Source organism: Desmodus rotundus, chromosome 10 (genome assembly GCF_022682495.2).
Source record: "Desmodus rotundus isolate HL8 chromosome 10, HLdesRot8A.1, whole genome shotgun sequence".
NCBI classification, from domain to species: Eukaryota; Metazoa; Chordata; class Mammalia; order Chiroptera; family Phyllostomidae; genus Desmodus; species Desmodus rotundus.
The window spans coordinates 2,718,879-3,295,594 of NC_071396.1; the positions used below are offsets into that span (position 1 = coordinate 2,718,879).

Below are 576,716 nucleotides of genomic sequence, written 5' to 3' on the forward strand. Positions count from 1 at the left end.
CTCAGGGAACCCATGCGCTGATTATTCCTGTTGCTCAGAAGGGTACAAAGCTCGTCTGAGAAAATCTACGGCCTAGTCCTTCTCAAGAATGCAAATGTACACGTGTACAGAAGGAAGAGGAAGCCCCAGCATCATTGAGTCGGTAAACCTGAAGTTTGCCTGCACATATATATTCTACAGCTTTACTCTGTTTCTCTTTACTTGGTAGGACAATAACCCAGTGTTTACCTTCCAACACTGTTTCCTTGGAGACCTGGTACAGAGACAATGTCATCTGTGCTGGAAGAAACTCGGGCCCCAGCTGATCATCCTTGGGGGACAGCCACAGCTTTGGGGTGTTGAGTAGTGGGTTGGGCAGATCCTGGAAGGTGTCTGCGTGTTTGTGAGATACAGGCCTTATGGAACCTGAAAGGTCCAAGTTTCCATGACTGGCCCTCTGCCACATGGGTTTCCTTTCCTTGTCACTCAGGTGGCACAGGGAAGGTCTGGATGGCTGCAAAGTCTCCTGACGCTGCTCTACATGACACACTGTGTTTTAGACCCTTAACCTTTCCGCAAGCGTGAGATAACTTTTGCCAGAAACGCCTATTAGTTCTCTGTTACTGGGAATGTTGAATTAAAGCCCACTAACGATCTTCGAGCTGAGAGGACAGTACAAATACCTACAGCTTAGATTCTGGAGTTAGATGCGCTCTTTTCCAAGTTCCTGGAGATAGATACCAAGAGCCACAGATTAGTCTAAAAGCAAATTAAAAATTAGGTAGCGTCTCGCTCCATGGCATATCCTATTTAAGAGGCCTTTGCAGTTGGACCACTAGCGCTGGCACGGACAGGTGGAAAGGGGATGGAATAGAAAGTGTAGCCCTGGCTGGTGTGGCTCAGTGCATTGAGCACGGGCCTGTGAACCAAAGGGTTGAGGTTCGTTTCCCAGTCAGGGTACATGCCTGGGTTGTGGGCCAGGTCCCCAGTTGGGGGCTCACCAGAGGCAACCACGCATTGATGTTTCTCTCCCTCTCTCTCCCTTCCCCTCTGTCTAAAAATAAATAATCTTAAAAAAAAAAACAAAGAAAGTGTAAGAGAGACATGTGTACAAAGGAATCGTTATATGATTAGAGTCACACTTCAAACGACCAGGCAAAAGGCAATGTTTTTAATAAACAGTGTTCAACAGCTGCAGAGGTGTTCAGGGAAAGAAAACATGCTCACACTCCCCACGCTTCCTAACTGGAGAGAGAGATGTCCCAGTTAGAAACGCGACGGGTGCGTTTGTGAAGAGTGTTTAAAACCGTGACTCAGAATTGGAGTAAATACGAAATGAGCAGTAAATACCAGAAGATACAATTCAAAATTTTCTGCCCAGAAAATTAAAAACATGAACTCAGAAGCCAAATGACAGCGTGGAAGAGTTTTTAATTTCTACTGGAGAGGTGTGGAATGAAGACTGATGATCTCATTATTTGTTTTTTTATTATTTTATTTATTTTTTATTGCTGTTTAATTACAGCTGTCTGCATTTTCTCCCCGCCCCCCCACCTCACCCCAGACAAACCCACCCCCCTGAGAATAGGAAAAGGGGCCTGTGTCTTATCAGAAAATTAAGAGAAACCCCCCGAAACACGTGGCCCTTAAGTATCCTCAGTGCAAACAAACACATTCGTAACCAAATGCACATAAATCTGCACAGAGCTATCGTGCATCATTTACCAAAGAGGGCAAATGTTTAACTGGCTGACAACAGACCCCCCGGAGAAAGGAGCAGAACCATCTATGAAATTGCTGGAGGACCCCTTTGGCGGTTCACTCTGACGGTATGTCGACATGTGTACATTTACGGTGTCATTCACTGTCGGGATAGCAAGATGGCAAGTCTCCACTTTAATGTGGAAAAGATAAATCTGTAAAATAACTTCCCTTCTCTCGTAGCTGCCGTATTGTCTTTGTCTATACGTTTTTATTTTATTTTTTTGCTTCATCCCTTCACATTTTTCAGACAGCTCCCCGTACCCCCTCCCCTCTCACAGCTGTCAGTCTCTGGATCTATGAGTCTGGTTCTATTTTCTTTATTAGTTTATTTTGTTCACTAGATTCAACCTGTAAGTGAAATCATACGGTATTTGTCTTTTTCTGACTGGCTTCATTCACTCCACATACTACTCTGCAGGTCCATCCACGCTGTTGCAAAATGTAAGATTTACATCTTCACTTTCATCTTAAAGTATTAATTTTTGTAAGAATTAAAAATATTTATAGTCAACTTATTTTAATTAATTATATGTTTGAAATGTACAAACATAAAAATCGTATTTCAGACTCCTGTGCTTGAATGTTTCCAAAACTCTTTAAAGCAGCAAAATCAGGAAAATGATATTCAATCCATCTATCTTTTTGCAGAGCTCTTTCTGGTTCTCAACATGGGTGGTCTTACTTTCCGTGTGTATTTACTCTAAATTAACATATTTCCTGGCTCAAAGGTGACGTGTGTTCCGTACAGAAGAACGGGGGAAGGCAGGAACTGCACACCAACTCCCACACCGTTACCGCTAAATGCAATAGTTGTGGTAAGTGTGCCATTGCACTTCCTGTCTCTGTGTAAACGTGTAGTCACGGTTCACAGCATGTCGCGAGAACATGCGAATGTGTTCACACTGAAGCTGCATTTTCATCAGTGTGCGTGCCGCTGTCCCGCAGTCCTGCCCTGAATGGGGCTCCTCCTGCTCTGTGTGACTCGTCTGAGTGCTTGCATGCACTGGGGGGACAGGCTGTAGAAGATCACGCTTGTCACCATCTCTGGTGTGTATTTCGCAAGGACAGGAAATACCGCTGACATCTTCTTACCAGCACAGGTGTGACATAGTGTGGTGTTTACATGTTTGTGAAGTGATTCTATTTTGAAGATGGACACAAGCATTTTTCCCCATTTCCTCTGCAACCAGAGTCTCAAACGGCCTCAGAAGTTTCAGACAAAGAGATGGGGAGTTGGGGGAACGGTTGGGTGCAAGCAGACCGTGAAGAGATGGCTTCTGATTTCTGGCCACGGGTGTTTCATGAACAGAACACAGAGCATTTGGTTGCCACATTTTAATGAGATTCCTTTCAGAGTGATTAACTGGTCTCAGATTATAATGATAGCAACATAAATTCTGAAGAAAAATGAGTTAAACTGTACTTGAAAAAATAGGGAATTGGATTAATACAAAAAATTCTATAGGAATGTGTGTATTTTAATTTTGAGACTGCAATGTAACCATCACTTTATTCACAAGTGGGATACGTCAGTTTTCCTTCCCGACACCTTACTCGGAATGCGGAGCGTGGTGACTTCGGACGATACCCATAACGACAGGTGAACTCAAGAATGTCATCTGTTTTAGAATAAAGTCTTTTTTCTGATCTCCATCTGAACTGTATGTTATGTTTTTCCATCATTTCTTCTGATATCACACATGCCTCTAAAGGAGAAAACAAGGAACATAAAGCATTACGTGGTATACAAATTCTCACTGCAGAAGTTTAGTCTGCCATGTAGAATCTTCTACATTGATCCAGGAACTTACTCTCAAAACCTTTTTCAATACACTTCATTGAAAAGCCATCCTGTAGATGTAAGGCACTTTAAACAATTAATGATGCAAAAATGAGGTACTCTGTGTGATAACTAAACATTAAATCAGAGTTCATAATACCAATTATCACATATAGAGTTTTCATAAAAGAATTTTTGTTGCTCTTCTTGCTTAAGAATTTTTCAAACGTTATTTGCTCACACACCACTCTGAGGTAGTCAAGCGTTCATCAGAACAATTGTTGGTCCATGCAAGTTCTCTTATAAAGAGCAGCACAGCACACTCTTTACACAGATTTCCCAGGACCCATGGGACCAGTGACGCACTTACCTAAGCATTTGGGTGGTTCTGACCACTTTCCGTCATGACATGTTATTATCCTGTTCCCCTGAAGTTCATAGTAGGCCTGGCATCGATACTCCACCGACTCTCCTGGAGCGTAGACCACTGAGGTCAACGTGGTGATGTCCCCATTGTCAATGGTTGGAGGGGGCCCACATTTTGTTCTAGAATCTACAGATATTATTTGATTTACTAAGAGACAAACCCATTATACAGAAAACAGAGGAATGTACAAACAGAGTACAATATATAATATGAAGTCTTGTGCGAGTCTGAGGAAAGGATTGGATGGAGACGATCTAATCCTGCAGAGTGAGAACCACAATGCTTTGCAGCTTCCCACTGACGTCTCAGGGGAGCTCAGGTAAACTGGAGGGACATACATCTGCTGTGTCAGATCCCAGTGCAGACCTGTTTTCCGTAGTGACTAGCGCTGGGCAGACATAGGTTGTGGCAGCGGAAGGTTCCCAGTGTTCTCATCCAACCTGCTGCAGTATCCTTTGGGCTCTAGGCATTTCATTTTTATTTTCATTAAAAAAATCAACTCTTTGCAAAATTTTAAGAAACAAATTGGCAGAAGGTTAACTTCCTGTTTTGGAAAGATGGACTAGAAGCATGACTTCCTGCACTCCCTCTCCTAAGTACAGCTACAGCTTCTGGACAAATTACATAGTCAAATACAAGGCTGTGAATGGCCCTGACTGGTGTGGCTCAGTTGGTTGGGCGTCATCCTGCAAAGCAGAAGGTTACCGGTTTGATTCCAGTGCAGGGCACCTGCCCTGGTCGGAGCTAAGCTATGGGCATTTCTCTCTCACATCCCTGTTTCTCTCCTTCCTGTTCTCCCTCCCTTCTCCTTTTTCTAAAAAATATAGTTTGAAAAAAATTATACAAAGAAGTGCACAATAAATATGATTTAATGCCAATATAATAGATATTGATTAGAGGAATAAATGATAACCAAATTTCCCGACAGAGTTGGAAGACACAAAGCACTAGAGACTGTCCTCCTTAGGCACCCCCTGAGCTTTCGGGGGGCCGACTCTCCGGGTTCCCAAGTCCCTTATTCCAATTTAGCTACTGTTTGGCTTTCACGTGAAAGTATAAGGAGCTCGAACTCTACCTTCAATATATTCCTATTTTCCATATGGTTCCTTAATGAAGTGTTTTTTCATATTATAAAATATACCCTGGAAACCAAGATTTCACAGGTAGAGTTCTGACAATGTGGATATTATCAATATTTTTGTGCTAGTTTTTAATGGCATGCATTTAACTTTATCAATGCCAAGTAGATGTGCTTGCAGGCCAGGTGATTTCACAAACATGACATTTTAACGATCACTCTGTGTCAAATCTAATTTCATCCTCATGGCACGTCAACTGGTTTTGCCGAATTTCACTGTTCACTTTAAGTTCACATGGAGGCACCGGGCAAAGGTTTTCACCGTGTTCCTGATGAACGTTTTCTAATTTTGCCCACATTTCATTTATGCAAGGAGGCAAAATAATTTTCCAGTGATTATTATCCAGAGATGGGCACATCTACTTAGCCAGGACTGGAACCCTGAAACTACAGCCACGTGTTTACTAGAGCCATTTCCTCATAAAATAAACAAGAAGACAGGAGCCCGGAGGACAGGGGTGTACTTGCCGGCACGGCTGCATGCCGGGGGCGAGGACCAGCCGTTTTCTCCACATGTGATGCCACCCTGATTAAGGGGCAGGCTGTAGCCCTTATCACAGACAACCTGCACCATGTCACCTTCCTCGTGTGTTTGTCCTGAAGATGCCGATCGACCATTCTCCACCCAAGGGAAAAAGCACTGTCCTGAAACCCAAAAGATGACTTCTATACATTTCGCAGTGAGCAAGGTGTTACATTTTGCAAACGTCAAAACAAAAATAAAGTGCCAAAATTACTTTCTTAAAAGATAAGTTCATGCACATTACCATTAATATGTAATGTCATTAATCATTACTTATATATGAAATCATTTTTCCATTTGTCAAATTCCTTTAGATATCAAGAGAGTGACTGCATTTTTTTTTCTCATTTGATCGACCAACTAGCTTCCTGGAGGAGGAGAGACTCGCATTTCCTTTGTCTGCCTCTTTAGTTTTTCCCTCTCCCAACTCTGTTGTCTCCATGTGTCTGGCCTCGCCAAGAAAGTGAGGCAGCTGTAACTCACGAAGATGCAATTCATGAAAAACACAAAAGGAAAATAGTAAAAAATACTTAAACAAATGAACAAAACAAACAAATGAGCAAAATAGGATGAGAGACACGGAAATAAGGAATGAACTGACAGTGACCCGAGGGAAGAGGGAGAGGATAACGGGGGACAGAAGAGGGAGGGTGTGGTTAGGGAACAGGTGTAAATGACCCAGGGACATGAAGGACAGGGTGGGGAGTGACTGAGGGCATGAGGGGATGGGCCAGGCAGGGGAGAGTAACGGGGGAAAATTAGGGCAACTGTAATTGAAAAACAATGAAAAAATATAAAAAATAAAAATAAGTAAGTAAAATAAGTAAACATTTTAAAAAAGTGCTTTTTGAATATCCAAAAGAGCAGCACATTTTGAACAAAAATTACATGTAAAAATGAACTCTCCTGAGAAAAATCTGTGTTCCTACAATTACCAAGTCAGGGTATTTCAATGAAATATTAGCAGTTGGAATTGATGATTACTAATGTTTGAAGTTAAAAAAATGGAGATATTTCACCAAGTTTCAATCGTATTTTTTGATGATTTCACGCCTGAAGAACGACAGATCTTGCCTTTGGGGGCCCCTCTGGGCCCTGGCTTTGTAATTGTCTACACCCTGGGGTCCCCACCAGCCACCCCTCCCCCGCTCGCCCCACGCACGGAATACGCAGAGTAACTCCGGGTGTTTACTCACTGAGACACTTTGGTGTTGGTGACCACCCTTCCTCTGTGCAGGTTATTCGAGTCCAGAGTGACTGCGAAGGAGACGCAAAGCTGTGATCACAGGAGTAGTAGAAATATTTGCCCACAGCAACGGGGAAGGCTTGTTTATATTTGTGTTCCTCATATATGTTTCCGTGTTTTATTTCTGGAAAATCACAAGTTCTTCCTGAAGAAAAAAAGATAGTATCCCATGTGAATGAATAATAATTCTTTATTTGAATAATCCCGTGGATAAATTTATTATTCTGTGGATCTCACTTTATCTGCTTGTATTCATGACTGGAGAATTGGGATCATCTCTAGTGAAGAGTTCAAAAGGATTGGAGGAGGTTGGGATGTCTAAGGTTTAAGCTCTTTGGAAGTATTTCCAAGATTAAAATCCCATGGAAAGATGCAAATGCTGAGGGAGAGGATGAAAGGGGCTAAACTCAGTGACCCTGCCAGAGCTGAGGTGTCCTCTCTGTGGGGACAGTAGGGCTGTCCCTAGTCCTCAGTTCACTTGCTGTTCTGCTTCCCCTTGTGTGTCCTGCATGTAGACCCTGGGAAATCTCGGCCCAGTCGAGGCAATGATTTATATAACATGTATGTGTGAACACATTTTTGCATATGGATACGTGTCCATATGACTCAGTGGGACATTTTCAATGAAGCCGTGAAGAGAATTTGAATATAAAATATTCATCAAGTGAAAAACATCAGTAGCCCCAGTACAGCCAAGGAAGAATTACTAAATTCTGATGGATGTCCCCTAAAAATATGCATGTAAGTATGAAAATATACTGGAGTGGAAAATAGAAAAATGGTGTTTGAGTAGTACTGGCCACCTAAAATATTGTGTATATATCATTGCATCTGCTCCCGAGGGCTGCCATACTTAGCACTACGGAATCGTGGCTTAAACAACAGAAATTTATTTTTACAGTTCTAGACGCTAACAGTCCAGAATTAAGGCGTCAGCAGGGTGGGTGCCTCTCTCCTTGGTGTGTCGATGGGTGTCACGCTTTTGTCTCCACATGGCCCCCTCCGTGAGTCTGTATCCTGTCTCCTCCTCGTGGGCACACACACCCGTCTGGTTAGATTAGGGCCACCGTGGTGACCTGCTGTAACTCTGACCTCTTTGCAGACCCGCCCTCTGTGCACAGCCACGTTCTGAGGTCTTGGAGTCTGGGCTTCACCATTACCATTCTGGAGGGAGACAACTGAGCCCGTGCCAACAAAATACCCAAAGGTGTTTCTCAGATTTTCTCTCCCCTCCGTGGGCTCCTTCTTCCTCCACGCGCTCCGCTGGAACCCAGCTATAGGGCGTTGAGACAAAGGTCACTTTGAGAAAGACTTCACTAACAAAAATAGTTTTAATGGGGTAGAAGCTTGGTTGTGTGGTTGTTTTGGGGGGTGGGGTAGAGAAGGAAATTGCTCAGATACCAAATGAAATAGCAGACAAAACCCAGCATGTGGCAAGCTATTCAAATGAATTCCTCTTGTAGACTAAGGGATGCAACTTAGTGATTCACAGTCTAGTTCTAAATGGTGGAACGAAGGGTCCCCAGGCAAGTTAGAGGTTTCACTGACAGTAACTCAGGAATGCATTTGATTTCAAAGGAAAGGAAGAGACTTTGAAAAGATAGAATAATGGAGAATTTAGGAAGATGGTAGAGGAAGGAGAAAAACATGATTTTGTAAATAAAATCTTAAAGTTCCTATACATGCAATAAATGCTATTTGAACTAAAACACAAAATAAATTGCTCTCTGATTCAATAAATTTAAAGAAACTACCAATTATATGGTTAAGAGATATAATTTTTTAATACATAGATTCCACTTAGAGACAATCTAGACAATATTTTGCTATAAAAATGAAAACAAATCAGTGAATAGAGATAATGTTATGAATATAATTTATTTATTTATTCAACATTTACCAGAGAACTCAGAAATCTAAAAATATTTATTTTAATTCCATTGGAAATCAGAAAATATTTTACTTTTTGTTGAAATAAATATTTTTTACCAGCTATTAATTTTGTTAAAACATTAAATGGATTGTAATGTTAATTACTTTTACAGGCCTGTTAAGGTATAATAAAAATTGTAAACTGCATATGTTTGAATGACTGATTTCATGAGTTTTCACATATGATTCTATAACATAGTCACCACATGTAAGATTATGAGAATTCCATAAAGGCTTGCTAAAGTTGAATGAACACATTCAAATAATCTCTGTAATTGATTTTGAGAGTCCTTTTGCTGTGAAATTTAGGAAATAAAAGTACTCATCATTTATTTTATTTTCCCTGGATGAAAATACAATAATCTTCTCATAAGTTATACTCTGTTACAATGTCACAGCACACACTGTTCCTACGAGTCGTTTCATTAAACCCAGAGACACATGCAAGTAGGAAGGACGAGGAGTTGCAGGTTGGAGGGAGCTGTGTGTGCAGCTCTGAGTCCAGCTTACCTTGTCCGTGAGCCCGGGATGCCCACAGGGCGACAATGACAGTGATCAGGGACAGCAGCATGTTGGGCGTCCCCGACGGTGTATTAACATGCATATCCCAGCCGTGCTCAGTGGGGTTGTGAGTCCGACTCCTGAGGGTTGTTGGTGTGACCCTGAATTTCAGGGCGCTGCCAGGAAGCAAGTTTGTTGAGGTCACTTAGTGAAAATCAAAGTACAGAGAGTTTTGCAAGATCTGTAAATTTTTTGAAAGATTTCCCAGTCTCTTCATGACTTCCTCATTGTACTTGTACACCATTCCTTAGTGATATTAACACATGGGCTCCAACAGTGACATGAAACACTAGTTTTTAAATTGAACAACTCTTGTCTCTCTTGTGCAGTAACCAGGTCTCATTCCCACCTACGTGCAGGTGTCTCTGGAAAAGGACAGACTGCCCCACATTCCCTGAGCTTGTGGCTGTGAAACTCAGAAGTGGTCCCCGTCAGAGAAGGAAAGGTTTTGGGTTGAGAGGAGCAGTAGCTTCCCCCGGAGGTCAACTGGAACATTTCATCTCCACCCCTTCTCTGTCTCTAGCCTCCTCCTTGTGCACGGCCCTTTGGTGACCATGGAATCGAGAACCACAAGTTGGTGAGAAGAGACAGGGAGAAGCCTGGACCCAGATAACATAGGGTCGACTTTGCTTTTAGACTTCTCACCTTAGTAGTTTCATTTGGGGAAATAAGTCTTTGCAATTTAAATCCCAGTGATTTGATGTTCTACAAATACATTACACAGGTTCCTACTGGGTCTCCTCCCATGCTGTCTAGCATCAGATGAAGACAGTATCACTTCCACAGACTCCCCCCACACATCCTCCCGTCCCCATGTCCACACATGCCCCTGAAGTACACAGTCCCACTGTGTGGCTAGCACACTGGGGACTGTAGCCCATTCCCCGGGGGAGCAGCGTCAGAGCAGGCCTCCCGCCAGTGTAGATGCTGCCCTCCCCTACCGGGAACCTTGCAGGGCCTCTCACTGCACGTCTGTTACTTTTCTCTCCTGCTTCCCAGGTGACTTGAACCACTTTTTCTCCTCCCCGCTCTGTTTGCGCTACACTGGCCATCAGCCGTCCTCAAATAAACACAATTCCTTCCTTGCTGAGTCATTTCACTTGAACGTCACCTCTCTCTGACAGTCGTCCTTCCGGTTATCATGGGGACTCCTTATATTTTGAAGGCTTCTCTGTTAACGTCCCTGCTGGGCCTTCATGCACAAGGCCCACACGTGAGGGATGGTCTGTTGTTCTCTGTGATGAGTCACCTCCTGTGCTTAACAGCATCACTCACTCTGATTCCCTGGTCTTCCCTTGTGTGTGTGTGTGTGTGTGTTGCAGTTACTTCCTTATTTTCTGGTGCATAAGCTTCAGTTTTTCTTGAAAACAGTTTTATTTTTTAATACCTATAAATATGCTTAGTCTACCAGACTTATGGAATGAATTAATGGTAAGTGTTTAACCACCCCCCCCACTTGTAGAGAAAGCAGGAGAAAGAACAGCTTTAGGTCCCCAGGCTGTCATTTCGGATGGGGTTCACTAGTTCCTGAGCTCCCACCCACATTCAGTGATCACGGCTTCTCTATAGACGTAGAAGAAGAGTCCCGTTAGAGTTCAGCTCTAGTGTGTCATGATTTCTAATGCAATTTCCATTAAAATTAGTTTCAAAATTCCAAACTATATCCACAAATCAACTTATGGAATCCTGCCAACTTAATATCTGAAAGCCAGGTATAGTTTTATATTGGAGCCCTAAATCATAACATCATAGTGCTAATGCCTATATTTATATGTGAAATATTTGTGACCTATATTTATATATGTGTGTGTATACATATACATATATGTGTGTGTGTGTGTGTATATATATATATATGTATATATATATACATATATATATATACATATATATGTGCGCCAATGGGCAATCAGTTTATTTTTAAAATATGAGGTATATTTAAATTCTTTCAATGAATACATTGAGCACGATTTCAATGTAAATACTAAACTAATGTGACTCTCACCTTTGTTTTATTTAACGTTATTCAGTGACATTCATGATATGTAGTTCTACTGTTACTTAATGCAATGCAGTGACATAATCTATTGGTTATTGAACATTTTAAATTGCTCAGGCACAATTACAGTGGAATCGTATTTATGTCTTTAAGACGAAAAAGCCTTGCTACGTTAATCATGAGATCTGATGCATAAAACTTTCCACAGAGGTAAGTCTGGGTCTCAGAAAATCATAAACAGGTTGTATCTCGGAGGAGCTTTCTTTTTGATGCATCTGGGAGGAGGGGACCAGCCATTCCCTGTACAGGTCATCGTGGTCTGCCGGCGTGGGAGGCTGTAACCAGGATGGCAGGTGACGCCTACAGACTGGCCCTGTAGATACGTTTGTCCGTCAGGTGGGGCATATCCATGCTCCAAATAATTGAAAACACATTTTCCTAAGAATGATAAAGTGATGATGAAAAAACCTCATTGGTTGATCAAAATGATACATTAAAAATTATCTTTTGATATATAAATTAGAATGCACAAGCATCCAAAAATGACTCATAGATTAACAACAACTAAAGCTGCTACTAAATGTTTTTAAAAAGAAATCAATAGTAAACACACTTTATCTGTAGATCACAATTAGAATACATATAAATGACATAGGTACTCTGTAGACTCCATTTGTGTCTCTCATATTTTCACGTATTGAATGAGGAACCTCTCATAAAACAAACAACCGATTTTGGTCTCTCTGCTCATAGAACGCTCCCCTGGACCTGTTTGGGTCCCTCGGCCTTAATCGTTCTCACCGGTGTGATTCCCCCTCCTCTCTGAAGTGTTCCCACGTGCCCACGGAGGAAGAGGTTTACTTACTGAGGCAGGGAATGTCAGGCAACCATCCCTCTGGTGTGCAAATAATCTCAGCCCAGTTCAGCTGTGTGACAGGAGTCACATAGTTGTCATCGCAGGAATAGTAATACCATTGTCCCACAGCTGTTGGAAAATATTTTCTATATATGTCTTCCCTATAGAGGACTCCATGTTTTATTTCTGGAAATTCACAAGACTTAACTTGCAGTAGAGACAAACAAAGAAAAAACAGTATAAATAATGTTTTCCTTTAACAGAATCTAATGAGAGAGAATTGGTTTCCTTGATGAATTCTATTACTAACATCATTGTACTCATTGCATTAGGGTTTCTTGGACAAGAAAGGTTATAGGCTCAGATGATGTAAGTGACACTTGTTTGCAATCATTCACGATGTGCACACATGGAGTCACCTGTCCCACACCTGACACAGCGTAGTGTTGCCTGTCAGTTCCGTCCAGGTGAGCACACAGACGCTCTCCTTGTGGTGGTCACACTCTCTGAGGTCCGTGTCACAGTGGTGCCAGCATCCTCTCTAAGGGCATCACACTGTCACATTCACGTGGACGTTTGTCCTGAGCTGACCCTGAGGCCACGGACCTCCTATTAGCATCACTTCATTGTCCACTCATGAGTGTCCAGCTGCAGTGTGGACCCTCTATAGCAAACGACACGTGAGCAAGAGGAACGTGAAGGTTGAGGCAGAAAGAACTTGGAAAGGGGCCAAAGAACCTCCCCAGAAATAAATGTCCTGCTAAACTGGGTGGCACTTTGTGACAGGTGATGGTGCCAGAAAATCAAGTGTGTCTCCAACCCTCCTCCCTCAGAGAAGGAGCCCAATGTCCCCACCCTTGAGTGTGGGTGGACTTGGGGACCCTCTCCTTAAAGGTATGAATGGTGAGGTGACAGTGTGAGCAGGTCATAGATGGCATGGAGGTGTCCCCCTTGTGTCTCAGATCACTTGCTCTGGGGACGTTAGTGCCACTCAGGCTCCTATGGAGACCCCAGGTGGTTAGGCCCTGAGGCCCCGATACCACCAGGGAGGTGCCCACTTGGAAGCAGGTCCCAACTGCACCCAGCCCTCAGCCCACAGCCTGGGCCAGTGTCCCTGTGATGTCCATTGAGGGACTGTGAACTTGGGGGCTGAGCCTGTCCCCAGTGCTGACCCTGTGACCCCGAGTCAGCAGAGGTTGGTTGTTCTCAGTCAGAATGTTACGGGGAAATTTTTACAAAGAAATAAATGACTAATATACTTGTTAGATAATACTAGTCTTAGCCAATGTTTTAGTTCAGATACTTGAAGTATATTATTTAGAGAAATAGTTAAAAATACATGCACATATTTAACGTTGAAGAGTACAAATTAAAAGAGTTGTCAATTTCAATTATAAGGTTTTATCTTACGTAGATTCAGCCACTTTGAAAAGCAGTGGATGTTATGAGATCCTAAGCTTCACATTCTTAGTGAATCAATGAGAGACTTATTACATCCTCATTTTTACATCTAAGAGAAGTAATTTCAGAACTAGGAAGCAGGTCTTGATTTGAATGGAACTTACAGATACATCTGGGAGAAGGTCTCCAGCCTCTGTCAGTGCATCTTGTCTTATTTCCGCGGGATGCAGGAGCAAAGCTGTTGTCACAGCGGTATGTGATTTCATCCTCCAGTCTGTATTTGGTCCTGTGAGGTGCGTAGAAACCGTTAGCAATGGTTGGAGGATCACAGGTTGTTTCTGAAAAGAAAAAGGACGTGTGGGTAACACCGAAATCGCTGCCCAGGAAGAGAGTCAAGTCCACAAGAACAGAGTGAATGTTGTAAGAATCCCCCAGACAATTTGGGGCACCATCTAGCTTTTCTGTGATGCATTTTCCAGTCAAGTTTTCATGAGCATATTTGCACAACTCTCTCATGTCTGTGGAGATGCTTTCAGACTGTGGAACTCAGAACAGAGAAAACGATTCACTTCATTTTCCCTGGAGATGATGATATGCTAATCTTTCCATAAGTTATACTCTGTTACAATGTCACAGCACACACTGTTCCTACCATTTGATTCATTAAACCCAGAGACACATGCAAGTAGGAAGGACGAGGAGTTGCAGGTTGGAGGGGGCTGCCTGTGCAGCTCTGAGTCCAGCTTACCTTGTCCGTGAGCCCGGGATGCCCACAGGGCGACAATGACAGTGATCAGGGACAGCAGCATGTTGGGCGTCCCTGATGGTGTATTAACACGCATATCCCAGCTGTGCTCTGTGGGGTTGTGAGTCTGCCTCGTGAGCAGTTGTTAGTGTGACTCTGAATTTAAGTGCACTGCCAGGATGCAAGTTTATTGAGGTCACTTAGTGAAAATCAAAGTTCAGAGAGTTTTGCAAGATCTGTAAATTTTTGTTAATGGTTTCACAATCATTTCTTGACTTCATTTTCTCATTTTACTTGTGAAACTTTTCTTAGAAATAGTAACACACGGGCTCCAAAAGTGACATGAAACACTAGTTTTCAAATTGGACAACTCTTGAAAACGGGTGGAGTTGTGTCTCCACCCAGAGATGGAGTGGGCATAACTCTGAGCCCATGTCCCTGTCACTGTCCCTTGTCCTGTGTGTGTCCTCACCCAGCCTCAGTCCTTAGGGTCCGTGAGCACCAAGCCGTGTATGTGGACCCCACTGCGGCCTCTGTCCCTTCTTGTCCCTAGACGAGCACTGATTTTTTGTGAACCCGTGATAGACCACACCACGGAGTATGAGGGTTTCGGTGCATCCTAGGCATTGGCATATTCGTAACTGAGGGGCTTCGAGGTACCTTGTCATTTAAGGTTCCCTGTATTCTGAGGCTTACAATAGAAAAATGGGGAGTGTGAAGTCTAGCCCTAACTAAATTGGAGCCTGCTTATTAGACAGGGCATCAATTTGACAGGAACTTCAAGTGTTTTTTATATGCTTTCAAAATAATAATTGAGAAAATAAAAATTCAGTTCCTATATTTACTTTGTATCACGTAAACTGTTCCATGACTAGCCAGTATAAGATTTGCAAGTTTCAAATGATTTATTACTTTTGTCCAAAAGAAGAGCAACTCCCCAGCCCCGTGGCACCGTTCAGACCACACACATGGGAACGGGACGAAGGATCAATCTGTTTCATCCTCAGAAACTCCTTCCCTGGTCTGGGGACGCCCCGCCCCCTCTGACAGCAGCGAGGGGACCGCGTGATGGGCCTGTTTTCACTCACTGTTTTACCATCTAACGTTTCCATTGTATTTGTTCCCCAAGTAAATCCTAAGCTCACATGTTTTGATTCTTAAACCTCCAAAATGCAAGAGGCACGAAGCCACAGTGTTATCCACACTGAGCTTCAATAATCTCTGGGCAACTAGTCCAATCCCCGAAATGGGGAGTAATGATTGTCTTGGTACAAGTGTAGACAATGACGTAGTCTGTTTGAACACCTTTGGGAGAAGATCAGGTTGAGAATTGGGACGACCATAGTGTACTGATTTCCCTGAAATGAAGGAGAAAAGAGCAGGACGTGTCTGGAGATTTTTAGGGAGCGTGGAGGTAGTTCAGGCGGCAGGTGGAAGCTCCTTCATTCACATCTGGGCAACTGCACTGTCCCTTCCTGACACACGGCTTGAAATGACTGCCTTGATGTCACTGCACTGTGGCCCGATTTACAGGTAAATTTAAGGGAATCCCCTGTTTTTGCATAGTATGTCTTGTCCTCTTTCCCTTTCAACTGTATGTTATTTTCATTCAGGATTTCTTCAGATATGACACATGGATCTGAAAGCAGAAAAATAAATAAAAACAATGAGTAATCTTTGTGGACTAATAAAGCTCCAAGCTAATGAATAGTTGAGGACAACAAAAGATGATGATGTAATCTCAATGGCTAATATTTATTAACGTGGGCTAAGTACTGTCCTTAGCACTTCCTGTGACGTCCTCCAGCTCCTTCAAGGGGCAGATACTGCTAGTCACACACTAGGAAACTGAAAAAGGGCAGTTCAGTCACACTGTCTAAGGTCATGGAGCTTAGTAGGGGTTCAGTGAGTGTGGTCCCTGGCACCTGACTCCGGAGCCTTGACCTCTGTCTCTGGTGCGCACAGCACCCACCCCTCTGAGCTCATGTCCAGGGGCAGTGCGTGAACCTGCTCTGCGTGGTCATGGTTTTCATTCTCGGTTTCCATTCAGCTGGCAGCGCCTACAAATGCTCCAAGTTCATGGCAGCATGGAGGGAACTGGAGAGCATTATGCTAAATGAAATAAGCCAGGTAGTGAAAGAGAAATACCATATGATCTCACCTATACGTGGAAACCTAATCAAGAAAACCAACGAGCAAGTAAAATAGACCAGAGACATGGAAATAAGGAACACACTGACAGTGGCCAGAGGGGAGGGGTAGAGGGATAATATGGAACCACCATCAGGGTACATGCATGAAGGACACATGGATGGAGCCAGGGTTGTGGGCTTGAGGATGGGAGGTGGGGTGAAAACGGACACAACTCTACTTGAACAACAATTAAAAAAACAACAAAAAGAACCTGCAAAATATAAAAAATGTCTTTAGAGTCTTTATCTTTTAAACCTGTGCCAAGTTAAGTAAGAAGAGACTGTGATATAATGTGTACCTGACTCACACATGAGCACTTTGTACCTGAAACAATCTTATTCTAGAATAAAGTTAAATATGTACTGCAAAAAAGTACATTTATATAGATAGATACATATGTCATTTCTATATCTATCCATCCACCCAATAATCCATTACATTCTATCTATCCATCTATCCACCCATCTATCCATCTATCCATCCACCTATCCATCTATTCATCCATCCATCTATCCATCTATCTATCCATCCATCCCTCCATCCATCCATCCATCCATCCATCCATCCATCTATCTATCTATTCATCTATCCATCCATCCATCCATCCATCCATCCATCCATCCATCTATCCATCTATCCATCCACCCATCTATCCATCCATCCATCCATCCATCCATCCATCCATCCATCCATCCATCCATCTATCCATCTATCCATCCATCTATCCATCCATCTATCTATCCATCTATTTGTCTATCTGTCTGTCATCTTCTACTTCCTCAATGTCAAGACAGGCTGCAGAGAAGCACAGATATACACTTACAGTGGATTTGAATCCCAACTTGCTGTGAACAAATTTCTTTGCCTCACTATATCCGTGTGTCCTCTTGTGTAAAATAAGTATAAATGTTTCCTTTTTAGAAATGTTTTGTGACATCAGAGTTTCCGGTTCATTGCTACTGCACTGTGACTGTAAGCAATATTTCGTACGTTATAATGTTGTTGTAGACTTTGTTTTCTATACACAAGCTGCTATTGCATTGGAGAAATTATCACATGCAAGAAATTTCACCTTCCTTCTAGTGAATGTGTGGGGAGGTGTTGGTGAGTGAGACTGTGGAGGTTTCAGGGGCACGGGGGATTATACAGGCTTTATGTCACATCATCTGTGTATTGCACATGTGTCCAGCACCCCAAGTCAAATCTTTTTCTGTCACCAGATAGTTGGCCCCCTTTCCCTTTGCTACCTCCCCATCCCGCTTCCCTCTGAGAACCACTATACTGTTGTCTGTGTCTGTAGATTTTGTTTGTTGTTTTTCTTGTTTGCCCATCCGTTTCCTACAGTTTTATGTCCCATGTATGAGTGGAACCATATGGTTCATGTCTTTTCCTCTCTGACATTTCACTTACATGATGTTCTCAATGTCCATCCAAGTTGTCACAAATGTCAGTATGTCATCTTATAGCTGAGAGGCATTCCATTTATATGTGTACCACATCTTTATCCAATCACATATCAAATTTTGAACACACCATGGTCTCCTCTCTCTCTTCTCTTCACCCAAGCATTTTGCAGTCTAGTTCCACCATCACTGACATTGGTGAGGCCTTAGAAATAGCTCAGATTTTGTTCTCACACATCCCATTAACTCTTACATGATGAAGCTCTATAAAGATACATATCACTTGGAATGTTTGTAGGTTTTCAAAGTCCAACAAACTTCACATGCATGTTAATATCCAAAAGTATGTGTTATATGAGGTCTACATACCTTCAAATATATATTTCAGGGCTTTCTATTTGCATTTTTAATTGAATTGTTTTATTGATTGATTTTTAGTGAGGGAAGGTAGGAGGAATGGGAGGAGAGAGAGAAAGGGACAGAAGTTTCATTAGTCTTCCCCTGCACCTGTCTGGGGACATAAACATCCTGACCGGGATCAACGCCTGAAATTTTAAACCAATGACTCAGAATAGAGTCTGACCTCTTTCACAGAACTGCTTCTGTGTCCTCAGATGATGCTAATTGGTTGCCATTCTTAGTGTTTGGAGAAGGTAACACCTGTGCTGGGAATCACGTCTTAGACTTGTCATTCAAATGTGAGATTGAGAATTTCTCTTGGAAGTTCAACACTTTTTCTTCTATAAAATCTAGGTTGGAGCTACTTCTAGATGACTCTGAGTTGCACATATGCAGCTGGTCTCCAATGCTGCCACTTCTGGGGTCAGGAGCATCAAATTTGCCGTAAATCCCAGAGAAGGGGACACGTGCACGGGGGATAATGAGGAAGGTTTGGTCCACCATGGGATCAATTAATATGCCATAGCAGCCTGTGTGTTTTTGCCTCCTTTGTCAGATATTAATCGAGCTAAAGGCATGAGGTTTGTTTCTGGGCTCTCTATTATGTCCCATTCATCTGTGCATCTGCTTTTCTGCCAGTGCCATGCTGTTTGCATTACGATGGCCCTGTACAATAGTTTGATGTCAGGCAGCATGATTCCTCCAACTTTGTCCTTTTTTTTCTCGAGATTCCTGTGGCTATTTGGGGCCTTTTGTGTTCCATATCAATTTTTGGAATATTTGTTCTAGTTCTGTGAAATGTACCATTGGTATCTTGATAGGAATAGTGATGAATCTATAGATTGCTTTGGGTAGTATGGACATTATATGATTTTAATTCTTTCTATCCATGAACTGGCATATGCTTCCACTTGTATTTTCTTCAATGTCTTATAATTTTCTGAACACAGGTCTTTTACATCCTTGGTTAAATTTATTGCTAAGTATTGATGTTTTGAAGCAATTGTAAGTGGGATTGCCTCCTTAGACATATCACCTCACACCTGTCCAAATGCCTGTCATCAATAAATCAACAAGCAACATGAGGATGTGGAGGAAAGGGAACCCCCGTGCACTGTTGGTGGGAACGCAGACTGGTGCAGTGCTGTGAAAAACAATATGGAGATTCCTCAAAGAATGAAAAAGAAAACAGCCTTATGACCCAGCAATACCTCTTCCCAGTCTTTATCCAAAGAATCCAAACACTAATTCGAAGGATATATACACCTCTACGTTCCTGAGTGTGTTATTTCCAATAGCCAAGATTTGGAAGCACCCCAGTTGTCCATCAGTAGATGAATGGATAAAAAAAGTCGTGGTACATTTACACAATGGAATACTACTCAGCTGTATAAAAGAAGGAAATCTTACCTTTCATGAGATCACAGATGGACCAGAAGAGCATTAGGCTAAGTGAAAAAAGCCAGTCAGACAAAGACAAGTTTCATATGATTTCACTTATATGTGGAATCTAATGAACAAAACAAACTAACAAAGAGGAGACAGACTCATGGATAGAGAGAACAGACTGACAGCTGTCGGACGGGAGGTGGTTGGGGGCTGGGTGGATCATGGACATGGACATGTAACAGTATGGTAATTGCCAGGGAAAGAGGGGTGCGGGGAGGTAGAAGAAGGTAAAAGAAGGATGAGTGGTGATGGATAGAGGTTGACTCAAGGGGGTGAAACACAATGTAATCTACAGATGACGTATTACAGAATTGTACACCTGAAACCTGTATAATTTTATTAACCAAGTCACCCCAATAAAAGCATTAAAAAGAGCAAAAAAAGAATCAGTGTGTCTGAACCTTCCTGTGTTAAAAAAAACTAAAAACTTCGTCATTGTTTACATAGGAATTTTCCAAGCTTATTCCCTGATACGTGAGTGTGAGGATGTCCAACGTTCAGCAGCATAGCTGTCTCAGAACACAGTTCTGGAATACCACTGCCTGCATGTGAGAGTCTATATGAGCATTGAAACATTCCTGTAATTTCCTCAGGATCCAGAAGAACACGGAGAACTTACCTAGACATCTCGGGGGTTCGGACCACTTGGCAAAACTGCAGGTTACGTATTTAGGACCCCGAAGTTCATAGTAGGCCTGGCATCGGTATTCAACTCTTGACCACGGAGGGTAGGCAGTCAGTGGGAAGGAGGTGATGTCTCCATTGCTAACAACTGGAGGAGGCCCACACTTTTCTGCAGATTCTAAAAAATAGCATTTTCAGTGTTAGGAAAAATTCGTAGTTTTATTGGAGACTATGTGAATGAAGCTCCACAGGAACTCTGGAGCCTATCCTGCATGTAAACCTGTGCCTTAATGTCCAGGCAAATGAGGACTACCTTTAAACAGACTTTTCAAGTCTCGATGAAGGAAACACCGGAAAGAAAACACTTACTGAAGCAGGTTGGCAAGCGGGACCAGCCGTCCTCGCCACACACCATGGAGCCCGTGGTGTGTCCGTCTCTGGTTTCAAACCCATCCAGGCACTGGTAGTCCAGCGTGTCATTGGGCCTGAACGCTTTCCCAGTGATTACGGCTGTGGCATTCTCAAACAGCGGCATGTCACAATGTTCTAAAGGGAAGTAGAGTTGACAATTGTGTGTCTAAGGCCTCACCATGGATAATGCAGCCAAGGAGACCCTCTTCGGGCAGAAATCGCCGTTACCCTACAGCGAAGTATCACTTGACAACGTGCTGACACTCAGCATCACTTTGTGCTGGAGCTCCCCACCCTAGCCTTCCTCGTGCACCGCTCTCCTGTCACTCACAGCTTCTGAGTGCAGAGTAGGAACCTCGAGTCACGTCAGTTTTTAGCTGCACGTCACTGGCTGTTCCTGAGTTACACTATCACAGTGTGATGATGTGATCTTTCTAAGGACAATGCAGTTTATGAATTTAAGAGGCAATGGATGTATGTATGTACCAGACACACTGAGAATGTACACGTTGTAGCTGTAGTCATTGCTTAAACAATCCACGCATTTCCAGAGTGCACCCTCCCGTCCACATGATTGCTGTAATAGAAAATCATCAAAACTGAGTCTAGAAATGAATTGCAAACGTAGAGGATTTCACTAAGGAGAGCCCAGGACAAGCAAAGAAATGGAAAACAAGGTTGTAAAAATGTAAGAATTGATATCTTAGAAGTCAACTATCTCCCTAGGTGAGGTTGAGATAATAAACTATTACTGTATTCAGTGTTGTTTACTTAGGATAACGTTTAGGAGATTTATCTTATCTAAGTTGTACTGAGTAACATGTACTAACGGTATTACCGATTTTATGCCATTACAGAAGGCATTGGGCGGAGCCTTGGTATCAGTGGGATTTTGAATATGGAATTGTACATGAATAACTGTTAAATTTAACATGCAGTCGGTCCTATCATGTCTGTGAGGAGAGAAATGACCTCGGTCAGTGGTACTGAGTATTGTCACACACAGAGGCTTCCTCTGTCCTTCCCCGTGTTCTCATGTTAACACAGAAAAGCTCAGCACGTGTGTGACTGTGGGTGTCAGGAACCCAGAGGGGTGAGTGCGTTAAGACTAGGAGCAAGGGATCAGGTAGAAGGGGTTGATCACTTTAAAATACAAGGGGATTACAGCAGCTACTATAAAGGACACATGGACAAAATCAAGGGGGAGGGTGGAGGTGGGGGAGGGAGGGGGGTTCAGCTGGGGTGGGGTGGAGGGATGGGGAGAAAAGGCACACAACTGTAATTGAATAACAATACAAAATTAAAATTAAAAAAAAAGAACAAAACAAAACAAAATACAAGGGAACGGACAGGAAAAGCGTGCCAGGTGACAGCCCAGTACGTGTTGCCAGTGCACCCATCAGGCCCCTAAGGAGTCCATCCCCAGTGGGCTTGCTCCGACAAGAGTCACGCCGAATGAATGGAAAGACACGGAGCGGCGCCCTTCCCCATTAGCAAGCACTGTAAACACAGAAGTGGGCGTCAGCACAGCACGTCAATGCCGTCACAAACATTCATGTAGCTTTTCACTCCTCCAGTGTTGCTGCATTTTCACATGCAGTCAGCCCCTCCTCGAGGTGCAGATGCTGACAGAGAATGGGTGGGACCCCCTTATTCACTAATGCAAATGGGTCGAGCGGGCAGACTGTCCCCTTGCCTTAGTGGAGATGTGCATGTCACCGTCCCCTTGTCTCTCTTGTGCAGTAACCAGGTCTCATTCCCACCTACATGCAGGTGTCTCTGGAAAAGGACAGACTGCCCCGCATTCCCTGAGCTTGTGGCTGTGAAACTCAGAAGTGGTCCCCGTCAGAGAAGGAAAGGTTTTGGGTTGAGAGGAGCAGTAGCCTCCCCCGGAGGTCAGCTGGAACATTTCATCTCCACCCCTCTCATGTCTCTAGCCTCCTCCTTGTGCACGGCCCTTTGGTGACCATGGAATCGAGAACCACAAGTTGGTGAGAAGAGACAGGGAGAAGCCTGGACCCAGATAACATAGGGTCGACTTTGCTTTTAGACTTCTCACCTTAGTAGTTTCATTTGGGGAAATAAGTCTTTGCAATTTAAATCCCAGTGATTTGATGTTCTACAAATACATTACACAGGTTCCTACTGGGTCTCCTCCCATGCCGTCTAGCATCAGATGAAGACAGTATCACTTCCACAGACTCCCCCCACACATCCTCCCGTCCCCATGTCCACACATGCCCCTGAAGTACACAGTCCCACTGTGTGGCTAGCACACTGGGGACTGTAGCCCATTCCCCGGGGGAGCAGCGTCAGAGCAGGCCTCCCGCCAGTGTAGATGCTGCCCTCCCCCTACCGGGAACCTTGCAGGGCCTCTCACTGCACGTCTGTTACTTTTCTCTCCTGCCTCCCAGGTGACTTGAACCACTTTTTCTCCTCCCCGCTCTGTTTGCGCTACACTGGCCATCAGCTGTCCTCAAATAAACACAATTCCTTCCTTGCTGAGTCATTTCACTTGAACGTCACCTCTCTCTGACAGTCGTCCTTCCGGTTATCATGGGGACTCCTTATATTTTGAAGGCTTCTCTTTTAACGTCCCTGCTGGGCCTTCATGCACAAGGCCCACATGTGAGGGATGGTCTGTTGTTCTCTGTGATGAGTCACCTCCTGTGCTTAACAGCATCACTCACTCTGATTCCCTGGTCTTCCCTTGTGTGTGTGTGTGTGTGTGTGTGTGTTGCAGTTAATTCCTTATTCTCTCGCGCATAAGCTTTAGTTTTTCTTGAAAAAAGTTTTATATTTTAATACTTATAAATATGCTTAGTCTACCAGACTTATTGAGTGAATAATGGTAAGTGTTTAACCCCCCCCACTTGTAGAGAAAGCAGGAGAAAGAACAGCTTTAGGTCCCCAGGCTGTCATTTCAGATGAGGCTCACTAGTTCCTGAGCTCCCACCCACGTTCAGTGATCACGGCTTCTCTATAGACGTAGAAGAAGAGTCCCGTTAGAGTTCAGCTCTAGTGTGTCATGATTTATAATGCCATTTCCATTAAATTTATTTTCTAAATTTTAAACAACACCCACAAAACGACTTAGAGTATTCTGTCAGCTTAAATTGTGAATTACTTAAAATGTAACTCACATTTACAGTTACAGCTTCATATTAAAGTCCTAATTAATAACATCATAGCACTGAAATATAAATTTATATGTGAAATGGTTGTGAGAGTATATATTTGGCCATAGGCAACCAGTGTATTTATTTGCAATTTAGTTATATTTTAATTTTTACTTTTTCTTCAATGAACACATTCCATATGATTTTGATGTAAATATTAAAGTGACTTTCACCTCTGTTGTATTTAAAACTATTTGGTGACTTTCATGACATGTAGTTCTAATGTTACTTAATAAATGAAGTGATCTAACCTACTTGTTATTCTCAATTTAAAACTACTTGTACACAATTAGAATGAAAAGATATTCATGTCTTTGTTTTAAGACAGAGAAGACTTGATACATTTCTCTTGAGATCTGGTACATAAAACTTTCACTGACATAAGTGTGGGTCTCAGAAAATCACAGATGGGACATTCTTTTTTCATTCTGTATTCCTCCCAAGGAGATGTCATCATTTCTGGGGTGACACCTCAGGGGCGGGTCTCCTGGCCTAATTGTTAACCCTGTAGTTCACAGTCCAGTTTTGTTTTCCCCGAGTAGCGCAGCTGTCACATGCCCGGGTCAGGTGGAGATGCTCCTCTCACAGTGCCCCTTCTCCTGCCTGCCCACTTTACCAAAAGGCATCTCCACTTGCCTGCTTACATACGAAACATTAAAAATAAACACAAGAGTCCCTTGATTATTACCCTGACACCCACCATTCAGTAACATCACCTGTTTTCCACCACCACAGACATCCCAAATCTATCCTCTACTCTGCCCCAGACCCACCTAAAATTCTCCCACATGTGAGTAGAATCCCTGGTATTTCCTAAATATTGTTTTGTTTTCAAAGCTTGGCACATACTGGTCCCTGGAGGGCGAATACCCTGCATCGCTCAGGTGCTCACAGATTGAAGCTCTATCTCTAACCGTGGAAAACAGACAGCGGATTGGCAACCGTGAAGGGGATTCACCTAGCAGTCCCCAGAACCACTGAAAATCAGGAAATAAAGAGCCCCTCTCGGGCCCCGCAGGAATAAACACTCAAGCAGCGTGGTGGGTGTGAACACAAACTGGGGAGCGAAAGTGCTGAGGACATTGTAAGAAAACATAATTTTGGTGATGAGTGCCTGGTTTTACGTGACATAAAAGCGTGTGTTTGGAGTGGCCGCACGGCTAAGCTTTAACCACAGGTCTGTGATGCATGTGGACCACAGGGCGCAGCAATGCGCGGGCACGGTACTGTCTTTAGACTTCCAAACACCCTGCCCTCCCAGTTTACTTTCAATCAGAGGGAGACACCTTAGATTTAATCACTGTTCATTACAAATTATTTCACACAACCCACATGTGGTAAAAATAAAGCTTTTTATACAACTTTTGTTTATTATGATAATCCTGGAAAAAAGCGACTTACCGTGACAGGTGGGTGTACCTGACCAACCACTGTCACCACACACTATGAAGCCTGTGGTGTGTCCGTCTCCGTTTTTGTACCCATCCTGGCATTCATAGTCCAACCTGTCATTGACCTTAAACCACGGGCCATCACTTCTGGCTCTGGCATTCTCAAACACTGGCATGTCACAAGATTCTAATGCATAATGAATCGAAGATTTCATGTCCAATATTATTTAACAGACACTCTAAGGGAGTAAGTCCCATCCCAAGGAAATGCATCATGTACAAGTCATCTCAGAATACCAGCGGTAACTCATTGTCCTAATGTTGTAACTCAAGTAGAAAACATGTGTTTCTACAAAGCAGTGTTACCATCACTTAAATCATCTAAAAAATTTAAGGACGTTTTTCTCCATTCCATTATACTGAGATGTTCGTTCCACCCTATCAGTACACTAGGCCCCAGCAGATGTGCTGGACTCTGGGTTTAGCCAAGCAGAGTAGCATTTTGTGAATGGAGGTAGGCGCCAAACTCAGCAGCAGTTGACATCAGTGCGAGAAAAAAGTTAACTGGTTTCATGAAAATATTGTCAACAATGAGAATGATTTTTCAACATTCTATAGAAATCTACTTTAAAACTTACTAATTTAAAAAACTCACATGCTAATTTAGCTTTTTTCAATTATTCTCTTAATGACTATATATTTTTCTGTACTTATCAAGTTTGAATGTAGAAACAGTTCTACATTTATAACTAGTCTAAGAAATGAAACTGTTGGAAAAGCTGTCTCCATTTTTAACACCTTCCTGGAGTGATGTCAACACAGGTTTAAATATCTTACCTCAAATTTCATAACATATTATATAGCCAGCTAGGTTAATGTTTTAAAAAATAAAGAAAAACAATAATAATAAAAAGAAAATAGAGACATTTTTCTTTCCTAATCAGAATGTTGTAATGGATAATGGTCACGATTTAATGTAGCAGGAGTTTAATATAAAGGCAACCTTCATCATTTTTTCTTTGACTATTTCACAAAGTAAGTATAGAAATTGAAAATAATGAGAATAAAAGTGGATATTTTAAATATCCACTTCACTTTTCATGAATGAAAAAAATAACTTTGCGGCTTTGGGATAAATAAGATAAAATGAACAAACTGTTCTTAGAATATTATCATAAACATAGAGGAAGTTATAAGCATTTCTTGGTCTCCACTAAAAATATTGATGTATGTTTTCTTAAAAAATAATTTTTCAGAAGAGGGCCTTCTCTGCTGTATCACATATAAATCACACAGGTGACATTATTCTACCATTATGTACTGTGAACACTTATTTTCACTTAAACACATAACTTTTTTATTTATCCTTTAAAATGGAACCACCTGAGCTTCCGCCTGCCCATGGAAAAGAAATCAGGTAAAGTAACCGCTTGTGCCCCAGTCAGCGGGGTAGTACCTCAAACATCGTGAATGACTTACTAATGCACCTGGGGCGAGTGGACCATCCACGCTGCAGACACGTGACAATTCCTGACGTCTGACCATCTTCTGTTGAGTAACCTTGTTTGCACTTGTATTGAGTTTCTTTATGTAAGGGGTATACCAGTTCAGATTCAGAAATAAATCCATTCTCACTTTCTAAATCCGACTTTAAGCATGTTACTAAAGGGAAGAGAGAGTGAGAGAAAGGTAAGCATAGGGTCCATAAACTTGTTCATTAGGAATCAAACAATACTACAACAAAAACAACAACAACAAAATAAAGCATCTATTTTAAATGAAAAGCTGGGAAATCCTGATCATCCAAGGTCTGGTGTCAGAGAAATAAGCTATGAGTTTCCAAAAATATTAAATCACGATATTTAAAAAAATGGAACTAAGTGTGACTTAAAACACTCTGCATGCCTTGTAGGAAACCACTACAATGTCCAGCGGCAGAGGGCAGGGGACTGGTGGAGGTGGACAAAGTGGGGGAGGGGATATCTGTAATAGTGTCAACAATAAAGTTCAAAAATAAACGAATGTAAAAAAATTAGTTATTAGAAAGTTGTCTGTCCACTGCATGTGGAACGCGACAGCACGCCAGAGCGCTCCTTGCATGGGTCCATTCCCAGGACGCGTTTTAAATATTGCCCAGAAGGAAGAGCTTAAGTGTTCTCACCAAATGCAGAACCATGGTGCCTGTGTGAGGGGACAGATATGATAACTATCTTGATATGGTGGTTATTTTCCAGATTACAACAAGGAATAAAATACCCAAGGCAAAAACGTCTGTCATGCGGAATAGAAGGAAAAACCCGGCGTTCTCAAACAGGTTGACTTGGAATCTCCAGAACCCCCGTGGGAAGACCTATGGAAGGAGGCAGCTCTACAAATTGGCAGGGCTGACTATATCACACTGCAGAGCAGGGCAAAGCCCCACCACTATGGGCAGGGAATAACCCTTGAGGAAGAGCTAGCAGGAAACAGTAAATTCAAAGATTTCCAGAGCACACACTAAACATTGGGAGATCATCACATTGGATCAGTCATTGGAGGGAAATCTTTAAACACTACTCATTTAGTAGAAGGACCAGAAGAGGCCTTCTTCATCCATAGTCTAAATAACCTGTCCTAGTGGGCAGGATGCCAAACCAGCTTATTAGTTTAGAAAGAAGCCTTGAGTGGATCGAATAAACCTGAACAACCAAACAAAATATAAAACCAGTAAGACTCGAGGTCTCGGGCCCCAACCCCCCACAAGGTGCACGACTGGGGAGGAGCTAACTCGGGGAGGTGAAGCTGTTGCTCCCGGGCCCCTCCACGCACCCAGTCTTGGCTCTCTGTGCCCCTGGGGCGGGAGAAACCTGTCTGCTAGATTCTGACTCTCCCACAGACGCCCCATCCGGAGTGATGGCCGGAATCCGTGTTCGCTGTGGGAGGAGCATAGGAACAGGTAACACACCCTCCTGCTCTCCACACGCCATTGTCAGATGTCTCCTGTCTGCGGTCTTCGTGTGCTTTTCTAAGATTAATGTCTACCGATAGACGTCTTTATCATGCTGCTGACATGTCAAGGAACTGGCGTTTCCACTTGTACATATTGGAAAAAATAAAACCAAGTAAGTCCTTTGGCAAAACAAGAAGCTGATATGAACATTTTGCCATAGGAACTAGAGGGAAGTCTGAGAAGATCACACACAGCCTGAATTCCAGACCCATTTCTTACCGACAGGGACGCATCTGGGAGGAGGGGCCCAGCCACTCTCCGTACACGTCACTGTGGTCTGCTGGTGTGGGAGGCTGTACCCGGGGTGGCAGAAAACTCTTACAGATTCTCCCTGTAAATAGTTTTGTTCATAGCTCGGATAATATCCATTCTCCAAATAACTGAAAACACATTTCCCTAAGAATGATAAAATGATAACAAAAAATCCCATCAATTTAGTTAAAATAATAAATTAAAATTTCTCATAATATTTAATTAGAAAGCATAAACATCAAAAATTACACATAACTTAAGAAACACTAGAGCTGGTACCAAATGGTTTTTAAGAAGTCAACATTAAATGTCATTACCTGTAGTTTACAATTACGATCTGCATAAATGCCACGGATACCCCTGTAGTGCATTTCTCTCTCATGTATTTAATGAAGAACCTCTCATAACACAAACAATCTACGTTGGTCTTTCTGCTCACAGAACTCCTCCCTCCACCTTATTTTGGTCACACAGCTTCACTGTTCTCACTGGTGTAATTCTCCCTCCTCTCTGAAGTGTCCCCACGTGCCCTAGGAGGAAGAGGTTACTTACGGATGCACGGCACTTTAGGCGACCATCCCTCTGGTGTGCAGGTGATGTGATTCCAGTTGCTTTCGGCAGGAGTCACATAGTTGTCATCACAGGTATAGAAATACCTTTTCCCCACAGAAGCTGGAAAGTATGGTCTGTATCTGTCTTCCCTGTACAGGTCCCCGTGCTTTATTTCTGGAAATTCACATGGCTTAACTTGCAATAAAAACAAACAAAAAAACAGTAAAAATAATGTTTTCCTTTAACAGAATCTAATGAGAGAGAATTGGTTTCCTTGATGAATTCTATTACTAACATCATTGTACTCATTGCATTAGGGTTTCTCGGACAAGAAAGGTTATAGGCTCAGATGATGTAAGTGACACTTGTTTCCGATCATTCAGGATGTGCGCACACGGAGCCACCTGTCGCACACCTGACACAGCGTAGTGCTGCCTGTCAGTTCCATCCAGGTGAGCACTAGGTGAGCACACAGACGCTCTCCTTGTGGTGGTCACACTCTCTGAGGTCCGTGTCACAGTGGTGCCAGCATCCTCTCTGAGGGCATCACACTGTCACATTCACATGGACGTTTGTCCTGAGCTGACCCTGAGGCCACGGACCTCCTATTAGCATCACTTCATTGTCCACTCATGAGTGTCCAGCTGCAGCGTGGACCCCCTACAGTGAATGACACGTGAGCAAGAGGAACGTGAAGGTTGAGGCAGAAAGAACTTGGAAAGGGGCCAAAGAACCTCCCCAGAAATAAATGTCCTGCTGAACTGGGTGGCACTTTGTGACAGGTGATGGTGCCAGAAAATCAAGTGTGTCTCCAACCCTCCTCCCTCAGAGAAGGAGCCCAATGTCCCCACCCTTGAGTGTGGGTGGACTTGGGGACCCTCTTCTTAAAGGTATGAATGGTGAGGTAACAGTGTGAGTAGATCATAGATGGCACGGAGATGTCCCCCTTGTGTCTCAGATCACTTGCTCTGGGGACATTAGTGCCACTCAGGCTCCTATGGAGACCCCAGGTGTTCAGGCCCTGAGGCTCCTGTATTGCCAGGGGAGGTGCCCTCTGGGCAGCAGCTCCCAGCTGCACCCAGCCCTCAGCCCACAGCCTGGGCCAGTGTCCCTGTGATGTCCATTGAGGGACTGTGAACTTGGGGGCTGAGCCTGTCCCCAGTGCTGACCCTGTGACCCCGAGTCAGCAGAGGGTGGTTGTTTTCAGTCAGAATGTTATGGAGAAATTTTTACAAAGAAATAAATGACTAATATACTTGTTTTTAGACAATACTAGTTTTAGCCAATGTTTTAGTTCTGATACTTGAACTATATCATTTAGAGAAGTAGTTATACACACAGCACAAATTTAACATTGAATAGCTAAAATTAAAAGTTTTCAATTATTTATATTATTTTCTCTAACTTAGAATTGGCTGCTTTGAATATCAAATATGTTATTAAATCCACTGCTCTACATTCTCAGTAAGAAAAAGACTACAATTTATTATGTCCCCATTTTTACATCTAAGAGAATTAATTTCAGAACTAGGAAGCAGGTCATGATTTGAATGGAACTTACGGATACATCTGGGAGAAGGTCTCCAGCCTCTGTCAGTGCATCTTGTCTTATTTCCGCGGGATGCAGGAGCAAAGCTGTTGTCACAGCGGTATGTGATTTCATCCTCCAGTCTGTATTTGGTCCTGTGAGGTGCGTAGAAACCGTTAGCAATGGTTGGAGGATCACAGGTTGTTTCTGAAAAGAAAAAGGACGTGTGGATAACACAGAAATCGCTGCCCAGGAAGAGAGTCAAGTCCACAAGAACAGAGTGAATGTTGTAAGAATCCCCCAGACAATTTGGGGCACCATCTAGCTTTTCTGTGATGCATTTTCTAGTCAAATTTTCATGAGCATATTTGTACGACTCTCTCATGTCTGTGGAGATGCTTTTAGACTGTGGAACTCAGAGCAGAGAAAACTATTCACTTTATTTTCCCTGGAGATGATGATACGCTAATCTTCCTGTAAGTTATACTCTGTTACAATGTCACAGCACACACTGTTCCTACAAGTCGTTTCATTAACCCAGAGACACATGCAAGTAGGAAGGACGAGGAGTTGCAGGTTGGAGGGGGCTGCCTGTGCAGCTCTGAGTCCAGCTTACCTTGTCCGTGAGCCCGGGATGCCCACAGGGCGACAATGACAGTGATCAGGAACAGCAGCATGTTGGGCGTCCCTGATGGTGCATTAACAAGCATATCCCAGCCGTGCTCTGTGGGGTTGTGAGTCCACCTCCTGAGCAGTTGTTAGTGTGAGCCTGAACTTAAGTGCACTGCCAGGAAGCTAGTTTATTGAGTTCACTTAATATCAAAGTTCAGAGAGTTTTGCAAGATATGTAAATTTCTGGTAAAAGTTTCCCAATCTCTTTGTTACTTCCTTTCCTCATTGCACTTGCCCAATATTCCTTAGTGAGGTTAACACACGGGCTCTAAAAGTGACATGAAACACTAGTTTTTAAATTGAACAACTCTTGAAAATGGGTGGAGTTGTTTCTCTGCCCAGAGATGGAGTGGGAGTAACTCTGAGCCCACGTCCCTGTACCTGTCCCTTGTCCTGTGTGTGTCCTCACCCAGCCTCAGTCCTTAGGGTCCGTGAGCACCAATAACCAAAGCTACTAACAAATGTTTGTTAAAATATGACTATTTAACGTTACTTAAGTTTTTATTACCGAGTACTGTACAATTAATATTCTTATTCTCGTAACGACTTTTATATCTCCTGTGGTTTTCATGAAGAGCTTGTCATTAGAGAAAAGACCTCTTTGGACATTTTTGCTCCCAGAATGCTCCCCCTGACCTCATCGTTGTCACCCAGGCTTAATGGTCCTCACGTCTGTGCACCTACTTGTCTGGTCTTTGAAAGATTCCCTCGCAGGCAGCTCTAAACAGGTCCCTAACTGCGGCCTGGTACTTCTGGCACCTACCTTCTCGAGTGTGAGTGACGCCACCCAGCCACCCCGTGAGAAAGTCCCCCAGTTGTCCTGGTGGGAGCAGCACTGTTGTCCTGCAGGTGCTGGAAAGCACGGTTCATACCTGCCTCTCGTGTATGGACGTCCGTGCTTTCTTTCTGCAATATTTCAAGGTGTCACTGGCAACAAAATCCAGGGAGCAGATGAAGTAATGATTTCCATGACCAATCCAAACCCAGAAGCATTGTTTCATTGATGAACTGCCACCTGTTTGGTGTCACTATTCTCCTGGGTTAGGGCTCCCGGGACCATGTCCTTTCTCAGCAGAAAGGGGTCCCTGGGTTCTCCCCTCACGCCAGTGCATGCAGAGACGTTGCGGTGTCTCCTGGTGTTGTTGTGGCGTTTCCTTACATTCCTGGTTTCCCCGCACCCCGGGGATTAGAGGCAGTGTAAGCAATACAGAAAAATAATACTTCTTTTGATGATATCACAGAAAAATCACATTCTCAGTCCTGTCTCAAACCAGTCATTTATGCAAGATTTTGTTTTTATTTACCACACAAATAAAAAGTAACATTTGTTAATACCTACACAAATACATTATGATAAACATTTGATGGGGTACTTCTAATTTAATTGAAATTGTGCTTTTAAGTGTATCTTACCCAATACATTTAAAGACATATAATTGTGTTTTATTGCATTATCTTACATATTGAATACTCTTGATTAAATGTGCAAGGGCATACTGTTTATTGTTCATACATATTAATGAAGAGAATTTGCCCATTACAGACATGACTTAGTAATACTCTAAGACTCTTCAGAGCAGGCTAGTATTATTTTTTACCCTAAAATATGATTCTAGTTTCAGAAACGGTAAGCAATGACATTAAATAATGACTGACGGACACACCCAGATAGCCCAAATATACGTGGTCATACCCACCTCCAGCTGTACTGATCTATGCCCTCTGCTCCTGCTCATGCAAATTTTCAAGTGCCTTCTCCAGGCCCGTTAGGGACAGTATGAACGTTGATCATCTCAATTCTAGAGCCTTATTTCCAAAGAAGACCTGGGTGTCCTCACCCCAGAGGGAGCGAATGGCCTGCAGTCTGTCCCTCTCTCTCATCACTGACGGAGTTTTCCTTCTTCTTGGCAGCTTTTAATGTTGTGAGTAAAATGCTGCTCTAGTCTCGTTATTCTGAGTAACGTTCTTGTGTAGTTTCAGCTGCTTTTGGAGATTTTGAATATCCTCTCTCGACATGACATCCCTAAATTTTCAGCACGATACATGAGGATGTGCGACCTGTAATCATCATTCTGCCTTGGACGCAGCTGAGTCTGGGTTTGCAGAACCTGGGTCTGAAAACACTTAGTTTCGTCACTAAATATTGGAAAAGGGATGGAACCCTGGCGGTCTCTTCGAGGAGGAGGACAGCTGCCCACCACATTCTGGGGTTTCACGGGACATGGACAGAAGGAAAACTGATGGGGGGACTGGAACCGAGATGTGAGGGACTGACAGCCGCCTCAGGCTCCCTCTCTGCCCTTGGCCGATGCAGGTGGTGGTCTCCTCAGCAGCTGTGGTGGGCGCACCTCGGGCTGACTTTAGAGATCTCAGTATTCATTACACAGTCCTGGATTTCCAGGGGGGTTGCTCACCCCTCTGCGCTGCTGCACTGGGTTCTTTAGGGACAGTCCATGATGTCATCTCACCACTGCGAAGTGTTACAGATGCCACAAAGCATGTGGGACTCTTTGTGACCTGCTGTCCTCATTGCCTGTATCCTTCCAGAAGGGAATGTACCGCTTTTCCCTTAAACCCCAAACTATTTGGTCACACAAATGGTAAGAGACAGGCCTGGAAACACAGCCCTGCATCTGCTAATCTGACGAGTTTATTGGAAGAAACTGCAAGTTAACTGGTAAACCTTCCATCTCGTCCAGGAGCCCCGCAGAGAGTCCCAGTGGTCCAGACCCAGCTGGAGCTCACTGGGGCCTGAATGCGCTTGGCCTTATCTACTATTTTGATAAACCAACCATAAAACTGGTGGATATTTTTCTTATTGTGCACTGCATAGTGACATGCCTCTCAGTGATAACAGCTTCTGTTCTTAAGACTTCAAGCTTTGAAAATTTGTTTTGATTTTGAGCTTGAATTTGAGTTAATAAAAAGTCAGTAGTAAGTATAAGAACATACAATTAAAAAATTTTGCCTAGAAGTATTACCATGAACCCAAAAGCCAAGTAACAAGTTGGAAAACACTTTTAATTTTATCACGGAAATCTGAATAAAGTATTGATCATATTTCTCAACAAAAAACCAATGATAGGAATAGGGACTGGTGTCTGAATCAGAAAATTACGAGAAAAATCCCAGGACAAGTGGCCCTTCAATGTCTGCAGTGCGAATGAGCACATTCATAGCAAGTCAACTTTCACACTGCTCACAGGTGCCACGTATGATCTGCCAAAGAGGGAGGTGTCTGACTGGCTGGCAGCGAGCCCCTCTGAGAAAGAGAAGAAATGTCTGGGAAATTGCTGGGGGATCCATGCATTTCACTTCCCGCAGTTTATCCTACAATATGCCCACCTGAGTACGTGATCGAAGCATTCATGAGCGGGACAGGAAGACATGGGAAGGGACTCAGGGAGACGCATGTAAAGTGAAAACGGCAAGGCGTAGATGAATGGGCGGAAGGACCTCCCCTTGGACTAATGAACGCTGGAGGGAGGTCGGAAACTGATGAAACTGAAACATAGTAAATGGGGAACAGGTCTGACGGGAGTCAGACGACTCTGCACGGCCCCTTCTCTACCACCTGGACTTTCACAACATGAATGTGCCCGCCCGTATTTAAAGACTGGATTAATGGACCCTTCACAACAGCATGGATGGAACTGGAGAGCATCATGCTAAGGGAAATAGCCAGGGGGTGAAAGACAGATACCATGTGATCTCACCTATAAGTGCAACCTCAACAACAAAACAAACAAGAACAATATGGGACCAGAGGGGTGGAAATGAAGACCAAAGCGACAGAGACCAGAGGTGTTGGGGGCGGGGGGTAACAGGGAAAACAAGGGGACCTGTCAAGTCAAGGAACGTGTAGAAAGGAACCAAGAACAAAGACAACAGGGTGGGGTGAAGATTGAACGTGGGGGGTTGTTGGTAGTGCAGGGGGTGGGTAATGGGGGAAAATGGGGACAACTGTAATTGAAAACAATTATTAATAAAATTATGTACGAAAAAAGAAAGCAAATACTTAAGAGTTAACATTCATACAATGGTGAGATTTTAAAGGGCATGTGCAAGGAAGAAATAAAGAAGTGAATAAATTGAAAAGAAGATTACATTAATAGAGGACAGAGCCAAACAATGTGAAACTGAAAAATATCATCCATGCAAATCAATGCAAAATGTTACTACTAGTGTGGTAAGCAGGCCGAGCAGAGATTGAAGTCTGTGTCCAGCTCTTCTGAACGCGAGAGGGTGCCAAACATCCGGGGACACAATAAATACGAAAGCGTTTCAACCTCCGCTCGGTGGTGAAGCTGCTAGAAGTCAGGTCTGCATTGCACTTTCGAAACCTTTTTCTAAAACTGAAATGTGAGAATACAGAAGTAATGAGACAGGGAGAAAATGAATTAAAGAGTTGCTAGACCCTGTATTCGCTGAGCTGTACAATCCAAAAGGAGCTAACCCTTTATTATCTTTCATTCATTCACTCATTCATTCACTCACTCATTCATTCACTCACTCCTCTATCTTTGGAATATTCTTTTGTTTTGTTGGAAACACAGGCTGCACTCCACCCTCAAGGCCAGCCAAGTCTCCCGTGGAAGTCCAAGGTCTCATGACATTCTATGAAATCATTTAAGCTGAATGGTTAATATTTTACACACATCGGTGTTATTAGTGGCAATGAGGAGCAAAGATTTACTGAGCACCTTCTGGACGCCCGGCACTGCGTGCACTTGGCGCTGGAATCTGGTTGCTGTTCATGTTGTGACAGTATTTTCTTCCTTGTCTGCTGACAACACCCTATTACTTCTGCTGTTTGAGACCGAGATAAATTCTTTGTAAAAGAGTGTATTGTGCCTGTAAAAATATATTTACTCTTGTTATGGGTTCTTGTCAACCCAGCAATGCACTTCAATGTCATTTCCTTTGAAAAGATCTGAGGAACTCAGGGAGCTGGAAGTGCAAACACTCCCACACTCCTGGGCATGCCCACGCGCCACCACACCCCAGAGTTCTTGGGTTCGAAATGCTATTTCCCAAGTGAAAAACAATCTGAGGTTCCCACAAGCATGTGAGCGCACGTGACCAATGGGCAGGAGAAGTATAGGCTTAGCGTGGAACGCCATGCTGTGCCAGAAAGAGTAGAAAGGCTGACCCACTAAGTGGGGATTCAGCCAAAGGTCTGAGAATGCGCTTCAGGACACAGCCCCTAGGGAAGTTTGGGGCACTCCGGGCCACCAATGGAAGATGAATGTGACCAACTGTGACAACTGGAATATTAAACACGGAATTCCTGCTGACACACACAGCATTTTTAAAGAAGAGAAACAAATCTTGCAAACCCTCCTGGAGGGGCGCAAACACAAGTTCTTGCTCCAAAAGCTGGAGACTGAAGGACAAACATAAGGATGAGCCACATCTATTAGGTGAAGGTTTGACTTACGCAGCGCTGGGGAAGGCACACGAACCGTGTCCGAGAGGCTCGGTGAGTGAGTGCAGGAGACCAGAGAACCGACCTGTGAAATCGTTAGTTTGCGGCCACCAATGAAATAATTGACGAGAACCAAGTGTGACGGGTCTACTGCCGTTGGGTCAAAGGTCGGGAGAAACACTATGTACACAAATATCAGTGTTAGTAGCAAAGAGACTTGTCCATTGTGACGCTGTTCTTTCGAGTGACGGGATACTGGCCGCCCTGGTGACTCAGATTCCATAATCTGGCTCCTTGGTGACAGCCAGTCTCCTCGTTGGAACAATGTCTCATTTTTGGTTTGAACACAGAGCAACAAGGTACCACTTCAAGTTAATTGAGCTTACTTACTTAGAGCTTTATTTTCATTTTAAAATTTTTATTGAATTTACTGGGGGGACATTGCTTTATAAATTTACATAGCTTTCAGGGGGCACAGGCTATAATACGTCATCTGCATATTGTATTTTTGTGTTTGCCACCCCAATCAGGTCTCCTTCCATCACCATTTATTCCCCTTTACCCGCTCCCGCCTCCCGCCACCCCCCTCCCTCTGGTCATCACCAGACTACTGTCTGTGTCTGTGAGTTTTTATTGTATTTTATTTTTTGCTTAATCCCTTCATCGTTCTCACTCAGTCCCCCCAGCTCCCCCCTCTGACAGCTGTCAGTGTGCTTCTGTGTGTGTGAGTCTGTCTCCATTTTGGTTGTTAGTTTATTTTGTCCATTAGATTCCACACATATTTGAAATCTTATGGCGACTGTCTTTCTCAGAATGGCTTATGTCACTCCGCATACTACTCTGCAGGTCCATCCACGCTGTTGCAAAATGTAAGATTTACATCTTCACTTTCATCTTAAAGTATTAATGTTTTTGTAGAAATTAAAAATGTTTGCATTCAACCGATTTTATTGAAGTATGTGTTTGAAATGTACAAACATAAAAATCGTATTTCAGACTCTTGTGTTTGAATGTTTCCAAAACTCTTTAAAGCAGCAAAATCGTGAAAATGATATTCAATCCATCCATCTTTTTGCAGAGCTCTTTCTGGTTCTCAACATGGGTCATCTTACTTTCCGTGTGTATTTACTCTAAATTAACGTATTTCATGGCTCACAGGTGATGTGTGTTCCGTACAGAGGAACGGGGGGTGGGGGGAAGGCAGGAACTGCACACCAACTCCCACCCCGTTACCGCTAAATCCAATAGTTGTGGTAAGTGTGCCATTGTACTTCCTGTCTCTGTGTAAACGTGTAGTCACGGTTCACAGCATGTCGCGAGAACATGCGAATGTGTTCACACTGAAGCTGCATTTTCATCAGTGTGCGTGCCGCTGTCCCGCAGTCCTGCCCTGAATGGGGCTCCTCCTGCTCTGTGTGACTTGTCTGAGTGCTTGCATGCACTGGGGGGACAGGCTGTAGAAGATCACGCTTGTCACCATCTCTGGTGTGTATTTCGCAAGGACAGGAAATACCGCTGACATCTTGTGACATAGTGTGGTGTTTACATGTTTGTGAAGTGATTCTATTTTGAAGATGGAGACAAGCATTTTTCCCCATTTTCTCTGCAACCAGAGTCTCAAACAGCCTCAGAAGTTTTGGACAAAGAGATGGGGAGTTAGGGGAACGGTTGGGTGCAAGCAGACCGTGAAGAGATGGCTTCTGATTTCTGGCCATGGGTGTTTCATGGACAGAACACACAGCATTTGGTTGCCACATTTTAATGAGATTCCTTTCAGAGTGATTAACTGGTCTCAGATTATAATGATAGCAACATAAATTCTGATTATGAAGAAAAATGAGTTAAACTGTACTGGAAAAAATAGAGAATTGGATTAATACAAACAATTCTAAATGAATGTGTGTATTTTAATTTTGAGACTGCAATGTAACCATCACTTTATTCACAAGCGGGATACGTCAGTTTTCCTTCCCGACACCTTACTCGGAACGCGGAGCGTGGTGACCTCGGACGATACCCATAACGACAGGTGAACTCAAGAATGTCATCTGTTTTAGAATAAAGTTTTTTTTCTGATCTCCATCTGAACTGTATGTTATGTTTTTCCATAATTTCTTCTGATATCACACATGCCTCTAAAGGAGAAAACAAGGAACATAAAGCATTACGTGGTATACAAATTCTCACTGCAGAAGTTTAGTCTGCCATGTAGAATCTTCTACACTGATCCAGGAACTTACTCTCAAAACCTTTTTCAATACACTTCATTGAAAAGCCATCCTGTAGATGTAACGCACTTTAAACAATTAATGATGCAAAAATGAGGTACTCTGTGTGATAACTAAACCTTAAATCGGAGTTCAAAATACCAGTTATTATGTAAAGAGTTTTCATAAAAGAATCTTTGTTGCTCTTCCTGCTTAGGAATTTTTCAAACGTTATTTGCTCACACACCACTCTGAGGTAGTCAAGCGTTCATCAGAACAATTGTGAGTCCATGCAAGTTCTCTTATAAAGAGCAGCCCAGCACACTCTTTACACAGATTTCCCAGGACCCATGGGACCGCTGACGCACTTACCTAAGCATTTGGGTGGTTCTGACCACTTTCCGTCACGACATGTTATTATCCTGTTCCCCTGAAGTTCATAGTAGGCCCGGCATCGATACTCCACTGATGAGTCCAGAGCGTAGACCAGTGATGGGAATGTGGTGATGTCCCCATTGTCGATGGTTGGAGGGGGCCCACATTTTCCTTTGGACTCTACAAAAGGATAGTCTTTGATTTAAGGTGGCCCCGGAGTAGGTGGGGGTACCCTCATCTCTTCCTGTTGCCAAACTGGATTTCGAGCTAAATAAGAGAGTAAGCAACCCGAAAAACCACATGAAGGACGGCTGAACAAAAGTCTGAAACCCAGGGTGTACAGAAGCAGCCGCACAGACGGGTGAGCAGAGAGGAGATACGGACAGCCTTGACCCCCGCCATGGACGGTGGCTGAGAAGCCGGAGGGGCAGCTGGGCTGAAAGGCCCCATGGAGGACCATGCACTCTCAACCTCATTCTGGAATCCCCAACACAGAACATCTCTTCCTGTAATGCGGCCAAATTTTTCCTGGGGTAAATATACCACAGTACTTACTCAGTCCACGAACAGAACTGGACTTTAAGCACCACCATTTTATTGGCATGAACTTATTTGTTCCATAGGAACTACTTCATTATGCATCCATGATACCAGCTCAGTTCGTCCCTAATACATCCTCTGACACGGGGGTGGGGGGGAGAAGATACTCTACCTTTGCACTGAGGTGGATTCGTCCAGTTCCCATTCAAACAGGTCACCTCCACTTCCCCAAATAGGTCCAAAGATTTCACGCATTCATAACGCACTGTGTCACCAGACAGGTACTGAGTCATCTTGTTCCGTATAATGGCATTCTCCACTATGGGGGGGCTCCCACAGGAGTTATCTGAAGAAAACGAGAACAATGTGTATCTAACGCAGTGAATGTTTAGAACTCAAATCAACCAATGGGATTCCCTTATATTTCTGGAGGACTCAAATCCATATTCATCTGTCATGAAGACTGAAGATTTTCATAAATTTACATGTATGATTGAAAAAAGGTAACATTGCAGGGTTTTTTTTTCCTGTAAGTGTTAAGCTTTTACATCTTAAATTTCTTTCCCATCCTCTCAAAGATAATTAGACACTTTTAACCAATGTAAGTGATTGCTTTTTGGAAATTTCCCTTTGAGTTTAGTAACAGAAATATAAATTATATAAATTCAAGATGAATTGATAAAACCTAAAAACTCAGAATAACAGATTATTTGGCATCAGATTTGGGTTGAAATCATCATGTCTATTCATTGTGATTTTAGGTTCTTGGGCTAATAGGTACAGTAGCCATTTCTTTATGGAGTAAGTCAAGAAATAAACACTTTGAGGAATACCTCATAGTTAAAGGAAGTGGGTGATCTCACAAAAGATCCAAGCAGAGGCTGAGGAAAATAAGAGGACACTGAATTTATAATTTTATACAAGTTCTCTAATAATCTTAGGGGGCAAATGCGTACGGACACTGCCATGGGCTTTGAGCTTCAGCGGGATGGAAAGTAGTGATAGGGTGAGGGGGATGCTGCTGAGAATTCCTGTTAAAGGAGTTTTAGGTCACGACCCAGAGCTTTTGATGCTGCTCTGAGTGAGCCTGTGCATTTGCATTTCCTCTAATTCCCCAGAAGATGCTGATGCTGCTGTTTCAGGGCCCAGCACTGAGAGTAATGGGCTCTCGGGTCAAGCATCACTGCCCCTTCCATTGCTCTGTGTTAAGGCACGAACTCCCTTGATCTGGCTAAGACATAGCCTGTGTTCATCTCTTCATCATGCTGGAAGCAATGCTGTATTATATCATTTAAGACACTTTAAAAAATAAATGTAAAAGTTTATCAAAACACCTCTGCATGTGGGCGTCCCTATCCACCTGCCAGTCATACAGCGGACAACATTGGATCCATCCATTCTGTAGTGTTGTCGACACTTATAAGCTACTTCCTCTCCTGGCTGATAGAATTTCTTGTTCTTGTTTATATTTATAGGTGTGGCATTATCAAAGCTGGGTGGGGAAGGACAAGTCGTTTCTGAAAGAAAAAAACAATACTTATTCACTAAACCTTTAAAAATACATATTTTCCAATAATTTTACTCTATAAAAAACAGGTACATTCTAAAACAAAGCATACTGTACAATATTTTTTGTACAACTTGAAGGTATGTTAGCGGTCTTGAGTTGATTACATTGAATGAAGAAGTACATTTATCAGAAGTACAATGCGGGACTGGTGGTTCAGAAAGCCTGATGAGATCAGGAGCAGACTTCTCACATTCAGCTTCTTGCTTGTCCACAGAGGTCATCTACCTTATATCCATATTTCTACCCTTCCCTTCCGTCCACATCCATTTCCCAGAATTACGTGAAGCATCAGAAGAAGACATAAATGTCTAGAGTAGGTAACTGGTAAAGTAACACGAGCTGAATCACGATGAGACTGGTGAGCAGTGGTCAGCTGCAGCCCACAGAGTTGAGAAGTCTGAGCTCTCATAGGGCACGGGGTAGGGGGACTGGGGACCTCAAGTAAACCAGTCGGGCTCCTGTTGCCAACCTGTGCCTCTAGGCCTATGAACTCTCTACCAGAATCCAGAACCTTCCAGAGATACCTTGTTAAATTCCAGAACATCTGCGGTTTTAAATTTATATCATTCATGCTCTAAGCTACAGATATTGACCAGCACGAGAATAAAATTAAATACACCATACTTATGCATTCGGGTTGAGGGCTCCATTTTCCTCCTGAACACGTTACAGATGCAGGTCCGTGAATCATAAATCCTTGGGCACAGCTGTACGTAAATTCTTCTCCATACTCATATCTGTTTTTCCTGTTAGATGCAGCGCCATTGGAAATTGCAGGCGGTGGTCCACAAGGAAGTCCTGAAAGAAAAGAATTAAGAATGACTGCATATTTCACTAACTCTAAAATTTATTTCATGTACCGGTTGTCATAGTTACTACTTTGAGTGTGTGTGTGTGTGTGTGTGTGTTTAAATAAAATAAGATTTATTCATAGTTAGTACTTTATTTGATCACACAGGCGCGAATAATAATACATCAGAGAAAAGGTGCCTAAATGCTTGCTAAAACCAGATTTTGGTATGCATTGATCAAAAAAAAATGTCAATATATTCAGGAATGGGACTATCGATGTTTCTCTAAGCAGTCACGAGTAAGAAAAAGAAAACACATCGAGAATCATGTTAAGAAAATTCTCATCTGTCGTAAGAGATCAGAAAGTACAGTGTAGGGAGAACATAAAAATTTTAAAAACCTGGTGGCAAAGTCTTCACTACAATGTACAAATATTTAGAAATATGAAAAGCTGTACCTATATGAATAGTTAGGTTCAATTTCACTACACATCTAGTTCGGTAGGGAAAATGCTGTAATTAAAAGTGATTTCATGAACCACATTTTTTTTATCCACTTATGGACTGATGGGCCCTTGGATGGTTTGCGGGTCCCGACTTTTTTAAACAATGCTGCTATGAAATATGGGTGCACAGATTCTTTCAAATTGGTGTTTCAGGACGCTTAGGGTACATTCCCAGGAGTGGGATCGCTGGGTGAGAAGGCAGTTCCGTTTTTAACTTTGGAGGGAGCTCCATACTGTTTTCCACAGAGGCTGCTACGGGGCTGTGAAAAAGAAGGAAATCGTACCTTTTCTGACAGCATGGATGGACCTGGAGAATATTATGCTAAGTGAACCAAGCCAGTCAGAGAAAGACATACCCTCTGATCACACTTAGACGTGGAATCCAGTGAACAGAATGAACTGGGGAACAAAATGGAGCAGAGGTGTGGACGCATGGGACAGACTGGCGGCTGCCAGAGGGGCTGGGGGAGAGGGGGACTGGGTGAACGAAGGTGAAGAAATGCTAAGGGACACACATGCAGAGCCCGTGGGCACAGAAGACAGTGTGGTGATGGCCAGAGATGGGCGGGGGTGGAGGCTGGGGAAGGGCGCAGAGAGGTGGAAATGGGGACATTGGTAATAGTGTCAACAATAAAGATAAATGGAAAGAAAGAAAAACTAAAGTGATTTCATAATAAACCCATGACTTTAACAAACATAGGATTTGTTTGTTTATAGGAAAATTGTTTGTTAAAATATGTTAAGAAAAAATGCTTCATAAACATATAAATAGATTTGCATGCTTATAAAATCTAAAGAAGTATGTCTCATGCCTTTGATGGTGATTGCTTATTTTAGTGAATTGTACCAAAAACAGAATTTTAGTTTGCACGCTGTCCTCACCTACACACTGAGGCGGGGAAGTCCATTTCCCCAGGCGGCATGTTATCTTATGTCTCCCAGTTATCCTGAAACCGTCTTCACAAGCATAACCTAATTTAGTGCCATGTGGATATAGCTTGGGCTCCAGTGTTTCTTCTCCTTCTTCTTCTGATCTGGAGGAATTTACGGTTCCATGTTCTATATAAGGTGGCTGAGGACATGGTGTTTTCTCTACAATGAAGAACAGAGGTCCAAGGTCAGGCGCAAAGATCATATTTACAAGGAAAAATAAAATCAAACACGCTTGGGGTATTAAAATAAGAGTGATTTGAACTAATGGAACTATTTAACAACTAACAATATCGGAAACTGGCAGAGATATAGCTCTCCATAAAATCAGAGCTACTAACCACTCATTCCCCAGGCCCCTTCATTCCCCTCCTGCACATCCTGAGGAGTGAATCACAAGTCCAGAGCAATGGCGGCTGCTGTTTCTGCTGCAGCCCAGGGCTTCTGTCTGTGCTCACGTCACAACACAAGGGGAATAATGCTGATGGACTTCTGTACCGAGACTGTGATGTGGGGATTCGAGGTGAAGTGGAACAGATATGGAGAAAGGGCTTCATCTGTCCCTTTCCACAAAGCACAGGGGAGTCTAACCCTCGTTTGACAGGTATAACACAAGTGACACAGTACTGACCAATGCAGCGTGGGACCGACTTCCAGATCCCACCCTGGCACACGAGGTCTTCTGCTTCCAGACTCAGAGAATTGTTTTGACAGAGAATAGAGATCGTTTCTCCTTCCTGATAATTCACTGTGGTCGTCATATTCTGAGATCTGGGAATCTGAGGTGGAGGTGGGCATCTTGGTATTTCTAAAAATATTAAAATCAGATTTCTTAAGGAAACTCACAAGTTAAACATATTCAAAGGATAACTCAGTAAATAAAACTGTCAGTGATAATGCATCTGAAAACATCAAATTATAATGACACGTTCTAGGTTTACGTTTGTTATACTTTTCTTCTTGCTTACACTCGAATATGCTACATTGGGTTTACATTCTCATGGCCTTTCTTTGTAGAGTCTTTCTCTTATTCTGTCTGTGATCAAGCTTGGGTAATTAGGGAAAACCTGTTTTAATGATTTCTAACGACTCAAACATCCTAACTGACTTATTCATTCAATAACAGTCGATAAGTCAAGACTGATGTCAGAATCTTTTTTATGGCTACCGTGATCAAACGGATTGGGAGCCGATGAAAACCCTCACAAGATGTTTCACCGATAGAAGCTGAAAAGCCATAGGGAAGAATTACCTTTAGTTAAAGATCAACTAATTTGATACAGACTCTTGGCTGAGATACACATTAGATATGTTGACTAGTGATTTACGTATTGTTAAAAGTTTAAAACTTTCCTGCAGTTTCTGTTTCCCAGCTTGCCTAAGTTAAATAGCCCACTCTCTGTTAAGGAAATTAAGTTAATCAGCAAAACATTTTTAAAAGAAAAAAGAAACTAAACTATATATCAGATCATTTCACAGGTGAATTCTGTCAGTCATTTAAAGGAAAAAAATAATATAATAACACTATGTGTAATAACATTATACATGTATTTTCTGAAAACAGAGGAGCAAAGAAAACTTTTCTATTGGGTTTCTGAGGCCACGATAACCTTGGTAAGAACACCAGGCAGACAGGTTCCAGGAAAGCAACTGTAATCTAATATCCTCTGTGAAGGTTCATGACAAAATTCTTAAAAATATATCAGCAAATCAAGTACATGAAAGTAAGGAAAGGAGAACATATCACCACCAACTAGAGTTAACTGAGGACAGTGAGTCCAGGCGCCCTACTGTTGGAGAAGAGCAATACAGATGTGAAAAGTGGGGGATCGGAATGAATGCTGTGCTGTTGGAACTGGTGGTGGCAATGAGACTGTTTCTAAGACAGATATGGAGAAAAAACGATAGGTGACTCAGTGGGTAGATACCTACAGAGACAGAGGGATATATACATAGAAGGGTATATACATCCCTAGATACGAAGATAGATACATGAGTTAGAGGCATAAGCATGAACGAATCCGTACCATAAAACACTTAGTAGCAATGGTATTCCAGTAGCAATGAGCAGACCTGCTCCCCAAAGTTAAAGTCACCAGTTCCTGAGTGGTTTGTTATGTAGCTGTAGAATGCACGTGACACAATTAATATTTTCAAACAGTGTTCTGGTATTTTCTAAATCACCTTCCAGCTGGGAATTATTTGTATAAGAAATAATAAAAAATTTTAAGACACAAAGAGGCTCCTTTTACAAAGCAGGAAGAAATAGGATGACATTTGGAAAGGTTATAATCAAGAAAGAGCTCACCTCCACAGTTCACTTCGGGATCCCATCTTCCATTGACGCAGACAGAGTACTTCTGTTTTGGCCTTCTTTGGCACGTGTAATTCACTTGTTCATTATGATTATAGTCAACCCTATATGGCCGGGGTGTCTTATATTCATGTGACCTTGGTAATTTACATGTCTTAAGGTCACCTGTTTCTGTAAAATGAAGACATAACCTTGAAAACACTAATTATGAGAATCAAGCAACTAATGCAAACATAGCTATGGAGTCCAGAGTATAATGAAATTGGAACTTAGGTCTATAAATTCTACCAGCAAAGTTATTCCTGATCATGTTGCACGAGGTGGGCTATTAGGTAGGAACATAGTCCTATGTCCAGTGCTGATATTTCAGAGACAATAATCATCATTCAGACATTTTGCACGTTGGGAATTGCAAAAACACAGAGGTGAACTTTTTGCTTTATCCACATGGAGAAGAGTCATCATGTGACTACATTGGGTCCCTTTTGAAATCTGTGCAAATGTTCACATCCATTCTTTTCTTGATCTCAAACATTTCTGTGTTATTTTTAACCACAATCTTAAAACATTAGAAGAAAACAATGATCTGTGCAAATAGAATATATGAAGTTGCTAGTTTAATTATATTATTTCAATAAAGTTAAGGTAAAAATAACAAGAAAAGTTGATCTCAGGTGTAGCGTATAGAATGTGAATATTGAAGCACATCTTGTGTATGATCCCCAAATTAAGAATAACAAGTTAGGTGGTTAAGTCATAACCTATTTTGCATACAGACTTTAGAATCTTTGAGAAGCTGTTTTATACACCAGATCATCCTATAATCCAGTAATATTATAATGCTATAGTAATCCATTTTTGCTGGCTCAGTATGTTCTCTATAGATTATTAAGGTTGTTATACAACTATGTATTTCAAAAATTTAATGCATATGGCAAATCCTGTTTTGAACTCGATGTCAGTGTAGGTCTCGGGTAGTATTTGTTAAGAATTTGGTAATGAAGTCAAGTGAGGATGAACAGAACAAAGAAAATTCAAGTAACTGGCCAAAAAATAGTAAGGATTTTGGAATGAAACCCTGCAAAAAATAAAGGGGACTAGTTTAAAACACACTAGATTCTTGAGAATTAGTCTTATTTTTCCAGGACTTGTCCAGAGTGTTGAAAGGGAAAAAAAACAATATTCACCTTCAAGGGATGGTAAGTGAGGGAAGATTTGCAGTGGAAAGGGTGTGTGTGGTTGTTATCCTAAGTCCTATAATGACTGGTTTCCGAAAGAATTGCTTTATTAGGACAAAAATAAGCATCTTGAGAAGAACAAGAAGCTAGACTATAGGGAGGTACAAAATCAACACGAAGGTGAAAATTTTAATCACACATCTATGTACAAGTAAAATTTAGCTTCATGCTTATAAGTAATGTTAACATCAGAACAGATTCATAAAATTCTATCACTACTTTCTATTTTTCCCCCGTAGACACTATTGACCTACAAACAACAAATCTTCGGATTCATTATCACATATGACCTGACATTTTCGAGAATATTGCCAAATTTCAAAAACATGGTGGCAAGGGCTTTACAATAAAAATACTAAATTGTATCAAAGGGCCATTTGCGAAGGGCATGCTCACCAATGCACTCAGGTGCTTGGGTCCACTTTCCCTTAACACAGGTAACGGATGTGGGCCCAACTATTGTGAACCCTTCACTGCAGCTGAACTCCACGGATTCTCCATGGTGATAGGGGCGGGCGTGGGAAAGGACAGAGCCGTGAGCGACGTCAGGTGTATCTTCACATGTGCTGTTCTCCTCTGTGAAAATGTCACAAGCATACGCTAATAAAGAACAAACTGAAAGTAACCAGAGGGGAGGGAGGAGGGGAACAATGGGGAGAGGAAGGGAAGGGTCAAGTCAAGGGACATGCAGAAAGGACCCATGGCCAAAGACAACGGACGGGGAGGGGAGGACTGAATGTGGGAGGTGGAGGGTCACTAGGCCAGGGGAAAGAAATGGGGGAAATGGGGACAACTGTAATTGAACAACAATTAAAAAATTAAAAAAATAAAGCTCTCGTGAACAGACAGAAAAATAAAATATAAATTACATGTTACTGTGAATATAAATACACACTACTGACTTAAGTCTAAGTATTAAAATTTTTATACGTTACCAATACACAGGGGCAAGATTGTCCATTCCCCATCAACGCACTGAATTTTCTTAGAACCCTTCAACAGAAACCTGGGGTCGCAAACGTACTCCACAACTTCACCATGTTCATATTCTTCTTTTGGTGTGTTTGTAGCTTTCCCATTGGGGAGTTGAGGGTGTAGACCACATGATTTTACTTCCTCTATGGTAGAAACACAGTATACTTAGTGGTTCAATAGTCTATTTTACAAGTTAAAATCCAGTAAAATTTTTCTTAAGTTTCTTACTTATTATCTAATTCACAGGTGGCAAACACAAGGCCCTTGGGATGAATCTGGCCCTCCACCTTGTTTTACCTGGCCCAGCACCTTGTTTCGACCTGGCAGCAGCGCCAAGCTCTCACCTAACTGTTAAGGAGGAGTTACGTTTAGGTTTGCAACCTAAGTGCCCATCAGCAAATGAGTGGATCAAAAAACTTGGTGCATTTACACAATGGAATTCTACGCAGCAGAGAGAAAGAAGGAGCTTATACCCCTGCGACAGCATGGATGGGACTGGAGAGCATTACGCTAAGTGAAATAAGCCAGGAGGTAAGAGACAAATACCATATGATCTCACCTTTAACTGGAACATAATCAATAGAAGAAAAAAGCAAACAAAATATAACCAGAGACATTGTAGTTAAGAAAAATCTAACAATAGCAAGAGGGGAGTGGGGAGGGGACAGTGGAGAGAGGGGTTTACGGGAGCTACTCTAAAGCACACATGCACAAAATCAAGGTGGAGGGTGGAGGTGGGGGAGGGATGTGGGTTTGCCTGGGGTGGGGTGGAGGGGTGGGGAGAAAATGCAGACAAGTGTCATTGAACAAAAATAAAATATAAAAAAACATTTTTTTTAAAAAAGGAGTAGTTAACATTTATACAGTTAGCCATTTGAAGCAATCTCAAGGCTGATGTGACTACTGGTGAAAATGAGTTTGACACCCCTGATCTAACTTATTATAGCGGTCTTCAACAAAGGAAAAAGAGTGGTGTTTACACTGGATTCAGATCTCCCAGTTCTGTTGTTACTTATGCCGATTCAGCAAACTGGAAGTACATTTAAGCCCAGGAAACATGTTCTGTACTCTAGACAGTCTAGGAATATATGCAAACTCATGAACAAATATGCCTGTGGAACTGATAATGATGTTCATTTTCCTTAGAAACATCTTATCAAGACTTTTATGTTAAATATTTTTTATTTATTGAGCTTAGAGAGAGAGAGGAAGGGAGGGAGGGAGAGGGAGAGAAATGGGGATTCGTTGTTCCATTCATTGATGCATTCATTGGTTGCTTCTTGAATGTGCCCTGACCTGAGATAGAACCTGCAACCTTGGAGCATTGGCATGATGCTCTAACCAAATGAGCTACCTGGTCAGGGCCAAGACTTTTTGAAAAAATACCATCATTGGAGCCAAGCATTTGATCAGCCAATTGTAAGTCATATCTATGATTGAATTGACTCTAAGATGCTTAAATGTTGTTTAGACACACTCAGTGGAGCTTGAAGTGAAGCCCATGCTGATAGAATGAGATGCAAAAATGGGACTGAAAAGAAGTGGCTCCAGCATCAGACAGCAGTGAGGGTGAACTTCTTAAGCAAGGACATCTGAGGCATGTGCTGCCGGAGTATGGTTTTCTGAAGTAAGTCTCTGGCTTAATGCCCTAGATTAGAGACACACTGGAAACCAACAGAAAACTGATAAACACAATGTGGTAACCAAAATTGTAATTCTTGTGGGAGCAACTGTCAGATAAAACATTCACCTTTACACACTGGCGGATCTGGCGACCACCCAAAGTTGTAGCACTGAATTGAATCTGGTCCAACAAGTTTCAGTCTGTGTCTGCACGAGAATTTCAACACGTCTCCAATTAAATATTTCTCTTTCTGGGGCTGAGCAATTAAGTTTTGTTCTATATCAGGAACAATGCATTCTTTTTCTGTAAAAACAATTTAATGATTATTATGAAAATAACTTAATGAGCATATATAATTTTTCATTGCCAAAGCAAATGTTATACATCATGCAAAAATAAGTTGCTGGGTGTTGCATATACAGAGGGGCATCAAACAAATCCTCTCCCTGGAAAAACATTGATCTATCAGGTTTACACCTCCTTCAAATCCATGTGGGACTCTCTGAACAACAATACATGTGTCTGGAAAATTTGTAAGATCAACTAGCTCACAGCGGACCTGATTTTACCACTGACATTAATAAAATTTAACATTACTGTTTTTGTATTGTCAAAACAAAACTATTCTCTCACAAAAAAACCCAGTGATGCTACACATTTAAATTGCATGCTTAAATAAAAACTGGGATTTTTGTTTAATATACATGGGAAACCAGGACATTCAGAGAGGCATTTCTGATATATTTCAGTGAGAGGAACATTAGAAGTTGCTTAATTAATAAATCAAACTGAAATGTAATAAAAGCAAAACATAAAAGAAGATGAAGTAACATTCTCAAGGTCACACAGGTAGACATATTCTACATGCCCTGAATATTTATATCATACAAAAGTATCCTTACTTAGGAATAGTTTACATTGGCTATTAATGAATTATTAGTTACTATGATTCTATTTAGAAATGTGTAAATTATCCTTTAAAAATTTTAAACTTATGTAATTTATGACATTGTAGATATTATATAAATGCGTTTTGGTTTGAACCCTCCATCTTGTTAATTAGCATATAAAATTAATAAGTGGAATTTAAAATTAGCAATCATACAAAAAAGAAAATTTATACTATTTAATAGTCACTTATGAATACATAATCATACAAGTAGACATAACTTAATGATTTTTAGAAGTGATATCACAGAAAACCTCCATAAATTTGCTTTTGTCTTGGCTTTTGCTTTGATGTTGAGCTTTGCAGCTTATTGAGAAGATCACACTGGAATGGGAAGCACTGGGACTCTTATAAAATGTTATTCCGATATTCTGCATACAAGTCTTTTATTAGTGTGCGTGCTCATTTACATAGTTTGAGCTCATTTGGCATAAATTCTCTATCTCATCATATTGTAAGAAAATGCTGTGTTGAGCAAAAAAAAAAAGAGGGCTTGCCTGTTGGCTATTTCCAGCTGTTATGTTTATAGAATGACTTAAGAAATGTGATTTAGGGAGGAGAATGAATGGGAGTACCCTGAATTACAGACATTTAGATTCATTCAAAAGTCACGATTCTGGATCCTAGCATTGAGACTTGGATATGTGGTGGATTCTGAACTCTGACGTGTACGTTTAGTTAAGATTGCTGTAAACACTGTTTGGCTTAGTGGTTTAGGATAACATTCCTTGGAAACTTCTCTCCCACAAGGAGACCTTCCAGGACATCTGAAATAAATTCCGATAGCAGCTAGTCAGTGTGCCACTCCCTGCCACATGGCCCAGGAAAGTTATGTGAAAAGAATGCTAAGCTGCCATTTGTTTGCTCCGTCCTTGGGAGCCCTACACCGTGCTGGTGAGTTCCGACCAGTGTGTTCTCAAAGTCATCAGTTCCTGCAAATTTCCAATAGAAAGCCATATTGGCCACAGTGCTTTCTACCGCTGTCTCTGTCACTTCCACGTCTGTCCCTTCACGTTGTCCTCTCATGTCTGATGGCGTTGGAAACACATATTCCTGATTGGGTGTTCTTCCTTAAAGATGGCCCTCAAAGCTATCAGAGCTTCTGGGTTCATGGAACCTGGATCTGCCTCGGATCCCAGGAAAGAGTGGCCGCTCGGCTACACTGTAACCACAGGTCTGTGATGCGTGTGGACCACAGGGCGCAGCAATGCGCGGGCACGGTACTGTCTTTAGACTTCCAAACACCCTGCCCTCCCAGTTTACTTTCAATCAGAGGGAGACACCTTAGATTTAATCACTGTTCATTACAAATTATTCCACATAACCCACATTTGGTAAAAATAAAGCTTTTTATACAACTTTTGTTTATGATGATAATCCTGGAAAAAAGCGACTTACCATGACAGGTGGGTGTACCCGACCAACCACTGTCACCACACACTATGAAGCCTGTGGTGTGTCCGTCTCCGTTTTTGTATCCATCCTGGCATTCATAGTCCAACCTGTCATTGACCTTAAACCACGGGCCATCACTTCTGGCTCTGGCATTCTCAAACACTGGCATGTCACAAGATTCTAATGCATAATGAATTGAAGAGTTCATGTCCAATATTATTTAACAGACACTCTAAGGGAGTAAGTCCCATCCCAAGGAAATGCATCATGTACAAGTCATCTCAGAATACCAGCGGTAACTCATTGTCCTAAATTGTTACTCAACAAAAACATGTATTTCTGCAAAGCAGTTTCACCATCACCTAAATCATCTAAAAAATTTAAGGACGTTTTTCTCCATTCCATTACAGTGAGACATTCATTCCACACTAGCAGTACACTAGGCCCCAGCAGATGTGCTGGACTCTGGGTTTAGCAAAGCAGAGTAGCACTTTGTGAATGGAGGTAGGCGCCAAACTCAGCAGCAGTTGACAGCAGTGCCAGAAAAATGTTAACTGGTTTCATGAAAATAGTGTCAACAATGAGAATGATTTTTCAACATCCTATAGAAATCTACTTTAAAACTTACTAATTTTAAAAACTCACATGCTAATTAGTTTTTTTCAAATATCCTCTTAATGAGTGGATATTCTTCTATACTTATCAAGATTGAATGTAGAAATAGTTCCACACTTATAACTAGTCTAAGAAATTAAATTTTGAACAAAGAGTCTCCATTTTTACTAACACCTCACTGGAGTCATGTTAATACAGGCTTCAGTAGCTTTTCTCACATTTTAAAACATATCGTGTAGTCCGCTGGTTCGAAGATTTAAAAAATAAACAAAACTATAATAATAAAAAGAATAATAGAAACATTTTTATTCCATAATAAGAGTGTTGTAATGGATAATTGATCACAATTTAATATAAAATGAGTTTGATATAAAGGCAACCTTCATCAATTTTCTTTGGCTATTTACCATTATGTGTAGAAATTGAAAAAAATGAAAATAATAAAAATGGATATTTTAAATATCCACTTCATGTGAATGAAAAATATCACTACATGGCTTTGGGATAAATCATACAAAATGAGAAAACTGTTCTTAGAATATTCTCATAAAAACCGAGGAAGAAACAGGCATCTTAGTCCCCACTGACTAGATGTTGATGTACGTTTCCTAAAAAATGTATATTTTATTCAGAAGAGGGCCTGCTCTGCTGTATCAAACATGTAAACTGCACAGGTGACATCACTCTGCCATTATGTACTATGAACACATATTTTCACTTAAACACATAACTTTTACATCTAGGAATGAATGGCCAGAAATTAAAGTCTGATCACCTAAAAGCAGGCCCAGGCCAAGGTCTCAGCTAGGAATAAATGAGTTGACACCAGAATGCACACGGGTTTGTCAGTCATAGGAAGTTTTACGGTGGGAAAACTTGAACTGAAAGATGGTCTTATATCTACCTCCTAGTAGTTCCTTTTAAAAGGCAAAAACTTAGGTATGTGTTCTCAAAAACCTTTTATTTATCTTTACAATTTGAACCAGCTCAGCTTCCGCCTGCCCAAGAAAAGGAAATCAGGTAAAGTAACCGCTTGTGCCCCAGTCAGCGGGGTAGTAACTCAAACATCGTGAATGACTTACTAATGCACCTGGGGCGAGTGGACCATCCACGCTGCAGACACGTGACAGTTCCTGACGTCTGACCATCTTCTGTTACATACCCTTGTTTGCACTTGTATTGAGTTTCTTTATGTAAGGGGTATGTGAGTTCAGATTCAGAAATAAATCCATTCTCAATTGCTATATCTGATTTTAAGCATGTTACTAAAGGGAAGAGAGAATGAGGGAAAGGTAAGCATAGGGTCCATACACTTGTTCATTAGGATTCAAACAATATTACAACAAAAACAACAAAAAATAAGGTGTCTGTTGTAAATGAAAACCTGGAAAGTCATAATCATCCAAGGTCTTGTGTCAGAGAAAATAAGCTATGAGTTCCCCAAAATATATATCAAGATATCGCCATCATTATTAAATCAACAAACACCAAGTGCTGGTGAGGTTGGTGAGAAAAGGGAGCCCTACTGCACTGTTGGTGGGAATGCAGACTGGCGCAGCCCCTGTGGAAAGCACTATGGAGTTTCCTCAAAACACTAGAGATGGAACTGACTTTTGGTGAAGCGATCCCACTGCTGGGACTATACCCTAAGAACCCTGAATCACCAATTGCAAAGAACCCATGTAACACGATGTTCAAAGCAGCATTATCTACAATAGCCAAGTGCTGGAAACAGCCTATGTACCCATCAGTAAATGAGTGGATCAAAAAACTGTGGTGCATTTACACAATGGAATATCCCCCAGCAGAAAGAAAGAAGGAACTCCTACCCTTTGCGCACAGCATAGAGGGAACTGGAGAGCGTTATGCTAAGTGAAATAAGCCAGGTGGTGTAAGACAAATACCAACTGATCTCAACTATAAGTGGAACATAATCAACACAACAAACAAAAGAGCAAAATAGAGCCAGAGGCATGGAAAGAAAGAACAAACTGACAGTGACCTGAGGGGTGGTGAAGGGGGACAACAGGGGAAAGAAGGGCAGGGGACAAGCAGAGCAACATGAATAGAGGACTCATGGGCACAGAAAAAGGGGAGGGGGTTGATTGTGGCAGTCAGGGGGTGGGGTTGGATCAAGCAAGGGGGAAAAAGGTGGGACAACTGTAACTGAGCAACAAGAAATGTTTTACAAAAGTATTTAAAAAGATCTTGGAACTAAGTAAGACTTAAAAATTTCAGATTGCCTTATAAGAAATTACTGATGGCCAGAGGAAGGGGGTGGGGCAGGGTGGCATTGGGCAAAGGGAGTGATGGGGACATCTGTAACTGTCACCAATAAAAATGAATGTAAAAAATAAATGCAAAACAATAAATTATTAGGATGTCTGTCCACTGCATATGGAACGTGACAGCACGCCAGAGCGCTGCTTGCGTGGGTCCATTCCCAGGATGCGTTTTAAATATTGCTCAGAAGGAAGAGCTTAAGTTCTCTAACCACATGCAGAACCATGGTACCTATGTGAGGGGACAGATATGCTAACTACCTGGATGTGGTGGTCATTTCACAATGAGTGCACATATCAACATAACAAGCTGCCACATGTGCCATTCCCATAACATTGAAAACAGAAAAACATATTTGGAAACAATGTCAACAGAAGTAAATTGAAAACAAACACCAGAGAAAAATGTATAGAATTCAAGGTGGTTCATCGAGGAAATTTAATAAAATTAGGAAATGCACAGCAAGAATTTGGAAGAGAGTTCCAGCCCCGCACAATGAAGAAACTGAACCAAATCTATGAAATCAACCTTGTGAGGTGTATGCACAGGGCCAGCTCCTGGCTCTGAATCCTGAGAGATAAGGTGAATGATGTCCGCTCTGTTCTCAAAGTGGCTTTATTGGGACCAGGGGAGGATTTTCCACATTACAACAAGGAATAAAACACCCAAGGCAAAAACGTCTGTCATAAGGAACAAAGGACAAAACCTGGCGTTCTCAAACAGGATGACCTCACTCAACTTGGAATCTCGAGAACCCCCGTGGGAAGAGCTATGGAAGGAGGCAGCTCTACAAATCTGCAGGGCTGACTATATCACACTGCAGAGCAGGGCAAAGCCCCACCACTATGGGCAGGGAATAACCACTTGAGGAAGAGCTAGCAGGAAACAGTAAATTCAAAGAATTCCAGAGCACACACTAAACATTGGGAGATATTCACATTGGATCAGTCAAATTGGAGGGAGACCTTTAAACACTACTCATTTAGTAGAGGGACCAGAAGAGGCCTTCTTCATCCATAGTCTGAATAACCTGTCCTAGTGGGCAGGATGCCAAACCAGCTTATTAGTTTAGAAACAAGCCTTGAGTGGATTAAATTAACCTGAAAAAAAAAAGCAAATTATAAAACCAGTAAGACTCAAGGTCGGGACCCAAACCTCCATAAGGTGCACAACTGGGGAGGAGCTAACTCAGGGAGATGAAGCTGCTGCTCCTGGGCCTCTCCACGCACCCAGTCTTGGATCTCTGTGCCCCTGGGGCGGGAGAAACCTGTCTGCTAGATTCTGACTCTCCCACAGACGCCCCATCCGGAGCGATGGCCGGAATCCGTGTTCACTGTGGGAGGAGCATAGGAACAGGTAACACACCCTCCTGCTCTCCACACGCCATTGTCAGATGTCTCCTGTCTGCGGTCTTCGTGTGCTTTTCTAAGATTAATGTCTACCGATAGACGTCTTTATCATGCTGCTGACATGTCAAGGAACTGGCTTTTCTCTTGTACATATTTGAAAAAATAAAACCAAGTAAGTCCTTTGGCAAAACAAGAAGCTGATATGAACATTTTGCCATAGGAACTAGAGGGAAGTCTGAGAAGATCACATACAGCCTGAATTCCAGACCCATTTCTTACCGACAGGGACGCATCTGGGAGGAGGGGCCCAGCCACTCTCCGTACACGTCACTGTGGTCTGCTGGTGTGGGAGGCTGTACCCGGGGTGGCAGTCAGCTCTAGTAGACTGACCCTGGAAATAGGTTTGTCCATACCTCGGTTGATATCCATTCTCCAAATAATCGAAAATACACTTTCCTAAGAATGATAAAATGATAATGAGAAGACCCCAACAATGTGGTCAAAATAGAAAATTAAAATTTATCCTCATATTTGAATTAGAATGCATAAGCATCCAGAAATAACATATAGAATAAGACATACCAAAGCTGCTACCAAATGTGTTTTAAAAATACAATATTAAATATAATTATCTGCAGTTCACTATTATAATAAGTACAAATGACATAAATATTCCTGCAGGGTCTACTTTTATCTCTCTCACGTATTTAATGAAGAACCTCTCATAACACAAACAACCTTCGCTGGTCTTTCTGCTCTCAGAACTCCTCCCTCCACCTTACTTTGCTCACACAGCTTCACTGTTCTCACTGGTGTAATTCTCCCTCCTCTCTGAAGTGTCCCCACGCGCACAAGGAGGAAGAGGTTACGTACGGATGCACGGCACTTTAGGCGACCATCCCTCTGGTGTGCAAGTGATATAATCAGTTTTACTTCTTGAAGGGCTCACATAGTTGTCATCACAGGTATAGTAATACCATTGCCCCACAGAAACTGGAAAGTATGGTCTGTATCTGTCTGCCCTGTACAGGTCCCCATGCTTTATTTCTGGAAATTCACATGGCTTAACTTGCAATAAAACAAACAAAAAAACAGGATAAATAATGTTTTCCTTTAACAGAATCTAATGAGAGAGAATTGGTTTCCTTGATGAATTCTATTAGTAACATCATTGTACTCATTGCATTAGGATTTCTCGGACAAGAAAGGTTATAGGCTCAGATGATGTAAGTGACACTTGTTTCCGATCATTCAGGATGTGCGCACACAGAGCCACCTGTCCCACACCTGACACAGTGGAGTGCTGCCTGTCAGTTCCGTCCAGGTGAGCACACAGATGCTCTCCTTGTGGTGGTCACGCTCTCTGAGGTCCGTGTCACAGTGGTGCCAGCATCCTCTCTGAGGGCATCACACTGTCACATTCACATGGACGTTTGTCCTGAGCTGACCCTGAGGCCACGGACCTCCTATTAGCATCACTTCATTGTCCACTCATGAGTGTCCAGCTGCAGCGTGGACCCTCTACAGCAAATGACACGTGAGCAAGAGGAACGTGAAGGTTGAGGCAGAAAGAACTTGGAAAGGGGCCAAAGAAACCTCTGTAGAAATAAATGTCCTGCTGAACTGGGTGGCACTTTGTGACAGGTGATGGTGCCAGAAAATCAAGTGTGTCTCCAACCCTCCTCCCTCAGAGAAGGAGCCCAATGTCCCCACCCTTGAGTGTGGGTGGACTTGGGGACCCTCTTCTTAAAGGTATGAATGGTGAGGTCACAGTGTGAGTAGATCATAGATGGCACGGAGATGTCCCCCTTGTGTCTCAGATCACTTGCTCTGGGGACATTAGTGCCACTCAGGCCCTTATGGAGACCCCAGGTGTTCAGGCCCTGAGGCTCCTGTATTGCCAGGGGAGGTGCCCTCTGGGCAGCAGCTCCCAGCTGCACCCAGCCCTCAGCCCACAGCCTGGGCCAGTGTCCCTGTGATGTCCATTGAGGGACTGTGAACTAGGGGGCTGAGCCTGTCCCCAGTGCTGACCCTGTGACCCCAAGTCAGGAGATGGTGGTTGTTCTCAGTCAGTAATATTTGGGGTAAATTTGTTACACAGCAATAAATAACTAATATACTAGCTGGTGAATGGTAGCCTTCTTACCCAATGTTTTAATTCACATATTAGAATATTAGAGACACAAACACATCCTCATACCCACACATATTTAACACTGAGTGCCAAATATTAGAAGGTTTCATTAAGAAATATGTCATTTTGGCCTTCATTTGGAGTGGCTACACTGAAAAGCCAAGGATGCCTCTGCATCCCCTGCATTACACTCTCAGTAAGGCAAACACGGGGCTCATTCGGTTCCCATCATGTTGGTGTTCAGCACAAGTGACTGCAGAATTAGGGTCAGGTCATGATGTGCTTGGAACTTACAGGTGCACCTGGGCGGAGGTTCCCAGCTGGTAGTGGTGCATTGTGACGTGCTGCCTCGGGTCGAGTGATAGAAACCATTTTTACACTGGTATGTGATTACATGCCCGAGTCTGTATGAGGTCCTGTCAGGAATGTAGTGGCTGTTGGCAATGGTTGGAGGATCACAGTTTGCTTCTGAAAAGAAAAAGGACATGTGGCTAATGCAGAAATCACTGTCCATGAAAAGAGTCAAGTCCACGAAAACAGAGTGAATGACATAACACTCCCCCAGAAAATTTGGGGCACCATCTAGCTTTTCTATGATGCATTTTCTAGTCAAGTTTTCATGAGCATATTTGCACACTCTCTCATGTCTGTGGAGATGATTTCAGACTGTGGAACTCAGAGCAGAGAAAACGATTCACTTCATTTTCCCTGGAGATGATGATATGCTAATCTTCCTGTAAGTTATACTCTGTTACAATGTCACAGTACACACTATTCCTACAAGTCGTTTCATTAACCCAGAGACACATGCAAGTAGGAAGGACAAGGAGTTGTAGGTTGGAGGGAGCTGCGTGTGCAGCTCTGAGTCCAGCTTACCTTCTCCGTGAGCCCGGGATGCCCACAGGGCGACAATGACAGTGATCAGGGACAGCAGCATGTTGGGCGTCCCCGATGGTGCATTAACACGCATATCCCAGCCGTGTTCAGTGGGGTTGTGAGTCCGACTCCTGAGCAGTTGTTAGTGTGAGCCTGAACTTAAGTGCACTGCCAGGAAGCAAGTTTATTGACTTCACTTAATATCAAAGTTCAGAGAGTTTTGCAAGATATGTAAATTTCTGTTAAAATTTTCCCAATCTCTTTGTTACTTCCTTTCCTCATTGCACTTGCGCAATATTCCTTAGTGAGGTTAACACACGGGCTCTAAAAGTGACATGAAACACTAGTTTTTAAATTGAACAACTCTTGAAAATGGGTGGAGTTGTTTCTCTGCCCAGAGATGGAGTGGGAGTAACTCTGAGCCCACGTCCCTGTACCTGTCCCTTGTCCTGTGTGTGTCCTCACCCAGCCTCAGTCCTTAGGGTCCGTGAGCACCAATAACCAAAGCTACTAACAAATGTTTGTTAAAATATGACTATTTAACGTTACTTAAGTTTTTATTACCGAGTACTGTACAATTAATATTCTTATTCTCGTAACGACTTTTATATCTCCTGTGGTTTTCATGAAGAGCTTGTCATTAGAGAAAAGACCTCTTTGGACATTTTTGCTCCCAGAATGCTCCCCCTGACCTCATCGTTGTCACCCAGGCTTAATGGTCCTCACGTCTGTGCACCTACTTGTCTGGTCTTTGAAAGATTCCCTCGCAGGCAGCTCTAAACAGGTCCCTAACTGCGGCCTGGTACTTCTGGCACCTACCTTCTCGAGTGTGAGTGACGCCACCCAGCCACCCCGTGAGAAAGTCCCCCAGTTGTCCTGGTGGGAGCAGCACTGTTGTCCTGCAGGTGCTGGAAAGCACGGTTCATACCTGCCTCTCGTGTATGGACGTCCGTGCTTTCTTTCTGCAATATTTCAAGGTGTCACTGGCAACAAAATCCAGGGAGCAGATGAAGTAATGATTTCCATGACCAATCCAAACCCAGAAGCATTGTTTCATTGATGAACTGCCACCTGTTTGGTGTCACTATTCTCCTGGGTTAGGGCTCCCAGGACCATGTCCTTTCTCAGCAGAAAGGGGTCCCTGGGTTCTCCCCTCACGCCAGTGCATGCAGAGACGTTGCGGTGTCTCCTGGTGTTGTGGCGTTTCCTTACATTCCTGGTTTCCCCGCACCCCGGGGATTAGAGGCAGTGTAAGCAATACAGAAAAATAATACTTCTTTTGATGATATCACAGAAAAATCACATTCTCAGTCCTGTCTCAAACCAGTCATTTATGCAAGATTTTGTTTTTATTTACCACACAAATAAAAAGTAACATTTGTTAATACCTACACAAATACATTATGGTAAACATTTGATGGGGTACTTCTAATTTAATTGAAATTGTGCTTTTAAGTGTATCTTACCCAATACATTTAAAGACATATAATTGTGTTTTATTGCATTATCTTACGTATTGAATACTCTTGATTAAATGTGCAAGGGCATATTGTTTATTGTTCATACATATTAATGAAGAGAATTTGCCCATTACAGACATGACTTAGTAATACTCTAAGACTCTTCAGAGTAGGCTAGTATTATTTTTTACCCTAAAATATGATTCTAGTTTCAGAAACGGTAAGCAATGACATTAAATAATGACTGACGGACACACCCAGACAGCCCAAATATACGTGGTCATACCCACCTCCAGCTGTACTGATCCATGTCCTCTGCTCCTGCTCATGCAAATTTTCAAGTGCCTTCTCCAGGCCCGTTAGGGACAGTATGAACGTTGATCATCTCAATTCTGGAGCCTTATTTCCAAAGAAGACCTGGGAGTGACCCACCCCAGGGGGAGCGAATGGCCTGCAGTCTGTCCCTCTCTCTCATCACTGACGGAGTTTTCCTTCTTCTTGGCAGCTTTTAATGTTGTGAGTAAAATGCTGCTCTAGTCTCGTTATTCTGAGTAACGTTCTTGTGTAGTTTCAGCTGCTTTTGGAGATTTTGAATATCCTCTCTCGACATGACATCCCTAAATTTTCAGCACGATACATGAGGATGTGCGACCTGTAATCATCATTCTGCCTTGGACGCAGCTGAGTCTGGGTTTGCAGAACCTGGGTCTGAAAACACTTAGTTTCGTCACTAAATATTGGAAAAGGGATGGAATCCTGGCGGTTTCTTCGAGGAGGAGGACAGCTGCCCACCACATTCTGGGGTTTCACGGGACATGGACAGAAGGAAAACTGATGGGGGGACTGGAACCGAGATGTGCGGGACTGACAGCCGCCTCAGGCTCCCTCTCTGCCCTTGGCCGATGCAGGTGGTGGTCTCCTCAGCAGCTGTGGTGGGCGCACCTCGGGCTGACTTTAGAGATCTCAGTATTCATTACACAGTCCTGAATTTCCAGGGGGGTTGCTCACCCCTCTGCGCTGCTGCACTGGGTTCTTTAGGGACAGTCCATGATGTCATCTCACCACTGCGAAGTGTTACAGATGCCACAAAGCATGTGGGACTCTTTGTGACCTGCTGTCCTCATTGCCTGTATCCTTCCAGAAGGGAATGCACCGCTTTTCCCTTAAACCCCAAACTATTTGGTCACACAAATGGTAAGAGACAGGCCTGGAAACACAGCCCTGCATCTGCTAATCTGACGAGTTTATTGGAAGAAACTGCAAGTTAACTGGTAAACCTTCCATCTCGTCCAGGAGCCCCGCAGAGAGTCCCAGTGGTCCAGACCCAGCTGGAGCTCACTGGGGCCTGAATGCGCTTGGCCTTATCTACTATTTTGATAAACCAACCATAAAACTGGTGGATATTTTTCTTATTGTGCACTGCATAGTGACATGCCTCTCAGTGATAACAGCTTCTGTTCTTAAGACTTCAAGCTTTGAAAATTTGTTTTGATTTTGAGCTTGAATTTGAGTTAATAAAAAGTCAGTAGTAAGTATAAGAACATACAATTAAAAAATTTTGCCTAAAAGTATTACCATGAACCCAAAAGGCAAGTAACAAGTTGGAAAACACTTTTAATTTTATCACGGAAATCTGAATAAAGTATTGATCATATTTCTCAACAAAAAACCAATGATAGGAATAGGGACTGGTGTCTGAATCAGAAAATTACGAGAAAAATCCCAGGACAAGTGGCCCTTCAATGTCTGCAGTGCGAATGAGCACATTCATAGCAAGTCAACTTTCACACTGCTCACAGGTGCCACGTATGATCTGCCAAAGAGGGAGGCGTCTGACTGGCTGGCAGCGAGCCCCTCTGAGAAAGAGAAGAAATGTCTGGGAAATTGCTGGGGGATCCATGCATTTCACTTCCAGCAGTTATCCTACAATATGCCCACCTGAGTACGTGATCGAAGCATTCATGAGCGGGACAGGAAGACATGGGAAGGGACTCAGGGAGACGCATGTAAAGTGAAAACGGCAAGGCGTAGATGAATGGGCGGAAGGACCTCCCCTTGGACTAATGAACGCTGGAGGGAGGTCGGAAACTGATGAAACTGAAACATAGTAAATGGGGAACAGGTCTGACGGGAGTCAGACGACTCTGCACGGCCCCTTCTCTACCACCTGGACTTTCACAACATGAATGTGCCCGCCCGTATTTAAAGACTGGATTAATGGACCCTTCACAACAGCATGGATGGAACTGGAGAGCATCATGCTAAGGGAAATAGCCAGGGGGTGAAAAACAGATACCATGTGATCTCACCTATAAGTGCAACCTCAACAACAAAACAAACGAGAGCAACATGGGACCAGAGGTGTGGAAATGAAGACCAAAGCGACAGTGACCAGAGGTGTTGGGGGCGGGGGGTAACAGGGAAAACAAGGGGACCTGTCAAGTCAAGGAATGTGTAGAAAGGACCCAAGAACAAAGAAAACGGGGTGGGGGGAGGATTGAATGTGGAGGGGCTGGGTAGTGCAGGGGGTGGGTAATGGGGGAAAATGGGGACAACTGTAATTGAAAACAATTATTAATAAAATTATGTACGAAAAAAGAAAGCAAATACTTAAGAGTTAACATTCATACAATGGTGAGATTTTAAAGGGCATGTGCAAGGAAGAAATAAAGAAGTGAATAAATTGAAAAGAAGATTACATTAATAGAGGACAGAGCCGAACAATGTGAAACTGAAAAATATCATTCATGCGAATCAGTGCAAAATGTTACTACTAGTGTGGTAAGCAGGCCGAGCAGAGATTGGAGTCTGTGTCCAGCCCTTCTGAATGCGAGAGGGTGCCAAACATCCGGGGACACAATAAATACGAAAGCGTTTCAACCTCCGCTCGGTGGTGAAGCTGCTAGAAGTCAGGTCTGCATTGCACTTTCGAAACCTTTTTCTAAAACTGAAATGTCAGAATATAGAAGTAATGAGACAGGGAGAAAATGAATTGAAGAGTTTCTAGACCCAGTATTCACTGAGCTGTACAATCCAAAAGGAGCTAACGCTTTGTTTATCTTTCATTCATTCACTCTTTCATTCATTCACTCCTCTATCTTTGGAATATTCTTTTATTTTGTTGAAAACACAGGCTGCACTCCACCCTCAAGGCCAGCCAAGTCTCCCGTGGAAGTCCAAGATCTCATGACATTCTATGAAATCATTTAAGCTGAATGGTTAATATTTTACACACATCGGTGTTCTTAGTGGCAATGAGGAGCAAAGATTTACTGAGCACCTTCTGGACGCCCGGTACTGCGTGCACTTGGCACTGGGATCTGGTTGCTGTTCATTGTTGTGACAGTATTTTCTTCCTTGTCTGCTGACAACACCCTATTACTTCTGCTGTTTGAGACTGAGATAAATTCTTTGTAAAAGAGGGTATCGTGCCTGTAAAAATATATTTACTCTTGTTATGGGTTCTTGGCAACCCAGCAATGCACTTCAATGTCATTTCTTTTGAAAAGATCTGAGGAACTCAGGGAGCTGGAAGTGCAAACACTCCCACACTCCTGGGCATGCCCACGCGCCACCACACCCCAGAGTTCTTGGGTTTGAAATGCTATTTCCCAAGTGAAAAACAATCTGAGGTTCCCACAAGCATGTGAGCGCACGTGACCAATGGGCAGGAGAAGTACACAATGAGTGTGGGACAACATGCTGTGCCAGAAAGAGTAGAAAGGCTGACCCACTAAGTGGGGATTCAGCCAAAGGTCTGAGAATGCGCTTCAGGACACAGCCCCTAGGGAAGTTTGGGGCACTCCGGGCCACCAATGGAAGATGAATGTGACCAACTGTGACAACTGGAATATTAAACACGGAATTCCTGCTGACACACACAGCATTTTTAAAGAAGAGAAACAAATCTTGCAAACCCTCCTGGAGGGGCGCAAACACAAGTTCTTGCTCCAAAAGCTGGAGACTGAAGGACAAACATAAGGATGAGCCACATCTATTAGGTGAAGGTTTGACTTACGCAGCGCTGGGGAAGGCACACGAACCGTGTCCGAGAGGCTCGGTGAGTGAGTGCAGGAGACCAGAGAACCGACCTGTGAAATCGTTAGTTTGCGGCCACCAATGAAATAATTGACGAGAACCAAGTGTGACGGGTCTACTGCCGTTGGGTCAAAGGTCGGGAGAAACACTATGTACACAAATATCAGTGTTAGTAGCAAAGAGACTTGTCCATTGTGACGCTGTTCTTTCGAGTGACGGGATACTGGCCGCCCTGGTGACTCAGATTCCATAATCTGGCTCCTTGGTGACAGCCAGTCTCCTCGTTGGAACAATGTCTCATTTTTGGTTTGAACACAGAGCAACAAGGTACCACTTCAAGTTAATTGAGCTTACTTACTTAGAGCTTTATTTTCATTTTAAAATTTTTATTGAATTTACTGGGGGGACATTGCTTTATAAATTTACATAGCTTTCAGGGGGCACAGGCTATAATACGTCATCTGCATATTGTATTTTTGTGTTTGCCACCCCAATCAGGTCTCCTTCCATCACCATTTATTCCCCTTTACCCGCTCCCGCCTCCCGCCACCCCCCTCCCTCTGGTCATCACCAGACTACTGTCTGTGTCTGTGAGTTTTTATTGTATTTTATTTTTTGCTTAATCCCTTCATCGTTCTCACTCAGTCCCCCCAGCTCCCCCCTCTGACAGCTGTCAGTGTGCTTCTGTGTGTGTGAGTCTGTCTCCATTTTGGTTGTTAGTTTATTTTGTCCATTAGATTCCACACATATTTGAAATCTTATGGCGACTGTCTTTCTCAGAATGGCTTATGTCACTCCGCATACTACTCTGCAGGTCCATCCACGCTGTTGCAAAATGTAAGATTTACATCTTCACTTTCATCTTAAAGTATTAATGTTTTTGTAGAAATTAAAAATGTTTGCATTCAACCGACTTTATTGAAGTATGTGTTTGAAATGTACAAACATAAAAATCGTATTTCAGACTCCTGTGTTTGAATGTTTCCAAAACTCTTTAAAGCAGCAAAATCGTGAAAATGATATTCAATCCATCCATCTTTTTGCAGAGCTCTTTCTGGTTCTCAACATGGGTGGTCTTACTTTCCGTGTGTATTTACTCTAAATTAACGTATTTCCTGGCTCACAGGTGACGTGTGTTCCGTACAGAGGAACGGGGGTGGGGGGAAGGCAGGAACTGCACACCAACTCCCACACCGTTACCGCTAAATCCAATAGTTGTGGTAAGTGTGCCATTGCACTTCCTGTCTCTGTGTAAACGTGTAGTCACGGTTCACAGCATGTCGCGAGAACATGCGAGTGTGTTCACACTGAAGCTGTATTTTCATCAGTGTGCGTGCCGCTGTCCCGCAGTCCTGCCCTGAATGGGGCTCCTCCTGCTCTGTGTGACTTGTCTGAGTGCTTGCATGCACTGGGGGGACAGGCTGTAGAAGATCACGCTTGTCACCATCTCTGGTGTGTATTTCGCAAGGACAGGAAATACCGCTGACATCTTCTTACCAGCACAGGTGTGACATAGTGTGGTGTTTACATGTTTGTGAAGTGATTCTATTTTGAAGATGGAGACAAGCATTTTTCCCCATTTCCTCTGCAACCAGAGTCTCAAACAGCCTCAGAAGTTTCGGACAAAGAGATGGGGAGTTAGGGGAACGGTTGGGTGCAAGCAGACCGTGAAGAGATGGCTTCTGATTTCTGGCCACGGGTGTTTCATGGACAGAACACACAGCATTTGGTTGCCACATTTTAATGAGATCCCTTTCAGAGTGATTAACTGGTCTCAGATTATAATGATAGCAACATAAATTCTGATTATGAAGAAAAATGAGTTAAACTGTACTGGAAAAAATAGGGAACTGGATTAATACAAAAAATTCTATAGGAATGTGTGTATTTTAATTTTGAGACTGCAATGTAACCATCACTTTATTCACAAGCGGGATACGTCAGTTTTCCTTCCCGACACCTTACTCGGAATGCGGAGCGTGGTGACTTCGGACGATACCCATAACGACAGGTGAACTCAAGAATGTCATCTGTTTTAGAATAAAGTTTTTTTTCTGATCTCCATCTGAACTGTATGTTATGTTTTTCCATAATTTCTTCTGATATCACACATGCCTCTAAAGGAGAAAACAAGGAACATAAAGCATTACGTGGTATACAAATTCTCACTGCAGAAGTTTAGTCTGCCATGTAGAATCTTCTACATTGATCCAGGAACTTACTCTCAAAACCTTTTTCAATACACTTCATTGAAAAGCCATCCTGTAGATGTAAGGCACTTTAAACAATTAATGATGCAAAAATGAGGTACTCTGTGTGATAACTAAATATGAAATCAAAGTTCATAATACCAGTTATCATATATAGAGTTTTCATAAAAGAATCTTTGTTGCTCTTCCTGCTTAGGAATTTTTCAAACGTTATTTGCTCACACACCACTATGAGGTAGTCAAGCGTTCATCAGAACAATTGTGAGTCCATGCAAGTTCTCTCATAAAGAGCAGAACAGTACACTCTTTACACAGATTTCCCAGGACCCATGGGACCAGTGACGCACTTACCTAAGCATTTGGGTGGTTCTGACCACTTTCCGTCACGACATGTTATTATCCTGTTCCCCTGAAGTTCATAGTAGGACTGGCATCGATACTCCACCGATGAGTCCGGAGCGTAGACCAGTGATGGGAATGTGGTGATGTCCCCATTGTCGATGGTTGGAGGGGGCCCACATTTTCCTTTGGACTCTACAAAAGGATAGTCTTTGATTTAAGGTGGCCCCAGAGTAGGTGGGGGCTACCCTCATCTCTTCCTGTTGCCAAACTGGATTTCGAGCTAAATAAGAGAGTAAGCAACCCGAAAAACCACATGAAGGACGGCTGAACAAAAGTCTGAAACCCAGGGTGTACAGAAGCAGCCGCACAGACGGGTGAGCAGAGAGGAGATACGGACAGCCTTGACCCCCGCCATGGACGGTGGCTGAGAAGCCGGAGGGGCAGCTGGGCTGAAAGGCCCCATGGAGGACCATGCACTCTCAACCTCATTCTGGAATCCCCAACACAGAACATCTCTTCCTGTAATGCGGCCAAATCTTTCCTGGGGTAAATATACCACAGTACTTACTCAGTCCACGAACAGAACTGGACTTTAAGCACCACCATTTTATTGGCATGAACTTATTTGTTCCATAGGAACTACTTCATTATGCATCCATGATACCAGCTCAGTTCGTCCCTAATACATCCTCTGACACGGGGGTGGGGGGGAGAAGATACTCTACCTTTGCACTGAGGTGGATTCGTCCAGTTCCCATTCAAACAGGTCACCTCCACTTCCCCAAATAGGTCCAAAGATTTCACGCATTCATAACGCACTGTGTCACCAGACAGGTACCGAGTCATCTTGTTCCGTATAGTGGCATTCTCCACTATGGGGGGGCTCCCACAGGAGTTATCTAAAGGAAACAAGAACAATGTGTATCTAACGCAGTGAATGTTTAGAACTCAAATCAACCAATGGGATTCCCTTATATTTCTGGAGGACTCAAATCCATATTCATCTGTCATGAAGACTGAAGATTTTCATAAATTTACATGTATGATTGAAAAAAGGTAACATTGCAGGGTTTTTTTTTAAGCTCCTACATCTTAAATTTCTTTCCCATCCTCTCAGATGAATAGATATTTATAGCCAATGTAAATGATGGCTTTTTGGAAATTTCCTATTGAGTTTAGGAAAAGAAATATAAATTATACAAATTCAAGATGAACTGATAAACCCTAAAAACACAGAATAACAGATTATTTGGCATCAGATTTGGGTTGAAATCATCATGTCTATTCATTGTGATTTTAGGCTCTTGAGCTAATAAGTACAGTAGCCATTTCTTTATGGAGTAAGTCAAGAATTAAACGCTTTGAGGAATACCGCATAGTTGAAGGAAGAGGGTGATCTCACAAAAGATCCAAGCAGAGGCTGAGGAAAATAAGAGGACACTGAATTTATAATTTTATACAAGTTCTCTAATAATCTTAGGGGGCAAATGCGTATGGACACTGCCATGGGCTATGAGCTTCAGCGGGATGGAAAGTAGTGATAGGCCGAGGTGGAAGCTGCTGGGAATTCCTGTTAAAGGAGTTTCAGGTTGGTTCAGATGGGGTGGAGTGGAGGGATGGGGAGAAAATGCAGAAAACTGTAATTGAATAACAATGAAATTTTTTTTTAAAAAAACGACTTTTAGGTCACGACCCAGAGCTTTTGATGCTGCTCTGAGTGAGCCTGTGCATTTGCATTTCCTCCAATTTCCCAGAAGATGCTGATGCTGCTGTTTCAGGGCCCAGCAGTGAGAGTAATGGGCTCTCGGGTCAAGCATCACTGCCCCTTCCATTGCTCTGTGTTAAGGCACGAACTCCCTTGATCTGGCTAAGACATAGCCTGTGTTCATCTCTTCATCATGCTGGAAGCAATGCTGTATTATATTATTTAAGACACTTTAAAAAATAAATGTAAAAGTTTATCAAAACACCTCTGCATGTGGGCGTCCCTATCCACCTGCCAGTCATACAGCGGACAACATTGGATCCATCCATTCTGTAGTGTTGTCGACACTTATAAGCTACTTCCTCTCCTGGCTGATAGAATTTCTTGTTCTTGTTTATATTTATAGGTGTGGCATTATCAAAGCTGGGTGGGGAAGGACAAGTCGTTTCTGAAAGGAAAAAAACAGAATACTTCTTCAGTAAATCCTTAAAAATATGTATTTGCCAATAATTTTACTCTAGGATAACAGGTACATAGAAAACCAATGCATACTGTACAATATTTTTCTTATAACTTGAAAATATGTTAGCGGTCTTGACTTGATCGCATTGAATGATTCTACATCTATCAGAAGTCTAATATGGCTATGAAGAGAGAGAAAGAAGGAGCTCCTACCCTACTCGACAGCATGGCGGGAACTGGAGAGCACTATGCTAAGTGAAATAAGCCAGGTGGTGAAAGACAAATACCATATGATCTCACCTATAAGTGGAACCCAATCAACAAAACAAACAAGCAAGAAAAATATAACCAGAGACATTGAAATTAAGAATAATCTGACAGTAACCAGAGGGGAGGGTGGAGAGGGATAATGGGAAAATGGGAGGCAGTCATCAAGGAAAATGTATAAAGGACACAGGGACAAAGCCCAAGGGGGTAGGATCGAGGGTGGGAGGCAGGGATGGGTGGGGTGGGGAGGAGTGGTGGGAGGAAAATGGAGACAACTGTACATGAAAAACAATTAAAAATAAATAAATTAGTTTAAAAGAAAGTATTATATGGGAGCGAAGGTTCAGAAAGCCTGATGAGATCAGGACCAGATTTCTCACATTCAGCTTCTTGCTTGTCCACAGAGGTCATCTACCTTATATCCATATTTCTACCCTTCTCTTCTGTCCACGTCCATTTCCCAGAATTACTTGAAGCATCAGAAGAAGACATAAATGTCTAGAGTAGGTAACTGGTAAAGTAACACGAGCTGAATCACGATGAGACTGGTGAGCAGTGGCCAGCTGCAGCCCACAGAGTTGAGAAGTCTGAGCTCTCATAGGGCACGGGGTAGGGGGACTGGGGACCTCAAGTAAACCAGTCGGGCTCCTGTTGCCAACCTGTGCCTCTAGGCCTATGAATTCTCTACCAGAATCCAGAACCTTCCAGAGATACCTTGTGAAATTCCAGAACATCTGCGGTTTTAAATTTATATCATTCATGCTCTAAGCTACAGATATTGACCAGCACGAGAATAAAATTAAATACACCATACTTATGCATTCGGGTTGAGGGCTCCATTTTCCTCCTGAACACGTTACAGATGCAGGTCCGTGAATCATAAATCCTTGGGCACAGCTGTACGTAAATTCTTCTCCATACTCATATCTGTTTTTCCTGTTAGATGCAGCGCCATTGGAAATTGCAGGCGGTGGTCCACAAGGAAGTCCTGAAAGAAAAGAATTAAGAATGACTGCATATTTCACTAACTCTGAAATTTATTTCATGTACCGGTTGTCACAGATAGTACTTTTATTTGATCACACAGGCGCGAATAATAATACATCAGAGAAAAGGTGCCTAAATGCTTGCTAAAACCACCATTGTGGTATGCATTGATAAAAAAGAAAAAGTCAATATATTCAGGAATGGGACTATCGATGCTTCTCTAAGCAGTCACGAGTAAGAAAAAGAAAACACATCAAGAATCATGTTAAGAAAATTCTCATCTGTCGTAAGAGATCAGAAAGGATGGTGTAGGGAGAACATAAAAATTTTAAAAACCTGGCGGCAAAGTCTTCACTACAATGTACAAATATTTAGAAATATGAAAAGCTGTACCTATATGAATAGTTAGGTTTAATTTCACTACGCATCTAGTTCGGTAGGGAAAATGATGTAATTAAAAGTGATTTCATGCACCACATTTTTTTGTCCGCTTATGGACTGATGGGCCCTTGGATGGTTTGCGGGTCCTGACTTTTTTAAACAATGCTGCTATGAAATATGGGTGCACAGATTCTTTCAAATTGGTGTTTCAGGACGCTTAGGGTACATTCCCAGGAGTGGGATCGCTGGGTGAGAAGGCAGTTCCGTTTTTAACTTTGGAGGGAGCTCCATACTGTTTTCCACAGAGGCTGCTACGGGGCTGTGAAAAAGAAGGAAATCGTACCTTTTCTGACAGCATGGATGGACCTGGAGAATATTATGCTAAGTGAACCAAGCCAGTCAGAGAAAGACATACCCTCTGATCACACTTAGACGTGGAATCCAGTGAACAGAATGAACTGGGGAACAAAATGGAGCAGAGGTGTGGACGCATGGGACAGACTAGCAGCTGCCAGAGGGACTGGGGGAGAGAGGGACTGGGTGAACGAAGGTGAAGAAATGCTAAGGGACACACATGCAGAGCCCGTGGGCACAGAAGACAGTGTGGTGATGGCCAGAGGTGGGCGGGGGTGGAGGCTGGGGAAAGGCGCAGAGAGGTGGAAATGGGGACATTGGTAATAGTGTCAACAATAAAGATAAATGGAAAGAAAGAAAAACTAAAGTGATTTCATAATAAACCCATGACTTTAACAAACATAGGATTTGTTTGTTTATAGGAAAATTGTTTGTTAAAATATGTTAAGAAAAAATGCTTCATAAACATATAAATAGATTTGCATGCTTATAAAATCTAAAGAAGTATGTCTCATGCCTTTGATGGTGATTGCTTATTTTAGTGAATTGTACCCAAAACAGAATTTTAGTTTGCACGCTGTCCTCACCTACACACTGAGGCGAGGAAGTCCATTTCCCCAGGCGGCATGTTATCTTATGTCTCCCAGTTATCCTGAAACCGTCTTCACAAGCATAACCTAATTTAGTGCCATGTGGATATAGCTTGGGCTCCAGTGTTTCTTCTCCTTCTTCTTCTGATCTGGAGGAATTTACGGTTCCATGTTCTATATAAGGTGGCTGAGGACATGGTGTTTTCTCTACAATGAAGAACAGAGGTCCAAGGTCAGGCGCAAAGATCATATTTACAAGGAAAAATAAAATCAAACACGCTTGGGGTATTAAAATAAGAGTGATTTGAACTAATGGAACTATTTAACAACTAACAATATCGGAAACTGGCAGAGATATAGCTCTCCATAAAATCAGAGCTACTACCCACTCATTCCCCAGGCCCCTTCATTCCCCTCCTGCACATCCTGAGGAGTGAATCATGAGTCCAGAGCAATGGCGGCTGCTGTTTCTGCTGCAGCCCAGGGCTTCTGTCTGTGCTCACGTCACAACACAAGGGGAATAATGCTGATGGACTTCTGTACCGAGACTGTGATGTGGGGATTCGAGGTGAAGTGGAACAGATATGGAGAAAGGGCTTCATCTGTCCCTTTCCACAAAGCACAGGGGAGTCTAACCCTCGTTTGACAGGTATAACACAAGTGACACAGTACTGACCAATGCAGCGTGGGACCGACTTCCAGATCCCACCCTGGCACACGAGGTCTTCTGCTTCCAGACTCAGAGAATTGTTTTGACAGAGAATAGAGATCGTTTCTCCTTCCTGATAATTCACTGTGGTCGTCATATTCTGAGATCTGGGAATCTGAGGTGGAGGTGGGCATCTTGGTATTTCTAAAAATATTAAAATCAGATTTCTTAAGGAAACTCACAAGTTAAACATATTCAAAGGATAACTCAGTAAATAAAACTGTCAGTGATAATGCATCTGAAAACATCAAATTATAATGACACGTTCTAGGTTTACGTTTGTTATACTTTTCTTCTTGCTTACACTCGAATATGCCACATTGGGTTTACATTCTCATGGCCTTTCTTTGTAGAGTCTTTCTCTTATTCTGTCTGTGATCAAGCTTGGGTAATTAGGGAAAACCTGTTTTAATGATTTCTAACGACTCAAACATCCTAACTGACTGATTCATTCAATAACAGTCGATAAGTCAAGACTGATGTCAGAATCTTTTTTATGGCTACCGTGATCAAACGGATTGGGAGCCGATGAAAACCCTCACAAGATGTTTCACCGATAGAAGCTGAAAAGCCATAGGGAAGAATTACCTTTAGTTAAAGATCAACTAATTTGATACAGACTCTTGGCTGAGATACACATTAGATATGTTGACTAGTGATTTACGTATTGTTAAAAGTTTAAAACTTTCCTGCAGTTTCTGTTTCCCAGCTTGCCTAAGTTAAATAGCCCACTCTCTGTTAAGGAAATTAAGTTAATCAGCAAAACATTTTTAAAAGAAAAAAGAAACTAAACTATATATCAGATCATTTCACAGGTGAATTCTGTCAGTCATTTAAAGAAAAAAAATAATATAATAACACTATGTGTAATAACATTATACATGTATTTTCTGAAAACAGAGGAGCAAAGAAAACTTTTCTATTGGGTTTCTGAGGCCACGATAACCTTGGTAAGAACACCAGGCAGACAGGTTCCAGGAAAGCAACTGTAATCTAATATCCTCTGTGAAGGTTCATGACAAAATTCTTAAAAATATATCAGCAAATCAAGTACATGAAAGTAAGGAAAGGAGAACATATCACCACCAACTAGAGTTAACTGAGGACAGTGAGTCCAGGCGCCCTACTGTTGGAGAAGAGCAATACAGACGTGAAAAGTGGGGGATCGGAATGAATGCTGTGCTGTTGGAACTGGTGGTGGCAATGAGACTGTTTCTAAGACAGATATGGAGAAAAAACGATAGGTGACTCAGTGGGTAGATACCTACAGAGACAGAGGGATATATACATAGAAGGGTATATACATCCCTAGATACGAAGATAGATACATGAGTTAGAGGCATAAGCATGAACGAATCCGTACCATAAAACACTTAGTAGCAATGGTATTCCAGTAGCAATGAGCAGACCTGCTCCCCAAAGTTAAAGTCACCAGTTCCTGAGTGGTTTGTTATGTAGCTGTAGAATGCACGTGACACAATTAATATTTTCAAATAGTGTTCTGGTATTTTATAAAATCACCTTCCAGCTGGGAATTATTTGTAATAAGAAATAATAAAAATTTTTAAGACACAGGGAGGCTCCTTTTACAAAGCAGGAAGAAATAGGATGACATTTGAAAAGCTTATAATCAAGAAAGAGCTCACCTCCACAGTTCACTTCGGGATCCCATCTTCCATTGACGCAGACAGAGTACTTCTGTCCTGGCCTTCTTCGGCACGTGTAATTCACTTGTTCATTATGGTTATAGTGAACCTTCTCTGACTGGGATGGCTCATATTCATTTGATCTTGGTAATTCACATGTCTTAAGGTCACCTGTTTCTGTAAAATGAAGACATAACCTTGAAAACACTAATTATGAGAATCTAAGCAACTAATGCAAAACATAGCTATGGAGTCCAGAGTATAATGAAATTGGAACTTAGGTCTATAAATTCTACCAGCAAAGTTATTCCTGATCATGTTGCACGAGGTGGGCTATTAGGTAGGAACATAGTCCTATGTCCAGTGCTGATATTTCAGAGACAATAACCATCATTCAGACATTTTGCACTTTGGGAATTGCAAGAACATAGAGGTGAACTTTTTGCTTTATCCACATGGAGAAGAGTCATCACGTGACTAAATTGGGTCCCTTTTGAAATCTGTGCAAATGTTCACATCCATTCTTTTCTTGATCTCAAACATTTCTGTGTTATTTTTAACCACAATCTTAAAACATTAGAAGAAAACAATGATCTGTGCAAATAGAATATATGAAGTTGCTAGTTTAATTATATTGTTTCAATAAAGTTAAGGTAAAAATAACAAGAAAAGTTGATCTCAGGTGTAGCGTATAGAATGTGAATATTGAAGCACATCTTGTGTATGATCCCCAAATTAAGAATAACAAGTTAGGTGGTTAAGTCATAACCTATTTTGCATACAGACTTTAGAATCTTTGAGAAGCTGTTTTATACACCAGATCATCCTATAATCCAGTAATATTATAATGCTATAGTAATCCATTTTTGCTGGCTCAGTATGTTCTCTATAGATTATTAAGGTTGTTATACAACTATGTATTTCAAAAATTTAATGCATATGGCAAATCCTGTTTTGAACTCGATGTCAGTGTAGGTCTCGGGTAGTATTTGTTAAGAATTTGGTAATGAAGTCAAGTGAGGATGAACAGAACAAAGAAAATTCAAGTAACTGGCCAAAAAATAGTAAGGATTTTGGAATGAAACCCTGCAAAAAATAAAGGGGACTAGTTTAAAACACACTAGATTCTTGAGAATTAGTCTTATTTTTCCAGGACTTGTCCAGAGTGTTGAAAGGGAAAAAAAACAATATTCACCTTCAAGGGATGGTAAGTGAGGGAAGATTTGCAGTGGAAAGGGTGTGTGTGGTTGTTATCCTAAGTCCTATAATGACTGGTTTCCGAAAGAATTGCTTTATTAGGACAAAAATAAGCATCTTGAGAAGAACAAGAAGCTAGACTATAGGGAGGTACAAAATCAACACGAAGGTGAAAATTTTAATCACACATCTATGTACAAGTAAAATTTAGCTTCATACTTATAAATAATGTTAACATCAGAACAGATTCATAAAATTCTATCACTACTTCTATTTTTCCCCCGTAGACACTATTGACCTACAAACAACAAATCTTCGGATTCATTATCACTTATGACCTGACATTTTCGAGAATATTGCCAAATTTCAAAAACATGGTGGCAAGGGCTTTACAATAAAAATACTAAATTGTATCAAAGGGTCATTTTCGACGGGCATGCTCACCAATGCACTCAGGTGCTTGGGTCCACTTTCCCTTAACACAGGTAACGGATGTGGGCCCAACTATTGTGAACCCTTCACTGCAGCTGAACTCCACGGATTCTCCATGGTGATAGGGGCGGGCGTGGGAAAGGACAGAGCCGTGAGCGACGTCAGGTGTATCTTCACATGTGCTGTTCTCCTCTGTGAAAATGTCACAAGCATACGCTAATAAAGAACAAACTGAAAGTAACCAGAGGGGAGGGAGGAGGGGGACACAATGGGGAGAGGAAGGGAAGGGTCAAGTCAAGGGACATTCAGAAAGGACTCATGGCCAAAGACAACGGACGGGGAGGGGAGGACTGAATGTGGGAGGTGGAGGGTCACTAGGCCAGGGGAAAGAAATGGGGGAAATGGGGACAACTGTAACTGAACAACAATTAAAAAATTAAAAAAATAAAGCTCCCGTGAACAGACAGAAAAATAAAATATAAATTACATGTTACTGTGAATATAAATACACACTACTGACTTAAGTCTAAGTATTAAAATTTTTATACGTTACCAATACACAGGGGCAAGATTGTCCATTCCCCATCAACGCACTGAATTTTCTTAGAACCCTTCAACAGAAACCTGGGGTCGCAAACGTACTCCACAACTTCACCATGTTCATATTCTTCTTTTGGTGTGTTTGTAGCTTTCCCATTGGGGAGTTGAGGGTGTAGACCACATGATTTTACTTCCTCTATGGTAGAAACACAGTATACTTAGTGGTTCAATAGTCTATTTTACAAGTTAAAATCCAGTAAAATTTTTCTTAAGTTTCTTACTTATTATCTAAGTTAGTATAGCGGTCTTCAACAAAGGAAAAAGAGTGGTGTTTACACTGGATTCAGATCTCCCAGTTCTGTTGTTACTTATGCCGATTCAGCAAACTGGAAGTACATTTAAGCCCAGGAAACATGTTCTGTACTCTAGACAGTCTAGGAATATATGCAAACTCATGAACAAATATGCCTGTGGAACTGATAATGATGTTCATTTTCCTTAGAAACATCTCATCAAGACTTTTATGTTAAGTATTTTTTATTTATTGAGCTGAGAGAGAGAGAGGAAGGGAGGGAGGGAGAGGAGGGAGAGGGAGAGAAATGGGGATTCGTTGTTCCATTCATTGATGCATTCATTGGTTGCTTCTTGAATGTGCCCTGACCTGAGATAGAACCTGCAACCTTGGAGCATTGGCATGATGCTCTAACCAAATGAGCTACCTGGCCAGGGCCAAGACTTTTTGAAAAAATACCATCATTGGAGCCAAGCATTTGATCAGCCAATTGTAAGTCATATCTATGATTGAATTGACTCTAAGATGCTTAAATGTTGTTTAGACACTCTCAGTGGTATTTGAAGTGAAGCCCATGCTGATAGAATGAGATGCAAAAATGGGACTAAAGAGAAGTGGCTCCAGCATCAGACAGCAGTGAGGGTGAACTTCTTAAGCAAGGACATCTGAGGCATGTGCTGCCGGAGTATGGTTTTCTGAAGTAAGTCTCTGGCTTAATGCCCTAGATTAGAGACACACTGGAAACCAACAGAAAACTGATAAACACAATGTGGTAACCAAAATTGTAATTCTTGTGGGAGCAACTGTCAGATAAAACATTCACCTTTACACACTGGCGGATCTGGCGACCACCCAAAGTTGTAACACTGAATTGAATCTGGCCCAACAAGTTTCAGTCTGTGTCTGCACGAGAATTTCAACACGTCTCCAATTAAATATTTCTCTTTCTGGGGCTGAACAAATATGTTTTGTTCTATGTCAGGAACAATGCATTCTTTTTCTGTAAAAACAATTTAATGATTATTTGAAAATACTTTAATGAGCATATATAATTAATCATTGCCAAAGTAAATGTTATACGTCATGCAAAAATAAGTTGCTGGGTGTTGCATATACAGAGGGGCATCAAACAAATCCTCTCCCTGGAAAAACATTGATCTATTAGGCTTACGCATCCTTCAAATCCATGTGGGACTCTCTGAACAACAATATATGTGTCCGGAAAATTTGTAAGATCAACTACCTCACAGCGGACCTGATTTTACCATTGATGTTAATAAAATTTAACATTACTGTTTTTGTATTGTCAAAACAAAACTATTCTCTCACAAAAAAACCCAGTGATGCTACACATTTAAATTGCATGCTTAAATAAAAACTGGGATTTTTGTTTAATATACATGGGAAACCAGGACATTCGGAGAGGCATTTCTGATATATTTCAGTGAGAGGAACATTAGAAGTTGCTTAATTAATAAATCAAACTGAAATGTAATCAAAGCAAAACATAAAAGAAGATGAAGTAACATTCTCAAGGTCACACAGGTAGACATATTCTACGTGCCCTGAATATTTATATCACATAAAACTATATATTCTTACTTAGGTATAGTTTACATTGATTATTAATAAATTGTTATTATTCTGATTCCAATTAGAAATGTATAAATTATCCATTAAAATTTTTTTAATTTGTGAAGTTTATGACATTGCTAAATATTATAAAAATACATTTTATTTGATTGCTCTATCTCATTAATTAATATAGAAAATTAATAAGTGGAATTTAAAATTTGCAATCATACCAAAAAGAAATTTCATATTATTTAAAAGTCAAGTATTAACACTTAAGCATAAAGATAGACATAACTTAATGATTTTTAGAAGTTATATCACAAAAAAACCTTCAAAAATTTGCTTTTGTTTTGGCTTTTGCTTTGATGTTGAGCTTTGCAGCTTATTGAGAAGATCACACTGGAATGGGAAGCACTGGGACTCTTATAAAATGTTATTCTGATATTCTGCATACAAGTCTTTTATTAGTGTGCGTGCTCATTTACATAGTTTGAGCTCATTTGGCATAAATTCTCTATCTCATCATATTGTAAAAAAATGCTGTGTTGAGCAAAAAAAAAAAAAAAAGATCTTGGCTATTTCCAGCTGTTATGTTTATAGAATGACTTAAGAAATGTGATTTAGGGAGGAGAATGAATGGGAGTACCCTGAATTACAGACATTTAGATTCATTCAAAAGTCACGATTCTGGATCCTAGCATTGAGACTTGGATATGTGGTGGATTCTGAACTCTGACGTGTACGTTTAGTTAAGATTGCTGTAAACACTGTTTGGCTTAGTGGTTTAGGATAACATTCCTTGGAAACTTCTCTCCCACAAGGAGACCTTCCAGGACATCTGAAATAAATTCCGATAGCAGCTAGTCAGTGTGCCACTCCCTGCCACATGGCCCAGGAAAGTTATGTGAAAAGAATGCTAAGCTGCCATTTGTTTGCTCTGTCCTTGGGAGCCCTACACCGTGCTGGTGAGTTCCGACCAGTGTGTTCTCAAAGTCATCAGTTCCTGCAAATTTCCAATAGAAAGCCATATTGGCCACAGTGCTTTCTACCACTGTCTCTGTCACTTCCACGTCCGTCCCTTCACGCTGTCCTGTCATGTCTGATGGCGTTGGAAACACATATTCCTGATTGGGTGTTCTTCCTTAAAGATGGCCCTCAAAGCTATCAGAGCTTCTGGATTCATGGAACCTAGATCTGCCTCGGATCCCAGGAAAGAGTGGCCGCACGGCTACACTGTAACCACAGGTCTGTGATGCGTGTGGACCACAGGGCGCAGCAATGCGGGGGAACGGTACTGTCTTTAGACTTCCAAACACCCTGCCCTCCCAGTTTACTTTCAATCAGAGGGAGACACCTTAGATTTAATCACTGTTCATTACAAATTATTCCACACAACCCACATGTGGTAAAAATAAAGCCTTTTATACAACTTTTGTTTATGATGATAACCCTGGAAAAAAGCGACTTACCGTGACAGGTGGGTGTACCCGACCAACCACTGTCACCACACACTATGAAGCCTGTGGTGTGTCCGTCTCCGTTTTTGTATCCATCCTGGCATTCATAGTCCAACCTGTCATTGACCTTAAACCACGTGCCATCACTTCTGGCTCTGGCATTCTCAAACACTGGCATGTCACAAGATTCTAATGCATAATGAATTGAAGAGTTCATGTCCAATATTATTTAACAGACACTCTAAGGGAGTAAGTCCCATCCCAAGGAAATGCATCATGTACAAGTCATCTCAGAATACCAGCGGTAACTCATTGTCCTAAATTGTTACTCAACAAAAACATGTATTTCTGCAAAGCAGTTTCACCATCACCTAAATCATCTAAAAAATTTAAGGACGTTTTTCTCCATTCCATTGCAGTGAGACATTCATTCCACACTAGCAGTAAACTAGGCCCCAGCAGATGTGCTGGACTCTGGGTTTAGCAAAGCAGAGTAGCATTTTGTGAATGGAGGTAGGCGCCAAACTCAGCAGCATTTGACAGCAGTGCCAGAAAAAAGTTAACTGGTTCAATGAAAACATTAATTTCTAACAGTGAGAGTGATTTTTCAACATTCTATAGAAATCTACTTTAAAACTTACTAATTTTAAAAACTCACTTGCTAATTTAGCTTTTCTCAAATATTCTCTTAATTACTGGATATTCTTCTATACTTATCAAGATTGAATATAGAGATAGTTCTACATTTATAACTAGCATATGAAATTAAATTGCTAAAAAAATAGTCTCCTTTTTTACTAACACCTTCCTGGGGTGATGTTCATACAGGTTTAAATATCTTACCTTAAATTTTATAACATATTATGTAGCTAGCCATTTTAGAGATTTAAAAAATAAAGAAAACTATAATAAAAATAATAATAGAGACATTTTTCCCTTCCTAATAGGAGTGTTGTAATGGATAATGGATCATAATTTAATATAGTATGGGTTTGATACAAAGGCAACCTTCATCATTTTTTCTTTCACTAGTTCCCATTGTAAGTATAGAGACTGAAAAAATGAAAATAATAAAAATGGATATTTTAAATATCTGCTTCATGAGAATGAAATATATCATTACGTGGCTTTGGGATAAATCACATAAAATGAGGAAGTAGCAAGCGTTTCCTCATCTCCACTGACTAGATGTTGATGTACATTCCCTAAAACATGTGCATTTTTTCAGAAGAGGGCCTGCTCTGCTGTATCAAACATGTAAACTGCACAGGTGACATCACTCTGCCATTATGTACTGTGAACACACATTTTCACTGAAACACATAACTTTTACATCTAGGAATGAATGGTCAGAAATTAAAGTCTGATCACCTGAAAGCAGGCCCAGGCCAAGGTCTCAGCTAGGAATAAATGAGTTGACACCAGAATACAGAGGGGTTTGTCAGTCACAGGAAGTTTTACGGTGGGAAACCTTGAACTGAAAGATGGTCTTATATCTACCTCCTAGTAGTTCCTTTTAAAAGGCAAAAACTTAGGTATGTGTTCTCAAAAACCTTTTATTTATCTTTACAATTTGAACCAGCTCAGCTTCCGCCTGCCCAAGAAAAGGAAATCAGGTAAAGTAACCGCTTGTGCCCCAGTCAGCGGGGTAGTAACTCAAACATCGTGAATGACTTACTAATGCACCTGGGGTGAGTGGACCATCCACGCTGCAGACACGTGACAGTTCCTGACGTCTGACCATCTTCTGTTACATACCCTTGTTTGCACTTGTACTGAGTTTCTTTATGTAAGGGGTATGTGAGTTCAGATTCAGAAATAAATCCATTCTCAATTGGTATATCTGATTTTAAGCATGTTACTAAAGGGAAGAGAGAATGAGGGAAAGGTAAGCATAGGGTCCATACACGTGTTCATTAGGATTCAAACAATATTACAACAAAAACAACAACAACAAAATAAAGCATCTATTTTAAATGAAAAGCTGGAAAATCCTGATCATCCAAGGTCTGGTGTCAGAGAAATAAGCTATGAGTTTCCAAAAATATTAAATCACGATATTTAAAAAAATGGAACTAAGTATGACTTAAAATACTCTGCATGCCTTGTAGGAAACCACTATAATGTCCAGCGACAGAGGGCAGGGGACTGGTGGAGGTGGACAAAGTGGGGGAGGGGATATCTGTAATAGTGTCAACAATAAAGTTCAAAAATAAACGAATGTAAAAAAATTAGTTATTAGAAAGTTGTCTGTCCACTGCATGTGGAACGCGACAGCACGCCAGAGCGCTCCTTGCGTGGGTCCATTCCCAGGACGCGTTTTAAATATTGCCCAGAAGGAAGAGCTTAAGTGTTCTCACCACATGCAGAACCATGGTGCCTGTGTGAGGGGACAAATATGATAACTATCTTGATATGGTGGTTATTTTCCAGATTACAACAAGGAATAAAACACCCAAGGCAAAAACGTCTGTCATGCGGAATAGAAGGACAAAACCCGGCGTTCTCAAACAGGTAGACTTGGAATCTCCAGAACCCCCGTGGGAAGAGCTATGGAAGGAGGCAGCTCTACAAATCGGCAGGGCTGACTATATCACACTGCAGAGCAGGGCAAAGCCCCACCACTATGGGCAGGGAATAACCACTTGAGGAAGAGCTAGCAGGAAACAGTAAATTCAAAGAATTCCAGAGCACACACTAAACATTGGGAGATATTCACATTGGATCAGTCATTGGAGGGAGATCTTTAAACACTACTCATTTAGTAGAGGGACCAGAAGAGGCCTTCTTCATCCATAGTCTGAATAACCTGTCCTAGTGGGCAGGATGCCAAACCAGCTTATTAGTTTAGAAACAAGCCTTGAGTGGATTAAATAAACCTGAACAAAAAAGCAAATTATAAAACCAGTAAGACTCAAGGTCTCGGGACCCAAACCTCCATAAGGTGCACAACTGGGGAGGAGCTAACTCAGGGAGATGAAGCTGCTGCTCCTGGGCCCCTCCACACACCCAGTCTTGGATCACTGTGCCCCTGGGGTGGGAGAAACCTGTCTGCTAGATTCTGACTCTCCCACAGACGCCCCATCCGGAGTGATGGCCGGAATCCGTGTTCACTGTGGGAGGAGCATAGGAACAGGTAACACGCCCTCCTGCTCTCCACACGCCATTGTCAGATGTCTCCTGTCTGCGGTCTTTGTGTGCTTTTCTGAGATTAATGTCTACTGATAGACGTCTTTATCATGCTGCTGACATGTCAAGGAACTGGCGTTTCCACTTGTACACATTGAAAAAATAAAACCAAGTAAGTCCTTTGGCAAAACAAGAAGCTGATATAAACATTTTGCCATAGGAACTACAGGCAAGTCTTAGAAGATCACACACAGCCTGAATTTCAGACCCGTTTTCTTACCGACAGGGATGCATTTGGGAGGAGGGGACCAGCCATTCTCTGTACACGTCATTGTGGTCTGCTGGTTCTGGAGACTGTAACCAGGATGGCAGTCAGCTCTAGTAGACTGACCCTGGAAATAGGTTTGTCCATACCTCGGATAATATCCATTCTCCAAATAATCGAAAATACATTTTCCTAAGAATGATAAAATGATAATGAGAAAACCCCAACAATGTGGTCAAAATAGAAAATTAAAATTTATCCTCATATTTAAATTAGAATGCATAAGCATCCAGAAATAACATATAGAATAAGACATACCAAAGCTGCTACCAAATGTGTTTTAAAAATACAATATTAAATATAATTATCTGCAGTTCACTATTATAATATGTACAAATGACATAAATATTCCTGCAGAGTCTACTTTTATCTCTCACGTATTTAATGAAGAACCTCTCATAAAACAAACAACCTCGCTGGCCTTTCTGCTCTCAGAACTCCTCCCTCCGCCTTATTTTGCTCACACAGCTTCACTGTTCTCACTGGTGTAATTCTCCCTCCTCTCTGAAGTGTCCCCATGCGCACAAGGAGGAAGAGGTTACGTACGGATGCACGGCACTTTAGGCGACCATCCCTCTGTTGTGCAAGTGATATAATCAGTTTTACTTCTTGAAGGGCTCACATAGTTGTCATCACAGGTATAGTAATACCATTGCCCCACAGAAACTGGAAAGTATGGTCTGTATCTGTCTTCCCTGTACAGGTCCCCATGCTTTATTTCTGGAAATTCACATGGCTTAACTTGCAATAAAACAAACAAAAAAACAGGTTAAATAATGTTTCCTTTAACAGAATCTAATGAGAGAGAATTGGTTTCCTTGATGAATTCTATTAGTAACATCATTGTACTCATTGCATTAGGGTTTCTCGGACAAGAAAGGTTATAGGCTCAGATGATGTAAGTAACACTTGTTTCCGATCATTCAGGATGTGCGCACACAGAGCCACCTGTCCCACACCTGACACAGTGGAGTGCTGCCTGTCAGTTCCGTCCAGGTGAGCACACAGACGCTCTCCTTGTGGTGGTCACGCTCTCTGAGGTCCGTGTCACAGTGGTGCCAGCATCCTCTCTAAGGGCATCACACTGTCACATTCACATGGACGTTTGTCCTGAGCTGACCCTGAGGCCACGGACCTCCTATTAGCATCACTTCATTGTCCACTCATGAGTGTCCAGCTGCAGCGTGGACCCTCTACAGCAAATGACATGTGAGCAAGAGGAACGTGAAGGTTGAGGCAGAAAGAACTTGGAAAGGGGCCAAAGAAACCTCTGTAGAAATAAATGTCCTGCTGAACTGGGTGGCACTTTGTGGCAGGTGATGGTGCCAGAAAATCAACTGTGTCTTCAACCCTCCTCCCTCAGAGAAGGAGTCCGATGTCCCCACCCTTGAGTGTGGGTGGACTTGGGGACCCTCTTCTTAAAGGTATGAATGGTGAGGGGACAGTGTGAGTAGATCATAGATGGCACGGAGATGTCCCCCTTGTGTCTCAGATCACTTGCTCTGGGGACATTAGTGCCACTCAGGCCCTTATGGAGACCCCAGGTGTTCAGGCCCTGAGGCTCCTGTATTGCCAGGGGAGGTGCCCTCTGGGCAGCAGGTCCCAGCTGCACCCAGCCCTCAGCCCACAGCCTGGGCCAGTGTCCCTGTGATGTCCATTGAGGGACTGTGGACTAGGGGGCTGAGCCTGTCCCCAGTGCTGACCCTGTGACCCCAAGTCAGGAGACGGTGGTTGTTCTCAGTCAGTAATATTTGGGGTAAATTTGTTACACAGCAACAAATAACTAATATACTAGCTGGTGAATGGTAGCCTTCTTACCCAATGTTTTAATTCACATATTAGAATATTAGAGACACAAACACATCCTCATACCCACACATATTTAACACTGAGTGCCGAATATTAGAAGGTTTTCAATAAGAAATATGTCATTTTGACCTTCATTTGGAGTGGCTACACTGAAAAGCCAAGAATGCCTCTGCATCCCCTGCGTTACACTCTCAGTAAGGCAAACACGGGGCTCATTCGGCTCCCATTTGTTGGTGTTCAGCACAAGTGACTGCAGAATTAGGGTCAGGTCATGATGTGCTTGGTTGGAACTTACAGGTGCACCTGGGCGGAGGTTCCCAGCCGGTAGTGGTGCATTGTGACGTGCTGCCTCGGGTCGAATGATAGAAGCCATTTTTACACTGGTATGTGATTACATGCCCGAGTCTGTATGAGGTCCTGTCAGGGATGTAGTGGCTGTTGGCAATGGTTGGAGGATCACAGTTTGCTTCTGAAAAGAAAAAGGACGTGTGGCTAATGCAGAAATCGCTGCCCAGGAGAAGAGTCAAGTCCATGAGAACAGAGCGAATGTCATTTTTTTGTCCTTACCAGAGAGCAAAATGGCATTAAAGTGAGCACAGCCTCACAACCTTCCCCACATCGCTCATCTCCCTCCTCACCCTGCTCACCTGACGTGTTTGTGCCCCCTGTGCTCTTGGATCCTCTTTCTCCAAAGCTGTCGTGTCCATGGTGCCATCCTGTGCATGGCCATGAACTCATAGTACTCGACCTCACCTACGCCTTCCTCTTCCCTCAACTCCTTGGCTTCGGAAGTTCTGATAAGAACGGTTCACAAATGTCCTGAGTCTCTTCCTTGACTTGAATGGAGCCGTGAAATAAATGTGGCAGGAATATGTGTCCTTTTAGGAAGGATGTTTTAAAAGCCACTGTGTGGACTTTTACCTTTTCTTCCTCGCAGCAGCAGTAGTTACAGAAGGGCAAGGAAAGCCTGTGTCTCTCTCTTCAGATTCGTACAATTAATAGCCTGAGAGAAGTCCCTTTCTGACCTACCTTGGACGTCAGGGTGGTGAAGAAATAAAGTTTACTTTGTTAGGCTGATGAAATTTGGGAATATAGTTTTCTTACTGTAATAGGGTAACTAGTCCAGGGTTTGGGAGACCTTTGATATGAAAGGCCAGGTAAAAGTCCTCCGCTGGCCAGTCCACTCAGCCTTTGTACTGCAGAAGCTGCCACAAACTACCATAAGCAGATGTACATGGCTGGGTTCTACGGAAACTTGGTTTATAAAACGGGGACAGGTGGGATCAGACTTGGGATTTATACCCCTTGACCTAGTCTACCCTAATTGATGAGGCTCCTTGTCTCGGTCCTTTTCATCAACTTTGCTGTATCGCTACAATAGATCAACTTGCAATATCCCTTTTGTGATAAAAATGCTATGCCTTTGTTTCAATTCAATTAACTAATTTATTTTTCCAATTCTATGGAGGAATAATTGACAAGTATAATTATACATATTTAAAGTGTAGAACATGATGACTTGATATAAATACGCATTGAGGAATGATGACCAAAATCAAGACAATTAATCAATGCCTTTTAACTGTTGTAGAAATGTTGTATTACCACTGATATTGCTGCCATGTCTCATTTTGGACTCAAAGCCTGCGGTGGACATTCGGTATTGCCTGAATACAGTTATATGACTCTAGGTTACTTCTGATTCTATTTCCCACAGTATATGACCAATAGTCTCCTCATTTTACTCAAGTCACCTAACACCATTGCTCTTCCATTGCTGGATAGTGAGGCTTGCCTTTCTAGAAAGCTACTGAGACTACCAGCTGCAGGTTCCCCAGAGATTCTGAAAATTTCTTTAAATTAGCTGTACCTGTTTTGAACTTAAGCCTTTTCCTATTTTTATATTCAAGCAAGCCTCTCAAACCTTTTATTTCCCCATGGGTCACACACCATTGTTTATCCCTCCTGCCTCTCTGACTTTGTCTACCACTTCCTCTTGCGTGGATGCTCAAGCCTCTGTAGTTTTGAGCTCCTCCTTTCTGCCCTTTGCCCAAGTTAAGCTAATGTATGAGTTTTCTCCTCTGCTTCACAACCAAGATCCTTCAAATGCCCTTTTACAATTGCTGTCTCCACTTTGTTCAAACTCCCATTTGTTTTGTAACTCATGGGCTTCTGGCTTCTGGTGTCTCCACTGCGCTGACCCTGCTCTGACAGAAGTCACCAAAGGCTTCTGCTTCCCAGATCTGCCGACTCTTGTATTCCACATATTGCAGGGGCTGGTGTAGAATGTGGGCTCCTTAATTATTTGTTGCACTGAATAGATAAAAACCCTTTGCAGAACTTCACGCAGCTCATCGCTGACTTCTTGAAGGTCTCCGGTGCCTTGCTTTCTTATGTCGTCCTACCTCTTGTTATCCTGGCACGAACAATTCCATTTTGTTTAATTTAGTCTACTTAAGTTAGTCTGCTTATAGCTGCTCCTCTTCCTCTGATCTACTAAATTCTGGGCCCTGCCTTGTCCGGTCACTTCTCCTTCCACCTTCCTCCCTGCGCTCCGAGCTGCCAACACAACAGCCTACCATGTCTTCACTCAGCCAAGCTTAGTCCTGCCATGCCTGCTTTCACACCCTTGTCCTCAGTGAGTCTCCTCTGGGTCCCCCCTACTGGTCCTTATCATGACCCAGAGGCATCTTCCCTGAAGACCCTATAGACGTGTGTGACTGAACAGTCATGGTTCTACCTGAGTATTTATCCTTGACTTTGTTGGCTTTCTCTTCACATTCTCTGTGTGATTCAAGACACTTCTACAATCAAAAGCTACTACCATTTATGCTAACAACTTCTTCCATGAGATTCTAATCCACATGTCCAACTTCAGCTTCACACTAGACGGGTTCATGCGTATAACCAAAGGTGTATCCAACTTAACTTACTACATGTCCAACTAAAATCATCATTCTTCTTTCTGTATTTTAATTTGTGACACAGAAGCCCATGATAGAAGCCTGAAGTGTACCCCCATTTTCTTCCTCCTGTCCACTCCAATAGGTAGACACTGAGGGTGTAAATATTGCTTATATATCTCCCTTCTCCATGCCGTACTTCTGCTGTGTCCCTCCAGCTCCTAGAGTAATTGTAGTAGTCTCTCAGTTGGACCTAAATTTATACTCCATTCTGCCAGAGTAAGCTTTATGTCCCTGCTGCTAACACAACATAATTAGTTGAGGTACTTACATATATTAGCAATGATCACATTAAAAATCACAGAAGACATATATGACCACCGAAACAGAAGTGCTACGTAAAAAATATGTCTTCAGTGTTGATGTTGACACTAACCTCAAATGAAACTTAAATATGGTAATTTTCTCTCACTTTAATCTGCTATGTCCTTCACGTTTTTGCATTCCCACTGCAGCCCGATGGGCATATCTTAGTCTTCACTTCCTGATGCAGCTAAGCTTAACACCCAGGTTTGCAGTCAAAAGCTGCACTATTAAAAAACAAATCACAAGTGTCACTAAGAGCAACACAAAATAATACTGGGAGAATTTTGTTGAGAGAATTAAGGAAAGAAAAACTTTTGGTGATTGCTTTCAAGCAGTGGGCATACACATCCCTTGAAAAATTTTAATTCTCTACTCTTATAATCTCCATTAAAATAAATGGTGCTATCAAAACATTGCCAGGGTGGGTGCCTCCCTCCAAAATGCTAATATTTGAGACTGTCCAAATGTGTGAGGCCGCGTGTTTCTGCTGTTAGAAGCAGTCATTAAGATTTGAAATACCAATAATTCAATATTGGCAGTCTCTGCTGCCAGTCAGTAGAAAATCCAGTTTGCACAGGGAGTGGAAGAGTTCGGGTCAAGGGTGGTTTTTAATTAGCAGGTCTTGGTACTTTTACTTATTCTTGTCAATGATTTGCTGTCAGAGACTGTCCCTTACTGGGGACAGAGACTGAAGTTCTGATAAATTTCCCTCAAATAAAACCCCTGACACATACAAATCAAGGACCTGATAAAAGAAAAATTCAAGTGTTTTATCCTATAATATTTTACTTCAAAATTTCTTTTATTATCAAGTTTCAAACGTCTTAAAGATTTAAGGCAAATATATGTACTTTGGGAGTTCTTCATTATCAGCAGGTAGGTCTCTCCATCGCTGCAGGGAAATGAAGAGTGTTTGTGATGTAGAGTTAGCTGAGGCACAGAGAGTGAAGGTCGTTAAAACCATGCATAGAGTCTACGGCAGAGGATTCCGCCAGAAGTACGATGTTACCTTTGCACGAGGGGCGCGGCACCCACCCGAACTGGGTGCAGACAGCTTCCGCTCTTTCACTGTAGCTATAACCCTGGTAGCATTTGTATTGAAGTCTTTCATTTTCCTTGTACAAGATCTTTGGGGATGCAGGTTCTCCGTGCAGAATTTCTGGTCTTTGGCAGGAAATTTCTAAATAGAAGGGATTACATTCTAAAATGTTTATGATATATTAAAGGGCTGTGTCTAAGACAGAGTAATATGAAGACATAAATTCTGTTTCCTTTGAGCAAAGCAGGCAACCAAATAAAAGTTCTGCTTTGACCTGAATGCTTGCTGAACTTACCTGCTGCTCTTAACGTTCATTTCTGAAAGGAGTTAAAATTCTGATTACAATCACGTTGCTAATTTTATTTGGTCTGAGGATAAGTTGGTTCTGTTGAAATAAACAGTGGCAATCCCATTCATCATATAAAATTGATGGATATAAAATTGCACGTAGCTATGAGGTTACTGATGAGCATTGTCACTGAGTAACCTGCGAAATCACATACTTCCTAGTTCCTGATAATAATTATTGACAGAACTATTAACTATTGATTCTGACAAATAAATTAATTGATCTCATTGTCACTATAGCTCCAAAAAGTTACTGACCTTTCACTTGGGTGGTTCTGCCATCCACCTCCTTGCAAACATTTTCCCCCTGGCATTATGGCCGCAAGAACTAATTTCCCAGTTTCTATTCTCTCACCTTCCCAACTGCTTTTCCTGTTTGTAACGTAATGACCTTTTTTTTTCTTGTCACTTCATTGATTCACTTAAAATCCTTCAATGATTCCCAATTCAGTCTGAATAAAAGCCCAATTTTTCAGCACAGTGTAGAATTCTTTAGCAACTCAGAACCTCGTACTGGCCCATCTTCAGTCCCGCAGCACCATTCCCTACTTGCATTTTTCACTCAGGCCTAAGGACAGTGGGGACTGGGGAGCTCCGTGCTGCCTGGTCTATTTGGACACTTCTTCTGCATGAGCTTCTCTTGACTGGTATGGGTTTCCCTCCTTAACTTCATCAACAAGTTCCTGTTCTCCCTTAGAGACTTACTTGAGGCATTAGTCGCTCCAAGAGGGCCCACTGACCACAGAAATTTACTTGTGAGAAGTACACCCCATCAATAAACCTCTAGAGTATACAGCTACACCGAATATAAATATTTATCATTTCTGACTTGAAGAATTAGTGTTAGAAAAAGTTTTTAAGAAGAGGCATGCTTTTCTCTGCGTCTCACTGTGGGATAGACTAGACTAAGAAAGTGTAAACCATTTGGAGATTTTAGATAATGTTAGCACATAAATATGGCAGAAATTCCTGCCAAAGAGATGCTGGTAAAACAAAAGTATGGGACTTCAAATAAATTGACCAAAATGTTTCTTTATGAAAGCCAAAATCATCCTTCTGGTCAGTAGTTTATAACGAAATTTTTCAATTGCAATCGACATACAATATTAGATCAGTTTCATGCATACAACATAGTGATTTGACATTTCTCTAATGCAAAGTGCTCACCCCAGTAAGTCCAGCACCCACGTGGCACCCTACACATATGACAAGTTATCGGCTATATTCGCTGTGCTGTACCTTAAAGAATTCTTGTCTGACAGTTTACTCTAGAAGTCTATTTTAAAGGCAAAGATATAATTTAATGGATTCAATTCAGTTCAACAATATTTATAACAGGCACTGCCCTGTAGGGAAGTTGTTTGTTTTAAATCTGGCAAATGTGACTCAGCTCTGTATGGAAAACCGACAGAAGTGAGGTGGTGGGCAGGAGCCGGACCCGCAAACCGGGTTTTCCTGTGGGAACCAGGCCTGGAAAATGCATTCCGACGGTTAGGGCTCGCTCTTGCTACAACTCCCTCCCCCGGGTCTGAAACAGTAGATGTTTGTTGCCTGTCTTCAAAGTAATTTCCAAAGCCTGTGTGAATTTTTCCAAGGATGGAGCATAATCAGCTTGCCCCCTTTCCCTTCTGCGTTTGTTATTTTCATTTCCTTGGTTGTACCTAAAATGTAGACAACAGTATTCTATGTAATAGATAATACACGCTTCTCTGAGGCAAGACCCGAGAAAAACAAAAGGCTGTCCTGGCATGGGTCGGGCGCTCTCCCCTTGAGAGGAGCGGCTGTGGGGCTCTCATCTTAAGAGAGTACCGTACCGCCCCTTTTCCTCCACAGGACGGCTGTGGTCTGTGTGCATTTGTTCTCGTCTTCGTCCACAACATGCAGACTCTGCTGGCCGGTGTCTGCCACACGGCCCAGATACAAAGTAGCCACTTAAAAGGGTTATTTCAAAACAATGTCACCATGATGCATCATTGGAAATAAATAATAAATCTTTGGCTTTCCAGTGTAAGGAAAGGCAATTCTGTAGGCCAACATCAAAACTTGTAGCAGAAAAGCTTATCACTCTTTTAAGCCCTGAGAGCCAAGTACAACTTCATCAGGGTCAGGAGCATAGACGCCAGCATCAGATAACCTGGGTTTGGACATCAGCTCGACTATATATGCAGGGTAGCCGTGGCTGTGTGGTTTAACTTCCTTATGCCGCAGTTCCCTCAATGATAAAACAGAGCTGAAACTGGCACGGGGGCGTGGAGGTCGCTTTGAATGGGAAATGACATGAAAGAACTTATAGGAATGCCTGGGAAGTAGAAAGTGTCCAATACATGTTACTTATTAGCAGCATCGTTTCGATTCGTTGGGAGACACAGTGTTTTGAAATGTATATTTTCATGAGAAAACCCAAAATCACTCACATAATCAAATGAACAGCAGGTGTAGCTTACCCACACAGCCTGGTTTTTCTTCACTCCAAACACCATTTTCCGAGCAATGTATTTCTTTAGGGCCAGCAAGCTTGAAGCCTGAATTACACTCGAACTTTATCACCTGTCCGAAAGAGTACTCCTGGTCGGGTCTGAACGCAGCAGTGACGACTCTCCCGTTCTCCGGGTCCGTCACGGGCAAGCACTTAACGACTGAAAAGTAAATACAATGTTTTGTAACAGAAGTTGGAAACTTTATCATGAAAAATATGCACAGATACATATATAATTATAAGGTCAGCAAGATAAGATTGGAGGAAATAAATGTGGGTTGTGTTTTGTTTTTTTTTTTAAAGCATTCAACATGCTTATTTGCTGGAGCTCAAGCCTGCTAAGGAAAAAATAAATACTGAATTTATCTTTGAAACTTTTCTATGGAAGGGGACAAAGAAAACTACTACTTTGCCTACCAGTTTATATTTTTATAGGGACAAACAAGTACTTCTTAAATAACTGAGAAATAGACAGCTTGGGGTAATGAAATATAAAATTTCCACTTCAGTCTCACACTCGTTAACACCATATTCCTAAAGGTGTAACGGCAAACTTTTTGACTGTATTTGCTTTAATAGGGAAAGAGGTTTAAAATTTCCTTCCTCTTCCATGTCAGCATTCAAAATAATTTGAGTGCTTCTTTAAATTTTACATAGTATTTCCCAATATCTCTTCGGTTATGGCATGCAAGCGTCACTGCACAGTGAGGTGACCCAGGATGCTTGTTAAAATGGACAGGCGATGGCTATGTCCCCGCCCATCACCCCACAGAAGTCCCTGCAGGAGGTCTTTAGTAACTCAGCATCGCAGCTTCTAACTCCCACCCTGAGTGGTTTCCAAATGCAGATACTTTGTAGAGCATGTGTCTCCTGTATTGCGACCACATTCCTCTGCTTCTTCCTCCCTTTTCACTCTCCCTCCCTCCTCACCTTTCCTTCTGTGTCTTTCTCTCACCCTCTCTCTTCCCTTCTCGCCATGGACCTGGGAAACCCTATTCGGACTGATCTCGTTTATCTCCATGATGACCAGGTATTGGGATTACTAGCTCAAACTCTGGAGACAGGATCGGCATTTTCCCATTCTTATTGTCTGCCTTCTGGGCCAGGAAGAAAGGGCAGAGCTCTCTCTTACTTCCCTTGTCTTTCCAGAGAGACCAAGCCCCCTGGAAATCCTCCCTGGGCAGGCGGGAAGGGAGAGAGGTCCCACTTCAGCTGGGCCCAGAAGATCCTTCCTGCATGGGGGTGGTTTGGGGGTGAGTGTGTCATTACTCAAGCTGAAATTCTGCTCTTCAGCTTAAAGAGTGATATTTGTGTTCTTTCTAGAGGTTAGAATCCAAAAGGGAGGAAAAATAAGTTTTAGGTTTCCTAAGCTCTAATACTTTAAATATTAGATCAGATGAGACTGTATTCGTATTTGGTTATTGAAACACAAAATAATGCAGTAGTAAAAAGGTTGGCTATACACTCTGTACAATGTTCGAAACCATAAAAATAATTTGAGTAAGAAATATTGGTTTTCAGTATTTAGTGTAGATGTACACATTCCAACAAATGTATCTGCAACTATTATGTGGTCAATGCTGTGTGGTATAAACGTACTTTTTCAATGTATACTTTCGTGTTTAAAATGCCTGCTTTGTGCTTTACAATAAATGATATGAAACCTCCTGTGTCAAAAAAAAAGAAATATTGGGTAATAGACTTCAAGGATATTTTAATGTAAGATACTGCAAAAGATCTGAGATATTTTCAGGATTTTTATCTACCTTCACACAGAGGAACGTCATTGGTCCATCCATCTGCTTCACATTCTCGGAAATTAACCTCACCTATCATTCGGTACCTGAAACCCGAAAATAACAGGGCCGTGAGCTAATGTGTGTTTACGTGCTGTGTTAAGTGTGATAACATTCTGAACGTCCAACCTCCAATGCAGGGAAAATTAAGAGCACATGCATTTCCTTCTTTCTCGCTTTCACTCTGTTTTTATCTCTTACATGTCTTTTTTATCTGTCTTAAATTTTTTTTTCTTTCTTAAGACAGACCTGCAAGTGCTCAGGGAGACAGCCTGGGAATGATCTTACTCCTTGGTCGATGGCACAGATTCACTGTTTCATACACAGTTGGCTGTTGTTTTTTCTTTCAGTCAGTTAATTCATTGCACCTAACAATGTAATAAGCTCTGTGAATTGTCACCCAAAAGAAAAACCACAAAATGATAGTAACCAGCAGACCACCCTGTGGTCCCCCTCCTTCAGCTTTATTCCATCCTCCTCCTGCCCTCCAAGACAGTGACGTCTTCTGGTCACTCCAGGCCTTTTACACAATCAAGGACAGTGCCTGCGAACATCCCTTAGTGTGGGATGGATTTTCAGCACTTGTCCCCGTCCCCATCCTTGACATTCTTTCTGGAGCGTGGCCGTGGAGCCCCGTCTGATTACAGAACCCATGCAATGTCGAATTTATCTAATTAGTGCGATGCATCAAGCCTGCCCATAAAATCTAAAGTTCTCTCCGTGAAGGGAAGTGCCTTGAGGCGGTTGCAGACTGGGAGTCGTTGCAAGAGGTCTCGGATCCAGGCAAAGCCTCCTTCTTAAAGTTATGATGGACAGCTGTGAGCCCAAAGCTGGTGCTCCCAGAAGAAATAATGGGAAGGCATTTTGATAACCACAAGAGAGACAGTGTTGAAAAGGGCCTTTGATAAGTTTTTCAGTAATCCTACATAGACAAATGGTTCCTCCACCTGCAAATAAGGACATATATATAGTTCTACCTACTGCACAAGTAAAACAAATAAACTCTCTTCCTCAAAATATACTTTGTCTTTCTTTGATTCCTATTGGTTTGTTCCTAGTTCTCTAAGGGAAGGAAATATTTCAATGAATTAAATGCAAACCACAGAACTTGAAGTCAAACATCTGAGCCTCAGTCTTAGAAGGGAGCAAAGGCATTGGTTATTAAAGGTTCTCTTCTCTTCTCTGCCCAGAGGAAGCAGGTTTCCTGGCTAACACTTTCCACCTACGCTGGAGACCCATCCATTCCCCCAAAGCTCCTTCAGCAATTCCACACAATTCGACACAAAAACTTCCAGAGCCTGGATGCATAGAGGGGGAGAGGAAGAGAGATAGACTGTCCACATGTGTGCTGGTGGGCTGGGGGGGGGGAGGTAAGGCCTCCTATTTCTGCAACCCCAGCCAGGTGAAGCACCAGAACTTTTGCAGGGTGCCTCCTTAACGCTTCCTCCCTGTAAGACAATGAAACGGGGTAACCACACCGAATTTCCTCATAAGTGGCTGGTATTCAGCTAAATAGGGATTCAGCAAAGAGTGGGTGAGGGGCAACAAGGGGTCTGAGGTCAAGTTTACTGGCAGAAACCATAGGTGTAGTACACCCCCTCTGCCATTAGATCCCACAACTGGGTGAAAAGGCTTACACACCCTCGGTTAGGCCAAATAATATCTCAAGTAAAATTTAAAAACGGCATACAGTACTTCCTTTTGTTGACCTTGCATGACCCAAGAACTTCTTTTGGCCGACAAATACCTGGTCCTGTGGGGAGTCCCCGGCTGAGTGAGAAGACTGTTACCTTCCCGGAGCCTGTCACTGAGGACACCCACAATTCATACAGGGTGAAGGAGGCGCAGGTGAGTGGAGCAGAGCCAGCTTCAGAAGCAAGCAGGCCACTCATTTCTTTACCACATTCTAAACACTGCTGGGTGCTGAGACGCGGGGGGTCTAAAGTCTGGGAGTTTTCACTCTCGTTACCAGGTCAGAGGTGGAACCTGGAAAGACCAGACGAGCCTGGACTGAAAGGGGCACTTCAGGGGAAAAGAGTGGAGGAAGTGGCAGAGTTCAGCCCACGGGGTCTTCCTCTTGCTGGGCATGTGTGATGCGGTCAGCAGTAAGGATTGAAGGTTGGGCTGGACATTAACAATGTCTTTGAAAAATGCCCTCAGGTAGTGGGCAAGGAGAGACTAAATGACAAGATCTAACACTTAGCCAATGTCCTCGGAGTCCCTGGACCTCAGGACTTCCAGTGTGGGTCTTGTTTCCTTCCCCCGCCAACTGTGTTTCTGCTTTTATAAGTGAGGGGATGGGAGTGAAGTGGTATTTTTAAAAATGCAACCACGTATGGAGCGGTGCAGCTCTGGAAGGCGGAACTGCCGAAGCATCAAGATACTCCATTTGATTGCCTCAAGTCAGGAAGTCAAGGGGGAGAGGATAATAATACGCCATTTGTAATCTCTCTCTTGATGCTATTTATATGGATGTAATGCCCCTGGTTTTTCCCCATGTGAAACGTTCTTTGAAGCCAGTGCTTGACCTGGCTGGGAATCCCAGGGGAGAGCGGGTGCTGAGGAGGTAAGCCCGTGTGCAGGTTCATCCTGAAACCCGGCGTCTGACCAGAGTCGGTGACAATAATAAGCACAGCAGCATTTTGGGGCCAACAGGATAAGAATAATTTACAGACCATGGGGCCTTACAGAATAGTTATTATTATGTCAGTGTAAAAGTCTGGCTTCTCCTACATTTTGTAAGATTTTACCAAAATAGATAGCAGGGCATCGAACTTTTCACCTTTTCCTCTGTGGCTGACTCACCGTATTCCCATAACACTCTGCACATAACAGAATGTGCTGAGGACTCGGTGGTGTGACCCTTGTTTATACACGTACTATTTTCCCCGCCTCCCACTCTAACGGAGTACTTATAATTCATCGTAATTTTTCAATGTTGAGGAGATAACATGGTATCCAGATATAATTGTTTTCATTATTTAACTTTAATTTGGGGAATTACATGCACGCTGCCTCTAAAAAGGCTCATAGGACAATATTGTAAACTTAAAAATATAAATTAGGACAGTTCTTATGTATCATGTCAAGGGTGAATTACCTCTATCATAGCCATCATTTTATACTGACTACTCACCCCTCATCACATGTATAAACCACCTTGGCACCGTATTCAAATTGGTTTCCTATCTCCAGGTCGAATGAACCAAAGGGCGTGTCTCCGGGGTGTCCGCAGGGCTTTTCTGAACGAAGAAAAGGATACATAGTGGCACATAGCACAGGAAGTACATGGAGAGGTCAGGACCGAGGGTGTTTGCTATTATGTTAGAGGACGGAATGGAAGCCATGGAAAAGTGAAAAATGGCAAAGTCATCATTTGAGAATTGAACGTATCTGTGGGTTTCGTTTTGAGTTGTGGAAGATTACCACTCCCTTTTAAAGAATAATGGTGGTGTTGTGTTTTGTATTGAAATGGTAACACTGATATAAATCATCTCGTAAACATTCAGTATTTTGGCAACTAAAAGTTTTTGTAAATTAAAAAAAAAAGCATGGTTGGGATGATATCCTAAGAACCCTGAAACACCAATCCAAAGGAACCTATGCACTCCAATGTTCATAGCAGCACAATTTACAATAGCCAAGTGCTGGAAGCAACGTAAGTGCCCATCAGCAAATGAATGGATCCAAAAACTATGGTACATTTACACAATGGAATTCTACGCAGCAGAGAGAAAGAAGGAGCTTATACCCTTTGTGACAGCATGGATGGAGAGCATTGTGCTAAGTGAAATAAGCCAGGCAGTGAGGGACAAATACCATATGATCTCACCTTTAACTGGAACATAATCAACAGAAGAAAAAAGCAAACAAAATATAACCAGAGACATTGAAACCAAGAACAATCTAACAATAGCCAGAGGGGAGTGGGGAGGGGATAGTGGGAAAGGGGTTTACAGGAACTACTATAAAGGACGCAGGGACAAAACCAAGGGGGAGGGTGGAAGCAGGGGAGAGAGGTGGGTTTGGCTGGGGTGGGGTGGAGGGGTAGGGAAAAATGCAGACAACTGTAATTGAACAACACTAAAATAAATAAATAATAAAAAAAGAGAAAAGCGTGGAGCACTCACTCTGGCAGGTTTTCGACGGGTTGAGGTCCACCCATTGCCCTTCCTTGCACTGCACTGTAATCACGCCATATGTCCTGAAGCCAGGGCGGCACTTGTACGTGGCTTTAGTGCCCTCTTGGTAGCTTTGTTCAGACCAGGGGCCCTGCAGAACCTCCCTCTCTCTTTTTGGAGGAGGTCCCGTACAATCTGCAGACGAAGGAAGCAGACCAAGGGCTTAAAGTAATTTTTTTATGCACTATTATTCTTTTATTTTTTTTAATTTTTTTTATGCTTAGGTTATTTTTGCTTTTAAAAATATCTACATGGTTATAGGTCCATCCAGATTTTATACACACACACACACACACACGTGCTTACAGAAATTGAATCTGCACACATTTGTAAGAATAGTTCTGGAATAGAAAGGTACTTTACTATATTGTTTTAACTGATGCACTACAGTTGGGAAATATTTGCCGGGCACTAATCTAAGTTGGGAAGAAAAAACAATGAGTAAAAAAGACAAAGTATCTGCTCTAGTAAGGGAGTCATTAAATAAGTAATCAGAGAGACACAGAGAGATGAATTTTCTTTAAAAACATAAAGTATGGTGAGATGACACAAAAATATATGGAAACATTTCAAATAAGATAGAACAGGATGGAACAGGGCCATCAGTTTTGATAAGAGTGATAAAATTCTGGCAAAACTGATTACAGTATAAAAAAGAAAGAAAACGCCAATAACCATGATACAGAATCAGAAAGGTATTCCTTTAGAAATCATGTAAACATCAAAAAGATTTTAACAGCCCTGGCTGGTGTGGCTCAGTGGATTGAGTGCCAGCCTATAAACCAAAGGGTCACAGGTTTGATTCCCAGGCGGGCACATGCCTGGGCTGTAGGCCGGGTCCCCAGTAGGGGGCGTGTGAGAGGTGACCACACATTGATGTTTCTCCCTCTCTTTCTCCTTCCCGTCTCTCTAAAACTCTCACACACAAAAATATTTTAACAGAATACTGATGAAATAGATGAATTCCTAGAAAAAAAACGACTTAAAACTGACTCAAAGAGATTCTGAAACCTCAAGAGTTCTAGAACCAAAGAGTAGACAGAAAACTCCAGCATCCATTTATAGAACTGGTTTTGTTCATCTGCTACTTTTATAAGGCATACAAGGAGAAATAATCTAGTTATTAAAACCTGGCAAGGGGAGTTGAAACAATAAAAGAAGGTAATAGTAAAGGACTTGAACATGCATTTTACCAAAGAGGAGAAACCCAAGACATCCATAAACTTATGAAAAATTGCTCCCACTGAAAATTAAAACCATAATAAACCCCGAGGAAAATACCATGACATTGGTAAATATTTAAGAAGTCTCAAAAACCACTACTCTGAAAGAATGTGCAGCACCAGACCAGGGACAGACGGTGGGGAGGAAAACTGGAGTCGCTGAGAGAGAAAAGCGCCCAGCGACTCCTCGTGCAGCTGGTTATCCCTCAGAGATTCCATTTCTAGGAACTCACCCTCATGCACAAGGGAACCCGATTTCAAGCATGTGCACACTGATAGCTGCCTGATTCTATTAACAATAAAAAATGGAGACAGTTCCAATACCCAGCAGCAGTTGAGAGCATAAAAATCCATAGCACATGCGTGCAATGGAATGATATACCAGTACTACCAAATGACATGAAAAGAAAAAAATTAATAATCACATGAAATAAAGAGACAGAAAGGTACGGCAACTACTAGAGGATTATTTAATCTGTATAAAATTCGAGAACACACATATATATCAGGAAGGAGTACATAGGGCCTGAAACTATTACAGAAGAGCAGAAATGTAATTACCATAAATAGTAAGAACATTTTCTTCTAGGAGGAAGTTAGGGGTGTTAATCTAAAAGAACCCATAGGTCATGGCGAACACTCCACTTCTTGGCAGGATGATTATACTTCATTCTGCTACAGTACGGTCATATTGTATTTAGTCGTGCATTAGATTTTACAGTGAACACTGAATTAATGGAATCTGCGTGTACAGTATGATTCTTATTTTGCAAAACTTAATTAACTAAATGACATATAAAGAGAACACAGAAAATTAACAAAGACGCTCATGCCCACTGTGATTATTGCTCATATTTTTAATAGTTCCTACTGCCTAATTTGTATCTAACTACCCCTGATGCTGGAATGATTACATTAGTAAACCCCCAACACAGGACTTTAAAAAATGGCGCATATGAAGACACAGTTATCAGCACACATACTTACTGGTATTTTTTTCATTTCTAAACTCCTTTCCTGACTTGGTTTTAAAAACCACAGTTTAGTGTTCTACTCTAGAATTTCTTTTTAAAGGGCAAGGGAGAAATATAATCCACTGAGCTGGATCTCATCACAGAATATATTTATTATTAAAAGGTTTTGCAACATTTCATAGAATGGAAAGCTCCGTGTGAAACTACGTTTTCATGCAATCAATACTGTTTGTGTGGGATTCCATAGGCACTAATTTTCCTCTGAAGCTTTTGCATGTTTTTAGCACGTTTATGTCTGGGAATTTTGTAATAAATAATTCCACAGTTTTGATTTTTACAAGTTTAGTAAATATACTTTCAGCCACTAGATGGCGGTCATACCCCGCCATAAAACACACTAACGGCCCGCCCCCTCTAGCCGGCGAAAGCAAGTTTTTGTTTTATTTTTTACAACTTTAAGGTTCATGTTTGCTTTTAGATGAAAATTTTCTGTTTAATTACAGGCCAATAAGAGTGTTTTTCACTTTCAATGTTCAGACCCACTTCATGGCGTTCAGATTATTAGTACAATGAATAAGTTAAATTTCAAATGTAGACACCCGTATTGTGTGTGAGTAGAGAACAATTTTCCACGAATATAGTAAGATTTTGATAAACTTGCTTCCCATGCTGTTCCTAAGCTAATGCCAGGAAAAGGTAATACAACTTTTAAAAAATCAATTAATTTATTTGATTTAAATTATTGTTACTAATATATTGATCTTAGCAAAAGAGGAACCCAGTCACCACAACATTCGGCCGGTTCGCGGGCCCGCGGCAAAGCGTTTTCCTGGCTGGTTGTGGTTACATTGCCAGACTTATACCTCTAAGTCTTGATTTTTCAAATTTAGTTCATCATTTTTAACAGCCAGAGATAGAAGACAAAGACACGTGTCTCCCATAATCTCCCCAGCAGCTTTCCGCAGTGTTTACTCTGTGTCCTAGAGTCAATATTTACTCGCGTTTCCAATCCATCCACAAGTTCATTACTCCTTTCACTTCAAATAGTACTTGAAGCTCTGCGCTTCTTTCAGGGGCTTTAAATGGCATCTCTTGACCCTGTAAGAAACCACTCGTCACCTCTGCCCCGTCTGCGGTCTTTCCAGGGCTCTGTCCACGGTCTCGGCTCTGATTACCCTCATCTGCCACCTCGGTGGTGGAGCATTCTCACCACAGACTTCTGACGGCTGGCTTTGTCTCATCTTTCTGGCTGTCTTTACATATGATTTCCCTCACAACATAGCTCATGGTTCAAAAATTATTTTTATGTTTACTGGAATTTCACCTATTCTCCCGTCAACACATCCTGGGGATAGGGCTCTGTTTTTTATAGTGGAGGGATTTTCATTAATATTCAGCTCTTCTAATGGCAAATGCACCTCCTGTCTGCTTTTGGTCTACTCTTTAATACTCTGAGTATTATCAACTCATGTCATACCAAAATATTTACAGGAATGATCCCTAAGTTGTGTTATAACAATAATTAAACCTATCTTATAACTTTTATTTGCCTGCATTGACAAGTAGCTAACTGTTCAAACTCATTCTCAAAAAGTTTCAATTAGAAAAAGAGTTATTGACGCCTGTGCACACTAACCACATTCGCTTGACTTAAATGAAAGGAAACTATTTTCAAAAGCATGGAAGCAATTTTTGAGGTAGGATTAGTCTGAAAGCTATTATTATTATTTTATAATAGCCATCACATTTCTCAAATTCTAAGTCAATAAGTAAACTAAGCCTTCTTAGGTCTAAGTATTTACTTGGATTTAAACAATGACTACTTCATCTTGTGTTTACACAGTCCACTCAATGCCAATTCAATTCTTTCTTTGTAAAACACTACCTAGGTGAACTGTTTATTTACTTGGTCTGACTTTCCAATTTAAAATTATCCAGTCTATAAAGAAAGAGTGTGCATAGATTTGGCTATTAGACTGGAATAGGGTTCATTTTACTTTAATTTGAGAGAAATGGTTATAAATTTTGGTCAAAGTTAAGAAACAAATACACTTGATATTTTAATAATCACTATTCACCTAATTTTCTACTTTCAAATTTTAAAGGGCTATTATTGACATGCAAACACAGCTGTAGGCTGTGGTCAACCTGGGGAAGGGCATCGTAGGTGGAAGCAAAGGTAAAAGATGAGAGGGGAGGGCACGGCATCCAAAACTTAGTTGCATGGACCCAAGAAACTCTACCACCTATAACCCCATTGTCCAGTCCAGTCCACATGCCCTAAGTTTGAATTTATGTTACACTTTTTAAAGTCATAAATCAATTTTGCTCAAAAATACCTTTTGGGAACCTTTGAAAGAACATTTTTATAATCTCCTTTCAATCTATTATATTTCTAGTTAGCAAGGTTTATGAGAAACTTGGATCTCTCCATTAAAATGTCCAAACAAATAAAAGTACCCTGTCAAATCTTTTATTCTCCTTTCCCTTTATTATTTTTTGTGTTTTTTTCAGTTTTATTACTTTCTCTGAGCCATTTTTATGTTTCCTTATCATTTTAAGCTCAAACGTAACATTTTTTTTCCTCGTTACATCATGTCCTTTCCACGCACTATGTTCTGAGACCAGTTACAGTTGTTAAGAAATGGGTCAAGTGCACAGGAGTGAAGAGAACACAGGATGGATTGATTGGTTGGCAGAACATCACGGCCTGGCAGGTGGGGGAGGGGGTGTGGGGTGAGGAGGAGGAGGCAGAGCTGGGAAGAAGGGAAACTGGTAAAGGTGGTAGGACGATCAGGGTTTGAGCAAATAAAAATGGATCAACTTAGACTCTGGCTCCAGCCCTGGCAATCAAAGGCCAGTCATGAAGAATCTCGAACAACCTAGTCTTCAGCTTCTTTCGGGAACTTGCTTCTAGCTGAGAATAATTTTAGTGATACTGAAACCATTCAGTTCTAGTTTATCATTTTCTGCAGGCACGAGAGGAGCAGATGCATTTCCGAGACATGCCTACCCTTAAAATAACAAGGCTTGCTTTGGCGTGTCCCCGCCCCGCCTCAAACAATGGCCTGGACCACTGAAGCCATTGGATCTAGGCTACCTGGAAATACCCCCTCTTCCAGCATTGCTGAGTCTGGTTCTTACCCTGCTTGTCGTCCATTTCTAACCACCCCCCCCACTAAAATTGTTGCAGAAAAGTTATCCGCTTGTAATAATTCACGGCAAACTAATTTAGCTTCAGAACTATTTTGCAAACAAGGAAGAAAATGGTCGTTCTACAGTCACAGAAAATTCACATCATTCCCTCTACTAGCTGGTGCATTCATGGGTGCATTTGCCAAAGTTGTGACACTGACGTGAGTGTTGCTGAAACATCACAGCTGCACCGCGTCCGGTACACACGAGCCAGATGCATGGTCCTTCTCACTGCGGCACATATAGGGACTGGCTCACCAGCAGAAACTGCCATCATGCTCACACACGCCCTGATGGACTCTGTCGTCTGAGGTTGATTACGTCAGCAAAGAGCTTAAACTCATGTCATTTTGATCGGTAATATTTCGCAGCACCAAGTCCTGACATTTCAAGCTGCACTTTGTAATCACTTAAACAGTTCATTAAACTTGGCATGATTCGTGAGTTTTAAACATGAGCTAGAAATAAAACAAATCTCTACAGGACAAAAATGTCTCCATAAAATCTCAACAAACAACGAGTAAATGGCATAACCCTGAAAGTATTCCTACTAAAAGACAGAACACGTGTGAAGAAAACGTTTTCTATGATTAGTAACACGGACGTTGTTCTGAACTGTTTGCCAATAAATATTTTACTTTTAAACACTAATTGTCATATTGATATGTGCAGGGAAATAATTATATACCCGGTTTAAAAAGTAGCTGATATAAAGTTTACAAGCTGAAAATCATACAATAGTATATTAGAATGTATAACTAAAAAAAGCTCTATTTTTTCAAAAAATATTAAACACATTGGAATAAACTTAAATAAATTACTAAGGGACACAAGGAAAAAAAAGATATCTGCCTTTATTTTCTAGTGAAAGGCCCTCACGGACAGAGGTTTTTGTGTTATTTGCTAACAATTTTCCTCAGTGTTGGAGGCTGACATGAAGAAGCATTTCACTCAAACCCTGTTGCCTTAGTGAAGAGCTTTGAGAATTTATGACTGATAAGTATTCATTTGGTTTTAAAATGTCAATCCTCTACCTATCACATAATTAACTATCCTGAACTAGGAAAGCAAATTTCCTCCAAGAAGAAACTTATTAATCTATTGAGAAATGGTGATAGAATTACATTTAATTATGAATCCAGAAATTGTCCCACTGATACCGGAAAAAAATCTCCTACCTTCACATTCACTGCACCTAAAGAAAATTCTTTTAGGGTATATCTTACATACAACCACAGGGAAAAGCCCTTTTCAACAATCTCTGTCACGGAGATTACATTTTCATTTTTTCAAACTTATATAATGTTTTTATTCTAATGATACAAGTAATGCACATCTACAAGACTTCTCAGGCCATGACAGTATCAGCTCTAAACGACACATGACTATTTCTTGAGAAAGAGTTAATATCTATCCCTGAAATAAATCCAGTCCTTATATGATTTGAAGGATTTTATTCTCTAATTTATGTTCAGGTTCTGTAAACCGTCATATGCAGCGTAATACTTGGACATGCAGCCATTTTAGTAAAAATTCTAAGCAAAAAAGTAAATTATATTCTATGACAGTTACAAGGAAAGTGACTATACATACTACAATGTTCAAAAATATTTTAAGATATTTTCTGGAATCTTATATCACCTAGAATTATGAAAAACAATCAGAATGTTATTCAAATAAGCTTTGTATAGGATTTAAATTTCACACTGTCAAAGCCACTCAAACACTAAGCTACAGAGCAGTAAAAAGAATTCACATTTTCTAGACGACATTTTTATTACCACTGTGAAGAGCATATGAGCAAATGCCTGATAAGGGTTAGAGGAAAAAAAACAAAGCCTTTCATTTTTCACTCTTACCTTGCGCTACACAACCAGTCCATAACATAAGCCACAGGACCTTTGCTGGGAATCTCATTTTGGGGAATCTTTCAGGGGTACATTTAGTGGCTCACAGTGCTCACTCTCTCTCGGGTTTTCCTCTGCGAAGAAAAGTTGTGATCAGTGCAGGAAAGTACTTGCTCCAGAAGGAAGTTGAAACGTAGGTCGGAAAACAAAGAGGTGACCAAATGCCCCTCCCATCAGAAACATTTGCAAAGTTAGAGGAAAAAAAATCCACCACAAGCCCCAGCAGCTCCGGGTTTGCAGACAGTCTCACCGCGCTCCCACAGCATGCCAGTACTGTGGCCTGCGGCTCTTGCTTTGTTTTTATAAACCCAGGCAAGTTCTCTGCTGGAACCTGCCCGGGTTCTGGGAGTGGGCAGCTCAGTAATTCCTGATGGCCTCTGGGTTCACAGACCCTCTGCTTACGCAAACCCCTGTCAGGCCAATAGTACAGATACCCCAGCAGAAAAAGTGCAGAAGCTCTTTTAAAAATCCTTTACAGAACCTGAGGGTAGACAGCCCTTCCACAGTGGAGACCCGGATGGCGTGGGTCAACGCTGCCAAGAAAGCAAAGCTGGCTGATCTGGGGCACCTGCTTTTCTGACAATTTATGCAGTTAATCTTGTGTGCCAAGCAACAGGTTCACTCTCACCAGGTATAAGGGAATTTAATAATTCAAAAAGCATGAAATGGGAATGCTGGCTTTTTAAAACTTTGTGTTGAGACTATGCAGGAAGAGAAGAGAAGCAAATGCTTGCTGAATATGAGCAGCCACTGTGGAAAACAGTATGGAATTTCCTCAGAAAACTAAAAATGGAACTGCCCTTTGACCCAGCAATTCCGCTGCTGGGATTATACCCTAAGAACCCTGAAACACCAATCCAAAGAACCTGTGCACCCCAATGTTCATAGCAACACAATTTACAATAGCCAAGTACTGGAAGCAACCTAAGTGCCCATCAGCAAACGAGTGGATCCAAAAACTATGGTACATTTACACAATGGAATTCTACGCAGCAGAGAGAAAGAAGGAGCTTATACCCTTTGCAACAGCATGGATGGGACTGGAGAGCATTATGCTAAGTGAAATAAGCCAGACGGTGAGGGACAAATACCATATGATCTCACCTTTAACTGGAACATAATAAATAGGAAAAAAAAGGAAACAAAATATAACCAGAGACATTGAAGTTAAGAACAATCTAACAATGGACAGGGGGGAGTGGGGAGGGGACAGTGAGGAGAGGGGATTACAGGAACTACTATAAAAGACACATGGACAAAACCAAGGGGGAGGGTGGAAGTGGGGGAGGGACAGGGGTTTGACTGTGGTGGGGTGGAGGGGTGGGGAGAAAAGCCATACAACTGTAATTAAATAACAATAAAAAATTAAAATTAAAAAAGAAAAGAAGGCAAAGACACTGAACAGCACCCCTGGCAGGAACCCCCAGTCCTCCCAGTCCATCAGGCCCTCGCCCTCTGCCCCCCCACATGGGTGCCTCATCTCAAAGACCTGAAATCGATTGGCTAGTTTTGGTACTTTATATAAATCGAATAATAGATTGATTCTTTTCTGTTTAGATCCTTCTACTAAAAATTTTGTTTAGGTCATTCAACCCCACTTTTGTGCAGTTACACAGATTATTAATTTTTGTAGCTGCGTAATAGCCCATTACTTGAATACGCCGTATTTTATTTATCTTTGCGCCCGTGAGTAGGCACCTGAGTAGATTCTGGCTTGGACTGCTATATTATTCAGAGTTTGAAAAATCAGCATTTCATCATTTTAAACTTAGAAGTCAGTCACATCTACACGAAGTGGCAAGTGGCTGTTAGGAGCAATCCATACACACGAGAGGAGTGCGGAGCAAGAAGTCCCTTCCTCCAGAGGCCTGACCAGGGATGACCTCGTGAACATTTCATCGCTAAACTGTAGTGTAAGGGAAGCGTGCACCTGAGCAAAAGCTCTGAGGTAGAGAGGAAAGCATAGAGTGTTCTAGAGTTAACCGTAACACCGGCACTGGAACACTGGTGTTGCACCGGGAAGTTGCAGAAGAAGTAAGAGGGGTTTTGAAGGAGGAACTGTTTGAATTTCAGATATAAAAAATTGTACATTGTTTTATAGGCACTATGTAATCTTTGATCGATTTAATCAAGGAAAAGGACTGTAGAAACTCAGTGTTGGGGTGGCTGTGGCCACTGTGTTGGAGTGGAGGGAGAGGAAATGGCCTGGGAGAATAGGTGGCCAATGAGCAGATTGCTGAAGGAATTCCTGACTCACCAATGGCCTGGAAGCTGAATGGAAAGACCAAGGCAAAACTGAGGAAAGAGTCAGAGCTGATAAAATGTAGCCTCAGGAGTTCTCATGTGAACAGACCCAGCCGAGGACCAAAAAGTGCCCCCAGTGATGTTCTTTGTGGGTATGATGTTTTTGTAAAAATTGAAAAGATGGCTTAACTGCTGGAGCGTAAGCTCCCCCTCCATCACGCTTCCACCGCGTCCGCTGACATCAGACAGCCCTGGGGAAGGCGGGGGATGCAACTGAGAAGTCTAGGAGAGAACCCGCTTAGCCTGCAATTGCTCAAGGATATTCTGCAATCACAATTGTAAGTCACTTGGTACCCGATGGCCCCCCAAGTGTAAGACCGGCTCCGGGCAGTATGCCTGTCACCGCTGTGCCCGCCCAGTCAGTGGGCACCATGGCACAGAGATGCAGGCTGAAGACATAGCACACACATGTGAATATGCTCGGCAGTGCCTGGCCCCAGAGCTAGGCGGGCAAGGAAGCGGAAAGAAGTTTGGAAAAGTAAGGATGCGATCGTCACACAGACAGCAATTCAAGTAGATGATTCCATTCTCCCGGGTGGGTGCCTGGTAAGGGTGGAAGTCTGCTCCGCCCGGTCTGCAGGCTGCATTGACGTCAGTGAGGATTCCACGACACTTACTGTCTCTACAGTGACATCGAGGGCAAACTAGTTCACAGGGTCTCAGTCCAAAGAGCGTTTAATAATATCGATCGCAGCTCAAAGGCTCTTCGAATGCCCTGAAATCTGGTACTTCATTATGTCAGGAGCATTTGACAGTGCTTGCAAAACTTGCCAACAGCCCTAAAGATTTATAGGACGGTACAAATCATGAGTTATGAACCTTTACAACATTTCAATAACAAGTAACGGATTTAAATCACACACGCTACAGAAAAGACTGAATCATTTTTCTACTTTCTGCATACAGTAGATATTAGAAAACTGTGTCATGTGGAGAGATAATCCACAGAGTATTCAGCCAAAAATGTAAAAAGTAAGGGCCTCATAGTGTGTCAGACAGTTCATATGCAGATTAGGGTGTTTCTGATTTTTATAATGTCTACAGTATTTGTAAATATTTTAACTTTGCGATTAGCAATACTTCATTTCTAATTTCTCTTTTGATTTCTAATTTCAAGTTGATATATTCTTTCAATCCTAATTTTTGTTCTGAGTCCGTGCTCCCCTTTAGGCAGTCCATCCGAATTGCACGTCACATCCAAAGAAACTGGATCTTTCTTGATTGCAGCGCCGTGTAAAACGCGACAGGCAGCAACGAGGGTCACTCTGTACTATGACATCTATAACGCCCTAAGAACCCTTGTGTAGTCCTAAAGACGTATTTTTACAGGACAGTGTTTCACGTCCTTAATGTCTCCTGAAACTAATCACTGCGTGACAATCTTTGTTACTGGGTTGCCACAGGTGTTGGCAGTTCTGGCTTCTGAACCCTTATTTGTGATGGCAGCCACAAACAAACTTACTCTTATTTAAATTTAAATTAATTCCATTAAAAATCCAATTCTACTACATCTGATCCAGATAGAACGTAGGGAATTGTCGTCTTTCCTCCTTGGCCGCGTGAAAAACAATGTACAGGTTACCCAACATAAGCATAGACTGAGGCGAAGGTCTATCCCCATCCATCCTCACCTACGTGGAGAAGCCCTACCTTTGTAGGGCTCCCCTTCCTCCTTCCCAGGAGGCTACTGCCTTCGCGTCTCCCCAATGGGCACCGCTGCTCTGCTGGCTTCCCCTAATTTAATCACTCGTAAGAAAGAAAAGAACAGCGTCTCTGCATTTTCTTTAATTCTATTTGGGAGGAAATGAAGACACAAGGGCCTCCTTTCTTATTTATTGCACTTATTTTATTAGGTGCTTTTCTACAACTAGATTGCAGGCTCTTCAAATAATTCAACCTCTTAAAGGAAAAGAAAAAAAAAAAGCACTATCTCTTTGGAACTTCCTCAGTCCTGCCGGAGCACCTTCGGAGAACTTGAGGGGCCTGTGCGGAGGATGAGCCCCTCCCTCCCCCATACCTGCCTCCTCGCAGGCCCTCTTTCCCTGGTCCCCACACATTCATCCCAGGGGCCCCCACACAACCTAACCGTTCGTTTCTGAGACTTTTCCAGCCTCTCTTCAGACTCTGTGAGCAAAGTCCCTTGTTCGCCTCTGTGCTGAGATTACTTCAACTCCCCCTGACCTAGCAGCTGCGGCTGATTGATGATTAACTTTTATGGGTCAGGTGCTGTACCCCATAAACCTTGTAAGCTGATTCTATCATTCCCTTTTCATACAAGTGACTTAGTGACCTACTTAAAAGTCGAACCCAGGCTGCCTGGTTTTATGGTTGGTTGTGTAAACATTTGGCTCACCGCCATTCCGACTCTAAATGTGCCGTACTCCCAAACTTTGGCCCCAATTTTTGTTCTGAACAGAGAAAACTCTTAGAGTTGGCCAATGAGATAAACAGGTGCCCCATGCTATCTCACCCCTAAAACAAAGGAAAATTTTAAATAGCAATCATTCTAGACTTCTGATAACAGAATGTACACCTGAACACCTAGAGGGTAATGTGCCTCCTTTTTCTCTGCCCCCTGAAGTTGTGAATCTTTCCATCTCTTTGACATGTGTAAACACCACAGGAGACACCTAAAACTTTGTCCCCAGAGGCTGAAGAAAAAAAAAGGTGGGGGTGGGGAGTGGGTAAGAGGCTTTTAAAAATACAGACTGCTACCCAGCAGCTACCTTGCTCCAAACCTGGTCCAAATCCTGCATAAGATTGTCAAGGGCAAATACACACATGTTAGAAGTTTTCCCCACAAAAATTAGGGGAAATCTTTGGCCATGGGAGCGGGCATCTGACTCATGGCCGCAGTCTGGAAGCAAAGCCGAGGAGGCGCCTTTTGTGCGTCTGCGGGTTTCTGTATCTCAGTGCAGACAGCACTGTGACTGGTGATGTTCTCCTGCCTCCGGAGGGCACTGCCGAAGTTACTTCGTGAAAACGTTCTCTTCAGTTGGCTTAAAATTGGCTTTCATATTAATAGCATATTTAGGTAAAACTGAAACTTAGTTCTCTCTCATTTGCTGAGAGGACAGAGTTTTCTTGGACTCTTGGTCTGTTCTTGGTAAGATTGTGAAAGGTTTGTTTACGTTTTACGTAATCCGTCTAGGAAACGATGATTCTGTGTTTTATGAAAACGATTTCCTGTACTTCCCATTTTCTTGACCAGGGCTTAGACTGTTTAAGGAAACGGATGCTTCTCCATTACAAGGGCTTTTTTTTTTTTCTTACAACTATGTAACACCCTGGATTTGCCTTTGATTTCTTTAATAGTGACTTTGGTTCAATGAGTAACTAAGTACTGTCTCACCTTGACCTATGAACCTTTTTAATCGAGTGTTTTATACCTTTTGACATTAACTACAAACTTTCCCAGAATTAAACTTTAAATAAGTCTTGTTGAACTAGTTTTTGAACTAATTCTGGGATTTTTAGGGGGGGGTCCCTGGAATATCTCAAAAGATGTGTCCTCTCTTTTTTTATTAGAGATATTAAATTAATTAGGCTCATTTGATATGTTAAACTACATGGGAAGCATTGTCAAATAAGTGATACTAAACCTTTCTTTAGGTTATTTTGTATAACTATACTATTTTATTATTTATTAAATATAAGTTATGATACTAAATTATCAATATATTATTAACACAGTTATTATTAACACAAGTGTCCTGCCAAAGTGCTTCATCTTCAAGGACTTTCATGGAAAGACTCTGACAAGTACAGGCTGCTGATAACCAGGCTCAATCTGCCTTCACGTGGGAGGGACAATAAGGGACCTTCCGTGTGCTTCCCCAAGGCCACCGGCACAGTATGTCATGGGTGGTAGCCCGAGACCTGTCCTCCTTCCCCATGTCAGTAAAATGGGCCTGTTACCTGGGGGACATCCTGTTGGCGAGTGAGCACCTGCCTCTGCCACCGGTCCCTGCGGGCTTTGCTGGAACATCTGTGAGCGAGCAGGTGGATGGTGAACCCACAGAAAATTCAAGGCCGGGGCCCTGCCGTGCCAGGTGGTTTTGGGAGTCGTGCGGTTGGTAAGAGGCGTGTTTCCCAGAAGCTATGATTGGGAGGGTGCAAGCTTCCCTAACCCCCCAAACAAGAAAGAGGTGCAAGGCTTTGCAGAGCCTGTGGAGTCTTGGAGGACAGCATTCCCCACCTGGCACAACGCCTCAGTCCCTTAACACCTCCTGGTAAAGATGGGGCACAGTAGGGATGGGGCATCAGATGCTTGGGAGAAGGCAAGTGACTGGAGATGCACCTTAAAGCTCCAGACGTGTCCCAGGCAGGGCTACCATGTGAGTTAGATGTGTCTGTGGCCCCAGAAGACATGGAGGGGTGCCCCTAGGAGTCAGGTCCCAGAAAGTGCTCCCAGGTTTCTGGGGAAAAACATAACAGACACCGTATATACCCTCTTGGCACAGTTGCTCCTGGCAGACACGGAGCAAGGGGTCTGGTGACTTGCGTCCCATGTCCTACAGCTGCTGCCTGGAGGTCACACGAGTCCCGTCAGCTCCCGTTTCACTGTCCACCGCAGGCTCCGTGCACGCACTTTACGTAGAAACCACGGAGGTGGTCCGGCTATGTGCCTCAACGTCCTCCTTCTGCTCCTTCCTGATTTCATTGGGTTCACCCTTTATTCTACCGGTCTAGCATTTACATTCCGTTTTATAACGAATTTTTCCGTTCTCCTCAGATCTTAGTTTTGAATCTAAGTGGATTTCCTACTTTTTTCCATCACCAGTGTTTTCTGTCTGTGGCTTCTCTGTTACCGAGGCCCTAGTTTTGACTCATCTTTATTTTTCTTTTCCCCTTACATTTCATAATCGAATTTCTAAGACAGCCTCTTGGACTCTTTCTTGATTTATTGCATATTCATGAATTTATTTCCTTTATGCTAAAATGTCAACTCGACTGAGTGTAAAAAGTCTTGAGTCATGCTTCTTTTTGTCATGAGGACTTTATAAATATTATTTTACTCGTTTGTAGCATGCTAATGTGCCATGGTCGAATGTTATTCATATTATTTGCTTTTGCAAGATTTTCCCCCGGATGCCATAGGATACTTTTCATTTTTTAACTGATTTAAATCTAACTTTATGAAGCTTTTTAATTTACAAAATAAGATATGCTATTTTAATGTCATGTCATGCAGAGATACAGAAATTGTCAACAAACTTTATATCCTCCACTTATCTCATCTACCTGAGCTTGCTTTTCCATTCTATTTTAAAATATAAACATTTAATGAACTATAATGTAGATACAAAATGGGCAACTCATATGTCTAAACAGAATTAATTTTATAAATGTGAATACACCAGTGGAAGCAGCGTGTGGACGGGGAAGGCAAGTCCAAGGCCAGCGTGCTGGAAGCCTCCTCGTGCTCCCCACGGGATAGCCGTTACCCTGATTCTAACAGTCAAAACATTGTTGTCTATTTTTCCCCCATTTTTTATTGTTGTTCAAGTACAGTTGTCTTCATTTGTGTCTATTTTTTAAAAACACAGAAAACAAAGAAGTTCTTTGGTAAATACAATTTTTCATAGACACAAAGAAAAGTGAAAGGGAACTTTAAGTTTATATATTTTTTAATAAAAGCCTTTGTTTACTGATCGTGTAATATCGATTGAAAAGAGGCATGCGTGTTTTTAACGATCACATTTGAATTAAGTTTTGTGAGCAATGTGAAAGTAGCCTGGGTTTCCATACCTGCGGGTATCAATGACTGGACTTCGGTGGAAAGGATGTTTCAATCTTGAATCGTGGCCATGTGTTTAATAATACATTTTGGTCTTCACTAATGATTACAAGCTACTTAGCAAGGTCTTTTTGGAAAAAATGTTGTATTAAAGTATTAGAAACACATGAGCATGAACCCTAACCACATAGGATCCAGGAAACCGGGGTCGAGATCATTGAACAGCCCATTCCTAGCGCACCAAAATCCCCTCCTCACTCACGTGACTTCCACAACCAGGGGTTCGAGACACCGTGTAAATGACGTCCTACACTGTCCGCTCTACTGTGGCTTCTCCCCCTCGGCTTGTAATTGGGAGAGTTACTCTCACCCGGCTGGGCAGCTGCCCTTGGCTTTTTTCCCATGATTGTATCATATTCTATTGTGTGACTAAATCACAATTTATTTTTTCGTTCAACTGCTAATGGGCATTGGAGTGTTTTTTGACCATTACGAAGCGTGCTGCTATGGGAATATTTTCATCCCTGTGACATGTTTTTTGGTGCACGTGAATCTCGGTTTTTAAAGTACATACCTGGGAGAGGAATTGCTGGATCGCAGGGTACGCGTGTGTTCAGATCTAGCGCATGCTGCGAAGAGCTGTCTGGAACAGTTGTACCAATACGCAGGCCTGTCAGCACTAAGGGAGAGACCTAGTTCTCCAAAACCTTCCCAACTCTCAGTGTTGTCTGATTTTTTCACTTTACTAATTTTTTGTGGGTTCGGAGTGATAATGCACTATAGTTTTAGGCCACTTATTTAACAGTTTTATACTGATCAATGGCTTTTTTCAAACACATATACAAAGACATATAGATTTTTTTCCATTCTCTCTCCTTTTTTATTCAACCTTTAACACACACATGATTATGTTTTACCTGCACAAGGAATTACTATAGATGAAGTGTACCCCTGCTTAGAAAATAGAACATTATCTTCATAGAATTCTTTATCTACTTTGACATCAAAATCCTTTGCATGTTAAATGCACAGTTTACTCTCACATGTCACATGTCTGGTGAGCAGGGGGTCTTCAGCGTTGTCACTCAAAGCCCTGTGTTGCGGCTGTCTCTGCCCTATTTGGCTGTGAGCAATTTATTTTCATCTGGCTTTGACGAGCTCTCACCAAGAGGACTGCGGTGTGCATTCCCTTCTTGTCCGCTTCCTGGAAGTAAGATGTGGCCGATGCAGCTCCTCATCCAGGTTTCCTGCTCGCTGGTCTTGCGTGAGAACACCTGTATCCATTCACGCCGTCCTGGGAAGTACCTTTGCTCTACTCCAGGGAGTTTGCGCTTGCTCTGGTCACCTGCCATTTTGACATGATATCATTTTTTACAGTTTACTTTTGGTTGTATTTTGTAGTGCTTTCTGGTGTACAGCTTAGTGGTTGGATAATCATGTACTTTTCCATAGTGTTTCCTGTGATGCTTCCAGTGCCCACCTGGCACCGTACGTGGTGTTACAGTTATTACTGACTCTACTCCCTTGGCTGTGCTTTATATCCCTGAGACTGTTCTGCACCGCCCATCAGCACTTCTTAGTCCCTCCCCTCTCTCACTCAAATTGCTGTTTGCAGTTTGTGATTTGGGCTGTGACTGCCTCCTAGTCCCATTGAAAATATAGCAGCCTCTATTTTTTATATTTCATCCTTGTTCTAGTTGGCATTACAGAGGAAAATAGATAAAATTACAGAAGCGAAGAATGCTTCATCCACTGAACCTGGGTAAAACTTTGGTCAGTAAGGTATTTTCTAACTGCGTATCTTTTAAAGCCTGTCACTACAAAAGTTTACATTTTTCTACAGCATCAGGTGGTCTGATGGTTTGTGGCGGGTATGTAGGTACTGCGGAATGTAAAATTTGGGCCCCAGCATGGAATGTTAATCCATGCCGGTGATGTCAACATTAAGATCCAAACAGCAGAGTATTTGCTGAGAAACAAAACGTGAAGTTGTTCGTCTTACGAGGACATGATTCGGTAGTGCGCCGAGAAAGACACTATTTATAGCACTACTGAGGAGACTCCTGTTGGTGGCACACAAGAAATTCAGTTCAAACCATCTTAAGGAGCAAGAGATCTTACTGATCCCTCCAAGTGTTTCTGCAAAGTGCTACCCACTTCGAAGTCTCACAAGGACACACATAGCTCCTACTTAGAAACCCCAGCAGAAAGGGAGACACACGAGAGATTCTCCTTTCTCGTCGTCTGTAATGTTGGACCCGACTTGGATCAAATGCCCATGCAGGGTGCAGGAATGGATGCTGGAATCCCAGCGCAATCAACTGAAAGGTGCAGTAGGACTTTTACACGCAAGAACAGGATGTTAAGTCCATCATCTGAGATTAGCTTCATCAGGGAGCTGATCTTTGCAAGAGATTTTAGCAGTAAAGGAAAAATGAGGAAAAAGGGACCATCAGTGGTAAATTAAAAAACAAAACTATTTATTATATTGACTACCTTGGTCCCCTTTGACCTGCATTCTAGTGTAAACTATGGTACATTATTTCTGAAGATATGCCTGAGCAAGACAAATGCATCATGGAGAAATCATGGCCGTAGAGAATTTGGTAGCTAATGCCTAGAAAAATAATTTATTAATGATTCTGGAAATTAGTGGAAAAATTCCCTTTCAGCTGTCAGGCCACTACCATCAAATGGCATTCAGCTTTTCTGCACCACCCTGAGCAACTCGATGATTCTCCTGCGGTTTAAATCCAAGTGAGCACGGGGGCTGCTGGGCACATTTCCGTGTCCTCCATCTGGGGGAGGCCTCGTCAAAAACGCCAGCCCTCCGATGATGCTTACGTATCACGCACGGCACTTCTGCAAACTGGTCAGTACTTCAATACACCTTGTACTGCCATCTGAGTAGGAAGGGGTGGGGTGCCTTCTTAATTACTGACTTGGCCATGACATTTCCAGTCTGCTTTTTGCCAAACTCGTGTTTTCTGCAGCCTCCAAGTCCACGTGGACACAAAGCATGTTTGGTTTGGTGCATCTGAACTCATAGGGTGCATATTTCTTTCTTTCTTTTTGTTTTGCTTTGAATATGAGCATAATTGAAGATGTTTGTTTTAATTTTTAATGCTTACGTGATCTGGCTCCCACCTGGAGAATATTTAAAATATTTTTTGATTATCCATATTTACTATTTCCATGGGAGCTCGGAAGAATCATTGAGCGCCCAGGTTTTTTTTTTTCTTTTTAACTTTAGTACATGTATTCGCTTCAGTTACTTTGAGGGTACGGACTGCAGTTTCTCTCTTAAAAGGTAATCAAAGCTGTTCAGCTGGTTGCATGAAATTTGAAAAGCCTAATTAGATTCATTAGTTGCTAAACAGCAAAGACCTGTTTATATTAAGAAAAAGACTTCTTAAAGTGTGCATGCCCACAGCTTGAAAAATACATGTGACAGCAATGTGAAACTTGTGGTGAACACCATTAAAACTGTTTAGATGTGTTGGTGTATCTGAACCTCAGAAAGTGTTGTTGCTGCACCTGGTAGAGAGGGAACCTGAAACAGAGAGACGGTTGCCCAAAGACGCGCCGGTCCAGTGTCAGGATTGAACTCCTAGCAGTCCGGGTGCAGAACTTGCACACTCACTCTCCAAAGAACACTGCTTTTCAGGTAGCAGGATGGGTGGGCTGGGGGGCCCTGGGACCAGGTGAAGGGGAGGCAAAGGGCAAGGGTCAAGTCATGCCCACTTCTGGAATTCAGAGCCTATCTGATGAAATAGCCAGAAAAGATTTTTCTAAGATTATTTCTGTGTGTGTGTGTGTGTGTGTGTGTGTGTTTGTAACAAATAGGATACAACTTTTGTACCTCCCAGGCTGGAGTGATTTAGGGGTGAAAGGGAAGCTTTTACATTGAAATGAGGTACATGGTGACTCACTCCCTTCAAACAGCAGGTGTGCCTGCGAACAAAGTAGCCCCGTCCCGATGGCCACCGTACTGTGCCATCTCTCATAACGTAACACCTGCTAGACATCAGCCTCTTCAAAAACGTGTCTCTTGCTTTAATGATGTATCTTATTTTCTCTGATTTTGTTCTTTTCCTGAAAGCTAAATTCAGGAAGTTCAACTGAGGTGAAACGGTGGTGACTTATGACCATGTTTATTAATTTCTTCTCCTTTCTCAGTCCCTACGTATGAATACTCAACATCTTGTCATTAGTATCAGTATCTGTATTTTTCTGTTTTGCTCTAGTCTTTATACGACACCAGAAAAATATATGGCGAACACTCAAAGTTTTAGTAACTTATACCTTCAAACCTCACAAATCAAGATTGCAATGGACACAGAACTACCATTTAATACCTGAAGTGATGTACTGCTTGAAAAGAAATAAAAACCCAAGCTTAGTATATACAGGTAGTATAGTCAATATTTACAACGTCACACTATAGGTAAAGACAATATATGAATGGCAAGGATCTTATGTTTTCATACACGCCAGTGATCTAACATAATTCTGTATAAAAAACATGTGCGATTTTTCTAATTTCCTTAATGTGTTGTTATGTGCTATGTTTATACCATCTTACAACTTGCAATGAAAACTGTCAGCTTATAGCCTTGGGACGTTGCCTAATAATGAGGAAGATTGGACTTTCATATCATTCATACTGAAAGGACTACCGAGTAATTTATTTTAGCTCTCTGTTGCCTCTATTGAAGCATCTCCAAAGAGAGAAATATTTATTCTATTAATATAAAATATTGCCAAATTATTAAACAAATGAGTCTGTCCTGGACAGGCAGTGACAGCCTTCTATGAGTTGCTGATATATTGCAGCAGTAATACGGCAATCATACAGAAATCACCTAAAGTTTTCCTCCTGGGAAATTAAATTTCTACATTAGAGAAATCAATAAAAGTTAATGACAATATTTCATGCAAGTAAAACCACTTCAATTGCTACGACCATACCCTACATATGTTTTCCGTCCGGCAAGCATACTCTATTTCTCGACGCAAACCCTGCATGAGAGAGGTCTGTGGGACCTCCACACAAGGGCATCACAAATGCTTTGGGACTCTGCACCCCTGCCTAACATGCCTGCACGCACACATTTAAAACCCATGTCTCTACGTGCAATGCCTTTTTCCCATACTGGAACTGAAAAAGCGAGGGGAAGTATCTGAACAAATTGTTTTTCCTTCCTCCACCCCTCCTTGCTTCCCTTTCCTGTTTTCCATCACTGGGCAAACTTTTTTTCAAGTCCCTACTCTACACCAGGCACTGTTCTGTGGGCTCCCATCAAAAAGATGCTGGGCTTACGGAACTGAGCTCGTAGGTGGAGTGGAAGAGCAAGGAAAAGGCAAAGAGATTAGTACGGTCCATGAGATGGCGAGGACTATCTTTAAAAGCTAATTAACACGGGTGCTACAACAGTTTTCTGGAACAGGCAGTGGCTGGGTGACATCCTTGGGCTGGGTGCTCAGGAAAGTCTTCTCTGATGAAGGAAGTGATGAGGCAGCTCTAGGGGAAGGGAGAGAGGAGACTTCCCGGGAAACACACAGGTGACAGGCAGTCCTGCAGGTGGAAATGTAGGGGACTGAGGCTGAGCACATCAGCAGGAGAGCGGCGGGACGATGTTATAACTCTACTTTATGATTCGGCTCACCAATCAGTAAACATAAACAGGTTCAGACAATAGCACCCAGCTACAGCGCGCTCAGCCAAGATCCAGCACCTCGACTTCCTCACTCCAGAGTGTACACTCTTCCCAAATAGCTGAGAAAGAAAGTTTATGGTCAATATCTAGAGCTATTTGGGAAGAGTGTACACTCTGGAGTGACAAAATCGAGGTGCTCGATCTTGGCTGAGCGCGCTGTAGCTGGGTGCTATCATCGGAACCTAAGTTTTTCGCCTTTTGAACTTAGACGTCATTTTTCAAAATTATTGCACATCTCATGATGTAGCATCTGGCACACCTAGTCCCTCACACTGCTGCTATTAGTATCTGAACATTCATATGTTCTCATGTTTGAAGAGTGACAGTTAGTCCATCCACATACACAGCTTCCCATTAGCTCACTGGACGGTTGTCGCTCATCCACTAGTTGACAAAGACTGTGAGAAAGAAGAAGGGGTGCTTTCCATGACTGCTCTAGCAGGCTGGACAATGACAAGGGTCAGGGAATAGGGGTGCCCTGTCTAAGTATCAATGAGCAGGACTTGGGACACCGGCGACCTGAGGGTGGGAAGATCCAAGATAATACTGGAGTTTTCCAAGCCCTCGGGAGATTTTCCTCACTGAGAAGTATGTGTTTTGTCGGTAGAATGATACCAGGGAGGCGATTCCTGCACTATTGGAAGAGAACAGGCTTCAGAGTTATTGACTCACATTTGGCACTGAAGGGTTCTCTCATTGGCTCTATGTTCTCCCTCTCAAAATTCAGTCGAAGTGAGGAGAGTGGGAAGCAGGTAAATGCGGAGATGTGCTACCATTAAGAACAATGCTAAGACGTGCACCTGGAGAGAGCTAGGAGCGGAGGGAAGAGGCGAGGAGGAACACGGCAGAGGACATTGCTGTTAACAAAACGGACCTGCCTCTGGACAGGTTTCCACCGTCAGGTGTGTATCCTTGTTCCCGGCTCAGACCAGAGCTATCTATGGGACGCCAGAGAGCGCCAGCCGCGCCGGCCACTTGTCTTCACTATTGGAAAATCCATCAGTCTCCACATGGCCTTCTGCTCCACTACCTGCCTGTGCCTTCCTGGGGGAATTTGTGAATAGGATGTGATATCCTGCTTTTTCACTTTTCTTTTTTTACTGGGTCCTCTTTTCATGGTAAGAAAATGGGGCAGGTTTTGTTACCTTTTTCTACCTGTAGATAGATGTTGGGGAGGGGCCGTAAGAATGCCAGTCAGGGCCATGTGAAACTAATGGACAGAACTAAGTTTAAAATTGTTTCTAAAAATCGATCATCATGTTACAGTGGAATGAAAGCTTTCAAGCACACAGAGAGAACAAGAGTCTGTGAAATAGGACATTAAAAGAGCACAATGGAAAAAGGAAACCAAGATTTAAAAAACGGAAAGAGGAAAGTATATTTTAACAGCAGGCAGTGACTTGAAAAAAAAAAAGCATAAAAGTGTAGTGCAGAAAGGCAGGTGGGAGACCTGGAAGTCAAATAATGACAAAAATTAAAAAGCCTGCCTCCAGAAAGTTGAAAAATATATAGAGGTGAGCAAAAGGTTCTTCCAATTATAAATTTGTTTCAATGCCCAAATATTGCTAGGTTTTAACAATGGCAGGATAGTATTTCTTATGTTGCATTATTTCTTTAATTCTTTAGATTTAGAAGTATAAAATTTTCCATGCGGACGACGATTTTAAGCCACACAGAAATCAATGCATCATTAATGTGGAAGGCTCCACGTGGTTGGCCTGCTCCGGTCCTTCATACCATTTGTATCCTATTGGCTGAGCAGGCTTTTCCTTATTCCTTCATTTTTTTTCTTTGTAATATTTATCTGGACTCCTGGATGTGAAATACTTAAGATGGCCACGAAAGCGAAAAATAAGGGTACACTGCTTTTCTCTAAGGAAAACGTGACGTAGCCTCCCTTCCAACTTTGTGTATTTCAGCATCTAGCACTCAAAGCTAATTTTTTTTAACTGCCTTACTTCTGAGTCTTTTGCTGATACATAAATGTATAAAAGCAGATGATCATAATACAAGTAAAACTGTTAAGTTTTAACCTGGAACATTTAAAAGGTACGCTTCATAGAGCTAACTTAATAAACAGGATATAAGGGCCAGAATGTAAACCCGAGGTTTTGTCTCTTCTCGCCCACACAGTATTGATGTGGTGGTAGAGCCGGCTCATTTGGCAAAGTGATTCCGTGCGGTCATGAGAAAGAAACATAAACACATACATAGCTCTGGAACTACGGTGAAAAAGTATCAATGTCCAAGGTGGAAAAGCTTTTAATGCGTCTCCACAAAATGCAGAAAAATGCAGTCGTTCAGACGGCAGGCCAGGGTATAATAGCGAATGAGAAAACACAAGGACTGGGAGGTGTTCGCGGGAAGAAGGCATCAGCACTGGCCTGGACGAGCCAGGACACCGAATGGAGGTTACATCATTTGGGCAGGTCTGGAGGAGCAGGTAGGATTTCGAGGACAGAGACGTAGGGTGTGGACTATTGTACTCCCACTGTGATGCTTCAGGTTCAGTTACTCATCCTATTTTAACTAACAGCATCTTTTGGCTGATCTCTTCTTGCAGTTCCGACTTTCTGTACAAACCCCCACTGCATGACCTCACTAAGAATTAATCACATCATATTCATTGTCTTCTAGATAAACCAAACAGTTTTTCAAATCATGCTGCCAGTACTATTCAGCTTGCTCACGCTTCCTTCCCTTCCCTGAAGCGGAGGGACAAATGAACAGGGGGGCTTTGTTTATTTTCAGTCCCTCTTCAGCCCTCCATGAATATGTGCATCCTGGGTGTTCCCAAATCTCTTTATAAGTGGTCTGATCACTGAGTCTCATGCTGTATCACGTCATCAAGAAGCGGGTTCCTCCAAGCACACTACGGGGATTCCCAAGGGCATGGGCGATGTTAAGTGTTCCTCACACCCCTGGATGGGATGCATTCGCTGTCTGTATACAGCGCGATCAGTTCTTGGTGTAAATGCAACTAGGGATCCTGTTCCAGGGGAAGCAGACATTGATGCTGAAAAACCAGCTCCGGGGTTCACGTCCTGCTCTGGCTGGGTGGACCACTCCTGGGAGCATCCCCAGGGCTGGGGCGTGGCACCTGTGAGCCCACAGCGCCGGGAGGAGCGGCAACAGTCCTGGACCAGTATCTGGTCCTCGACGTTTCAGGGAGCAACCCCGGCCCTCCTGCACTTGTTTCCCTTCGGCGGCCGGAGGAGTGCCTTCCTTCTTTTCCAGGATCAGGGAAACACCTCCCGTTCTTGCAGATGGCAAGAAAAAAATAAAAGGGACTTTCCTAGGGCTGGAGTGGGGATTCCCTCCGCAGAGACGTGCGTGTTGCAGCCTGCCTACCCAGCTGAAGGCAACAAAGCCCAAGGGCTTGGGAGCACCTTGGACACCCCAAGCGTCCTGCGTGCCCTGCCCGGCGAGGGTCTGGAGCCCGCAAATCTGCTAATTAAGTGCGCCCCCATTGGTCATCCCCAAGGCCCCTCCATGCGTCACCACGTTATGCAAAACAGGGGGCGTCTCATTGCTCCGAAGGTGCGCCCGGGGAGCCTGGGCGGCTTGGGGACCCAGGCCCAGGGTCCCGCGCCTGGTGCACCTGCTGCCTTTCGGGGAAGCGCTCCAGCATCACACCGAGCACACTCCCACCAAATCCCCTCTTTCCAGGCACCGCGCACCGCCCCCCGCCCCAAGTTACTTTTGCATTCCCGCCTCCCCCGAGTCCTGGGGAACCAGAGGCGGTGCCGAGCCCGGGGGCGGTTCCTGGCAGCGGAGATTCTGGTCGGAGCCAGACTTTTGCTCCTGGGCTGGGTTTGCATCATCCCCATCACACTCCGGAGGGAGAGCAGAGCCGGCCCCCCTGCAGCCGGGGCTTCCGGCTCCAAGCGGACCCTCCCCCTCCGGGCCCCTTCCCCCTGCTGTCCCTCTCCAGGCCACAGGTCTCAGTCGTCCCCTCCCGCTGCTCCGCAACATTCGCTGCCTGCCTGCCTCCTCTCCTCCGTTGGTCTGTGTCCCCCACTCTTGGAGGAGGGATGGTTGATTTGGAGAGCGAAGTACCCCCTCTGCCCCCCAGGTACAGGTTTCGGGATTTGCTGCTAGGGGACCAAGGATGGCAGAATGACGACAGGTGAGTGATGTGGGGCAGGGTGGTACCCTCAAGACAGCTGGAGCAGAGACAGGTGGGGAGCCTGAGGGGGGCGGCGGGAGGGGAGGCCACTGGAGCCAGGGATGGGGAGCCAGCAAAAGGGACTCTGGTCTGTCTCTCCATTTTGACTCCATGGAAACATTGTCACAGACGAGGAACTCCTTCCCTTTCCACCTTCCTGTCCCTGCAACGGATTTATTGCCTTTATGTGATGCTTATTCTTGTCCGTGTGTGTTTACCGAGGGTGTGTATGAGGCTGGTATCTGAGGTAGAAAAATCCGAATGGCACGCAGTATCGGTGCCGGTTTCCCTTTCCCCCCGTAGTGTCGGTGATCACGTTCGCAGACGTGTTCAGGTTGACTGGGAGAGCGCAGTAGAAACTTAAATCTCCTGCACGTGTAGTCAGCCAGCATTGTCCTGAGCAGGGGTGACCTGCCACCAGGTACCGTATGCTTCGTAAACATTTAGACTCACAGGTAGACAGTCGATTTAAATATGTAACAGGTGGTTCCTAAAAATGACAGCCTTTGCCATGGAAAAGACTCACTTTGACCAGGCAGCTGTGACGATTATTAATAATAGTAATCATGGTGTTTGTAGAGAATGGTCCGACCTTTTCATAATTGAGGTATTTTTTAACCTAAATAGCATATATATCACAAAATTAAGATAAGTGTCAAAACTGGAATATTCATTATTAGCAAAATATTGCTCCTGTGATTTTTCTACAGCATCGCTGCTTTGCCTGAACTTCTGAAATTCCTCCGGCTAGCTCCGTCTCATGATTTAAAAAGCCCATTTTCTGTTCCATTGAATTTGGTATTTTCTGGAATGGCCATTTCATGTAGCACAGGCCACATGTCCTTGTTTTGAAATAATTTGCGAACTAGGCTCTCCATTCAGTTGAAATGTTTCCTTGAAGTTCACTTTGATATTGACATTGTATTTTAATTACAGAAAAGATCGGTTGTTGGTCTGATTCAAAAATCTCTTCACTCAGCCCTGGGCGGTCCCTTCCTTCTTTTCCTTATCATCTGGGCTCCAGTATTAACTCCTGTCTGTATACACAGGGCCGTGCATCAATGACTGATTCTCGTTTGGTCTCCTCCCAGTAGTTTAAAGGGATACAGGTGTTTTGCAGAGGATAAGGGTTCAACTCAATCTCTTCCTTTAAGGCAAAGACATATATAATAGTTTAGAATTAAAAGGAGGCGTACCAACTTACCAGCAGGCTGGAGAAGTAAGGTGTGCTGGTTGAAAGAAGAAGAGAGAGAAAAGAATACTTAAACACACATGCAATAGAGCGGACAGGGAGACACATTGTATCAGCCTGGTTAAATGGCTCCTCAAGTGCAGAGCTCAAGGTGATTGGCTCTGTCTTTGTTACCCAAGGACCTGAGGTTCATCGTGTAGAACAGAAATCCTCTTTTCTGTGTAAAAAGTGTGGGGTGGGCTCAGGACGTACAGAGGACTTGGTGGTGGGAGTGTTGTTTGCTGTTTAATGTTGTAGCCAAGATATTAATTGTTCATGGGGTTGCTGTCAATTTTCTGAGGATGCTGCAGACATGTGTCAGTAACTAAGAACTGTGGTCAGCTGAATGCTACCTACAAGAGTTGCTGCTATTTTGAAACAAAAAAGTTTTGTACATTTATTTATAATATCTATTACAATAAAGATTATGTTAGCCCAAATTTATCTTAAAGATTGGCCATGTTTACTGTGAAAAATGACATGTTAAACATTTAAGTTGCTCATCTATTCTTAAAGATTAGACTAATTTTGTGGCTTTATGAAAAGTTAGTATTTAGTTTTGGTCCATTTGTTTCCCATCTTTGAAGACAAGATCCCTTAGAAGGGACCCAGGACCTTTGTTTATTTCTCCCCTCGCTGAGTGACTTTGGGCAAGTCATTCAGCCATAATGACGTTCAGTAATTGTAGTTTTGTAAGGTTCAAGGCTATCAGTTAGTTAGCACTAAGCACTGGCTGGTGCTGGGTATTAATTATGCTATGTGTAATATATATATATATGTATATATATCTATACACATGTGTATATATGTAAATATATGTATGTTAACTTATGCTATATGTTATCTCAGTCAATCTTCAACACTCCCTGAATAGTGGGTGATTATTTTAAGGAGTAGGACATTAAGTTTCCCAGAAATCAAATACTTTTCTTTGTAACATATCTTGTAAATGCAAAGATGGCACTTGGGCTCAGGTCTTTGCCACTCAAATTCCTCAGGAAGCTATGAAGTTCTTCCACTGAGTGAATTAGAATTGATAAGAATCACTCTTCCGCATCGAGCATGGTTTAGTTGCTCATTAAATGTTGATTTCTTTCTTCAGAGTTGCAGCTTGCAATTCTCTTTCATTTTTCTCCAGAATCCGAAATTGATAGGCAGTAAGTAAAGCCGTCTCTCTTGTCTGTGCTGTGGACACAGAGCCTCCTCGCACTGAAGTCTGAGGGGCCACGTGAGTCTGCTCCGCTCTTCATGGCCTCCCTGGAGTTGAGGAGGGAGGGAGCCCCCTTTCCTGGAGGAACTGGTAGACAGTGTCTACCCACAGGTACCTGGGGTGCTCCGCCCATGTTCTCTAGGCTGTTTTCTAGACACGCCCTCCATCTGAGGTTTTTGTTTCTGTCTTTGCTTTTCTTCCCCTGGCCTTGGGGTGCACCAAAGTGCCACCCAGCCAGCAGGAATGCGATAGGAGCTTCCTTTCTCCTGGGCTGGCGTAGCTGCGAGATGCGTGCTGCACAGGTCCTGTGGGGCTGAGCTCTGTCTGCCCACAGTGGTAGCTGGCTGATATTGTAAACTTTCTTGGCTTCCTTTCCGTCGTTCCCCTATTGGTGTTTCCTGGGTCGTTTCCTAAATACACTTACGCGCCAATCCTCGCAAGATCTGCTCCTGGGAGAATCTGAACCGAGGAGGCATGGTCTCCAGAGTCAGGTCCTAGAGATGGTGGTGGAAGAGATGCCAGGGAAGCAGACCTCTCTACCTGGCTTCCCATGCTAAGGAGTTTCCAATCAGTCTCCGTAGGGCATGGGTGACTGTCATGGGAAATGGGGGAGGCCTTTGAGTGATGTGGGAGGGGTGTTGTTAAAGGGAGAACACCGGTGGCTTCTTAGGACACGGGAAGTGTGAACTCCACACCAGAGACCCTTTGTGAACTCACCTTGCACAGATAGGTCACTAAAGTTTCATTTGCACCACCTCTTGGTAGGGAAACACCCACACATAATGCACAGGCATGGGTACAGTCACGTGATGAATAACAACATTTCGGTCAACTACAGTCCACATACCTAAGCGGTCACATGAGATCATCACGGAGCGGAAGAATCCTATCATCCAGGGACACTGTAGCCATCAGAACGTCCCAGCACAGTGTGTGTCCTGTGTTTACGGGGATGCTGGTGTAAACGCACAGACGGCGCCGCCCGGGGAGGAAGTGGGGCACACCTGCAATCAGGTGCAGCCTGTGATGCTTGATAACAGCAATAAACGACTGTTACTGGTGTGTGTATTTGCTACACTGTACACTGTTGTTTTAGAGGGTCCTCTTTCTACATAAAAGCGTTGGCTGTGAGGGTCTGCGGGGATCTGCCAGCAGCGGCCTCCTGTATCTCAGGTGTGCCAAGTCCCTAGAGGGCATCGTCGTCCCTGGTGCTTGGTTTAGTCTCACGTTGTTTGTACAGGGACCTGCTGTGCAGGTGTGCAGCCCAGGAGCACCAGGCCGTGCCACGCAGCCTAGGCGTGTAGTAGGCCAGACCCTCTAGGTTTGTGTGAGCGCGCTCTGTGATGTTCCCACAAGGAGAAAATTACCTAATGGCACATTCCTCAGAATGTATATCCTCTGTGACCTGGGCGTGGCTATACGTGATGTAGACGTAACAGACCTATACTCTGCATGAAATATAGCACGCATGTGTAATGTATGTATGAGGCATATGTCAGTGCTGCCCTTACCTAATTACCTCCCCATCACGTGCGTTCTGACATCTGTTTCTGCGTAGGACAAGGGAAGAGACGTAGCGTGCAGTAACTTGGCACACCAATGACGTTAGTTCAGGGGCCCATGGGATAAACCGGAGACCTGCTAAATGTCAGCAATGCTTATGCCTTAGAGACGCCTGCTGGATACGTGAGGCCTGTTTATTTCTTCGGTATTCTGCATAAAACACACAAATCTAGTTCAAATGCTGTGCATGCGTTCGCACAGCATTTCCTTAATGGTCGTTTATCCCTTCAGCTAATGTTTGAAGGTATGCTGCGTTGCACGGCCTTACTGAGTCAAGTTTTGGGAAAAGATGTAAGATAGAATATGAGACAGTGCTTGCTCCGGAGGTGTTCACACAGATAATTACAGGTGAATTTTCTCCCAGAATATCGACGGTATTTTGTTATGGGGATGGCTTTGCAAAATGTCCAGTTTAACACTGTCCCAAAGATCATGCACTATTGTAAATTGATAATCAGTGTTTGCTTGAACATATATTAGCGATGGATCAAAGTACTCAGTCTATTTTGAACGTAACATTTAAAACAGTCGGTCCCTCCGAAGGTGCTCCGTGGCCGATGCTAATGGACCAGAGGCTGAACGGAGCTGGGTGTCTAAGGAAGCCGAGCTGCAATAGAGAGAGTTGCTGTTGTGTTGAAATTCCACGAGCCTGAGCTCCAGGTGCCCACAGGGAGACAGCTGTCTGTTTGAATCTTTCTAAGATTCATAAAACCGCAAAGACTTGGAACATTCTCCTGAAGTCAGAGATGGCAACCGCCAGGTTTGAAATGCCTTCAGACAGAGCAAAGCCCTTCACGGCTGCCATGGAGCCTTAGACAATTTAAAGTTTGGAACACGATGTACGTGATGTGGCTGAGTTATCACAACGGTGGATAAATTACTGTTAATGGACAGTGCTGTAGAAGTAGGCAGTCATGTACAAGTAGGCCATTTACTTAATTAACACCATTTTAGTTTTCAAGCATGTGTTCTGTTGTTTCAACTCCATTAATTTAAAATATATCTTTCATATTTTATAGGTTGCGTTTAGAAGCAATGCAAGCAAGTCACCTAATACATTGCAGTAACTGAAAAACATAACAGGATTTGAACAGAGTACAATCCAATCAATTAATGGTTTAAGGGGTATTTATAAAATAGGGGACATATTTAGATAGTTTTTGGAGTATGTGTAAGTTTAGATTTCTTATAATTCAGAGATATTACTTTATAAAATTAAATTGGGGAAATTAAATCGGAGGAATAGGTTTTGGATTGGCAGATGATACATGTATATAATTTACCAATTTTATCACCCTTCATAAATTATATATTGTTTTGAAAAGTAGCCATTTAATGTAAATTAAGTTTTTAACTTCAGGTCGGTAAAGAATGAAGTGTTTTACTGTTTAATTATATCATAAAATCAAGCATGCATGTACAATATCTAGAAAAAAAGATTTAAGCATTTGTTGTTAGAGGGAGAATCCAGACAAGCTGTGTTTCTTAGTACTAGCTATTACATTAAAGAAAATCTCCACAAATAAGCCAAAAAATTACCTACTTTTGAAGTATGTAATAGTTATCAAGAATTCAAATTTTAATATTTTATGTAAAAGTATCTTGACTGGCTCTTATAAATAAAATTGAAATATAGCTGTTTAAGTTACTTAAGCGTTTGCTTTTCAAGTTTGATTCCATTTACTCACTCACTCTCCTATGTCCACTTTCTGAATATGGTTATGTATTAGTGTAAGTTCTTCTGTGATTAATACACTTTTAACTTTTCAAAGTACCTCTACGTACAATATGTCTTGGGTAAGGGAGGTTGGAATGTGGTAATTTAATTTTCCACATAAGGTATGTGACATTTTAGATTAAACTTTCTACCAAACAGTTTTTCCCTAGCAGCTTCATGCAGTCTTGAGGATGGGTACAAAACCACATTTCCACACGGATAACTGAGAAGATGACTTTAGCTAACTTGTTTTATAAAAATTAACATCCTTTTGCCCTTCTCTCTTACTAATACAATTCAACTTCTACAAAAATAGATTTGAAACGCAGTATGAGAAATAATACAAATGAAGGCTAAACACTCATAGCTTGGTCTTCATTGCTGGTTAAAAAAACAATTAGACTAACAGTGTATTGAGTTGCAACGTGTACCTGTAGCTAGGCCATGATTTTTTCTCTTTGCTGTTGTTAAGAGTGGATGCGATATTTTTATTGGCTTTTTCAAAACATGTTCTTGTTTATCACAATGTTTTATGTGCTCATAAATCATTTTGTCATTGATGGTTCATTAGTTTTTATTGGTGTACTTATGAGTTTTCAGTGTTGGCTTCTGTTGTCTAAGTTACCTTTAGTAAATGAAGCAAAAAGCAACATTTTTTTCCACAGTGAAGTTTACCCAGTTGCTTTATATATTTACAGTTTGAAGTTAAACTGATGTGGCCTCTTCTGTGCAATATTTATCACATGCCTTCAATCAAGATGTTCTTTAACTAATGCTTTCCCTGAGTATTAAATTGCCAATTAAAAATTTCTCTATAAAAGGGAGCAAAACAATAGGCAATGATCCAGAAAGACAGTTACTTTTAGTCTTTGACAATCCTGGACTAGATAGAGGATTTTTTTTATGGGTCATGGAAAAAAACCCAATTATTTTGTTCTCAAGCATCTCAATCATCAGACAGCAATCAAGTTGCAATTTAAGAGAATGGGATGGGAGGAAAGGACTACCTCTGGAACACTGGCAAAAATCTCATCTTCAGTACAAATCCAAAACTGATTGGGGGGGCTGCACAATATGGAATACATATGAAGGCCGGGGGTGGGAGGCCCTTCTCATGTGATTTGCCCAGGTCAGGAAGACTGGTTAAGCAGGGCCCGAAACTCTTTTCTGGTACAAGCGGTGGTGTTGTGTAAGCTTCTTAAAATTGTAAGCAAATGACCAAACTTTATAAATAAACAAGTGATAAAGATGGAATACAGATACATATTTTACTCTTCCTGTTAAAAATAAAATATAAAATACTGTCAACCTACCCAACATTTGATATTATCCATATTAAATATTTATACCTGATATCTATTTATAAATCATGAATATTGGGCTTCATTCTAATTCACAGAGACACCAAGAAGTTTGCCACACGGTACGATTGTGAGCTTGACTTTCTCGGCTGAACCTCACTATTCGTTTCCATTGCCCGACACAGTCCTTCGCATTTACAGCTTCCCCAATACTGTGTGCTATGTGACTGCTGTTTTCTTAGTTGTGCCCTCACGTGCCCCAGAACAAGTGCCCACTGCCTCGGAAGCCCTGCGGGCTGCCACCTCTGACCATCCTCCACGTTAAACCTTTGCTTGTGACGTTTGGCCTCATAATTTGGCCCAGCGTCTGGGAGGCGGGTGACCCTGAGCCACAGAGATGCCGATTGCTTGCGGTAGGTACATAAATAAAAAACCCAGGCTCCTCGAAGGCAAGAGAACATGGTGAAAATGTCATTGGATCCTTTGTACCTGACCATCTAGGAGCAGAAGAGAGGATTCAAAATTTCTGACCCTGACTCCTCAATAGTTAGATACAACTGAAAGAGGCTCTTAAACAGAATCTAAGATGTAAGTGCAATTTCAAGGGAAGGAAGAACCATTGCACGTACTTGGAAAAATAAATCTCCTGTGTCAACTAGTTCGGAGGACCAGCCATGCGAGATTTATTTGTCTCCTCTGGCAACGGAGTGGAGGTGGGTTGAGAGTTGGGAAGTGAAGAGTTAGACTAGAGGCTGGAAAGCCCTCATTGCCTGAAAGGAACAGGGGTGAAGTGGCCCTGGTTTGGGGGAGAAGAGGACCCACATAAAAGTGAGACTGCAGACAGTAAGATTTTTTCTCCACAATATTGTCTTAGATCGACCGTATTTATCTGCTTTTTTTTTTTTTTTTTTTTTTTTTTTTTTACAAATGGAAGCATTGCAAGAAAACAGAAACAAATTCAGACTGTCAAGTGTGGCTGGTGTTTAAGGGAAAGTGGTTAGAAGCAAGTCCCCCAGTCTTCACCCTCCTTGTGTGCACAGTCTTACCTGGGCCTGTCTTTGGAACTGGGCTACGGTACCCTCAACATGCCAGCGATTACGCCACGACTTTCCCGAGAGTCTGCCCCCTCTCTGTGTGCACTCCTTGAACTTAGAGTTGCATTATTTCCAATTTTCACAGTATGTAAATATGTGTAAGAAATGGATGTTGTATACAAAGCCCCAAAACAGTGCATGTAGGAAATAAAGTCTTCAGCCCTGGCTGGTGTGGCTCAGTGGATTGAGCACCAGCCTGCGAACCAGGGGGTCGCCGGTTGAATTATTAGTCTGGGGCACATGCCTGGGTTGCAGGCCAGGTCCCCAGTAGCGGGTGAGTGGGAGGCAACCACACATTGATGTTTTTCTCCCTCTCTTTCTCCCTCCCTTCCCTTCTCTAAAAATAAATAAGATCTTTAGCAATTTTATTAACAAAGAAATAAGGGGTTCCTTGTTCTCAGCTTTCCAATGCTGGACTTTGCACAGAATCACGGTGATGAATTGTCATTCAGAGCCACACTGAGCCCATCTTGTAGGTCACCGTGTGAATGGGGATAAAGGCGGATTACCGAATTTCAACCTCCCGGAAGCCCTGTGGGAAAACCTATGGGCTGTCCACATATTGCAGACAGCCAGGTGTTAACAATGGGGCCAGAGGTGTGGTTTCATAATGGACAGCCTGCTGGCTCAGGTCTGTTGCAGCAGAAGTACCTCATGATCTCCCAGGATTTAGGGTAGTCAGTGAGCTGGACAAGAACCACCGAGAGTGATGGCAACGGCTTGAGTCACTCTCTCACCATGTGGTGAGGACATGGGCTGTTTTACCTATTTCTCCTGAATGTACAAAAGATAAGGTGAAAGTGGATGATGATATTGCATGTAGTACTGATCTCAAAGCCAGTGACCGTTCACCAAGAGCTTCATACATGCCACACATCGTTCCAGGCATGTTACATGTGTTGTTTCATTTATCTGCATGCCAACTCTGAGGAATTCTGTTATTTTCCTCTTTTTACAGATGAATGACCCGAGTTACAGAAATATGTAACTCGTTCCAAGTTACATAATTAAATAGGTAGACCCAGAATCTAATTACCCTGCCTACCAACTGGGTTTATAACACAGACAAGTGGGACTGGATGCTGTTCAAGAACAGAAAGAACGAAAGGTCACCTGGCGGGAATGCTTTTGGAGGTAGGGAAGTCACGGGGCCTCTGCCTCCCTCTCGGCCAGCGTGACAGTGACAACTCAAAGGGACAGGCATGGAGTTTTGGAGTTGGTAATATTTTGGGGGGAGAAAATGATTTTTTCCCTCTAGATGTAGCATTGTTCTTCTGACACTTTGGAATGAGTGGATTGAAATAGGAAATTAGTAAAACAACTAAAGCAGAGATTTTATCTACCTACCTACCTATCTATGTATCTCTGTGTCTGTCTATGTGTCTATGTATCTGCCTACCTGCCTACCTACCTACCTATACCAGAGCATATATGGAAGCCAACGGTCCTTATATGAGATCCTACAAGTAACTTACCAAGATTCTTAAAATGAAGCTTTGGCCAGGGTCATCCATTCCACCAGCTCTTGGCTACTATAGTTAATACACAGCAATTATCTTTCTTTCAATGTGACTGTTTTTTCCCCTCATGTCTCTTAGTAAAACTTTGGGGATGCCTAACTTATATTTCCCTAAGGTGTTTGAACCTGTGTGAAGTTCCTTTTTTCTCAGCTACGGGACCGGTGCTACTGAAAACTCTTGGCGAGATAGTACGAGATTTAGATGTGGTAATGTGAAGTAACTCAGCTGAGGGTTTAACACTTAGCCCTGCCTGGTAGTATGTTTCCCCTGTTGCAAAGAAGGTTTGCAGTGGTTCACATAAATGTGTGCGACAGCATGACATAAAGACACAAGTAGCAAACACAGCAGAACACAAGGTACTAAGGGGGGAACTGTATGAGGTGGTGGCACCCACTGTGGATGCCAGGAGCGCCTCCAGAGTCACCAAAATGGGCTATGGAGTGAGCCGGAGCAAAGAAGACTCAGCCAGTCACAAAGATGAGAAAGAAACTGGTCGTTCAGGAGAAATTCAGCTTTCCTTGGCACTCGATCGGAAAGGACATTGCTCCCATGGACCAACCATTCATGTACAGGTGTTCACCCACTGTCCCGTCATACATCACGGCAAGTTTCCGAAGACATTTGCGACCAAGACTGCCAGGTGCTGAGTTGACCAGAAAGAACCACTTCAGGTAGATCCGTGGGACACACACGATGCCCTTGAGAACGTCTCGAACAAACAAGGCATGCCTGGTGTTACCGATGGATTAGGACTTTCTTGTAACCTTCCTAAAAATAATTATGTAGGTGACTTTGACTAACAATTAATAACAAAAAAGGTTAGAGTTTGAGTCTGTTGTGAACCTGACGTATAAATACAGTCAACAGCGGTTAAGACAGCTGTGTCTTTGAGGATGACCTATGGGGGGTCCAACCCCAACACATACCTCCTCGTGGGTACGCTCGCCTCCTCGCTGGTGCTGCCTTAGTTCACTTACTTTCTCTTCCCAAAGATGCCAGAAGTAAATAGCATACAATTTAACAGTCTATGAAGACCACGAGTATCCTGGACTTGATTACTTATGTAGCCCTATGTACTTCTATATACGTAGTGATGTATTCAATGCATTAAGCGCTACATTATTGCAGACTTCTGGTCGCTAAGTAATTGATATGGGACAAACAGCGTTGAACAAGAACATCTTTGCAAATCACCTACCACCACTGATACCACTAGAATCCTCCCAAAATCTCCATTTTAAAACCTGACAGTAGTTTTGTACTGTTCTTTTCAGCTCACTTTCCTAATTTTTAAAAAAGATTTTATTTATTTATTGTTAGAGAGAAGAAGGGAGGGAGAGAAACATCAACATGTGAGAGAAATATGGATCAGTTAGCTCTCATGTGCCCCCCACTGGGGACCTGGCCCCAAACCCAGGCCTGTGCCCTGACTGGGGATCAAACCCACGACTTTTCAGTTCGCAGGCCAGCACTCAATCCACTGAGCCACACCAGCCAGGGCTCCTAATGAGTTTCTGATCTTCCTGTATTCTATTTCAGTAGGATTTCACTTCTTACTTAAACCACTGCGGCACTCGCTGGCATGCCTCAGTGTCCCAAGTCTGCTCTATGCATTCCATCTGTGATAATCTTCCACGGCCGACTCGAGCTGCGTTCGCCCTATGTGCTTGCATTATCGTCTCCTGAAACGTGATTTTCTCTTGTACCGCGCATGTTTTCAAACCCACTCGATGTCACTAGTGCTTAGGATGTGACAGGGGAACTGCTCAGCTCAGTCTTCAATGCGGTTCATGAATTGGCTCCTTCATTAATTCCTTCTAAACCGCTTTTTGGAATGTAATCACCCCTGACCTCACATGCTGATATCCACTTCATAATCTTGGCTTGTGTTGATGATACCACAATGTGAGAGTGTCACGTGGCCCTGCCCTCCCTGTCACCCTCTCCTTCTTGGCTGGGCCTGACACTGGACACAGAGCCAGAGTGACTGATGAGATCTCTGAAATCACCCAGGCTATTCCATATATTCTACTTACTGCTATGTTTTATAATCACACATTCTTTTAGGTATAACATATAACTACCCCAGGGAAAAAGCCATGTCTTCAATTCGTTTTGAATCCTCCTACCTTTTTTAATACAAGTGGTTTGGACAGAGTCTTCACGAATTTTAATTCTGTAATATAAAAAAGGTATTTTGAAAGTAAAAAAAAAGCCCCAGCTATGAAAATATGTGTGTACCACACACATACAAGATTATGACAAAAATAATGGGTCATTTCAATTTGAGACCTTTTCTCCCATGGAAACAAGGTTGTTTTTTTAAAGCTCATTCTAGCCCCAGTTACTGCGGTTTAAATATTTTGACTTGGAAATGCCGTTCTCACATCTTGTTTAACAGTCACAGGAGCTTCCCTTCCGACATGGCCAAGCAGCGTGTGTGTGCCTGCCCACAACCCGTCCGGTGACAGTGCCAGCGACTCAGAGTCCGTTCTGAAATCTGCACGGGCAGCTGTGCCGGGAAAGCCATCAACCGCTGGACGGCCAGCAGAGCCCTGGCTGAGGGACACATCGGGGTCTCGCCAGAGACCCTCCCCACCCAGCTCAGGGGCTGGCAGGCAGGGGTCACGGTGCTGATGGCATTGGACCGAAAGGAAGAATTACTTTTTTTTGGTCTCAATTCCTGTAAAATTGTTTTCTTAATAAGAAACAGGGTAGAATGTGTAATTTGGCAGTGTTTAGGGTAAACAGAATGATTTTCTTGAGGAATAAATAATATGTAAAATGTATCAGTGACGGTCATTTACACTGGTTCCAAAGGCTTTGAGTAGAAGAAGGCGTGGTCTTCTAAGACATGTGCATTCCTCTCACTGCTCTGTTTACCAGGCCAGATCTTCACCTGTTTGTTCTTGTTGCAATGGGTGACCACGTTCGGTCTGACACCTCTCCGAAGTACTCAGAAGAAACTTGTAACGCATCTTTGTGCATTTGCAGTGTGCTTCCACATGGCAGGTAGGAGAGGGACAGACTCTAGTCAGTTCTGGACATGGATAATTAAATGTGTGCTTAAAAAGGCTAATTAAAATGTTCATTATAAAGTTGCTCTGACGTGCCGATTCTATTCTTCCTACCACATCATCCAAGTAATGTCTCCCTTTACTAGACCCCTATAACGCAGTGAGGGGAAGCCTCTCTGTGCACCCCAAGTTTTCTTCGAATTGAACTTATTCCTGCTACTACAGGAGGCAGGATGTGGTACGAGAGGAACTTCAGTGATACAGTGGACACTATCCCTGAGCTTATGTTGTGTTGGGGACCGAGACATACAAAGTAACTCATGTGAAGTAGAACATGGTAAAAGGCACAGAACTATGGGGGGAGGTATTGGAAAATACCTTGGGGAATTCTAGAAAGACAGAAACTTGACATAGTAGGATTCATGTGTAGAACTAAAGCAGTAATGTCTAGTGCAGAGTGTAATCCACAGGGCAAGATCTAGGGGAAAACGCAGGAAAGAGACTAAGTTAGAAACGGCATTGGATATAGGAGGATCAGTGATGGGTGTCAGTAGTTGGTGAGGTGGAGAACTTATATTGCCAAGTGGAGGAGTTTGATTACTTTTTTCTTGTGGATTCTGGGGAATTGTTTAAAGATTTTGACTAAGGAAATCACACAGTCAAGGTTGTAGCATTAGTGGGATTATTTCAGAACTGTGCGGAATAGTTTGGAAGACAGAGTGGGGAAATTCATTAAGCTAAAAAATATTAAAATAAAATCAACAGGTATCTCCTCCCCCTAAAGAAAGAAAAGAATAAAGATTCATTAAGCTATTTTAATGAGCTATAAGAGGTAGGACAATGATAATGAAAATGGCAAAAAAATAAAAATAAAATAAAAATCCAATAAAAAACTTGGGCAATATCATTAACGAGCTTGAGGACGGACGGGGTGAGGAGCACCAATATTGTAACACGAGAGGAAAGAGGAAGGGAGGGTCTGCCTGTGCTACTGTTTGCCGTGGCCTTTCAACGCAATTCCATGTTACTCGTTTGGTACAAAGTCTAGGGTGCAAATTTCTGGTTTCTCATTACTATGCCTTGCAAAACATCCCAAAAAGGTGCTATTTTTTTGTGTACTCATTTTTGTTATTGATTAAATTTAATTCCATGCAATTTTGTCTCTGGAATGAATTCGTTGGGAGCATGTCAGGAGGTTGCAGTGAAGGAAACTGAGCAGTCTTTGCTTTTTAGTGGATGTTTATTTTATCTTTCATCACGTTCCACTTAACTAGGCCACTGGAGAGTCGAAAAGCAACCATCAGAGGTGGTGCTACATGCTCTATGGGTTATTTGTGGTGCTTTTTTTAAAAAAACAAATTAAAATGGTAGATTAGAATTGCGATGAAAAGCAAAAATACTTTTTGTCTATTGAACACTCACATACACGTGTCTGTAAATTACTGTAATTAAAGCCTCCAGAGCTAAATCTGAAGCATCCACCTAAATTAGGGCTCTGAAATGAAAACATGATACTTAGCAATCTTAAGAATGACACAGAATGTTAATAGATGATAATACTTGGTGACTTGTGGCATTATGCTACGTAATTAAGTAATTGTGAGGGAAAGGTCATACACTTTTCATGTCAATATAGTCTAGTTTATGGGGGCATAAACTCAACAGGGACTCCTACGGTTGGTTTGCTGCCCTTCAGCACTGAAAACAACACAGCCGTGGGCAGCTATTTAATCTCGTAGCTCTCTGGGCTTTTATCTGCAGAATGCGGACAGTACGTCTTACTGCTCTTGGGAAGTGCGACAATCTTTGGAAGCCTTTAGCTCTGATCTGGGTAACAATTACGGCTAAATAAATGGTAGTTGCATTTGCTGTTATTTATGAGTAGTATGCTAGAACGTTTAGGCTATCTAGTCAATCTTGAAAAGTCATCCAGGTGTTACTTGATTTCTGGTTATGATGTAGAAAAATTATTTTTGAAAACATGTTGAAATATATGATAGGCCAGTTCTTAAAGTTTCATCTGAATTTTTCCACGCCTAGAATATTTTTATTTGTTTCTTTGTTTTTCCACCCTTATCCCTCTCCTCTTTGGAAACCATCATTTTTGGTCTTTGTATCTATGGGCCTGTTTGTTTTTAGATCCTACAAATAAGGGAAATCACATGGTATTTGTCTTTCTCTGATTTATTTCACTTAGCATCATCCAGTAGCTTTGGGAAAAGTAGTATCTTGATAGCAAGTTTATTGTTCTTTTTGGTTTCATAAGCCCTGAGTCTATTTTAACCATTTTATGGTGACTGTGCTTTAGAGTCAAGCTCCGGGATAAAGAATTCTTTTATTATTTACCGAAAACAAGACTTGTGTTCTCCTAGGAACACTACTAAATACTGTAGTTAAGATCAAGAGAGGAACTCATGAAGAATATGTAGTTTCTAACAGTAAGATATAGTGGAAGAAATGGTAAATTGTACCACCTAGGGCTCTAAAATAGTTTTTCCTCAATTTTAATTTTAGTATATGTTTCTCCCTCCTTGTCTCACTGGTAACTTATGTTTCACAAGAGAAAAGGCAATTGGATGGTGGTTCTCCCAACGATGGGCTAAGAAGGTGATGCAGTGTCAAATCAGTGACCGTCCTTAATGGTGACAGAAGAGAACACTGATGCATGTGAGTGTTTTCCGTCCAGCAACAAGGGAAGTCTAGATTGTTAGCCCATAGGCATCAAAGCAATCTAAGCCCTCACATGATTAAATTCTTATAATAATATCGCTTATAGTTTTAATATTTTAAATCCATGGTTTAAAAATTCCATGGGACTTTAAATAAACTTACAAAGTAGAAAATCCAGTAGCAAGAAGAGAACTGCAGGCTTGATTAATCTCATTCTATAATGAAGAATTCAATAGAGTTGAGATTTACGTGCACTTAAAATAGATATCTCTGGATTTACATGTGTTTAGATATTATCCAAAAAGCTGATGTCATTCTGAATATACTAAAGGTAAGAAGATAAATTGATGTGTGTATCTCCTTAAAGTGGTGCAGAAAGGTCCCATCATCTAGAACTAAATGAGGTGTTATCAGTGTTTATTCTCCCTATCAAAATATTGTTGGCCGATAGAAACCCTGAAGTAGCTGAAAGGATGAAGTGTATCACAAAGTATAAGTTCTCAACCTTTAGATGAGCTACTCTGTTCTCAGTGCATGAACTATTAAGACAATGCCCAGGGAACTGAACTGACAAATCTAATGGATGAGTGAATGAAAGACTTTTTATTTTTATTAAAAAAGAAAATAATTGTTCTAAAATAATTCCATTCCTTTTGTTGTTCTGCTGTTCACAAGTTATCAAATTCATTTTGTCATCGTTATAATGAGCATTCTTTTGAATTAGTTCGCTTCCTCTTGGCCATAGTAAGTCGTTCGGTTATTTCCACTAAATTGGCCAATCCGTTCCATTCACTTGAGCAAGCAGAATGACAAGGGAAATTTGTTACCATTCATTGTTAAAATAAAGGTGCCTGGTCTGAATAATCAAAATAGAGATCAGATGTACGCATAGGAAATCTGTAAAGGCCTTTAAGTTTCTTTTACATCCGATTGTCCTTGTACTTGGCAAATGCTGAGTGACCTGCCTCTTTGCCTGAAGAGTGATTCCTGTTCTGAGCAGAACACGTGAGTTGAATTCTCCCTGGGGCCCAGGTATAGTGGAACACCCCCTGTACCCAGAGTTTACCTTTGCTAAACACCTCTCTCCCTTGCAAAAACAAAGTAACACAAAACAGAAGATATTGTGGGTCTTGTCTGGAACACAAAGCAAACTCTGAATAGGAGACTGGGTAATAAATCATAAACTTCATTTGTACTTGGACAGAAGTTCATCCAAAATTTCATTGGGACTCTTGAAGCCAATTAATTTTACTCTGAGTCCCTAGGTCCCTGGTCGGGCAAAGCCTATTAACTTTCTATTAAAATAAATCTTGATTAGAAAAAAAAAACAGGATTTTTTTCTTTTGACAATATTTCTAATCACTGCAATGTTTAATCATAAAATGTTCTGAGAATATGTTCATTCACCTGTCCTCTCTGCTAATCTGTCTTTCTCCCGAGCCTTCTGGAATTCCTGCACCACTGTAAATAAATCTCCCTAAACCCTCAGTTTTTTTCAAAGAGAGTTTCCTCCATTTACTTCTTTTCATAGGAACCCAGCTGCAACATTAGCACCTTCTCCGTAAACGCCTCTCATTTCTCACACACCCGTACTCCTACCCCATGTCCACAGGCTGAGGGTGTGGCGCCGTTCTTATGAACCATCGACCATTACATCTCTGTATTTTTGATGCATGATTTTTCCTTGTCACGGTGTTCCGTCAGCGTTTTGGGGATTCATTCATGGTGGGCAGGGGTGCAAACGTCCATTCTTTCCCCTTATCTCCAATTCTGCTGTAACCCTTTGAACACCCTTCACCGTAGTGAGTAATCCCTTAAAGACCCTGCCTCTGCAGTTCCTTGAGTTTGCTAACTCTGGCACCCAGTTGCCTGGAGCATCCTCTTCACTTCTCTAACTCAGCCTGTAGGGCCCACTCCTTGACTGCTGGTCCCCTCTGCCTGTCCACATCCTTCCCAACAATACACTGACTCATGCTTACATCGAGCCCTTCCGTTCCTCCACATCCCGCCTCCACGAGTCTCTCCTGTTCACTTTTGGCCTTCGTTTTCCTTTTTTGTGTCCTATTTACTCTCCTATCTCCTGCACTGTCTTTTGTCTTACTGCTCCACAGAGATCCTCCTAAAGTTTCTGATCATCTGGAGCATGTCGACTCCAATGAGCAATGGTCTCTGCTTCTCCTTTTTCTAGAAACTTCCGCGTCTAGATTTCAATGACATCATTCTCCTTTAGTCCATGTCCTGTCCATTTTTTCTTAGTTCTCCTTTACAGATTTCCCTTCTTTTATTTCCTCCTAAAAATTATATTTTACGAAGGGTTTCTCTTTGGTATTTTCCTCTTTTCATTGCTTACCTTGTTCTAGTTTACTTATTCAGATTTCAATAACTTTAATGATATATTGATTATGTATAAATCTGTTGGATGCATTCCTTTATCCAGAACTCTAAAGTTATACACCCATCTTCCCACGGAATCATGGTGCATAGCTGTCCAACAGATACCTCAATCTAGAATGCCCACGCTTAATCCAATCATCTCTAAAACCTTTCAAAGTTTAAAATACCATGAAAATTTAAGAAAATGAGTGGAGAAAAGCATGAAGGGAATCAAGGAAACTGGACTCTGCAGCTCAGATCTCTGCAGCTGCCTCTAGAGTATTTCGCCAGCACTAAGAACTCAGGGTGGAAATCTGTTTATGAACTTGACCTTCTTAATAGACCATTTCTGTAACATTCCTTTTTACCAGGCATTCTTCTAGTACTCCATATGTCCCGTGGGACGCGTAATAGTATTCCATCTTACAGATGAAGAAGCTGAGATGTAGGGAGTTAAGTGACTGACCAATGGTGGCAAAGCGGGAAAATGGCGGAGGCAGGAACTCAGACCCTATTGGTGACCACCCGACTGTGCTGGAAGATAATAGGAAGATGTAGGAAGGGGATGTAAGGGCGAGTAGGGGTCTTTGGTTTCTTTCCTCTAAACCTAGTGTTGATAAATTGACAAATCAGCAGATGCTAAATAAATACCTGTTGATTTTGAAATACATACTACATCTTTTTAAGGGAAGCTTTCCTGAAGGACTGGTGGTATTATTGGTTCTCCCACAGAGGTTTCTGATGAGAAAGACTTAATTTTTCTGAAGTGTGAAGATGGAGACTTTGTAATACCCATTGTTCCGCTGTTACCTGTCTGCTCACATGCTCATCTAGTGTAATTTAAATAAGAGACCAACGAGATGGAATGCTTTGCTTTTCAAAACACAATGAAATGTAATAGAAAAAAAAATAAATTGGGTGCTTTTTAGAAAAGCCGGCTTTTAGGAAATACTTTTTGGATTAATTGAAGGTGGTTTGTGTTTGAGTGGAACTTATTTTTCTCTTGAGAAAAATGTTTGTAAATGAATGAAAGCAAATTTCTTCTCACCTGAAATGCCCATCCCCTGCCCACCCCCCTGCCCGCCTCTCCTTGGGATTTGGATGGAATATTGATGGAATGGCTCTGGTACTATTCTCCATCTTGGTCAGAAGTAAAGGCTATAGGATAGATGTTGGCTTTTAACTGACGACGACTGTACACTCTAAAAGAGCTCCATATTTTTGTCAAATAGAAAACCCATTCAAATTCCTGTGGTATCACTGTTGTGTCTCCTCGATAAATAGTTCAATACTCTGATTCTCAGGGTTTTCTTTATACGATGGTAGTAAAGCCGAGAACACTAGCTTTTGAATCAGATGTACCAGTGTTTGCATTGCTCTTTCTGTACCTACTGGCCTTGAGTTAATTAATCTTGGGAGCTTTCATTCTTCCCATTGTAAAACGAGAATGATCATATCTGTTTTGTACTTTGATATTAAGATTCGTTAAAAAAAACATTTGTATAAAAGGCCCTAAAGCACTGCCTGGCACTTCATGTCGCTCAGTCACTGTGGTGCATTATGACAAGTGTTCTGATAAAATTTGCACATAAAAGGAGTTATTTGGACCTGAATAAGCTTGTCAAAATATTCAACCAGAGTAAATGATAGAAATTACCACAGGGTAACACTTGACCCTCTTAATTCAATAATACTCAAATATAGCACCTGCCCCTTGAGGTGCTGTGGTTCTATAAAAGGTCTTCACTGTCCTATAAAGAAGTGAATTTGGAAATAGTAGAGTTGAGGAACAGCTCTTATGTTCATGGATCAGATGAGTCGAACTCTTGGGACTACCCTGATCTCAGTTTTCTGCTTCCAGTGTTGCACTAGAGTTATGCCACATCGTGACTTGGGGGGGAGGCTGCATGAAGGACACACAGACATCCCTGAACATTTCTTTGCCCTTTCTGTGAATTTAAAATGATCTCAAAAGAAAAGATTTTTAAAAAAGAAACCAGTAAACTCAGAAACATTCAAATACTTGGAGGCTGAATAACAGGTTATTTGATAATGAGTGGGTTAACAATGAGATCAAGGAAGAAATCAGAAGTACCTGCAAACAAAAGAAAATGAGCTCACAATAGCCGAAATCTATGGGACACAGTGGAGGCAGTCCTGAGAGGGATTCTGGTCATAGCAACACAGGTCTACCCGAGAAGAGAAAAAAATCTCAAATAAACAACCTAACTCTACATCTAAAGAACTAGATGAGTAACGACAAACAAAGCCAAAAGCAAGCAGAAGGAAGGAAATAATCCAGATCAGAGCAGAACTAAATGACACAGAGACTAAAAAAACAATTCAAAGGATCAATGAATCCAGCAGCTGGTTCTTTGTAAAGATAAACAAAATTGACAAACCATTAACCAGACTCATCAAGAAAAAATAGAGAGAGGACCCAAATAAATAAAATCACGGACAAAAGAGGAGAAGTAACAACTGATACCACAGAAATACAAAGGATTGTAAAAAATTATTATGAACAAATATAGGACAAGAAATTGGACACCTGGGCAAGATGGACAAATTTCTAGACATATACCATCTCCCAGAACTGAATCAGGAAGAAGCAGAAAACCTGAATAGACCAATAACAACTAGCTAAAAAGCAGTAATCAAAAAACTACCTACATACAACAGCCCTGGACCTGATGGCTTCGTGGGCGAATTTTACCAAATATTCAAAGAAGAACTAACACCAATCCTTCACAAACAGTTCCAAAAACTAAAGGAGAGGGAGGACTCCCAAACTCCTTTTATGAGACCAGTATTATCCTAATCCCCAAACCAGGTAAACACACAAGAAAGAAAGAAAATTACAGGCCATTATCTCTGATGAACATAGATGCAAAAATCATAAACAAAATACTAGCAATCTGGATCCAACATTAAAAAGATCATACACCATGATCTAGTGTGATTTATTCCAGGGATGCAAGGATGGTACAATATTCACATACAATAAGCGTGATGCATCACATAAACAAAATGAAAGACAAAAATCACATGATATGTCAATAGATGAAGACAGAGCATTTGATAAAGTACAGCACTCATTTATGATAAAAAAAAAACACTCAGGAAAGTGGGAATAGAGGAAACATTCCTCAACATAATAAAGGTCATTTACGAGAAACATACTGCCAACATCATACTCAATGTGCAAAAACGAAAAGCATTTCTCTTAAGATCAGGAATAAGACAAGGCTGTCTGCTCTCACCGCTCTTATTCAATACAGTACTAGAAGTTCTAGCCACAGTGACCAGACAAGAAGAAATAAAAGGCATCCAAATAGGAAAAGAGGAAGTAAAACTGTCATTGTTTGCAGATGACATTGAACTGCATAGGCTTCACCAAAAAACTGCTCAACCTAGTAAGTGAATTTAGCAAAGGAGCAGGATGCAAAGTCAATATTCGGAAGCTGATGGCATTTTCGTACACCAACAATGAACTATTAGAAAGAGAAACCAAGAAAAAAATCCCATTTGCTATAGCAACAACAACAACAAAAAGAACCCAGGAATAAACTTAACCAAGGAGGAAAAAGACCTGTACTTGGAAAACTATAGAACACTGAAGAAAGAAATGGAGGAACATACAAAAAAAATGGAATCATATACCCTGTTCATGGATAGGAAGAATTGACATCATTAAAATGTTCATACTACCCAAAGCAATCTATAGATTCAACACAGTGCCTATTGACATACCAATGACACATTTTGCAGATCTATAACAAATACTTCAGAAATGTATATGGAACCAAAAAAGACTGACTAGCCACAGCAATCTTGAGACAGAAGAACAAAGTTGAAGGGATCGCAATATACTATACTGTGACATACTGATATCTAATTGTACTACAAGGTCACTGTAACCAAGACAGTCTGATGGTGGCATAAAAACAGACACATAGATCAATGGAACAGAATAGACAGCCCGGAAACACACCCAGGTCTCTATGGTCAATTAATATTTGACAAAGGGGGCATGAACATTCAGAGCAATAAAGATAGCCTCGCCAATAAACGGTGTTGGGATAACTAGAATGGTACATGCGAAAAAATGAAACTAGACCACCGACTTGCACCATACACCAGAATAAACTCAACACGGATAAAATACATAAATAGAAGTCATGATACCACAAAAGTCTTAGAGGAAATCAGGCAGTAAAATTTCAGATATCCCATGTAGCAATATTTTTTAAACTTTATTTTTTTTAAGATTTTATTTATTTATTTTTAGAGAGGAGAAAGAGGGAGAAAGGAGGAGAGAAACATCAATGTGTGGTTGCCTCTCGCTCAGCTTCTGCTGGGGACCTGGCCCACAATCCAGGCATGTGTCCTGATTGGGAATTGAACCAGCAACCCTTTGGTTCACAGGCTGGTACTAAGTCCACTGAGCCACACTAGCCAGGGCCCATATAGCAATATTTTTGACAATATATCTTCTAGGGCAAGGGAAATAAAGGAAAAAATAAACAAGTGGGACTACATCAAATTAAAAAGCTTCCACAGGGCTAAAGAAAACATCTGTGAAATGAAAAGGGAAGTGACTGTATGGGAGAACACATTTGCCAATGATACGTCAGACAAGGGTTGAATCTCCAAAATATATATAGAACTCATATGACTCAGTACTAGGAAGACAAACAATCCAATAAAAAAATGGGCAGAGGACCTGGATAGATACCTGTCCAAGGAGGACATACAGAGGGCCCACAGACATATGAAAAAATGCTCAACATCATTAGCCATCAAAGAGATGCAAATTAAAACCATAATGAGATATCACCTCACACCTGTCAGAATGGCTATCACTAATGAATCAACAAAGAATAAGGATGTGGAGTAAAGGGAACCCTAGTGCACTGTTGGTGGGAATGCAGACTGGCGCAGTCACTGTGGAAAACAGTATGGAATTTCCTCAAAAACTTAAAAATGGAATTGTCTTATGACCCAGGGATTCCGCTGCCAGGAATATACCCTAAGAATCCCAAAACACCAATTCAAAAGAACTTATGCACCTGATGTTTATAGCAGCATTATTTACAATCGTCAAGTGCTGGAAACAGCCTAAGTGCCCATCAGTAAATGAGTGATTCAAAAAACTGTGATACATTTACACAATGGAATACTATGCAGCAGAAAGAAAGAAGGAGGAGTTCCTACCCTTTGCGACAGCATGGATGGAACTGGAGACTATTATGCTAAGTGAAATAAGCCAAGCGGTGAAAGACAAATACCATATGATCTCACTTCCAAGAGGAATTTAATGAATAAAATAAACTAATGAGTGAATCAGAACCCGAGTCATTGAAACAGGAAACAGACTGACAATGACCAGAAAGGAAGGGGGAGGGGGGAATGGTAGGAAGAAGGGGACGGGAGTAGTCAAAGGCCAAGTATGAATGACCCATGGATGTGGACAACAGGGTGGGGATGGCGTATGTGAGTGGGGAGTGGGGCCGGACAGAGGAGGGCAAAAGGGGAAAATTGGGACAACTGTAACAGAATAAAGAAGAATGTAATAAAAAAGAAACCAGGAAACATAAATGAAATAACCCTTCCTGGGGGGAGAAAGATCTCACATTTCCTCCATTAAGCACTGCAGATTGTCCGATGTAATTACCGAGTCTTATCAATATTTCAGCCTGCTTTCTGAGGTGCCACATCGGTTGCTTCTCCCTCACTCCCTCTCATCTCCCTTCCTTTACTCATCAATTATTTAGTGTGCAAAAGACTTTGAAAGATGCTGGATAAACAGCTAGAAGAAAATATGAATATCATGTATCAAATCTTCAATCTGACTTTGAGTTCTACAGTGACTCATCAATTTAAGATCCTTTGACCAGGTCTGATGAGAAATCGAAACTTTCAGTAACTTAAAAAAAAAAAAAAGGTAATTGCACAACTACGTAGTGCTGGACTATAATCAAATAAAAAGCAACATTTCTGCTCATTCCCTTCCCACAAAAAAAAATATAGTTGATTTCAGATGTAAGTCCTCCAAGTGATTAAACACACACACACACACACACAGACACAAGTATGTTTAGGAATTACAGTCTGTACTTTCATAGAATTCTAAGTGTATCAGAACACTTTCTTTCTGTTGTGTCTTGATTTTATTCTTAAAACTTAAAACTAGTCGTGTTTGTCACTTTTTTATGAAGACTGTTAAGGTCATTCTTTAAGTTAGATGCAATGGGCCAAACATCTGTGAAGGAGGAGCCATTATTTTCTACTCTTTGCATTAGGTATGGTTTGGTCAGGTTCCGGGTGTATTCCTTGTAGAAATTAAACATCAATATCAATGTTTTCAAAATTTTGAAAAGGCAAGGCCTGCTATGGTACCAGTAGCTCAGATGTACAGTTCCTGGAGATTTCTTTGTTCTCCTGGTTTACATGTTCTTTTATTTTATCCTACTCCTGAGACAGGAGAGCGCCTTTTCATTTCTAACCCCCCTTAAGTGTATGGAATAGAATTTAAAGTTTTCTGGGTAGCAAGAGAGTCAGCAGGCATCAAAAAACCACTGAAAATCATATATTACACATTCTCGTTCTTAAAAGCTTGGTCGCACCTCCTGCTGGTGATTCTCACGTGTTCCCTCATCCTACACAGCGGCTGGTCTTCTGTCATCTCAGAGAAGTGCTCTTTTCCTTTTTTGTCAGGCTTTCTGGAAAGCCTACCTGTGCCTATCCAGATGCCTCACGGCACTCAATCAAATAAAAGGCTTTTAAATAATAATATCCACCCTCATTAGAAAGCATTTGCATTCCATGACAAGGACGCCTTCCAAATCAGAAATGGTGATGGTGCCTTACATTTGTTCACCAGGTAGCAAAACGTTTATTGTCCTCCCCAGGACATGTCTTCCTCAGGCCTCCCTCATTGACTTCATGACCCTTGCTCTCCTGTCCTTCTAGAAGGCCAGCACGAAGACAGCCTGGGGCCCTTTTGTGTGTTCGTTCCCCTGGATGTGACTTCTTTCCCAGATGCTGGACGAGGCCCTCATTCCCTGGTTCCAGTCACTAGGTTGTCACTTCAGCTTGCACCGCTCAAGCTTCGGCTCCTCTGGGTCTGAGAGCCCAGGCAGAGGTAGCTCTGTGTCGGCAGAGGTCCCAAAGGCCCTATCCAGTCCCTGTTTTAGTTCCCGAACTTGAGCTGGCAGGGATTTGGCCCAGAGGTTGAGAACACTGCGCAGCCTGCCACAGGCTCACCATCTTCTCTCCTGTTGTACAGTGGAGATTTGTCGTCTCTTTGTAGTCCACCAGAGGGAGAGATGAGAAAATGATCAGCAGGTGGCCATCCGGCTCTCTCCCTCAGCGGGACGGGAGCCTCATGTCGGCAAGAGGACGGCAGGGTCACTCGGACCACTTCATTCATGGCGCTGGACCGCACTGCCGCATAGGCCCTGCTTCTCATTTGTATTATCTGCTTTAGGCAAGTTTTAACGTATGGACAATCTGGGGCAGATTTTTAGCACGGACACCCATTATCAAAAATGCAGTTTCTACTACTAACGCGTTGACCTTCTGCTTTGTCAGGCCCCCCAGAGCATACATCGCTCCTCTACAAACACACCACATCCTAAGTTGGATGGACTCCCTCTGTGGAAAGGGAATTCTGCATCTCTGGGGCAAGAAAGACATTACTAGATCTCTACAAATGTGGGTGCCCGGGTTTGTACCATTTACACGCTTACTTTCTAGCTCTTAGGGCATGACTGACCTGATCACAATTATCTTGTTTATAGACCAGGATTCCACAATGGAGACAAATTGACCAGCACAGTTAATAACCGGGTACCCAGACCTTCTTCAAGGATACTTTGACTTGTGTTGAAACACTAGGTGAACCCCAACCTTTTGGGCACCAAAAATTCTACATCAACCTCCTTATTTTATTGATTCCCACATTCCTTCCAGGTTTCTGTCTGGGCTGAGGCTCCATGCTACTGTATTTTGGAATGTTCTCCAAGAATGGCCATTTCACTTCTCATTTTTTCCCCTTCTCAAATGAGTGTCTTGAGCAGGGAGAGCCTGGGAAATCCTTCAGGTCTTTTCCAATGCCCAGTTGTTCCAACAGATCCTGCAAATGTGACCAGGTAAAGCGCTTTCCACAGTGCAGCCTGTTTTCCCCTTGCCTGTCTCACGGCCGCACCCTAGCCATCTGCTAGCAAAAGTGGTGGATGTCCCAACACGGATTATTTCAGCTAACCTGTGTGCAGAGGCCCCCATGCACCCACTTGCACTTTCCCAAGTGTGGAGGCCAGGCATGGGGAACACGTAGGCAAACAGCGCTGCCCTCATGGAGCGGGCTTCCTAGTGAGGAGGGGGGCAGAGTCACATGGTAGTTTGTCGAATGGGCCCCATGGGATTGTTGGGGAAGGAGGAGGCTGGGAGGCTGACCTGTCTGCCTGTGGAACTGGCCTTTGCCTTCTTGGCACTCCCTGGGGAGGACAGGAATGCTCGATTCGAGGAATCAACAAAATAAGATGCAGCCTGTTCTTTATGGGGCACCTTTGGGAGGAGCTTCCCAGTGGTGTTCAGTGGTCTGGATGTTTGTCTCCCCACAGACCCAGGAGCAAGCCAGAACCGTGCTGCTTCTGACGAGGACAGTAGTTCCTCACCCCAGGAGGATGTATTCTGGCTTCAAAACCCTCAGCATCCTTATTTTGATTTTCCTCTGAGAGCTCGTCACGTGTTCCATGTAGCACGCTAATCTGCCACAGACAGTCTGTGCCCACCCCCCATCCGCCAGCCTCTGGGGTGCGCAGTGTGTCCTTGCTTTGACAAGCCTACTCCCAGCTTTCTCTCCTCAAAGCTCCAGGCCTCTCAGGGCACTGGGTATTGGGTCGGGATGCAACATCAACATGCGACACGCAGGTATTGAGATGACACGCAGGTATTGAGATGAGGTTCCCACGAGGAGATCCAGTTCTCCAACCCAACAAAATCTCCAGGTTCCTTTCTTTATAGTACGAAAAAGTTTGTCTGATCATTTTCTGGTCAGGTTTATGTAGCTGCAATGAAAATGATGCAATGAAAATGAGTTGTACCAATCTGCCAAAACAACTATTTCACAGAAGTTGAACACAAAATCCAGAAATTCCTTAAAATGAGATTCTTATTTTCATGATTACTGTACTTTACCCTGAGAACAGGCTATCCTGTTTTTTTCCTTATTTTTTTCTGTTTTTAGTGCAATGACATGTTTTGAATTTCCTAGCCTATCATTACATAGAATTCTTTCCCTGAAAGGGCCTCTCTCAATTCCAGCTCAGGTTTTCCAGGCCCTGGAGAGATATTGGCCCAGCACTTCCTCTACAAGAAGCACAAGGGCTTATGGTCCTTCAGTGACTTTGGAGATGATCAGTTGCTGCACATTTCAATCTCTCCCTCTCCCCACCCACACCCATATTGTCTGTCGTCTGCCTTGTCATCAGACTAGAGTCATGAGTTTATTTTTAACAGAGGTTTCTAGCAGCAGAGGAAATCACAGCCTTTTCATTCTCTCCCCAGTCAATTGGGGTGAACATGAACTCCAGTTGCTAAAGTTTGAATGGGGATCTGGGTCCCCAGGTCTGCTATCCTCTCCCTTTGTTGAGGTCAACATCATTTTCCTGCTGTTAATCTCCGGCATTAACAGAAGGAGTTCAGGGGCTCTTTAGGTCTCTCTGGGGGGGCTGAACTCCTTCAGTGTGTTTTGCTGTAAATACCTCTACCAGTAAATTGTTCCATCCTGGAGAAAGCTATAAAATTTAATTGGGATATAGAAAAGGGAGATTCACATGTGAAAGTATAGCTTTATCCTAATGTGGTCACTAAACATCAGATAAATTTGTAGCTTTATTACAGTTCTGGTAGCCGACTTATACGCAATGCGATCATACAATTAGAGGGGACGTTTGAGTTTTGGTTTTGACAGCTAAGGAGGTTTTCGAGAAGTTGCGCTGTGAAAAGGCATTCCAGGTCCTTTCAAAAGTGAGTTACGTTCAAGAACTGGCCCAGCTTCACGGGGACATCTATTTTGTAATTAGTATTCAGCCAGTAAAGTTTGATTGAAAAGGATATTGATTAATAACGGTCTTAATTGCATGTTATACGAACCTCGTGTTCATGTTATACTTATGTGTTTATGCATTTGAGTACCTGTTTTTGTTTATGCATCTCATGTATTTATTCGTTATTTATGTAGAATAGTGCCTCAAACTTTAAGTCTAGACTGAAAACCTAGCAATATTTTTATCTTGCTTTTAAAAATATCTTGAAACAGAACAAAGTGCTAAATCCTACTTCCTATTTTCGTACACCCTACGCTTTCCTCACAGCAGGAGCTCACCCTAAGTTAGCACCTTCTGCGGGCATTCCTCCACCACACTTAGCTACGGTAAGGGTACACAATTTCCTTCTTATCCCCAGCGAAGTGGCCTTTAGGTAGCCATTAGTCACTTGGTACTAAGCATGATGAAACCATAAAAACAGTTTATTTGGCTCATTCCGAAACTACAGGTAAGCTTCCATGTTGATTTCATAATGTTTCTCTTCTTCCATCGTCCCTGCCGCCATAATCGACCTTTCTATCACCCCACAGCTGGCCTTGACACGGCCTCGTCAGACACTGACTTTCCGCCCCGTCCTGTCCATGCCTTGCCCACAGTTGTCACCCTCCATTCACAAACCTGGCTTTGGTCAGGCCACTTCTCACCGAGACAACTTCCACTGCGCAGCCCCGAGTCTTTGCTGCGGTCCAAAGGCCACAGTCGAAACTGCAGCTTAACATGTAAAGACCCCCAATTCTGAAACCAAATGCTTTCTGCAATCCCTCAGGCTGCCCCACTCCAGTAACCCCATCCTTCCTACTTCCTACTTTTCCCTGCTTGGAAGGTTGTTTTTCCATTATTTGAACCTGATGAAATTTGACCTGGAGACAGCAGCCCCACTCCTCTGGGCACTAAAGGAGCTTTAGTGACACCCTGACCTAAATTCTCCTCTCTGTCACTGCCTGCTTATTTCTGTTTTGCTTGGCTCAGTAGATGTTCACTGAGGTCTTAACTGGGGAGGGGGGAACTTAAAAATGATTGGCATAAAATGATAAGTTGTGACGCACGGGGAGGTGGTGAAAAGAGACGTCCTGCCCTCCCATACAGCCAGGCAGAGGGGACCCATTCCCTGGGTGTTCGCAAGATAAACAATACCCAGTCCCCAAACTTGACAGCACCTTTGTCCCACACAGTTCGCCCTGACTTTGCCTGGTCATGGGGGGGTCATCTGTATGAACGAATTGACTTTATCTAGAGCAAAAACAAACTTCTCGGGTCTTGATTACTGGAAGTAGTTTTGCAACTTTGGGCGGTGGATTTGGCTGCTGTCCTGTTGCGGAGGCCGAGAGCGGGGTTTGGTCTTCCTTGCTGTTTGTTTATGTTGCGGAGAGGCGGCTGCTGGCCCACGAGAGGCTTGCCTGATTTTCAAAAGGACTCATAGGATTTCAAAGGAAGAAAGTACTTACACATAAAAACTTCCTAAAGTCACCGCTCAAAGAGAAAGGGACTGGGTGGAGACCTCTCTTTCCTGATTTCCACAGGGAGAATTAAGGGCCTTACTTGTAACTTGTGTCTGTCTTCAGGATACCAAAAACGGTGGAGTGCTTTCCATTCTTGGACAGAAGGCACAGATCTTAGGAGGGGGCAGTGCTGGCTGGTCCCTGCACCCGTCTCCAGCTCTGTCACCCTCTAGGCTCTGCTGTCACACGTTTTTGGCTCCATTGCTCTTATATATTTATTTTTTTCAGAATTCACAGCACAGTCTGTAACAAAAGGTCATTTTCTGCTTTGCCACCCCCTTTACCTGATTTAGCCTCGGTCAGACCCTCTATATCTCAGCCCAAGCAATTCTTTCACTGATAGTGTCTCTTGCCCTAAATTTGAAGCTGCAGGAGCGTAGATTTTGCTCGGGTTTGCTTTAGGCCAAGTTTAAATTATGTTATCTGGATGCATAGTAAGTGTCTTACTAATGTGTTTATAGCGATGAATGAAAAAGAAAGAACATGAAAAAATTAAATTAGTAAAAAAGTAAAAAAGGATGTAGTTGAATATCAATCAAATATTTGAATGGAGGAAAAAGAGACTGTCAAAACAGTTTAAGAAAAGAATGATAAATTTGATTAAAGTGTTCAACGTGTGCACACACATCCACATATACAAATCAAAGGGCTGATAATGCATTTGAAACATACAGCAATGAATTAATTTCCGTATTCTAAAATTCTTCAGAGGATATATTGCAAAGAATTAAATAAAAAATCCCAAAGAGATGAAATCCAAATAAATACTAATCAGAGGGAAAAAGTCACCAACAAATTGAGAAATGCACATTAAAATGAGATGCTATGTTTACTCGTGCTTTTTATAATTGAAAATGAAAGAGGATATAGTAAAATAGGCACTGTCTACATTGCTAGGGGAAATGTAAATTTGTACAACGCTTTGCAAAATGAGTTGGCAATATTTATCAAGAATCTTAAAATGTTCATACTCTGAACAAGGAAACCCACTTCCAGGAATCTACTCTGAAAAGCAGTAAGAATTTTTCATAGAAAGATGCTTCTTAGTCACAGTTCATTTATAACGGCGTAACTGGAAACAATCTAAATATTCAAAATTGGAAGACTAGTTAGTTATTCACTTATGGAACATGAATATTTAGGAGATGAATTTCTGTGCGGGCACTAAATACGATGTTCTCAGGTAGTTTTTAACCACATGTGAAATGTTCTTTTGAATTTTTCCAATACTTTCTGCTTACATATACATGTATATTTATAATATTAAATAACAAAACAGTATTCTTATTTACTATGACTTCTATTAAAAGTAAATATATTGTACATAAAAGAATTGTTGAAATGCCACTTGACCTTCAGGTGGTCTTACAAGGCTTTTATTTTGGTGGGTTTGACTTGAAAGTGTTCGCGAATGTGCTTTTCTTAAGTACAAGCAACTATTGTTCACCTACTTCTTTTTTATTTAGGTATGGCCTTTGTTTATGTGTACCTCATTTTTATTTCAAGTAAAGATGCTTCTCAAAATATTACTTGCTTTCTGGAGAACAATAATATCACCTTTCATAACACTATACAAACCTGTGTATGAGTAAATTTTCTATAATACTAAATTATTTCAAAAACTGGCATGTTTGAGCCAGGGTATATATTTCAGTTTTTCTATACTATCACAAAATAAGTAAAAATCAGTTTCAATTCCAAAAGAAAATACACCTTAACTATTACATATCAGAGAAAGAGTAGATAGAACACTATCAGAAAAATTTTGGAAAACTGTAATAAATGAATTGTGAGCTTATTAATTCAGCATTTTTGTCTCCTAACACTTGGTTCACAGTCCATTTGTTTTTCTGGTTCTGTTTTTCCGGAAAAATCATTGACCAGCTTCCCAAAGACATTAGAGATTCTGGTAAATTACACATTATTTGGCTTGTTAAACTGGCTTTGGAAATATTAAACCTCCTGTCCATTTTCCCACAGAGGCTCTGCAAGGGAGAAAAAAGAAAGAGAAAAGGAAGCAAAGAAAGAAAACCCTATCCTACTTTCTGATTTTCTTTGCTGCTCGTGAACTTGAGATACATTTGAACAGACTGAACCACTGGTTCTTCGTGGCCTGGGCAATTTCTGTGGCACGTTTTCATGGGGTCTGCGAGGGCGGCGTGCGCCATTTCTTCAGTAGCGGAAAGGCTGAGGGATTCCTGCTATTGAGGACATTTCTTTCATTGCTTTATACCATGTTATTCTCTTACTAGAAATACAAAGTAGCCACTCACTCCTACCACATAACTTGCGGGAGAGAGTGCTTTGGGGAAGCATTTGGCAGGATGCTGGCTGGTGACATTTCGGTGACAGCAGTGAGGAGAATTTTTATAGAGCGTTCCCTGTCAGAAGGTGCCACCTCTTATGTCTCACCACTTAATGATAATTAGATCTATGGCTTTTCTGAACAATTCTTAAAGGTATTTTTGATGAAGAGGTTTGAGTTCCTTGGGAACAAATGATGTACTCTGAAAGAATAAACATTCATTTTCATTAAAAAATATATAGATAGATTGACTGAGAACCAAGATGGCGGCGTAGGTAGACACACTGCGCCTCCTCGCACAACCAGAACTGACAGAGAATCGAACAACAAGGGGGACCAACACCAAGAAAATAGAAAATAACCATTCATCCAGACTGGTAGGAGGGGCGGAGACGGGCACCGGGGTGGAGAGGACTCGCGCGGCTGTGGCGGGACTGAGACTGGCGGAGTGGGGGACAAATGGCGCAGGCAGTCCGAGCACTAGCAGACCCTGCAACCCTACATTTGCACAGATAAACCCAGAGGGCCGGACTCAGAGTGGCGGAGAGTGGGGCAGGCAGAGCAGCGGGTAGCACCCTGCGCGGCACCAAATTCGCCCACAGATAAACCTGATGAACGGCGGGCAACAAAGCAGACTGTGCAACCCAGGGCTCCAGCTCCGGGAAATAAAGCCTCAAACCTCTGATTGAAAGCGCCCCTGGGGGTTGGGGCGGCAGCAGGAGAGACTCCCAGCCTCACAGAAGAGGTTGTTGGAGAGACCCACAGGGGCCTAGAGTGTGCACAGGCCCACTTACTCGGGAACCAGCACCAGAGGGGCCCAGTTTGATTGTGGGTATCGGAGTGAAAGATTGAAATCCGGAGGAGAGTGAAGCGGGCGCCATTGCTCCCACTCGGCCCCTCCCCCACGTACAGCGTCACAGCGCAGCGACCAGCATTACCCCGCCCCGGTGAACACCTAAGGCTCCGCCCTTTAAAGTAACAGACGCGCCAAGACAAAAAAAAAAAAAAAAGGCCCAAATGACAGAACACTTCAAAGCTCCAGAAAAAATACAACTAAGCGACGAAGAGATAGCCAACCTATCGGATGCACAGTTCAAAGCACTGGTTATCAATATGCTCACAGACTTGGTTGAATCTATTCGAAAAACAGATGAAAAAATGAAGCCTATGCTAAGAGAAACAAAGGAAAATGTACAGGGAACCAATAGTGATGAGAAGGAAACTGGGACTCAAATCAATGGTGTGGACCAGAAGGAAGAAACAAACATCCAACCAGAAAAGAATGAAGAAACAAGAACTTGGAAAAATGAGGAGAGGCTTAGGAACCTCCCGGACGCCTTGAAACGTTCCCACATCCGAATTATAGGGGTGCCAGAAGGAGAAGAGGAAGAACAAAAAATTGAAAACTTATTTGAACAGATAATGAAGGAGAACTTCCCTAATCTGGCAAAGGAAATAGACTTCCGGGAAGTCCAGGAAGCTCAGAGAGTCCCAAAGAAGCTGGACCCAAGGAGGAACACACCAAGGCACATCATAATTACATTACCCAAGATTAAACGCAAGGACCTACATCCAAGATTACTGTATCCAGCAAAGCTATCACTTAGAATGGAAGGGAAGATAAAGTGCTTCTCAGATAAGGTCAAGTTAAAGAAGCTCATCATCACCAAGCCCTTATTATATGAAATGTTAAAGGGAGTTACCTAAGAAAAAGAAGATCAAAAATTGGAACAGTAAAAATGACAGCAAACTCACAGTTATTAATGGCCACACATAAAACAAAAATGAGAGCAAACTAGGCAAACAACTAGAACATGAGGGTTGTCATTAAGGGAGTGGGAGGGGGAGAGAGGGGGAAAGGTACAGAGAATAAGTAGCATAGATGATAGGTGGAAAATAGACAGGGGGAGGGTAAAAATAGTGTAGGAAATGTAGAAGCCAAAGAACTTATAAGTATGACCTATGGACATGAACTATAGGGGGGGAATGTGGGAGGGACGGCGGTGGGCAGGATGGAGTGGAGTGGGGGGGGAAATGGGACAACTGTAATAGCATAATCAATAAATATATTAAAAAAAAATATATAGATAACAGAGAAAACTGATTTAGTAACCAACGTGGTCAAGTAAATTACCTTATCTTGGTCACAAATAAGACTTCCAAAATATCAAAGTATATTCATCCCTCTCCCTTTTTTAGTGTTTTTTTTTTTTGCATACTTCTCATTACTTCCAGATTAGTCAGGGCTATGATAAGCAAAATGGAATTCCTTTGCTATTAATGAGTAAATTCTCTGTGTGTTCTGAGTCAGATTGTCTTTTTTTTTTTTTTTACCAGTACCCCATTTTTTTCTGCACAGAGATCATGTTGAGTAGTAACCTTGTAAGAGGAGAGGGTCCACAGGGGCTGGGAAAAATTACATCTTCACGATTAATTAGCGCCAAGCTGCTCATTACAGGTGACCCATTTGGGGGGCAAGTCACCTGGATTGTAATGTACTTCAGCAATGGTGCCGGGAGATATTTAGTGTGTTTTTGAGTATTGTTTACTCAAAATTACGGTAAAAGTGCAAATACTACTGGAATTATGAAAAAATGAGACTGCCATCTTTGTTTTTCTAAAAAAGGAATGGTTCAGCCCTTTCTAAACCATTGTAGAGACAGCTGTAAAATGAAAAACACTCATCATTTTAATGATAAAATAATGACTAATTTTTATGGTTAAAGCATTGGAGAGTGTCATTTTTAGAATTAAGAGGATGGTCCCTTCATTTCCCATTGGCATAAAATATTTATTTTATTTCTCCCCCTTTTTTAAATTTATTTTATTTGAGTTTAAGAGAGGGGTTGGAATTGGGTTGGAAACTATGGTGAATCCTTGATAGACAAAGACAGGAAGAACGGCAGAACTGGCGAGAGTTTGAGGGCCATGGTATTTATAATTATTTCTGACACAGCACAAGCTGACATCACTTTTAATATCATGCAACAATTCAAAAAGGATCCCAAGCAGGGCAGGCAGGAGAATTAAAGCTGCTGCTCATTTACATGCAGGCGTGGGGTGTGAATGAGGACCAAGTCTACATGCCGGTGGACGGCTATGGCCCTGGGGAAGTGACCACCACAGTTACTGCATGTGCCACGGCCTCCTTTGTGCCTAGCAGCGATGGAGCCCGCGGTGGGTGTTCTTTGAATCAATGTAACTGGGAAAAAAACGCTTGTGTTGGTCATGATTCAGAATACCACTGAGATTGTGAGAATCCTCAGGAAAACTCACAGAAGAATCGTCCAGGGTCAAAGAGTGGCCCTGACCCGAATGGAGTGGGTTCCCTATCACCCACGCTGACTGCAAGTACTGGGTGCATGTCTTTCATGGACGATTTAGAAGATGTCTAAGGAGTAGAAGAAGTTAGCTTTTAAAGCAATGTTCCTGTTTTGACTTTTGTATGACCTTGCATGGTGTGTCCCCAGCAAACGAAAATGCAGGCACCAAGACCGAAATGAAACGGCAACGTCATCAGTCTGTGTGTGTAGTTTCTCGCTCCACTTCGGGACCCCCTTTCTTTTAAACAGTCTCCCCCCACCAACTCGAACACTCTCAGAAGCCCATGCCTACCTGCCGCCTAACTGCCTCTCCTGTTCCCTCTAGTTCTACTCTTCATGCAGTTCTAAATGTCAAATTCATGTCACGCTCTTCAGGCTGAAGCCTATCATCTTTGATTGCCCAGCACACTTGTGTCCCAGTCTGATAAAATAATTCAACAGAAGTTATGGACTTGAGAAGGATCGAAGGATCTCAGAGGGTGTTCGAGCCCACAAGAGGGTCCCCATCCGTCTCCAAGCAGCCAGGCCTGGGACGGGTGGCCTCTGAGCTGTCCTGGCCTCCCGGGGGCCAGGCTGAGCCTGCCCCGTTCTCCCGTGACCCCCAATGGGCAGTGCTGTAAGAACACGCACTACAAAGACTGGTACAGTTTCTGCACATAATCTGAAGTCATGAATCACAGCTCCATGAGTGTGAAGTTTCTTAGATTTAGAAAACGGTATCACCGGGAACATAATCTTCCCGTGCCATGTTTGAATTCTCTATGCTGTCTCCCTGAGTTCACTGTCAGCCGTCCCTCTCCTTCCCAGGGTCAGAGAACAGAAGCACCAACCCGAGGAAATGGGTTCCCACCAGAACTAAGCAGAAAGGGGACTAGCCGCGAGAAACAGAGTGTGATCTGTGTTCTGTGTTTGCTGGCTGATTTATTTTAGCCCATGCAAGTGCTTTGTGCTTATTTTTCCACCTGAAGACGTGGATAAAAAGTACGTGTGGTCTCCATTTAAAATCCCAATGCTGTCATGTCCTCTATGTCAACACAAGACGTAACTTAGAATGACTGTAAGGCTAAGGGTGTACTCTTGACTTTGATAATCTTTTATGGTAACTGCATATCTCACAGAAATGACTTACATGTAATATAAAAATCCCTTTCTTTTTTTTCCTGACAGACTGATCACAAAACGTGCCAATTAAAATAACCAGTCTTCTTGCTGTTTTTTTTTTCTTGCGCATGGCCTTTGAAGTGAAACATGAGAGGAATGCAGACAATCCAAATGTTTGAGTTTCCAGATGAGTGTGCCAGGATCTCTGAGTTTAAATTTTTTCTCTCACCCCTGCTGAGATAGTGCGTACGTTCTGAAGTTTTGTCTACTCAAGCTATGTTTTTTTTCCCCTTGGCTGGTAGTAAGCATAAGGGAGTGGGGTTGAATTTGAGACAAGCTGTTGATTTCCACTGAACACCCCAAAAGTGTCAGGTATCAGAAAAATTTAAAAACTATCCAGTGATCAGCTAAAAATATATTAGGATTTCAGTAAATTGATGTAAAATCGTCCTGATGTGGGGCTTATAGGAAGAAAAGTGTGGTGGGGTATATTTTATAGTTGGTGGTGTGATATTTTGCTTCATCCCGAGAGTTACAGATACACATTTTTTAAGGGAGAGATTTAAAACATCAGTAGGGAAACAGAAATTCACACAATTTCAGCAACAATATTATTATCACACCTACCCTAGCGCCATTCTTTCATCATCTTTTGGGATGTTACTTTGGAACCCTGTAATTAGCAATAACATGTTATTATAAACAGTTGACCACATGGGATTGAACTGGTTGGTTCTACAGATACATAAATTTTTTATATACTACAGTGTTTATGGGTTTCCTCTTCCTTATGATTTTCTTAATAGCATTCTCTTTTCTCTAGCTTACTTTATGAAAAATGCAGTATATGATACACATAACACACATCACATGGGTTAATCAACCCGATATTATCGGCAAGGCTTTTGGTCAACAGGAGGCTATTAGTGAAGTTTTGGGGAAATCAAAAGTTATAGGCGGATTTTTGATTGTTTAGGGGTTGATGGCCCTAAACCTCCATGCTATTTAAGGTTCAACTGGATCTTTTCTTGTTTGCTAAAAGCGGAGTTTAATTGAGCCTGACCTGGTTAGTTTGACAAAGGGTAAGTTAAACAGCAACTTATAAAATACATAATAAACCTTTGCAAGAAGGAGAGCTCAGTAGGAAACCTCGTGGGCCCTGAGGCCTGAATGTCTTAGGCAGAAACCCATATTCAAGGGTCAGCTGTACAATACATGAATGCATTCAAATAATTGGCTTACATGGTTCTCAGATTTCAGCGTGTTACTAGTTCAGAACTTCACGTTTGGAGCCCGGCCCCTGAGTCCTTAATGTCTGCTTTTAAAGAACTCCCCCACACATTTGGATGCTAGTTGAGAAATATAAGGCTTCTGTATATTACCAGAGATTTGGAAGGATTTAAGTTAAATTATAAATAGAGCAGAGATGGAATTTTGGGGGTCTGTGACTTGATGCTTTAAATCACAATACAATCTTATGTCATTTTAGTAGGTTTTACCCCTTGGATTGTTCTCGCTCGCTAGTGGGGGCCTTGCATAATAGTTCAGAATAATTCTGTTACTTTTCTCTCGTGAAATTTCCTACATGGTGGCTCCCTTTGTAATACTTAGAGTTGATGTGTAAGAAAGTGGAGTCACAACTGATGTGTTGGAAGAAAGTGAACTTCCAAAGTTATAAATGCCATGGAATAACAGAAGAGAGAGTGTGCCTTATCAGAACATAAAATCTAAAGCAATGTTTTAAAGAACTGGGAAGTCAGGTCTCCCTGAAGTGATCAGTATAGAAGTACAATGCAAAGGGGTTTTTTTTCCTATTTTTATTTATTAGTTACTACTGTTTTCTCTAATACCCCCTGTATCATCATTTTTATGGCTTGTAAATGTTCTGCTTATTTAATGAAAAACTCCTTGAAACTCCTTAGAATATATTACTTGATGTGTGGCCTGGACTTTGAGAAATGTAGAATCTCTGGGCCCACTCAGACCTACAGAATCAGAACCTACATTTTAGCAGATTTTAGCATGTTTTTATTTGTTTTAAAATTTGAGAAGCACTACCATAAAATACTTTTTTTTTTCCCTTGGGCTTTACCATACTGGAGTTTACCTCTAATCTGTTACCTGATGAAATAATGAAATGTTAATAACAATGTTTTAAAGTACAGTTGTATCGCTTTTGTGCACATTATACCCGTCTAGTTAAGATATGAAAATAACACAGAGAAATACAAACCAGAAAACTCAACCACTCAGAAATAACACCGTTACCGTGCAGTAATTGTGGGATCTGAACATACACATAGAGGTGCAGGTTTATATAGACGGATGGGCGGACGGATGGGTGGATGGGGAAAATTGAGAGAGAATTATACGGAATGAAATCAGCTATATAAAATATTCTATAATAAAAGATATTAAGTTAATTTTTCTGAGTTGAAAATTATTCCGAATTGATAAAAAAAGAAATTAAGTGAAACTGAAAATGTTGCTGAACTTGAAATGAGTATTTCTTTACAAGGAGAGACATTAGATTTTACAAGTCTTCCCAAATGTAATGACATCATGGGATGGATGTGTTTCAAGTTTAGGCATCTGGTGTCTGTCCAATGAGAGATGAGGAAATAAATGTCATCGCGCTGCTCACACTTCCGCCTCCCAATTCTGCATCTTCAAAACAACTTTTTCCTGATGGCATTTGTCCGATATTCATTCCATTCTCTAATCACAATTTCAATAGCTGTTTAAGCTTCTTTCTTTCTTTAGGGGTATAGTTATCTTAGGAGTAGTACTAAGCACGGCATCATCCATTCTGAGTGTTTATTTTGATTCATCTCTTGAATACAAAGATTCCATTAGTTTTATTTATTTTTTCCCAGGAAGGCCTAATGAGTAGGTATTCTTTAACTTCCTGCCCACTTGAAAAGGTATGTTGTCATTTCATTGGAGTCCAAATTGCACGGATACATACTTACTGTGTTATTCTTTGCTGCTTACCCTGAGGCATGGCTGAGATCTTAGTTCCTTTAGGAAATCTTGGGGCATCCGCGTCACCTACCCCTTTCTGATACTTTACGGATTAGGCGTAAAACTCTCTCTCTGGGAAGTTTAGTGCTGTAACTTTACCAGAACATGCTTAGTTTTGTTACCACTTTTGCGGTGCACAGGGTGCTGCAAATTTGGCTTTTCGGTATCTCAGTACATTTTTCTTCTTCAATAATGTTTTAAAATGATTTTTGGCTTTCATCTCACTTGCTCTCTTTCCAAAGAACTCTTGCCTGTGCATTCGGATTTCTTTGCGTCTCTCTGTATTCCAACACAGTCATAACAGGGTTTGCGACAAGTGGGAAGTTTCCTCCCTCCGTGGACACGGAGGCGCAGGTTTTTCCTGCTATGTGGTCACTACCCTTTGGGAATTGGCGCCGATCTCCTGTTGCCGAGACGAGTGAGTGTTCTGAGCTGGGACCACTGTGTACAAGCAGAGGTGATTTGGAAAACCACTGAGTTATGGGAAGGTGTCCATATGCGGGTAATAGAAATGCCAACTTGTTGGCCACTGTCACTAGGAATTCCAGAGGCCCCAAAGATGACACGTGGCTCATTAGGCCCCCTCTGTCAGAAGGTGCATAGTTTCCTCTCGGACACAAACAAATGGCATGGTGCCCAGAGAGTACATGTGACGAAAGAAGTAGATGAATTTACTTCTTCAAAATTAAAAACGTTTGGGTTTCCCAGGACACTGTCAATAAAGTGGAAAGATAATCCACAGACTGGGAGAGAATATTTGCAAGCCTGATATTCCAGATATTTGCATCTAGAATATAGACACACCTTTTATAACTCAATAATCAAAAGACAAATGACCCAGTTAAAAAATGGTCACGCACTGGAATAGACATTTCCCGAAAGAGTATGTGCAAATGGCCCATAAGCACAAGAAACCAGCTCGGCATCGCTCGCCCTCAGGGAAACGCAAAGCCAAACCACAGGGCAAACCTGTTCTGTACCCGCTGAGATGGTCATGATAAAAAGACAGATAATAACAAGGGTTGGTCAGGATGTGAAGAAGTCAGACCCTCTTATATTGCTGGTGGGAATGTAAAATGGTGCCGATGGAAATGTGAAATACTGCTTTGGAAAACAGTCTGGAACTTTCTCAGAATGTTTCTCCAATAGGTTTACCACATAACCCAGCCATTTTACTCCTAGGTTAACCTTGAGAAATGGGAACATAGGTTTATGCAAAAACTTATACATGGGTGTTTATAGAGCATTATTCGTAATAGCCCCAAGTAGAAACATGTCCACTGGTGGATGAGTGGGTAAGTGAAATGGGATAAGGCCATACAGAAGAACAGTGTTCAGCAGTACAAAAGTACTAAGTCCCGGCACACGCTACAACATAAATGAACTTTGGAAACATTATGCAAGTGAAAGGGGCCCGTCACAAGAGGTTACACAGCATATGACTTCATTCATACGAAAGACGCAGAATAGGCAAATCTGTCAAACACACAAAGTAGATTAGGGGGGTCAGCAGGGGCCCTGTGAGTGGGGGTGATGGACAGGATGCAAAGCCACGGCTAATAGGGATTTCATTTCATTGGGGGGCCGAACACATTCTAAAATGAGGTTTGGTGATGGGTGCACAGGTTGGTTAATACACATCATTAAAAACCATTGAATTGTTTGCTGTAAGTAAGTAACTTTTATGTTCTGAGTTATATTACTACATAAAGTTGTTAAAGGCAAAAAGCCAACTGGAATGCAGTCTTGTTAGGTTTCCCTTCGCTTCTGGGCTCCTCTTTGGTCACTCATTGTGCTCAGCATTCCCCCGGCAGCCCCTTTCCCCCAGGTCCTGACTCCTGCTTGGGCGCCCGTGCGGGGCTTCTCCATTCCTCCTCCTTTCCCTCAACCCGGGAGATGCCTTTCATGGAGGTGGTGAAGGTCAGGCTAACACGTGGCAAGAGCTTATTCTTTGCCTGTTCTCTATAATTCTATAATGACCTCATGACTCTATCCCGTTCACCTCCCAAGCCCTTCTCTTGATATTCAGAAACCTCTTGTGAAATTAAAAATCTAAACCTGGACAATTTTTCAAAGGTTGTTTTGGGGACCAGGGCTGGGGGAAACATCTCATAATTCATAGGACTTGTAGTTTCTGCCAGAAGCTTTTTGCATGGATGGAAAAAATAGAAATATAATTGAATGAAATGATAGGTTTTCCAACCTGCTAGGCTTTTGAGAAGCACACTGGGCTTCTTCGTTTCTTTTCTAATCTTTGCTTCAGAACGGGGATTATTTGTTTTTTTCTTCTCTCATCCAGAAAAACATTTTGTAAATTCTACTTTGAGACCCAATCTTTTTATTTTTGTGAAGTCAGTCATTATCTCAAGTATTTTTCCCCCCAACCGCTCCTATCCCAAGCAAAATCACACAGCTCCGTCTCAGAGGGGCATCAGTAGTATCACGAGCCAGTCTGACCACAGGGAACGAGACACGGAGGAGCCGGGCCCGGCGGTGTGGCTGACAACAAATCAGGAGGAAAAGCCTGCTCGGTGAGAATGTGGGATCATATCAAAGAAAGTGCCCAAGCCATCCGAGTGTTTCCAACACCCAGAGTTCAGGTCCTGACTAGAGACAGTTTAGGCACGTTTATTTCCAACTGTGCGATGGAAAATTCCCCAAGGTGGCCTTGTCACTTTTCCCATGCGATGCTGTTCGCATTAAGACACTTCTGTTACTTTTGGAGAAGGGTTATTAGAGACTGAAACAAAATTAAAAAAATACATATATTTTATTTTAAAAAGTGTTTTAAACAGGTAACACATTCATAAGGATGGAAATGTTAAAATGTGTAAACAGAAGTGGAAGGAATAGAATAAAAATATTCCAGTTTCTCTGCCTCCCCCCACTTGGCATTTCCAAAGACAATCAATTTAGCTGGGCCTCTGTCTCTGGTATAAGCTTCAAGAAACAGTCTATTAATTTGGAAGCAAACACATATATGTATGCAAATATGTAAATGTATGCAAACAGACATACATTGCTATTTTTTTCCCTTCATAGAAATGATAGCTACTATATAGTCTGTTTTGCACACTTTCCTTTTCAGTTGTGACACGTCTAGGGGAAAGTTTCACGACAGTGCATCAAGTTTCCTCATGTTATTAAAATTGGCGCTGATTTTTTTAGGGGCGTGTCATAACCTTTGAATGCAGGGACCTTTCTTGGCTACCTAGGCTGCTTTAGAGATTCATCCATGGGGCGTGCATGAGTGGTCTGTTCTTTCACTGCTGAGCTGCGCTCCGCAGTGTGGATGGACCTCACTGTGTCTCACTGGTCACCCATGGAAGGACATCCGGGCCTCTCCCTTTCTGAGCGGTCGCAGACCATGGGCTATGACCTTTTGCGTTCATGTTACTGTGTGAACATAAATTTTAGCTTCTCCGATGTAAATGTCTAAGAGTGCAGTTGCTGGCTTCTATGGTAGTTGCGTGTTTCATTTTTTTATAGAAACAACCAAACTCTTCCGCAGGGGCTGGACCATTTCTATTCTTATCACCCATGTATGAACGACCCAGTTTCCCACAGCCTCTAGCATGTGGTGTTGTAACGAACTTTATTATTTTGGCCATTTTGATAGGTGTGTAATGGGTCTAATTTTTAAATTATAAAATGTTACAAACTTCATTCAGTAGAGCCATCTAGGAAATTACAGAAAATTGTGGCGGACATTCATTTCTTACCACGTGAGATGAGTCTTCTCAGACAAAAATAATGAGTTAAAGGTTATGCTCTATACATTTTTATTCATTCTGGTTTTGTCTGGGTACCTTTTATCTCCCAATATTCTCTTCCATTATATTTTTAACTTCAGAGATTTATCTTTAAGAATAGTAAGGTGGTGCTAAGTCTGATTTTTTATTGCTATTTGCTCTGACAAAATTTATATTTCTGTGGTTGCACTGCGAGAGAGCTGACTTATAATGCCTCATGAGAGGTAGACAAGACATTGTACCGAGATGAAACTTCAGCCTTCTGATTTTAGAACCCTCGCAATCGCAGTGTGTTAAAATGTTAATTCTCTAAGATATTGCCGAGAAACAGATGGATAATTATCTACATATCAAATATAATTGTGTGGAAGTTACAAAGTAAATCATGAACCAAATTTCTTATGCATGAAGCCCAGCTCTACTGAATACCCTGGAAGAATTATAAGTCAGTAGCCCCTAAAACCACCACAGATATATTTAAAATTAATACTTTGCTTATAAATTTGCTAAATAGTTCTATTGCCTATTTATCATTTAACATTACATATCTTAGTGTTTATTAATGTTTTTCACTCTGCACTGAATGTTTTCTGCTCCTTGATTTTTCTACCTGCTTTTTCTATAGCTGACTCTTAGTTCCTTGCTTTTTGTTTTTTTGTGCTTTTTTTCTCGGTAAAGAGTTTGTGGACCTCTGTTACTCCCGGGCAGAGGCCATGTTAAACTCTGCACCAGTTAATTCCTTCTCACGAATGTTCCCTTAACTCGTGTTTCATGAGACACACACTGGCTGTTCCTTGGTATTCCTCCTTCTTCCACAGAACCTCTTCTTCACTGTCTCCAAGAGGAGACACGTCTCTCCCATCTATTGCTGTTTCTCTGGGGCCTAGGTGACCACCTTCCCCATCACAGGTACTCAACAAGGCTTTGCATTTTTGTTGGATGACAGAGGGAATGAAACAATGGACTTGAAAACACCTCCCTACTTCTACGTTCTGGGGACATGTTTGTTCTTCCTCCAGGAGGTTGCTCATTCCTAACTCCTGCTTCTTTGAAGGGGCGCAGGTTGACGACCTCAGAGGGGAGCTTACATAAGAAGAAGGGACACTGCGGAAGTTGTTTAGGGTCTGATTTCCTCCCGTCATTTTCAGAGAGTCCAGACTCACAGCCCCACCTCCTTTATCCAGGATTCTCTTTTTCGGGAAATCAGAGTTCTATGAAAGTGTCTAAAGCAGTGTTTTACTTCAACTGTGAAGTTTTATATCCATAAATCAAATGCTCTAAGGTGGCTCCATTTTTTTGTTTTTTGTCTTGGAATGACTTGATGTCATTTGTAGCTATGTCTAAGGAAGCTTAAGGCATATTTTATTTTGTAATTTAAAAAAAAATTACAGTTTATAGTCCATATTATTTTGCATTAGTTTCGGGTGTTACACCATCATAGTGAGATAATCCAGTACTTTCCAAAATGGTCCTCCTGATACTTCCAGTGCCACCCGGCGCTGTACTTAGTTATAATGTTACTGTCTCCCCTCTGGCCACCATCAGTCTGTTCTCTGTATCTGTGAGTCTGCTTCTGTTCTATTTATTTTGTTCTTTAGATTCCACATAGATGTGAAATCATGTGTTATTTATGTTTCTCTGACCGACTTGGGTAATGCATATTTTCAAGTATGTCCCCAGCTTGCAGTTATGTGGATAATTTAATTTTTAATTTTGCAATTTCAGTCCATTTCCTCTTGGATCCCCCGATGTTCAGAACATTTGATGACACACCAATATTAGGAGATTGTTTTTCACAGCGGTAACAGGAAAATTGAAGCGTTTTTGTGTGAGGATTATAAAATATGTTGAAATACACATTTTCTTGAAAGCCATTCATTTATTTTTCTTTCATCCAGATATATTTCATGAAAGTGCACACTTCATTTCTAAAGCTGTAATCCTTTTAGTACATTTTTATGTTAATTTTTCACCTGGGTAGTGCTAGGATGATAAGAACTTGGGGGATTTCAAGAATAATCAGTGTGTGACAGTCAAATGGCCCACTGAAAATTGTCTTGTAATTGAGTAACAGCTAGTTTTAATAAGGCTTGAAATATACGCAGTCATAGACACTTCATTTTAGAGCTCCCTGTGAACAGAATTACCTATTATTTTACTATGTATAACACACTTCTTCTCTAAGGTCACGGTGTCCGCAAACCCAAGGACATAGAAATGTGTGACAACAACAAGCATAATTAAAAAAAAAATTGGAGGCTCTTTATAAATCCTAAATTGGGGTAACTTTTACTACATTACTCTAACATTTGTTAGAGTGGCGTTCAGTTGTCACTTTTCACTGAAATTATCACGAACTGAGTCAGGTTTCTAAGTGCCTTTCCAATTTCCTGGTTGGCTCCCAGCTCCACCTTTAAATGAGTATTAATAAGACAAATGCTTTTATAACTAGGTAACAACTGAGAAACTGGAATTTTATCCTCTGTGATTTCAAAGATAAAGCCCAATCACAGAAAACAAAATGAGAAAGTGGTTCGTCATTAGGTGACCACGCCGCCGTGGCCCTGCCTGGCTGGGCCCCCATGAGCCTCTCACTCATCCGGAATGTGGGCGTCTGATGCTGTGTGGTCCTCCAGGGTTGTGCCCTTGAACCACGGGGGGCACGCTCAGCAAGCTGAAGTGAGTCTGAGATGCCAACAGCGACGTTGGGTAGTGACTTTGTTCACGTTACGTCATACGCAGGGGAAGGGAAATTACAATCGGAATGACACTTTGATAACAAGATTCAGAGAACCAGAGAAAAGAGAGGCGGGTGATTCTGGAAGGTCTGTAGGACGGCGTCAAGTCCCCACGTCACAGCTAGTCTCCACCAGGAGAATTACCAGAATGCCCCTCCAGGGTTGGGAAGGCAGGTAGTTCATCTGTGTTCCCGTTCCCCTCCTGAAGAATGTGCACCTGGGAGAAAGCGGAGCAGTTCTGTGACTCTGTCTGCTTCCCCTTGCAGTGGGCTCTGAGGTCCGTGTATTATACATTGATAAAAGCAGAGAACCTTATTTTTATAGGGTTTGATTTTGATTTCTTGTATCTCTAGGCTTTATCCTTTAATCAGATGTCAAAGAAAAAGTCTCCTCTTCTTTTTTCTTTAACATTTCTTTTAAACTTTTAAGGCTATGATGGAAGCTTTCTTTTAATGTCTTTCCCCCTATTTCATGCTAATTTAGTTTGCAAGAGTTTCTTGGTTTTCCCCCATTTCCTTCTTATTCTTCATCTGAGGATAATGTCAGGACATGGGCATTGCTACTTCAGCTCGAATCATTAGTCTCTGAAGTCTAGCAAATGCTATGTTAATAATAATTTCGTGGCTGGCACAGATTTGCTGCCTCGAGCAGGGTTTCAAAACGAGAAACGCTAGAGCGATGGGCTGAGCCCACCGTGTGCTTTGAACACAGAGGTCATTTCCCTCCCAGTCTAGCAAAAAATCAGCTCACTCCCTGGGACAGTACCTCTATTTATGATTTCCTCTAAGCATAAATGTACTGGAAATAATTCTCTATCAAAGGCATTCAACAGTGAAATATGGACAATCATCAGCTTTGGGAAGCAGTCTTTGCAAATAGTGATTTTCTGCGATAGTCAAGTAAACAAAACAAAACATTCCTCCTCTACGCCGCCCCCTGCCCCCCACCATCCATCACCTTCCAAGCGGCTGCCCACTAAGGGCAGGAATACTGGGCCTTAATGACCCAAAGCATGCGTTATCTCCAAATTGTGAGTGAGAGAGAAGTTGCAACTAACAAAATGACGTTTTGGAGGTGGACCACTGAGGAGGAGCCTCGGGCCAGGTAATGTGGTCTCAGCGGAGAGGCCTCTGCTGCCCACCACCCACTCAATTTCCTTCATGTCTTGGACTTTTCATTCATCGCCTGTATTCCAATTTCTAACTGAATGTTTCTGGCTGTGTTTGTTCATTTTCTGATTCTTCTGACTATAACAGAATAGAGTCTTCTGTGCTAACAAAGGCTATTTTTGTTTGATTCACTGTTTTGTATAGGATGCCAAGTACCATTGAAGGCATTTAAGAAAAAAAAACCCTACTGAATGAATAAATACGTGCTTCTGTAACCAAGCTGAGGCTTTTCTTTCCACATGGACTCATTGCTGGGTTTCTGGGAGGAAGCAAGTCAAGTCTCATTTTACAGTTGGGGAAACTGAGCACCCCAGACAATGGAAGGCCTTGGAAAGTTCCCAAATGCGTCCTGGTCCCCAAGATGCCATCAGTTTATGCCAGGACAGTTGGTTTCTCCTTCTAATTGCTTCCTTCTGGATCATCATATTTTTATTTTTGAGTGATTTTTATAGTTGTAAGACATAAGGACATTTCCACAGAGAAATCAGGACCATGATCTATTTCTGTAACCAAGGGACACATTTCCTGTTATCCATGGAGCCTTGAGACGCCCAGTAGTTGCGGAGCACTGGAAGGTAGTTCAGCCGCCGTTCTCATGGCCCTTCTACCAGCACCGCTAGGACAACCTTGAGCCACGGAAACTACCGGGCGTAAACAGTTCTTAAATTGCCTGTGGTGTCCTTGCCCGTCACCTTAGTCACTAACTTGCCAACACAAATTCAGTTCATTCCATCATTTAGTTAGTCCTTGGTTTGCCCAGAAAAAGAAATGGAATTATAGCGTTGCCCGTGTATGTTGATTATTTGAGAATTTCTTTTGGTTTTGAATCGCTACTTCTTTCCCTAAGAATGTGTATAATCTGAATGACCAAAATGTACATGAGTTGAGGGGGGAGACAATATTTCTAGGATTATATGGAGAAGAAATTAGTCAGAACCCTTCTACTTCATTGCAGTGCTTTCTAAGTTACATGGGTTTAAGCCTTGGTTTATAAAAAGGTGCTCAAACTTGATTATTCATTAAAGCATATTAATAGAGTAGAATGCTATTCCACAAACATCTCTGAATGCATGCAAAAGTTCAAATACAGAGTGAAAATAAGTGTTTTGGGCTCAGCCACAAGGAATCATTAAATATGTTCAAAAGTATTGCTTCTGGTAATTGGAGATTACAATATATTCACAATTTTTCTACCTTTTTCCTTTTAAATTCCGTTATGAAATACTAGGCACGTAGAATTCTGCTAGGTATGGTGGAAATTGTAGGATGAAATAAGAAACATATGGTCTCAAGGATTATCTGTATCTTCCTTATCTCAACATTTTCCTTCTTTTGTTTAATAAGGTTGTTCCAAGGTTGAGCTTGCTAATGGTAAAAGAGTTCCCGGATGTTCACTTTATAAATGAATTTAGCTGTTGAATGGTTCTGTTGATGTTGGTTCTGGAAACTCAAATGATGTCCAAACAGATTACACGGAAATTGTACCAATCACTTACTTTTCTCTCTTGCTCGCTTGGCTTCTGCTGTATTTATGGTACTGTTCAGAATTGGAATGAGTTGTTCCTGGCAGCGTGCGCTGTTAGTTCAAACCCTGATGTTTGGAAAAGATGTTTTATGGGCTAAAGTTTTAAATTAGGATATTATTCCTGTTGATTCTTATTTGTAATCACCGTGAAATGAATACATCTGAACCTGTGATGAACCATCCCTTTCCTAAGAGGGAAAAAGACTAATGGAGACTTTGTTTACTGTAGTGCTGAGCAAAAGCAGCTAACTTACTAATTTGAATATCCTGATGGCCATACATAATTAGGGCAAGAGAGTGAATTCACAGATCGGCCTGCCCAGGTACTGACTCCCCAAAACTTTATGTAACTTCTGAATGCTGGGGACGCGGCTTCTGTCACCATGTCCCCAGCACTGCTACCTACAGTCACTGATTCTAATCACATGAAATTGCTGAACTAACGACATCGCTGATTATTTCACGGGGAGAGACTCTCTGCTCACCCACTAGAGTGAAATCATCACTCGGCCTGCTGAAATAATCACCAGGCTCTTGAGTGATTTTCATTACTTCGGTAAACTTTCCACAAATCTACCTTTCTCAGAGATAAGAGCTAAGACCTCACTAACGTGTCTATTTGCTTTGGGGGAAAATTTCCCCATACTTGCTGGTCATGGTGGTTACCCTCGGAACACCAGGTCCATATATGGGGACCAAGGAAACATTAAGAGGCTTCTATATGTCAGTTTCTCAATTCCTTATTTCATATAGATTCTCATTGTATCCTCATTAATATCAGGAACTTGGATATGTATCACCTAGAAGAAACTGAGTCTCAGAACAGGTAAATATCTATCCTTGGTGCATTCAGAATCCCATAGCTGGTCAGCCTTGAACTTGGGAGTTAAATGCAAGTCACGTAACTCTGAAGCTAGCCTTCTCCCCTCAGTGTTGTAATCCTTGGATGCCTACTCATCCTTCTGGAAGCTGGTGGGGGATTCTGCTCTGAGAACTGAGGACCTTTCTTTGATGGGTCTGGCAGACCAGTGGGGGTCCAGTGCAGCTGAGTTGAAGAAGATGCTTCTTAAACCCTGAAGAACAAAGCCCACACCTTGTACTTGAAGAACTGCAATGAACAACCCCCATAGACTATTCAGAAGAAAAAAAGTTATGAGAATGTTAGATGACAGGGTTCTTCATCCCTGGGTAGTGATGGAAGTCGAGGACTTATGTATCATGAAGTCGTTACTTGCAGTAACTCTTTGGCCTTTGTTTTTGTTCTTTCAACTTCCCGTCTGAATTTAACAAATAACCCTAGGGAGTTGCTGGGAAGCACAACTGGCTGAGCTAAGTAGCAAGTAGCTGTTAGGACAAGGAGCTGTGATTTCTGACTCTGGGGGTGACGTGACCCCCGGCGTGATGTATTTAAAAATGACCCAAGTTCCCAGAGAACGGCTATTTGGGCCTCTGTAAGTGACATCCAGAAAGTGGTTTGAATGGATAAGCATTTTAGGAAGAGAAATCATGGTTAAACCTCACGATACTGATGCTACTGGGGACAAAGGGTGTGTCTCATTGTGTTAGTGTTTTATTTTTATTACGTAAGTACTATATGGTTATTATGGGAAAGGTAAAAAACTCATTAACAACAATCACCAGAAACTATTTAAGAGAACGACAACATAATTCCAGCAATGCTAATAGTGTGATGTATAATATTTTGGATTTTTTTTTTCTACTTTTAAATGTATGAAGTTTACCCAAACTGGATCAAACCACAATAGTATCTGGTAACCTCTTTTTGTTTGTTTATTTTTTAATTGGTTTTCTGCTTAATGGTGTATCATAAATAGCTTTCCAGCATTATTTGTGATCGCATGCTGTTCCCTACCATTGATGTAGGGAAAAAAAATTTATCTGATTTGCTACTAGGAGGTAATTTCACCGCTTTGCTTTTTCATAATCATAACACGATCGCATGCATTAGCCTGCAAAAAATGTCTACACACTATTCCGTGCCGCTGTTGTCCTCACAGCTACTGCTATCTTCCTAACCTTTTTTGACTTTTAATGAGATTTATACCTGTTACACATTCTGGCAGTTTTCTGAATTCATACACGTGTATCTTTTCTCTTTTATGTCGTTCCATTATGTGCCCCTCAGTATGTCAGCCATGTCCCGAGGCACAGGTGTGCCCTCCTGGCATTTCCCCCTGGGGATGTGCGCATATTTCACTGCAGCGAACCCTGGCTGTTTGAGAGACGGTCGCTCGTATTTTCCTGAGTTGTTAGGTGCGTGTGATTGGACTTTCCTCAACATTAGCCTCTGACTGTGTTTCCCAGGGAAAAGGTTAGACGTCGTATTTTCTGAAACAAGTGATATGTTCTCTGTTTTGAACAGCAAACACCCTAAGGCTACATAAATATGAATAAAAGATTTCTTAGAAAGAAGCGGAGAGCAATACTGTGATGAGTTATTCCCTTTTAATGAATGCACAGTGCTCTGTAAAATAATCGTGTTAGCCCGGACCCTGGTCTTCCTGCATCATCAACATTTCCCTAATAGTCTGTCAGGCAACGCTGGGCCAAAAATAGCGTTAAAGACGTTAGACTCGGCTGCTGGAGCTGGAATGCTTGCATCCTATCGAGCCTTCCCAAAGTCATGGCAAAGACCAAGGGGTGCCCTTCCTTTGATCACGCCATTGGATGAAAGGCGTTTGTGGCTGTAAACAAATGCCTTTCTCTCAAGCCCGTCTCTGAGCAGAAGGTCATAATGTCTCCCCAGCTGTTCCCTTGTGGACCCAGCTTCGTGCCTTTCCCGCGACTGCAGCCGCCGGCATCTGACTCAGGAGCAAGGTACTGTAGGGTAAGCCGATGGGCTGGAATCATGAAAACAAGGCTCGGACGCTTTTGTTGACGGGGACAAAGCTGCCCCTATTTGTTCTTTACTTATTTATTCATCCAAAATAGAGTGCTTTTAATAATCGGTAGTTTCGATGAACTGATATCACATGTTTTAAATATATTGAATGTAATGATAAATGAGAGATAGATATGCATTTCAGGAAATTCTCTCCAGCCTTGGTTATATTCAATTCAGCCTTAGAATAATTGAGTGTATAAAGTACATATACTCCCACTTTAAATCATTATCCAATTGCTCTACTTCAACCTAATGTTCTTTCTCTAAAATTATTATTTAAATAGAAATTATTTTGAACGTGTTGTGTTTCAACATTTGCTCTAAAAGCAAAGTCATTCGATTACTTATTTTGCAAGTTGTGGGGCTACCTCGTGTCTGACTTCCCCTGTTCTTGCCTGGCCACCGTCGCTTTCCCTCTGAATGACCTCTGCTGGTCCTGCTCCTTCTCCTTCTACCAGTGTGTCTTAGGCAAGGCTGCCAGCGTTGCGAATGGGGTGGTTACAAATGCACTGACACCCCCAGTCAAGGGAATAATTCTTCCTAATGAGCAAAGAAGGTGCTAACTAATTTGTAATGCCGACAAGCAGCCATGAGCCAGCAAGAAGGAAACTCCCATAAAACCTAAATCTCTACTCCGTTAATGATTTTATTTTTATGGTCAATGCTCAACACTGAAATGCTTCTTCTTTAAGTGGATGAAGGTAAAAGAAAGTGTTTGGGTAACAACCCACAGTGAGGAAAGCTTTACTGCACTTCTTACCAGCTCTTTCGTCAGTGAACACCTTGTTTTTGGCTTGGGTGTGTTTGCTTGAATGGTTACTTAGGAAGATGGTTACTTAAGAGAAGTGAGGAAAGGGTCAGACATTTGCTTTTTTGCCATGGAAATGGTAGCTAAGAATTTTCTCCTGTGCTCAGAGGAAAACAGAGAGTAATAAAAGTGGTGGTATCCAAGGACCACTTCTCAGCCTTGGTTACTTGTAGCTACCCAGGGCTGCAAGTAATATTGGGAAGAAAAGGTTTGTTCAAAGACATCCCACATCGTAGTCTAACTTTCCAGAAAAGATGATCCTGTACAAAATCTAAAGGACTGGTCTTCTATGGATTTATAATGATTATGGTGCTGTTTTCTGAAACAAATTGAAAAATTGGGTGCAAATGAGACAGAATATTCTGAAGCTTTTAGTTTTGTAGCTGGAAGTGGTCAAAGAACTGGTTATGGAGATCGTTAGGCTGTGGCATGACAGCTGTCATTCCTTGAGGATAATTATCCCCCCTCCGCCAGAAAATTAGTAGAGGTAATTAATCAGAACTCATTGGAGGCTAGGAAGGTGGTAAGTTAAAAGTCAGGGAGAAATGGCCAGACAGATTAGGTACCTCCGCAAGAAGCATGATGTAAAAATCAGACTTATGTTCACGTCCTGTTCTGTCACTATAGAAATGGAGGCACCTCTGTTCAAATCAACTACCTATTCATGGAGTCAGTTTCCTCCTAGAAATAAAACGTAGCCTTAAAGGATCTCTGGTGTCGATGAAGTTATGGCCCTTGGCATCTTGTACTTGCACAAGATACATTCTAAGGAATGGGGGAGTACGTCTTTGAAACGTATCTGATTTTCATCGTAAACTTGCCCTTGCTTCTATCAGCTCCCAGCTCCTCGACCCCCTAGCAGTGTGACCTTGGGGAACATGAGGATCTTTCTGGGCCTCGCCAGTCTCACCCGTATAATGAGGATAATAACTCCTAGCTCCGATGAGTTTTGTCACATTAAATTTTAAAAAAAACACACACCTAGCACAGAGCAGGCATATATGACCATGGTATGATTGATCAGTAGAATACAGGTATGTTGTGGAGATGAAAATTTTCATGGGTGATGAAAATATCATTTATGTTGCTCCTATTAGTCATTTGAGATCAGTTTTTCCTCTTATTTCATTTTTATCCATGATTGTCAACCTCCTACTGCAGGCCTCACCCATAACTAGGATGAAGTGATGCAGGTAAGGAACGGTTGAAGATACACAGGTTAAAAACCTGGCTTTTCAAATAGTTTCTCTCCTGCCAAATGGGACCTTTTCATGGAAACTGTTGCACTAGACATATTAGGAAATCGGAGTAGCTCTGACCCCCTCACAGGGCAGTGACAAATGAATCCCGCCCTCTAAGCAGCACGATGCATTTCTTCGTTGGAATTCGGTCCCTTTGTGTGCACCGGCAATTTTGCTTCCATTAAATTATCGAACTCATCAGAATTTTTCAAATGCTACCACTCCGTTTTGTGTTTAAATGAGAGTTCTGAGTAATTAAGCCTGTATCTCATGTGCTGGACCTGCGTGCTGCTCCTGCTGACTCGCAAATGGAGTGATGACTCCCTATTAATACTCTCCCCCAGGAAGGACATTCAAGCAGCTTTTAAAGTGCTTGAAACTGTAAAGATAATGGCCTCATTTTCAGGAGGTTTGTCAGATGATAACATCATTGATTCTATATCACTTTTTTTGCTAGTAAAGTCTCATTAGGTACATGTGAATAATCCTGAAGACATCTCAGGTCATTTCACCCAAGTCGGTGGTGCTACCAGGTGCGTCTCTGCGTGCAGCATCGGCCTTCTTGGGGTCACGCCCGAGGCTTTAGTAACAAAGGCCAAGTGACCAGCTGTCCTAGAGACTACCTGGTCCACCCGGCCCATTCAAACGAGTAAGCGATGATCAGCCCCTTCAACAGACCTTTTATTTCTTCACCAAGACACTTTGAGGGATTTTCTTATGAACAAAGGAGACACAGTTGCCACGCTCACAACTTTCGAGCCAAGAAGCGAAGCATTGCTGGCTGCTTCGGAGGGGCACATGACAGAACCTTGCCCTCAGATAAACTCTTGAGGAGGCTCCAAGTTCAATGTTGGTGATGATGCATTCCATCTGGGACTTGGTAGCTTCCTGTCTATTTCAGTCTAGGTTTGCTTATTATTTCTGCCAAGCACTAAGCTAAGCTTTTACTACCTTGCTCAAGGAGGGTATACACTTTCAAAAATGTAAATATACCACATTTCTAATTATTGAAGTTTTGGGGTTATTTTAATTTATAATTGAATTTGTTGGGGTGGAATTGGTTAAGGAAATTATAGAGGTTTCAGGCATACAATTCTGTAATACAGCATCTGTGTATTATATTGTGTGTTCACCACCCCAAGTCTAGAAAGTTATCTTTTCCCTTTTTTTTTTAATGTGTCTGTGTCTCTGCATCCTACGGATGGGAGAGAACCAGTTATTTGATCTCTCAGGTCTTTCTGAAGGATACAAACCCTTAAAAAGGCAACTTGACACACTGCAGCTGATACTGTGGTAAAAGGAATCAAGTGCACTCCTGCAAAAATACACGCGTGTCACTTCACAAAGACTCTGGTGAGGAAGGAGTGTCAGGTGGCATCTAAAATGAGACCCGAAGGAAGCAGTGCGAGGTCTTCAAAGGAAGACCAAAGAAAGCTCAGTTAATTTGAGTTGTTCATTTTTCTTAAGGTCCAGCTGAATATTTTGATTTAAAAGTAGTAACCCCCAGATTTCAAAGCTCCATAACTGGTATGAAGATGAAGTCTGGTGAGGAAATAAAGAGGAATTATGGTGTGATAGGGTATTCGCATCATCCACAGCCTTTATTCCAAAATTAACAAATGTGCTCCTCCTTTTGGAGCAAGGGTATTTGGAAGTTCTGTTTCCCTGCATAGATGCCAGATGGCGGCAGCCACAGATCACAAGCCTCTGCATACTGATGGCTGTCAACTTCAGATGCTAATGGGACATTAGAAGCAACGGCCGCTGAGTAATTTTTAATTCCAAATATATTAGCGAACATCCGCTATACCCTAGGCACTGGGTGAGCAAGTGTAAGCGGAAAATGGCTAATACCTCTGTAGGGGAGCTTGAGGTTTAACGAGGTTTTAAGAAACTATGCAAGACAAACTTGATTCTCCCCTAAAGAAATTCTGATTTTTTTTTTGAGAACTCTTTATGCCATAATTGGATTTGATGGGGGCGAGGGGAAGCATGGGGAGACTTAGTAGGTATACCTCCTTGCTAGATACAATCAGGTGTGGGAAGAGGAACGTGGTTGTTCCTTTCCAACGTTTCCCACTGCGCCGCTATACGTCACTCACACGAGGGATCCGATCTGCTAGTTGCAGACACATCTAATTAAAGGTCATGCCTTAGAATAGAAGACTGCACAGCACAGGGCTTTTACGGATGTGAAATATTTCACGGTGACTTTTGTAGACTGATATGTGGATGGAGCTTCCATTTGGGCTCAATATTGGCATTTATCATTTAAAGTTTTGTTTTGCTTTGTTTTTCTATATCTTGCCTCAAAAATAAACTTTAACCCAAAGGCAAATGAAATGTCTTTAGGTAAATCTGGCCAGCTGGTATGGACTGAGTGTGGTCACTACAAGCATTTTTCTCATTTTCTGTATTATTCAGCTAAAAACTTTTTTGCTATTCAAAGACTCTAGAGAATAATACTAGAGAAAGAGGATTCAGGTATAGCTACATGAGGTTTTTTCTGAACCACCAGAAGGATGGATTTGAAAACAGCTCAGATCGGGAGATTTCAGGGAAGAAAATCAGGAATGTGGGTTTGGTTACACTGAAGCTGTCCGCTAGGCCTTCATGTGGAAGAGCTGAGTCGGCGGTTGGCTACATGAGCTTGGGGGAGAGGACTGGCTGGCTGTATTCATCAGGCAACCTTGGGCATATAGATGACTTACACCTAGAGTATCACTGTAAAAGAAGACTGGTTCTGAGAATAGAAGGGAATGAACCAGGCCTGACCAAGAATATGCAGAAGTAAACTGTAAGGTAAGAAAACCAAGAGAATGAGACACCTGGAGGTCAAGCAGAGACAGTGGCTCAAGGATGAGGAAGTGGCCAGCCATGCCTAACGCCTAACGCTGACCCAGGGTAAAAGCAAGGCGACCCATGAGAAGTAAATTTCTGCTTCTGAAGCCACCCAGTCAACAGTATTTAATGACGGCCCCGAAAAGTGAAGACGGCAAGTCTCTCCGTGTTTCTTTTACCACCGATCAGCCACGGCCAACATGGCCAAGCGCATTCACACTCCGCTTCTGGGATTTTCCTTCGTTGGTGCGATGATGATGCTGTGTCCCAGGACCTCGGGTCCTTTGTGGGGGTTCTCTTTGACAGGTCTCCTGCTTGTCGACGTTCAGACTCCCCACCCCCCAAATTGGCAGACAGCATTAGGGTGACAGCAGCCTTCGCGCTGGCTTACTTCTCTGATTCCATCATGTTTTCTTGTCTTTTCTAGCTTCTAAGGGTTTCTTGTACTTTCCTACTGGCTTTATTTCAAGGATATATGTGTCCATGTATGCACACAAGCATGTGTGCACACATGTACACACATGTTTATGCAAGTACACATGTTTATGCATGTACGTGTGTGTGTGCATTTGATCTCTGGGGTCTTCTGTGTGTGTGAATGTGTAATGAGAGTAGAGCTGAGGTAAGAGAAAAAATGGAAATGATGTTAAAGCATCTGATCTTTTCTTTGAGGTGGTGGCTGTAAACCCACATAATTTATTAGAAGCCTAAATGCTGTATATTCTTGTTACTCTATTATATACTGAAAGAATAAAAATGAGTTAATGTTCTATTATTTGCATTTGTTCCGTTTTTATAATGGCTTGACCCAGACCTGCCCCTACTCATGCATGCAGGCAGAGACACGAAGAGGCAAAATCTCTTGGCAATTTAAGGATGCAAATATGAACTTGTATATTTGCTCTAGCTTTCTTTCCCTTTGCTTCCCCTGCTTAGGGCTGAGTTAAATGGGGGTTGTTAGAGGGAATCCCTTTCAATAGAACGAGGAAGTACGGAGCTCAGGTCCTGCAAGTGAGTGCTACCCACGAGGACTCGAGTTTTCCCACTGAGGAGCACTTGAATACAAAAGTATTCCTGGGCGGACTTGTAATGTGTTTCACCATGGAAACAGCGAGACTGTTATTTCCAGCTCCCTTCCAGCCCTGATCACTGGAGTGACAGGAGCATAAGCACAGTGGCTGAGGGGCTATTGGTGCTATCGAGTGGCTGGCAGCCCAGAGCCCTCCCACACTGCTGTGCCGTCATTATATCCAAGTTAAACACACATGCACACGCATGTCTGTCTGTATGTGTCTATATGTGCCATGAATGTGGTGAGTGTATAAAGCTAGGTTCCCTTTCCAAAACGGCCATCATTTCAGATTTTATTTTAAAAATGCAGAGAATGCTATCGAAGGTCATCAGAATTAATCTTTGCCTCCTTATAGGACATAGCAGACTCAGGACATGAGAAAGTTAGGCTTGAATAATAATGGAAAGAATTAGATGGGCAAACGGAAGTTGGGAAATGCCATAGAAGGGGCTGTGAAGTGGTGACATGAGGTTTTGTGTGTGCGTAGTGAAGGCTGGAAGCCGGCTAGCCACCCGGAGAGCGCCCGAGTGTGAACTGGTGAAACGATTTTTTTCCAGATGAAAAATCGATCGGAGGCTTACTAATTAATTTATTTTTTACAAGGCTCCATTTAAATGTTTGCTCTGTGAAATAGTTGAGTTACCGGAGGTTGGGAGTGAATACTTGGAAATGGAAAGGAACCTGGTTCAGAGCCAATGGCCAAAGGGCAGGGCTAAGCAAACTCTCTCCGCAACCCCGTGCGGGTCTGCTGTTTGCGATGCCCTTTTGTAACATTTTACAAGTAACCTAGAACTCCCCTCATAAGGAAGAATCAACCCGGTGAGGAGGTAAGAGGCAAGAAGAAATGGAAAGACCAGGGTGTGCAGGCAGGTGTGGGCTTGTCTGAGATGAGGTAGTAACAAATGACTCACCCAAGGACTCTGTGACCGATACTGCAGAACCAGAAAGCGGCGGGGAGGGAGTGGTGCCGAGAGGCACAGAGGAGACTTCTGCCAATGGTCTCTAGCCACTAAAGGTTCCAGAAGGGAATGTCTGCAGGGGGTTGGCATCCTGAACAATTAGCAATTGAACAAAGCAAAATACTGTTTCCGAAAGAAGATGCATTGACAACCTGGGTCAGAATTATTGTTCTGTGCTGTAAAGTGGTAAGGCCTACTTTAAAGTTACTGAATAAGAATTGTAAGAGTGAAGCAAGAAAACCGCATTTTAGTAAGATACGGCATGATTTTTACATTAAGTTCAAGTAACCAGAGCAAGCGAATGAGAGGAAAATGAAAAAAATTAGTACTAATATTAAGGTAGTTGATACTGTTAGGGAAAATTGATGATGATGAATCAAAAAAATGTCCACAGTATTCAGAATTGTTCCAGAGCACAGAAACATCTGGAGAGTTTTTCAGTTAATATTTCAAGATATTGGAGTAATCTAAAGATGATGGCTTAGATCAATCTTAGTTATGACCACAGAAGAAAAACTAAAAATATATAAAGTGAATCCAGCATTACATTACCTGACTGGCTTATTATTACAAAAACAATTTGTACCAGAAATGACAAAAAATTGTGTAATAGAAAAGTGTTAAAACAATTCACCAAATCATTGTAAGAAAAAAACTCCAACAATGTACCACCAACTTGACAGATTCGAGAGAGGTTTCTGAGGACAATCAGCACCCACCCACTCCTGGCATGAGTTTTAGTAAAATATAGATATCTATTGCCATTCCAAGGCCAACAGTTTAACCGCTAGGGCACGAGAGGCCTTCTTTTATAAGAGTGTATTCCACGGTTGGTATTTTCCTTCCACAAGTACTAGTCGATGGGGTAAGACAAGAACAATGAAAGGTAAATAGGAATATCAGAGATTCTCACACAGCATGATTGTCTGCCGAAAAAAAGCCAGGAAATAAACCTGAAAAAAATACCACCTCATATAAAGGAGTTCAACATGGTAGCCACTTAAAATGCCAAAAACAAAATACAGTGGAACAAAACACTTTTATAGCAACCAAAATTATAAAATACACAGAAATAGTATCACAAATAATATTTAAGATCTACCCAAATGTGACAATAAAACATTTTGACCTATATAAAGTGTCATTATTCAACAAGAAAAAATGTGAAATGGAGAAAATACCGCCTAGTAATCATTGCAATACCACCTTATTTTCTGTAATATACAATCCTATTTACGCTATTATATTGGAGTAAATGTAATCAAATGGTCCAGAATTTTATTCAGAGGATAAACATGAAAAAGTTACATTTTAAGACGAGATGAGGGCAGACTCGCCATAGTATGTTATTTAAAACTGTGCAGTTCTGGTAAAGCCCAGAAAGAATACACTAAGTTGACCTACTAGGTGGAAGTAAATTCAGATAAATGTAGATGAGAAGGAGGAAGAGAGGAAGGAAGAGAGAAAGAACGGGATGGGGGAAAGCGCATTTGTATCTATAAAAAGGAATGCTAAGGGGATATTTTAAACCAATTAAAATCATAAACAGAATTGAGAAGAGCAACCAGTAAACTCGGCACCAAGTCCCTGAGAACTGGAGAGCTGTACGGTGCTGGAGAAAGTCCCCAAAGATGACGCTACTGCCGACCAGCCTTAATGTGGGTCAGAACTGCCACTAGATCAGCTAAAGGAAAGTATCGCTCTGTGTTACAAATCATAAAACGAAAGGATATTTCTCAGTCCCTGATAGAAGACGTGAATCAAAAAGTGTTTTGTTTTGTGTTTCATTTTTTTAGCTTTAAAAAGTATTTGTATCACTCCATACTTTATTATCATCTATAATCGTAAGAGGGAAGATAGATTTACATTACTAGGTTTATCGTTTTATTTCATGTAATATTATAATAAAAGGGAATTTGGAATTTGTTTATTTATTGAGAGACCTCATGCCATGCAAAATTGTCTTTACCCTCAGGAATAAACACACACACACACAGGAGAGTCACTTGCAAACTATGACCATTTTTTGGCACATTTGTAAGTGTCAGAGAGCTGTTTACTTCCCACTGATGGGCGTTTCGAAGCTGGGCCACCTTGCCCACCATTCCCCTCTCTCTCTATGGCTCTTCCACACAACAGAGCGTCACATTATGAGTCCCCTACCTTACTAACGATGGGCACCTCGATATTTAAAGAAACCTGTTCTGTTACTGCCGTCTCTTCCTACTGAGGCCGCAGACAATCTCGTTTTAGTTCACGATGCACCTCTGCTGTGCGCCCAGTGCACTCCAGCTACCAGGTGAAGACTGGACTCCTGTTCTCATAAATTTGGTAATTCAAGGAAGCAAACCTGCGTGGCCTTTGCTGAATTACTTCTGTAAGAGCCACAAGTCCTCTCAAATTTGCTTTGGTATCCAGAGCAAATTCACACTCATTTAGCTTGGTATCAGTATCATAGTAACTTTGTTTCAAACGAACTGCCTTTTGTTTAGACAAAGGAAGCATGTCCAGTGATGGATTTCCAAGACACTAGTGGTGTTCCCTGCACGGGTTGCATGTGCTGCGTGGCGTGTGAGTGTGCAGGATTGTGGACGAGTGGGGGGGGGTGTGCGTGTCCACAGTGTCCTGCTGGAAGGTACTGCAGTTTTCAGGGTCTCTTTCTGGAGAAATCAACCAGACAATCTTGATTTCTGCCCTTTTGTTTTTTTTACTTCAGCATGTAAGGTGAATAAAACACAAAGGATGGAACATACACAAGAAAGTGATGAAAAGGGATGAAAATTTTATGCCTGTCTTTAGGGATAGAGGTGAAGTGAGCGAGCTTTCAGGTCTTTTTGAAAGCATAGCAGATAAAACTTGGTTTGCAGTTGATAACAAAAATGCTTTTACTGTTATGGCGTAAGAGACAGCTTTAAAAATAGTCATGAAGATTCATAACTATACAGCTTTGGATGTAGTAGTGAAATATTTCTTTAATACATGAACATATTCATATGTTAATTTTTTCTCCAGTTTTGTCTCCCATGGGTGCTCCTGCCAAAAAACCAAAACTATAAAACTATCTAGTCTATGTGGGTAACATTATCAAAATTTTGTGATATTAGGAAAAAATGAAAAGAAATCTTTGTTTGCATAAACACTAAAATGTTTTTGTTAGCTGTTTTTTGCAGTCCTAATTTATAGTACATGTATTTGAGACCAAGAAAATTTTAAATGATGACTAGTAACAAGTCACAATACACTGAACAGTTTTTCCTTTCACTCAATATTTTGAAAATATAATTATGCCATCACATGAAAGGCAGTTTGAAAGACTTTAGGGGGAAGTGGATACATTTATTAAATAAATATTATTTTTCTGAGAGTTGATATCACTTTATAGAGGATTAAATATATGATATTCAGCACCGTAATTGATTGGCCTGGTCTATATCTGTCGCCACTGTCACACTCTATTTGCCAGTAGCACTCCTTTCCTGGTCTATGTCTATTTCACTCTGAGCCCAAATAAATAAATAAGGAGGGAAAGTGTCCCACGATGTGGTCGCCATACAGCCAAGGTGAAGTGAAGGGCTTGGTAACAACAAACTGTCAGGCCAAGCCCCTTCAGATTTTGCTACAGCCCACCTGGGGTGGTTTTGTTCAAACTGAAGTGTGTGGGCATTCAGGTGTTCCTCATGATGTGAACCAAAATCGGGAGACACTGACTCAAAAATTATTTCACAGACACTTACGAAAGGCTTTTGTGTTACTGCTGCTTTGAATTATCTGTGCCACTCGCTACCTCCACTAACGCAGATAATTGAATTAGCTACAAAATGGCATTTGAACTGTGACGTCTTTGAATTGAAAAGTAACTGCTTCTTTCCAAAACATTCCATGTTTTACCCAATTCTCATATATTTTTTTTGTGATTGGGACTCACTTAGTGTCTAATGCAGATAATTTTTAATTTTCTTATATGTTAGTTTTCAGCTTAATTAATTATGTTTTATTTTGTTTGCAGGGTACAAGTTGAATTCTTTATGAATGAAAACACATTTAAGGAGAGACTAAAGTTATTTTTTATTAAAAACCAGAGATCAAGTAAGTCATTCATTTTATTCCCCTGTCTATGTGTTTGTACATATACATTTACCTCCAACAATTCCATTGCAATCCTGCAAAATATCCTTTAAACAGAGGAGTGCAATCAAAAGTCTTGTCTGCCAGCAGTAAAATTTTAGAAAACCATAGACTTTACATCTGCGGGTGTTAAGGTTTCTTGAATGCCTTTAACTGTCCGGATCCCACACCAGTAAGCAGGGTTCTGAGTGAGCCACCAGGATCAGTGAGGAGGTCATCACAGTTTGCCTGTGGGGGACACCTCATGCTTTCTATGAGAAGCCTCTTGTAATTCAGACTGACCCTACCGGAGAGAATAATTGTCTGATTTTGCGGGGGCAGAGTTCAGTGTCGCCCAGCGGCGCATACTGACAAAGACCAGCGCCCCTTCCTGCAGGTGCTGAGCCTGGGAGTGCAGAGCGAAGGTCAGGGTTTAACATCCCCGTGGGTTCTTAGCATCAGACAAACTGGGGACTGCGTTGGGACTTCGAGAGGATGTGAAATTGGCAGTCCCTGACCTAAACTTGTCCAAGTCCAACTGTCAAAGGATCCTTCTTGCCTCCCCATAACACTGCGCATTTTTGAAAGCCACACATGACGAGGCAAGAGGCAGTTTGACATGTGATCAGTGCTTAAAACGCCACCAACCAGGTGAGACACCTACATTACATTGGTGTCCACGTTGCCCTCTCTGACTGGGACCCCTGAGCCCCCTAGGGGCAGTCTTCACTAAGCAGGGCCTCTGCAGGGTTCCAAGAGAACAGCCTGGGTTGTGGGAAATCCTCCAAAGGCTGACAACAGGGAACCAACCGTTCAGTGTTTGCAGCATGCCGGCGAGAGGTGTTGGGTGGTAGGTGAGCTCCAGGGATAAGGCCAGTGATAACTAACACCTCTCTCATCTGATTGATTGGAATTTCCATGGAAGCCGCATCAACAGATAGCAGCCAAACGGGGCCACGTCTTTTGAATAAAAGGCTTCCTTGATTTTTAATACTAACAATCCTATCTCTCCAGGCCAGAAGAGATAAATGCATGATTTGGCTATTTCATCAGCAGCCAGCTTTGACTAAGCAGTCATTTGGGGAGGCAAGTTCCATAAAACCAGGACAATTTTATTAATAATGTAAAAGACTTTCTAAAGAAGCTAACCCATAAAATGTGCATAGCATTGTAACAGCAAAGCCTAGGAAAACCTGCACAATTAAGGAGCATTAACCTTTTACTGTTACGAAATGTCACCTCAGGTACACTCACATATAACAGGGTGAAAACTGGCATTTCATTTCCAGATTTTCATTAACTAATAATTATAGGAAGGCTTTTCTCTCAATTTTATTCGTACTGCGTGAATCAGAAGCTGCCTGATAGTTGCAGGGAAGGTAATGCTTCTATTAATCAGACTTCGGGCATGTTTTGCTATTCTTAATTGCTCCTTTTCATCTTCATTAAGTATGACAGACTACATAACTGTGACCTACACAGTTTCAAAAGGGACATACGTGACAATCTTACTCCCCACAGAACACTGAGATTTCATTGGTAATTAACCTAAAGGGAAAAGAAAGATTCCACTGGCCAAGTTCAAAATGTCTGTGTGGATCTCTGTATTTCCCAGCATATTCTATTATGATTTCTCTATAATTATGCAATTACTAATTAGAAGTATAATGTCTAATTATAGCCATGATTATAATTTCTCTATAATTAAAATCTGCAAGGTATTCTGAAGGTACGAGTTTTATAACTTATGCTGTGAATGTGTAAGCAGCTAGATTTTGTAGCTGGCTAAAATTTACTCCCAAACTCACGGATATATAAAATGCTTAATCTTCTAAGCATTTTTGAACCCATCTTGAGAAGACATGGTTTTTGTGGCCTCTGGGTGCTGAAACCCAGACTCATGCTTCACGAAGGTCTGCTCTCATTTGTAGTTCAAGTGTTCCTTCAATCATGTTCTTTGTTTCAACATTCAGATAATTAAAATTCAGCGACCTAGAACTCCAGCGAGTTTAGGCAATTGTGGTCTTGTAGTTTCTAAATACAATTTAAGTGCTGTATTTAAAGTTGATATTTTTGACAAGTCTTTTTAGTCTTTTGTGCACTGAGTTCAAATGAAAATCAAATTTCTGTTGTTTGTTTAAAGGTCTCCGAATACGCCTGTTCAATTTTTCTCTCAAATTATTAAGCTGCTTATTATACATAATCCGAGTGCTATTAGAAAACCCTTCACAAGGAAATGAATGGTAAGGTACTTCTGTCTGACCCTCCACGATATTGTTTTAATTACTTTGAATTGCATTATAATTTTAAAGGATGTTATATAGAATTCATTTTCTTTTTCCAAAGATGTTTTAGGTGTTTGTTGCAATTAAATCGAGCTGCCTTTCAGGTAATACACGGATATCACCTTTGTAAGTTCTTTTTAAACATCTCTGCTTATAGTCTTTATCTGTTCCTCTAATGCTAATACTGAACATGGACCCATAAAGTTTTTACTGCTAATGGAAATCTTCTAAGTAACTGTGCAATGTGGGTCCATCTCTATAGACACCCAATAACTTTGTTCTTCATTCACATGCATTGTTCTATTATGAACCAGCTTTGTAAGTATTGTCGGCGATGGTCTAGCTGTTACTCTTGAATAGAAACTCTTCAGCATCCCTAGGGACACATGACTGTCAAGTTCAGAGTTAGCTTGTGTAGTTCTTTATCTTACTGGAGTGACATGGCTTATTGAATTAACTTATTTTTTATTCATGATCCTGTTGCTTTTACTGATTGCATTGCTATTGCATTGAAGGGTTTGCCTTTTTACCCTCTGTCTCTGCTGGAAGCAGCAGGGCAGGCGACTGGGTGTGTGGCGACTTGAATGGTTTTTATCCGATGACCACCTTGGGCCCCTGTCTAGCCTACTACAGTTAAAATGGTTTTCAAAGCAGAAAACAATGTTGATGGTTAGCTTCTGTACAATTATTTTTGTGTGTGGCAATCTGCCCTAAGAAAATTTGTAAACAATTAAAGTAAAATGGAAACTGAGGACGTAACATGCATTTACATGAATCGGTTCCCCCTCAGCTTGGTTAGACAGGGAAAAGAATTCTCTATGTATTAAAGGCTTTGGGGATAAGTCAAAGATTCAAAACTGGAATTTTGTTGTGTAATAATTTAAGTGGTAATGCTTTAGAAAATAATTTAATGAAAGAGCATTGTTATTTCACTGTGTCTTTATTGAATGCTTAGCCTGTCCTTGTATTGCTCTGAAAAGGAACATTTTCTTCCCTCAGGGAATTTTCAGTCTGTAACAAATTGTGGATGCTGGAGTTACTGCTTTTTCTGGCACTGGGCTACTTTTTCTCTGTGCGTTATTTCCTTCGGTATATGTACTTTTAATCCTACTTTCCAGTTTTCTCATATGTGCCCTCAGCGCTAACCATTGTTGTATTTATTCAATGTGTGTGTGTGTATATGTATAATTTTTTTCCCAGTCGGTATTATTTTGTGTTAGTTTCAGGTGTACCACATAGTGGCTGGCGAATCCTATGCTCTACAAAGTGGTCCCCCGATATTTCCAGTACCCACAAGGCCCCACACATAGAACCGATCTTTTTATGCCTTTACAAAGGCTGCTTAACTCATCGATCACGTTCTAACTATGTACTCAGTTCCTCTACTGGGATGTCACTTCAACAGGCCACGTTCTGGTCGGCTTCTCCAGGGCCCTCCCACTGACCAGTGAGTGACAGTCCTGTCCTTCTCAGACCCTGCCCCCTGACAGCCCTGCCCCCACCACTGGCAGGCCAGCTGACTCAGAGGCATCCCCACCTCGCTTCGCCTCGTGCTCTGCAGCATCTACAGGGCCCTGAGGAAGCCCTGCTACTTCTCCCTTTACCATGCAGCCTACCTTCACTGTATGTCCCTTCTGGACACCAGCACCCTGCACAGGCCGCCTTCTGCCACCTGGATGACCGCGATCACGCTCCTCACTAGTCCTGCCCATTCTGTCTTCCACGCCACCCCCCCCCCCCCAGGTTTATTCAGAAGGTGGCAGCCAGGATTCCTTTAAAACATAAGCCAGACTGTGGCGTGGCTCTGCTTCAAATGTCGCAACGGCCACCATGACCTATAGGGACCCCCGCTTTCCTGGGAACTTCACCTCCTGAAATCACCCCCCACCCCATTCTGCTGCCACGCCGGCCTCCTGCCTGCTCCTGGGTCCCCACCAGACACACTGCAGGCTCACGGCCTTCACACCTGCTCTTCCTTCTGGAATCCTCTGCACCAGACACTGCAAAGCCCACTTCCTCAGCTCTTCACTCGCAATCAGACTTTCAGGGAAGCCTTGCCCGACATCCCGTTTAAAATTGGAACGTCCTCGTGAGGCTCTCCGGGATACCTTCTTCCTTTTCTGCACTGCCGTTCTGTTCTTTACGTGTTGCACGTATTTTACTGGCTTCTTTTGTTCTCTGTGTATTCCCTGTGGGTTGCAGCAGCTCGTCCATGAGAGCACACACTGTTGTCTGAAGCCTTAGAGCCGGGCACACGTGAGGCCCTCAGCAGTTACTTGTTAAGTGACAGAGGGCCTCAGTGAGTCCGTGGAGGTCATCTGACCTCTGCTTACCTCGCCCCACCCACCTCCTCCTCTGGGCATGCGAACCTCTGGGGACCACCTGCACAGACAGACTCTGCTCTCCATTGCTTCGGGGCCACGGAGATTCTGCTCTCACTCTGCAGCCTGTTTTCCACCTCTGCCCCTAACTAGTTTTAGGACCCCTGGACGTTCAAGACAACACTTTCTTGGATAACACTGAATCTGAAATTCTTACCCGTTGCCATGACTACAGCCCAGTTCTAGCATGGGTTAGCAGCGGCTTCGGGGGGTTCTGCCAGCACCCCTGACTGCCTCTGTCACAACACTTAGCAGACTGACATGGACTTCACCGCAGTTGACCCTTGAGCAACATGGGGGGCAGGCAGGGGAGCCAACCCTTACCCCCTGCACAGTCGAAAATCCGTGTGTAACTTTTGACTCTCCCCAAACGTGGCTGCTGAAAGCCTGCTGTTGACTGGAAGCCTTCCTGGGGATATAAACAGTCGACTAACACGTATTTTGTATGTTATATGTACTGTATGCTATACTCTGACAATAAGGTAAGCTAGAGAAAAAATGATTTTATGAAAATCATGAGGAAGAGGAAATACATTTACAGTGCTCATTGACAATACTGAATGAACAGGCGGCCCGGGGCGGTTCACCCTGTGTTATTCGGGTTGACCGCCCGTATTTCTCTGCTCTCCCCACACACCCTTGCCGAGGACAAGGACCCTGCGGCACTTGCTTCTGGAGCTCCCGCACTTAGCAGGGGCTAAGCGGGTGTTGCTGAGTTAATGGAATTATGCTCAACAGCTTATTGATAGCGCTGTACCACTGAGATGATTAAAGACCACCGCCTAGAGACGTCACATTACCAATGCTTTCAAAAACATACTAGAACTGTCTTTAAAACTTGCTGATTTATGCATAACCTGTACCTTTGAGAGACCTGAAAATCACAAATTGAGTCATGACCGATTCCTTCTAAAGGTAAAAGGGCTCTGGTAGGTGATAGCGGACTGAAGTTATATTATTTGAAAACATGAAGTGGAACAAAGTTTCCTACAGTTAACTTCGATGCCATGTTACTGAGAATATTCAGCCATAATTATAGAGGGTATACATTTGAAAAATCAGATTACTGCAATTAGCAAACAACCGAGAGAACTCATGGCCCCGTTTTGAATAAATGTTCTGTTTGCTTCCCCTTGACCAGGCAGGACCGGTTAATGAAAAACAGAAGTGGCCTTTATGGGCACAGGCTCTCTTTTAAAATAATGAGGCTAATTCAGCAAGGAGATTTATTTAATTAGAGCTGCTGCCATAATAACGCTGAGGATATTTTGTTCTGTTTTGCTTTATTTTGAAGTCCCTTCAGGAGCCCAAATGGATAGGAAAATGTTGCAAGTCTGAACAAACTTAAGGATATGAAGATAATTTTATTGTTAATGTATGAAGCTGGGCAAGTGATGAACTCTGGGCACAGGCAGTCTGGTCACTGACTTGGGGCGCGAGCGGAGGACACTCCATAGTCAGTGTGTGGTTTGGGCGCTTCACTGAGAGAAGAGCCCCCAGCTCTCCTCACTGCCTCCTGCTGCTGAGCGCTCTTCACTTGTGCCCAAACGCACTTCCCTCTCCACTTTGCAAGTGCTGGTTACTTTTAACATCAGGTGACAGACGCAAAGGTACGACAGTGCTCCTAGTTCATGGTACATGGATTTACAGGTGACATCAGGGGCTGATCGAGCAACACGCGCGTTCCGGTGACACACTCATGTTACAGGTCATTTCTTCTCCAGGGTAACAACGCTTAAAGGAAGAAATACGATTCTGACAGTATCTTTTCAACGTTTGGTCACCAACAGGAATGAAAACCGTCCCGTAGACCATTCACTTTTCTCATGAACATTAGTCACCGCAGAGATTAACGCAGCACCGAGTACTTTGACACATCGTCTCAAAAGTCCAAAAGAATGTTTTTGGTTTGCTAGTGTCTAATACCGGTGTTCCTGTCAGTTTTCTAGACCCTTTCTCCTTTACACACACACACACACACACACACACACACACACACACACAACAGCGCAACTACAACATTATGTACGCAAGCCACTGTCGCTGTGCGGCTAGATGTTGGAGTAATTCGGAAACACACGGAGAACGTAGAGAAGGGACACACACTTCCTAACATTACAGGCCATTACGTTTGCTTGTGTTTCCAACTCAGATCTCACGGGGGCATCCGTCCCATCCGGTACTGTGACCCAAGGTCTCAGAGATGTAGTCGAGCAAGGCGACAGTGAGTGTGGAGAGACCGAGGCCGCTGCTTCCGCCGACGTCTGCTTAAACACTCCCAAGGACGCTCCACGCCCAGCCTTGCACACTCAGACACCCGACACCCCGACAGGTCCTCGTTAGCCTGGTGTGGAGTCTACCCAGTGTTTTTTGAGAGGGTTCAGTTATTGAAAAACCTGCATAATAAATTGTCAAGCGTCTACTATGCTTCAGTATCTCAGTCACTTTGGCGTTGGACTCATCTTGAATTCTGCATGTCCTGGAAGTGCGGGTCTAGGACCACGCCTAGGCCTCAGTTCTCGGTGTCTGTTACCTGCAGGGGTGTTTTCTAACTTCCCTCCCTGGTTTGGATCACACCTGTGCTGACGAGATACAAGCTCGCGTTTGTTTTCTTCGGAACGCTAGCACCCTGAGCTCTCGAGCTTGTGACCCACAGGTCTTTCCCGAGGAATTCCGCCCCACACGATGACCCTATTACCCCCACGTGTGTATGCAATGTTTTATTCCTCTAGGGGTCACATCCTCCCCCGACCTCCACCCCAGCTGCCAAAGCTGATCTGACATTTTCAGCGGCTGTTTTCCTGCCGGTAGGCGGGGCCGTAGGTGGGACATGAGGAAGGCTCCACCTCTAACTGTCCACACTTTTCTTCTGCTGAGATTTCCGTTGCTTGACAGGCCTCTTCCTGTTGTGACGATGAATCTTAAAACATGAGTTGTAGCTATAGGCCCAGTTTCATTCACAGTAACTGGATGATATCAGTTTTGCTTTTATGGGTGCCTGTGTTTCATTTTTATTTTTATAATTTAAAAAGGTGAAATCTTTTATTATGTTATACATGGTTTATGATTATTACAATGGCAAAGGAAAGGAGGTAAAAATTATCTAAAGTCTCGATGCATAAGAAAGCATGTTTGCTGACCCATCTTTTGTGAAGTCTCCCTCCAAATGCCAGACGTATATAATATACTCGCACTGACATAGTTCGGATGATATTACATACATTGTCTTTATCATTGACGTTTTTCTCATTTGGGGTATTTTCACTACTGTTGATGAGGACGCTACTTTCGTCTTCTTGTTGTAGGGTATTCAGGTAGATGCCAGTTCCTTTCCCGATATAACTAATGCTGCGGTAGATGTTCATGTGCCGGCCTTCCTTCCTCCTAGTGCTTTTTGTCAATGAGAGTGAAGCTTCACAGGCAATTACCGTCTGGCCGCCAGTCTGTTCCACTCCCCATTTGTTCTGGACATTAACTAAAAACGTGCAGATCAGCCCTACACTGTTGTTCATCGCAGATTTGATTTAGAAAGGGCAGCCAGGGCACTAGGTTTTTATTAGAATTTAGACATTTCCCTCTATGCACTTATCCAACTCAGGGCTCAGTAAAGGGTGAGAAAAAGGACTTTCCATTGGAAATCTCACTTCACATTGAAATTTATATATTTGAGATTATAGAAATGTCTTTTTTAAGGATTATGAAAGCTATTCCACATTACATAGCCTCATCTAAAAAAATATGTTCTTCAAGGTCTTCTTTAAATTTAAATACTGCATGGTATTTTAAGAATGATGAAAAGGACATCCCAGACCACAGAAAATACTGTCAGTTTGATAAAAGTAGCTTTTAGTAAATTCATGTTAATTTCCAGTCTCCCTCGGAAAGTGCCGACCCACTTAGGGTTAGCGATTTATTGTTAATCTTCCAGCTACCAGTATAGACCTTTCTCACTATTTAGTAGTTTCTGTAGCACCCCAGGTTTCTGTGTAGCCCTTCACCCTTCCACACCTAGGTTCGGTCTGATTGCTGAAACGTCACCGGGACTGTGAAACACGTTAGGAAAGGACAGTATTGCTGGACTCATCGCCATACATTTGCCTTTATGGGAACCATCCATGTGTTTATACTGATGCTTCGCCACCTGCACAGAAAGACATGGGGAACACGACGGGCACTAAAAGAGACACACTTTCATTTTACGGAGCCTGCAGTATAGCGAGAAGACACCTAGTAAAGAAATGTATTTACACATAAATGGAAGGTTACAACCGAGACGTGTGGAAGGCAAGGGCAGTGAGTGACATCACCTAACTCATTAGTTGACTACTTTGATCGAGTGGAAACCTCGGAGAGGGTTTCCTTGAGGGAGGGTTGAGCTGAGAACTCGAGGGTGAGTCAAGGACTGAGATGGGAAGGGGAAGCCATGGTAGAACAAGTCTCAGAATGCCATGCCTAGAGTTTTGTTCTTAGGTGACAGATGGTGGGCACGCAGTACAATATGCAGATGATGTATCATAGACTTGTACACTTGAAACCTGTATAATTTTATTGACCAATGTCACCCCAATAGATTTAATTTAAGGAAGAGTTGGTCTTTATCTTAACCAAAATGCGATGTCAACACACAGTGAGGTGATGTGAGCAAAATGGATTGAGAAGGAATTGATGTAGCTGTAATTTGGAGGAAAAATGTAGAAGACAAGGAAGTGTGGTGTCCCACTGGGAAGGCTTTTACAAAAGCTCAGAAGAAATGCAGAAAGGGATAGTTTAGATCCAGGTGGTTGTGGGGATGGAGGTGAACAAAGGTGGATAAATTCTACCGATAGCTGGTAGGTAGAACTGAAAAGGTTTGATGACTCATGGGTTACGAGTTCCCAAACACAGTAGCGGGAAGTATCTAAGGTGCTAAGTTTTTTCACACATGAACACAGTGGAATCTGGTGCCATTTATTGGGATGTGGAAAACTGGGAGGACCAGGTTCTGGAGGGAAAGGTCACTGGTTTGTTTTGGAGCAACTGAACATGTCAATTAGTCAGGTAGCTATGGCATTCTGGAATTACAGGGTGCTGTAATACAGTAAGTAGTTTCTTTGAATAGTCGTTTTAAGTTCTATAAGTATTTAAAACAAGAACTTTGAAGAGTTGATGGCTTTTTGTCATTGCTTAACGTATTGCCAAAAAGAAAATGACCTGACGTGTAAGAACACACTTAGCGTTTTGTGGAAGGACTCTCATGTTTCCTAACTGGGGAGAACGAGTGGGTTTTGTTGTGATTGTTGTGTTTGATTTTGTGTGTTTTTATTTGCATTTTGGGCAACATAATGTAATTATTTTAATGCTTTCCCCAACAGGGTATGTTGCAGTGAATGACTCCCCTTTGAACCACCGCACGCCAAATAATTTAGATAAGCACAGGGTACAAAATGAACAGTTACAGCTAGTGAGACGCTGGAAATGTCCTGCTGCTTTTGCAGAGTATAAGTGACTCTCAACACTGAAGGCGGGATGATTTTCAACAGCTATTAAGGACAGCCACTCCCTGTCCCATGCAATGTTCTGTGCTGTCCTCGCTCACAGGTGTTTTGGTGGCACATTACTTATTTTCTATAAATCCAGATTTGAAATATTAATGTGGTCTATGAGTTACTGACTTTATTTGGAGTATTAATACTGTTGAATTTGTACTGCCAAAATGTTAACAGCTTTACAATTGACGAAGTCTTAAGGGTTCATAGAAGACCGTTCCGTGACTTTTCAGTGGAGAGTATGACTAGTAGCATGCGAGGACTGTGGACCCTTCCATAACCACTCTTTAAATAAAACCGCTTTATCTTTCTTTTATTATTAACATGAGACTGAAGATGAAATTAAAAAGCCTACTTCACGGAACAGAACTGGCTATTATTCAAAAGAAAACTGAAAGGATGTAACGTTTTTGTAATTTTAATTTTGATATTTGATTGTCTTTTCATGCTAGCGTTATTTAAATATTTCCAACTTCAATCACAATTTTAAAATGAATGCATTTCCCACATTTTAAAAAAGTAACGTCTCATCATTCTTTCCACAGGTCTCGTATCTTCTGGGTGAACAGGAGTCTGCCTTTATGGGGCCTACAGGTCACGTACAATTTTTTTCATCCCTGTATTTCTGGATTTATTCCTCTTTCCCAGAGAAGTACTATTGGAGAGAAATGCTTGATATTAAAAATGAGTTTGTTTTATTGCTTAATTAATGGTGATGCACATTTTAGACAAACATGCTCACTCCTTTCTTCATGTTTGTCTGAGCTCTGCTTTCTGTCGTGGGAACTCACGGTCAGGATTAGACTGACATCGCTGTCCAGGGCGTGGAGAAAACCCCGGTCAGCCTGTGTTTTCAGCACCACTAATTCCTCCAACCGGCTCTCCAAATTCCTGTTACACAATCCTTGAAAAATTAATCAAAAGCCCGTATCCAAGTGTGCTTTTTTTCCCAGGCCCTTGGTCTCTATGAACATGTGAGAATCTCAATAAATAATCAATAAATGAATAATCAAACGAACGGCTCATATTTCCAATAGCAAGAGCTTGGTGCCGAGGCAGATAATTTGTAGATCAAAGGAACAGCGTGCCCTGGGTTAGGAAGTCTGCAGGAAGGAGTCAGACCGCAGGAGAAAGCATAGCACGTCTGAGTTCACTGGTGACTCATTCCCTAGAGTCCTCTGCATCCTGTCTCCTCCCCTTCCTGTTGAACTTCACCACAGCGACCTTCCTACAAGTTCCCGTCCTTGCTTCTCCCGTCTCCTTCCTCCAAATACTTTCTATTTTCTGTTATTTTTTGAAAGTAAAAATTATTCTAAGAATAGAGGGACTTGGAATGATATAAAACGATTCTAAGCATCCCCGTGTGTAAACAACCTTGAAGACACTTTGAAATCAACCACTGGATTTGTCTCTTAAAGTCAAGATGACTGTGAAGTCTGTGCACTTTACAGGTGATAAGGAGTTATTTCAATGATGTGTGCACTGGGATTATAATTATGAAGTCAAAGTTTTCACCATGTCTGGACATTTCATATTTTACTGAAGTCAGGTTGTGTTTCACATTACTTTACACTGACTTTCATTACAGTGTCGTTAACTTAAAAATAACTCTTTTCACGTATTTCAGTGTGCACTAAACACGCACTCTTTTAGTCTCTAAATTATCCAGGGAGGAGCTCATGTAAAATAAGTTAGTATTTTTACAAAGAGTTACATATGGCTCTGAAATGCATGTCGATCTAGTCCCACAGCTTTTGTCTCACAGTGATGCTCTTAAATAATAATAGCACTCATTTCCAAATAGGAGTTTGCGTCACTCATGCTAAAACCCTCGTAGAGGTTATCTATCAATGTGTACCTCCAGGAAAATGCAGGGATGATTCAGAGGACTTGTGAAGAAAACCTAAGAGGTGCGAATGTTTTATCATGACAACGTGCAGCTGATGTATGCACTTCTGAACATACTTGATTTATATTCCCTTGCATTCAGAAGTTTTTAAGTTGTCCTTGTGTTTCCCGGTTCGCCTAAATCCAAGTTTTCACTCCCATGGAGTCAAAATGTGCAACTCCAGGGGAATCTATCTTTCTCCTGCAGGCTGTCCCACACCTCAAAATCTGCGAACAAATATATTTGCTATCTGAGTCATTTTTGGCTTGCGCTTCCTGATTTTGGTCCCGTTCCTCTATCCTAAAGGGCTGACAGGAGTGTTTGGCTCTCTTTTCTAGTTCCTCTTTCTGTTGCGACCACTGTCTTTGGTTAGTTCAGCAGCGGAACTGAGTATCGAACGGGCAATACAGAGAAAAGTGGAAGTTGCTCGGAGGAGGCAGGTCAAGCCCTTCCAGCTGCAAACTGGAAATTGGTTGTGAAGGTCATTCAGATACAGTCTGAAAGGCCACTGAGGTGCTGACATGGGCTATTTTGTTAAGAGTTCAGAAATGTTGCCCTTTCATTCTGTGTGGGGCAGGCGATAGGCCATATCCAACCGGAAGCTCCTGGGCTTTTCTGCAGGGAACTGCTGTTTTTGGTGAATGTGCCGAAGATTCGGCAGCGTTGCTGGCGGAGGGCGTTGTATGGGGTGGGGGGCAGGGGTGTGAGACTGGTAGGAATGCACACAGCAAAAACCTGCTCTTTTCACATCATGCAAACTGCAGCCAGTGTGACTCTCCTAATCCCACGTTGTCATTTGGGATAAGAAGTCAGAAAAGATTTATTAAGGGGTATTAGAAATGACCAAAGCTAAGCTGTAGTGCCAGGGACGACCTACAACCTGCCACCTCTGTATGAGTCAATGTGCCTCGCAATACCTCCTATATCATATCTCATGTAAATATATCTAGATATATAATACATATATGCATATGTTTATACACTTATTAGCTTTATAAATTATCATAATCATGAATATAATACATATTGTATTATGATCATGCATACATACTATTTCATTTCTATGACATTTTCTCATTAAGTTAAAATTTGTATTTTAGGTTTTAGTGGCCCTGATAAGTCTGTTTGAAACGATACTGCTTGGTTATCTCAGTTATAAGGTAAGCTATTTTCATTAGAAGTTTTCTGCTGACGGTACACATAAGAGCTTTTACCCAGCTTTCCTGTCTTTATAATTCATACTCTGGGGATAAAGCAAGCCCTTCTTAAAGCACTTTAATTATTTTGAACCTCTCTAGTATGCGATTAAAAAAAAGCTCAGTAATATAGTAATGTTTTCCTTGGTGGCTGAAAGGGACTTCCCTAATTCCTACGGGTTAATCTATCCGTTACGTGTGTGCTCACAGGAGTCAAGCAAATGTGGTGGTCTGGCCTTTTCTCATTCTCAACCCTTTTCCCGATCTGTACAAAAAACACCGAGGGAACACAAACATGTCTGCTAGGAACCGTTTTAATGAATTCTCTTAATTTTTGGCAAAGCTCTGCCTGGCTAACACAACTTAGCCGGTGTTTACAGAGCCCCTGTTTGATAAAGAGCTCCTCACCGTGCATGGTTTGCTTTGTTTCGCTTTGCTTTTTCCCTGTGAGTTTACAGTCTGGAAGTGGGGCTGGGTCAGGAACATTACACAGACAATAACGGAAGGCAGAGTAATAGGTTTTCTCGGTGAGGCCACGGGATGAAAAGAAAATACTTGACTGGTTCTGCAGAGCCCTTGATCCAGTGATTTCACTAAAGAAAGATGAAAAGACAGGACAATAGGGATTGATAGAATTAAGAGAGGCATGAAGGAATGCACATACAAAATCAAGAGAATAAGAAATATTCAAGTGTGGCCAGAATGTAGGGCATTGAGGTAAATATTGGTGCAAAACGTTTGGGATGATACTGTGAGCGCCTTGGGCAGTAACGCTCCCTGGGAATTGATGGAGCATGTTGCACGTGGGAGTTCTATAGAAGTAATTAAATTTTAGGGGTATTCGTTCAGAACTTCTGTGCCCCGAAGCTCAGAGAGACATCACACAGAAGGCCATGTGCTCAGTGAAGACACCGTAGCAGTAAAGGAAAACTGGGAGTTAGCGTTTGGCTGGGTGAAACGAACAGACGGATGTGATGCGAGACAAATTATGAAGGTAGACCCTAAAGAAGCCAACTGATGGGTGAAGGGAGTCCATGAAGTATGGAAAAGTATCCAAGGGGGAAGCTCCGGCTCATGTTGGTGGGAGGGATGCTGATATCGCCTTTGTTGGAAGAAGAATAGAGCCATCAGGGAAGACGGATGTAGACAAGAAGGGAGAAAGTTACCAGGATGGTGGTCATATTCGTCACTGATTTTCAGTCCAGTTTCTGCATGTGCTGTACCCAATGCTCTGTTTTGGGGGGAATTCTTTATCTAGCAGACACCAATCTTTTTTAAAAAAACATAGGGGTTTGAAGACAACATTCCTTAGATGATTTTTGAGTCCTAAATTTAGAGCAAGTTTAATCCCAATGAAGCCCTCTCAAGTTCGTGAACCCTGTTCCAGTGGCCACAGGTTTGATTCTTTAGGGTCTGTACGTGATTCCCAAACAACAGGCCCCTTTGTCTTAAAACTGGCCTGACTCGGTGTTTTGGCTTGGTCACATCTCAGCATCCTTTCTTCCTGCGGGCTCCTCGTGTTTCGTGTTGCGGGCATGGGTGTCAATAGTACACAGTCTATCTGTGTGAGCCAAGGTGTCAAAGTGGGTCACTCGAGCACTTCTCACTTAACTTGAGAGGCTGGCAGACGCCACTCGGCCCCTGTAACAACTCCACACAGAGGAGTTAGTTGTCACTGCTTCCATTTCTTCTACCTGCACTCCCCACCCTTTTTGTGTAGTCTGGAGATGGGAGACAAGCTAATGATAAAAAAGCCTGTCACTGAATATTTTAGCACAAGGACAATAGCCATTCTCGAACTGCGTGCAGGAATTTTCCACCACTGCAATGTTGCAAGCCTTTGGGACTGCAAGAAAATGAAGAAAGAGTCTTAAGTTTATAGGCAGTGTTTGAAAATAATTGGAACTTACAGGGAGCCAGATTGCAAACTGATTTCCTAATACACAGATCTCTTCATCAGAGATACGCCGCTTTAGGAAGGTCTCAGTTGTTTTTTGTTGGACATCACTCAAGCAAGTTTCCGTGATGAGGACTATATATCAGGGTGGACTTCCTGGGGGTGTCATTTCTGTAGTTGTGGGGGCCCCAGGCTTGGTGTAATGCTCCGATGTCAGCTTCTGGCAATTGTTCACAACTTGTTAACAAGAAGCCCTGCATTTGCTTTTGCACTGGGCGCCGTGAATTGTGCAGCCAGTCCTGATTGCGTGGGTTGGTGGGTCTGAAAATCCCCTTCCTTTAGGTTTTCTTAGTGTCAAAACAATGTTAACATTGATGAACATTGTTAACTAACACGTAGTGTGTTTAGGAACTATTTAATAAGCTTCGAGAAATGCCTGAGATTTTACGGCCTATATTTTCCTCTAAGTTTTTTGTGGTTTCATGACTTACATTTAAGTCTTTAATCTATTTTGAATTTTTTCTTGTGTGTGGTGTAAGTTGGTGATCTAGTTTCATTTTTTTTTTTGCATGTATCTGTCCAGTTTTTCCAACACCATTGTATGTTCTTGCCTCCTTTGTCAAATATCAATTGACCATAAAGGCATGCATTTATTTCTGGGCTCTCTATTGTTTCATTGACCTATGTGTCTGTTCTTCTGCCAGTGCCATGCTGTTCTTATTACTATGGCCTTGTAGTGTAGTTTGATGTCAGGTAGTGTGATACATCCAACTTCGTTTTCTTTCTCAACGTGAATATATTTACTATAGTAAACATTGTAATTGTCACTTTTTATCAGTTCCACCAGTTTTGTTAGCCTGTTTTATTTTTACTGGTGAATTTTCTTTGATCAAATATTATGATATGATCACAATGTGTTATGTGCAATATTCAAGGATTACTGTAACATTTGAATTGCTTCTTAAACTTAGCACAAAATTGAGATGGCACGGTTACATTTAGAAAAATAATCTCTAAAAACCATTGCTACACCTTTACATGATGATTCGGGGAAATGCTGAGTGCTGTCTTTTGCTCTCTTTCATGGGACTTGGTGTAACTGACTTGTATTTTTATCCATTCTTTCTTGAAAGGGGAACATCTGGGAACAGATTTTACGAGTACCTTTCATCTTGGAAATAGTTAACGCGGTTCCCTTCGTTATCTCGGTAAGTCCTAAAATCATCTTTTAAAAAATAATTTTGTCATTAGATTTCAGTGAATCTTTAAATCTCCATGCTAATAAAGATATTTAGCTCAGACAAATAAAGTTAGGTTTGGGTTGGAATCATAGTACTAAAAAATAAATAGTGAAATCTGTCGGGTAACTGGATAGTGAAATCTGTCGGGTAACCGGATTGTGAAATTAAATGAACACTAATGAGATTCAGCACGATGGTAAAATGAGATGCATCTTAGAAATGTATGGTCTAGCAGTGCCATTTAAACAAGTACCAATATTGTCTAAACAGACTAGAACTTACTCCATTTCTTGTGTATATTGTGGAATTAAAAAATATAGAAACCATGTAGAACCACGTAAACATTTCTCAGACTGAGAATATATTCATCTCTAGTTTAACCACAGGGTTTACTAGGTCCAACTCTCTCTTTAACGAGAAAGTTGCCAACAGCCACCCAGCCAGCAACTTGCTTCTTTATCATGTCGACGTCTTACCAGTTCCATGAAGGTTCTGTTCAACTGCATGCTTCCACTGCAAAATTTGTTTTTAATTTCTCTTTGATAGGGTTGTAATAACATCTGTAGGGATTATGCTTTCTAACACTTTGAGTTTTATTTGGAAAATTATGAAAATAAGAAGATATTTAAAGCTGTTGCTCACTTCTGACAATTATTTTAATCCGAGTAATTATCTAGAGGAGCAACTGGAATTTGATGAAATGCCTAAGTAATTCCAATTAAACATGGTTCCCCAATGTCACTTAACATGTCTGAACCCCAAGAGTGAGTGGTGATGTTATGAAAGGCAGGGCTTTCTTTCTTTGTCCTACTTTCCCCCTCAAGTCGCAAAGAAGAAAGAGGCCATGTCTACTCTGAACTGTCACAGTAAAAGATTTAATGGTAGAATTAGCATAGTTATATCTGATGTACAGTGAGAGCTTATTACTTTCTTTCTGCTTCTACAATAATTTTCCAAAGAATTTTTCCCTAAGAACGAGACAATGAATTGAAAGATCATATCTGCTCCTTGCATTTTATTAATAATATCATTTTAATGTATTTGTCAACTATTTTAAATTGTTATATTGTTTTTAATAAATTTTTCTGTTCTACATTTCTTTTAAATCTGCTGGATATGATTCCTTGCTTTGAGATAAAAGTATAGTTTTGATTTATTTTTTCAGATATTTTGGCCTTCCTTAAGGAATCTCTTTGTCCCAGTCTTTCTAAACTGCTGGCTTGCCAAACACGCCTTGGAAAATATGATTGTACGTATAAAAGTGACATGCAAATGCGAACATATCCTTCAGCCTTTTATTTCTTACTTCCAGTGTTCAGGTTAACCAGAGAGAGAAAACGAGTTGACGTCTTTGCCTCGTTACTTTTTCATTTTGCTTTCCCCATCAAATATAAATTCATACTGCTGGAATTTATCGAGTTACACTTAAATATCTAAATGCTTGATTTTTAAACTTCTTTTAAATGAATATAGTATCTTAGTAAATAGTCAGCATCATTTAAATGTTTATAAAAATGAAAGAATTTTGGTAAAATGCCATCAGATAATTAAAGTGGCATGTTGTAGAGACGTCTAAGCCAATGACCCAATGCCACCAGTCTGCCTGTACCATAACAGAGTGAAAACTTGCCCAATACCCATATGGCCACGTCGCTGTCCTTTTCGGGCCTTGGTAAAGCAGAGTGATTTAGATTCTCTAAATGTGACCACACCACAGCCAACTGCTGTTTGGACTGGTCCTGGGAGTGAGTCATCTTCTGGGGACAGGCAACCTTTGCAGACAACCTGTTCAAGTGTAATTGGGCCCCTGGTTTTAAGGGTTCAGGAAGTCATGGCGTCACACTGTTCCTAACTGCGCTGGGCTCACGTTTTGTAAAAATCTGTGGGGCTTTATAAGGCCCTGTATAGGAGGTGGAGGACCCTCATTCAAAGTCATCTTTTTAGATTTGGCTGGGTTGTGAGTGGGATATTCAGAAGCCTAAAAAAATCAAAGTCTGAGATGCCGAATTCAGAGTGTGCCTGAGGCTGACCCTGTTTGGGGGGACTGCTTTATACCTCCGACCAGAGTATGTTGACAGTAGGGCTCAGCACCTGCTTAGCAGTGAGCTGTAAGGCGTGTGACATGCGCTATCTGGTCTTTTCTTCTATAAATGTTAACATAAATTCACTATGTGCTAATCACTCTGATAGGACAACTAAGTGACTTAGTTTCTTTATCTTCAAAGGAGAATAAAAGTACCCACTCTACAGGCTTGTTGTGAGCCTTAAATAAAATTATAGATACACAAATCAATACGAATGTGTGTACGTATAGACATAAACATGGTAAGGGCTCCATATTATTAATGTTACTACAAGGAAATGACATTTGTTTTCTGGAGGTAGACTTGTTTTTCTTTTAAGTGATTTTTAAGCAGAAATTATGACACAGGTTTTGGCCAGGAGTGGTATTTGGATAACATTTGAGAATTCAAAAGTGGATGGATATTTCTAAACATCCTTGTTAATTGACCTCTGGAGTCTCATGAAAATGCCTGGCCAGACCGTGGGCGAATGTGGTCCATGGGGTGGTTTGCAGAAATACTGAACCGTCTTAACTGTTCAAAAAGAAAAAAAAAACATCTCACTAAATAGGCATTGCCTAAATTGTTGATGAAAGAAATGTACCGGAAAAAAAATAAACCTCTGTGCTAAACTGTGTTATTTGCTGTTGGAAAAAATAACCTAACCAAGAGAAATGGTCGGTCCTGGAGAATAACAGGAAGGCTTTGCAATATTAACTTAGGATCCACTTTCCATTGCAGTATTTCTAGATTTTGCTTCTCATGCTCTCACCGGTTGCTCAGTTTCATTTGTCTTTCTGCTCATTAACACCTCTGTTAAAAGAAAGTAAGGGTTGAGAGGTGAAATTCTATTCAACTTAGCTTTTTATTAATGTAACAGTTCTGGTTAAATGTGTGGTGGAGGAGAGAAAATGCTAGCTCTTTGGGATTTTATATTGGTGAAGTTATCTACTGTTACATTGATTTTAAGACCTTTACCAGTTTATTATTGAAAAATTTGAGATAAACTGAAAACTAGAAAGTAAAAAATTATGCAAATCTACAAATCTACCACACTGAATACTAGTAATAATGTATATCTTATATTTTCTATTAACACATAGACATATCATACATTAATTATATTGTATGTTTAATTTTATAATTTGAATTTTTATCATTTACTAGTACGTAGTAGACAAGTTCCTATGTCATTAAATATTCCTCTTCAAACCAATTTTAATGGATGTATCTAAATCTATTATATAGTTTTGATCAATTTATTTAACTATTTTTGTATTGCATATTTTTGTTATTTTGATGGTAAGGAGCATTTATTATTTCACATAATAAGTGTAATTTTGTAATAAAGATAAACAAATCACTATTGATTTCCATTTTTGATTATTTTCATGTAGTTAATTTTTTTAATATGTTATTGAGTAAATACTTAATAAGTGAATGAATGAACTACAAAGGACGGACTTATGAATTGTGACCTGAATTCCCAAATTTCCATCAAGAACTGATAATAAATTACATGAGCAGTACTAAAAGTGAGTGCTCATTGTTTTGCATCTTTAACAACGCCGGGTGTTATTATTTTTAATGTCTTTCAATTGCAAAGATAAAAACATATACTTGAATTCACAATTCCTTTAATATTAATGAAATTAAACTTAAAAATATTTGCTCAATGGCTGTTCAACTTTTTAAATGATGAATTGTCTGGAGCAATTTATGTTACTTTTCCTGATTCAGGGAACAAGATTTGATAGTAGTTTCACTGAACTTTTACTTTCTCCCTAATTGACTATATTATTTTCTGATCTTTTAAAATCGAGATTGGCTATGAAAGATTATACTTGTAGAGGATTCTTGGGGAGTCAGTCTCTGCACATGTTTGTAAAGTGAATAAATAAAATTTGGTGCTCTGGTGGTCCTCCTATCCTATTGCCCTTGTAACGTGAATGTTTTGGTAAGATATATTTTGACCCAGGCAAAAATGAAAATATGCTACCTTATAGTTAGAGTATGTGTACTGAGTGTGCGCAAGACGGTTGAAATATAATATATAGTAACACATATAAGGAACTCGTGAATATTTATTTCTCAAAATTTGAAATATGTTTTTCTCTTTTATTTTAGAATGACCTACATAGAGCCATTCAGCGTACAGGGTCGGCAATGTTTAATCAAGTTTTGATTTTAATATCTACATTGCTATGCCTTATCTTCACCTGGTAAGACTGCACGAATCAGCATTTTTATTATGCTTTATTAACTATCATTTAAAAAAACTTTTAGAAGCCATTTGAATTATAGTAGTATAAAAATCAATAAATATACAATCAATGTTCACTGTGGAATGGGAGGGGTCACCTACAGAGATAGAAGTGAAATCCTTCGGTCTTGCAGAAAAAGCAAGGACGCACATCTGTCATGTCGTATTGATAGTTACAGCATCTCTGGCATTTTCCCAAATGCTGTGAACAACCAAGGCAAAGTTTGCCCTGCGTGCCACAGATGTCCAACACGATTTTTCCTTCAAACCGCTGACGTGGAGGTGCCTTGTTTTGCTAGTCGTTGAGGCGGAAACGCCATGAGAAAGCTGTCACTGCCCGTCACGGGGTGTGCCTGTGCCTTCTCTGGGTGACAGGTTCGTGTGCAAGCAGGCAGAAAGCAAGGGCAGATCTCGAGGTGCTTTGCTACAGAAAACAGTTGTTTCTTCTTTTGGAAGGTCCTGCTTTGACAATTAAAATGTAAACCGATGTGAAATGGGTCACTACCCATATGGATTCGTGCAGATCCGTAACTAGAGAAAATAATGTGACTGTCCAGAAATGAGGTAAAATAATGTTCTGTTTGGTAGGAGTCTTACACATGGTGGGTAGTTGTGTTCTGCCCTGGATCTGACCTACTGAGAAAGAAAAAAAGCTAATTAGGAAGTTCTGAAAGAAGAGTGTACTCAGACACTCTCACACCTGAACTAGATAGGAGTAGAGCTATAGATACATGTATTTAAATACATTTATGTGTCATTTACAACCGGATATGGTCTGAGAAATTCGTCATTGGGTGATTTCAGTAATAATGAGTTCTGCTACGATGTTAACTTGGCTGTGACATACATCACTGGGCGACAGGAATTTTTCAGGCCATTATGATTGGACCACCAACATATCCTTGGTTCGCACTTGACCAAATGTGCTTATCTGGCATGTGATTGTCTCAATTTGGAAATACAGGTATGACAGCCTGTTTGCATCAGTATGCGGCTAATATGTCTATTAAAATGGGCTTAAAATATATTTCATGGCATACTTTTGCATTTAAAAACTAAACATTTTAGGATATTTTATGTCTTTAAACAAAGTATCCCTCTGAAATTGTCATAATGCCATCTTATTAAACTTTTTTCACTTTTCAAAAATTGTTTTTTATTGCTCACCTAGTAAATATCTAACTTCATAAATGTGAAATACTAACAGTAATGACTTCCCTTCTAATGTCACTAAAAATTCTTAATTTTAAGGGAAGGAGATTATTTGAATAATTTAGGAGATTTTTTCCATTTTACTTAAAATTAAAAATTTTATATATGTGTACACAGGCCAATATTTCCATTGCTGGAAAATTACAAAAATAAAACAAATGATTTCTAAACAATGTGGAAAATCTGCTAAAGTAGAAAATACCATTATTTTTTTCTACCTGACCTATAAATGAAGGCTATCTCAGATATAAGTGTGTATATTTTGTATGCATTTATATATGTATATGTGTACATCTCATAGAATGTAAAATATATACATACATATATGTAAATATATACACATATACAAGTATATCTATATATACAGATACGTCTTACATTGTGGTGATTACAGCCATAATCAACTGTTATATCATAGAGCAAGATTATCGATACTTTTGAAAATCAGGACTTTTAGTATGTACATTGTTATTTAAGCCCCAAAAGGTTCAGGAACTAATATTTGAAGCAGTGGCAGCATTGTTCACAAGTCTCACCATCTTAAAATTACCTGCTTTGGAAAGCCGGGAGTTAGTTTTGAAATGTATCTTCGCTCCATCATTGTTAACATTACAAAGAACCGTCATTAAGCATCTGTCTGCCAGAGACACATGCCCAGTGCCAAGCCGAAATACTAATGAGGCTGCCGCCCTGCTCTTTGTAGGGAATGTGCTCAGAATCGGTTTTCCTGCCATTGTAATGGAATTGGATGGACCTTCCCCACGTCTGCTTGTAGCCCTCTCGGTCACCCGCACCCACTTCCCAGGCAGCTGTGACTTGGGATTCTGCCTGCGTCTCTGTAACTAACAAGTAAACAGGCACATGCGGGAAGGCAGTGCATGACTTTAGCTTAATTATTAACGCATTCTGAGCAATAATAAGGACTCTAATTATAATGCGTTGGGTGTTCTCAGGCATTTGTTGGGTTATTTTGAACCAACTTTGCTTCAAACTTTAGTTTTTTATTTGAGCATGTACAGTTACATATTTTTATATTATTTCACAGAGTTATAACGTAAAGAGCTCTGTTAGGTCAATGGATAGTTCGTGTTTTAGTCAAATGTGAAACATTTAATTTACTTTCTCAGTCTTACTTCAGGAGAAAAGACATTTATTCATTTATGTTTTTGAAAATGTGACTTAGTTAAATGTTATTAACATACTTAATTCAAAAGCATCTGGGGTTTTTGTTGCATCTTTGATTAACAGTTACTTGACTGCCAGAGGCATAGGTTCTTCTAGTTACTGATTCAGCTCGAAGGCAGTAGCTGCGTGGGAACTGGCCAGTGCAGAGGTGGGTGGTATGGTTCGGAGAAAGTATGAGAACATGGTCTAAAGGTGTTCCCACCATCATATTTGATTCTTAGTTTTGACTGGTCACCTTTGCTTGGCTCATATTACAAGTGAATGGCAGGGAGTCCATGTGTCTGAGTATCTGGCCACTGCCTACCGGCTCCAGGTTACACTGGATGGAACAGAACCTGTTTGTCCCAACTCAGTTGTGCACAAGTGAGTGGCCAGGTTTGGGGCGTCTAATTGGCCAAGTGAGGCAAGTTTCATCTGGGAGACAAGAGAATGTGGTCATTTAACCTATATAAATAATAATGAGGAAATTATCATTAATATAAAAATCTAGGTAACTTGGTTTGAGGTTAAAATTTTGTTTCCAACAAGCTACTTTTGAAATACGACATCAAGTGTGTTTTATTTTCAAACATGCAAGTCCTGAGAACGATGGCTGACGTTTCCGGTGGTCACTATGGTTGGGCACCTTTCAGAGCATGTAACACGCATTAACTAACTGAATTTCCCACAGTCTATAAAGTAAATCTCGTCATCATCCTCATTCTACAGATGATGAAATGGAGGCACAAAATAGTAAAGGAGTTTACAAAAAGGAGTGGTTAAGTAGGCCTGCCTTAAATGTTTATCTACCTGCTCTGGGCCATGGTAAAACTCCAGAAAGAAATAAAGACTTTGCTTCCGGGGGGATGAGAATCAGTCTGATAACTGTGGTCTCCTCTGAGCTAAAACCTTGTTCACAAATTCCCAGGGAAAATTGATTTAGGACCTAAAACTTGATAAAATGTAAAGCATCAGTGAGTTAAGAGGGTCCTGTATAGTTATTTTCAGAAATACAAGAACTTAGAAAGTAGGCTACCTACATATTTTAGCGAAGTACTACAGAAGTAAGAATAAAAGGAAAAAATGAAGGTTATATATGTCGTGGGATATATGGTAGAACACATTGGCACTGACCTTGGGAAGCCGTTTCCACACTGCATTTTACCAGACGTACAGCTGAAGGCTTAGCCAGGCAGACGGGGGGACATTATTATATTTTATGGTGCAGACAACTAGCCAAGGGAAGTTCCCAGTGAAAAATGAAGGGGAAGGAGTGAGAAAAAGCCCAAGTCCTCAGAGCACACCCACCAGGAACCAATGACTTGGAATGGTTCCTACAGGAAAAGTTCTGAGGGCAAGTCTCTCTCACATTAGTTTCGGACCAGTCAGGTTGGCTGTGCGTGGGTGAAACCCGCTAATCTGAAAACCGCGTGCATAGAGAATACACCACGTAGGAGGTCTCACGCACAAAATTATGACAAAACCTAGCCAATTAAGAAATGAAATTCAAGAGAAGGAGAGAAGACTTGGTAAAAGCGTTGAGGTGAGAGATAAATCAGCTTTACTGCAGCATCAGGCATGAACCCTCAGGTCCCAGAGACTCCAAAATGTCCTCATGGTGAAAACGGCAGCTAACGCGTATTTCAAGTTTACCTTCTTTCCCAGGCAATTTTCTCCCCCCCCTCTATTAAATTGTTTAATTTTGCACAACATTCTACGGTAGATATTATCATGTTCATTTTACAGACAAGAAACTGAAGTGCAGAAAGGCTAGACCAAAGGTAACCTTAGCTTATTTTATCTGAGGCTCACAAGGAGGAGAAAGGAGAGCTCGGATGCGGGCCCAGGCATACTGGCTCAACAGTTCCCGTGCTTACCCATTCTGATGTTATTCACATTATGTCCTACAAGTCATTAACCTGGGTATGTAAGATTCATAATCAAGCAAAAGAATCAAATAGAATTATAATTTTCTCATCTCTATTACAGTCGATTTTTAAATTACTGTTTCAAGTAGCATTATAATTTAAGAAAAGATATTAAGAGGGCAAATTTTAAAGAATTTTTGTTTTTTTCTTCTCTTTCTTCCTTTGAATTTTTTCATCCCTAAATTTTCACTTTGCTTCGGCCGTGATCTAAATCCTGATTCTCTACAGAAAAGTCTGCTCCCCACCCGTTATTCTGAAATAAAGAAAATGCATGTCCGTGCGTCGTGGTGTAGGATGAGGGGTGGGCACTCTTCGTGAATTACTCAACTGCAGTGTAAGTGGACGCCATTCAGATGAGAAGCTGAGACAGGACTCGCTAACCCTCGTTTTGCATAAACACAAGGACAATGACCAGGGGAATAAGGACTGACTTCCAACAATAGAAATACAAGATTGATTATTATTTTGAAAACTCAGTTTCTCCCTAGACAGTGTGAAATCCGAACATCTCCAATTATCTTACATTCCATGGGATTATTAGGCTTTAGGCAGACGCTCTACAGGAAATGAAAATGATGATTTGGAACAATTTAATTGGTATTCATTCAGTACCAAAGTGCCAGGCGTGGGCTGATTCAAATGCTAAGGTCTGAACTACAAGCATGAAGTCAAAGTGCTGGTTGCCTTCGGCACAGAATGCCATTGCTAATTAAATTTTCCAGTAACTGTGCACAGCAATGGGATTCCCAGGGAGCACGCGGATATTTAAGGTTATTTATTTCTGCCGTGTGACTTTTTCTCTGAAAACATTTTGTTGTACAAATTGACATTTACCAGGTGCTGAAAAAGTTGACAGTCTCAATATTTCCTTTCAATTCAAATTAATGTTTTCCTTAGAAACCTTGCCAAAGCTTGTATAACTAAATATATTTTTAAAAGAGGCAAATATTCTAAAAAGCACAGGGTAAGTGATTAGTCATTAAGGTGCCTTTGATTATATATATAGGGTCTATTTAAGAAGCAACTCAGTTAAGACTTTTCGGTCATTTTAAAGGGGGTACAAGAGAGGCTGTGTTTTAAAGGCCTCAAACCCAACCTTCTTCATAAAACCTTTTGAAAATAAGCCATATTTCTCTAAGAAAAAAGTTAAGCTAACATGGATAAGCTAGCACTATATAAACGATTCTTTGAATAGGTGAATGTGGACTTATCTAGTATAATCTTCGGGGCCTACGTGACTACTGTGGTTTTGAGTATTGCTTCTTTTACGAAGCCGTCACATGTTAAAAGAAGTATATATGGGTCCTCATACGGTCGGGTTGAGCTGGTTGCAGGTTGGGGCTGAGATAAGGCACCAGCCTCACACTGCACCTGTTCAACCCCTGGGAGCTTTGTCCCCAACCAGGGCATGTGCCTTGAAGTACCTGGGGCCCGTCTTCCAATTCTGCCCGCTGCTAGTAGCCCAGGCCCTGGCTGCTGTGAACAGGGCTCTTTGCGGCCTCATCTCACCTGGCTGCTCGCTCACCTGTGCCCTCAACCTCCTCTGTGTTGGGGCAGTCTGTACATGGACTTGTGTGACCTGCTGCATCTTCTCTTGTAGTGATGCTTGAGAAATCTTTACTAAAGAGAGAGAGCTCTATGTCAATGAAAATGACTCTCCATTCTGGTTCAACGTTTCATTTATCATGTGTACTTCACTCGGGCTGATCTTAACTCAGGTGCCTTTTTTTTTTGTCACTTGTTATGAACTTCAGTTTCCATCTTAATGCTGGATGTTGTCACACTTTAGTGACCACAGAACCGCTTTATTCAGGAAATGGTAAGGTGTGCTTGCTCTTTAGCATGAGGGTAAAAATCATAAACTGGAATACAATCCCGGTTGATAGTGCCCTTTCCCATTCATTAAGTCCCTGATTATACCTCATATCATCTACTGTACACTGGAAATTTGTTAAGGGCGTAGATCCCGGGTTGTGGTCTCACTGCCACAAATTTTTTTTAAAAAAGAGAAATGACATGGTTTTGATGATGACTTGGACACCATGTGTGAGACAAAGACAAATGCAAGGATGGCTTTGAAATTTGCACTTTGGGAAAGTGACTGGACGATGGTGCCTCACACGTGGAAGAGGGGACCTGGGAAGAAACACCCAAAGGAAGGGAAACAGAGCCCACCAGAGCCCAGACGCCACTTAGAAACAGTGAGCTGTTGGACGGCCACCTGTTGATCGGAGCCCGGAGTTCAGGAGAGGGGTTGGCCCAGGCAGGTAAATTGGGTGACACCAGCGCACTGATGGCCATCGAGGCAGGAACAAGAAGACAGCAAGGGAAGGAACACAGTGGAACTTCTGAGTAAACACTGAGCAAAAGCCTGACCTTGATAGGTGAGTAAGACGCACTGTATACGATAAAGCGCACCGTGTCTACGGAGACAAGAACTTCATTCACCTGTGCCCCAAGACGGTGGCAGTTAACAGACAAAGTGAAAAGTAGGGGCTGTGCAATGAGAACCTGATAACCAGGTAATGGGGGCAGAAGATTCTAATAGAGAATCACATTACTGAAATGAACCAGAGCATAAATGTTATTTTCCACTTCTCCAAACATAGCTCCTTCTGTGCCATCCAATCCAGATGGCCGTCTATTTTAGAGCATAGTCAACGTCAGGGCTTCTATCGCACATGTTAATGATAAAAAAAGCATTTTTTTTTACCATCAAGCGACCGAATCTGGGTAGAATTCATACATCCTTTAGAAATTCCAAAAACTCCATTTCTTCTCCTTAAAAATTCCTCATTTTTTCATCCTGTCTTTTCCTTCCTGTTAATTCATCTTGTGTTACTTAACTCCCTACATTTCACAGACTCTTATGCACGTCAACTGACGTTTTGGGACCATTATATTCAAGATTATGTGTCGTCGTTCTCCCGGTTTCCTCTTAGTAAATTCTTTAAAATTATTTCATTGCCTTATAACTTACTCTCTTTCTTGTCCATACTTGTTGCTAAAGTATTTCAAAGTATTTTGATGCGGAGTGTTGAGGGACTCATTTTAACATTGTCTACTTTCTCTCCATTCATTGCCTGAGCTGATGTTCTCTCTCACCCCAGGGCTATATTAACCTTCACTGACATTTTGCTACGTAAATATTGTGTATAAATCTTTCTGATTATCCTTAATAATCCAGGTTCATTTGGCCATTTAATACTCTCTTTAGAGCTTCTGTTCATCTATTACCTTATATTTATTCCGGACCTTTGTTATATCTTTAAGTGTAAGTTGAACATATTTATTTTTTAGGTTCCCAGTTTGCTAGCACATTGATTTTAAGATGTTCTAAATATCTCACTTGAATTCTGCGTGCACTTGCTCCCCCCAGCCTGCCCACGGTGAGGGGTGACAGGCCAAGTTCAGCCCCCTGCACATAATGGTCTCATATGTGCAGTTACAGCACTCAGTCCACTTCCCTTTCAGCGAAATATTTCCCCAACGCTTTCACGTTTCTCCCCAGGAGTTTGTGCTTTGTGTGTTGGCCTTTCTCTAAATCTTTCCTATTTTATAATTATAAATTCAAACAGAACCCAGTGCTGAGAAATGACAAAGATCAAGAAAATTTACATAAAAGCATTTGGTAAATTATAAAGTGCTGTTCAGATATAAAGTCATATTTTTATTGCCACAATCTAGGGGGCAGGTCTCTCCTTAAGCGGAAAAGAAAGTTGTTCCCCTTAGAGATTTTATTTCTTACAGAAGCACGTGCATATGCACAGCAATTTGAGGGACTTTTGCTAAAAACACAAAGGCTCTGAATTTGAAGGATGCTTGGAGGACTCTCCTGCTCCCCTGTAGTAGCTCTGCTTTCTGCCTTGCCACAGGTACTTACAACGTGTGTCCAAAGTTGTTGGAGGTTTACATTTCAGGTGGTTAAAGGCAAGTTGCAGTAAAGGGTTGATGTCCCTGAGGCATTTCCTCTTTACAGCCTAACTGGAAGGCACCCTAGGCCAATGTGTCACTTGGAAAAGACAACGGCTTGAGGCATTCTCTCTAGTTAATTGGTCACGTAGTTCACCAGACCGTGAATGTGGTTTGCCTTCGGTGCAGAGAAAGATTTAGAACACAGTGCTGGGTAAGCCAAGTGCTCTGAGGGAGCTGGTGTTCTTCCTGGCTGATTTCCATCTTCAATGAAAACATGGCTCCTTTCAAACTGTTCTCAGAGAAGGCTAACCTTATTAGATTTCTACGAAGTTGGGGAGAAGTGATGAAAACCTTTGTTTTATGCTGGGTGTTTCTTCTCAGGAGGAGAAGGACCCTTGGTCAAGGTTTTGACTCTTTCTTCCCTAAGCTTCTGCCTCTGTGGAGGGTGGGGTTGGGCTAGACCTGTTCTCATTGTTGTGCCCCGGAACCACCCCAGCAGTGCCCACAAAAGGACGTCACTTGAGGACATTTGTGAGGGCTGATGGTTAGAATAATGTCTGTTCAGTGGGAATTTTGAGCTGAATGGATCTTATTATGAGCAAAAAAGTAAAGGAAATAGCACATTTATTGTACAGGCTGGATTCTGAAAGTGCTCTCTTTGCTTAATTATTTTTCTCTTGCACCAAAAAATTCAGAATCAAAAAATTCTTGAATGGTAGTATCTTAATTGCAATATTAATTCTTAGTTTAATCACTTTGAGTATAAATAACCTGACATAGTAAAGCTCCTACAAATTTTTAAAAAATTGAAGCCACAGACGCAAAGTGTGCCTTATGTAAACGTCAGCACAAACCACGTCCTCCAGCAAATTCCTGTGGTTCAGAGTGTGGCACTGACCCTCCTGAAACTGCTCTTTGAACAAACAGCATTGATCAGGAAAACAGCTGTACTTTCCAGTGAAAAAGAAGAATAACTATTTAGCCAGAGAGCATTCCGCGTATGTACCGATCTCCTTAACCGTAGTTTACAAGCAGTTAAATCCACCACCATGGGAAGGTTAGATGAATGTTCCAAATACAATAACCAGATACTGCTCAAGAGTATTCTTACTCACACATAATTATTCTTGTATAGTATAGACTCATGTGTACATGTTATACTCTGTAAAATAGAGATAAGTTCACTTAGCCATCTCTTAGGAAAACGCTGTCAATTGATTTTAAGTAGAGATCGAGTAAAAAGGCTGCCATTATGGCAAAGTACTTTCTGTTGATAAACATGGCATTTTGATACCACATTTGTATTTATTGTCTATTTTTTACATTTATTTTTTATTGAATTTTTCCATTGCCATCTATCCCCCTTATACCTGCCCCCTGCTATCACTACATTTTAAAATGTTGGATTCGAGTAAATGATTATGTAAAAATAAGAAAGTAATTTTCATGGCGTACAATGAGAAGCAACATATTAAGCTCAATGTTCTCTTTTGTTTTGAATGGCTCATTAAATTTGGACCATTCCAGAAAAAAATAAAATAAAGGTTCATTTTGTGCCTTATTTGATTTCCAGAAATTGTCCGCTAGAGACCGAATATTTGGGATTAACTTTGGTATGGGGCATTAAGGAAAAAGATATTTCTGTGGAACCATGTTAAATGAATAAAATCAGCTTACATCCGCCAATATTTTTTTCTTGTCACTTCACATTTTACATGGGCAAGGACATAAAAACTGAGCCTTTACCTACTAATTTCTTGATAGTGAAAAAAGAACTCCAATGCTAAATTGCACCTTTTCTGACGAGAATTGGTACATATACAGATTCTATTTTGCTTTTACCTACTCCATATAAACATATCTTTAAATATATAAAGGGAATGAATGGTGTGTAAAGCTAATATTGTTGGCTTTGCTCCTCACTTTTGAGAACTGAATCAGAATAGTTTAAACAAAGTCAAGAAGAAGACAATGGGAATTGCAGAGAGGCAAGACCTCACCACTGAGAACGTGGTTGAGGTCTGGATGGAGATGCTTTGTGCATCCGTTACTCCCTCTGCTCAGAGCTGCAGCTTCACTTGGATGAGGGGCAGGGGCAGCGTCTTATAGGTGGTTTGTCAGCCTGGGGTCTGGTGTGAGGACAGTCGGTACTCGGGGCGGGGAAAAGCAACTACCTGGTGTGCCCACAGACATTTATTAACAAGCTCATCACAACTCAAGTTAGATCACGTCCTTCATTCTCTCACCTGAAATTTTTCCTTTGTGTCTACAGTATTCAGGATAATACAAATTCCATGATGTGTATATAAAGTAATTCATGACCTGTCCCTGGTACTTCCCTTGCCTCATCTTCCTTATTAGTCTTCCTCTAAATGCTCGACTGTAGCCACACTGAACCAGAGTCGTGTTTTCCACAGCCGAACTTTTAATGCAAAATTCTACTATATCTGCTTTGCACCAGGAGAAGTTACATTGCCCACGACTTGAATTTGAAGCTTTCCTACTGAATACCTTTTTTAAAGGAACCTAACAGTTAGGAAGAGAAAGTGCAAATAAAGAAGAAAGCAGAATAGGTACTGCGCTTTGTTTGTTCGTTGGCATGTTTTGGGAAGTTAAATCTTTAAGGGGGGGGAGGGAATATGGTGCTGAGATGTACTGACCTTATTCTACTCTTCTGTTACTGGGAATAAAGCAAGGGCGTGCTTAGTAGGGATCTCCGATAATCGCGGTGGGACCCAAAAAGTGAGTATAAGTTACTCCCAATATTAAAGTCTGGAAACTTTACATGAAGAATCACTCACATGTACATGAAGGTTATGAGCACGTGTGTGCACATGGGCATGCCTACACACCATGCGCGCACACATACTTCACAGATGCATGTGCACACGCACGCATATACACTCAGTTTATGCGTGCCTGTCCTCCTCTATAGCATACTGAATGCTGTCGTTTCTCAGCGGTCGGTCCTTGCCCCTTTCATTTCAGTTTATATTTTCCTCCCAGGGATATGTCGTGTACTTTAGCTATCTTTTTTTGTAATCCCGTAAGTATTCCAGGAGAGTATGGTGTACATGTCTGTGTACGTTGAGACCTAGGGATGGCTGACAAGCCTTGAAGGACCCCCATCAGGGACCCCGGACCAGGCTGTCAGCAGTTCCAAGCATCAATGCCTGCGTCTCAGCTCTTACAGGGTAACATAAGGGAAATGAGAAATATTTCTGAGACATGTGGTTGGCAAGAAGGTGCTGTTTGGTTATTTCCATTCTTGCATAATCAGAGGATGAGGGTCTGGTGAGCGCAGGAGCCTAACCCCTTAGAGACGCGGCACCTCAGGTCTACACATCTGAGGATGCTGTCATCTGATTCCACAAGACCTGGAGTGGAACCTGCCCTTCCTACATCAGTACTTTTTCCTTGTAAGCAACGGACCCTTGTTCAGTGTGTTTGTTGTTAATGCAGAGAAAGACAGAGGACAGGGACCTTTTGATCTTACAGAACAGGGACTAATAAGCATTTTACGTGGAAGAATTTGGTCTAACAAGAGCTGATCTCATGGGAGATGGGTCAGGCCACAGCCCCCACTTCCTGTTTACGTTGCAGGTTACAGGTGGACAGCAAAAAGAACCTGGCAGTGTGACCATTCACATTGTCTTAAACCAGATTCTATGACTTTAACTGCATCCTTTATAGCCTCTAACTCTTCCTCTGACATTTCCTGTTACAGGCCTCATACTACATATGTACAAAAGCTAATTCATCGTATTTCCTCCTTGAAGTGTCCACATCTGGGAAACATCAACCATTGTCCCTTCTTTGGGCCAATCTCCCCCAAATCAGAATCATTCTTTATACCTGTTCTGTCACCCAATATAGAGTCGACACATTCCATGGATTTCGCCTCCTAAATATCTTGCAAATCTGCCCACTCCCATCCCTCTCAGTTGCCACCTCATTGGTCGAAATGATCACAACATCCTTAGAGCGACTGCCGTGCAACTGGTATACCATGTCCGCTCTGGCTCCATCCCGAGCCATTTATGTCATGGCAACCGAAGTGACATTTGAGAAATATAAACACCATGTGTTACCACTTGCTCAATGTTCAAGATTTCCTGTATGTCTTGGGATGTACACCAAACCTTTTAATAGGCTCTAAATTCCCAGTACAGTCAGGATTCTCCCCATCTTTCATTCTCATCTCAGACTGCTGATGTCCTTCCTCTGCTCAGAAGTCCTCTACTTTTTTTTTCTGATTTTCTCCATCACGCTAACTTCCCTGCTCCCTCTCCCTTCTGTGTAGAGTGAAGTCTGCCCTATCCTTTTCATACTAATGTGAATGTCACTTTTTCATTGATGCCTGACCCACCGGAACCCATTATAATAGGAAACCATAGCACTGAGGGGCTTTCCTTGTATATTTATATATTTTTACTTCAGACATCATTTTCTATCTCTTCCTCTAGATTCGAAGCCCCATCAAGGAAGCAGTCTTACTGGTTTTGTGAAGCCATTACCCCCCAGTACCTAGTACTGTGCTTGACATAGGTGAACAAAAAAATTCAAAACTTTTTCAAATGCCAATGATCTACAATAGAGCAAAAATAAAATTACAAGTACTATATTGAAGATTCAGGAAAGAAAAAACCCTAACAGTTTTCCAAAGAAGCAAAAAGTAATTAATTAAATTACTTTTAATTAAAAGTAATTAACATTACTTTAAAAAATTAATTAACATGAATATAAGGTGATTAAGTTATACGTCTTTATTAACTGCCTTATTCATGTTGCTTTGTTTTAAAATAATGGAAATAATTGTAATACTTTTGATGGTGATATAGGTCCTCATTTTTCTCAGTAATGTTTTAATTTCTTAATATTGGCGTTTCCTCGGGTGAGAGTTTAAAGGAGAGAACATCGTTCTGATTTTACTTGATTCTTGACTTCACCATGTTATCTCTTTTGATTGTAATGATTTTGCCTCCTTATTTTACCTGGTTTAATCTATTTTCATCATTTCTTTTATCTTACTGCCTTATTTTTTTATTTGTCTACTTTTCCCCCAATTTGCAGTGGAAAATACCTCCTGTGTTAAGACACAGTACACATTTCTTAGTAGATTGATATGGGTGAATATGAGTATATGCTCAGTTCCGCATATACCCTGAGGAGCACAAACAGAACAAAATATGATGTGATTGTAAGTTTCATCCTTCTCACCATGCACAGTGGCATCAAGGAAAATTCGGCTTCCATCTGGATGCGTTACAATAGTCATGCCCATGGGCTGATGAATCTATGAGAGATTTTCCAAGATCGTTCAGCAGATGTTTTTTATTTTGTTTCAATCAATTAATGGTGAAAGGAGATGAAATGCAATAAACCCATTGAATGTAATTTTGTGAGAAGAAATATATTCTGTAGGACTGGCGAGGGACAATGTGCAGTCGGTTTATTTGGAGCACTGGAGACAATAACGAACTCTTAGCCGTCTGTCAATGATGCTGTGGTCTTAGATGACCTCTCTCGTGTTGTGGTGGATCTTTACTCACTGGGTGAGTAAAAGAATCAAAAAGTGGGTTTTAAAATCTGTACATTACGATGGTAGCTCTTCTAAGTGGAGGGATATTTTGTTAAAATGAGGCTAAAGAAATACATTTCACTTTATAGGCGTCCTTTTATTTCTAAGGATAATATGAAATTAAATGCTTGGTATTTTTACATATATATCATGGCTGTATGGATTTAGTGCAAAAGGGGCCATAATTCTTTTAAAATAAATGTTATGATTTCTGCATGTGTTAGCATAGTTTCTTTAACTGAAATTATCTTTTGCGACATTTAACAGTATTGCAGTTAACAAAAAAAACAGTAGAATTCAACTTTTTAAAATGAGATACTGTTTGGAGTCTTCCTTTCCATATGGCATGCTCATTTTGGTGGTCCCCATTTTAAATAATTGCAGTGTTTATGAAGAAGCTGTTCTCTTCTCCTCGCTTCTTTGTGAGCAGGGACAAGAAGCTGCTTCGGTGCTGGTCCGGCGTTCAGTGGGGCTGCTGTGGGGCCGTCTTTATAAACTGCACTTTGTTAAATGTGGTCGAAGTTCAGATTTGCAGGAAGTCAGATTTGTAGGAAGTCAGTAAACACCAGAGAATGATGAGCAACGCATAACGATTCTTCTGAATCTCTGGGCGTAACAGTCGGTCATTCCAAAAGGCGTACGTATGGGGTTTTAGGCAATATTAAATTGAGATGAAGGGTACAGGTGGCATTTTAAAACTATATCTTTTCATTTCCATTGAAAAATAAATAAAACTTCAGGGCCTGACAGTTCCACGGTTCAATTTCTTCAGGGGACAGTTAATCCGGCGCAGTGTGATCTAGGGCATGGGCAAAGGTAAAATGGTATCCATGTCACCTAATAATTAAACTAAACTGTGATTCCAACAAACTCTGACAAAGCACAAAGTAGGAGCTAATGTTCTCATCGTTCAGTTCATAAAACCCTAATCCTCTGAGATACTCTGTCCAAACTAAGAACTTTGGCAGCTATGTGCGGTTAATCCTATAAAAATTCCACTCTTAGAACTGTGATAAACACACACTCGTTAAAAATATCTGAAAAGTCTTTGCTAAATAAAATATGCTTAACTCAGAGTTGCAGAATGTATTTGACGGCAGAACTTAGTGTCTGGTTAACATCTTCTGCCAAATTGGCTTTTCAAGGAACATATATTGAGAGATGGAACTACAGAGCAGATCCCTTTAAAAAGATGGATGTAAAACTCCTATAGCAATACATTGCCAATACAAATCAAAAGTGCATTTTCATTAAAAACAAAACAAATATTAAACAAGGAGAAAAAAAAACTGAACTAAATAGTAATTACCTCAAAGGTAGATAGGAGTGTGTTGATATTATTAAATTCTCATTTACATATTTATTATTTGTCTTGTAATACGTGCATATTATTACTTTTGGAATTAAAAATATTAGATCTGTAACAAAGTTACCACCAAGTAGGGTTTACTCTAGGAGTGTAGGAATGCCTTATTATAGGTATATGCATATTAATAAAATACTTTGTCACATTGGATTGAATGTAGGAACGATAGATTCAGCATATCCAAAAATGAAATAATTCTTACCCCTCCCTACATCAAAACTTGTCTAATATTCCTGACTTGTGTCATTATTATTTGTTGACTTTATCCCCTGATATCTGTAGGTCATACGGGAAGATCAACAAATACTAACTGAAAACCAAATGAAACGTGACCCCTCTCCCGAGCCGTACTTGTTTCAAATGCTTCTACTTATTTAGTCAGTCTGCTATCCTCATGGATCATATGAGGTGATCTGAATTCCCGAGAACATGTCTCTACGCTTCTAGCGTACGTTGGTGATTATCAAGTTCTGGGTATGCGTTTAAGGTCACGTTTGACTAGCTGGCGTCTCGCCCTCTGGCTTGCGTGGTATAAGTACACGCCCACACTGAGGTAGGAAGACCTCAAAGTACCAGGCTGTCAAATTCCTACAGGGTTTGAGTTCTGTGACAGTAATCTTTAAGACAAACATTGTCTCCATGGGCATTCAGGTAAAAGGGAATTGCGTTAAGGCAGAAATGGGAAAGTGAAATAGTTTGAAAGTCCACTTTAAGCTCAGTATTGTGAAATCAGCCACAATCACGCCAGCAACAAAGTATGTGCATGGAGGGTGTTCTGTGTCCCCAAAAATGCACGGAATGTCTAAAAAAAGCAGATATATTTCATTAATAACAACTGTCATAAAATAAAAAAAATCCCTAAGTTACATTAAATAGCTGTTTAAATGATAAGGTGAAGTGTAAGTATCTATGTAAAATAATATAAAAAGATAAATTCTATTGGTGTTTTCCCCCCAAATTTACTATTTTAACATTTAAATCTTAAAATATTACCATATAATGGTATACTTAGTAGTTACCTATGTCAGTGGATTACATAATTATAAATATATGTATGTATGATATACGTATATGCAGTTTTTTATACAATTACAATGGAAATTCTTTCATTCAAGCAATCTCAGGGACAAGCAGCTCTTTTTATAATGAGTCACTGGCCTGATATTGACATTTTTCCCAACTTCCTTACCAAGAATTGGTTGTCAGTTTCGGTAAGTGACGGCAGTGAACTCTCTCCAAAGGTCGGCTAATGTCATCAGGACTGGTCTTTGTGAACAGTTAAAGATTATGGGTGTACATTGCAAATTGCCTAACCCTTCTCTCTGCCCCGCTCCCAGCCTGTCCGTATCTCCACAGCAGCTGAGGCTTGCAGGCTCCGTAGAAGATTGGACAAGGTTATAGCGACTCGTTCGTGGCTACTGTTGCCACTAATAACTGTTAGTAAATCCACAGGAAAGAGGACCAGACACACGACTTCCTCACAGTCCCCGAGTCTGTTGTCAGGTGGAAAACAAAGGCTTTGCCATCTTTTTGTGCAGATATTGGATCCTTACATTTGACTCATTTTTGCGCTTTGCTTTCTTTCCTGCAGGGCTGGATTATAAATAACAAAATTGCTCCTGGAGTTGTTGAGTGTTACTATGTGTCTGGCGTTTCACATCATAACCACATGAAATTAATAGTACATTTAATTTTCTGTGGAGGAGCAGAAAGTTTGAAAAGCTTAAGAAATTACATTAGTTAGCATTCCTCAGGTTATAAGTTAAATGCTTGATTGTTAATTTGTGATGCTGTTATTGGCAGAAGTATTACAAAGCAAGGTCAAAATCATGCACTTTAGGAGTAGACAGATGGGTGTCACACTCATGCATGGCCAACAGAGAGCGCATGCTTGGCACTAATACACCCGTAGGGGATGGATTTGCACAAATAGAGACAACTCAGGGTGTCCAACCCGCAGCCCATGGGCTGCATGCCGCCCAGGTTGGCTGTGAATGTGGGCCAACACCAAATCGGAAGTGTGCTTAAAACATGATGAGGTTGTTTTGTGATTTCATGTCTCAATGTATTTAATGTTTGGCCCAAGACATCTCTTCTCCTTCCGATGTGGCCCGGAGATGCCAAACAGTTGAACACCCCTGCATGATACTAGGTTACTCATTTTTCATTATAAAATATTTAAGTAAAAATTCTTAGCACCTTTTGATTTTATAGCAAACATTTTTTTATTTGACACTTACAGGTATTTTTACAAGAGAGGAATTATAAGAAAGTTATATTTACTTGCTACTTTTCATTTCAGACTCAATCACTACAAATGAATCTGAGCAACTTTTATGCCTACTAACTAAACAAACAATTAAATAGAGGACATGGTGTGGTTGGTTAATTATTTTCTGTTTTAAATTGCGGTACATTATTTAAAATGTTTAGACAGGGGATACAGGTTAATCAACAAAAATATTGTTACAATTAGATATCTACTACAATCAAGCATTTAAAGTCAGTTTAAATATTACTGCTCAGTCACAAAACAATATTAGTTTTCATTAGTACAAAATTTAAAGATAACAGAATGCTTACTAATATCCACCAGCTATAATTATTTATTTTAAATTCGACCTTAGTAAATTCTTCTGCTACTTGCAATTCAGGATATCACTTAAATAGTTTAACTGAAAAGATGCATCTCCTTTAAAATAAGACAAAATGGGATATTTTGACTATGAATGTGCTGTATGTCAGCACATTCTTGGATTTAGTTGATTGGAAAATGTGCCCATCATGAAAATCACTTCTGGGTACAGACACAAAATATCAATTAACTGAAATTCATCAGTTATGGTCAGGGAGAAGAGGCGGTTTTCATTTAATAGTGACTCTGAGGACATCTGTGAATGAAGTAAGATAGCAATCTATATTAAAATGGATTATAATCACGAAATAGCTTCAAATCCTCGTGTGGCATGTTGCAGTTCTAGGAAAAATAGCTAATACATGAGAGAAACAATGTTTATGCATGATGCAAATCAAGGGTGTTTCAGCGCTAAAACCGTCTTAGCCTCAAGCCTTGTATAACAGAGCAGCGATAAACTACGTACCCACCTATCCTGAAGGTATATATGTATTTTTTACTTCAAAATAAAACTTTATCTGGTTAATGTAGAAAGAACTTAATAATTATGTTTTCCTGAGGGAGGATGTACAATATCAGATCCCAACGATCAAATGTCTTTTATGAAATGCGCTTGAACTTTCAAACACTCAAGGGCGAGAAGTGAGGTGCCCCCGCGGACACTTTTTCATCATAATGCACCCTTGTGTCTGCAGCATTTGCGGGATCCAGCATCTGGAGCGAATAGGCAAGAAGCTGAACCTCTTCGACTCCCTGTATTTCTGCATCGTGACCTTTTCTACGGTGGGCTTTGGGGACGTCACCCCGGAAACATGGCCCTCCAAGCTCTTCGTGGTGGCTATGATCTGCGTCGCACTTGTGGTTCTGCCCATTCAGGTACACATCGCCGTGGCGGACCGTCTGGAAATGGGGGGGGGCTTATAAAGCCACGTGTTGAATAAAAAATACAGGGCGGTACTTTAATATCTTACATGCTATTATTGTATGTAGTCAACGCATTAAAATTGTCTCAGAAAAGAATCTCTTCATTATATTAGACACTGAGGGTTTTTCCCCTGCACTCAAGTCATGGTTCCCATCTCATTTCAACTTTTCAAGAGGTTTCTTTTGAATATCGGGCATTTGTCTATGATAGGAGCATAGGATGATGCAGTTTTTAATCAGAAATGATAGATAGATCAAGGAAAGAAACTTGTGAAGGGTTGATTTCCCTGGACTCTTGTAGTCTAAAAGCCAAACATCTTAATGAGTAAAAACTGATCGCATGTATTAGTCAACTAAAATAAAACCTGAAGAGGATATAGAACTGCTATGTAGCATTTGGGGAGTGGATAAGGTACTCGCAAAGGGAGAGAGATATAAAATGAGGCATAAGATACATCGATACAATCTCTTGATGGTTCCTACAAAGGAGCTTTGGGTGAGTATGGGTGGGCCGGTTCGGAACAGGAAGTGGCAAATACAAACCTAACCTGTACACTCCACCGCAAACCTTGGCCACCGGCTCTCTCTAAACACACTTCGTGTAGGTATAAAAATGATCTTCCCACGGCTGCCCAGTCCTCCCGTGTCCCTCCCCTACTCTCTCCCCAACACCCGAGGCTTCCCCCAGCCACTGCACAGCTGGGATATGGCCCTCTGGGTTGCTGCCGTGAGGTTACCGGAATGCACGAGATTTGGGGCAACCCTGACAGAGGCATGTGGAAGAAATGCTGAGGAGACTCTTCTCTTTGACTCGGCGTGTGGCGTGTCACAGCTGCATACTCTACTCGAAGCCGAGGCCCAAACCTTAATGTCCTGCCATGATATCATAGGAAAACTGATGAGTATGTTTCCTTAGAGCCACCGGGAGCCCCTGGGTGGCACAGAGACCCCCACAGCATCGCGGGACAGGTGCTGTGGAAGAGGGCACTGGTAGTCTCGGTCCTGGCGAGCGCCGTGTAAGGAATTGAGCGTGCCTCCCAAACAAGGATGGGTGGCACTGATTTTTGTTTTCATGTCCTGTGTTTTCTCTTTATGTGTGAAAAATTTCTCCAGTTTGAACAGCTGGCCTATCTGTGGATGGAGAGGCAAAAATCAGGGGGAAATTACAGTCGACACAGAGCCCAAACGGAAAAGCATGTGGTTCTTTGTGTCAGCTCACTGAAGATTGACTTACTCATGGATTTTTTAAATGAATTCTATGCTCATCCAAGGCTGCAGGTACATTTTGTTATGTTGTGCATTATACCGGATCCCAGCTACTAATACACAGTCAATGTCCATTTGAGAAAGTGTAAATGAGGAACTATAAATATAACCAGGAACATAGAAAAAATGCTGAAGGAATACACGGTATTTTAGTTTCCTTCTGTACCTACACTAAAAGACAGGTGGAATTATGTTAATGCTACCAAGAAAGGTTTCTCTGAATTAAAATGACTGACATTTTTCTCCCTGGGGTAATGCGGAAATAATATTTTTATGAAACAGTGAAATTAAACATAAAATATAATAAAACAATGAACAAATCATTTCAATATCATCTGCTCACTTTAACCTGTCAGTTTTACCAAGTGTTGCCGGTTCAGACATGGAAGTCTGGAAGTTCTGTTCTTTCCTTTTGTTTCCCGGAGGACAACTAGGTCAACTTTAGAGTTGCAATAAATGACCAAAAATGGGACAGTCACTAGTTGAATTAAAAACATGGATTCAGAAAATTCTCTTCATTTGTCGATGCAGATAAAATGCTCACATAACTTTTTTACTTGCCACAGTACTGGGCCAACGTAAAGGAGGTAATAGTTGCTGCTTAAAGCACTAAGTTCCGTCCAAACAGCAGAGAACTACTTGAATATCTTGTTTTTCTTCCATGAATTTGTGCCACAAAGTTGGATGATCCTGAGGTCAAAACAGTACTGAGTATATCTAATTATCTCTCTTTCAAATAGACTTTTTTCATCAATGCTTCGAAGAGCTTTTAAATACAATTTTTATATGAAAAAATCTTATTTATAAGTGATACCTGAGTTATGTAATACATTCTTTTGCTTTCATATAAATTAACTTGGATTTTTTGGAGAAGCCCCATATTTAGTTGTTGGGTTTTTTATTTTCATATTAAATACCTTCAGATTTTATTTTAATATTAAATAACTTTATAACCTATAAAGAAAATCTATTTGGAGGAAAATTCTGATCCCTGGTAACTTACTGATATTATTCTAAAATCAATATGGAGAATTCTTAAAACTCTAAAAAAGTTCACTAGATATATTTTTTATTTATTTATATTAAAAAAAAACATTTTTTTATTGTTATTCGATTACAGTTGCCTGCATTTTCTCCCCACCCCCCTAGTGATAAATGACCAGTGCTTACCAGAGAACAGTAATCCCTGTGGATCAGTTGTTTTAAAGCGTCTTCTCACGAATACCACCGTTATATTTTCTCCAAAGGACCATTATTTTGAAATATTTGATCTCACACTCGTTATTACTTCGTCAGCCTTATCAATATTTTGATAAATCCTTATCCATTCAGATATCAGAAAATTTCCAATACTACCCATGCATACTACCAAATGATGTAAATCACCATCAGTTTTTATTCTAAAAGTAAATGTTTGAAGTATGAGTTTATGCCTAAGCTTTTTAGCCTGACATGTTACGTATATTTTAGAATTAGCCTAAAGATGAACAATTCAGAGACTAGAAGTGTGTGCTGACTATAAGCATGAATCGCCTCCTCTTCATAGTACTAACGAGATTTAAAAAGGCCAGGACGGAAGTATTGATTTATGAGATTTATCCATCTCGGTTTTGTTTATTAGAGTCTTGTTTTTTAATGTAGGGTTATAGATGCGTACTTATGTTTACTATCCAGACTTCCCTTCTAGTCCGTCATCTTTCAGGACGCTGTTCGACATTCCACGTGCCTATTTAGCATAAAAGCGAGCAGCACCGGTTCTCTTCCGCTGTCCTCTTTGTTCGCACAGGATTATTACGTGGTGATTTTGTGTCCTACGGAAATGGACGTGCAGGTGCGGAGGGTGCTGCAGATCCCGATGTGGTCACAGAGGGTCATCTACCTTCAAGGCTCAGCCCTGAAAGACCAGGATCTGCTGAGAGCAAAGTAGGTACCTGCACGCCCCCCCCCCACTCCAATCGTTTTCCATCTGACGGTGCTTGGTATCATTTCCCTCCTCCAAATTTTTCCCTTGTTCAGTGTTGCGAGGCGAGCTGCAGTACGTTGGGATGCAGAGTTTTGCCTGAGTCCCAGCGCCGGTCAACTGGAAAGGCTAAAAATAGGAAATCAGTGTGTTTGCCCCAGTTTCTCCGTGCGAGGGTGGGCAGAGATCGTATCCACACGCCACAGTCACCGTGGTGTGCGTGGCTTGCTCGGCTGTTGTCGATGAGCTGGAGATGTCAGGGAGGCAGGGCGTCTGCAAAACCACCTCCATGGTTTCAGAAGCCAGAGGAGATTCCTAGCAGAGGTGACTTTGCTTGGTGTTTGCTGTTGCTTTTAAAGGTTTAAATATATCTTCACATGTACCCTGGAGTTGTAAGGATGTACAATAAAACCACTTTTTACCATAGGCGGACTGATAAGAAAAGAGTTAAGTTCCTATGACATCTTATCAACATGGTAACAGAATGACATTGAGGGAAAGTATTATTCAAGGTCGTGCACTATACGAAAATATATAATAAAAATCACAACATGACTTTTTTACTACTGCCATTATAAACTATGGAGCTATAAAGCCAGTTCAACAATGATCTTATTTATAGCCAAAAGCAGTCGTGACCTTGAAATCCAACTTTCATTTCAGTGAAAGAAGACTCAGAGTTCACATTTAGTTGGTGTGCCTGGGACTACACACTGAAACCCTGTTTTTCAGACAACATCAGGCCTTTCAGTGTGCGATTACGTTGTTTTTCTCTCCGCATTCAGGATGGACGACGCCGAGGCCTGTTTTATTCTGAGCAGCCGCTGTGAAGTGGATCGAACATCCTCTGTGAGTCTCTCAAATCTCTGCTAGGAATTGTTTTCTTTCCACCTGCACAGATTTAAAAAAAAATTTTTTTAATTATTTTTAATCTTTCAGCACTAAATACTGATGACAATAAAATTTTCCTAAAAAGAAGTATCTTGAAACTATCTTTGCCATATTGCAAGTTTAGTGGGCTCACAGACAGTGTCAACAAAGGTTTTTTGAAGTAGTTTGTACTAATACTTGGGGTTTCTGTTGATCAGAATAAAATCAGTCATGTATATATATAAACAAGACCATATTGTATTTCATATCCCTTATGCTATGTGATTTTGTTAAAATGGTCTTGGTTTTCTCAAGTTACAGACAAGGCGGCTGGGCCAGGGAATCTGCATTAGAATCAGTTGAGAAATTAGTAAAATCCAGGCGTTCACGAAAACTCTGTTCAGACTATATGGGCTGGGGATCGAAATATGTGTCCTTTAAAAACATCCCAGGTGCTTTTCAACCACATCTCAACTTGGTAACCTTTGGCTTATGTGACCTTTATGATGTATATTTAAGCCTAAATTTCTATAAATGTTTAATTAAATGGTAGTTTATCAAATTATAACTTCTTAATTTTATCATTTTAACTTTATTAAGTATAAGAAATGCTTTATCATTTTGGTGAATAGGTACTGCTAACTTGGGCTTCCTCGCCAATGAGTCCATCTCTGGTCATATCTGGAGTCTACAGACAAATGAGTCCTTGGTGACTTCCACAGTGACTGGGACAAGGCAAAATATGTGTGGCTCTTTCAGGACGTGCAAGAGGCTTCCCTTTTACGTTAATTTAGGACTGTAAGGCCTTCATGTGGGAAGGTATTCTGTGGTCCTCACCCCCTGGCCTGAACTTCTTACTCCCGTTTCCATGACTGTTTAACCTGGGTCATTGTGTACCCTGTGTTCCTAAGCGGTAACTCTGTGTTGGAACACTTGCAGTATCCCAGTATCTGTAATGTTTTTGAGTTACAAAGGAATCACTAGGAAACCCATGCGTAAGAGCTTTTTGTAAGAGCTTTTTTTTTTTTTTTTTTAAGGATTTTATTTATCTATTTTAGAGAGGGGGGAAGGGAAAGAGAAGAGAGGGAGAGAAATGTCAGTGTGTGGTTGCCTCTCACACACCCCCTGCTGGGGACCAGGCCTGCATCCCAGGTGTGTGCCCTGCCTAGGAATCAAACCGGTGACCCTTTGGTTCGCAGTCCCGTGCTTAATCCACTAAGCTACACCAGCCATGACCTAAAGTCTTTTAGAGTACGCTTGACAATGTGGACCTGGGGACTTCCAGGTAGCCTGTACATTCCATCACACCTGACGTACTGCTAGACTGACAGGGAAGGAGTGACAACATTCCACCCAGGAGGACGGAGGAGGCGGTAGATGAGAAAATGCTAGTGCAAGTTCGGATGCTGGAACGCAGAGAGATGAGTGGTAACTGACTTCACAGACAGAAGGAAATTAAAGTTCAAGTTGAGAAAGGAAAAAAATCCAAAAGCCAGCTTTCTGCAATGGAAGCTCAAAAGTCTCAGGAAAGAGGCCTTCGGGTAGGGCTGTATGTAGGACTAAACATGTGAACGGGGATTATGAGTCTGTAAGAGAAATGGTCAGAATCTGTGAACCACACGTTCATTGCTGGTCACTGCCCCTGCCCTGGGAGAAGCAGCTTGCTATTTGGAGAATTTAATCCAGGAATACCCCTCCCTCAGAACTATAGGAATTAAAGAGCACCTTGCCTCACTGAGTGTGAGGTGCTTCTCCCGCAGGACCCAGAACCCTAAGAGCCAGACCCACATCCCTGCTGGCACAAGAGTGGGGGGAATCTTCTCTGGGGAAAGGGTCCATCACAAGAGAGAATGCCACATAGTCATGAGAGGTAAAACACGGGTCAACGTTGATATCAGGTCTGGAGTTCCTGAAGTGAAGTCCAAGTGTAGATAAGGGCCCACTCAGGTCCCAGACACCTTTGGAGTTCTTCACTCCTCCCTGTGTTCAGACAACAGGGGTCTCTAGACATTTAAGAAAATTTCTAACAACAAAAAAATAATAAATGAAGAACCAAACAAAAAACCAACAAAAAAGAGGAAGCCAGAGGAAACATAAGTAAAACCATATCATCCTGGCAACCATAGAGTTTGGGTCACCTTGAGCAGAGGGGCAAGGAGAAGGACCTGGGTCCTGGGAACTGAGTGAAGTTACAGGTCTGGATGGACAGAAAGGGTGAAGAAGAAAAACTGGCGTCATCTGAGGCACCGAGAACATAGTCTGTCTGCTCCTGCAGCGAAGACTGGACAGTCAGCTGTTCCGTGTTCATGTGAGTGAGGTCTCATAGCAGAGTCTGCAGCCCTTGGAGAAACAGGCTTTAGGGACTTCATTACAAAACAGAGGCAGGCTACAGCTACTGTGCTCGGAGCTGGGGGGGCACCGTGATCCAATTAAGACTTACAGGCATGACTTATGGACCTGACGATGGGGCGGGGGTGGTCTGAGGGAGTGGCGGGTGCTGGGTGGAGGAGGGCAAAGGGGGAAAAATTGGGCCAATGCCATAGCATAATCAATAAAAAATAATTTTTAAAAAAAGAAAATAAAAAAACATAAAACCCAGGAAAATGTTGCTAATATGCTAAGTAGCTACCAACATTAGCACAGAAGCCACCATACAGCTCGGTGACAGGTCTCCACCATGTCAGATGTTGTGTCCTAGGAAGGGCCTGGCTTCCTCGCTGCTGCAGACACTGTTTCCCCCAGAGAAGCGGCTTCCACTGTTCCCACCGTCCACTCGCCCCTCCTCCCCCAGGGCTTGGCTGAAATTCTACCAGGACAGTAAATCCAAAATGGAATTAAGTAATGAAACTCTGCTCTCTGATTCACCAAAGGTTAATAAGCACTTTTTTTTTTTTTTTTGCAAAAATATCTAGGTCATCTTGCTTTGTTTGTATCTTCTTGTAGAGACTGCGTTGTGGATGGGGGTTCGGTCCGAACACCCCACTTTAGTCATGCAGTGCCCGACTGTGCTAAATGTGTATACACATTTTCCGTGATATTTCGGTTTTATCATTTCAGGACCACCAAACAATTTTGAGAGCGTGGGCTGTCAAAGATTTTGCTCCAAATTGTCCTTTGTATGTCCAGATATTAAAGCCTGAAAATAAATTTCATATCAAGTTTGCTGGTAAGTTTAGTCTAAAATAAAATCCTTTTGAGTTTTCTCAGACTCCTGCTGTGATTGTGAGAATTATGTCTCTGAAGTTAGTGGCAGCTTATTAGATTCATGTTTCCACTGAACAGAAGATTGTCTTTTTCTCATCTGCTTGTTGTTAGAGAATTTATTCACATGAAACTGTGACAAGATAATGATTTCGGGTGAATCTTACTTCGTTATATAATTTGGTGATTTTTAGCAGTTGAAGTTACTGGATATTTATTAAGCCTGAATCGATTAGCAGTGATAACTTGTGCATGATGTAGACACAGGATGCGAGTGTTTTGTATGTTTGTGTACTTACACTTCCATATGGATAAGACCTTGCTATAGATTATTTATATAAACTTACACATAGAAACTTACAATATAATTCAGTAATATATTAAAGTATATTCAAGTATATTTAAATAAATTTGATTGGGCGGTAGATTTGAAAATGATTCTAGAAAAAGACATACATTTTTTATGGAGACATGGTTTTTAAAATAATTATTCACATGAGATTATATTTTAAACTGTTAGAAACTTAAACAATAAAATGGCACTTCATTTTTTTCCTGAATGCTTCTGTAGGAACTAATTTTGATCAAGGCAGTAATATGCATTGTTAGAATTCTGGTATTGTTATTTATTATTGTATTTTTTTTGAAATTTTTATGGAATTTATTGGGATGACATTGGTTAATAAAATTGTACGGGTCAGGTGTACAGTTCTACAATACATAATTTATATATTGTATTTGTTCATCGCCCCAAGTCAAGTCTCCTTCCATCTCCATTTACCCCCCTTTACCCTCTTCCACCTCCCCCACCCCCTTTCCCTCTGCTCATCACCATACTGGTGCTAGTCTATGAGTTTTGGGTTTTTGGTGGGGTTAATTCCTTCACTTTTTTCACCCAACTCCCAACTCCCCTCCCCTCTAACAGCTGTCAGTCTGTTCTCTGTATCTATGAGTCATACCTTCTGTTTTTTATATTATATTTCACCTGAATACTCTAAAGTTCAAAGGTCATTAAATATAAATCATTTTAACTATGTATTTTCAAAATATATTTTCTTCAAAAGGTGTTCACATATCTTAAAATGATTACCTTATATAAAAATGAATGAAATTCATGAAAATGAAAAATTATAAACACTTTTAAATGCTAATAAGAAAGACATGATATTTGTCCCTCACCGTCTGGGGAGAAAAGGCACACAACTGTAATTGAATAACAATAAAAAATTAAAATTAAAAAAAAAAGAAAGACATGAAATTATTGCTATTTAATTTGTTCTTTTATCCTTTAGCTTTGAGACTAATGACGCCATTTTTTTCTGAAAATGAACAGCATACAATTTAAACCAATGGCTCTCAACTTTGGCTGCATTTTAGTATCTCTTTGGTAAATTTTTTTAAAAGTACTAACTTAGGGGATTCTGATTTAAATGGTTAGAGCTGGCGCCAGGGTTTCTTTAAGCCTGTTTCCTGAAATGAAAATTAAAAATAACAGTATCTTCTTCATAGAAGATTTTGTAAAATTAAAGTATTCCATCTATTACCTGTTATACAAGTAATTAGCCTTCAGAGAATGTCATTTTTTTTATTAAAAGAACTTTGTAACTAAGCTGCCTTATTATTATTATTATTATATTATTATTATTATTATTATTTTGGCTAAAGGGATATTTTTGCAAATTTTCATCATTCTGATAATGCCTTGCTATGATAAGATTTTGAGGAAGGCCGTAATGACATAGCACTAGGCCAGGTCCTAAAAATATGAATTTAAATCTGAATGCCCCCGCTCAGGATTTAGCTGGGCAAATCTGTATTCTAAGCCCTCTTCTCCTCTCCTGTTAAATGACTGTAATATATATGAAGTGTCTACTCCATTGGTTAGGATTAGCAATAAGGATCACATAAAAAATGTCTACAACATGTTAGGTGTTCAATAAATGGACACTGAATGTGGATCTTGAAACGACACCTAGTTTGGAGAGACAACTTTAATTTGAAATGTGTTAATAACTAAAACTCAGAGCAGACTTTGGTTTTTCTTCCCTTCTTTGACAACTCATTGATCTGCTCACAACAGGTTAACATCACTGAAAGAGTTTCCGTTACAAACAGAAAATTATGAAGACTCTTTGTATTGATTCTCTTCCATATTTTTCTTTTGCCATTACTTTGATAAGCTCATTGAAATGAATGGAATATTTTAAAATTCTATCCCAAGAGTTTATCTTACTGTTTCTCACTTATGGCATCTGCTGAAATTTCTTTTCACCTGTACTACTTTGTGGTTGAGATTATATCTTGGAGGAACTCTTTATTTTACGAAAAAACGAAAGCACCTAATTTCATTAAAATGCCATAAAAACAGTTTAGAGTGGTGTTTGAGACTCCCAAAACAATATCATATATTTATACCTCAGCATGGGATTAAAAGGATTATGGAGTTTACCATTCAAAAGGCGGGGTTTCAAGCTGTCGCTTAGTCTGTGCAGTGGATTGGTGAGATAACAGTCACCCATGGGCATCCTCCCTGGGTCTGTCCCCCTGCCACATGATTTGGCAGCTCCCTCCGCAGGGAGGTGGGCTCTGTTTTCCCAGACCTGAATATGGGTTGTCTTGTGACCGGCTCTGACCAATAGAATGAGATAGAAATGACGTATGACTTCAGAAGTTAATCCGCAGTGGACGGGGCAGCTCTACTTGCCCTTCATTGGCCCCCTGCCAAGACACTGCATGTGAAAAGTCCTGATTTAGCTTTTCAAGGATAAAACATCCCAGGGAAAGTGGGGGGCACCCTGCTTCTCTGTCTCCCAACTAACCTGCCAGGCAACCCAAGGACTATGTTGACCACAAAATTTGGGGAAGTAAAATGGTGGTCACTGAAGTCACTAAATTTTGGAGTACTTTGTTATACAGCAGTAGGTAACTACTATTGTTTGTAACTGTGATTATTGTCCTTGTATCCCCATAGGTATTAAATGCATGACTCTAGTTACCACACGATATAAAATATGTTATTTCCAGTTCTTTAAAATAGCCTCTTTAATTCACCCTAAATTGTGGAACTTTTACTGTAACTCTGATGTATTTTTAAAACATAGATGAACGTTTTTAATAGGTAGAAAGGGGAAACTTCAAAATTTGACTTGTTAGAAAGCAAAAATAATGTAGCAACCTAGCAGCTATACTTTCTGCAAATCTACCATTCAAACCATTTAAGGGTCCTTCTGTCCTGAGAGAAATGACTGTAGCCATTTATTCAAGTATTGAATCATTACACTATCATGTGACTGAATGGCCACATAAATTATTATACTATTAACTATAATTAAAATAACCATCTACACACTGATCACAGGGAGAAGGTCCCATGGACATGCCTTCAGCAATAGAGAAGACACGCACCCCCTCCTTTCGCCAAGAGGGGAATGTGGAACCAGGAAGCCTAAAGATAGACAGAAAGAATAAAATGTTTACTAAAAGAATAGTTATGAGGAGAGATTTCTGCATATGAACCCATGTACACTATAAATCATAATGAGATTCAAGTAACAAAAAACTCAAGTTGACTCAAAGAAAAACAAAGCATATTTCCAGCAATTTGTCCTTCTTATAATAAACTGTCCACGGAAAGAGATTAATATTACGAATCCTAGAAAACGACCATCAGTCAAAATCTTTGTTCTACCGTATATAACTGCATATCTCAGGCTTTTTAATCTCTCTAAGCCTGAGTTCTTCAAAATATAAAATGAAGACAGTAAGAGACACTACCCCTCAGGGTTGTTAGGTTCTCATATGTACAGCTGCCACTAGTAACTGGTACCTATTGAATTGACGATTATCATTGCTCTCAAATGCCCACTTTCATTCTCCTAACAAATTTACATGACCTTCGTTTGCAGCAAAAGTAACTGGGGAATGCCTGTGATATTTTACAAACAACTCATTACAGACATTCAAAAAGCACGTCATTCTTAGCACGCCCATATTTTACAGAGAATAGAGAGAGAAAGATATCTCCTCAACTCATTTTAGGGGGCTAACATAAACTTGATATAAAACTCATCGAGGACAGCATGAGAAATAATAATAAATTAATTTAATTGATGAACTTTGTTGAAAAACTGATATAAATATATTAGCAAAATGAACAAAGTAATGTTCATTACTGTATTTTTCAGACGATAAGATGCACCTAGGTTTTAGAGGAGGAAACTAGGAAAAAAATTTTTGAAGCAAAAAATGTAGTAAATATTTAATAACATAAACAACATAATATTTCACCAATGTAAACGTAAGCTACCTTCAGACTATAAGATGCACCCCCATTTTCCTCCCAAATTTGGGGGGAAAATGCATCTTATAGTCTGAAAAATATGGTATTTAAAAATAAATAACCAGCTTTAAATTATTCCAGAAATACATCATGTTAAAGGAAAAAAATATTATTAACATTTCAATGGATATTTAAAAAAGCATTTGAGGGAGAATTCAATATCCACTCACAATTAAGGAAAAAGAAAAAGAAAGAAAAAATGTAAGAAAAGTACGACTAAAGAACTCCTTAACCTAAGGCGGGTTATCTACGAAATAACCTGGGGGAACAGAACATCGATCACGTAAGGAAAGGCTATCTTTATGATTAGGTATAAACAAGGGTGCCTGCTGAAGCCACTTTAACTCAGCCTTTCCTTGGAAACCCTAAGAAGTGCAGTAAGGCTACAAAAATAAATTAAAAAGACAGGCATTGGAAAGCAAGAAATGAAGTTGCCGTTGTCCACACACTGGATTCTCTGCTACTGCCTATGCACCTTTTCCTTCGGGGAGCTCATCCACTCCTGATTTCCAAAATCAAACCTCTTCCCCAGTCCCCACCATGGCCCCAGTCCCCTGTCTCTCTCCCTGCAGTCAATGCCTCCTGTTGGGTTTCCGGTAGCTGTCTCAACGTGAAGATATCTAGAAATAGCTGACTTTTTCTAAGGTCGAATCTGTTTCTCCCCCATTCTTCCCAACACCATCTCCTTGGAACTCGCGCCCAAAACCTAGGAGTTGGTCTTCCATCTTCTGCATCCAATCCACCAAGTCCTATAGGTCACATGCCCTGCATATCCCAGGCTGACCCACCAACACAACCCTAGTCCATGCTAAGATCAAGTTTCACTTAGTGTTTCAAAAACGCTCCCTCCCTTTTCCCTGGGTATTCACACACAACCCAGCACATTTGCAATAGCGTTTGCTGGCCGCCTGCTGCAGGAGGCACCCACATCTTCACACCTCTGATGTCAGCCTAAACTCACTCGTTTCCTCACTAGTACATCGGTGCCAACATTCTTGTACATATCACTATGTTATTTACTTTTTAAATTTTTATTGTATTTTTTTGACATTGCCTTTTAGTTCCCTTATACCCCCGCCTCCAGCAATCACCACACTCCTGACCACGTCCATGAGTCCTTTTTCCTTCTTGCTTGATCCCTCCACCCCCGAACCTCCCCCCACTAGTAGCTGTCAGCATGCTCTCCATCTATGAGTCTCTCCCCATTTCCCTTGCTTGCTCAGTTTGTTTATTAGATTCCACACATGTGTGAAATCGTATGGTATTTGTCTTTCTCTGACTGGCTTATTTCACTCAGCATAATGTTCTCCAGGTCTGTCTGTACTGTTGCAGAGGGTAAATTTTTCTTTTTTACAGCTGAGTAGTATTCCACAGCCCAAGTATCCAACAATAGATGAGTGGATAAAACAACTAAGGAGCATTTACACAATATCACTACTTTAAAAAGATTCTTTCTATTGCCTTATTTTTGCCAGTCTCTGGAGATCAAAAGTTGACTGGCAGTGTAGCTTTGGTTATGTGAAACGTCTTTGCCAGTGAGAAATATTTTTACCAAAGCACTTGGTGTTTACGAGGTGGCAGCTGGGAGTATAATGTAAGAAGAGGTGGCGGCAGGCTCCCACACTGTGGCTAACCTCAGACGGGGGTTTGACACCAACTTTTATGCTTTGTCAACCTCGTGTGGGACTCGCAATTCTGGGAAAGGACTTCCAAGGTCAGCTCTCTGTCAGAAGTCACCTGGAAAGCAGATTATGACTCCACTTTGTTGAGCCCTCCCTAAATTGTCTCCGTTTAGTTCCAAAACTGTGAGGCAAAAGGCAAGACATCCCAGCAGTTTAGTTGTCAGACGTGTTTTCGGAGTGCCGAATTTAATCGGAATAAAAGCAGGCTCGCGTTTCTTTTTCAGCTCAATATTCCAAAATTCATTAGAAAACAAAACAAAACTAAAAAAACTGCACAAAATAAAGCAGAGAAGGAAAGATATGTACTTTACTAAGGAAAGAAACCCTTTAGTGAAAAACCTTGAATGGACTCAACAAAAGGACTGTGGTCTGCAATTAAGCTGAATTTAAAGGTTTGCTGTTTGTCTCAGAGCCAAATGAAATTACTCAGAAAGTCAGTGGGAGGTGAATCCACGTTGTGTCAGTAAATCAACTGCCATATTCGGTTAACAGTCGATTCTCACCCCTCAAATAAAGTGTTGTGTTGTCTGTGAATGTTCAATTCTCCCAGCTTTATCCACAAATTTCCTTTTCTCCTCCTGGGTCCTCTGAAAATGTCCCACTTCATTTTAACGAATGTTAAGTTGATAAATTGCACCCACAAGTAGGAGGAAAGAATATAAAAATCAATTTGCAAGTGAGTTTGAATTTTCCGTGAATCTTATTCCCATGCTTTGATCATTTTATTTCATAAGAAACAGAATTTGAGTTGTAGTTCATGAATGAAAGGAAGAATAGGAAAGTGTTGACTGAGTTAAATACTTCCTAAATCATAACTAAAATATGCCAGGAAGAATGAATCATTCCAGAACAGTAGGAGTTAGTTTGGGGAATTAAAAAAAATCTATTGCAATAAAGTTAAAAGGATAGGCAGAAGTAAATACCTTTTAACATTAATCATCGACAATATTGCATAAACATGTTTTTCTGACAGTGGGCAGTCGTGGTCACCAGTATAAAAAAGTACTGTTGAAAATCCATCCTCACACACACACACGCATTTCTGCACACACACACATCCTGGAGAAAGGATTTACTGAAAAATGAAGGTTGGGTTTCAGCTGAGCCACCATCTACTTTTTAATGCAACACCAGACATTCTAATGCCTCACTTTTTCCTACCCGAAAAAGAGAGTGGAAAAATATTTCCAAGCAATATAAATATTGGAAATGATTTTAGCTGTTTCTAAATAACATATGTGTGCGCAAGGCTTGGCTTTCACCAAATGCTGAGGTGTGAGTTTTTCCTGCTGAATAATTTCTTCATTTCCCATGTAACACCCACATAGACATCATTTTAAACTCCATCCTTACAGACTACTTAAGAACATAATGCTTTGAAATCCTCTATTTTAAAGTTAAAACACCAAAACTTTGAACATTCTCCAATTTTATTTTTTCATTAAAATATAGTTCTGTCAGTTTCAGGTGTGCAACATAATGACGTGACACACACACACACACATATATCTGTATCATTATCTTATGAAGTGCTCGCCATAATAAGTCCAATAACCATCTGCCACTGTACAAAGTTACTACGAGGTTATCAACTATTTTCCATTGCATTCCCACCATTATCCTCAACCTATGACTTTTCAGTCTGTGAAGTCATTTCTTAAAATCAATGTTTTATAAAGAAGGTCAAGTATATCAGTTTTCACTCCCATTTTCTCATTCAAACGTTTTTATTGAGTCCTACTGTGGGCGACTGCTGATTCCAGGCAGGAGGGGTATAGTGATGAGTGAGATGGACTGGCTGTCAACCCAAGAGCAAATTTTCTCTTTTTCTTTACCTCTTACCCTTTGCAAGGGAGCCGGTGTGCCTGTGCATTCTGATCAGAAATACTGCTCCAGCTGAGCCTGTTACCTCCATAATGCTTCAGTTGTAACCTCCTGGTCCTCCTCTGGCCCTGCTCCCCTCCATATGGGTCAGACTCTTGGTACAAGCTATGATCTGGCCTCACTAGGTTTTGCTTGATGAATTTCATTGATCTGATGGACTTATTATAGATAGTTATGGCTTTTATAATTTAATATAATATCTCTACCCCTGGAGTAATTACTTTTGCATTGAAATGGCCCTCTTAAAATACAAATTTTACCTCCAAAAGAATGAATTCCTAACAGTAGGAGAGCTAGTAATTGAAGATGGCAAATATTATAATGGGATTTTTCTCATCTAACATTGTCCCAAATCATACTGCGTGGGAACTTAGGGACTTCATACGGTCCACACAGGAACATGTGTGTGTGTCTGTGCGGTTGTGAAGTAGGCTTTACTGAAGAACTGGGGTGTTGAGAAGTAATGAGAGGTTAGTGGAAGTTTTAGGGGAAGGTACAAAATTTAACTTTAGATAACGAAGTGACTGTAGGGAAGATGTGGAGCGCGGTGGAGAGGACAGAGAGGACCCATGGGGCCGATTACTCAGGAAGCTGTAATAGCTGTTGAGGTGGTAGGTACTGGGAAAGAGATTGAGGCAGAGTGGTGATAACAGAAATGCAGCGTGAGAACAGATTCCCGAGTCGCTCCAAGTATTCTGTGGACTTAATACCAACTGACTGTGGGAGCCGAGGAAGAGCGAGGGAGCGTTTTACTTTTTATCTTTGCAACTCTCACCTCTCGTCTTCTCTTTTCACCTTTATATGAATTCTATTACAGCAGTTAAATAATTAATTTTTAATTGCTTACATGTTCACTGAACTCTAGAATATAATTATATATATAATATACATCATCTATGATATCATTGTGGTTTAATTATAAATATTTATTTAGTGAGGTTTAATAATATTTATATAGACACATATGCATACATCTGTATCACTTAGAATAAAAGGTGAAGTATTGCTTGATATTATGATCATTTTATTACTAAGATGATTCAATCACTATATCATTAGCTCTCACGATACCAACAGCTATTGTGAACTAGTGAGGAAAGAATAGTTTTGATTGGAACCTAAAAAAATGAGACCTCTGAGTAAAATTAGTTTTCATAAAATATTAAGACTGCTCTTTTTCTGACATGTTTAAAAGGAAAGGAGATTAATAAAACTGTTTTGCTCTAGAGTTCAGGAAACGGTTCTCTTTTTGAGCACTTAATTAGTATGAAACATTTAAAAGCATTACACCATTAAAATAAGACAAGAATTCAAGCAACTTGAAGAACAGAAAAATGTTTTTCATACTCGATGTTACTGAAGTGAAATAAATCTGTGTCACAGCATGTTGCCAATCTCAAACTGGGTTGAATTCTGTATGTCAAGCAGGCATCCTTATATTTAGGCCTTGGGGAACTGAATGACTTACAAAGGTTTCCTTAAACATATTCGCAGCCATGTAGTGGATGAGTGGGCCACAACCCTAGAACAGGCACAAGTGCCCGATGCATATATGTACGTGTTGGTGAACACACACTCACACACACACACACACTGTCCCCGATTGGTTGTTTTACTGATTCCGGCAATGGGATCAGAATAAAACTCGATTGTTAGAGACGATCTGTTGTCCTCTCAGAAGAGGAAGCAGTTTTCACAGACAGCAGCCTACTCAGGCTTATAAACAGTGTAATAAGAAGACACTATGTGAGACTTTTTATAATACAATTTATTCACTTGGTGTCCATAAGAGACTTCTCCCGGTATAATAAAAACAAAAACGATCAATTTTCAAATTTTACTCTGGTTTGCGTTTCTGTTTAAAAGCTTTTTTTTTCAAATGATATTTGATTTCTGTAAATCAAAACCCGGGGCTGGATTGGTTGAGTGCATGTTCTACTGCTGTTTATTGCCATCCTAAGGGCGGTTACCTAGCAACTGCATGGAAGAAACTTCTAGTACTTTCCATCAAACAGGAGCTCAGAAAACGCTGTGAGGCAGACTTTTAAAAAAGTATCTGACTTGTTTAAGTGTAATTAACAATTTTATTTTTCATAAAGCCATAAAGGGACTAGAAACTAGATTTCATATCTACTTATGAATTTGCATCCTTAATTATAATTGCTTATCTTAAAAGCCCTTAACTTAAAAACAATACAAATGATAATAATAAAGAAACCAAGAATCTCACACAATTCTGTTATTTCCACATTCCTATCTCTTGAGACCTGTTTCCCACCCTTGAGGTAGTTACAATGAGTAGTATGATTCCTGATTTTACAGATAATTATTTGTCTTATCAGACATACATGTGCACGTATGCACATACATGCAGAATACAGAATCTCTATAAAACTGGGATCATGGTTAATTGGATAATGATGGAGTTATACTGATTGGCTACTTACATCATTAAAACGTGTCCTTGGCACATATTTCAGGAGAGTTTATGCAAATATTTTTCATTTTAATAATGCATGATTGTAATACTACTTGTTTAGAATTCTGTTCAGCATTTTATACTCATTGTTTATCTTTCTCAGAAAGCCTTTGAGGTCAATACTGTCATTGTTCACGTCTGAAAGACAGAGCAAGGTGGGCGTGGAGGGAGGGGGAGCGTGCACCTGCCCCGGCCCTCGGTGAGGACCCCAGGGTCACGTGTGCTCTGCTGGCCAGCAGCGGAGCAGAGAGATCCTGGTATCCTGATCGAAATAAGCAGAAACTGTAGAAGGGTGGGAAGACACGATGAAATGTCTATCATTCTGAAAGCAGAAATGCTTTCTTCAACAGGGAAGGGCGATTAGACGCCATAAAGAAAAAAACAGGCAGATTGGCTAGTTGCTAAGCAATGTGGTCTTTGAAATCAAAGCTGGACTTTGACCACACGGGTCATCTCACCAGCAAGGAAGAGCGAGTTTAGGGAAAGTGGTTTGTCTACAATAAAATAATCCAGCAGTTAAACAAAACCCAGTCATGTGACCACACCTCACGGAAAGGGAGACTCAGAAATGTCATTTCCACCTGGGTAACCGTACACCCAGCTGAAACCTGGGGGAGGGGGGCGGGGCAGTGAAAACCCTAGCACCTAAGGGAGAAGGAAAGGTCAGCTATGGGTGACGGGCACTAGGTTTCCACCCCGTTCAAGTCTCTGTCCATCCGAGGAGCCATGCACAATACGTTCCCTGCAGATTAAGCTGCTCCTCCCTTATGACGGAACACACTTCAAAGTGACGTCATTTGATGCTCCCAGCTCAAAGTTCAGGCGGTCTGGGTAATGCAGACTCCGCCCTAGGGGTTCCTACTGGTCTGGCAACAGACGCACAAATGAAGTAGTTATTTGCCTGCACTTCCACCCCATAAACCCACACATCGGGGAGCAAGATTCCTGTAAGAAAACGCTGACTTTTGGAAAAGGGAAGAATGGGAGACTCCCAGCAGTCACGGGCCCACAGCAACGGGGAAATCCTGGGGGACACGAACTGCAGAGATCGTCCAGTGGATTCCCCGTGTGGGCGCCCATCCTGCTCATGAAGAGTAACTCCTTCGTCTAGTCATAACCTTGGCTCCCGGGTCACCATTCTCTGTGGCCACAGAGAAGCAGAAATTAGAGTAGGTGACTTCCAGTCACTTCCATGTGTCAGAAATTGTGCTGTATTCTTTCTTTGATTTATGCAAATGAAGATTATTATCTGGTTGAATAGTTTGTTGTATTCCTTTCCTTGTGTCAATCATTCATATTGATTAAATTGGTATCTCTTTCATGAAAATACTGTATTAACTTTTTATCTAACAAGGAATTCCATGATTATTAGACATTAACTTCTCAATATAAGACCATGGTTTTCAACCTATCAGATCAAATACCTCCTTTTTATAATAAATATTTTCTAGTGCTTCCTTTACTATCCTGGAAGGAAATTCAGATAACATAGCTATTTATACAAATATATTAAAACTAATTAATATAATGCCCTAATTATAATATGAAAAAGAAACAGAAGGAGACCATGAATAATAAAGAGGCACGTATTTCAATATGTAAATGCTCAGGTATGAATACCCAAGGAGACACAATGAAAAGAGAGATACTTACTGGCACTGGTAATACTAGTAATTAAACATCCTGAATTTGTATTACTGACTCGCAGCGCTAAACAGTAGTTGTGCTCCCCGATAATTCAGTATTTACTAAACACCGTGAAACACACTTTGTATTTCTGTGTGAAACTCCTCCAGGAGTGCGCACCCCACTTCATGGGCTAATACGTAACCACAAAGCTTTTACTGAGCTGTAGGAAAAAAAGGCATAGGCGAAAATGAGGATGGTTACCTAAATTTTCTCAGTCTCGCCTGTCTTCCAGTTCTTCCTGATTCCTATAGTTTTTGATCAAGTGACTCATATAACACAACCCCCCTCAGCTGTTCCCCCAACACAGTCACACACACTCATTGAGGGGAAGGGGGTGTAGGCTCGGGCTGAGCAGCGTCACCTCCCCTTACTGTGGCCTCACCTTCCCAGGTGACATAACTTCTTACGGTATTTTTATCGTTGCATTTCAGTACGGACTCTGTGGTTACTTTAACCGTTAGGTAAATCAAATGGGATAGTTTTAGCTGTCACACAAGTATGGTTTTCCTCGTGGTCTCCGACGAGAATTATGGATCATCTAGCAAGGGAAAGTTAATAGTTGCATGTGGCATTGCTGAGATGGTAATCATACCCTCCACATCTGCTGGTACAGTTTGGATTCTAAAATACTCTGTTTTATGTCATAGAAAATGTACAGTCTTTCCTGGTGAAGTGGTTTCTTCCATAAGTCCTTGGTTATAAGGCATCTATTCAGACAGTGTTCGGTTGGTTATTCAGGACGATTTTTCTTTAATTTAGTTGTAATTCCAGTTTGGTCCTGGGAGGAGTGTAGCTTCCACTCACTCCTCCACCATCTTGGGTTTCGTCTTGTGCACTAATTTCTTAGATCTGATTTATTGTCCAGACTAACCCTCGAACCTGCCTGCATCCCACCCCTTGTGCAGATGAGGCATAAGGAAATGAAACCTTTGCAACGCCTGCCAATTTTGTTAAAGACAGACCTGGAGTTAGAGCCCCCCTTCTCTGTCAGTTACTAACTCATGGTCTACTACTCTCTTTTTTAAATTACAGTTTACATTCAATATTATTCTGTATCAGTTCGAGGTGTGCAGCATCATGGTTAGACAATCAAATACTTTAGGAAGTGGTTTCCCAGTCTTTCCAGCACCCACCAGGCACCGTACGTAGTGAATACGGTATTACTGAGTATATGTTCTGTGCTGTAGTAGCCTCTCTTAAGAAACAGTTTTCCTGGGGAAATAATTACACGTGTATAAGAAAATCTTTAAAATAAGTGTGTTTATGTTGCGACGTTCGTAATTTAATTGTTTTATTTTTCATATTGTTTTAAAATATTACCGTCCCAAGGGAAATTATTCTAATTTACCTATTTTATTTCAAATAGATCATGTGGTTTGTGAAGAAGAGTTTAAATACGCCATGTTAGCTTTAAACTGCATATGCCCAGCGACATCTACACTTATCACGCTACTGGTTCATACCTCTAGAGGGCAGTAAGTATATCTTTTCTTTAAGATAATGCATTTTAAAGTGTGTGTGTGTGTGTGTGTAGAATAAAAGTAGTGGAGTTATGTGATTTAGAAATATAGCAAGCCAAGGCTAGATATGTACCTAAACTTGCATTTGTGTGTTATCTTTGATGGAGAGACAGACAGACAGACAGACACATACAGACCTGTTAAGAGGTCCGAGACATAGAGAAGGCTGACAGGGATTTGCTGTCCCTTCTAACGAATCTTGAGATCATCTGTTTCATCCTAAACCCTAAGTGTCTAAGTCACTCTTTAGGCCTAGGGTTCGGGCATCGTTTCTAAGTCGGAGACGAGTACTTAGTGAATAAAATGTTAAAGACAGGATGGTGACTGTCGCCAGTGTAAGACCTTAAAGCTAACTTTTTCTACTCTTGAGATAAAATTTAGTCTTTTGGTCTTAAAGCTATCTATACACAATTGACCTCAACATTTAAAAAAATGCAATTATTATAGAATAACAAGATAGTAAATAAGATTAGCTAATGTAGTATAAAGAAATCACTTTTGTATGCATTTCAAAGTAGATGGGGAAAGGCTGTATCATTGGAACATGCTCCCATTGACTTCGGTTCAGGTTCATAAAACACCGAGGCTGTTGCTGACTTGGATGAGCAAGGAAGATGTAACCAGGGTGCACGTTCTCCGCTCCGACTTATGGAGACGCTGCATTTCCTACCGCTTCCTAGTCTTTATTGCTATTACAGACAAAAAGTTGATTTTCTAAGTAAATTTCACTGTGGTTTTGTGGTTATGATTATTTAAATTAATTGATAGCTATTTAAGTGATGTGCCAAGTCGAATATATCAAGGAAAAGGAAAATTCTTTCTTGGGATTTAATACTAGATGGAATAAACTGGCAACTGGAAAACAGGAAAGGCCTTGTGGCATTTTTAGGCAAATTTACTCTTTCCTCAGATTCCATCTGTGCTCTGTTAAGACAGTAAAAGTTTCCCAGAAGCAAGTTTGTTAAAGTTTGGAATAGAAATATTTCTATTCTGTACATTTATAAACTTTTCTCATCTGTTGATGGAAAGAGTGGAATAGGGTCATGAGTGAAATTGTTTTTCATTGAAGAAAGTGCACAGATTGCAAATAAATTAAATAAAAACCTGAAAACTATTTTGACACCAATTAATTGAACATTCCTTGAGCTCATCACATTGCGTCTCTGTCACAGAATCATACGGCCTCCGAGATAAATCATTTCACAACTAAGCGTCACAGAAGTGCGACCGTCCGTCAGGATAGCTTTTTTTATAGCCACTTCACTGAGAAGATGTGACTCACATATTCTACGATTCACCCATATGAAGTATAAAATTCAATGTTTTTTTCAGCACAGCCCCAGAACTGTGCAGCCGTTACCACTGTCTAACTTGAGTATTTCCACTGCCCCATGGAGAAACCCTTTACTTTCTGGCAGTCTCTACCTTCCCCCCAACTCTTTGCGGCCCAGGAACCACTAGTTCCCTCTGTCTCTGCAGGTTTTCCTACTTGGGACATTGCCTCTTGCACATAAATGGGGTCAAACGGTGTGTGTGAGGTGTGGTGGGGGGGTGTTGATGTGCTCCTTTCACTCAGCATAATGTTTCCAAGGTGTGTCCGCTTGGTACCATGCATCGGTCCTTTGTTCCTTTTTATGACTAAATAGGATTCCATTATGTGATTATGTGGCATTGTATTTGTCTGTTCATCAGAGGGTGGACCCCTGGGTTGTTGCCAGCATCGTGAGTAAGGCTGCTCTGGACAGCTGACATGCATGCGATGACTTTTATGTGGTCATGTGCGTGCATTTCCTTTGAGTATATTTCAGGGTGGAATGGCTGGGACACGCAGTTACACTGTTTAGTCTCTTTTAGGAACTGCCAGAATTTTTCCCAAAGAGACTGCGACGTTATGTGTCCTCACCAGCAATGCATTAAGGTTCCAAATTCTTCACGTCCGCAGTGACGCTTGTTACCACCCAGCTTTTTGACGTCGTGATCCCAGCGGGTGAAAAGCAGTGTCTGCCCGTGGTTTTGGTCTGCACTGCACTGACAGCTGATGACTTTGCACATCTTTTCGTGTGTTTCGGGGCCATTTGTGTATCTTCTTTGCAGAAAAGCTTATACAGATCCTTTGCCCATTTTTAAATCGAGTTATTTGTCTTTTATTATCAAGTGTCAGAGGTTTTACACCTTTTATGTATAAGTACCTTATCAGATACACACCATCACTCAAATATAGTGAACTCAACAAGAAAAGCACTTAATTTAATATGGTTAGTGTATTTATTAAGAATATTGTTTGGCTAAAGTAATTTATATCATTTCCCATGTCATGCTTTAGTTGAGAATAGAGGCAAGATTCCCTTATTGAGAAAATATGTTTGAAATTTTGCCCTTGAGCCTTAGCAGACGTTAGAAGGCCTACATATATTGACTTCATAATAAGAGAACAAACTAGCCGAAACAAAGGAATAGACAAAGCAATTAGGAGCTGGAGGTCAAAGGTCAGCTCTCTTGGTGACAGCTGTGCCTGCGGTCACAGTGATGATGGAGTTCCTCATTCAGAGCCAGTGCTAGACCAGCCCACTCGGTCACCATCACCCCTTCCTTAGTCCTCTTCTTCTAGTGGAAATGCGGACACAGAGGAAAGCCACAAGTTAAAGATGAGTTGCTTATCTTTGGATTTTTATGTCAGAGGAATATTAATGTTTTTTAAAAAATTATATTTCTTAAAAATACAATTTTGGAGTCTCTACTAATACAGTCAATACAGCTCCCAAGGCTGGTTAACACTCTTAGCATCTTACAGTTCCTATCCTATTATTTATTAATATTTTCATCTTAGTTCTAGTTGGTCTGTAAGTCGTAAAGTAACTTTGAGATGATTTCAAGTAACTGTGCTCCTTTGCGAGTTTGTCCTGCCCTTCAGCACCTCACAGCTTTTCCCTTCGTTGGCTTTATTGCATGTTGAGGGTTCAGTGCTCTGGCTGTGGTATCTCTGATTGCTAATCAAAGTAGCATTTTGATTTATTGGATGACTTTGCTAGAAAGATGAACGTAAGTTTACTGATTGGACAATAGTTGCTGCAGGATAGTAACCATGGACCAGGAAAATTGGGGCACAGAAATGCCTAATTATCAGTCTAGTGAATTAACAGATACAAGTGATTCAGCCTGATGACATTTCATCCTTAACAATTTTCATTTTCTTTTATTTTCCTTTCAATTTCCTTTCATAAGAATATTTTTTCATTAGTCCACCCAAAAGGTAATATTTTTGGTCCCAGTGGTAATGGATAGGAAAGAAAGAGAGAACTGAGGAGAAAAATACTGCCAAGTTAGAATTTACAGAACTTGGCCACAGATAAGATCTGAATGCAGGAAAGAGAAAAAAGAAGCACATACTCTCAAACACTTAGTGTGGACGCCTGGGAACTATAAAGCTTGTGGTTTGGCAGCAAGGGGAATCTGAAGGAGGAAATGTTTGCTTTCTAATGCAGATGTAAGTGGCTGGGATTGCTGCTTTCCTCAGCTCCCCGGGACAAAGGGGGGCATTCAGGTAGAAATACTGGGGGTTTGGGAGGAACCACAACTGAACACTTTTCCTCGGGAAATCACTGCTTTTGGGAGGCGGGTGGAAGAAATGCAAGACAAGTGCAGTGTAGCACTGTGGACTGTAGAGGAGTGAGGGCGTGGAAAAGGACCTGGGTCGTTAACGAGGCAGAGACTTGGAGATGGGTGGAGCCCGAGTAGGCCGCAGTTCCGGGGATTTCTGAGAAGACAGCTTCAGACAACGGAGATGTCCTCCTTGTGAGAAAGGGTCTAGGACAGAGGCAATGTCAAGAATGTGTCCTCATTTTTCCCACGAAGATAAGAAACACAGTGAACACTCTGTTGCACAGGAAAGTTGAGGAAGGCTTTACTGTGACTGTTTTTGCATGTGAGCCTGTACGTATTTCTCTATTTTTCTGTTCGCTTTTGAAGTTTGACTTGCAGGGTAAGTGGCAGTGAGGAGGAGGAGAAAGGAGTGAGTGAGACCGCAGGGGATGACATCAGGGACTGACTGTTACCGCCTGGTATATTCCACAGGAAGGGAGTGGCAACTAAGTGTTCACTTACAGCAATTTCATTCAGTCATCGTGAGGAACACCACACTCATTAAAAATACGTTCTGCCTCACATAACATAATATGATTAAACGTAGGGGTAGTGTTCATTTGACAGATCAAGGACTGGGCATGAATATTCCCATCAGGTTGTCTCACTCCACAATGTTATCAGAACACTTGGTTCTTCCCATTTTTTCCTTCCAGCACCTTTATCCTGGAGACTATAATCCTTAAGATTCTCTTTGAAATCACATGTGCCATTTGCTCCAGGCTATTCTCTTGCTAGGTAGGAAGGAGCAGGAATGAAAAGGGGTGAACTGAGAGTATTGAAAACGTCCCCTATTAGACTATGGGCTTGATTCTAGTTCTGTCATTGCTAGTTAGCAACGTAAGTCAATTTGAATTTAAAAAGTATGAATACATACGCACATTTACGTGCACACACGTACATACACATGCTTACGTGAAATGCTAGGGTTACTCTTTATAAATAATCAGGTTATACAGCACAGGTATGAAAAGGCAAACGAAAGGATCTCATGTGGGGCTATGTTGCGTCCTGCAAATAACTGTGATCGGCTAAGTTTTATGTATAAAAAACCAGGAAGGTCATTGCTATTCATCAAAGAGAGAGCGAGCTGAAATCCAGTGGTGCAAACGACACAATCAAAATAACAAAGTATTACTAAGTACCTGTGGTATGATTGTTAGTTTTTACTTTTTGATAATCCCTTCCATAAATTTTAATATGTTATCTGTCGAAGAACCCAACCATACATACAGTTATTATAAACTATGTAATTTAGAAACTTTTCTCATCAAAGTAGCAACTAAAACCCGGCCCTTTGGGAACTGCCCAGCCTCCTCACAACTAAAATTCACTGTTTGCTAGTGTTCACGCTGCAGAGGGAACTCGTAAGTTCGGGGAGGAAATGGGGCAGAGAGAAGTCACCCCAGTGGAGGTAGAAGAGGATATAAGGGGGATAAATGGTAATGGAAAAAGTACAATAAAAAGCCTTTGAATTAAAGAAAGAAAGAAATGGTTGATCCCCTAACTGGGAAAGTCATCCACCCGTGAGCCGATTACATACTCCATTTACCCCTCAGTCGTTCAGTGTGGAAAATCCGCAATAGTCATCTTCTCATCCATTCCTCTATGTATTTACTTACCCATTATTCGCCGAGCACCGACTCCGACAGAACCATTCTAGGTGTTGTGGTTTCCACGAGGAAATCCACAGAAAAAAACAAAATCGGGGAGACAGATAATAAACACACAAAACTATGTAAGATACACACCATCTCTGAGGCTGTCGTGCAACAGAGAAAACGTAAGCTGGAGAAGACAGTGGGAAGTTCAAGATGAAATACCGGGTCCCACTTCAACGGTGGCATCAGGGAGTTGGTGTCTCACCAATGACTTGGTCAAGCTAAGGTGGGAGGTATGCAGACACCTGAGATGTGAGTTTTCCAGGTAACAGACTCTGAGATGAACGCAAAGCTGGTGGTGCGAGAGGCAGGGCAGGGCAGCCGGAGCAGAGGGATGGGGAAGTGAAGGGGCAGATTTGAGAGGCAACCTGGGGCCAGATCAGGTAGGTCCTTTAGCTCATTAGAAGGTCACCGGCTGTCACTCTAAGATGGGATGTCTTTGGGAGATTCTGATTGGCAGAGTGATAAGATATGAATGAGAGAAACAAATGTGTTGGCTTCCGGGTTGGCCGAAGCGATTCAAAGATTATGTGCATAATCTCAGCCACAGCACTTAATTTAAACCTTGTTGTGGACAAGGGTCCAGTGTTGAAGAAATGGGATGTGCTCAGTATGGGTGTCAAGACTTGTCGACTGATGGGAGAGGAGAGAACAGGAAGAGAGGAGTCTGGAGCGATGGCGGACTTTTGGACAGAGCACCCAGAAGAGTATACTGGTCATTTCCCACAATGAAAAGACCACAGGGTTTTTATTTTGGACACCACACGTTTAAGATACGTATGAGACTTGCACAATTTTGTCCAGGATGGGGTCTGGAGATGAGGGAGAATTCTCCAGTGAAGCTACAAACATGGTGTTGACAGCAAGTGACATATCTGAAGACATGGAACTGGACAAAGACTCTGCAGGATTACTTTGAGGACTATGCACGCCAGACCAGACCACAGCAGGTGGTCGTGGTTTGCCATCAGCTCCATTAACCGGTGTTCAGGGAGTCCGACTCTACATACATCCTCATCATTCCTTTATGTGGTGTCAGACAGGTTGAGGTGGCAGCAGAGATGCTTCAAAGATAGAAGAGGACACGGAGAACCGTACGTCCCGTATTTGTGATGAAGTGAGAAAGACTCAGCCCTGCCCACGGGTATTTTACATCGAAATCAGAATAGTTCAGAGGTCAGGCCAAAATATGGCGCCTCTCATGACTAGAAGGGAATAAATGTTTGTCATTTTATTTGGATATTTTCTAGAACAATGGTATGAATGAGTAGATACATATCAGAATGCTTTCAAGGCAATAAAGAGTGAAGGCATGTATCTTTACCATAGGCAATCTGTAGAATCACTGTCTTAACTATTACAGAAGTTAGTGTTAGATATATCTCAAAAATATGACTGAAGTACGTACGGTATCAGGCATTTTACTCTCAGGCGATGTATCATGTTATTCCATCGTAGATGATTTTTATAGAAGGAAGTCAAATAGAGTTATAGGAAGTATAAAAGTCAGTCCCCTTAAAAGATACAAGTTTTTAAGGGATCATTTGAAAGCTTGTATGGAAGAATTGCATTATGAAAAGAATTAAGTAAGAGAAAATGAGTCAACTCAAAAACAATTACTGTAAAATGTAGCAGAAGACGAACATAAAGAAGGTGGGTACCAAAGGAAATAATGTTTAAGTTATATAAATGTAAGCAAATAACAGTTTCTAAAAGAGTCAGTAATGATAGCACATTATTATACTATGTTGAAATAACTTTACCAAAAAAGGGGAGGCTTCACATAGAAATCAGTTGGTAAACGATATAAATATCTATATTAAGTATTTCGAATGGATGAAAAGACATTAGAACCCCAATGCCCCATTCCATGAGTACATGTTAGAAGTCAGGGGAAAGCTAAGTTGCTTTTATATTTGAGTATAATCAATTTTTAAGGGGAGCAATTTTGCATTTGTGTACCTCGGGGATGGTTATTTCATAAGGATCCTTTATTAACTTACTGGACAAGCATGTGATTTTCATCAATGGGATCTGGAAACTGTGGATCTGGGTATTGTGGTAATGTTCTTTGTAAAATGAAAATTCACTCATCGACACTCGTATTACCGTATTTCACCATGTATAATGTGCACCACTTTGCTCAATTTTTTGAGGGAAAAATACGAATGAGTATTACACATGGGCAGTGCTAATTCTGTATCTATATAAATGTTTTAATTCTTTTATTTATGCTTATGCATTAAAGTGTAACTCTAGAGAGCAATAATGATATATGTATTCAAAATAATACCCTGGAATATGATCATTGATTTCTAAATACAAATACATAAAAAACTGAATTAAAAAATTAAAATGAAAGATTTTTTTCCTCAACGTTTGAGCCAAAAACATGGATGCGCATTATGCACGACAAAGTACAGGAAGTTTCATCCGTTGTTGTCGAAGTAATTGGTGTCCTTAGAAACACAAGAATATCTTCATTCCTGCTGTTTCCTTAGCTTTCAAAATTTATCCTCCTCTGACCAAATGGCAGGTGTTTGTAAAGTTACAGAGAGATGGTCTTGTCTAACTCTCCATCATGAACATGGTACTTGTACAGATTTAAACATCAGTGACATTTGGGCTTTCTCGAGTGCCTATGTCTCCAGGGATTACCTAACAGATTTGTAAGATCTGCAGCCACAGCAGGAGGGAACATATTAAGCCAAAAAGCAATGTCAGTATTTGTGTGAGTGGCATGTGAATAGTGGTCCTGGTGTTTCATACAGTTGTCCGATTTGTGTTCCCAGGCAGGGTTAGTGGTGCTTTTGGATGGGCAGTGATATATTTTTCTGAAAAATACAATTGCATACTCAAGTAAGAGTGGGGAGCGCTAGTGAAACATTACATTTTTAATGGCTTTTTAGTTGAACTACTTCCACACTTAGAGAAAGTCACACAAGCAGAAACTTGTCCCAGGAGCTCATTTGCACACACCCTTCCCAAGTAAATGCCCCCTGATGTCCACATCTTACACAGTCACAGTGTAGTTATCACAATGAGGGATCTACATTGATTCAGCAATTGGCCATATTAGAATTTTAGGAATTTTCTCCTTAAGTTCCCTTTTCTATACCAGGACTCTCCCATGGCCTTTCCTCTGTGAGCCTACCTCCTTAAGTCTCTTTGGGTGGCAAGCAACTAGAACAGTATTTTCTCATATTTTGAGAAATCTGGGCGCCCTCTGCTTGGGAAGCTTCTAATAGCTCATCATTCCTTATCAAACTAAACTCAAATATGACTGTGTTATTTAAGGGCCTCCCTGCTTTAGTCTTAATTTACTTTTCTGTCCTTATCTCCCATGATGCTCCTGCACATATATAGCATGTTCTTCAAATAACAAGATCCTAAATATAGTTTGTGGTTTCCGCCTCCTACATCTTATTTTAATGTTGTTCTCTCTGCCTTGCATTCATTTCTTCTGCCTTCTCAGAGGATTTTACTAAATCAGATATTTAGTAAAATATTCACCATGGTCCCCTCACAATATTTTAAGCTCTCCAGTATAATGTGATTTTTTACTTTCTATGAATTCACATAAAATTTTATTATATTCTGCCAGAGCCTGTCCTTTTACATATTTATTTTATTCAACCTAGTTGGCTATAATTTCATTCAAGGTAGAGAACAGGTCTTAATCATTCTTACTCCTTCAAGAATGTTTTTCACAGCCTGGATGCTCGCTAAACAGGACTTAAATAAAGGATGTAAAAGATGCATGAAGATGAAGTGATTCCTTGGGGCTCCTGGTTCCAAGCACTTTGTGGTCAGAATGCCCTCATCCACTCTCCCTCATCAACGTCCTCCGAAATGATGACTAAAGAAATAAAACATCATATGCTTCCAACAATGAAGAAGGAGTGGAAGTGGTGACAGGTTCAAAGGAATTTGGAAGATGGAAAGTGGATAAAGGAATGTTTTCTGATGAAGCCCCAGTCCCAGGATATGTTTAGATGAAGTAGAATCTCTGGGTCATAAGGCAATTCAATACTGAATTTTTTGAGGTATCTCCATACTGCTTTCCACAGTGGATGCACGAACCTGCATTCCCACCAACACAAGGGTTCCCCTTTCTCCACATCCTCGCATTTGTTTTTTGTTGATTCATTGATGATGGCCCTTCTGACAGGTGTGGGGTGATATTAGGTAGTGTGCCCCCTCAACCAAGATGGTGGCCGAGTAGGTGGAAGCTACACTAACCTTCTCCCAGGACCAAACTGGAATGCCAACTCCAGAAAATCTTCTTAAAACTTGCAGAAAGGGAGGAGAATCTCAGTACTCTTAACTTCCGAGAAAAGGATTCATTGAACTAGTTTAATTATAAAGAGATTTACCAAGACATATGGATAACTCACAGAACAAGAGAGCCTCCTCTACCTAGGCTAATCTTCCGTGGACATTTCCACCACCACACTGCCCAACTAACCCCATTGTGAACCTCTACACACCCTAGAACCATTGTATCTCTTCAGCCAGACACTGCAACAAAAGCGACTGCCCTTTGCCTGCCTGTTCCTCCTTTAGTGCACTTCTGAAACCAACTGCATTTCTGTGTGGTTGATGGGACCCAGGTCTGATGTCTGCACCAAGGCTGAAAGCAAAGATCCCTGCTTTTGTGGCAAAGATATGAAAAGTCCAGACTTGTTGGGTTTCAACAGGAGACTAGACTAGAAAAAAGCAACATAGGCAATGGGGTGTGGCAAAGGAGGTATCTGTTTTCTCTCCCACCTGGAAAGAAAAGGCAGTTGTAAACTCCAATAAAATTAAAAAGAAATTCGAATAAAGAAAATTAAAATATGTCATAATACTGAACTAAGGCAGTCAGGAAGTAAAGAGCAAAGTTTTTAATTTTCTCTACAATTTTTCCATTGCTCAGGTACCTACAGGAAGGTTATATAGTATAGGACTCCACATAACTCTTAAGTCAACCGTGTTGCAATTATCATAGTAATGTGATCACCGCACACAGGTTTTCTACTTTTTTCTCGGCTTTACTGAGATGTGATGTAAGGTTCATGTGTAAACCTGTTCTCTATTTTTAATCTGAAGTCATTGACTTCCTTATAGCCCATGAACAAAATACAAATATTTACCGTTTCAACAATGTAAAAATAACCTTACAACCAACACCACTTTGGAGTAGAAGCAGAGAGAAGAGGTGGGAGGGAGGATCGCAGCCAATCTCCTCATCTGACACAGGAAAAGTCAAGATTTTATGCCTGTAGTGAGTGGAACAGAGTGTTAGGTGCTAGTTGAAGTTAAAGAGTAACTAGCTAGTCAGCAGACATGAATTTGCAACCTGAGAGTGCTGCTAGCAGTTAGGTTTCCTTTGGCCACCAGCCTGGAGTCAGTATGTTTTCTTCTTTTGAGGTGTTTTCTTTGAATCCGCTGTTCGGTAGACATGCAACACCCAACCCCCCACCGGCCTGCACTTGTCCCTCTGTCTCATCTGGCCTGACTCACCGACTGACTTTGCCAGACCTGCCCTGGGGACCCTGGATTTGGACTCCCAAAGAGGAATTCCGAAGAAACATTTCTAACAGCAATATGATCGTATGCACAGCTCTGTGTCGGGAATCTCTCATAACTCAGAGAAGGTGGTTAATAGATAATGCCTACAGTAATAGAGTAATAAAGTTAGATAACATATTATTAAGAGATGCCTCAGAACTCTTTGAATGCAGCTTAGGATTTAGAAGCATTTGGGGAGGTGCCGAAATTTCAGTGATGAAGGAAGTAACGTGCTAGAAACAGCAGTAAGTGGGATGAAAATACTGTTGAAATCTGACCATTCATTCATTCATTCATTCCCTAAATAAGGATCTCATGTAGCCACACCATGGGAGGCACTGGGATGAGGGTTTAGGAGATGTAATGTGGACACGTGATCTCAAAAGAGGAACATTCAACACAGGTCAGGACACAAGGTAAACGTGGCTCACATCTACATTCGGAACATACTGGGAATTCGCCACCCTAGAGCCACTTTATATGAAGAGAGCATCTTTCAGCGACGGTGAGGCCAGTTTGCGGATCTTGAGAATCAATCAAAGGGCAGCATGAAGGGACGGGGACGAGACTGACTAGTCACATAATTTCCAAAGGCCAAAAAAAATCTTCAACTAATAAAATGTAAATAACAATGAGAAGAGCTTTGGAAACTTCTATATTTCGAACTACTAAGCTTTACGAGATGAAAGGTTCCCGGAGACTTCACCATGATGTTTGAAAGTAAAGAGACAGCACAAAGCAGGTGAGCAGAAAGATGCTAAGTGTGTGCTACTCGGAGACTGAGGGGACAGGGTATTTAGCTTTAAGTTTTTACTAATGCTGAAAGTAGAACCCTAGAAAGCACTGGAATGCGAACTGTTTAATGTAACATTCAAGAGTAGAGAAGGCAGTTTCAATATAGCAAATGAATTTATTTTTTCACCTGATAGTTCAAAAAAATACATAAAAAGATCTTTCCAGAATTTTGTTATTAATTTTTTACGTGTAAAAAAGTAGGCAGCTTCTTGAATTAAGTGAGCACTTCAGAAAGCTGCACTGATGTTTCCCAAGGACAAACTGACTTTAAAGGCAGTGACTATGGGTCTCCTTCACGTGCAAACAGCCTGTCGGGCTTGACGCTTGAGCTCCATTTCAGTTCATGCTGAAGTGTGTCCCTTTCACAAGTGTGATCCTTGTTTGTGTTCACTACTAAGAACGCTTGAAACCCAGGGAATATTTGTCTATTTCCACTTCCCCTGCATTTTCTCATCCTGAGGATGGCGAAAGCTTTCTGGCTCCATCTAGCGGTAGAAAATTGATTCTCATCCTCTATATTTTAATCTTAGGACTCAGATTTCTAGGTTGATCTCTGAAGACATAAAAAGGTGGGGAGGCCCTGCTGTGGAGGAGTAGGAATATATATGTGCCTGAGCCATGCTGTCTGGTGTTTTGTTACTTCTGGAGTTCGTGAATGCTGCTCTTTCTAGATGATTACGTCTGGGTGTCAGTTCTGTCTATGGATGAGCAAGAATACACGTTCCTCCAAAAACGTGGGCTAGCTCTTTGCTTTGCAGCTTTACCTCTTTTGGAAGCTTCGGTAACACTAATATGCCCTCTCCACCCCCTAAATTTCAACTCTGTTTCCAAGGACACAGGCTGCCATTTGTCAAAATCCTTTGACCAGTGGGAACTGTAGCTTCCCGACACTGACAGTAAAGGCAAGATCCCATTGCTATTGAAATATTTTACTTTTTATTTTTAAAGAGTTTATTTATTTATTTTTAGAGAGAAGGGAAGAGAGAGAGATAGAGAGAGAGAAACATCAATGTGTGGTTGCCTCTCATGCGCCCTCCACCGGGGACCTGGCCCACAACCCAGGCATATGCCCTGACTGGGAATCGAACCGGTGACCCTTGGTTCACAGCCCATCCTCAATCTACTGAGCTACACCAACCAGGGCATATTTTACTTTTTAAATAAAGTAAAAGTTTGAGACCATTGGGAGCTAATGCAGTTCATGCATGTTTACAGGGAAGCACGCTGAGAGAACAGGAACAGTGTGCCTGGAACCAAGCTGACATTGCACTGGTGCCTACTAGAGTGAGGAGTGAAATACCGTGGGTCCATTTTTGTTACCTCTAACACTAAAGGTCACTTCTTTTAGACTCCTTAAATCTACTTTTAACCAGTAAAATGAGATAAATACATTTTTAAATCTTCTTTAAAAAGGGATATCGGCAAGGAAATTTTATCTAACTCTTCAAGTATGAGTCTAAGCGACATCCTTTTTCTGAAGCAAGTATTTCTACCTAGTTACACGCAGAGTCTTTACTGCACAGAGAACGGATCTTAAACCGAAGGTTCCTGCCGCAGGCTCTCTTCAGTCCTGCTGGAGTGGAAACAGTTGAGTTTGATGATAAGCAGAGGCGTGTGAACCCAACTAATTTGACAGTCTGTGCCCATTTTGGTGAATCTTAAACGATCGCTTACTGTATGCTCACCTGCGTTATTCGCGACCAAAGAGAACAGAATGGACAGGCCAAACTCCACGTGATCGTTAACATGCAGAGGTGTTTGAATGGACAAGTAGAATGCGGTGAGGCAGGCAGGCTCCCACACACCTCCTTTCACAGCCTCGACCGTGGCGCATCACAATGCCACGGCTGTGTGCTTTCTTTAAATGCAAACCGTGTACTGGACACACCCCTGACACAGGAAAGAGTGTGTAATATAAGACTTTGACTTGTTGCATCTGCAACAGAAAATTCCAGTTAAATCCTTCTTTTCTCCCTCTGCGGGAAAAGCAGAACTACATGGATTCTTTTCCTGCCTTCAGAGGCCTGTATTAAAATGCATTTCTGCAAAGAGCAGACCCAAGAACATCGTCATTAGCAAAAGGTCCCATCCCACTTGGCTGATTCTGAGGCACAGGAAACTGGCATGTGAGTTAATTTGCTCTCTGGCCATAAACACTCATTTGCCTGGAAGGGGTAAGTAATAATGGATTCATGAGGAATGTGCAAATTCCCTTTGGAAGAAAAAGGAAATATTGTTTTCAAAATTGATTTATGCCCCATTCAAAAACTGATGGGAACAAGTGATATTTCTAACCGGGGAACCATAAACGGAACAGAACAAACATACTTTCATTTTTTTGTTATCCAATACTTAAGTATATTGAGGAGGAACTTTTCATGTTGTCCCAGGACGAGTGACTTGAAGCCAAACTGAGGAGAAAGAAGAGTCTTGTACCCCCTTTTCCTAATCTCCCCTCCTTTCTACAGGATGAGAAGATGGGGCTGAGGGAGAGAGCCACACGGAGCTCAGCATCTGCCTCAGCCTCTCACGCCTGCGGGGAGCAGGAAGGGGCAGCCCATTTTCCTGGCAGACATTTTGCTTGTGTAGTTCTCGGTGATTCTATGAACAGGAAGGAGGAAGAATCAGAAAGAGAGAACAGAACCAGAGAGCAGCCTTCCCCCCATGCTTGGATTTCGTGCCCCACAACTAATGGCTTAAAAAGATGTGAGCTGTTTTTCTGGTACCCCATCTAAGGTGTTGGCCCCAAGAAGCTAGAGTCTTCACGGGAAATAAGGCAGTGAGGGTGGAAGATTTTCTGGTAGAATACAGAGAGGGCTGTCCCTTTCTCCCCACGTCTCTGCCAGGCGGCTCCCTGCAGAACCTGCAGGCCCAGGTAGAATTATTTCAGAGAACAGGTGCTTCCCGGGGAGAATAAGGCTGAGCTCGTGAGAGGGGAGTTTCAGACTGGATGGCTCTGAACGTGGTTTGAAAGAAATGATATCTGCCCAGCACGTTGTTACGGGGCCGGGGTTGGAGATTTGTCAGAGGGTGGCAGACAGTGGCAAGGTCTTGGGGACAGTGACAATGGAGCGTGTGATTTCCTTCCTTTAGTAGAGTTTTCTTCCTTTCTCCTAAACAAATTCTCTCTTACTTTTTCTTGCACTTTCTCTCTTCTTATTTCAAATATTCTCCTCACTAAGACATTTGTCGAGGGTTTAAGATGTGGAGGACAGTGGGCATAAGCTTCCTTTTCCACGAGGCTGCCCGTCCAAGTATCCAAGGCTCCTGTGACTATGGAATCGGGCCCACGAATTCTAGGGCATGACCCTCTATTCGGGGGAAATAAAGATTTCAGTGAGATTTTTTCAAGTGTACACTGTTCTTCTGCACTTCATTTATTTCTCCATGGAATATTTTAGTTCCATAGTCCTGTTTTTTATTTTGTTTCATTTCCTACCAATATCTTCACAGACAGATGGGGCTGGCGATTGCTTTGAAAGTAAAGGGAGACGTGGACCTAACCAGGGACGGTTCATTCCCATTCCGTAGGCAGCCGGGAAAGCAGAGCACTTCACGAGGGCATCACACAGGGGACAGACCAGACTGTTACAAGTTAGCTCGCACTTTGAGTAGCAGGAAGGAAGTACACAAGCTGATTATTTCCCCTACGTGTTCATTTCAGTGGGGCAAACAAATATTCAAATTTCATTAAGTGGCTTTCCATAACCTTTACTAAGGTCTCCATTCTGTTCTTTTTGTTCCTGATATCTTTTGTGTTCTTACGGCTGCTGAGGTCAAATTCCTTTTACATTCGTTAATGCTTACGGAACTCAGTGATTCCCCACCCCCCCAATTCTAATGGCAAATTCATCCTAGTGAAAGTAATTGGCCGGACCTAAAAAAATGATTCTGGTGAAGGAAAAAGATATTATATAATTAGAAGAGCAGAACATTTAGTAATTGAGCATGAAGAACATTGCTGGATTGTTCTGTGTTCATTAAACAAAGCATTTGTTAAGCACTCGCTGGTGTCGGAACAAATGTCGGGTCTCAGGGACGGCAGTAAATGAGACACGACCCCTTTCCTCGTGGAGGGCATTCCCTAGGGAGGGTTAATTAGTACCTTTTGGTGTTACAGTGTTGTGGAACGAAGTCTAACGTGGCAAAGCTGAGGAAGTCGTGAGTAACTTGTGGGTCAAAGAATAGATCAGGCCTAAGAGACTGAAGGAGCAGCGTTGGGGAAAGGCCTTGGTGTTTGAGTTTCTCATTCAGGGAAATTACAGGCGGCTCCTGGCTGCAGCCCACGAGAGAAGGAAGGGGGAAGGACCCGATGACTTTGGAGAGACCAGCGCAGCGTGTTCCAAAAGCTTTGCGATGACAGTGACGTTCCCTTCCAAGTTACCCCACCGCGTTCCCATTCCAGAGCCTGGAGTTGGATTTACGATTCTCTCAAGTGGCTTTTGTACCCTTGTGTGACGGTGACGTGAGCCCGTGCTGCCTTTTGGATGTCAGAACAAACCCAGATCGATTACGAGCATCTTCTCTTAAATTCCCAGCTCTTTAAATGGATTCTGTCTTTTCTGAGTTGGCTCGCGCCAAACAGCAACATGGCACATGACAAAGAATTTTATTTGTTATGTTTGTCTGTTTGCCAAGGGAACATTGTCCCCGCTGGTAACAATCATTCTTAGGAAGTGGTTGCTAGGCACAGCCAGATGCACTCGGTCATCGAGTGTCGTATTTTCCTGTCTCCAGAAAGATGGGGTAACGTCACAGAAAGGTACAGGTTTGAAGAGCATGACGGTTCAGCGGGTTGAGTGTGCATCTAGAAGGTGGCTGTAAAACAGCGATGGGAAGACCTGAGGGCAGAGTTACCGTGGAAGCTAACATTTACAGAGTGGTTACTGTGATTCCACATCTGCTCGGTGGGTTATTTCCATTACCTCATTTTACCCAACCCAATGAGGCTGAAAGTGTTTTCCACAGAAGCGGGAAAGAATCACTGAGAAGTTAAATAACTGACAAGATTGCCGCTAGAATTCAGATCAGGCAATCAGACCCCAGAGCTCCTTAAGCACCCCAAAGAGGAAATGAAGGGAAATGAAACACACCTTGAAAATAGATGCTTTAAAAAACTTATCGACACTTTGATAATGTTGATAAGTGTCTTATCTCCCTAGAAATCCTTCGGAGGAAACTCAGGGTTTAAAATGGCTTTTGAAACCCTGCCTACGGTTGGTATGACTCATCTGAGTAGACCCACTCAGAATCTACAGAGATTGTGAAGTATTTGTATGTTTATATATTCATCACTTTTCTTCCTGCATGTGCATTTCTTGTGCTTACCAGAGTTCACAGGCTTTATTCGGCAAAAGTAATTGGAACTGTACAAAATGGGGGAAAAGGGCTATTGGATATTTATAACAAACTTCTCATAGGTTGAATATTTTATGAGCAGACAGGTCCAGAATAAAAGAAACTGCACTTCCTGTTTAAATTTATTTTCTTAATACTTTTGGGATCACTTACTTGTATCACAAAGCAACATATATATATATTTTTAATAGCCATACAATTGGAAGAAAGCCACTAGTATAATATATAGGTAGAAATTAGGAATATATTTTCTATGAATCAAATGGCTAAGTTGACATGTACCCATTAATAATTTTAAAAACCAAGCAAAATCAGCTACAGCTGCCAAGCGGTTTCTGCAAATGAGACAAAGCGGGCTGTGTTGTCGAGTCTATAAGAGCAGTGTTGTCCTTGGCCACGCGTGCCTGACAGACATGCACAGAGACCAAAAGTCAGTTCATGGTCAGAAGAGATGCTTTCATTTACTGGACTGTGCAGAACTCCTACTTTCTAGGAAGCCCCTCTAGGGTGGGGTGCAGGTTTGAACACATCTGGGGTACCTGCATACATAAGGGACGCCCTCACCTGGGCCACCACATAGACACTTGCAGCTGGGACGCCCAGCCTCCCCGAGGCAGCAGCCGTGTTGGAGCCGCATTCACCGTTTTCTTCTGTGTGTGTGTGTGTGTGTGTGTGCACCTGTGCTGCAGGGAAGGCCAGCAGTCCCCGGAGCAGTGGCAGAAGACGTACGGCAGGTGCTCTGGCAACGAGGTGTACCACATCACCCTGGAGGACAGTGCGTTTTTTGCGGAATACGAAGGAAAGAGTTTTACCTACGCCTCTTTCCATGCACACAAAAAGTACGTGTCTGCTTCCAGAGTGGCATTAAAATATGACGCCATCATCGGACCTTTTAAATGTGGTTTTCCAAAATGCAAGTCAGGTCGGTGATCATGAGTGGCAAATATTCTCAACAGCATTATTGAGACATTTGAACTTGAGCCTTCTGGGTGGTCCCCACAAGTTCAGATGACCAGGGGTAGAGTATAATTCAGCAGAAATATTTACTTTAGTAACTTAAATTATCTTCAAAAGATTTTAATCCACTAAGAATTCACAATATGTAAAAATGAATCTTTTTATAGATCTGAATTTTAAACTGTTGATTAAAAATTTAAACAAAGTAATAATAAAAGTTATAAAAACTAGACATTTTTTAAAAAGTTCTTTTGGCAAGGGAAATAGGTTAAAAAAAGATAGTTCCTTCTAATTCGAACACAGAACATTATTTTCTTTTCTTTTTATAAAGTATTTACTTTAGAAATAAAAATATATTTATCAAAATAACATTATCAGTATTATAAGTATAATAATATAACATTTTTAGGATTTGTAATATATCTACTATATTTCAGTAATCCAATATCCAGTGTATTCCACTCTAAGCCTCAATATGATTTTATTTGTATATATATACTTCTGATGCTTAAAAATATTTTAAAGCTTGACTTCTTTGTAATACTGTAAGACATGTTGAAATACAAATATTTAGGACATTTTGTTTTTGCAGCATAATCTGGAAAAGTAGAAATTTTTAGGTGCTGTTTGTTACAGTCAGTGGTTGTTATTTCTCCTAATGAAGCTACACACGTATTCAAGACTATTTGAAATGTTTTTTTCTAATATCTAGAGTAAACCAAATATGGTAGAAACAGAACAAAAATAAATGTAAGGACTCTGATTCTTTCTCATGTGACGCTGGGTAAGTTCCTTCCTCTCCCTCCATTAGGCTAATGGCTCTCAAACTTTTTCAACTGAAGTAAGAAATACTGTTTTACCTTTTTTGACCAAAGTAAGGTGTGAATTTTATGACAAGCTCCAGCACACACACACAAAATTTACACACACTTACTGCCCTTACTACACGGTGTGCACCCTGATGTTGTCTCTTCTCTTTATTCCTCTTCACGTGTATCCATAAACATATGTAATAACCAGCTACATTCGCTTCTCAACACACTAAGGACACAGTTTTCCTTTAAAAAAATGAGAGTCTTAAACTTTCAGGATACTTTCAAGCTTTAAAAGGCTCTGACTTGGGGCTTTACTTTTCACCTGCTTTTTAATAGTTGAGTTATTTTCTGACTTATGCAAACTGAAGAAAACAACACTGAGACCTTTGCTGAATTACAATTCTTAAACTCTTCTATTGTCTTTTTTATGTTAAGGTTTGGTGTCTGCTTGATTGGTGTTAGGAGGGAGGATAATAAAAACATTTTACTGAATCCAGGTCCTCGATACATTATGAATGCTACAGATATCTGTTTTTACATTAATATAACCAAAGAAGAGAATTCGGCATTTAAGCACCAAGACCAACAAAAAAGAAGCAAGTCCTCTCGGTCCTTCTACCACGGACCCTCTCGGCTCCCTGTCCACAGCATCATTGCCAGCATGGGTAAGAGCAAGTGCATCTGAAAAGGCCATTTGTTTCTTCCTAAAGAATAATAAACATAGTTCGATTGTATGAACAGTTCAAGGTCAAATTCAGAATGCACTCGTTTGTGTTGCCAACTTGGTGTAACTAAATATACAGAACACAATTCTAAGCTGTTACATTGGTAAACAAAAAAAAAATTAAGCTAATTCAAAGCTGCCAACAATTGTTTTATATTTCCTGTGAGGATATAAGAACCCGCCAGGTCTGTATTCCATCTGTGAGTACTCCCCCTACACATCAAGAGGCTTTTCCAAATATTCCTTGTTTTTCCTAAAACTCCCCTTCCACTCCTTATCTCATTCTCACCACTCGCCTTGGCTTCTCCGACACGGAAGTTAACTTTTAAGAAAATCCAGACAAGTAATCAGTTCCTTGAAATTTTCCCACAGAACTACCTAAAACCTACACATGTAGTTTCTGTCACAAGAAAAATATGTCCTTTCTTTTTACTCATATTAAGGCCTTTCCATATGCTACAACCCATCTCTCTCTACTTCACGGAACTTCGCTCTTTACTTTAAATTCCTCCTCATTATCTTAACTTCATTATTTTCCCCCCAAACACTGGCAAATTCCTCTCTCCCTCTCTCTCTCTCTGTCTCTCTTCATATTTCCACACACACACACACACACACACACACACACACGCATACACCTTTTGAACCAACATCTTTGTAGATAAATTTCTTGAGACAGTTGCCTTCAGTTGCTGGCTTGAAATCTTATCGTCCCCCCTCGGGCCATTGGGAATATATGAAAGACAGTGAGTAGAATGATGGACCATGGGCCTCGTTTAGGGAAGAAAGTGAAAGACATCCGTTGGTTGAAGGAGACTGAAAAGTAGTGAATTGATTGATTATAATTCCATCTGGAAAGACAGCAGGTGAAGGTGTCAGAGAAAGAGAGGCCCGACACAGAGATGAGCGGTAGTTAAGGAGTATTTACAAAACCTAGGCTATGACCTTGAGTGGGAAGGGCCTTAAGCTATTTAGATTTGCTGTTCCTACTTCCTCCAGGTTTCCCCTTGGCTGCCGTGCTCATCACTGTCTGTCAGCTGACCCCAGGGACAAGTTCCTTTCTCTCCCTGTCCCCAGCCCCACTGTTCTTTATCACATCATTCTGCGTGCTTTCTGTGTGGTATGTGTCATCACCTAAAATGACTTTTCTCATTTATTTGGCTACTTGATTATTTTAAAGATAAATCCATATATTTAGAAACCTTGTCTGTCTTCCCAGCGAATCTCAAGTTCCTAGAATTGTGCTTGTCACCTAGTAGGTACTCAGTAGATATGTGTTTTATAAATGTAAAATACAAATGGTTCCAATATAAAAAGTGGTTGCACGTAAGTAAGAGAAAGATACGTCACCAAAATAGAGGGGAGGATAATACAATAAGACATCCACAGAATTGCCATAGCCAAGAATATTTTGTTAATTTTATATCAATGTGTATTGAAACAAGTGATATATATATATATTTTACTTTAAATCCCTAAGCATTTCCGCATTTCCCAGTTCTTACATTTTGGGCTATAGAGCCAGACTCAGCAAATAAACTTTGACACAGATACAGTATTGTTAGTCCAAGCGGGCACAAATGCCCACGGGAAAAAGATGTAAGTAACCTTTGAGATGAAAGGGGAAACGAGACTTCCTTGTTATACTGATCGTCCTTCATTTCACTTTGATCTTTAAATGATGGGCACGTCACGACAGCGGCAGGTGCGCTGATGGCTTTTCCTGTCTCGTTGTATCAGGTACTGTTGCTATAGACCTGCAAGACACGAGCTGTCGATCGGCCAGTGGCCCTACCCTGGCCCTTCCTACAGAAGGGATCAAAGAGATCAGAAGACCCAGCATCGCGCCTGTTCTGGAGGTTGCAGACACATCATCCATCCAAACCTGTGATCTTCTCAGCGACCAATCAGAAGACGAAAATGCGCCAGATGACAAAATGTCCTCAAACTTAGAGTACGTTTAGACACTCTCAGATTTCCTGGGATCTGTGCTTGCCTTGGGGACTCTGATCATCCCAGAGTCAACCCTAGAATTGGTCCTCTACATTTCTGCCAAAACAGCCTTCCCACCAGGCAGTGGCTCTCTTCACTGTCAAGTATTCCAAGCCCTCGGATTTCCAATTTCTACATACAGGGAGAGGCAAAAGTAGGTTTACAGTGTTGAGTACTCGAAACACAGTTTATTCTTGTATTATTATTTATTAATGACTGTATTATATTTCATATGAACAACTGTAAACCCACTTTTGCCCCACTCTGGATATTTCCAGGCAGTTTTCTCTGACACACCCTTTATCCTTAAAGAAAAATGTACACAAATCAGTATTTGCATGATAGAAGCTGCATTTTTGTAATTGTTGGTTTGGGTTAAGTTATATTGTCCCTTTACCTTTGATTTAGTTTCTTCCATGTCCACGTTGAAGTTCAGTCAATTAGGCAGTAAAGAGCTTCCTCCATCACACATCCCTTCTTATCTCCGTGTGCAGCAGTTTTTCGAGTAATTTGCAGCGATAACATTTTGAATAGATGAATAAATGCTCTTGGTCTCTTAGCTTCCACAGTAAACAGTAGCGACGTACATGCTGTCAACCACGTTTAGCTTTCAGTGGAGTTCATTTACTTGTCATATTCCCACGTTGTATTTCTCTTTCGTGAGCAAAGCGCAGCGGTCAGCAGCCTTGACGGGGAGTTGGAAACCATTGGTCTTCCATCTCAGATCCCCTTTATGGGGCTTTGTGAGAGTGAGTTTGACCAAACAGTCTGACCCCCGGTGTCTTTCCCTGCAAACTGCGTATGCTTCTACGTGATGCCTCCTAACATTCACGTGAAGACTGGGATCCTACAGAAAATGTGCTTACGATGATGCTTTCTGTGCAGAGTAAGCATTCAGTGAGTGTTGACTACAGGGGGCACTGTGAGCAGTGGCACTATTCAAGTGCTTCTCCCGACATTTTTCATAAAGCAGGCAGTCAGTTAATGTTGGATTCAACCAGAATTAACTAAACTATAATTGAAACTTGGAAAAAACCTTCTTTTAGTCCTTCACATTTTTTATGATTTATTCCATGGAACTTGGAAGTAGCCACAGAACACAACAGGCCACTGTAAGAAATCAAAAGTGCTCCAATGTGTGTATGAGATATCTTGCTAGAAACTAAGAGAGGTTTGATCCCCAGGGTATTGCTAGCAGTGATGTGGCGGGCTGTGGTGGAAATTATTTCTTTATGCAAACTTCTGAAAGGATGAAGAGGTACAACTGTTTTATTTCTAGAAAATAAAGAAGAAGTGATAGTGAGAATTCTCAACTTTTAAATTTGCAAAATGTGCTCCTTGGTACCTCCTAGCGAATGATGTCAGGAAATAGTTTCAACTAGATTGGAAATTTTTTGGATTAGAAGGTAAATATTTCATCAAAAAAAAAACAAGGAGAGCTTATTCATATTGAATACAGGAATTTTGCTTCCAGCACATTTCCTTTTATTTCCTAATTTTCATCCCTGCTGGTACTTTTTGACGGTCTCCGTCTGAAAATTAGCACAGCCAAAGCGTGCAGGAGGCTCTTTTTCTAAGTCAGCAAACTGAATATCCTTGACAGTACTTTAAGCGTGATTCTAGCAAAACCTCTTTTGGGTGGGTGTTTAATTCAATAATTAATTCAATATTTACTCCTTGTTAGTAATGCATCCGTAACTAGTGAATATTGATAGAGTGATCACGATAGTGGATTTTGCTTTAAATATGTTCTGTAAAAATTAACATTACTATTTTTAACATTACAATCTCTCTAAAGCTTTTACACTGAGGACTGGCAAACGTCTTTTGTAAAGAGCAGTAAATATTTCAGACTTTTTGTACCATGTGGTCTTTGCTGCAACTACTCATGTTTGTTTAGAAATGTGAATGCACCCGGGGAAAATATGATAAATGAAGAGCTTGGCTGTGTTCTAAAACACTTGTAGATACCAACATGTGAATTTCACATATCATGTGATTTGAAATAGTATTCTTCTTTTGATATTTTCCAACCATTTAAACCTATAAAAACTACTTTTAATTCACAAAACCAGGCAATGGGCCCTAATCTGCCTCACCCCATTCTAAATCTACTTCCTTATCAAAATGTAGCTACAACATAACATCACTGTATCTAGCTTTACCAAAATAGAGGACCGTAGCTGTGACGTAATCATCCAACTCTGCCCATGCTACTCAAGGTGACGCAGAATTTCATATTGCTTTGCAGATATGCTAAAGGCTACCCACCCTACTCTCCCTACATAGGAAGTTCGCCCACGTTTTGCCATCTCCTTCATGAAAAAGTGCCATTTTGCTGCTTGAGACTAGACAAGGTAAGCCTTTGCTACTGTCATATTCTGCAAATTTAAATTATGCTATTTTGGTGTGGCTCAGTGGATTAAGTGCTGGCCTGCAAACCAAAGGGTCACAGGTTCGATTCCCAGTCAGGGCACATGCCTGGGTTAGGGGCCAGGTCCCCAGTAGGGGGTGCTCGAGAGGCAACTACACACTGCCGTTTCTCTCCCTTTCTTCCTCCCTTTCCCCTCTCTAAAAATAAAATATTTTTTTAAATTACACTATTCTGTACTTACATACATTCAAATCAATTTTATAGTCTATTATATATGAAATAAATTTGTACAGAGTAAACTAGCTTCAAACATATTATCTTTGCACATGTAAGTGTAATACATAACATGGTGAGTTTTACTTTCTTCACTGCGCAAAGATTATCCAACTGCTTTGTCTCTCTGTGAAATTACCCAATGAGTCACAGAGGCGCCCCGCTCTCAAACCTGTGAGCTCTCATTTCCAACAACCACAAAATCCCTTCCGGTATTCTGTGCTGGAAATGTTCAGGGTTCTAAACTTCTAATACCACTTTATTTATGGAAGTCAAAGTCACAGGTATGTCACTTTTTCTAGCTTTACTGAAGCACTACTGACATGTAGAAGCTGTATATGTCTGCAGTATGTAACATGATGCTTTCATATACACAAACCTTGAGATACTTTTTAAATGGAGACATCCACACGTCACCTAGCAACAAGTTCACTTTACAGTAGAACATGGCACACACACATGCTGCCGACTCTTCCTTCGCCCACATTAGGCTACATATTTGCCATTGATTTGTCCGATCGCGCACATCATTGCCTAAAACACGCTGGAGCAGTGGACGTAGGAAAATGTAACTATTTTCAAATCTGTTAGGAAATAAAGAATGTACTAGGTTAGAATAATTTTTCATATCCATATATCGTAATTTTTTTTCACCAAATTTTAGTGGGGTATAAACATGGCATTTCTTTGTATCATTTTTCTTCTTTAGAGTTGTCAGCATAACTACTATGAAGATGCAAAAGCCTATGGATTCAAAAATAAACTAATTATAGTTGCAGCTGAAACGGCTGGAAATGGCTTGTATAATTTTATTGTTCCTCTCAGGGCATATTATAGACCAAAGAAAGAACTCAATCCCATTGTGCTGCTATTGGATAACCCGTAAGTATATTTACAAGTAAATAACACAAACAGGATGAATAGTGTTTAATATTATATCAAAAATAATTTGTTTGCATTTGCTTATAATATTTTAAATCAGACACATTATGGCGCGTGATTCATTGGGTGATGTATTCTGGGCTGTGGTACAAGTTAATCACCGAATTTGGTTGTATTTCACAAATATGACTTAAAACATTACTGGAATAGCCTGAGCTTTTTGGTTGGAACTATTTTGCAAGTAGTCATCACTCCATACCAGTGGGACATATGCCACCAAAGTAATTACAGTTATTTTCCTCAAATTAATCAACTAGACTGGAAGAGCTCTGCCCAAACGGGATGCCTCGCTGTCTTTCTAAAGAACCATTAATTATCAGAGAAGCACATTAATGATCCGTTTTCTGTTGTGTCATGAGTTATGATGATTCTTCCACTGTTAGAAGGATACATTTGATAATATAACATGCATAAGGAATGCTTTACCCTGCTCATTAACTTTGAAAATGTTGGGTTGATATACTCTTGTGAAATTAGACTATGCAAGCATTTCAAAATCCTTAGGCAGATATAAATACAGGTCACTGACTGCTATTATCAAACTTACTGCATCCTAAAATTATAATATTCCTCTCTGACTGACAATTAGCAGCAGATGGTCTTTAGATCAATACCACAGTTTAGGGTCCTCCAACTCTCTTCTTAAATTCCAAAGGGATGCAAATTGCAGGATAAGCTGAATGAGGCCAGAATCTGTTGGCTTGTCTCTGCCTTTAAAATTCATCAAATGAAATTTCTCAAAACAGAGCTATCTCCCCGACATGTGACAACTTCATGGTTTTGTCTATTCTGAATATATCAGTATCAAGGTATTTACCGATGCGTCTTGTTTTAGCATCATTATTACAGTGATGCTCAACTCTGAAAACTGAACACACTTCTAGAGAGTTTAGTGTAGTTATTTTCACGTACAATGATTCAATGGCTTTTTGATACAATGGTGGCAGCCTAGCACAGATGAGGTCAGTTTAGGGCAGGTGTGGGGGAACAGAAACTTGGACCTAACGTCAGAAGAAATAGAAGCTTATTCATTTCATACAAATCTTAGGAGCCTAAGAGGTGGGTTGCGAGGTGGCCACAGCGATAGAGTGGTTGGAAATCCCGCCAAGGCCCTTGACTGGACGCTAATTCTGGGACTCCTGTGGTGGAGAGTGCCAAGGGACTGGCTGAACTGTCACGCAGAGATGCCCATTTGACTATGGGAATTCAAATGTGTCATTTTAGCTCTTTTTTGCTTAAGTTGTGCCACTCCCTGAGTGACAGGATTGAAGACAGGGACATTTGCAAACTGACTGCCACGGAGCACTCCCTTCTGATGTGGCTTGGACCAAAGTGGGCTAACTCAGGCCCCAGGATACAGAAGGAAGAGACTTGGAAAGAGAGAAGCGTTTCTGTGCTTATAGCATCCCTGTGGTAAAGGATAAAAGCATTCCTTTCCCCACTGACCTGTGTATCTCCTATCTGCATTCCTGGACCCAATTTCAATGTATGTTGGGGGTGGGCATCCCCCATGCCTCCCAACAAGCAATGCTCACTGGGGACAGCAGCCGGGGGTCCTACAATTCAACCCAATTCTGACACTAGCTACCCAGAGACATTATTAGCTCTCACAGGATAAGGGCTCAATCCTATCAGAATGTCCCCCACCCCCTGCTTTAGAAGCCAATTGCAAGTTGCAAGCCCAGGTCAATTCTAGAATTAGAACCTTCTAGGCCATTCATAGTTCATTGTTATTTTATCTATATGATATTATTAACTTATAGGTTTTTGATATATGCAAAAAAAAATACATGGTCAGTTCTTTTTAGAAACCAGAATTGTATTTTAACTTTGGGTTATTTTGCATGAGAAATTTCCTTTGCTTCTCTAATGACTTAACATTTTGCAATCCAACTGTTCCCATGATGTTGGCTGTTAGAGGATTTTTGTGGGTGTTTTTTTCCCAGAGGGTATAACTTGCATGTTGTAAAGTTTATTAGCTTCTGAGTACTTCCCGAAAGTGCTATCTAGTATTTCTATTTGCTGCCCTCTGTTCCTTTGATCAAAGACGAGGAAACAGAAACTACACACCACTAAGTCACGTTCCAGGAAGTTTTATGGAACCCTTTCTCCAAGAAGGCGATCCGGTCGCTCCGCTGGGGCCAGTGTTTTGCAGTGTAGCCCACGCTACTGCTAAGAAATATTGAATGGATGCTTAATTCTAAAAAGGTTTCCATGTTTTAATAATTTGTACCCTAATGATTGTCCACAATATACATATTAGTTAGCTTAGTGGGATTGGACTTTATTTTAAACTCACGAGTACTGATGAAAATAATTCGCAGTACATGGCTATCTAGGAAATTTATTTGAAAGATCAATTAATTCAATATAACAGAAATAGCAACCGATTTAAAATCCCGGTAAGTATGGGATTTGAATATATGAATTACATTTGTAATATTCCCATGCAACATGTCAAAATATGTGTTCACCCTGTTTTCAAGCAGAAAGCCTTCCGGATCTCTTACGGTAATTAAATAAAACCAGCCCCACGGGAAAACGCCTCGCTCTCGACACTGGTTCCTTAGAGCCAGTCTGGTGGGCCCTTCGCTGTGTTTGGTCTGTTGTTGTGCCGTGACGATTTCAAGGATGATTACTACCCAGACCTTGAAGGTCATCTGGTCATCTGACCACAGCATCTCAGGAGAAATGAGAAAGAGAGCGAAGAGCTTTGGAACATGCGACCCAAAGCAAAGCAAAGTTGAAGTGCAAGGGCTAGGCGCCTGTCCCTCATTTTTACAGCATCTGGGCCACACTGGCCCTTTGTTGAATCAGTCTCCTTTTCCCAGAGAGAGTCAAGCAAACGCCACTCTGCTGGTCTCAAAAGTCACGGTAAAGTGTCTGGCAGGCCAGCGTTCTCCGTAAAGGCACCCGCACTCTGGCCTCATAGAGATGGGAAACTAGGTCTAAGCCGAACCTCTCGATAGGCCTGTTGTAGCTTATCAATTTCCTCTCTACGCCCCAATTTTCTCGTTCATAAAATGAGTACAACATTTATCTTAACATTAGTGCGAAACTGGACTCATAAAAATCAGTCAGGAAGTGACTGTTTCCCTCTCTTCCACCACTCAAGAAATCAGCTCTGTCAGGGCTCTAACTACTGGGTGGGTTGGGGTGCACACCCAATACCCGGGAAACGGGAAATTTAGTTCAAGTAGTGGAAGTATAACTAAGATGCTTTTAGGGAAGAAATAACCTACTTAACAGTGACATTATGAAATGCTGACAAAATAAACTGTCTCACTGCCTTCATTTCTTGAGTTTGAAATAAAGATATTAAGTTTATTATAGTAATTCATAAAGTGGAAAAATAATGATCTTCAAATTTTCAAATCTGTGCAAATTCACAAACCTTTTCACTTCCTAGTAATAACTAGCTAATTGATATTTGCATATAGTAGCAATAATGAAAGATTTTTGTGAGGACATGATGCTTTTGACTAGTGAGTAGTCCTCTTTTTTTAAAGATGACCAGAGTTCAGACTTTGACTAGTGCTGTGCACCTTTTATTTCTGTAACTAATATCAATTATTTTCTACTTGTTGAATATTTATTTTTTATTACTAGTTAATTGCGGCATGTTTTGCTCAACAATACGTATTGAGAAATTCAATAATTCAAAGGTTAAATTACTTTTATTTTGATTTTTTACAATGCATATACTCCATAGGTACATACACTATATTTATTTATTGATCTGTTGATGTATTAAGGGGTATAATTCTGTATATTCCTTCGAGAAACTTGTTCTCAGTAGGCAGGCTAATCTAGTTCCTGTGGATCAACTAAGAAAAAATCTTACTCGTTTCTCATTTTACAAGGCCTCCTCTGCATGAATAATTTTTAAATTCCCTGACAAGACTTTTTAGTCAAAATTAAGAGTATCGGTTCAGTACTTTTGTAGCATATGCCATAATGTCTCTGATTTGCAAAGCTGAAAACTTGTTTTTATAACTCCGAGTTCACTGTATTATTCATGACAAGTACAAACGATGCTTTCTAATTAATGTTAAGAACAAAAAAGCACCTGCATTAATCTTGCCAACAGTATGTAGTTCTGGAAATGCAAACTCAGTCGACTTCCTTTCCCTGCAAGTGTTGCCGCCGTGGTGACTTTGTGTTTCATTTTGTAACCCGTCCGCCGCTTAGGCCGGATATACACTTTCTGGACGCAATCTGTTGGTTTCCCATGGTTTACTACATGGTGGGCTCTATTGACAAGTAGGTGACGACGTCTGTCATGCTAACAAGTGTGTGTCCTGTGGCCCGTCCCTGCGCTGTGCCCCGCATTGCATGATCAGTGGCATGGCTGTTCTAGCTCTGCACGAGTGGTGTGATCTGCATGTAGAGTGTGTCGTGCTGTGCTGTAGGCATCTTGCATTCAAACTTCCTAAGCAGTAATCTGCGGTGCAATCAAAGCAAATTCTGCTGCATGTCGTTTTTGTCAATTTTGTCCAGTTGCTAAAGCTATTTCAGTTTTGTATCGTCTACAGCAATAACGTTACTACTTTTGGCATCTGGTAGAGAAAAGGCTACAGCTTCAGCATGGTAATGCACTGGTACCATGATCCTAACTTCAGGGATCCTTCCCTATAATTCAGAAACGCTCATCTCAAGTCAGGGTTATAACATGGAGCCTTCCCTCAAGACTTTAGGAACATATATCAGAGTTCGCAATTTCTACAAATTTGTTAATTAAAAGGTAAAATGTGTGCGATGGTTTAGTATTAAAATACAGATTCCTTTATATGCATGGACATGTCATTATAAAAATGTAAGTGCTAAAAGATCATAAAACTAATATGCTTATAAAATGTTAACTTTTTATTTTAAACAATGCCAGCCAGAGCCTTCAAAATAAAATGTTTAACCTTACCAATTGAGAACTTTCATGCTGACATTTCAGCCTGTAGATCTTGAGAGAACAGAGTTCTGTAACTCGGACAGTGTTTTGGCTGTGGGTGCATCCAAGACCAAACAGACTGACGTATAATCAGGCTCCATTCTACGCTACAATTTACATCCTCACTGGTCATAATAGTAACCAGCTAACTGCAATGTGGTTAGATATGTAAAGATGACTTAAATTTATGAAAGAGAACGTAATCCATATTTAATCAGTAGGAATGTTTCTTTGAAATGATAGTATCCAATTAAAATTCATTAGGGAAACAGGATATTTAAAAGATAAGGAATGAATCTCCCGCCTGTCTTTGCCTATGTAAAGTACGAAATGAATTCGCCCTCTGTAGCAGTGTGTCTGGCGAAGGGAGAACCTGAGCGCATCTCACGCCCACTGAAAGGATTGACTACAGGTCGATAATTGTTGAAGCGGGGTGACTGGTAGGTACGGGAGGGTTCACTATTCTCTTTTGTTCCTGTTCGAAATCTTTCTTGAAAACCCCTTTGAATTAGAACACACTCACAACCACTCCCTCATACTCTAACAGTCACATTGTAGTTCCCCCTGAAAGTTTGAGAAGGCGAAAAAGGGAATCGTGGCCAATTACATCCTCTCTAACTTTTTTCCATCCCTGTTGACTTTTTTCTTGCGCTGCCATCTGTTGGCCAAACTGTGTAAAGCAACCATGCTAAAGATACATTGGTCAGTTGTGGGAGAAAGGGTGATATAGTTACAGTGATAAGAATATACTGGCAGCCTAATAAAAAAAGGAAAAGAATATAATGCAATATTAAATGAATTTAAATATAATAAAGTTAAAACACAAAGAATAAAAATGTTTCCCCAGGGTTCACATATGCCATTCCAATTGGTTAAACATATTTTCCATAGACTTAAACTCATATTTAATAATAATTACTAATATCACTTGCCAAGATTATATGTGAACAACATCAGCCAGTACTCTAGGTATAGAGTTAGCTGATACCTTAAGGGATTAGCTGTCCAGTACAGGTACTCTCATAGAGGATTTTTTGTCAAATTTCAATTTCTTTGATTTAGTGCTGATGAAGTAGTCATCTTTCCTACTATAACTTTTATCTGTACATCTTTTTCTAGGCAAGCTTACCTTCTACTGCCTATGTTTCCCTTCTCCTATATCTTTAAGTATAATGGACAGATTTTTATTTTTAATGGTAGAGACACGATGTTAGGAGCTCAAATATCAAAAAGTGATTTAAAATTATAATAAGGTGGGTTGAAGGCACATGACTGAGGCAATAATTTTCATGGTCCCTGAGGGACCATATCACATTCATGTTCCACCTACTTCTTTCTTTATTTATGCATTTCAATAGCTGTAAGCACTGCTACGATGGATTTCCCAGATGAAAGGAACATCAAGTAAAGCATGCCTGAGGACTTAACTCAGTCCCCATACTGATTGGATGGCCCTTCTCTGCATAGGACATTTATTTGGAATAACATTCTGTCTCCACAGTTGTAGTCATAAAATCTCTGCCACAGACCCCTGTCCCTGACTCAGGTGCAGTATTTTTCCCGGACTCCTCCTGGGGATCTTGGACTCGGAGCCTGAGTGGTGCTCTCTTGCCTTCTAACAGAGTAAGAAACCCTGCCTCCTGCCTCCCACGGGAGGAGGCTAACCAGCGCCTCCAGCTGGTCAATTCAGTCAGCACTTGGAAAAGGTCTTCAGGCAACTCTCCCTTTCAAGAATCTCAAAGGAACTACTGCTCTTCAGGGTTTACACCTCCTGCCTTAAATCGGAAGCTGTGGGAACCAGTCACCCCATCCTCATCTGTCTTTGATCACCTCTATACCTAGAACTACACTACACTCATTCAAGTTTACTCTTATCCGATTCAGACCTACTCTTCCAGTCTGTAGGAAGCAGAGGCAACGAGAGAGTGGTTTCCTTGTTTCTGCTCTAATAGCAACACTTTCTTTTCATTCAGTAACAGGCGAACTTCTCAGTGATACAGGCTATCATGACCGACAGGAACTTGTATGCTAGGGTAGCACAGTCACTTAGCACAACCAAGGATATCAGGCTATTCAGTCACTTACTCAAAAACTTGAGGCTAACTAAACGGTAGGCTTGAATACCACTGATATTTATATGTCATACAAGTTCCTGGCAGGGAAGAGCCAATCTGTAACACAGAGCTTTACAGAAAGAAATAATAGAAATTCTAAAATAAACATCATGGTTTTATGTATCTTTATAAGGTACGATCATCCCAATTAACATAAGCATTCATTTTTACTCTTACCAAAAGCACCTTAGGGATTAAAAAAATGGGTAAATGTTTTGGAAATAGCATGCTAACTGTAAAACATACTTCTCACATGTTGGTACAACGTTTTATTAAAATAATTAATAAGTATTATTAAATGCATATGCATGGACAGGGTCGAGATCTAATAAAATATAAAGAGCTCCAGAAATACCCATTACCTCCCATTGGTAGAGAACACGGTCTGATAGTTCCGCCAGGGCATGTGTCCATGAAAGCCACGGGCTAGGGCGCAGGGGGCCGCGCATCTGAACACCAACCCGCTCTAGCCCTGTGCTTTGCTGAAAGTGCCTTTTTCTCTGCCGCTTTCCCTCCAAGCCTGGACGACTTGCTCAGGTGTGGAGTGACGTTCGCGGCGAACATGGTGGTGGTGGACAAGGAGAGCACCATGAGTGCCGAGGAGGACTACATGGCCGATGCCAAGACCATCGTCAACGTGCAGACCCTGTTCAGGTACCGACAGTCTGGCCCGCCCAGCCCTGCCCTTCCCTGCCCCCTCAACAGCAGGTGTAAGAGGGGACACGGGGCACTTACACTGACGTCACCTCCATTCATTGGATCCTAACACAAATATTTATATAGTGCCCACTGGTTGACTGGTACTGCGCGAGGCTAAATTTCTGGACCAGGTCAGGGATTCTTTGAAAAATAAGTGGAACGATAAATCTGCTTTCTTGTATAGTTTGGCCAGGACAGTGTCTAAAAAAGCATGTGCGGCAGCAGTCAGGATTCATGGTGGACGCTGCGCGTTCTCCTGTTGGTTTTACTCGAAGCAGTGGCCCAGGGTGCGCATTTACATCCTGGGTGAAAGGTCACCCAGGCAGTGAGAGCCAAGCCTGACCTTACCCTCACTGTGTTCCCGTCCTCGTTCATGAAACTCACCCAGGCAGGAGTTCCCGCCACGACCATCTTTGGGTGAGAGTGAGCGGTCCTGACCACAGACCAGTTCGTGCTGTGAGCAAAGTCAAAGTCACCTAGAGATTGAGATTAATTTCCACATAGAGCTGCGCCACTTGAAATACTTCTTCTTAAAATAATTTGAAAATGTAGGTACCTAAACTATTGTTTCAGAGTCACTAGAACCATCTGAACTCTGACATCGGCTCCCCTTGCTCCCTGCACCTGGCTTCATATTGTAGCAAAACCTATGTTGATGGCGACTGTTTGTTTACAGTCCAAGTTCAGAATCCAGAAGACAGTCTGGGTGTTTGTATGACCTTCGGCACATGACTTTCCTTCTCTGAACCTCAATGTCTCAAGCACAGGTTGTTAGATATTTAAAAGTATCCGTGCCTGGTGCTTTTCGATCACTTGATAAATGTTAGCGGCGGTAATTATTATTTACTTAACATTTATTAAATGTTAGCTGCGGTACTTATTAGCAGCACCACTGCCATCCGAGGTGCCAGCAGACACTCACTAACTCGTAAGCATGCTGCTTAACTTTGTGGAAATGGCTCCCCTCATCTCTATAAAATGCATGTGGGAAGTAGTTAACTCTTCTGTGGAGTTAATGCGAAGACCGGAAACCAGGTACAAAAAGATTCCCTCGCGGCACCTGGAAAACTGACCCTGAACTTGTGTAAGAACCTTTTGCAGCTGCAGGAGAATATGCCCTCTAAAGTCACTATAATTGGGAGGTTTATAAAGAATGGAGCTAACACACTGAGCTATACAAAATAGTGCATTTACAGGTAGCAGAGCACATGCTTAAAATATGACAGATACAAGCAATTCTTTTCTCTAGAAAATAAAAAAGGAAATTACAGCATAGAGACTTAATTCAGAAGGATAAGATTTATAGCTGGTGAATAAAGTAAAATTATACTTCAAAAAAAGTCATGCTAGGCAGAAGCTAATTATAGTTTTAACCGGACTGATTAAACATGCTATTTTAATTTTAACTTTGAGTTTTTTTCTATTATAGTAAAGTTGCTATGGATTGGACTTTTATTACATATTATTTGAATGAATTGTTTTGATTGCAAGATATATCCCCATCTTACTGAGAGGTGTGAAGGCTGTAATCAACCATTTAAAACAAACTGGCCGGAATAACTAAGGGCCTCATAAGCCAAGTTCACCTGGTAACTGACCAGGCAAGGGCTGCCGTCCCTAAATTCCTGGCTGCGGGTCATCACGGGTTGAAAGGATGCACAATGAATGGATGAATAACTCTGGATCCCTTAACTGTTAAGGTGACTTGTCTCCAGCAAAACATTTTAGAAAGTGTGCAGTTTTTATGTGCACAGGCTCATCCAGGCTGAGTAGTTTCAAGCAGAGATTTCAGAAGAACTGTGAGATGCCCAAATTAGACACTGGTGTCAGGTACTGGTCTCTGTTAGAGACCTGTAATGTTGGGGCACTGGGTCCAGGAAACCCTGGATCCCCAAATCCACAATGCTCCAGGCTTTTCTATAGAATGGCCTAGAATTCTCACATGATCTAGGCCCATCCGCCAGTACGCTTTTAGTTATCTCTGGATTACTTATGTCTCATACATTGTAAATGCTGCGTAGCTATTATACTATCTTGTTTAGGGAAGAAGGGCAAGAAAAAATAGTATGTGTTCAGTACAGGTGGCTGGTCTCAGAGTTCTCCCAGTCGTCTGTAGAATAAAGTACATGGTCTGTTTCTCATCTTTCTGTTGGTCACCATCACTAGGCATGTCAAAAATGTGTATCCCGTTAGTTAATTCAGGCAGAGAACGACTCCTCAGATATTTGACACTTCTCCACGACGGTCCTTACACCAGAGTCAGAACATAAGTCAACTGTGGACAAGTTCTCAGTGGAACTAGGTTATTTTTCAATTACATTATTGCTTTATTATGAGCCTAGTACTCAGGGGAAAGAGACTGATTGTGCCATTTAATTTCTAAAATTGTCTATAGGTAAAAAGTATGTGGGTCATGTTAAGGCTCAGAAACAGATTCTCAGCATTAGCATTTAAAAAAATACATAAATAAGTCTATTAGACAACTCAAATTTTAAATAGAAAATGTTATATTCGAATACAAGTCATGCATTAGAAATAGAAAAGCCGCTGCAATGAAGTGTTTCGTTATTTAAGTCTTATTTAGCTCTCGGTTTTCACTAGGTGGCAGGCTTAGGTAATGCATTCAGTTTCTCGGGGCAAAATAACCGAAGCTCTAGGTTTATTCACCCCGAGCAGAGCAGACACATCGCATACATTTTGTTGCCCTGATTTCAACTCCACCAATCCCTTAAATGCAATGACTGGGTCGATTGGATTATCACTCCCGCTTCCTAAGACCTCAAATATGTCTAGCCACAGCAATCACAAATTCATCTGGTTTGAATAATGTATATGAGAGACAAAAGCTACGTTTTTCAAAGAAAAATTCCCAAAAGACGAAACACATTTTCATTTGTCGGCAGCTCTGTTTTCTGCCTAACGTCCTTCTCTGGCCCTCTGTCTCAGCGGTGTCCCAGAGGTCGCCCACAAGCTCTGCGTTCACTGGTATTGGCACGTTACTTAATCTGTGAACACTCATTCAGCCACACTTATCACCCCTAGAAAAACAGGACAGTCTCATAAACTGCGAGTTTTTGTAGTTTCCTCTGTGAGGTCACAGAGTCTACTTTAAAGGCAGGAGTTTCACTTTAAACTCCTCTTTAGATCTTGCAGACCAGCGCGCTCTCTCCTGGTCGGGTCTAACTGAACTAACAGAGCTTGAACTTGGCATGGTCCGGCTTTTGGGGGGTAACTGACAAGTTGTAGAGTGTAAGAGGTCCCCATATGGGGCTTCCACCTCCCAATTGTAGTTGGAGCTTCCTTTATTAATTTCCACAGCAACACTGTTCTTTTAAAGTACTTCTGAAATACATACTTTGGGAACTCCCAGGTGACATGAGATTTGGCAGAGGGGTGCACTTCCTAGGCTTACGAGATGGACAGGTGCCAGCCCAACAGTCACTTGATTTTTCTCTTCCCATTGGGCCACTCTTCTAATTTCTCAAAAGTTCCCGAAAATGTTAACTTGTACTAAATTTGCTATCTTTGGTGACTTTTGAGTAAGAAGCACTTCCGAAAGAATACAGATTATATGGGACTTCCACATAAAACTAGTTAAACTGTAACATCCTCTTCATCAAGAGCTCATCTACAAAACCAAAAATGCTCGAAGAGGAACTGAGAAATTACTTACTGTAACAAAGACTTATTAATTGAAGAGGTAGGTGTGCTACTTGACAGGGACAGGGACACGCTGCCTTTCCAGCTGCCGCAATCTAGCAGGCGAGCTAAGCCACAGCGGGAACAAAAGCAACCGGAGTTTTGGGCCAAGATGGGGTGTGTGGCAAAACCACATCACCAAATACGAGCGAGCCAGGCTGGGAGAAAATGATGCGGACCTTGAGCAATTTTAAAACTTCGTCTCCACTAGATTTGAGAGGAACTTTATATACAACAGTCTGGATTTCAAACTAGAGAGAACGAGGAGGAAAGTTAGGAGAAAAGACAGTACATGCCAAGCAGAAATAGCAACGTGAGGAAAAAGAAAAAAGCTACTGAAGCAGTGATACCACCGCCTAGGACCAGCAACGGTGGCTGAGCTGAGTCCGTAGCACACAGCCTGGCTCAGCTTCACCGCACCCGCTCACGGAACCTGAGGGTGAGAGTTTCCCTAACCGACCCAGGGCAACGGCGCTGTTGCAAGCACCGGCGCTGTTGCAAGCACCGGGTATCTGCGCAAATGCAATTAGTTTTTAACATCAAAAAGTGGCGTTTTGCTGATATTTCTAATTGCTGCCGCATACCCAGATCAAGAAATATGATGATATTTGTTCTCAGGATGGAGCATAAGCCATATATAACTGGCTGTTTCTTCCTATAAACAGGATTTTATGAGACCTGATACCATAGTTTTCCAAGGCTCTGATTAGGTAAGGCTCAAATATTTGTCCATGAAGTTGAACCAAGATGGCATACAGTTTCACAGGAAACTCAAGGGATTTTTAATAATTTTTCAGAGTCTTAACTGAGGTGGTGCCTAAGGCCCAGTGGAGACAGACGGGAGGGGCAGGTATACAGGGAAAGTCTGGCCACAGGCTGGGAACAGACCCCGCAGGTCCCAGAGGCAGCTGAGCCCACCCTCCCTGGGGTAAGGGACAGGTTCCGGCCAATCGTCACTCAGATTTCAGAGTTAGAGCTGAGGAAAGGCGCAAAGTCCCCATAGTGCCAGAGTTCAGAGATGGGGCTCCCCTCGTAGAAGTGGCGTGGTCCCCATAAGGCCCCTCGCCTCACTGTGGAACCGAGCCTGGAATGAGAGTAGGGGCGGCTGGCGAAGCTGACTTGCTGTGAGCCCTTCCCAGGGTGTTTATGTCCTGCGTGTTTTCATCAGTTCCCGTGGTCGAGTTCAAGGTACGGGTTCAGCCGGGTGGTTGGAACTTTAAATGGCCAGAGCTGAGTTGAAAGACGTCCTATGTGGAGAACAGAGCTCAGCCTCACAGGCAGAGGCTGCCTCAGAGAATCTCAAAACGTGTGAACCAGGAGAGCTACCGAGACACCAGCTAAAGATTAGATCAGTCTCAACAGCCGCCACAACAAGGCATTCGCTGTGGCTTTACCTGGCCCCCGTTTCCTGGGGCAGGAGGGGGGCTATATGTGTGAATGTGTATGTGTGTGCACAGTTTTGTGGGAAGTGAATGCAAAGCTATTGCACCTGTGACAATTCTCAGGATCCTCCGAGAACAGCACTGACATTGACCTCATTTCATTATGATGAAATATTATTTCAATTAAAATATTTCCTCTGCTCAGAAGTACACTGCACAAGCACTGAGATTTACAACTGTGTACTGAGAAGACTGGGAAGCCGTGGGCGATCAAAGGTTCACATTATGACCCAAAAGCTTATCATGTACAATTTTTGCCAGAAGATGCTATTTATCTCATGTTTCCACATCCATGCTCGCCACCTGGTGACCTTGGAAATTCTGCCCTCAGCTTTGTGAGTGTCTCTTCTACGCTGTTCATAATTGTAGACAGAAAATGTCTCATAAAAGCCGAACTATTGAATTTATTTTTGTCGTAGCGCTCACGCGTCGGTTAAAATCGCCTTCGGAAAACCGTGGCTCGTTTTTGTGGCCTGGGACGGCCCGTAGGGAGGCAGGGCCTGCTGCAGCAGCTTCCTGTGGCTGTGGCCACGCACGAGGCACGGCTCCCTCGGAAACACGTGGGTCTAAGCCGCTCCGCACGGCATCGTGGGTGTAAAGCCAACGCTGTCTCACCTTGCAGGTTGTTTTCCAGCCTCAGCATCATCACGGAGCTCACGCACCCGGCCAACATGCGGTTCATGCAGTTCAGAGCCAAAGACTGCTACTCCCTCGCCCTCTCGAAACTGGAAAAGGTAAGCTGCATTTCACTGTTTGGGCGTGGAAGAAGTAACTCTGGAATTGTCTATTTGGAGAAAGAAATGCCATGAGATAGTAAAAATAAAAATGATGCTTTGAATTCCTATTGGGGCTAAACTCTTCACGTATAGGTTTTCTTTTTTAATGTGAATTAACGGATTTGAACTATTTTTATCACAAGTGAATATGCGGGAGATATCTTGTTCCATCCTTGGTCATCTTGTATCACTGACACTTCTCCTAACGAAGCTAAGCAGAGCAAAAAATGCGATACCGAATAATAAAACAGAGACCAGGATGAGAATAACAGAAAAAACAGCCGTTTTCATCTCATTTCCCTCTCGGCTTACTTCGTTTCCCTTGGTTGGATGCACTTCATAAAGTAGCCTTTTATTCATGCTCACAGCACAAGTGGCTTGAAGCCGCTTCCTCCCCAATTGCTTTTGAACTTCACCCCAGCCCCTGCTGATGGCGATCAACGTTAGCAATCATATGGTAATTACACACTGATGGAAGAAGGGAAGCAATAGAAATGGGAGATAAAGAGGGCGTTGTAATCAGAAAAAGAGATTTGGTCTTTGTCTCCAGCTCCTAACACAGAGCTGCAAGAAGCCCTTGGAACTTCCTGAGTGATAGGAGGGCTTTTGTTATTCAGACCTTTCAATCATAACTGATTTGATGCTAATAAGCAAGTCCTGGAGGAGCCCTTAGGAAGTTCAGAGATAAGGCTGGTTGCCAGAGAAAAAAAAAACCCACATGATTGGAAGATTGAAACTTTCGGCTCCTCATCACATCCCAGCTCCAAAGAGGAGCTTAATCATATGGGTAATGATCTCATTAATTATGCCTACATAATGAAACTTTCATAAAAAGCTCTGAAAAACAAGCCTGGAGATTGTCCTTCTTGGTGGACGTACTGACAGAGGAGGGGAATGTCAGAGAGGCGTTCCTGCGTGTGCGGCCCCTCCGGACTTGCTCAGACACAGCTTTTCATCCGCTGTCCCTTTGCATTCTTTACCATAGATGGTCGTCCTCAGGTGTGGCACATTCACGGGATCTGTGAGCATTCCGGCAGTCGCTGAACCTGGCGGGGCTGTAGGAAGCCCCGGATTTGTAGCTGGGTGGACGGAAGTGCAGTTGGCTTGGACAAGCATCGGAAATAAGAGCAGTCTTGTGGGACTGGGTCTCTTAGCCTGTGGGGTCCGAGCCACGCCTGGGTAGTCAGTGTCAGCACTGACCCAAATTGAGGACAGCCAGCTAATGTCAGAGAACCGATGTCAGAATGCAAATAATCATGTCTGTAAACCGTGAATCGCTTCGTACTGAACCGTAGGGCAAAAGGATTAAAAAAAAATGGAGAGAGCTTCTGGGAGAAATAGGCAAGAATATCAAAGCTGTTTTTAAATATATTCACTAGGCAAAATTTTACATGTTCTCAATTTAAATTCAAGCCAATAAATGTTTACTGGGCACTCTGAGCCAAATACTTTGTTATAAGCTAAGAGTTACACAAACAAAACACACAGCATTTACAATTCAACAGGAGACACAGACACATGAGAACAAACAAAAGCATATTGTCTCACTTTGCTTTTCCTCTTTAAAGGGTTGTACTACTGTTTATTCATAATCTAAGGACGAGAACGGCTGAGTGGGAGTTTGGTGCTATCTCCCCACACTGGATTTGATCCCTTAGGAAGATTTCTTACCTTGTTTTTAAGAAAACATTTACCTTTTTCACACTGGTCTAGAAAGAATTTGAAGAGAATACTGATGAGTTTCTATTTCTTTTAAGTGGAGGGAAACATTGCCGACCTACTCGAAAGGAGTGACGAAATGTCATTTACATGGACTATTTTAATGTGCACATGTATCTGTTAGAAATAGAGTATCACGATATTACACAGCAGGTTCAAGTTGCCATTGACCACATGTTCGTGTCCCCTTCGAATTCACCTGTTGAAACCTGACCCCTCATGTGAGGACACGAGGAGGCGGGGCTTCGGGGAGGCCAACTGGCCGTGAGGGTGGAGCTCCCGGTGTGTGGGATGGATTAGTGACTTTGTAACAGGCACCCTGAGGGCTTCCTCACCCCTGCACCCTGGCAGGCATGTGAGGACATGGGGACAGAAGGTAGCTGTCTATTCTTGTGGCATCTTTGCCGGTCTTTGGTGTCAAGGTAATGATGTCATCATAAAACGAGTTTGGAAGGGTTCTTGCCTCTTCACTGTATTGGAAGAGATGGGAGGAGGTTTAACTAGGCAGGAAATGTGACCGCAGGCTGCTCACGCATGTTTCTCTCTCAAATTTCTGCACAGAAGGAACGAGAGCGGGGCTCTAACTTGGCTTTCATGTTCCGCCTGCCGTTCGCCGCCGGGAGGGTGTTTAGCATCAGCATGCTGGACACGCTTCTCTATCAGGTGTGCGCTATTTCCATTTCCTTTTTCCTCCCTGAAATGTTTGTTTTCTATTTCTCTCAGGCTTTATTAAATAAATGTAGATCTGGTGTTTCTCATCAGAGTGGTTCACTTAAAACTGGCTCCGAAAGTGATTCAATGTCTCATTTCATGTATTTAATGACATAAAATTTAATGAAACTTTTTATAAGAAAATCTTATTGTTTTAGAATAAGCTAGGAAATAATTTATTGGCACTCTTCAGTACCAGGGTTCTACAGTGTTTATTGTGACATTTTAATGCATGTGATATGTTGCTACCTTCATATTACTAGACTAAAATAAAAGCTAAGAAAACTTACTACATTTAGAAAACAGTCTTAATTATAATGTACCTTTTCATTTAAATAGCATAAATTGGTGCCAATAAACTGATAAGCCAAGGACATTTTAAACATCTGCTGACTGTTGCCTACCTTAGACAAATATAAGAAAGATTTTACAAGTGAGAACCGTTTTGATTATTCCGGAAGGCCAGAGCTAACCTTACCATTTTACCCCAGCTAAGAAGTTCACGAAGATGCTGTTTTACTCAAATCTATTTTAATCTTTTCCCCCTAACTCTCCCAGAAACTGAGCAGCAGTAATATTTCAAATTCTCTGATTGAAGAAATCAGACAATTTCTATCTCCATTATGAGAAAAAAGATATTTCTAGGGCATTAAATGACTGGATGGCTTGAATCTCAAGTTCAGCACTGAAACATTTCGTTGGGCTTATTTACTGTTTGACAACATATTTTATGTGCCTCTACGGCAATGCTTGACGGAATAAACTAAAGATAGTCGAAGGCTTTCTACTGGCTAATGATGCCCCTGAGGGCTCCTCTACCAATGTCACATGTCACGAACCATCAGCTCATGCCAGCCAAGAGCAGGCACAGCCATGCACAGAGAACAAACACGCCTGTTTGCCCAGAAGTTTCCAGACACACCATGTAGGCCCTGCAAGCAGCTGCTTCTCTCCCTCCCGCAATGTTATCCAACACATACTCTGACTGTCAAGAGAGGGTGGGAGGGGAGGGCTGTTTGAAGAGCAATGTCGAACCAGAAGAATTTCAGTCAAATGCGGGGTGTCCCTCTGAGCCAGAGGTTTTCAGATCTTTCAGCCTTGGCAGCTTGTGCTGAAATAAAATCTTCTTGAAAACAGTCTAACATATAAGCTAAAGTCGTAGCTGCCTCCTTATCTTCTCCTGACATCACATGAGATGTTTTCAGGGTCCCTTTTTCAGACAGGTAAAGAGTACCCACTCAGGGGTTAAAAGGAGATGTTAGAAATCATGTACACAATTCCTAAACTTATATAATTGGCATTCTTTCATTCATGTCCCAACCACCAGGCGACTGACGCACCTCAAAACCTCAAGGCTACTTCTCTGGCCTGAACAAAGGGAATGGCCGTGGTTTCTTATGTTCTACTCTAGGTGGAAGGGTGCAGTCTCGTGACACTAACTCTCGGTGAAATACATGAGTGATCAAGAAACAGTTCGGTAGATTTATTTATAAGGCATCGTAACTTTTTGAAAGTCTTTGCTATGCAAAATAACTAGATTATTTTATAAGGAAGGGGAAGGGAGCGAAAGAAACATTAATGTGAGAAAGAAATGTTAATCATTTGCCTCTCATATGCACCCCAACCAGCGACTGAACCCGCAACCCAGGCACGTGCCCTGGCCAGGAATCAAACCCTGGAATTGAACCAATGACCTTTTGCTTTGCAGGAAGACACCCAGAACTAAGCCACACTGGTCAGGACACAGATTATTATTAAAATTTGTCACATTTTAGCACTTGATGACCAAACTGAGGGTATCATTTCAAACTGTTTATTAAACAATTGTATGTTATGGTACAATGTCTTCATTGCTTGGAAGTTTTTCTTTTCACCCACAGCTAAGAATAAACTGAAAATATTAGAAGCATCATTAATACCCTAACTACTGAGTAGTGTTCTAGCAACGTGTCAAAATATATCTTACATGTTTGCACATAAACACTCTGATGATATTTAATGCTCAACTATTTACTAATATTTAGTTATCAAAATATTAGAAATTCATTGTGGAGCACTGAGCTGCTCTATGGCAGCTTGTAAAGGTTTTGTAAAGTTTTACTGCATATTTTAGTCCTTCCAAGTTTTTATATATGCCCTAGTTTGTATCAACTTTTTGTTATTAAAATCTAAAACTGTTTTTGTTGTGTCTAACAGCATGCATGAAATTTTAGCATAACAGATAGTCCAGCAAATACTTCAAATACTTCCACATCTCCTTGTGGACAGCTTAACTATAAATGGGTATTTAGGACACTCCCAAGATCGACTGTTATTTCCTGTTTTGTGGAGGCGTAATGATGTGTCACAAGAAACAACCTTTTAGTCGTCATACGAGGCTCACACGTGTGGCTGTTCTACACCTTTCACTATTTTGTTTATGTTGCAGTCATTTGTGAAAGATTATATGATTTCTATCACCAGACTTCTGCTGGGATTGGACACTATCCCAGGATCGGGGTTCCTTTGTTCTGTAAGTTAATCATCTTTGGAATAAAAGATTATTCTGATAAATGGTCTGAAATCCATCTATAAAGGATGTAGGCTTTCTCTTTGATGTCATTTCCCCCCCAATATGTACTGAAAGCATAGCATCATCGTTTTTTTAATTTCTCAGAAAATGTTCAAGGGAAAACATGACTTTAAATTAGTAATCGTGGTAAGTCACCATTCTGTACAGAATTCAGATCAGGGTTGTTTTCCTAGCTGGCCATCGAGATGGGCTATGTCTGACCTAAGATACCCTAGTGGGGACGAAAAGCCATCACGCAGTTCAACTGATTTGTAATCGTCTTGTAAAAGGGCACACTACATGTAAGAGTGTTTAATGCGGTGCCCTGCTGACGAGTGAACGTTGGGGTCATCGACCAGGGACGAGTTATGTACACCTCTCGTCTGTGCACCTTGTACCCATTCTGCTGACACCCTTCCCATATGAGTGTTGTTTTCACTCTGAAGGGCAATCTCTTTTGTGCTGGGGTGTCCTTCGTACGTGGAGACTTCCAGCATCAGCAGACCCTGCCCCCCAGGGTCCAGTGGCAGCCTCCAGTTATTACAACATTTGAAAAGTCTCCCAACACCTCCCAGTCACTCGGCAGTGACCACTGTCTCCTGACACTAACTAAGCTGAGTCACGCTGCCACCAGTGGAGCAGGTGGCTGCTTGGGTTGGGAAGAACCACAGGGATAAGGCCAAGACGGTGTGGGTTAAATACGGTTCCTACCTGGATGGGCACTTAGGAAATGGCACGTCCAGATTTCGAAATACCAACAATTTCTACTTTTAAGAAGTGAAAAGTAACCACCGGGTTTTCATTTCCTAAGAAGTGGATGCGTCCACGTTCCCCTGTGTTCTAGATAAAGATCACTGAGGACGACCTGTGGATCAGAACGTACGCCCGGCTCTATCAGAAGCTGTGCTCCTCCAGCGGAGACGTGCCCATCGGCATCTACCGGACGGAGTCACAGAAACTGACGACGTCTGAGGTTTGGAACGACACAGTATTCAGTGTTTGTGTCTGACCTGCTGGGCGGCAGCCGTTCCCAGTCTTGGATATTGATTTCTGACAAATATCACGGAAACAAATAGAACGCTGTCTGGGCAGATGGAGGGAATTTTCCCAGGCAAAAGGTCCTCAACTATTGTTTAGGAAATGATGCCAGTGTTTCTCAATCGTTTCTCAAAAAGTTGTTGGCTGAGGGCCTTTTCTAGAGTTTGTGAATTTGAGGCTCTGAGGGTCTTGTGTGCGTCTAGGATTTTTCATTTCCAGGAGATTGCCGGGGAGCAAATTAATAGTGAGTGAACTTCTGATGTGTAAGGAAAGGTCTCCAGCTTTCTAACAGACTCCCCCAGTCCATTGTTAGCATTTGGAAGGAAGCAAAATCGAGCTAAGTTGGTAAGCAATGGAACAAACATTTTTCAAAGTTTTGATTGAAGACTCCCCTGAAGCCAAGGAAAAACTCGAGTAGCAGGGCCAGGCCTTCCCGGAGGGGCGTTCAGTGATTGTGAAAGCACACTAGAGAGGGACCAGTGACGTAGGTAGGTTTTCTGATGTTGTGTGCAGACTCAAACTTATCCGTGTTTTGATTTGGTCGTGTTATGTGGTTCTGAATAGTTTAGAGTTAGTAAACCATCACATTTCAAACTAGACTCTTCAATAAAGTAAACATTTTGAGTAAATGCACTACCCTATCTATATCTGTAAAATTGTTTAATATAAATGATGGTCCACATTCTTAACATATTTTTCTGCTTCAGATATCTCGAAATTACTTGAAAATTTCGTTAACCATTCCTTTCTTCTTCAGTCTCATACGAAATTAGCTCAGCTATGAGACTCCAGTCAGTTATAGGCATTTTAATAGGCCATGTAATTGTTAAACCAATTTGGGATAAAATCAATGAATCCTTGTACAGACAGGAACTTTCTAGGATGTACAAAAGTAAGGCAGCTTTTCATTTTCTTATTAAAATCTATAGTTTCACACTGAAATGGGTGGCTGGAAATAGTTCTGTTTTCCTGAGGTGCTTTTGGGGTTCTCCCTGCAGCTGCAGGAGCCTGTTCACACTTCTTTATGGTCATCTGCTGCTGAACCTGAGTACGTCTGTCCCTCACTGGCTATGGTCCCTGTGGTTCATGCCCCAAAAAGCAAGACCCGATCAGAGAAAACCAGTAATGAGTGACAGCAGAAATATAGCAGGCAGTGAAATATGCGAGCCTGTGTAGTCGGATGTGCCTAAAGTTTTAAGAATATTGGACCTCCAAAATTATTATCTGGTTAAAGCTGATCACAAGTTCTTTTACACCTAAGCCACTAACCATTTTGTATTTGAACTTGGTGAAGTCCCGAGGAGATTTCCATGCTGCAGAGTACTGTCATGTTCAGACCTTATATACATACAGGCCTCGTGAATTTGAACAGAGTGAATTCTGCCTTTGGTCAAGTTCATATTCATGTCGGTTGTTTTGTATCATTAGGGGACTTTGTCTTCTGTTGTTCAGGATGTGGACAGGGAAAGGATAATTGAGCTTCTGTGTTCCTATTGAAGAGCATTTCACTATGCACTTCGGTCAGTTCTTTCCATCAGAAATAAAGATCACCCCAGTAAAATGTTTGTAAATCTCCATATAAAAACACGCATTGCTGGCAAGAGAAAAGGAAACTGGGCTAAATAAACACAACACCTCCTGTCCTCCTGTACTGAACTCGTCTTTTGACGGATAGCTTTTCATTTAAATTTTGTATTCTGCCCATTATAAAAATGAGAACATTTAAATAACTACAGTAGATACAAAAATAGATTAGATGATTTCTATGTAGAAAAAAAAAACTTTTCGTGAATTACATCACTGCTTTGTCGGTAGGAGTAGAAAATACACTGGAGAGTACAGCGCACGTCTTTGAGAAGACAAATGATGATAAAGGATGTTCATCATTAAAACTGCAAAAAGGATAGAAGGCATGGGACACAACCTCGGTGTTTCCGGTGGGCTACGTGTGGGTGGAAGGAGAGCAGAGAGTAAAGTGGGGGTGCAGCAGTGACCGGAAAACCAGGCCAGGGGAGTGGGGGACAGCTGCTCTGCCCCTTTTCTCCATGCCGGGAGAACTACTAACACCTATGGGTCTATTTTTTATAAAAAACATCATTCTCTTCTAGTTCAAAAAGTAAAAACAGGATGTAGAAGGACTCATTTTTCTCTTGGTGACAGAGAAGAACAGTATTTCTGCCCACAATCCTCTGTCCACAATTCTGAAATCCAAAAAGCTCACCAAACTCATTCAGGGGACAAACCTCACCTGAATTGTCCTGAGTTTAGGATGTTCCTTATTCCAGTGAATACTCACACTTCTCACTGAAGAAATAATCATTTTTATTATAAAATGCTACCCAAAGCCCACTAAGGGTGTAACTGACCATAAAGTATATAACATAGTACTATTGTTCCAAAATCTGAAAAATTATGAATTAGCTAACATACTTGATTCTATAGGGTTTTTTTGGGGGGGTGAGAAAATATAGAACTGTATTTTCCCTCAGTTTTCCAGTGTACTGAAAATTACATTTGCTTAAAGTGTGATATAACCAGTGAAAAAATACTATAAGTTAGAGAGAGATTATTTTAAAGCAGATTAAAGTACCAACCTTTGCACAATGCACACAATAAATCCGTGGCCTACGTTAGTCTAATTGTTGGTCACCTTCAGAGGCAGTAAATCCGGTCACTTTAAAAAAGTATTCACAATGGAGTAATCGTTGACGGCCCCACCTACCAGTTATTACGCCTTTACTACTAAACTGGGATGTAAAATTTTATTACATTTTATTAATATATGAATAAAAGTTTACCTTTTACAAAATCAAATTATTAAGACTATTTTAATAAGGATTAAAAATAGAATGATGTTGAAACTCTAGCTGCCAATTCTCTGCTATTATTCACTCAAACAACATGTATTCCGTTGGGCTATGTGTTAGGAATCCTGAGATAAAGTTTTAAGGAGGCTGTAGTCAAATGTCTATTATGCATTTTTAATACTTGTAACAATAGTTAGCATGCTAGACAATGAGTTATACTTCAGTTACATTCTTTCTCCCAAAATGGAACTGAAAATTTCACTCTTACCCCACGAAATGTTTTAAAACTAAAGAATAAGACAGATAATTTTTATAACCCTAAATAATTAGGGGTGATATGATAACTGAGCAGATCAGTGTTAGACCGTGTAGCCAACGTGAAAACTCAGAATAGTGTTTATGAACTTAATTAAATTTATACAGAAGGAAAAGACAATCTTATTATAAGATCTAAATTTAAAATTTTTTAATTTTATAAAACAATCTTGTAAGATCTACATTTTAACATAGTACAGATATTAATACCATAATGATTATTGAATGCCAATGGTTATGTCAAATATTTTCTAGTGAATATAGTAGCTTCATAAACTCTTATCAATTGTTTTATTTAATTCTACCACTACCAGTTGTTCTTTCTATCAAATCCTCGAAAGACAATTTTTAGCAAAAAGAAAAAAAAAGAAAGAAACCCATAAATCAAAACAAAAAAAAAACCCCAATCTAACAAGAACCACTTTCTGGTAAACTTTAAATTCTATTAACTTTATAATTTTATTCTAAAGCCCTATGATCAATAATCATACACATAGATTACACATGGCATTTGTCAGACTTTGTCCTCGCTGCTGCTTCATGTACATGTCGCTGCGTCGTTGTCTAAACTGCGTTTCGTTATGTTCTTTTCCCCTCCTCTGTGTCGGTCTCGAGAAATAGCCTCACAAGTAAGTATTTTGTTTTCCTCCCTTTGCTCAAATAGTCTGATACGTGAATTCAGAGCCGTTAGAGGAAAAGAATGTTAAAGACTGAATTCAATACTTCCAATTGCAAAATAACACGTTAATTAAGTCAAAATATGATAAATGCTCTATTTTCAAGGGAGTGCACTGATATTTCCTTAGTAGAATTACAGAGTAATTTCACCTGTTTGTCTTCAGACGACGTGGATGCACTAATCCAGTCACATGTTTCCCTGCACGGCGTCATTACCAGCTAATGTTCCTAAGTGTGGTGTGTACCTTCAGTGCCATCAGAAAAGTGACATGAAGATTTCATGCCTGCCATTGGCTTTCACTAGCTCTCGGTTAATTTGAGTTTTCCACATTCCTTTCCCTTCATAGCACAGGCAGACTAACGATCATCTTCCTGACTTTGCTCCCATGATGAAAAATCTGTAATGGATTTTTGATGCCTAACAGATACCAAGTCCAATTGCTTGTTGCTGAATTGTAAGGTAGGGTGCAGTCCTCTCCTACCTGTGGTTTTGTGTTTGGTGCTTCTGTTACCTGCAGTAAACCACGGTCCAAAAACATGAAAGGAAAAGAAACAAACAATATGTGAGTTTTGAATTGTGCGCCATTCTGCGTAGCGGGCTGCAGGCTCGCACCGCCCCACTCTGGCCGGCCTGGGACGGTGATCCCCCTCGTCTGGTGTGTCCGCTCTACATACAGAGCGTGGTTAGATACTTTCACACAAAGAGACCACAGTCACATCGCTTTAATTACAGCATATTGTTAACATTGTTCTATTTTATTATTAGTTATTGCTACTCTCTTACTGTGTGTGATTTATAGATTAAACTTAATCACAGGTATGTATTTATAGGAAAAAAAACATTATATATAAGGTTCAGTCCTATGTGTGGTTTCAGGCATCCACCAGGCCTCTTGGATCATCGCCCCCATGGATAAGGAGGGATTAGTCTATATCCTAGTCATTTTTTATCGATACTCTTTCTAGTCTTGTTTCTGGTACAAGTCATTTATTCAATCATTTTGCCTGACCCAGTGAGGACTGACCTTGGAACCGGGTGGTCTGAGTTTCAGTGGTGGCTTCTCCTTTTATTAGCTGTGTGAACTTGGGCTTCTCTCAACACCTAGTGGCATGAAGATCAAGTAGGGAGCATACTGTTGTCAGTTCACGAGTGAGAAAAGGGAGGAATGGGTTAAGTGAACTTTTGGAAGAAGTGGTAGGGAATTATGTGCCAAGCGGACAGAGCGACATAGATCTTACTTCATTGCTATTCACGGGCATCATTTGTGAGGGGATGGCACTGCTTCAGAAAATGTCAGCACGCTTAAATCTGTCAATAAAATATAGTGAGCCGTCCTGGCAGCTGAGTAAATGCCTTGTGATCTTAGTCAAATATACACACGCTTACCAACCTCAAGTGCATTCTAATTCTCTCTCACACACTCACACACACACACTCTGGAGTGGGAGCTCATTTGTAATTTTCTTTCACTTTCTCTCATAAGAAATTCTCCTTAATTGTGTAATTCTTATACATAATACTTTCTAGCTCTATTGATTATTTCCAACACTGCGAGAGCATTTCTTACTTGCACGAGTTACTGCCTTTAACTTACTAAGAGTCTTGCCAGCACACTGATTCGCAAGAAGCCATTTACACGAAACCAATCCATGTGACTTCATTCAACCCCCTAGTCATGGCTTTCTGTCCCCTCCCCTTCGCCAACTGCATGGAGGTCCTGCTTCACTGTGCTCGGCCGCAGGAAGTAATTACGCCTTCTGTCGCAGCTGCTTGCTGAGTGGCTGCTGGGGTCAGCCTGTTCGGGAACGGAGAGGAAACTGTAAGGTTGATCTAGGTCATCTTCACCAGGGGGTGGGGTTCTCTGAGGAACAGTCTTCTTGGATCGATAGCACCGTTTTATGTGAAGTCTATGAATATTCACATCTACCAAGTTGTGTGTCATTGTATCTGACATCTGTCTTAGAAATTTCCTTCCTGTGGCTCACATGTCCCTCAGTGGCACACGTGTTAGGGCAGGGTTACTCGCATGTGAAAGAGAAGGGTGTGTGGGGGTGCATGTGGAAGGTTTGGGCGTGGGGGGATTGCTGCTGTGCTCCTCTTCATTGTGCCCGCCCACGTTCAGGCCTTTTCCTCCGACGGTAGATGCTGGAGGCAATAGGATGGCGGCCCCATACTTGCCCCGAGCGTTGTAGGGTGTACACACACGTGCGCACACACGCACACACGCAGGCTTGTGTTTGAAACCTCTGCTTTTAGGTGATACATTCCCAGAGTTCCGGAAAACGATAAGTAAAAATCGTGCTGTGAAGGTCCCAGAGCTGGCCCCGAGACTGGCCCTTTACCAGCGTAAACTGTTCAGCGCCTTTCTGCACCTGTTCAACCTGGCTGCTTGCTCGCTGGTCTTCTGTTCAATGATTTTTTATTTGTTTGTAAGTGAGTTTGGGAGTTTACAGCTATCCAGGTGCACAAGAATATTCTTTACACACACACATAATACTTATGTATAAAACATATTGTGAAAATCTGAACATACATACCCCAAAGGATATTTTATGTACAAAGAAAACATGTTCTTATATGTCATTATTTGTGGCCATAAAACACATTGTTTAGTTAAGAAAAACCACTGCTTAGTTTCTTATAAACTGAAAGCTAACGGTGCTGAGATCGGCCTGGATGTGGGTGGATTTTGACGCCCGGGCCGCACGCCCACGTGTTGTCAGTAACAACTCAGAATGTCTTCTGTCATCGGCCAGGCAGCGCTGGTGCAGCCCCTCATCACGACAGCAAAACCATCCTGAAGGGAGTGATGAATCCTGATTACCAACACTCACTTTCAAGCTACTGGGTGAATCGATTTACTTTAAAATACCACTTGGTTCCCCAGGTCGCTCAGTAACCTAAGACATGAATACAAATCTGAGCAAAAGTTGAACTAACTCCTGGGTGTGCGTGTGTGTGTGTGTGTAGTGCAGGAAAGAACCTTTCACGTACTCTGTGAACCTGACACTTGCCACGTTTCTGAAAATAATGCAAGTAAAGAAAGCTCTTTGAGGCATAAGAAACACTATCTCATTTATAAAGTTTTCAATTCTTTTTCTTGTGAAGAAATATTTTGAGCCTTTTTTCAACCATATCAAAGGTGATAAATATTTGGAAAAATCCTACAACCTTTACAAATGATATTTTAAATCTACATGAAAATTGTAGCCATAAGTAATTTGCATTTCCTTATTAACATGTATCAATGTGTTTCCAGAGCATTTCATATAAAATATGTCTCAGTCCGTTCAGGCTGCTGTAACAAAATACCACAGGCTGGGTGGCTTACAAACAGAAATTTATTGCTCAGAGTTCTGGGGGCTAGACATCTGACCTCAGGGTACCCCACTGGCAGGTAGGGACCCTCTTTCGGTCACAGACTTCTTGGAGCCTCAGATGGCTGAAGGGGTTAGGGAGCTCTCTGGGGCCTGCCTCTCATATACGGGTACAGACTCCTTTATGGAGCATCACCCCTGGACCTAACCATCTCCTAAAGATCCCACCTCCTAACACATCATTTTTGGGGGGTTGGTACTTCAACATAATGGATTTTGAAGGGCCTGAGGTCAGATCTCAGTAATGTACAAGTATCTTCTTTCATTCCCATGGATATTAGCACGGAATCTTGATTTTTAAGTTAATAACGACATTAGGCTTTTGTTAATAACAGTGCAAAAAGAGATCGAACCAGAGCCCTCTCATTATTCATAGGAAGAGCAAAGAAGAACTCATGGAAATAGTACAAAACAGTAAGTCTCCATTTCCACTTAAATCCACGTTCTCTTCAGACTCAGCCTTCACCGAGGAATGCGCACCTCCAAGGGTTTCTTTATAAGCATCTTGATTTCTGGTGAGAGTCAGTCACTGATAGAGAAAACTGCACCAAAAAGATGCCCTTCCTTGTCTGATTCATACCCGTTTTTTACCTTTTCAGCTCCTCCTTATTTCTTTTCTCCCTTTTGCTGTTTTGTTTTGTTTTTTAACGTACAAGACAATGAGCCATACTATTAGCCAATGTGTATTGAGCATTTGCAGAGACGGGCACTGTCGTATCACGTGACATGAATAATGTCTTAGATCTCCTCAGCAAACACTGTGGGCAAAAAATACGTATTAGAATTACCCTTTCCTCAGATACGGACATGGTGACACGCTTAGCGATTTCAACGCCAGGCCCAGGTGTCCAGAGCAAACCCAGGTCTGCCTCACTCATACCAGACTGTTGCTGGAGCCGTGTTCTCACACGGCCTCCACCTGCAGGAAAAGCCCTGCGATATAGGCACTTTCGGGGCCCCCGCACGACACCATGTCCACCGGAAGATGATGGCGTGTTCTAAACACAACAGAGCTACCACCAGATGATGACATGACGGCAGAAAAGCGTATTTCTGAGTGGACCTCCTTATGAAAGCGCATGCACACACACTGAATACCAGGGGTGGGATGCGTATTACCGATGTAACTGATATTGGTGGTAATCATGCTGACTTACAGGACCACCGTTGTCATGTATGGAAGTCGACAGTGGGCGAGTGTTCTCTTTATGCATCACTGTGCTCTGTGAATTTCTACAAGGCACAAGATGGACATTATTCTCACTTTACACAGAGGTTAACCACTTTTGGTGTAGGGACGGAGCCGGGGAACATACACGATATCATTCAAATTTGTGAATCTTAGTACATCAAAAGTCCCTGCGCTTTTTGATGTCATACTGGAAGGACCGGAGAAAGGTTTGCAGATTTCACACGTGTCAAGGACAATCTGCGTGTTGTCAGTTCAGACTTCTTACAGTGAACCCCCAAATCCTTCTAGTGCCTTTTTCCTATCGTTAGAATGAAATAGACAAAGGGATGTCATTTACTTTATTGTATTATTGACACAGACGGCCTGGCAATTTCCATGGGTTTTATGTATAAATCGTCACATCCCTACCTCGGGGCACTGGAAGCAATGATACACGGGGTGCTTGGGATTGTTCAGTCCTGTATACACTGGGTCCCGTGTACATATTTGTTTATGTCACAGGAACTGGGTTCATTCATGTCATGGATGCATACTCGACATGACTGGGGGAAGGCACTCGTGAAGACAAATAGTGTGTCATTCCCAACCTGGAGGAGAAGCAAATCTCTCTGAAAATATTAGTGTATGGTTTCATGGCCTGAGTTTTAAGTGACATTCCGCAAGCATAGTACTTGGTACGGCAAGATGACCATTTCCACATCTTCACAGGCCATCAAACTGTTATCGAGATTTATGACGAGAAAGATCACATCGAATAAATTTAAGATTGTGATGAACAGAACTCGGCAAGCCAAGTGTCTAACTATGAATGAATTGATACGTTTTCGGTTTTGCTGCCAAGTGCAGATACACGAAAACCATGGAACAAAGACTGCCATTCCGTTCTGACGGCAGATGTTACTCAAGGGTTTCCCTTCCACAGCAGAGGATTGTCCGTATATTGCCCCGTAGGTGAGACTGGAGGAAGTTCAGATTTACGATGGCACCCACTGGTGCAAAACCATGGCATTAACAATTTTAGTACTGCCAACTAAAATTCTGATAGCCAAAATAAGGTTGCTAAACATGTTAATGAAATGTTCCCTGATTGTGAAGAGATGAAGGTCAAAGAACTTATTTTTGATCACTCTGACACAGGGTTGTTTTGAAATAGGAAGGTAGACAAATATATATATATTTATCGAATGGGAGTGTGAGATGATTTCATAGCTTGCCACTAGGTATTGCGTGTAAGGCACTGACTGAGCCTCCATAATTTATATTCACTTTTTAAAGGATGTTATTGGATCTCCTCCTGACCTTGCGTAAACTGGTAATTTGACTTCTCTTACTCTGAAAGCCAGCCACACGTGCATGTTACAGCCGAAGCTGACACTTCCATTCCTGGAAGGCAACAGCAGATGCACCCAAGGCAGGAAGCTGTTCATTGCATGTGTGTGCTTTTAGAGAGGAAGGCTTTCTGCTCTGACGGGCCTTGCGTGTCATATGACTTCCTGGTATGAAAAGCAACCATTTTAAAACAAGAAGTGTTCCATTATTAAGGGCCTATAATCAAAGAAGAGCTTCTTACTTAAAAATCAGATATAGTAGTGAAAGAATCAAAAGTGACTTTATGAGTTTGGTCTCATTGCTTTTTCCCTTCTATGGAGAAGAGCCTGATTTAAGTTTTGTGATTCTAGAAGACATTTGTGAAGTACTAGTATTTAGAACTTATTTTCACTTAGAATACTTTGAACAGTTCCTGAAATATGTTTTAATATTTTCTTCAGAAAACATTTGATGTGGTGAATTAATTAATGCATGAATTAAAAAGTGCTTTTTGTTTTCTTCTGGGTCATATGAGGGAATACAAAACCTCACATTTTAAAAACTTTGCAATACCATTAATTTCAATCATATACCATTGCAATCACATTGCAATACCATTTTTAGAAAGAGCAATAACTTAAAAAACTTAAAATGTTATTGATTCCAAAAATAAAAGTTTTTTCAATATTTCTTTAAATTTCACGTGAGATACATGTAGTAGGTTTAGAAAAGTTCACTATATGGACGTGATTTGCACAAAATTATAAAATATCTAGTTTTTTTTTGTTTGTGGTTTCAAACAACTATGTTAAGAGTAATTTGAGAAAATAAGTCTGACACATAAAAATTAACTCTTTTCATAAAAACATATATTGGAAGATGCAAAGATATTTTATCTGGTTTACACATAATTCCATGAGAATATCTTTTCTAATAGCATTTTTAGTGATGGGAAATTCGTACCAATGATTATGATTTTGCTCTTTCTGTGAGAGCTCTCATGAGCTGAGTAATTCCACCAAGATATTAGCCAAAATATTAATCGAACCCCAGGCTGAAATGAGTCCTAACCTCGCTAACCATCCATGTGCATTTCCTTTCAAGTCTCAAATCTCAATCAGTGTGGAGGAATGGGAAGACACCAAAGACTGCAAGGAGCACGGCCTTCCCCGAGGCAACCGCCGCAACTCCGCCTGCAGCGACCAGTCGGACCACCCCTTGCTGAGGAGAAAGAGCATGCAGTGGGCCCGAAGACTGAGCCGAAAAGGTCCAAAACACTCTGGTAAAACAGCTGAGAAAATAACCCAGCAGCGACTGAACCTCTACAGGAGGTCAGAGAGACAAGAGCTTGCTGAACTTGTGAAAAGTAGAATGAGACACTTGGGTCTTTCTACAGTGGGCTATGGTATGCGCTCTCCAAGTCTTGTATGATGTGGGCTTGTGGTTTCGGGCCCTTAGTCGTTGTAGAGCTGGCTCCCATTTAGCAGGTGGAGGATCGCATTTTTGGTTCACAGGTCGCTTGGAAGGGAATAGGGGCGTATACTGAATCTCTTACGGAAAATTATGATGATGAAAATAACATTGAAGTGCTAACAGTTTTCAGTATGTGCTTGGTTCTATAGGCACTGTGACGAATACCTTATGTAAATTATCTTCGCTTTAATTTTCACAAAACTCTCCCATTTTATGCATAAGGAAACTAAGGCAAGTGACTTACTACTTAGTTAGCTTGTTAATAGTATGGCAGAGGTTTATGTCCAGTCTTTCTGGCTCCAGTGTCTGTCTCACACACACACACATACACACATATCCTATTCTAGGGCCTGGAATGAAATAAATTGGAGGCTTTGGCAAGTAATGGAATGTACCAGCCACAGATAAACCAAATGTTCCTACAAAATTTGTTTAGGTTCTTGTTACCCGGAAACAAAGTCTTCCAAAGCTTTCATTTAAAGCTCAGAGGGGGCTTGATCTGTCCCAATAATTGTTAGCCTCCTCTGCTGATCTGTGATTGCAATATTGACCACTTGGCACAGCTTAAATAATGCAAGGATAATTTAAAAATATAGAGCTTATTACTGTATACATTTCATTAAAAAAGAAATTTAGTCAGCTCAGAAGAAACTCAAAGGATGAGGGTTTTGTTTTGTTATGTGTAAGCCAGGTAAGCCAGGAGGCATGATAAAGTCAGCGTCGGGCAGGCTAAGTATAAAACAGAATGCATTCCGTATTTTCTCATTACTCCTTATGGCCCCAATGCAATAAATGCCCCAGTTTACTCTTCAAGAATTTGAAGCTCAGAGGTTAAAGACCTCGACCAAGGACACACAGTTGAAATGTCTCAGAGTCAGGGTTCCATAATTCATTATTACATTGTACTTACTTACACGTAGTGCTGACTCACCCATGACCCATCATTTTAATGGGATCAAACAAGGTCTTATGCTAAAAAAACAAATTAAAGGAAAACAATCATTTTTATTTAAAAATATTACTTGCCCTTGGCCAATTTTCAATTATGATAGTATTTCTCATAGAACTATTGTCCTATATTTACGTGTCCTTTTGTTAGTTACTCTCCAGCTACTTCTTGCTCTTTTGAAAAGTTCTGGCCAATGATTGTTCATCCAGGTCTGGCTGTGTTTCGTGAACATTAGAGCTGCAGCGGGTCCTGTTAGCGGTGAGCGGGCCACAGCTGGCTCCGAGACACAAACGTGCACGAGCGCATGAACTGGCCGTGCTGTATAACTGGCAGGAGCTCGTTACGTTTTCCCTCGTCAAACTTCTACCCGGTACCCCGCATTTAGTTATTCTCCACAGGTTTTTAAAATATAAATTGTTAATTTACTTCTCACACTAACTACTCTTACAGAAGGAAAGGAAGGAAAGGAAGGAATGATACTGTCCACCCTTTTCCTCTCTCTCTTCTGGCTTTCTCATTCCGTTCATTCTATCAACCTATCCATCCATGACGCATCGGTTCATTCTAAAGCCATGCACGGCACCTGTCTAATCTCACAAAGATGACAAAAAAGTGGGATTTGGAGCCAAACACATCAAGGGCTCCAGGCCCTCCTTGTATTTCTAATTCACAAAAATTCATCTATCGTTCACAAGATATTACCGGGCTGCCCTCTGGGTGTCGGGCGCTGTTCCGAGCAGGGGACTAGAACAGTGACCTATCCAGACAAGACCTCTGCAGTTATGGAACCTGTAGTATAGTGCCGGCCAGGACAATCGTTGAACTATTTAAGCTCTTTGACCACTTGACAAATGGAAGTAATAACACCTGTCTCACAGGTTCGTTGTTTAGGACACATGTGCTGGTGAGGGACACGGTGCTTAGCCCAGGACTGGCATTTAGTTAATTCCACAGACCTGCTATACACTTATTTAAGTACTATAAGTATATCCATGTTTCATACATCAAAGAGGCTTTTTTTTTTTGCCCACTTCAAAAACAAAAACACATTTTTCTCCCTTAGGGGCAATATTGTCTCCACTGAGGATGCGTGCTTTAAAACTATTATTATTTTGCGTGTTTGTCTTCCTTCCTTGAGGGAAAGGGAATGTCTTCCTCATCTATTCATTTTTGCATCCTCAACAAATTACACGTTCCCTGGCCCACAGGAGCCCATTCATTGCACGTTGAATGCGTGAACAAACGGTGTGCTTACAGGTGAGAAGACGGGGTCTCAGATATAAATGGTTTCCCTGGGTCACCAAGCTGAGTACGCATTCACATCAGTACTTTAACTGATGCGTGGACTCGGTATCTTTTTACCTTTTCACTAAATCACAGGTACTTTCTGCTTTCCTGACCGGATCTTGTTGTGATTCACAGGTGAAAAATGTTTGAAATACTTTGTATACAATCCATGGTGGCTGATTTACTCATGAGCATAATCTGACTTTTTCTGGGTAGCTCGGGCCTGTTCCAGGAGAAGGGGCAGATTATTTCTGACTTTTTGGACATAAGATATGAGGAAGAGGGAAGGGGAAGAGCCAAAAGAAGGTTCAGAGGACTCTAGGTTGAACAGCTAAGTGGTGGTGGCACTTTGAGATCAGAAGAAGGCAAATCTGTTGGGGTGAAGACAATACATTGATTTGAGTGCCTGGAAGAATTCCGAGGGTGGTGGTGTGTGAGAAGCTGGCTTTTTGCTGTTTGGTGCCTAAGAAAAAGCAAGGAGATGTTTATAGTGATGACCTGAGAGTCATCAGCACATAGATTTTCATGAAATCCACAGGAATAAGTAAAACCACCCCAGATGAAAGACTATGAAAGAACTATAGAATATCCTTCTATGTCTAGAATGCTAAGGAAAGAAGCACTTTCTTTTAAAAAAACAAGAGACTGAAGTGTCTGGAGTTAAATTACCCCCAAAATGTGCCCAAATACAGTCGTGTGCTATCAACTGGTTGCATGTTTTGTCACGGTTTTGAACCTTTACGCCCTCAGAAGCCCAGGCGGGGCCTAAGGTGGTCGGAGGCCCCCTCGGATGGCTACTTCCAGCCATAAGCAGTTTTGTCTGTGACCCCAATGTGAGGCGACAGACATCATTTCCTACGTGTTCTACAGTGTGAAAATAATGCTGGGACGCATCGGGCCGTAGAGCGAGGGAACAGTGACTGATGGTGCCAGAGGGCACTGGAGGCACGGTGACCGCGAGGGCAGTCCCAGGTAAATGTGCCATGCAGGGCTCACGTAGCCTCGGGGATGATGTGCAGATAAGGGTTTGGGTGAACTAGAGGGGCCTCTAAGGTGCTGCACACGCAACCTATCTTATTGCTGCTGCATCTACTGCCGCCATTGCCCAAGCCACGTCATAATACACCATGGACGCTGCCGCACCAATGACTTTGTTCCCATTCCAACCGGCAGGAGGAGGGCGAGACCAGAGAAAAAGGGCTGTGTCTCCCATGAAGGTACTGCCAGGTAGCAGGACACAGCATTGCCACCTGTCCTATTGGTAAGGAAGTGTGTTCTGTTTTTGGTGGCCCAGACCCGATATTGAAGAAGACAAGAAGAATGGCTATCTAGAGACAGCTATCCATCTTGGCCCTGGTAGATAGCTTTGCAAAAACGTTTTGTTGTGAAGGAGAGGTGAGACATGTGAACACAGCTGGATGGGAGAGGGGAGGAGGGAGAGAACTGTTTGGTTTGGAGGCCAAGGAGATATGAGTGGGTTTATTGAGACTGAGCCATTAGAGATGCTGGACACGCAGGTGAGAGGTCACTGTGGAGCCCTTGGCTGAGATGTTTGGACAGGAGGAAGAAAGTCCTGTGTTTAAGTGCAGTGAGCTTGTAGGTGTTTTGATGGGAAGTTGACTAACATTTCATCTGCTAGTTAGAGGCAACATCACCTGCTGAGAAGGCTGCTCGGAGTGGAGAGCGAGCATATGGGAAAGAACTTGGAATGTTTCCAGTCTCAGAGGGAAAGGTGTTCTTTCGGTGCAAGACTCATCATTCTGTTTTCATTATTTAAAATTCTCGTACAGACAATTTCAAACATGAACTAACATAGGAAGAACTGTATGAACCCATGCAGACTCACTGTCATGCTCCAACAGTTAGCAGCTCTTGGCCTGTCTTGTTCCATGTAAATCCCACCCATTTCCCTCACTTCTCATATCGTTTTTTTGTTGTTGTTACATTCCAGACATGATATATTTTAGTACATACCTCTGTAATTTACAGACTAGTTATAAACATAGAGTCAAACTTACATTGAAGATTTTTTCTATACACTACAGTACAATGGGAATAATTAAGGTTTTCTCTATGTAAATAACTGACCTTATTCTTTAGTCATCTATTGAAATGGCTCTCACACTCACTGAAAATTATTCTAACTATTGACGTATTCTTAATGATGAAGCCATGGACGGACACGTGTTTTTCATAGTAGAAACTGACAAGTGAGTCGTGCTACTGGGACTGCTGCTTGGGTACCAGCCGATTCTGACATGGATGGTTCTGAGTTCCACACTCCTAGTAAAAGATGAAATGCCGAGCAAGGAAAGAGAAGAAATCCTTCTACACGAGAACAATGACATTGTTCACACCCATCAGAAAGCCTAGTTTCTTTGTAAAATAAGTTTATAATTTGCCTGATATAATGGACAAATTAACTAAGAAGTGTTTTTTTTTAAGCTAAGATGGTGACTTAATTCTTTGTCATTCTCTTACTTATGGGAAAGAAATAAACAAATTTACTCAAAGAATGTTCTTCCCACCCATACCTATAATAGAGACAGTGGTGGTGGTAATAGTAATAGTAACACCTTCAACTTCTGCTTTAAGACTCTGATAAATCATTGATCATTTACATATAAGTTCTCAACAAAAAATTGCCCCAAATTCTAATCAACAAGTCAGGTACCTTTATCTAGTACAAAGCTATTCACAAATTCATCTTACAACAAATTACCCAAAAGGGGAAAAGCCACTGTAGCTAAATACTTCTTCTGACGGTTTTGCAACATTAGTACTTAGGAGGAACAATAGAAGTACCTGAGATCACTCTGGTGACTTCATCAACAATTTGTTTTTTCAAAAGAAATCCACCCCATTTTACACTGTGGTTTTGCAACATATAATTTACCTTTCCCCTATATAAATGGGCACAATAATATTGATATATAAACCAATATATTCCCAGTACAGATTCCTAGGAAATGGATGAGTCTGTGCTGTTTATACTTCCGGAACTAATCCCTCCTCACAGGGAGGTAGTCAGAAGCAGAAGATGTTTGTTTTATGTCATTCTCATTCTGAATATAGAATATTTTAACAATCTTGTTATTTCGGTTTTTTAAAAGATTTTATTTATTTTTAGTCAGAGGGGAAGGGAGGGAGAAGGAGAGGGAGAGAAACAACAATCTGTGGTTGCCCCTTGTATGCCCCCTACTGGGGACCTGGCCCACAACCCAGGCTTGTTCCCTGACTGGGAATTGAACCAGCAACCCTTTGGTTCACAGGCTCAATCCACTGAGTCACACCAGCCAAGGCTGTATGTAAAATGTTGATAGGAAAAAACCTCAAAGGTTTTAATAGATAAAGTAATGAAGCTTTCAAAGAGGGGAATTGCTGAGCTGATGATGATTTATATAAAATGAAAATATTTGGGCAATGAACTTTCCATATCTTCCTAAATTAAAACTATAACATTTTGTTTCAAAGAATTGTATCATACCCTTCCCAGAACATTAATTTTTCAAAGACATCAATATTTTTACATAATTTACTACTGTAGTTAACTTAATTGCACTTACATATACATATATCTTACTTTACGACTGAAATTCCAAATGCTGTGTGTTGACATATGTATAAGAAAATGTGGCCAATTTGAATAAAATAAAATATTCTTGTCATTGAGAAATAAAGTTAATTGGTTGAGTGAACTTTTTACTTTTAAGATTTTATTATGGGTTGAGTATAAATAGTCAATGAATGAGCTTTCTAAATGCATTAAAACCAGACCAAACTTTCAATTATGATGACTGTTCACGCTCTGAATTTAAACAACTGGGGAAAATAGAAATCAATGGGGCGCAGACAAGAGACAAAAGAAAACATATGGCTTTGGTCCCCGAGGGAAGGAAAATGGACAAGTTAAGCCTTTGATGGGCTAGAAGTCAAGCAGGTGGGTCCCAAATAGGAAAATATAATCTGTACTGGCAGAAAAACCCATCAACAGAAACCGATCCAGAGAATAAGGACATTAACGTAGTTATTACAGTATTATGTCTACATTTAGGATGGTAAAAAGGTAGAGGAGCAAGATAAAATGAGAATCAAAACTATAAACAAACCAAACAGAACCTCCTAGATTTCAGAATTCATAGTGCAGAATGATGATTATCATAAGATAAATAATATGTTCAAAACCACATAGGAAGTTTACAGTTGACTTAGAGATAAACCTATAACTAAATCCACCTAGCTTCTGTTCTGAAGGTTGTATTACATAGCCTAGTGCCTCTCAAGAAAACTGCTATAAAGGTCCATGAGGGGACAATGAAATCATCAGTAGGCAACAGAATTTCCCATTATTTGGATTATTGGGTTTTGTAGGAGAAATAAGCCCTGTGTGACTGAGAGTATTTTCTCTGATAAGGTATTTCTAGTAGTGACTGAAGAAAAAGATGCCCTCGCTCTGGTACAGAACCAATTTCTTTTCTTTTTTTTTTACTTGCTTTTTCATCAGAATTTAAATGTGCTGTGGTGTCTCGCATCCTAAAACATTCTCCCTCTGTCTCTCCCTCCTTTTCTGTCTCACTGTGTCATGCTCTGTATCTGTCTTTCCCAGCTTCCTGAGTTTCCGCCACTGCCATCTCTCACCTGCGCTTCTGTCCTCTTCACCTACTCTTCCTGTGTCAACTCTGAGCCCCCGAAGTTCATTTCCCTCAGAGCAGCCAAGCTGACACATCCAACAGGAAGTCAGGTCATGCCCCATCTGCCATCCTCACAGCCTTTCACTGGCTTCTCATTACTTTCAGAATAAAATTCAAACTTCCGGTCCAGGTCTGCAAAGCCGTAGGGGACCTGGTCCCAGCGTGCTCTGCAGCATGGATGGCCTCCACTGAATGGCCCCTTTGCTCACTCCAGTCCACCCGCCGGGGCCTGAGTCCTACAGCTTAACTCACACCTCAGCCTCTGCCATTCGCCAAACATTTTCTTCCTTATCTTTCCACGCCGGCACCTTCCCGTCACAACACACACAGTCAGCATTTATGAATTACAGATTGATTCTTGCTGCTACAGTCATCACGGGTAACCTCGATGTAACCCTTGACAGGAGGCAGGTGCCGAGTCTGCACACTCCATATTAACTTTAAGTCACACTGATTATTTACTGATAATTGGATTTGCTCCGTAACCTGTGGGACAGCACCACTGTCAGCCCGCGCTGTAGGTGAGGAGGCTGAGCAGGAGAGATGAAGGGAACGGAAATCCTCGCCCACAGCCTCAGCATGTGTGACAGGAGGAGCCGCAGTTTCCACGCGGACTCTGGCTTTGGGGCCTGTGTCCTTCCTTAATGGGGCCTCTCGTGATACCTTTGTATTTATTATTTAAAATGTTTCTCCAATTACCAAATGCATAATGGGCACATATTTTCAAAATTATTATTTCATAAAATGTACCCAAATATAAGTAAGCTTTATTTTTTTCTTATCAAATTGTAGGCTTTTAAAAATGTTCTGACAATACCCCTACAGGAACATTTCAAAAACCAAAAGTGGAATGCAGGTGTGTGTGGATCTGGAACCATAAGCTACTTTGTAAGAACAGTAAGAGTGTAATTCTCTTTCCTTCCTAATGTAATCTATCCGCATGAAGCACTCTGAGCCGAGTATTTCCTACATGAAGCTTTCAGCTGGATGATTGCATGTGCTAATTCTAGAATTTCTTTTAAATTTTTCAGTCTCTTAGTACATTTATTTCAGATTTTCACAAGAAGAATAGTTCCATTAAACAATTATGTCAATGATAAAATATTCATTTCAATAGAACAATTTCAACCATTTTGGCTTTGCCAGGGTCACAGATCATGTGTCAACACACATCTCATCCACTCAACAGATTTCCTCTGCAGGAAATGAGTCTTGATTCTGGTTCATGGGCCACATTTTCCAGAACAAATTCATTGTGTCTACTAGCCATGTCATTATATTTTTGGTAAAAAGCCTTATTTAGTCCACAGATGCCTTTGCCTCCACCAATGCCCATGGTTATGACAGGGTCTTAAAGATCCAGAAAAGCTACTATGTATTATTTTTTCCTCCAGAAGTCAGAAATCACTAAAACATAATGTAGGAGATACAAATAGAGATGAAAACGCCACAGCTGCAGCTGCTGAAACTGGATGGGTGATGTGGTTTTGATGTGTGACCTCAAGGGGCTTTTAAAACATCGCCTCCTAATTCTTCCACCCAAAGTCACAAAGTGAAGGAGGGACCTGCAGGACCCCCAAGCAAGCAGCATGGCAGGGCACAGCCTGCCAGGATTCACGCCAAAGCAAGGCGGACGTGGGTGAGGGAGAGTGAATGGCTTTGAACTCAGCCACTTTTTAAAATTTCTGTTCACCTAACCCCGAGGAGCTGTCAGTGAGGCGTGGGGGAGGGAAGAAGCCGGGAGTGATGAGGTCTTATCCTTGGTCATCCACCTCTTGATAGAAACCACATGTCATCTTTCACTTGAGTTCATTAGCAAAGTGTTTGTTCCAATTCCTGAAGTCCGTGGAAAACTCCTAATCTTCAGAATGACAGATTAAAATGAGCGGAAAAGCCATTATTGATGCTCTAGTTCTATCTACTGTTGTACAATTTTCAGTTATCCAGGCAGTCTCTACACTTGTAACAGGCCAACCAAGTCACCCGCAGATTTTGACTTCATCCCAGAGCCCCAAATGAGTAAAACATCACATGCATAATCAAGGAGAGAGGTTGGGCATGGATGCTGACTGAGGAGTTATGTGTTCAAGTGCTTTCCCCCTAAAGCCACTGCTCAGTAACGTTCGCTGTTCATATAAGAATTTGAGTTATACACAGGAAATGAGAAGAAGGTTTTCTAGCATTTCTGAGTATCATGTATCGGTGTCCAGAAGGCACTGTTAACTTCTGTTCCTTTGTACAGCAGTTGTGGGAATTCACTCAAGGAGAGGATTTCTCAAAGAGCATCCATACATTGCTTTTCATATGCACAGGTGACCCTGGCTGTCTCGGTCTGGGCAACACCCTTTGGGCTGGAATTGTGCCTTATTTGGAGCAAGCTCACGTCATACATACACTCATTGGAATTCTCTCTCCACAGTTAGCCATCTACCCCTGGGCAAGACTGGCAGGTCCAGCAACGTAAAAGAGAGGCTTCCCAGTTAAATACGAATTTCAGATAAACAACAAATAATTGCTTGCTATAGATATGTCATGTGCAATATTTCAGACATACTTATGCTGAAAAAATTATTAGCTTTTTCCTCTTGAATGCAGATTTGCCTGGCAACCCTATCCCTATGGCAGAATACAATTCTTTGTATCTACCCTGGAGATACATGCAACCAAATGTACCTCTTCACTTGACCACTGCCTTGGCGACTGTGTGGTTATAATACTTTTGTTGGCATTCTTGTGGTGGGTTTAGTTACACAGCAGTTATCTGCCCTATCAGATGAGGACTTCCACTACAGATCTTCAAAATAAGGCACATCTATGTATCAATTTGAAATACAATGGAAAGTATCATCTTTCATATTGCCTTTCCTGTGGCAGGTTTTTAGTTAGATGCACACAGCAGTGGACCTTATTTTGTAAAACTAATATATACTTCCCAGTGCAGGAAATTTCCAAGGCCAGCTGCACTGGCCTATAAAAGGCCTTGGCTTTCACTGTATGCAGTTATGTGAGTATTGATCTGTCTGTATGGGTGTGAAATACATTTTTAGATATTTGGATCCAAATGCAAAATGGAGCACCTCTTTCAGGAGCCAAGCCTGCCTACCGCTGAAGTGACTAGGACACTAGTAGGGCTGGAGGGCAGGGATTAAAAACACCCTCCCAGCCTGCAAGCTTTACCCTCGGATGGTTGATGCTGTTGATGTGTGTGTACACCACGCGTCCAGGCGCCTAGATGTTTACACCGTATCGCAGCCTCACAGCCTCGCAGCTAAGGCCTTCGGGTCCCAGAGCTGTGCTCTCTTCCTCGCCACTGCCCCCACAGAACGCCAACTCAGAGCTCTGAACTTGAAGCCTGACGGTGCCTCCCGAGTGAACTGACCAAGTTAAAATGACACAGCCTTTTGTTTTAACATATACAAGGTCCCGCAGAAGTAACGCCCGCATGTGTGTGGCTGGTAGGGTGATAATGTGGGTGTTCATAATTTGTAGTTTTAATTTTAACGCTTCACCTAAAATGTCATAAGGTGTGCTTGATTGTGATATTGTCATTACAGAATTACATGCTTATGATCTTGTAATAACACATTTTAATGAAAAAGGGGCATTATTTATGTCAAGCCCTGCGTATGTATCACATGTATTTATATTGCTTTAGAGGAAAATGAATTACTTGGTAGTACCCGTTCCTGGAAAGTTACAGTTAAACTCTGTCCCACGGGATCCTTTGTGTTTTGCGAAACCAGTAATGTGGCTGTCTTGTAACAAAGTCAGACACATTTAGGGCCTTTCAGCTTTCTAGATACAGCTTTGTTATGTTTTCTAAACACAGTGGCATTAGGTGATTTTTCACAGGATTTCCTGGAAGAACATTCCTTTCTGGGATGGCCATCTTCACCCACAATAATTTTGCATAATTACTAAAGCATATGAAATCAAGTTGACATCTTGTTTAGCTATTTCCTTAATAGAAATACTTTTTCAGTGTAAAAGCTTAAAGGGTAGGATATAACTGTGGTTGGTTTGAACAGAACCAGATACGTTACTTTTATCACCTATTGGAACAAAAGTGGGTGCCTGCCAGGCCTCCACCACGGCAGTAATTTGAAAATAGTCCATTGCGTACACGATGCTACTGTAGGCAAAACAATAGCAAGTTCTCGTTGACAGCTCTATGTTTGGAAGATAAGATGCCCTGTAATAACCCTCGTAATTTTCTGTAAGTAGCATGACGTGCTCGGCATGTCTTTATCTTCCAGACGAAATGAATGACCACCAGAGCACCCTGTCCTACATCCTGATTAACCCGTCCCCGGACACCAGGCTAGAGCTGAACGACGTGGTGTAAGTTAATATTACGTCTCACGTTTATTTTTAGAAGCTACCAATTTATGTTTTTTTAAAGATTTTATTTATTTATTGTTGAGAGAAGGGAAGGGAGGGAGAAAGAGGGGGAGAGAAACATCAAGGTGTGGTTGCCTCTCATGAGCCCCCTACTGGGGACCTGGCCCGCAACCCAGGCAGGTGCCCCGACTAGGAATCCAACTGGTTACCCTTTAGTTCACAGGCCCACGCTCAATCCACTCAGCCACGCCAGCCAGGGCCGATTTATGTTTTCATATTCTTATCTCCGCCGTGATAGCCCCTATGATTCTTGTGATATAAAAGTCCAAGTCTGATTTTGGTGCTCAATCAACAAAGGCATGTGATGTATTTCTGTGTGAAATACTATAAAAACATTGCAGGACTGTCGAGGAGTCAGAGCAGGAAATAGCAGCATGAATTCTGTATTCTGTGAGCTAGTATATATGTGTATTTGGGGAAATAAGAGAAAATATGTGGAATAACAAGAGAACAGCTTAAAGAACACCCTGAAATATCTCCCACTATCTACTTCTATAGACGTGCGATTTTCTACCAACCAAAGTGAAACAGATCGAGGCTTATTAGGAAGAGATCAAAGGTAGTAATTTGATTCATCAAAGACTGTGTTTTATGTACATACCATAACCCATATTTTTGGCACTGAGATAACTAAATTTTAGTGTAACTTGAGCCATGACAGACATGAAAAAATGTCTATGTGACAGATAGCACCTAAAACGGCATCTTAGAAATTTACTCTTTTAGACTCTTAGGTTTCATAGTGATGACGTTAGGGGAAGGGACTTGCGCAGTTATGTACGTAAATTTAGAGGATAATGGGTTATACGCATGCCTTGTACGTTTTTCTAAAAAATCACTCTCAAAAGTTCACTTTCAATGGATGGGCAACATTTGTTTGATTCAAAGAAGCATAAGTCACTAGAGGATGCAGCGTTAAAAAGCAAATACCCTGGACACAGACATCTGGAGTAGGAATCTCAAGTGCCAGCGTGAACTAGTCTTGCTTACTGACTGTTGCAGTTACTGGCTTTGTGTTCTCTTTTTTTTTTAGACTATTTTTTCTTATTGTTGTTCAAGTACAGTTTTCTGCCTTCTCCCCCAACCCCAGCTCAACACCCCAGCCCTCCCCACTTCCCTCCCGTTTGCACCACCCCCTTGTTATTGTCCATGTGTCCTTTATAATTGTTCCTGCAAACCCTTCACCGTTTTCCCCTGAAAACGTTTTCCCACCGTTTCTCCCCTCTCCCCTCTGGTCACTGTCAGCCTGTTCTCAATTTCAATATCTTTGGTTATATTTTGCTTGTTTGCTCGTTGTGTTGATTAGGTTTCTGTTAGAGGTGAGGTCATATGGTGTTTGTCTGTCACCGCCTGGCTTATTTCGCTTGTGTCCTCTTCTCAGATACCTGATCCGACCAGACCCCCTGTCCTACCTTCCCAACAGCGAGCCCAGCCGAGACGGCAGCCTCTGCATCACCTCTGCTCAAGACTCTCGGGAGGAAACTCAGCTTTGATACTGCGAGCTTAACAGACTTATTTTTTCCTACGAGGATCTTGTTGAAAAAACTATTTCTTAGGGGAAAAAAAGTGTTGCTGGCATGAAGTAAACTAGATGGGAATCTATTCAAATCTCTCATATTTTTTAAAAAATCTATTCTCTTAGAAGTATAGATTATTTTGAAATTTAACGTACTGCTTATTGGTATTCCTCCTATTAATGTTTGAAAGACATCGATGGAATGAACTTTGAAGCCTAAATTAAAACATACAATTTTAAATTGCATAGCTAATTGTTTGACAATAATTCAAACTGTATGAAGTCGGTTTTAAAATATCTTTAGGTTTTATGAAAGTAAAGTAAAAACCCAGCTATATTGGGTGCATCACATTGGACGTAGAAGATTGTTGCCCCTCTTCCAAGTTAAATGTGTTATATTACGTTCTTTAAACTTGCTCTTTTATAATACTGAGCTCGTCATAAATGCCTCATCTTCTCTACACAGAGGTTAATGAATAAACGTGTTGACTCACATTTTTGTAAGAATCATAATTTGCTTTGGCATAAAAATCTTTCAGTCATCTTAACCTGTTTTGGTTGCCTATTCATTTGACACCAAATTTATTTCAGAATTTGAGATGTTCCTAGAATGTTTTGTTCCGCTGAAGAAACCAAAACAAATAGAAAGAAATACCGAGAACCTGAACTTTTTGCTAACTGAATGTCTGACCCCCACTGTATGCCAAAGAGAATATAATAAAAAAGCAAATATGGACTGTTCTCTTAAAACAATGCCTAACATACAGAAAATACTTAAAACATATTTGTTGACTTACATTTAACCTGAGAATTGAACCATTCACTGAAATACGCAGTGGTTTTCACTAGACAATTGAGCTTCAACATTTCCCACCTATCTATACAGAATATTTCATTCGAGAGTTAATTTAAAATTCAAAGAAGCAAAATTATACTTCTGATGGAATACAAAGACATTTGAAGCATTACAAGTCCTCTTCTCTGCCTTTAGTATTGAAATAATCGTAACAAAAATGATAGGTTAAAATTTTGATTTAATGTTGAAAAATTATAGAAACTAGGTTTTAACATTGTGAAAAATAAGCATATAATAAGCATAGGGAGTTTTGCCATTGGAATTGAATATAAATCATGCAGAATTTGACAGTTATAAATTAAATATCAATTGACCTTTCAGGACACTAGTGCTTTTCTCTGTGTTTCTGTATTTTCCGTAGAGACAGAAAAGCACAGGAGGGAGCGGCCAGTGAGTTGGAATGTGTTAAGGCAGAGAGACATCAGTAAATTTAAGGAGCTATTTTTTATCATTAAAATAAGAAGTAAAGTTTTATAATTTACTTCTAATTTTGTATTTTATTTACTTCTGAATTTGACACTTAGTTTGAGTTCAACAGAAAATAAGACATTTAAGACTAGAAAGAGACATTTTATCTTTATATTTCATAAATAACACACAAATTGAATGGAAAATAGAAGCCTTAACAAAAAGAACGTAGAGAAAGAAACCCTGATAGGCCCCACATATTCCATGGAAATAAAGATATAGAACATAAAATGTGGAACTGTAGGTTATAGTCATTGTATATTTTGGTTTAGAGATTGAAATGCCTATTGGTTGTTGTTGTATATGTGTGTGTTTTGTTTGTTTGGGGTTTTTTTTTAGTACTTTTCCCTACTCTCATTTTTGAATAACAAAACCCCCAAGAATTTTCTCTCCAGTAGGGACAGCCTATCTGTAATTTTCTTTAGTCAGACAGGAAAGTCAAACGTACAAGTTACTTAAAACAGGAAGCGAGCCTGAAAACAGAGATTGTATGTGTAGGTATGTACACGTTACCAACACAAGGGGAAGAAATTTGGCAAATCTGCATATCAATAGGTAAATTATTCAAACTCGTGGCAGGATCAGAGTAACATGTGTAATGGAGAACAATAATGAATTTACTGATCCTGGTTCTTATTGGCACATCAACAGTCAAGTGGGATGTTTCTTTGAGTTGCCATTTCTTTACTTCATTGGAGTTATTTTTAGGAATAAATATAAGATTTTATGAATCTTCCATTCCCTCAGAAGATCTCAAGTCCAGCATTTTTGCAGGATGACGGTTGGCGAGACTAGGGTTTTAAGTTCTGATATGACTGTATTTCCTATAAAACTAAAAGTTATGTCTCATAAATTTTACAATAGTTATTTTTGATTATGAGCAGTAGTCCAAATTTACTACTTGACACAATGCATATAGCTTGCTCTAATAATGATAGTTTATTAGGCTTTCTGTTATTTAAAGAATAAAAACATGCTTATAAAAGCCTTTTAACAAACCGTTGCCTTTTTAAAATACTTACACTTGCACATGAAAACATAAAGACAATAAAGTCAAAAGTGGTCCTTGTAACCCTGAGGGAATTGGTTCTATTCATTGTCTGTGTATCATTTTGCTACCAGTTACACTGAATTGCTTTAAAAAAAGTAATAAAATTATTTCTGATGATGAAAACCCTTGGAGCTTTGTGCTAAAATGTTCATTGTTTAGACAAATTATGTTTTGAAGGTATAAAACTCATTTGTCAGTTTGTTATTTCAAAACCCAAATAAAAATGAGGTGGTGTCATTGGAAAAGGCAGCCATAAATAAACTGTTACTGAATCACTTCTTAACAAATAGGTTTCAAACAATTGTGTAGCAGGAAGGAGAGTGGGGGAACGAACCAAGGGAAGGGAGGAAAAAGTAGAATTGAAAAGGAGGAGGAAGAAAAGAAAGCTGGTAAAAACGAATGTAGGTTCCAGAGGAGAATTTGGTTTTCACAAAACAAGGGATTATGTCCCAATCCACTATAAAGACCAGAAAACACTGGTCTGAGAAGAGAAACACAAGATTTAAAGTCAAAGACAGACTCCAGGTCCAGGAAAATGGCGTAGACGCAGGCCTCCCTGTTCCTCCTTCTGATGCACAGAAACCCCCAGGCTCGCCTCTGGCCCAGGAGCACCAGGGGCTTGCCCAACTGGACAGAAGGAGGAAGCTGGACAGAGGGGCTGGACTTGACCTACAGCGTGGCGGTGATGGCCCTGGACTGTCCTGTTGCCCCCTATGTGGCTTGGTCTGGCTACGGGCTAATGGCGATGAGTGGAGACAGAAAAGTCCCAAGAGAAGCCTGCTCTCTTCTTCCCAAAGACGGACCCGTGCCTCACGTCCAGCTTCCCCAGCGCCAGGCTCCCGCAGTGTGGGCGGCTGCCCGGAGACCGGCCCTGGTTGGCGTGATCAAGGTCCCTGCAGCCGGCAGGCCCCTCAGCCCAGGGCAGAGTTCTGTCTGCAGAGCCTCTGCGTGACTGGACTGCAGTCCTGTGAGCTGCAGCTGTGCCGCCTCGGGGCTCCGGCTCCCTTCCCCGGCACCCTCTCGGCCCTGAAGGGGGTGCCTGCCCTGAGGCCTCCCACAGCTCATCGTTCTCAAGTTCCCTTTACTTATCACTGACCCATTAGTTGTTACATTAAAGCTCTATAATAATTCTCTCTATGAAGCCCAGCTTCTACTTATTATGTAATAAAATATATTTATTACTCATATCTCAAAGTGTTTCAGCAAAAACAACAATCCATCCTCCTAAGGGTAAGTAAGTAACAGCAATTTTAGATGTTGTGGGCCAACCAAGTGACAAATAATTTGACGTTGAAAATGGAGTATCTTCTGATCACTTAATGAAAACTAGTGATTTTTAATGTTTTTGGCAAAAAGCAGGCTGTGAAATGACTGACATTTTCACTGGAAACCATGCTGCTAAAAATAATTCAGAGGCTGTGCTTGATTTATTATCTCCAACTAGAGGAGGAAAATTCTTTATTTTGGAGAATTCAGCATCCTCCAGGTTTGGGAGGGCAAACCCCATGTCTCACTTTAGCGCGATTAAGATTCATCCTTGAACTTGGAACTAGGCAATCAGTTCCCTCCATGAGTCACACAGATGTCACAGAGGGCAAGCCTGATTAGCAGCAAAAACGATGGCTCCTTGATCACTTTGAAAGGTAAGTATTTCAGGGCACATATTTTTACAAAAGAAATCTGCCTGTTGAAAAATCCCTACCTATTTATCCATATGATTTTAGCATTTATTAGGTAGTACAAAAAGTTACAACCACTTCACACACTGATTTTATGTTGTCATTTTGAAGTCACTCAATTGTTTTTTCTTGAGTTTGCTGAGATGTTGATATCCTTGTGTAATGCATAACTATTCAAAGTGAATTATTAAGACTCTGCAAGAGAGAGCTCAGTATTTGAAAAACCACTATGAAAAGATATTGACGAGATAATATATTTTAATAAGTACTTGGACTTTCAAAGCAATTTTTCTATGTTAATGGAGTCAAACTTCCCAGACACGTTTCAATATTTCTCAACGCCCTCCTTCTGCTTACCTTTTTATATAAAATAGCTACCAAAGCAACGAAAAAATTCATACAACATCGAAGCAAGTCAGTGAAGCCATTGAACATCTTTTTGCACCTTAGAAGATACTTTTCATCTGAAATCAACTGTGTCTCCGTAATTCTTCCAGTATCAACACGGAATCAACCACAGGATACAGACAGCGGTCATGGGTAAAAGACTTGTTCTGTGGACACAATATTGACCACTTTTCTAGACTTCCCTGTGCCATAATCGCCACACCCCACGTCTCGCCTGTGGTCATGCCACTCACCCTCACGGCAGCAATGACTTGGCCCTGGACGCCCAGAAGCTACATGGGGGAGCACTGGGCCAAGCAGAGAGGTGGGTGGTCAGCCGGCATCCACTGCCTGACCCTGGAGCCTGGCAGTGTGTCTGTCAGTTCCTCCCCAACCTCACCAAAGTCCCAGAGGGCTCTGCTGGAGGGAGTCAAGGTGGGGAGTCAGTGCTCACCCCAACTTGCTGGAGGAGGCTCTGAGCAGCAGAAAACCACTGGTGGCCTGGTACCCGGGGAATGACCGCAGACATGGCTTTTGGAGGAGAAAATGGCAGTAGTTTGGGCCACCTCAAAATGCTGATGTAGCGGTTGCATGTGGTCAGGGACTAGAAGTAGGTGATGGGAGGACTCAGAAGCAAATCTCCGATGAGAATTATTAAACACGCATTCAGCTGACAATGCCCGCCATTCACCACACCATCAAACTGCCATCAGCCCCCAGGGTGTAAACTTGAGGCTCTTCTTTTGCACCAGAATAGACTGAATTAACCTCCTTTGAGAGACAAGTCAGTCAGCATTCGGTGTGAAGGACAAAACCCCCAAAATGCAAATAGGGAACAGACCTTGAAATGCAAAATAAGTCAGGGGAACACCCTGACTGATAACAGTTGTTACATTTAAAGGCTCGAACACCCCAGGGCAACCCTGCGGTCCCTCTTTGATTTTTCTCTTCTCCTTCATCACTCCTGCTTCACGGCCATTCATTTCCCAGTCCTACTATTTCTACCTCTTCAATGACTCTCAACACCCTCCATTCTCACCCCTGTTCCCTAGACCAGGGAGCTCACACGACAGCCTGGGCCTGGGCTGCTCTAGTGAACTTGCCCTCACCCGTTCCTCTCTCTAAATTTTGATCAGAATGTTTCTTTAAACGGTGATGTTGATTCTGAGTTAAAACTGTCAGAGGCTTCTCTCAGATTACACAGGACACTCATCAGGCCTCCTGTTCACTATTTTCACTCATATCCAACTACTTTCAGTTTTGCAAACAAGTCGTGTGGTTTTTCTCTAGTTACTTGGTACCACCAGGACATAGTTCTGTGTGTCTTTCCTCTGTCACTTCTTACTTGTTCCTTGTAAGCTGTGCTGACGCTAGACACCCGCGTGGACATAAACTGATCATAGCCCCGGATGGGAACGGTTCCCCCTCCCCGCTAGACGAAAGTGGAAGTGAAGAAGAACTGGTTGAGAACTGAAAATAGACTGAATTAACCTCCTTTGAGAGACAAGTCAGTCAGCATTCGGTGTGAAGGACAAAACCCCCAAAATGCAAATAGGGAACAGACCTTGAAATGCAAAATAAGTCAGGGGAACACCCTGACTGATAACAGTTGTTACATTTAAAGGCTCACCTTGGAAAGAAACACAAGTACAAATTGGAATAGACCTAAATTGGTATATTTTTGGATTTGCTTTGTGATAGCACCATCTTGTGGCCAAACACAAAAGTTTTCCATTGCCAACTGATCTAGGCTGGGTTTGGTCAGCAGAAAGCATTCTGGGAGCAGCCTACCACGTGAGCTGCACACAACACTGTCCTTCCAAAAATGGGGCGTGGGTTATTTACATCTCCCCAAAGTTATTATTACCGGGAAAGATCTTACTGCACTCTCCAAGGCTAACTTAATACTTTAAGAACTACTATTAAAACCAAACATTACATTTGTACCAAGAAAGAGCTATTATTTATCGTGTGTTATATATAAGAACTCATTTAAAATAAAAAATATTTTTACCTATACACAATGGAATACTACGCAGCAGAGAGAAAGAAGGAGCTCCTACCCTTTGCACACAGCATGGAGGGAACTGGAGAGCATTATGCTAAGTGAAATAAGCCAGGCGGTGAAAGAGAAATACCGTATGATCTCACGGTTAACAGGACCCTAATTAACAAAATGAACAAGCAAGCAAAATAGAACCAGAGACATGGAAATAAAGAACAAACTGACAGTAACCAGAGGGGAGGGGGTAGGAGGATAACAGGGGAAAGAAGGGGAAGGGTCACCAAGGAACATGTATAAAGGACTCATGGACGTGGACAACAGGGTGGGGACTGACTGTGCGGCAGGGTGGGTTGGGGGAGAACAATGCAACCATGCGGGGGGGGGGGGGGATTGGGACAACTGTAATTGAACAACAAAAATAAATAATAAAATAAAAAACATTTTCACCTATGAGCTTATAAAATATTCTAGAAAATGTTTATAGAAGCATATCATTAAACTTTAAAAATATTTTAGAATCTAAAGGCTAGATAAGATAAAGATAACAATCTTCATTTTACAGGAAATTTACCGTAAGTGTAAAATGTTGATAGGAAAGGCTCATCCACAGAGAGACAGAGTTTGTGGTTATCTGTATCGCTGAGTAACACCCTCCTCAGTGAGAAGATTTAAAATAGTCGTCGAGAATAGAAAAGCTTTATAAATATGCTAATGTGTGTGTGTGTGTGAGAGAGAGAGAGAGAGACAAAGAGAGACAGAGAGAGAGAGAGACAGAGAGAGAGAGAGACAGAGAGAGAGAAACCCCAGAGCCACACAGCTCTGGGGGGTAGGTTTCATGCCTATATATCCTCTTATAGCCAGATTTTCAAGTTTTGATTTTCAGGCCAAGACAAGCTACTCGAATGTCAGCTCATGTCAACTGAGACTCACCCTTGCATCTGGCCAAATGCAGCACAACAGAAAGCAGCAGACCATTCCACAGGAAAACGCTCTCACCCCTTGCTGCTAAATTCTTCACAGGTCAACTCGCTTTGGGTTTAGGTTTGGGGGTAGTGTGTGGCAGGGGCTGGGGGGCAATGCGGGCTTCTTTGCTTCTAGGCCCAGCTGGCCAGGTAAGGAAACTCAGCTGCTGGCTCAGACTGAATGCTTAGTTCTCTCTGCTCCCATGGATTCTTTTCCCAACCAATCCATTCTCCTTGTGCCAGCCAGGAAAGTATCTTCTTTATGACGTGCAGAGCACATCCTATCACGTTCAAGGGCAACAGATCCCCGTCACCCACAGACAAAGCTAAAAACCACAAAGGGCTGTGCAAGGTCACAATGATTCCGCCCGTGCCTACCTCCGAAGGCTTTTCTTCTGTCACCTTTACTTTGCTCTTTCTGCTCGATTTATGGAAGTTCAAGTCCAGACCTTGAACTAGACATCGTCTCCTCTCCATCCCTGTCTCCATCTTGCTAACTCTGTTTGCGCTCCAAGTCTCCGGGTAGTTGCAGGCCCCTTCTCGGGGCTCCCCAGCAGACTCGGTCCGCTGCTGGCCACCCCCACACGCCCCGTCTGCAGCACTGGGCACAGATGGAATTATCAGTCACTGCTTCGAAGGCATTTGTCTCATCTGGGCCTTTCCCACTAGGCTGGGAGCTCTGCTCTGGGGGTGTGACACCCAAGTCCCAACTGATGACTAAATATGACTTTCCTGCTCTCTCCCTGTGCAGACATTTCCCTTAGCGAACTCGGAAGGAATTGGCAGGGACGAGCACAGATTCGCTCCTCAGCCAAATGGTATTATCATCATTTAATTTTAATTGTTCACCATTCATCACCAGCTCTTAAAATTCACACTCACTTTGTCTTCCCTTTCTTTGTAGCCTCCTTCGCTCAGAAGGTAAGATTCATTTCACTAAAGCCAAGTAGTCAATGTTTTATAAAGATGAGTCGAAATGAAGCAGGGTGCAGCCAAGAGGAGGGCCCCAAGAAGGGATTTGTAATGGGGTCCAGGACTCGGGGTGTCCAGAAAACATTAGAAAAATGTATATAGGATGTCCTCACCCCTACAGGCCTGAGCCAGGGGGGATGGGACACATGGAACAGGGCCATTCAGAGCTGTTTTGGGTAGCAACAGCTTTGTAGCTAACCCCTGGCAGTCATTTAACATATCTATAACCTTTAACTGGTTTCATGGATATGTTAAATAGCTGTGGCCCTGCTTTGAGCCAGGGAGATGGGAGTGGCTTCCACCCAAGATGGGACTGGGAAGCAACTCCCCCTGGTTACAGGGCCTGCGTGAGAGCTTGGAGATGATTGGCTCCAAGCCATGGGGCCATACCTGCCCAGACTTACTATGGCAGCCCAGTAAAGCTGGAAGAATACGGGGATGCTGGCAGGTGTAGCTGACTGTAGGAGGAGTCGGAAATGGGCTGCAAAGGAAGATGGGAACTGGGATTTAAACCTAGGCCCGGCAGTCATAGGTAAGAAGAGACCATGCGGCTCTGAAGTAAAAGAGAGACCACGCGGCTCCATAGTAGTAGAGGAGGGCCACAAGGTTTTGGGGGAGAAGGAGGAGACCACGCGGCTCCAAAGTAAATGGGGAAAAGGACCACGCGATTCTGAGGGAAAGGAAGAGGACCACGAGGTTTTGGAGTGCTTCTTCTTGCCACGCGGCTTAGGCAGCAGGAGAGACTTTGCAGCCATAGAGAAAGGGGAGAGAGGACTCTTGCTGGTGGGCCATGAGAAGGTGCCACACAGCTTTGGATTAACTGGAGGTTGCAGCAGCCACACAGCTGATGGTGCCGGGAGCCTGAATCACGGACTTCTACTTCTTTTCCTGAGACACGGTACCCCGGACTGGGCACAGGGAGAGGGAAGGACTGTGCATCTGTGGGTATTCTAGAGGACTTTAGTATCTTATTGAAGACATTAGGTCATTATTCTAAGTTTGTGTAACTTTTAAATAAACAATTCCTTTCCTTTTCACCAGTCTCTGGCATTGAGAGACGTCTTTCCTCTGGCGGCGGGCATTGTGAACCTAGCAGGTGGGCGTGGGGGAAGGAACGTCCAGAGACAGAAAGGGGGAATCCTTTCTGTAATAATTTATCGTGAAGGAACCACCCCCCCCTCTTGCTCTGTAACAGAAAGAGAGGTTTTCCCTCCAGGTTTCCTCTCAACAAATTTAAGTCCAACATATGCGCATTAGGAACAGCCTATTTTATTATTTTTCAACATGTTAAGTTTGTCTGGTATCATGCTTAAATCCATGCCTCATTAGTTTCTGTTTCAAAGTATTTTAAATATTTTATGTGCATTTTATCAGCGGCACTGGAGATAAAGCAAGATGCGTTTTAGACTGGGTGCTGAGAGGGACTGAGCCTGCTCTAGGGTTTGTTGTCCGAGACCCAAACATCCATCCATCAACACGAGAGAAAACCAGTCCTAACCAACGTGCCAGCCCCAGAAGTAGATGGCTCCACACCCTGCATCTTACTGGTTTGCTCTGAACAGCCCGAGGGGGGTTTCTCCCAGCAGAAACTGTCAACATCGACAGTGCATATAAAGCAGGATGGTGACGTTCGGGGCAATAGGCAACTTTGCTTGAAGTGGATGAGAAAGAAGAATCGAGTGCGTCTCCCAAAGCTGTACGTTCCTTCCATCACATGGTTGCCTCCCCCTCAGCAATAACTGTAAAATGCAGAAATTATTAGGAATTATGGGAAGAAGAAGATGAGTTGTGAATCTTGTACCAATTAAAAATGAAAGGACTTGAAAAAAGTCTTTCGTTCTGAAGTCACAGAGGAACAGAAGCCCCAGGTCAAAAGTAAGGAAGGCAGATTTTTGTTTAAGCTGCATAATAATAATTATAATGAAATAGCTGGTATCTGTTGACTAAATTAAGGCATACACGGACAACATCTTCTGGCAGGGGTCAAGTGATGGAGGGAGACAGTAATGGCAGACGTAAGACACACTCCGTGCGTTAGGCAGGCTGTGTTCAGAGGGCTGGGCAGAAAGGAGAAGCCCATGTGGGCAGAGCTGCAGAGCTCTCTGGGGGCTGCATTCTTTCCAAGGACATTCAGAGTCAGCTCTCTGGCAGACCACCTATGCGATTTGTATGAGTTCTCTTCCAGCAAACCTATAGGTGTGCAGAAATAGTTTCAGGAAGATTTTTTAAATACATGAAATACGAGATTTCAAGTGCGTGGCTTATCTCATCCATTATTCTTGCTGCCAGGTTCACTCTGTTCTGCAAAACATGGTGACGTCTTGGGTTATTGGGTTAGTTTTTCCTCCGTGAACAACGCTGGCACTTTCCTCTGATAGGCAATTCGGATTATTACTTATGAGAGCCATCAAGCTGTGGATGCATTTAGCTGCGTCAAAAATAAAACACCCACTGCCTCACAGTTCATGATGTGTCCAGAAGGCTTAAAGAGTTTCGTGTGCATAATCCATTTTGTCACTGTAAGTCACTTTCACAACTGACTGTGCAAAAGGTATTAGCTGGTGGCCAACACTTTCTCAAATTTGATTCTGCCTGCGTGTCATTTGCCAAATTGTTTTGGAGGCTAAGCCACAGAAGAGATCACTAGGCATGCGGATGAGAATGGAACTTCACCCAACAGTATCCCCAGCTTCTACGGAACTGTCTAGAAGGCTGGGGCTCCTGTTCCCCCTTCTTCACCTTATCACCACCTGTGGCAAGAAGATGTAAGTGTCACAGATACGTGTCAGTGTAATGGAATCCACTTGATTCTTTATCTGGAAGACTTAAGGAGAGGGTGCTGGGTGGGGGACGAAAGCCAGCTCAGTGTTTATGGGGAGTGAGGTGTAAATTCAGCGCTTGGGAGGAGAGATGGTTTCAGCCCCTTTGCAGCTGTGGAAAATGTACTGTTTACAATCCAAGGGAATAATCGGTTTAATTACCGTGCCTATTAGCTCCCGGTGCTGTAGCCAGTTACCTCAAGCTTATTGGCTTATTAGAAGAACACAAATTTGTTATCTTAGGTCTGGAGGCCAGAGGTCCAGAATGAGTCTTCAGAGGGTAAAATCGGGGCGTGTGCCCTCCTCACAGCTCTGGGGGGAACACATCGCCTTGCCCTCTCTAGTGTCTGGCGGGGGGCCTTTCCCTCCGTCCTCAAGTCCATCAGTCCAGCTCTGGTTCCTTCCCCGAGGTCCTTCTTTCTCCCCCTCAGGAACACATCTGTGATTCCACAGAACCCACCCAGACAATTGCGGACAATCTCACTATCTTACGTTTAAATCACATCTGTAAAGTCCCTTTTGCCATGTAAGGTGACATCACCACTGGTCCCGGGAATCACGATGGGGACATTTGGGGGCCACTGTTCAGGCTACCACCCGAAGGGGCTGGCTTGTTGATTTCATCACACATATTCTGTGGAACTACCAAAACATTGGTGGATGCTTGCGTCCCACCCCAGGTTTGGCCCGAGGGCCCTCGCAGGCAAGCCTCTCATGCCGAGTCTGATGGGTAATTCAGCCACGTCAGTGCAAAGTACATTGTGAGTAAGAAGCACAGTGCTGCTGGAGTGGCTTGAAGGGGCGGTTGCCCTGACCTACTGGGTTTGGGAAGGTCTGCTGCAGGTAGCCACCGAGCAGGAAGGAGCTGGAGGAGGAATGGGAGGGGCCGGTTACGTTGTGTGTGGAACTCAGAATAAGAAAGAGAAGAGCAATTTAATCTCCTAAACTCACAGGTCTATCTGGCCTTAGACCCAGCTGGACCAGCAGCCTCCCACTCCTACCCTCATTTCCTTCCTGTACTCGCTGACCCTTGAACCTGCCAAATCAACAGGTCAGCATTGTAACCATGCCTTTGCACCCACTCACCACTCCTTTATCTCCCTTCTGCATTTGTGCCAAATCCACGGCCCGCTGTTTTCTTCCAACCCTACGACGTGTCTGCAGCTGCGGGGCTGAGCGAGGCAGGAGAGCAACACACACGTCCACTGACTGGCAGCACCTTGAATCCTTAACCCTGAATCGGAACTGGGCTCCTGTGGCCACCTGGCAACCCTCACACTGCCCCTCCTCCAGCACCCACCCCTCCCCCACTGTCCCTGGGCAATGGCTTCATGTCTCCTGCATAAGCCTCCCCTGACTCTTTCCTCGTCAGCTGCGATTCTCACTTCAGCTCTCTGTGCCAATGAAAACATCACAAAGACCATCCCCAGTGGCCTTCCCACCAGGTGCCTGTACCTGCCGCTCCCCGGGGGCAGGGTCGAGGCTCTGCCTTCTGCTGTCAGGGAGACCTGGTCATACTTCCAAGGCCAATCTTCCCGCCTCTGCGCCAGTTCCCATGGTCTTTAAAAGTATTTTCCCTCTTAAGGACATCATTTGGGTGACTCTGCTAACTTTCTCTTGCACAGGAAAATGGTTTTTCTGTCTACTGAAGCACGCCCATTCCACGCTGTTGTTATTGCTCTTCTGTTAAAAATAAAAACACTCTCCCAGCTTAATATCTGCTCCAGCTACTAACTCATGTCTCCGCTCTCCTTTATATAACGCTCCTCACAGAGACACACATACTCCTTCCATCCCGCAAAGCTCTCGTGCACTTTTTCCAAATAGAGTTTTATTCTCTAGACTCCAGCGAAACTGTTGATGTAAAACTGTTACTAATAATGGCTCCCACTGTGTTACTCCCACAAACGTAGCATCCCAGGCACTTGATAAATATTCAGCAGCTTACGCAACACTCGCAACAGCCTGTGTGCCACTAGTACAACGCCTCAGCCGCTCGAGTGTACTGTCTCTCTAACTCACCGATAATCCAAGTCCAATGATCAGTTTATTGGTCCTCATCTTCATTAACCGATCAGCAGCAGTTAAGCAATTGATTGCTTTTCCCCTTTCAAAAATCTATTTTTCATTGGCTTTTGGGACTTTACTTTTCTCTGATTTCCCTCCTGCCTCACTGATTAGAGCTCTCGAGCGACAGACTGATAAAAAAAATATCTGGCTCCTTGTCTTAAGGGTGTGATACTTAATCATGTGGGAGGCAGACTGGCGAGTGAGTACACTTTCCACGATGTTTGAAGAGGGGTTAAGTTCAAAGTGCTGGGGCGTTTAGAACTGGAAGTGACTGACGGTGGAATGGTGGGCATGTCGCAGACTAAGCAGGATGCGGCACTAAGTGTCCTAAGTTATTACCCACAGGATCTTTTCCCTTCCAGGGACTGAGCTGCAGGTAGGAATGGGGACCAAGGACCGGCAAGTCCTACAGGACTGGCCCTCTTGTGGTCCTTGAGCCTCCACCTTTCTGGATGGAGCAGATTGAATTTTCCTTGCTTTGCTCCCTCTGTGGAATCCAATCCTGGCAGCCTCCCTCTTGACTTCGCATCTGTGGCTTCCTTGTTGTTAGTGCTACAGCTGAAAATGTGATAAAGAGAGTTCTGTGGAGCATCTCACTATGCTTATGACTGTTTATTGATTATCCACCTTCGCCACGAATAATGTTATCAGCAGCAGACAGATTTATCTTCTTACTCTGTGTCTCTCCCAGTGCCTCGCATACACTGGGCAGTGAAGCCGCGGGTGTGAGTGTGACCTGAAGCAGCTTCTGGAGCTGGACAGGTGTTCGTGGGGCCACTTTACAACTCAGAGTGTGTGTGTGCACGCATCCCCCCCCATCCTGGAGGGCCATGCAATGCACACCCAATTTTGTCAGTCTAATTCTGTAACTCTTTGTCAAACTGAGGCTCCCAATCAAACTGGAGGGCTCATGATTTATGATTCACTTGTTTGGGGCTTTTTGTTTTGTCTTCCTTTCCTTGGGCAAACTTTCAGGCGCATTCAGATTGCTCCCTGCTTTTCAAGGCTTAAGTTCCTGTGAAATAATAGTGATCAAGTCACCTAAATGTGTAATTGTTTTCCTTTGCAGTTGTATGAGTGGCTTTGTTACATGCACAGAAATACTTGTATTTTATTCCATTTCAGTGAATGGCAATGTAATTTATACTTTAAAAAGGGAAGTTATTTAAGCTCGATGAAGAGCGCACAGTAGAAGACTTAAAAAATCATTTGCATGATTTAAGACAGACACATGGACTTCCAAACACCAGTGCCAGGGGAATCGCGGGTCAGACCACATCCTGGGAAGTGACGTTTACAAGCCCCCCACTCCCAGGTGAAGAACCAGGAGAAAGAAGCGTCTCGCTCCAGGAAAAAGTTCACAGATGGCAGATTCGCTGATCGTTTCCTCTCATAAGGCATCAGGATGCTCCGCGGGATGTGCAGGCCACATATTAGTGCGTTTTCCACTCACTGAGGCCCGCACGGGGTGTGGCTGCAGTGGGTAAGGTCCCCAGCTGCTGTAACGCAGCAGACCAATTATTCAAATACGGAATTACATCACTGAAGGTAAAGACACAGTGCAGACCGGCAAATCACAGCAAGTCCACAGTCCGGCATCGAAAGCCAGTTCACGCCAAAGACGGTTGAAAGACAAAGACTTTTTAATGACACCCTTGGAGAGTCTTTGTACTAAATACATATACACAAGGTGCACGTGTACATGTGTGTGGATACATGTTACACGTGCTACACACCACAGATGACACACACATGCATACCCATGTAACTGCACACACTACATGTGCGACCTGCTTGGGTGCAGGTGCTCAGGTATATTCTGTGTGCTGCAAGCAATGGGTGCTGTGCTGGTTTTCGAGCCTTTGTGTCTCAGACTTAACGCCACCCTCTGTGGTGCTGGGACTGGAACTCTGTCAATCCCACGTCTGCTTTCCTTCCGGGTGACAACTCCAGCGGGACACGCTGCTGGCGGGGATGGGAAGTGGGGACTCATTCCTCCCACCTCACTTCCGCCACCTTCCTGTTCCTGTGGGAATGGTCCCAGCCGTCCTTCCCCACAGCAGCCACGGCAGCCACGGCAGCGTCCCCCCGGACAGCGTTCGTAGGATGTTTCCTCTCTCTCTTTTTCCTGAGTCTGATTGCTCCGAATTGTAGTGGAGAGAGTGGGCCTGCTTGCCCTGTCCCTGACCTTCGAGAAAAGGCTCTTGGTCACTCCCCACGGAGTGCGACGTGAGCTGTAGGTTTTTTGTACGTGGCTTCTATTATTTGGAGGTTGTCCCCTTCTCTGAAGAGTTTGTTGAATATTTTCCTCATCAAGACGGTTGAATTTTGTCAAATGCTTTTTCTGCATCAGTTAAGGTGATAACGTGGCTTTTGCTCTTCATTTTCTTGATGCGGCGTATCCCACCGACTGAGTTTTTGACATTGAACCAGGCTTGCATTCTAGGCACACATCTCACCTGGGTGCGGTAGATGATCCTGTTACTACGCTGTTGGGTTCAGTTTGCCTTGCCCTATTTTGTTTAGAACTAAGGTGGTTCTGGCATAGAACTGCTGAGGACCGCCCCCGGCCCCACCACTCACATAAATATTATTTCGTTACAAGGGTAATTATTTTCAATAAAAAAATCCAAAGAAGGTATTATTGACTCCTATCTAAAACACTTCTAATAAAAAGATACTAAATGTTTCAATGTGGCTTTGTGCCTGAAGCACCGAGAAACATGACTCCACTGAATCTTATTGTTTGTGTTCTGGACGATGGAGCGGCTAGAAGGTGTGGAATGTGCAGATTTTATCTGACTCGAATGTGCCTGGTTGTAGCTTCCTGTCCGTTTCCGCATATCCGTTAACATTAACAAAAACTTCTGCAGTGGCATTTACGTGCCAGATGCCACCCACTCAGTGCTCACTTTCGGGGGCCCACTTTTGCGAAGTGTTATCCTATGTAACTCTTCTTCTCCAGCACGGTTCTCTCCTTGTTAAACGTGGGTCCTGTCACTCCCGTCGGTTTCACAAGTTCAAACTTGAGAAACATGAAAATGAACAGGAATTCAAATCACTTTTTAACATCCCCCCAAAGTGAACACTTTCCCTTATTTGATTCAGCATTCTCTTTTCCTCTCTCTCTCTCTGTGTGTATACACGGGCACGTGCTTCTATCTGTGATGTTTGAGAGTACGTTGCAGACGTGATGCCTTATCTCTAAATAACGTCACGTGCACTTCCTGAAAGCAAGGAATTCTTTTATGTAGCTTCAGGCTTCAGTTCAATTCTCAAAATGTGAAGAGTAACATGGATGCAACACTAAGACTTAACCGACACACATTTGACTTTTGTAACTGCTCCGTTAATTTCTTTAGAAAGAGAAACATTCTGATTCAGGACACAGTTCAAATCAGGAGAGCGTATAATTGCAATTCTCTTTACCCTCCCGTACTCCAGAACATGTAGGTGGTCTCTCTTCGTCTTTCGTAACTTTTTGAACAATCCTTACCACACTGTTGCCTCTACATACATTGGCCACAGACATGGCACGGAATGTTGTTCAGCTAAATGTGATCTCTTTTTATTATTGTCAAAAATGGCACTGAAGTTTAGGAGAAACAGTATCAGTTCTAGATGTTGGGAGTCTTGGGTTCTAATACCTGTGCTGACTTGGAAATCACTGTAAGACATTGGAGATGTTAATTCTTTCCTCCTGGTAGCAGTCTTCACAATTATTTAATTCTCTTTAATAATAAAATACAATAGCATCGTTTCCCTGCTCTCAGGAGAGCTGTAAGGATAAAATTAAGCTAATATATAATACTGACGTTAATTAAAATTACTACAGAAACACGGAATTACTTTATGAATTGATAGGTCCCAAGGGAAGAAGCCACACTGACAAACCTGAGGGAGATGTTACCCCATTCGTTTCATTTCTCGGTAAGTGGACGCAGGTGTCACACTGAACAATGACCATCTGCCTGCCGTAAAAGTCCTGGGCCATTCTTTGAGAGAAAAGGACTAGTGAAATTTTGGAATTGGGACATCAGCTCACTTTTTAATATTTCAGTCCTGAAGGACCTCTGCTGGGATGGGGAACGGCGAGACGGTGCCCCGGGCTTTAGAGCTGGCTCGTTTCTAAACACTCGGAACGCTCTGCAGGCTACATGGCTGCATGCCAGCTCCATCACGGACCCCACCTGCCTCTCACACGGCCTTGGTGGCCGTGTTCATGCAGCTTCCCACAGGTTTTTATTCTTCTCGTTCTAGTCCCAGCCACCGCTCCCACCTTTCCTGAGAGCACATTATGTCTCTCATTTGAAAATGTGGGTGTTCGTTGCTATATTTCCAGTTGATCTTTTTTTGAAAAGAATTATGAATCTCTCAAAGACCGGATGTCCCCTCCAAGTCTCTTTTCTGGCTAAATCTGTACTAATCCCTCTTAGTCTGGTTAAACTATGCACCCAGTCCTCTTCGAAAGTCTCAGGAACACGGGGGCGACCGGTTGTCATGGCTTTCTGTTCAGACCCTAAGTCCTTTCAGTCTGTTCTCTACTTTCTGTTTTGTCCTCCAGGCCATCGTGGAAGGTCTCACATCGTTTGAAATGGAACGTTATAATGTCCTCTTGGCTGGACTCCCTGCCTTCTTTGAGATCCCCTTTGAAGTCACGCAAATTATTCTAAAGCACAATTCAAGTCATTTTATGTTACCATCTACGCCCTTTTATGAATCTTCACTAAATACCACATCAGATTTATTCACAGACAGACAGTTGGTGAAATGTCTGTAACACGGGCTCTGAAGCTCTCTGTTCTGGGCTGGGCACGTTTTTGAAACTCAGAACATCCCACTTGCTTTGTTGATACTAACGTGTTGCTGTGTCACCACACAGCCTAAGAAGGATTAGCGCAGATTCAGTCTGGGCTACTGTGACAACATGAGTTAAGTGACTTCAAACACATACAATACTCCTGATGTATTGGTGGTATTCGAATTAATGTGTTCGTCCCTCTGCCCTGTCATATCCACATAACTGTCCATTTTCAGAATTCCCAGTGCTCTTCTATCCACACGGCTCCTTCTATAGAATGTTCACCAGTTATTCTGTTCTTTCCCATTCTTTTTCACCTGTAAAAACCTCACCTTTCCTTCGAGGGTCATCTCACATTCTATCTGTTGCTTGCATTATTTTTCAACTTCTTCCCCTGAAAATGTTGGTTATTTCCTTTGAAACTCCCCAGCAGCACCCTGTCCTTTGTTTATGGCATTTGGCACATCCTGCCCGGTGTGATGTTATTTGAATTACTGTTGCTGAACTTCATTCCAGGTGGCTAGTCGGCTCAGGGGCCACGCACCCTAAGGCGTACAGCAATTTCACATGCTGGAGACGCAATAAATATTTATGCGACAGATTGTACGTTGCAAGGACAGCTGCAACAATAACTCTCGCCCCCTCTGCTCTTCTGCGATGTAACATTGGCGATTCCCATCCTCTTCAATCTGGGCAGAAATTGTGATGATTTGGCCAAAAGAATAGGACAGAGGGACGAGGTGCCCCTGGCAGCTTTCACTTCCTGCCTGTCAGAATGTTTGCTTTTTAGAGACCTGTCCCTGAATCTTCCTTTTCTCCCTGTGCTTCATTTTGTATAGTTTTTGTTGGTCTGTCTTCATATATGTTGCTTTCCAGCATATACTTCCAAAAATCCCAGTGTCGATAATGAGTAAATTAAACTGCATAGGATATAATGTAGCAAATATTAAATGCTTGTTAACTAAAGGGACGTCTGAGGTCTTAGAAAATGAAAGTGCCAGGTCGAGCGCAAAAGTGTGTGGTTGTTTCTGCTACTTGTTTTGGACTATAATGCAGCGATTAAAAGAAACTGCTTTCTAAATCTCATCCTCAGTCAAGATCAGAATAGTATACTTTAAAATCAATAGAGTACACTAAGAACTTTTAATTAACTACTAAGTTAATGAAATTTTCATTAAAAGATAAACAATCCAAAGGCATGTTCACATTGGTGGGAAAATGATCTATGCTTATTTAATTAGCCCAAGTTTACACAGCGTATCTCATTGATTGCTATTTATTCTAAGAGTACATAGGAATGCCACTGACTTGTTACGTGCTTCAGATGCCACAGGAAAGTGAAGTGCGGGAGATTTTAATGTGGGCAACATGGTTGGTAACACAGACGCAATCTGTATTCTTAGGGTGCTTAGGACATACCTCAGTTTGCCTTTGAATTCTTTAAGGAAAAAAAAATTAATTCCCTTATATCACTATTATGTATCACTGCTTATTACCTGTCACAATGTAAACTTATTTCATATGTATTCCATGCAACATAGTTCATAGTATATATCAAGAAGAAAGAATGAAAAATCAGTGTTCTCCAATAATGACCCTTGAAAAATGTCACAGTTCGTAAGGAAAGAGTGGAAACTCCCATTTCAAGGCAGAGCACTCTGACCTGTTGCTCGGAGACTGATACTATGCGTTCTTGAGCAAGCTCTGTAACGAAACTCAGAGGTCAAATTTCTGGTTTCTAGTAAGTCATTGAAGATTTCAAAGATCACCGCTCTAGCAACAACTTGGTCTACAAGCTAGGCATTCCAGGAGTAATATAAATGTACTATATTTATTTCTCAATGATCGATTTTCCTTCTTAATGTTATTTTTGAAGCTAAAGACTTTCATGGCTTCCCATTTTAGGTGCCTTTTTGGATATGGATGTTACACCCCTTGGCTATTCATCCCTGTGTTTTCTTCTATGAGGTTTGCAATGCCAGGCTGCAATGCTCAAGTCTTTAGTGCATTTTCAGTTGATTTTTGTCTATTACGTGATGTAGGGTGCAACTTCATTCTTGTGCTGTGGATACCCAGTTTTGCCACTGCCATTTGCTGGAGAGACCGTCCTTTCCCCACGGCACAGTCTTGACAACCTTGCTGAAGACTAGTGGACCATACATGAGTGGGATTATTTCCCACTTCTCTGTTCAGTTTCACTGGTCGGGAAGTCTGTTTTGTGCCAGTACCATACTGTTTTGATTACTGTGGCTTTGTAATATATTTTAAAACCAGAAAGTATAACATCACCATATTTATTCTTCTTTCTCAAATGGTTTTGGCTCCTGGGAGTCCTCTTGGGGTTCCAAATGGATTTGAAGAATTTTTATCTATTTCTGTAAAGAATGCCATTGGAATTTTAAGAGGGATTGCATGGAACGTGTAGCCTTGAATGATATGGATGTTTTTAATAATGTTAATTTTCTGATCCATGAACACAAGGGGTTGTGCCATTCATGTGTGTTCTTTAGTAAACCCATGGCTTTTTATATGCCAGTTATACTTCAATAACGTGATTTTTTAAAAAAGGGAGCATGTCTCATACAGTGGGGAAGGAGGAATGCATTACAAAGCCACACCAGGAAACTTTGGGGTGTGATGGTCACATCCATGGTTTTGATTGTGGTGATGGTTTCCTAGATACATGCGTATATCAAATCTCATCAAATTTGGCATTTTCAATGTCAAGTACACCTCCGTACAGCTGGGATTTTTTAAAGCAAAAGTACTTAAAAAATCAATATCCAAAGGCGCCTAAAGAAAATTCTCTTTTTCTAGAATATTCATGTTCCCATCAAGCGTTCCCTCACCACTTCCTTCCACAGCATCTCACTTTCCATAAACAGCAGACTTTATGGTGCCTTCATCTCTGGTGACAACTTTCTTCCTAATGCGGAACTCACGGTTCACACGATGAATTATTAAGGGCATGCTTTTGTTTTTGTTATCCTGAGAAGACAGTTTTTCAAAAAGGCAAAAAGACATTCTCAGGAAATATTTATAGAATCCTCCAGTTTTACATTCTTGTCTTAATAGATAAAGAATTTATGAAGGTTAGGGATTTATTTTTATAATATAACAGTATTTACCTTTTTATTCAATTAAATTTCAAAATCATTTCACAGGCACCATTAAAATATTATTGGCAAGGGTTCTCTAACACCTGTGGAAATCAGCACTGAATTTTAACTGCAACATTCACAATGGGGCTTGACATTTTCGGGAAAGAAATCAAATACACAGAGGCGCACACGAGTAATACGAAACAGTTAATATAATTTGTTTAAAATTCTGTAGTGTATACATAATACTACTTGATTTCTCACGCGTTAGTAGGACAGATTTGAAATTTATTTCAACACTTGGGATAGTTCTACTTTTCAGTCTTTGTTTCTCCCCTACGCTTCAATAAAATATTATTTTAAGAAGTCACACGAGCCAAACACAGGCCATGGGTATCCTCACCCATTTACCTGAAGGGACACTTTTCTAGTACTTACCCCTCTGCCATCTGAGATGCCTCTTGCAGCAACTGACCCTGGACTCATGGATGCTGACGCCGGGCAAACTGCCAGGCGCTCGTTTCTGCCAACGGCAAAACATGGCCAGTGGCAGGTCACGGGAGGGCTCTCCTCTCCCAAGTCTCCTACTGTTACAGGTGAGCGTGCACATCTACCTTCGGTTTGGCTTCCTGAACGTTAAACCCTAGGGTCTAACGTTCGCACATGTGGTGGGAGCAGAGGGAAATTCCCTGTTTCTTTTCTGGTTAAATCCCTTCCCTTTGAAACTTCTTTTTTGCTTATTTTACATCATTTTTATTGTTATTCTATTACAGCTGGGCGCCCCCCTCCCTGCCCGTCCAATACACCCCTGCTCCCACAGTTGATTCCTTTTTTCCCTCCCCCTTTCTTCACATGTATATATTTTTTTACATAAAATTGAAATTACTGGCATAGTTCAAACAATGACATAATCCCTAGAGAAAGGAGGAAAAAGTCTGTGTTCTTTCTTTTTAAAATGCAGTTTTAAATGGAACAGGGCTGCCGGGAAGCCTCATCGCAGAAGATTCTGATGACGGCATTTGACAGGGTGCCTGACGTGTACACAGGGGGACGCACACGTGTGCATGTGTCAAAGTAACAGTGTTACTCCAGATGGGGCAAAGCATCATTCCATCACTATGTAGTCATGTTCTATAGCAGACTGGTCTGTGTGAAATGGGAAGTCAGGGGAATGGTATGGGTTTAAAAGGCCACCATTTACAGTAATGTGGTCATTGTCATTTGTTTTCATCGGATGCCCCCCCCCCCAATTTTTCATACAGATCTGAAACATTATTTAAAAAGTGGTAACGTTCCGAATAAGATAAACAGAAGGCCTCACTCTTTCATGCCGCACTTCTACTCTGGGCATGTCTTTTGTCTTAAAGAGTAAAACACACTGGCATTCATTCGACACGTCCTTAAAATTAGATAACAATAAAGATCGAAGGGAAATCACTGTCACCTTGGTGACGGAATGAAAATGACTTTGTTTTCAGTGCCCAGAGCAACAGGACCCGGTAACGAAGGCAAATCACAGCTGATGAACGCAGCCCTCTCACATCAGCGAAGCACCGGCCCCAGGTGCCCCTGATGCAAATTCTTCCCGCCGGAGGTACGATTTCAAGCAGGGATGCAGTCCCGGGGTTGGGTGGAGTGCACGAGGATGCACCCCATCAAGCACTATCATGGGAATCAGAGAAAGGGATTCTTTTCCCTGGGTGTTTACAGTGCCGTGCGTGGCCCCCAGCCCCCTGCTTCCTTTTGGCTCTTTGTGTGGCCACCCACACGCCTGCACATCACGAGTGGGAGGTGCTCTCCGAGGCTCTCTGTGCAAAGCCCCGGCGGCCCCCAATGGATCATCCCATTGGATGTCCACAGAACTACGGGGCAAGTTTTACTCCACTTCATACACGAGAAAAGAGCTCTCAGAAGTTTGGTGCCCTCAACAAGAATCAAATAGCTCATTCCATCGGCCGGGACTTAAACCCAAGTCATATTATCCCAGGTCTCATTTTCATTCCACCATATTACAGCTACGTCGGTGAATTTCGGAAGCCCATCAGAGGTGGCAGGTAATTTAAAAACATTATCTTGATCCTCAAAGCAATCCTGAAGTTTAATTTTAGCATGCCTGTTTTTCAGATGCAAACTGTAGCGGAGATAGGTGAGATGATTTACTGATGCAATTAGTGGGGCCAGAAACTACGCCTGTGTCCCTTGGGCTGCAAAGTCTATATTGCGCTGTGTTACGGAGGCAAGTGTTCAGGGGAGGATTAGGATCTCATAAAACAGGAAATTGTAGAACCCTGTGAGCAAGTCTGGAATTCTTTAATTAAACTTGCCTCGTGAAGTGAGGCAAACACACATTTGGGGGTGACAGAAACGTATAGGAGCATATAAAATATGAATGTAATAATTACTGATGACATTAACAAGTTGATACTTGGTTTATTACTTTATACGCACCATAAAATTTCATTCAGACATTAAGTAATCAGTGTTTAATCAGCAATCAACTGTATTACTAACTCAAGAAGTTTTTTTCAGTCAAATGGATATTTTCAGTAAAAAAAGGATAAAATGGACATAATGTGTAGCATGGGGAAACATTCAATAATATTTTAATAACCGTATATGGTGCCAGGTGGATACTGGACTTAATGGAGTGATCATTTTGCAAGTTACATAGATGCCTAATCATTATGTTGTACACCTGAAATTAATATAATGTTGTACATCAAATGTAATGAAAAATAAAAAAAGGGAAGGAGAAGAGAAATAGCATAAATGATTCTAGCCATGAATGCATTTTTTACATTATTACACTAATTAACTTTAACTTCATAGCTCATTGATTCATATGTTATTTCTAAAATGTGAAAAGAAGAGCAGAAAATGAAAAGAAAGAACTCCCCTCTCTAAAAAAAAAAAGAAGAAGAAAAGAAAAGAAAGAAAGAAAATGTAACCAGGGCTAAAATCCTTTTTGGTCACTAGACAGGGCTATTGTTCTCCACTAACAGTGGGTTCATGGTGGTTTTTGTATTTTTGGTGTTTTATGGTGTTTTTTTCCTCCAAACTTCTTGGACTACTCCATGCGAGCTTTCTTACATATATATATATATATATATGTTTACCTGCATGATTATCTATTTGTGAACCATACAGCTGTGAGTGTGTGTGAAGCACTTTCCATTTTCCAGCTGAGAAACTGCCTGTATCACACAAAGAAAGGCATAAGAATAACTCACTCTACTATTAAAATTTTTGAAATTTTGTATTGTTGAATCTTTTATCATTTCCTTTATTAGGCAATTGTTTTCTGTTACCCTAAACATTCACTGAGTAAATTTTTAACTGAACATTCATCCTCAAATAAACCATTCACGAATCCACAGACAAGAGCAAGAATGGTCAGGAAGGATCTCAAGGACCCGAGTGGAAAGGCAGTGGGGAGCTAGCGCAGGCTTCAGGGAGAAGAGAGACCTGTTCAGATTTGGACTTCAGAATGTGGACGGAACATCAGTGACAGGATACCAGTGGGAGGGCCTACTGTGAGGCTATTTCGGTATCTAAGCCGAAGGTGAGCAGGGTACTGGTAACAGTGTGTCATCTGATTGATAGGTAATAAAGAGCTGCTGTATAAATGTCACTCAGAGTGCTATTACTTCCTAAATTGTATCAAAGGAAGAGTAGTCACCTTAATCTCTAATATAGCCAAACCATACCTTCCCCAGAGCATCTTATATGCATTACATCAAAACAAGCGGAAAGCTCATTTATTTCTGTTTGTGACACGATCCAACTGTGTTGCTGAGTTCAGAACTCCCAATTTTTTTTCCTTTGAGAATCAAAATGATGTTCAAACAAACAAAATTTGTTTTAAATAAAAGCAGACAGCAAAAATCACTACTCCTCTCCAGCCTTGCAATAACCTGATTCTTGTTTGTGGCGTGTGTAGGAAGAAAGGAGCCCCTTCCCCGCTGGTTTTTGTGATGCGGTGAAACTGTTTTGAAATCCAGCAGGCTGTGTGAAGGCTGTCGAACGCCGATGTGTCTGGGGAGTTTGTGTATTGTAGCGTGCAGACTTGGCTCGTCAGATGTCTCCACTGCAGGGAGAGGTAACACGAGCGTGACAGGAGCGACGGTGGTTGACGCTGAGAAAGCCTCTAGGACGAGGTGTCTATGGCAGACTCACCACGCAAAAAATTCCCACCCCGCATGATGGGCTGCCAACATCAGTGGTTTCCGGAAACGAGGCAGTGTGTTAGTGTATGTAACTCTTCCTAAAGTTCTAATTAACCACGTAATTAATGAGAAGCACCGAGAAAATGTTTCAGCACCGTTAACCTACAGCAATTACCATGACAAGCGCGATTATAAAATGTTTTATTTTTATTTAACCAGAGCAAACAATTCCTATGTTGTCATATTATAATGGTGTTATTCCCCAAATGCAATTTGTCAACTTTGCCGGCTTACTTTTCCACTACCTAGGCAGTTATTTTTCTTGAATGTCCTCTGTTTCTTTATTTTATTAAGCTCTTAGTTTCATCCCTGAGTCCAACACGTGTCAGGAGAGCTACTTGAATGGAATGGGTCGAATTGAAAATCAGGAATATCGCTGACCCAAGGGGAAGTTCAGGAGAATGAACGGCCATTGGGTGGTGCCCAAACTTCCTGGAGCATTTTTTCCTTTCACTGAGTTTATGGGGGGTTTTTTGCTACTTTTCCTTATGGCTCTAGAAACTCTTCCTTCTAGCTGGGTGGTATCAGGCCAATTACTTAACCTTCTTCGAGTATTGTCCTGTAAAACGAGATCATGCCTGCCTGGACAAGCTATGAGGATTTGAGGAAAATTGTTAAGAGGGATGTTCCCCAAGGGATGTTCCCCTACACTTCCTGTTGAGTTAGAGTGTTAACTGATGCTCTCACGCTGATGACAAATGACGTGTGGACACCTCCTGGCAGGACTCTAAAAAGTGGCCAAAAAGATTGACTCCCCAGCCCTTCTCTTCCTTCCAGCCTGTGGAAAGGACAACAGGAGGACACCAGGTCCCAGTGGACACAGAATGTTATACTAGTTTCCGACGTACAACGGAGCGATTCGACGTTTTCTTAAGTTAAACAAGTGCCGAATGGCTGCGCTGTGTGTCTGAAGCTAGTATAATGTTGTGCATCCGCTGTGATTGGAATATTACGAAGTCAGGATTCTTTGCAAGCAGCTGCTTGTCTGCTAGGGAATCCTTCCCCTGGACGCAGGAGACGGGAGAATGATGCTAATTCCCACGCGCCAGACCCAAGACCACTTAGAGGGTCCACGCACTCGTGTGAAGGCCTGAGACGGAGAGATCTATTTAGATGCTGATCTGCGTTCCTCAGCATTTGGAAGGGAAGAGTCTGGTGCCAAACTTGCACACGAGAGTGAAAAGTGAGATGCTGGCTGGAGTTCCCCTGGCCTCCTAGGTAGGTGTCCGGGCTGCCCAGGACACCAGTGGCTCTTCTGTAAATATCAGCACAAGGAGAGGGAGGCCACGGTCAAGGGCTCCTGTGAACCCATGCAGGGTCAGGCTCACCTTGGAATCACTCTGCCCAAGGGTTATGTGCGGGTACGAAATGCATGTTTTCTGAAAGTGGTGTTTCACTACTTTGTTTTCCTTCCCTTTAATGTCTCTTTATGGAAAAACTACTTCTCTCTTTTGTAACAATGCGATAGAACATAAAAGAATCACTTCCAGGTTTCTGCACAGAGAGATGTAGGTGAATGTTTAACTGCCAAGTTAAAATTACTGAGTTGAATCAGACTGACACTGAATGTTCAGACAAAACAAAACTTCACCAAACCCTCGTTTTTTAGATAAATGCTGATTCCTAAGCCAAAAAGGGGGACCTGCGTTTGGTTCCAGATGACCAGTACACAGCGGTAGGAATCTTACAGCAAAGGCAGACTTTGTGAATCTCAGTGAGCCCTTGTTTGATCTTCTTAAAAACTGATCCATTGCGCTTCTTTCCCAGGATCACTGCTGCCACGTGGGGCCTTTTGTGGTCCCATGCACAAATCGGCCTGCCTTTCGACCCAGCCACCCCACGTCTGGGAGCATATCCGAAGGAACCCCAAATGCTAATTCGAAAGAACACAAGCCCCACTGCGTTCACTGCACCATTATTTACTGGCACCATGATATGGAAGCAGCCCAAGTGTCCATCAGTAGGTAAGTGGACAGAACAACTATGGGACATCTACGCAATGGAACACCATTCAGCCGTAAAAGAAAAGAAAAGAAAAGTTTACCCTTTGTGACAGAACGATCGGACCTGGAGAACATAATGCGAAGAGAAAGACAAATACCGTATGATCTCACTCATATGTGAATCTAGTGAACGAACTGAACTAACAAGGGAATTGGGGACAGACTCATAGAAGGAGAGCAGGCTGACGGCTAGTAGTTGGGGCAGCCTAGGGCGTGGGGGGACTGAGCAGAAAGGAAAAAGGACTCACGGACATGGACAACTGGGTGGTGATTGCAGGGGGTTGGGGGGTGGCAGTGTGAGGGGACTAAATGGCAATGGAAAGAATACAATAGAAATTAATCCATTTGCTTTTTCTACTCTTCCGTTTTTGATAAATAGCAAAAATGAGTCCGTTTTTAGAAGACAAATGCTTGTTACTTCAAAGAGAAAAAGCACTTGAAGTTAGGGATCACTTTGAGATATGTCTTTTATATCATTTGCGGTACAGTCACGGAGGATGGTTCAATAAGGGGTTGTTGATTCAATGGTCTGTAAAATTTCATCAGCTTTCCACCTCATATTGATGTTAATATCTTGCCAAGATGATTCACAGAAGAAGACACGCACATGGTTTTGAGTCTCTCATTTTAGTTCTGAGCCAAGTGATGAGACGTTATGAATCTAATCTTATCACTAGCATAATGGTAAATATTGGGTATGAAATGAAAGTTTTAATCTCATTAATTTTTTGAGATCATGATGTGTACAATAAAAATTGCTTTAATTAATCAAACTGCATTTCAGAAAATGTAAAACACTCTTCGTTCCAACTGTGGAAAGATTACAGAGAAGAAAATGCCAGCTAAAGTTCATGTTGGTTATTCACACTTTTTTTTGAAACTAAATATCATTTATTTGAAAGTGAAAGATAAGGGAAGCTAACACTTCAAGAATTCCTAGGAGTTTTTATAAACTTTATTCAAGATTTGTAAAGATCTTACAAGCAATTTCTTATCCTCTCCATTTTATAGATAAGAAATCTAGCCCTGGCTGGTGTGGTTCAGTGGACTGAGTGCTGGCCCGTGAACCAAAGGGTCACCAGTTCGATTCCCAGTCAGGGCACATGCCTGGGTTGTGGGCCAGAACTCCAGTAGGGGGCACATGAGAGGCAACCACACACTGAAGTTTCTCTTTCTTTCTTTCTCCCTCCCTCCCCCTCTGTCTAAAAAAATAAATAAATAAAATCATTAAAAAAAAAAAGAAATCTAAGTCTCATGGGTTAAATAATCTGCCCAAATCAAGCTGGTTTTAAATGATTTACTGAGAAGAAACAATTTGTTTTTCCCAGAGAGGGTGTGGTTTTTCCACCACTAGTATGTATTCTTGTGATCAAAGGGACTACATGAGAACAAAGTTGTAGTCAGAGACGTAGGCTTAGCCACCATCTCTACAACCAAGAGAAAACGGACCTTGATGGGTGATTCGTGGGGATGACACGGATTCGGGCTGACGATGCCAAGTGAGGTGGCACCAATGTGACATCTGTGGAGAAGACAGTGCAGAGCACTGAAGCCCACTCGTCACGGGCTCACGGCAGAACTGAGCTTTAATGGTAAATGGTGTGTAGCCTTATCACCCCGTCTCCCACCCCTGCCACAGCTCCCCTCGTCTATGACTGACATCCAGAAACACGTGCTAAATTACTGGGCCTATATAGTCCACGGTGTCTTCCTCAGCAGAAGCGGGCGGATCACCCTGCGGTGCTTTTATTTTTAATGCCCGGAGACCATAATCTCGCTGCTCAGTGGCGTGATGCCCCGTCACTTGGTTATCTGTCACGACCTCCTACACAGTTTGCTACCTATCGTCACACCGTGCCTTATTCGGAATAACAATCTTCTAAGTCGCTGTTGCCCCTGCAAAATGGATTTCAGGTTATTATCTTTTCCTCAGATGTATGGTGCTATTTATCATTTCCCTGAGTAGAATCTTATTATTATTTTTTTTCTTACTGATTTCTCAGTCCTCTCCCTTATTGGCGCAGAGAAATTGAATTGCACGACAGTCAGTAATTGAGCCCCGTGTGTGTGAAAGTGATGGATCGGGGAAATTACTTGAATGCCTTCTATTCTCATTTAAGTTACAGTAATTGGTCACTGAAGTTTGAAGTTAGAAATTTGGATGAAACCCCTACAAATGGACACATTGCCCAAATGGGGCTATTTCTGTATAAGGTACTTTACCTCGCCCCCAGATGAATGTTCTAATTCCATTATTTCCTTTCACCAGACACGTACTGACTCATCACCATGTGCCAAGAAGTATGCTTAGTGTTCCGAATTCAAGAATAAGCTGATCACCACTTACAGAAAACCAGTCAATGAAGAGAGACATTTAATGGAATAAATGGTACCGGGATAGGTTGCTCAAAGAGAGATGTCTGGTTCTGTGAAAACATACAGCATCAGCACGGTGGTGAGATTTGCCTTTCATATTCAAGAAAGGCTTCCCTGAAACATCCATAGCTATCCGACATTTGGAGAAAGCGTAGGAACCCACAACGAGGGGTAGGAGGCGCTACCGCGGCCTCAGGTGCAGCAGACTGCAGAGGGCACCGGGGAGGTCCACGGAAGACTGAGGTGTCCCAGGGAGTGCACGGGGATGCTGACGGGGTTGGAAAGACAAAGCCTAGTGCCGGGCTGGGCAGACCAGCGCCTGGACCTGGGTGGGGGAGGCGGCTCCAGTGAGTCCGACCTGGACGGGCTGTTGAACATTTTAGGCTTTTACCCTAAAGGGCTAGAAAGTCTTGAAAGTGATTCAATTATGGGGGTGGTGTTGGGGCAGCATATAATTAGATTGAACTTTAGAAATCGGCATTTGCCAACGGAATATAGAAAAGATTAGGACTAGAAAGGAGCCAGAGTGGATGTAAGACTATGAAGCAAGAGGAAGTGGTGACTTTGGGGACCGTGGCTACCCAGAAGCTAGAAGAAGCAAGATGGATTGGAGACATAGTTTGGAGGTATTCAGAGTATTTGGTTATGGTATGCTTATTTAACCATAGAAAACTGTAATAGAAATGATACAGAACAAAAAAGAAGTATGGTGTATCAAACTATTACTCTTATAAATGGAGTGTACATAGTAAGGCCAATATTTATATCATACTTACTATCCCATTTACATATATTATTTACATAACCCTCCCAACAGTGCCATGAGAAAAACCCTCATGTAGGTGATTTTGTAGATGGTTCTGAAGGCACAGAGAGGTTAAGTAAGGGTCCGGTATCTGACCGCCAACAGTGGAACAAGTGCAGCCAGTACTTGGCCAAGTTCAGAGGCAAGTCCAGGCAATCGGTTTCCAGGTTGAATGCTCCCTATCCCTGCACTGCGTGCCCTGTGTAGCTAGTCTGCAGCCTGGACACCTTCCTGCCTTCCTCATTTCGTAAACCATTAGAGTACCTTCTATGTCAAATGATTTGCTAAGTCCTCTGGCTGCGATCACTAATGTGTGCCACTCAGCTCTCTAGTTGTTACGGAAATGAGCCAAAGCTGGTATCTATCTATGGGCTCCACATTTGCTTCACATGGCTGGCCGGGACCCCCAAGTTCAAAAGCATAAATATGCCATGACACTTCCCTGCGTCCGCCCAAATAATAACTTTTGAAGTGGCAAGGTATAATAGGCAAAACATAATAGGCCTGACCTTATAGGCTACTACACTCATACCTTGGCCCGACTCTTGAAGACACATGTATCGGAGCCCTTCATACTGATAAATAATAGGTAATAACGCTCTTCGCACAGCGGGGTTGTCGGAGTGTGAGCCATCAAGGCTGCAGTGTGTCAGAGGCCACCCGGTGCACGCTAGGTGTGCGATATAAGTTGGTCTTCTCAAGTTTCTTTGTGGATACTGAAGGAGAGACTCTACACTAGTTCCCTGTTTGTATCCTCTGTAACTCAGATGTCACTGGGCACAACTTCAATAAATGTCACCAGAATTAAGCCTCGAGTCAAGAGTATCAGGGATTGAAATAATGGCAGAAAAAAAATCTCAAAAAAGTGTAGGAAGAGCAACACCCAGGACAGGGAAGAAAAGGGGCAAGAAATGTGCAGTGTTTGAAGTGAAGACCATTCACTCACAAAAGCTCCTTATACTCCTTCATGTGGCTAATCCGAATATTAGACACAAGATTTTCATTGAGAACATGCTTTGCATTATGATGTGTGATTTATTTATTTTTCTACCTATGTATTTGTTTATTTGAAATATAAAGCTTTAATATAAAAAAGAATAATAGAAATAAAAAGTGTGCTTTTAAAATCCAAAGGTTTTTATAAAATTTTATGCTCTACATTCAAGTAACAAATCAGAGCTAAAAGTAAATGACAAAATTCAACATTGCTGGATTAGATAGTCCTGTATTAGTATCCTCAGATAAATTACCCAATTCCATTGCTAATTTTTTTCCGCAGGAAAATATAGTAAAAGATCTTAGCGGGAGATAATAAGATTTTTAATTGCCTTATCTCTATATCTCTGCTAATATCCGGTTTAACACTGACTTTTGCCTGCCTGTCTACAGGACACCAGCAATTTGCTATGCTCTGTAAAGAACATAATGACAGCTGTGTCTTCAGGGAAAGAAGTTCTCACAGGGTCGCCTGGACAAGCCTGCCGCCTAAATGACATTCACAGCATTTCTGACACAGCCTGTCCTTACAGCGTGACATAGAACGTCACTCTGGCTACACTACAAACGAGGAATTACTAGGGAATCCATCAGAGACGGGAATGCGAGGAAAACGACAAACTTTTAAAGAGATTAACAGGAAGAGCCCAACGCCGCAATGGGAAAGGAAAACATGAAGTTGTTACACTGCAGGTGTGAAGCTACAGGTGCGAAGGTGGTACAGTTGTCGCCGGCCGGGCTGGGCATCGCAGGCGTAGGATAAGAGACACGATGGTTTTATTTGTTGGTTTGCGTGTCTCGTTTTCTTTACGTGTCTGTTTTTGCGACCGAGGAATATCTTATGAAGCCGTCAGCCTTCCTTACCAACTAGAAGCCGAGCCATGACCTGATCAGGTCATTTTCAATAGAGAACGTTTTGGAGGGCGCTGCTGCAAATGGATGTGGGAATGGCCTATTTTGTAACTGTGGAGGGGGGGGACTTGTGCCTTGGTGATGCCCAGGACCAGACAACATGGGCCACTGCAGCGTGAAAGGTGTCCCACAAATACTGTCGCAGCTCAAACCACCTCGGTAAGCACAGCGGCAGGGCAGAAGACGGGGGGGGGGGTGGGGTGGGGTGGGGTGGTGAGAGGCTCCGAGATGAGGAAGCGTGCCAGAGACATGCGTGAACAATAAATGCCCCTCCCCTTCTCTCTCCGCCAGCTCCCAACCTCCTCTGCCTCCCTCCTCCTGGTTTTCTATTTCCTTTTTACTTGTTTGGTCTCAACGTGGGTTTCTGTTTGCCTAACATAGAATTTGGAAGAAAATGTTTCCGAGAAATGAAATGATTTGATTCCATCGTGAGTGGCGCAAGCAAGCAGGTACTTGTCTATTGAAATTGAGATCCATTCATTCACTTAACAAATATTTATTAAGTTCCTTCCTAGGCGATTGGCTCCGTTTTGCGCACTGTGTGTATACTGTTATACCAGGAGAGGTCTGTATTTCAATATTTAACTAAATAATTAGCTTTCATTTATATACTTATAACTTACTTTGATTATACATTACATCAGAAAATGCTAGCTTTAATATAATGTACAGTGTACCCTACTGTTATGCATTTTGATAACATCTTAGCATTTTTTTCTCAGAGCTATTCAGCTCCAGCTTTATGAAAAATTAAATAGAGAACTAAGTGAAATATAAAACAATCTACCTCAGCAGCAATTCTTAACGAGTTCATCTACTACTAACATTCCATGCTGCACTGTGAAATGATTTAGAAAGCATTTCAGTGACACTTGATACCCAAATGTATCCATTCATGATCTATCATGGATAATATTTTCCCTTCCAGAGGTCATCAGCAAAGACGGAAATACCACAGCCACACACTTCTTGCAAGTGTGCGTGCTCCAAGTCCTCTTTAAGTTAAGCACAATGATCATTTAAAAAAAACGCAACTCTGTATCATTCTGCTGCAATGTATCTTCTGATGGCTATCTTATAAATAAACTTATCTTTTTGTAGTGTAATCCCCGAGTATTGCTCAAAATGTTAAAGCCCGTGAGATTAAACCGCTACAGCGTGCAGAACAAACATCCCTCACACCCGCTGCCTGACTGCGAATTATGTCCAAGCAGAGCCAGCCTTCGGTGACGATTTGTGGAATGAAGGAACGGGGAGTAGAGATCTATGTCATCACTTCCTGCTAAGTGTTTCATAAATATTAACTCTAAAACTTCTAACTCTCAATTTTGATAAGCTGATTTCAACTACTTTATTTTCATAACCATTCAGAAACATCGAATGGCACATAGTACTAAGATTGTAAAACATATCAGCTAGTCCGAAGGTAGAGGTTACATTGTAAAGTTAGTGTTTTGCATAAAAATTGTCTTTGGATCCCATCTGCTGTTTCCCACCCACCCTTTCTTCCCTCTCCTTTTTTCTTCCCAGAGGTCTGTGTCTTCTCTTTCTGGTTCCCTGTCTAATCAGAAGCTATGTCTACTTAGACATGTGGGAGCCCTGCACTTGGCAACATCCTCAGCAGCCTGTGCTATCTGAAGTTACCCAAACCCATGTTACAGTTCCTCTCCACGGAGAGTCTGCTTGGAAAGTTGCTCAGGAAGCGGATCCCAGGAGAGAATACAGCAGATTGTATCTAACTTCACGATTGCTTGAGGGGGATTGGTATTTTAATGGAAAGATTGGGATGGCTTAACCAGAAGTACTGAGTTTTTAGTTGTCTAAACAACATTTGGAGTAACGATGGAGGCGATGAAAACGTGAAGGAAGACACACGCATTTACCATGTGTTGAGGATTATCTGAGAATGCAGAACTGGCTGTATGTTACAGTCTATTACAGTAATACCGAAAATGGAACTACAAATCTTCAGAGTGTGTCCTGAGAAAACAGAATGTTCTGTAGCCATTCCAAGAGAAATCATTACAATAATGGGAGGATAAAAACGCAAGAGTGGGTATCTTGGAACCGAAGTCTGATGGAAAAATCTTAATTAAAAAAATCGCCAATGCCAAGGAGAAATTGCTGTTGGGAATCACACCCACAGAGAGACTAATTTGTATATTCCACATTAAGAAAAGACATAATAATGGCTGAGCTTGTCAAAAAAGAAACATTTACTTGTATTCTCTTATCTGTTCCCTTTAACTCTGCTCCACTAGAAGTGATAGCAGTACTTCCGATTAATCACAGTTTTAATTGGTCTCCTTGGTGACCTGTCCCATATGTTTACCACTCATTCACCGAAATATCTCTCTGAGCTCAATACAATACTTGAATGCTAATTTTTCTACTTTCTCAATCTTTAACAGCACCTTCTCCTTTTTAAACATACAGCTGGAATCTCCCTTTATCATTTTCAGAAACCTCTGTCCCTGTTTTCCACACATGTTTTTTTTGTTTTTGCAGAATCATTAGAAAGATTTATCGATAACAAGTAAGTGTACTATCAACGTCCTTCACCTGGGGAGCAGCAGCCAATCACGTGGTTGTTCTCATGCACTTGAAACCACGGTAAGACCGTGATTTCTAAATAGAACGTGTGAGCAGCCCCTTGAAGGAGCACTCTACACACGTCCGTTCACTTCCGTGTCACGCTTAGCTTCCTGTCAAAACGAACACAACTGAATGCCAGGCATCATTTCAACTGAGTTCTGCGTCAAATAGCACTTATTCTACTTTTATTGCATTGCAGGGTTGGTTTTTTTTGAGTAAAATCAAGTAAAACCCAACTTTAGAAATATTTTGCCATGACAGCAGTTCTGGGCACATTACCGACAGTACACAAAGTACTGATTATGAGGAACTTAAAAATAGCAAGGGTTCAGACAACATAAACATGAGCGAAGAACCAGCACTGATACCATGGTGACATTCTAAATAAATGTCTGAGTCTCTGTCACTTGAAATTAGGGGCAAGTGTTTTCGTTTTACACAGTGACTTCGTGTCGTGAATTCACATATTCGAGATGGCGGCCAATGTCTTGATTGGAAGGTGTACAGGGTGGTACGTATATACTATATGAAAATGTTTAAAATTGGAACAGTATTTGCACCACCCCAAATATCTTTCAGCCAAGGCACCAACAGCTCTCCTTAACTCCTGGAGACCTTCTGACAGTGCCGGCAGTCCTTCCTAAAACTCAGACACCGCCGTTTCCATGGTAATGGCACTTGGGGACCATTATTGTCACACAGGCATTGCTGAAGAGATGTGGCACAGTCCGTTTTTATTTCAGATGCTAAGCAGGATTTGATTCACTTTGCCAAAGAGCCTTAATGTCCCTGAGCTCTGCCCTCACCAACGTTCCTGCCGTGTTCTCAGAGTCTGAGGTGCAGACAGGTGGGCAGCCCCCACGCACTCACAGTCAGCGTCCAGGCAGGTACAAGGGAGGCAGGAAGGCTATTTCTTAAAGGCACGTGCTTGGTGTAAAACATCATACACTGAGCAAGGGCTAAAGCAGAAGTATTTATAGATTGCATTGCACAGGGGCAAAACCATAGCGAGCACACGATGTGAGATGCAGATCAGACCAGAGTTCACATTTCAGCCACGTCAGTGAAGACTTTCACCCGTCCTCAGCAAAGAGGAGAGGCGGCTGGTAATTCAGTGTGTGTTCAGGTCCTCACGCCAGGTATGACTTCAGTGTTTAAGAAAGTACCACATCACCTTCATAGCATTTTAAAGAATGGATGGAGATGTTTTTTACAGGGGGGCATTTTGAATGGTGACACCTACATGGCTGCTTGCTGTCAGGGCATCTGCCATACAGACCACAAGCCCCTGGGAGGTCGCCTGGGCAGAGACCAGATGAGGTCAGCTCCCTGAGATGTGTACTTGGCCCATGATCTACACAGACACATGAGCAACTGTCAGCTGGGACCTGGCCATTTTAAAGCTGCTCAGCAATAACATGATCTCTCTAATAAAATAGAGACTTCCCGCTGCTGGAGTTGTTCAAACACAGAGTCTTAGCTATGTTTCCGGGACTTCCCCCAGGAGCTTTCTGCATTAAGGGAAACCATTTTGCTCATTTGAAGAATCTTGGTTTCTACTATCTAAATTTCGTCTACACAAATTGTTGGGTGTTTATGTTATTATATTGAGTTTTTTTCTTTTCCTTTAGTGTTTTTTCTTTTTTTCTTTAATCTGAACACATATAGAGTAAGTTGTGGGGTGTGAAAGGGGGGAGGGGAGATATAATTTGCTTCAAAGGGACACTCCTTAGTCATAAAGGGGTAATTAACAGAGGAATCTCCCTTCAGAAATGGCCAGAATTCTCTGATGGCATTGAGCATCTATGGGAGGTAGGTAGATGGTCCAGGACGCTGTAGCAGCTTTGTGGGATGGAACACAGGCTGAGAAACAGAAAGGAAGGCGTGAAGAGATGGAAACTGCCCCGAACAGCCCCAAGCACGGTGTGAGGTTCAGGGAACCAGACTGGGGGGCCTATTGTGCCCCACTATAGGGACCATGACGTGCACAGGACCGGAAATAGGACACGCCTCGTGATTTTGATACATGCTTGTTTTTAATTTTAATTAATATTTTCCTTAGTGTCTTATGATGCTCTGCTTTGTGAGAGCACGCAATGAAACAGTTGTGTGCGCTATATTTCTGATTAAGTCCTTTACGAATGCCCTCCCTACCTGATAATTTTAAAAGATGGTATGACTTTAATAGAGAGTCATATTATAATTATTTAGATTGTCAGTGTATGACTTCTATTGGTATGACTAAAGATTTTTATGGCTTTATTAAGAGAGAGAACACAGCTTTCTCGTACATTCTGAACTCATTAGCATGTCCTACAAACTGCCTCATTTCTACGTCAATGGTTTGATTAAAGAAGTAAATTATATGCCCTTTATTCCGTGAGAAAGATGATATGGTCCTATCATGAAACAGTGAAGCAAATTAAAATTCAGAGAGTCCATATATTTGTGGATAACTCTCCTATTTTATGAGCTTTTTAAGAACTAATTGGAATGTGTTATCCCAGAAATACTGCAGAGAAAATGTTTAGAAGCATAACACCACCATACAGTAAAGCCCTAGTACTAAATTATTAAACTACTTAAACACTGGATGTTCGCTCCAGGCTCAACTTCAAAATTACGGCCCGACACAATTTCCTGACACATTCCAAAATTAAGCCTTCCACTTCTCATTGGAAACATGGAAGCCGTGATCTTAAATAACCTGTGTCTAACAAAAGACATATCCAAAAGGAAATGTTTACCGGGCCCTACTGTTCTGAATGGTCAACTAACCCATACGTATAGAGTATTGTGGTAAGTTCATGGGCCACAGGGGTTCAAATTCAGACAAATGTTCCAATATTATGCAACACAGCAACAAATATAAAATGCTCAGTGACCACACTGAATGGAAACTCTGCCATATTGGTTCAACCACTCTCATCTGTCAATAAAAATTTTAAAATCACACATCGCAGTAGAACAATATAGCTCTCTGCTGAGACCAGAGTGACTCGGCTGTTTGGGTGCCATCCCGTAAAGTGAAAGGTTGCAGGTTCAATTCCTGTCAGGGCCCATGCCTGGACTGTGGGTTCAGTCCCAGGTTGGGGAGTCTACGAGAGGCAATTGATCGATGTTTCTCTCTCCCATCAATGTTTCCCTTTCTCCCTCCTTTCCCATCTAAGAATAAATAAATAAAATCTAAAAAATATATATATATCTGAATCTTATAATTTCCTTAGATACTTTCACATAATTTAACAACTGCTTAAAATATATTGAGCTTTCTAATCCTTTACATTATTTTTGTGTCTACCCAAATTAAAAGCAAAAAACAAGGAAATTAAAAGAACTTTGCATATAACAAAGGTACTATATACATAAGAAATAATCAGGTCATTGTATCTTCACCTTTTCCTTTAATTATTCCTTATAAATCACATCATATAGCTAAATTAACATAGTGTATTATATGTATATAAGTATATATACAATGTCTATGGAAATGTAACCTTTAAAATTATTGGATGCTATTAGATGCTATCTACCTTCTAGGCTGGAAGGTAGACGGACGGCAGTGGCCGAGAGAGACAAGTTACCTGCCCCTGGGGACCCACGACATCAAGACCCCTGTTACTGAGTGAGTTCAGACACAGCCAGAGAGTCTTCCCTGGGTTTGGGCGTAGCTGCCGCTTCTGCGTGTCCATGACTGTGCCACACATTTTATTCACATGTGGACATGATGATACACCCCATTATCTATGTTCATGCAAAACGACCCATTTATGTGGGTTTCAAGCGAGGGTTCTAACAAAGGATGCACGTGATAAACTGAATGATGTGACACATGCTGTTTTTCCACCCAATTGTGGTTCCTAAAGACCTGAGAGAGGAACATCTGCTGGAACCAATTAGAGGGCTCCTGTCAGAGCGGGAGCAGCAGGGCGGCTGGCGGGTCATCGGCGTCCTGCAAGGAGCTGGCTGGCTTGTGTGCCTGCCATGCGGATGGCAGCGGCAGGCTCTCTGACGAGTGAGGCCCGGGTGGTCTCTGCAGCAGGACCCGAGAGAGCCACCACGGGCAAGGTGAGACCTGGGGCCTTCACAGTGGAGGGGCTCCCGGGTCCACATCGGCCCTCCCTCGAAGACACAGAATAAAACCTGCTGTATGGCCAGGTATTACCCTTAAATATAGCAAATACATCAGTGAGTTTGCTGTATTCTAAGAAGGCGTTAGCGTGAACCAACAGCTCGGTGAATAAACCTCCTCTTTGGGGTGTGTACCTGGAGCAGAGAAGGAAGCCAAACAAATGACCCCACTTGGAAGCAGATGCGGCCAAACATCGAGAGCAGAGCATGGTTTTGGTCCCTGGGTAGAGACTGTATTTACTCAAAGTTTGGGCTTCGCTTAGGATTAAGTATTAGCAATGAACATAAACATTTACAATGTTGGGATTATTAGCGCGAATTATAACGATGAAGCTAAAAGGGAATCTAAATACATCCCCCTATTCTGCCATTGTTGGTTTTACACAGCAATGCTGGGAATCTACATTTTTTCTTTTTTTTCATTGCTTCTTCCTCCTTCCCTTCCTTCCTCCCTTCCTTTTTTGTTTCTTTTATTTTAAAATCTGGTGAAAAAATTTTTACATCTTACTATTTCTATCTTAATATTTCACCTCTAGAAATCAGTGTGAACTGATTTTATTGAAACTAATCAACTTACTGCATCAATATTTTCCAAGATATTTTAGCCAAAGAAATTATCACATAAAACATGGGTATCCAACCCATGGCCCATGGGCCGCATGAGGCCCAGGATGGCGACAAATGCAGCCCAACACAAAATCATAAATTTACTTAAAACATTATGCAAATTTTTTTGTGGTTACACATCTCAATGTATTTAATGTGTGGCCCAAGACAACTTTTCTTCTTCCATTGTGGCCCAGAGATGCCAAAAGTTTGGACACCCCTTACATAAAAAGAGTCATAGACATACATACCATGGGCCAGAAATGGAAGCATTGATGAGTATACATTTTATTGATTAGAAAACAATGAAATCTTCAGAGTGGCAGATGGACAATTTGAAATTTCCTGAGCACGTATCTTTATAAATGTCTCTGAATCAGATCTGAACTTCTCTTCGTTGTTTAAGAATCAGAGTACTCTTATACAATATTACATTTGTATGATTTCAGGAAACAACAATGGCTATAGGAATGAACAAAATTTCCTGTTACTGTGTTACTCCAACCCATTTACATGGAATTCCAGAAACGGCACTTTGGAGTCAGGCGCTGAATGAAAGGAGGTCCATCAACGGTACAGGCTGCTGCTGGGTGACCATCTGCTGTGACTCCTGGGCCATGTGGACCAGCACGTCTGAACATGCTGCAAGGGTCAGTGACATAGGATGCTGGAGCCTTGGGCAGCCCATGCTCAATGAATCACCACTCACTGTATCGGGTTTTGGAGCAAAACCTGTGGATAACTGCTCTCCTCTTGAGAAACAGCTCTTGCTTGGTAGTAGGCTTTAGCAGAGACTGAAAACTTGACCATGACTTGACCTCACGCTTCTCGAGGTAAGACTGTTGCTTTAGGCCTGACGTTGGAGGTTGGTGCCCACAGGACAGGGGGTTGAGGGGGAGAGATGAACAGGTGAATATGATTTCTTAGTGGTTCTGCTTCTTTGGTTGAACATACATGGAAATGTTTCCTTTGTATTCTGGAAATAACTAGTGACACATTATTTCTTAGCTGTATAGAAGAAAGTGATGTAGCATCACCAATTATCCTTAACTTTCCACAAGATCCAAAATTGTGCCACAGTCTTTTCTCTGGAAGTCGGGAGTACTCTAATTCCCGGAATGCGGCTTATCTTCCTTTGTAGCAATAATTAAGGGGAAAAAAGAGGGAAAACTAAGGAGTAAAGAATAGAATAAATGAGTTTAAAAATCCACAACGAAGAAGCTAGCTCCTGAGAAATTCAGTGAGGAAATGTTTGTTCTTCTCTGTAAAACAGTAACAACTTCCTGCCACAGAGAGGCGCTCTCACCCTTGGTTCTTCAAGACAGAGCAAAATTAGAGCTCTAAAAGGCCATGCAGAACATTTCAAAGACAGTGCATTTTTGTCTAAAAAAGATCATCTGCCATAGCATTAAAACCAATAATTCGATAGCTTTAAAAAGAAATAGCTTGCCTGTGACAGTCATCCACCCCGACCCTCCATCGTCACGGCAAAGGAATGACGACGGCCGATGTGTGAAGTTCTCGACGCACTCTGTTTTAAAACAATGCTTCACACGCACAATGTGAGATTTTGGCATTATCATAGCATCCTGTACATGTATAGGCACAATTTATACCTGTCCTTTTATTTCCTTCTGAAGCTACTTGAAACATCTTTGCTTTGTCGTAACTTTTATTTTTTATGTTAAATCATATCGCCTTCGGTAAGCCTAGGGTGATTCTGCCGGAAAGGCTGACTGTTCAGAGGCAAGATTCTCCTCCTGTTGTTTGGGGCGCTGAGAAGTGCATCGCAGAGGAGAAGTGGCCATGCCCTCAGACTCAGGCATTTGGCTCCAGAGGCGCCCGCAGACTGGAAACCCTCACTCCCCTCGCCTGCTCTGTGCCCAGCGTGGCAAGGTCTCTGTGCCTTCTTTCTTTTCACTTGAAAAACTGAGATAACAGCAAAAGGTCTACAGCCGAGGCGCAAGGTGTGCTGTGCAGATTTAATAAGCTAATCCCTGCGCAGCCTTCAAAGAGCGCCCGGCACACAGTCAACGCCAGCACGTGCCGGCCATTACCACGTTCTCTTCTGTCTTCTGTGCGGGCTAGAAAACTAAGAATATATACAGACCTAAAGGACAAGATTTACAAGGAACAAAACAAGGGGAATGAAAAGACCTCGGTCAATAAAACTACGATCATGAAAATAATGTATCTTTCCAATATAGGCCTCTACACAGAGATAATTGCTGAAATAAAAGACCAACCGATGTGCATAACTGTTTCATAAGGAGCACTTACGTTCTTAACTATGTAACTTTAAAATGAAACTGTAAAACAAGATACATTCTCCTCAGGAGTGTCTCAGGACTCCCTTAGAATCTGGGAACGGCCAATAGATACGGCCCAGCATCCTTCGGTCAAACACTACTTTTCAAAAAGAGGGAACAGCTCGTAATTACCTCTGCATGCTGGTTTCTTTGGTAATTGCAGATAAAGTGATAAAAATATCTCAGCCCCTAGCAAGCAGAGTATTGATTGCAATTTGCCAGGCTTAAGAAAAAGTGATTTTTCTTTCAAGTTTTAATATAAGTACTGACTTGTTTTATTTTACAAACTCCAGGCCTTCTTCTATTAGCAATCTGAACTTTTTGGCGGAGGAGTGCATCATTCCTAATCCTCAAGATTGACTCTATTTATTTTTTGCAAGTGTTTGGCAGCTCATTATTTTCCTGTTGGCCAATTCCTAAACACCACATTTCCTCTCACCGGGAGCATTGTAGCTGTGTGTTTCTCAAACTCAGAATGTCTGGAACTTCCTGACTTACTCCTTTTAGAAAGAGAAACAGAGACGCCACAGATCCTTTGTCATTGCCAATATTTCTTAACACACACACACACACACACACACACTCTCACTCACTCACTCACTCACTTTATCTTCTACAAATCCCTGGAAAGGCTCGTTCCAGCTCTGTTGTCAATTCTTACTTATTTTTGCTTTTGTTCACATATAGTGCCCCTTAGAAACTTGATCAACCCTTTATTAAGCAGGGACACTATTCAGAGCGTGGATTTTAATTAGGGTTGCACATTTTGTACACTATGTTAAATTTTATCTAATTGTTCACATTTTAGTTTCTTATTTGAATCGTTTTCAAAGAAAACATGTGTGCATTTATAGTTCATCTGTTGCTGATAGATACCCCACATATAACAGCATGCAATCCATTTAGCTCTAATTATAACATGGCTCAGGTAACCCAGACATGCTTCTCTACTGATTATGGGGTTTCGGGTCCATCACAGGTGAACAGTGATATCACAGTCCGAGAGTTCGGTGAGACTCAATCCACTTCCAGAGGAGAGTGGGGGTCTGTCCTTTGAGGACAAAAGCTGCCTGGTGACGATGTTGGTCCATGACAACGGTGGGACAGCCTGGGATAGCTCGGGCCTGCCGGCCCCTGTGCACGGCTCCTCGGCTGTTGGGAAGGAGCAGGGACGCCTGAGCAGCCTGGCCCATCGCCCGACTGCTCACGATCACCAGGTCCTCCTCTGAGTTCCGTGAACAAACCGGGGAACCCGAGGAGGCGCTGTGTGCGAGAAGCAAAGCATTACTGAGGACGGCAGGAACTGACTCTAACTCACCCAGGACCTTACAGCAAGCATGATGCTTGATATCATTTGTTTTATTCTAGAATTTGTTGACAAAAGTTTTGCATAGACTTATCGGCACATTTAATAATTGCCTAGGGAGACACATGTGATGAGTGAGGACGGTGGTGTTAATCCGTGGAAAGGTGGAGCAGCTGCAAGGCCAACAAGCAGGTAATAATGTACAGAAATTATAACGCTATTCCTGCACAGTCTGTCACCCTTTCTCCAATTACACATCTTCTGGAATATGCTCATTAGGCCCCTTATAATTGTCATTTTAGAGACGGTCAGAGAAGAACTACAGCCCAGGGAAAACCTGTGCAGAACAGGTAGTGAGTGGCAGGTGTGGCGGCTGCCAGTACTTAGCCAATCAGTTGACACACTATTTAAAACCTGATAGCGCTTCTCAGCTTTTTGGCAGAGACTGAGTGTAAAACCTGAGACTGTGGACAACTGCAGGCAGAGTGCTGAGAACCTCTCCTGAACCCATTAAAGGCAGGCAGTGGAAGACTCATGAACAATAGTTATAGTTTGTTTGAAGATGCTCCGCTCTGAAAAATCTGAATGAAGCAGCTATTCTCACGAAGGTTTGTGAAGTGATTTTTATAATCTTCCTCTCCGAATAGAGAGGGATTACATTCTCCGTGGCTGAACCTTGGCTGTCTGAAAATGCTGGAGGTGTTGTGGCAGGTGGGAGAGTGTGGAGACTGATGAGACATGTGGCCAAGACGAAGGTGAGCATAACATGTCTTCTAGAACTAGCTGGAAACACCGGTGGGGTCAGCTCACGGAGGGCTGCACCCGCCGCGCACGATTTGAGTAACATCCCTTTCTTAGAGTTGACAGAGAGGCACAGAAAAAGAAATCTGGGGAACAGAACATGGGACCATGTCTATATTCTGGAAAACGATATAATTCAATGATTCTACCCCGAGCATAGGAGCCCTAGTAAAGGAAGACGGTACAAACTGTTTACAAATGAGTTTGGAAATGTAGTTCACTGGGCTCCTTATTTCAGCATCCAGAACGCAGACTTGACTAAGATGATAAATTGTATGATTTTCTACATCAGGCCAAGGTTTCTATACCATGAATCAAGAAAATTAATGAGATCGATCAAGCCATTAGTTTATTCAATTAGCACTGACATAATCCCAGTTGCTGAGGGGGGAAAACATCTGCAATAGAAAATAGTTTGTAAAATATGCCTTAATCAGGATAGTTGTTCAAAAATATGCTATCAAAAATGTACACGTAAAGCAGCATCACACATGAGATTTGAACATTTCCAACTAATTAATAGCTCGTAAAAATGTTATGTAAACCCGTGAATGTAAAATTACCGGGGAATTCAGAGATAAGGACAATTAAGTGAATGATGCATAAATATACTACCATACTGTCCCTCTGCACTTGCGATGTAATTTATTTTAGCTATTGGCTCTCACATAAATAGCTAGAGCATCATCAATCACCACAGACAATATTTTTCCTAAGTCACCCACACCAATTAGAGTCGGTAATCTCTACTCGCCGAGACTAATCACCACACCCCGTTAAAAATCAATCTGCCGTGAGACGTCACACAGGCCTGTTGTGTGGTGATTTTTGATGCCCCTCAAAATTCTAAGTTAATTACCTGAAAGTTTCTTACGTGGATGCACCAAATTGTTGCTCAACTTCTCTCTCCTAAGCAGTAAACCGGGCGCCTGCATGTCCATTTTTGTGGTAAGCAGACAATTCTGCATGGAAAAAACTGAGTCCTTAAAACTGCCGCCGTTGGGAGAACTTTTGAATGAGAATATTGACGGAGAGGAGCCAAGCAGAAAACGACGGGAAAGTGCCAAATAAAGGCCGGAGTAGACCCAAAGGGACCGCCTTCTCCACCAAGGGCCTCTTCTTCATTGTCCCTGAAATGCATTCCATTGATTCTAGGACCGAGTCTACGGCGGGCTCACGAGCATTTTGGGCCCCCTGAGTGGACGCTTCCCCAAGTCCTTGGATGAGTCGATTCAAATATGATTCTTCACGCTCAGAGACTTTTAAAGAGAAAAAGACCCTTGACATGACCTAGTCCACGTGGGAGAGGGAACTGAAGGGGACGCCAAGCAGCATATTCAGACCATTAGCGTAGTCAGGACCTGCTTTCTCACTGTTTTACAGAAATCTTTTTCCCAAATCACAAAGGAACCACAAATAAGCGTGAAATGTGCACAGTTATATGCACATTATATATATGTGCACATTATATATGTGCACAGAATATCTAACACACATGATCTCCACTTAAAAGAATAATCTATCTTTTTAGCAAGTGATGGAATACCTGCACATCCACATGAAAAATAAATGAGTTTAGACGCAGAACTTATACTTTTTTATAATAGCAACTTGAATTAAGAGAGGAAAGCGCTTCAACATGAGAAAAAGAAACACAACCTCGACAGTCTGAAAAGATACCTTGCTTTTATCGTCAAGAAAGACCTAACAACAGATCACTCTAAGGAGGAACTTCGGTAATAGTTCTAGCTGGAACAGGTCTAGTTGAAAACCACTGCATATGAATAAGAAAGGCTTGGTGTACTGGGTTGAATAGTGTTCCCTCTCCACCCACCCAAATTCATGTCCGCCCCGGGTCTGTGAACATGACCATATTGGGAAACAGGGTTTTTGCAGCTGTAATTAGTTAAGACGATATCATACTGAGCTACTGTTCACCCTAAATGCAATGACTGGTGATTTGGTAAGAAAAGGGAAGCCTGCCTTTGCTTTTAAGGACTTCAGTGGACTGGAGGAGGCCCACTCTCCCTATGGATTTGAACCTTATCCACATCTTAAAAAGCTCCCCCACAGAAGCATCTAGAAGACCCTGGGTGCTAGAGCCAAGTCGCTACATAAAATTAACTGTCACAGGACACATTGAGATTTTAATCCAGAGAGTGACTCAGTGAGCTTGTACTTTGGGACATAAGAAAAGATATACGTGGGAGAGAAGCATTCGTGAAGAACGCAGTGTGGTGAAGGCAGTGAGGCCTCAGGAAAGGGCAGAGACGTTAGTGATGAGCTGGGTTGTCCTGAGCAAGAGGGCTACCTGGATGGACGGAAGGACGGAGGCCAGGGAGGTGTGTGTTTGAGGCCGGGGCCAGGAAAAGGGAGGCGTGAAGATGAGTCCGTCCCCCTTCCACAATTAACTGGACTTTAACAGGGAAGTGTTTCCATTCCTTCACTTCAAAGCAAAGGCAAACGATTGCTTATTTCCGATGGTAATTTCCCCACAGAAATCTTAACTCATCATGTGTATCTTCTTCTGAAGAGCATTTTCTGAAGTCCTTCTATTTTAATTAGTTTACTTTTTCTTGGTAATTTTTTACAGAGGCCTCAAATCATCGTAAGGCACAATTTAAAACTGGCTGAGAGCCACCCATTTATGCAAAGCTTTCTAGCTCTGCAATAAGTTGCACACATATAAAACTAGTAAAATAATCTTCTGTTATTAGGATGTGATCCAGTGCAGTTTTACAGGTGACGCTGAGCGTGAGAAAAGTGTGGTGCCCCGATGTGCCTGACAGCCCATTTTTCATTTCCAAACTGAACAGTGAACTTGGTCTACGGCCCCTGTTCTACCTTGACAAGAAATGAGGGTAAGTGATGACAAGGATGGCCCGCTTTTTGCAAATAATTTTTTTCTCTAGAAGAAAATTAATACTTTTGATATGTCATTTTCTTATTCTTATTCCTTATCTCTTTAATAGTTATTAAAGGAGAATTTTCATCCCCTGTCAGGAAAAATATAATTTAGCACATAATGATACCACCTCCTCAGCATCATTAGGCTACTTGATAGAGAACATGATTAATGTCTGTGCAGAGTCATTAGCTACAGTGGGTCCATTCACCACAGTGGGAACCAAATCCTGTTCACTCGCAAATGGAGTTGTAGTAACAGACTATTAGTTTGGGGGCAATGAATGGATACTTAGCAATATGGTTTCAGTTGATCTGGAGAAACAGGGGAGAGCCCACTGGCAAATTCAAAATGCTATTAGGCCAGTTGTAGTATAGGAACCCCAAAGTCACCTCACAGAAAGTATATTATTTGTCAAATACAATTATTTATTAAAACAGGTATGATAAATAAAGCCAAAAATATAAAGCTAACTTTTAGAAGGTCAGTGTCTGCAGGGGCATTATACAAAGGTTGACCATTTAATCCTATCTTACTACTTAGCAGACCAGAGAATCATTATTTCTGTTTTAAAAACTAATCATGCTTACGTATTCAAAACAAAATTGTCATGGTTCAGGGCCTAGAGTCGTGAGTATAAAGCCGATGACCGTCCGATGGAAAATCCATGCCATGGGGGGTGGGAGCCACACCCAGCGTTTACTTCCTGAGCACTGTTTCCTCCCAAAGACAGGGGAGCGGAGTGAGGCTCTCGCCTACTGAATACCCACCACACACAAAACTATCAAGGTCATTATCTCAGTCCTCCAGTAACGTGGTCTCACCGAGTTTATTTCTATCGCTGTTTTACAACAAGGATCAGAGTAAATGAGATTCTTATCGCCACTTGAAGCCGCTTGAAGTTATCCATCTCAAACCCATTCCAGCTGTATCGACCAGCCTCAACACTGTAACACCCATGCAAACAAAACAAAACAGAAACAATCAGAAAGCAAAAGATGGAGTCAGAAACAAAAAGCAAATCCCTTTACAACCTGCCACGAAAAATAAATGCTCATTTAATTTAATACTCTTTCACAGACAGCGTCGGTTACAGAAAGTACATACAACGTAGGACCTGGCTGCGAATGCTGGTGCAGTGTTTTAAGCAGTGAGGGAAACACTGCAGATGGGGTAGTTTGTAGACAGTGGACTTTCCAACACATTATTTAAGAAGAGAAAGCCTTAGGTCTTCACTGAACTAAACAGATCTGGAATTTGCCAGAATTTCCAAACTAGAATATTCACTTGCATAAGAGCAAAGCTGTTTTTCCGTGGACAGTTAGGAGAGGCTCCCAGGGAAAAATCATATCTACCACCGAAAAAGTCTGACAAATAATTGGCTCTTTTCTCACCACTTCTCTATCATGTCCACACATGTACAGGTAAAACTGAGCTGCAGGCTCCAGAAGGAAGAGATGGGCTCCCAGGACCCACTGACCCCCCAAAAAGGACCACTTCTCAAGCTATTTTGAGGCTGCTTCCTATTTGGCATTGAAAAGTCATGGTGCAAGAGAGAGCCACAGCAGCCACAGGAGGGAAATCAAAATGACACAAAGCACTTCAGAAAACCCCGAAACCGATGATGTCCCGTGCTGGCCAACAATTTTTTTAAACACAGAAACTGACACTAATAAATGAGGACGTGTTGCTAATGCCGTCAAGGGCAGCAAATCGGAGCAAATGACACAGGATTTTGAGAGCTGGGCAGTTTTGCTTCCCACTTCTAATCAGAGTTGGGAATGGGAAATCCATTTGCACGTGTCCCACAGGGAAATCTAGAAAGAACTACTTTTGACCCATTTTTCTGTACCTACAAAAGCATCAAGTTATGTTCATTTATTATTGTTACACTCCTGGAAAAACAAGAAACAGCAAGATCTGCTATATTGGGTCTTAAAAGCTGCTTAAAATGAACTTGAAGCACTTTTGCTACTATGGGATAATCTAATTTTCTTATTTTGCTATTTTTCCTCCACAAGGTGAATTTCTATAATCTCTGGGTTTTCTTCTTTCCTCCTAGCAAGTCAACTGAGAATCATTAACTATTTACAGACTTTCAATTTTTGAAAAGTTTACACCAATCTGTGATATTCGGAAATGTCTGTGCTCAAAGTCCATAGGCATTAATTGTCTTTATTGGCCATCGACTTTGCTCCAGTACTTTTTTATAATTCTGAGAACGCCCAGTCCCACACTTATATTTAAAAGTTAAAGAGGTTTTTATAGCTCCCTTGGAACTCTTAGCATATAAGACACCTACAAGGCAGATACGATATTAAGGGCTGTAGATAAAGGGGTTACAGGTAAAGGGCTGTGAGTTCCCTCCACGCATCCATAGTTTGGTAGGGTAGAGAATCAATTAAGATGAAATGATGGAGCTTTAACAATGAAAATACGTAATGATTTTAGAAATATGGACCCCGTCTTACGCTAGTAATGATTTTGTATAGTTAACACTTTTCTTTGTGTAAATATTATTCTGGTGGGCAGAGGCATCTCCCGGAAGTGATACACCCCCGATACACTCAAGAAGATTGACAGGGTCAATGGCCAATCATAAATTCTCTCACTTGGCGTACTAAGAGGAATCTCCTTGTATTCCCTGACATTAATATAGTACACCTGCTAAAAACTGTATAGCAGAGAAAAATGTAAAAAGTGAGCTTTAAATGGAATTTTCCTCTCCCTGTTTTAGTAGGTAGAGACTCCCAGGGGAGTTCTACGATTCAGCCCTTGCCGCACTCCCCTGGCGTCGGCTGATCCCGGGCAAGGGTTCTCAGGTGCTGGACTGTTGTGTCAAACAGCAAATGCTGCAGGACTCCTTCACGATTTGTAAGGCGGGCAAGTCCAAGGAACCCCTAAGTGTTAGTACACCAAACATTGCATTACGATGTCATGCCAAGTAAGTCTAAATGTTCTCCCCACCAGCAGGCATGAGATTGGCTACCTACGTGTTGAGTAAAGCCCCCTCCTTCACAGGGAAGCCAGCGGAATTCTCCGGGGATATTTAGAGACCTGGCTAGTTTATCAGGATGGCATCTACGCATCAGGTTCTGGTTTAGAAACAGGCCACTGCAGCTCTTGCCCCTTTCTCCACAATGACACAGTGCTTTTTAGTCATTTTAAAGGTCACTTCGTGTACTGGGTTATACACATTGACATGCTTGTCACTTATTTTTGACGAGTGTTGTCTCTTTCCACAGAGTGCCTAGCACAGTATATTTCTAATAGAAATTTGGGTTTGTGTGGATCTAATAAAAATCTTGAACTCCAATTCTAGGACTAGAACTGATGTGAGATTCTGCAGGTTGAACTTCAGGTTTTTGCATTCAATTTGTTCGAAGTATACATGAAACAGAATAATTAAATTGTTTTACACTGAGGTCACAAATTATTGAGTCAAACTTTTATTTCACTCTATCAACATTTTTGAAACTGAAAATTATTTAAGAATACCTTGTATATCCAACCTTTTGATATTTACAACTACAGAGACTAGTGGAAGCAAATCGTACATGAAAATGTTTAACAGAAAAGCTTCTTTCTGAATTTTTTATACACTCACTCTCTCTTGATTTTCAAAGCCAGCAGCAGCAAATTTTGCCTCAGGGGGGATACAGCACAGGACAAAAAATGTCACAGATCATTTCTGAATTTAAACTTAGACATTTTATACACATTTTACAGGTCCATAGTGAAAAGTTAGTCTTGAAAACAACTGTGTTTTGCAAAAGTCTGCTTTGGGGGGAAATAAAAAATATGTATTTGTTGAGTTTCAAGTTGAGAGCTGGGAGGTCTTAGACTATAAGTGGTCAGGTGGGTCCCACGGTTCTTCTCCTGCAACACCATCCATCCTGGATAGCCAGCGGCAAGTGGGAGGTGTGGCCAGTATGGTGGACTCACTAGTCGAGGCTCGGTGCTCCTGGGTGACTCTTGTCTGCACCTGCCTGTCTCCTGGAGTCGAAACCCTTCGTAGAGAGTGATGGAGCTCCTTGGCTGTGTTTGGGAATTCCAGAGCCACAGGGCTTGTGCTGAATTTCCGGTTGGGACTGATCCCCATGTCAAGCTATCTTTGAATCTTGAGTTACCTTTCTGTGCTCAATATTGTGCAGTCAGCAGATTTATGCTTAAAACTAAACACATAAAGCATGTAGTGGAAGAGCTTAGGGAGAACATGACCCCTGCTCAGACACTGATGTCATTCATTACCTTGTGTCTATTAGCTTGGTCTCCACCTGAGCTCGTGCGGTAACCACCACGATCTCCATACGCTACAGAAGTGGAGGGGTTCCGAAAGGCTAGGTGATCTTCTGAGTATCTCTGAGCTCAAGTCCACATTTTTCTAAGTCAAAACCCCATTATTCTTCAGTTAAGTCATAGTGCCTTAAAAATCAATGTAAAGGATAAAATACTCCTCAGGATGACTTACACAATAGCATAATTTATAATATCGCACACCCTAGATCATTCAACCTAAAATGCTACTAAAGTATCAAACTTGATTTAAGGTGAAAACACGAACAGTTTTCTTTCCTTGCACTTGTTAATGATAAATATGGACTTTGAGCAGTGACTCTCGAGCAATACATTGTTGTAATCTCTCCCATTTGTTGTTTTGCTGACACTCTATGGAAATGAGTACCTAGGAGAAGTGTTTTGCTTATTCCTTTATTTAGTATAACTTTAATGTTGCAGAACATTGTGAGCCGCACACCCTTCTGCCAACAAATAATGAATATTTACCTGGTACTGGGGTTCTAAATAAGACCCATACCAGCAAGCAGATGTCAGTTGGATTTCGGTTCCAGGCTTTCGCCTGCAGGAAGTCATTAAAAGATAAGTAGGAATTCAAGTCTGTTCCCTTGGTAGCGGAATCTCTCCCCTTCGAAGCTGTGCATGAGGCTTATTTGCGGACAGCGGCGAGGGCTTCCTCCACGGAGATGGTGATCACTCTCGTGTTTACAGACTCGCCTTGGAAATCAGTCCTGCACAGGCTCGGCCATGATGTTCTCTGTATTTACTGTCAGGCTATTTAGGAAAAGCAGCTCTGAACAAAGCGGGTGTTTTTCAAACACTCCTGCACCCCAGTCGGTGCCATCGGCCCACCTTACAATGTGGTGCTGTGGTCTACTTGTGTGGTCTTCACGACTCGCCACCGTCCAGGAGGTGGTGTTCCCTTCTGGATGCCTGAGCCCTGAAATCTGGATTCCAAAACGGTTGATGCTGATGAAGACACCGGGGCTGAAACCAGGTGCAGACCATTATGCTTAACATCTGGTGCTTTTCTTTCCGTCTGTCTCACACTGCAGCACCCTAATGGCTCACAAGTTGCCTTTTCTCACCCATAGGTGTGAGGCGACCTGAATGACATGAGGAGGGTGTGTTTGCCGGCTAGTAAGAAAGAGTTATTCTCAGATTAAATGAGTTGAATGTCAGCTAATCTTCATCAGAGAGCCTTTTTTCGTTGACACATATTTTAAGTCATGACAACGGACCATTCAAAGAGTGATGGGTAACAAGTATGTGATTTCTGCGTATTAGCAAGAAGCACACACCAATAAAGAAAAACATATTTTGCTTTAGAGAAGATCAAAAATATGGAAGAATTCTGTATACAAAAGCCACTGGGTATCAAGGTTTCTAAATCTATGATGCCACAGAGTGCCCTTAATAAAAAATGCCGTTCTGCTTCCGCTATTTTTTGTTCATATAAATTATTCCTCTGAAGCAGTGGAATGTCAAGCCTGTTTCAGTATACTTGCATTACTCAGATGATTAAAATAAAAGTGCACTAATAAAATAATAATGCTCCCGTTTAGGTTATTTTAATGTATGTAATTTAGTACTCAACCTGAGTTATAACAGCACACAACTCGAGCTGGCAACATGTAAATCTGATAGGTAAGTAATATGTGCCATGAGGGAACTTTTACACATAACACTTTCCACCTTCAACAGAAGAATAAGGTGTAAAGGGATTCCTCTGTGAGCATCCGATCATTTGCTCAATGAGCTGTTACACCCTGTCTTTTTCGATGGTACAAATGAGAAACAAGTTGAAGTGAACACAGACTGAAGTTTCAGCCGTTCCCTATGTGCAGTTTTATGAGAAAGGCTGGGTGGGAAGTCTGTGAGACTATGCAGCACAGCAAAGCCTCTGCAGCAGGAGCCCCAATCAGAGCTGCAGGTTTCAGCTGCTTTGATACCCATGTCCCCCAGAGCTGCCGGGGCCACACCCCCCGTCACGTGCTGTCGTCTGCGGTGTGCACAGGTTTCGTTCTCCCCCTCACTGGTAAGCGGTGTTTGGGTGCGGAGCCGTGACAGATTTACACAGCCTTACTTCAACGCTCCTTTCCTCCCTCGGGTATGAGCAGAAGGTATCAGCTGGAAGCACATTCTTCTGCAGTCAAGCCTCCAGAGGAAAGCGCAGCCTGACTTTAACCTTGAGCCACCTCTGGCAGAAGACCCAGCTAAGTCACGCCCCCTCCTGACCCAGAAAAACTATAAAATGACAAGTGTATACTGTGTTCAGTTACCATATTTGTTAAGCTTGGTTACACAACAAGAGGTAACTAATAGGAACCCCAAAGAATGGTGGTCTCAGACAAAACTATTGCTCATTTAACTCCTGGTGCTGCACGTTGGCCACTGTTTCCTACCCTCTGGGACAGTTGATCTGGTCTGTACCGATGGGCTCTGTCAGCTGGCAGGTGAGCCGCTGTGGATGTCTCGTAAAGGCTCCAGCCAGGACAGCGGCCAGCTTGGTCTTCTCCCATGGGACAGAGCGTTCTGGAATTGGGCCCAATGTGGCAGGAGAGTCCTCAGTTCTGTGAGAGAGCCAACGACATGCGCGGGTGCTTTCCAAGTCTCTGTGGTGTCACATCAACCGGTGCTCTGGCAGCCAGCACTGGTCACGTGCCAATCCAGACTGAAGGACAGGGAAGGAGACTCCACCTCTTGAGAGAAGGAGCTGCATCGTGTGTGGTTATTTTTGCAACCTGTCACTCAGGCATTCCCCACCTCACTCTTTCAGGTCCAGCTTTACCCCTGTCCTTGCGACCTAAACATAATTGGTTTGTTTCTTTTCAATGGGATGTACCCAGCACAAGGTACCAATGTCTCTTCACCTGGACTCCTTCAGTATCCCTATCATTGTTCCCTCCACTTCAGTCTGCCCCTCCCCTGTCCTTTATTCTCCACCCAGATGCCAGGTGATCTTATAGTAACATAAAAATATTGATACATAACTGGATATACCTTGGGGATCTGTAGACCAGATCACATTTAAAAATTGTATTAATGGGAAAATAGTAGTGGCAAATATTGGTTAAAATTCACAAATACAATGGTCAGGTGGTTCCACAGATCTCCAAGAACCTATTATTCTTACAGTTTTGTAAGTGTCCACCCTGATGTGTGTCTTTTCCTGTTGCAGCTGATGGCCTTCGGGACCCGGTGCATCCATCACTCATGCTGTAAGTGTCTGGGGAAGAGATGAAGAGGGAGGCTCAGCTGTGCATATTCGCCGCCAGCTCTTTAAAGTGTGGAGGGAAAGGACAGCACAAAACCTCCTCCAAAAGAAGCAAGAGTGTAGATCAAGGAGGCTTCCTTGGGATGAAAAGGGAAGGACCCAGAGCAGGCAGGGTGACGGCTGTCCCAGGCAACTTCGCTCGGACACTCCTCCTTACATGGTAATGGGCGGTACAGGAATAAACAGTGTGTGTTTCTAGATATGGTTGCAGCAAATGATGAAACGCGTCAGGAAATAACTCTGGCAACTGTTCAACCAAACAATATCATGCCTAAAGCCTCAGGTCCCCAGACTGGACCCTGTATTCTTTGCTATTTGGAACGCACCAAGCGATAAGAGATAAGCAATAAAAATAACCACAAACAATAATGATGAAAAACCCACTTTAAGCTTCTAATGGGATGGATACACATTTAGACATTTAAACATAGACTATCTTGTAAGATTTTTACCCCTGGAAATCTGAGAATTATTCTGCATTCAAACCAGAATATTCTACTATTTGATGCCATTTTGATTTGTCAGGTTTGGGGCATATCCAGAAAAATGCAAAACCAATTAGATTTCATTGCTTGAATTCTTCAGATGATGGATTACATATTTTCTCTCAACATTGACTTAATTAATTTAGTGGAATTTAATTTTCATCAAGCAATATTAAGCAACAATTATATTTTAATGGCATATTGTGCTTTGAAATCCACTAAGTAATTTTAGACACATAATGTCATCAACTCTTGCAATGACAGTTTAAACTAAAGAGTGGCTACTATTTCCCCTTTTAACAGAAAAATAAATTAAAAGTCAAGAGAGGTTAATTTACTTTTTGAAGTTCACATTGCAAGGGCAAGTGTAGGCCTTCAACTCAGGTTGTAAGTGTGTGTCAAAAGGGAAGAAGATTTTTTAACACACTGTTTCCTTAGAACTGTTTACTTAGAACTTTAAGTGTGTGTCAAGGAGAGAAGGGACCCTAACGTGTTACTAAACATCTAAGTACGTCAGTGCTGAAAGTTGTTGCATTTATAAAAAATAACAAATTTATCATGTGAGAGAATATAATGGCAGCTAATTTTGACTAATCTTTAGGTTACATTCAACATAGTTACCACTTAGTAATTCTGTACTCGTGGAATTAACAAAAGAATCTTACAAATGTGCTCGACCATAACAATAATTTGGAAAGGCAGAAGGAATTTAGTTTTCACTGCTGGTGCAGAATGCTAATAATAGCAAGGAGAAGCACTGTTTTTACATTAGCACAACGTTCTTCCTGATGCCACCGTTATGGTTTAGTTAGGGTGACAAATGACTCCTGCCCGCTGCCACACCTGCTACTGTTTCCATGACAACAAGCAACAGGATGTGAACTGAGCTCCTAGAGAGGTTAATTTATATTTTCTGCAGTCGTGAGTGACAAGATTAGAGGAGGTTACAGATAGCTGAATGACGGCGATTGCTGTTTGCTAGAAATTATGCAATAGGTATAAAAGCGAAGTTGGTGAAAAATGAAATTAGGCTAAACCTGAATTAGCCTCAGATTACTAATGCTATAACTCCAAGTGTAAATAAAACACTGACATAATAGCGTCCAAATCTCAATGTAAATATTATTTTATTATGAAGCTCAAATAGGATGCCTGTTAGCAAAACATGTTTATAGTAACAGTGTCACAATGGTATCGTTGTTGAGACAATCTGAAACATACTGGCATCTGATGTTGCCTGCTGGATGATTAGAAAATGATGCTATTTTATTTTTTCCCTAAGAGCACCGCATACAGATATGTTAGGTCCATCTTAGATGCCAAATATTTTTTCAGCCTTTTGGCATAAAACAGTGGAGGAACAGAACAAGAAAGCTGGGGTTTTAGTATGACTTTGGATACATGAAGTACAATTTGGAAAGAGAAATAGCTTTATAAGTAATACTTTTAAGGGCAGTGACATATTTCAAGGGCTTCTGGAGTTTCTATCATCTTAGATGAGAGATTAATGAGAGCTTTAACGTTAGCTCCTTTTGCGAGCTCGGATTGCACCAGCTTTTCCCTCCTGCTGCGATGAACTGAGTCTCTTTAATAAGAAGCATTTTAGGGAGCCCCTTTTGCATTAAAAAAGAACATTCATTAGTGTTACACATGTATTGTCCTGTATCATTTTTCAGTTTTCAAAGCTGGCATGATGAAAAGGTCCTAGAGAACTATTCAAATTTTAGTTGCTTTGTATGAATCACCCAAAATTTAGCAGTCAGTTTGACTCCTGTTGATGAGTTAAATAATTACACCTCTCAGGGAATGAAAAATGACTTTCTTCAAGTTTTCTTTCTCAACCAAAGGTAATGTTCCAAGCTACTGAATAACTCATGGAATTGGTAATGAGTTCTTTTATTATTTCCTCTCATTCTTACATTCAAAGCTATATTTTGATTTAAAATGGAGGTTTCTGTATCTAGACTAGTGCATTTTTAACACATAATTATTGTTTTCAACTGAAATTCCAGAGCATATATGTGCTGAAAAAAATTTTCATGTAATATTAACCACAAAAGGCAAAAAAAAGAGATCAAAACTGTGGAACATCTTAAACACGTGGTAAAGGGGAGTGCTCTCCACGCTTCAATGTTATTTAATATTGCTACAATCAAGATACCCACTAATATTCGATAGGTAAGTGTAGCTGTGGAAAATGATGGTGAGGGAAAGGAAGTAATTTGAGCAAGATTGTAGCAGAAAACTGATCTTATGATTTAAACTGTAAACTTATGCCATACTGAAGTGGTGTCTACAACAGCAACAACAATTGAAGGGTGTTGGCACCTCTGTTGAAAATCAATTGACCACAGATACAGATTTACAGACTCTTGATTCTATTCCATTTCTATGTATCTCTCATCATGCCAGTATCACACTGCCTTAATTACCATGATCTGCAATTAGACTTGAAACTAGAAATTGTGAGTCTTACCACTTTCTTTTTATTTTAAAGATTATTTTGGCTGTTTTGAGTCCCCTGCCATTCAGTATGAATTTTAAAATGTGCTTGTCAGCCGGGATTCTGATAGACTGTGTGTGACATCTTTAGACAAATTTGGAGAGCATTGCAATCTTATCTATATCAATAGTTTTTGAGGTTTGTGAACATGAGATGCTTTTCCATTTATTTTTTAAAATTTTATTTCAACCCTGTTTTGTAGTCTTCAAAGTACATGTTTTCCACTTTCTTGATTAAATGAATTCTTTACTTTTTAGATGCTATTGTAAGTGGAAATTTTAAATTACACTTGTAGATTTTTCATTGCAAGTATACGGAAATAGAATTTTTTATATTGCTCTTGTATCTGCAAACTTGCTCCATTTGTTTACTAGTTTTAATCATTTTTAGTGCATTCTTTAGGATTATCTACATATAAAATTATGTCACCAATGAATAGAGGTAGTTTTAATTCTTCCTTTCCAATGCAATTAATTCCTTTTCTTGACTGATTGCTATGGATAGAATTGCTAGTCCATTGTTGAACAGGAGTGGCAAAAGTGGATATCCTTGCCCCGTTTCCAGTCTTAGGGGAAAAGAATCTGGTCTTTCATCTTCAAGTGTGATGTTGGTTGAAAGTTTTTTATAGATGTCTCTGTTAGGTTGAGGAAGTGCCCTCTACTTCTAGTATGTTGCGTGTGTTTTTTTAATCAGGAAAGGGTGTTAGATTTTATCATGTGCTTTCTCTGCATCTATTAGGATGGTACAGAGTTATCCTTCTATAGTTGTCTAACTTGTTAAATTGGTGACTCATCCTAATTTAGCTCAATGAATATTGTTGAATGTATGACTATCTATGTATCTATCCTCTTAAAGAAGGATAGCTTGTTGCCTTGGGACTTGTTTGTAGACTTCCCACTTGGTACTATGCATTATTCTGTATTATCTATGTGATAACTGTGTTATGGCAATAGAAAATCTAAGAACCTCAATTAAGTACAAGAAGGGCCCTTCCTTTCAAACTTAAAAGACAGCATCTTAAAGCAATTTTAAGTTCTTTCACATGAGTTTCTTTTTTTTAATTTAAGCACCTTAATAAAACTAGTTTGTAAAAATAAATACCACCTGCAGCCTAGGTGTTATGCTCACTGAAATGACTCGTTTGTGGATAAATCAGTTGTGGTGCAATGTTTTCCGTGAAGCCTGGCACAGCTGGTTTGTAGTTCAGCTTTGAAGCAAAGCCATTCCCTCTGGAGTGTTTTCATTCGGATGCTTAGATTTGTCATGTTGGCAAACAGCATTTTTCTCACTTTACTGGCAAAGAAACCTGTTATAAGAGTAACTGTGTATACATACACATACACATTAAGTAACTTCCTCCCTAATTAATTGCTTCTTATTAGAGATAAATAAATTAATACTAAAAAATAAATGGACGGTCAAATACCCTGAATAAAAAGAAGAATGTGCTCATTTAGCTTACTCCACATTTAAATTCCAGGCCATCAAACAAACACATCTGCATGGCTTCAAGGAGATACAATTTGAGCTGCACTGTAACAAGTACAATTGTGCTCAGTAGGATGGGTGACGGGAATGACCAAAAGCAACATTTCAAAATATCTTAAGACATTTTTGGATCTATGAAATTTATTAGAGTTGAATTACATGAACTTCCACTATCGACTGCCAAAATATAAGAAATATCTGAAATGCATGCACGATATAAAATCACACATTTTATTCTTCACTTGATTTTCCTATTCAAACTTTAGAGGATATTTATTCTAATAATTTAACTTTGCAAACCTCATTGTTGTAGAGAAAAGTGTGTGTGTGTGTGTGTGTGTGCGCGCCTGCACCCATGGAGACCCACAGCGCAATGTGTATATACATCTACCAGGAAATAATATCGAAAAAGAAATAATCTTTCGAGAGAGTCCATGTTTATTGAAAACATACAAGCCATATTTTTCAAGTATGTTTTATTTCTTAATCCTAACTTCCTTCCCCAGATTGTACATGACTTTCTGCCTATTTCAGAAAATGGGTATGTTGAAAAAGATATGTCATTGTTTTCACTACTATGATTTATATATTCTATTTTTCTTTAACACAGTAAGTTTAAAAAAAATTTTTTTCAGTGTTCAGAATCATCCTAGAAGTAAAAGTGAGAATAATCACAAATTACTTTATTTTCTATGGTTCTGTTAACGGCAGCATAAAGTAGTGTAATGAGGCTGGAAAAATAATATATTAAAATAGTTTATGCATAACGAGTATGGAACAATGAAGAAGAGCTTAGACAAATCCCCACCGCTTCTCTCTAGGAGATTCCATGTCTTCTGATTCCTTTTTCTATGATATTACACAAAATTTCTATGATATTACACAAAATTGCCAGCGTCGGGCAACTAGCAGGTGCCGAAAGAGCTTGATGATGAATAAGGAGGCTTTCTCTGATCTGTGGGATTATTAATTTTGCATTTTATCTGTATAGATTGGAACATGTGAATAGTACCTATTTGATTGAACAGCTCAATTTATGAATAAAAATTGTAATTGTTTTGAGTTAGCCTGCACATTTTTATGCTTTTAACTGTAATTTAAGGCTAGGACTGTATGTGATTTTATATATATATATATATAGAACTTATCCCAAAGGCTCAGAAAGGTCAACTTCACTGTACCTCTAATGGCAGATATTTTAGTCAAGCTAGAGAATGGACTACAGATATAGCCATCATAGTTCAGCTGAGGATACTTTTTTAAAATCCACACCATTTGCGTCCCTGTGAAGATTGTGTCTGCACTAGACAAGCACCCAAGTCTAACCAAGGGCCCACACAGCCACACACATCTTCTCGCTGCCCGGTGTGAGACCTTCCGCAAGAAGAATGTTTTGTAACTTCGCTCTTTCAAAACGTGTGTCTAACTGAATTTCCACTGGCCCAATGCCTGCATGATAATGTAGCAAACACTGCTAATGAGGACTTTCTAAAATAAGGGCACATTTATGTTTCCTATGCGCATGGAATTATGAAGCGTATCTCTCCTTTGAGGAGAAGATCACAATTTCACAAGCTCTCTGGCAAATATTATTTTCATTCAGCAATTGGAGAATGGCTGCCAAAGATATTATTATCACTTGTGACAGTAATATCTGTAGCCAGAAATGTATTTGCATACATTTCAATTTGGTATTAGGTACTCTTGTTTTTAAACATTTACAATATTATAGTTTGAGGTTTTTGTTGTTTGCGCTTTCCAAAATTATGAATAGCATACAATTAAAAATTGGTGATTTAATTTTTCTTCCAGCAATCATAGAAGCACTGCTGTCTCTTCGGTATACACAAAATGATGGAGAACAAAGGGGCAAACACAGAGCTAGGGAGACAAAAGGGTAAGCGACATTAACGGGGGTCTTCCTCTCGCAGCTTCCTGTCTGGGCTTTGGTTTTATGTAATTCACAGCTTTACTATTTTTCTCTGTAAAATATTTGTCTACATAATGACCTTTCTTAGAAGTATTCAGTGTAGGTAAGCATATAAGTAAGTAATTACTTATTCAAACCTTGTAATAATTTTTCTATTTTTTATAATATTTTTTTTCTTTCATTGAGATTTGTTTATTAAAGCAACAATGTTTATTGGGGGCTTATTTGGTGCCAAGTTTAGTTTCCATTCTCAAGAGCTTCAGTGGTAGTATGTTTCAATGTTCAGAAGAACAAACTGATTGCTACTGATTTGCTGAGAGTATTCTTAAATGTAACTGGCTTTAAAACAGTTGCAGTTTGTGACGGTGAAGAATACGATGTGGTCTACTGGTCTACCCGCAGTGGGCGGGAGGCCATCCTTCATTTGTGCCACGATGCCAACAGTTCACCCACCATAGCTCTCGGGCCATTCACGCACCTGACAATACAGCGGAAAAGGCAAAGACTATCATCACATTATGATGAAAATGGTTTTGGCATCATGAAGGGCCTGTAAGGGCCTGAGGACCTGCTGAGGGCTCCAGATCCCACTTCAGGAATTTTAATGAGATAAATATGTAGAAGTAAATGAGTGTCGTGAGAAGCGTTAGGAGTGATGAAAAGGGAGGTGGTTGGTGGTTCTGAACAGGGTGACCTGGTTTGAGAACACTGAGAAGGGGATCTTCCAGAAAAGCCTGAAAGAGGAGGAGACCTCGAGTCCTACAGACACCTAGCGGATGCGCCCACAGAGCAAGAAGCACGGCTAATGCTAATGCCCTAGATGGGTTTCAAGATCAGTCAAGAGGCAAGCGTGATGGGTGTGGCGTGAACTACAGCCAAAAGGGAGGAAATGAAGCTGGAGGGATACCGAGGGGGTTGGATCTGAAAAGGCTTCATAGACCGTGACAGGAGGTTTTCTCTGACTCCCATGAGATAAGGTCTGAAGGGAGGAGTCGCATAACTTGGTGTAGGTTTTTAACACAGACAATATGAAGGCACGGGTAAACACACGTCAGAGACCATCTCAGCAACCCAGCTGAGACTTCACGAGGGCTGGGACCAAAGCAGCAGCAACTGGGGTAGGGAGGAGGAAGTGGATGCGCTCTGAGTGCGTTTGGAAGGTAGAGCTACCAGGACTTTCTGGTGGACTGGATGGATGATGTGAGAAAAAGGCTAGTCCAGAGAGACTGTCAAGTTTTGTACTTGAGCACATAAATGACGCTAATTCCTTTCATCATTACGGTAACCACTGAGAGTTGACAAGTTGGGGGGAGAACAGTTTAGTTTCTATATGCTACGCTCTTTGAGACATCTTTTAGATGTATAACATTATACAGGTTGGATATATTCAACTGGATTGAGAGGTGAGTCCATGCTGGAGGTTAACAGTGTTAGGGGGGTGCCTCACCCTGAGACCAAGGGATTGCCTGTAGGCTGAGAAGGGAAGAGAAATAAGTACTTCACCTTGAACCCTGCCAATATGAGGAAGTTTATGGAGGTATAAAAAATATGTACACTCATCTTTTTTGTTTCACTTTTTAAGTACATTATTATTGTGAACTGTTTAAATTGTTTTTGGGTGCAAGTAATAATAAACCTCATTCATCAGACTGGCGTTACTTCATCAGTGGACAGGTGTCTTGAGGGATGTGTCCGTGAACGAGAGGGAGCGCCAAGTTGGGGCGAGTGTGGACCACGGGAGGCGTCCTTTCCCGGGAACGGTGGGGCCAGCCCTGGGCAATCGGGGCGGGCGGGGGGGGGGGGGTGATTTGTTTTTGTTTTTGCCAATGTCAGTGCTAAAAGGGACTGAATGTGCTGCAAACCACAAATCGCTCAGGCTGCCAACACAAGAGAGAAGGTGCTTTTTCAACGGGCACTCGCCGGAATCCGAGCGTTAGGTCACGGAGATAACGGAGGTGAGGCAGGGTTTCTAAACTAAAAAACGCTTTTTAAAATGTTTCCTCTATCTCTCCACGTCAGACCAACTGCGGCCTCAAAGAAAGCTGACACCACGACAGCGCGAAGAAAGCAATTTAGTGCTATTTACAGAAACATTGTGTTGAACGGTTTTCTCTTGACCTGCTTTGCACGTAGCAGTCCCAATAGCCTTTATGTCCTGCCACAGAATTCCCCATTCTTCCTATTTAGCTTGGCTTTAGTATTTTTTGCACGATGATTCTTATTTCCTTGATGCAACTATGTAATTACTTTTCAGAAGTAGGAACCCCAGGCCTGCCTCCCCATTTCTATTGAGTTAGTGTTCATTCTGGCAGTTACTATAATTGCAGCTCACAGAATTCAGGAACGCTGGCCAGAAAAAGAAAACGGAGGCTTGTGCGGCACTGCTCCGATTCACACACACACTGGTCTCCCCAGAAATGATTTCACAAGCCCAACAGCCCTCTCTCTCTGAAGGCTTCCAAACTTCTGCAAATGGAGGATGATCCAAAGTATTTCTTTTTAAAACTCAAGGCAAAGCGAGTGGAAGGAAATGAAAGCATCAGTGGAACAAAGCACTCTCTATAATTACCCTTTCAAAGTTGTTTCATTTCCCCTAAGGATCGCATATGTTTTCAATAGCATTATTCTGAATATTTGATGTTATTTGTATTTACTGAAATAGACTATTCTTAAGAATTACATCCTATTATGGTAGGAGAAATCCTCTTCTGTTAAACTAGTATGAGTAAATATTTTTTAAATATGTAAAATTTAGAACAGAAAGTGATGGGAGGGACATTTACAAAATCAAAGGCTCTCATAAGGTAAATAGTTGGTACAGATAACAAAGGAAAACAACATCCCCAAACAGTTATAAAATCACCATTAGGATTTAAATAGTAGCTCAGCCATTTGATTCTTCTTATTAAAGGAATATGACTTCATTTGCCATGAAATATTATGCTGCTACTTTGTATGAAGTTAGCATGAAAAATTCAAACATAAAAATGGAATGTCTTTTACAATGAGATCATTAAAATAAGCTATACCAAATGAGCACACATACAATTTTTCTTTATTATCTTATTGACATATAGTAGCTTAGGCATCCCTTTGTCCTCTGCGATAGTTACTTTTAGTCAAAACTTAGGACTACCCCTCTCAGTAGCTCAGTTTGCTAATTTCCCCGATACAGGTATTTTTATACTGCTATTTTATCACTACAAAAAAGATCCCAGACAATATTCATCAAGTAAACTCCAAGCACTTAGTAAGCTTTCAATGGATGTTTGTTAAAAAAAGACTGGATGAATGAGTTCATGTCAGACTTCTTTTGAATAAATATTATAAAGATCTGATTGGCCCTATTGAACCATTCACGGATCATGCAACAGTTCACCTAGCAAGTGCCCTGAAGGTTAAAGGCAGGGCAAGAAAGTCATAAAAAAAAGAAGACTATTTAGGTGAGGTCCCCTCCCTTTGGGGGACAGAAGGATCTATTGGGAGTATTACCTGTACTTCCTTTATGGGGCGGGAAGCCTATGAGGCTGATTACCTCATGGGAGCGAACCAGAAAATTCCAGACTGACCAGTTAGGGCTATGTTCCTGGGGGAGGTTGTTACTACAACTAGGTCAGGGATTATGTTTTGGTTTGGTGTCCAGGGCTTAGCCCAAGTAATTTCATTTAGGGCCTGTTGCTGCTTTTGAACAATCTCTTGGTCACCCAAAACAAAGAAGAGAAAGGCCAAATGAAGTATTCAGTTAACAATTGTTAAGCACCCGTTCTGTGCCAGACATTATTCTGGATCGTTAGATGTAAGCAAGCTTGTGTCTCTCCCAGAGGAAGTGTGCCTTCTATCCAAGGAAATGGTCCCTTCATGTCCTGTTAATAAAAGTCAACAGACTTCCCAAAAAAGTGTACACAAGACACTATGGGGCCCAGGCGGAGGAGAGTTAAGTTTTGACATCCATTCTAAGGCAAATTGACACTGGAGTGGAAATGGGAAAGCCAGGTGGCATGCTGGGGAGCTGTGGAAGTTGCACAGAGGAAGGTATAACCCATGTAAGAGTGAGCACACTAAATAAATTGTCCATTCAGCCCCAGTGCCATCTCTTCTAGTGGTAGCAGGGTCACTGCTGACCCAGCCGTCCATGATCATTTCCCCATATGGGACAGTGTCCTTCATCTATCCAGTGGACCTCTGTCCGCCAGGTGTTTTTTGCCCTATTTTCCTTGGTTCTTGTGACTGTAGGGAGCTCATCACAGCCAGTTTGGAAATAAGAAATAAGATTTCTCTCTTCTTGGTCCATTACATAAAAAATTGTGATGTTCAAATGCTGTTCTGGAAGCACTTGGACTAGCTCAGATGATAATGGCTTCAAGTTTTCTTGGAATTTTTTTATACATCATCTGTTCCAAAATGAAATAATGCTTCATAATGCAGTCCACACTTGAGGCACAAACAAATACGTCACTAATGAGCATTTTCTTTAATGGCGTGGGAACTATTTAGCAAAAGAAGGCTCATTTTTCCTTGGCAAATCTACCTTAATACACACTTTTATGGAATCATAAAGAGTAATAATGATTTAAGCTATGCAGAAACACATTCAATTAGGTTTCTCAACACAAATGGAAGATTGCAACAAAAACTCGGTGTATCGGTGGATCTTCATCTGTGGATCCCGGATGTGCATAACTAATAAGGTCAAATTGTTTTAAATAAGTATTTTGAGGAGCACTGTTTCGGGTTCATAGTCATTTAAAGTTTTATTGTTATGTTTTTAGTGCAGCTCCAGTGGAAATTTTGTGATTATCAACTTAAAATAGTAATAAATATTATCATATGGTTAAAGAAATCAAATAATCTGTTGCAAGTAGATTATCAACAGTCTTCATTCTGAAGGAAACTTTCTAAAGATAGCTACATGCAGAAAGAAAGAGGAGAGAGAGAATGGGTTTATCTAATATTATATTTCATGTATGTATGCAAATATATATGATAGATTAGATAAATAATAAGTAAATAGATGGATAGGTAAGAATAGGTGCGTATGCATGTCTGTTTGTTCTTTTTAAGTTAATGGGCACGTATTTTCACTGATTTTCAAACAGAATGAAAGTTGAAGATATACTTAATGATTCCCTTTTTCTCACCCTATTTTGCTTTCATTACGAAAGAATGGTGGTCTCAGGTGTTCTCACTGGACTGGAGTCATGGATTCGGAAAGGTGCTGAAAGGAGCGGGAAAGAGTGGGTTCCCTGTGAAATACTGATCTGCTTACTTCTCTCTGTAGTCTGGAATTTTAAAGGATGTGAGGAAGTGTTAGAACAGCAAAATGGAGAGCATAACATTGTGTGATATGGAAATGGGAAGGTAAAAGCTTAAAATCTTAAAAACTTCAAAAGGAGAAATAAAAGTCACACATGTGATTATATGCATGTATGTGATTACGGTGACAAGTCCTGGGAAATTTGTCCATTAAGGCTGTGAAAGAAGTGATGGGCCGACAGAGAGCACACCTGTTTTACGGTTATTAATTGTTGCTATTTTATTCCACAATAAAGGTAAGGTCTTCAGAAAATATTTCTGACAAAAACAATTTCTTAAACCTTTAGAGAAAGATTTACACGGCATTTACAAGTCACACAATTTAAATCAGCTTTGAGAACTAATATGACTGTATTTGTGTGGCTTCAACTGCGCACACCGTCTCCAGCATAAAGAACACTCTAAAATGCAGAGGGAATCAGTCCAGGGTGCCCCAGGTGGCCTACAGAATCACACCCCACCCACCCGTTGAGGACAAACTGGGGTGGCATGAACACCTACAATACAACATACATTTTGTAAAATCATATTGAATAAACAAAAATAATACCTCTAGGCTTGAGGATTTCATATCAGGTTATAAAATTCTTGTCTTACTTTTGTACTAAAAGTCAAATTAAAGTTAAATGCAGTCAGCTCTCTCTCTCTGCAGGTTCTGTATCCTCAGATTCAACCAACAATGAGTCAAAAATATTTTTAGAAAGTCACATGGCTCCTGACCTGTACTATGTGATTAGGCCGCAGGTGGCAAACACAAGGCCCACAGGCCGAATCCGGCCCTCCACCTTGTTTTATCTGGCCTGACACCTTGTTTTTACCTGGCAGCAGAGCCAAGCTCTCGCTTAACTGTTAAGGAGTAGTTACATTTATACAGTCCTAAAATGACATTCAGTCCTTTGAAGGCAACCTCGAGGCTGCTGTGGCCCCTGGTGAAAATGAGTTTGGCCTATGATGGCTGTATCTGCCCTGAACACGTACAGACTTTTTTGTCATTATTCCCTAAACAACACAGTACAACAAGTACTTACGTGGAATGTGTATTGTTTTAGGGTTATAAGTAATCTAGGGATGACTGAAGCATACGGAAGGATGTGCAGTCGCTGTTCCATTTTACACAAGGGAGTTGTGCACCTGTGGGTTTGGGGGGCGCCTGGAATCCATCCCTTGTGGACACCAAAGGATACTAATTAAGATGGAAACATGCGAAGTTCTTATTTTGTCAGCTCCATCCTCACCCCTTTTCATTTATGACAACCTGACTAAGCCCCAGGCCAGGGAGCTTGCCTGCCGCATCCAAGTGGATGGTGGGTCTCAGCACATGACTGTAGATGAGTGATACTTGAAAAAACTGGGCTTTTTGACCGAAATTAGGACACACGAAATTAAATGAGCTAACTTTCCACATGGGACCAGCTGATTCATTGATTTTGCTTTTATGGGCAAGAGTCTATTTCTCAGGTTATCAGATGCCAGGGCACAGGAGAGAGAGTGTCTCAATGCCCAGCTCGCCAGGAAGAGCAGACCCCCATGGACCATCGTGGCAAGAGCCACGGTCTTCAATGTTTTAAAAATAAACTCCCTGTTCTAGCACTCAACAAACCTCCACTGACCTGAGACTGGGGGTCTGCTGTGTCTGGTGATCAGACCGTAACTGGAGCTGCTGACCCTCCCTTCGAACATACTCTTAAATCAGTGAAAGTGAGATTTCGGTGCTTCACTTTTTGCCTTTAATAAAAGGGTTAATACTCTTATCTATACAGAGTCCCACAGAGACAGTGTTGGATGTTTCTGGCATTTTTAAGAGCATGGGTGTTTATCAGTGTGTGAAGAGCATGCGTGAATTTGGAGTCCAAATGTCCTGTGTCAAACCTTTGATGTCACCAGGTGGCATTCGGCAAGATGTCCCACACCCTTGTTTGTGTAATAACACGGACCTATGAACGTAGCTGCTGACTGGATCCCCGAGCCTGCCAGGACCCTGCACAAAATCGTGGGTCTAGCACTCAGCGTGAGAGAGGTAAACGATTTGCTTCTCACTCTTAACCTCCCCAGTACGTAACCCCGATGGAGCGTTAGAGTGGCACCCCGCATCGACCATCCCCCAATAAAGCAAAACCCAAAACAGCAAACACAAAAGGTTTCTTAGTACGAGTTTTCACAAATTCATTTGGGAGCAAATTATGCTTTAAACTGAGATGCTATGTTATTTATAGACTTTTTTTTCTTCAATCTGACCAAATGAGAAAATCCGCTTGTTTCCATGCATGGATATTAATAGGTTTGTTTATGAGGTGTAACACAGCATGCAGTCTATATACTGTATTACTTATAAAGTTTTTTTTAAAAATATGTTCAAACACATGTCAGGTTCCAAGGGTTTGGGGTTGAGGGTTGTGGGGCTCTGCCCGAACCCTCCCACACAGGTACCCCCGCAGCACATTTCCTGGGAGAATATGATTAACGGGCTATGATATGATTATGGGCTAACGTAGCCGCTTATTCTTTCTGCTTTGACAATGCTGGAAAGACAATTAATCACCACCAGCCCCACCGGCAGCAGTGGCAGAAGCAACTCTCCCTCAGGTATGAATAAAGGAGTGGAATCTTGGGATGGCCGGCTGATCAACCAAGAGTATAATTCACCTCACTTGCATTGTGTATTTAGGACAACCAACCGTTTTTCCAGAAAGACGGCCATGTGTCCCTCTCTTGCTTTCTCTCCTTTCCTGCGGGAGAGAACCAAGGTGCTAAGAAGCCCCAGACAGCACGGAGGGGTGAGGCACGCGTGGGAGGTTCGCTGGCTCTCCCTGGACACGGTTTGCTTTCTCTAGCATCACCTGCTCTAAGTCTAAATTATACACCCGATCTTGTTGGTTTTGTATTAGGGACACCTGGTGCTGCGGGTACAGAGAGTAAAATTTGTGTGTTTGTCATTATTTATTTTTGGAGGACTTGTCTACTTCTCACTTTAAATATAACTGTGTTAGACATCAACACCATCTAGACCGCCTTTAAAGGTATTTTGAAGAAGTAAACTCAATTTAAAATTGCAGATGAGTCATTACTTTATACGTTAACATATTACTTTGATCTCTCCAAATCCCCGAAATCACCACCGTCTATTGTAGACTACCCCACACAATGCCAAAGTCTAAAATTACCATGTCAACAAAATGTGCCACTACCTGGAAGTTCACTATATTTTCCAAGAAAGATATCCTCCTTCATAATGAGATTAGTTCCTATCTTCTGTTTTCCGTGCAAACGTCTGCACCTCCATGGAGATTTCCCTCATAATTCACTACAGAAGTACAAGCCAGCCTCATAAAGGGTGTTTACAACATCCGCATCTCCCGGCCTCTCCCAGGGAAGCTTCTATTCAGCACCTAGTCCGACTCCCTGGATTTTCCCCTCATCCCCATGTCCTCTAGGCTTCTCAAGAAAATCACTCTTGGAATGATCTTCGCCTAGAATTCTAAATTTCTCCTATTCTACCTGACCACTGCCAGGGGCACAAGGAAAAAGAAGGAATATATTTCTTTGAAAACAATCAAAACAAACAAAACAGGCAGTCATAAAATTCGTTATCCGACTCTGCTCTTATTTATCTCTGTTTTTCCCCGTCACGGTGAACATTTTAGAAAACACGTTCTCCCCATGTTGACTCTACTTCCTCATAAACTCGCTAGTCACTTCACCCCAGTTGGATCTCCAGCTCCACATCCCACAGGGCTTGATGCTTAAGTCAACATGGAGGTCTTGTTAGATGTTTTCTGATCTCAGGATTCAATGCAGTTCTTTCCCTTCTTGAAACACAGTTTCCTTGCTTCCATTATTTACCACGTCCCTGTAATTGGCTCCTTCCTCCACCCCCCCCCCCAACCAACCCTACACACTGTTAATGTAGGAATCCACAGAGCTTGACTTTGGCTACCTTCTGCTCTGTTTGTAATGGGATCTACCTTCGGAACAGTAAACACCACCCATGGGATGAAAACACCTGAATTCAGGCACATGAACAGAACACAGGTATCTCAAATTTAACACGGCCTCCAGACCTGTCATTGCAAACTTAATAAACTGTCCTGTGGTCTCCTTTTAACCTGCTGGGGAGGTTAAAAGTGTCCTCCTCGGTCATCTACCTTTAAGTATGCAGCACCACTCTGTTAGCAAACCCCCAAACTTGAGAAGCACCCTTAATGGAGTTCTCTCCATTTTCTTAATCCCCCATCCATTCCAATTGTAAGTCCTGCCACCTTTTTTGCCAAAATAAAACCGGCTTTGCTGTTATCCTCCATTTCCACTGACACCGTGCCCATCCCAGCTGCCACCATCTCCACTGTCCTAGTTGGGCTCCTTGCTTCCGCACTGAGTTCAAACCATCCTTCTCGCTCACCTGAGCTCTGCGTCAGCCTTTGAGATGTGCCTAACTCATGCTGCCTTACCTGGGGTAAGGGTCTGTCGGACAGATGCAAGCCCTGCACTCCCTGACCACCCCGTCCACATTCTGTACCTACCAACGTCCTCAGTCCCTCCCGGGGGGGTTCGTTTGCCTGGCATTTGGCACTATCTAAACAGAGTGTGCCCTCATGCATTTACTCATTTAGCATCTCTCTCTCCCCTGTAGAAAAAGTATGTTCTGTGAGAACAAACTTCCCCGTCCAGCTCCTTTCATCTTCCTGCTTTACGGACTGCGGTTCCTGGCACAAAGTCGGTGTCCACTAATATATTTTGCTGAGGGAATAAGTACAGCTAAATTCATATTCCCTTCCAGCAGGCTTCAGTTAAGTGTAATTCTCGGTTAATATATAAAACAGATAAAATATTTAATGCTGTATAACATGATAATTACTTATGCGTTTCCTTCCATTTTCTCTATCATATTTACAATTTATTCACCTGTGTTCATTACACTGATTAATGTACTTGTCGTAAAAAAGGCCTCTATGGATGAATAAATTTCATACCAGTTATCGTAATTGGGAACTATAATTGGGTCATAAATATTATCATTTATGCAGAGATATGTATTTGGACAACATACCCTTAAGCCAAAGTAATAATGAGAAGATTGGAGGAGTAAATAAGCGAAATAAATGCATCATTTGCATAGAACGTGAATGACACCGTGTTGTTGGGGTAATTAAAAAGGAGAGCATTGCTCACCGTCACTCACGACCAGCACATATCTGTGTTTTAATCTATTAGTTAATTAATACAAATGGGGACACTTTTACACATGTGTTAGAGACCTTTAATCAAAGCCCACTAGATGTCTACCTGCTTGTCACAGTGCGTGAGAAAGGAAGCAACGACCTCCAGTGTGCTGACTAACCACCCTCGAGGTCAAGGTTATTCCTGTTTGTGTGTTTTTTTTAAATGGGGAGGCTGGGTGATCTGAAGGCAGCAGTATCACAAGTGTCGCAGGGGACAGAGTGGGAGTGTGAGCTCAGGCCCATCCTTTCCCTCCCAGCCACATCACACGGGCCCTGCACCAGCGGCAGGAAATGTTCATCTGCATTTCAATACTCTACCCACCCAGAGTCACAAAATAACCACTGCTCTGAGTTAAACTTTAACAAAACCTTACAAATATGTTCCTCCTCTTAAAGCTGTATTTCTTTTTGAAGGCAATTTTCTGACTCTTTCCATAATTTATTTCCTTTAAAAAATGATACTCAGAATCTGTCAGACCTTTCAAAGATATATTACGAAATGGTCCAGGAAGATGGAATGTGCTGTGTAAGCATGATAGCATAGAAGATATGGCTGAGATCTGTATATAAATTGTTGTTACATCCTGATCAGTTTTTTGCGGGTTGTTTAGGTTTTCGAGTAACATGTGGTTTCATAGGAATAATAACTTGCAGTTTAATGTAACATCCGAAACCACATTCTGGATTCGATGAATGGTTATAGTCAGTCAGGTATTCACTGCAAAACCATTTCTGTTATCCTCTTGGGCTCTTCTGCATCTTCCCAAAATATAAGCAGGATTAGGTCACAGGAGATGCACATGGCTGGCCATTCAGAGGTATTTCACAGTGAAATGACAGCTGGCACTTCTTGGTCACTTGGTCACAGACAGGAATGTCTAACGAACTACCCTCACAATGGCAAACCTGTGATTATTCTCATTTTCTGGGACACAAGACAATTTAAGAGGCTGGGAAGAAATTGTCTCTTTTTTTGAAAAATTGAAACTTCATACAATTACTCTCTAAAAATGTAAGGTGTATTATTTCTGAAAACCAACTATCTAGACTATGTTCATTTTTTAAAAATATTGTATTGAAATTTAATATACATACAGAAAAGTGCATGAATCATGAAAGTACATTTAAGTGACTCTTACACAGTGAACATATAGCCATGCAACCACCACCAGATCGAGAAATAGAATATCCCCAGAAACGCGGACGTAACTCTCATGCATTGCCTCGACTTTTAAGCCACTACAGGAGCGATTTTCAACTGGTGTTTTGCAAAAAACTTTTAAACATGCAGTACCTGACTATTTTGTCAGGGGCACTGACCTCTTTTCCCTCAGTTTGTCTGTGAAAAAAAATGGCAATAGCCCATACACTAGCCATCTGGTGTGAATAAATCAAAATTATAACTGTTTGGTCAGACCAGCAAATATAAAATTAATTTTTTGGTCTGCCACAGAATTTTAGTAATCAGTTTATACATGCCATGAAATGAAAAAGGTTGAAAATTGCTACACTACAGTAATTCTGATTGTTTTGAAATTTATATAAATCAAATCATAAAACACCTATTTCTTTGTGCCTGCTTTTGCTCCAAAATAAGTTTCAAAATCTATCCTTATTCTTGCTTGTAGTTGAGTATGCTGTGCCAGTCTCTGGCTTGAAGCGCCAAGATCTGCACCAGGAACCCTGGATTTGGGAGAACTCCCTGGCAAAAGCTCCCAGTAGTCCTTTCGATAATTACACCAGACTTTGCAAATCGCTTAGGACCATGGCAAACCAGGCGGAAAGAGACTGATGCTGGCGGCCACTATGGTAGGTGACGAACCTAAAAGAGCACATAAATTCCACAGCCCTTGTTTGGTCCCAGTTTTAAAAACCAGACCTCCTGGTGTCTCAGAGACAAAGTGCATTTCCAGACAACTGTGAGTCAACTCTACCTTCAAATATCGAAATGCAATGTTGCTAAACAGCTTTTCAAAATTTGGATGAACGGTAATAATTATGGAAGAGCAGAGTCCAGGTCAAGTTGGCAAAAGGTGAGATTTCTCAGCACTTTGAAATGCTCATCAAAAAGTTTCCTGAGGAAGGAACAATGGTCCCTTTGCACAAAGACACGCCAGCTCAGAGTTGCTCTCCTGGCCTCTTCCCTATGGCCAAAGCTTGGTCCTCCCCCGGACCATCGCCTGCTCCTTAGTTTTCCTACCTGTGCTATCCTCTTCTTTATAGAAGATGGACTTGATGTCCCAGAAAATATTACTTATCAGGTAAGTTCTGAGAATTATCAGAGAAAGTTTTGTGTGTAAGTAGATAGGTATAGATATATAATCTTCATTATGAGCCTAAAGCATTTCAAAAGCACAGAAATCCACCCAAGCACACTCGTGAAAAATTAACTTACTTTGTATTTTTATTAAATTTCATATAGAAAATATGTTACTTTCCCAACATCATTTGGGTCTTTTAAAAAATATATTTCGGCTCTATCACACAAATTTCAATTGATACGTTTTCAAAGGAACATTACCTATCTCAAAATGCAGATACTATTTTGAAAAAGTTAACTCTATCAAAATGATAGATTCTCATAGACAAGCTAGGAAATGATGCCAAAAATGTAATTTCCAAAAGCATCTCAGGGAAGAAACCAATGGCAGCTGTTATACAGAAAATTTTGCTTAAGATAGGATGCAGAAGTCTGGGAAAAAGTGAGTATTGTATGCTTTCGTTTTGTGAAACAACATGCATTGATGTATCAGTAATAGTTTCGGGAGGGTTAACAGTAACACAGTCACATAACATGACCCTGAACTACACCAACACAGTCATAAACGTGGAACAATAAGGGGCAAAGGACAGGCAATCTCTATAAAGTGCCAATGAAAACAGCAGTCTAAGAAATATATTTTTATAATAGACCTTTAAGTCCAAACCATATTTTGTATACCTTGAGTGAAGCTTTAAAAAAATTGTTACTTTACTTTTGGATTATGCGTGTAACATCTACATTGTATACTATTGGGTAAACGTGCTCTATCTAAGGACCGATTTGCCAGACATAGTGGCTCCTTTAGAGATGACCTAATCTCCATGCGAACAATGTCCTCTTTCTACTCGTGCTCCTGGAACTCATGTGGACCAACGCATTCCGAGGAAAGAAGAATGAAGTACGAGAGAACCAACAGGTGAGAGAGAGGAGTTAAAAAATGGATATTTTAATCCATTTTTGCTTATGTACACAAACAGCAGCAGTGGTGTTCAGTTTGAATTAAGCTATTAGGGGGAGGGCTTGAGGTTACATTGTTGAAACACAGCAGAACCCACAAAATGTCCTGGGAAGAACCTTGTAACTGTGCCAAGACCAAAATCCCTTGGGTTGGGTCCCTGTGAAACAGCAATGTCATGAAAATGTCTCCAAAGTTAGACACATTTAGATTATCCTTGGTTGGGGCTTTAAAGTTAAAACTCTTAGGTAATTTTTTTAAAAAAGCTCCCAAATGCCAACTGATATACCACATAGCAATTTGCAAATTGCTGAATAGATAATGTCCAAATATTTTTGGATGATGCCAGAGTTATGCCCTTGTAAAATATAAATGTCCATACTGCAAAAAAAATCCAATTGTGTATTTATAATATCCTGAGATGAACACGTTTTTAATGGAACCCATTTCTACAATGAAATAAGTTAATGGTGGCTGCAGTAGTGAGTTTGACAATTTTTGCACTTATTGCTTCTCAATTTTAATTAGAACTGTATGGTTTTTGAATTTCTAATTATAAAACAAAATGAAATGTGACTTGACTTTCAGTGGTCAGCCTTTTGGAGCCCTTTAAATCATCTTTATCTAAGAAAAGAAAATCACAAGCAACAGTAATATAAAGCAAGCCTCCGTGTTATCTGTGGCACAAGAGTCGCCGAGTTAATCAAGAGCAATTAGCTTTCCTCTCAGAAGTGTGGTGGTAAGACACACTAAAACTGAAGCATTATATTCTGGTAAAATGAAACTCTTCAATCTCCATTAATAACGTGTGGGGTTTTTTTTTTTGCATTTCATCACAATAACACAGTTTTTACTGAACTAACCAGACCTACAACTAAATGGCCTTTTGGAGGTAATAATAAAGGACCTAGTGTAGTTAAATTGTCTTAAGGCCATTGTTCTCCACTTTCCTCACAATCTATTCTTGATCTACCAGGGTCTGTTTTACTTGGATGATCTCAATATGTGATGGTTTGTTTGAGGTGTTCCTCTCCTTTAAGTAACCTATAGATTTACTGCTTCAGAACTCGATGTTAATTGAACACAGCCGTATCTATTGTGGGTCACTTCTTTGATGGGGGTTACTGGGTGGACAGATCGAAAGGGATCAAAAATTAGGCCAATATTTTGAATCAGCAGGACCTTTGTCAAGATCCTAAATTCAGAGTTTCCTGTGAATTAAAGTGGGGACACGTGGATTGAATAATAATTTGGGGATTTTTTGGTTAGTCAGAAAATGTATATAAAAAATGCTGCTGAAAGGATAAATATCATGGTATTGGTCTGAACATCTTTGTTGCCAAAGAGCTAAATTGAGCTAACTTAAGGATACTGTGTTTCCAATGTGGTCAAAAGGCAGCTAGAAAGTCCAATAACTTGAGATGTCTAACTGGTACGTCAGCTTGTCACTCGACTACTGTATTCAACAAAAAACTTTTTTATATTTGATACTTTTGACTTGAATTGTGGGCAAAAGTAATGACTAAGAAAATCAGGCCCTAATATTCATGAAATTATCTTAGAGTAGGTCAGTGTGTGGACAATGTCACTGCCGGTTTGTAGTAGATGATTATAGGGAACCGGTCCGTGTGGCATGAGGAATGTAGACCAGCCCCTGACTCAGAAAACCGGCAGGAGTGAGTCGGCACACAGGACCCAGGCCTGCAGATCAGCTTTCCCGTGGGGAATCAGGCCTGCCTTGTACCTAGGCTGCTTTGAGGCTTGCTTTTTGCTAAAACTCCCTCACCCTGAATTGAGGCAGCACATGTGGACTGCATATCTTTAAAGTAACTTCCTAAAATCTGTGCTAAACCTCCAAAGTATGGAGTGTAACCAGTTCAACCACTTCTCCCTTTGCATTGGCAAATATCCTTTTCTTTGTAGTAATTAGCAGCATCCTCTCCTTTGTTATCTGTAAAACATAATCACCTAAAGCAAACCTGTGCATAGTAAATGAGGACCATCCGCGATGTACCCAGAAAAGCAACAAAAGCCTGTCCAGACAAGGGTTGGGGCGCTTTCTCACTTAGAGAGTGGCCATGCCGACCCTTTTTCTCCACAGGACTTCTCTAGTCCATGTGAATTTGTTCATTGCATCCACAACACATGGACCCCGCTGGCCAGAGTCCACATCAGGTGACATAATGACTTAAGACTGACTCAACATTAGGTCATAGAATTGTATCACTGACTTTGGTGTGTTGTTTAATCTTCTGGACTATAAGCCATTTTACAATCTAAACTTATTTTGAAGCATTTTCTTATCAGGGACTCTTGGCACATTTTTGGCACACATACGAACAATGGCAATTTGTGAACTTGCCTTAGAGTTCTAATTTTATTCATTTTTATTGGAAAGCACGGACTCAAGAAAAAATATGTACTACTACTGGTTTAAAAGGGGCAAAAAAGCACTCATTACTCTTTGATTAAATTTCTAATCAGTATTCATTTCCAGTTTCTTCCAAGTTCCACTAGAACACAGCAAATAAAAAACAAATCACCAAGCCTGGCAATATTTAAAATGTGAATGTCACTTTCTAAATTCATTATTTTCTTTTCCTAAGGCAACAGACAGCTTAGCTTTCATGGCAAGAAAAATAGTACTTCTGTGGTCGTTTCTATGCATTAAGAGATTTTTAAATTTTCTGAAGACATTATTCCAGTTTGATCTAACCAACACCGACGGCAAAGACAGGCGGCGGCATGCATGTCCCGCAACCAAGGGATTGTGACTGTACTATTCTCCTATCTGCCGGTGCATCTGATTGCAGGAGAGTCCTTCCACGTTTGCATGCTGTCACTTCAGTGTTATAATAGATGACACAGACCTTCGCTTTGGAAATCTGCACCAACGTGTTCCCCTGAAGGAAGGTGAACTGAGAACAAAGAACAATCTCCATTCCTTGCCACTGCTGGAGACCCTTGTTAAAAGCCGAATGCTAGGCGTGTCCTACAAGTCGATTCAAGAACAGGTCAACATTATCGTCCGGCCTCCAAACCTTTTCATTCAAATCAACCTGGTCTTTAAAATCATATTTTTAATTTTAAAAAGTATATATCAAAATTCATGGCAAGTATAAAAACAGGAAACATTTATCTGAATCCTTTATACTTTATCTGAATCTGAAGAGACAAATCTTCAAATTGCTGGTGATGTTTCCCTAGACCTTTGTTTGAATAAAGACTTTTTAAAAAGCTAATTTAATTTATTATTCCACATTAATTCTGGGATATTTATCTTAAACCTCTTCTTCTTATACAATCTGCTGGGTTATAAATATATTATTGTTCTCCCCACCTAGTGTGACTTCAAAGCACTGTCCTTGAACCTTCCTTGGTATCTAAAAGAAGTAGTTACTGTACTTTCACAGAGTGGTAACAAGGTTAAGAAAACTAAGGTCTGACTTCCGACAAACTTCTGGTGTTGGCGTGGGCAGCTAGACATTAATAGAGGAAAGAAGCAAAGGGAATCAGACATTATTAAGCCTAATACATTAGGGAACAGACCTAATCCCATAGTGGGCAGGAAGGATAGTTACTGGTCATTACCCAGGATTACCAAGGGAGAGAGAAACCAATGAAGGGAAAAATTCCTCGGTTGGGCGCAGGCAGTGGAGCCTAGATGGTGTAGGGGAAGGCACTTCTACTTGTGAGGCTGCGCAGTAGGAACAAAGGGGTGGAGCCTAGCCCGGGGAAAAGGTCGCATTGGATGAGGGACACAGAATCCCAGAAGATCAAGAAATGGATTGGTTGGGGAAGGACCCAGCACCAGCCCTGAAGGATTGGGAAGTTGATTGGTTAGTTTGAAACAGCGCCTGGTCCTTCCCAAACCAGAGATAATATAATCTAAGTTTACCAAAGACAAGTCCCCCCTCCCCACCCCGCTCAGTGACACCCGTTCGCCCCGCTGGCATGTTCCCTCCCCAGAGCAGCCAGGAGGGCCTGCAGCTGCGGGGGCCAGGCAGGTGCCTGGGTTCCAGGTCTGGGCCCCGGTGCAACCCTGGGTTCTGCAGTGCAGCACTGACCACTGCACTGCCCGGTGCAGACACTACGCTAGCTGCACGGGGACAGAGGCCGGACCGTCCAAGCTTTGACTGGGGCTGAGCCCACGGTACCGAATTTCTGGAACTTGGCCTTTCTCCTGGGCTTGGGGAGGACAAGGCTGGACTTCTTTGCAGCGGGCAGAGCTGAGCCTGTACAGTTCTTCGCATTCGCTGAAGTTTCGGTCAATCTTTTCCTCCCGTGTGTGGTCCCCAAGAGCTTGTCTCAGGACACCGCAAGGAGCCCAATTCCACTGGCCACACTAGCATTTAAAATTGCAATGTTTCTCAACTTTAAATAGATGAACTCAGTCAGTTCTCACAATTAGCCTAATGGAGGATATATTTTGTCATTGGTCCCATTTTACTGATTTTTTTTTTTTTTAAGGAATCAGGAATTTCTCCAAGGCCTTGCAGCTATTGAGTGTGAAGTGAAGGTTCTAGTCCAGTAACACTGACTCCAGTGTGCAACTGCTTAACCTTTATGCTATCAGGTATAAAATGTTACAACTGTATAATGGTCACTGTAAAGTCTGGAGTAATTATTTCTTATGGGCTTTGGAGTGTCTTTCTCAAAAGAGTACAAAATGAAGTAGGCTGGAGAAATTTCACCTTTTTTTAACTTAGTGGTGCTCTCATGCATCCCCCACACAGGTATATGCAGATTTTCTGGAAGCTCTAGCCATTAGGGAAAGGGGGCTTGGCCATGTGTGTGCTCCAGATGGCATTTGACTTACAATGGAAACATTGAGCGATTCTGCAAAGTGCTTGAGTGACTTAGTGTTGAGATTCTAGCAGTGACCCTTCAAAGGGCATGTGCAGACCTGGGGAGACCCAGGCACATCCTGGGGGGGTCGCCCATCCCTGTGAAAACTTGGATTGCTGGACTACCAAAAAAAAAAAAAAAAAAAAAAAGAGGAAAATATAGTGACTTTCTAGACATAACTAAATTCCTTCTGAAAGTGAGCACTAGTCTCCACCCTCACTAGCAGTGCTTTCCTCTCAACAAAACTCACAAATCTGAGCCTTACTAGATTTTAAAGTTGTTAATTTGAGACTGATAGATTTTGTTGTTTTCATTTTTAACCTACATATTTTTAAATATAATTCACATTTTTTGTAAATGTGAGCTTTATTTTTAATCTTTTTTTTTTGCTTATATTCTTTACCACTTTTCTACTAGATTGATAGTTTTCAATTACATTTCATTTATGGCTGGTAATTTATAATTGTCATATGTGTTGCAGGTGCATCCTATTTGGTGATTTGTTTTTAAATATTATGTGATTTTTTTAATTTTCCAAACTTCTAAAACTTATAAAGTCAAATATAGCCTTTGTGAATATTTTACTTCATTTGTGATTTGACACAAATACCCCATACCATATACCAGGTAAAATTCAAAAAGGATATATCTGAAATTAAAAAAAAAAGATAGATCTTTTTTAAACAATCTGTGATTTGAAATTAATTTCTGATATTACAGATTTGTTTAAAAAATCTGTGTTTCTAATTTTTTAAAATTTCAGATATATTCTTTCTGAATCCTACTTGGTGTATAATGGGGTATTTGTCTCAAATAGAAACCTCCTCATACATATATTTCTTACTTTTCCCATCCCTTTGGGATACATTACTTGGATAAAATAATCTGCCTAATGGTTTTTCTATTTCATTGAAAATGTTCTTAGACTGTATACACTTTCAATGTCACACAATTTTTAAACATTTTTATATACTTTCTCCCCCCTCCCCACATATTTATGTATACATTGCCTTTTTCAACTTTACCTTCACCATCTAGGCTGAACTCATATATTTATTTTCAAATCTTCTCTTTTGTTTAGCCCATAACTGTACTTAATACATACTTACTGTTAAAACAACAACTAATGGTTGTTTCTATTCCCAACTTCTCATGATACTAATGTTGGTAAAGCTTTCATAGGCAAGCATGTGTTTTTAAGAACGAGTGGAATTTTGAAGAGGTTGGGGGTGCAGAGGGCTTGTCCAAAGGGTGAACAGCGTGTGACCATAAAATAGAAACTACTGCCTTTCCGAAAAATGGGTTTCTATCAACATGAGGGGATTCTATTTTATGTCTCATGAAAAGGTATGCTGACCGGGACACTTTTAAGAATCAAAAGAGGCACCATTAATAATTGCACTTATACAATACGCACAGACTGGAACAGGCCCAGGGGACCTCGGTGGCAATGGACGAGCTCACCGCCACATGCCAACATCTGATGTTTGCCACTGTGCTGTCCTCCCCAGCCTGGTGGGACATTAACCAACAATGGTGCACCAGGCAACCTGTACTCGGCACCTGTGTAGGGCCAACGCCAACACCTCAGTGACCAGCTGCTCAACACAGCAACCTCGAGAGCTTATTTTTTATGGACAAGCATATTAAATAATTTAAAGTTGTGCCAGTATAGAAGCAGAACGTGTACTGAGAGAACAGTCCAAAACCAGCACAATGTCTTAGGAATTATACATTTAAAAATCCATTTACTTAATAAACTGAGGGCCATCTGTAGATCAGTGAATCAACAGTATATTCACCCATTTTTTTTCATATGGGAAAGTCATCAGCAACTGAAGCAGAACCAATCATATTGAAAAGTTATTGTGAATTTAGGTAACTGAAAAATAGATTGTAAACCTAACATGAGAAATAATTTGGTTTTGCAAATAAGAGTATAAATGAAACACACTAGATCTCTGATTAATAAGGGTGGACTGATTGATGCAGGCTGAGTCTCGAAAAGTGAGTAGCTTTTTTAATAGTATGAAGTTTTTTGTCATCCTTAATTTGTTTACTTAAACTTATGATTTAATGGAATTCAAGTTTCTTTTCAGCATATTAATATAGAACACACCTTTTTCCACTGGTTTAACCCTACCTTGGAAACAAATGCAAAATATTTGTTAAATAATTTAGCATAATTAAAATCTAACAAGTGAGTGAATGTTTTCAGACGCTGAATCACTTGGGCTGACCTGATTTTCCATCACGTGTTATGATTTCCTACACACACCACATTCAGAGATGCCCTCCAGACACTGCGAAATAGCGAGTTTTCAAGTATGAGCTTTTAATACATTCCCTATTGTGACGTGACAGTTTGAAAATTAAAAAATGTAAAAGTCATTAACAGTTGCACTTTTTTTCTATTCCCTCTCTTCTCAAAAAGACACTTCAATTATTTGTAGCTCTGTGATGGATGGAAAAACAGAGGGAAACTAAGGTGCAAACTTTATACGTTCTCCAAAGGAAGGCATTATTCAACCATGAGGAATAGTAAGTCTTGATAAAGAGATCAATTACAAATAGCGCCGTGCGTCCGCTCAGAATTGTTTGCCCCCTAATGAACTGCATCTCACCATCAGAAAGGCTGAGCATAAATCATTGAGATTTGATAAAATGCAACCCAAGAAGCAGATTATTATTACTATTTGCCTTAGGTGTGCAGTATAATGATTTTGATTTGTTTCAGGGCACACTGGGAACATAAATCATGAGTTCAAAGGAGGTTACTTTTTTGCTTATTTTTATTTTTACCTCTAAACTTCAAGGGTTTTCTAGAGCCAGTAGGTAACACAGTCCAGTACAAGTGGCGTACAAGTAATCTAATAATTTTATCCAATTATCCTGTTTTATTCAATTACATGAGGATAAAACTTTGTGTACTTAAAAACGTATTCATGCCGCCGACATTTCTGAAGGTGAAGTTCCCTCCAAGGTCACCAAACTGCCTCCCACCGACTTTCAATAACCTACACACAGGCCATCCCCGGCAGAAATCTTGGACTCACGCAGAAACGCCACATTTCTTGCGGGTGTCTTGACTGATTGGAGCCTTACAGACACTGCTTTCCTTTAAAAAATAAAAAACCTAATTTTTCATTTTTGTTTGTTTTTTCCTTCAAAGCAAACATCAGGATAGCTTTGGATAGCAAAGTTTAGGATAGTTCTCGGCAGCATGAGTCATCATTTTGTTTCCTTCACCGTCTTGGATAAAACACGTACATTGATTTCATATTCCTTCTCTTGTTGCCTGTTTCACATGCTTCTTTGCACATAAGGACTTATGAAAAATTAGCTCTAAAGTACTTGTATGTGATTGGTGTTAAAAATATCAATGATATTAAAATTGTACCTCTTCAAACCAAAATGGCAAGTACAATGTGACCTTTTAAAAAATGTGTTTGGGTTTTTTTTTTGTTTTTGCATTTTATGTATTGGCCTAGTCTGCAGAAATGTCAGAAATAAATGGTTAATGTCCATTTTATTTATCATCAGGAAAAATCCTCGGGCCTTGGGCAACCTTTGCCAAAGGCAGGAAAGTTCCAATGTGTAGCATCCTCTGGACCAGGTCTGCGTCTTTTATCCAAATTCTACTATGCAGGCCCTTGATTCACCCCCAGGGACCAAGTCCCCGGTTTATTCTTTCTGTTCTTTCTGGGGAGTACTGGAATCCCTGGTGCTATGAATGTAGTTCAAGGTGACTCATTTTCCTCTGCCTGATGCTTTATTGTAATATGCTTTATTAGCTGAATCCGAATCCTCCTATGCCACTATTGCAAGAATCTGCATCATTCTCTTCCACAGCTGTCATCATAATTATGGATGTCAATCCTTGTTGAATCTCCACTTTCTTGAGTGCCTACAGCCTTGTGTGCAACCTGTCTCCTGGCATATAAGACCCACTTCTCTACCTGGCCCTCCATGGAGTATGGCGGGTCTTCCCTCCCCCACCTGCACAGTTTAGCTCGTGAGATCAGGATTTTGTGTAACAGTCACACCTGCCTTCCCAAGCATACAAATTCTCTGGCGTGCAAACACAGTGCTTGGAACCAAAGGGCCCCGACTTGGACATACACTGTCCCTGGCGGGTGGGGTGGTTCTGGCTTTAATACTTCTGTTGGATTCTCTGCTTCTACGCAGCACAACCCACTTAGTGTCCGAAGTTGTCTTATTCCTGGCTTCCTGCTTTGCTGCGATAGCTGTGCCCTATTTCCACCTGCGCTTTTGTAGTTTAGATGCCTCTGCATAGGTCGTTCCTATGTCTGGAATATTCCCTGTGTGAAGAACACTCTTCCTGGTAGGACAGTGATTTTTAAACAGAAAGGAGGTGAGAAAGAGGAGAATCGACTTTGACTGTATAAACCAGCTGAGTCCAAAGCAAGGTGTCATTGTGACTTCCTCAGTTTGACTTTTATTCTGATGTCAGCTGTTTACGTGCCTGTGTGCTACCACACCCTGAGCAGCTGAGGACCGACATTTATTTTTCACTTAGTTTATGCTTGCAGGGCCTCACTCAATGAATGAAGGCATTCACTACATAATATTCAGTAAAACTTATCACTCATTAGTCCTAAGAACAAATGCATACAGATTTATGAACATTGTCTTTGAATCATCAATTTACTTTTATCCTCGCATCCTAGGCTGCACCAGTGATCTGGTAATTACGCTTTGTAAAACTGACATTCTGTACAACCATACTTAAAAAACTTGGTTCAAACAGACTTTTCCACCATGATTACGCCATATTGCCATTTCTCTAGTCGTCACAGTTTTATGATTAGTCAGATATCATACCGTTTATTGTGAACTTCTCTCCAAGTATTTTTTTTCTGATTGGTTATTTAAATTTCTTTGATTTAGTTGCAGCTAAACTTTTCCTATTTTCTATGATTTATTACTCTTGAGTACCATGATACATGACTTTCCCTGACAGAATCTTCTTAACCATCAAATTCTAAATACGTAAGTTATAACACATCTTTCTGAAATAGAATTGGGTGATAAATTTCTCATCTCTTCCTAAAATAATATTCAAAACCTGCTCACATGATGTTAATTTCCAAGTTGATTAATTACAACATTCTTATAAAAAAAGTAAAACATGATTTCTCTAAATTGGATTTGTTTATCGTTAAAATGAACTTCTATTAAAGAACCAAAGGGGGGAAAAGTGTCGCACACAGATCAGCAAAACCCAATGACTGTGATCAAAGGCAAATGTTACTTTTCAACACTCCGAGAAAACACCATTGAGGAAGTGTGGCTATTACTGAGATGGTCTTGAACCTTGCCTGCTCTCTGTTCTCAATACTCAAATAGGGAGGACTTCCAGCCGGGGGAATCTTTCCCCTCCCTGTTCCTGAGTCGTTCCTGCACTGCTTGCCAGTCACCGAGGTTCTGCATCCTCAGCGCCCTGTGATGGCCCCTGCTCCCCTGAAGGTCTCCTGAAGGTCAGTAGTGCGGGTCCCCCCATCCTTCCCTTGGTCCTGCCTGAATGTCTTCTTCTGTCGAGCACAGCTTACAATTTTAGAACACAATACATAGCTTCTTCACCAGGGAACATGATTCACACGCCTAGTATTTCAGCCCCTTTCCATGCAGAAGTAGGGAGTTCCTCCTGATTTCTTCGGTAATAGATGTGGGAAGCTTGTAACCAGGAGGTCTGCAGAAGACACTCACCTCTCTATCCATTGCCCGGTTTCTCTGGGAAGTGGGCAGACGTTTTCTTCTCTATACCCATCCCTGTGAGGGTCTGTCAAGTTAGGAATTACACGACAGGCTCAGCTGCAATCTTTAAGATCCAGCTTGTTTGCAGAAACTCAGTCCCTGGCCCCTCGGCCATTGCCCAGAGGGTAGGTTGCAGAGGGCCCACTGAGGCCTGATGCAAACGGAAAGGTACCAGCCTCCCTGACACCCAGGGGGGCACAGCATAGCTGTAAATCAAGGCCCACGCCACGGCTTTGCCAGTGAGGTTGGAGCCTTTGGCTGGCACAGAGCAAGCACGGAAATAATAAAAGCACAAGGTTTGACAACACGTCACCTTGACCTCAAAGTTGAAACTCACGTTGTTGGTAGGACTCAGGATCTCAGGCTTGCTTATTACAATAGACTTTTACATGTTTTCCTACAATTATCCCCCAAGGGAAGATGACTGAGTGCTGATACATGAGCGGTATTGTGCGGAGTCCCGAGCAAAACTAGACATGCGAACTCCACCACCGGCAGCATAACCAGAGATTTAACTGCCGTCACTTCGACTGAATACAGATCCTTGGAAAACTCAGAATAGGGGATTCAGGGCGGTAGCAAGACCACACTGGGGAAATGATGCTGTATCATCACTCTGCAGAACCCGACGGCCACTCTTACCCTGGAATTGTGTAGTCAGTAGATGGCGCTGTTTGCTTTATTAATAACCACCGACCACTCCCTTTACTAGTTACAAGTCTCGGCAATGGTTTATTTTTAACTATTTTCAAAGAATTCCAAAATTGCTCCTATGTAGCTTATTCACGAATCATTTTGATGGCTTCACTCCAGATGGACGTGGAGTGAAGAGAACAGTGTTTGTGAGATGGGAAGAATGACGTCATGGGTCAGGCCTAGGCTTGTCCATCCAGAGCCTCTGCTCCGCGCATCAGCTACGGAAAAGGCGTCGCTAGCCACGCTTTTTACCTCCGGCACTCGCTCCCTTAACATCTTGATAGTGTGTGCACAGAGAACGCAAACTAATTTTAATGTGCACTGAAGCAAATATTCCCAGGAAGGTGAAGCCACTAAAATATATAGCGTTGGAATGGTTCGCTCCGCGTTTATGGCTTCATGATTACCAGGTATTCTTGATGTTCCACACGGCCGCTTCTCCCCGTTTGTACAGATAACCAAGATGGGCATTATGTCGGGAGGGGAAAAAATAATTTCTTTTTACTTCCATTTCTTTCATGCAACAGCTAGGCCCACAGCGAGGTATTGAGAAGGGGGGGAAATCAACTTTTTTGGAGTGCATTCCACCAACACACACTTTCTAGTGCACTTGGCCATGCGCTCCCAAAGCATCCAGGAACCTCCTGTAATTTCTTGCTTAATATGTTTCCCCATGAGATTATAGGATTGAAGGGTTGACTTGCTTTGTATGCTGATGTCACAGTGCTGGCTCCAAAGATAACTCCTTCAGTGTTGTATGAAAGGAGAGAAGGTTAGCACTCCCCTTGACAAGGATGGAAGAGGCCCTTGGGCCTAACAACATGCATACGGTTAAGGCAAAGATAACTCCCTTAACAATAGATACTTGTTAAAGGAGTGAACACGCCTCCACTGGGCTGGCTTATTTTATTATTTTCTAATCTTGCTACATAAACAGGAGTCAATGAGGTCGCCTCTGATTATGCTGACGGACACACTGCTAAGGTTTTACACCACGACTATTTTAAGTTCTTCCTTTAAAGAACTAATGTGTTTCATGGTCTAGTTCATAAGGTCAACAAATACAATATTACCTTACCTAAATTAGAATGATAATCATATTCTACTACATTACATTATATTAGCTATGTTGTATTCTAGTCTCATTTTGTGTAATATTTACATATTTAAATTAGGTGAACTCTATCTTGCTCTATGATAGGATCTGAGGATGAACACTGTTTTCATTCTGATTCCTTGCAATTTTTCTCATTGCCATTGGAGGGGCCCAAGTCAATGGTGAGATCTTCTGCATAGATTTTAGTTCTCAATGTTTCTTTTATTTCAAAATCTGTTTTTATAACTCTAATAGTCTGTGTGGATCTCTTATTTTTTACATCAGTTATAGTTGTAGTATCATTTTTATTATGCCCAACTATATTTTTATTCTGTCTATGTCAGATGTTATATTTGCAACACTATTTTTAGAGATTATGTGCTTTCTGGAACAATGTTATTTTCCATCACAGAACTATCAGTCCAGGGGAAGGCCAACTACATTTAAGGATTTGAGACAATTTGAACCTGAACTACAGCCCCTGAATGGCTAATTTACTTCTTTTCTCTTTATTACAAAGAATAGTTTCATTGCGGTATAACTGACAAACAAAAGTGCACACATTTACTGCATAAAACTGATGGGCTTAGACATACGTACACACCCGTGAAAGCATCACCACAATCAAGACTATGGTCACTCCCATCACCTCCAAAAGTTCCCTGCTGTCCTTTTTGGGGGGAGGGGATATGAGAACACTAATTTCAATAAAATGACATCTACCCTCTTAACACATGTTTAAGTCCTCGATGCGGTATTGCTGCAGAGCTGTGTTTTACAGCTTGTCTCTGCACCCCTGAGACAGGCTGGGCATGACCAACACAGTAATAGGTTTTGAGTCAGAAATACGCAACCCATGATTTCCGACTCCGAGACTGATGGTGCCTCATGTACAATAGGTTTCCACGGGCTTTGCGCTTCATCATGGGCCCCACACATCAATGAAGTTGGATACCAAGTATGTTGTAAGAATGCAAGAGATACTGTGACACTTACTTGAAAGTTGATCATCAGAAAACCATTGCTATCCAGAAATTAGGGTCAGATACCAGTTACTTGGAAAGTTAACTTATTTTTTAAAAGAATGCTATTTCACAGAAGTATGCAGTTTTCAGGATAGATATTCATGTCTACTGTTATTGGACTTTTTGAGCATTGATTGAACTATGTAGATTTATAATCAACACAGCATAAAGCTGGCAATTCAGTAAACTTTTCTGTGGTGGATCGTTTTGAGGGCCCTAATTCTTGCATTATAACTTCCCAGAGCATCCCACTGTGGTTGACCTTAACTTTGGGATCAGACATGTGTCTTGCTTTGGCCAATGGGATGTTAGCAAATGTGAGACAGGGTATTGTCATGCATGCTTTCTCATTGATCTCAACTAGTACCTTAGTACACGTGACATGGATGTATGGAACCAAATGACTGTTTTAATCCCTCAGCTCTGAAAATCCACTCATGACTCTTGATCCTCTGACAAGTGACTGGTCCCAGTGGGAACTAAGCACTTCTTGCCGGAGCGCCTCTGACATTTGCTCCTTGTTTATTCTGCAGCAATGCTGTATCAAGAGCAAACTACTACGGAACTGGATCCCTAGAAGTAGAACACAGCCAGAACCAAACACCTAACAACTGGGGGGATTAAGTGGTAATTAAAGGCTTAAAAATGGGAAGAAAATTGTTATAGAAGCTTGGCATGCTAGAAAACAGTGAGGAACTATGATAGAAGATTGTAAACTGGTAACCCATATTTCTGATGGCCAAACATTTGGTACTGCGGTTGTTTTCAGTAACTAGGAAGGTAAAAATATATATTATAAATTTTGGACTTGAGCATAATTTTAGTCAACATATTAAAGGCATGAGCTGGGTCCTTTATGTGTAATAAGTAGGGGAACTCAAAAAATACCTGGTAAATTCCAAAGCATTTAAAGGAACTATTCTGATTCTGATTGAAAAATAAAACTCATTTTTGTGTCTAGACTCTCCAGCCAAATAAAAGGTGTTTCAAATAAGTTAAAAGCCGGAGGCGAGATTAGATGTGGGATATTGCCAAGAAGACATGGCCGGCATTGGAAAGTGCCAATCAGCGGTGCGGTTGTCAGCTCACTTCTCATGGCTTCTGGAAGAATTTAGATCATGCCAAACAGACCTGCTCGCGTGAAGAATAGGTTTCCACAGAAGGCTCACCTCAGAGTATTAGTCAGTCAGTCTAAAGAGACAGGCACCTCTCAAAACGTTCATGGGTCTGGCTGTTTTAGTCTCCGATGCACCGATCTCTAATGTTCTGTTAAAAATGCCACCAGACTCAACTAAAATTTACTGAGACTGACTGACGTATGAGATGGTTTCTACAGCTAGAGGCATGCTGAGAAAACAGCTAGAGGAGAACAGTTTTACATGTCCTCTTATAAAAAGGCTTCGAAGGTGATAGAGAAGAAAGGAAATCTAGAGTATGAATTGAGAACTGGGAAGAAAATTGGGGAATGGCCTGGGGAGCCATTTGGGGGGAGCAGAAAGCAGCTCAGCCTCACAAAGGAGCATTCCTGGCCTCCACTGTGCAGTGACCTGCCGGCTCTGGCCCAGGGAACACACACCACGTAGACTGACTGGTACATGCCAAGGACCTGCCATTCCTTCTGTTTTCATGCTCCCTGATCGTCCGCCGCTGAGTGTCGGCCGCTGAGTGTCAGCTCTATGACAGGACACAGATCTTCGTGTGTTGTAGCTCTGGACCAGGGGGAGATACAGAGACCCGGCCCTTGATTCAAATTCCAGGCATTGAACCCGATCCCATGGTGGGCTGGTACTTCTGGGGCTCCTGGAGTTGGGGTTCCTACAAGCATCGTTGCATGTTGAAAGGACGGGACTACATGCATCTGTGAAGGTGGACAGCGTTGGATGCCACTGATGTCCTCAGTTGTCTCTTCCTTCCTGTAGCTATTCATCTTGCCCTGTACTTTGACATGGTCTCCTACCACGGCCATCTGACATGGGCTGTCCCTTCCACCCAGGGCTCACTGGTGTCACTGGGTTTGACCAGGGGGCACTGCCATGTAGGACACTGGCAGAGGCTCAGTCCTCCTTCGTGATGGGACTCTCTTTTGTTCCCCTGCCATCGACACAAGAACATGCCAGGTCCAGCTGGACGGAAGGTAAAAGGAGCTGAACCATGTCCCTCCAATGAAGACTCCCCTAAGTCAGCTGGCGGCCTGCTGTCCCCAGGTAAGTGAGTGACCCCAGTCACATCAGCCTGCTCTCCTAGCTCAGACCCCGCTAACCCTGTGTCCCTAAACAATATCGGATATACTAACTTGCAAAGACGTCGACTGTCATAAAGGAAATGAGGAAGTGTAATGAAAAACTGGAACAATTGTATTAAAATCAGCATATACGTGTATTTGTTTCTAAATTGCTGTTTTGTTCCACTGTGTGTAATTGAGGGCAAACCTGGCCTGTGTCCGCTGGGCTGCAGAACGGCCACGCCAATGATGTCGTGTCCGGGGTCTTTAATGCAGCCCCCTGGTTCCGCCACTGGTGAAGAAAAAGACTACCAAGACATGATCTGCTTGGGGAGGAAAAGTGGCCAATCTCTCAAGGGAGAAGGGCCTTGATCCTTTTTCTCCATGGGCTTTTATTAGGTTCATTGGCATAGGAATGCAGATAAAGCTCATCAATCATTGTCAGCCAGCAAGGATTAAACAATACAGGATTTACAGAGAACTTCCAGGGCTTAGTCTGAGCTACAGCCAATCAGCTAGAGGGCCATAAAACTTTAGGCACCAGACTCATCTCAGGTCTGGACCCTTATCTTTTAAACTGAGGGTACAAATTAAGTAGGTTTCACAGGAATGTAAGTATTTTCCTTAGGCCTGATTCCCCAGGGAATCCGCCCCTCTCATCACAGGACTGCACCGCCCTCTGTTATCTCTTCAGGCTCAAGTCAGACAGGGAAGTAAAGCAGCCAAGAGATTAGGAGACTTCTTGCAGACAGAATGAGGACTCAGGCTATTTCAAAGCCAAGGGGCGAGGGTCCATCAACCCCTTTTGCCACAGCCCCCCAGAGTCCTTCCCTGCGAGCTTATCCCTGGTGACCACAGCCTGTCTTAGGTTGATCCTCCCTTGAGGATTCTTACCCGTCATTGGCTAACTGGCCAAGCTCAGGGCCAAGCAGGGTGAAGTGGGCAGAGGTGGCACTTCTGCCAGGGAGACAGGCTTTGTCTCCTTAGTGGCTTATGGTCCTGAGTCTGACTCAGCCTTAACCATGGGGGGTTATAGCCTCTGAAACCAGGGATGGCGGTTCCCAACAATGTCGGACTTGTGACCACTGATTAATGCACATAATTCTACCAAGCACGGTTGGTACCCATACTTAACAGATTAAATAGTCAACATCTCATCCTGACTGAACTCTGTGCTCTGTTAGCGCTTTAATGGACCAGCATCTAGTTCACAAACATTGTATAGATTAACTGCGTCTGTATTTAAAATGAATTAAATAACAGATACACATTCATTTCTTTCTCTCAGTTATTCCAGTGAAACCATTGCTAGTACCTCAGAGAAGTTTCTTCTCCGCTTTATGGAAAGTTTGCCGCGGCATGAAAATATGTGTTGTTTATACAGTTCGAGAATAAACGATGGTCACTTTCATACACCATTTAGAAATGGTTCCAACCGCTTGCATCCGGAGTTTATGCACGAAACGCATACAGTTCCTGAAATATATTTTCTCCTTCTTTCTTCTCCATAGGGGAAAAGGACTATAAATTTGCCATCTGCTCTAAGACTTTCTAGCCATAAAGACTGCAGTTAAAACTATGTTAATAGCTCAGTTCAGACAAGAGTGATTCCTTAATTTTCATTTCTTATAGGGTAGGTTAATTAAATCCATTAAAGCCATTTTATCACTCCATAAGGCTACTCAGGTTCTTGTTCGCTTCCACTCTAAAATTCCAGAGTAGATTCTAGATATCTGTTACTGCATTCCTACAAAACCTGATTCTTTGGGTAGTATTCCTGCCTGGCTCACATACTTAACAGTTAAAGTAAGTTTTAAGTAGTTTCTTTTACATAGGTAGGTTGCTACTAAGATTAAAATTATATTGATATTGAATAAAAATATATTGAGGAAAATAAATAATCTAGGAGTCTGTTTATATCCAGTACCATGTTGAAAAAATATGATTTTGAAGCTGTTTAATCTTTATTGGGACAAGGCCCACAAAGTGCACAAAAATACAACATCACAAGCATATTCTAGGTCATAGGTATCAAGTCCTATAGGAAAACAATGCCAGGCCTTTGTCTTCAGTTCCTAAGTTAGTACTGAGTACAAAGAACAAAGTTTATGGGATCTGTTTAGAAAAAATGCTTTAGGGAAACTGAAGAGGGGCAAGATGTGTTTGGGAGTGGCTTCAAAAGCTCAACTGGAGGGGCTCATATGAGGAATAAAACCTGCAAGATGGAGAAATAAGGGAATGCAGACATGTCAGATGACAGAGGAGGTGATTCATGCACTGCTTCCCTCGCCCCTTGAGTGACTCCAAAGTTAATGAATAATTTGGTAGGATATTCTAACATTTCAACCCAAAAGCTCCATCATTTATTTAGTTGACAAGTATTTATGGATTGCCAACCATGTGCCCGGGCATGTGGTCGCATTCCAGACACCTGGAGTGCGCTGTGTAGGAAGCGAGAACAGAAAGCAGGTATCGCATGTGACAGAGGCAAGGATGTCGCGAGCATAAGGTCATATGCAAACATGTAACAGGGGTGTCCATTCAAGTCCTGACATTTAGGAAAAATTCTCTATAAAATGAGTATTTAAATTAAGGTCCATTAATATTGTTACACACGGGTTCTGTTTTGTGAGAATTGACTTTCATAGGCAAAGAGGCTGATATGTCTTCTTCCCCTCCGCCAAAAATTATATTACTTCCCTTTGAAACTCACGTAACCAGCTAAGAAGCCTGAGTTAATTAAAATACACAAGACAATTATATGGTTCTAACTTTAATTTTGTGACCATTCCAAACTGGAGTGCTTTGAAAGCTTTAACAGTGGTTGATGCATTTTATTTCAAAAACAGAGAAACATTATTCCCAAACAGACTTTTTCCTTGGTGTCTATGACTGCTACTAATTAAGTAACTATTATTATTTTTTTGAAATGTAGTTTGAGATGTTTTCTGCCTAATTATCTACCCAGCATATTGTATCAAAAATGCCAAAACTTTTTTTTCCCAGTTTTTTAAAGCACCATGCCCTATTTTCTGCACGACAGGGAGAGGCATTCGTGTTTGTATATGAAACATCGCTTTCACTTTCGTTCTTTCAAGGCCTGTCGCACGCACGTCATAATGCGGGAATCCATCCGCGCCACGTCTGCACGTTTTGCCAATGAATGGGCCTACTGTCTGCGTTTTTACCCATTTCCTTTTATGAACACTGGCCCACTCAGAATTACAAAACCAGAATTCTACAATGGATTTATAATGTTATTAATTATTAATATTATATTTATACTTGAAGTATAGCATGGAGTGTAAGTAGTGACTGTCGTGTTAAGGTACATATAATAAAATGTGAAGCGTTTAACCCAATGAAGTCTGACTTTAAATTAGCATTGCTTTAGAAAATGTGGATTTTTCCTTATTTCTTAGAAGAAACATTCCCAGTAAAGACTAAATGGGCCCTGGCTGGTGTGGCTCAGTGGACTGAGTGCCAGCTTGTGGGCTGGGTCCCCAGTTTGGGGGTGTGTGAGGGGCAACCAATTGATTATCTCTCACACATTGATGATTCTCCACTCCTCTTTCTCCCTTCTCCTCTCTCTAAAAATAAATAAATAAACTCTTTTAAGAAAAGACTAAATAGGAAATAAAAGCCACTGGGCTTTTTTTTATTTTTAATCTTCACTTGAGGATATGTTTATTGATTTTAGCAAAAGAGTAAGACAGAGAGGAGGAGTGAGCGAGCGAGAGGGACAGAGAGAGACAGAGACAGAGGCAGAGAGAAACATCGATCAGTTGCCCCCACACCCCCGTATGTGCCCCAACCAGAGGCGGAACTTGCAACCCAGGTATGTGCCCCAGCTGGGAATCGACCCTTCAGACTTTTGGGGTACAGGACAACACTCGAACCAACTGAGCCACACCAGCCAGTGAAAAAGCCACTGAGCTTTTAAATCACCCTCAGCCTCATCAAAATAAAATTCTGTTTGTTCCACAGTTATTTTTACTGTTCAGGTGTGTGGTATTTCTGAGGTGTTTCAGGGACACAGGATGGCAGGAAGTACCTAGGTAGATCAGTTATATTGTCGAGGTCCCCTTTAACTGCAGGTGGTTTATGGGTATTTGTCTGACTGTCATTCTTTATGAATTATCTAAATTGCTGACATGTACAAAAAGTTACATAGCATTATTAAATACTAAGAATGGTTTTTGTTTGCTTTAAATTCTTCTCTGCCAACACATTTATCAAAATTCTCTTCTATGCTTTGTAGAAAATGACCAGTAGATATTTGTTACCCGTATTCCTCTAGGCAACTTCGCTACTTGTAATAGGTTACTGTTGTCGTTATCGACACCCTAATTTTGAGTGCACAAGCATTCTGAGAAATAATGGGGTGAGTGCACAAGCATTCTGAGAAATAAGGGGGACTTTGGCAGTGGGATGCACCCCCCTATAATAGTCTTAGAAAATCAGTAATCTAGAATTTTGGTAACACATTTTAAAAGGATAAAATCTTAACATATTTCAAGTGAAATTTGAAAATATTTCTGGTGTTTAGAATCAATTCTTTTACTTCTGTTGTTATTCTTCCATTTTTAGATATAATTAATTTTAAGGTGTTCTTGGGTTAGATATACAATATATATATTTTTTAATTTTACGTTTATATATTATACGCTAGTTTTCCAACTAATCTGAATCATTACTACTGTCTCCATTCCTTGTCCAGAATGACGAAAACAACAATGCTTAGAATTTCTGGTACATATAAAGGAAAGGAAACAATTGGATACTATCTTTTATGGAATTCATGTACAAATTTAGATTCTAAAGACATTCACCTGAGTATATCAGGATATTTTTTAAAATGTAAAAAGTATCTGTATTTAAGTTATCATCATCATATGTTTGTATAGTGATAAAACACACAGAATATGAAATGAAATGAAACAATAATGCTATTTTGACAGTGCTTGTATAAAAACTGAGCACCATAAAACAATACTTTCACATCCTGCAAACTGCAGGCAAATTATGTACCCAAGACCATCTATTTCAAGTCTAAATTCTTCTTTACAATTAAATATGAAATAATAAAAGTCAAATTGATGATGTAGAAAATATATACATAATGTTATTGTTTTTCTCACATTTTTAAATTAATACAAATCTATGAGAGACTAGAAATTAATCACTAAAATTTACACCTCCAGCACTTAAGATTTTTTCCAATTACAAGTTGATTATTTGCTTATTTATAAGAAGTTGAGTTTCTTCTTGTGCCCTGTGACCATTTAAATATCGTGCTTTATCATGTCACAATAATCCTTATTCTGTAATTCAGTTAAAATGAGATGGTACCAACCGGGCACATTTCACAGGTTTTAAAAATCATAACATTTTATTCTTCTGAATTTGAACACTGAGTCTAAAATATGCTGACATATCTTTTGAAGTAAGCAACTTTTGATTTATTAACAACAATGTAATCACTTACTACATCTCAGTAACACACAGATACATGTTTATACATACACAGTAATATGTATTTCTGTATTATTCTGGAAGACCTCAGTGATTGATGATCTGAATTACAACGTTCTTTATATAGTATGGTAATCCAGATAAAACTGAAAATTTTAATTTATTACTTTGTTTCGGGATGAGGCAACATTTCCCCACTGATGGGTGAGGTATCTTGTGAGGTATTATTTGTGTGTGTGTGTGTGTGTGTCAAGATGCACACACACAGTGCACAGTTTTATGCCATCCTGCATTGCGCTAAAACAAAATAGTGACCTAAACACCATCGATGTACATATGCTACTTTTCGTACCTGAAATAGTTCTGAGCTATGAATCAGCAACTTTTCATTTTGGTTCTCGGTGCCAAAATCAAAGAGCATCAGGGAACATACCATGCACTTGAAATCATCTCAACGCTTGAAAAAGTATGAAAACGCAAACTGAACAATGTTATTTAATGACCAATATAAAATATTTAATGTTTTTCAATAGAAAAATTTATGATAGTTACTACAATCGTAATCGAAATTAAACTCCCAAAGGTTATTCAGTCTCCATATTTGTATTTCATGATAACAAACCCCACCATTTCATTAGTGCTAACAGTTGGGGTGCTTTGGGTCTGCCTCACAGTGTTTTGTGTCTATAAGTTTTTCTTCTCCAGTCAATCATAAATAACTGTGGGCAAAGGATTTATCTATTTCCTTTTCTTTTCTCAAAGCAACAGCACACAGAGCTTATCTCCAGAGCTATACACTTGCATAGGTGGTTTGATTTATTTTAGGGACAACCTAGAATTCTGTTACTCTGAATAATTAATCTAGCTACTGGCTATTTCAATAATGTACACTGATTAAAATTTAGGTAGGGAATCAAAATGTAAACTAATACACTTCTAGAATTCTCATGTGCTCTTAGCTTGTTAACTCACTGCATGCTTTGTCACATTTTCTGTGCCCCAGACACCTACGAATAACATCAAAACAATGAGAATCATGTATGCTTTGAGTAGCAAACAGGAACAATAGATATCTTACTTTCTCTCATAAATTGGTTGGTTTCCTAATATAGGTATTGCTTTGCCCAGGGGAGCAAGCCATCAATGCCGTGCAATCTACTGGCCTGATGTAGGGATAAGAGACTCCTTTAGCCCGAACAAATAGTCAGCAACTGCATTCATTAGGCACGATTAGATTAGACACTAATCTGGTGGTTGATGTTATGATCTGTGGAACCAGAAGTAGGACTGATAGTCAAAATTTGCTTCTAGGTAGTTGGTTAAACTGAAGAAAGAAGAAAAAAGAAAGAAGAAAGGAGGAGGGAAGCGGGAGGAGGAGGAGGAGAAGAAAAGCAGCAACAGCAGCAGCAGCCACCCAACAAAACGAAGTAATCCTTCCTAGGCTTCCGCTATTGTTTAAAAATGATGCTTTTGGGTGAGCTTTGGTTTCAAGATCCTTAAAAATTTACGATATCTAAATTTATTTGAGTTTATGAACATGAATTATAGTAATGGCATCACTGTTTCTTAACCATCCTTTGGCATTACATGTTTTTTTCTACATGAGTAACCTAATATATAAAACGTAAGGTCAATGTTACAAACACAAAACTGTAACCACTGCGTGGGCTGCATTACATTTTACACTGTTTAGAGTACACTAACTAAGAATGTGTCTGATTGTGAGTTTCTCTAAACCTTATTTTTCTTCAGCTTTTTACAAAATGCAAAGGATTTAAAATGGTGATTTTTATCTTGTTACCAAAGTTTCACTCGGAGAGGAGAAACTTTTTACCTCTCCTCTAAAAAGTTGAAATGAGGGGCCGTGTCCACAGGAGTTACCGCCAGAAATAAATGTTTACGGCCCATCTTTACAGCAAGGCAAACATCTAATTGCTGAACATTTGCTCTTCCTATCACTCTGCAAATAGCCCTCCTCCTCCTGAAACCCTTACCTCATCCCTTGGACGGAGATGACATATTCACCTCCTTTCACTTTTCACCTTTCTGTCTTAGAAACTCTCCTGGAAGTGGGGTTCCTGTACACAAAACATAAAATTTATTTTTCTCCAGTTAATCTGTCCCTTGTTGGTCTGACTATTAGACCGGCTGAAAGAACCTTTGTAGGGTAAACATTCTTCTTCCCCAACACTCTACTTGTTCACGTGCATAGGTTGTCCTAGGCCAAGGATCAGTTCAAGCAAACAGCCTTCCGAGCATGAAGGATTTAATACACATTTGAACACGGAAGGGACAGTTGTTCAAGTCACCTTTTTAACCACCCCTTGCTCAAAAGAATAAAAATGTTAGAAGTTTGGGCTGTGTGTAAAAAGTGAATAAAATTTGAAAAGGATTGCTTATATTTTCCGTTGAAGAAATATTTACATGAAACCGAAATCTTTTTCCAAGGCTCCAGGAGGTTTTACTCAGAAGATATAAATACTCAAGGCTTGAAATGTTGTAAAATTTCACAGAATTTAATTTGTTAACATTTACATGGGGACCCAATATCTATGGCCACACATATATAACGTCTGAGGTGGAAGCATCTATCTTCTCTGTCTGTCACCCAATTTCAAGAGTTTATCCACGTCTACAAGTCATCTGAACAGGAGCTTCTGGAATCGACTGTTGCATAAATGCTTATGAAAAATCCAGGGGACGTCCATGGCCATGGCCAGTCCATGTTTTCTTATAGTGGCTCAGTGTGGATGACAAAGTCTCAATAGTAACCTACCAAAGACAGTGTGGTGAAACCAAAGGGTATTATATATACTAGGAAAATACTATTTTTCCACATGGTTTAGAGGATTTGATTTTTTCTGTATTACGTGGAGTGGACATTTTCCAATGCATCCCTGGGCTCTTCTGATGTATTCCTCAGTAACTTTGGAATACAATAGCCATTCTTCTGAATTGCAATGTTACTGTTTCAATTTTTCTGAAACCGTTCTCCTTTAAGGTCAATGGCCATCCAGCAGAATATTAATAACAAAGAATTTCACATGTCACTGTCTCCATTGACTTGCAAATGCAATCATTCCATTTGCTTCTGAACTTGGAGGATACAATGCCAGGCACTGCGGACTAAAATTCTCATCAGGCAGTTATGTGAAAAGCTTCTGCTGTTTCTAATTGCTATCTCAAAGACTATGGGTGGGGAGAAAAGAGAGCTTTTCCTCTGCCCTTCTAGGTTCTTGGTTTAGACACTGTAATAAAAAGACAGGTTAATCAGAGAAAAAGGATCAGATGTAATGACATCTATACCTGCTGTACACTTGGGAGACGCCCAGAAAAACTCTCCAAAAAGGCAGAAGCCATCCCCTTAAATTACATCTGTAGCTAAGGACAGAGGATGTTGGGGTTTGGGAAATAGTTATGGGAGTTTGTCAGGAAAAGCACAATTAACAGGGTAGGGTTGTTATGCAGATTTAAGTCCTTCCCTTCTCAACTGATGAGTTTTTAGATTTTGAAGACTGGCAGAGGAGAGGGGGGTTGGGGGCTGGGTGAAAAAGGTGATGGAGAAGCATGAACAGGTAGTTGTAAAACAGTCACGGGGATGTAAAGTACAGCACAGGGAACACAGTCAGTCATATTGTAATAACTATGCATGGCGTCATATGAGTGGTCACTTAGTAAGTTATATAATGTGCAATCACTGTCAACTGTAATTAAAAAATTTAAAAAATTAACTTGAAAAAAAAAGAATTTTTAGAGATTTGGTCATCCTCTCTTACTGGCCCAGTGAGGGAGACAGGCTTACAAATGGAGAATTCCTTTCAATGTAAATTTTTCTTACCAAAGAGGTAACTTCCATTTAGCTCTCAGGGCTTCTCCTGTGTCTGCACTTTCTTTAAATCAAGGAAACTAAAATGATTCTTGTGCCAAAGAGGCATCACTGGGGTGATAAATTCTCTCCCATTCTCTATCCCAATGGGGCGCTGAAAAACGCCCCATTCTGCATGCCAGGTTAATCCTGTCTTTCCACCAGAAAGGAAGACTCTATCTTTCTTTAATAGAATTAAAGTTTGTTAAAGGATGCAAACTCAATCAAGCAAAATTAAGATCTAATTGACTTTACTGAACAACTGATTTCATTATTGTTTGTTGTCTTGATTTTTTTTAGATAAAATCCACTCCTACTCATCTATTAGTTAAGGGCATGACCATCACTAATAAAACAAACACACCACTGGAGAAATATTTAAAACAATAACATTTTGAGGTCTCTTTGACTTTGGAACTTTTGAGAAAAAGACGAAGTCTAATTGGAGAATAAAGACCCGAAAAGTCACACTCTGTCCATATGGATTGCCACGGGGTGTTTTTCCTTCCTGGGCGCTGCAGTGAGAGAGAAGTGTGGTTTAGATGAATGATAACAGAGGACTGTTATGGAAAAGAAAGATGTTTATGTTTTTGTGTTTTCTTTTCTCGTAAACTTCCATTGTCCGGTGTTCAATCTGCCTCTCCAAAGCTTTCAAATGATGTCACGAATTTTAATGTATGAGAAGCTGCATTTAGGGTTTGGTTGTAGCTCCATTCCAGAGATATTTAAATGTCCCATTGTGGCTATTCTTTAGAAAATACACCCGAATGGGACACAAAAACAGTAGTCACATAATTATGCTTTTTTACATCCTAGCTCCATGGCTGAAATTTTGCTGTGAAAAAATTCCCGTTTCATAATGTGTGCTGGCATTTAGTTATCTTCTTTTATGATATGCTTCTAGTTCTGAATCATTTAGGGTTAAAAATTGTGGTTTATTTAGGTGTAGCATTGCAGGACGTAGTAACATCACTTGTAGTACTTCAAATGTGAATTTTAATAAAACGTAGCAAGGCTGAATTTTCTGAAGTAGGCAGGCAATGTTCCTGATGCTAACTTTGCTTTCTTGAAAGGTTAGGAACATCTAGAAGGACCGGTAGTTGTTCAAGACACAATGATACCATAAATCTCCCTTAAGATGTAGCTTGGTACTTTGGAAAAAAAAAAAAAGCACATAGTTTCAAAGTCTGATACTTCCTTTCGTGATGGAATTTATATTCTGGCGAGAGCAGAGCTACTCAGCTTCTTAGTTCTCCTGACTGTGTTAAAAGTAGAGAAAACGTTAACAAGAAAAAAACCAAAACCAAAAACAGGACACCCTGATGTTCACGGTGCGGCTCACTGAGGTAGAGATGATGCCCCGGAGATAAATAGTCTGGCTTCCTGCCCGGGCAGTACCTCAGGGTTATGGAGAGAGATAAGGTTATAAATTCTGGGTCTGTCTGTAGTATTTGCACACGCTTGGAGGGGCGTGACCTTAGTGGAAATGGCAAACATTCGCCCAATTCACGGGAGACTGATGTACTGACCACATGACAAATGATTACTGTAGAAAGAGCAACGTAAAATAGCACGTCGTTATTGCATAAGGAGAAATGGAACCCTCCAGGAGAGTGTAACTGCACCCACATCTGTTATTCGGGACAGATGCCCCCAGGAGAAAAATCCTCATGGAGAGCACGAGGAAGTTAGAGGTGAGTGATGGCAATTAAATGATTAGCACAGGAGAGCAGGGATGTCCTAACGGTCAAGGCTGAGGACCCCCAAAAACATTCTTATTCTTTGAGTTTTATTGTGTTAAAGACACTCGGCTGACTACTTCCTTTTTGTGTACACAGACTTCCTGCAGACAAGGTCTATATAATACACTAAGAGACAAACTGGGTTACCTACAGTCTTACCCAGAAGCCTGGTGTATGGAGGGTGAGCAGAGGGGCTGATTAAAAAAGTCACATGGAAGGGCTGAGATGGACCTTTCTGTCCCTGCAAAAGCTCTCCCTTCTATCCCGTTGAGTCCCTAGAGAACTCCAGAGCTTTGTCAACCAAGATTAAACACTGCTGGGGTTCAGGGAAGCAGTGGCCTTAGTGGTGAGTGATAAAGCTTTCTTAGCCCAGAGTTCAAAGCCAGGGTCTCTTTGTTGCTAAAACAAGATAATAGTATCATCTTTCTGTATCAGTCGGAAGGAGCTTGTTTATGGGTCAGTAAAAATGACTCTCAACTCTCATGACATACAAGCAAAACAGTTCGCTTTTCACACCTGTTCGAGTTTTTCACAATTTCCCTGTATTGTTTTTGTCCTTAGGAATCACTGAATCTCTGGGAGTGATGGGAACTTTAATGAGGGAAAACTTTAATGCTGTTCAGGCTCTAGAGACTCCCACCCAGAAGGAACACAGCTCAGTTCTGCTCGCATAATATTGACCAAAGGCACTCACCTTTCAGGACTCAACGTCAAGGCCATTTTCTCAGTGAGACGCCCTCAGATCCCCAAATCACACACGCTAACACAGCTCCCCTGTGCACACATTACTCTCTCTCCTGCATGTGATTTTCCTGCATATGATTTACCTTGAGTTGATTACATCTTTATATACGTTCATTTGTTTCATGCTTGGCCTACCCCTCTACGCTTATCAGCATCAGGTGCCTACCATACATGTTTTTTTTTTTTTTTTTTTTTTTTTTTTTACCAGGATATATTTAATACCTACCTCAGGTCTGGCTTATAATAAATGGTCGGCTTATTTTTGTCAAGTTGGAAAGATGGTGCGTGAGTTAAATTATTAATGCATTTATCTGAAATGTATCAGTTTGATGGAAAACATACAATAATAAACAAATAAAATTATATCAATTTATAATGTTACATGTCAATTTTAACTCAATAAAAAAAGAATATTGTGGGGAGGAGGGAAGATATAAGGGAACTAAATGGTAATGGGGAAAATACAATAAAAAATAAATAAATGGAATTTATCAGTTTGCTAGATTACATTGCCAATGGCTATAGCAAAGGCCAGCATTTCTCATCTGTAAATAATCAAACATGCAGTTGATGATGATTTTTGAAGAGAAAGATGTTCCTGATTGTTTAGGGGGGCACTATGGTCTAGACAATGTTCACTTTCCTCTGCTTTTTAGTAACAAAATCTTCATTGTATCCATGAATACACTGTATCACGTATTCATGAATACATGAATCCACGCATTCACCCACGTGCACGAGGGAACCATGACTGTGTTTTGTTGTTGTTGTTCAGATGTGAAGCCTGATTGGTTCTAAGATGACAGTGTTCCCATCTCTTTGCCAGTGACTGGCTGAGGGGTTTAGCCCATGATCCACTTCTGGCCAATGAGATATGCAGAGACATCTGCTAGCATTTTGGTCAGATTTTCCTCTTCTTTCAATGAGAGACATAGGAAAACTAGTTCCCTTTCTGTCTCAGGTAATTCTTGTGTCTTGGCAAGACCTCAGCCATTCCCGTGACTCAGAAATGAACCAAATGATGATGAAACGGTCGTCCCAATGCCAACAAAGTAGAAAGGGAAGCAATCTGCACTCTTGACATTATCGTACTGCGACTGAGTTCACCAACTCCGACGACTCCTCAGTCCTGCACTTCCATTACATGAAAGTCAGCTGCAAAGGGTTTGTCTTCTATCTTCAGGTTAAGAGTTTTGGAGTGTATTTTCAAAACAACAATGCATGACGTTCAGAACTTATACTAGGGAACGCTCTTCCGATACAATATTTAATATGCACAATTATCAATGTCACCGCGGTCAGTAGTGTGTTCGTCGGATTGTGCATTAGTGCAGAATGGAAGCGTGCAGTTCAGCTGGACTGGGTAAAAACCCACGCAATTTTCTACTGTTTTCCCATTAAACAATCTGCCTCATCATACACTGGCTGCCCAGCGACTTAATAGCTGTACCACAGCTGGAGCCGAAATCATCATCTGACACTGTGGGAGTCAAAATGTGTTGTTGGATCAAACTTATGAACTTCGTTCCTTTCACAGCAACTTAGCTAAAATATTGAAGCTTTAATGAGTAATGTTGATAATAATTAGCATGCACATTTGTCTGCCATAAGATGTCTACTTAATTTTCATGGCACATGGCATTAAAATAGATTGCTTTCATGAGCTTTTCCCTAGCTCTACTGCTGGGTTTGTGAAACTCTCCATGATACCATTGGCTACATTTTTATATAAGTCAGTAATAATCATCATGGGTTCTTTTTAAAATATTTTATTTATTTATTTTCAGAGAGGGGAGGGGAGGGAGAAAGAAAGGGATAGAAACATCAATGTGTGGTTGCCTCTTGAGCGCCCCATACTGGGGAGCTGGCCCGCAACCCAGGCATGTGCCCTGACTGGGAATTGAACTGGTGACCCTTTGGTTCACAGGCTGGTGCTCAATCCACTGAGCCACACCAGCCAGGACTTGGGTTCTTATTATAACGTTTTATACACATGTGACACTATTCTAAGGGCTTTACATATATGGACTTATTTTATCTTCCCAACAATTTTATGAAAAAGTGCCTTTATTATCTTCTCAGACATGAGCAGATTAGGCACAGAGTGATGGCTAGCTGTCCTGGGCCGCTCAGCTGCTGGATGGTGGAGCTGACCAGTCTGACCGCCCTTTTAACCAATGTGTTGACACTTCCTTAGAAGACAGAGAGCATACAAATGCTAATTAAAAGTAAATATTTTAAGTGATTTTTTTTCCTACTGAATACACATGTGGTTTGGTTAGTATTTGAAGGGATAATTTTTCTTGTATGGACTAAAATAATCTTTCACACTAGTGCACAAATCTGTCTTATTAAATTGAATACATATTCATCTTTTTAAGAGGTGTCATATAGTTTAGACTTAAGAAATTTCTATACTTGGAAATCTCTCAGATGCTGCATATGAGGAATTTCTTTTAAGAAACAGTCATACATATTGGAAACTAACTGTCCTCTCTAAAGTTATGGTTATTGTATGGCCCATCTGCAAACATGAATTTTGGATTAAACTGTCAATGCGATTCACTGTGTTCATTTGCAGATGCGTCAGCACTTCATTTAAAATCTACTTAAAAATTATGTTCTTGAACAAATTAACTATTCAAGTGATAGATAGTACGACAAAAAATATATCAAGTTTCAAATTAAAAGATTCCTCTTTTCCAAAGGGAAGTTCTCATCCAAGCTTGAAAATGTGGCAGGAGAACAAGAGAAGTTAAGGAATGACAGACAGCATAGTCATTGCTCATGCCAGTGGGTTAAAAATAATTAAGAAGCCATTTGGGAAAATTGATTAATGGCTAAATATTAGAATTAAATAATTATGATCTTAAGTGTGTCCTGGTATTTTGGGGTTTACAGATATTTATGAATTAATGTTTTCCATCGATGTAGCTTTCTCCTCACCCATCCCTCTCCCTCTGTGTCTGTTCCTTAGACATATATGGTGTAAGAGAAATAAATACAGGGTTCAGAATGCCTAGAAGAAAACAAAAGGGTAAATTAGAAGAGCTATATGATCACCCTGGCTGGTGTAGCTCAGTGGGTTGAGTACTGGTCTGCGAACCAAAGGGTTGCCAGTTTGATTCCCAGTCACGGCACATGCCTGGGTTGTGGACCAGGTTCCCAGTAGTGGGGTGCACCAGAGGCAACCACACATTGCTGTTTCCCTCTTTCTCCTTCCCTTACCCCTCACTAAAAATAAATAAAATCGTTAAAAGCTCATCTCTAAACTGTCATTACAATATCACTGAAAACATTAAAAAAGCAAAGACATACAAGTATGTGTTAGAACTGGGCTAGTGTTGATGGGCCAGCATCGGGAACTTGAGTCTACAGTCACAGCATTATGACGGAGGACTACCAATTACCATTGCAGCCAACATGCACACTTCGGCCTGACCGATCTATCGGTCTGACTGTCTTCGAAGTTCATAGGAGATTTTGGCTCTTCCTGTCTCATCGCTTTGAGATGTAGGAGCCTCATCCAAGCACACTGTAGGTTACCCTCCCTCCCAGCACTTCAATGGTTACTGATTTCATGAGATGAGAAGACAGTAACGCTTGTGTCCTGCCTGCATCACCGATGACTCAGGATGACCCAGTTTCCAGTGTCTCCGTGGGTGAAAATAATGGGTCAGAGTAATAGGTTTTCAAAGTAGAAGGCGGTAGTTCTAACAGAGCCTGCCGCCGTCCAGCACGGCTGTCGTTTTCATATAAAGTCTCTGGCCAAGAAAAATTAAAACAGCAGAAGTTGTCCTAGAGTCATACTGTTCACAAATACTGTTACTGTCGGACCTTTTTGAATCACCAAAAGAATACGTGCAATTTTTCAAAGTGAGACAGAAGTCCATATTTTCATTTGGAATCCTCTAATTTCTCTGAGGCATAAACAAAACATCTCCAAGCCAAGAGTAGCCTGCGGGCTGTTAATTGTGATTTCCATGAAACATGCTGCTGCTTATATATAAATTATAGATTAAAGGAAAACTGTCTTTGATTCTGCAAACATTCCAAAGGAGCGTCTCACTTCTGTATTTCTTTCCAGCATCAAATCCGGACTCTGCTCTTCATTTCTGTGTGATAAATTGTCTTCCTTCTTGCTAATTGGAATGAACTGTTCTCCTTTGCAGACTCATTTCTCAACCTTTGAGTTAAATCCACCTACTTTTCCCCTTCATAAATCTTATTTTATCAAGAATATCCTCTGTCTTCCATACCTGAAACCACCATCTCCAATCAGCGTGGGTGTGCACGAAATCTCTTCCACAGCAGCAGCCCTGGGCCACCCCTCATTCCAGGCACAGGATTCCCTGTCACACTTTTTGTAAGAAGGTTCTTCACTTATTGTTCCAAGTTTTTCATTGCCCTTTAATGATTTTTAAAAAAATTTCAGCTTTATTGTGGCATAATTGATATATAAATGCCCTTTAATTCTTATTAACTGCACGGTGGTCTCCGTCACCAATACTCTACTGAAACTATTTTTACAAACATTCCAATAAACACATCCCCTGCGAAATCTAATAAAAACCTTTTATTCTGAAACAAACTTGGCTCCATCTAGCAATATTATTGATTGACCAGTTAACTTTTCAACCATATTTTTATACACAATAGATATATATTCATTGTGAAAGAAGTTAAAAAGAAAAGCAAAAATAAGAAAAAAAGACATATGATTTCACAATTGACAAATAGCCATTCTTAAGCACTGTGTATGTATATATACAAAGTTTCTATATGCGCACATATAGCAAAGTAGTATGTGTGTGTATATATGTATGTATGCATGGTTGTGGTGATCTATGTATACAGAAATATCTTAATGTGCTTCCTCTTTCATAGAATTTTGAAATAACCAACAATCTATAATTTATATACAAGCAGCAGAACATTTTTATGGAGATCACAATTAAAGGCCACAGGCTACTCTCAGCTCACAAGTATTTTGTTGATTCTCAGACAACTGCATGGTTTTAAAGAGGCCAGGAAACAAAAAGTAAAAAACAAAAAACCTCATGATGGTGAAGTAAAATGACAAGAATAACAAAATGATAGTAACTGAAACAGAAATTTGTAATAAATGAAAAACTGAAAAAATGTTTGAATTAATCAAAAGAAACATTTAAAAGGTTTTTAAAATCCACTTTCAAAGATAGTAAATTTAAAAGACAAAAATACAGATGTTAGGAAATTCAGAGGGTACATTAAACAAACCTTAACCATAAATTAAGATCGAAGCAAACAATATCTAAAGATAAAACTTAAGTAAAATTACATCTAATATTTATAAATATACTTGCCTTTCTATAATAGCCATTAAGTTATGAAAATAAGATGAGGAATGCTTTATAAACCATGACTCTGAGAGTTATTCAAGAAATATTCAAATACCATTCGACTTTCCATATGCTACTCTAGGTTTCAAACGTTATTTTTCAAATATCAGAATAATGTGATCTGCCAGAATCATCTGCAACTCAGTATTTTTTTCTTTTCTTTAAAGAGTTTATTTATTTACTTTTAGAGAGAAGGGAAGGAGGGGAGAAAGAGAAGGAGAGAAACATCAGTGTGTGGTTGCCTCTCACGCACCCCCAACTGGGGACCCAGCCTGCAACCCAGACATGTGCCCTGACTGGGAATTGAACTGGTGATCCCTTGGTTCACAAGCTGTCACTCAACCCATGGAGCCACACCAGCCAGGGTTCAGTACGTTTTCTTTATGCTCTAAGAGTGCATGATGTTTGGGGCAGTGGATTAAGTGGGGTTCCCTGTGGACTGTGGTTTTAGTAGCGGTTAATTTCATTCCATATCATTTTCATGAGCCTGCTCCCCAGAACGTAACATTACCTGTTTTCATTGGTTACTATATGTAAGCACATTTTCTCATCTCATCGTTCAGCCCTTGACATTGAATGTTAAATACGTGGTAACAGTAATGACCAGAGTACAGCAAGAAGTAGGACGACATAGAATTTCTGAACACGAACCCTCAGACAGCTGGTCTGGATTCACATCTGAACTCTCCCAGGTACTCTGGGCAAGCCAATTTCCTAATCTGGAAAGCAGGAATGGTGGAGACAGAATTGATCTCATATGGTGCTGTGGAAGATCGCATGAATTAAAGTACGTAAAGTATTTAGAAAAGTGACCAGAACCCAGAGGAACATGTAAGTACTAGCTATTGCTATCTTGAGAATTTAAATGGCACAGAGCAGTAGCATTTTTCTCTTTTATCCTGACGTATTTTTAGCCCTCAGAGTAGCAACTAACACACGGGCAGATGCTCAATGAATTGGGTCGGGTAAACGTGAGTTACTACGCCACAAGGACCTTGTACCCTGGTGCGGTGGCCTTTATCCTGGCTAAGCCTTTGCTTGGTTGCTGTAAACCTCAGAATAATTTCCAGAGTTTCAGTAATGTTGATTGTGGCAGTTTTTGCCATCTGGTTTGGTGTTTCTGAGGAGGGCTGGACCCCAGGGTTCCCTACACCTTCATTTTCAGTGACAACACTGGTCTGCTTTTTATAAGCTAAATTTTATGGAAACACAGACATAGCCATCTGTTTAAACACTGTCTGTGGCTGCGTTCAAACTACCACTTCAGAGCTGAATGGTTGCAAAGAGACTTTATGGCCTGCGAGAGTAAAAGGTTTAAAAACTGGCCCTTGAAGCAAAGTCTACAGACCTTGTTGTTAAATATTCTATATACATAAACCGTTGCAAGATAAAGAGTGCCTTGCTTCTTCCCTTCTAATCTGTGTGGGGTTTGGTTTTACAGTTTTCTCCACTGGATTGATGAGGACCAGCCAAAAGCTGAATAGAAATATTGAGAGTGGCTATCTTGCCTTATCCCTACTCTTGGGAGAAATGCATTTCATTTTCATCCTGACGTATGATGTAAGCTACATGCCAGGATATATTTTCTTTTTCTACTCCCTTGCCCTCCTTCACTGAAGCATTTACACTTTTAAGTACATTTTGAATATATTCAGCCATTCCTGTTTCAAATATGTTATTCATCTTTTTCTCTTTGCCTGGAACCCAATTATACATTCTGTCAACATTTTTCTCTACTCTTTTTGTATTATTCTTTTTTCACTTAATTAATTGAATGTGTAATTACATTTATTGGGGTGACAGTGATTTCACGCATATGTAGGATATAAACCTGAAAGCAACAAATGAACAAACAAGAAAAACAAACAAACAGTGGGTATTTTTCTGCAGCTCAATGGAGCTGGTTGTTTTTCAGCTTTTTTCACTCAGGTTTGATTCCAGTTTCAGTGCTATGTGTTCAATTCGCTTTATTTTCTTCTGCAGTGCCTAACCTATTGTTAATCAAAATCAATGAATGTTTTTTTCAGATTTTACGTTTTAATTCTCTATTAGTTCTAGTTGTTTCTTATGTATAGCTTTTCTATTTCTTCAACTATGTGTTGTTTTAATAATTCTTAAGCATATTTAGAGTATAGACACGTGTCGCTTAACCACAGGGCTACGTTCTGATAAAGGTGTCATTTGCTGATTTTTGTCGTGTAAACATCATAGCACACACTTGGACCTACTGTGCACCCAGACTACACGGTGCAGCCTATTGCTCTGAGGCTACAAATCTGTACAGTGTTGCCATCCTGAATACTGTAGACAGCTGTACCACAGTGCTGATTATTGTTATGTCTAAACTTAGAAGAGATACAGTAAAAATACTGTATAAAGGATAGAAATGGTGCACCTGTGTGGGACGCTGACCGTGAACGGAGCCTGCAGGGCTGGCAGCCGCTCCGGGGGAGCCGTGACTGAGTGGGGAGAGACATGAGGGTGTGGGCCACCGCTGCCCACGACGTGGACTCTCCAAGCACTGCACACTTAGGCTACACTAAGTTTATTAAAACATTTTTATCTCCTCAATAATAAAGTATCCTTAGCTTATGCTTTAGTCTACAGACTTCAGTATCATTTGCATATTTAAGGGAAATAAGGCAAATTACTTCTTTTGTTTTGCAAATAGCACATGCAATTGTGTTAACTAGGGTCCAGCGAACATTTTTGTTGTAAACACCAGAAAGTAAATATTTTAGACTTTGAGAGGCATGTGGTGTCTGCTGACTGCCCTGCTCTCCCGTTGTAATGAGAACGCCTGTACTGACAGTACGTAAAGGAATGCGTTTGGTTGTTTTCCAGCCAAACTTGCAAAGATGGGTAGGCTTTCAGGCTGTTTTTGGTCTATCCCTGGTATAAGAGTACTTCAAAATGGATTTGTTTAGGGTAAAGAAAATTGTGCATATTTGATTATCAGTTATATCATAATGACATATCAAATCCATCTTATGTGAAATTCATAGAAACACATCATGTTAATTTAAGAATGTAAAGTTCTATTTCAGTGATACAATTAAAAATATATTCACCTTTGTCTATTCAAAAGTTAATAGGAGTATACCAGTATGCACTTTCTACTACTTTAAACAAACAGATAAAACCACTCAAAATATGCAAAATATAAAAGCACAAAATGTAAAACTTAAAAGCGATACATGCATAGTGGAAAATTTGTTTCATATAGAGAAGAGAGTGAAAATAGATTTAAGACAAATGTAGAAATGTGTTTCTAGAGATTTTCACGTCACCTTTAATTTTTGCAGACAGCTGCAAGATGGCCCTAAAATCACATTTGTTAGAAATGAGTTAGCACGTCACACAAAATAACCAACCAACCAACATACTGCACTATTTTGATGAACTCAAATCATGTGTCTGAACTAAAACACAAACCAACATGTTAATAGCTAAAAGGTCTCTCGAATTACTTATTTTTTAAAAGAGATTTATGATGCTGTGTGGAAATTAACGGGCCAGGTCTTCATTCGATCTGGGAAAAATTCTGTCTTCTAATTTACTAAAACAAATCAGACTCCTTGTGTCAAGCAGCTTTAAAGAGAAGGGGAAAAATGAAGCCGCATAAGTAATTTGCTCACAGTATAAAAACTATCACTGCATTTTAATGACTACCTATACGTGCTGTTAAATTTACGCAAGCTGTCAATGCGAATCTGCGGAATAAAACTGCTGTAACTAACAGCACCCCTGTTTTCCCGATACAAAAAAGGCGGCTCAGAAAAGTTGTGTTCGTTCGCACTGGGACCACGGTGATAATAAATTGCAGAGAGGATGTTTTCTATGCTGTTCTTCTCATTGTCCTTTGTGAGTTCTCCTCAAAGACGGAGACTCTATTTTCTAGCTAAATGTGACCTGAATTGAAAAATTCAGGAAAAAAATCAAATATGGGGTGTGAGTATGTGCAGAAATCAATCATTTGCTCTTAAAGTTTCCGTATCTACGGCAAAGTGAGGATCTGTCAGTTTTTAGTAATTCTTTTCATAAAGCAGCCTCGTCCATTTCAGCCAAAAGCACTTAGCTGTGTTACCCTCGGCACCTTGGCTTAACCCCACCAACGTCCCGTGTCTTATAGGCAGCGCAGCAACAATAGCGACAGCAATGTATAGCTCCCAGCAGTTCTGAAAATTACATGAGAAGGAAGGGAACTACATATCATGTTAAAATTCAGTGTGAAGATAATGATGATCATAATTTGCTCAAAATTCCTCGAGTCTTCCCTGGTGTTTGGTTTTCTACTCCAGCACACACGGTGATACGCAGAGCATGAGGAGTTCACTATGACATTAGTGATAAACACAGTAAACGGTGGCTTTGTCACCAAGGAGACTTTATTCTACCCGAAGTATTTTGACCGAAGCACGCTGTTGGGAGATACTTCTCCAAGGGTCTCCCACATCTGCGTGTCTTGTATCAGATCCTGTTCTGGTCTGTCTTTTCAAGGATATTAAAAACCAGCCTAGGAAGTTAAAGAAAGTCTCCCCACCCTGGGAGGAGGGGTTCAGAATTGTCTCTTGGGTAGAATGATTAAAGATCTTCACTTAAGACACAGTTGGGCAGGTTTGCTATCAACCACCATACACAACTGGAGGTTTCTAGCACTGGGCTTCCTTTCTTCCCCTCCTGTTTCTTTCCCTGCTTTCTCTCTAGCCCTCCCTCTTTGCTAAGTGATTGGTGTTTAATTAACTTACTTTTTCCATGCAAATCATAAAATTCCATGTATATTAATTTAAAGAAACGTACTATTAATTTTATCATATTGTCATCGATTAGAAAGACACAAGGAAACCAAACTTCTGAAAATCACTTAAGTCGATGTGTCTCACCGCCAACCATTTAATTTACTTGCACAACTACAGCAATGATGCGGTTTCAGAGAATATTGATGCAAATCTACTGATTGGCCAGGAAGGGGCCTCTTTGACTTCCCTGGTATATGCCAAATGTACTTTTTTAGAGATTGCTTCACCTAGAGTATCACTAAGTCTACCTTTCTCAAATCCAATTTTATAAGAATATGATAAATTCACACAGAACCGAATCTCAGACACAACAAAGCAGATATCAGAAGTTGTTTGGTCCAAGGAACCAGAAAGCCTGGCTCTGAAATGTGGCTTCACAATTTTACTCAATGTTTAACATCAAAAAAGTTACTTAACCTTCATTTTTGTCAACTCTGAAATGAAGGTAATTATAGCACTTATTTATAGTACTGTGAAGTATTAAATGAGGGAACCTGTATACAAATACAGAGTGATTTATTCGTGCTCACCTGGCTCACACCCCTGGTTTCTATAGTTCCTGTGATGTACCTCTGGTATAATTCAGTGGATTTTAATTTAGGCTACTTATCTCTCACTGACTTTTTTGTTATTGCTATCTTATGCTTCCTGATTTTTAAAAAAATGTCCTTTTGACTATTCTCAAAATAAGCCTAATAGAAAATAGGTGATAAATATTATACAAATTCCACAATGTCTAAGCAAATGGGCATATATATCGATTTCAATAATTTTAGGTACTCTTATTACAAAGGAACCGAGAGGCTTGCCAAAGGTCACAGATTTGGAATGAAATCACATACTTCTACTGCAAATGGCCAATGTGGGTCCCCATAAATTTCTGAAATAGCTTCTGAATCCTTGGTAGTCGATTGTGCCACTTTTTTGTTGTTAAATATATCTTGTGGTATTAAAACTGTTTAAGAGTTGTTTAAAAATAACAACCGTTACATGGAGCATATATCCATTACCATAACATTTCTTTTAAAATTTACAAGTTGCTAATTAAATAATTTCTCATCTCTCCTCCTGGGTTGTTTTGAAGTTTATCTTCCCTAAGCTATTACTCTCAATCAAAGTACCAATTCTATGTTAGCTTCATTATTAAAATGCACTTGCTTAAAGACTATAGAATTTGTATAATACTTATTATCTATTATCTACTAGGCTTATTTTGAGAATCGTCAAAGGGACCTTTTTTTTAAATCAGGAAGAGTAAGATAGCAATAACACAAAAGCCAGCAAGAGGCAAGCAGCCTCAATGAAAATTCACTGTCCGTGAATTGTAACGGAGGTGCATAACAGAAGCTATAGAAACCAGGGCACCTAGTCAGGTGAGCCAGAATAAATGAAACAGCCCAGAGGAGGTGGTGTTACGGTACCGTATTTAAATTTCAATGACGGGAAGGCAGTATTTTCGAATGGTCAGGGGCCTGACTTGCTGCATCACTTACAACACTGGTCATTGGGCTAAAATCCAGGTCCCCACAGGACTGCGCTCCCTTTGGAGGCTTTATGGGAGATCTGTACCCATTCCTTTTCCAGTGTCTAGGGTCACCTGCCTTCCTTGGCAGTGGCCCTGCCCTCCGTCTGCAATGCTCATCATTTCAATCTCATTCCAATGCAGTCTGATTCCATTGTCCAATCTCTCTGGTTCTGGCCCTCTGACTCCCTTGTATAAGGGCTCTTGGGATCTACACTGGGTGCTCTGGGATAATCCAGGATAATCTCCCTATGTCAAGGATCTTAATTACATCTGCAGAATCCCTTTTTGCCACTTCAGGTAAAAACATTCAGAAATTCTGGGGTTAGGCCGTGAGCATCACTAGGGACCACTGTTTCTGCCATCCACGTAAGGTAACCCCCCCTTTCCAGTTAAAGGAACCTACACTAAACCATTGTGTCTATAAAAGAGAGCTCTGAAGGAATAATATATATTTACTTGTTAATAGCTATTGGTAAGAGGTTGGCAACGGTTGAGTTCCATGTAGTGTGGGAGATGCTGCCAAATGAAAAGAACACCGTACGTATGTCAGACAGATACGTTTCAAAGACTGGAGAGCCACGCCCAGATGAGAATTTGAGGTCATGCCAAGAGAAAGCTATAATTAAAAAATGGATTGATTCCTGCTACCCATCACTTACATGACATCATTCACTTCCTGGAAGGCACCAAGAAGCCGTGTAAGGTTGCCCTTCACGCACTCCTCATGTTTGCCTGGCAGAAAGGCATTATATTCTTGATGGCTCACTGTCAGAGATGGAGAAGTAAACATTAGTCATTTTCTTATTTTTTTTTTTTTCAGGGAGAGGGGAAGTCTTAGCTTGGTCAACTGTTACATTCTCTGGCAGTCACCCCACCTAACACAAGGTCTTTTTGACTCTATCATCAAAAGAATATCTTTCTAACTACAAACACTACCAATACCAGTCTCAAATGCTACGAGTCATGAAGCATACTTGGCTGATACATAGATTCATTTTGGACGGTAATAATGTTAGCCTATTATAATTATCATACTTGGCAAAAGGTCTGCGTATCTAAATGTTGGTGTTTACTAACATTTTCCTTCAGCCGCCACCTAATGGGCGCATTGTACATCCATATGCCCAAAGGCATAGTATGTGATAAGAATAAAAACATCACCTTCACTTTCACTTACATTCAGTGTTAGAATGTCAGTGCATAGTTGGCTAAAATAGAAGTGTAAGGTAATTTTTTTTTTAAAGTGATAAATCAAGCAAAGAAAAAGAAATGTTCTAGGCAAAAGTTTCCTTCCTCTGTGGAGATAATAACAACTTACTTTGCTACTTTTTAGAAATATACTGAAGTGACTACGAAGATTAGTTAGTAATATTTTCACCTAGTAATATTTTCACCCTTTCCTCTAAAAAGGAAGTGTTTTTTTAAAATAATTTCTTTGCTGTCAAATATCAGCCCTTTGATAGAACACAGTGAAAATGATAGTAAAAACAATATGTTGAGGTTATTTTCCTTGGCCTGGTGTGTTCGAGTTAAGAAAGTTAACTGCTGAGCACAGTAGTCCTCAAAGAATTCACGCAGCGAGCAGCTGCCGGCTCTGGGAAAACATGTGTTTAAAAATACCTTCTGCTCCAGGTAATTTTGCCTTTACAGTCCAATAAATTTCAGCTTCTCTCAAGGACAAAGCCCAGGAAATTAAGATGTTTCAATAGAAACTGCTCGAAACAGTTTGGTAGATGAAATTAGTGTTTGGCTGTGTCTACATAGAGCTAGTAGATCAATAATTTTGATTATCTATTTAATTCTGTCAAATAAAAATTTAGACTGATTTTCAGATGTAGGATTAAAGCTTTATTTAATTGACTGATCATTCTGACAGTTTATAGAGACATAGCAAACTTTTTAATTTTCCTGAGTTCTCAATTTTGAATTAAAATCAAATTCAGGTCCCAGGTTGGGATGTCATCATTTTAAAAGAAGGAGATTAAAGATCACTCTTCTGCATAGGACTCAGAGAACACTAGCAATATTTATCATCGGTTTTGCTCCTTGATGCCAATGTGTTCTGAGGATACACTCAGGACTGGAGCAAAGAGTCACAAATAAAAAACCTAAGAGGCTGAGGCAAAATTAACTGTAAGTACTCTATGATTACCCCTAGATTTCTTTTATTTTGAGAAAATAATGCATTTTGACATCAAGGATATATACTATATCAAAATTAAGTGTCTGTCAAATTTTATGCCTTATATAAAATGATAGTATATTTATGCTACCATGGCTAGAGATTGTTTCATTTGTTTGAAAAGAAAAATTTTAATTAATAACTATTTTGCTCACAACATATAAAATAACCTGTTTTCAAACATCGATGAAACTGGTCACGTTTACATTCACTTTTATTTGTCATTTAGGATTTGGAGTTTTGGTTCATTCCTTCTTTTAGGACCAGTTTCTATGGAGTGAATGCTGCACTTAACTTGAATAATTCCAAGTTATAACAATAATGGCAAAATTAACCTAGCCAGTTTAATAGGGGTGAAATTACAGCTAGTTCATCCACTAGAAGTAAGTACTGTGCATAGATGAACACATTTCATCTTTATTGTTAATTTTGTCATTGAGTACTCAGATATGGGTACACTGATTTTGTGAAAGACTAAGGGGAATTTAAAAATGGCAGGAAATTGGACACATTGGGTGATACACTGTGTTATTTTTACACTTGTAGTGAAAGCATTGAGTACAGGGAGCAAGGAAGAAAATAAACTATCAGGAGGTAGACACATGTGACAAACTAAGACTAGGCTGGCATATGGCTGTTGGCGGGACTCTTGACAATGGCAGTCCAATTCTCCAGCCGGAATCCCAGTTCTGCCATGGTTTTTGCTAGTGTGGCAGTAGGTCGAACTTATTCTTGGAATGGGCATCATTTGCCCGATCCTAGACATTGCAGCTTCAGCAACTGAGCAGACTTAAACGAAGACATTAACACTCTCATGGGCTTTGGCTCCTATAAATGGATTATATAAAAATAAGTAGAATGGATAAATACTCTTGGTTAAGCCCCTAATTTCAGGGTTAAGCATATCTTTTTTTTTTTTTGGTAAGACGATGCCATTCTTATTGCCCATGGTTTTATCGGTGGCATATGAACCATAAAAGGCGAGTTATTTTGAAGTGATAAACACTGCTCAGGTTTTCGTGGCTTATAGCAATAAGCATTCACTCTCATTCTACCTGTCCTCTGCTAGATCCTGGGGCTCTCTTCCATCTCTCATCACTTTGGGACACAGCTGACAAGGTAGCTGCCATTTTGGGTCCGGGAGGACATTGCAGCAGAGGGACAGGTGGCTCAGAGGATGTCCTCAGTAAATCGAATTCTCCAGCCTGAAAAAATCACATGCCTCCTATCGCTCACACTAGCCGAAACTATTCCTACAGTCACACCCAGTTACGAGAGGTTCAGAAAGTGCAATCCTATCTTGTTCACAAAGGACAGACCTTTAGAAACGTCTGCTAAATAACCCTGATGATTACTAAGGAAGTCAAAGAACATGAACTATGAAGTCCGGCATCTCTGTGTTCAAAATCACCTGACTAAATTCAGAGCATCAGTTTCACTATCTGCAAAATGAGGATAATAATGTCACCCTTCAGTGTTACGAGCATAATTACACACGGTGTGTTAAAATGATTCACTTCCACAGTGCATCAGATTTCAATAAATAAGAGTGATTAAAATCCTTGTGTAAATGTATAAAATCCTATGGATCTTATATATTTTTCCACTTCTGGAATACCCTACGCCAAGTAATCAATACATCGACACTTATCTTTTTGGCTATAGAATTCACTATGTTTAGGAGGACATAACTTTAAAAAAATAGGACAAAACTTGTTTGAAATATAAGCCAATCACTTCTTTAATCAGATCCAATGGAAATTTTAATTTTCCTATGTTCAACTTTTTAAAAAATGTGAGTACAGTACACATGTTTTAAAGTGTAGTGTGTTACTTCATACCAATGACACTCATCACACTTTTAGGAAAAATGCAGGGCTACTTCAGCGCTGCTCACCCTGACTTAAAATGCCACAATCAATCAATTTCCCTGAAGAGCATGTCTTTCTCTATAACACGTGTTCATTTAATTTAGCTCTTTTAAAACCAAGTTATGGCTCATGCACTTAATCTGTATATTATCTACTGAATTCCTCCACATGTCCTAAATTTTAATGATTAAAACTGACTTCACTGTATGACTGAATTATAACAATTTGATGTTGAAAATTAATCACCCATGTATAAAAGCAGGAGTAGTTTAACTTGATATTAATTTTTCATTATCTTAATTTCGTCCTCCAAAGAATGTAGTCTTTCCACCGTATAGTAACAAAGATATTAGGCTCTTAACATTAGATCCCTGTAACATTTAACCTCACCATCTTTGTGAAAAATGAAACTGGCCTCGTGTTCAGGATGTGCCAGGGTGGCATGAGCCTGCTTCATTCTCTGGATGATCCTGGGAGCTGGGGAGAGTGGGGGGTGGAAGAGGAAGGGTTTGAGGGGACAGAGGCTGCTTCCTTGATTTGACAGACAGCAGCTACACTAGCTGCTCCCTCGTCTACTCCCTGATCTGGAAAGAGAAGTCCTATCAGTAGCACTAACGGCCAGTGAACTAGAACTGCTATAGTTACACTATTTATATAATTGAAGTATTGAAAAGGATGTTGGAAATGACCATTTCAGCAAAATAGCAGGCGGTGCTATTGGAATAGCGCGCGCGTGTGTGTGTGTGTGTGTGTGCAATCAGTGTCCCCTTCAATGGGCTGATGTGTTGACATTCAAAATACAGCCCCCAAAGTATGCGAACTAGAAGTTCAGGGGGAGATACACACTTAGAATGGGTTCTCTTGTTTCAGGAAATGGCCATCTTCTAAACTCCTTTGTAGGTGCTCATTGTAACTTTAGGAAGGAAATGAAATCCCTTTCCTCAGAATGAGGTTAATAAGCCTTTTCCTTGCTTGTCTGATTTTTTGCATTCTCACTCTTTTATAGCTTAATCCATAAAAATACCAGGTAACTGCCGGGACCATTTTTAGTTGCATGTCATGTATTTTCTACCATGAGTTTCACCGACTGCCATCATCTAGTAGGGGAATGGTTTTGATAGAGGTGAAACAGATTGAACTCATGATAAAAGGCAAAGATATTTTCAGGGTGAGTGCAGACTAATCTGAAACTATGGTTGGGGAGCAAGAGGGTCCCCTATTCTACCCGCCCTTAGTCGTTATGGCTGGACTAGTTATTAAATAACAAAACTGACACCAGACTACATGCACAGGGGAAGGAACAATTTAACACACGCCCCCAGGAGAACCACGAAATAACACTTAGATTATAAAATAAGGCTAAAAGAAATAATTGCCCTGGGCTGTGTGTTATAGATGTTAGACAAAGAAACAATTTGATAGGCATAGTGGCTATCTTAAAATTATTTAAACATTAATGATAACATTATTTCATTAGAGAAGAAATTTAGTGGATAATGTAGATTATTTTGCTTTCCTAGAAAACATTATATATAAATTAACCATATTTCTATATAGTGCAAACTCAGCATTATATTATGTGCCTTATAAAATAAATGAAACCTAAATTGCTACATTTTGCAGAATCAGTACTTATAAAATGATATCCAGGGAATTCCATTTCTACACACCAAGCAAAATCTAATGTTAGCAATGCTGTAACTTAAAAACAGTTGATTTTGTGGTCTGGGAGATGAGTATTCATAAAAATGTTAAGTAAGATACTTAGAACAAAAATAAGAAGATCCATGAAAAATGTTCAGTGCCTTGAAGACTGAGAAAGGAGTCAATGTGAGTTTTCAGGGAAGCACCTGACGGAGTGCTGGAGTTGCCTTCCAGGACTCACAACGGGCACCGAGCCATCCGCCAACACCTGGCAGCGTGTTCCAACAGCGAGACCAAATGGACCTCAGAGCCCAGAGATTTAAGCAGGGTGACGCCTCTGACCATTCCGCCCATTGGGTCACTTGACCTTTTATTTCTCTTCCCTGCAGCTTTAAGATTTGCCGGAAAAGCTGTGCTGGTTTTCAAGCAGAAATCACTTCTGCCAGGGGCACGTGCATGTCGATGCTGAATTAGGAACCGCAGCAACGCCCCTCTGCTTGGCGCTCGGCACGCCAGTCAAAGGGCTGACCAAGCGTGGAGAAGCTCCAGAATGGATGACGGTGGAGGTGGTTTTGGCAGTGCAGGCCATAGCTCGTATCTCATTTTTGAACAATGCTCTTCCTTAAATGTTGCATTAGACTGAGACTGGTCTCCACACATACATAGATTCTGCCTAATTGAATGTGTACTGTCGCAGTTGGCCAAGAAGTGTCTCAAAAAGTTCGTCCCATGTTTCAGCATAAAACCCAGCTATGGTAGGAGAGCACAGTGGAACCTGACTATAGCACAGAAGGGACTGTCTCAGGCCCGTCTGCAGTATTGTATCATGTTTTCCTAACCGTACCTGCCCCCTGAGCCCTGGGCCCATGCCCGTCCCAGTAGCTGAGCCCTAGAAGCTGCCAGCACTAACTCAGTACAGACCTCCAAGTTTCCATCTCCTATGGCCATTCGATACCCAGAGTCTTCGGCTCTTGCAAGGAATTCGGAACTCATATCTAAAGCACCGTTTTTAAGACTAGGGCCCAGATCTTCTGAGCAGTTGCCTAAGGGACCCACCAACACACTTCAGGCATGTGACCTTAACTCCTTGCAGTGCCATCTTTGACCAGCGGGTGACAGGTGGCAATGGAGTGTCAGCAGAGAAATACCCATGCCACCCTCTGCTCTAATAGACTGCGCATTCCAAAGCACACAGTTTCAACAGAGACTGCTCAGAGCCATCCCATGCGGCTCGGTGACCCGTCACGGCCCTTCACAAAGTCACCTCCAGCTTAGTGACAGGCCGCTAGTATAATTTCGTCTCATTCTCCCGTTTCATAACACGCGTCCCCTCTTTCTGTCCTGGATCACACGCTGCTGGGCATTACCACTCCAGGGTCTCCTCCAGTTCTGTTTTCTAGAGAACTCGGGCCGAGACCCAAGAAAATGTACTTTAATGTGCATCTTAATACATAAATGCATTCTGATTTATATAATTTTGTATAACTAGCATCCATAGTCTCAGTCAAAACTAGAAGTTGTCCTTGGAACTGTTATATTTCTTTTAAAATATTACAAGAAGGCTCTCATTAAATCATCTTTGTGATAAACCGGCATTTTATAAGTATGACAAACTGACAAAATAAATGTTATCTATGTGACAATAAGTATACATTCTCTGGTTTTACCTTGAGTCCAAACCACGCTGAATAAAACATACTATGACTTATCCCTGGGAAAAAATATATAACTCTTTAAACCTGGTTGAAGAAATTGTATCAGCCTGTTCTCATTTATATAGAGACTCTGTTTTATTGGTTTCTACCACACACAAAGACACACGCACGGATGCAACCAAATAGACTGCAATACCCCTTTACATCTGTGCCTTTCAAATAAGTAGCCATTCCAGTAATGGCTCACAGCTTTTATAAAGCCCTTGTCAATCACTGGGAAAAGTGACCTTTCATGTAAATATATTTTGAACCTTATACCACTCTATTCTTGTGTTAGCTAAAAGGAGTTACAAGTGTAATTCTCTGTCCTTGACCTTCATACAAGTCGAGAATTTTCAGGAAGATGAGCGCTCTAATGTAAGTTTATCGTTATCACCATTATTATTATTATTCAAATGTGGTGTGACTGACAGAACTGGTTCCCAAGTTATTTTTTTTTCAGTCACTGGTTCTCATTCTTGACCCAGAGGCAAAAATGTTGTGCAGAGTGAGGCAGCCGAAACAAGTACTTGCAATGATAATGCTCCCGCCACCAAATCCCAGAAAGCCACCGACTTCTTTGTCATTGGAGGGGCCTCTGCGGGGATTATGAATTATTGCCTTTGCTTCAGGTAGGCTTTCCTGAATTTGCTATGAGACTTTTTGAACGACTGCGACTTGGGTATATAATTTATATTCAGGAGAGTGGTGTCTCTCTACAGCAAAATAATGGCTGAAAAATAAACTTTCAACCAATATTGTTGAATTCAGTAATGGCGAATGGTATTTACTGACAGAATCCTGAAATTATAGAGCCTTAGAGCCTGAGGGTTCTTTTCCACAGCCTTTCACTTTCTCACTGGTCATCTCATCTTGCGTGTCCTTTCATGTGCCCAATGAGAATGCACTCACGCCTGCTCATGCCTGCTCACGCCTGCTCATACCTGCTCACACCCGCACAATGGCAGACACTCCTCTCAGGGTGTGTGTGGACAGGGACTTGCCTAGGTAACGGGAAGAAAGATACTTAGGAATCTCTCATGTAAATGGGAAGAAATTTCACTCATTTAGCCCAGCCAGAGGGACCACCTTAATCATCTGAAATGTAGATTACTGCTTAAAAAAGAACTTCAGGCCTTTCCAGGACAGCCAGCTACAAAGGCTGACATACAAACACTGCGCCATGGAGCAACGCTGCCACTCTTATTTAATGTGCAAATCAGGCCCAGTTTTAAATTATAGTTGGTATGCAAATGGTTGCTTCTAATTTAATTGAAAAGAGATTGCCTCTTCACATGGAACAGTTTGTCCCTCACATTTTGTTTACATTATTAATCTACTTGCCAAATCTTTTTAAAAATAAAGAATGCAAAGATAAGCTCTAGTAGGATAGTTGTCTGAATCAGCATAGAATCAATTTAAAGTTATGTATAATAATGTAAAATGTTATTAAGTTTCATGTATGGATTATGAGCCCAGTTTTAGGTGCTATTATTGATTAAATTTGTATGCTTGGTTTAACTATAATTTGTATACATTTGAAAGGTTTATTATATAAATTAAACAAAGCAACATAAAAAGACTTCATAAAAATTTTATGGTATCAAACCATGAAATTCAGAGATCAGATATTTGTTTGAATGAATTTTTCCTTTTAGTGGAAATGTTTACAACCTCAGAAGATGAGATAACTTCACTATTTCAAAAAGTTCCTCAAAAATTAAACGCTACTATCATTTGCCTATTTATTATAATGTATTACATTCATTGATTTATGTGCATTATTTTAGCAGCTATTAATGGTATTTCTCATTGGAAAATACAATAAAATTTTATCAATATGTTCTTGTATTATGCTTAATCATTCATGCTGTATTTTTTATTAGTTTGATTTTGTTTAATTTGCTTATTTTAAGACAATGTATATTGCTTTAGGATCTAAAAAAGAAATATTCTGTATTCCTTTTTTTTCTTCTTTTAAAAAATCATTCCATTACAAGAAAATTAGCCAGAAAATTGCAGTTCCAAACAAATCCCCTGTATGAACTCAAGGGCTCATTTACCACTGCCTTTTTATAGTTATCTTTCAAAGAACGTTCCATCCACCAAACCTAGCCTTTACTGCCAACAATTAGAACACACGGGTGTTTTTACTGTTTAATCTTCCCCAAACAGAATGGGCTTTTGTTCCTGAAGTTAAATGGCACCTACCATTTTGCTTCCTGGAACCGTTAAAATAATTTATTTTTGAGTTATTTCAGTTATCTACCCTCAACGTCCAATGCAAACCACCACAAAGACAAAAAACACTGCTATTTTTTAAAAAGTATTTTGTTTATTATTATTATATTTAAATTCATCCATCAGCTATTCTAGTTTCAGAATTTTTCTAAATGTTTTCATGAATTCTTATTGTACCTATTATTATGTAACCAATTTTATTTACTTAAGATAATGTGACTGGTTTGATAGCATTAAATTAAGGGCCTGATCTTAAGGAATGACATGTATTTGAATTATGTCACCTACTCAGAGGTTTGAGAATTCAACTACTCCTGCAATTGGTACTATAAACATCTCCCATGACCATTCCCTTTAATGAACAGAACTCTTTCCTTCAACAATAGTTTTAAAAACAAAATTGGAGTATTATAGTGGGATTTATGTCCCACTTTGTAGCATAATCACTCTTAATTGGATTTTAGACAAATTCATAAGTTGTACAAACATAGCTAATATTATAATCTTCATTTACTTGACTACAAATGATTTAGAAAATTGTGGTACCATATTTTCACTAAACATGGTTAAGTCAAATGGCAAAGGTAAAATAAAATAAATATATTTAACTAACATAAATGTAGCTTCTACCTAAAAAAAACTTCTTGGTAACATTGACTTTTGATGGTGCTTATTTTAAAATTACATTTTTTTCCATTACATGTGGTTTTATATTTTCCTCCCTTTTTCTGAGTTGGTTTTAGAAACATAAGTTCTGCCTCTATTTTTGCTACTTATTGGCACAGTGAGATGTGAATCAAACTTATGATTTTATAAAGTTCCTATATTTGTAGTTGTGCCTAATTCATTTTTCATATTCTTTAATTATTTACATCTGTTCCCTTTTTGCTTAGTTAGCTATTCCACAGTTTAGTTGTATAAATATTGTTCAGATGTCTACAGCAGCTGTATTTATAACAGCATCCAGCTGGAAATGACCCAAATGTCCATCAGCAATTGGACAGATTAATGGACTTCGCTATATCTACACAATGGCATAGTTCTCAGCAGTACAAAGAAACACACCACACACGTGGCTGCAGGGGATATCTCAAAGTATGTGTGCTGAATGAAGGAATCAGGAAAACTAGAGTACATATGGACTTATTTCATGAACATAGTATTCTAAAACAATGCCAGTTGCTCTATCACATCTGCAAGAAGCACAGTTGCTTCCCGGAGACCAGACGGTGAGGAAGGCGTGACAAAGGGACGTAAGGAAAGGTGCGATGGACGGCTCCCTTCCATGTAGGTTGTGGCCATGGCCCGTGGGTCAACACTCACCACAGTATACCTGTAAATACTTGGAACTTAATATCTGTCAAACACACCTAAGGAAACTGTAACAAAAAAGTGCCACAGAGAGGCTGAGTAGCCTAGATAACACTTTTTTCATTAAATTGTGATTCAGGTGCAGTGGAATTCACTCTAGTTAAGTAAACTTGCTGAACTTGTGTCCTGCTTCACAACTGTATAGCCGTGACAGAGCCCCTTCCTCATCGCAAAAGATTCTGCTTCCCTGCTGCACTCACCCCTGGGCCCTGGCATCGTCCGATCTTAGTCTCCACGATCGGTGGTTGCCGTAACTTTGCATTTTCAGGCTGATCATATTTGGAGTCTTTTGTGTTTAGCTCTTCACTCGGCACACAGGCATGAAATCCACCCCTGCTGTCAATGCATCGGCATCACACTCATGTTCCCTTCTGAGTGCTACTGCACAGTATGGCTATACTATCAGGTACATGGATACGAGAAGTGGTACACCGCTTCTGGGCACTTGTGCTTGCTTCCACATCACCTGTCCACGTCTTTGTGTGGGCACACGACCTCGTCTCTCCGGGGTGAATATCTGGAAGTGGAACTGTGGGCTCCTGCAGTGAGCAGACGTTCACCTCTGTGGGATGTTGCCGATGCTGCTCCCCAGAGGGGCTGTGCCCCTTTGCACTCACCTCCTCAGTCTACAAAACAGCCAGTTGGTTCACCTGCTCAGTCTTTAACCTCAGCTTTCTGCTGGGCGTATAGTGGTATCTCCTGGTGGTGACTTACATTTCCCTCATAAATACGGATGTTGAGCACGTTTCCTGTGCTTATTGGCCATTCGTGTCCACACATGTTATTTTTAATATAAAAATATATGTTTAAATAGTATGGCCATTTTTATTGAATCAATACTGTCAGTATTGAGTTGTAAGACTTCTCTATATGTTCTAGATATAAGCTCTTAGTCATATATGTTTTCAAAAATTTCCTCCAAGTGCCCTTGCTGTCTTCCCTTCTTAGTAATACCGTTGTGTGTATGCCCTGAATACAGAAGGATATTTCAAGGACAGACCCCCAGGGCTGTAGTCAGTTCTAACACCCAGGACTCGAGGGGCCTCAGCCCTGCTGAGGCTACAGTTTGAGAGCCAGACTTGAGAAAGTCACAGCTGCACTTGCAAGCAGTTCAGCACAAGAAAGACGCTTAAGGCTCAAAAGCTCAGAAGCGCACTTGAGTTGCAACTTCCTGCCCGGAAAATCAGATGCTGCTCCTCCTCCGTGGGTGAGCACAGGACGGAGAAGAAGAGGAAGACTTCCTCCCAGGCAGTGTTCTGAAAAGGAAGCTGCCAATTTCTAGCTGCTATTCCACTGCAGAACAGGAGTTACAGGGAAGGAGTCGTTCAAATGTACTGTGTGCTTAATTATCTTTGCTTCTTTGAGAAACAGATTAAGTTGAATCGCCTGGTGGTTTTGGAAAAAGTGCTGATGTACACTTAATCTTTCCGACCCGACCATTTCTTTGGGATGTTATGGGGACCGGGTCTTCTATGCAGTGAGTTTACTCTCTAAACCCAGGGAAGCCTGAGCCAATCACATACTGGGCACGAGTGCCCTGCGGTTTCTGCTGAGATTCATGTTAGTTGCGGCCACACCCATGTGTGTTAGAAGTAACTACCCCTCCTGAACCATTTCGTTTCCAGTCTTCAACGACTCAGATTCTTAGCGTACAAGGTCCCTAAATGGGAAAGTCGGAAATCAAAGGCAGGTCTTTTGTGTTTGTTGTTGTGTTTAAAGTGAGTCTTCAGTTGGGTCAGAGGAAAGTCCTGTGGGAGGCCTGTCGGCTGTGTTTTTGGAGTGTCCCCATTTTGAGAACATTCTGATACATCCAACCTACTGCTGGCCATTGGGTTATCAGCTCTGAGAGAGAATTCTTGAGTTTGGGTGCACAACCAGGGTGGGAGGAGGAAACGAATGGAATTGCCAATCGCCAAAAGGTGGTAGAAAAGATGAGATACTTGAGAAAATGTATATATTTCAGGAAATGCTCATAATAATTTCTGTCAGCAAAAGAAATATAAATGAGTGGATTATGAAAGTGGGAGAAAAAACCCAAACATGTACACTGCATTGAAATATAAGAGAGGAGAATTAGAGGGATAGAAAGAAAAGAGAAGGAGAGAGAGGTGTGTGAAGTGGACAAAGACTGTGAATGAAACGAAGTCGGATGTGAAACTCGGTTCGTCTCTGATGGCTCATGAAAGTGAAATTTCATGACAGAGTGGTTGTTACATGCAGATTATTAAGTACTGAGGGATGTTCTGAAAGAAATTGAAACTATGATGTAAATAAGGAATCAGTATTGCACCAGGGTTTCCATCTAGTAAAAACAGAAATAACTATTAGCTTGATGTTTCAGAAAATTTGACAGCTCTGAAATATTACAAAGTAACACACTGTAATAAACAGTAGGGGATATACATGTTTTTGTGGTTGCCTTTGCTTTTACAGAGGAAGGCCATTTGCAACATTTTCACCCGCGTTTTGCTCTGCGCATAAACCGCCTCTTGACCACATTGAAACCTTCTCTTCACCTGGCTCCTGGCTACGCCCGCTTCAAATCCTTCCCACAAATACAGTCTAAGCTCTGCTCACTCTGCTGACATTTGCATACATCGCCAACCTATAGCAGATGGCTGGGGATTCTAATCAAGGGATTTCGTACAAATCAACAAAAATCTCTGGCCGGAATCTGTAGTTACTGAGGAAAAAAAACCCCAAAACATCCAGAACCATATGCTCAGTATCCTGCCTGCTTTCTGATAGGAAGTCTGCACATCATTTAATCGCCCAGTAATCCTTCACTGTGTCAGCAGCACTGAGCTTCACGCACCTACACACGGGCTCCTTTGCATCAGCAAACCGCTTAGGGTTTTAAATACAGTCTCAGATCTCTTCCAGCCACGGCTCCAAGGGCCCTTAATGAAGGGACGCGTGGATATGGTTTTAAAGTTTTAACTCTTTCACGGATTTAGGATAAGTGAACCACCATATCCATTGCTCACAAAGCATAAAATGTAACATGATGTTTGTAATAAGCAAATGCATGATCAAAGTCAAATTCTAAGGTGAGCCGAACTGCAGACAATTAGTTTTTCTCGCAATCAAGATTAGAGCTTGAATGTGTACATTATAAGAGTCCAACAGCAGCTTTAAATTAATTTGACTTTCTCAGCAATACATTAAAATGCAGCTAAAATATATGTATCTATGATTATAGCTCAATTTGCATGTAAAGTAATGTAATTGGTATATGGCAATAAGACAGGGTGATTATACAGCAAATTGTATGTAATAGTCTATGTCTGTTGAAATAGCTCCAACACCTTTTTTTTTTAAATGACCTTAAACAGAGGTCAATTTCAAAGCACTTACACATTAAGACTTGCATCTGAGCCTGTTTTTCCCCGACATATCTTAACAACAAAACACAAATTGACTACATAGAATCAAAGGTACACATAAATTTCAATCTATTCATAATCTAAATTTATAACTTTGACGCATTCCTAGAAACTGCATCGAGATTTGGTTCTTGTAACGTGAGTGAAGCTTTCCCATAAAGGCAATTACAAATTTGCAGGAGTTTGCACTCCTCACAGATTTCTCTCTATATAACATCATAGGGAGGATCGATGGTATGTTCCTACAGCAAAGATGCAGCAATTACAGCTTTTGCAGGAAACTGGAATAGTGACATTTGGTATCAATTCCATGAAATGGACAAGCATATATCATAAACCTCACACACAGCATTTCCAATATACTTTTAATGGTTAGAAAGGAAAAGCAATAGCCTTTTATCAAAAATTTGATCTATTAGGGTATACATGGTATAATGAATATTAAAATTCAGTTAATGCTTTTCTTCTACAAGAGTCCTTTATAAAATTATTTGTTTGCCAGTGCAAAAGTTAATGCTGTTCAAGAAAGTTTGAACAGATTCCCATTGTCCTCTAAGTAAATGCTCCGCTTGGAAGAAGTATTTGAAATCTTTCATGTGATCTTAAATTTGCTTCAAGTTTCTCTCAAGGTGTTCAATAATTATTTTAGAATTTGTCATACTTGCTTCACTGTGCTTCCCACCAAAATATTTATAAGTAAAGAAAAATCCAACCATATTTTGGCTCCAAATCCACCTTGCTGATGTAGTAAAACTTTTGTGAAGGTCACTATCAGAGCAAGTACAGTTTTATGACTACTATTGCTAAAAACAAATCTTATACATTTGTTTTTACGTGAATATATATTTATAGAGATATATACTTATACTAAAGATATTACTACCAAGTTATTCAGAAACTTTCAAGGTATAATCTCCCTATACAAACACACATGCACAGTATTTAGAAAGGGTATATTTTCTACCTTTCATCATGGTTGGAAAAAATAAAGTCCAGAAATTGAGAGGTGCTGATTAGGTATACCAGTATAGACAGAAAGAGAAGAAGTGTAGAGAAATAATTGCATATCACAACCATTCTTCTTTTACAGGCTGAGATTCACAATTTTCTCTTTTTCACCCTTTTGACATGATGGCAGCAGTGGGCACTGGCTAAAATACCTTTGTAATGCCTCACTGTTTGCTTAAAGCAGAGAGAAGAATCATTAAATATTAAAGAAAAACCTCTCACACGAAAGACCAAGAACAAGCCAAGAGAAAGACAAAATGAATTCTAGGAAGCAGAGAAGACTGACAAGGATATTTAACACTGGGCGGGGCAATGGGATTACTCATCTTGTCAGACCTCAATAGGTCAAGTTCAAAAATATACAGGTCAAGAAGATGGTGCTGATAAAAGGAACAGTAAACTTCACCAGGAGGCTTGGAAAATAAACATGTACCCCCATTCCCTAGAAGGGGTAAAGCGCCCCCACCCAAAAAAAAGTGAAAAAGTTCAGAGAAGTTATATTTTAAAAATCGGGTGATTGGTGTTCAGGAAGTTCAACATCTGAATATGAGTGTTATAACAGCCTGAGCTAAGACAACAAGTAACAATGAAAACAGAGGGGTCTTCTGCCAGACCACTGACCTAAAATATCAGCCAGGTCCCCTGAGAATGACTTGCCCCCCTAAGGCTCGTGCTGGGTGCACTTCATATGGCTTTTCAAAGAAACACTGTAGGACCATCTTCCAAATTCGATTTCAAAGACTGTATTTTTCCACTGTAGACTTTGTTAAAATGTGATCAGTCAGTGACGTTCTTCTCTCTCCACGAATCTGGAAAGAGGTGCATCAATAGCTGTTTTTATTACTAATTCTTGAGTTCGTTCCCAACATATTTTATACTTTGAAAGAACTTAACGCTAGTTTACTCATTTTTCGAGTCCATGTTTAAGGTACACTTTTTCCTTTGGTCCGACCATTTTCCCTACGTAAACAGCACATTACGTGAAAACAGCTGACATAGCTTTCCCACTTTCGGTTAGAGAAATCAAAAAAGCACAAAAAGGCTCATCGTGAAAGAACCCAGAACAAACGTTAGTCTATTAGGAGCCTTGACAAAATGGATGATATAATCAGCAGCATACTGCTTATTGTTTCAGCGTTCTTGGCTCTATCAGTGCTTACAGAAACCAAATAATTTTGTTCTAAAAAAAAAGTCTCATGTTGACAAGGATGTGCCATTCACCAAAAATCAGGGTTTGGCTTTCAGCTCTACATAGAATGCTTCTGGAATGCAAAATGAGACTTCACAAAACTGACGTTTTGTTCTATTAATGTTTAGCCATTGGGTATAATTTTGTAAAGGCATAAAACCCTATTCTGAGAGTGATGATAATATTTAGGGAGCAAAAGAGAATTTATCTTTTCAATGAATATTTTTCTTAAAGCGATCCTATTTGTAGAAGTTCTATTTTGTGCCAATTGGTCACAAGGTTTAGTTAGAAATCCTTATTATCATTTCTGTTCCTTAGTCTTTATAAGAAACACTGTTATTAGTTATCAGCTGCATTCTGTGTAGTTGGGTTACCACAGAAATGGATTTTTTCAAGGTGAGTTCATGTTTTTATCACTAATAACACCTTTAACTCTCTTCTTGGAAAATATAGCCATTATGGTATTAATAGTACTACTGCTAAGTTTTGTCATTCATAATGAATGCACTAAATTAAGCTTTCCAGAAAAAATAGCATGTTCCCTGAATTTGAGAAGGCAATTTCCAAACCATCATGAAGTTTTAATAAAACTCTTAATAGTATTAAAACCTGAACTTGAAAGTTGATGAGATTGTTAAAATAATATGCATCCTTCTTAATAACCACCTTGCACCAAAATGAGTGTTTCAAATAACTGAAGATTAGCTCATATTCACAGTGCATGGACAGGTAGTAAATGAAACATGTTAGCTGAAGGTCAGTGCTCAGTAAACGTGAGGTGGTGGTGTGCTACCCCATTGGAAAGGTAGCCTCTCTTGTATCAATGCCACGGTGACGTCCGCTGACTCCCTGCCACAGTCGGCCCGCACGATGCGGCCTACGCCCATCGGGGCATCCCTAGGACCTGGGCTCGAATGTTCAGCTTCAGGGCCTGGGGTCAACACGAATGTGGGATGTTAATCAGGACTGTAAAAGCACCTTTACTAAAACCCCTTTGAAGGACCAGAGAGTTAAAGGTTATCTATTTCCATCGTATCGTGTACCTTTTGGAGCACATTCCGTGTAAATCCATCCAGGATTTACAGCCAACAGGCCACTCCCTACGTCTGGTCCACTTGGCCCTGAAACTAATGATGTGCTCACTTAGATTTGGTCCAAAGGTTATTCATGTTACTTGAATTTTATTGTTGTGACATAATCGATATTGTTAGTGCATTAGGTACGAGGTGAAAAGAAATGTGTTTTGAGGATACAATACTTGACAGCTATAGAAATATCAAAAAATGAGTTCCTAAAAGTATCCTTTTTCTCACTACATCTGTGTACAGCTGTATAAAGTAGTGAAGGGGACAATACGTTTCTGAATCATTATCCCTTCAGAACACTTCATGAGAATTTTGAAGTTCTCACCTGACTTTAAAAATCCAGATTAGAAATCTGTCATTCAAGGGTGAAGGAATTCACGGTCTGGCACAGGTCCAGTACCCAAAGTCTTTATTTAGCTTTGTGTCGAATCTTCGGCAAAGCAAATGCTACTTGTTTTTAAAATATAATCAAATATTTAAAATATACACATGTAACTTTCAAAGATTTACTGCTTAACCACCTTTTAAATTAGAAGAAGAGGGATTTTGCTTTATTTGATGATTGCTTTAATAAGACTTTGTAAGAGCTGTTATAGTATAATAAAAATAACACTGGATCAGGTGTGAAAAGAAATCTGTTGCCTTACTTTTTGTTAACCATGTTCCCTTTCGGAAATTCATGTTCCTTCTCTTTAAAATAATTAGATTGGATTAATCAATCCCCCAGGAATATTTATATACAATTATCATGGTGATTGGAAAATGTTTGATTCTTATTTCATTCGCACCTGAACAAAGAATACTTTGGAGGTTGACAATGTTTTAGGGATAAAAGAATATGTTTGGAAAAATCCTTGGAATAGACCTGAGGCTTTCTAGACAATAGGAGGTTTTGAAGAGTAAAAGGACTGTAACATCCAGGCTCAGGGGCTTTGATGGGTTGATTTTTATTTAATTTTTCTTCTGGCAAATACTGCAGTCGCAAAACAGTGTTATATGGCTGTTGTCATTCCCTGATGAACTATTAACAGAATCCAACTTGTGAGTAAACAAAATTTAAACGACAACAGTTCATTTAAAACTAAAATTGCATCTCTCCTGAAAATTAGTCTGAGTTACCATTTCCTGAAGGATTTCCACTGAATTTTAACTGTCTCTTTTCACATAATGTGTGTTAATTCAAACAATTTAGAACCAGTCTGATCTTTGGTAGTTTGGGAAATGATGCAGGATTAGCAGTGAGCCTAGGCTTGATTAAGTAGTCGAGTCGTCTTTTTGTGACACTCGCCTTGTTAGCACGTGTTTTCTACAGGGCACTCTCATAATAACTACCGCAATCGCACTGGCACCTTAAGGGTCTGCATACGATCGAAAGTGTCCCCTCATACATTCGTTCGTCCCTGCACTGAAAGTTTTTGAGCACATGTTACGTATCCAGCTCTATTCTGGCCATCGTGGGCAGAGCAGAGGACAGACAGGTGGAAATTCTTACCCCATGTGGAGCTCACGTTGAGAGAGAGAGAGAGAGAGAGACAGACAGAGAGACAGAGAGAGGATGGTACAGCCAAGTGAAGGTTGTGAAACGGGAACTGACTTTAAGCAGGAGAAGAAGTACAAAGGTAGTGAAAGTAATGAAAACATCCACAAGTTGGGAAGCAAGACCATCACTGCCAACAAACAGATCGTCCCTGGGGTCCTTTATGCAGCTAAGCCTGGGCCACAGTCTTGAAGGCTGCTGTGTGCATTTTCAGGTTTGATCTGCAGGTAGTTCTCCCAAGACCAGCATCATTTCCAGTTTTTGGTGTTTGTATGAGGCGTGGGTTCTCAGAAGACTGAGCATTTTGTTTAAGAGAACATATAAAACCAATAATATGAAAAGCAAGCTATAACTGTAACTGGATGATGTAAAGTTCCTATTAAGTAATTATGAAAGGCTATCATTACCATTTTATTTCACAGGATAAAAAAGAACCAATAAATTAAGGATCTTGCTTGAGCTGCCACAGCTGGGGCCTGCCTGTTGGAGACACAAAGTTGACTCTGTCGAATGGGCCCACAGAGGCCCGGCTTGTAAACCCCCAGAGTCGACTGCTTCCCGGAGGCCAGCCAGGATTCACCGTGAGGTGGTCCCACTCTGCAGCGCCGGTGTTTCGGGGCAGCCCAGGCTATTTCCTTTCAACCTAGTTCTCACAGCTCAAGCAGGAACCAGACACCCGGAGAGATCATTGCATCCAGACCACTGAGCTCTATCCCTGGAAATCCCGATTTGGTCTGTCCAGGGCGTGACCCAATAATTAATACCTGGTATTTCTAACAAGCTCCCCTGGAGATGCTGGTGTTAAACCCCTGGTTTGAGAAACAGTTTGGAGAACCTTGCTTTACTGCCTGGGGTATTTACATTTCACACTGTGAACTTGCAAACAGTACTAATTTGTGTAGTCTTTTGAAGGAAACTATATTCCTATGACCAAGCCAGGCCTCATACACCCGAACAGAGGCCGTACATCTTTGAATGTATCATCAAAATGATTTTCTTGATGGCCCCCTTTGACAAAAGGCACCTTTCCTGAAAGAGACAGGCAAAAGCCACAATGACAATTTTATAAGGAGTGAAAGCGTACTGGCAGCAGGCAGCGGCTTCCAAGCAGAAAAGGGGTGTCACACTCAATTAGTTCTCTGGGACTGGGATCCAAGGGGCCAGGTGGATAGCTGTATTATGAACTCACAATTCTTCCCCCTGGAGTTCAAAAGATGTATAATGGGAGAGACTGTGCTCGGGATGTCAGTAAGGAGGCAGAATGCAAAGAGTGCAGTGAAAAAGGCAGGGAAAATCAGCACCTCCAGCCCAATATTTCTCAAGGCGATTTCCCCTTATCTGTCACTTGGTGAGCTGATATACTAATTTCATGGTTATGTTTTTCTCTGTAAACTGTACTATTATTCACCTTTTATCATTGCTTTGTTTTTCAAGCTTACTGCTGAAAGTTACAGTCAAGTTTATGCACTGGTCTTTAATATACTTTCAGGTTCCCATCACGCGATGTTCTGCTAAATTCCCCACATAATAATTTAAAGGGAGTATTTATTTCATAGTGGTGCCAACAAAAGCATCCCTGACAATACTCTTTTACAGGAGTATCTCCAAATGTCTTTCGATAGCCATAATTTCTACATTTTACCGTCTTTCTCCCATTCTTTTTTCTTTCAGGAATCTAAAACACAAATATAAAATTATTTTTCCTAATACCTAGTTTATCGTACTGCTCTCAGGTAAAGTCAAAGCTAAAATGTATCAGGGACGTGTCTGAAATTTAAGTCATGAGACTGTATTTCCCAAACGCTCAGTTTAAAAGACTAGCGTAAAGTGTTCACGTTCATTACCAGTTCTGTGGATTATGATGCCTTCTGACGCATTAAATGATCGAGGCCGCCTGCCCTGTTTACAGAGTCGATTCCCATTTCCACCTCTTATTTCTCTGATTTAGTTTGATTTTAACACATTTTCTTATTGAATGAGTAGGTGATAATAATGCATAACTTATCAAAATTTAATTAGAAACAGAGGCTTTTTTTATTAATTATCTAGTCATTATTCCTTTTCTTTGAAAATGGAAATATTATACTAATTTCAACAATTTAATGTTTCATGTGAAGAATTTCCCTTTATGGGTTCCATCCTTAATCTCTTCTTCACTGAAGAGAGTTATTTATGACATAAACCTATACTTTAATGGATATAAAAATATATAATTTTATGTTTAAAAGGTTGTTTAAAATATGTGAAACTCCTTCCTTATTTAGCATTTAAGCATTATATACATTTATTACATTGTATTCAACATGGCAAATTCAATTTTTTAGTTTAAAACATTTATGCAATTTTAATAGGTCACATTACAAAATGTAAAAGTACTAAACCATTTCTCTCGAATTTTGGTTCTGCTTCTGACATCACTGTTTTTTTATCTATTGAGCTCTATTTCATGTGTTTCCTAATCGTTTATACGCACATCTATTCCTGTTACTATGCGCTTTGCTTTGGACGGATATCACACAGTTTGTGTTGTTCTGCATCGGCTGCTTACACTTAAAACCCTGTCTTGTAGAAATCTCTGCAGTAGCACATTAAGCAGCTTCCTCTTTCTTCTCAGAGGTTACAGAGGGATTCATGGGCGTGCTCTGATTCATGGAGCTCTAGTCATTATATGGCTTCCAATAATTTTTAGAAGAAAAAAATTTCCTAGGATTAATTATTATAAATACATTACTTTTCAAACTTTCAATTATATCTGTTGGGAGTTAACTAATTATAGCATTTCTACATTAAAAGCTATCCTTCAGTTTTGTTAAGAGTTCTTAATGACTGCCTAATGAATTTTCAATTTCATTACCTACGACATATGAAAATTACTCAGCAAAAGCGTATAATCAAAGAATCAGTTATATATATACATTTTATACAGAATTTATATATTGTACATATATTTAATTCCTTAATAAAGACAAGTTTGAATTGAGATGCCCATATTTCTGCCTACATTATTTTATTGTTTATATTATATAGGTTATATTATAATCTTCTTTTATTTTAACCCTGTAATTTTCTCATCCCACTAGCAAACCAGAATCGTCAGTTTTTTACAGACTCTTTTGAGTTGTGTTTCTTTTCAATCGAATCATGTCTCGATATAGTAAAGTAATTTTTGACAGGAGAAGGAATACAAATTTAGCCTCAAAGATGAAGCAGACAAATTCTGTGAGCAAAGGGAAGTGCTAATGGACAGGTGGGGATTATTGCTGTAACTGGAGTTTGGTGATTTTTTGAAACAAAGGCACAAGGAGGAAGCTGGTGTCAGTTCCTTTAAAAGCAGAAGAAAGTAATACTAGACATTCCTGCAACTCTCCGAAAAATGCCATTACATTACTGACAACCTATGTGAAAAATAGGAGGTCATAAAAGAGAAGAGTACAGCAGATGAAGGAATAATAGTATTACTTCTTATAATTTGCACCTCATTAAGACTATGTGTTCCACTGAGAGCCATATTCTATAATTATTTTTATTGAAAATATTGCAGAGAAAATGAATTGACATATTACTGGCATATCAAAAATAATTAAATTACAATTAAAGAAGAGGAAACATGGTTTTCTTGTTAACAGTGAATTAGGTGTTAATCTCATTCCTCTCCTGAAAAGAAAAGCAGTGAGCTACACTTTACAACTCAGCTGATTTCAGCTTCAAAAACCTTTTTTCTCAGAGTGGCTGAAAATAGATTTTGTTTTATTTGTAATTCTCTCAATTTCCTCAGATTTCTCCCAAGTTTCAGGGAACTCATAAACCAGAAAGTTTCTTGTTAGTTTTGGAACAGATAAAATATATTGGGAGTAATGGCATTTGTCTAGAAAGATTTTCAGCAGATATCCAAAATAGTTGGGGTACATTGGCCTTAGAACAGTATACAATTAAGATCAACTTCACCAGTTCATACTATGAACTACTCTATTTTTTAATATGGTTGCATTATATTACTAATGGGTAATGCTCAGCTAGATCTGATTATGGGAAATCTGACCATAAGCACGAGAAGCAACAAATATATGTATTTTGAAAAAAGATGATTCAAACTGGAGTTTAGGAAACACTGAGAAAATTACTGAGTGGAAAATGGATTTGTACAAGTAAAATCGCAATATCCGTGGTGGACACAAAGACAGTAAATCAGGTACTCCACTTACAAAAGTTGTCACTAGGCAACAGCTAAAAGGGGAGGCAAGTACAGTGGGAAAAAATGAGAAGATGCTCTTGAGAGCATTTGAGCTTCCCTAACATTGGAGTCAAGTGGTGTGGAAACAGGAATGAGGATAATAACCTCATGCACGCACATCGCTAATGGCTTCGTCTCGCACCGCTAAGCGATGGTTTTTCTAAACAAGAGCTACCAAAGAAGGACAGTGCAAAAAGTAGTTTCAAATAAGGAGAGAGCTGTTTCAGGTGACAACAGAATCCAATGACATCTGCCATGCCTAGCTAGTGTCTCGGGTTAAGTTTTGCTGCCACCGGTGCAGGAACTATCTTTTACATTCCGTCTCAGGTGTCAGTGCCCATCCCTCCCAATGTGAAACGTTTTAGTCACTATAATGAGGAATAAATATTTGGAAATAGGGAGGCTGTGGAATGTGGCCATATGAGTTTAATTCCATCTGAATGGCGCCTACCGGATTTGGAAGGTGTGCCGACTAGTGAGTGTGCCTTTGCAAAGCCGAGAGGGGAATAATGTTGGATGGGTTGTGAGTATTACATAAAAACATGCATAGTAAGGAGTCTGGCATGAATGTGAAAATTATTTTACATTTTTTTCCATTTTGAGAGGATTTTTAATGTGTGTGTGTGTGTGTGTGAGACAGAGAATTGGTTAGAATCAGCCAAATACAGAATTTACTGCCAGGGTTATGGTACTGGGTCCATCGCTTATAATCACTCCCATGGTAAGTTTATAGAAAAAGAAAATTTAATATTTTTATGATGTATGCCCGAATATTGCTACCACTCACAACCGAACTTGTATGAGTTTCAGGGTAATGGGTAGTTGTTTTTAGGCAGCCTCGTAAAAGAAAGCTGTTACTCTTGTTACTCAAGGACATTGCCCTTCTTTATGCCATTTCACTGATTTCACTCAAGAGCATCTATTATGACGCCAAGCTGTTCAGACGGGGGTCGGGGCTCTCTTCTCTCTCTCCTGTTTTATTAAGCTGAAGTTCTGAATGAAAAGGGTGTGTGTTCTAATGGAATTCTCCCCTGGGGCACATCAAGTCATTTTATACAATGACACACCAAGAAAGGCAATTTATGATGTGTGACTGACTCTAATGTGACTTTTTCATCATTTCATTTGTTTTCCATTAGTCAGAAAAAAGACATATGGGCTACATAGAAATCTTTTTATTGTACTCCACAGGGGTTTTCTAGTGTATTAGAATTCCGGTGGAACACAACATTTTATGGAGCTTATAAAAAAATGGATTTTAAAAAAGATTTTTTAATCTTCCAATCTCTATCAAGAATTTCTAAAACATTCTAAAAGGGATTTTAAATTTTTAAAAAGTGCAAGTGCCTTATAAAATGGACTTTAAAAGACAAATGTTTACTTAAAACGTTCATCACTACTTGTAAACAAGTTCCCACTATTATAATTCAGGTTTCTGAAATCCTTTGTAATTCAAATATAAATCAAATAAATTCAAAACTGAGGGCTCAGGTTGTGCAATTTAAATCAATAAAGCCCTATTTTTACTTATTTTATCTGTCTTCAATCACAATATTTGGTGCCTCTATTTGGGTTTCTAACAAGTCATCAGCTCAAACATATAAACATCGCTGTGGAGAAAATACTATCTATCATCATATATAATGGATTTATACTGTTTACGTAACATCTTCAGTCTGGCTAGGTTTCTCCTTAGGGTACATCCATCACTATTTTCCCTTCTACTCCCTGGCTGCACAGAATTTTGGGGGTTTTGTTTCCATTACATCTTCACTATTAGTTTCACTCACTCTCCCATCTGCTCTTGTCTTCCCTTTCTCCTCTCCACGGCTCATCCCTCCAATGGGGTGGCTCCCTCAGGGTCCGGCACTCAGCCTGGCTGTGCAAGGAGGGACGTGTAACTCAACGTAAGATAATAATATGGGCGGAACTAGAATACAACATAATGATCTATTAAAATAACAATGTACTTTGGAGTTCACACTATACCCAGCATTCGAAGTCTGATAACAGCAGCAAAACGATAGTGGAGAATGGGTAAATGGTTTTAGGATACTGTAAATCCCCTGCTATGTCCTGAAGTGGCAAAGCACCTGTATATGGTATATTTTAACAGTCAACTAGTCAGGGTGTAATCATTAGTATAACTATTAAAAGATGCTTTGAAAAATGAAGTTGAGAGGGAAGAATGATCTTAAAATTTACTTACTTTATCTTAAAGAAGGCAGGGAAGTACGGTGCAAGGAGTAAGAAAAAAATGGAATGAATAGAATAGATACCATTACGGTAACTTTATATTTAAACACGCTGACAAAACTTGGGACTAGTTTAGTACATGGGACTAAATACTTCAGTTACAAATAGGAATTATCAAACTGGATATTGAAAAAGGAAGTGAAACAAAAAAAGTGAAGAAGATGTGATATGAATACAGTGTGGGCACAGAACAGGGGGCCAATCAGAGACCTTTGTCACCGGAATGAATTCTAAGAATCTGAATCCGGGGTTAGTTCAGTTGGGCCTGAAGATCTTTCTTATATATATATATTTTTTCATGTCGCTTTTTGTTAATAAAAGTTTGTAAATATTTTCTCTGAAAAGGTTTATATTTTGCCATATTTTCCCCCAAAGCCAGAGATTCAAGTTCTCTCCTTAATTGTTTTTAAAGTTTTCCTTTGAAGTCATTGTAAACTCAAATGCAGTTGTGAGGAATAACACAGATCTACACACCTTGCACTAGTTTTCACCGATGCAAACATCTTACGAGGCCCTGGTACGCCACCAGCGCCTGACACTGACCTTGGCAAAATGAAGATACGGAACTTCTCCTTCAGGAGTCAGACCCCTCCGGGATCCCTTTGATAGCCACCCCCACTTCCATCTCACCCCCCTCCCCCATTGCCACAGTTTCATCATTCCAAGAACAAACGCTATTAAAATGAAGCCGTTGGGGATGAGCATTTCCCTCCCCCACGCAGCATAATGCCCTGGAGACCGAGGTTTTGTGTGTCAGTAGTTCATTTTGTTTTACTGCTGTGCAGTTAGGGTTCTGCAGTAGGGTTGTTTTACCATCACCCCTGGAAAGGACCTCTCGCTTATTCCTAGTTTGGGACTATTCTTAAAAAAAAAAAAAAGAAAGAAAAAAGTGTTATGGCCAGTCACGGAAGGGATTTGTGTGAAAACAGGTGATGGTAAGTTTTTGTTCCTTTGGGATAATTGCCTAAGAGTGCAACCACTGGGACATGTGGTGGTGGTATGTGTAGTTTTTCTGAAGAAACTGCAAACATGTTTGTTTTCTTTTAACGGTTCCACCAGCAAATTCGGAAGGAGTCAGTCCCTGGGTGTTCTCACTAGTTTTTAATTTCTGACCATGTGTGTTTTTGTCAATATTCTGCTAAGTACAGTGAGATCCCCCTTTTTTTTAAGTTTTGTTTTATTGACATCTAGCTTTGGTTCACATTTCCCGAGTAGCTGTTTTCCTGTGCTTACTTGCCCTCTGTACATCCCGTACATCAAAACAACGTCTATGGTACGCTGGTGTCTAAACCCTGTCAAAATTATTCATGAAGTAATAGTCTTTGCAGTGTAATTCCTCGTTTTTGTTAAAATATTAAAATATTTCATTTCTTCTTAATCCTCAATATCAAAGTCTACTTCTTTACACAATTCAGAAAATAGCTCGGAAGGCATGTGAAATATGAAGTCGGGATATTCACAAGGACAACGAACCCAAATCAGTACGTTTCCTTTCAGCAACATCTCACAAATAAATACGGAGAGACTCCAGAAGCTTTATTGGCTGCTGAGAGCCTTGAGGGGCGCATACAAATATGGCCTCAATGGCTTCTCCTGACTTTGATGGGACCTTGTGTTTTCTCTGTAAGTGATCTATGTAAATGTGCCTCTAACGCCCCAGTCCGTCCCCTCCTGTTTAATAGGAAGCATTGCAGAGGGTGAGGGGAGAGGGAAAGAGGGAGAAAGAGAGAAAGGGGCGGGGAGGGAGGTTGGTTTCTCCATTCCATGTTTATGGTGCCCATGGCAACACTTTCTTCAATACGACTCAAGGACACATTTTTCATACATTCTGTTTTATACATTTCTCTCTTTTTTCCTTAACTGGCTCCCTTCTGGTTTTCCCATTTCCTTCATTGACTGGAAGGACAATGAGGGAATGTTGGCCATAGGGATCTCCAGGGGGCTATATCAGAGGATGGCGCTGAGACACAGAGAAGACAGTGAGCTGCAACAGTGTTAGACACTGACTGATGTCTTAGGCTGGTCTCTAAGCTTTTGAAAAAAGTTTCAAGCAAGAGTATAATTTACTTTGGAGCACGGCACACACTGTCTCAGCCTCCAATTTTATGCCTCCCAGTGGTTTTATGTGTGTGTGTGATGGGGGTGTTCTCAAAATCTCGTCCACTGAACACCTGGCTCAGAATTCCTCGGGGGTATAGATATAAATGTGAATCTGTCACGGTATCGCAGAAGAGTTAGATGACGATCTCTGACTCTGGGCTCCGGAATGTATCTTGTTAGCAAGATCCTTGATGATTGTATGTAGTTTGAGAACTGCTGCTTACCAGCATGCTGGCACTGGACAGCATGTGCCTGCTACCTGCCGGCTACTTCCCATGACCAAATTATGAGACCTCGTTTGCAAGTTAATGCCATCATAGAACTGTAACAGTCTTCTAATATGTTGAAAATATGTGATACGGTTTGTAAATATTTTTAAAGTAAAAAAAAGGGAAGTGGGGAAAAAGTAATAAGAGTACAAAAAGTTAAGTTTTGACAGCCTCATGTTAAATTTTAAATTGGTATTAAATACCTACCAACAAGGACACCCCCGTGTGCCCGGCAGGTCACCCCCATGTTTACTGACATCCCCCGTCTCAGCAAACAGCAGCACCCACAGACACCAAGCTCTTCGAGGACACCGTGGACCCCAAAGAGAGAGATTCACTTACTGGGAACCCGAGAAAGAATTTTTCTGCTGAGATGACTCCCCACGGTCAACGGGGGGGGGGGGGGGCAAATGCTACAAATACCAAGATGCTGGCAGTCATCTGCTGACACGGAATTGCCACCTACTCTGCACAGCAGGGAGGGCCTCTGGACCCCGGTTCCCACACTGTCGCCTGCTTGTTCATGCCATCGGAGTCAACTATTGTAAGGCAGTCAGCGGTTCGATCTGTCAACCAATGGCCTGCCCATCTGCCCTGTCCAATCAGAACTGCTCTATGACAACCAATCAGAAAGTGTCATACCAACCAATCAGAAACTGTAGTACCAAACAATCAGAAAATGTATCATACCAACCAATCAGAAACTGCAGTACCAAACAATCAGAAAATGTAATACCAGCCAATCAGAATGTATAATAACAAATAATCCGAACTGAGCAATTCAGACCAATCAGAACCATAAGAATTTGGATATCTCATTTACATAAATTATACCTGATCAGGAACCTGTGCAGGAACTTTCTGTGGAAAAAAGACGCACTCACCTTTGTCTCCGCAGAGCACACTTGGTTCTTGCTGGAGGCTGCGCAAACTGTTCACCTGAATAAATTCTCTCCTTTTCCTCTCCACTGCCTTTCAGAGTTTGCATACTGCCCACTTATTCATTAACTGCACCCAGGCCACAGATGCACACCGCTTAGAACCCAGTCCGCAAAATGAATCGTTTAGAGCTGATTTCCCACCTGATTGAGCTCTTCATACCCACCAGCGCACACAATCCCACTGGACTATCACCCCCAGACCCAGAGTTCACGGTGTTCTGCGCAAATCGTCACCCACCACTCTGGGATCTGTGGAAATCATCCACGGTCCCCTCAGAAATTGAAGGGTTATCAAAAGTAAGACCCTCTAGTAACACCCACCACTTAACTAAATTGTCTCTTGGAATTTTTTACTTTCGCTGAAATCAGGCTTTCTCTTCCACTCCCACCCCCTGTGGCAGTCAAGAGTCGACCCAGTGAACGAGTGTGTGGTATTTGTCACATACTACTCACGCTTGTAGTCTTGAGTAAAGGTGGGTGTCACTTCCAGGCACTCCCTGCGGTGTGTGCTCCCTAGGGGAAAACAGAAGATTTTAGAAGTTTGTTCCCTACAAGTCTATCGTGATTCAAGTGCGTACCTTCCTTCTGGGGGGTGCCTGCAACCCGCAGCACAGGGACTACCGTCTCTCTCTCTCTCCGGGGGTCACACTGTCACCACTTTTCATGACAGTAACTGGAAGAGAGGACCTTTCCACACCTCTGGTTTCTCAGTCTTTCAGGTTCCTTACTTCCAAAGACTATGCCCTCTACCCACAGGAGGCCCCCACTCCTAGAAGGGTCCGTGTAAAATCCTTAATATCACGCTCTTTTCAAAACTGGTCATCACCTCTTCCTTCTACAATCACTGTCTATCCAGAAACATACAAAACTGTTGGAACAAAATGTCTACACCTACAAGAAAATGTTCAGAGAAACACTTCTATTCATAAAATGAAAGCATCATTAATGATATTTCATAGACTGATATATCCATTTTTAAATTCTTTAAAAATGTACTCCAAATGTTTTTAAATCTTGCCTTAGCAGAGACGCTGCATATGTGTTTGCATACTTTATAGCAGATGCGAATGATGCATTTATTGCTAAAGCTTTTAGTGCAGCAAGTTTGCAATTATTCCAAAACACTGTTCATACACTTATGTTTTCAAAGTTCTGTTTTTTCTCCTTGGTATGTATCACCGAAGAGGTGGGATCTAGAACCAAATGAATACTGTTGAGACTCCCACTCTGGCCAAGATGAACGGACAGGAATGAGATTTACTTTTAAATATGAAAAAAAAAAGCAGGAAAACATATGGAAAAACGTATTTAAATGCTGGGCATCAGGCAACATAGAAAAGAGACCCCCGAGACAGAAAACTTAGGAAGTTAGACCTCCAGCCACCTGCTTATTGTTGATTGTCCCCAGGATTTAACTTAGAGGAGGGGGGTCCAAATGGAGCTCAAATTTGGTTTCCCCAGCCTGGGGGATGGGAGCTCGCAGGCAGGGAGACCGAAGCAGCAGAGTTAGCAGAACAGAGGAGCAATGAGGAGAGAGCTGCATGGAGAGAGCACCCGAGATCTGAGAGGCTACCCCTCCAACAGAGAGCATGCCATCCCCTGGTCAGCCGTGCACGTGAAGGAAAACTGGGAAGGAACAGTCTGAAAGGAGAGGGAAGAGTGCCCGGCATGCACACAGGACCCGGGGCAGGACCTGCCCACCCCCCAACCCCCCCGAACTAGAAACACGCAGCTCCTGGACTTCAAGGTCCCGTGTCAGTAACAGGCAAGAACTGGCCCTAGGCTGAGCGCTTCTCAGGAACTGCCTAAAGAACATATGATCAAGACACGAAACGAGCAACCTGTTTCCCGAGTACCCTGACTGTGAAAGAACGAAGCCTGAGAACACTGACCAGCACCACCGGCTGTGCTGTCTGTGCAAATGACCTTGGAGGGCCTGAGCATCCTGGCCGCTGCATCCTATTGGCTGAAGCTCAATGCACTGGAAGGTCAGCGGGCCCAGGAATTGTGGGGCCATTTGAAACGACCACGGGGACACCTCAAACTTCTTTTGTGGTTCCTGCATGGCTATGGGTACTGGGTTTACTAAAAAAAGTCACAGAAACCACATAATGAATTCATCATTCAGAGGGGAAAGGGCTTATTGTGGAAGGTAGAAGCCAATGGAAGCACTGAGGATTTAGAGTTCTGCTACCAAACAAGTGGAAAAAAATTCTTTCAAAGAGATCACACTGATACGCTTGAGACGTGGGTATGATTATTCCCGTTACATCCAGATTTAACTCCCAGGTTCGGCATATGGCAAAATCTAGGGAAATTTGATGGAATGCTCAGAACTGATTAGCAGTTGCCGCCCAAGCTTCTGTTTCCGTCACAGTATTCCTGCTGGGTCAAATTAATACGTTCTTGCTGGTTGCAGGCAGCCGTAGGTTGAGCTGAAATAGTTTTTCCATGATTTTCCACATGGGCCATAAAAGTTATGTCATTTTTTCAGTTGACTACTGGTTAATCCTAAGTGATCGAAGTCAATCAATATGAAATAAATGAGCATATCACAATCGTCCTATCACAGGAAAGGTTTCAGAATTGAAAGGTTTCAGTTTGGATGCTTCGATCGTTCTGGAGTTATTTTTGTACATGTTCTAGCTCTAAATATTTTATGTTCTTACCCAACACAGACAGTTAGACCATTCTGAGAGCTATAACGCCTGCCTTTTGGTTTGAAGGATGCATACTAAAATTAATGCAGTGCAGTGGTAAATGTTCATGGGCTTTAAAACCCAGAGCCATCAAAAATAATATTTAAAGAAATATTAGGGTACTGTAGGAAAGCCAAATTAACAGCTAGAATCATCCTCTTTTAGGTCAATAGAATGCTATGTGGATAAATAAAGAGATGTGCTTGATTTTAGAAACCTGTAGATGGTTTTACTAATTTAATAAACTAGCAGGGAGAACCTGAAATGGTAGTGTGTTCTTCTATTTCCATTTAGACCAGCAACCTACCATAAAAAATCTTAAATACTTTCTTTGTGAAAATAAGATCATTTATAATGTTAAGGTAAGATGGTCTTAATTATTTGGAATATATTTCAAATAATTATTAATGATATTTGCATTATTAACTTTTGAAAATGTTAAAGTAATGCTCATTTCAAGTCATTCACATTCACCTTTACATTGATTTTTATCTTTTCAATGTAACAACTTAAACTCCACCAGTAACTACTGTTCTTTGAGTACAAAGATAGTCAGTTCTTTGTGAACCTGACTGATTCAAGCTGTCCCATAGAGTGAGTCTAAACTGTGTCAAGACTGGAAGGAAACAGAGAAGTTACACAGTTACTGGAAGAGAGCAGTGTCGGAGTCTCATAGCTTATTCATATGAGCGGGTTATATTTTTACCAAAGTCTTTCTAGAAGAGCTGATAATCAACTCATTTCTAATCATCACACTCTATAAGGATCAAGGTTTCAAATAGTGCTTGTAAGTAGAATATATTACTTTATTAACTTTAAAAAGCTGCCAATTATAAGATGTATCATTATTTTATGTACGTTATGGAAAGAAACCCCTTTGCCAATGAAACAATGTAACAATGCTTCATTACTCCTTACAGATGTTCTTTATTTGATGATATCTATTGCACATGGTCTTTTATTGGATGATTTAGTTTGGGTTTTCTGCAAAAATAAAAGAAAATAGGCAAGAAGTAAATGAAATATTCTAATACATGCTCAAAGTCCATCTCTTCCAAATAATTTTTTGGCTGAGAGCTGGCTCTGATACTTTACTTATAGACAGCATCTTTTTTGTCATTGAAAGCATTGGTAATGCTCTTTTATCAAGAAAGTGACACTTTTCTCTTGTCTTCAGGAGCAGCTAGAATATCACTGGGGAGTGTTTCGGCTCCGGATTGTCAATCAAGTTCATGCTAGCCTCACCCAGCAACAGTTTTCAGCAATTTTACAGAAGAGGGAGCAGCGCAGTATGCGTGGCAAAAACATGGAAGTCCCAAACATGTAAAATGTGGCTGCCAATGTCTTTTGTCACCAAACAGATTGTGTTTGCTCGAGACAAGAGCAGATATAAAGGAGCATTGCATTAACACGGCAAAGCTGAGGGATGGAGAGACGCCTGCTTAGTCTTCCTGCCAGTCAATTTGGACCTTCAGAGGTGTGACTCTACTTCCCTTTTAGTTCTGCTGAAGCCATAAACTACATGCTACTCCTTAAAAATTGTTAATAACTGCTCTCCAAAACTTGGAGACGTCCTCAAATCAATAGTTAATATATAGCGACTTCATGGGGGTGCTCATTGGTCTCCGACTAGGTACACATTGTCAGCTAATACTTCAAGAGGTGTAATTAAGTCTAACTATTTCCCCACTTTTCCTTAACACTGGAGTTGGGTTGTCAAACCTGTCCCCTAGTCTATTTGGCATCATTTGACATTATTCCCAGTCGAATCAGGTCTGCAATTCATGTCTTCCTTTCATGATACTGCATAGTCTCTTTTTATTGAGATCGACGGACATCAATTTTGGGTTGCTCTTCGATCTCAATTTCTTGAGATATTAATCATCTTTATTGTTTCTTCACACAATAGGCTTTAAGGAAATTTAATAATATGCCATCAAAAATGTATTGGAGTTTTTCATAAGGGTAAGTGATGAAAATATAAATCAAGTTACCCACATAGAAAGAATTCATTGCTTTTTAACCCAGTATCAGAGTCTCATGAAACATAATTTTTCTGTCCCTTGCAGTTCTCTCCAATAAATTATTAAGCTAAATAATAGCAATCTTCTGGACAGTATCCTACCAGCTAAAGGGTTTCTCTCTCCCTGCTGCTTCGTGAGAATGAAGAATCTACGGTTGAAGAGATACGCCTAGCCGTCTTTGTGTTTTCAATTTTGATACAGAACTCCGCGGGTGCAAGAATTCTAAATGCTAACTGAGCTTTCCCAACAATAATTCTCAAGATAGGAGGAGAGCCCCTATTTTACATAATGTTTCATGGCTTGATTTGCATATTGTAAGCATTTAGGGACATGATATGTGGGCCTTTATTTTTATCCCTAGCCAAGCCCGCAGGTGCTCGTGGCTGGTCTCATTTCAGAGCTCAGTCCCTGCAGTTGTCCATGCAACAGACTCGTGAATTTGCTTTTCTGCTGGTTTGATGTGTTTCCATATTTCCAGATTATTTTAATAATATGTTTTTCAAATGTCTATTCTTTGTTACCCTAGAAGTGTTCATCTCTTCTTTGGTGGAGGAATAATTTGTGATAAAGTTGTGGGTAAATCATGTATAAGAAGTATTTTAAACTTTTTCCCTTCGACTCACTCCGTTCCCTTGTTAGTCAAATGCAGCACGCCGAAGTTCAAACACGTAGTTAACAGTACAGATTTATTCAGACGGTCACAATGTTCACCTCCTAAAACTAATGAGTATTTTGAGCTCCTTCCTTCCCGTCTTCTCCCAGGAGCAGCTGTGTCCGTGTCTGCAACCCTCCCGTGGCAGCAGGTAAACAATGAAGTGTCAGCTCAGACATCCTGTTGCCTTTTAGGCTGTGATTTCCAAGCAAATCAACTGGCATTTTCCTGAATAAACTTGAGTTTGGGAAGTTTAGAAAAGGAAATTATTCACTGATTACTTGTATTTTCTTTTATCTAACAAACTGATAATGCAATCTGGGAATATAATAATATACCACCTACGATATTATTTATTTCTTAAATAACTGTCTCTATACCAGTTTGAGCTTCGAACATAACAAAATGTGTTTGTTATTGGATATTATATTAAGTTGACCACTTTTGTGACTCTCAGAGCTTAAAGCTTTACTTCAATACTTTAAAACAAGTATATACCTTATCAATTCTTCTATATAATTGAAATTTTTACCTCAGTTGACAGCATCCAAGAGGATGATCAAATTAGGAATGGCCACTTTAATCTATTAAGTTCTTATATCTGAGTTATCACTGCTCTCCAAAAATTTGCATAATACTTTTTAAAAAAAACTATAGGGAACAAAGTCACGCAGGTTGTAGTATAACAGTGGAAAACCGTGAGGAAGAAAATCACGTACAATAAATAGTTCCAGACGGACTGCACTAAGTTTAGATGGAAAGCGAGTGGCCTTATAATTTTCCCAGTAGGGCCTATGGAAGAAAAAGATAATCATCCAGGTCGGGGGTCTGCTCCTAAATTCTGTGGGTCCCTCCCCGATGCTGTCTCATTTTTCCCTGTGTTCCAGGTAAAATCATGTGCCATTTTTTAAAAAAGACCCTGTTCTGAAGGCATATTGAATGTAAAGCAACACATGCAAGAAGACCATGGCTGTGATTTCTGATTCAACAGCACAGAGTCTCCGAGGCTTCCCGGTGAATACTGGTCAATATAAACACGATGAAGGACGTAACGTATTTTTATTCGATTAACCCCTAAGATTCTAATGAGATTACTTCAGAACACACAACAGTGAGTACTCCTGAACATATTATTTCCATGATAGGATGTCATTTCCCAAGACCAAGTTTTAGGAATGAACAACCTTCATTTGTTAATGGAAATCACTTTTGTTTACATGCTTCAAACTTTGCGTGACTGATGATCTTTTCTCCCCAGAATATTGATTTGTTTGTCCAATTTTGGAAAAAAACAAATAGCACAAATACACTCATATTACTACAATATTTCTGGGTTTTGTATGTATAAAAGAGTGAGCTAAAACTCCTAACATACCACAAAGTAATTTTTCTCTCAATCTCTAATTTGAAATAAAATACATACATTTTTCTTTCTCTTAGTTAACATATTTCTTATTGTTTTACCATAAACAATTTAATTCTCCTTCATTTTAATTAAGAACAGAGTCAGAACAATCAATATTTACTAAAAAAACTTATAATTAATTTTCTTTTCTCTTATGACTTTTCCAGTGGACAAAACATCATTTTGCATTGAATTTGGGAGATCTTATAATAGAATTTTCACATGAAAGGAACTTCATTTTTCTTTTTTATATCACATTATTACAAGGCACAAAACATTCTTTCTCTTTTAACAATCCTATGGATAATTGCTCTCTTTTTAAATGAGGAAGAAAATGAGATTTAGGTAGAATATATACCAGGACTATGATTCAAACTTCGAGATGTGCCTGTAGACTACAGAAGTATGTCTTTTCCACAATCGCTCCCATGGTAGCCTTGAGACAGTCTTCAAGTTCTTCCTGTGGAATGGGGGTGGTTGAAGACGATGCCCGTACCTGGATGTGCTTTGTAGGAGAAAGACATCGTCTTTCGGAACTAAGGGTGATGCTAGCTAAAGATGTGCGCTGCTTTCCCTTCTCCAGTTGAAAAAGTTCCCTTCGAATCCAAGTTTGATGAGGAATTCTTCTCTTAAAATCATTCATGGATGTTGAATTTTGTCAAACACTTCCTTCAACTGTTGCTCTTAGCCTCTATGATTTTTCTGATTGCTATAAACATATATGTTTTCTTGTTTTCTCTGTTAGTATGATGGATGACAGAGGTTGACTTTCAAATGTTGAACCACTTGTGAACTCCTACTCTAAATCCTCTTGATTGTAATGCATTATTGTCTTTCTATATTACGTCAAATGCTAGTGTTTTCCTGGAAACGTTCACATCTGCTGTGGTGAATAAGACTGGTCTTTAAAAAATTATCTCTGTCAGTATGTCCAGATCTGCAGCCTCATAAAGTGAGATGAGAAGAGGTGCTTCCTCTTAAATTTTCTGAAAGACATTTTTAACAAAATAGTTCTTCCTGAAACGCTGAGTATAATTCACTAGTGAAGCCACCTAGGCCTGACATTTCCACTGTCATTTTCAGAAAGGATTTAGTTACAAATTATAGTACTATGCAGATGGGTATTTTTTGAGTAGATGGTAGTTGTCTTCCAAGGAATTGATCCATTTCATCTAAGTCATCCAAATTTGCCCACAGAATTCTCTGCAATATTATTTCATTATCCATTTAGTGTCTCGGGTCTGCAGTGATATTTCCTCTTTCAGTCTTGATGCAGGTGATTGGGGATTTCTCACCTTTACTTACTGGTCAAATTTACTGGAGATTTAATCAATTCTACTGATTTTTCATCGTCAAAGGAGTCGTCGTGGCTTTTATGTATTTTTCTGTATGATTTTCATTCTTCATTTTATTGATTTCTGGTCTTATCTTTACTATTTCTTATTAATTTCTTAGTTTCTTAAATTGAGATCTTTGTTTTTTTTAACTGCGAGCACATAATACTATAAATTTTTCTCTAATCTTAACTGTATTCCTCAGATTTACCCCATTGTACTTTTTATTTTCAATTACATCAAAATCTTTTTTTTTCATTTTTCCTTGAGAATTCTATTTTATTCACAGGCACTTTAGTAGAGTGTTTCTTGCTTTGAAAATAGTCTTAAGTTTATCAGACATCCTTCTGCTATTTATTTCATATTTAATTCTTTTTTCCTGAGAACATAGATCGAATAATTTCAATTCTTTTAATTTTAATGTCTTGCTTCCTGCCCCGGTGTGTGCTCTATTTTGGGAGTGGATTACCCTGTTAAGTCAGGTGGGTAAATTCTTTTTTCTGTGCTACGGTTTTATGTATTGTAGGGTGTCTAGTATCTGGGGCTGGGGCCCACTGAATGCCAGTAGTTTGTAATAATCATTTTGTAACTAAATTTCCCTCAGAAATGTCTAAATTCTTTCTGGGTGCAGTGATGCCTTCTATTGAAAACAAATGATGTAAAACATGAACATTACAATTATTTCTTAAATTCGGGGTTTGTATTTTAGATATTCTATGTTTGCTTGTTCTCAGTCCTATCTTAACCATTGTGAAATGTTATAATTACTCATTCATTTGACTCTTGTATCTTTGAATTCATTACTTTGTGTAACAAAACAAATGCAGGACAAAATTATTTGTGAGTAAATTGGTGTTGTAATTCAGCCTTGTTCTCTCTCCCCTCCCTCCCTCTCTCTGTGCGTACGCATGTCCCTCCCTCTCTCTGTGCGTACGCATGTCCCTCCCTCTCTCTGTGCGTACGCATGTCCCTCCCTCTCTCTGTGCGTACGCATGTCCCTCCCTCTCTCTGTGCGTACGCATGTCCCTCCCTCTCTCTGTGCGTACGCATGTCCCTCCCTCTCTCTGTGCGTACGCATGTCCCTCCCTCTCTCTGTGCGTACGCATGTCCCTCCCTCTCTCTGTGCGTACGCATGTCCCTCCCTCTCTCTGTGCATACGCATGTCCCTCCCTCTCTCTGTGCGTACGCATGTATGCGCTAGTACGTGTTAACTATCTTCAGTGTTGGAGACTAAATTTTCTCCCACCATAATCACCCAGGTTTGCAGAATTAGTAACAACTGTACAAAATGAGAAAACAACATCTTCTCTCCCCATGTTTGTAACATTCACTGTGGTGAAACTGATGTGGATTCCTTAAAGAAAATAAATACTTTTTAGTTTTTGTCTAAGGGGATGGGGCTTGAGTGAGGGTCTTCTGATGGCTGGTGGCAGTCACACCGTGAACTGCTCGGTCATCACTTAGTAATGACAGCTTTTGGGTAGCAGCTTAGTCCAGATGCGCTGCGTCGTCTGGACTCCCCTGGTTCTGCTCCCAGAAAGCCATGCCTGCTGTTTGTAACTAGTGCAGTTTACCTGGCAACACAGGAGAAATCTACTGTACAAACATTCTTATTTTCCAAAGAGGACAGCGTGAAATAAGTATTATTAATGGATTTAGAAAAAAGCTACCTTATTTTTCTGTCCAATAAATCTGATGGCAATGACTTGAAAAGTCACAAATAATTCATCCCTCAGTTGAATTTATCTTCATGTTTGTTGTATCATCCTTGGAATCATAGAGTTGATAGTAACTGACTGACAACATGACAGTTTTTTAAATTAAAAACTGTTGTAGTATGGTATTAACTACAGAAAGTGAAACAAGAATGGGGCAGTTGGCAACTGTATAAGTTATTTTTAAAGAGTTCAGTTGAACTGCATACTTTCCCTCAGCTTCTCTAATAAACCCAACAGCCCACATCAACATGCAATGCAAAGTTGATGTCTAACTCTGCTTTGCACTCCAATAAATGTGAGCACATTTCACACAAACCAATTAGTATTAACAGTGTTACTACCACTAGCAAATGCTTTCTTGAGGGCTAGGTTTGTGCTAGATGCAATGCTTCATTACCTACGTTAATCTACTTTAATCTTCACAAGCAAACAAGAGTTGGCGCTATATCCAGCAAATGGAAAACCTGAAGACCTAGAAATTGAAAGCCAATGTAAGTGCTCCAAATGCTTTCATTCTCTAATAATTCTGTAATACCCTCCAGTGTGGAAGCTAGTCTAGCTTGGGAGGTGAGAATGTGAAGACTGTACCAGGGAATGAGAAGAGAGTGTTCGAAGGCATGGAGTCAGCCAAGCAGGCTCCTTTACTGACCCATAAGGAGATCGACGCATGGTCAGAGAGTAAAATTCAACAAGCACAGCTACCAAGAATTAAGCTGTGTAGACAACAGGCAGGGGCAGAATCAGGAAGGACTTCGCAAATAGTGGTCAGCAGTCTGGACTTATCCCTGAGAGCATCCAGACTCCCTGAACGATGTTAGGTGGACAAATAATATCTCACTATGCTGAAGGATATGCTCACAATAGTTCTTTGTTTTATGGTTGTTTTTTGTTTGAATGTTTTGGAAGACTTTAAGACTGGAAACAGAATGACCATTCCTGAAATCAATTCTGTGTTAAGGTGGTTGGATGGCCAAATCCAGGGTTTGGGTCACAGAATCACGCATCCTTTGTGGATTACTAGAAAATAACATTTAAGACGAACTCCACAGTTCCTGGTTGGAAGATCTGTTCATTTTTGTTCGGCAGGGCTTAAGTAACCTGAGAAAAACTGGTGGCTGGGCGGGGGTGGCGGTGAGAGCTTGAAAACTCTGGATAAAATCTTTCCCCGTCACAACTTCTCCTTTTCTGCAGGACGCCATGCTGTGGCCCGTTTCTGCATCCAGCTTCCTTGTAAACCTTCTCCCCGCCACCAGGTCTTCACTCTGTGAAAGTCCACCTTTCCTTCGCCTTCATCTCCCATCCTCGTCATTTACTTTGGTGCAATCCTATTCATCTTTTAGCCATGCACCCCTAGTTGCTAAACTTTTCTATTTATAGACTAAAAAGTGCAGTACTCACTTACCATCCAATCTTTCACATCCACATTTTGACTCAATAGATCTCATTTAAGAGGAAATACACTAAAACATATTTCCCACATATCACAGCTTTAGAAGGACTAGGATTATTGTTCCAAGGACAGTTTTGTCACCTAGAATTTGTTGCCTAGAATTGGTATCTTAGAAGGAACAGAATACGCAACAACAGGATCAGTCTCAAAATTTAAACACTATCCTTTCCTCGGAGGCGTCCTTTTTTAGCAGAATGTCCAGGCCGAGGAGCTCAGTTTCACCTCTCTGGACGGCTGAGTGGTCCTCTACACCCGAGCTCTGAATTAAGTGAGCCTCTGCAGACCCTGGGTTCTCCGGCAGCCTTTGAAAGCTTGACAGCTCCTTGAAAGCTTAATGAACCTCAGGCATATTATTAACAGCTCAAAGAAGTCCCATGAATCCACTTACATTCCTCACTCAACGCCATTTTTAAAGAGAGGATTTGTCTTTCCTGCACAGTCCTGCCTTTCTTTCAAAGGGTTTACCTTCTAACGGCAAAGAGCCCTCTTCCCCCAGCCTCTACTCCTGTTGCAGCAACACCACAGAGATTATTTTTCAAATGTCCTTAACTGCCTTTTGATGAGCATCGACTACAAAGTGTTTTCTTTAATTTCTTATCACGAAATAACACTACTGATGCTGAGCCTGCTTCTCCCACTATTCCAATCACAACTTATCTGCACCTCCACACAGCGGTACAGACATCATTTTTAACACTTGGAAGCATTTATTTGCAAAGACAGATGCACCCCTATGTTTACTGCAGCATTATTCACAGCGGCCAATGGAAACAACCGAGGCGCCCGTCAATAGATGATTGGAGAAAGATGGGGTTCAGACATACAATGGAATACCACTCAGCCACAAAAAGATGAAATACTACCATTTACGACAACATGGATGGACCTGGAGAATATCATGCCAAGAGAAGTAAGTCAGAGAGAAAAAGTTGAGAACAGTATGATTTCACTCATATGTGGAACATGAAACGGGAAGCAGCGAAGGAGCAAACAAGGAAAACAAACAAGCAAACAAAAAGCCAGACCCAGACGACAGTGTGGTGGTGACCAGAGAGAAGGGGGCAGTAGAGGGTTAAGGGGGTCAAATATCTCGGGACAGAGAAAGATGTGACTTTGGGTGGTGGGCACGCAGCGCAATGTACAGGTAATGCATCCTAGAATTATACACTATAAACCTACGTAACCTTCTTAACCATCGCCACCCCAATACATTTAATTTAAATAAACAAATAAATAAATGATGATAGAAGCTGAGACAAACAGGGTAAGTAGGACAAATATAAAGGATTCCATAAAATTAGTAGACAGACTCTTTACATCAGGATAACATTAGAAAAACTTGAAACAGAGATTTGCCTTTTACTTTAGTTCCTCATTCGAGTTGCTCATTATTAGTACAAATGCCAACAGGAAACCAGCTTGCCTCCTGGTTGAAAAATGCTTTTAGCTCCTCTGATGTGTAGTTTGGCCCACTGCCATCCTAATACCGTCACCCGTGTGCCTGCACTGTGTCCAAGGTCTGTCCCAGTTAAGTCAAGGTGGGCTTTTAAAAGGGGAGGGGGGAGGGGGAGGAGAAAGAGGAATAAAAAGCTCCCTAAAATTGCCTGGGTCAGAAAAGAGAAAATTCTATTACATATAATTGTTTCAAAATAATTATGTACCTTAATACTTATGAACACTTTGTTCTGGTTTAACAATTAAAAAGAAAAAAGGCAACTTTCTTAGGGTCTATATTTTACTTTGGGACAATACACTTTTCTTTTTCAATTAAAAACAGTGTCACAGACACTAAGTCCAACAAAAATTTACAGACTAAAAGGACAACTCCCCACCTGCAGATTGTTAAAAGAGAATAATGAAAAATAATATAAAGATCTTGGCCAATCCAAACATTAAAAACCAGGAGCAGAATGTATTCAGTGTGACTTAGGGACAGGGGGTGCTGGAGGTGTAAAGAAATAAAATGTGTATTTAAAACAGCATCATCTCATAGACGATTATTTAGAAATTATACAAATAAGCAGATGAGGGTAAATACGGATAAAACAGGCAGGGGATTGACAACGTGGCTTAGGCACATTGCTGGGTGGGTGGCTGGTGGTGACAGCAGACACTACATGTCCTATGCCGGGTAGGACATTTCTATATAGTCAGACATGTCGGTAGACGGAAAGCTTTTATTATCTCCCTGAGGGAGCTGCCACAGCGCTCTGAGGTTAGCATATGCACTGTGCGTGCCTCTGCCGATGTTTGTCCACCGAGGCAAGCGCACTGGAAAATGGCTCTTCTGCTGCCATTTGTTCTCAGTGTTTAAGTTTTTGTTTCTTTTTCTGGTGAATCATGTCCTCTAAGGGTCCACTGGATATTCAAGTTGTGTCTTTGAAGTTGCCATTGTGGTTGTCTCCACTTAGGAAAAAAAAAGGGAAGTCTCTCTCTTTTGAGGGCTTTTTAACAAGAACCCTTCGGTATTCTAAGAGTATGAACAGGTTTCTGCACAGCTGGATGCTAGCTAACTTAGGATGATTATAACGTTATTTGAAATAGATGAGTAATTTATTAAAATAGTTCACAGGCCTCCTAGAAACATGAATTAATTTCACTCTACTGTGATCTCTTCCCTTGCAGGTTATGCATTCAAAACTTTTTTCAAAAACAGAAAACATGTAAGAAGTGCTTAAGTACCTTAGAATGTTGAGTTAGTGATTTTAACCAAGTGGCATCTCAGTTTATAGATGCTGGATAGATAGATGATAGATTGATAGAAAATACATACATACACAGATACATAGACAGAAAGAGGTGGGCAGCATTAGCCTTACTCAGTGGCAGATGAAATCAGGGTTTATAAATCTGCCTTGAAATCTACATTGGACTGAGAAATAAGGGGATATTCAGGTTTCCAAGCCTTTCAGTACATCCGGCGCTATTCAAAAAAGGAGGAAGAAAATTTCGTAGGAACAGATGGGGGGAATCAGCGGATCTTGCTTTGCACGGAATCGGGCTAACATCACCAAACATGGAGCGACATCACACGAAAGGGGAGTCCACGTAAAGCCGACAGTTGGACCCTCTCTAGAACACACTCCAGGAAGGGAAAGGCAGGAAAGCCGTAACTGCCCATAGCTGATGATCCAGCAGTAGATGGAGGCATTAGAGAACAGACACCAAGACACAAAATGATTAAGAAAACATCCACCAAGAGAGCAGTGAGGAGGGGAGAGAGATTTACAGAGGGTTCCATTGGAAAGCGATGAGGTCCTCATGCCTGGATGGACCTTCTTGCAATTAGAACGCCCACTGTTCAATATTCGGACATTGTTACAGATTTAGCAGCAACGATGTCAAGCAGGAGATAGAATTCAGGCATTTTAATATTATAAAATATCTAAATTATTACCATTATATGCAATGGAGTGTTATACGTTGAAAGGAAATAATTTATTTAAAATAATTTAATAATATTTAGGAAATTACACATAATTGATTATTTAATGTTTATTTTAATTTACTAAGCTTGCTGGATACTAAATATAGAAACATAAATTGCAAATCCAAAACCTTGATCTAGATTTTAAAAGAAGACTAGAAATCGTCATCAAAATGTTTTGCTAGAAAAAATATGGCAAGTCCCTGCTTCATAAAGTTTGAAGTCCCGCTGAAACCTTTTAATCACAGGGAGTTTAGTTAGCTCCTTATTCATTACAGAGGCAATTACTTCTGTGCAGGTTGAGCTGGACTGGTGTGAACTTGATAAATACAGCCAGAGAGAAAACCCTCCACATTTTCATGAGGTATCTTCGTTTATATGCTGAACACGAAGCATTAAAAGCACTCTGAGCATTAAAGAGACGGGAAGATCACCCTCACAGGAAAGCAGGTACCTGTACAGTTGTGCACAAAACTCAATTTGAATATGTATCAGTGTGATACTTAAAAACACGTTAGGATTTACTGTACCCAGCTGTGGGATCATTCGCTGCGAGGGTTCCGGGGTGAGATTTGTGCCAATGTACACTGATATTTGGGTACGTCCAGGGCAGCATTTTGCCGTGTAGCATTGAATGGCATCCAGAAGCTTAATTACTAGACCAGCTCATGTCACACATCAGGACTGAAGTCTGAACATTGTGTGGGAAGCCTGAGTTTTGGGGGCCATTCTCCCTCACTGCCTTGTTTGACTCCCCACGCTTGTGGACCAAGCAGGTGAATGTTCTTGTGTGGGTCCTGCCCTCAGGCCCTCCTCCCTCACATTCCCCTTGCCTGCTGCCTTCCCTCAGACCAGTGCTGAGCTCCTGGGAATCAATCAGAGTCGCGGTATTGATCTTTCCCACGTGGCACGCCAGACAGCAAACGTAACACCTGGTCACATTTTCCCCTCAAGTTGCTAAGGTTTACCCCTGCGTCTCGAATCCTGTAGCCTATCTGCACTTTCCGTTACTTCTTTGGGGACACTCTACCCTAAATATTTCCTTAACATACATTCCTGTTCAGCTTCTAGCCCTGTGGTCAATAGTCACTTAGAAAACCTTGTCCTCACCGGCTGATGTAAACAGCAATTTGCTTCTCCGGCACTCACTACCCTTTGAGTTGTTGCACGGCAGTTCCTCCCACTCGCAACCTGATCTTTTTATGTTTATTTGTATATTTTACACTAAGTGGGACACTCTGAGGCCTGAAAACTTGAAGTGCATCATCATTACAGTGTGCCGACCCGCTATCTGTGGCATTGCTTGCCTGCCCGAGCAGTATTACTCGGCAAATATTTGTCATAATTAACGGTGGTTATTCAACACATACCTGTCAGAGAAAAGAAAGAACTAAATGGAGGCCATAGGAAAACATCCCTCCTGCGTTTCTCTAAGAAACTGCTTTTTGTTAGCTACTTTGAGTTGAGAACTGCACATATTTAAACTTAACTAGAAATAGGCTCTGCACCGACCTAATTAATTCCACTTTTCCTCTTCTTGGTTGCAGAAAAAGCATCTGAAACCTTGCCTTCATATTTTGTAGCAAGGTTCACTTATCATTGTTATCATTTTTCTAGGAACTCATACTGCTAATAACACAGTGCTCACTCAACTGGAAACACCCACTTTTACCATATGACTTGACAAAACAGTTATGAACATATTTCTTATGATTTGAAGAAAATAATAGTTTTAAGTTCTGTATTAACCTAACAAAAGAGCCAACTGTAACACTGTATTTGAGACCTCCATAAAACTAAATTATGATTGCTAAGTAAATAGAATTATTTTAAATTTCATACAATATCATGTTAGTTTCAGGTATACAAAGTAATGATTAGACACTTGAGTATCTTTTGATGTTATTACCCCAGTAAGTCCAGTACCCACCTGGCACCACAAATGGTTGCTACAACATTATTAAGTATAGTCCCTATGCTACACTTTATAGTAAATACAATTTAAATAAATAAAAGCTATTGCTTCATACGAAATCTCAGGGAATTCTCAAGTCCTGTATCCATTTTGTACTTAATAATTTGAACACCACATTAGGTCCTTCTGGGTGGTCTATGACTTCTTCCTATTTTAAGGGCAGATTATTAGCAACATAACTCCGTCTGTACCATTAACTCCCTTCCCCATGTAACACAACATATCACTAATTCTATAGAGCTGGACTTGGACATCTTTGGGAGCCCGTCATTCTGCCTATCACATCTATCGATTCAACAAGCTCAACCTACTCCAAGTAGAAGAAACATGAAGAAAACCACATGAAGTGACACCACAATAAAATAATGCCTTTCAACGCTTCTGCTGTTTTTCATTCCACCTCTTCCACAGTGGCAAAATGTTTCCCTTTGAGGACATTTTTTATCCAGGGAAACAAAAAAGGGATTAGATTGGGGTGAGATAGGGTGAATAGGGAGGGTGGGGCATGGGGGTCATGCTGTTTTGGGTCAAAAACTGCTGAACACTCAGTGTGGTGTGGGCAGGTGTACTCATAAATCACCCATTGTGAAATAGGTAAATGCGTTGAAAGTCTTCAAAAAAAATTGACTGAAGCTGAACGCAGCCTCTCACAACAACGCCAGCTGGCACACTGATCCAGATGGGTTCCTAGAACACTCACCTGGGGTGGGGGGGAAGCCTGTACTACAAGGGGCCCACCCTCCAGAAGATAAATCCAAGGATTTTTGGGGGGTGGGAGGCAGTTCCCTCTTAAGGCAGAGAACCCTGTAAATAATGTTGCTTCCAACCTGAGGAAAAAAGAACAAGCAAATATATAACCTACAAAGTCATAACTTAAATGAGCACATCAGAGAGCTATCATCACAGGACAAATACCCCAACTTCACGTTTCCATTTTGCCAAAGCAAGGGGGGCAGTGGTTGAAGTGAATTGAAGAAATCAGCTACAACTACAATGAGATGTTGAAATCAAGGCTGAGATGTAGTGGGAGTTTGCAAAAGCTGGGGTTCCAAATGCAAGGCCAGGGTCCCAAACACTCACAGGGCTCCTCCCTGCAGGTTGTCACTGCTGGTGCAGAGGGCTGCAGAGGGCTGCCTCAGCGGCACAAATGCTCAGGTGGGGGCTGGTGGTTGCTAGACGACAGGAACAAAGCCCCACTATATCCTGTGACCTTGTCTCCTAAGGAGTAAAAGTCCTGAGCTGTGAAGACAGAATCTGCAAATTCTCTGTCCTTCAGAACCCAGGAGAAAAGAAAACGTATCAGCGGATTCCAGGAGATGAGTACAAACAAAGCTTGCCTACTGCTGTAGGACGGGTGGGCAGCCCTCTGGCATCCCGGGTCAAGTCACATTTCTGCTGAAGCCTGGAGAAAGAAAGGAAGTGCAATGCCTCTCCTCATAAAGAAGAGCAAAGGATTTGGGCAAAGGGTTCTACAGGGAAACCCAGCAGGGGGTCTTTTGTCCCTGCTGAGGGGCAGGAATCTCAGGCCCACGACCAAACAGTCATAAGCTGTCATTAGACTCGACCTAAGACCGTGGCTGTATGATGACAACAGACAATACGCCTGTCCCCACCACAAGCTTCCTGTCAGGTAACAACACCCACCCACCCAGGGAGGGCTGGTGCAAAGCAGTGAGAGAGACACCGCCCACGGTGCAGGTGAGCAAGAGCAGTTCAAAGCTGAGTGGCAGGGGTAAAGGACATTGAGGAGCTCCGAGAGGTGGTCCCTCAGGGGTCGTCGGAGCTGGAACGAGAACTCTAGCTGAAATGAAAGAAGGCCTTCAGGATGCCAGCGCCCACCCCAAACACAAGGACGGCTAACCGTCAGAGGACACTGCACCAGGTGCTGAACCAGGCCACAGTCGCCGACAGTGCAAACCCGGCTCAGCTCCCAATTACACAGACACAGCCTTCACCCTGGCACCCCAGAGAAAGGACCGCGTGGCCAGGCGCCAAGATCCTGGACCTCAGCTGAGGACCTGTATGAAGTGTGATGGGTTACTAAAGAAGAGTATTATAAGTATAACATGAGTACTGTACTTCTTACTCATGTAAAAATAGCATATGTGATACATACTTACAAACAGGCTAGTGGCATGAGACAATCTATTTGAGAAGAAACAATTAAGAATTCATTTATGAAATTATCCTCTATGTGAAAACTCCTGGCCTAGCATTTTTCAGTTTTTCTATAATTGTTACAAGATACAACTCAATGTAGCTATTCCTACTGATAAACATAAAATGTATATATATACTATATATTAACATAACAATAAAATAAAAATATTCTTGGAAAGCGACTTGTATTGATTATTCTGATGTTAGATTCTGCTTGATTAAATAATTTGATTAGAGCTCATATTGGAAAATCACTAATTGTACATTTTCCTTATTTTCAATAATTTAAAACAATGAAAACATTAATGTGAAAGGGAAACAACACTAAAATACTTGTATTTGTTGAGCAAGCAATCCTCCTGAGCTACAAATCTAGCTACTTGAAAAACCACAGTTCACATCTATATTCACTTTTTGCCCTTAAGATAATCTAGTTAAACTTGAAAAGCACGTTCATTTTATTAATGGAAATGAAGCAGCCAACCTTTTGGCCAGAGAGCTTGACAAAGGGCAGAATGGCTAGCCTTTATGGAAATTGAATCTTAAAATTAAATTCAAATGACACCGAAACAGACTTGTTCAGCACCTATATTAAGAGATATGGAGAGCAAGTGGGCCATTTAAACCAATTAAATTTATTTTATTATGACCTTAATAATATAGCTGCGTTTTTAAAATGGGACACGTTGTAAACATTTCGGCCGCTGAGAATACATGGGTGTCTGCATATTACTAGGAAAAAATGCACAAGTCCTCCATTCTCATGCTGTACTCTGATGTACTTGGATGGATAAAGTTCAGTAAACAGTCCTCTGTACACAGAGGATCTCTGAAGATAAAGCTGAGTTAATTTTTTCTTCAACAAAAACATGTTTATAAAGTCCATTCCACAGGGCATATAGGAATAAGTATATGGGACCGATTATTTTTACTCTGTGCAAAGTAAAAGCAGAGAAGGGATATATTAACTCGTGACTTGTCAACTGTGTTCAGAGATTACATCGTCATAAATAGTACAATTAAAAATAAGTATCTTTTTCTCCACATCCTTTCCAACATTTGTTGGTTTGTTTATGTTGGCCACTCTGACTGGTATGAGATGGTACCTCATTGTGGTTTTAGTTTGCATCTCTCTGATGGCTAGTGATGCTGAGCATCTTTTCATATGCCTCTGGGCCCTCTGTATGTCTTCCTTGGAGAAGTGTCTGTTCAAGTCCTTTGCCCATTTTTTAATTGAGTTGTTGAATTAAGAACAATGTAACAATAGCCAGAGGGGAGTGGGGAGGGGATAGTGGGGAGAGGGGTCTATAGGAGCTACTATAAAGGACACAAGGACAAAATCAAGGGGGAGGGGAGGGGTGGGGGAGGGAAGTAGGACTGGCTGGGGTGGGGTGGAGGGAAGGGGAGAAAATGCAGACAATTGTAACTGAATAAAAATTTTTAAAAAATAAGTATTTGTCTTAATTAGGAAAGTTCGTTTGTTCCTAAGGCAACAGCAAGTTGCAAGGACCGTCTCAGCAAACAGCCCTCTCGCTGTGACATCCCTGCTGCCGGACTGGCCCCGATGTGTGGAAGAGCCCTCTCACAGGGCGCGTAAGAAATCCCAGGACTCCATCCTGTTTCTGACACGGCTGTGCACAGGTGATCATCGTTGCTTCCCTCCGGGGTGTGGGCAGTCCTGACACAGCAGAATTCAGACTGCAAAACTCCACCCTCAACAGACGTGTTCCCTTCATCTCTGTGGATAAAACTCCCTAGTTCTAGGATTTTGCCAAAATAGAGTAGAGGCAGCTTGCCTTCAGGCCACAGCACCGTGGTACCATTGACGAAAGCTTCGATCGAATATTTACTTACCTACTATTCGGTAAAGATTGTCATTTTGTCAACTTGTAATATTTAAATCCTTGGTACATACTGAGTTAGTGCCACTAATTTTTATTTAAGTGCCGTATCTTTATGTAGAATGTAATCATGCATAGTAACCTATGCCCAGGTATGAAATTCTATACTAATCAGAAGTCGATTTGGCCATGGGTGAAAAAGTAAATAAAAGGTCAAATAAAAGCTTCAACTGATAAGGTTCAAGTCTCTCGATTAAAAACTCAGAGGTCAGCTGTCCAGGCCTGGTCCAGCGCAAGTCACCAGAGACTTAGGTTCTTGTCACTTGCTGTTGTGCCATTCCCACGTTGTAACGGGTTTCTAGTTTCATGTTCTGTCTTATTTTTATAATTTTCATGCCAGTATTCTGCTGTTTCTAGGGTATGCATGTCATTTTTTCATATTTGGTCTTTATTTGTATAACTTTTATCCACATATTTTCCTTAAGTAACTTTTATTGACAAAGAAGGAATTTCTTTTCTTTTAGTTCCTAACATTGCTATTTGGAATGAATACAATGTCCTAGAAGCCACGAATACAGTGTCATGAAGCCACTGTTCCGGGTCCCATAGAGCAGAACACCCAGGTCTTGCCAGAAGTAGCAGGCACCTGCCGTCAAGCCGAGTGACTCTGCGTCTCAGGAAATGCAGAGCAGACAGACAGGACTGGACTTGAGCAAGCTGAGGGTATGTTTTTTTCCTGCACTCCAGTACCAAACCATGGGTATCAAGCAATGCTCAGTACAAATCTGTCTCAGAGAGGCAAGACTACACATAATTTTTGTAAACCTTAAAATATCTTCTCTAGTCTTATTCCCATGGCAACCCTAAAATAAAAAATTGGCCAGAGGAAAGATGTCTAATATTTAGCATGCCAATAGGTCTTTCCCTGTCTATAGATACTTCGCTTTAGCTACATCACTGGTTGCCACATTCTATTCATTAAAAACGCTAACCCCCCTAGATTTTACTGTTAGTGCTGTGGTTCTCCATGGGGATGGAAACACCCACTACAGTAATGCTGGAAAACTTAGGTGTCCTTTCCTGGTTATGCTGGTGGGGGATCATTACTGATATTGAGCTGGCAAGGGACAGGAGTTGAAGTCCTAGGCTTTCTGAGGTGCCCAGGCCAGTCATATACAGGTATATGCCACAGGATGACATTTGAGTCACTGATAGACTGCATCTATGACAGTCCCTTAGATCATAATGGAGCTGAAACATGTCTATTACCAACTGATGCTGTAGCCATTGTAACCTCATAGGGCAATGGCATTGAGGAGCTCCTAGAAGTGGCTCCCGACGGGCTGTTGGGACTGGAACGAGAGCACACAGCTGAAGAAGAGGTAAGAGAAAATGCAGCTGCAAGAGGAGAAAAAGAAGAACCCCTAAGCAAATCCTCCCTGAAGGGCTTAGCAGAAGCTTTTGCTCCTCAGCAAGTTTGAAAACATGGACCCCGAAACATGAAAAGGTTTTCATCCAGAGAGAGAGATATTCAGGGTGCAGTGTCTGCTCATATGCAAAGTGATGTTGAAACAAACAACCGTGGACGTATTTCTGAAGGGAGGGCACCCTCTCAAGAAGAGCCTGTTGGGTCTTTAGCAGGTGTTCCAGAACAAGCACTGTGACCGTAGCAGAATGTATCTGTGTTATTTTTACCTATATATGCTTTTTACTATTTTTGTACTATTATTTTTACTCAGATACAACATACTTAACAAATGTGTGTGTTAGTTTAGTGATACATGATGAAATAAAGTGTCCTGAAAGGGACCGAAGGTGGCACTGATATGAATCCTATAGTCAGACTCACTGAGATTTACCCCTGAATTCTATGACTCGTGGCTGATCGACCTGGCTTCTGCTTGGATTTTCTCAAACTTAGAAAAGGAGGTTTGAAGTGAGAAAAATAATATAATCACAATTCCTAGCAGAAGCCTTGCAAAAAATATATGATATTAATATTTTATTACCTAGGAATAAAAATGTTTAACCTTCATTATTTTATTATTTTCTGATTCATTCTCCAAAATCTGTGAGTGGCAGGTTTGGTGAGGGGTTATGGAGAAAAAAGAGGGGTCTGGAATAAGAGTAAGGAAAAGCCATAATATTATTCAAAAGTTTACAATGGATATACAGAAACCATGGATGGACTTGTTCGCAGCATTCCATATAAAGTAAGTGAATTATAAAATAACGATTACGATAGCTGCATCATTAAAAAAATGATTTCTAAGATTATTTACATACAATGATACAGTAACCAGAGGTAAAATGTAATAAAAAATGATCACTTATGGTTGTCTGAGGTTTGGGGAGGGATAGGTTCTTTTTTTCTTTTTCCGTTTTCTTTTCTTCTGTTGTCATTGTTGCTTTGCCTGTAGTAAACAGCCTCTGATACTCCCTCATCTCCAATTTTTCTCAGGGTGTCACGTCTAGTGAAGTCTGGGTGCTCTGCTCTAATTATAAGATTCTGGGAGTTCCTCCTCTGAACTGCAGTGAATTGTCCCCGCGGGCCATCTACCAACGATCAGAGGAGCGCCCCCTACTGTCAAGCAGAACATCAAAAGACGGCACCGTGAACGCAATTAATTTTCTTCCTACTGTATTTGCTGCCCTGCAAGGAAGCGCAGCACTTGTCGCCGCCTGCTTTCTCCTCATTTGCAGGAGACAACACAGTGCCAGCATCTCAGAATGAGTCCCTCCGAAACACCCTGAGCCCTTCAGAGAATCTGAAATCAAATCTTCCGTGGAAATGCATACAAATAGAGCGTAAGATGTCTTCCTCTATTAGTATGGAAAATGTGTGTGGAGAATCAGATGAGATTCATTTGCTTAAAAAATAAGCAAAGGCCAAAAATCTATCCTCTTTTTACATTTTATGTAATAGACAGTAACCACTTCTCTCCGTGATTTTACTTTTGTTGTGAATTTTACAGTAATTGCACAAATCAACTAATGTTAAATTAACAAGGGTAGAAGCAACATTGAACAGTACAGAGTGACAATTTTTTGTAGTGATTATTCACATTTTACTAGTTCTGTTCCTTTGTAATTTTTCAAAGGAAAACATTTGGGGAACAGGGACCTGTTCATAATCAGAGAGATGAACTTGTAAGAGACATTATTAGAAATTGTATTGCCTGAATTTTGTCCAAGAATCTGCTCCTGTATCCTAGGCAGTTTTTCTTCTTTCCTTAACTAATACAACACTGTTCGTGGCTGTCACACCACTTCTTAACAACATAAACAAGGAACCAACAACAAAATAGTTGAGCTACTCAACTTTAGGTATGTAACTTTGTCCAGCTTCCTACTTCCAATTTACTATTTGTTCTAGTCCACGGTGTAACACTTAGCTTGAGTATAAGCTATTGTTACCAAATCAGGGGATTATTATCATAGTTTTGTTGATTTATCACACAAACCCCCATGAGGCTATATAAACATGCCACATCATTAGCTGTAATAAAATGGGTTCGATATCTAAGTAAGGCTATTATGATTTCCCCAAAATTATGTAAGAGGATTGTAAGCCAATAATAAGATAGAAATCTTTAATAATTTCACTTCAATTATAGTGAGTATTTATCAGTTACTCTATTACTCCAAACAAGCCATTACTCCAAATTCTCACTTATACATTTAATTTCATTATGTTCTTATTATTCACCTTTTGAGGTCGGAAGCAGTATGTACTCTATTTAAAATATTCAAGGAAATACAAGAGCTTGCTATTTTAGTCATTTTTTTTTTTGCTACAGTCACAGAAATCACCAATAGCTTAGTGGTTTACAAATGCAAATTCTTTTCTTTGCTCACATTACATACAAAGTATGGGTGAACTATAACTCTTCTGGTCTTTCCTGGATTTTTGCACTAATCTCTACCTGTCTGGCCATTCTGGAACTCAATTTGAAGGCATATTGACTATCTGTGTTGTTTTGTTTTATACTGAAAGGTAGGAGCGAGAAGATGAACAAAGTACAAACACACATTCAGGCCAGCTGCTCAGATATAGCCAATGTGACGTCCTTTCACGCCTCATTAGCCAAAGCATGTCAAATGTCCGAGAGTTCCAACTCAATGGTTGGAGAAAGTATACTGTACCTACAGAGAGGCATGATAAAGAAAAAGAGGAAACGAAAAACTGTGAACGAGTAATACAAACTGCTGTGTTTTTCCTCCCATCCTGACTTTGCCTTCCTATTTTTGTGCCTTCAAACTATAGCCCTGGTAAGGGCAGGTTGTATAAGTATTAACATTTTATCCCTCGTATCATAATGAAAAATCCTCTGTTCAGCAGAAAAATTTTGAACAACTAACATTTGGTTGTTTCCTTTCATGTTACAGCATATCAATACTTCAAATACCTAATTCCCAGACAGATAAAGATGAGCAGAAAGACGAAAAGGGTTATCAATTCAAAAGTAAGAAATTATATGAGATTATGCATTTAAAATGAAATCCACCATGTATTTGGCTTAATAGCCTAAAACTTAAGTTTTTTTAACACTAACTACACTATATATTTCTCGCTTTAAAACAGATGAAAAGACATTTAAAGTGGAAGTATGTTTCCTCAATATATAATTTGGTAAGATTGACGTTTGTCTAAATGCAAATCTGAAGTCAATACAGTTGAAGGAAAGAGGAAGAAAAAGGAAGAGTGTAGACGGTTTCATCACATCTTGTCACATACACTTACATCCCAATGAGTAACAATGTGACTGTTTCATACCATGCCTGATGCACACCCTTAGTAACACAGCAGCTGGATCTCAGAGTGGGTCCCTATCGATGCACAGAGTCTGGAATGGGCTGTGTCCAAGCAGGGCGGAGGGCAGGGCAATTCCCATGTTCTCTAATTTGTAATTGGTAGTCTGCTCAGTTTAGCATAGCCTAACCCTCAGTTCAAAATATTACACGTTTTATTCCCAGCCTGGGCTAGGGAAACAAAATAATTTACTTTCTAACCACTGTAGAAGGTATACAGAGAGACATTTCAAAAAAAATGACGAAGTCCATAATATGCATGGAATATGAATGGCTAACTATAAATATCGCAGTTAGTTGTGAATTGAGATAAAACTTAAGTAGCTAAAGTGATGTTTAGAAATTGTTGACAAAGAAGACTGACAAAAGGCATCTCTGGTTTCTCAACTCTGACTACAGCCAAGTTCTTATGGCTCCAAAAGGCTCATAATTAATTCCAGCAGCTCTAAAAAGTGAAGTCCTTCTCTATACCCTTTTTGACATAAAGATTGAAGAAAAAGACAAAATATGCACTGAGAGAACTGCAAAGAACAGAGAGATTTCTGGTGAATGCACTTCCTTTCCGTCATAGCCGGAAGCTCTTGGTCTTTCACTCTCCCACGATGTGGTATGTGCTGTGGAGTTGTACCCACTCTCTGTTCTATTATTTTTGTTCTTTCTTTTTTGTTTTTTATGATGAAAAAAAATTATATTTAGACTTAGCCAGCTGGACTCAATTTAGTAAATCTCAGTTTTGTGGGCAACATCCAAAGCATCATTGTCAGGAGCTAGTGGAACGTACACCTTCTTCCCTCCGTCAGACTTGATCATGGAGTTGACCTTGGTGGTGTCAGTGTCAAAGTGCTTTGTCACAGCCTGCTGGCTTGGTGCTCTTTGGCACTGACATCTCGATGAACACAGCAATACAGTGTGCTCTCGTATCTCCTACGTGACAGATGCATTGGTCAGGGGAACTTGATGGCGGCATGTAGGTCAAGTTTATTTCTCCTGAAGGTGCTCTTCCAGAGATATTTGGGCTGCCTTTGGAGCTGTGGTGTCTCAAGGACCTGGAAGGTGGATGATATGGGGAACTTCCATTTTTACGTGGCTATTAACAATTTTCATTGCTGCCTTCTTGGCCTTCGATACCTTGGCTTTGGCTTCAGCTTTGGGAGCGCCGGGAGACCCCTTGTTCCTCAGATGGGCACCATCTTTGTGAACAGCGTGTCCTTTTCTTAAATGGGCATGATTATTACGATTATCCTGGGACCCCTCTATCTTCTTTGTGTTGTATTGTACTGGAGTTTGTTAAATGTAACAATTAGTCTAAAGACCACAGAAAGTCTAATTGGGATTCTAACGACATGAAAGGACAAATAAATGTCATCTGGATAATAGAAGCTCAGACAAAAATGGACGTGTGTAATCATCTCTACATGTAATAACTGAACTTCACTTTAGGTTGTCTCTAAAATCAAAAAGATGAACACATTTTCAGTTTAATGAGCCATTATTAGTTACATAAAACAACATGTTGTTCTTTAAATAAGGCTTGTTTGAGATGCAAAGGCAAGATCTGGGGCCACAATTACAATTTATAAAGAATCTCCTCGTTAAAGACCAGCTCAGCTAAGACTTACTGTTGGTTCTAAGTGAAGGAGAATCCGATTAGAAGTGACTTAAAGATACTGGTATATCTAAGTGACTCACGAAATTAGAAGTCTCATCATAGAAGGGCAGGCTGATCAGGGCTGATACTGCCTTTGACTTTATCACTAATTATCTAGGCGTCCACTGTAATTTTACTGCACGATTCTCCTCCTCAAAAGCACCTAGGCCTCCAGCTTCTCCCGGTTTGGCATCTACATCCCCGGAAAAAATAAAATGAGGTTGTTCCAAAACTAAAGAGCCTGTACCAAATTTATCCTATTTCAGATGATTTCTTCAAAGCTCCCCCTAATAACTTACACATAAGTTGGCCAGAATTATGTCACAACATCATATCTAGTTGCAAGAAGGATGTGGAAAGATATTGCTAACTACAAAAATTAGAACAGAGACGCATGGTGTTTGTTTGGTAAGAGGGAAGTGAAAAATTACAATTTACTAGACTAGTCGTAAGTGCCATAATTACCTATTCAAAAAACGATCATAGTGTCAATTAATGACAAGATACTCTTACAAAGGATTATTCTTTACCATAGTGAGAAAGCATCTAAATGATTAAAAAATCATTGCAAAATTATTCCTTGATGGATTTCCACATGGTAGATTATTCACTTAGGAATCTGTCGTGCCTCCCCCCGGGGCCTGAAACCGCAGTGGGGGCTGCGACGTTTTAGGAGCCTGCTCTCTGGGCACAGCAGGTGCTGTGGAGGTGAGGGGGGTGGAGGAGCCTCATCGAAGCCGGTTGCCTGGACTGCTCACCCTCAATAGCACAGGTCAGTGGTCCAGAGCTGTGCGCTGGAACTGCCCAGGAGCATTTCCAAGGGGTTTTTCCAACTAACACTGACAAAGCAAGCCTGTCTCTCTCTGGGGACAAGAACCATAAGTGTGGACAGGTTATATATATATCTCCAGATAAAAGAGAACCAAGTTGATATACAAGGAGAGGCAAGAAAAAGCCATTCATTCCTGAGACTCAGATGCACAATCTGATCAGATTGCTTTGGGTTGTTTAAACTTTCTTTGTTTTCTCGTGTAACATTAAATTCTCTTTCTTGGCTGAACTCGTTTCTTTGACTTTCTTAGGTTTTGATCAGTAGATCGAGTCTTGATATTTACCTTAGTTCATTTGGTTAATAATTTGTACTGTTTTCTCAAATAAAGAGAACAATCAAGCATCCTCATTATCTGAGATGGGTGAGAACAAATCAAACCTTGCACAGGACTTGGCACTAGAGGTATGCATGCTGTGTATCGCAGAGCAAGCAGTAGAGTGGCTGTGAGCTGGACCCGTTGAAATAAACTAGGTTACACTACAGGAAGCAACAGTAAAAATTCTTAGGGGTTATACCATGAATGCTTTACCCTTTGCGTTCATCTCAGATTGGAACAGATTCTGCTCCACAATGATTCACGCTGAGGTCCAGGGTGAACCACCTTCCCCTGTACTGCCTCCAGGCTCATGGAAAATGGAGACATGCATGTTGCTATGGCTAGTTCTAAACCCTTTGACTGCAAGTGGTTCATGTCCTTTGTTCTCAAATTCCCTAACCAAGGCAAGTTAGAGGACCCCTCCGACATTCAAAGGGGCAGGAGATCAGTGAATATTCTGGGTAGTAACAGAACATGCGACAAGAATAAACTGCACAGACTGCACAAGTTCAACTCCGACTCTCTGTGAGTCCCATTCTTATTGAAAGAGCATACATAACTCTAGTAACCGCTTCACAGAAGGGATGTGAAGATTCAGTCACCGTAACTAGGAAACACAAAGCACATCCCCTCGCTCAAAACATTCAATGTGTAAAAATAAAAACATCATGGGGTAAGGGATGCAAATTTTGATTCAAAACATGAACACGTGCCTTTGAGAGAGAAACCACAGTGGGCTGTTGTTCCAATCCATCTTCCTGAAACGAAATCACTACTCCAAGAGCAAATGGCCACACGCCTCTAACCACAGTAAAGCGTTCGCCTGAGGCTCGCACTGTCCCTTCTCAGTGATCTTAAATCTCTGAGCTTATTTTCGTAAGAGACACTTTGATTAACATTAAGAGTCATTAGCTGCTCTTAAGATGGAACATAAAACTGAATCACCCTTGTTCCCTTACAGAATGTAAATAATGAGAAGCCCAGCTGTTGTCCTGGAGTCTAACTCACCGAATGTCACACCACTGCAGTGGGTCCTGGTAGAAACTGTCCACTCGGGGACCCCGAGTCTCCGGAACAGTGGTGTTGCTACTTTGGGGTTCCCCTTTCTCTCACACTCTGAAAACACTTTTCTTTTTCATAATTACCACTTGTTGAAGTTCCTTTATCCTTTTCTCTTAAAGGATAATATCTTAAATTTGTTTTATATGTATCATCCTGAGAATCAATCGCTTTCCTGTTTATGGGATGTAGAGTTCCCTACAGCACAGCGCAGCCTCCACGCAGACATGGAACCGACATGTAACCTGAGCTCTGCCTAAGGCAGACCTCTGTGCACCTTGTCACTCTGGCCTGCCTGAGGGGACTATTAACACCCCTTTTCTGTTGTAACAGACTGGCCTTTTGACTCACTGACTGGATGGAGCTGAGTGTCTGCTCCAGCTCCTCCCCTTGCCTCCCGGGTCCTCTGCTGGTTTTGGGGTAAAAAGGGCCCCGTTTCCTCATGTTGTGCGAAGAGAGATGGCCTTAGTCTCAAATGTCGCCAGGGGTTACCTGTTCAGAGAGAGCTGGCCAAAGAGAGTTGTCCTTGCCGGTTGCTTTTCCCTGATCCTACTGCAGTATGCAGCGGTTTCCGGAGCAAGCCAGGCATTTACATCTTATGGCTAAAACCTTCCAAATGTCACCACCATTTTATCAAAACCGTAAATAAAAGATAACATTTTAGGTATCACATTTAATTGGGAAATGAAGTAGGAATTCATACTGGACAACTTGCTATAATTCTGTGTTTCATAAATTTATGGATATTTATGTATTTGTGAATTTTCATGTGGGCCTTAAGTTAATATGAGAGATAAGACTGATACCTTAAAATTTGTTTTTAAAAATATAAAGAAAATTACTGCTTAGGATTATTTAAGCAGTTAAGGGGGGGATAAGTTGCTTAGTTAAGGGGGGGATAAAATCAAATAATACTAAGTTCACATTTATAACATCTTTGACAGATATAATGCATGTCTTTATTTTTATGTCTTTGTTATTTAATTTCAGGTCTTTGTAATTTAGGTCTTTGTTAATAGGTCTTTGTTTTCTAGTATATCTTGGTAAAGCACACGTGTAAAAACACTATAATAATGTAGTTCAACAGGAAAACATTCTAGGGATTCAAGTATATACTTCACGAGAGTTAGACTGGAACTGTGCAGTTCACGCATTTAATTTCATTTTTCTAGACAGCATTGTTATACACGAAACTTGTGTAGAAAGGAAGTACATAGAAAGATGTACATAACAGAGATTAGAATTATATCCAGAACCTCATGCATTTATTTTTCTAATTGCATGAGAGGGTCTTCAACATTCTCGCTGCTTAACTCTATTCGGAGTTGTCTTTAAGTAACAGGATTTAACTTTTCTGGAGGCTGAAACTAGGGTCATCGGCAAAATAGCATTAGAAATTAAGACAAGACCGTCTAGGAGAACTGATGGAAAGACAGATTAGAAAAATACAAAAAGAAAAGCAGCAACGATAAATGGTACCTACCTAATAAAAAGTGTTAAAGGTAACATTTGACCTGTCAATTAAGTCTGTATGAGTAGCAGTTCTGTAAAGGGTGGCAATGACAATCAAACGCTACCTTGAACATTAACATTATCTCATTTGCAATGACAGCACGAGAGAGACGATGGCCAGTGCAAGCCGCCTTCGGAAATCAGGCTCAGTCAAATCGGGGTGTGTTGGCAGGGCACCTGCATTGCTGGCTCAAGATAAAGCATTTTAAAGTTCACGCTGGCATTTTCGATAAGGTTCTTAGTGGTAGATAAGGCAAAGTACAACTGAAGCCAAATAATATATTTGCTTAATTTTCAGTCAATGTAAAGTGCTGGGCTCCCATCCAGAGAACTTGGTGACTTACTTCTGATGGAAGGGAAGACAATAAATCAATTTGCAAAGAGTACTCTTTTTATTTGAATATAAAGGTAATTGCACATAAAGCAATTTTGGATAAAATATGCAAAGTTTATTTTAATGAATGTAACAGTGATCTATTTAATTACTCTCATTAAATCACTGATTATGTATATGGCCTCATTTTATAAACATTTATGAAGCATCTGACAGAGACAAGAAACTGCCCTGTGATCTACAGAATGTACAACAATAATAATGCAGAAGTATTCCATTAGGATAGATCAAAAATAAATAGCTAATAATAGTATAAGACAAGAAATGATAAAATGTAGCAGATAGCCAAAGAGTGGCCCATGGCGTTTCCTTAAGTGTTCAACACAGGGAGGAAAAAAAACAATAAAGACATTAGTTGTTTCTGGTGGAAAGGGATTTAATGCAGTGGTTTATGTGCATGGCTTATGTGAGTTAGTCAATTTAAAGAAGGCAGAATAGTAGTTGTACTTCTTGAGGACCACCCCATGGGCATGGACCCCCTAGCCCATGTTATATTCATTTCCTGTAAGTAACACATACATGAAAATTCAAGTGACACAAAGCTGGAGAGAGAATAATATATGAATAGAAGGATGTAGGATACCTGGCTGATCAAATACGCATATGATCGTGGGAAGGTTATAACCACTAATTGCACAGAAATTCTTCATTTTTAGACTGTCCCTGTCCCTCCTCCCAGAGCAGGGGCACCAGCACAGTCCAACGATGCTTTTACTCAAGAAGCCGGCCTGCTTTCTCAGGTATTCACTTTTACCGGTCAGAGTCGGAGTGGCACTGAGGTAGGTAGACTCAAGCATGTTCTTAGCATTGTATTCATAACTCATTTTTAACAGAGTGTAAGCTGCACAGCCTTGGATCTATGCCCTGTGCTTTCCAGAGCCCCGGAAAGATTTAAAGTTGGGGACTGGAACGGAAAGCCTTCCTGGGCTTTCTAATCACTCGATCCCTGAAAGTGACACAAGGACGAGAGCAGGAAAAACTAAAGCTGAGGGCGTTTGCTGGGTTAGTGCTCCTCAGAGTGTGGCGCGTGAGTTATTGCCGGTCCTCGAATGATCCGTTTGTCAAAGACGTCAGCACAGAGATGGAGAGTAACCCCTGCATCTGTCTCTGTAGCGACTCGGCAGTTGCACATGGAAAATAACTATCAGACACCTGTAGAAGAACCATGTTTTAATCTGTAGTCATTAAACTTTAGTTTACTAACTGTAACTCAAAAGCGTATAAAATCTGGTATCATTTCTTCTGTGGAAAGATACTTCAAATTTAATTATAACTGCATAAGAAACATTATGGAAACTGAATGGAAGATTGAAGACGAATTTTGAAAATACAGCAACACTTGCTTGCTTTTGCATGAAAGTTAAAAATGAACATCATAAGCTTGCTGAACGTGCTTTGAAATCTCTTCCATTACCCATCAACATCAACATGCTTCTGGAAGACTGATTGTTTTAATATAAGTTACTAAAACAAAACGTAGCTACGGTACAGATATATATATATATATATATATATATATATATATATATATATATTTCTTTTTCTAGGAGTGGTGTTGTCTTCAGTGTAGCAGATTTGTTGAGAAGCAACATGTTTACACTTTTGAGTTACAGTTGTCAAACCACCTGCACGTGCTGGACAACAGTGCATATCAACAGTTTAAGTGTTAATGTCATAAATGGGCTCATTGGATGTGTGCATGTAGCTGTTTGACTCGGGGAGCCCGAGTGTATTACCTCAGGAGACAAGCTGCATTAATTGTAAAAGCAATTATTTATATTAATATCCTGTATGCATAGTTTCCTTAAAAATGTATAAAAATGTTACACTTCTCATATTCTTTCTTCTCATATTATCATCTGTCCTGAATATAAATATTAACTGAAATATGACATCTTCTGTTGCATATACTAAAAATAGAATTTGCATTTCACATGTCTTTGTTGTATTTTATTTTCCTAAAATTTACATTTATTGCACTTTATAAACTTGCTTTTCCATGTGGAATTGGAGGGGGGGTATCTGATCCTTTACCACAGATAGTTTGGGAAGTTCTGAGGTTGGCAAAAATTCTAAACATGAAATAGAATATTAAATCTAGTAGAGTATAGGAAGAATGTAAGAATGTAGAATCTTAATTAGTGACTTAATATTCAACTAACAAAAGAAAGGAAAAGGAAAGCAGAAAGTCCGATTTTCAAATTGCTGCCATTGAGTTAATAGTATGGCAACTAAATTTGCTAGGAAATTCTGAAGGAGATTCAATTTGGGAGAGGGATGAGGAGCTAGCAGTGCCATTTGCAGGCAATTTAAATTAAAATTGTAATAGATCTGCTCTGTTTTTACATTGTAGCTAAAATGTTTGGTAACAACTGAAACATCAAGGCATCATTCCCTCCCCTGGGTTTATATGGCGCAGCGTCAGAAAATGTCACCTGCCCTCAGGGGTTTCCTGGTTGTCAGTGGAATACTCCGCCCTGTGTGCCAAAGGTTTAGGTTGCAGACCGATTTCCAGCGCATTATGTTTAGAATCATTATAGTCTCAGAATAACCAATTTTGTGTTGTGCTGTGCTGCTTCGTGAAATTGCAATTTTTTCATGAAGACAGATTTCTACCAACATGATGGTCCGTTTGCGAGACTGTGTGCCCACCTGCTGAACGCCAGCCACGGGGAAGCTTTATCTCTGTGGTGATACTTGATGTATTGCGTGTATCTCAAATGATTTTTACTTCCCAGATGTACCTGGCGTGGTGAAATACTCAACAAATTAACAGGCCAATGAACATAGCTATTACCATATTCAAGGAATGATGTATACAGCCTGGTTTTACAGGGATATTTCTGACATTTTTGGCTAATTAAATCGTATAAAGTCTCCTTGATCATTTATTGACAACTTCAAGACACCTTATTATGATCATAGGTAGCATTGTTCAGAAGTCTATTTTGCATTTATTTGTGTGATTATTTCACATGTATCTGTCATGTGCATGCCCCTGCGTTTACTTATTTTACTTAAGTGCAGGCACACGGCCTGACCAAGATTAGGGGCAAAGCACAGTGTGTGTGTATTACATGAATAAATAAATGATAGATGTTATTAAACAAACAGTCTAATGTTCAGGATAATACGCCTATTAATTAGCTAGCTCCATTTGCTTGTTTTGGGGTACCCATCAGTCTAGGATTTCTAAAATGGTAAAAATCAAGTACTGACTGTTATTTTCCTTAGGGACTTCTGTTCAATGATACTCTCATTAATGGAAAATTCATTTTCCTTGTGTTCAAAGATGAGATAACTCTCCCAGTCTCAGAAGAAAATACATGCTAAACTGCCATTTTTTCATTCTAAAGTGATCTGAAGTTTAGTAGAGAAGGTTGCTCTCACCACAGCACGCCTCTCTCTCGCCCCAGTTATTCCAGTAGCCCACAGCCCTAAAACAGTCTCTTGTAAAAGGCACATTCAACGCCACCTGTATTTACCAACTCAGGGACTCCTGCTTTCCACAATGCTTTGCACTTTTGACATTCTGTTGGCAGGTTTGAAAAATACATGCCCTTTGGTCTCAAGCAGGCAACCCCTTTGATGTCAGCCTCAGTGACATTTTCTTAGACTACTCCTCTCAGACAAGGAAGGGCAACAGAACAATGTGGAGGCTTCCAGTGGGGGAGGGGGGGGGAGGGGGGGAAATGGGGGGAAATTAATGGGTAGAAACTGCAGTTATACCATAAATTAGTCATAGAGATATATGTACGGCACAGGAAATGCAGCCAGTAATGTTGTAATAAATTTGTATGGTGGCAGATGGTACCTAGACTTACTGTGAGAATTATTTAATAATGATATATAAATTCGATATCTAAATACCAAGCCACAAAGGTAGCTGAAATGAACATTTCAGGGATAATAGTGTTTGCATGGGGGCATTTAACAACAATACCTGGGCATTGGACTACATGGAAACTGTGAAAAAGCACTTGAAACAATTCAAAGGATTGTTGAATAACAAATGTATTGAAAAGAAAAGGAGGTATCGATGAAGAGGAGGCTGACAGCTCTGGACGGAGGGCTGGGGAGTGGAGGGATGGAGCAAAAAAAATAATAAAGTAAAAGAACTCCTGGACATGTTGATTGCCGGGAATGGGGAGGGGGTGGGTGGAGGTGAAAGAGAATATGGGGGGATAAATGGTAATGAAAAAAGTTAAATAAAATAAAATAAAATGGGTTGTAGAATGCAAAAAAAAAAAGAAAAAGAAAAGGGGGTAGACAGACGCCATCAGGATACAGCTGTTTTCCGATTTAAAACGCAGCGACATTTGAGAAGTCCGCACTGAGACAGGTGCGGTCCCACCTGCTAAAGAAGCGCGGGCCTTCCTGCCCTTCCTCACCCATAAAACAAGTCAAGTCACACAGTTAATATTTTAGGTTGGCCACTGAGTTCTCTGACTTGCTTCCATGGTGACTAGACACAATGGCAGACACAGTATCGGCCTGCATCCCCCTTCCTCAACCGTTTTAAGTATCCGTGACCCCAGAGATCCTGTGTCGTAGGACAGTCAGCGACCACACACAACTGCGGCCCCACCTGCCAGTAACTGAAGACCAAGTAGACAGAGGAGGAGGGAGTAATGAACTGCTTGCATTTCTCTCTTTGCTCCCCAGAAGGTGACTTTCCCCCAGTTTCTGCTTAGCAAGAGCTTCAGAGGGGAAAACAGAATCATATACACAGTGGAAGGAAAAATCTGCTGATCCTTGTGTTTACACATGTGCCTCCTTTTGGCAAAGGTGAGTGGAGGAAAAGGACTATAAATAAGATTAGCTTTTTAAGAGGCACATTAGAAATTGGATGCCATTGTGTAAATTCCCTGCTCCCTGAAAAAAAAAAAAAAGACAGACAATGATGGATAAAGCCGATGGCTTCAAAGGCATTAACCTGAAATGGTGCCCAGTTGCACTGGGTTGCTGACTCGACTTGGCATTTATATTCCAGGGCAGTATATAAATAACCTAAATAAAACAAAAGTGATGTAAATGGTTCTGCTCTTTTATAGAATGAAATATAAATATGTTTATTTCTGAAAAATGTAAATTATTGAAATGTAAGATATACCTTAATGATGTAAAGATCCCCATTATATATTAAAATGAGTACTTTATTAACTGAATCACTTAATAAACATCCCCCAAAGTGAAGTTGCTCATCTGTTGTAATTAAATAATATCTTATATCTGAGATATGATGCATTTCCGTGGTGTAAGTTATTGTCCTCTTGTCCTCCTCTGTCTTTATTTCTTTCATTCCACAGAAACCAGTACTCTCAGTAAATCTTACCCAGACCTACAATGAAATAAAAGTATCAAGGGCATCTTGGTGTGAAATGTGTAAGATAGGAGAGTGTTAAATTACTACCTGTTTGACTCTCTTTTTTCCCCAGTCACTAAATACCTGTGGGTTGTTAGGGTTGTTAAAATCCAATGGGAAAAAAATTTTGAACTAGTCATCTGGTTGAAGTTATCTTTTTATGTAAAGAAACTAAGGTGAAGAAAGACTCACCACCCTTCCTGCAGCTAAAGACATCGGATTTTAGAAGTATTACATCCAAATTATTAAAAGACTGATTGCGATCGTTTTCTTCAAACTTTCTGCAGGGAAAATCTGAGGAGAATACGATGTACCGGTGGCAATAATGGTGTGCCGAACAATAGAGTATAGATTTGTGCTTTTTAATACACTGAATATGCTGTTAGCCTTCAGCCTGAAGTCAAATCAATTTAAATGTTACAATGGATGGAGTACACTTATCAACACTTTCCTCTTAAACTAAAGAACAGGGGTGTTCTTCAATGTGACTGCATATTATGGTTTGAAATCGTAGTCACTTATCTGTATTCATGTGACCTCTATTGGAAGCAGGGCAGCAATAAAACAGCTGACTTGAACAACCAACGTGCATCAATAAGAAAAAAATTAATCTGAGGAAGTCCTGGAAAACCACTACTGAACTTGTGTTCCACCGAATGCAAGGCAACTAATTACACTGTTACCTGAACTTGGTTTCAGCCAGTCACGCTGATCTTTTTAAAAATCTACAATGAAAACATTTCTCAAACTGGCACTAACAATTCTTATTAAATCAGTAGCTGAACAAGTGTTATTCTTGCTTTTTTAGTTATATTTTATATCAACAAACGTCTCTTATACTTTATTTTTGTTAAAGGGTTAAGTATAAATGTTATTAAGAATTGAATATGCATGGTTAGCAATTTATTCTTCTACAAAAACTTTCTTAGGGGCTCTTTTGTCCAACAAGGTATAGAGGCTAGAGTCCAGCTCCTAGTGGACTCAGTGGGCGTGCCAAATCTCCCCTAGTCAAAAAGGACCTATAGAACTGGAACTCCATTACCAGGGAGAATGTCGGAAATGTCCTAAAGAAATCACAAATTCATCCTACACCGAATCAAGAATGGGAACCTTAGCTGACGGGGGGCCAGGGATGGGGTCGTGGAGAAGAAGGCATTTTGCGTGGAACTTGAAGGGTAAATGCAGAAAAGCCTACTGGCAGAAGAAAAGACTTTCGATATGGTTGTAGTAGGTTATGTCGTGTCGATAAAGGGGCTAGCATTAACTTCACGAGTCCTAATATTTTTCTCTTCCTGTTCATAGAAGAATGAACAACTGGAAAACTGGAAAGAAGTGTCGAACTGACCTAGTCTAATCACTCGTTTAGAGAGATGAGTAAGTTTAGTTTCAAAGTGTTGAAGTGACTGTCCCAAGCTCATGGGACTCGTTACTGCCAGAGCTAGCACTATAAGGTAAGGCTGAATGAGCATCACATGTACATGTATTTAAGGTAGAAATTAGGCATGTACTAAACTCCAGTTTTTTTGTATGTTCTCTGCTTGACATCCTCTTTGCCTTGAATCTTTCCATTATTGGTTCTGATAACGCTTACCCAGGGCAATCTTCCCATAACGTCCCTACCCATAAATACAATGCACGTCCATAATGTGCATTTTTTGAATCTCAGAAACCAGATTATTTGCAATCTGCAAAAGGTTGCATCTCATACCACAGAACCAACAAGGCTGCATACATTCAAAGGGACCTACTGATTAGCTGGTAGAAAGAGTATTTTTTAAAGATAAAACAAAAATGATCCTTATAAAATATATGATTCAATATACACTGCATATTCAATTAATGTGTTAAATAGTGGCTATATTTTTCAAATAAGTAGTTGGATAATAAAATAGAATTATTATTGAATATATTAAGTTTTACTTTTTCTCTTATGAAATTAATACCTCCTAAGAAAGCCTAATCTATCTCAGATTAATATGAATTATTACATTCAGCTATCTCCCCTTTAATCAATCTATAACTAATCACCTTCATGAATAAACTAATGATGCTTCTCTAACTTTTAACTGTACGGCAACAATCAATCTACGGGGAATTTCATTCACAGTGAGTTGGCTGATCATCAAATGGAATTTCAAAACATGGTCATGGAGTCCATTAGTCTACACTATTACATTTATAGAACCCTGGATAATTCAAGTAATAGGCTTCAATGAGTATTTTTACAACGCATTGATGGTGTGCTTGGATTTCGTGTGGTATAAAGGCTCCTCAGGGAAATGCTGATTAAAGCCACAGCGGTATAGCAGAAACACAGAACGAGGAGCTGCAGGAGCTCAGGTGCACCTGAGATCAAGAGGCAGCGGGGTAGGGGGGGAGAAACAAGTTTGCGTGACTTCTTGGCTATCACACTCTCAGTATGTACTCTGTAAAATCAAGACCTAGACTTGAGGAAAGGTTTCATGAGTGTTTGCTGAATAAATAGTCCTTTAAGGACGGAGAACCTTGGTCTGGCTGAGTAGCCAACAACAAAGGCTCAGGAATTGAAAAATATGGTAAAATCAGAGTGACCCAGTGATTTTTCTTAGATGCAATAGAGGGCACAAAAAAAAATCAAAGAATAAAACTCCAGCTATAATAAATGTAATTGTGTGATCCTGTATTTAGAAAATGTGGTGGAATTTCAGAAGTCTGGTTTGGGCATGACGAACTTGCCTATACATCAGGGTCACCGTACAACTTATCAACCCAACTGGGAAACGCTTGGAATGAAATAGGATACTACTTATTTATTAGTAACTATGCCTCCGCAAGAGTTATTAACCTGTAAGTGGGTTTTATGCCTAAACTATATAACTGATAATTTTGATAAAATATGTTACATGGGTTAGAAATGAGAACATAAAGACTTAGAGGTCACAGGGAAATTCCCAGCCATTTAGCATGATGAGTGACTGACTCAAGGGTTTCTGAAAGAGACCTGAGAAGAAAAGGCAGATGAAAAAGCAAATGTCTAATAGGTGTATTCAGTTACTTAGTGAAAGGTGTCATGAAACAAATAATGAGAAAGGACAAAAACTGTTAATTGGCATCGTAAGCACACTTGCAAAATTTGGCTTTGTTATTTGACAAAGGAGATGGTTTAACCATCTCCTGTGTTATTTATACACTTGACCTACATTTCAGAAAGCTTTGCGGAGTGTATCTGTATTAGTACTACAGAGTGCTGATGGAATATTTTTGTTCTGTGCTTTAATTCAAAGAGAAGCCCAGAGCAGTGTTTTCTAGAAGTAGACAGATACTACTTTCTTTGATATTTCAAATTTTCTGAGGGAAAGAAAATCACTGCCTATGAATGACTTTGAGTTAAAAAGTACGCAACTATTCTATTGTCAAGGTATTTATTGATGAATTGGGTCTATTAAATTGTATAACCACCCAATTTTCTTGTTCTTGTGGCTGTTTGCTCCAGAGCCAGTATGAGAAAATCAGCACCGTAGGCAACAATTCTTCTTCCCTTTATCATTCTACAAGGCAAGGAATATTTCCTTCTATTCTTCAAAGATATACTTTCTCTTCAACCACTCCCGAGAGTTCTTAAATCATGGAAAGCTACTCAACCAGCTTTCTACTCTTTTGGGAAATTACATTCACATGAAGTATAATTCTAATTCATTTTTAGTGAGACTAATATGCCAGTGAACTCCTGTTCTTAGGTGAACTATCTTTATGAAGACAGTTTTAATGTCAAAATAAAACTTCCAATTTTAGCCATCTTACATATAAAAGAATAAGAAATTACCTATAAGATATGCACAATATGCATTTAAAGCCATTTAAAAATATCAGAAATAGAGAAAATAATGCATATCTGTTCATCACCTTGAGATAGACATAGTATATTTATTTACTAAAAAGAAAGAGAATCCTCATAAATGTGAAGAGCCAGATTTTACTGGGGAGAAAACACAATGGCAAACAGTAAGTTTAATTTTGCATACAGATAATATATGATCACTTTTAAAGCGACAGACATTCCCATATATAAATTCCACCTTTAAAACTCAAATTAAGGGCAATTAGAGATTTATGCATGTGTGCTGATTTATGGTAGTTTCATCAATACTAACATTACTACATATACTCACATACAACCTTATTTAATTACAGAAGAATTATAGCCATCCTGTAACCCACTGCTATTTGCAAAGCATATAAAATAAAGTGATGTATCAAAATTTGCAAAAGTTATAAATATTTAAGATTTATTTTCCTGAAAAAGTTTCTTTAATCTGCATGCTGCTTATTCACAGACAGAATTGTGTGTGTGTGTGTGTGTGTGTGTGTGCGCGCGCGTTCCCTAGTAGAGTTCTAGGATATATCATGATGCTTTTCATGATTCACAAGGATCCCATGAGGTCCAAATGCATGATTTAGGTTAGATCTACGTGCAGTTTTTTAATGTACGTGAGACGGTCTGATAGAAACAAGAGATTTAGCTGTTTCATCCCACTTCCTGGCCACCTATGTCCCGTTTTAGAGCAGCGCACCAGCAGACCCTTCCGGGCACAGCCAGCTTGGTTTCACTCAGGTGATTTTCCTAATAAGATGAACAAGTCATTCTGTACATGCGGAAGCTGGGCTCTGCCTCCTGCGGTGCCTGCGCCCCTACTGTGAAGAGCCTGAGAAGTGACACCGACATTCATCCGTGTGCTTTTGAGAAACAGTGGGCTGCTTCGTGAAGCTCAGCTCTGAAGAGGATGTCCCTCTTACAGACTGCTTTTCGCCTGTCCTCTCAGAACTCCGACAGGCAGCCTGGACCAGCTGAGACCCAGTCAGCTAAAACGAAAAGCAAACCAAACCCACACTCTACTGACTTCACCCATTTTCTAGAAAAGTTATAGTAACAATGCTTCAAAGACGTGCCCATATTCACAGTCTCTAATGACTTTGTTCACACTTCTCCTTGCACACACGCTCATCTGTCTCTCAGCCCCCCACCCGACCACAGCTCTGGTCAACCTCATTAACAGGGTCCCAACCACCTCACCGAACTTGATGTGTTGACAGACTTGGCAAAGTTTATCCCGTCTTCTTGTTGAAATACTCTCATAAATATGAAGTGATTTCTCTTTTCTATATACTTTTTTTTTACTTAAGTGAATTCCTCTTTGAGCTGAAATGTGTCTCTTGAAAGCAGCATATGATTGGGTTTTGTTTTTTGATCCAATCTGCTGCTCTGTGCCTTTCTAAGCACATCGATCCAGTCCTCTGGTTTCAAATATTACTATATTTTGACAATCCCCAAATGTATGGCTGCAGCCAGGATTCTGCTGTGAGATCTTACATGTTTCTAATGGATACTCTTGGATGTCAATAAGTCCCCACATAAAACATTTAAGGTTAAACAGCTCACCTCTACCCAAACTGTAATCCTGCTTTCATGGAGGTGTTCCATATCTTGCTAAGTAAGTCCACTCTCCAATTTCTTCAGGCCATTAATCTCACAGTCACTTTTGAATTATTTCTCTCCCCACACCCTATCTAGTGCCTTACTAATTCTTGTTGGGTGGAGGTACGACTTCTCCCCAGAACCTGATCACATCTCACCCCCTTCGCCTCTAGCACCCCCTTCGCCTCTAGCACTTTGGTCCCATGTGCCACCTTCCGTCACTACTGAAGAATTTCAAGAGGCTCTTGACACCATCACCCTACTGCTGTTCTCGACCCCATACAGCACATTTTCACCTGAACGGCGATCCTGTGAAAATGTAGATCGCATTATTTCTTTGCTCAAAATGCTGCACTGGTTTTGCAGCTCAGGAAGAGTAAAAGTCTATGTACTTATGATGGACTGAAACTCACTGTGTGATCAAGTAATCCAAATCCTCGTCAAGTTCGTCTCCTGGCCCACGGTGCTCCAATCGCACTGTCTTATTTGCCTTTTTCCAACACGTCAAGCATGCCCCTCCTCAAGGTTTTCCCTACACGAACCATTTTCTCCAGAGAATCCAAGTGCCCCTCAACCCTACTTCTCCCTGTGCATTAGGTGTCTGCTCACGTGTGATCTTACCAGAGCCTTCTACAGATCTATCTCCAAAAGAAAAAAAAATAGTAGGGGAAAGGAAAGCCATAAAGATATTGTGAACACAGAGTGAACTCATTCTTGGACCTCTGTGTGCTTTTCACATTGTAGCAGGTAGAAAACAGAATACACCCATGTCGTGGTCAGATTCTAAAGAGAGAAGCTGAAAGGACTGAAAGTTGTCAAAGGTCTCTGTGTCCAACACCAAAAGGCTGAGCCACTGTCTGAGCCATCTTAGGCCATGTGTTAATCACTGATACAGCTGCTTTTGATTTCCGAATCCTGGTCGTGTGGTACTAACATGGAGGCGAGAACCCTCTCTCCCGGTAACACCGACACACTCCTATAAGGGTTGTGGAATTTAGCTAGTGATCAGATAAAGGGTTTGGGCTAACCAGAGATCCTAAAGTCTATTTACTACCTCATTTCCAATTTCTCAATAATCCATGTGTTAAGTTCTGAGGAATAAAGAAATCCAAACAATACATACCCTTATCCAATGACAGACAAGATGATGTTATACACTATTTAAACTCTTCTGGTTTGTAATGGCATAACAACATAACTAAATATGAAACACATTTGCCCAAATCTCTAACAGAACTCAGAAGACCATTCATGATAGCAAGCTTCTAGCCCCTACCCCATACTTTCCATGCTTTTTAAAAGCGGGCTGCTATTTCTCAGATGAGTGGTGTGATGATGGCAGCATTCATCTAATTGTTGTAACTCTCGTCCGGGTAAGTTTATCTTAGTTATGTTAAAAATAGCTCAGGTTCAGTGTTTATCTGATACCTGAAAACACAAGTTATTAGCAGACTTGAAGGAACAGTGTTGTCGGTCAGCACACGCATGCTTACATATCATTGCTCAGAGTAAGGACAGACTGGTGTAATTTAAAAAGAATTCAACACTTTTCAAATTATATATTTAGTAAAGGTGAAGTTTGTGCTTGTTTGCCTGTTTGCTTGGGGAGGGAGTAGGAGTAAATATTCCCTCTTTTTATAAGATGTCAGCAGTACCTCATTGGGAGCTGATCGTACAAGAAGTCGATGGTTCTTTTACTGTCTATACAGTGTTGAATGACACGCCTGGCTTCTTCATCCAGGGCTTTCAGGATCCTGTTGATTGAGAAATATGGGCTGCAAGAGATGTCTCTGATACAATCGCGTAGGTTATTGTGTTTAAAAAAAATCACAGTTTATTACTGGGGCAATCCCTTTGCCTTTCACCATAGCTTTCCGATGATCCATTCCTGGCAGAGGGTGGGGGGAATTCTGGCTGAACTAGAAAAATTAGCTCTGGACAATCACAAAACAGTGATGCCTTTACAATTGGCTTGTGCTGTTTTGTGTTTGTGATTTCTATCTGGGACAGGAATAGCTCCCTAATCTAATGTGTTATTGGTATGTAGAGTTGAGTTCCATGGTTTCCCAGGACAGAAGTGGTGGCATTGTGCCCTACCTGTGGGAGGGGCCGTGTCATGGAACCAGAGGTCTGTTTTAGCCCTAAGGTGCTATGGTGCCTCTACTTCCCCACTAGCAGTCTGTGGTAGGTAAAGAAATTATTCCATCATTGCTTCTCAATTCAATTCTGTTATTTTACAATTGATATTTGGAATTTTGTAAAACGCCCTCATTTTCAATCCCTTAGTTGCAATGAAGTGACACTGCTAATCACTGCTGAGATAATAGGTCTATTTTTACGAAACTATTAGTTCCGTGATGACTTTAAAGAGCATGTCAGTAATCATCAAGAGTGCCTGCGGATACCGAGCCTCACATCACGTTGTCTTTGTCAATCACAAAACCTCCTGATGCGGCTGTCGATAGAGTTTTGTGCCCCATTTATCATCCCCAGTGAGCAAAGCCCAGCCGGCCCTCGACTGCCTCAGTCAGCTCTCGCTATGTATTGATCAATTTATTTATAATTGTAATGTCATCAATTTTCCAAATTAAGGCACAGTTCCAAAATGGCAAGTTTGGACTTTTCAATAATTACCGAAGTCCTTTCTGCTGACCTGTGTCTTTCACGCCGTTCACCTTTTGCCGAGGGAGTTCCTCCTCGGCTGAGCTGCCCCAGGTCGCCTGTGGCTCCTCCTGCCATGAGTGCACCTTCCGACTGCCTTTGATTCCATCAAACCGCACTTCCTCTTTCACTCCGTGCGCCCGCGGGCCCGTGCCTGCTGTGTGATGCCTCCTGTTTTCTTCTAAGCATAAGTAGCAACTTAAGGAAACCATAATTTTGGGCAGTTTGCTTTCCCTGGTTGTTGAGTCTCTTGCCGTAGTCATTCTTACCACACATTTTTCAGTCAACACTGTTTAGGGACCAACCATTCCAACTTAAAAAAAATTCTCCTGCTTATTCATTGGCAAAGTTCAAATTAAAGTATAGACAATCCTGTGACTCCATGAATGGACAGTAACCAATAGATGATTATATTAAGACAATGTGGTTCTTACTTAATATATAATTTTAATGGAGGTAATTTTAAATGTAAACTTCTGTTGGACAAAATGTAATTTTTTTAACATTCGAATAGTATTGCCACTCCAACTGAACTTTTATCACAAATATGCCTTTATTTTTAAATAAATACAACAAAGCTGGCATGAAATTAGTTTGCACAGTGTGAAATTATTTACTGCGGCCGAAGACCAAAGTCTCAGGTAACGGCCTCCGAACGTGTGTGTCTGGGAGGGTGGCGATGTATGCTGCTTGCCTCCGCTGCATCTGCAGGTCGACAGCTGGTTGCTACGTTCCCCTCATTTACTAGAGCGGTAAATACTGCAAGTGAAGAGATCAATTCACCGGAGGTCTACGGTTCAATAGGTTTAGCACCTCGTGTTGAAAATAAAATGTGGAATAAATTACAAAAACCTTTCCCACACTGCCTCAGTAATAGGGGGAAAAAACCCACAGTGGAAAAAGTCACTGAATAAAGTGTTTTTGATATAATTATATGATTGGTAATTAATCTAATCCTGATCTGCTTCAGGAAGCTATTGTGATAATATTAATGGTGTCTATCCATGTAACAATCCCTGGACAAATGGCAAATCTAGTTTCAGTATCAAATTACGCATCTTTAAAAGGAAATAAATTAATAGCATGTCCTACTTATGGGACAGTACAGGAAAATAAATTAATGAAGTTTCAGAGCATGTAGAAAGAAAATAATAGATTTTAAAGAAAACACAGAATTTTATATTAAGCTTTAGGTTCAGACATTTGTGTTATTAACCCAGGAAATATAGCCAATAGTTTAGAATGTGGGCCCAGTAATGTAAGGATTAGTTCCTTTTATCATATTAGCCATGAAGGAAGGTGATTATAAAATGCACTCTGGTCTGTAATCTTAAAAGGATCATTCAAAATCTTATATATACAACACTATATAGATGTAATGTATAGATAGTCTACAATTAAGTAATTCTCAGATAAACCATCCTTATTCACACTTGAGAGCACATAATCTTTTTCATTTCAAATCAGACTTACTGAACTAAAATTTACATTTAATAAACCTCATTGCTGTTTAGAGGAGACTTCGATGGGTTCTACCCAAATTGTACAGGTGGGTGGCCGCTACCCAAGTCAAGAACTAGAGGAGCCTATGGCCTCCAAAAGTCCCTCTTGCCCCTTCTCACTCTCCTCTGCCCCCTTCTGTCCTCCCCGGACCACAGGCAGTCCTTCTCTGGATCGCCATTTAAATGCAACACACAGTCGTAGCACAGCCTTGCGCACCTGCCTTCCTCCACTCAGCATCATTCTTTTGAGGTTAATATATGTCGCTCATGTATCAGACATTTGATTCTCCTTTTTTGGTCCAGAGGAATTATGATCATTTCTCTAAGATGCGATCCAATTTGAAAATTCAGATATGATTTATCCCTTTCTATTTGCTGCTCTTTTAAAATCGTAAATATATTGTTACGTATGCTGGGAGGGGGTGGTCAAGGAGGTTTGAGTGTTAAGCTGGGGTGGATCCTTGTTAGGTGTAAATGACGGCTCTGTAAGAGGGCTTCGCTGGAACATATAACGTGTTCTTCTTATTCTTTGTGCTTAAGTTGTTCAACCTGGAACTGTTTAGTCACCCTATATCATTTAAAAATATAATACACATTTTTCTCAAACTCTGGATGGCATTGTATTCTATTTAAAATAGCGAGGCCTTGATCATTTCTCTTTTTCAAAATATTTCAGACTATCTTATTTTAACCGAATGTCAAACAGATTAGCTACCTTCTAGATGAAAATATCCTTTGTTATTTAATACTATCCTACATTTTCATGTGTTTGGTTTAAAATTCCAATTTACTACATTTAGTTTCAAGTTCTCTAAGGCACAGTCTTGTTAATAAAAATCACTTTTTATAAAGGAAAATAAACACTAATTTTAAAAAAAGGAACCCCCCCCAAAACACCACTAAGTAAAAGAAACACTGAAAAAACCATAAATCAAAAAACCCTTAGATTTCAGCCCCCTTTTATTATGTTGTCTTATTTTTGGATCTCATCTACCATACTGGATTCATATATTACTTCCGCATTCATATTCAGAATTCAGATTTTGAATTTTCACACAGAATGTCTCCACGTGGAGGATTTAACCTCAAATGAAGCATACATAACATCAACTACATGTTTCACCATAACAGCATTCTCCTCTGGGCTTCCTAATTTCTTCTCATGAGACCCTTGCCCCTCACTTACTGGGTTCTAAAATAACACTGCCTTTTTATTTCCTTGACCTTCCTTTATTTAGTCATTAAGTCCCGTTTCCCCACCCCCCAAAAAATTGTTATCCATCTATCTCTCTCCCTTTCTTAGGCCAGTCACTCTCTGACTTTACTGCGGCTCAGGCTGGCATCACCCTGCTTCGAACTATTGTTATACCTCTCCTGGTCCTTTCCACGGCCCTTCATTCCGCTCTGCATGGTTTAGAGACAGCAATCTCATAAAATACCAATTTTTTGGTTTCATACTTATGCTTACAAAATTTTACTGCCTATACTAAATGTTATGATTCAAACTAGGGCAATTTACTAATAGACTGAGAGTTGGCTGGCTGTAAATAAGCCAGGACTCCACATTATTAAATCAGGTTTAGTTACTGAGTAATAAGTCATGGCTGTAGATTTAGCTGTACTTGAACACGGAGGCCAGTGAAGAAAGCAAGTAATAAAAATGTCCAGTGCAATTTTTAGTCTTGGCCTATGGAACCAGGTTTTGAAATTTAATAGTTATCCATCAAGCTTTTACACCAGAAGTCCCACTGAGGACGACAGAAACCACACAAGCCACTAACAAAGAGCCCGGTAAGTGGAGCGTGGCCATCAGTCAAGGACAACACCCAAGGAAGACACAGTGAGGAGTCAAATTATGATGAGCGCAACAGTTTACGAATGTTCCAAAGGTGAGTTTTGCTCACTGAGACTTGCTCTTAAATGCCACGAGTTATGGGACATGAAATTCCTTGGTGACTCTCATTGTAAGGCACTCTGTTTGGTCTAAGTGGATAGCAACCCATCAGATTACTGACCAAAGTTTCGGATCATAGATCGGTTTGACTCACAGGCTTTCTGAACGCGCTTTCTTTGTGGCAATGCCACGACCTCATTGAGAACTAGGTTTCTGAGTCAGATTTCACAATAGTTGGTGTTGAAATCATTCATCACACTACAAGTGCATGTAATATGTTTGACCAGGATGTAAAAGTTGGTCCTAAATTCTTCCTACAAGGAAATGATCAAGTCCCTATCAGTACTTAGAACATTGCTTTGCAAATAGCAAGAACTTACTTATTTGAATGTTTAAAGTAATACATGATTCTGTAATTAAAAGTGTTATGAACTGTCCCCATGCTAAATCAAAAACGATGTCTATTACAGTAAAATTATTCGTACTGAACAAACCACTTTTTATTTTCTATCAGAATCCCTCCATGTATAATGGTTTTCTCTTGTTCTTTACTGACTTACAGGTTTTGTGCTTTGAAGCCCATCTGTCTGAGAAAGCCTGACCCAGCGGTTCTATGTCAGTAAACTCTGTTTCTTCCAAAATGCAATGGAGTATTTTTATCTTTAATATAAAACATTTAATAGTGTGTGTTATTATTGCACTTTGGTTTAGCATGTTTTTTTTTTTTAATCTGCAAAGCTTACTTGTAAGTTCTTCAAAACAGAAACACCATGTTTTTGGTTTCCATCTCTTGGATAATGTTTATTGTAATCTGTAGGGAGTTGCTAAGTGAAAGGTTAATATTTTTGTGGCTGAGAGATTGATCCTTGCTCCAGTAGATGAAAGAGCAATGCATGTTTTAGTGAGAGGTTATTAATGCCTCTGTATAAGGAAAGTATTGGCCCTAAGAAATGTCGGACATTGGCCACAGGGAACAGTGACTATAGTAGCAGAATGTAAATCAACATACTTCAGTTCTAGTGTTAGTGCTACCCATAAACTATGATAATGCACTTATTTTTGGCCACAAATCTCATAGCCAAAAACTCAAAGATTATTTACTGATAGAAGATATATTACTCTATGATTAGATTATACTATAGCTCTTTCAGCTCTTAAATGTCTTGGTTTTAAAAATTGCCCATTTAATTTGTAAATACCCTGACTTTCTCATCATCTTATTACATGAACTTATTTTTTATTTATATTTAAATAAAGATTTATTGTTAATCATCTCAATTTATATATACGTTATATGTGTTCTATGCACAATTAATTTTTCTCATTATAAATGTACAAAAACATATCAGTATTTACTATTCTTAAATTACTTATTTTATTATCCAAACAGCCACAGAAGATTATGCTGTTCATTTAGATTTTTAATAAGTTCATTTAGATTATGAATGAGTACAATATGAGTTCCCCTAGTAATTCCTTTATCAGCTTTCATAGGGACGTTCGGGCAAAAATAAATGTTATTAGTTAACACAAATCAAGTTAATTTCAGAAGCTGTGGGTTGCAGATCCCACCTTAAAGATCCTGTGCATTGCCCCAAAGGGGATTAAAAGAGAGAATTAGGCTTTGAAATAAATTATACCTCTAATGCACCCTAGAAGGAAGCAAGCCGTCATTGTAGTGAAGGATAGGGGTAATTTACTCCACGTGATCTTACGCAGCACAGGTATTTGGAATGGCTACCAAAGGTTTCCTATTTTCCAAAGCTCCAAGAAAAATAACCATTGGCTGTTTATTACTTTACAGGGTTCTAATCAGGGTTTATACAAGCACACACATGCTTAATAAAGCCAAAGATAAGTAAAAGCCCAGTAACTCGCTCTGCCTAAGAAATCACTTATTGTTGATTTGTGGAGTTGAACATTTTTTAAACTTTTTTTTCCCTTCTCACATTTCTGTCTCATGCTATCACGTCTGTGTTGATCTCCTCCTTTCAGCTAACAACTACACCCAATTTACTGTTCCCCATAAATTTAATTAGTATGTAATTAAGCTTTACATAATATTGACTGGTATAGTAAATAAGGATGAAGTGGCAAGATAACTATTCTAAAAAGGGCCTGAACATCATCCTAGTTCATTTAGAAATTTAAAAAGTGACTGGAGAGCTAAAATATGAACATTTATGAAACATCAATTTTTATAAGTGGTCTAAATGCATGTAAATTGTAAATCTGTCTCAATTGAATGATAATTCAAGAAAGTGAAAATATTGCTCAAAAATCATATGTTCAATTTTCAAAGGATTACTTTTCTTAATTATGGAAAGAACTCTGAGCTAAAATCACATTGCAAAAACAACAACAATAAATGACATGGTCAGAAAAAAAATCAAACAAGGATGTGTGATGTCTCGGAATTTGTTCTAGAAAAAAATCCTTGACATTCTGGGGTGGTGGCAGAAAGGGGGAAAATGGTAAGAGGCAGAGATAACCCAATGATCTGTCCTGAACTTCTTAAAATTAGAAATATGGGTCAGGCATGTGTTCAGAATTTCAATCAAACTTGATGCTTTTAATGAAAGCAAATTAACTAAATGTGATGAGAAGTTTTTATGGAAAATCTGTGTAATGAAAACACTTGAAACAGGGTATTTATTTTATAAATAGCTCCTTCTTTTCACTATCTATATTAGAGTCCCCTACCTCCATCCATAACCCAACATTTTTCCTCTTTAGCATAAAAGTAATTAATAAAAGAAAATATAATAAAACAAAGATGAGCCTGAAAAGTGTCCCCATTGTTGTTATGTGGACTTATTTTCCAAATGTAAAGTGAAGAGTATTGAGAATTCAGGCGTTACTGAGAATGTCAAACGCTCAGGGAGGGCAGCTCTCACGGATGGGTTCTGCAAGGACGCTCCCTGCTATGGTTTCTCTCTCAGAACCCAAATCCTCAGTTAACTGACCAACCCCTCCATCGGGGAAACCGCCCAGGATGCCTTCCCTCTGTTCTGAGCTCCCTGTGTTTCTTATTTCGGAGACGGGTGCACACCCACTACCTGTAACAAGAACTCACGAACCGTCTGCCAGGTACGTGGGCAGATGAAGGCCTAGGGAAGTAATCTCAACTTTGAAAAACACTCTGACTCATAAACACATCAGAATCGAACTTTTATTACTACTAAATGCTATAGCGTTTTATCTGATGTCAACACCTTTAAATAGCAAGTTGTATATTATGATTATTACTACTATTTAGGGGAGAGTTCTGATTATTTTGCCCCAAATAACAACTCCAAATAGTAATTCCTTCTAATTCACCAAATGTCATTAGGTTCTACAAAATAAAGCACAGAAGTAAGTGGAAAGATTAGACTCTTTATATCTAATTAGAAAACATCTCAATTTTGCAAGATTATAAATGGTTTGTGGTTATCAAGAACAAATAATTTTAGTAAGAAAATAAGAATGTATAATTACAATAAAGCAAGTAATCACAGAAGTAAAATTGGGCCTCAGTAGAGAGCAATTTTAAGAAGTATGTCCAAGACAACTAATCAATAGTAATGTTTGTTGTGTTTTTGAAGATTCTTACACAATCTACCCACTGCTAAAGGTCCAGATAAATATATCTTTGCTCTTTAACACTCCATTGATTATTCCTAGCACAGTTAATTATTAATTATCACTTTTAATTACTATCAATGTTACTCTAATAATCACTTGAATTCTGTGCTAAATTGTTTTTACTTAATTACATACTCCCTCACATAACTCTTTTCTGAGTGGGATATTTATCTTTCTAATTGCACTGTGATTAAGCCTATATATTTTTAATCAGACAATTGTGGGTTTCAACCCTGACTCATACACTTCCTTTGTACATGACCTTCAATTACTTATCTTCTTTTGGTTTTAGTCTTCTCACATGAAATCACTATGGTTAACATGGTGAAAATCGAATCAGATCGAGTGGAAAGCACCCATTACTGTGTCATAAACACACCAACTGCTCAGTTAAAAGTAGCAATTAATGCGAGGTTGATGGTAAAAAAAAACCTTAGTCTTAGACCCTATCCAACAATTGTTCCAGTGCATCGTAGCGTGGCGCACTTCTCAGAGAGTCTGCTGAGAGCAGTTACCGTGTATTTGGGTTCTATTTATAGATGATCAATTACTAAAATAACTTGAGATCTGTCTGGGGCTTTAGAATACCCATATATCATCCTCAGAAGGGTCAGTTCACCTTCATTATTCCAATAAATTTGATGTTTGGCCTCCTGAATGATAATAATAATAAAAGTTATGATATTATAACTCATAACTATTATTTTAATTGCTTAAAACTTCCTGAAGGTTATGTCATTTCATCTTTACACTATCTAGGTTGTTGTTTTTCAAAAGAAAAATATATGTACACAAGCCATGTGACATGCTTTAAATTAAAGGATCCATATGTCTCGTTCTAAGCCTAACCCAAAACATTCTAATTCTTCCACACGTGGATGATGTAAAGAATGCATTAATAGGCTTTGCGTACTAGTTCCTTCAAATTGGATATGCTGAAATCCTCTAAAATTGAGGAAAATTCATTGGCCTACATCACCTATTCTTATTACTTTAGCATCTATGGTGACATCAAAAATCTATGTTGTTAATTATCTTAGTCTATTCTATAATTTTAGATTTTATCTTATTTCGGATTCTCCCCCAAAATCATATTCAGATTACAAAAAAAATATTTTAGTATTTCCTTATTTCAAGTTATATTTTGCATGTAGTTGATATAAACTAATGACTTCATTAAAGTGTCAGTTTGTTCAAGAAACATTAAGTGAATAACTATTATGTCCAAGGAAATATTATGTCTCAAACATATTTGATAACAATAGGAAACATCCTTAATCTTAGAGATGTTACCATGTGGACAGGGACCCTCAGTGGCTTATCGGCCACGTCTCTGTGGTTGGGCCCTTCTCCAGAACGCTCGAGGGGTCTGTCCCCGTTTCCACCCCACCGCCTCACTTCAGGTCTTCGGTACGCCTCCCATCACCATTTTACTAGACTTTCCCTCGACTAGACTCTCTGCACATAGCCCCTCCTGCCCATCATTCCATCCACAGGCCCCCAGGGGTCATTTTCTTAAAATTAAAACTCACATGTGTCTCATAACAAAGGATAATGTCCAAAGATACTTTATGATCTGGATCTAATCACACTAATGCCTGAAGTGATTATTACGCTTTTGATGAAAAAATGACAGCAAGACATGAAAGTTTCCTTAATATAATGATAATATTGATGTTACAACCATGATAGCAGCTGGTATTTATATAGCGCTCTCTCTGTACAAGACGCTGTTCTCAGCACTTTTTAATGATTAATGTATTTAAACCTCAAAAGAACTCTGGAAGTACACATTACTTTTATTATTAATAGTGGTAGTGGTGGTATTTGCATTTCACACAGGAGGAAATGTTGGTAGGAAATATCATTCGTCTGGGTAAATGTTCCATAGTCCAGGAGACACGGTGTGTTCTCTGTTGGTTGCTCAAGTTCCGCTTGCCTTAAATTCCCTCAAAAGCACATCGCATACACACTGATTGGCATGAGAGTTCCGTGAAATACGGGTAAGAAACACAGCTGTTGCGAAGTGTCAGAGAGAAGTGGCTTCGTCCTTCGGGGACCATTCTTATGAGAGGTTTTCGGGAGTCTCAGTACTTGCTGACCTGGGGTGGGAAAGCACAAGGCCCAACCTGCTGACTGGTGTGGTCTGTCACAAGGACATCTTGTCCTGGAGGTCTTCACACCTATTCACACCCATGCTCCTCCCCAACAGAAGCAGTGCTCCAAATCAGTCCCAGCGGAGTCTGGCACAAAGACCATGGGCTGGATTGCTGCGGGCCAACTTCGGATTTCCGGCTATCGTACATCCCTGTTCCCACATATCAGAGTCCTTCCTACAGCCTCGCACTCAGCACACAGGCTTCCTCCCACTCCTAGGAACGCCCTGTCATGCATTTAACTGTCCTGCTCTCCATTTGGAGTTCTGACTCCTCTTGTCTTAGAGGAGCTTCAGTTATCTTAAGGATCCAGTACACCTCCACTTAGTCAGGCAATCCCTCCTTTGTCTTCCCATATAACTTTTTGTCTTTGATTAATCACATCCTTTACCACAATGGGTTGCAATTATTACTTCAGATATCTTTTTCAACAACTAGAATAGGATCTCTGCAAGGCCAGAAATTTTCTAATTGATTTCAGTACTTTAGATCTTAGGATGGCTCCTGGCAGATTCTAACTTGTCACTAAATATTTGACTGTTGTTTTGTTATGGATTACTTATTTAAGCATAATAGAAATCTGCTAGAAATTCTACTACTATAAGCCAAAATATGATTCCATGTACTATGTTAACGTTTGGAGGATTCTTATTTTTTTAAAGATTTTATTTATTTATTTTTAGACAGCGGGGAAGGGAGGGAGAGAAACATCAATGTGTGGTTGCCTCTCACGTGCCCCCTACTGGGAACTTGTCCCACAACCCAGGCATATGTGCCCTGACTGGGAATCGAACCATCAACCCTTTGGTTTGCAGGCCCATGCTCAATCCATTGAGCAACACCAGCCAGGGCTGGAAGACTCTTAAACAAAACATATTTCTTCTTGTTTGATTATCATGATAATAGTGAATATTAGATAAAATAAAACTACATTATTTTACAACTAATAAAAACAATGCCTTCAAATGTAGTATACATTAACTACTTAAAAATTACTTGTTCCATTGAAATTTGGTTGCAATTTTTAAATGTGTCTTAATAAGACAACTAGATCAGCATAAAACAGAGGAAGAAAATATTTAACAATGATGTGACCTCAATTAATTTGACTCCAGATGCAATACCCACCATGCTAATATGATAGAGTTTTACAATATAAATATCCTTGGGGAATTAAAACTTGTTTAATGCCCCCTGTTACAAACCTATGGGAATCTCCTATAACAAAGTCTACCAGGAATATTTATTTCGTGTCTATTTTAATCAATATTTAATATTTATATCTATTTTCTGTAATCAATCTCTTTTCCTAAAGTATTACCTGTTCCAACCAGAAGGCAATATATCTGACAAGGGTCATCTTAGCTATTTTAGGAAATAGGAGAATTTTAAAAAATTAATTTGAGTCTGCAAACTTCATCATGCAGAGAAGGACCTTTACTGAAGCTACAGAAACCAAGTAAAAGCAAGACCTGGTAAAGAAAAAGAAACAGGAAAGAGAGGGAAGGGAGAGACAAAGGAAGAGAGAGCAAAAGGAGAATGAAGTCAGAACTTCTTCCAAAAGTGGAAGAATCAAACAAAGCTCCCCACGAAGCCATCAAGATTTCTCTTAGTTCTCTGCCACTTGGAGCTGAGAGAGTCCCCCACTCTTCACCCTCAGTCTCCAAATGCTCATGGTGTTAGAAAACAGCTAGCTGGAAGCCAGTGACCACAGCAAGGGGGGATGTCTGTTGTCCCGAGTCCTTACACCAGCAGCTCGTGTGTCGGGGTTTGTGGGGGACACGGGTCAGCCTACCTGAGCTTGAACCCAAGTCTCAGGCTCCCAGGCACTGCTGGCTGTGAATGGAGATCCTGGCGCATGGCCTCGGACTGGTGCATCCTCTTGTGCACATATCACACACGATGTCTGTGTGTATGACATACGTGTTAAGTTCCCACAGTGGGTTAAAGCCATACTAGTATGACAACATACTGCATGTTCTTGTAGAGATTATGTATGTATTTAGTTACTTACCTGCTGCCGGGGAACCTCACTGTTCTAGTTTATTTTCCTTGCATCTTATTTAATCATTACTTAAATATTTAATGAGTTGCTACTATGCACTCTGTAGCAAATAGGGAAACCTGTCTTCAATGTACATGGTGCAGAATGTCCTGCTTTTAAATGTCAAAGGTCGTTCTGTTTAGCAGCCCAAAAGAGGAATAGTTGGCAGGTCTTTAAACATCATGTGGGCTTTAGAACACATCTCAGATTTTGGGGTAGTTTCCATAACTTTCAGATGTTCTAACATCCCTGTCCTCAAGCTGCTAAATCCAAGTGACGTCTCCAGAAATGTCCCAGTAAATTTCTGAAGTGCATGCTACCAGGCAGCATCCCCTGCCGAGATCCACTGCGTGATGGCACCTCCGCCACTCCTTCTGGGCTACAATGACTGTGGTTTACATTCTGTAAACACCTCGTACCAGGAAACAAAATTCAGAGCCATATCTCTTTGTCCCTAATAAAAATCAAAACAGGAAGTCGCTACAGCACTCGAGTGGGCACCCCAGATAATCGGCGGTTACTGTGCACCCAAGCTGACTACATGTTTATGTTTTATTCACATCGAATCTTTCTCTCTGCATGGGTTCAATTCAACCTAGTTTGAAATGTGGGGTTATTTCAAAGTTTTAGGTGAAAACAAATATAAGTCTCTGCAGGGAAAACAGTTTTCTAAACTACACCTGGGCTCTCCTTACTCTCGCCCTGTACCTCTTCCTCCACTCACACAAAAATCCTTCACCCCAAATAAAAAGCTCCTTTGATCTTCTGAGAATAAGTAGGCAACTTTGTGCACATGTATTTCTATAGGAAGAATTTAGAATTATATGAGAATTTCTCTACCTACTTGGTAGGACACTAAGATTTCTATATATCTTCATCTTTTCAAAGGACATCCAAACTTTCTGGCATGGTTTTATACTCACTAGTCAGAATACTTTTATTGTTTCACATAAAGTTAATTCTGTATAAGTGAGGAGTCATATCCATCATCTGGGAATCCTTCGCAGAAATTTGGCATGTTGAATTTAAATTTATTTTCATAAATTAGATGATTATAAAGTGCAAAATAGGTCATGTGCTATTAATATTTTGCTTAACCTACTTATTAAGATGTTTAGAGATCAAGCGTAATTTCTGAGGAGAACTGACTCATCATTCCAAAAATGTAACTCATTAATAATGGAAATAAAATGTCATGATTTCATTAAAGGAAAGATTTTTTTTTTTGCACAACTGAAAACTAAAATTGATTTAATATATCCTCTTTTCTTTTTGTGATTCTACTGGGAGAGGAATGTAACACATTGTTTCACAGCCAAATACCTACAAAATTACTTTCACGCAAGAAAGCAAAGTTATCATCTAAACAAATGAGATAATTTTCCTACTGTTGTATTCTGCTGGTGAACTGTTTCACCTGTTCTTAGAGTTGTTCAGTAAAGCTTCACCGGCACTGAATAGAGATGTGGATCCAAATTTGATTTATGCTCAGGATAATAATTTTTAATAAAATCATTTTATATCTTAGCAAGTACTTAATTACTTTCCAGTAATGAAGATAACAATGTAGATTTTCATTTATTATGTTTAATTCAAGGTGTCATAGTAAAATTACTGAAGTTAAATTAAACACAATAATGTACCTTAATAATTTCCACAGTTCTAATTTCCTTAATTGATTTGCATGCTAAACATCTAATGTAAAAATAAAACAAAATACTGAAACTATTCCCATAATTGCAGATTTTTAAAGTAAAAACTATTAAAAATCAAGTAGATCAAGTAGACATAAGCAAAAGTTATTCTAATAATTCTAAAAAATGTAAAATGTTTGGATTTACTCTTCGTTTCTAAACATATATTGCCCCTAAAAAGAATTAATGATGTGGCAATAGATACATTTTCAGTTGCAAAAAAAATGGTAAGATGTTTTCCTTTTCTAATGGTTGTTTTCCCTTGAGAGGAGAGATTCTCTCGTACAGCACAGTGGCAAAACGTGTAAGAAAGGTGATTCTATCTCAGTACCAGGGGTTACAGCTGTGTCACCTGAGTCACTTCACTCCATGGGCTTTGGTTTTGTTGTGGATACAGATTGTATCAGCTGCTATCTAAGATGTGTCCAGTCTCACTCCCACAGCCTTCTTGCCCTTGGGAACACCAGACAGCACTTCCCCACAAGTCCTGGGGACCACATTTTAAGCACTGAAATCCCACACACAAAAAAGCACAAAAAGGCAAAAAAAAAAAATTGCAGTAAGCACGCTGGGGAAAAAAAAAAAAAAAGCCATGTTCAGAGCGCAGGAGCTGCAAGCAGAACACTCTCTTGTTCGCCCACAGCCGGGAACGTGCACACCGGGTAACTCGTGTTTTTGCCCTTCTGTATATGTTTGTGAATACCCCTGATCGGACCGCCAGTATTGATCTGGTTTTGCAAATAAATTTTAGTGAGGAGATGAATTTGCAAGGAGGTAATAGGTGAATGATTAGGGTCGACTGTTACTCTGTCAGGGGATATTGGATTGAGATCAATATATAATAGGTCTAAGCCACCCTGTATTAAATAATGGAAAGGTAGGGAAAGAACTTGGAAGAACATACCTCCTAGAATTACTCCACCTGGCACTGACTCCTCAGGAAATCCAGCTGATGATAAGCTCTGACTCTGGGTTTCGTCCCCTACAGGCTCCGCTGTTCTGGGAGCAAAATTTATTGAGACAATAACACCTGTATGTGTTTTATACGAGAATATAGCCAAGCAAGTACATGGCCAACAAGTGACCTGAACAGTCATCTTGGAGGTTCACCAGAGGGCTCCTTGCCCTACTACAACTCACCCAGCCTCCCCTGAGGCTCTGGGAAAAGTTAATACTGATTTCTTCTCCTTAGCAGGACTCTTGAGCCCATTTCAAATTGAGCATATAATGGGACCTGACAGAGGATAAAGTCTTCCCACCCGCAAGAATGGGATGTTACCTTCACAAGAACAGTCAATGTCCTTCGATTCTTATTCAGAGAAATCTGCCCAGTTTCTCCCTGTGCTCTAAAGAAGCAAAATCGGACACTTCAAAGTGGTAACAATGAATATCTGTAGTTAAGAAAAGCAGTTAAAGCTTCATTGGAATAATTGGTTTGGGGTTTGGTAATGAGATTTCAGATGCTAAATCAAAAGCATGAAATAATCCATAAAAATAATTAAATTGGACTTAAAAAAAAATTAAAACTTCCCGGTATCAGGTTGCATGCAGGTGGTTCCAGAAGTCTAAGCTGCAACGCGGTCCCCATGTTGTCACACGGATGTCACAGTGGGACACCTTTATCGCCAGCAATGGGACGTGGAAGTCTGGTCTGGCTCCTGGTAGCTCTCTGACCACCCTATACCAGTAGGTCAAGGAAACCACTGAAGGTAGCATGGAGGTGAGAGTCACAGCATGTTCAGCATTATTTTATTAAAGCTGAGCAGCTCTTGTCCAATATTTTTGTCTTGCTAGGCCGCTCCATTTTTGTTCCTTTAGCTAAAAAAAACCCCCAAACCCCCAAAACCCCAAAACGGGCTTTGCTGGCATTGGATTTAAAGTGGGTTTCCCACAGCCCTCATACAGATGAGTCTTCTTTTTTAAATCCACTTTGACAATCTGTCTCTTCATTGGGGTGTCTTAGAACATTCCTATTTAAAGTGCTTATTGGCTTAGTTAGATTAATGAGTCATGTTTGTGAAGTTTTCTGTTGACTGATAGAGGCTTCCCTTTTCCATCTTCTCTGGTTTTAATCCAGCACTTCACATGATTACATTTATCCTCTTTTTAGCATATCAATTGCCTTAGAGTTTACAATGTTATTTTTCTAATCTAAGGCCTCCCTCGAGTAACAGTGTATCATTATGTGTAGTACAGATTCGTTGTAACACAATGTTCCCAACCCCTTCCTCCCATCCTGTGCGTGACTGATGTCACAGATTTCACTTTCCATGGGCTAAAATAACCAATTGCTGCTTCTCAAAATTTTAAAGAAACCATTGTATTCAGTGGAATACAAACTTTTGTTCAACAGGAGTGTTGTGTTACCCAAGTTTTGGGAATGTTCTTCCAAAGTTCTCCTGAATTTTATTTTGATAGATGCTCTGGGGGGTGTTAGTGACCTGAGAGCAAATACTATTATTTTAAGGATATTTTATCTTGCAAATTCAGAATTCTTTTGAGTGGTTTATATTAGTAATCTCTCCCTCCATTTCTCCAGGGAATATATTCACTTTACTAAATGGATTGATCGATAACCATTGCCCCGAGACCCGAGAGCTTGACAATTTATTTAAGAACATGCTGAGTTCTTAGTCTTCACTGTAGCAGAACAAATTATAATCCACAGTGAAACCTATTCCTGAGGAGGCGAGGTCTGAGGGCGATCGCGGTCGTTCTGCTGGCAGGGCAGACAGAGAGGGAAGAGGAACAGGCGTGCGGTCTGCCATCCCCTCTGTGACGATTTTAACACATGTCTACAAGTGCAAGTTTTGGAAATCAAGATTAAATTTGGTAAATGAGAATTGTATGTCATCTGTAAAATTTTAGCAATATAATTATATATTTAATTCTGTGACATTTACAAATACCCTCTTAGTTTTACCTTTGAAGTATGTAATTTCATGTTTAAAAATAGATAAGTATTTGAGAGAAATGATAACGAAAGTCAATTTCATGATTGGAGAAACTATCCTAGATGTATTATTTCCTCTGATTTTGCAAGAAACAAGCCGGCCGATTTCTCGTTCCCTTTAGGCAATAAAGATCTCATTATCGAGACCACCTACAGATGGCATGATTGAAATTTTGAATCTGTGCATAATCACCTCATTATTTTGATCTTTTGATGCAAATCTCTAGATAATCATGGACATTACACTAAGAAAAAGCCTAGGAAGTTCAATTTTAGCCCTCAATTACTCGCATTTCATACTCGCCCTACATAAATCTGAAATATTGCCAGTATGCCTGCCTTCTATCAAGGACTAAAAATGTGCACTGTAAACTTTTTTATGAATGAAAAATTATTTTGTTTTATGTGTTCTATGAAGTTAGAATTTAGGTAATATCATGGTTGGAAAATTTCAGTTTAAAATATGGGTTATCTTTTTGATTGATTTAAAGTCTCAACTCTTTGCTGTCCTCATTACCTATGTTATTTTATCAATGTATAATTAGTTTGCAAATTAGGGTATCCTGTGTTCTTGACCCTCTGGGAGTAGAATATTATTCAACATAGGAACTCAGCTTTATATTAAACAGCATTAATTAGTTTTATATTAAGAGAATTCAATTATAACTGTTAACATGCCAAAATATTATTTTAAATGAGGAAAATCTTTAAATATTAAAGGGTGCCATTACTCACTCCTTCATGTGTTTTAGTTTATTTGATAATAAACTATAGGTAACTATAGGTAAATTGTGAAATTTATATGTTAAAACTATTTTTAAATTACTATTAAAACACAAAGATCCAGTATTATTTTGTTACAACATATTTTTTAATTATCAATTAGATATACTATGTAAACTAAGTATTATTATGTATACTAAGTATAACTATGTGTATAGAGGTTACCTTGCAAAATTAATTATATTTCAATAACGTTTAGCATTGTTTATAATGAAGTCTATATTATAGACCCAACAGTAACAGTAAATCTTTTGTAATTATTAAAATAATTAAAGTTAATAAATGCCAAAATAAAATATGAAAGTCAAATATGCAATTTATGCTACTTTAAAGTATACTGAAAGATCAAATGTAATTGGTAGTTACTTAAGGCCTTATCTTCAGGCAATTTTAGCTTTAAAATAAAACTGAGAGGGAAGTGCAGAGATTTCCCATATTCCCAACTCCCACCCATGCCCAGCCTCTCCTGTTATCAACATCACTCGCCAGAATGATTTTCTCTTTTTAAACCAAGGATGAACCTACACCAACTCATTATGATCACCCCAAGTTCATGCATGGTCCACGTCAGGGGTCACTTTTGGTGGTGTGCATTCAAGATGCATCTGGACCGATGTACAATGTCTTATGTCCATCATCACACCGCCACACAGAGTCTGTGCCCTGCCCTAGGAGTCCTCTCTGCGCTGCCCACTCATCTCCATCCCTTTCCCCTTCCACCCCAGTTTGGGCAACAGCCACGGACCTTCTGGTTGTCTCCACGGCTTTGTCTCTTCCCAATGTCATAGAGTTGGAATTGCCGAGTATGTAGCTAGCTCCGATTGGCTTCTCTCACTGAGTCATGCAAATTTAAGATTACTTTTCATGACTTAATAGCTCCTTTCTTTTAGCTCTGAGTAGTACTTCTTTGTCTGAGTTGACCTAATGAAGGACACCAGAGTTGCTTCCAAGTTCGGGACTTTGATGACTTGTGACTGATCGTAATGGGACACTTCAAGTGTCTCACCTTTAAGCATGATGCTAACTGCAGACTTTTTAGTATATTATACTCTTTAGCAAGCTGAGAAAGTTCCCTTCTATTCCTCGTTTCCAAAGAGTTGCTATCATGCACAGGTGTTTCACTTTGTCAAATGCTTTCATCGCCTGTTTTGTTGTGAGCATTTGATTTTTCTTTCTAGGCTGATTGATAAAAACTCACATGCTGTTTCTGCAACCTCCTGGCAGCTCTGCTACGTCCTTGCTGGTTTTCTGCCCACTGCATCTGTCCGTCTCTGACAGAGGAAGGCCAAGGTCTCCAAATATGATCGAGGAGTCGCCTGCCTCTCCTTAATGTTTGGTCAGTTTTGAGTCGTGTTTCTTAGTACTCTGCTGCCAGGCACCTAATATTAACATCTGTTGTGTCTTCTTGGAGAATTGACCTCTTTATCATTAGACTAATACCTAATACTAGTGTAAAGAGACTTCAATACATTCTTTAAACATCTATGTCAGGAGTGTGTGTCTCTGTGTCTATGCATGTTACTACATTTTTCCCTCAGTTTCCACATGGTCTAATATGTTCTTACAGAAGTATTTATACATATTTCACGATGGTCCTTATATCATTCAAAGAAAAATAAAAGGAAGGCCAGAGCATATCATTTAAATCGATTCTGGAGAAATGGAAGGCATTTACAATCTCCCATTTTTACTGAAGTGTGGGTCTGTTCAACATAACACAGAATTTCCACCAATATTATTCCAGTTACATTCTATGCTGAAGACTTGGATGACTAAAATAAAGAGACAGGTATAATAGTAGAGGGTGTTAACGTCTAAGGAATCCCACAATTCGACATGTGAAGTCCCTGTTTTGTTTTCTTACTGGTCTCTCTAAGCTCACCTTCAGGCCACCCCAACAAAATGCCTGCAATTTTTTCTCAGATGCCGCATTTAAAGGATGTAGAATTTTAAAAGATATGTGTATTATTAGATAAATTCAAATGTAGAAGGAAAAAATGATATGTAAAGTGATGCACCACCAACCCATCATAGTGGTCGGTGTCGATATGAGACAGGATTCTACAGAAAGAGAGGCCGGTGTGTGACGTAGCCTGGAGTTTTAAAAAAGGCTGATTCATAGGTGACTTGAATTATTGGAAGGCCATTACAGGCAGAGAATGGAATCTAATACACAGAGATATACTACAAAATTGGATTAAGTTAGCAAGAAAAGAAACTATCGCTAGAGAAAATCAAATGGGATCATTACTAGTGATTATGAAGGGAAATAACGAGGAACCCAGTTTAACCAGAGCACTAAGGAATATTACTTATTATCGGGGTGGGGGAGGGCTTCAAAATGATTCTTTCTGTCTTGCTGAATTAATGTTGTTTATCTGTTACCTTGAAGTAAAAACTCAAAATGGTAATTATTAGAGAAGTGAGAACTAAGTTATAAAGGCCATTGTCTGCTTTGGTTCTAACATAATGTGCTCCCTAGAGCTACAGATAAAGATAACCTTCTCATCGGGATATGCCAGAGACTTACTGCAATTATGTGTCTGAGCAGCCTAATGGAGCGGCAGCATTGGCCAATCGCAAATAGAGTCGGACTCAGTGTGTTAACTGCACGAGGGATCCCATCTCCAAAAAAAATTCCTGTTTTACTTTTGAATTATTATTTTCCAATCCTTGGTATAATTTTACTTAATGTTTCCTTGTAAGATAATACACATTAAAATGTAACATTAAATGGCTGAATATAGGAGGAAGTTACATACATAATAAAAAAGGTATGTTATCAACTACATTTTTACAATAACTTGTAATTTTTAATGTCTTTATCTTAGAATTATTTCTGGTGATTTTTACTCTGTCATTGTGGATATTTCATGTTCTGAGCCAAACATTTGGTTATAAAAAAAGTACAAGGCTCTCCTTGTTATCGGAAGTAATGAGATTTTGTCTCCCCAATCTTTTGTGCATTTCAGTTAGAGAGTACATCTTGGAGAAATGATTTCTGTATCTCTGTATCAGGATTCAGGACATTATTATATTAAACAGAAACACAGATTATTTAAAGCTCTAACTGTAAAGTAATACTGGAACATAGCAGATTTTCACAGTTACCCCTCGACATCTGCATCCTCTCCTGTTTGTATCCCATAGGCAACATCTCACAAACATCGATGCTATACATCTTGAAGACTGGACGGTTTTGATCTGTCACACTTTCACGTACTAGGATGTGTTCCCACGCTAGTTCCTGCTACATCATTTCTAAAGTTGTTAACTTCTGTGCAAGGTAGGATTATTTTAACTAAGAGAAGTGAAACGACAAAAATGATCTTTAAAATAAGTATATTTTTTCTCTCACAAAGAGAGAAAATCTAGAGTGATGACTGGCTCTACAGCTGCTCAGTGTCACAGAAATTCTAGTTACAATGTTTAGAAATTCTCGTTTTTCTCCTCATTTTATTCTGCCACCTTCAGCGTTGGCTTCATACTAAATCTCCTCATAATTAGGAAATATTTACTTAGGGAAACAGGTCAATCCTTTTCATTCACAATTTTTAAAGACTATTTGTCTCAGTCCTTCCAGGCTGCTCTAACAAAATGCTGTAAGTTGGGCAAATTACAAATAATAGAATTTGACTTCTCGGAGTTCTGAAGGCTGAGAAATCGAAGCTCAAGACTGGGACAGGTTTACTGTCTGATGCAGGCCCACTTTCTGGTTCATAGATGGCATCTTTCCACTTGTCCTCACATGGCAGAAGGGGACAGGGATCTCTCCTGGGTTTTTTCAATAAGGGCACTGACACGGTCACTGGCAAGCTGTGTCTGCGGCGTTGTGGCTGAGACAAGACAAATTCACAGGACTACTGAGTCCTGTGGAGGAAAAGGGATGGCACGGCCACTCTCTCAAGGGGAGAGAGAGCGCCCCGACCCTTGCCTTGACAGGCTTTACTGGCTTAATTTGCATAGGAATACAGGGTGTATATGGAAAGCTCATCCATCATTGCCAGGCAGTAATAATCAAATAGATGACATTCAAAGAACTCTGAGGGCTTATTCTGAGTCAGGGTCCAATAGCTAAAGGGTCATAAAATTTGGGGGAAACAAACTAATTCCATGCTTGGACCCTTGTCATTTAAATTGAAGGTATTAGCAAAGCAGGTTTCACAGGATTTTATGCATTCTTTCTTAGGCCTGATCGCCCCGGGGAACCTGCCCTTTCCAGCACAGGGCCACACACACCTCCAGCATTGTTTCAGGCTTACGTCAAGCAGGGGAAGTAAGGCAGCCAAGAGATTAGGAGACTTCTTGCAGACAGAATGAGGACTCAGGCTACGTCAAAGCCGAGGGGCGAGGGTCCATCACCCCCTTTCTCCATAGCCCCCAAGTCCTTCCCTGAGGGTCTCCTCGTGACTGTGCCTGTCTTAGGTCGTCCCTCCCTTGAGGAATCTTACCTGTCATTAGCTAACTAGTCATGCACAGGGGGCCAGGCAGGGTTAAGTGAAAGGGGCAGAGGTGGCGCCCCTGCCAGGGAGATAAGCTTTGTCTCCTTAGTGGCTTAGGGTCCCAAGGTCTCTCACTCAGCCTTAGCCATGGGGGGTTACAGTCTTTGAAACCAGGCAGGGCAGTTCCCAACAGGGCACCACCCTCATACCCTAATTACCCTCGGAAGGCTCCACATCCTCGCTGTTCCCTTGGGGGCAGGCAGGATTTCAACATCTGAGAGTGAGGGATACAGACGTTCAGACCAGAGCACCGCTAATTACTTTCGTACTGGGGAACATTTCCGCATCTTGTTTCTGGGACAGAACTACGGGTCTATTCCCAGACTAGTCTCTGTCGATGACAATATCATTGAAAGGTAGCTTTAGGCCCACATTTTCCAATCAATCGATCAATCAATACATGCACGTTTCATGCAAAATGAAACGAAAACCAAAACTGTCAAGCCACAACAGATCATCATCACTGATTTGAAATAACTGAAGTCCAACAGGAAAAGGGGGCCCTTTTACAATGGATTAGAATGGCTGAGTTTAAACTACAATGTTGATTTTTGGTAAATTTCTTCATTTCTATACCTTCATAGCTTTGTTCCTCCATTCTTGTGAATTTTCACATTGTTTTGTATCTTTTCTATTAAAAGCAATCTTTGACATTTTATTATATAACTGGAACAATCTATAAGTCCTTAATAATCACTGAATTATCAATATTTCTAGAATTATGCCAAGTAAAAAAATGAAGTGCTCAATAAATATTTGTAGAAACAGTGAATGTGTAACCAAAAATGATAAAAGCCTATCATGGTATTAGTGCCTCATTTCTGATATTAGTGATCTCTCATGGTGACTGAGCCCCAAAATAAGGGAAAAACTCAAATCTAAAAATATATACGTGTATATATATGTATATAATGTGTTTATATTTATATTTGGAAGCACTCCAAGTAGATGATTGGTATGTTTTCTTCCTTAAGTTAAAACCTCAAAATGAATAAAACAAACTCATTTTAAAACATTTCCCTGGAGTCCAAAGAAACATTTGTTTTCTGTAGATACATGTTTGCAGGGAGGGAGAGATTCAAGGGACTACGTAAGGAGCTTATACCGAAGACTAAGTAAACACACAGACATATATTATACAAATGACTTTCAAAATAAAAGGATTGAGCTACCTAAAAAATTATATCTCCTATTCTACTAAAATTGGTTTCAGGACAATGGATGTTTTAATACACAGGTATAAATCACGTGAATTTTCATCTTTTATAAGGAGCTTTATTTATTATTATAATTCAAGCCTATTTTAGCAGAAAGTTCAATTCCTTGCATTTTACTGTGAATATTGACAATACAGACAAATTCCACTTAAAATTTCAGCAAGTTCCCTATGTTCCTCTTAAAGGTGACAATTTTAGGAGATATGTTTCATCACCATACACCATGCTGGGATCAAGTACACACAGGTGATAAACCATAAGTACCTCAAGGATATTTTTAAGTAATGGATAGTAATTATTTTAATGAGTGATAAAAAAAATCTCACATTTTCAGACATATAAAACCTAACCATTATTTTTTCCGTAATGTTCTATTAAAGAAATACATGTCAGCGTGTTAGCTGCTAAACAAACTATCCTCCCTGAATCTGAATGTAAAATAGAAGATTTTTGGAAAAGATATCTAAAATGTATACTGGATATTCATTTCTTTTGACTTTCTTGTTGGTTTTGGTATCTTTGGGAATATATCTCCTATAAAAGATACAATAAAATTTAGCTAGGGCAGTACAAAGTTTCGTTAATACAGTAGATCTGAACCTCAGAGAATTTAATGAAGCAATTGTCTTTAAAAATTAGGAATTCAGCTGTGCCAGAGCAAAGTTATTACAGCAAAAATGTACAAATTTCTACATTTTCAGTTATAATATTCCATTCTTAAAATTGTCATTTATTCCTATATCATTTGTATTCTGATTTTTACTTCTGAATACCTGTAAAAAAGTAATTATTGCTTCCATAAAGATGAGATTAACATTAAACAGAGAGCATTCTTTTTTTTTAATATAAGCAAACGTTTATTTAGAAAGTAAGAAGCAGAAGTCGTGAGCCATCTGGGCTACGTGGGCTCAGGAAGAGGCCACACAAGTTACAGAAGGGCCCTTGGAGCTTAGAAGAGAGAAAGGCAGAGAGAAGGCGCAGGGGGAAGAAGGGGTTGGGGGGAAGATGCGGCCGCGCTCCAGAAGAGTGGCGACAGATAGAGAGCATTTTGAACCTCAGCTCTTTCATGACAGGCGCAGTTTCCAGGACAGCCAGCACAGCAAAGGGTTTCTAAATCAACTGAATTTTCAACAATATTTATTCCTAAATTGTGGTGGGGCACAAAACTTCCTTTACATTTTTATAAGCATTTGAAACAAATCACTATATTTTTCCTTGAGATTTTTGTATTTTGTTTATAAATTATACATAAAATAAAAAAATATATCACTTTGGGAAAGAACAGTGTAACTAAAGAAACACTGCTCTTTGAAGGCTCCAATATAATAATAAATAATAACAACAACAACAGAATTAAGTGTCTGTTTCAACTGCTTTAGATGGAGTATACTCTTATTCTCACAATATCTTATGTGCTACATGCCAGGAACAGTGCCCTTTGAGAGAGAAGGAAGTTGAAATACGAAGAGTGTCTGTAATTTAGCCGAGACGGCATGACCGGAAATGAAATAGGGTTATAAACCAGGCGGTCCACCTTCCCTCTGCGAAGAAAACCACACTTGCCATGGGAGCCTTCCAGAGCGTACCTTATACCTCAGAGTAATTGTGCACTACTTATAAAACGGGAATTCTGGTGAATAAAATAAGGGAAATTATTATCCTAATCTACTTATTTATTTAATACTCTAATGGACCAGATACTATGTTCAGAACTGGGAATACAGGGATAAATAAATTACAACATTGAATATACACACGCATGAACTTAAATATGGTAAAAATAGGTATTAAAGACCTACTGGTGACACATGACATAGGAATCTAAATGACTGTATAAACTAATTGTTGAATATCTTCACTGGAAAACATTCGATAAAGCAAATTAACCTCGTCAGAAAACAGCCATTTTTGCACAGTAGATTATTTGTTATAGATGTGTTAATTCCAGTATTTTCACAGGTAATTGGTGACATAGAGGGACAGTCCCCCAAAGGTGTTCCTGTTTTAATGTTATTTTCAATGGTATTATTTTATTTTATTTTCCAAAGATTACATGCTAGTATGTGAAAATACTTATTTTGCTGTATTTCCTTTGACCCTGTGCAACCGGTAATTTTTTTCATTAGTTTATAGTAACTTTGTAATAGATAGTTTCAGATTTTCTACTTACAATTATTCTTTCCAAGCTTTGTGGTTTGTGGTTTGTGTTCTCATACCATGTATAGTGGCTACACACCTAGTAAATGTTGAAAAGACATAGTGAGGTCAGATATTCTGATCTTAGGGGGAAATAGTCAACATTTTACCATTAAGTGGTCTTATGTATAGATTTAAATACATATTCATTGAGTCGAGAAAGTGCCTTTCTATTTCAATATTTCTGATCTACACATTTTTATCATGAAAATGTACTGAATTTTGTCAATATTTTTTCTGCATCCACTCAGATGATTAGATGCATCTTCCCCATTATTCTATTAATGTGGTCATTTACATTGATTTTTTAAATGCTACACCAAGGCTGCTGTGTTACCATAAAATGATTGAATTGTCAAAAACGACTCACAGAAATCACAGATCATCTCCAACACCAAACTTCAGGAAGCATACCAAGAATTCAAACAATACGGGAAGCATCGACTTCTTTCTGGAGAGGCCAAAACTCATCAGAAGCAGGTTCTAAGTGTTCCTTCCTCCCATGGTGGAAATATCAAAACATGGGCACTTAACCATGTGCCCATAAAATTACTGGTAGATAAAGGAGTTCTTCTAGCACTTTTTCTCCATCTGCTTGCTAACTGGCATTCTCCAGCTGGCCACATTCTATAAATCCTTACATCCTGGGTTTATTTACACTAAGAGAGCCAGACAGACAAATCTTTTCTTGCCAAAATGCAATTATTTAAAAGAACTCCTGAGTATATTTTCATTTGTAAATGCTATTAGCTTATTTACAAGGAGGTCTGGTCGAATTCAGTTACCGCCTGTTCAGTCCCCAAGTAGGAGGGAATAAAACACAGCCCAACTGTTCGCTTTCCTTCCCGGTCCGCCTGATCTTAGTCACAGTTTCCTTGCCAAAGAACGTCATGTATCTTTTCATAATTCATCTTCAAACGAATCTGCTGAAAATATTTCCTGCGAGACTTTGTATCAACAAGTCTGTAGACACTTTAACGACCTGCAGGATTTGAACCATCAAATGGGAAAGGAGAATTGTTCTTGATAAATTATTTTAGTCACGGCTGCATCCTTTCACAGGTCTTCCATATTTTTATCAGTTTATTCCCTTCTTCTACCACCAAGAAGTATTTGGACAGGGGGTCAAAAATAAGTGTATATTAAAACACGTGCCGGCGTTTTTCGTCTAAAAATTTAGAGTTCTTTTCTATTACATTGAGATACCTATATTTAAGGTTATCAAGATTGATGAAATTATAGGCTTTTGTGAACTAAAAATCAAGTGTTGAGTGGAAGCTGAATGTCCAGCGGTCAATGTGACATCAGACATAGATGCATGTCACACCGATAATTCAGGCAAACACAGGAAACTACACCTCATTTCCAAGGTCATACAAAGCTGAAGTGATTGTCCTGTACAAAGGCAGGGGCCTAAGAGAGTTTCCTGGGAAAGCAAAGAATCGGATCATGTTCTGGAGTTTCCAAAAGGAGAAATCCTGAGATGCGGGGTCTGAATTGTTACCACTTGCTTACTGCGAGTACACAATATGGGAATTCACACACACACACACACACACACACACACACAAATATCCTTTTGTGATAAAATTCCTCAAAGTTACGACAGATGCATCTAAGAAACGTCTCTGCAGGTATCTTCCCATGCTCTGGGACACACAGCATTCTCAGAGACCAGAAATAAATAAATAAAAATAAAAACCACACAAACACAAGCCCTGGCCGGGTAGGTCAGTTGGTTGGAGCCTCGTCCTGATACGCCACAGTTGTGGGCTTGATATTCCATCAGGGCACACACAAGAATCAACCAATGAACGCATAAATAAGTGAAACAACATGCCGAAGTCTCTTTCTCTCTCTCAAATAAGTAAATAAATAAATACAAACACAAAAAATCTAAAACCTTATTGATGACCTCAAAAACTGGAGTTAAATCGTAGGAATAAATGCACCATGAGTAATACCAAGAAAAGTAAATTATGAAAATCAAATAGGAGACACAGTGTGATACCTGTTACGTGAGATCAAAAACGTGGAGATTAAAAGAACGTCGCCCTGGAGCATTAGCAAATCTAAGTAGGACTGACCGGATGAGAACCGAAACCGAAGTGGAAGGTAAGTCCCTGAAATTAGGCCCTGGAATCACACTAAGGCTAGTACGCACCCTGGTACAACCCTTATTAACTTTGTGACTTGAGAAAGTTGCATAAATTGTGAGCCACAGTGTTTTTGTTGTTTATAAGTAGATACAATGGCACTTCACCCACAAGGATATGGCAAAGCGCTGTTTTACATAAAAAGTATTTTAGCAACGTTAACGCCCCTCCTCTGGCTCTGCACTGACATTTTATTGCCCCCCGCATGTGAACTAAGTAACACGGGATCACACTGGATGTGTGTGCCTTAGACTGTCACACACTGTGCGTCCCATTCAATCCTTTACTCAGCAACTTTGTATCGCCGTCCTACTGAGGAAGACTCTACCAGGAGTTGTTATTACTGTTCCCTTTTTGTACAAAGATGATATTCTCTATGCACCTGAAAACCAGTTTGTTTTTGGCAAACTGAAAATGAAACACCTGCTTGCAAAATACATATGGGAAGAGTGTGCAACGGCCCATTTGTCGGCCGCACATTTTTTCCTGGTGGATTTTTAGGTGTAATGAATTGGGAAAATGTGTCTTTTACAGAAACTTAATGACTTTCCGTAGCAGAAGCAGGCAGAAAAAATGTGAGGAAACTGATCATTTTAGCACCTGTGTTTCTTTAATCCTAGCCAAAGCAACACCCTGGTACGGGTTTGTGAGTAAAAGCAAAAACACTGGCTCAGAGAAAAATAAATGACAATCTGCTTGGTTTCAAACTCCAAAAAAATGTGCAGCCAGTTTTGAATAATTAAAAATATCCCTCAAGAGCACTACATACATCCCAGACAACATCCCTTATTTAAACGTTTTCTTTTGTTTTCATTTTTTCACGCTAGATATTGCATGTGTCCAAACTCATCAAACTGTGCACATTAAACATGTGCAGTTATTTGTATGTTAATTATACCTCAATAAACGTGTTTAAAAGATTAAGGTAGTGAGGCTTGTAAAAGATAAATACCTTCTTAAACTGTAAATACTTAATAACCAGTTTGACCAGGTGTGTCTGATTCTAATGCATGTGCTTTGTAGGGGAAGTACCACAATTCCCTATGACTTTTAATAAAAACAGTGTAACACTGCCTACTATGGAATACATTAAAGAAATTCAAGTCTTTATTTCTGCTACATGGATTCACAATTCTTAATCTTGACGCATAAACAACAAAGCGTCTCATTAGTTACGACTCCCAGGGATTGGAATGCCTCCCATGAATCCCAAGCAGTAAATAGGATTGCAGCACTCCTTGGAGAGACCGGCAAAAAACGGCCCATAGTCTTTCCACTTTTCCAATATTTTGGATTACAGCCTGAAGCACATTGAGGCCCTGTGTCTTTTGTTCATTTTATCTTTCCTTTCCTGTGACCATATGCCTCCGGCTAGGCTTGATTCACAGCTCTTCTGTCAGCATAGACAGACCCTAGTGGCAACTTATATTTGTGATTTTGTTCTAAACTTATACATACTTCCATTCATACTCATATCTTATTTACATATCATCTCAAATAGAAGATGTGCCTTCATATTCAAAAGTCAAGTCCCACCGTGCTGGCCGTAGGGTAGAATGCGTAACTTGAAGCACTTTAGTCCAGGGTGCTGGTCAAATAGATTTACCAGCTGTGACTGAAACTAAAATAATGGACATTTTTTGTTTCATTTTTTGTTTATTAAAGATAAATTTCTGCCTCATTGAGTTCTGGTGAACACTGATGATATAATATATCTAAATAACTCATGAGAATGTGTCTTGCTGTCTAGTACATAATGATGCTAATAAATGCTTGTCATTTTTATTGGAATTAGAATATACACGTCTAGATTTTATTGCATCCTTGAGTGATAGTAAACATGTGGAAAACGGATAAAACTTAAACATGAAATCTTTCTCAGTTCACCTCTGTATAACTCTGAACAAAGCTTCTTGTATCAGTTAACATGGGAATCGGTTTTCAAAGAAAATAAGATGGATGGAAGTTTTTCTGTATCAAACTGACATTGATAAGCTTTGTTTGCAAGCAATGGGAGCAGTCTCTGCCTGATTTTTAAGGCTTGTTTTCCTAGGGTCACACAGTGGATGATAATAAGGACCAAGGCCCAGGCCCCCTATAGGTTCTGAGGTAGTTTTATTTTCGATAAGTATCACACAAATTCCCCCAGAACATGAGAAACTTAACATGACATCGTCCCAACTTGGCTTATAGTAACATACACACATACAGCATGTGTCTGCCACAAAAATGCTACTAAGGCTGAGGATTCACAGATCGTGGTTTTCCCACTTTTATTTATATTGGTGACGAGAAAGGTGTGTGATATCAGATACTTAAGCGTTTTTAGGACTATGTTAGTTTGAGACGAAATTGTCATAACATGCCCAAATAAGAAGCACACTAGTATCTTCTCTGACAAGATGAGATTTTTGCCTGTAGCTAAAAGCATAAGAAAGTAGGCAGGTGCCTAAAACAGTTTTGGGTGGAAAATACATCTGAACATAGATTTAAAAAGAAATGTGGTTGTAAGATTTCTGGAAGGGCATCTGTGATGTATTCTGAAGACCACACTGAGTCTGTAGAGAATGACAGCTAAGAGGTGGCAAGCGTATTGGCCAGCATTCAGGAAGTATCCTGTCAGGTCAGGTTAGCCAGAATCTCCTCTCTCCCTAAAGTGTCCTTCTAGAAACTCTTCAACCACCGACACCTCCCACCCCAGCACACACACAGCCCTGGCCCTCGGCTATACATCCTCCTCTTCCTTGCTGGGGAAAGAAATCGGAGGTGAGGGCAACCTTCAAATCCTTCTGCAAAACCCCACTACTTACTGTGACGGTGTCCATGAATAAAGTCAACCTTATTGGTTTAACAAATGTCATACAGAACATAGTCTCTAACATCTCTGAAGTTATAAAAATACTGGTGCCTTGGTGTGAGATAGGGCAAACCAGCTGTACTTAATAGGGCTACACGGAGACAGTAAGACCAACCCCCAATGTATTTACGGTTTAGAACTGGAAGACGACCAGCTCCATTCACACGGGGACTAACCTTGCCTTGTGGTAACCCCCAGACTCATTATACTCCTGGTAATATATCCTCCTCCTGAAAGACACCCCCAGACCCTCACCACCCACCACCCTGTTTTAGGAAACAGAAGCCCATATAAGGACACAACCAGGCCCACAGGGCTCTTCTGAGAAGTCTCAACCCCCTTCCTGGAAACAGTCTGACCAGTGCTCCCCCTTATCCAGCGCCCTACACTTCAATGAAAGCAGTGAGTCCCTCCCAGGAGGGGCTGCCCTGCCTCTGGAGTAGTCTTCTCTTGTCCTTCTGCTTCACTGATGAAGTCCTTTCCACTTTAAACTCCACACCGGCTTGTCTTTGAAGTCTTTCTGGCATGAAGTCAAGAACCCACGGTGGGTTCCAGACCTTTGGGTCCCTGGACTCCCAGAATGCCTGTATCAATTGTGGGCCAGACATACCCCAGGCCTAATTTAACACCAGGCACCTGTATTCAGAGCTGGTTGTGAATCTGTGAATCACTGGTATTGCTTAAAAAAGTTGTGATTGGTCAAAAAAATGAAACCAGTAACTTCCCCTTGTTTTCTGATCATAACAAAGTTTTGTGTATACTTCGAAAGAGTTAAAATGTTTCTGAAAGCATTTTAATGCTTGTCATTTTATGGATTTCTCATTTTATGGTGTTTAATATACATTTAAAGCCATATGTCTCTTCTGATTTGAAAGTCAGATGGAATGAGTTGAATTTAAAAAGGCTTTGGCATTTAGATTGTTATCTGCATTTAAATTAATGTGTTAATCACATTTTCCTGCATCACATATAAAGAGAAGAGTCAATGTTAATTTTGGAGTGGACACATTATTATTGATAATGAGAATTACACCTGAGACTATTTGTAAGAATTGCCTGTTGATATGCAGATACAAATCATAAAAACAGTTCAAATTTAAATATCAAGGGATGAATAGACTAATAGAAGAGAATAAAGAGCTCAGAGACAAGTCCAAAAATACTTGCAAAATCTGTCTTATAAACATGTTATATTCATAAAGCACAAGTATTTAACTATTCCATATTTCAATCACATAGGCTCTTGAGTTCAAAGGCTAGCCTCAGCTGTGGCTCCCCGGACTTGTCTGCGGCACCCAAGTAAGTTCCCCTATTTCACAAATAATACCACCGTTTATCTTCACTCTGATGTGTACTGCTCTTAACTCAGCTATTCTCTTGTCCCCTGAGAGGTTCACTTTATGAAAATTCGAATTGTATTTTAGTGGGAGGACGCCAACACTACTTCCCATCCATCCCAGCAGGGACAGAAGTCCTGGCTGTGGGTCCTTGATTCTCAGTTCTCCCTGCACCCCGTTCTGTTATGAGGGCAGGGGCCAGAGGAAATCCCGGGATGAGATTTCCCAGCTTAAGTTTAGCGATTGAATTTCCAAGAAGATACTGTTGGCTTCCTTTCACATTAAATTATGAATAAGAACTGTGAGTATAAATAGGGCATAAATAGCATATTTACCATGATAATACATTGGACTATGTAATTGAAATACCATCTAGATACTTTTTAAATCATAATTGAAATATTTACAACTTGTTAAAAAGAAGTAGGTATCAAGACTTAAAAAAAATGCTGTCCTTTTCAAAAACCCACGCGAGGGGTGATGCACCTCGAACTTCCACTTAAATTCTTTGTTTTTTCCCAAGTAAGAGATGCCACACTTACTCTCTGCGCACATTGCATATTGTTACATTGTATATTATTATACATTATTATGCATATAGCATTAAATTAATCTAAGTATTATATATCATTCAATTATGCATTAAAATTTGTCAGGGTTCTGTTGCTGTTGTTAGAAAGGAACTATGTGTCTGCATCTTATGTTTACATTATTGTCATCTCCTTCCAAACACATTCTTATTGCCAGTTGTCCTATCATTCAAAATGAGGTTGAATTTGGGATGATATTACCTCTATTACCTTTTTTAAATATATTTTATTGATTATGCTATTACAGTTGTCCCATTTCCCCCTCTTTATTCCCCTCCGCCCTATGCACATCCTCCCACCCGTATTCCCCCACTTTAGTTCATGTCCATGGGTCATCTATGTAAGTTCTTTGGCTTCTGCATTTCCTATACTATTCTTACCCTCCCTGTCTACCTTCCACCTACCATTTATGCTACTGATTCTCTGTACCTTTTCCCCATTTCTCCCCACTCACTCTCCCGCTGATTGCCTTCCATGTGATCTCCATTTCTGTGATTTTGTTCCTGTTCTAGTTGTTTGCTTAGTTTGTTTTTGTTTAAGGTTTGGTTGTTAATAACTGTGAGTTTGTTGTCATTTTACTGTTCATATTTTTTATCTTTTTTTCTTAGATAAGTCCCTTTAACATTTCATGTAACAAGGACTGGGTGATAATGAACTCCTTTAACTTGACCTTATCTGGGAAGCACTGTATCTGCTTCCATTCTAAATGATCGCTTTGCTGGATAGAGCAATCTTGGATGTAGGTCCTTGCCTTTCATGACTTTGAATACTTCTTTCAGCTCTAGTATGTAGGGTTAAGGACTCTTTCCCAGAGGAAAATTTTCACATTTACTTATTTAACTTACATACATAATTCTGTTATGTTATTTATTTTAAAACCACTTACTTTTAAAACATAAGAATATATTTCGACTTTAAATACACACTGAGCTCTTCTAGCATTATACCCACATGCTCTCCCTAAAATCTAAATGTAGGCTCCCCCCTGAAATTAAACTTCACACATTCCATTTAGTTGGTTTGTTCCTAAAAACTTTCCTTAAAAAGTACTGCATTTTAAATACTTTGTTTTTTCACTCATTTCCTTCTTAAGGCCCAACCTCCTCCTTGTGTCTCATGAATGAAAGATTAACCTGGGGTATCTCCCCACTGACTTCAATAACACCACGTGGTATTTAAAGCTGATTAACATACATGTGCCATCTGTTCCAATTTAAATATCACACATTAAGATTTCTAAGTTTCTCCATCTTCACATATTCTTTTTTTATATTTTTTCTAGAATTTTCTTCATGTTCTTAAGATTGCCTAAGCACAAGACAAAAGATTTCTTTTCCAGATCTGAGCGGGAGTCTAAGTGAACCTACACTGTGACCAAGAGACAGTGAAGGCAGCAGGGCGACAGAAAGAGCAGAGACAGTGTCGGGCAAGGTTCGAAGCTGAGTCTTAGTTCTGCCCCTTAATTTCCTGTGACGGTGTATATATACCCAAATTCCGATGTATCTGGGGTATCCAATTCTGAATACATCTGGCGCATTTCAACTCACTGAGTATCAGGTAAAGTTACCCTCTGCACGATATATTTGCATAGGAAAAAATGAACACCTGACTGGCGAAACCGCTGTGAGGATGAATGCTAGCAGTAATGAACAGCACCGGTATTGCAAGCAATCTAAGTGTTTTATAGGTATTAACTCTCTCCTCATGGCAACTCAGTGAAACGGACAATAGTTGTGATCTTCGTTTTATAGGTGACAGAACTGCAGCAGAGTGGGGTGACTGCCTCGTGTGACACAGTAAGTGACAAAGGGGATGGATTCCAGTCTCCACAAGTCTGGGTCCTGGGTCCCCATTATCTCATTGTCTCTCTGTTAATGAAGGTAAACTCAGCAACGACCAGACCAGTGTTGGCACACTTTTCATTGTGTAGCTGCAACCATTATTTATGTCATTCCGCGTGAAGAATAAACACGTTAAATTCAATGTTACAAAAATGGAAGTTCTGTAAGAAGTTCACATTTACATTCCAAATACGACTTTACATGGATTATAGTTTGGGTTAGCTTTTTCGCCATCCTATGCTTTTGATGTTCTCAACTCAATGGCTACACACACACACTCACACACGTGTATATGTATACATATTTTTGAATTATATGTATATAACAGATATGCCTATGTGTATGCACATGTATTTTACATGCCTGTACATAAAATATTTACATGTGTACACACATACGCATACATATATGTGTGCATAGTTCTCACATGTATGAAAGCTATTTTGTGAAAGCAAAAATACAAAATTTAAAAGGAAGAAATTTAGCAAATGCAAACACAAGGTTCATTTTAGGCAAAAATTCTCTCATAGAATCACTCCTCTCCCATTTTGTTTTCATTTCTACTAAATATTTTGATATCTACATGCTCCGACATTAAATTGATTTGTCTGGAAACCATATCCATCCTCCACATTTTGGTGACTGCTTTAAGTTAATTCAGTAACTGTTACAGAAGTATGTAGATTAGAAGACCATTGGTTTACAGATTCATCATTTAAGATACATATTAAAAATGTAAATTCTCAATCTTCACCACTACAGTAATCTGATTTATGACTGTGATTATACCACTCTTATTTCATTATATGCAAAGCATGTAATCAACAACCTCGTTATTTGAAAGTTTTAGATTACATATCTCAAAACATATTCTTTTCATAATTTGTAATTGTTTCAGTAACAATATTGCCGAGTCTATCAGTATAAAAACAGCTGGTTTATTGGTGGGCAGCCACCCAATAAGGATGTCTTCTGTCCTCACGCAGCCAGCACTCCAGGGTCACACATGACGTCTGACTGTTACCCACACTGCTCCTCTTTGTGATGGCAGGATCTGGCATCTCTCCTTTCAGCCAGGTTAACTGATCTTTCCAGAGCATCCTCTCTTCCTCTTATTTCAGAAAGTACTCGAGCGTACAAGGACCCGGTCCTCTCACTCAGCCATCCTTAACTTTCTCAATCTGGACCCACGTGGTTATTTTAAATTGAAGTTCCCCTCCTTTATTTGGTTCTGTGGCAATTACCACCATCTTTATATATATTTATATATATGTGTGTGTTGTATGTGTGTACATATACACTATATGTGTGTGTATACACACTATATGTATAGCATATACACTATATATATATACACACACACACTCGTATACATATTTGGGTGAGTTAAAATTTCTAGTGATAAATAAATATGTATACAAAACCTTAAACCACTTTTATGAAGCACGTATACAATCATGAAAATGTTTAAGGTCTTCAAACTGGAGGGCTCTGTGTAAGTTATCGTTATTTTTCTTGACAACTGAAATATTAAATCTCAAGCTATAGCTTGTGAACTGACACATAAAAAGAAGGGTACAGTGGACTTTGCTTATATGCTGACTTATGACAAGATATTTACATTCTCTATTAAAACCAACTTAATAATTCTCTGCCCTTATCGAGTCCAGTATTAAGGAATATGAGTTCAAGAAGTAACATACTGGTTTTCCTTTGTTTTTTGCCTAATGTGCTTTTCTAAATGTCCACTTGCAAGATGATAAATTACAGGTGACATCCAAACACTGAAAATAGAACAGTTATAGGCTCTGATACAAATAAAAGCAGAAGAAACATAGATGACAGTGGGGGAAAAAACTCATGCGGAAAAAACAAATTAGCTTTGAACCACTGAACTTCAAATGGTAGAACTCAGCCAATTCCAGCGAGTCAGAACAGTGGAGCGTGCCAACAGATGCAGACGCAATCAGCCAGGCGCTGGGCTCATGTCCATGATTCAAACGGCACAGAGTGAACATCACAGCAGATGCCGGGCTTTCTTCTGCCCCGCATACGAATACGAAGTATCGATGTGTACCTAGCATACCAAGTCCAAGGCAGGAACAACTCGAGTATCTGACTAGAGCATCTACAGTCCTTCTGTAACCTTCTCAATTGACAAATTCCACCCCTCTTTCTTTTGCTCTTATAAATGATTAATGATTATTTTAGGCAAAGACAGAGGGAACACTTCTTCCTCAAACTCAGTGTGCATATGTGTATGCGTGTATTTAATTAATTGCATCAACAGATAAAACACTAACCACCTGAAAATCAGTATCTTCTCTGACAACGAATGGTATCTCCTACCCCCTCACTCCCCCAACATGCACATTCAGTAATCTTATAGTTGGGTTTCCTAGAAGATCAAATCCTCCGGCACCTAGTCACAGGATGGTTCATATTTTTTCCTCCAATTCCTTTTCACTTCTGCACTTGTGAAATGTTTGAGATCATTTATTATTTGACAGTTTCTGTTAGGGCTACTTGAAGTATATTTTTAGTCATCAAAAGATATTGAGGTCGTTGACCCAGTGATTAGAAATTTCCAGACCTCTAGTGACAAGGTTGATAAAATGATAGACTGTTTACTGAGAAGCCACATTGCAGAAGCCTTAGACAATGTATGGGAAAAGCAAACGATTCTGTGTAACAGGTAAAGAACCTATCTCCACGTCACAGGTACTGAAGAAAGCTTCAGGAGCCCAGCTAACACACACAGCGCTGTTGAGATTGTAAGCCAGCTGGATTTTGAAGTTTGCAATTGCTTCTGATTGACTGAAGTTGTTTTAATTTGATCGAAATGTTACTCAGAATAAACCCTCTGCAGGAATCAGAATGCCATTGCCACGTCAGCTGCCTTTCGGCTGCACGGTATTTAAATTAACTCTTGCGAGGAAGCTCAATGAAAAGCACCTGATGGCTTTTACTTTCTACTTTGCTCTTTCATAGAACTTAGGATTCAAATATTTTTTTCTTCAAAGAGATGTGTTGAAGTATTTTCTATCCTCACCTGAGGATTTTTTTAAATTGATTTTAGAGAGTGGGGTGGCAGAGAGAGAGAGAGAGTGAGAAACACCGACCATCCGCCTCCCATATGCACCCAGGTGAGGGATCAAACCCTCAACCTAGGCATGTGCCCTGACCAGGGATCAAAACCACAACCTTCTGGGGACAATGCTCCAGCCTACTGTGCCACCCAGCCAGGGCTGTGTTGAAGTATTTTAATAAACACTGCACTGTTGTTAGGGTAAGCTCTACACTTACATTCTCCATGTCCATTTGAATTTATGTTCGGGTGTGCTTATGGTCTAGTCTTATTTCAGCCTTCAGACATAAGCCATGATTCTTCAAGTAATAATAGTTAAAAACTGGCCTCGAGTTACAATAAAATAGAAACTGCAAAACCCTGTGCCCTTTATCTTTAGGAAACATTAAAAAGCTTTGACAATAAATCTGAATGCCAGTATTAAAAGGATGCCATTTTGTTAACAATTGTATGCCTGTGTGTTTAATGTAGGATTAAGGTAGTTCTGATTTCCTCTTTAAATATGATGTTTCTAATTATCAGTGATTGAATCTAATTTTGCTCCGCAGCTCTTCTTAAACAAGACAAATGCTGCATGAAAAACGGTACGGCCTTTTCAGGGTCGCTTTGTCAGACCAGGCCTCTGGTGACCATTCGTTCTCAAAGCTTTCCATCCCTTCTCAGAACTCAGAACTCAGTAAGCTACAGAGCCTGTTCTCACTGCGGCTCCGAACATTCAAAAGGAGGGCTTATAAATTTATACAGACAACAAGATGTTGTGGTGTGAGCTAAATAATGAAACAGTTGTTTCTTGAAGACAAACCATACGCCTCTGAGAAGAATGTTTTAAGCACGTAAAGAATTGTGTGTCTGTGCTGTGATAATTTGGGATTTTATTCTGCTTACTATTCTCAGAATGTTTATATGTTTCCCAACTTATTCTACATGAGATGTCCCCAGTAGAATATTCCCATTTAGTCAGTATTGGATAATTTCTCACATCATGAATGGGAAAGACTGTTTGAAATTCATCATGTGTTTCTAGGCGTGATTACTTAACTTTTTGACTTCTTGATGAAAACTCAACCTGTAAAGGCAGCTAGTGTCTACTTCAGCATATTTAGGCCTCTCTGCCTACTTCTTTTAAGTCATTGTAACCTAATTTGTGACAATAATTTAATTTAAAAAACTACATGGAAAAGAGAGCAGATTGCTTTAATCACAAATGGTTTGAAGGACTATATGAATAAGTAATTATGTTCAGACTCAGGACTAGCTAACAACTCAAGTGAATCTTGTAGAAATTATGAAATGATGTTCTCAAATGGAAGAAAAGAGGCCTGAGAAGAAAGAAGGGTAAATTTTAATCCGGTGCTTACTTGTAGACACTGCTTCCTTGACATTTTTTGATGTTACAGAAAATCACACAATGTTAGCACAAGTGAAAGAAGAACACAGTGCCTACAATGTAGTAGAAGGTTCTCACATCAATGTCCCTTTTAAAATGACGGCTCTGTTGCACACATTAGAGAGAAAGGTGTGGGCTCATCTTCTTTTCCTGACCTCTGATCTGCTCACAAGAACTGCTGTCCCTCCATGGCCAAGGTCAGTCCCTACTGTCTGGGACAGTCAACCTGGCCCAACATCCAAGGAAGAGCCCCAAGCTCTGGTTCCCCAATGTCTTTTCCCATGCACCTTGCTTACTGCATTTTCAGTATCAGAATGTCCCCACTTAAACACCACACAGTTTTACCTCTTTCTATTTTATCAAGCTAAAACACTAAACATGTGTTAAGAATATTGCCATTCCAAGGAGGCCTAGCAATAGTATGTACAGCATTTATGAAAATAAAATGTATGTGCATAATGAGTTATTTAAGGGAACACATAGGGAAAGTCCTAAAAAAAAAAAAAAAAAAAAGGAAAGAAACCCACATATCACCAGGGCAATATCTCTGGGAAGGAAGTGAAAATAATGAAGTAAAATGGAATTTCAGTTTTTGTCTGAAATATCTATATTCTAAATTTTTAAAAATATAGTTTTTAATGAAAAGAAAATAAAGCAAATGCTATGCAGAAGTGAGTGCCCTATAGATGAGAGTGATACAAATGTTTAACTATAAAATTGGAGGCATACATCAGAAACACTGAAAATACGCCAGGCCTATCCGCACGCCCAGATGGGACTGCTACTTCTTTTTTCCTCCTCATACCAAAATCCAAAGGATTGCTCTACAGTGTTTTGCATTTCTTATCTCTCAGCTACAAGCGTAGGTAACATTTCTAAACAAACCACATTCAGTGAAAAAAAAACTACATCTGTTTCAATCTTTATATATTCCTTCATCTTAGAAAGCAAAACCAATATGAGAACTTTAACAATCAAAAAGGCTGTGCAACTGAAAAAAATAAAAATAAAAATAGTGACTCGAATCATTTTTCCAGGCTTTGAGATAAACCAAAACATTTGTTACCTTACCACCATGGACCTCCCAATTCCCAGGGGTTGGAAGGGCTGCTATTAGGTAGCTTTTTTGTTTTCTTAGACAAGAGCTTCTGACACTTTTTTCTTGTTGGTATTATTGTTATTCATTTAAAAACTATTGATTATTTTAAAGGCATTTGCTTTATTACACTTGTGTGTTGATAGGTTCCTGATATGTCTTAGTTTTCTGAATAATGAAGCTTTGAAAAAGTCCTCTTACAAAAGCCACACAATTGATTTCTATGCATAGAATATTATATCATTAAAGATAACAAACTCTATTTTAAAGTTAATCATACAATCCTTGTCTTCAATAAAAGAAGCCTTATAGATATAGATTGATATATATATATATTTATATACCTTAAGATAGGCAGGAATATATATATACACATACATACATACATACATACATACACATATATATATATCCTACTATTTCTATCTATATCTAAATGTGTTTATTTCTCTACATGTCCTGAAGAGGAAAATATCTCTAAATCCTGTACCCAAAGAGGTCTATCCATATATCTTCCCCAGGACTCTGATTTTGTGAATTTTTGATTGTGTGTTTTCCAAACTCCTGATCATTCAACCAAACCATTGGCTGCATCTCATGAACTGATAGACTTGGCCACTTGGCATCTCTCCCTCCAGGCAAAAATGATGAAATTCCCCTGATTGAAGGTGTGCCCACTGGAGCGTTTCCCGTCGCCACTGTCCTTTGGGTGCCCCCACAAAGAGACTGCAGTGGTCCGGCTGCCAACTTTTCGGTTGTGCCTTCATATTATGCAGCACTGTCTCCACTGGACTCAAGAAGGTCACATATCCCTAGTAGGGTCTCTGGCATTGTAGCTACTTCCTCACGCAACTTAATTGTTTGGTCAGTACATGCCCCATTCCAACCACAGCATTTTCGTTTGATAATGGAGTGCCCAACTTTCGGCCTTGGTTGGTCAGAAAATCCCACTTCTTGATGGACAGCTCAGGTTGCATAGAAACTTGGTGGCCCGTGATTAGGCATTTAGTTTCTGCTAAAGGTTCAGTAGGAAGCCACAGTCTGTTGTTCGAAAGGAAACTAGTTAGCCATGTATGAAATCTGGGCTTTACTCCAAAATTCTAAGCATCTGAGATGGGATTCACCTTTCGCACCTTTAGGGACCTGCCCATGGCTCCAGACAATGTCTCTGTCTGCCAGTGGTACTTCACGCACCATCGGGTCTGCTGAACCATGTGGCCTAAGTGCAGAGCGGTTTCAGCCCACGGGGGTCCATGTGGCTGTGGTCTTCCCTCCCGGACCACCTGCTTATGGACTCCAAGCTCCAACCTGGAGACGATTATTCCTTTGCTGTCAATGAATACTGCCTTAATATGTGAATAGAAATAAGGTATCTAAATGTTTCTGCATTTTATTATTATTAAAAACGAGGCCTGTCCAGAAGGTATCCAGCTATGTAATATGAAAATTAGAGACCTTTATTGAAGAAGATACAAGATATAAGAAACACGGTACATAGGACAAGGATGCCTCAGTCCCCTTCCAAGGAGGCACCTTGGGACCCCACACAGTTCTCCCAATTGCCATCAGCTTCCCTTGTCGTATTTTCTTGAATCTCATCAATGGTCTGAAAACTCTTCTCTTTCAAAGACGATTTTAGTTTTGGAAAAAGCCAGAAGTCACAGGGCACCAAATCTGGTTTGTACTGGTCCTGAGTCACCTGGGTGATTTGACGTTTCACTAAAAACTCTGCACAAGATGTGATACACAAGTGGGTGTGTTGTCGTGATGAAGCTGCCAATCACTAGTTGCCCATAGCTGGGGCCTCCTGAATCATCTGAATAGTTGCCATGGAGGAATGTTCAAGCTTAATGCAAAATTGGATGCTGATTTGTTGCTCTACTTGCTCAGTCATTTTGAATGTGATGGCCACACAGTTCACATGCTCACTCAAGGCGTCTACTGCCCCCAGTGACTAGTACAGTGACATCTTCACCATTCACGCATGAGCATTCCTGTCCACTCTCCTTGGCTGCCAGGTTACATCAATGTCGTGCAAACCATTCTCATTATATTAACAATGGCTGGACTTTTTCCAGACAGAACTTGTATTTATTTGTCCTTGTCCTCAGCAACAGAGTGCTCCTAGAGTACATACAAAGAATGGTTCTTTTTAACACATAATTTATCACCATCTAAAGTTAATGCCTGGTGGATAGCAGGGACGTGTGATACATTCACACCGGATTACATATACAGATTGCCCGGTGCATGTAGGTACACACACACACACACACACACAAAATCATGCCTGAACACAAGTCCTGAAGAAAGAAGTCACAAAGTAATAAACTCACTCAGTTTCTCCAAATGAAGTTCTATCAAGTGCTCTTTCTTTTTCTTTGGCCGAGCCCCTGAGACATCGAATTTTGAAAATCCTACTTTATCTAGTTATGATTAGCCACACATAGTAAGTCATACATTGCTCCCATTTCCTCATTGAATTAAGGCCACCACAAGGTTATACATTAGCAGTTTCTTATGAACATATTTTAGATGATTAATATAATTAGTCTGAGTAATTATAGGATTGATACATTCACAGATTGGTCTAATTAGCCTTTGAACAGCCTGATGACTCAATTGAAGAGCTAATAAATTATCTGGCTGATCTCCATGTACCTTTTATACTTAGTTTGATTAATACCCAAGCTTTTGGCAAAGTAACTGGGCAAAGGGCTAAAACTTAGCCTATCAATTTTCAATAATCACATTGCCTTCATGAGTATTTTTTCCTGCCTGAATACTTGGTTCTTTTTTGCTTTAAAATATATTTTATGATGCTTATGACAATGATCAGAATCATCATTTATCTGCACACAGATCAGTACTATTAGAGAACTTCTTTGAGACTGTCTCTACGTAATCAATGAGTAATTCCAGGAACTCTGGAAATACTGTATAAAAATGTATGAAATAAGTAATAAATTTAGTCCCCGTCATCTGACAATTTCCTATAGTTTCCTAACAAACATTTTTTGCTTTTGAGTTCCTCCAAGTCTTCACTTTTACCTAATTTTATTTGTAAGTAACATAATATGTAAATGCCTGTTTCAAAGTTATTTGCACATCTTTGTAAAGAAATCAAAATAATAATGATAATAATAGTAATAAGAATATATGTGTAAAACCTGTGGTGTTATTTCTACTCCCCAGAGTATATCTACCTATGCCGTATTTATATTCACATAATTAAACTTTAAAAACTTTAAAAATATATATTAAATATATATATATATATATATATATATATATATATATATATATATATGAAAATCTCCTTGACACCAAGTCTATTTACTCTGATGAGTCCACCAACGCAGCTCAGGGACCAAATGAAAGCTGTTACAGTGTGATCTTTTTTTAAAATTTATTTATTTTTATTCAGTTACAATTGTCTGCATTTTCTCCCCTTCCCTCCACCCCACCCCAGCCAGTCCCACCTCCCTCCCTCACCTCTACCCTCCCCCTTGATTTTGTCCTTGTATCCTTTATAGTAGCTCCTATAGACACCTCTTCCCACTATCCCCTCCCCACTCCCCTGTGGCTATTGTTACAATGTTCTTAATTTCAATGTCTCTGTTTATATTTCGTTTGCTTTTTTTCTTTTGTTATGTTCCAGTTAAAGGTGAGATCATATGGTATTTGTCCCTCACTGCCTGGCTTATTTCACTTAGCAGTGTGATCTTCTAATGACAAGGCAAGCACCTGTGCGTGACGGCCGTTCTTACCCCCATTGTAGTACAGGTGTTTGTTTGTTCCCTCAGTACTTGAAACCTAACTGAAGTTGAACCTATTAGTAAGATATACTCTCATAACAACTCATACAAGCTCTGTGAATAAGGCATTCAACTGTCAGGTTATGGATGAATTACAATTCATGTACTGTTTTATCAGAAAGAAATTAATTTGATGCTGTAATACTATCTTTTCAATATAGGAGTAATTGTTAGTCATCCCATGGAACATTTAATGGAATTCCCATTAGTAACTGAGTTAATAGACACATTACCAACCAAAGCCTTAATTTTGCCTCTCACACTTCATGAACTTGCCATGCATATATGGAAATCTAATTATCTATATAGACATAGACGGATGGAGAGGTAGAGAGATGTTATAAACTGCTCACACTTTTAACTGAGCACAGAGATTTACAGTTCATTTCTACTTTCCCACACTCTTCACCAACAACATTTGTCTTCTTTCTTGAAATCATTTTTTTCTTTACAGCTTCCCAACTTCTCCCTTTCTCCAATTTTTCTGCAACTTCCCTTATTTAAGCAAAGCAATGTTTTGCCTATTAGGCAGAAATATCATATTAGGATGAATTTTATCACAATGTATCAGCTCCACACAAGTTCCATCTTCCTTTTTTTTTTACTATTATCTCGAGAACTATATATTGAGTTCTTTATTTTAATCCCCACAGGTACTCAATTACTAAACTCTCCCCTCTTATTTAGGTATCCAAATCTAGCTACTAATTTATTAGCTTATCCCAAATTAAACCTAGTAATACATCTTTGAATCCATTTGTGAGCATGTATATATCATGTTATATAAATTATGTATCTATTATGAAATTAAGCCATTCTAAACTGCAAAAAAAGATTAAGAAATGGGAAAAAGAGTAGGAGATTTAAAGATTCCTCATTTTCATAGAAAGAAACATAAGAAATGGAGAATAATCATTCCCACTCATAAAACACATAATGTGCTAATATTGGGCAATTGTCACTTGTCCTGCTTTCCATCTGGGATTCCTCATGCTGTTGTTTATTTTCATACTTCCCATTACTTTTGTCCTTGTGAGCTTATGCATTAAAAATTACATTATGGCCCTAGCTGGTGTGGTTCAGTGGATTGAGCACCATGCCAGCCTGCAAACCAAAGGGTCCCTGGTTGGATTCCCAGTCAGGGTACATACCTGGGTTGTGGGCCAGGTCCCCAGTAGGGGGCATGTGAGAGGCAACCACGCATTGATATTTCCTCTCCTCTCTCCCTCCCTTCCCCTCTAAATATAAATAAATAAAATCCTTAAAAAATTACATTATGTTTATTACATTCATGTTTGAGGGTAAGTGGAACTAAATCGAAGTATTTAATGTGCTACCTCTAAGTAGAAGTCCTACTTCCTTATTCTGATATGTATAAAATTATTTGACTAAATCTTTCACTGAGAGCATTTTTATGGGACCACTTTATGGGACATTTTAAACCTTTTCTTTTTAAAATCACATAGACCAATGAAAAGAAGGCAAGTGCTGCACAAGTTGGCTGTGCATGGCTCTCCCACCAAATTTTCTAACAAAGTGAGAAGCTCTTATTCCGGAGACTGCATGGCCGACATTCGTTTATGATGGTGAGGTAGCAGAATATGTAATTTGTTTTTCATAGACCAAGCTCTGCTGTAAGTAATGAAAATCATGTTAATGGCCAAGTCAGCACAACTGACAGTGTAGTCAAAGAGTACAGGAATTTATGTTCCATCCAGCTATCATTTTGATAAAGTGGATTTGCCTCCCAGAGACATTTAAATGTCTTGGTAAAATAGTACACAGAAAGCAGGCACTGAGTATTCTAGTTTTTATCAAATTTTGTTCCTTAAAATGGAGGTATTGTTTGATTACTAATTACAGGGTACAGGGTTATATAAGAAAAAATCAGGTTTTAAAATTTTGTAACAAAGTTACTTAAATTTGAACCTTAAGTGTTAACTGCTAATGTAGCACTTTTACATTTTCTTTACAATGTTTAATGTCAAAGCATTGACATTCTAATTAAACAGATATTTTATATGTTATATGTACTAGGTACTGTAAATTGAATACAGTGTGTACAATAAATTGAGCTAGATACAATAAATGTTATTAAGAAAATTGTAATAAAAACACATTTAAGGCTTCTATGAAGAGTACCTGTCTATAAATGCACCTGTGCAGTTCAAACCGTGGTGTTCAAGCATCAACTGTGTCTATACCTGAAATCAAGACCTGAAATTTGGAACTACTATAAAGGACACATGGACAAAATCAAGGGGGAGGGTGGAGGTGGGGGAGAAAAGGCATACAACTGTAACTGAATAACAATAAAAATTTTTTAAAAAGACCTGAAATTTATCAAGCATTGTCAAAATTATAAGGTACTATTAAAATTCTCTATTGTATGGCATTTACAGTGTTAGTTGGGAAAGAGGAAGACCTTGAGAATTAGAGTAGCAATTTCGGCAGATTCCAGTTAATCTGAGTTCATTCCACCTAACCTGGCACCCCTTCTCCGTGCCCTGGGAGACTACAGGACTCTCACTCGGGTCGCTAAAGCCTCCCCCAGAGGCATTTCTGGGCAAGGAGATGCTGACTGTTTCAGGACCCCTCCTTCCTTCCCTCTGGACTCACAGCTGCAACAGGCCTCCAATGGAACCCAAGGTATGAGTGGAAAGCCTGACCCAGGCAGAGATAACATGCATACTGAAAGCGTTTTCGAGCATTTTGCAAACCAGGATGGCATCTCCATTGCAATGAGAACAATGCTTGTCACTGTTTTGAAGAATGTATGTATTTTTTTTTAGCATTATAAGATACTGAGACTGTTCTTAATGTTGCAAATGGATTGTCTAGCACTGGAAGGTTGATATATAGTGACGTAACTATATTTTACTATTAGAAATAGAAATATGTAACTACTATATAAGTAATAACCTGAAATTTTAGGTGGTTTCCATTTTTTAATAACAAAAAACTTACCCAATATTTACTGCAGACTTACTTTCTACATATTGCATTGGCCTAGTCTTATTTCTTTTAGCTCTGCACTATTTTTTTTATCATGGTGATTAAGCAGTTTAAAAACTTATTTTTTTCTTGGGTATAAAACCTAGTAAAGATATAAATCATATTAAATATTTTTAATTAAAAAGAAAGATAAACAGCACATCTGGTAAAATATAACAGCCAAAGGGAAGAAACCAGAGAATTATATTATAAACAATAAAAACACCACCTGCTGATGGTTCCTGCCGCTTTTTCTGACAGTAGTTCCACAGCACACTAAAGAATTTGACACAACAATCTATGTTACATGTTCCATGTCCTGGATGTCTTCAAATGTGTTTGTCATACACAGTCACTAAAACTTTTATTTATATAAAATTTTTGGTACATAAAGTCTAGTTAATGCCATGTAAGCAAGAATACATAAGTACATTAGTCCGTTTGAAAATCTTAAATCTATATATCAATAGTTTACCTAGATAGAGATGTGACTTTTACAATTACCCCAGTATTCATGAGTACTCATTATGGCATTATTAAAATGTTTTCTTATAAGATCACAGGTGAGTGTAGGCATTTGGTGAGGTTAGAGTTCACAGAACATTTCATCAAGGTCTTAAAAGCCGCTAATGAGAGGCATTAGCCATTTTTATTTCTGAGAATAAATAATTTGTCTCTGTTCATATGGAGTGTATGTCCATAACAACCATCTCTGGGCTCATGAATCATGAAGCATAAAAACAGAACATACGGTGACTTTTGCATTTTTTCTCCAGAGAGCTCATTGTAAAGTGTTTCAGAATTTGCCTTAAAATGGACAGAATTACTCATCCAGTTTTCATAAAGAATAGAAAAAAATCCCTTTTGTATTTCAGTGTTGAAAGAGGAAAAGGTACATTTGATTCTATTCATTTTTATGTATCAATTTATATTGGAAAGCACTTTACATTTTGCAAAGAACTTGATATGTGTTATCTCAGTCTTCAATACAGCCATCTAATTAGGTAAGATTCTCTTTAAAGAGTAGTGAACACAGTTTTAGCACTAGGCATTGCCTGAGGGTTAGATTCCGTGAAGACTAACCTCAGTGTTACTGTACATAGCTCAGTTACATAAAGTATCGACTCTAGTTATATGATTGGAAAGAATCATCAAACCTTGAGCATAAAGAAATCTCATCAACTAATTTTATTACTGGAAATTATGTCTAAGGATCAGAAGAAAAAAAACATGTTGATTTTTCTTTCTTTAAAGAACTTAATTATCTAGTACAGGGAAAAACCAGACACATTCGCTAATATCTACAGCGAGAGATGAATTGCAGGAAGATGCGTATTAGTTCATATAATTTAAGATGTTACTTAAAATATTGTTTTATGATTACCCAGTGAAATGAAGAAGGTCTATTATCCCACATATAAGCCAAAATGTGATTTTCAAACTTTTGAGCTTTTGCCAATAAAACATGGAGAGAAATGGCATAGCTGAGTAGTAGTAATTTGTACTTTTCTTATTATAACTGAGTTTGATTTCTTTTCTTATATATAAAAGCCATCGACCTTTCCATGAACTGTGTATGTATATATTTTTGCCATTTTTCTCATTCCTCTACTTTGATTTCTAGGATCTTTTAAATATATGAAAGAGTGATTTTATTGTCTGATATGTTTTGTGTTTTTCTTCAGGTTTTCATTACTTTTATAGTTTGTTTTGGTGTTGTGTTCATGTAGAAGCGTTTATATTTTATAAAGCTAATTGTGACATTTTCTTTTATATTTTCAATGACATTTCGATCATTGCTGAATTGACTGCTTCAATCTAAGGTAATGCATAAATTCACTCACATTTTCTTGTAATGTTTATGTCATTTTACATTTAGATCTCTGATCACATTGGAGTGTTTTCTGGCTTACTCTGTGAGCTATGGATACAATTTCCCTCCCTCCCCCTCTCCTTCTCTTCCTTTCTTCCTCCTTCCTTCCTGTATGAGGTGAAGGGGCACAACACAATGGTCTGATATATGTCATGAAATGATCACAGCAACAAGTTTTGTTAGCACCCACCATCTCCCATACATACAAGAAAGAAAAATATTTTTATCTTTGGGATGACAAATCTTAGAATTTAGTCTCTATACAACTTTCATATAGGTCACGCAGCAGTGCTAACTACACATTTTCATATGGCATTAGTAAATTAATGACCACAAATGAGCGCTTCCGGAGGATTTGATATATAATAATTGCCATATATAATAGCTATTCTTGTAACGAGACACCGTGAGGGGCTGGAAATAACAATCAGGCATGCCAGATTTCTTCTATTGGCTTGAGAGCCCCCCGCCCCCTGCCTCCGGACACCAGGGACACCATGCCCTGGACACATTTATAAGTAGCTACATATAAATGGCTAGTTATTCCTGATTAGCAGGCACTTGGACCCGGCTGAAGTTAAAGGAAGTTGATTCAAATAGAAGGGTATATGCTATATGGTATTAGGATGATAACTAAATCCAATAATGAGGGCCTGACATCGCTGAACTCTCATTTTAAAATTTCCTATAAAAGACAGTTTGCTGGCTGTGACACTGTATCCAAAAGGTCTTGGGACCAATTTCCAATGCAAACATTATTAGTTCCTCTGTGACACTGTATACAGTCATGCTTCTGTGCATGAGGATTTCATTGTCATCCACTCACAGAAGTGTTCTGACCGCTGTGCACTGCGCTTACTAGCTGCCAAGACAGCTTCACTCTAGTTCACTGGGAAACGCTGGTGGCTAAAGGACGTGAAAGCCCTTCCCTGTAGATACCTTTGGTCCCTGGTGCCCTGCAGGTGGAACCTGGCTACTGAGGGAGATGCCAGGGTTCTGGGACCAGGTCCCCTCTGAGCACATCAATCCCTCCCTGGACAGAAGGCAGAGGCAGGGCAACCACATGACCTCTTCACCACGGCCCGCAACAGGCAGTGATAGATCTGCTGTGCTGGCTGGCACCTTGAAAATTATGTAACGAAGTCCTCTGCCCTTAGTTCACATGGAGAAGTGTTTTTGATGGGCTTTTCTAAGCCCCACCCCTTTCCAAGCACACCTCCCTCATTGGTCAAGGAAGCCTATCATAGTTCTCCCTCTCCCTCCCCCGCCTTTTCTTAGGATTATTACTGTGGACCTTTAATCTTCGACAATGCTGTTTTGGAGGCAATGTACCTTTATGGTTACACTGGAAGCATCAGCAGCTAAGTGAAGTAATATTAAAATAAAAAATTTCAAAGTATGAGACTCTACTTAATAAGCAATTACTATTTTACCTTATATTCTTCAGGAAAATGGCCTCTTTTCTCTTGCATTAAAAAATTGTTTATAATCAGAACTTGTTCTATTACCTCTATGCCTTAACAATCACATGGCTCTTATTGTTGCATGTGAAAATATTTTATAGCAAAAATTTATCACGAATATTGTGTCTTTTTAATTCCTTGAATATCAATTGTCCCTAATATGGTGAATTTCAGAGCTCATTTTGAATAGGTTGTTTCTCTAACACTCTCTTATAGAGTAAAACTTACTAAAATATTCAGTATCAGCCATGGTCTGGACAAATTTGGTCTCCACTAAATTTTCAGGAGTCTCTCAAGATTGCGTGCTCCAAATTTCCAATCGTTTTTTATGTTTCTTTAACTCTGAAAGTATAGCCAAAGTTAATTTGATTCAAATAGTAGTTCACTTTTTAAATGCCATACTGTCTTATTACCAAATTAATATATTATCTTACCAAATCTTTCAACAAAAGATATATTGTCTTTTTATGATTATTGCAAATTAAGTCATCAAGGAAATATTCTGTAAAGATAAAACACATTTTAGGTTTCAACTATTTACATATAAAATCCAACACAGTGAAATATGTTCGGGTTAAATTGAATTCCTTTGTAGACTTTGACATTAAAGACATCTGCTTGTTATATAAGTTTTGCTGCAAAAATATTCTGTTATATATATTTTAACAGATTTGATTTCTTAATACTACTTTAATCAGAATCAGTTGCAATGTTCTTATTGAACTGATAAAACTAAAACTTTTCAGGGATAAAAAACAAGAATCTATTCTGACTTTTTCATTATACATTTGTGCATTAAAACATTGAAATAACTTTAAATAGTCTCAAAAATAATGTCTTCCTTTGTACAGATACCATGTCTTTTTGAAACATTCTAGCAGTAATATAATATATAATGGGTCCTAATATTAAACTTATAACACCTTTAGGTTAACTATTGTCACTAAGGAATATTGGATAGGTTGAAATAAAGTGTATAATATGGCCAAAATGTCACACTTAATAGTAGCAGAAGTATTTGGCCTGGATTGCAAGTCAAATTGCCTGATACATGCATCCATGGGATGGGTATAACTGTATTTACCTTAAAGGGTTAAGCAAGAAAATATCGATAATGTGCTTCATCCAGTGTCTGAAAATTCAAAGCTGTAAAGAATTTTATGTTATTACTTTCTCAAGGACTAACCCTCTGGCTTCCATTCCCAACTCCGTTTACTACATTCCTGCCATTCAAATCTCTGTGTTTTTATTAGAAAAATGCAATAATATCCTCTCATTTATATTAAAGAAGTAACATTTGATTCCTGGGAAGTTACAGCTTCAATCTTCCTTCCCCGTCTCTTGAGGATGCCTGATTCTGCTGCCTCTGAAGATTTCACAATGACAGAAGTTTATTGTTGTGTTGGCTGTGTGGTCAGTCAGGGGCTCAGGTCAGCCACCTTCTGTCTTCCACTCCAGGTGACCTGAACTTTGTTGTTATGTAGTGTAACCACAGCTCAGCTGAGGCCTAACACCTTACCTCTTCCCTCTGTCTTCCCTCTTCCTGGATGCTCTCTTCCAGTTTTTCCACATTTCAACTCTTCATGTCCTTTAAGACAAAACTCACCCCTCCCTTCCAGAAAGCACGGTTTGTATTTCTTATCATCACCTTATGAAAGATCTCTTCTTTCTTTTATTCCTCTGTGATCACTAACAATGTGTTCACTCAGATACAAATGTATTAACAACTATGCAACCCACTTTCTTGCATGCGCTCTATTTGCACAAATGTGGATACTTTGCAATGGCTTTGGCTTCCTGTTAGCTCAGGGTATTTTCTACTTAGACATAATTATTGTTTTATTAATTCAATGAATAACCTGTAACTTGAATTAGATCTGACTTCACTACGGTCCCATGTCTTTTTACTGTTATAAATTCAATAGAGAAAGGTGGTCCTAGTCAATTAATATTATTTATTTTCACAGAACTTAGGAAGTAGGAAAATATGTTGTCATTTTCTGTGTAGAAAGACTCATAAATTTCCAAAAAGAAATGTTTTTTTTTTAAATATATTTATTGATTATGCTATTACAGTTGTCCCATTTCCCACCCCCACTCCACTCCATCCTGCCCACCCTCCTCCCTCCAACATTCCCCCCCTATAGTTCATGTCCATAGGTCATACTTATAAGTTCTTTGGCTTCTACATTTCCTACACTATTTTTACCTTCCCCCTGTCTATTTTCCACCTATCATCTATGCTACTTATTCTCTGTACCTTTCCCCCTCTCTCCCCCTCCCACTCCCTTAATGACAACCCTCATGTTCTAGTTGTTTGCCTAGTTTGCTCTCATTTTTGTTTTATGTGTGGCCATTAATAACTGTGAGTTTGCTGTCATTTTTACTGTTCCAATTTTTGATCTTCTTTTTCTTAGGTAACTCCCTTTAACATTTCATATAATAAGGGCTTGGTGATGATGAGCTTCTTTAACTTGACCTTATCTGAGAAGCACTTTATCTTCCCTTCCATTCTAAGTGATAGCTTTGCTGGATACAGTAATCTTGGATGTAGGTCCTTGCATTTAATCTTGGGTAATGTAATTATGATGTGCCTTGGTGTGTTCCTCCTTGGGTCCAGCTTCTTTGGGACTCTCTGAGCTTCCTGGACTTCCTGAAAGTCTATTTCCTTTGTCAGATTGGGGAAGTTCTCCTTCATTATTTGTTCAAATAAGTTTTCAATTTTTTGTTCTTCCTCTTCTCCTTCTGGCACCCCTATAATTCGGATGTTGGAACGTTTCAAGGCGTCCGGGAGGTTCCTAAGCCTCTCCTCATTTTTCCAAGTTCTTGTTTCTTCATTCTTTTCTGGTTGGATGCTTGTTTCTTTCTTCTGGTCCACACCATTGATTTGAGTCCCAGTTTCCTTCTCATCACTATTGGTTCCCTGTACATTTTCCTTTGTTTCTCTTAGCATAGGCTTCATTTTTTCATCTGTTTTTCGAATAGATTCAACCAAGTCTGTGAGCATATTGATAACCAGTGCTTTGAACTGTGCATCCGATAGGTTGGCTATCTCTTTGTCGCTTAGTTGTATTTTTTCTGGAGCTTTGAAGTGTTCTGTCATTTGGGCCATTTTTTTTTGTTTGTTTGTCTTGGCGCTTCTGTTACTTTAAGGGGCGGAGCCTTAGGTGTTCACCGGGGCGGGGTAACGCTGGTCGCAGCGCTGCTGTACGAGGGGGAGGGGCCGAGTGGGAGCAATGGCGCCCGCCACACTCTCCTCCGGCTTTCACTCTTTCACTCCGCTACCCACAATCAAACTGGGCCACTCTGGTGCTGGTTCCCGAGTAAGTGGGCCTGTGCACACTCTAGGCCCCTGTGGGTCTCTCCAACAACCTCTCCTGTGAGGCTGGGAATCTCTCCTGCTGCCGCCCCAACCCCCACGGGCGTTTTCAATCAGGTTTGAGGCTTTATTTCCCTGAGCTGGAGCCCTGGGTTACGCAGTCTGCTTCGCTCCCAGCCGTTTGTCCGGTTTATCTGTGGGCGAATGTGGTGCCACGGGGTGCTACCCACTGCTCTGCCTGCCCCACTCTCTGCCACTCTGAGTCCGCCCCTCTGGGTTTATCTGTGCAAATGTGGGGCCGCAGGGTCTGCTAGTGCTCGGACTGCCTGCGCCATTTGTCCCACACTCCGCCAGTCTTAGTCCCGCCACAGCCACGCGAGTCCTCTCCACCCCGGTGCCCGTCTCCGCCCCTCCTACCAGTCTGGATGAATGGTTATTTTCTATTTTCTTGGTGTTGGTCCCCCTTGCTGTTCGATTCTCTGTCAATTCTGGTTGTGCGAGGAGGCGCAGTGTGTCTACCTACGCCGCCATCTTGGTTCTCCAAAAGAAATGTTTTTTTTTTTTTTTTTTTTTTTAATTTATTTATTGTTATTTAATTACAGTTGTATGCCTTTTCCCCCATCCCTTCACCCCACCCCAGGTGAACCCACTTCCCTCCCCCCTCTCCACCCTCCCCCTTGGATTTGTTCATGTGTCCTTTATAGTAGTTCCTGTAATCCCCTCTACCTACTGTCCCCGCCCCCACCCCCCACCCCCGCCCTTGCTATTGTTACATTGTTCTTAACTTCAATGTCTCTGGTTATATTTTGTTTGCTTTTTCCTTCTATTGCTTATGTTCCAGTTAAAGGTGAGATCATATGGTATTTGTCCCTCACTTCCTGGCTTATTTCACTTAGCATAATGCTCTCCAGTTTCATCCATGCTGTTGCAAAGGGTATAAGCTCCTTCTTTCTCTCTGCTGCGTAGAATTCCATTGTGTAAATATACCATAGTTTTTGGATCCACTCGTTTGCTGATGGGCACTTCGGTTGCTTCCAGTATTTGGCTATTGTAAATTGTGCTGCTATGAACATTGGGGTGCACAGATTCTTTTGGATTGGTGTTTCAGTGTTCTTAGGGTATAATCCCAGCAGCGGAATTGCTGGGTCAAAGGGCAGTTCCATTTTTAGTTTTCTGAGGAAATTCCATATTGTTTTCCACATTGGCCTCACCAGTCTGCATTCCCACCAACAGTGCACTAGGGTTCCCTTTTCTCCGCATCCTCTCCAACATTTGTTTGTGGATTTGTTTATGTTGGCCATTCTGACTGGTGTGAGATGATACCTCATTGTGGTTTTAATTTGCATCTCTCTGATGGCTAGTGATGCTGAGCATCTTTTCATATGTCTCTGGGCCTTCTGTATGTCTTCCTTGGAGAAGTGTCTGTTCAAGTCCTTTGCCCATTTTTTAATTGGGTTGTTTGTCTTCCTGGAGTGGAGTCGTGTGAGTTCTTTATATATTTTGGAGATCAGGCCCTTGTCTGAGGTATCATTGGCAAATATGCTTTCCCATATTGTTGGTTCTCTTTGTAATTTGGTGCTGTTTTCTTTAGCCATGCAGAAGCTTTTTATTTTGATGAGGTCCCATTTGTTTATTCTTTCCTTTATGTCCCTTGCTTTAGGGGATGTGTCTGTGAGGATGTTGCTGCGTGGAATGTCTGAGATTTTCCTGCCAATGTTTTCTTCAAGGACTTTTATGGTGTTACGGCTTATATTTAAGTCTTTTATCCATCTTGAGTTTATTTTCGTGTATGGCGTAAGTTGGTGATCGAGTTTCATTTTTTTGCACGTAGCTGTCCAGATCTCCCAACACCATCTGTTGAAGAGACTGGTTTTGCTCCATTTTATGCTCCTGCCTCCTTTGTCAAATATTAATTGATCGTATAGATTTGAGTTTATTTCTGGGCTCTCTATTCTGTTCCATTGGTCTATGAGCCTGTTTTTATGCCAGTACCAGGCTGTTTTGATTACCGTTGCCTTGTAATACAGTTTGATATCAGGTATTGTGATACCTCCTGCTTTGTCCTTCTTTCTCAAAATTGCTGCTGCTATTCGAGGTCGTTTATGGTTCCATATGAATTTCTGTAATGTTTGTTCTATATCTGTGAAATATGTCATGGGTACTCTAATAGGGATTGCATTGAATCTATAAATTGCTTTGGGTAGTATGGCCATTTTGATGATGTTAATTCTTCCAATCCATGAACATGGTACATGCTTCCATTTGTTTGTATCTTCCTTAATTTCTTTCTTCAGTGTTGTGTAGTTTTCTGAGTACAGGTCTTTTACCTCCTTGGTTAGGTTTATTCCTAGGTACTTTATTTTTCTTGTTGCTATATCGAATGGGATTTTTTTCCTGATTTGTGTTTCTGCAGTTTCGTTGTTGGTGTACAGGAATGCCTTTGATTTCTGGGTATTGACTCTGTATCCAGCTATTTTGCCAAATTCATTTATTAGGTCGAGTAGTTTTTGAGTGGAGTCTATAGGGTTTTCCATGTACACTATCATGTCGTCTGCAAACAGTGACAGTTTCATTTCCTCCTTTCCAATTTGGATGCCTTTTATTGCTTTTTCTTGTCTGCTTGCTGTGGCTAGGACTTCCAATACTATGTTGAATAGGAGTGGTGAGAGAGGGCATCCTTGTCTTGTTCCTGATCTTAGTGGGAAAGCTCTAAGTTTTTGTCCATTGAATGTGATGCTGGCTGTAGGTCTCTCATATATGGCCTTAATTATGTTGAGGACTGCTCCCTTTATTCCCACTTGGCTGAGTGTTTTTATCAGAAATGGGTGCTGTATCTTATCGAATGCTTTTTCCGCATCTATTGATATGATCATGTGATTTTTGTCTTTGCTGTTGTTGATGTGATGTATTATGTTTATTGATTTGCGAATATTGTACCATCCTTGCATCCCTGGGATGAATCCCACTTGGTCATGGTGGATGATCTTTTTAATATATTGCTGGATGCGGTTTGCTAATATTTTGTTGAGAATTTTAGCGTCTATGTTCATCAGCGATATTGGCCTGAAGTTTTCTTTCTTCGTTGTGTCTTTATCTGGTTTTGGGATTAGGATGATGTTGGCTTCATAAAAAGAGTTTGGGAGTCTTCCATCAGTTTGGATTTTTTCGAATAGTCTGTGAAGGATAGGGGTTAGTTCTTCCTTAAATGCTTTGTAGAAATCTCCTGTGAAACCATCTGGTCCAGGGCTTTTGTGTGATGGGAGTTTCTTGATGACTGCTTCAATTTCCTTTGCTGATATTGGTCTGTTCAGGTTTTCTGCTTCTTCTTCAGTCAGTTTTGGAAGATTATATTTTTCTAGAAATGTGTCCATTTCATCTAGGTTTTCAAATTTCTTAGCATATAGGTCTTCATAGTAATTTCTTACGATCCTTTGTATTTCTGTGGTATCAGTTGTAATCTCTCCACTTTCATTTCTAATTCTGTTTATTTGGATCCTCTCTCTTTTCTTCTTGATAAGCCTACTTAAAGGCTTGTCGATTTTGTTTATCTTTTCAAAGAACCAGCTTCTGGATTCATTGATCCTTACAATTGTGCTTTTAGTCTCTATGTCATTTAGTTCTGCTCTGATCTTGGTTATTTCCTTCCTTCTGCTTGCTCTGGGCTGTCTTTGTTGTTGTTCCTCCAGTTCTTGTAGGCGTAGGGTTAGGTTGTTTGTGTGAACTGTTTCTAACTTCTTAAGGTAGGCCTGTATTGCTATGAACTTCCCTCTCAGGACTGCCTTAGCTGTGTCCCATAGGTTTTGGGTTGTTGTGAGTTCGTTTTCATTTGTTTCCAGGAAGTTTTTGATTTCTTCCCTAATCTCGTTCTTGACCCATTCATTGTTTAATAGCATGCTATTCAGTCTCCATGATTTTGAGTGTTTTGGGTTTTTACCCTTGGGGTTGGTTTCTAGTTTCAGACCCTTGTGGTCAGAGAAGATGCTTGATATGATTTCAATTTTCTTGAATTTGTTGAGGGTTGCTTTGTGTCCTATCATGTGGTCTATCTTTGAAAAAGATCCATGGACACTTGAAAAGAATGTGTATTTTGCTTCTTTGGGATGAAAAGCTCTGTATATATCAGTTAAGTCCATTTCCTCTAGGGTATTGTTAAGTGACACAATATCTTTGTTAATCTTTTGTTTGGAAGACCTGTCCATTTTTGATAGTGGGGTGTTAAAATCCCCTACTATAATTGTGTTGCTGTCAATATCTTTCTTGAAATCCTCCAAGATTTTCTTTATGTATTTGGGTGCTCCTATGTTGGGTGCATATATATTTATAATGTTTATGTCTTCTTGGTGGATTCTTCCTTTGAGTATTATGAAGTGACCTTCTGGGTCTCTCTTTATGGCCCTTCTTTGGAAGTCTATTTTGTCTGATATGAGTATTGCTACCCCTGCTTTTTTTTCCTGTCCGTTTGCTTGGAAAATTTGTTTCCAGCCCTTCACTTTCAGTCTGTGTGAGTCTTTTGTCCTGAGATGGGTTTCTTGTAGGCAGCATATGTGTGGGTCATGTTTTCTTATCCATTCAGCTGTTCTATGTCTTTTGATTGGAGCATTTAATCCATTTACATTTAAGGTTATTATCGATAGGTAGTTATTCATTGCCATTATTTCCTACCTGTGTTCCTCTGTCTTTCTCTTTTCCTTCCTTTCCTTAAAGCAGTCCCTTTAGCATCTCTTGCAGAGCTGGTTTGGTGGAGCTGTATTCTTTTAGACTTCTTTTGTCTGGGAAGCTCTTTATTTGGTCTTCTATCTTGATTGAGAGCCTTGCTGGGTAAAGTAGTCTTGGTTGGAGGCCTCTGGTTCTCATTACTTGGAATATTTTTTGCCATTCTCTTCTGGCTTGGAGCGTTTCCATTGAGAAGTCAGTTGCTAACCTTATTGGGGCTCCCTTGTATGTTACTTCCTTTTTCTCCCTTGCTGCCTTTAAGATCCTCTCTTTGTCTTGGAAATTTGCCATTTTAATTATGATGTGTCTTGCAGTGGGTCTCTTTGGGTTCCTCTTGTTTGGGACTCTCTGTGATTCCTGGATTTGGGTGACTTTTTCTCTCCTCAGATTAGGGAAATTTTCCATCATTACTTTTTCAAACAGGTTTTCTATCCCTTGCTCTTCTTCTTCTCCTTCTGGTATTCCTATTATACGGATGTTGTTACGTTTCATGTTGTCCTGCATTTCCCTTATTGCCTCTTCATTCTTTCTGAGCCTCTTTTCCTTTTCTTGTTCCTTCTGGGTGTTTTTTTCTACTTTATCCTCCAGCTCGCTGATCCGATCCTCTGCTTCATCAAGTCTGCTTTTAATTCCTTCTACTGTGTTCTTCAATTCAGAAATTGTATTCTTCATTTCCTCTTGGCTCTTGTTGATATTTTCTATTTCCTTTTTCATGTTGATATAGTTTGCAGTGAGTTCATTGTAGTTTCCTTGTAGTTTCTGGTAGTTCTCTTTGAGCTCAGAGAGCTCAGTGAGCTTCCTGATGACCATTGCTTTGAACTCAGTATCTGATAGTTGACTTGCCTCTTTTTCGGTTAGTATTCTTTCTGAGACTTCCTCCTTTCCTTTCATTTGGGAATTGTTTCTTTGTCTTCCCATTGTTTGTGAGGCTCTTCTTGTTGGCCTCTGCTTCTTAAATTGCTTTGTTCTGAATCCCTGGGTTTATGATATGAACTTCTATGGTAGAATGCCAATGGGATTCGGTGGTGCTGTCTCCTTACTCTCCTGTGCTCACTGGTCTTGAGCTGACGTTTATGTGTTTAACACGGTCTAACTCTAGTCTTTTCAGCACTCCAGGTTTTGTTGTCGCACCTGTGGGAAAAATAGAAAGGGGGGGAGAAAGAAAAGGAAAAAACAAACAAACAAACAAACAAACAAAAAAAAACCAAAGATGGGAAGGAGGGAAAAAGGAAATAGGAAAGGAGGAAAGGGAGGAAGGAGGGAAGAAGGATTAAAGAAAGATCGGAGGCAAGATAAGAAGGAATTTTAACAAAAATTAAAACATAGAAATAGATAAAAGAAGGGAGGAAGAAGACATAAAAATGGTAAAGGATGGGAGGAAGAAGGAATGAAAGAAAAAAAAGAGAGAGAGAGGAAGAAGGAGTTCAGGGGGAAAGGAAAAGGGAAAAAAAAAAAAAAAAAAAAAAAAAGAAGGGGAAAAAAAAAAAAATCTTCTGTTGGCTTTAAACCGTTCAGGTTATTTCTGCTGTTGTCCTGTCTGTGCAACGGGAGGCGGTGGTTGGAAGGATTGGTTTCACTTTTCTTCCTTCCTGGGTCACACTCTTCACTGTTTTGTAGGTGTGGTCCCTGGCAGGCAATCAGGCCGTTGATCAGCCAATCCAGCAGCTTTGTTCTTGGGACTCTCGAGTGGCCGCTCCAGCCGCTTTGGCTCCGGACGCGTGCGCGCGCAGCAGGGGAATCCAGCCGCTTCGGGTTTGTGACGTTATTTGGGCTCTGAGCGCGCAGCCGGCCGACCGATCGAGCCGCCCAGGCTAGGGAGGCTGGCGCGCCGCAAACTGCTGGTTCAGCCGCCTTGGTGTTACGTCTCTCGCCAGCCCCTTTGTGCTTGGGAAGTGCGCATCCAGCCGGCCCTACGCTTGGTGAGCGCGCAGCCCGCCGCCGAGCCAGAGGCTCTACGCTTGGGGGCCCGATCCAGCTGTCCGGGGCTTGAGACTCTCGGGTGGGCGGGGCCGCCCTGGGACCGAATCACGCGGTCCTCGGTTCCGAGGTTTTGGGTCTGTGGGTGGAGCAGCTAGTCTCTGCTCCAAAAGATCTCGGAGGTTTCAGGTGTGGGCGCCCCTCCGGGGTTTCATGTACGGGCCCCGTTCGCTAATCTGCGCGCGCGCTACCGCGCGCAACCGGACCTCAGGTGAGCGCCGGTGCTGCTTATCCCGCGTTCCCCGTTCGCAGTCCAGGGGCGGAGGGGGGAGGGGCGCCAGGGGCCTCGGCCACCACCGAGAGTTCTCTAACTAGCCCCTGAGTGTCTCTATTTTCTTTTTCTTTTTGAGAAATTCCTCCTTTTCAAGCCCCCCTGGTCCAATCAAGCACCTGGCTGCTCACAGCGCAGCCTGGCCCTCTCTCAGGACTCCTGCAGCAGCCCCTGCGCCAGGGCTGGCGCCTCTGCAGCCCTTGTACCGCGCGGTCCCGGGTCCCGGGGACCTTATTGTCCTTGAGCACTCTTCTTACCGTCAGATCTTTCAGTGTCCTCTATCTTTGGTCTCTAATCTTCGTATATGCTGGAGTACTGTTGGCTGTTCGCTCTGCTCCTCAGATCAGCTAGGTATTTCCCTGGCACTGAGGGGAAGTGAATTCTGCTCCCACCTATGTTGCCGCCATCTTCCAATCCCCCAAAAGAAATGTTTTTGTGTACGCATTTACTCACCTGTCTAACCAGAATGTTATTTTGTAACTTGGTTGATTTTCACCTACTGATCATGGAAACTGTGTCAAGGGCACTTTTCCAGCCAGTAACTCTTGAACTCTTGGTTAGGTCCTCAGCAAGAGTTCACACATACAGCAGGTGAAGCTGCCTTGTCTTGGAGCCTCGCACGATGCATTGAAATTATCAGTTTTCTTGACTCACTCACTCCCTGAACTACAAAGCAACTTGAACAAAAAGACCTGCCTTTGCTCACTACTGAATGTTTGACACAAGTGTACACTCAGTATTTGTTGGACAAATATAATTTTTACATTCAAAAATAAAATTTATCATGACTTTTTAAATTCCATTCATTGATTCAGATATTTTCTGTGTAGGAAACATGGGTGGTAATAGGGATTCAAAAAAATAATGTTACATCAGTTCTGCATTCAACACACTCACAGTCTTGGGCCGTCAAGCCCAATTGTAATGAATGGCTTGTTCGAGGTGACTTGTGGCCTCTCCCGCAGGTGCTCACTCCATCCAAACTGTTTCATGTGATTCTCTAATCACGCTCTACGGTAAACCAGTAAATGATTTCAGACCCACCACACAACAGGCATGATATAGAAATTAAGAAGCAGATTTAGTAAAATCAAGGATATGGTGGCAAAATATTGTGCTTCCCTTTGTTTATAAACCAGTTAATCTTGAGAGAATATTCTGGTAACATTTCATCCTGCTTGTCACTCTCTTTCACACATACAAGGCACTCACTTGGATGATTTTGTCGATCCCTGCTGGGTTTAAAACTTCAATTAGTGACGACCACTCTATTTCCTATGAGAACTAGCTTAACCTCTTCAACTTTCCTTCATAATGCGCATCTCTGAGAGCAGGAACATATTGGTTGGAACAATTTTGCATCCCAGAAGGAGCAATTATGTATTTTCTCCTGTGATTGATACTGCAGGCGAGCCCATTGGTGCGCAGTAGCCTCTGACTTGTAATTCCTTTAATTTCGTTTATTTTAGCTGGGATAGGAGCCAGCCTTCTCTTGGCTCCAGCATAGTTGTTGATGGTTAGACAGTGGAGGTTTGTTTGTTTTTTATTTTTCCCTCCTCTGTAGCTGTAAGATTTCCAGTTTTAACACCTTCTTTTGATTAACAAAGATGAATACGAAAGGCACAATTGATATACCAGTAATGGGAAAGTTAAAAATTGGACAGGGTTTTAGTTTACTAATCTCTAACCAAACTTCTAGAGCTTCGACTTCACAAGAGGTCACTGCTTCTTTCATATCCAAAAATCCTTTACCTCCCAAATTTAACAACCAGTTCGTGTGATGTGTCGCCACTTCTCATTCCCAGAAGAGAGCTAGTATCACCAAGATATTAAATCCTTCTTGAGTAGTAAATACTACAGTAATGATGCAGTTGAAACAAAGTCTCTAATAGGAAGGTTTCTCCAAAAGCAGCTCTGCCTCTTTGCTACCATTGATTCATTTTTACGTTTCCCCTAATGTGACATATATTTTCAATCATAGGAGTTCCTAAGTATAGTTTCCAACCATGCAGTTTCTATTATTACACTAACTGGGGAATTCAGTTAGTTCGTTTAGTTAGTAATCTAAATGCATGTTTTTAATAAGATCAGAGCAGATTGTTCAAGTCTAAATTAAAATTTTGGACACTGAAATTCCTTATGTATTATAATTAATGCTCTCATTTTCCAGATGCCTTTATTCATAAATAAATAAAGATTATGGTGGGTGCAGCATGGTGTGAAGAAATGAAACCTGAGACATACAAGGAGATGATGTGTCTCAGGTGTGCAGCCAGTTAACGAACGTGCCCCTGGGCAATGTGTCTACTTTCTCCGACCCGCCTTTCTAAAACACGGATAACATCGACGTCCCAAAGCTGAATCAGGATTTATTAAGCTTATATGTGTAAAATACTTCACTCAGTTGTGGAACATATTAACATTTAATATGCAACAATACTTAACATAATCTGAAATTAAATGTATATTCACTATTAATTCTCTCTCATTCTTCCCATTCAAATGTAGCCATCATCCAAATTAATGGGGTGTGTGTGTGTGTGTGTGTGTGTGTGTGTGTAGAACCCACAATCACTTCTAGAACACCAAAAAACATGTAGCATTAAAAATTTAAGACAACTAATTCAGATTAAATAAATCCCAAGGAAAAGAGTTAAATGCAGATATACAGTTTGAGGGTAGAGCCTCGATCTTTGCCTTGGATAGAATCAGTCCACCGTTGCTGAGATAGATACAGCAGGAAAAAGAGGAAGTCAAAGTAGCACCGAGCTTCGGAAGAGTATGCAGCACAGACAGGGAGGGGCTGTGGCTGAGGGTGGACGACAAGGTACCTGCTGCTCCTCGAAGGGCCTGCCGAGGACTGAGCTGGTGAAGGCTAAATAAGCCTGCAGAACTAGGCAGGGAATGCAGAGTTGCCACATTCCGGGGAATAAATATACAAAGTGCCCAGTGAAATGTGAATTTCAAATAAGGGACATTTTTTTCTTGTGTATGTGTATGCCCTACAAATACTTTTGGGACATATTTTTACTAAAAGATAGTTGTTGTGTATCTGAAATTCAAATTTAACTAGACAGACTGTATTTTATCTGGCAACCCTACAGGAAAACCATAACATTATTCCCCAAGAAATATAAAGTTCACAATTTATTCTCAAGAATTATATAAATCAACAATTTACAGTTTTACATTTTCAGTCTTGATTTTATTTTGTGATATAATGAATTTTATACCAATTTCTTCTTCCTCAAGATAATTTATTTTGTAATGATATAGATTGGATTTGTCTTCAAAATTTTGTCTCGTCACAGAATGTTGTCTTGCATTTCAATCCGTCCATTTTTTAATCATGGAGAGAAAAACAAAGTGAAAGAACTGAATGTGAACCTTCAGTTACTAATTTTTCTGAAAAGATTTAGAAAGGCTGAGAAAACAAAATTAAAAATTATATATTCATATTGACTAAATTGTATATTCATATCAATTAAAAATTGTATATTCATATTCATATGACTTAATTTCAAGTGTTTGAAGACTTGTAGCTCAATGTGATTCAGAGAACTTTCAGACCTACTTGTAAAAATTAATCACAAATTATTTATACTCAAGAACATATACAATGTATATAGCAAAAAAACACTTTCTCATTTTCTTTTTCTCTAAGGACTTTTGCATTCTATTTCTTTTTTTGAGATTGTGTTTAGAAAATTTCAGGTGCACCCTGCATTTTACATAATCTTTCAGATATTGAAGTTTGTGACCGTTTTGAACATTGGGCTTGACAATCAGCCTTAATAAATGTTATCTGTCCATCTGTAAAGTCAGGGAAATTTGTATGTGCTTTCTGAGTATTATGTGCTCAGATATAAATCTGAGGCCATAAAACAATAATATTTTTCCATAATTCTATAATTCTAAAGTCCATTACAAAGTTTGTTTTCTTCTTGAATTATGTGTATGTGTGTTAGGGAGTGTACTTAAAGTTCAGGCAGTTTTTAGTCATATTAAGGCATTTTTTGGAGAGTTTATTCAAGCCCTTTCTTGTTGTCTCATTTCTTCTATGTCCCTAATAAATCAAATTTCTGGTAGTCACTCAGTGAGTTATGTTCCCCAACCAAGTCAGCAACTTGAGGCTATCAGAGTTGATAGGTGGCCCTTTTTATTTGCTACCCAGGTCTCTGTAGTTACTGGTGCTTCTGGGCATCGGCTTTATAGGTTTGGTTCCAAATAAAGTCAGCCTGGTGGCAGTGAAGCCACTGGTTTGGGGTCTTATTAAATGTTACTTGTGAGGAATTAATTAAACCATGCCTGCAAATTACTCAGTATAGCAGAGTACATATTAACAAGTTTTTGATAATTGAATGTAACTCTTATTAAATATTGAATTTAAAGTAATCGTGAAGTAATTATTTTCTGATGTTCAGAGTAAAGTCATGTGCAATTTTAATAAAACAAATGGCTTATGCAAGTGATTTTCCTCAGTTTCTTATTTTGTCCAGTCTCTCTTCTAGCCCAGTCCACCCTACTTGATGACAGCAGAACTGTTTAAATGGATGAATACATATTAGCGAACAGAGGGCTGTGTATTAAGTATTGAACTTGCCATGTGTGGAAGTCCAGTTAGAGTGGGTAGCTCAATAAAACATTTGGAGTCCAAAAAAATTAAAGAAACAAGGCAAGCAAAGGGCATTGATTAAGGCAGAAAGCCCAAACAGGGTGAATAGAAGGCAAATAGGTATAAAACGAGGTGAAAGGGACCAGACTTCAGATAGCCAAATATCAAAGCTCCGCTATGAATAGAGCCGTTAACCATGAGCCCAAGCTAATTCATTTTCCTCATTGAATCTCTCTACTTTGTACACAAGAAAATCAGAGTCCTGAAGTCAATTATTTTACCTAATTAAAATCAGAAATGCCAAGGCCATTCTCAACAAGAAACTCTTAATGATCAGTCATAATTATTTAGAAATTAACCTTAGTTAATCAGGTCCTTAATGTATTGGATCTCATAAAATTGGGGTTATTCTTGGTAATTTTTCAACACCTAGATACAGAAGCCAATGTAGTTTTAAATCATTTACATCAGTGAAATGTTACCTACATAACACGAATATTCTAACTATAGAGTATGCTATAAAACCAATCATAGAGGTTAACAATACTGAACATATTTTTCTTTTCTTTATTTTAAGATTGAAAAACCAGCTTAGGGACCTCGAATAAAATCAAATGCAATTTTAGGCTATAGAACTTCTACGACCACAAAGTTTCAAAAGGAATTGCTGAGTAACTCCAGTGAGTCACAGAGTACAATGCATTTGATTATATTGTTCTTCAAAGAACTCAAAATTTTATTGTAGTTTTAGAATGGTGTGTTCAATTTACTGCAACAAACATTTTACATATGTCGTGAATATTGATCTATGTAAGCTCATCTGTTAAGGACATGAGGAAATTTCTAACTTTATCTGTATATTAATGCTGTAAAACATTAAATCACTAAATGCAGAACGAAAAAGATACATAATTGAGAAGAAAAACTAAGGAAGTTAGATCCACACAATATATTGGAGCATAGTACTTTCAATTGAAAAATGAACAGATGTTAAGTACAAATAAACTGAGAGTAAAGAACAGTAAATTAAAAATTTATATACATTCTGAAGTTTACTCAAGAAGAATAAGGTAAGTAAATCAAACATGCAGAAAAATTAGCACATTTTTATTGTTGAAGAGATGTGACATAATTAAAGATCTATATAGAAAATAAGAACAAAATTTGAGTTTTACTGGCACTATTATTATATACTAAGTGGAATTTTATTGGGTCAACACAAAGTAAGAATACATTTTTTAGATATTTTAAGTGAGTCACTGAAGCTTTTACTAACAATAATAGTAAAGTATTGTTGTATTTTTAAATAAATACACGTGGTAGATATGAACATATGAACTTACAGAGACATCATTTGAAAGGGGGGTTAAAATAAATAGCTGACCTAAGCTAAACTGTAAAGGCTGTTATGCAAACATTGTATAATAATAGTTAATATTTTTTAAATATTAAGAGGAAATCTATTTTGGAGGATCTCATTACCACATCTAGTGACCGAGACTGCTTCAGGGTCTCCCTCACCTAGAGCAAAGTTTTGACAGGCTCCTGCACCCAGGCCCCGCTCTCCCTTTATTAGGACCAACTACTCTACATTCTGAGATACTCGACCGCAGGCGATTTTGTCGTGTGAACATCACGGAGCGCGCTCACACACACACCGAGACGGATAGCCATCGGTGTACCCCCATGGTCCATGCAGCTCCCCCAGAACTGCAGTGTTTTGAGCTGCATGACAGTAGAGACCTTGTTCTTTTTTTTCTTTGTCCCTTTGAGGTGTAAATATTTAAAAGGGCTCTTGCTTATCTTCAAATCCAAGACTGTCTTCCTTAAGGGTCTAGAAGCATCCCTTTGAAATTTAATCAAGGCAGAGAGTGCCCCTGTCATCCCTGGGAGCTCCCTGATAAACCAGCCAAAGCCTTGGGTAGGACTACTCTGATCCCTCCTTGCCTCTGCTGTCCAGTTTGGAAGCCACACCCATTTTCCTCGGACCCTTGACTGCCATTCCACCCGGGACCAGTAGTTCCCATGGCACATCTAGATTTCCCAACGGAGTGACTGTGGTGAAAATTATCTCTTCTGGATCCACCCAGGGTGGGTGAGCAGGTCTTAAAAGAGAAATCCACTTTAACATTCCTACATCCCAACACCTCTGGATCCCTGCAATTCCAACTGCTCAAGGGCCCTGTTCTAGCCAGGCAACCAACTAACCAGTCAAACTGTCAGAGCCCTTTCTGATTCCTTGACCTACCACAGTAAATGAAGAATCTCTGCTGAGTGGGCCCATATCAATAATTCAACCTAATCCAACTCTGACTGATGCCACTGTGGGGGAGGGGCAAAAAGTCCTCTGCCACTGGCAAGGCGGGCTCATCAGAATTCAGGGGTTCCATGTGGCCAGCTTCAGCAGGGGCTTCTCCACACTCCCATCCCAATGTAAAAACTTCCTTCTTTCCCAACTGATGCCCTCACTTTAACAATAGACATCTTGTAAGATAGGGAATTCAATTTACATAATGAAATAGACTCAGTAGCCTCTTTAAATCTGTTTAGATTAGAAAGCCAGTTCCAGAAATCTCAGGACCAAGTCAGAAAATTCTTTCTTAAAATCCTGTCCCTCTAGAACCATTTTTGGTACCTCACTCCAACTGGGTGTCTCACTCTAACCTGAAAAACGACTTCCTGTCACGAAGATTTGAGAAACCTAGTTTTTCTTTGTGTAAGGCCAATTAGCAAGCACATGTGGCCTGTGATTCATTCCCCCCTGAAAACTCTCCCACTGTTTAATTCCACGAACTTGAGTGCCTACAGTTTTGACAGTCCCACATCTATTGAGTAATTTTAGAATTAAGAAAATTATCCAGCTAATTAAAATAAAAAAGCTTCTTTTTCTAATTACCTGGTTAAACAAAGCAAAATTGCTAAGCTGAAGTATTCTAATAATTACTTTACTGTTGAATTTTTGCCATGAAAATCAAATAGTTGAGAGCTCCTTCATAATGTAAAATACAGATGTATTTATATAAGAAAAGATCCAGTAAAAAAGACTGTTTATTTACTTAGTTCCATATCATTTTTTATTCTTGACCAATATTAATTCTGGCTAGGAGCTAATAATTTTCTGCAAATAGCAATTTCACTTTTTTGGTAAAGAATAAAATAATCATTAAATGTAAAATATGTATTGTTGTCCCTTCCTAACGATTTCTTTTATTTACTTTATTACAGGTTTCTTCCAAGTTACAGGGCAATGTAACCAATGTTTTATGATGTAATTATATTGGGTAAGCTAGTATACTTGGTCTTAATTTTCATAATTCACTTATTTCTAGATATTGGTGAACATTTCTTTGTATGGTACCATGAAAAATTGAAATTACTTGAAATATGATGTATACTATAAAACCATATTACCTAACTACACGTGGCAAGCATGTCAGAGGAATGTGCTCTAAAAAAAATGTTGATTAAAAAATGCCAAAGAAGATAGAAAAGGCATTTTGGAAGGTAAAAAAAAAAGAGTAAGTGAGAAGACAAAGGAAATAGAAAAATTAAAAATTAGCAGGTCTAAGAAAAAGAAAAAACTCTCCACATACATCTTGCAAGAAAGGAAATGAGATGTGGAGCTTACAACGATGTAGCGGAGATTAGTCACTGTACCTCTGTTTCAGGTTTTCTCCAATGACCATGGCCTGTTGAACCCCAGAGAGAAATGCAACCCGCGGGTGAGACTGAGGGACCTCTCCGTGATGGTGTGCGCATTATACTATTTTAAACAAGCACATGTCCACTGCTCTAACTCCTTGTCTGCGAAGTAGATGTGTGCCGTTTTAGAAAGTAGATAAAATGTAGTACTCAAAGGAACTAGATAAATAATGAATGAAGTGAAATAGAACAAATGTATTTTTAATAGCCCTGATAAAATAAATATTAATTTGAAAAGATCCCTGTGTTATCGCTCAGCTCTGGGAATGCGCGATGCACTAAATACCTTACATGAAAAGTAGTAAGGTCTCTTGTGAAGGTCAGAGCATTATCTTTGTGTGGCATATCCATCTATGATCCTACTTTCTCATATTTCTAAGATTGCCTGGTTTTAACATGGATAGAGAAGTATCACTAATACCAGAAATGAGCTAGCTTTTTCTGTGCTAATTATCACACATATTAATAAATAATCCTTTATTCCACGGTGTGGGTGTATAGTTTCCATAGCAATAGAAGTCAAATTCCAGCCCTTTGATGATTCAAAATCATCCAGTGCAGTGATTTTTTTCCTTCCACAATTAACAACTATTAATTGATGTTCCACACACCTTATGATTTACACCTCTGTGTTCTCCAGAAAGACAATTTAGTACTTCTAGCTGCCATCTCAATAAGTATTCTGAATTTCCACAAGCATTTTTAAATTATTAATCTATAAGAATTTTTATTCCATAACAGGTACTGTTATAATTTATAATATTTATAATATTTTTCTTTACCTGTATGTGCTTTTTTTCCTTTTGGATGAATGATGATGAAGTTCAAAGGCTTTATTTTCAGAGATGATACTGAAAGGATGTTTTGATTTAGATTTCACAAAAACTCCTTTTATCAATTGAAATAAGCCATGTAACCTCCCTCTTTTTCCACTTACATTTATTCATATCACTACTAGTTCATTTAGAAAAGGTAAAATGTCATTCATTAGCAGTTAGGTAGGCCTTCCCTTATCACTGAAGAATGAATGCTATCAAGCTTCATTATTTTAGCATATCTAGAACAATAAAGCCAGGTTATCAATGAACATATTTTAATTAATCAATTAATATATTTCAATTAGCCAATCTGTGTTATGTACTATAATTCAATTATTGAAAAAAGTATACTCATTGGTTAAAGGTGGAGTGTGGAGTAATGCATAGTTAACCAACAACAATCATGTTGACATGTGGGTTTGTCATTTTTTGCATATATATATATATATATATATATTTGTAGCTCCATGTAGCAAAATTGGTATGTATCACACAAATATATGCAAGAGACAGTCTATGCTAAGTATCGTCAACAGAATATAGATGCAAATATACAAATATGCAATTTTGCAGGACAAGGAGAAAATCTTCGTGTGTTCACCACTGCCAGGGAGATTTGCAGACAGAGGGTGCTTAGTGGGCTCTGTACTCGGTATAAGATGTGGGCCCACTTTTACATGTTTGCATGTGGATATCCAGTTTTCCCAACACTTCTTGTTAAAGAGATTATCCTTTCCCTGTTGTGTATTCTGACACTTTTGTCAAAGTCCAGTTGACCACACATATAATCTAAGCATGTGTGTGTTGTATGGTGTGTGTTATAAAAAATAAATATTCTGAGAATAAGTATGTATTTTCAACTGAGAAGTTATCTGTCTGGCCAAGAGATCAGCCACATGTAGGGCTAAAATAAAGACATTTTCGGATGGGCAGCATCTCTGAAACTACGCCCACGATCCCTTTCTCAGGCAGTTACGAAAGACTCTGGTTAATGGAGCCAAGAAGAAAGACATTGGAGGCAGGAGACAAAGGGAGAGAAACAGAGCCCCTGCGAGAGCGCACGTGAAGCAGACCAGGAGAGCAGCCAGTCTAGGCCTAAAGGGAAGGACAGAGAACTCCAGAGTATGTCCCTAAGAAAAACCAAAACCTGACTTGATTTATTCGATTTTATAGAAAACATAATTTTATGGGCTTCCCATTTATATAGGGGAGTTTCCAAAAATTAAAAATAGGTGAATACATAGAAAAGTAAATGCAACAAAATGAGAGAGAGAGGGGCTGTAGAGCTTACAGGGAAATAGCTTTAAAAAGAAATAGAAATCAAAGTCATAGCACAGTATGTGACTGAAAGTCACAATATTAAATAATGATGTAGGGACATATCCAGGTACTGGATGGAGGAGTGGGATGGGTAGAGGAGAGAGGAGAGGAGGAAAAGCAAGCCTAACAAAATAAAAAATCAACAAATAGCATAGGAACATACATAGAGTAGTACAGTACTTAGATATACTGAAATAAAAAAACAGATTAAACAACTCAGTAAGTTGACAGAAGGAGTCAAAGTTCTCTAAGGCGTACAGCATGAACAGGAAACGCCCCTGCGTCATGTGCCCACACTCAGCTCCCCCTCTCAAGGTAACCAACCCCTCCTATGCATGTGTCTGCAGGCCGGGGCCAGCTTCGGTCCCAGCTCTGGAACGTGAGATACTTGGTATCACTCATCATCAGAAAAACACAGATGGAGACTACAATGAGATATCACCTCACGGCTGTTAGAGCAGCTATTAATAAAATGCACACAAAAGGTAAATATTGGTGAGGATGTAGAGAAACCGGAAGTTTTGCACACTGCTGCTGGGAATGCAAAATGGCACAGCAGCAAAGGAAAAAAATAAGGAGGTGCTTCAAGACGTAAAACTAAAAAATAAACGATCAAATAATCCAGTCGTTCCATGTGTGGGTATTTACCCAGGAGGACAAAAACCAGGGCCTCAAAGACATGTCAGCTCTGTGATGTTCACTGCAGCCGTACGCACAACAGCCAAGGAACCGCCACAAGGCCCACTGATGGATGAGTGGGTAAAGAAAATGTGATACATGCGCCACATGAAATATTACTCAGCTTTCAAAAAGAAGGAACTCCTGCAATATGCTCCGACATGGATTACACCTGAAAAACGTTCAAGTGTAACTAAAATAACCCAGGTCACAGAAGGATAAAGCTATATGATTCAACTCATTTGGGGACATCAAACAGAGTCAAACTCTTAGAAGCAGAGAACAGAATGGTGGTTGCCAGAGGCTGGGGGAGTGGGGTGGAGGGAATTGCTTACCTGCCAAAGTGAAGTCTCAGTTATGCCAGATGATGAATTCTAGCGATCAGCTGTGCAACATCGTGCTTACAATCCCCAACACACTGCCCTTCTCTTACACATTTGTTAATCTCATGCTGGGTTCTTACCACAGTAATGTAATCAAAAAGGTCTTAGGTAAGTGTGCTCAATTGATGATGATAAATTTCTTTGAAAAAAGAAGTTAATGAAACTATTATTAAAAATATAAATGCATTCTATAAAAATAAATGGATATTTCAGTCTCATTTCCTTGAGAAGAATGTGTGCTGGTTGGACTGTGATAGAGGAAGCAGTAACATATATATGCACACAGACACACACACTGCCCCCCAAAACAGATAAAGTAAACCTGTGATTAATCTTCAAAATGCCCAACTTTTGTTAGAAAATTATTTGTCTCACACATTCTGCAAATGATGGAACTTATTCTAAGCAAGTATTCCTCCACAGAACGTGTGCACATTTAATTTACAGGAAAGGTTAATTGCATTGCTCTGCTAGCATAACCTGCCTGCGAGTCGCGTCCCGGGAGCTCACGGGATTTTTAAGTACATGGGGAGAGAGCAGATGCCCCCCAGTGATGTTCCTAAGGCTTCCGCGCTCGGTCAGGCGACAAGAGACGTTACAGAGTTCTGCAATGACTATTCTCTGCATCTCTGGAGTTTATCCCTGAGGATCACGAGACACAAACTCAATAATAAATGGATTTCTGGTGCTAGAGTCTAAACAAAAAAAGGAACATTATTGGCTTTCTTCTCCTTAATATAAATAAGTAAAGCACCTGCAACCTAAACATATTGTGATTATGCCGTGGATCGCCAACATCTTATTCTGTTCCATCAAATTATGAAGAGTCTACTGTATTCAAGATCTTTTAAATTTGAATCACATTTTGCTCTCCTCAGAGAGGAGTGTTTGGCAAAAATGTGGAATATTGGAGTGAATGTAATTTGGGATACTGGTTTGGATTACACTATAATATTATATAGCTGTTTCTAGGATTTAAACATGCCATTGCTGCCTGATAACGATACTTGGCTTCACTTAAAAGCATGTGTATTGAGATTTTTTGCAGCTACTATTTTTTTTCTTGCTACCAATTTCCCAAATCAATTCTGGCAAGTGATGCACTATTGAAAAGCTTTGGCTTTGAAACTCTGAAATTGTATAAATCCAATGTGTATACTTAGAGATAGGAATAAAAATAAAGTTAATTGGCTCTTTCCCTGGACTATGAGTGTTATTTTTATTGTAGTGATTCCTTAATTTGTCCCCCAAAATTAAGGGTGTAAATAAACTGACTGATCTTGTTATTTTTATGATCATATATTGAATGAAGGGTAGCACCAGGGAGTCACAGAGTTCATTACTATTGACATTTCTCTTGGGGAACAACATCTTCATTCATGAACACCTTCGGAAAGTAGGTAAATACACTTATTCCCAGTTACGAGACTTTCGTTTGCTAACTATTCCCACATTAGTTCCTTCTTTTTCTCTGTCATAAAAACAGAATTACAATTTGATTATAGAAAATCAGTATCTCTTTAGTGATACTTTAATAATCATAGCAAGCATAAATAAAATATTCAAAACCTATAGTCAATCTCCTTTATTTTAGACATCTGGTGGATGGTTTGGGCTATCATATTGAGACTCTAATTCTCTTTTTTCAAATGTCACTGAGCATTTTCCCGCTTGTTTACTTGCCATGCATATCACTTCTTGGGTGAAGTATTTGTTCTAATCTTTCATCCCTTTTTGTATCGGGTTGTTTGTACTGTCATTAGTAAGTCCTAATTGTTCATTATACTGATGTTCCTTGACTTAGGATGGAGTTGTATCACTCTAAACCCACCATAAGTTGAAAATATCCTAAGTCAAAAAGAAGGAAAAGGGTAATCAAGAAACATGTATAAAGGACCCAGGGACAAAGCCAAAGAGGGGAAGGACTGAGGGTGGGAAGGGGAGGGGTGAGGGGGAAGTGGTGGCAGGAAAATGGAGACAACTGTACACGAATGACAATAAACAATATAAATAAATAAATTTTTAAACATTTAAAAATGTACATGTGCACACCTCCTGGTTTTTATTTAAAGATTTTTTTGGAATAATTTGTTCTCAAAATTATTAAAAAGTTATATTCTTAGAAAGCATACCATCAGACCAGATATCAAAACTGAGAGACGGTAAGAATAGCATGACACAGTGTTACTAACCCACACACGTAAACAGCAATTTACCTAATCTTTCCAGAAACCAAAACGGCACGTTAGCATCGTCTTTGAAATGTGAAGGTGAGGACGCTGACAAAGAGATCAGAGTCTGTGTGAATCCCCACAGTCCAACCCCCGGGAGGTGGGGCCAGGAATGACCTGCAGGCCACGCGCCCCCTGACTGAAGGGTCCTCCAACACAAAATTACTTTGGAGACTTGAAACATCAAAATTCTTTAGAGAAGCCATATGATAATTATTTGCTGTATAGTCATTCATATGTTATTCTGTGATTTTTTTAATGGAAGAAAAATACCCCAGGCAGTTCCTCGGCTCCTGTGCGAAGAGCAACATGCTCCCTCACCCCATTATCTGTTCCCCAATTAAAGACACTGAGCACCGCCGGTTTCCTTTGGTTAGCCATTCATTTCCCCCTGTGTGCCCTTTCCTTGTGGGCAGATCCGATTATGCGACTGACTCCTGGCCACTGAGTGATGTGACTTGGTGCTTACGACAGCAAGCAGTAAGTTAGTGCTGGAGCTAAGCTCTGTCTTTAAAGTAGCTGGCTTCTTGCCCCCACCCCCCCCCACCCCCGGTCCCTTGCATGTTTACTTGCGGCCAGGGGATGACAGGAAGTGAAGGGCCGCCCTGGGCACACGGATGAAAACCAGACATGGAGAGCGTTCAAGCTCCGAAGCCCTTGTTTCACAATCATTACTGTGTATAATGCAAGTCTCATTCATCACCGCCTTTTCTACTGTTTACAGTAAAGATGGTGAAGAAAACGTCCGTGGAATATACTGTATCTAGCAGTGTTT

At 40.7% G+C, this 576,716-nt stretch overlaps 4 protein-coding genes and 1 pseudogene across 19 annotated transcripts; 2 read left to right on the plus strand and 3 right to left on the minus strand.

The window, feature by feature from the left end:
- Positions 1-1,563: 1,563 nt before the first annotated feature.
- Positions 1,564-11,193, minus strand: LOC123478235 (complement factor H-related protein 2). Of its 3 annotated transcripts, none has more exons than XM_045184474.3 (6): positions 10,462-11,189; positions 9,300-9,466; positions 6,808-7,002; positions 5,557-5,733; positions 3,894-4,076; positions 1,564-3,449 (listed from the first exon to the last, which is right to left on the minus strand). In XM_045184474.3, exons 1-6 carry the CDS (start codon positions 10,491-10,493, stop codon positions 3,253-3,255), a joined length of 951 nt encoding a protein of 316 aa, XP_045040409.2. In that variant the 5' UTR covers positions 10,494-11,189; the 3' UTR covers positions 1,564-3,252. The 3 variants fall into 3 exon arrangements, with proteins under 3 accessions (XP_045040409.2, XP_053769411.1, XP_045040410.2); XM_053913436.2 differs by having other exon boundaries at positions 10,292-11,186; XM_045184475.3 differs by lacking the exon at positions 5,557-5,733 and having other exon boundaries at positions 10,462-11,193.
- Positions 11,194-11,437: 244 nt separating this feature from the next.
- On the minus strand, positions 11,438-14,487 carry LOC123478236 (complement factor H-like). 4 transcript variants are annotated; one of them, XM_045184479.3, is made up of 4 exons: positions 14,355-14,487; positions 13,771-13,944; positions 12,215-12,334; positions 11,438-11,722 (listed from the first exon to the last, which is right to left on the minus strand). In XM_045184479.3, the coding sequence occupies exons 1-4, from the start codon at positions 14,446-14,448 to the stop codon at positions 11,526-11,528; spliced, it is 585 nt and encodes a 194-aa protein (XP_045040414.2). In that variant the 5' UTR covers positions 14,449-14,487; the 3' UTR covers positions 11,438-11,525. The 4 variants fall into 4 exon arrangements, with proteins under 4 accessions (XP_045040414.2, XP_045040412.2, XP_045040413.2 ...); XM_045184477.3 differs by having other exon boundaries at positions 11,438-11,787; XM_045184478.3 differs by having other exon boundaries at positions 12,215-12,412.
- Positions 14,355-106,152, minus strand: LOC112318788 (complement factor H). Of its 10 annotated transcripts, XM_053913435.2 has the most exons (35): positions 105,760-106,123; positions 98,458-98,643; positions 97,464-97,569; positions 94,298-94,374; positions 92,500-92,691; positions 89,678-89,848; positions 85,695-85,868; positions 84,137-84,331; positions 83,546-83,722; positions 81,815-81,997; positions 80,149-80,325; positions 77,928-78,104; positions 76,826-77,008; positions 76,285-76,464; positions 74,644-74,820; positions 72,965-73,141; positions 72,286-72,495; positions 70,791-70,964; positions 69,513-69,695; positions 68,268-68,441; positions 67,544-67,734; positions 57,356-57,545; positions 53,933-54,115; positions 52,239-52,415; positions 50,018-50,194; positions 48,228-48,410; positions 47,689-47,868; positions 46,049-46,225; positions 44,372-44,548; positions 43,693-43,902; positions 42,138-42,311; positions 41,278-41,460; positions 40,116-40,289; positions 39,401-39,583; positions 38,760-38,956 (listed from the first exon to the last, which is right to left on the minus strand). In XM_053913435.2, exons 1-35 carry the CDS (start codon positions 105,815-105,817, stop codon positions 38,760-38,762), a joined length of 6,087 nt encoding a protein of 2,028 aa, XP_053769410.1. In that variant the 5' UTR covers positions 105,818-106,123. The 10 variants fall into 10 exon arrangements, with proteins under 10 accessions (XP_053769405.1, XP_053769406.1, XP_053769408.1 ...); XM_053913427.2 differs by lacking the exons at positions 57,356-57,545; positions 67,544-67,734; positions 68,268-68,441; ... (8 more) ...; positions 80,149-80,325; positions 81,815-81,997 and having other exon boundaries at positions 37,194-38,956; positions 105,760-106,138; XM_053913426.2 differs by lacking the exons at positions 38,760-38,956; positions 39,401-39,583; positions 40,116-40,289; ... (9 more) ...; positions 53,933-54,115; positions 57,356-57,545 and adding an exon at positions 65,356-67,107 and having other exon boundaries at positions 67,552-67,734; positions 105,760-106,095.
- A 17,020-nt stretch (positions 106,153-123,172) lies between these two features.
- KCNT2 (potassium sodium-activated channel subfamily T member 2) lies at positions 123,173-317,584 on the plus strand. 2 transcript variants are annotated; one of them, XM_024576037.4, is made up of 28 exons: positions 123,173-123,700; positions 185,819-185,898; positions 188,060-188,159; positions 196,653-196,701; positions 199,096-199,155; positions 202,222-202,296; positions 203,495-203,578; positions 206,520-206,614; positions 225,152-225,332; positions 226,494-226,658; positions 228,433-228,569; positions 229,392-229,455; positions 232,534-232,642; positions 246,117-246,225; positions 263,966-264,115; positions 265,484-265,713; positions 267,513-267,726; positions 270,016-270,121; positions 271,121-271,293; positions 275,545-275,616; positions 278,932-279,066; positions 284,875-284,986; positions 287,309-287,410; positions 289,887-289,970; positions 290,854-290,982; positions 301,830-302,130; positions 313,382-313,466; positions 314,908-317,584. In XM_024576037.4, exons 1-28 carry the CDS (start codon positions 123,606-123,608, stop codon positions 315,017-315,019), a joined length of 3,408 nt encoding a protein of 1,135 aa, XP_024431805.1. In that variant the 5' UTR covers positions 123,173-123,605; the 3' UTR covers positions 315,020-317,584. The 2 variants fall into 2 exon arrangements, with proteins under 2 accessions (XP_024431805.1, XP_024431806.1); XM_024576038.4 differs by lacking the exon at positions 275,545-275,616 and having other exon boundaries at positions 123,174-123,700.
- An 84,398-nt stretch (positions 317,585-401,982) lies between these two features.
- Positions 401,983-402,099, plus strand: LOC112318944 (U6atac minor spliceosomal RNA; annotated as a pseudogene).
- Positions 402,100-576,716: the final 174,617 nt, after the last annotated feature.

Excerpts from the sequence above, each read along its gene's own strand:
- LOC123478235 (XM_045184474.3), bottom strand. The coding sequence starts at position 10,493 with ATGATAACCGGAAGGACGACTGTCAGAGAGAG. Across the intron at positions 7,003-9,299 it reads ATCCCGGGCTCACGGACAAG|GAAGAACTTGTGATTTTCCA; the intron begins GTAAGCTGGACT and ends TTTTTTCTTCAG. Across the intron at positions 3,450-3,893 it reads AGAACCACCCAAATGCTTAG|AGGCATGTGTGATATCAGAA; the intron begins GTAAGTGCGTCA and ends TTTCTCCTTTAG.
- LOC123478236 (XM_045184476.3), bottom strand. The coding sequence starts at position 14,448 with ATGCGTGTTAATACACCATCAGGGACGCCCAACATGCTGCTGTCCCTG. Across the intron at positions 13,945-14,354 it reads ATCCCGGGCTCACGGACAAG|AAACAACCTGTGATCCTCCA; the intron begins GTAAGCTGGACT and ends TTTTCTTTTCAG. Across the intron at positions 11,788-12,214 it reads GCCTGACATTCCCTGCCTCA|GAAAATGTGTTTTCAATTAT; the intron begins GTAAGTAAACCT and ends TATCATTCTTAG.
- LOC112318788 (XM_053913435.2), bottom strand. The coding sequence starts at position 105,817 with ATGAGATTCCCAGCAAAGGTCCTGTGGCTTATGTTATGGACTGGTTGT. Across the intron at positions 85,869-89,677 it reads GCCGCGCCCCTCGTGCAAAG|AAGCAAACTGTGATCCTCCA; the intron begins GTAACATCGTAC and ends TTTTCTTTTCAG. Across the intron at positions 39,584-40,115 it reads GAATCCACCTCAGTGCAAAG|AGTCCAAAGGAAAATGTGGG; the intron begins GTAGAGTATCTT and ends ATCCTTTTGTAG.
- KCNT2 (XM_024576037.4), top strand. The coding sequence starts at position 123,606 with ATGGTTGATTTGGAGAGCGAAGTACCCCCTCTGCCCCCCAGGTACAGG. Across the intron at positions 123,701-185,818 it reads GGATGGCAGAATGACGACAG|GGTACAAGTTGAATTCTTTA; the intron begins GTGAGTGATGTG and ends TTTTGTTTGCAG. Across the intron at positions 229,456-232,533 it reads AAGTGGATCGAACATCCTCT|GACCACCAAACAATTTTGAG; the intron begins GTGAGTCTCTCA and ends TTATCATTTCAG.